General features: G+C 40.6%; 1 protein-coding gene across 13 annotated transcripts; it reads left to right on the top strand.

Moving 5' to 3' along the window:
- The first annotated feature begins 285,700 nt into the window (after positions 1-285,700).
- Positions 285,701-500,940, top strand: LOC124616783 (FK506-binding protein 5). Of its 13 annotated transcripts, none has more exons than XM_047145185.1 (14): positions 285,703-286,117; positions 292,541-292,891; positions 298,025-298,149; positions 304,389-304,532; positions 333,846-334,038; positions 334,152-334,172; positions 340,208-340,308; positions 358,621-358,695; positions 366,990-367,061; positions 401,412-401,972; positions 411,832-412,021; positions 428,772-428,900; positions 441,473-441,570; positions 499,986-500,940. In XM_047145185.1, the coding sequence occupies exons 1-14, from the start codon at positions 285,976-285,978 to the stop codon at positions 500,124-500,126; spliced, it is 2,343 nt and encodes a 780-aa protein (XP_047001141.1). In that variant the 5' UTR covers positions 285,703-285,975; the 3' UTR covers positions 500,127-500,940. The 13 variants fall into 13 exon arrangements, with proteins under 13 accessions (XP_047001150.1, XP_047001145.1, XP_047001143.1 ...); XM_047145183.1 differs by lacking the exon at positions 340,208-340,308 and adding an exon at positions 339,563-339,702; XM_047145194.1 differs by lacking the exons at positions 292,541-292,891; positions 340,208-340,308 and adding an exon at positions 339,563-339,702 and having other exon boundaries at positions 285,701-286,117.
- Positions 500,941-576,716: the final 75,776 nt, after the last annotated feature.

The raw sequence follows: 576,716 nt of genomic DNA, 5'->3' as shown, positions 1-576,716 counted from the left end.
TTGTTTCTTTGTGAGCCACTGTCAACATCCTGGGAACCCACCTGGCACAAACCTTTTTTAACGCCAACACTTTCAGTATTCTGCTAACACTTCCTTACCCATTCCCAACGTAGCGGGACAATTGGTACACTGTGAAGCGTCTGTCAGCAGTCACCGATTCGTTAACTCTCTGCACACTGTCTGGAGTGTGTGCACCACGAGGCCTGCCGCTGCGACTACAACCCTCAATATTGCCTTGCCCGCTTTCATCACGTAACCCGCTTGCCCACCGACTAACTGTACTGCGATCGACAGCAGGATCTCTTGTGGATGTTTCCCACTGTCTCTTTTTCACAGCACAGGAATTCTATGACAGCACGTTGCTTGTGACGAACGTCAAGTGTAGCAGCCATCTTGAAGACATGTTGTGACGGCGCCACTTTCGGGAAAAGATTGAACTAAGTTTGAAAACAAGCGGGAATGATGTATCTACACACTGTAAAACTTTCACACACGCAGAATGAAATCTGTATTTTTCCAAAAATAGTGTGCATTTCTTTTGGAGTGACTCTCGTATATTTCAGTTGCATAGTGCTTCCTGAACGTATGACAGAATGCATCTTCAGGAGACTATAAGAGACGTCCCGTCTGATGGACAGATAAGATACCACTGATCCTTAATACAAAGGTGACCTGCACTTCACATGCCTATGGCTCCAATGACATAGTCTTATTTTTTTATTATTGGCATTTAACCATCTCTATACGTATAGCAATCCAACGGGCCTATACAGGATGATCCTTTGATGATACTACAAACCTTCAGGAACGACAGGGAGCGGTAAATGTGTCAATTTGAGGTAAGGGTAGCTGGTCCGGAAACGACCGAGTTTAAAGTTGTAAGTGAAAGTCTTTCTGATACCTCTGACAGTAGAATAAACGTATCGGTGCTGTTGTTACTAACACTGTAGTATAAGGTAACCAACTTTCAGAGACGATACTATGGACCAAAACAAGAAACAATGTCTAGTAGACATGGATTCTAAAATGTATAACTTTAAGACGTATAACTACTCCACCGTCGATGCTGTGAAACACATCTCTTCGGATGCAAGATCTTTGTCTTCCAAATTTTTCAGGAGGTGGTATGGACCAAAACAGGGAACAAATGTACAGTAAACAAGGGCTCTTAAGTCTACACCTTGAGACACGAATGTGCAATCAGTGGCCCGCGGACCGAATGCGGTCGGCAATTAGTTTCAATCCGGGCCTCAAAAGAGGTTCTTGGAAGAGAGAGCGAGGCACTCGCATTGTACTTCGCCGGGCCAAGATGCAATTTCGGATATTTCGGCCGACGCTCGGCTTACCTCGGGTTTGCAGCTCATGACACAGACCAGTGAACGTTCTGCTTCATCTGCGTATGCACAGTGCCATTTCGTCGCCACTAATATCTCTGAATAACTAAGAGAAACACGTTTCCAGTCAGCGCGAAGTTAAGGCCCATGGGCTTAAGAGCGTGCACAGAGTGGTGGAAATAGCTCGCTTGAAGGTTTGCAGAGAGAAGTATTATCACCTCAGGATCAGTGCTAACAACACACACACTTTATTTACTGCATATTGCCTATCTCTGTGCGCTTTAACGGACCTCAAACGTTAGTAGTAAGTGACAGTGGCATGGAAATTACTGACTAGTCTTGAAATGAAATGTGCCAACTTGAACAACGGCAGCAAGAGCCGTAACTTGGGGAACACTTTATAAGTTATCGCTACACATGGGAATACCATGACTCGGCGATGCAATGATGTTTATAAAAACAGTGCGCTTCTGTGCGGGGTGATGATGGCTGATTGGCGTGCAAGCACAGATCAGTTTGAGTATATGTTCTATAGACGCTGGGGCCGAGGTATCTATTTCGTTCGTGACGGCCGAGGGCGCCGAGGGAGGACAACGCATTGTCTTTTTCTACCCCCAGGGCGAATCAGATGTTGCTGTTAATGCTGCTGAGATGTTCCAAGAAGCCGTCAAGTTTCACGCGTCCGTGGAGCCAAGTGCAGAACAAGTCGTCAACCTATCGGAAGAAACAACTAGGCCTTAATGGCGCCATATCGAAGGCAGTATCTTCGAAATTTTGCATGAAGAGGTTTTCAACAGCTGGGGCATCTTACGTTAAATGTTGAAATTCGACAGGATACAAAATATATTAAATCTGAGTACAAGAGGGCAAATAATCCGGCCGGCTCTAAAAATAAACCATGGATTACATAAAGAATAAAGATATCATGTGGGATAAAAAAGAAACTGTACTATATAGGAACACCTCTGATGTTAGCATTATAAAACATTTAAAAGAATACTGCAAAATACTGAAGCAAGTTATCCCGAAATCTAAGCAGCTTTGTTATGAGAAAAGCATAATTTCATCAGGCAACAAAATAAAAACTACATTGGGTACAGTGAAGTCAGAGACAGGTGAGGCCAGAAAGGAAGAGGAACAGATAGCTCTAAAAATAAATGAGACATTCGTAACAAGTGCATGTAGTGTTGCAAACCTCTTAAACAAGTACTTTGTTCCTATTACTGACAGCTTGACGTCAACAGATTCAGTAAAGAGTGCAATGGAAGAAGCATCGATCATAAAATCCTTACAATCAAGGTATTCTGTTATGGTAAAATATCAACGAAGTTAATCAGAGTGTTCATGTGAATTGAGCTCTGTCTTAAGTTATTTCTGTAATCAATCTCTCACCAGTGGAACATTTCCAGACTGGCTAAAATGTGATGAAGTTAAGCCCCCTTAGAAGAAGGGGGATAAAGAGATACCGTCAAACTATCGACTAAGTTCATTTTTGCCGGCTTCTTTTAAAATTTTTTTTTTAAAAGTATGTGCTCAACCATCTTCTTAAGAATTTGACTGCAAATAATATATGATGCAAGTCACAGTTTTGGTTCCTTAAGGTTTCCAATATAGAGAAGGCTATTTACATGTAATGTGAGAATGTACTTAATTCATCAGATAACAAATACTGACATTTTCTGTGTCCTGTCAAAAGACTTTGATTGTTTGAATTACAGCATTCTCGTAACTCAACTAGAATATTATGGCTCATTGGCGGTGCTGCAAGACTCTTAACGAATTAACAGGAAACAAAGGGTGTCGTTGCGAAATTCGAGTGGAGTAAGCAATCAGTCTTCAACTATTGGAAATTAATCGCAGTTGTTGTTCGTCAAGGTTCCATCTTGGGTCCATTGCTTTTTCTTGTGTACTTTAAAGACCTTTCGCCTGTTACATTGCCAGATGCTAAGGTTGTTACGTTTGCACGTGATAGAAACATTGCCATAAATAGCAAGTCAAGTACAGAATTAGAAAGTGTTGTTAATCAAATTTTCACTGATATTAATAAATGGTTTAAAGCTGACATTAAACTATAAAAAGACTCACTATATGCAATTCTGAACCAGTAAGAGATTTCCTTCCAGCTTGTGTATAACATATGAAGACATGCAGATAGAAAAGGTTGGCAGCGTTAATTTTCTGCGACTACAACTCGATAATAAATTCAGTTGGGAAGGACATACCAAAGAATTGCCGAAGCGCCTGAACAAATCTGTATTTTCATTGCGAATGATGTCAGATGTAGGAGACATGAATATAAAAAAAAACTTGCTTATTTTGTTTTCTTTCATTCTATTACGTATTTTGGGATCATATTTGGGGTAACTCGTCAAATCAAGCAAATGTTTTTATAGTTCACAAGCCCGTAGCAAAACTCGTTTGTGGTTAAATTCAAGAACGTCATTTACAAACTTGTTCGATGAACTGGGTATTCTAACCACTGTTTCTCAATATATTTATTCCTTAATGAAATTTGTTGCAAATAAGTCTCTATTTCTAACCAATAGCTCAATAAATAGTATCAATACTAGGAATAAGAAGAATCTACATAAAGACCTAAAATACCTTATCTTGGTCCAAAAAGGGTCCAATATTCAGGAAAACACATTTTCAATAAATTTCCAGCAACAATTAAAAATTTGGTTCCAGATAAAGAATAGTTCAGAGTTTGAAAGACTTTTTGTTAGGTAACTCCTACTCTGTAGATGAATGTCTTAACAGCCACTGTTAGACCAGCTTAAGTAAAAATAACTGTTAGATTTCAGTTTCGACAGCACTTGGTCCCAACAGACAAGATTAGGCATTTTGTGTACGATGAATTTATTAAAAGTGCATAACTGTGTTTCGTTCTGACAGTGTATTAATTATATAAATATTAACAGTTCCAGTTTATTGTAATATATCCACTCTAGTCGAACGATGTCGCTATCCTGAAGGAAGTCATTCACAAGATGTGTACGTCGGGGGCGCGAATTGTCGTCAACGAAGAACGAATGCCTCGCCAATATGCTGCCGATGTGGTTGCACTATCTGTCGGAGGATGTCATTCACGTATCGTACAGCCGTTATGACGCCTTCCATGACATATGCGGCGTACGTCGGCCCCACATAATGCCGCCTCAAAACAGTAGGGAACCTCCACCTAGCTGCACTCGCTGGACAGTGTGTCTAACGCTTTCAGCCTGACCAGGTTGCCTCCAAACACATCTCCGACGATTGTCTGGTTGAAGACATATTGGCCGGCCGCGGTGGTCTAGCGGTTCTAGGCGCTCAGTCAGGAACCGCGCGACTGCTACGGTCGCAGGTTCGAATCCTGCCTCGGGCATGGATGTGTGTGATGTCCTTAGGTTTAAGTAGTTCTAAGTTCTAGGGGACTTATGACCACAGATGTTGAGTCCCATAGTGCTCAGAGCCAAGACATATTGTCGCGAATAGTAGAAGATAGAATTAAAATCATGTAGGCTGTAGGCTGGAAAATTATTGCTACAGATCAAGCGAGGCGGACGTGACCAGACTATCTCATGTGTAATGTGTAATGTGTACTCGACTAACAAGAGCGGAGTATGCAGTATCACGAGGCTCAAGCACAGTTAGTGGCAACCCTTGGACACAGCAAACAGTGGAGAATGGCTAGTTCATCACGAAGGCATCACATGCTGCCGCGTGACTAGCCTACTCAGGGCTCAAAGTTCGGGGGTGCTAGAACCTTCTAGAACAAGTGGTGCCGGGTGCACTACCCCCTATAAAAGCGGATAGCCGCTAGATCGAAGGACAGTGATGGAGTGAGGTACTTAGGACGCCGGTCCACGCTAGTCTGCGTCGGGATGCTGCAAGAGTTGCAGGAGAGTATTGAGCACAGCAACAAGTAGGGACTTAGGCTGAATCGACACAGCTGACACTTAGTCTGGTGCGCTCGCCTCTGCTGTATTAGGACTTAGGTTTGGGAAGTTAGGGATGGCAACTGCATAGCCAGATAGACAATCATTGGAGACTGTATATAGAATCTTATTTAAATCAAAAGTGCCAGGGGTACTTCCAATATAATCGTTCTATGCATCGAGTGTTCATACATGAAAGCTTCCCTAAGATCCTATCCGAGTTCCGTACTCTAGCTCACCTTGCAGCCTTCTCTACAACGGAGCAGTGAGGAGTTGGCGGCCCACACCACCGAGACCTCATGCCAAGTAAGTTCTCTGACGCGCACCAACGCAGTCCTTCCACTCCCTCTCAGGACACGTCAGTGGGACACGACAATGTGCGCCACTCACCGATGAAGAAAACGTGATGCCAATACTGAGCGGTCCATTCAGCATGTTGTTGGGCCCATCTGTACCGCGCTGAATAGTGTTGTGGGTGCAAAGATGGATCTCACCACGGGCGTCGGGAGTGAAGTTGCGCATCATGCAGCCTATTGCGCACAGTTTGAGTCGTAACACGATGTCCTGCGGCTGCACGAAAAGCATTCTTCAACATGGTGGCGTTGCTGTCTGGGTTCCTCCTAGCCATAATCCGTAGGTAGCGGTCATACACTGTAGTAGTAGCCCTTGGCCGGCCTGAGCGAGGCATGTCATCGACAGTCCTGTCTCTCTGTATCTCCATATCCGAACAACATCGCTTTGGTTCACTCCGAGACGCCTGGACACTTCCCTTGTTGAGAACCCTTCCTGGCACAAAGTAGCAATGCTGACGCGATCGAACTGCGGTATTGACTGTCTAGGCATGGTTGAACTACAGACAACACGAGCCGTGTACCTCCTTTCTGGCGGTATGACTGGAACTGATAGGCTGTCGGACACCCTCTGTCTAATAGGTGCTGCTCATGCATGGCTGTTTACATCCTTGGGAGGGTTAGGTGACACCTCTGAACAGTCAAAGGGACTCTGTCTGTTATACAATATCCACAGTCAACGTCTATCTTCAGGGGTTCTGGGAACCGGGGTGATGCAAAACTTTTTTTGATGTGTGTGTAATATTCACAGGGTTCCACATGTGGAGCGAGGAGAACTGGTCCAGTACTTCGCCACTTTGTATGCTGGTGAACCAGTGGTGGATACGATGAGGCGGAAGGGTGGGTAAAGCAAAGCATTAGGTGATGTAGCTGCCTGCCGGTGGAGATTATTGACCACACCATCTTGCGCCGAAAAGTGCTTATGAAGCTCCAATATCTTTCTTATTGTTCTGGATGGTGGGTCACGTGGGAGTTTCCAGTAAGTACCTTCGTTCAGTAGCGCGCAGATCTTAGAATCGTAATCAATGTATTCTATGATTATGGCTGCTTTGTCCTTGTCGTCAGGAAGGACCTCAATGCTTTCATCATTGGGGAGTGCACGCAGGCCATTCTGCTCAGCCCAGGTCATGATGGGTGCTCGTAGCTCTGCTTTCGTCAGAATACAGCCCTTTTCATGCTGCATTTCTTCAGCTGCTTCACCGAGGAGCTTGCAGACTGCCTGTTCGACGCTACTTATTATTTCACAGACAGAACTGTACCCCGGTGAAGGTACGCATTTGAGTCCTTTCTTATGTGCTGACGTTGCATCGGTGCCTATGTCTGTCGCCATCAAGTTGATAACGGTGCGTTCTGGGGAGCTGTGGTCCGCACTGTGTTGTTGTTGCGAAAGGTGGCTGAACTTCCGTTTCTGCGTCTCTGTCGTTCGTTTCTGTAACCACGTGTGGTGAGAAACCATAGCTGCGTCGACCCAATCCGTGAGCATCCTTTGTAGTTACAGACGCAAGACCATAAGGGCTCGTCCAGCTATATCGAGCTGCTGCCTAGTGTTGTATATCCTTTCTCGTAGTAGGACGAAGCTGGCATGACGAAATATCCTCCTGGAGGTGGCGGCGTTGATGTGATGGGATACCATAGCAAATAGTGAAATAGGCTTCTCGTCAAAGCAGAGCAGAAGGAAGGCTAGCGAATTCAATAAATAAGGCTTCTTGGTGTGCAGTTTCCCCAGACGTTTAATGCCGCAACACGTTTCCTCCCCATAGAGGTACGTACACTTAGAATGCAGTCTCGTGGCGGTAACACAATAAAATGCTCTCGGCCCTCTGGACGTGACATCCGATTAAAGTTTCATGAGCTTTCGACCAAGAAAACTGTAGCCTTTGTCAAATAGTGGGCTGCTGGACGCCCTTATGTACGCTAGCTGCTCGCCGCGTCGCCTTACGTGGGCATGTTCGATGCGCTCGCTTTAACTTCGCAATCGCTTGACTCCACACCGTGATGAACTACAGGGCACCGCCTCTGTTAAGGATGTTGCCGGTGGTTTTTATTCCGATGGCTTCATTAATTGCACAGTCCCCGAAGCTGTTAGTGCGAGCCACAACAGAGGTTTCGTCAAATTTTATCCGGTGACTATACTGTAAAGTGTGCTTCTTGGACTTCGCAGATGTACTGTGTCCCGATAAAGAAACGAGCTCGAGCAAATAAGTTTATCGCGATGAACAGTAATTGGCCAAATTGGTAGGGTGTCTTATGCCATTGAAAAAAAGTTTGAGTGATCGTGCTGTCATATTCGAAGCATTTGCGATAGCTTTGGACGAGAGCACTGATTTGTCAGACACAGCTCTGTTAGCAATTTTTGATTGTGACGTAGACGTTAAGTTCGACATAACGGAAGAATTATTAGAAATTACAGCCAGTAGCACGAACATCGTTTCTTTACCAAGGATGATGCAGAATTTTTCATCGGAAGTTTTTAAGGCAGCTGTTGAAAACGTAAGTAAAAAAACACTCTTCTCGACGTGTAAATAAATGTAAATATCTAAAGGTGGAGTGAACATAAAATGAATGTACCCCCAAAATGCGGGGGGGAGGGGAGGGAGGGTCGGTCCACCACCAGGGGGGGGGGGGGGGGGGGGAGCCGAACCGCACCACCACCGGGGGCCGAACCGCACAACAGCCCTGAAAGAATGCTTCGGTGTGGGGCGGCGGAGGGGTGAAGCAGATTGCGGTAGCCATCGTGGGGTTGTGGACCACTGCGGCTGCGGCAGGGACAGAGCCTCTCCGTCGTTTCTAGGCTCCCGGTTAACATACGATACAATACAGTACAACGCACGATACTGAGATATGTGTCCGACCCTCCGGAACGCCCGAAACAGAGTGACTAGCGCAGCCGAAGTACTTAGTCTCCCAGGCGCACCAAAGCGACCCGAAGGTATCCGAAGCACTTCGGTTGCAATATAGTTACTCTTATGTTTCTCGAAACTAAAATTTAATAAACAAAAACGATAGACTCGTAGGGTAACAACGAGAGACTGTCGTACTAAAAACGGGGTTAAATACAGTGAAAAGTACATAAATAATTAATAAGAGAAGTTAGGCGTTTTGGCGCCTTGCACCCGAACTTACCAACCAGTCAGAAGCAAGTTCAGTACAATTGGCGGACTCTCCCACGAGACTGGTACATACTGTACCATCTGTCGCTTGTACCTCACTCCACTTTTGTACCATACGCTACTTCACGTCTATCAAGCTGCATCACGGCGAGCTTCTAGTAAAATAAGATACTGGCAGCCAGAGCCAGGAACGTCACTGTATGTAAATGATTAGAGTAGCAATTATTTGTAAGATATGATGGCTATGAGAGTGCTTTAGTATGTTAAGTGTTTAGTATTGTTAACAGGCTTGGTAGAGTATATAACAGGCACGAACAGCGTCGTATGATGAGTGGACACTGAAGGACACTGAGATACCGTGTGCTCATGTGAGCCAGGTTTATCAGTACCTGACATTATTAGAAATAGACCTCATTGTGGATTTTCTTTTGGCCGACTGGTCGATTAGTCCAGTATCCAAATTTTTGGGGAACTCTGGCGTGACAGTGGCCCATTATTGAACTGCCTAGGAACGTGAGGGCATGTATACTTGTAAAGGTACCAGCTGATCACGTCTTGACACCACAAGAGCGGGTCTTACTACTTTGCACCAAGCAAACTGTAGCCTCTCTACACCTGTGCGGCCATCCGAGAACAAGCAGCATTCTGTGTCATCTCATTCCACTGCTTGGAGACTATCAGCAGCCAGACTAGGAAATTACCGTCCCGTCCATAGGGTGCTATTAACACAGGGAAGCATGGATTGCTGATGTAAGGCGTTGTATTGTGCTCATTGATGAATGGGGTTTGCACTACACCTTCTGCGAGTGTGGTGGCGACTTGGGTAGAGGTTCCACTCTTCCAATATTTTGGAGAGGCACAGCGCTATTACTCTTGGCGTCATGGTGTGGGGAGAAATCAGATATGGCTTCAGGTAATAGCTGGAGTGATAGGGAGAACTCTGGCAGCACGACGGTTCGTCACAGATATCCTACGTCCTTTGAGTCACCTATGGTGTGGCAGTATCGTGGTGCAATTTTTAAGACGGGCAACGCTAATCCACACTCGGAACATGTCCCTATGGACTGTCTGCTTGATGTCTGCATGCTCCGTGACCAGCAAGTTCCCCAGATTTGTTGTCCCCCATGTGTCAGACCGGTTCAGACGTCAACCTTCTCCCAGTGCCAGTACCCAGGGTGTATAGCGTTCTATCCGGGGCTTCCCACAACGCCACCAGCCCTCAACGTCGCACCGCTATGCGGGTCGTCGCTCCAGCTCCGCGGGCGCACCGGCTGAAGTCAGACGGACTTCACCTGGTCTGCAGGAAGCAGGCTATCCTCCGTTAGTCGTAAGAACAAACCTGATGTAAACATTACGCCATGTATTCTTCCGCATTTGCTTGAATCTCATTGGATTTCGTTTCACGTGGAGCGGAAACCAAGTTGCGACCAGTACAGTCAAGCACGATCATAAGGGTACGTTTTGTGTTGTGTTACACGCACATAGACTGAGCGATAACGCAGAACAACAGCTTTACCGGCGCATTAAACTTTGACAGCACTGGCCAGCCAGCGGTCCAGGTAACCTGCAGTGGTATGAGCAGCTGCAGCGCAGACGTAAAAAGAGACGAGCAAAGAACCAACACAGCTTCGAATGCCATTTAGTTTTTAAAAAGAATGAAATAGTATTCGGAAAAACTCCAGCACTATAGCGCACTTCTTAGATGACCAGACGGAAAGCATTAAATGCTCTCGTTCTCGCCTGAAATAGTATTCTAATTACAAACAAAAGTGATGAAATTCCTACAAACACAGGGCAATTTTTCTAAGCTAGCTACGTGTGATGCAAAACCGTACTGCAGCGACTTCACTGTAATGTTGAATACTAAACATAATTAATGTATTAAGTACAGTCAGTCGAAAGGTAATCTCTTAGCTCCTTGCTTATCCGAATCCGAGAAATACATTTCCGATCTGGAAGTGTCACCTGCTACGTTGATAACGAGCCTGCAAACAACAGAATCCATGAAGCCAACCAGGCGCAGCATTCTCTCTTCTTCTTTTATGACGAGCCGTTCTATATCCCGCTAGCGTTCAGCAGTAACGTGTGAAAAAGCTTGGTGCGTTAGTTCCAGTACGTCTGGCAGCTTCTCGGGCCAAATCCCGTGGCTTGGCTTCAGATCAGTTTTGTTGTGCTCATATTGTAATGGTACAGTGGCAAATGTAAAAATGCAGCATTTGTACAGTGTGCTCGATGCTGTGAAAATGATTGCTTTCCATGTTTCTACAACACTTATGTACATCTGTGGTATAAAACAATGGACATAGTCCAAATAAAGAGCATCTGGGTTTTCAATTTTGGATTAAAAAATTAAATTTTTCTGATTTCTTAATTTAAGCAAATGGAAACAGGAATTTCGCGTGCAATATGTGATTAGAAACAAGCCGATGTTCATTATTCATAAAAATGATGAATTTTATAACTACGAAATGTAGGTATTTCAAATTGAACGAGGAAAAAAATGGCTCGGGTGAGCTTTTTTCTTTTCCATTTTTGTTCGTTGTTGTTCATTGTATTTGGTCGTAGCGGACGCCACCTGACATCCGTTGAAGTTTTTTTTTTTTTTTTTTTTATTAGAGAGATTAGCCAAGTCTCCGACCGAACACGCTGAGCTACCGTGCCAGCTGGCTTTGAACCAGCGAACCATGAACTGCAGAAATTGTTAATGTACTCTGCTACCGATGCCGATATATTCCCAACCTATGTTTCAGTCTTTACTGTACATAATACTCCCTCGGAAAACTCCAGAGCCGATTATCACTGTAAATTTATGAAAAATATTAAGAACAATCTATTTCTCGGCACTTTTTAACCATGTTCCACACGCGTGTTTCACTACGGAACTTAAAGCAGTTATTTTCATGCTTCGTATTAACAGCGCAACAATCGGAGCACAACAGCGCAGAGGCTGTGACTGTAGACGAGTTTTTAAATAAAAGCTACACAGCTTAAGCATGATTAAGAAATACGTTGATGGCTGTTAATACGAGGGTTAAATGAAAAGTAAGGAACGATCGGTCGCGAAATGGAAACCACAGTGAAAATCCGATGTAGTTTTGCACAGATGTGTTGGGCAGTGTCTCTAGTATGCCTGTCGATCGCGTTACGTCGTTCTTTTTAGTTCCGAGCACACAGGGAGCACATAAAGATGCCTAGAACAGTAGTGTCTCCCGCCAAGTACGAGAGCCTGGTGACAAATTTCGCCTGAAGCTATGCAGCCAACATTGCATAATTGTCGTGCGTTTTCTTCTTCAAGACAATTCTCAGCAGCATTTTGCAGGGGCAATGAAGATGCTCATGCATCATTTTCAATTGGAAATGTTTGATTACCCACAATACAGCCTGTAATCGTCTCCCTCTGAGTTTCATCTCTCCCCACATGAACTGCTGGCTATGAAGACAACATTTTGGCACAGACAACGAGCGGTAGGCCAGCGTAGAGAATTGGCGGAAAGCACTGGCGGCTGCCTTCTATAACGAGGATATTGGAAACTTGGTACAACGCTACGACAAACGTCTAAGTCGGGTCGGCGACTATAGAAATAAGTAGCTGGGAGTTGTAGCTAACTGTTGCAAATAAAACAGTTTTGATTTTTACTGTTGTTTCCATTTCGCGGCCTATCGTTCTTTACTTTCCGAACAGCCCTCGTACATTCGAATACCTTAAAGTTTCATTTAATGTAGCTTAGTAATAATATGTCTCATACATAAGTAGGTCCTACTTCCAAGAAAGTAACGCCACCAGTATACATGTGTTGCGGCTTTTGACCAATCATCGCGTGTTTGTTTACTGTCACATGGGACCACCGCGCATGGCGACTCTCTGCTGCGGCTGTGGACTCTGAGGCTGGAACTCCTTTACTTTTCTGCCTGCTGTGTGTGTCTAAGAAGATAATCGCTTTCGTTTTGCAAGAGAACTTTTCAGAGGATAGTCTCACGCAAAGCATTTATTTATGTTGTTTTCCAATAACTTTAAGCTGTCAAATAAGTCATTCCTTTATTTTCAAGAAGAATTTTATCTGTTTTGAACTTCTAACAGAGCACAGAACTTACGTTTATGAACATAAACTGCTTGTGTCAATAACTTGATTTTTGAGTGTAATCATTGACTTACTGTAAAAGTGCCCCAAGCCAGGACACATCACTATCGAAGAACAAATGCAATAGTTGTGGGATAGTTTCCCTCAGAAGAGGATAGAATGACTTTGACATCCTTCCCAACCGAATCAGTGAATCAGTCCAGACTGGAGGAGTTGCACTGTCATACAGATAAGTGGGCTCGTACTGCCAAGGTCCTTATACATTTGGCTTGGTTTAATAACTGCAATGAGACCACATTTTTTCTCAATCCGTTACGTTTCATTCCTTTTTCTCTCCCTTTGTGGGTGATTCACTTTTTTTGTCAGGCACTGCATTATCCTACTTCCACCCACGCCGGTTTTTGCTATTAATTGTGAAGTACCCTGAATATGGGCTTTTACATAGAGAGGGGACAGGTAATTGGCTGTGGCGCTATAGAAGGATACATCCCGGCATTTACTTGAAGCATCCAGGGAACTACAAGAAAATGTGAGCGAGGATGTCCAGACGGGCATTACAGTATCCATGCCCCCAAATACCAAGCCCATCTGTTTTTACAGCGCGACCCTTTTCGGTTTAACTCTAACACACATCGATGTTTTCTTTATGGCTCATCACAATAAAGTTATTTTATAACGTAAAAATCTAATAGCACAACGTTCATTCATTTCTCAGAATCAGTCTCTGCACGTATTACACGATTTTACAATTTATTCTGTGTGTTACAACTTCCCATTTGCTTGTTTTAAGTACGAGTGAGATATTTTATTATTACTGTCTACTGTTATATTTTTCTCTCAAACGCCCATTACCGAGCGATGTGGAGCAGTGGTTAACACACTGGACTCGCATTCGCGAGGACGACTGCTCAAAGCCGCGTCCGGCCATCCTGAGTTAGGTTTTCCGTGATTTCCCTATGTCATTTCACGGCATGGTTCCTGTGAAAAGGCACGGCCGATTTTCTTCCCCAATCTTTTTAATCCGATGTGACCGATGACCTCGCTGTTTGGTCTGCTCCCCCGAATTAACCAACCAACCAAATTCGTATTTTGTGTTATTTTTGTAATCGTGCACTACATACAAGTTATTGATTAACACGTGTCTCTCATCTCCCCTTTTAAATAAGTGTGCTTTAGGTAATTTAGTGTACTTTTATTCTCTCATACAAAATAGTGTTTTCATTTTTTTTTTATTATTTCGTGGTAAATGTAAGTTCAATTTCTATCTTGTTGCATAGTCCTCGCGAGAACTGTCTGCACAGCAATTATGAATGTTTTATGAAAACAGTGTTCCCATTTAATACGTTTGTCCCCCCCCCCCCCCCCCACTCCCTAGAAGAAAGGGACGAAGGAAGATTGGGTTTAACGCCCCGTCGACATCGAGGCCATTACATACGGAGCAGAGGCTCGGATTGTGTCAAGAACGGGGAAGGAAATCGGCCGTGCTCTTTCAAAGGAAGCATCCCGGCATTTGCGTGGAGTGATTTAGCGAAATCACGGAAACCAAATACGAGCCCAGTGCGATAAACTGTTTCAGTCTGGCATCTACTTTTCATACTGTTTGTTTTATGTTTTCATTCCACTTACGGTAGCACCGGATAGTTATTCCTATATATTTTATGGTAGTCACTGTTCCCAGCAATTTGTCATCTACAGTGTTATGTACAGTAACTGATTTTTTTCTCCTATGTATACGCAATAAGTTGCATTTATTTACGTTCAGTGTCAACTGGCAGTTCATGCACCATTCGTCGATACTCCGAAGGTCCTTTTGCAGTTCTCTGCAGACCTGTGAAGTTGATACTTTCTTATAGGCAACTCCGTCCGTCCAGATAGATGAGTGGTCAGCGTGGCGGATTGCCATCCTACGGGCCTGGGTTCGATTGCAGTCTGGGTCTCCGTTCAGGGATTGGGTGTTGTGTTGTGTTTTCTTCATCATTTCATTCCCATCCGGCGCGCAGGTCGCCCAATGTGGCGTCAAATGTAATAAGACCTGCACCAAGGCGGCCGGGCAGAGGCCTGCACCAAGGCGGCCTCCCGGCGAATGACGCCGAACGCTCATTTTCATTTCCATAGACAACTCCTGGAAACAGTCTCTAGGAGTTTCTAATGTTATACACTAGATCATTTATGTGTATTATAAACAGTAACAGTCTTATCACACTTCCTCGGGGTACGCCTGAAATTAATTTTACACCTGTCTATTTAGTTCTATTGAGAGCGACGTGTTGAGTTCTGTCTGCAAGGAACTCTTGAATCTGATCCGTTAGTCGCTAAGCACGCAATTTCTTTACTAAACAATAGTACGGGACTGTATCAAATGTCTTCCTGACGTCAAAATATATGGCATCAATTTGAGCTCCGATGTCTACAGTAATATGGAACAGAGTGAGTTGAGTTTCACAAGATCTCAGCATGCGGCATCCACTTTATAGGAAAGATTTTTGCTCTCTAAAAAGTCATAATACATGAACACAAAACATTCCATAATATTCTTCAAGAGATCGACGTCAGCGATATAGGCTTACGGTTATACGTGTCTATTCTACGACCCTTCTCGGAAACAGGAATGACCTGCGCTTTTTCTAGTCGCTGGGTAATCTTCGTTGCTCCAGCGATCTACGATAAACTGATGCTAGAAGAGGAGTAAGTTTTTCCGGATAATCTCTGTAGAATGTTACACGTAACTCAACCGTTCCAGATACCTTTCCACTACTAAGCGATTGTAATTGCTTTTCTATTCCGCCATCACTCATCTCAACACCTGCCATTTTGACGTTCAGTGGAGGGAAACAATTTTTGAAGCTCGAATTCATTATTTCGGCTTACTCTCTGTCGTCTTCCACTCCGGTACCAGCATGACCACCGACTGACAGAATAGACAATTTCAAACGGTTTACTGACTTAACGTAAGACCAAAACCTGTTAGGGGTTTTCGTCAGATCGTTTGGCACTATTTTACTTTCAAAGTCATAGAAAACTGCTCTCATTGCTCCCCTTACTCTCATTTTGGTTTCACTCAGTTTTTGTTTGTCAGATAATGTTTGAGTTCCCTTCAATTTGTAACACTCTCTTCGTTTATGTAGAAGGTTTCTAACGTGGCTATTAAACTACGTCCCACCTCCTTTTGCAGGTGCGAGTTTACAGAAAATTGCTGTATGTACAGTGCTGAAGTAGTATTGTATTTCTTGTTAAGGTAGCCACGAGTTGAGAAACTCCGTCATATTACCACATTGAATTGAGAAGAGATATCGTTTGTCTGACAAACATGTCTCCGCGAAAGTGATATTATCATTGTGTTGTGGTGTTCCCAAGATTTCACCTTACTACACAAGGAGGAATTGTGCGACATAAACGAAAGTTGGTAGGCGTGTTCCTGCGTCTGAAAGATAAGATCTATTCAGATTTCGCACCAGCTGAGTAAGAGTGGCGCTGGTAGCGCAAGTATAAGAGCACAAATCAGGTTTGCTTTAAATACATGCTGTAACAATCGTGAGCGTTATTTACCTTTGCAACTGGACGTGGTGAGCTGATGTTAGTCAAGAATGTCTTTGAGGCGACACAGACGCCATTATCAACACCTCACTGAGTTTGAACGAGACCGTGTAATAGGGCTGCTAGAAGTTGGCTGTTCCTTCTGCGATATTACAGAAATACTTGTCATAACTGTAGCCACTGTCCATTATTGCTGACAGCGGTGTTCAAGGGGATGTACTTCACAAGAAGAGCGGGTCCGGACAACTACGTGCTACTACCGAGAGGGAAGACCATCGTGTTCAGCGTATCGCTCTGGCGCATCGAATTGCATCTGCAGCAGCAATTCGAGCAGCGGTTGGCACCACTATGACACGACCAACTGTTACAAATCGGTTACTTCAAGGACAGCAACGAGCCAGACGCCCTGCAGTGTGCATTCCACTGATCCCAAACCATCGCCATTTGCGATTTCAGTGGTGTCAAGCGAGGGCTCATTGGAGAGCAGTGTGGAGGTTTTTTGCGTTTTTTGAGGAAATCTGGTTCAGCCTCGATGCCAGTGACGTACGTGTGTTGGTTAGAATCAACCTGTCTGCGTGCTGGACACATTTGACCTACACCTGGAATTATCGGCTGAGGTACTATTTCGTATGACAGCAGGAGGACTTTCGTGGTTATCCCACGCAGCCTGAGTGCGAATCTGTACGTCAATCAGGATATTCGACCTGTTGTGCTGCCGTTCATGAAAGCATTCCAGTTGGTGTTTCCAAAATAATAGCGTTCGCCCACCTACGACTGTTGGAACCCAACATCCTGTTACAGAGTGTCGAGATGCTGCCTTGGCTTGCTTGATAAACATATGTCTCCAGTCGAGAACATATGGAACAACATCGAACGACAATTCCAGCGTCATCCACACAGGGCATTAATCGTCCTTGTACTGACCGACCTAGTGCAACAAGCACGAAACTCGATCCTACACACTGACATCCGGCACCTGTACAACACAATGCATGCACGTTTGCATTCAACATTCCGGCTGTTACACCGGTTGTTAATTACGAGCATTTCACATTTGCAATGACGTATCTCCCGCTTACATTAACCTGTGATCTTGCAATGTTAATTACTTAAATATGTAACCTACACGAACGTGTTACTGAATTTCATTATTCTAGACCAATTATTTTTTGGTGTTGCGATTTTTTTTCGTCTGTGTATTTGATCTTGATACCAGGGGGTTGAGTATCTTCATCCAACGTGAGAGTTTCAGATCTAGTAATCGAATTAATTTCCACTGCATTGAATAACTGATAGACTGTCTCACCCTCGATATGTGTCGGCCACAACGTGGTTTCGTCTCGTAACGAGTGTGGGAATGGCTCTTCCTCTTGCACGGTAGAAGTGTATGTCATTGTAGACTCCACACGTTTCTGTTTCACTCATGTCAATTTTCGACGTTTATTATGATACATCCTGTACAAGATTGTTTTTGTTCTTAATCTGTCCTACCATGACGTGTCCAACATACCTGTAAAAGTGATCAGCGAATAAATCTGCCAGAACTACTACTATCGTTGCTGCTGCTGCTGCTGCTGCTGCTGCAACTGCTACTAGTGCGCAGGCTGTATGGGTGAGGTTTTGTGTTACAATGTACAAAAGAAAGAAGCCTAATCGATGCATACAGCTCTCAAAGGCGCAGCCAGTCTGAAATACGAGTTCCCAGCTCTCTTGGAAACCATTGTACTCTTTGCAGCAAGTGCGTGGGCGCACCGTTTGTGTCTAGCGACCTACAGACTGTGAGCCGAGAACAGAGGAGCATACTTCTAGGATCGTCAGGTGCTTTTGGCTTCACATCAATAGAAGCCTTTGGGTGGCTCTGGAGACTTGCCCTATCGATATCACTATCCGCCACAGAGCAGCGGCTGAAGAGGGGCAGAGACGAGGAGGTTCCAGAAATAACATGGGAAAACATTGTAGACATGCGTCGATTAAACAACTGGTGCCTTAACACATGGCAACGGGAGTGGGGGACGATAGACAATGGCCGTCGCGCTTTCTCCTTCTCGTCCAGTATACGGGAGCGGCTGAATCTGATGCATGACCGGTCACGCCCCATACCCACCACATCTAAATCGCGTGGGCCTTAGCCAGAGTACTACGTACACATGCAGGCCACACGGTTCTCCTGAACACGTGGCATTACACTGCAGCACCCTCACACATGTAAGCCCTGTAGGAGAATGTAATGACACCAAAGAAATATTACGTGACCCAGACAACTGGTGTGCTCCACGTAACATACACTACTGGCCATTAAAATTGCTACACCAAGAAGAAACGCAGATGATAAACGGGTATTCATTGGACAAATATATTATACTAGAACTGACATGTGATTACATTTTCACGCAATTTGGGTGCATAGATCCTGAGAAATCAGTACCCAGAACAAACACCTCTAGCCGCAATAACGGCCTTGTTACGACTGGGCATTGAGTCAGAGCTTGGGTGGCGTGTACAGGTACAGCTGCCCATGCATCTTCAACACAATACCACAGTTCATCAAGAGTAGTGACTGGCGTATTGTGACGAGCCAATTGCTCGGCCACCATTGTCCAGACATTAACAATTGGTGAGAGATTTGGAGAATGTGCTAGCCAGGGCAGCAGTCGAACATTTTCTGTATCCAGAAAGGCCCGTACAGGACCTGCAACATGCGGTCGTGCATTATCCTGCTGAAATGCAGGGTTTCGCAAGGATCGTATGAAGGGTAGAGCCAAGGGTCGTAACACATCTGAAATGTAACGTCCACTGCTCAAAGTGCCGACAATGCGAACAAGAGGTGACCCAGACGTGTAACCAATGGCACCCCATACCATCACTCCCGGTGATATGCTAGTATGGCGATGACGAATACACGCTTCCAATGTGCGTTCACCTCGATGTCGCCAAACACGGATGCGACCATCATGATGCTGTAAACAGAACCTGGATTCATCCGAAAAAATGACGTTTTGCCATTCGTGCACCCAGGTCAGTGATTGGGTACACCATCGCAGTCGCTCCTGTCTGTGATGCAGCGTCAAGGGTAACCGCAGCCATGGTCTCCGAGCTGATAGTCCATGCTGCTGTAAATGTTATCGAACTGTTCGTGCAGATGGTTTTTGTCTTGCAAACGTCCCCATCTGTTGACTCAGGGATCGAGACGTGGCTGCACGATCCGTTACAGCCATGCGGATAAGATGCCTGTCATCTCGACTCCTAGTGATACGAGGCCGTTGGGATCCAGCACGGCATTCCGTATTACTCTCCTTAACCCACCGATTCCATATTCTGCTAACAGTCATTGGATCTCGACCAATGCGAGCAGCAGTGTCGCGATCCGATAAACCGCAATCGCGATAGGCTACAATCCGACCTTTATCAAAATCGGAAACGTGATGGTACGCATTTCTCCTCTTTACATGAGGCATCACAACAACGTTTTACCAGACAACGCCGGTCAACTGCTGTTTGTGTATGAGAAATAGGTTGGAAAATTTCTTCATGTCAGCTCGTTGTAGATGTCGCCACCGGCGCCAACCTTGTGAGAATGCTCTGAAAAGCTAATCATTTGTATATCACAGCATCTTCTTCCTGTCGGTTAAATTTCGCGTCTGTAGCACGTCGTCTTCGTGGCGTAGCAATTTTAATGGCCAGTAATGTAGTTGATAAGGTTTCAAGAATACTGCATGTCGCCTACAGACAAGAAAATCCGTCGTGCAGATCTCGAACAGACACACAACAAACACGACACAAACTCAGTAGCAGCCACAGACACAGATATAGATGCAGACGGAGAAAATGACACAAACACAATAGCAACATGAGACACAAAAAGTATAACACCTAAAATAGATAATTATAAGTTAAGCAGACATGGCACGTTATTGGTTAATGTATCCAAACTGCGTTTTAAATATAATTAAATAATGTTAGGGGAAAACGGCTAATGTAAGCAACGAGACAATCATTACACCTAAGGAATACGACATAGGGGAGGCGAGGCTCGAAGTTAAACTTCCAAGACTTCTCTCCAGCCTATGACCTGCTCATGAACTCAATCACACAACATAAAAGCACAAAAAAATGTTCAAATGTGTGTGAAAGGTTATGGGACTTAACTGCTAATGTCATCAGTCCCTAAGCTTACACACTACCTAACCTAAATCATCCTAAGGACAAAGACACACACCCATGCCCGCGGGAGGACTCGAACCTCCGCCGGGACCAGCCGCATAGTCCATGACTGCAGCGCCTCAGACCTCTTTTTTTTTTTTTTTTTTTTTTTTAATTGTTCTCATTTTGTTCAATATTGTTCGTTGCATTTGTTCAATGCGGATGTCCCATGACACCCGTTCAAGTTCAGTGTTGAGCCGTTGACTCAGTTTTTTTATTACAGAGGGCAACTAACCCTCTGACCGAACACGCTGAGCGACCGTCACCGCTCGGCTAATCCCGCGCGGCAGAAAAGCACACATACAACGTGTAGAGCTACATTTATATATTAACACAAATAGTGCAGTTGGTAATCGCTACATTGTGCTACTTTCTTAGACAGTAGAAACAATTACACACAGAGTCACACATGATGTATTTCATTTAGTAATGTAAGAATATAAAGTTTGTACACTACTTCACACTGGACAGGCTCGGTGTTCCTGCCGAGGCCCTCTCATATGAAATAGCAACACGAAACATGATTTATAACAAATGATAATTAAATCGACACCATAGCTGCGAACAGGTATTGATATACATCACTAAGGAGATGTTGAAAATGTGTGCCCCGACCGGGACACGAACTCGGGATGTCCTGCTTACATGGCAGACGCTCTATCCATCTGAGTCACCGAGGATAGTGCAAGGGATAAGTCCCTGCAGGTGCACAATCCTCTGTGCCCTCGGTGGCCTGCCATGTAAGCAGGAGATCCTGGGTTCGAGTCCCGATCGGGGCAAACATTTTCAACATGTCCCCACTGATGTATATCAACGCCTGTTCGCAGCTAGGGTGTCGATTTAATTATCATTTCATCCTAGAGAAGCTGCACGGTCACAATGGTATCTGTTCTTTCGGGAACAAATATTACCTTCATATGATTTATATGTTATGTTTTGTTTGAGCGGTAAGAAAGATGCTGATCGCCCATTTGCTGTCTTCCTATTATTTTCTTATAAATTACTAACACTTATTATTTCAACACTCCGTTTCCTACAACTAATCTAATTTTCTTTGTAGCTCATTGTTATTACCCTTGTCTTATTGTTCAAAACAAATCTTGCTGCTAATGAATGTGTGGTGTCACCGCCAGACACCACACTTGCTAGGTGGTAGCCTTTAAATCGGCCGCGCTCCGTTAGTATACGTCGGACCCGCGTGTCGCCACTATCAGTGATTGCAGACCGAGCGGTGCGACACGGCAGGTCTAGAGAGACTCCCTAGCACTCGCCCAGTTGTACAGCCGACTTTGCTAGCGATGGTTCACTGTCCACATACGCTCTCATTTGCCGAGACGACAGTTTAGCATAGCCTTCAGCTACGTCATTTGCTACGACCTAGCAAGGCGCCATATTCAGTTACTATAATCTGAACAGATAATATTGTGAATCATGTACCGTCAAGAGCGACGTTCATTATTAATAGATTAAGTATGAAACTAATTACGTCCGCTTTCTGAATTCTCATTCCTTGTCATGTTCCAGACCTCACGTCAGTATAGTTCTTCCCTCCTCACGCCAGCCTGCGTGAGCTAAAACGCGTGCATTTCGGCCTCCACTAGTAACACGGTGTTGGCTCTTCTGCCAACACAACAGAATGTAAGACTGTATTATGTACAACCTGCTTTCTAAACTCTCAGGCAACAGGTCTTAAAATATGCAATAAATGAAATGAATACTCAGTGAACTGAATTGGTATCGCTCCTGTCTCCGCGTAGACAGCGGCAGCCGTGAGGGCGAGACGACGTGGGTGGAGGAGCGGGCGCCAGCTGGGCAGTGTTCTCCGCCCGCCGTGTCTTGCCCGGACTCGGGGCAATTACGCCCCAGTTAGCGCTTCGCTGAAGGTGATTTAATTGCTCGCCCGCGGCCGACAGTTCGTTCCGCGCGCTCAACTTGTGCCTGCAGCGCCAGCCGCGCGTAACTGGAAGACGAGCCGCGGCTGAAGTTGCCGCCGCGTCGCAGCGGACCGGTGCCCGCGAACGCCGTGTTTAATTACGGCCACCCTGCCTTCTCGTGCAAAAGATTAATTGCAAGCACCAGAGATTGTTTTCAGTAGCTCTCTCACCCGTTCCTTGTGACCTCTCTTCTGTTCTTATACGCACAAGGGGAGGCCACGACGTTTGGATCCCAGATTTACTTCAAACTCAGTACGACTTTAGTAGGCCATTAATAAAAGATAAAGTCCAAGTAGTAAGGTGCACTACTCTGGCAATTTCGAGAAAATCGCACGAGACGTTTTAAGCGTCCATCATGTACACTACTGGCCATTAAAATTGCTACACCAGGAAGAAATGCAGATGATAAACGGGTATTCATTGGACAAATGTATTATACTAGAACTGACATGTGATTACATTTTCACGCAATTTGGGTGCATAGATCTTGAGAAATCAGTACCCAGAACAACCACCTCTGGCCGTAATAACGACCTTGATACGCCTGGGCATTGAGTCAGACAGAGCTTGGATGGCGTGTACAGGTACAGCTGCCCATGCAGCTTCAACACGATACCACAGTTCATCAAGAGTAGTGACTGGCGTATTGTGAGGAGCCAGTTGCTCGGCCACCATTGACCAGACGTTTTCAGTTGGTGAGAGATTTGGAGAATGTGCTAGCCATGGCAGCAGTAGAACATTTCTTGTACCCAGAAAGGCCCGTACAGGACCTGCAACATGCGGTCGTGCATTATCCTGTGAAATGTAGGGTTTCGCAGGGATCGAATGAAGGGTCGTAACACATCTGAAATGTACCGTCCACTGTCCAAAGTGCCGTCAGTGCGGACAAGGTGACCGAGACGTGTAAGCAATGGCATCCCATACAATCACGCCGGATGATACGCCAGTAACGCGATGACGAATACACGCTCCCAATGTGCGTTCACCGCGATGTCACCAAACACGGATGCGACCATCATGATGCTGTAAACAGAACCTGGATTCATCCGAAAAATGACGCTTTGCCCTTCGTGCTCCCAGGTTCGTCTTTGAGTACACCATCGCAGGCGCTCCTGTCTGTGATACAGCGTCAAGAGTAACCGCAGCCATGGTCTCCGAGCTGATAGTCCATGCTGCTGCAAACGTCGTCGAAATGTTCGTGCAGATGGTTTTTGTCTTGCAAACGTCCCCATCTGTTGACTCAGGGATCGAGAAGTGTCTGCACGATCCGTTACAGCCATGCGGATAAGATGCCTGTCATCTCGACTGCTAGTGATACGAGGCCGTTGGGATCCAGCACGGTGTTCCGTATTACCCTCCTGAACCCACCGATTCCACATTCTGCTAACAGTCATTGGATCTCGACCAACGCGAGCAGCAATGTCGCGATACGATAAACCGCAATCGCGATAGGCTACAATCCGACCTTTATCAAAGTCGGAAACGTGGTGGTACGCATTTCTGCTCCTTACACGAGGCATCACAACAACGTTTTACCAGACAACGCCGGTCAACTGGTGTTTGTGTATGAGAAATCGGTTGGAAACTTTCCTCATGTCAGCACGTTGTACGTGTAGCCACCGGCGTCAAACTTGTGTGAATGCTCTGAAAAGCTAATCGATTCCATATCACAGCATCTTCTTCCTGTCGGTTAAATTTTCCATTTGTAGCACGTCGTCTTCGTGGTGTAGCAATTTTAATGGCCAGTAGTGTAACTGGTGTGTCAGTGCGCAGGTGCCGGAATGACGAGCACCGCCTGGTGTGCAGTTCGGCGAGAGGTGTCTGGTTCTCGGTGCGACAGATGTTGTACCTAATTACCCGTACGACTCCTCATCAGATACCTACTCAACTGCTCCTCTTCCCGAACGCGGGATACTTCCCGCAGGCGAAGAGGAGATTCAATCCCATGAACGTCGTCCCTCTCATAGTAAGGTAATTGTAGAGCTACAGAATGATTCTAAGTTATTAAGAAAATTAAATTATTTGGAAAGGTAAATTACATAATGTGGTAAAAGCAGTGAAGCCCCAGCCATTTTTGCCACCAGCCGCCTCTGCTTGCACTTTGTACCCTACCACAATGGCCACAGGCCACAACGGTTCTTCTTTGACCACAGCAAAGGTTACACTACTGTTGTGATCATGTTGTGCATCACGAGGTGAGTGTGTCTCTGTGGGAACTGTGACTTATGTAGGCCAGGTATGCTGTTATCACGTTTCTGTTGTGCAGGGAACAGGCGCCCAAAGTGGAGCGCGAGTGTACAGGTTCCTTTCTGCAACTCGAGGGCTGTAAGAGGAAAGGGCAGAGAACGGATTAGGGACTCTATTTTGGAAATTATCTGTAAACATGCACGTCTGCTTGACTGCTGGACGGCGCTGAAACCACCGTCACTCCAAGAACAAGGCGTTAATTCAAGTAAACAGCCTGACAACCTAACAGACTCACGTTATTTGGTGACCGTGAAAGGTATGTGCTAAGGTGCGATCAGCGTAGCTCCAGAAAATAGTCGGTAGTTGCCAACCGCAAGGTGGAACGATTATAATATCTTTGAGTAGGAGGATCTTTGATGGTTAAGAGAGCCGGGCGTGTGCAGTAAAAAACCAGGGAGTCACTGGTAGGTGCCCGGAGGAAGCAGACGTGTGGTGACAGCGTTAAGGTAGGTCGCTGCCCCTGACCAAACTTTAGTACGTAAATGAGAGAAGATATATAATCATTCCAAATTGGTTTTTGTTAGATAATGTTCAGAGTTAGGATTTGTATGTCCAAGATTTGACGCAGTAAGCGTTTTGTAAAATTTTTTGTAATAGTGATTCGTGTTACGAAAATGTTTGAAATAGTAGGTTTTGTGTATGACTTAAAATTTTAACAATATATGTATTGAGATCAGCACTGCGTTTAAATCTAACAGCCTGAATCATAATCCACATCCTTTGCTTGTATTGAATATGAAAATGAGAAGTAAAGTAAAGTTGCCCACTAATGAAAGAACCAAGTAAACATCAGGGCCAAAAGTTAATTTTCCAGTACCATCTTAATGCCATTGCACAAACGGCATTATTCTCTTAAACTTGATTGCTGAGTCAAATACATGATGCATTTCCGGCAAAACGGAGGAGTGCAAGAAACAAGATCACAGACGCAGTCAGATGCAGGTTTGTTGAATAATTAATTTAGAACAATCTTATCAATAATACTTTCACTGAATAAAAGGATACAATTTTGGTTAGATACTTTCAACCACTAACGCCACTTTATTTTCCGTCGCCCTGCACAACGTTAGAATTACTATCTGCAGGAAATGGTGTACAGTACCAAATGCAGGACAGTTACCACAGAGTGTCACAGAAACACTGAAATCCTGCAACTATAGCATTTCCTTCTATGTGAAGAGCACATTTTCAATAGCAGAGATCAGGCCCAATTACGAAACATCAGTGGGGTATACAGAATTATTTGTCCTTGTTGTGATAAGTTTTGTATTGATCACTCAGGCAGAAACATAGCAGCTAGGCTGGCTGAACATGAACGCAGGCAGACGTTGTAGAATTATGATGCCACTTTTGCTGAGCATGTACTAAGTGAGGGTCACAACTACCAGTCACAGTCCGATGTCCTTCACTTAGTAAACAGAGGACAAAAAACGCAACCTGATGGAACTCCTGGAAATCAACGAACGTCTGGCCCCTGATTTAATATTAACTAAGCAAACACAGATCAGTACTTCTTTTCTTCTAAACTTCATTTAATCTTTCTTTTCCATTATTTACCAAACTGTATGTTCCTTCCTATTCCTCAATTGTCCTGTTTTTATTTATTTTCATTTTACTGCGATTGTCTATGAAGTCCACACCGACTGTTGTTACACTGTCAATTTCATCTTTTACTCTGTTTCTGTATCAGGTTCTGTACGTAACTCCTCTTCAACCTAGTCTTTCATAGTCTTTTCAGATACTAATTTTATTTCTCTGGGATTGTTAATTTAATGTAAATTGTTATACGCACACTGTTATCAGAGTTTAGTGTTAATAGTTCCTAGTTTGGTCCACAATATTTATTTATTGTTCAACTTTTACCTTCCTAATTACATTACCACCGCGCTTTCGATCACATTTATTGTGCGTGCCTCAGTTCAGACGAGTAACGTGTCTTCCAATGATGTTTGAAATACACTCCTGGAAATTGAAATAAGAACACCGTGAATTCATTGTCCCAGGAAGGGGAAACTTTATTGACACATTCCTGGGGTCAGATACATCACATGATCACACTGACAGAACCACAGGCACATAGACACACGCAACAGAGCATGCACAATGTCGGCACTAGTACAGTGTATATCCACCTTTCGCAGCAATGCAGGCTGCTATTCTCCCATGGAGACGATCGTAGAGATGCTGGATGTAGTCCTGTGGAACGGCTTGCCATGCCATTTCCACCTGGCGCCTCAGTTGGACCAGCGTTCGTGCTGGACGTGCAGACCGCGTGAGACGACGCTTCATCCAGTCCCAAACATGCTCAATGGGGGACAGATCCGGAGATCTTGCTGGCCAGGGTAGTTGACTTACACCTTCTAGAGCACGTTGGGTGGCACGGGATACATGCGGACGTGCATTGTCCTGTTGGAACAGCAAGTTCCCTTGCCGGTCTAGAAATAGTAGAACGATGGGTTCGATGACGGTTTGGATGTACCGTGCACTATTCAGTGTCCCCTCGACGATCACCAGTGGTGTACGGCCAGTGTAGGAGATCGCTCCCCACACCATGACGCCGGGTGTTGGCCCTGTGTGCCTCGGTCGTATGCAGTCCTGATTGTGGCGCTCACCTGCACGGCGCCAAACACGCATACGACCATCATTGGCACCAAGGCAGAAGCGACTCTCATCGCTGAAGACGACACGTCTCCATTCGTCCCTCCATTCACGCCTGTCGCGACACCACTGGAGGCGGGCTGCACGATGTTGGGGCGTGAGCGGAAGACGGCCTAACGGTGTGCGGGACCGTAGCCCAGCTTCATGGAGACGGTACGAATGGTCCTCGCCGATACCCCAGGAGCAACAGTGTCCCTAATTTGCTGGGAAGTGGCGGTGCGGTCCCCTACGGCACTGCGTAGGATCCTACGGTCTTGGCGTGCATTCGTGCGTCGCTGCGGTCCTGTCCCAGGCCGACGGGCACGTGCACCATCCGCCGACCACTGGCGACAACATCGATGTACTGTGGAGACCTCACGCCCTACGTGTTGAGCAATTCGGCGGTACGTCCACCCGGCCTCCCGCATGCCCACTATACGCCCTCGCTCAAAGTCCGTCAACTGCACATACGGTTCACGTCCACGCTGTCGCGGCATGCTACCACTGTTAAAGACTGCGATGGAGCTCCGTATGCCACGGCAAACTGGCTGACACTGACGGCGGCGGTGCACAAATGCTGCGCAGCTAGCGCCATTCGACGGCCAACACCGCGGTTCCTGGTGTGTCCGCTGTGCCGTGCGTGTGATCATTGCTTGTACAGCCCTCTCGCAGTGTCCGGAGCAAGTATGGTGGGTCTGACACACCGGTGTCAATGTGTTCTTTTTTCCATTTCCAGGAGTGTATTATAACTAATTTGACGACGATAGTCAGTTAAAGAGTGATGATGGCCTGTAAACCGAAAACCGGTTAACTAAATAAATTAATTCCGTAGAACATATACCGTATTGGGCTTCTCACTTATTATGATGTTCTACCTACAAGCGACGGAAGAAACGTTTACCTTTAGAAATACGGCTTAGTATAATCATAGTCATATATACAAGTGTGTGACAGTTAATTTATCCATGTTAATAGTGGATGAGTTCTGTGTCTGTGCATTGAACTTTTCGAGAAAATACAGCGCTCAGAAACATTTCGTACAGTTTTATTTACGCCAAGAAATGTTTCGCGCTGTCACCCTTCATCTGGCGCAATACGAGGGCAATTCTAAAAAAATTTCAGTCAATTTATATGAAAAAGCCAGCACAATAGTAGCGTTTTATCATACAGGGTGTTACAAAAAGGTACGGCCAAACTTTCAGGAAACATTCCTCAGACACAAATAAAGAAAAGATGTTATGTGGACATGTGTCCGGAAACGCTTAATTTCCATGTTAGAGCTCATTTTAGTTTCGTCATTATGTACTGTACTTCCTCGATTCACCGCCAGTTGGCCCAATTGAAGGAAGGTAATGTTGACTTCGGTGCTTGTGTTGACATGCGACTCATTGCTCTACAGTACTAGCATCAAGAACATCAGGACGTAGCATCAACAGGTTAGTGTTCATCACGAACGTGGTTTTGCAGTCAGTGCAATGTTTACAAATGCGGAGTTGGCAGATGCCCATTTGATGCATGGATTAGCACGGGGCAATAGCCGTGGCGCGGTACGTTTGTATCGAGACAGATTTCCAGAACGAAGGTGTCCCGACAGGAAGACGTTCGAAGCAATTGATCGGCGTCTTAGGGAGCACGGAACATTCCAGCCTATGACTCGCGACTGGGGAAGACCTAGAACGACGAGGACACCTGCAATGGACGAGGCAATTCTTCGTGCAGTTGACGATAACCCTAATGTCAGCGTCAGAGAAGTTGCTGCTGTACAAGGTAACGTTGACCACGTCACTGTATGGAGAGTGCTACGGGAGACCCAGTTGTTTCCGTACCATGTACAGCGTGTGCAGGCACTATCAGCAGCTGATTGGCCTCCACGGGTACACTTCTGCGAATGGTTCATCCAACAATGTGTCAATCCTCATTTCAGTGCAAATGTTCTCTTTACGGATGAGGCTTCATTCCAACGTGATCAAATTGTAAATTTTCACAATCAACGTGTGTGGGCTGACGAGAATCCGCACGCAATTGTGCAATCACGTCATCAACACAGATTTTCTGTGTACGTTTGGGCAGACATTGTTGGTGATGTCTTGATTGGGCCCCATGTTCTTCCACCTACGCTCAATGGAGCACGTTATCATGATTTCATACGGGATACTCTACCTGTGGTGCTAGAACATGTGCCTTTACAAGTACGACACAACATGTGGTTCATGCACGATGGAGTTGCTGCACTTCTCAACAACAGATTCGGTGACCGATGGATTGGTAGAGGCGGACCAATTCCATGGCCTCCACGCTCTCCTGACCTCAACCCCCTTGACTTTCATTTATGGGGGCATTTGAAAGCTCTTGTCTACGGAACCCCGGTACCAAAGGTAGAGACTCTTCGTGCTCGTATTGTGGACGGCTGTGATACAATACGCCATTCTCCAGGGCTGCATCAGCGCATCAGGGATTCCATGCGACGGAGGGTGGATGCATGTATCCTCGATAACGGAGGACATTTTGAACATTTCCTGTAACAAAGTGTTTGAAGTCACGCTGGTACGTTCTGTTGCTGTGTGTTTCCATTCCTTGATTAATGTGATTTGAAGAGAAGCAATAAAATGAGCTCTAACATGGAAAGTAAGCGTTTCCGGACACATGTCCACGTAACATATTTTCTTTCTTTGTGTGTGAGGAATGTTTCCTGAAAGTTTGGCCGTACCTTTTTGTAACACCCTGTATACAACGCTAAGCTACAACTGTCAGCTATTCTTTCTACGTAACTGCCCCCTAGAAGAAGGTACTTGTTATACCGAGGACGAGTTCTTAAATGCCACTGTTGCGCAATGGCGTCCTGGAAAGTAATGCCTCAAAAATTCTTATGTGAAAACTGTTAAAGATTTTTAAATGAAAAACTTAATTAACATTCTACATCTTTATTCTTTCCCACCATAGTTAACCTGGCGACGAATAAATTTCTACCAACGGGAGACCAGTTTGTTCATACCGTCACTGTAGAATCTTTCACTTCGTTGACTCAGCCACTACCTCACCCCCGCTTGCACTGTTTCAGTACTACCAAAGGAAAGTCCTTGAAGATGTTCTTTAAGTTTTGGGAACAGACGAAAATCGAATGGGACCAAGTCGGGACTCTATGGAGGATGATCGATGACAGGGACTCCAAGGATTCAGATTCTTGCAGATCTCGCAGAGCTCGTGTGTTGTCTGATTTTGTCAAGCTGAAGGAGGGGATGCTCTAGTAGTACATTGCAGAGTTTATGGTGGTGCCTTTACACATGAATTCCAAGCGTACCACACCTTCAACATCCAAGAACACTGTTAGCATGACTTTATTTTTGCTGATGGCATGGCTGTGAACTTTTTAGTGTCGGTGATCCTTTGTGGCGGTACTCTATTGATGCTCTCTTGTTTTCAGGGTCAAAATAGTAACCCCAAATTCCATCACCTGTCACAGTGTTGTCAAGGGACCATCACGCTGAAGCTGAAAACGCAAAAGAAGTTGTTGATAGATGTACAGTCTCATCTGTTTCATGTCACAAGTGAGCATTCGAGGACCCACCATGCCGACATTATGTTCGTCAGTTCTGCAGTGATGGCCTGTACACGCTCTAGTGATATTGCCACACTTACCTGAGAGCTGTCTCTGTGTTATCAGATGATTTTCTCTGGTGAATTCATCAGCTCGATTCCGATGAGTCTCGTCGACTGCGGTACGCCTCGCGGAGTGGCCGCGCCCTTAGAGGCCATCTCAACAATCGTGCGGCCCCTCCCGCCGGAGGTTCGAGTCCTTCCTCGGGCATGAGCATGCGTGTGTGCGTGGTTCTCAGCATAAGTTGATTTAAGTAGTGTGTAAGTCTAGGAACCGATGACCTCAGCAGTTTGGTCCCTTAGGAATTCACACACATTTGAACATTTTTTGGGTTGCCGTAGGCGGTCGTCCACTCGGATCTCCGTCACATGCTTGAGATTAGCTCCGCCGTTTCCTTCATTACGAATACGAACAACTCAACGTTGCACATTATTGATGTCGATACTATCGTCACCGCACACAGCTTTCACTCTTCTATGGATTTCAATTGCAGGCAAGTTTTCTGAAGCTAGAAATTCGATAGATACACACTGTTTCTCTCAGGCACCGACATAGTTACGTTATAAAAAACGGTTCAAATGGCTCTGAGCACTATGGGACTGAACTTCTAAGGTCACCAGTCCACTAGAACTTAGAACTGCTTAAACCTAACTAACCTAAGGACATCACACACATCCATGCCCGAGGCAGGATTCGAACCTGCGACCGTAGCGGTCGCGAGGTTCCAGACTGTAGGGCCTAGAACCGCTCGGCCACCCTCGGCCGGCCAGTTACTTACACACCGCCACTTTACGCGCTACAGTTTGTAACCCTCTAACGGTAGAGCACTGCAACCTGCGTCAGTGAAGCGAGGAAGTCGACCGAGTAATATGCGGGACATGTAATACGCCAAACGATACTGAGAACACAATAAGAAATTTGGAGGCATACCTTTCACTACGCCCTTGCAGAATTCTTTCACCTACGAGCTGTGACCGCTTTGATTCTTCAACTTTCGTCGTTTTCAGACTGCCGTTTTTTCATCTTCGGATATCACTGGGTGACAAACCACGCCTGTGCGGAGAATGACCATACAGTTCCAAGTTTAAATTGTTAGCCAACGTTTGTGCGCGGCAGTATGTTTCCTAGCATTTGTGCACATGAATGATGGTAAACCTCGACGTGGCTCGGCTATGGTGCCGTATGGCTCTTCTGAACTTGTTTAGAGTTTCGTAGTTCATTTAGTGTCTCTTTCTACAGAGTCAATAAGCTTTATTCCCTTTCTATTCCAAAATAACAGTTCCCGTAAGTTTTCGTGCAGGAAATATTTGGTAGCACTTTAATGGTCAACGTGGCGAGCTAGTGAGGCCACATTCCACTGATTTGTTTTTTGCGTCTACGTTGATGTAAGGAATCCATGTTTCATTGCCTGTCACATTCTGATTGGTGGGTGGTGTCGCATCAGACAAGATCATTATGTGGGCATCAGGCAGAAGGTTTGGGAGCTATCGTACACAAAATTTGTGATAATCAAGCTTATGAATCACAAGTTTGTACAGCATTGTCCTTGATACTTAAGGTTAAAAATAACTATATAATCGAGATTCGACGATGTTCTCTGATTATGTCATTAATCTTGCAGCAAGCTGATTTGTTGCAACACTTCTTTCATCATCATGAAAGAAGTGTTGTTGAAGCTCAAATTGTTGTAGGTACGGAAAGATGCTAAAGCCAGATATAAGTTCAGCCGCAATTTTTTCGAACGACCTAACAGTTTTCTGAAAGGATAGATTAAATACAGTTGGTGGTGGTGTATTTATTGCTGTCAGAAGTAGTTTACCTTGTAGTGAAAGTGAAGTAGATACACTATGTGATCAAAAGTATCCGCACACCTGACTGTAAATGACTTACAAGTTCGTTGCGCTCTCCATCGGTAATGCTGGAATTCAATATGGTGTTGGCCCATCCTTAACCTTGATAATAGCTTCCACTGTCGCAGGCATACGTTCAATCTGGTGCTGGAAGGTTTCTTGGGGAATGGCAGCCCATTCTTCGCCGAGTGCTGGACCGAGGAGTGATATCGATGTCGGTCGGTGAGGCCTGTCACGAAGTCGGCGTTCCAAAACATCCCCAAGGTGTTCTATAGGATTCAGGTCAGGACTCTGTGCAGACCAGTCCGTTACAGGGATGTTATTGTCGTGTAACCACTCCGCCACAGACCGTGCATTATGAACAGGTGCTCGACCGTCTTGAAAGATGCAGTTGCCATCCCCGAATTGATCTTCAACAGTGGGAAGCAGGAAGGTGCTTAAAACATCAATGTAGGCCTGCGCTGTGGTAGTGCCACGCAAAACAACAAGGAGTCCATGAAAAACACGACCACACCATAATATGACCGCATCCGAATTTACTGTTGGCACTACACACGCTGGCAGATGTCGTTTATCGCGAATTCGCCACACCCACACCCTGCCATCGGATCGCAACATTGTGTTCCGTTATTCGTCACTCCACACAACGTTTTTCCGCTGTTCAATCGTCCAATGTTTACGCTCCTTACACCAAGCGAGGCGTCGTTTGGCATTTACCGGCGTGATGTGTGGCTTATGAGCAGCCGCTCGACCATGAAATCCAAGTTTTCTCACCCCCCACCTAACTGTCATAGTAATTGCAGTGGATCCTGAAGCGCCGCGCAGAGTGGCCGCGCGGTTTGAGGCGCCATATCACGGATTGCGAGGCCCCTCCCGCCGGAGATTCGAGTCCTCCATCGGGCATGGGTGCATGGGTGTGTGTGTTGTTCTTAGCATAAGTTGATTTAAGTAGGGACCGATGACCTCTGCAATTTGGTCCCTTAGGAACTCACTCACATTTGAACATTTTTGATTTGATGCAGTTTGGAATTCCTGTGTAATGGTGTAGATAGATGTCTGCCTATTACACATTACGACCCTCTTCAACTGTCGGCGGTATCTGTCAGTCAACAGACGAGGCCGGCCTGTACGCTTTTGTGCTGTTGGTGTCCCTTCAAGTTTCCACTTCACTATCACGTCGGAAACAGTGGATCTAGGGATGTTTAGGAGTGAGGAAATCTCGCCTACAGGATTATGACACAAGTGACACCCAATCACCTGACCACGTTCGAAGTCCGTGAGTTCCACGGAGCGCCCCATTCTGCTCTCTCACAATGTCTAATGACTACTGAAGTCGCTGATATGGAGTACCTGCTGTAGGTGGCAGCACAATATGAAAAACGTATTTTTTGGGGGGGGTGTCCGGATACTTTTGATCACATAGTGTATATAATAAGTGACTGGTTGCTGTATATAGTCAAGAAATGTGTGAGGATTGCGTAAAGAATCCAAAATCTATACTCAAATTCCAGAAAGGGGGAACCCTTCCTCTTGCCGCTCCCACTACCAGCTCACATCATTGGTGACCTCTGTATCGGAACCATTTCTGAACGTAATAGTGCGGTGTCTGTTGTCGGGTGAAACTTCGCCTAAGCAGACAATCACGCAAACAACTAAATTACGGACGCTGTAAAACAAAGAGAGCATATAGCACTGCGCCTCAAACCTTCGTTATACCTAAATAAATATCTGCAGCATCAACTAGGATTATGCAGTATATGCTAGCAAATAACTATCTTCCTAGTGACTCAATGATGCTATTTTTTCTTTTAACCTCTGCACTGTTAATTACTCTGAAACGCGGACAATATCTAGTGTCTCTTACTGTGTCTCGAGTGCTTATTGTCTCACACAGTCCCGACATTGTTTGTAATTTAAGCCGTGAATTTTCAACTGCATCGCAAATATTGGCTGGAAAACCGGAGTTCACGGGAAATAAAAACGCGCATCAACACTGGCAACGTTGTGCGAGTCACAATGGCGCAGGCCGCCGCCAGAGCCGCGAGTTATGAGCGTTTTATTTGACGTGACTTCTGTTTACCGCTGGCGGGCAGAACAAATCTCTTCAATCAATAGCCGCCATTTTGCGCCAGATGCCAGGCCGCGCCATGCCGTTGTTATTTTAACACACGCGGAAAGAGAACATCCTATGCGCGGGCCAACCAATTACTCTGAATCGCTCCGCTAATCTCAAATTATAGAGCGGTTTAATAGATTATCGACGCGGACGTGACCCGCTTTGCCGAAGCAGGGAATGTTATTACTTCGGCCTCGTACGCGGAAAGAATTTTAATCGCGCTCCGAATTTAAATCTCATTCCGAAATTAAATAATAAAATAGTTAACTACCTCGTATATCGCTGATTTTTGTGATTCATTGTTCGCTTGCTATTGTCATGTGATTGCGTACAGATTTTGTTAATAACAGCTAATGCCGAGTGTTTCGTCCGGATCTGACATGTATTTAATATCATCAAACATAGCAGCGTTCCATTTCATCGCACAAAACAGCATAACACCTGGCTGTCAGACAAAAAAAAATTCTTCGGAAGACGAACTATAGGGACATTCTAGCCAGCTGCCACAAAACTGCTAGAGCTCTTGGATCCCATTGTGCCTGCGGAGTCAGGAACGTGAACCTGTGTTCGGAAACGTATCCTTTTGCCAGTCACGTAACGAACAAAGAACCGAGCAGAGCTCGTATTCGGGAAGTCAGGCATGTGCAGATATGGTTCCTGCGAAAGGACATGGCGTACTTCCTTCCCTGTCCTTAAGAAAAGCGAGACAGTTCTCCCTTATCAGTGACTGCGTCTTCGAGTCGATATTAAACTTTAGTCACCCTTTCTCCCTCTGGCACTACAAGCGGAAACAAACTGTGGTAACGTGTTTAAACATCCCACGGAAGCTAGTGATGGTAGCTTACGTCGTAAAATAATAGCCAGCTAAAGAACCGCAGATACGACGGTTGGAACTTTAATACTGGCAACTATTTCTTTACAGCTCGTACAAAATAGATACGTGTTTCACAGTTTTATTGACTTTCAACGTAGTCACCAGAATTGTGTATAATCCGTTGCCAGCGATGTGGAAGTGGTAAGATACTCTTAGCAGTGCCAGTTGTGTTGACAGTTCGAGCGGCGCGGTCTATTGCCCAAAGAATTTGTAGCAGTTCTCAAGCAAATGCCGTGAAGTGTTTACTTAAGTTTAGAAATTGAGTTGAACTTACGAGGACTTAAGTCAGGGGAGTGCAGTAGATGGTATAGCATTTAGCAGCCCCATCAGTCAAACAAATCAATAACAGCTTGCACTGTAGATGCTTGAGCATTGTCCTGCAAAATGATGGTGAGGTCCCGCAGACTTCTGTCTCTATGGTGTTCATTTTTGGGACACAACCTACAACCAGCTTGGAGACAGAAGCGATGACACTTTCTGCAGGACCTGACCATAGTTTTGCGGGAAAATGCCCAACCACATACAGTGCAAGCTGTTACTGATTTGTTTGACCGATGGGGCTGCTAAGTGCTATACCACCTACTACACTCCCCTGACTTAAGTCCTCGGGAGTTCAACTCGATTTCTAAACTGAAGGAAGCACTTCACGGCATTCACTTGAGAACTGCTACAAATTCGTCGGGCAATAGATCGCGACGCTCGAACTGTGAACACAACTGGCATTACTAAGAGTATCCTACGACTTCCACGTCGCTGGCAACGGGTTATACACAATGCTGGTGACTACTTTGAAGGTCAGGAAAACCTTGAAACACGTATGTATTTTGTACTAGATGTAAACAAATAGTTGCCACTATCAAAGTTCCAACCCTCGTATTCTACCTTGCGTCGCAGGTTGCTGCAGCTTCAGATTATTAAACTCAATAGACAAAATACGCGGACCAGTCACATTAATGTGACCTCCGCCTGTGTTCGACGTCAACGTGCAATAACCGCCCACAGATGGCAGACGGCAGCAGTAGAAATGGAAGGCGTATAAAGCGTATTGGGAGACGCGGAAAAAAGTGCAATTGTTGTAGCAATGCAGAAACGGAGCGGTTTATCTGACGCCCAAAAGGGCATGTTCATTGGCTTTAAGACAATGGGTCAAAAGATTGCCGAAAGGGCCAAGTGCCTCTGTTGGCGTACCTCTGTGGTGAAAACATACTGTGCATGGCAAAATGGCGCAATCTAAAACCGGCGCCGAGGGAACTGTGGTGCACCATGGGCCATAGATGACAGGGGTGAACGACGCCTGCACAGATGTGTACAGATCATAGACGTGCAATCGTTGAGCTTCTGAGAGTACCGATGAATCGAGGGGCTACAAACAGCGTTTTACTAGTGACCGTTCACCGGACGTTGGTGGGTAAGGGCTTCTCCAGAAGGGGTCTGGTTCACGAGGAAGGCTGGAATTTGCACCCCAATACTGTAACTTGACGTCCAATGAGTGGCGACAGCTGGCCTTTCATATGAACCACGTTTTACGTCCAGACATTACTGAAAGTCGTTGTAGAGACCTTCGACCATTGTAATCACAAAAATAAAAATGTCTTTAAAATAGGTGGTTGGTCGCGAAATAATAGTAACAGGATGTTTCTGGATCTTTTTTTATTATTCATTACCCGTTTAGTACTCTGCCCATCTTCAGATGACCAATTGATACAAAGTGAACACACAACTTTAACTGTATGGAATTGTAAAACTTATGTAGCTTTTGATGTTACAATTTTGTCAAAGTTAATGTCCACTTTTATTAAAGAGCTCAAATGGCTCAAATGGCTCTAAGCACTATAGTACTTAACATCTGAGGTCATCAAGGTCATCAGTCCCCTAGACTTAGAACTACGTAAACCTAACTAACCTAAGGACATCACACACATCCATGCCCGAGACAGGATTCGAACCTGCGACCGTAGCGGCCGCGTGGTTCCGGACTGAAGCGCCTAGAATCGCTCGTCCACAGCGGCCGGCTATCAAAGAGTCATCTGAAGATGGGCAGAGCCCGAAACACATAATGAATTTTAAGCAAAAAGGGTCCAGAAACACCCTGCGACTATTACTGCGCGACAAACCAGCTATTTTAAAGTCATTTTTATTTTTTCCACGTTTTATGTTTCATCAGACAGATGGCCGTCGGTGTGTACGGCATCAATCACCCTGCAACAATCGTCGCGGCGGCATTAAGGTCTGGGGAATTCCTTCGTGGCATTTCATGGGTGATCTCGTCATTCTGGAACGGACAACGGATCAATAAAAGTAAGCATCTATCCTACATGGGGTGGACATGGATAGTCAATGGAGAAAGCCGGCCACAGCGCTGGAGTCGGCGTGGCGCCACATCCCCGGCGGCACCTTCCAGAACCTTACTGGCTCTCTTCCTGCGCGTCTCGCAGCGCCCCCCGCTGCAAATGGTATTCGTTCAAGCTTCTGACACACGGACACGTTAATGTGACTGGACAGTGTATTAGTCACTCGCGTAAAAAAGTGCAAGGTCGCATAGGAGCACTAAAAATTGTGTAAAGCTACTGCGAGGAGGTCATGTCGCAATGATCCTAATATTTTTGCTCAAAATATGGTGAAATTTAATCGGCTATTTCGCAAGAAACTAGTTGCAACTGCTACGTTGCGTGACTTTTCTACAAACTTCGACTGCTGTTGTAGAGCAATTTATAGTTGAGAAATGCTGTTACTGAAAATAACATTCATAAAAGTTAACCGTTTGTCAAACCCGTTTATTGCAAAGATTATCGTTATTATTCGGAGTGTTTTATTAGATTTTAAAGGGGAATCTTGCTACAACGAAACCCTTTTGTGCATTTCACTGCTTTCCATTATTATTGATGAAATAACTCAGCATTTTCCACAAAATCCCAGTATCAGTATTTACAGCTGGGTCAGGGGCCAGTACAACTTCGTCTTAAGTATTCGCCTTCTGAAAACGAATAACATTGTCTTTAGGCATCTGTCAGCAGTTCTGAAGGGGAAAAAAGGAGTAAGTTCTTTAATCAAACTTCAAATCTTTAGAGACGTATTCTTTGCAAGAATGAAACTTTACTTTTATGACAAGAATAAAACTAGCAAGAGATTTAGCGTCATCACTTTTTCAACCAAATTACAGACGCTTTTCAAATAGAAATGAAGATACTCATTTTAACTTAATGAATTTACATTGAGCTTGAGAGATAAAGTAAGTCATCAACCAATAAATATTGTAATGCAACTTTTCACAGTTGTTGTGTAATTTTCTTATTAGATTGCAACACAAAACTTCATATTGTCACAGATAAGTTTTGGTTAGTAAATTGTATCCGAAATGATGATGATGAAGTCCCATACTCAGTGACAGAGAGTAGGGGAATGATGCGAGAGACCCGCACCGCCATACTAGGCAAGGGCTAGTGGAGGTGGTTTACCATTGCCTTCCTCCGATCGTAATGGGGATGAATGATGATTATGAAGACGCCGGGAATCGAACCCGGGACCCCCCCCCCCCCGCTCTGGGAGCGAGAACGCTACCGCGAGACCACGAGCAGCGGACGTATCCGAAAAGATTCTAGGAAAACAGATATGAGCTACTTGAAAAGATGGTAGCGCAAATTGTTCTACTTATTACTGCACTGTTGTCTGTATCTGCTGAAACAACAGTAAATATCAGTTTTAAAGTTGAAAGCTTGCGTTTAAGTACCTGCGCACTTGTGTGTATTATGCAGATTAGCTTTCCCAGTATCTTCATATTTCCTACTATTTTGACAAAGTACGCCATATTGTCTACCTCTTGGAACAATGAACGATGTATCTATGGTACAGTCCACTGCAGTACAGAATTTTACCTAGAAATATCTCGCATTCAAGGCTACAGTTTATATATGACGTCTTAGTAATGTAGAAGACACTAAACCGCCGATTTCTTCCATAAGCTGCATCATATTTCTGCACACGTATCAACCACACGTAGAGCACATTTCTATGTGAGTTACACACAAACATTGCCAGATAGCGACTGTGTCAGCTGCCGTCTGCTTGTTGAGCATCACACAAATCAGCCTGTGCTCAAAAGTATCCGAACAATCTCAATTATTTAATAATCATGCGCTGTTGCTCGCCACTCAAAGTACTTGTTCTGTAGTGAAGGTATCATGATATGAGTAGTTGCTCTAAATACAAATTAATAATATTATTATTATTATTCTAATCTCACAAATTTTGTCATCAAAGTGCTAGTAGAGACCAGCCGCCGCCGCCACCACCCTAGCAGAATAAGAAGACACGTAAATAGTCTCATAATTGTTATTTTCAGCTAATTTTTTGCTATTGTTACCGATTTTTTTTTCAAATACTGATATCTTTATCCTAAATACCGTGAGGGTTTCCGCCGTCTTGAAGTATGCTTATATCTTACACCAAACGGAAGTTCCACTTCTTCCAGCTGTTCTTCATGTAAAGGAAGTTTTTCTGTGAAGAACATACTACGTACTTTGGACACAATTTGGTTTATTGGCCAAACCAGACTACAACTGAAACTCAATTAACAACTCGAAGTCGTTTTTGAAAAATTTCTCTCACCAGACTCTCTTTTCTTCGTTCTACATCCTCAGATCTGTGTTGACAAAAGCCATGAAACTTCGACAGATACGGCGCTGCAGACTCTGAGCGACTAGTTGCGATGATTGAAACTCATCAAAAGGATAGCTTTCGCCGCCGCACAACGCCCGAGGAGCGCCTCAAACGTAATAATCCAACCCCAACAAACCCAGAGTCGTCTCATACCTTAACTAATGATAATACTGCTACTTAAATTTAGCTGAAAGCCAATTATGAACGATTACTCAATGTACGTATTTCTGAGGGTACAGGTGTTTCACAAAACCCCTGAAATATTAATCAACCTATCTGTACCCTTACAGTGCGATACGTTAAGCAATTATCGCAGTATCCTATTTAACAACAAACACGCTCTTGTAAACACTGTAAATTTTAAAGAAACATCATAGCGCGATATATAAATGAAGTAGCTTAGCGCCTGCTGCTTCGCTCGCGCTAGCGTAGTAATTACATTAAAAATAATTTTGTAAGCATATGTTAGACCTACTGAAGAATTAATGTAGTAACCAGCTTTTTCTTTTCCTATGCAAATCTGACAAAATCCGTTTGTCAAGGTGACTGCTAAATAGCATTCTTTGATTTAGTTCACAAACTGCAACGCCTTCTAAACATCTCACGCTAATTAAGGCTTCCGATTCTGGTAGCTGAATCAAAGATTTTTGTTAATAATGCCTTTTGCGTTCTTGTGGTGTTATTTCCACAGAAACTTTCATCCCCTAACACGTATTTTGTTATATCTAACCGATAAGTGAAATAACAATTTAGATGGATTCACTTTTTTTAATATAACGAAATATTATCTTAAAAATATTCTTCCCGTGTTTCGTCTCCTTGGGGGCTGAATTTTCAAAAAGAGTGAAACACGTTTTCCTTATTTTCTAACAGAAATGCCAAATACAAATTTTCGTACATTTAGCTTTGAGAAGGCTTTCATAAGGAATAATTTCGCAAAACTTTTCATCGCCTTTTTTACTCCCACAAGGGGTTGAATTTCCAAAAACACTGAAATGTATTTTTTTTATTTCTAACTGAGAGGTTTACGAAACAAATCGTGAAATTCTGTCTTGTAATAGACCCTCCTGTAAGATTTTAGACACGTCTCTCTCTTCCGTTACATCAAAACCAATTACCATCTGCAAGCTTACATTTGACATTTTTTATGCATAATTCATCTCTACTGACATGTCTGTAAAGTTTCTATCATACAGCATCAGATTCTTGCGTTATAGTCTTGTAAGCAATTTGATCATTACAACCTGTTTCATGCAACCTACTCACATGTAGAAAGAAAACCACAATCATTTCTAGATTCCACAACGAGCTATAATTGATTCCACAACGAGCTATAATTCAAGTGGTGTCTACTTTACAATTAGAGGTTATGAAGTATGAAATAAAACCTATTTTTTAAACGCGCAATCGTGGCGACAATAATTTAAAAAAGTTATGAGTCCATGAGAATAGGTACAGCCGATTCCTATTAGTTTTATGAGCAAAATCGGTGTAGTTTTGAGAGAACTATCTGCATCCAAACTTTAAGCAGTTATAGCACTTCTTGTAATAGAACCTCCCATAAGACTTTACCGCTGCTCTCTCTTCCAATATATCGAAAAACAGTTACCGTCTGCCTGTTGTCTTTGAGCATATTACACATACCGTAAGGCTCCTTTGGGGTTGGAGGCCAGTGCTCGAAGTCCTTTGTGCAGTTCTGTACAAAGTTTTCTCGTATGTACTGGAGGAAGACCGTATTCAGCAAACTACGAGTATTAATCATACGTGAGGACTCCTGTATTGTTCCTTCATAAGAGGTGCAAACCAAAGAATATTTCATTCCTCTTACGGTTATCACAGTTTTGCACGTCAAATCCATGCCTTCCCTTACGACAGGACATAGTCATTTTCCTTGCACATGTCGGAACACCGACACACTTTATAAGCCTGCTGCTCAAGGCGACTGTATGACGCATCGTCTACTACTAAGTATAATACTTAACCAATAACTGAACGCTGGCGATACGAAACAATACTGAGCAAAATCAGCGATGAGTGGACATATCTCATAATTTTTTTCCTTGTGCGTGGTACTAGTGTGTCTTAGAAAGAGAGGCGTAATCGTCTTACCAGCCACCAGATGTTAAAAACACGATCGCAACGGCCATGTTAGTGTCACAAGCGGTCTTGGTTCTGTAGGTGCTCACAAGTATCGCTAACGACATCCATGTTAAAAATTATACAAGCCATATAAATCGAGGTACGGCATTGCCTACGAATCAAGTGGTTTTTCCACTGAAATACTGCGACACTGAATATTGGCGGTGATCGCCAGAGTGTGTATTAACAGACTGACAGTGCGGTTACACGTCGCCGACGGTGTAAGCTCGCAATGAAATCACCGAATTTAGGAAATGATTCGGCTAAGGAATGTGGTATGAAGCCGGTATTTGCAACTCCCTCATGCTGCCACTAGATATTTCTCCAGGATTTGTCACGCATTCTTTCTCGATGCCACGTCAGAGGTTCTGCGATATATCCACTGGGTTACGGCAATGGTTGATTGAGAACGATCGCATAAAGTAGATGGTGCGCTGATTGGAGTCATAAGAATTGTACACTGGCTTTTCAGATCCCTAGTGTTACACTTTCCAGTAGAAATGCTGTCTGTGATTTCGAATCAACCTTTCCATTCAACCCCATACCTGCGTTGGATCCTGAGGAGAAGTCTTTAAATGATTACAGTCACTGGTGAATCATATTTTTGGCACTCTCATATCTCGAAACGAGACACATTTTTTTCGAACCTGTCTGTTATAGTAAAATTCCAACGTGTGTAACTGCTCCTCAGGCTATGTCCCGCCATCCCTGCAGCTTTGCGCATGTGATCGTTCCGATTTAAGTTACAACTGAACAGAAGTTGGGGAGAGCTATCTATATCTACGACATTCCACAACCCGTGAGGAAAAAAGAGTGAGCCGAGTTAATGCGAAAGGTCTGTGTTTTGAGCACTTGGTAGAAATGGGAACACATTGTCGTAGCCCTGCCAACTGTGTACGATGTGTGAGATAAGGCCAATTTGAGGTAGTTTTCCGACTTGATAGACTACACGTGTCCCACATAAAACTGTTCGTCTCGACTTGCTACCTCAATATGCTACCTCAAATTGGCCTACAAAAACTACGTAAGCTACAGCGCATGCGCGTCGTGCGAGTTTTTCAACATTCTCGCGCTCTCTTCGCACAAATCACTAGTTCTAGAGAAAAAATGAATAGGTCCTTTCTTGTAGGATATTTAATGTAGTTTAATTTTGTACTGCGACACGTTTTCGCTGGAGCGTGCGGTTTTCGAGTTATTCAAGAAAAAAGTACAAAAGTGATATTAAATGTGTTCTATCTCGAAACTATTCGCATTATGGCGTACGTCCATATGAAGTTTTTTTGTTGAAAATCACTAATACTATCACCCCTCAAAGCATGTACCTTTCCTCCTGACTCACTCTGTATCACACTGTGAAATTTCTTTAACGTTTAAAGTCTTTGTGAGAGTGTATTCGTTGTAAATAATGCGCTTTGGTAATCTCTATCTGTAAAAGGCAGTGTCCCGACTGATTGATTCACTCACTCATTGACTCATTCTTGCCCAGCCGAAACCAGTTACGATAGAAACTTCAAATTTGCAGAGGTTGTTGGCCATATACTATAGGCGTCGTTTAAGAAGGGATTTTTTGAACTTCCGCCCCTGAAGGGGTGAAATAGGGCGTGAAAAGTTTTTTGAAAATATGTCACTATTAAGGCAATTTTGAAGCTAGACATACAAAAATTGTTATTTAGTTTCTCGGTAAGGCAATGGTAAAACGAGACCTGCGATAGTGTACAAAACAGATACGTCCTCTTGAATTATATCTTGTTGTCGAACATAAAATGATCGTTTTTTTCCGACATGTGAGCTAATGGCGTGAAATATTCTATACTCTAATGTTATTTCACTTGTCTGAAATCTTTGTAATACATATGTGCATGACTGTTTATTTACAGACAATGGTATGAACGCAAGAGATGGTTCAGATGGCTCTGAGCACTATGGGACTTAACTTCTGAGGTCATCAGTCCCCTAGAACTTAGAACTAATTAAACCTAACTAACCTAAGGACATCACACACATCCATGACCGAGGCAGGATTCGAACTTGCGACCGTAGCGGTCGCGCTGTTCCAGACTGTAGCGCCTAGAACCGATCGGCCACGCCGGCCTGCTGCAAGAGATGCTCTCAGGTCGTGTACATCGTCCATTAAGCTGGAAGAAATTGCTTAACATAGATGTTTTTCTTCGGAGTTTAAATTCTCGCTTTTTCTTTACTCCGATGACGGTTTTGAAATATCAAGGACATTCTGCGGTGATCGGTAATTTTCGCATGGAAATGGTGGAATTTCTTTTCCGATTTTACGTAAGTGGACATGTCTCTGCTGACCATCTGTGATCGGCGGCGGTGCACTTCGCAGGATGTCGCAAATTAATGAGATGCGAACTGTATCCTGCAGTTGAATGTAAAAACTACACAGATTTTGTTCATAAAACTATAAGAAAATGGACTGTGCCTATTTTCTTGATAAGATGACATTTATTATCGTCGCGATAGTGTTTTCCTTTTTTAATAGTTGCTTTATTATAGGATCCGCGTTGATGTTAAATACAAACGTTACAGTCACGTGCGCAGAACAGCGAAGTGGTAGAGTTCCGAAAGAGGTCGCACCTGTCCCTTTATACTAATAACCCACAGTCGGGATAGCCCTCATTTGTCACGGTTTTCTTCTGAGGGATGCCGCTGTCGTGCTCTATTGCATGAGTAGCTTTTGTCAGCATCGATAATGCTGATCACCCAGAAGTGTGCTCGCAGGGGAGCATTGTACTGAAGACACTGCGGTGTAAGGCTGCGATCGCTTTAGGCAGAAGGCATCCTGTTTCCGAAGCTACCGACTTTTGAAAAAGCCATCTGGAGCATTCTCTGGAATTTCGTAGTTGTTCCAAAAGGGGCCATTCTTTCCGAGGTACGTTTAACAGGTTGCAAGAAAGACTTGTGTTGGCATCAAATACAACTGTTCTCCTTTGCAGAATGGCAGGCTACTGGGGGCGAGGGGGACGTGTCTGCTGGGAGTGGGCTGGCAGGAGTGGCCGAGCGGTTCTAGGCGCTACAGTCTGGAACCGCGCCACCGATACGGTCGCAGGTTCGGGTCCTGCCTCGGGCATGGATGTGTGTGATGTCCTTAGGTTAGTTAGGTGTAAGTAGTTCTAAGTTCTAGGGGACTGATGACCTCAGCTGTTGAGTCCCATAGTGCTCAGAGCCATTTGAACCATTTTTTTTGCTGGGCGTGGTCGCTGGACACAGCCGCGCTCTGACCAGGAGGGTGGTGTGTGGGAGTCGTGTCGCTGTGGTTTACACAAACAAGTTGCAGCCGTTCTTTTATCTCATATTGTTTAGTTGATTATACACGCTTTCGTGTTGGCGAAGCAGCGTCGCCTGAAGGCAGACAGCGGCCAGCCGTTGCCGTGAGGAGTTCGGCAGAGCAGGTGGCCATTTGAAAAAGCCTGTCCCCCCCCCCTTCCCCCCTTGTAGGTGGAAGCATGGATGCAGGGAGGGAGGGGAGGCATGAGGGGAAGTCAGAGAGCCTTTATTTTTCGCAGTTTTTGAGCGACTATCGATGAGAATGCACGTTCGACTACCGTCCCCTCTGCAGTGTTTCAGAACAATGATTTTCCCCAGTACACATGATGCATTGTGGTTCAAATGGTGCAAATGGCTCTGAGCACTATGGGACTTACAATCGGAGGGTATCAGTCCCCTAGAACTACTTAAACCTAACTAACCTAATGACATCACACACATCCATGCCCGAGGCAGGATTCGAACCTGCGACCGTAGCGGTCGCGCGAGATGCATTATGACCCACTTCTGATGGGTGCTGGTTTTTTCATGACGATTGCGAATTGTAATTAAAAATGTGATACGTTTTTTCTGTCAGTTGTGATAGTGTGTATTGGCTTTGGTTACCTGGGCTGCAGGGTGGTTTTTGAGCACGCGTCTGTGGCGAACTGTGACATCAAACAACGGTAGATATTCTATGCTTACAGGTAATACACTTTTTAAACTCCCCTCTGTCCAACACCATAATCTTGTCACTTGATCATATTTCCAGCCAAAAAGGATAAAAACAGTATCTTACACCCCCGCCTTTTTCCCGCTAGCTTGTAGGTAAAGGATAGGGTTTGAGTGTGTCTGTCACTAATTTGGATCGTTATTTCGAAATTTTTTTCCCAGCAGGATAATACCAGTTGCGTGGTATCATCAGTTTTTGAGTTGTATTGTGACTTGAGGCCATCCTTGTATAGCGCTATAGTTGTGTAATTAGGCTCAATGTTTAAGATTAATTATGTAAGAAGGACCTACTTTTACTTCATTTTCCCAGCCAAAATAAATAAAGTAAACTAACCTTACCTTCCTCTCCCGCATCTGGGCAGTTTCCATGTGTTGGGGGGTGCACTTGGGCTATCCATCCAATAGAACCAGGGTGCGAGTTCCAAAAAGGGCACCGCCATTTTTAATTTCCCATCAATTCCAAGTACCTCTGGTGGTATAACTGTGTTAGGCACCAGAGTTAGAGTCTCAGAAATGGTACCGCCATTTTTAATTTCCTGACAATTCCTGGGTGGGGGGTGGGGTGTCAGCACAGCCCTGGGACAAAGAAATTCCCACCAAAATTCGAAATTTCCGCCAGTAGAATACATGAGAGAGGGGGAGGGGACGATGTGTAGGGGAGGAGGGCTGGTTGAGAAAATAACATGATGTCATCTGGTGGTTGGGGTGGGCATGGTCGGGGGTGTAATTAATTGATGAATTTAATTATTTTGCATATCAATTTGATATCAAAATTGAGCTGATGCCGACATCTCCCTATTACTGTTGCAGACATAACACGCATGTTAGTTGCCAGTAACGTCCTATCAATCCATATAAATAAAAATCATTTGCCACAGTATGAAAGATCATCACCTGAGAATGGCTTGGCCGATTTGGTTGGTTTTTTGTGTTCATTATTGTCAGAACAAGGTCTATATAAAAAAAACTTTTGGAAAATCCACCAGAAAAGTCGGAAAGCAAAATCAGCTGTGAAAAATCATCAGTTGAGAATTGGTCGTCCGATTTTTTATTCTTCTATGTTCGTCATTGTAGATGGTAACAAAAAGAAAATAAAAAAAATGCGTTCAGTGTAACAGTTCTGCTGTCGCAATTCTTCGTAACAAAAAAATCAATTTCACAGTACTATATAAATACATATGTAAAATATGAAGGGGAAACGTTGCTGCCGAACATTTCGAAAAGTTCTTGACTGACTTTTTACAAATTTTTACACAAATTCTAACGAACGTTCGTGTGGACATGGGCTAATATTTTTGTAGTATATATAATATATACATTGCGAAGTGTAGTTTTCATAAACCTTGAAAATTCTTGACCAATTTACCTCAAAATTTTACACTACACTCTAAGATTCGGACAGACATAGCCAGATAAGCTACGTATTTTTGTGATACTTATATGTAATATATACATATATATGTAATATATAAAAGGGGAAGCGTTATTACCACAAATCTCGAAAAGTTCTTGCCTCATTTACTTCTAATTTTTACACGAAACTCTGCTGAACTTTCAGACGCACATAGAGAGAGATGAGGAGGAGATGAACAGAGAGAGTGGGAGAAGGTCATGTACGGGGATATGTGGGGAGGAGGAGATGTATGGAGAGAGAGGGTGATGAGATTATGAGCAAAGAGAGTGGAGCAAGGAATTTAGGATGTATATGCAATTCCCATATTTAGTAATTGCGAAGCATTGCTGGGTTCACAAGTACGTGAAAATGTAGAAACCCCACCATTGGATAGGAATGGTAGAGAAACGTAATTTATTAAAAAAACGAAGTAACAACTGCGGTGAACTGCATACGCGCAACCTACCTTTGTAGCTGGCTGGTGAAGGGATGACATGCTGTCAAGGTGTCTGCGGGATATTAACTGCATACGTTAACTCTCTGGTCGCAACAGGCAAGTTCCAAAACAAAGAGAGAGCACTCAGCGGCCGTTAAACGATACGTACACCTGCGATCGCCGGAATCAGGGACTTGATAAGTCGCCAACAGTCGAAGGTGTGCAGCAGCAGAGCAGTATTAGTCACACTCTAGTATTTTTATCACATATCCCTCCAACACTCGGAAAAAAACATGCCTATGGTCTTGTCTTGGAAGCTGGAAACGCTTATTTCTCGATGATTATTTCATTAACATTCATTGATAATAGATCCTCGCTAATTTAAATTTCGCGGTTTGCAACGTTGCTGACATATGTCTGTTACCTGGACTTTGGAAAATAAGTATTTGGTAGCAGCAAATATTTTATTGCTTGCGAAAATGTGAAAATGCTGCAACAGTCCTGAAGCATTGCTAAATAACTCTGTAGAAGGCTTTCTCTAAATCAGTCACATAATGCTGTATTATTAGAAGGAAAGCTGCTACTCACCGTATAGCGGAGATGCTAGTCGCAGATAGGCACAACAAAAAGTCTCTCTCAGTTATGCCTATCTGCAACAAGCATCTCCGCTATATGTTGAGTAGCAATTTTCCTTCTCATAATACTGTTACATTCGTTACATTCCATCCTGGATTTTCCATAGTGTGATTTCCACATAATGCTGTGTCAGATAGACTTGTTATCAGTAGGTTCGATCAACATGTGAGTGTTATGGAGATGCTTCATAAACTCAAATTGAAGTTCTTGTATAGAAAACAATGTTCTTTTCGCGAAAAAATTATCGAGAAAATCTAGAGAAATGATGTATGTAGTTGACTGCAGAATGACTCTACTAGAGGAAGTGGTCGAAATTTCGGCTCTGATTTAAATTTTGACTAGCTACATATTTGGTACAGGGAGGTGTCCAGCCTAGCGGAAACAATATAAGACAGAGCTTCAGGCCACGTCAACTGTTCTGCAAAACTGCCACATCAGTTAAGTGTCGCAAGCAATTGTAGTTAACGTAAACTCAATTTCGATAACATTAAAACCTTCGCAGGTATGCGTTAATTATTTTGTCATACAGTTTCTGTGTTTATGAGTTTTCTGTGTTTACGAGTCATCTTCTGTCTAGTATGTCGTGTTGAGGCAAATATTAGCTTTCCGAATACCTTTAGTTCGATTAGCTACTATTTTTCGTGTTTTGTAATTAACTTAACAATTATGTAGCACTGATGGCCTAAATCCGGACAGTTACCTATAGTCAAAGTTTGAGCTATAGCTAGATTTTTTTGACCATTTCGTTAATATGACTAACTTGTGCCGTTTCTGTTCTACAATGCCTAGAACAAAGCCAAAACATATCACGCAGGGAAATAGAAAGTAACTGAATGAAAGAGATGTGACCAAGGCGATTCGTGCAGTCAGAACTAAAACTGTGGCGACTTTGAAAGCTGCTAACGATCGGCGTTACATGCAATTAGCAAAGCTGTTTCTCCTTCAAAATTAATTTCACAGAAAACTGGAAGACACTTGTATTAGGTGCAGAATTGAAAAGGATCTGACTTACTTAATTGACACAGAAGAGAAAGTTTATGGTATCACGCTCAGTGACCTACGTCATGTGGATTAGCTGTTACCTCCAAGAATTGTCTACAACATATGTTGAAGAACGGAGAGACAGGAAGAGCTCGGGCGCATGTATTTTTGCAAAATCCCTGTGGCACTTCTTTTTTACGTGCTCTGGAATTTAATAAAGAAAACGTTGAGCTTTTGTTTCATCTGTTGGAGGATGCTTACGTGAAACACAACAAATGACATGAAGCTGTAGGATTTGTATGATAAGCTGAACCCTTGAAAACAGTTTTGTAAAAAGGTACTACTAAAGAAAAGTTTCCTACTAATCCTCGCAAGAAAAACGCTGTAAAAAAACTTATGTTTGTAAAACGTATGAAATCTCATCCAAAAATGTGAAGGGTGGATAAAAATAAAAAAAGAATACAAACGGAAATGTACGAAAATTGCAAGAAGATAGTACAAAAATCGCAGATAGATGAACCATCCACGTTACTCGTTGATGACGAGTGAGTTAGACTTCCTTACTGAAAAACAAATGTCAGTCGCTGATGATTCATAATGTATTTTTTGTGAAGCAAACTTTCCTGATGACCTGCGAGGAGAACTGTGAGTCGTGTACATCTTTTGTAATGTGTAGGCATACAACGAATTTTGAAGAGCCCCTAAACACGTTTATATTTGTGACTTTTGTCAATGGTTCAAATGGCTCGGAGCACTATGGGACTTAACTTCTCAGGTCATCAGTCCCCTAGAACTTAGAACTACTTAAACCTAACTAACCTAAGGACAACACACACATCCATGCCCGAGGCAGGATTCGAACCTGCGATCGTTGCGATCGCGCGGTTCCAGACTGTAGCGCCTTGAACCGCTCGACCACAACACAATTTTAATAAATCACAGTGATAAAAAAGTAAAAGTTCGCGATATATTTTCAACTACTTTATAAAATATGTCTAATATTGCATTCTTTAAATAAATTGTTTTTATTCATCTTACTGAGATTTTCCAATGTTAGCTCAGAATTTTTACGAGTAGCCCAAATATGTAGAAAGGACATAGCCAGGAATTTGTGAAAGGGGGCCGGTTAGCCAAAGGGGGACGTTAAAAAGGCTCATTGCATTTATTCCGAAAACGTGTTGATTTATTTTTTAATTTTGTTTGCGTAGTTTGCTTTCGAGATATCTTCACAGAAATTGTATTTGGTCTACAAAATTAGAAAACTTTTCTTAAAAAAGTATAACTTATGTTCTAATATTAACATTCGGTTGAATAAATTGGTCAAGTTAAATGGGTTCAAACCTCTTTTGACAATAGCTATCTTTATCTTACTACAGTCTTGTATTTAAATTTACAACTAATCTGAAACCAACTCTGAAATCCTTCAACACATAAGTGATTCCAAGTTCCTCAATTCAGTCTCAAATTTTGTTATAGTATCTTTCATAACATTAAAGTTCTTCAGTTTCGTTAAGTGATCACTAACTTCCTTTCAAATTATTATTTCAATAGTCAACTTGGAACTGTAGCAAACAAATCTGTTTATAAAATAAAACGCAATACACATATACTATGAGTTACAATTTTGGGATCTTAGCATAGATTCATGCATTGGTTTCAGCTAGGCTTCTAATATATGTAACCTCATAAATGAGATTGTATTTATCCATGATAAGACGGTTATACAATATTTGATGCTAACAATGTCCACTACGATGTACAACATACATTGTCATTTATATGACATTTATTTACAAATGCGTTAGAGCAGTGATGGATAAGACATTTCACAGCAAAATACCGTTTGTGTAGTAAACCTTGAATACGTGATATACTGCCACCCTCCAACGACCCAGCTTTATGTACGCACAGATATATAGTACAAAATGACGATCGCCAGCCGACTTCCAATGTAAATATCGAAGAACCACGCGTATTGTCGAAATCTTACCCAAATTAAGCCATCCTGCCTGAGAAATAAATAAAAAAGTAACGAAAATCCTTTACTTTGGTAACAGTGAACAGATTTTGGACGAAAGATGGGAGGAGGACGGGGATGCAGAATGCAATCGGCTCGGACGAATTAAAGCAGCTCGCTGAAAAGATCTTTTAGAAACGAACAAACCATAGAATGTGCTGCCTTCACGCACCCCTTCCACTCTTCACAAACTCCTGCCCATCGTTCTGCATGGGAACTGGTTTTCATAACTGAGTACCTCCTGGCTGACCAGACTGGGTGATATTTTGCAATTTGGGGTGCTAATGAGTGAATTTTGAGCAAATTTTTAAAGGAATGCACCCATCGCCGTTTGGGCCACATTTTTTTCACCAGCGCGTATTTTGGGCCACACAGGCAAATCCAAGTGTATTTTTCTGCACTGATTTTAATTTAATGTTATTTGTGATTATGTTTACCGTCCTGATACTTTGTGAAATACTGAAATATTGCAAACCCAAAAGATCTAACAGTCTCCAGATATCGACTCTGATAACATTAAACTGGTTTAGATACGTAATTAGGTTGTTATAGTAGCTTGTACTGCACTATATTATATATATTATTGAGATAACTTATTCACTTTATGCATTTATGAAAGTATTAAAGTATCTCAGTTATTATTCTCATCTTCGGATGGCAATTTAGCTGTACCGGGCCACAAGTGTCGAGTACGTTATTTTTCATGTAGGCGCCATTACAGAGAAAGCTATAACAAAATATGCTTCATGCAATTAAAATTAACAAACAGTTTGCTACTAATAAATATATATATACAGACTAACCCTAAAGTTTCAACCCCTGAGATCAAAACTGATCATGTTCATAGTTGTTTTTGCTTTGGTGTGCAGTAACGTATCTGCATGATAACTTAACTTCTATAAAAGGAAATACTTATAATCAATTATTAAGTACACTGAAGTGTTGGGTGTAATAAACCTGTGTTAATATTTTTACAGTTTAAAGCATTGTAAGATGATCAGCGATAAAAAAATTACCATTATCCTACACTATACACAGATCATTCATTCACACGCAAACACACAATTTATATATATATTCGATACAGTTCCGCACTGTCGCCTGATAAACAAAGTAAGAGCCTACGGAATATCAGACCAGCTGTGTGGCTGGATTGAAGAGTTTTAGTAAACAGAACACAGCATGTTGTTCTCAATGGAGAGACGTCTACAGACGTTAAAGTAACCTCTGGCGTGCCACAGGGGAGTGTTATGGGACCATTGCTTTTCACAATATATATAAATGTCCTAGTAGATAGTGTCGGAAGTTCCATGCGGCTTTTCGTGGATGATGCTGTAGTATACAGAGAAGTTGCAGCATTAGAAAATTGCAGCGAAATGCAGGAAGATCTGCAGCGGATAGGCACTTGGTGCAGGGAGTGGCAACTGACCCTTAACATAGACAAATGTAATGCATTGCGAATACATAGAAAGAAGGATCATTTATTGTATGATTATATGATAGCAGAACAAACACTGGTAGCAGTTACCTCTGTAAACTATCTGGGAGTATGCGTATGGAGCGATTTGCAGTGTAATGATCATATAAAATTAATTGTTGGTAAGGCGGGTGCCAGGTTGAGATTCATTGGGAGAGGCCTTAGAAAATGTAGTCCATCAGCAAAGGAGGTGGCTTACAAAACACTCGTTCGACCTATTCTTCAGTATTGCTCATCAGTGTGGGATCCGTACCAGGTCGCGTTGACAGAGGAGATAGAGAAGATCCAAAGAAGAGCGGCGCGTTTCGTCACAGGGTTATTTGGTAAGCGCGATAGCGTTACGGAGATGTTTAGCAGACTCAAGTGGCAGACTCTGCAAGAGAAGCGCTCTGCATCACGGTGTAGCTTGCTTTCCAGGTTTCGAGAGGGTGCGTTTCTGGATGAGGTATCGAATATATTGCTTCCCCCTACTTATACCTCCCGAGGAGATCACGAATGTAAAATTAGAGAGATTCGAGCGCGCACGGAGGCTTTCCGGCAGTCGTTCTTCCCGCGAACCATACGCGACTGGAACAGGAAAGGGAGGTAATGACAGTGGCACGTAAATTGCCCTCCGCCACACACCGTTGGGTGGCTTGCAGAGTATAAATGTAGATGTAGTTGTAGATGAACGATGTTTTCTAAACCCATGTTGACTGTGTGTCAATAGACCGTTTTCTTCGAGGTGATTCATAATGTTCGAACACAATATATGTTCTAAAATCCTGCTGCATTTGGACGTTAACGATATGGGCCTGTAATTTACTCCTACTACCGTTCCTGAAAATTGGTGTGACCTGTGCAACTTTCCAGTCTTTGGGTACGGATTTTCCGTCGATCGAACGGTTGTATATGATTGTTAAGTATGGAGGAATGCATCAGCGTACTCCGAAAGGAACCTAATTGGTATACAGTCTGGACCAGAAGACTTGCTTTTATTAAGTGATTTAAGTTGTTTCACTACTCCGAGGATATTTACTTCTACGTTACTCATGTTGGCAGCTATTCTCAATTCGAATTCTGGAATATTTTCGTCTTCTTTTGTGAAGGCATTTGGGAAGGCTGTGGTTAGTAAGTCTGATTTGGCAGCACTGTCTTCCATAGTATCTCCATTGCTATAGCGCAGAAATGGCATTGATTGTTTCTTGCCGCTAACACACTTCACATACGACTACAATCTCTTTGGATTTTCTTCCAGGTGTCGAGACAAAGTTTCGTTGTGGAAACTGTTATAGGCGTCTCGCATTGAAGTCCGCGCTATATTTGGAGCTTCTGTAAAAGATCGCCAATCTTGGGGATTTTTCGTCTGTTTACATTTGGCATGTTTGTTTCGTTGTTTCTGCAACAGTGTTCTAACCCGTTTTGTGTACCAAGGAGGACCAGCTCCGTTGTTTGTTGATTTATTTGGTAAAATCTCTCAATTGCTGCCGATACTATTTCTTTGAATTTAAACCACATCTGGTCTACACATATATTATTAATTTGGAAATAGTTGATTGTCTCTCAAGAAGGCGTCAAGTTAATTTTTATCTGCTTTCTGAATAGGTATATTTTTCGCTTATTTTTCGAGGATTTGTGGATTACAATACTCAGCCTCGCTACGACAACCCTATGTTCACTAATCCCTAAATCGGTTTTGATGCTCATTATTAACTCAGAATTATTTCTTGCTGAGAGGCCAAGTGTGTTTTCACAACCGTTTACTATTCGCGTGGGCTCATGACCTAACTGTTCGAAATAATTTTCAGAGAATGCGTTTAGCACAATTTCGGATGATATTTTATGCGTACCTCCGGAATTAAACATGTATTTTCGCCATCATATCGAGGGTAAATTAAAGTCACCATCAACTATTATCATATGAGTCGGGTACGTGTTTGAAATAAAACTCAAGTTTTCTTTGAATCTTTCGGCAACTGTATCAACTGAATCGGGAGATCGGTAAAAGGATCCAGTTATTATTTTATTCCGGTTGCCAACAATGACCTCTGCCCATACTAACTCACAGGAAGTATCTACAATTTCGCGACAAGTTAAACCACTTCTGACAGCAACAAACACGCCACCGACAACCGTGTTTAGCCTATCCTTTCGGAACACCGTTGAGTTCTTCGCAAAAATTTCGGCTGAGCTTATATCCGGCTTTAGCCAGCTTACAGTGCCTATAACGATTTGAGCATTAGTGCTTTCTATTAGCGCTTGGAGCTCTGGTACTTTCCCAACACAGATACGACAATTTACAACTGTTATACCAATGGTTCCTGCATCAACGTTCTTCCTGTGTTCGGCCTGCACCCTTTGTGATTGAAGCCCTTCTTATGTTTTCCGTAGACCCTCTAACCTAAACGTAACTGACATACGGCCGGGAGAGCGGTGTACTGTCCACACGCCCCTCCATATCCGCATTCATGGACGCCTGTGGTTGAGGATGACACGGCGGATGGTTGGTACCGTGGGGCTTCCAAGGCGTCTTCGGAGTTTTTTTTTAGTTTTTAGTATTGCTGTCATGACTTAATGATGTATGGCTAAACTTGGAGTCTTGTTCTAACTTATCAGTCGTTAAGATTAGTTACCCACTTTTATTTGCTTTCATAACTATTTTGTATACTCACATTGCAATTCGCGAGCTGTTTACTAAGAAACAATTTTGTGAGAATTGCTGAGATACCGTCTTGCAATGCAAATCGCAAGTACGGAAAATCAAATTGGTTTTGGAGAGACACATCAATATTCCTAAAAGCCACAGGTTGCAGAATAGCCGAGCGTCCCGTGCGCACAAGTAAGTCTATAAATTTAATTATCATCAAAGCTCATGTCATTGTAAGGCACAATGATTGTCAAAGTGTTTTTGTGAAAATATCAGTATCAGTCCTGAGACTTGATGCCAGTAAAGGTTTCACTAAAGTGCTATCTCGTGTTTTCAAGCAGTTTTATCAGAATGTCAGATGCGTCAATTTTTATGTTCATTTCTTCTGTAATACAAAAACAGTGATTGTTTACAAGACTAAGATAAAGATATAAGGATTAGCTATATTCAAGGCCAATAGTTCAATAGGAGTCATCTGTTTTGCAGTCAGATAGCATATCTGAATTTCATTGAAAACGGATTGGTTTCTCGCAGGCGAATTGTTTGATGTACCGGTTAGACTGTATTACGCATCGTGTATTTGAGCTCCACATATTTCCGTTCAGAACTAAATTTTCACATAGTTCAGTCGGTCCGGACTAAGACTTACATATTTCGATATCAAAACAAGTTTACTTTCAACCAGAACGTTACACTATTCACAAAACGGCTGTGAAAGGGTTGCCTGCAGGTGATGCAGTGTCTGTGATAAGGGTGATAGATCATTAGTTTAAAGTAGAAGTCGTCATATCTTTCTAAGTGAATTGTGGCTCTACAGGTGCACAGAGATGACATTACCAGTGCTTATGAATGAGTTATCCGTATGTTTGTACAATAAGTGATGATTTCGCCGTGCAATACTATAACCCTCGACGAAATAGAACTGACAAGCCATGAAGAGATCTAATCGATAAGCTAATTTGAATTTTTATAGCATGTTCTACTCGCAATTCCCCTCCACAGACTTTTTTGATGTAGGGGCGGGAAACCACGTTCTCCCATCGCTGTATCTTATCGTTGTCCACTGGCCTACAGTTATTTGGTCGCAGGATCCTGTTTACCTCCTTTCCTGAATAACCCTTTTTACTCGAAAGCCTGCTTCAGAGTTTCAGTTCGGTGTTCAGGTCTTCCGGCGTGCAAATTCTTTGAGTTCTAATCAACAAGACTTTTAATGGCACGTCTCCTTGTTGCGATTGATAGTTGCAGCTCTTATGCAAAGTCTCTCCATATGCCTGACTTTGTCAGATAAGTAAACCATTAGATCCAAAAGATATTACAGAAACACATCAAACCGATTTTTAGACATGCATACGTTTGTTTTGTAAATAATAATCGCCTTTTCTTGGTGCAATGTATTTTATTTCTTCCAGAAGCGTTTCGCCTTTTACTTTAAGCAAGGTATCGTGAGCGGAATCTAGAATGATACCGTTTTGTTTTAATATGCGATATTTGTAGATTATAACACAGTTCACGTCTTGTTTTTTACGTAAATAAGTGATTACTCACAGTTCCTGGAGCCACTCTGTAGCAATCCTGGATGTGTGGGGTGTCGCATTGTCTTGCTGGAATTGTCCAAGTACATCGGGATGCACAATGGACATGACTGGATGCAGGTGATCAGACAGGATGCTTACGTACGTGTCACGTTTCAGATTCGCATCTAGACGTATCAGGGGCCCGTATCACTCCAACAGCACACCTCCACACCATTACAGAGCCTCCACCAGCTTGAATAGTCCCCTGCTAGCATGCAGGGTACATGGATTCATGAGGTTGTCTCCATACCGATACACGTCCATACGCTCGGTACAATTTGAAACGAGACCCGTACGACCAGGCAACAAGTGTCCCGTCTTCAACAGTCTAATGTCTGTGTTGACGGGCCCAGGCGAGGCGTAAAGCTTTGCGTCGTGCACTCATCAAGGGTACACAAGTGGGCCTTCGGCTCCGAGAGCCCATATCCATTATGTTTCGTTGAATGGTGCGCACGCTGACACCTGTTGTTGGCCCAGCATTCAAATCTGAAGCAGTTTGCGGAAGGGTTGAACGATTCTCTTCAGTCGTCGTAGGTGCCGTTCTTGCAGGATCTTTTTTCGGTCGCAGCGATGTCAGAGATTCGGTGTTTTACCAGATTCTTGATATCCACGGTAAACTGGTAAAATGGTCGTACGAGAAAATCCCCACTTCATCGCTACCTCGGAAGTGCTGTGTCCCATCGCTCATGCGCCGATTATAACACCACGTTCAAACTCATTTAAATCATGACAACCTGCCATTGAAGCAGCAGTAACCGATCTAACAACTGCGCCAGACACTTGTTGTTATATACAGGTGTTGCCGACCAGGCGCAATATTCAGCCTGTTTACATACGGCTGTATTTGAATACGCTTGCCTATCCTAGTTTCTTTAGCGCTTCATTATATAAGCACGGGAAAGATTACAACATAATAGGAGAAACCATGAAATTTAATGATATATGGACAGTGGCTCTGCTCTTGACAGATGAGCATCGATGGTTAATTTTTATATCTGACAAGGATTATCTCCACTGATTACGCGTAAAATGGACCAAGCCCACTTTACATAGTATTTATATCGCTTTCCGACGTTCGACTCGTAAGTTGGCATGACTCGGGGTCGCCAGGTGCAGCTCTGAAGACGTCCATCGAAGCTCTGAACGAAACGTCAGGAAATTAAAGGTTTCTTGGACCACGGCCATACAACCTGGAAGACTCATCAGTAACAAAGGCATCCGGTCGTGAAAGCATTCATTGTATTATTGAGTGCTACTTTATTATTTAGTTACAACGAGGGAAAACGGTACCGGCATCCATTTGAGAGAACACATGCCAGTATTTTCCTGGAGCGAGTAAGAGACGGTTAACCTAAAATTAAATGTGCTGACCGGGAATGGGTCACGTATCCTAACAGTCACGAGATGCTGCCCGCAATTGCTTTTAGCGCTAAATGGTCGCATGTTAGAACGTTACGTTGGTTACGTTGAACGAGTGATCCACCTAATGACATTCATTAGTTACTTAAACATATTTTTTCAATGTAGAATATATCAAGAATCACGGAAATTAATCTAAAGCTATGAAGTAAACTTAACTTGATAGCCAAACCGGGTAGAAGAGGAAGTGTTCCCATTTTACTACTCTCCTGCGCTTTTATTGCGTCGCTTATCCATTGTTCAGAGGACATTTAATTTCCTCGGTGAGCCGTTATCCATCCCTGAAGAGCACTTCACCGAAACAAGTTGTTTCTCGCACCCAGACGCTCTCCTTTCTGTTGGGACACCTCTTCCCCTGCACGTGTTTTTCTTTGGCAGGACAGCTCCCCGCACAGATGAATTCTTTATTATTTCGTGGAAATGTTACCTCGCTGCTAGTTGAGAATGCTACAGAAATGATACTGTGAAAAGAATTTGTAAAATATCTGCAAGATTGTGAGGAACTTTAGTTTTTTCCTAGACTAGTTTCTAATTACCTTTCAAAACCTACAACATTATTAAAAACTTTATCACAAGCATATATCTCGTTTGTTACGAGAATACAACGGCTGTGTGGGATATATATAAACATTAATTCTGTTAAATTCCATCTACAACTGACTCTGAACAACGAAAGGTTTACTTTCGTTTTTGGATGGGTTTCGCCTTGAATAAACACAACTTCTGATCTCCTTTTTACCCAGACATGTGGGTTTGTCATTTCCTCTTTATTAAATGAAAGGAAAACTGCTCTTTACTATATGTACACTACTGGCCATTAAAATTGCTACACCACGAAGATGACGTGCGACAGAAGCGAGATTTAACAGACATAAAGAAGGTGCTGGGATATGCAAACGATTAGCTTTTCAGAGCATTCACACAAGGTTGTCGCCGGTGACGACACCTACAACGTGCTGACATGACGAAAGTTTCCAACCGAATTCTCATACACAAACAGCAGTTGACCGGCGTTGCCTGGTGAAACGTTGTTGTGATGCCTCGTGTAAGGACCAGAAATGCGTACCATCACGTTTCCAACTTTGATAAAGGTCGAATTGTAGCCTATCGCGATCGCGGTTTATCGTATCGTGACATTGCTGCTCGCGTTGGTCGAGATCCAATGACTGTTAGCAGAATATAGAATCGGTGGGTTTAGGAGGGTTATGCGGAACACCATGCTGGATCCCAACGGCCTCGTTTCACTAGCAGTCGAGATGACAGGCATGGCTGTAACGGATCGTGCAGCCACGTCTCGACCTCTGAGTCAACAGATGGGGACGTTTGCAAGACAAAAACCATCTGCACGAACAGTTCGACGACGTTTGCAGCAGCATGGACTATCCGCTCGGAGACCATGGCTGCGGTTACCCATGACGCTGCATCATAGACAGTAGCGCCTGCGATGGTGTACTCAACGACGACCCTGGGAGTACGAATGGCAAAACGTCATTTTTTCGGATGAATCCAGGTTCTGTTTGCAGCATCATGATGTTCGCATCCGTGTTTGGCGACATCGCGGTGAACGCACATTGGAAGCGTGTATTCGTCATCGCCTTACTGGCGTATCATCCTGCGTGAAGGTATGGGGTGCCATTGCTTACACGTCTCGGTCACCTCTTGTTCGCATTGACGGCACTTTGGACAGTGGACGTTACATTTCAGATGTGTTACGACCCGTGGCTCTACCCTTCATTCGATCCCTGCGAAACCTTACATTTCAGCAGGATAATGCAGGACCGCATGTTGCAGGTCCTGTACAGGCCTTTCTGGATACAGAAAATGTTCGACTGCTGCGCTGGCCAGTACATTCTCCATATCTCTCGCCAATTGAAAACGTTGGCCAATGGTGGCCGAGCAACTGGCTCGTCACAATACGCCAGTCACTACTCTTGATGAACTGTGGTATCGTGTTGAAGCTGCTTGGGCAGCTGTGTCTGTACACGCCATCCAAGCTCTGTTTGACTCAATGCCCAGGAGTATAAAGGTCGTTATTACGGCCAGAGGTGGTTGTTCTGGGTACTGATTTCTCAGGATCTATGCACCCAAATTGCGTGAAAATGTAATCATATGTCAGTTCTAGTATAATATATTTGTCCAATGAATACCCGTTTATCATCTGCATTTCTTGTTGGTGTAGCAATTTTAATGGCCAGTGGTGTATACATGTAATTACCATTTTTAAGAAATGTATTCACAAATTTAAAAACCGACTAAAAATTTTGTATATACCTCGTTAGCGCATGGTGTGGTTTTTGTAGCTTTCGGTATTCTGCAATATAGCTGTTTTTCTTTAGCTGTAGGTCATTTGCAATCATAGAAAACTTATCGCGGAAAATTTATTTACATCGAAAACGTTGTGGTTAGCATTATTTATGTAAGTGTAAACAGAGTGAGCTTTAACCACAAGGTGGCAAGATTTTCTGTTTAACTGTACACCATCTTAATGGTAACTTGAGACCTTTACTTTTTTAACGAATAGAGGGGCTTTACTTATATCGGCAACTACACCTTAACTCAGAAAGCCACTGGGGCTGTATAGCGGAGGGCACTTCTAGTAGCGACATCATTTCCCACCCTGTCTTGTTCTATTCCCGACTTGACCATCGTAGCTGTTTCCCGAAATGTGTGTAAAAGAAAGTAACAAATTTCTGGTTGCTTTTGGAATGTACGCACTTGGCCTTTTAACGAAAAAAAAAAACACTCCGTAGAGCACAATGCCTCTCTTGTAGTGTGTATTACCTAAATTTGATAATCATCTTTGTAATGTTCTCTTGCTAAATGCCGCATGTATGTAAGGACAAAGGTTCGACAAAAATATGGAAACACTGCGATAAATGCGTGCTGGAACATAAATGCAGATGCTGGCCAAGTCTGCAGGGCGCACTGTTGTAAGAGCTTTGTTCAATACGTAGTACCTCACTTTTTTTTCTCAGAACATGTTAATTGTTAAGAGTCAGAATTTGGTGACAATATACAGCAACAAGTCTTGTCCATGTCCTATATTTCTACGTAGTCTCCATCACGTCCTATGGCCGTACGACAACGTTATGCAAGAGCATGTATTCCCTGCTGGTAAAAGCTCTTGTCCTGTAGGCGTAGCCATGTTTTCACTGCATGACTGACACTCTCGTCATCTTCGAAGTGTATTCCAGTAACAGAAAGGCCCCTCCGTCGGTCTCAAAAAGCTCCAACAACACAGATGAAATGGCCTTTCTGTGAGCATTCGTGGAACCCATCGTGAGCACCTCTTTGAATATCCGAGAGTCTCAATCATTGCAGACGCACCTCCAATGCTGACCGATAACTGTAGAGTCAATTGTCGAGTTGTGATGCGCCGGTCGGCACGAATAATGGCATACACACGATTCAGCACGTCTGGAGCTCTGTTTCTGCATTTCCTGAGACTAACTTTCTTTACGCATCGCCCAACTGCCGACTCCTGTCAACTTTAGCATCGCCATACACCGCACAGAAACGTTTATGGATGTTCACCACGGTTTCTTTTTCTGCACACAATAATTCAATAACAGCACGCTGCTTGTAGTGTGTGCCGTATATAGACGCCATTTTGATGCTTTACTACGACTCTGCCATCTGTCAGCATGGTTCGTACCAACGCACAGAACAAACATCAAATGTGAAGCACCAACAAGGACGTTTGTCTATGTATTTTAATATCTTTTTTTAAAAAATGTGAGTCGTTCCTTATTGAACGACACTCATAGTTGACCAGAGCGGCACATGTGCGACCTCGAACAATACGTTGCATGTGTCAGTCGTGGTCAAAACAGTATGTTGTGTAGCTGTGACTGCATTATGTAGGAGGTAAGTGGTTTCCAACTTGGGCAAATTGTTGGTGCCCGTATGGTAGGTGCTTCCGTAACGAAGGGAACGAAATGATTGATGTTTCAAGATGATGATAATGACGATGATGATGATGATGATGATGTATACTTTGTGGGGCGATCAACTGCATGGTCATCAGCGGCCATACAAATTTTTACACAGTCCAATTTTTTTCACATTCCAATCGAGCCGAATTATGATGATCATGAGGAGGATGAAATGATGCGGACAACAAAAACACCCAGTAACCAGACAGAGAAAATCCCCAACCCGGCTGGGAATCGAACCGGGGACACCGTGATCTAGAGGCAGCAACACTAGCCACTAGATCACGAGCTGCGGACGATGTTTCAAGAGGCGTCGTATGGCCATTAAAATTGCTACACCAAGAAGAAATGCAGATGATAAATGGGTATTCATTGGACAAATATATTATACTAGAACCGACATCTGATTACATTTTCACGCAATTTGGGTGCATAGATCCTGACAAATCAGTACCCAGAACAACCACCTCTGGCCGTAATAACGACCTTGATACGCCTGAGTCAAACAGAGCTTGAATGGCGTGTACAGGTACAGTTGCCCATGCAGCTTCAACACGATACCATAGTTCGTCAAGAGTAGTGACTGGCGTGTTGTGAAGAGTCAGTTGCTCGGCCACCATTGACCAGACGTTTTCAATTGGTGAGAGATCTGGAGAATGTGCTTGCCAGGGCAGCAGTCGAACATTTTCTGTATCCAGAAAGGCCGGTACAGGATCTGCAACATGCGGTCGTGCATTATCTTGCTGAAATGTAGGGTTTCGCAGGTATCGAATGAAGGGTAGAGCCACGGGTCGTAACACATTTGAAATGTAACGTCCACTGTCGAAAGTGCCGTCCATGCGAACAAGAAGTAACCGAGACGTGTAACCAGTGGCACCCCATACCGTCACTCCGGGTGATATGCTAGTATGGCGATGACGAATACACGCTTCCAATGTGCGTTCACCGCTATGTCGCCAAACACGGATGCGACCATCATGATGCTGTAAACAGAACCCGGATTCATCAGAAAAAACGACGTTTTGTCATTTGTGCACTCAGGTTCGTCGATGAGTACACCATCGCAGGCGCTCCTGTCTGTGATGCAGCGTCAAGGGTAACCGCAGCCATGGTCTCCAAGCTGATAGTCCATGCTGCTGCAAACGTCTTCGAACTGTTCGTGCACATGGTTTTTGTCTTGCAAACGTCCCCATCTGTTGACTCAGGGATCGAGACGTGGCTGCACGATCCGTTACGGCCATGCAGATAAGATGCCTGTCATCTCGACTGCTAGTGATACGAGGCCGTTGGGATCCAGCGTGGCGTTCCGTATTACCCTCCTGAACCCACCGATTCTATATTCTGCTAACAGTCATTGGATCTCGACTAACACGAGCAACAATGTCGCGATACGATAAACCGCAATCGCGATAGGCTACAGTCCGACCTTTATCAAAGTCGGAAACATGATGGTACGCATTTCTCCTCCTTACACGAGGTATTACAACAACGTTTCACCAGGCAACGCCGGTCAAATGCTGTTTGTGTATGAGAAATCGGTTGGAAACTTTCCTTATGTCAGTACGTTGTAGATGTCGCCACCGGCGCCAACCTTGTGTGAATGCACTGAAAAGCTAATCATTTGCATATCACAGCATCTTCTTCCTGTCGGGTAAATCTCGCGTCTGTAGCACGTCATCTTCGTGGTGTAGCAATTTTAATGGCCAGTAGTGTATATGTCGCATATAGGCAAAGCGAAAAATTAAGAGGACGACAGTTGTAACAGTCACTGGAGAATTGGATGTCGCACTCGCAAACCCTGTCAGCACCAATGCAACACGAAGGAAACTCCATAAGGAGGGAATTGGAAGGCGAGCTGGAAACCCAAAGCTACTTATCTGTGGCGTAAATGCCCGTAAAATAATGCTAAAGACCTACGCCGGGACTATGGTGCAATAGAAGAAAGTCATTTGGTCAGTTGAGTCTTGATGCACAGTGTTTCCAACTTCTGGTCGAGATTACATCCCATTAGTGAAACATGAGGGGGGAGGGGCGATTCGATGATGACTTGGCCACCCATACCTTGGTATTCTATGGACCCTATTGTTACTTTTACAAGGTCGCATTACTGCCGAGGATTATGTAACCATTTTGGTTGATCAGGTCCATCTCGTGGCACGATGTCTGTTCCCGTATGGTGATTCTGTGTTCCAAGACGACAATGTCCTTGCTGAAGCAGTTCACATAGTGGACTGGTTTTGTGAGTACGAGAGTGATTGGTCGCATCTACATTGGTCACGACAATCACCAGATCTCAATATTATTCAACCTTTGTGGCTTTGCGATCTACTCGGGAGAGAATGGTGCGTGATCGCTATCACCCTCCATCATCATTAGTACCAGTACTTGCCAGTATTGTGCAGGACGCGACCGCTACGGTCGCAGGATCGAATCCTGCCTCGGGCATGGATGTTTGTGATGTCCTTAGGTTAGTTAGGTTCAAGTACTTCTAAGTTTTAGGGGACTGATGACCTCAGAAGTTAAGTCCCATAGTGCTCAGATCCATTTGAACCATTTTTATTGTGCAGGAAGATTTATATAAGATTCCCTCGAAACCCATACAGGACCTGTATTTATCCATTCTGAGACGACTGGAAGCAGTTTTGAATGTTAACAGATTTCCTACACCGCATTAGGAATTGTAATGTGGACTGTGGTTTTGATTCCAGAATGAAACTTTCACTCTGCAGCGGAGTGTGCGCTAATATGAAACTTCCTGACAGGTTAAAAGTGTGTACCGGACCGAGACTCAAACTCGGTCCAGCACACACTTTTAATCTGTCAGGAAGTTTCAAGTGTTTTTTGTGTTTCCATACTGTTGGCCACCCTGTATGCGTCCCTTTGTAACACCGAAAATGCAGGTAAAATACCCTCTGCACCACCCAAAAGTTTTCGCCATTTAACATCTGTTGATAACTTGTAATATACTGCTATTTTTTAAACTGTAAGCTTTGTTATAGAAACTTTGTAATGCGTAATGGATGCAATAGTGTATTTATTTGTGAACGTATATAACTGACTGTAATTACAATGTAAATATTTCAAATCGCTGGGTAATCGCCATAGAGTAAATATCTCCGGAGTGAGCATTGTGTTCTGCGCATGTTGTCAATATTAAACCTGGATTGTCACGTGTTTTCGGGACTTCGCTTTTCGTGTGTGCTTTCTGCAGCATTTGAAGTTTATAATATCAAGAGTTTTTGTTGTGTTTCACCGTTTGTTGATAGTGTAACAGCGATGGTGAATTACTGTTGTTGCTACAGATGCAAAGAAAAATATGTGAAAGGAGGGATAGTAACTTTTCATGGATACATACCATTAGCTCTAATTATAGTTATCATATTAGTAAGAGACACTGTATATGTTTAAAAATTTCAAGACGCATTATAATTAAGGCTTGATTCTGTAGACCTATTTTTCTACGATTTTATGACTATATAACAGATGTTACGGCTCGTACAGAAGCTTACGGTTCTAGGCGCTTCAGTCTGGAACCGCGCGACCGCTACGGTCGCAGGTTCGAATCCTGCCTCGGGCATGGATGTATGTGATGTCCTTAGATTAGTTAGGTTCAAGTACTTCTAAGTTCTAGGGGACTGATGACCTCAGAAGTTAAGTCCCATAGTGCTCAGAGCCATTTGAACCTTTTTTTTTTGCCAGTGGAATATTACGTTACTTTGAGTGAGCGAAGTTAATACTCAAAATTGCAAATCAGTTAGGCCTCTGATATGCAATACAATTATGAACAGTTACTGAAGCAGCAAAATTTAGACTCAAACTGGTCATTAGCAAACAAAGATCTGGCAGTAAGTCCGCTCCTGACAGCCGAGTGGTCAGCGCGACGGAATGTCATACCTAACGGCCCGGGTTCGATTTCCGGCTGCGTCGGAGATTTTCTCCGGTTAGGGACTGGGTGTTGTGTTGTCCTTATCATCATCATTTCATCCTATCATCACGCAAGTCACCGAAGTGACGTCAACTCGAAAGACTTGCACCAGGCAAACGGTCTACCCGACGGGAGGCCCTAGCCACACTGCATTTCCGTTGTAATACTTGATCAGTTTTCATATTTTTACGACACTATCTGGTAGCATGTATAGTAAAGGGACTCCGCTCGGTAATAATGGTTGAGGACAATGACAACACAGGTGCCCTACAAGTTTTAAGTATTGCAGTTTATTTTTCAAGAAAGTTAGTTATTAAAGTTTGTTAAAGAAGTGGAACTGGGTAACGTCTGTTCAATGTTAGCTATATTTAACAGTTTTACAATGTTGTAGCTGTGCGGACAACGAAGAATGTAGCCGACGACAGTACTGAGCTGCTGCTGCTACTACTGCTGCTTGAGAACCGCCAGTCATCTCCAGCGCCACGGATAATATGAGACAGACAATAGTTAAAAAGGCAGCTTCCTCCGCTTGTCCACTCCAGCCGTGCTCTCAATACTCGGTGGTTGACAAGTAGCTGCGCCTACATTGGCGCGAACACAACTGCACACCGCGTCTGCGGGAGCGGCCAACTAACACTTACACACTCTTTCAAAGACGTATGTTGCTGTGTGTTTCCTCTGCTCGCAGGGCGACAGAGACTCTCCATACGCAAAGATAAACAACGGCACAGCTACTGCCATTTCGTTGATGCTATCGATACATTTAAACGAAGTTCGCTTGGCGATTACCATAGAGTAAATATCTCTGGGGTGAGCGTTCACCTGCGCATCCATGCCCGAGGCAGGATTCGAACCCGCGACCGTAGCGATCGTGCGGTTCCGGACTGTAGTGCCTAGAACCGGCCGGCTCCTCTGGCAAAACTAATATCTAAAGATAAAGCACAATTTGAGAGAGCGCAATTTCATTTGTTCTGTATTTAGCTTAGCGAGTGACTACCACTGGCATGGCACATATTTTATTGTCCTTATGTTAAAAGTAAATCAGTTGTTCATTTGCTTACAGTAAATTCAGTACAATCTTTCAATAATTAAAAGTAAATTACTTCCCATTGTCCATATTTTGACTTATGTTCCTATGAGATATAACTAAGTGCAAACTCAGAGCTTCCTGATTCCTTTATTTCCTCGTGAGCTGTTATGTTGTGGAAAAGTGTGACAACCTTCTGTTGCCACACCAGTGATTATTTGCTTGATTTTCTTTGTCATTATCTTTCTTAGAATTTTGAATATTCATTACCATGGTGGGCTGTCGATCGTTTAATCATCATTTTTTTGTTAATCAGTATTTTTGTATTAAATATTACGCGGTACCCTTTTCCGCCCTGAGTGGTTTGTGAGCGATTGCACTAAAATTCAGAATCATTATCAGTGCTTATATTAGGTTTAGAGCAGATTCTTCCTTGCTGCTAATCGGTTTATTTTCCTTCGGTAACCATAGCTTTACTCGTAAAATTTCATCAGACACACACGATCACGGTCATTTATATCCCAATCCAATAAGCCGATTAGGAAGAGGGAGGTTACACGCCGTGATGGTAGTAACAGGACTGCATCAGTATGGTAATTTTCTTGGTACAAATTCTGCATTGTGCAGATCTGTAGCGAATTAAACCCTGTCGCTACGAATAAACTCGCTCGCGCACAGCAATAGTAAGTGCTGGAAGAAAGCTACAAAATTACTAAAATTGCATTAATCAGTAAAACAGGCAACAGGATGAACATAAATGAAACTGATACTCTTCTTGTATTTGATGGATCAGTCTGTAGAACTAAGTGAAACGCTGGCTGCGGAACTCGCTGTTGAGGAACTGGCCGCTAGCATCACAGACGCTACCGCTGAAACACATGAGCTGACAAGAATAAAATTCCAGGAATTTGCAGATGCTACTGAATTCGGAATAAAAATCAAAACGGAATCCATTGACGATAGATACGAGGAAACCATTCAGAAAGAACCAAAGTTACAGTCAAAACCAGTAATATATGGAATTATAAACGATTTGTTGAGTAGGTTGTTCAGCAAAATTAATGCTCAGTCCGAGTCAACAAAAGCTCAACCCGAATCAATTAACAGTAAAACTGATGCACAATCAAATGAAATGGGTCATCAGAACAAAGCAATCAAGACTGTAAACAATAATATTGGAGTTGTTAACAAGAAAGTAGGTGAAATCAGGAAAGAAATAACTTAATGAATAGCGAAATCGGTAATCTTATGCAGGACGTGACAAATGTTCGATCAAAAACAGGAATAATTGTTTTGAGTCGGAAATAGAGAGTATCAAACAGGAACTAGAAAAGTCTGTTGATCCGATTACTGAAAATAAAGTAATTGAAAAGATAGAATTAGCGCTAAAAGATGACATGGAAAAGGTTACGAATTTGCAAACTTTAGTATCAGACGTACCTACTAGAGTGAAAAAACTGTAGACTATGCGAGATCAGAAAAAGAGAGAAATGGAAACGTTAGTGATCACCACTTGCCTATTAGTTACGAAAGTAACCGAACTAGAAAAGAGATTAGACAAAAAGCAGCACCGTGTGTCGTGACACGCGCAGAATACTGAAATTTTGACGACGGAGGAACGTTTCGATCCCTTAAAAAGCAGGGTGGATTGCACGCTACCGAGTTCATTAAAAATTGCGAAAGGGTATTGAGTGAATCGTGGAAGGATAAGAGAAAAATTAATGCTGTAATCGACGTGCTGGCGGGGCGGGATTGGGTTTGTTTAAAACCTCAATGTTGCCAACTTGAGCTTTAGAGAATTTTAGAATGCATTTTTGGAAGAATATTGGTCAGAGCAGAAGCAGGAAAGAGTATGGCGCAATTTTGCAGTGTCAAAACCTACGATACAAACTCATGTGGCTCAATGAAAGAATTTTGCTAAAACTGGATTCGCAAATTAGAATATTTACTTGATCGACGGACTGTGATTGTCTGGGAGTTGTGGAATAAGCTTCCAAGTGATTCCAAGGAGTACATAGGCAGTAATTAAAGAACAGTTACGGAATTCTTAGAAAAGATCGAAAATGAAAATAATTGATGTAATAACGGCGAAAATTTTACAAGCAATTACCACAACAGCAACAACCATAATAACAATAACTATGACAATAATGGCAACCACTAAAATGGTACTAATAAAAATCATGCCACTACAACAATAACAAGTCACAGTGGAAACAATAATAGTAGAAATGACGGAGGCCGGTATCAGGTGAATATCGTACGCAGTTCTCAGCAGGACGATAGTAGACAGGAACAAAATCAGCAGTTGCGACAGCCTGATAAAACTGGCCTGTCGTACTTAAATCAGGGAAACGGTTAGCGGCGTCAGTTTGGGACCCACTGGGTGTGGGAAGACCTTCGTGGCCCAGAAGAAAGCCTAGGCAACGTCCGTCTGACAGATCCGAATGGATTAATCGGTAATGGGAGAATGTGTAAATGGCTGTACGCACTATGGGACTTAACGTCTGAGGTCATCAGTCCCCTAGACTTGGAACTACTTGAACCTAACTAACCTAAGGACATCACACACATCCATGCCTGAGGCAGGATTCGAACCTGCGACCGTACCAGGCGTGTGGTTCCAGACTGAAGCACCTAGATCATCTCGACCACAGTGGCCGGCTTTAAGCAGAAACGGAGCACATTTCTCAAAGCAATTTGGAAGATGATAGCAATCTTTCTGGAGAAAATATACCTGACGTGAGAGTTAGCGAACAGCTGGTAAAACAAGCTTCATTAATCGAAGAAATTTATAAAAAGGTTAAAGTGTTGGTCAGCTTTACTGTATGATTAAATGACGATGGCGTCCTCTTGGGTAAAATATTCCGGAGGTAAAATAGTCCCCCATTCGGATCTCCGGGCGGGGACTACTCAAGAGGATGTCGTTATCAGGAGAAAGAAAACTGGCGTTCTACAGATCAGAGTGTGGAATGTCAGATCCCTTAATCGGGCAGGTAGGTTAAAAAATTAAAAAACGGAAATGGAGAGGTTAAAGTTAGATATAGTGGGAATTAGTGAAGTTCGGTGGCAGGAGGAACAAGACTTCTGGTCAGGTGACTACAGGGTTATAAACACCAAATCAAATAGGGGGAATGCAGGAGTAGGTTTAATAATGAATAGGAAAATAGGAATGCCGGTAAGCTACTACAAACAGCATAGTGAACGCATTATTGTGGCCAAGGTAGATACGAAGCCCACACCTACTACAGTAGTACAAGTTTATATGCCAACTAGCTCTGCAGATGACGAAGAAATTGAAGAAATGTATGATGAAATAAAACAAATTATTCAGATAGTGAAGGGAGATGAAAATTTAATAGTCATGGGTGACTGGAATTCGAGTGTAGGAAAAGGGAGAGAAGGAAACGTAGTAGGTGAATATGGATTGGGGCTAAGAAATGAAAGAGGAAGCTGCCTGGTAGAATTTTGCACAGAGCACAACATACTCATAGCTAACACTTGGTTTAAGAACCATGAAAGAAGGTTGTATACATGGAAGAACCCTGGAGATACTAAAAGGTATCAGATAGGTTATATAATGGTAAGACAGAGATTTAGGAACCAGGTTTTAAATTTTAAGACATTTCCAGGGGCAGATGTGGACTCTGACCACAATCTATTGGTTATCACCTGTAGATTAAAACTGAAGAAACTGCAAAAAGGTGGGAATTTAAGGAGATGGGACCTGGATAAACTGAAAGAACCAGAGGTTGTACAGAGTTTCAGGGAGAGCATAAGGGAACAATTGACAGGAATGGGGGAAAGAAATACAGTAGAAGAAGAATGGGTAGCTTTGAGGGATGAAATAGTGAAGGCAGCAGAGGATCGAATAGGTAAAAGGACGAGGGCAAGTAGAAATCCTTGGGTAACAGAAGAAATACTGAATTTAATTGATGAAAGGAGAAAATATAAAAATGCAGTAAATGAAGCAGGCAAAAAGGAATACAAACGTCTCAAAAATGATATCGACAGGAAGTGCAAAATGGCTAAGCAGGGATGGCTAGAGGACAAATGTAAGGATGTAGAGGCCTATCTCACTAGGGGTAAGATAGATACTGCCTACAGGAAAATTAAAGAGACCTTTGGAGATAAGAGAACCACTTGTATGAATATCAAGAGCTCAGATGGAAACCCAGTTCTAAGCAAAGAAGGGAAAGCAGAAAGGTGGAAGGAGTATATAGAGGGTCTATACAAGGGCGATGTACTTGAGGACAATATTATGGAAATGGAAGAGGATGTAGATGAAGATGAAATGGGAGATACGATACTGCGTGAAGAGTTTGACAGAGCACTGAAAGACCTGTGTCGAAACAAGGCCCCGGGAGTAGACAACATTCCATTGGAACTACTGACGGCCTTGGGAGAGCCAGTCCTGACAAAACTCTACCATCTGGTGAGCAAGATGTATGAAACAGGCGAAATACCCTCAGACTTCAAGAAGAATATAATAATTCCAATCCCAAAGAAATCAGGTGTTGACAGATGTGAAAATTACCGAACAATCAGTTTAATAAGCCACAGCTGCAAAATACTAACACGAATTCTTTACAGACGAATGGAAAAACTAGTAGAAGCCGACCTCGGGGAAGATCAGTTTGGATTCCGTAGAAACACTGGAACACGTGAGGCAATACTGACCTTACGACTTGTCTTAGAAGAAAGATTAAGGAAAGGCAAACCTACGTTTCTAGCATTTGTAGACTTAGAGAAAGCGTTTGACAATGTTGACTGGAATACTCTCTTTCAAATTCTAAAGGTGGCAGGGGTAAAATACAGGGAGCGAAAGGCTATTTACAATTTTTACAGAAACCAGATGGCAGTTATAAGAGTCAAGGGACATGAAAGGGAAGCAGTGGTTGGGAAGGGAGTAAGACAAGGTTGTAGCTTCTCCCCGATGTTATTCAATCTGTATATTGAGCAAGCAGTAAAGGAAACAAAAGAAAAATTCGGAGTAGGTATTAAAATCCATGGAGAAGAAATAAAAACTTTGAGGTTCGCCGATGACATTGTAATTCTGTCAGAGACAGCAAAGGACTTGGAAGAGCAGTTGAATGGAATGGACAGTGCCTTGAAAGGAGGATATAAGATGAACATCAACAAAAGCAAAACGAGGATAATGGAATGTAGTCGAATTAAGTCGGGTGATGCTGAGGGAATTAGATTAGGAAATGAGGCACTTAAAGTAGTAAAGGAGTTTTGCTATTTGGGGAGCAAAATAACTGATGATGGTCGAAGTAGAGAGGATATAAAACGTAGACTGGCAATGACAAGGAAAGCGTTTCTGAAGAAGAGAAATTTGTTAACATCGAGTATAGATTTAAGTGTCAGGAAGTCATTTCTGAAAGTATTTGTATGGAGTGTAGCCATGTATGGAAGTGAAACATGGACGATAAATAGTTTGGACAAGAAGAGAATAGAAGCTTTCGAAATGTGGTGCTACAGAAGAATGCTGAAGATTATATGGGTAGATCACATAACTAATGAGGAAGTATTGAATAGGATTGGGGAGAAGAGAAGTTTGTGGCACAACTTGACCAGAAGAAGGGATCGGTTGGTAGGACATGTTCTGAGGCATCAAGGGATCACCAATTTAGTATTGGAGGGCAGCGTGGAGGGTAAAAATCGTAGAGGGAGACCAAGAGATGAATACACTAAGCAGATTCAGAAGGATGTAGGTTGCAGTAGGTACTGGGAGATGAAGAGGCTTGCACAGGATAGAGTAGCATGGAGAGCTGCATCAAACCAGTCTCAGGACTGAAGACCACAACAACAAACAAAGTGTTGGTGTCAAAACGGCTGAAACGACCGCAAGGACAGGCAGATAGAAATTAAAAAATCCATGAACAGAAAATTTAAAAAACTCAGATAAACCGCAGTCGGTATCAGAGCCGGGCGGATTTTTCTGCAGTGTCCTTGATGTGGATGAGGACTTGTTATTGGAAAACAAAGAACTAGAAGCAGATAAGTGTAGACAAATACAAACATCAAAAACAGTTTTACATCACCCCGGTTCCGAGAACTCCTGTAGATATTGTATCACAGAGTCCCTTTGACTGTTCAGAGGCGTCACTAAACCCGCCTAAAGATGTAAATAACCATGCACCTATTAGACGTGGAGGGGGGGGGGGGGTCTGACAGCCGATCAGTTCTAGTCATTTCATCAGGAAGGAGGTACACGGCTCGTGTTGTCCGTAGTTCAACCATGCCTAGACGGTCAACACCGTGGTTCAATCGCGTGCGCATCGTTACTCCGTGCCAGGAAGGGCTCTCAGTAATGGAAGTGTCCAGGCGTCTCGGAGTGAACCAAAGCGATGTTGTTCGGACATGTAAGAGATACAGAGACTCAGGCCGCCCAGGAGCTACGGATTATGGCTCAGAGGAGTCCTGACACCAACGCCACCATGTCGAATAATGCTTTTCGTGCAGCCACAGGAAGTCGTGTTACGACTCAAAATGTGCGCATTGGCTGCATGATGCGTAACTTCAACGTCCATGGCGAGATCCATCTTTGCAACCTTGACACCATGCAGCGCGGTTTAGATGTGCCCAACAACGTGCCGAATGGACCGCTCAGGACTGGCGTAATGTTCTCTTCACCGATGATCGTCGCATATGCCTTCAACCAGACTATCGTCGGAGACGTGTTTGGAGGCAACCCAGTCATGCTGAATGCCTTAGACACACTGTCCATTGAGTGCAGCAAGGTGGACATTCCCTACTGTTTTGGGGTGGCATTATGTGGGGCTGACGTATGCCGCTGTTGGTCATGGAAGGCGCAGTAACGGCTGTACAATATGTGAATGTCATCCTCCGATCGATAGTGCAACCACATCGGCAGCATATTGGCGAGTCATTCGTCTTCATGGACGACAATTCGCGCCCCGACCGTGCACATTTGTGAATGACTTCCTTCAGGATAAAGACATCGCTCGACTAGAGTAGGCAGCATGTTCTCCAGACATGAACCGTATAGAACATGCCTGGGATAGACTGAAAAGGGCTGTTTATGGATGACGTGACCCACCAACCACTCTCATAGATCTACGCCGAATCGCCGTTGAAGAGTGGGACAATCTGGACCAACAGTGCATTGATGAACTTGTGGATAGTTTGCCACGACGAATACAGACATGCATCAATGGAAGAGGACGTGCTACTGGGTATTAGAGGTACCGATGTGTACAGCAATCTGAACCACCACATTTTAAGGTCTCACTGTATGGTTGTGCAACATGCAGTGTGTTGTTTTCATGATCAATAAAAAGGGCGGAAATGATGTTTATGCTCATCTCTATTTCAATAGTCTGTACAGGTTCCGGAACTCTCGGAACCGAGGTGATGCAAAACTTTTTTTGATGTGTGTAGTAGTGCCCCTCGACATGAACGGCCTGCATATGCACGTTCTAATTGATACCGGGTGAGAGTTAAGTGCTATGTTCGGAAAACTTTTCGATTTGTTAAAACAAAGCCCAGTAGTAGTAGTAATGCCCGTAATGGGAATTAACATAATCGGTGCGACCTGAAAGAGTAGCAAACCTGCAACCCATCAAATATTTGTCTGTTTCGAAATTCAAGGGGAATAATTTGTACATGAATCTATCGTCGAGCCAGATTTGAGCACCGACCTAATAATTGGTTTAGATTGGTTACTGAAACATGACGCAGTAATTGATTGCAATAACAAAACAATGACGTGCATTTCAAAAGATAAGACCGAAATTAGTGTGAGTTCTAACGAAACAGCTGATGATGTGAGTATTCAGTACCAACCAATTCACATTGTTACTTATTTACTGATGAGATTGGCTTAGGCATAAGTATGGATTAGTACAGTATGCGGAATCTAAATGTTAACAATGGTTTGGAAGACGAGTTGGAGAGTATTGTGGACGGTGTAGCAAATGCTACACCGTGCAATTGCTACACCAGAACAGAAACGAGACTGCTATAACACAATTACGAGAAATAAAAACGTGTTTTCGAATAGCATGGTTCTTGTTACTGGTTATAAATGCAAACTAAGTTTAATGCCCCACGAACCGTTCTTTTGTATGACCGCCCGCGGCATCACTGTTCAAACAGGGGCCGTACAACAAGAAGTAGATAGAATAATGGAAAGTAATGTTATAGAGAGGAGTACCAGTTCCTATAACAATCCCTCGATCGTAGTAGGAAAAAGAGATGGTAGTGTCAGAATCGTGATAGATGCACATACGCTGTACAAAGTTGTTAAACATGAAACGGATAGATCAGAAAGTATGGAGAAGATAATGCAAATATTCCACAATGTACGGTTTATGACTCGCCTCGACCTTACGGTGGCTACTGGCAGATCACTCTTGAGGTAGAATCTAGGTAACATACTGTTTTTTCGTATGCGGGCAGGTATTACCAGTATAAGGTAGTGCCATTCGAACTGAACATAGCAGTGTCTGTCTTGATCAGTCGCTCGATACAGTACTTGGCACGGCCGTAAGTTCCAGAATGACAGTGAACACAGACGACTTGCTGTTGCCGAATGCGAACTGGCAAAAACTTTGCGATCTTTTAGACGAGATTTTCAGTGCCTTACGAAAAGGTGGACGACTCTGAAATTGAAAAAGTGTTTATGAAACAAGAATTGAATTTTCTTGGGCACGTAATTACTATAGCAGGAATCGTCAAAGATCCACAGCAGACAGAGACAATAATGAGTCGTTCACTTCCGAAGAATAGAAGACAATTAAAAAGTTTTCTAGAATTTACCGGATTTTATGGCAAGTTCGTGCAGGGGCAAGCGTTCACTGATCCAAACTTAAGCAACTTGTTACTCAAGAATACACCGTTTTTGTGGACTAACGAGCGTCACATCGCATCTGAGAGACTGAAACACAGAGGAACGTACTGTACCATCCTGACCTTTACATCTTGGCCTATTGCCCGGCCGGCAATTGAGCGGAGCGGTACATGCGTGAGCTAGGGAGACTTTACCGAATGTATTGTCACCGCAACCACAGGGCGTGGGACAAACATACAAACGATTTTGAAAACGTTATGAATGATTTGACGCACGAATCTGCAGAATTCACTCCAGAGGAAATTCTATTAGAACTTAAGTCTATGAGTTTGGTGGAAATGATAATTGATTTCCTTCCGCAAGTTAGTATTGACAGTGAAGTGAAGAAAGAACGTTTACGAGAGGTGATGAAAAAGAAAGCCGAGACGCGAATACCGCTCACGATGCGAAAGCGCGGTTTGCTAAATTTGCAGTAGGGGACCTCGTGCTCGTTAAAGCGAACGAGAAATCGGGCGACACTGATAACGAGATTTCAATTTTTAAATTCATTTATAATGAACTACTTAAGATTGTCAGCATACTTCATTACATTAACGCTTCCTGTTTAGTTTTTCCTAGTTCTGGCAAGCTGACAGGTATATGTAACTTTGTTAACTTGAAATTGCATCAAATCTGAGAAACAGGATATTCCAGTGAAAACTTAATTATTACTGCAATGTTTGACCGAACGGTCATCAACGAATTTGCAAAAACTATAACGGGAAATTTAGATTATAGAGTAAATGTTCTGAAAGCAACTGAAGAGAAAGAGAAACCTAGCCATGACCAAATTGTACAAATGTCGCTCTGGTATAAGTATCACTTTTAATTTTGTAAATAATATGTTCTAAAAATGCTTTTATACCATGTATTATGTAAGAGAATACCGATGCACTCAGACAGTGTATAAGTTTCAGATCTCTGTACGCGTGTGAATATGGACAGTGTTGAGTTATTCACTGTGATAGAAACATAAGGAGTCATTGAGATTACTCGGGAGTGAGTTTTCGAAGAATGCGAGGCAGGTGGACGTTCTGGAGGGCACTGGACAAACAAATAAAGAGATGAGGCGTGCCGCTGGGGCGCACGCACCACTGCCACGCCTGGACTGAGCCAATGCGGGCTCTTAGAACGCTGCGGCGTCCTTTGTAAATATGTGTGTCGAACGCTATGTTTCTCTTTTCAGCACAAACTATTATGTAAATATTTAAGTTTAACCTCGACGCATGCTTGAGACACATGAACTCTCATTGAGAAATGCTGTCTGTTAATGATTGTGATATTTACGGAAAATTGTGTAAAGTAAACCTTGTAATTAGTGATTTCTTATCTTGTTCCTTATTCTTTTGTGTACCTGTAAGTATGTTACTTATGTTCTCTTGTACGGTATGGACATGAAATTTTCGTAACACATGAACCATTTCAAAAGTAATAAGTTTTTTGAAAGATGTAATTTTGTTGTTAAAATATGATATGGTACACTATTATGTTTTGAGGTATAATGACACAGTGTTATGTTAATTACGTGCCCACAAATAATTATGATAATTAATGAGAGAGCTTAATGAGTGATTGGCAAAGTTTATTTAGTCAAAACTGAATGCATTTTGGCATCTGCATTTCTGCGTGTATTTCTTCGGAAACCATTAGACTGCGCCGTTGATATGAATTAATAAAAAATCCTTTATTTTTGATCATTCTGACGATTCCACCTAGTCCCAAAGGATCCTACGAAGTGACCTTTGATCTCAGTTTCTTAGAAAACTGCACCTAAATCCTTTCACGTGAACTACTTTCGAGTGACTCCCGACTAGTATGCTGAAGCTGGTGAAACCCTGGGCCTGGCTTCTCCTCTTCTCTCTGTTTAATTGCTCTGCATTTTTTCCTGTCATCTAATGAAGTTACTTTCCTTGCAGATAACATCGACAGCGAACAGTCTAATAGTGCTACTGATTATGTCTGATAAATAATTTATGTGATCCTATTACATTTCCTTGGGATATACCGGATGCTAATTTCGTTCAGTTCGAACATTTCTTCAATGTGGAAGCTAACCGTATGTTTTCTATCATGTGACCCTTAACTGATATGCGTCTTAGGGGGCTGAATCACTCTTAGGCAAATCGCACCAAAGCGGGTTTATATTGAGTCTGCACGAGGTGTGTAAAGCAATCTTATACTGGTGCTGATACAAATACTCTCTGGTGTGGCTAGCTTCTCATATAATTTATTAATTAAATTATTTGATCGGAGTTTTCCTCCAAAAATGATGATGGGAATGGATTGTGGTAAGTGTGACTGTTTAGCTGGTAAAAGCCATCCTAAAAATTTAGTTACGTTTATTTTCTTTAAATGTAACACAAAATTGATCATGAATTTGTACAAGGAACAATCATGTATATTAACATAAACCGAACATGTAAATAGTCCTCACTTCGTAGAGGTATTGGCAAGAACCTATTAAAACGACAGTGCACGGAATATAGAGTACTTCTGTGCTATGAGAAGGGAAAGCAAAGAGAACATGTGAAATGTTTAATATCGATAAACAAATGGATAATCGGGTGCAGTACCGCGGTGATTCTACAGATGCCACTGCTGAGAAAACCCACTTCGGCTTTTGGGCGGCTGAAAAATCAACTGAAATCCTACAGGCCAGAGCTGCGCATGTTACCGACAATACGGCGCAAGGCGGCAAGGTCATGACGGCTGCTACTCGTGGCCGGCCGCTGCATAGAGCGCGATCGAAGCGCGAGCGAAGTCTACGTCCGGGTGGCTGGACAAGTGAAGCTGCGAATGAAATTACTCTGCAACGAGTATGTGACCGACTCGTGCGGCTACCGGTAACCAAGCCCAAGACAGCGACCGCTCTGCTGTGCCAGAGCTCGGCCAATCGTCGCCGAAAGACAAAGCTTTCCCCAGTTATGGCCTTACAACAAATTCGTCTAGTCTCCCACTACCACACTGCGTCAATCTAGATGCCAATACCACTGTCCCTCATTTCAATCGTCGTATGAACATCGAAATGGCAGATATTGAGATGACCGATCGCGGAAATGAAAAGCGGCTACAATCGCTTAGTAATGGAAAGACTTTAACACCAGATGAGATATTGAGCCGTGCGTGGCTCATGTTCCCGCCATCATCTATTTTACAACCTGTTTTTAACGAACTTCCACCTCACTACGTTAATTTAAATTACTGGTGTCACTGAGTTGCTGCTTTGCCTGACAGTGACCGACGCTAGCAGCGCGTATCAAGTATATCCCCTCTCGTAGTATCTTTCCTCGACTGCTATTACTTCCCGGTCGTTGTCTGTCGTAAGCCAGTTCGGGTCCCGAGTTCGGGCTGCCAGTCAGTTGGAACGCGTCTGGAGCGCAGTCGGGACCTGCCAGTCGGGGAGTTGCAATGCGGCACTAGTGCAGTCAGGTTGGAGCTGTGAGGTATGAGTCGACATGGCTCGACCGACCATTGCCGCCACGCATCACTTGAGCCGGGCCAATCTTGGTGGATGGTCGGTCGGTCGTCCTACCGGACGACGCGTTTTGGCTCGCCGATCGTTCATGAGTCGGCTGTGTGTGTGTGTGTGTGTGTGTGTGTGTGTGTGTGTGGGCGCGCATCGACTCCCAATTTGTCTTCGTGCGTGCTTAGTTACTGTAGGGTATCGTTCAGATCTTCGTGCAAGTGTTTGTCAGGTTGTGTGTGTAGTTGGTGTTTTTTCCACTGATGACTATTTTAGATGTTGTCGGCATTCTGAGGGTAGTCGGTCGATTGGTGCGGACCAGGGAGGATATCTCCATGCGGTGCAGTCAGCTGGGTCCGCTGGCGGTTCCTGCGCCGTGTCGGAGCGTGTGTGGAGCTGTCCGATCGGTACGAGCTACCGACCTAGGACGTCAAAGTTGAGCGGTGTGTTAAGTACCCAAGCCACGTCCGTTCATGTTGTGTCGTTCGTTTCGGTGGTTCGCTGTTGGGGAGCTTTTCCTGTGAGCAACACCGAGTGTTTGTAGTGGTGAAATCGAGCTGCCGTGCGGTGGAATTAACTATATTGGTTCGCTACAATTAAAGTGCACCAGCGGAATTTTCTGCCTTGTGGCCGTTAGTGTTCTGGTTACCTGCCCTGGCCACTGACGTAAATTCAGGCAGTGTTTCTTTTTGGTGAAGTTAACTATCTTACCTTATTTCAAATTAAAGTGTACCAGCGGAATTTTTTGCCTTGTGGCCATTAGTGTTCCTGTTACCTGCCCTGGCCACTAACGTAATTTCAAGCAGCGTCCTTTCCTCACCTGTTGTCGCTGTTCAAAATGGTGTGTACGTTTGACAGCTTAATACATATTTCATCGTGGATAGTCACGTCCAAAACATTTGGTCCTTGAGTTTTTATGTACCGACTGGTGGCAAGAAGTCGTTTGGTCGGTCGGTCTGTGACTGTCTCTTGGTTGGGCTACCGACGGTACAAGTTTAGTTGGGCCCCACCTCCTGTCTCACCTAAGTGAACGTTAATGTTTCGAGGGCAGGCCCACCCCCCTCCCCCCTGGAGGCCTCTGAGTGCCGTTGTCTATGCTGTCCTTTTCACGGGTATTTAATGGTCTGTTGGTAATCTATTAAAGCCAATGCTTTAAAAGAAAAAAAATGTATTGTGTTTTATGTAAATCAATTTATGTAAATCAATTGTGGGCCTTCAGCCACTTAAAAACCTTATTCTTAAATTTAGTTATTGTCGTTGCGTTGCTTTTCATTTAGTGTGTGTTTGGCCATTGAAAACTTAAAAGGTTAAGGTATTTCTGAATTTTTGTAAAATCAACTGTGTGCCATCAGCCGCTTAAAGCCTTATTCTCAAAATTTCCCCTTAAGCGAAGACATTGCGGCTTTCTGCCTTAAAAGATTACGGTAATAGATTTAAAAATTTTGAAATTTAATTGTGGTCTTCAGCTATTATATATATATATATATATATATATATATATATATATATATATATATATATATATATATATATATATATATAATTTGTAATTTCAACCGCATGTCTTCAGTCACTTGAAATTTATCTTGTTGGTTTCTAAGATTTCTTAAGATTTCCTGTTTGGAGGCCTTCTGCCGTAAAAGAATTGGATTTTCAAACTCGTAGCTGTAAAGGTTCGGCTACGTGCCGTTTTGGCTTAAAGGTGTTATTAAACTACAATAAATTACAATTTTGAAGTGAATCTGACGGACACCTTATTTGGCCCTTTCCATAATCCTAATCACCTGTTCTGCCCAGCGGGTTTAGCTGGCGTATCAGATATCTATAAGATTCTATAAAGATTATGCGAAAGAACTTGCTCCCCTTCTAGCAGTAATTTATCGTAGATCGCTTGAGCAACGAAAGGTACCTAACAACTGGAAAAAAGCGCAGGTCATTCACGTTTTTAAGAAAGGCCGTAAGACAGATCCACGCAATTGCAGATCTCGTATATCGTTGACGTCAGTCTGTTGTAGAATTATGGAACATGTTTTATGCTCAAGTATTATGACGTTCATGGAAAATGAACATGTGCTCTACAGAAATCAACATGAATTCCGCAAACAGAGATCTTGCGAAACTCAGCTCGCTCTGTTCTCCATGAGATCCACAGCCCAGAGGACAACGGCACTAAGGCTGATGCCGTGTCCTTGATTTCAGTAAGGCATTTGGCACCGTCTCGCACTGCCGTTTAATGAAAAAAGTACGAGCTTACGGAGTATCGGAGCAGACCTGCGATTGGATTCGAGACTTTCTTGCAGAGAGAACTCAACAGGTCGCTCTTAACGGAACTAAATCGACAGATGTAAAAGTAATATCCGGAGTACCACAGCGAAGTGTGATAGGACCGTTGCTGTTCACAATAAATGTAAATGATCGAGTGGAAAGCGTCGGATGCTCTTTAAGGATCTTCGCATTTGATGCAGTTGTCTATACCAAAGTAGCAACGCCCGAAGATGGTAAGAATTTGCAGAACGACCTGCAGTCTCTGGCAGTTGACCCTGAATGTAAATAAATGTAACATATTGCACATACGTAGGAAAAGAAATTCACTACTGTACAGCTACACTATTGATGACAAACAGCTGGAGACAGCGTCTGCCGTAAAATAACTAGGTGTAACTATCAAGAGCGATCTTAAGTGGAATGACTATATAAAACAGATAGTGGGAAAAGCAGACACCAGACTCAGATTCATCGGAAGAATCTTAAAGAAATGTAACTCACCCACGAAGGAAGTGGCTTATAAGGCGCTTGTTCCCCCGATTGTTGAGTGTTGTTCATCTATCTGGGATCCCTATCAGGTAGGACTGATAGAGGAGACAGAGAAGATCCAAGGGAAAGCGGAGCGTTTCGTCACGGGATCGTTTAGCTGGCGAGAAAGCGTTACGGAAATGCTAAACACTCGACTGGCCGACGTTACAAGAGAGGCTTTGTGCATCACGGAGAGATTTACTATTGAAATTTCGGGACACTTTCAGGAGGAGTCGGACAATATATTAGGAGGAGTCGGACAATATATTACTTTGTCCCACATACATCTCGCGTATTGACCACGAGGAGAAAATTCGAGAAATTAGAGACAATACAGAGCTTACCGATCATCATTCTACCCACGCACTAGTCACGAGTGGAACAGGGTTAGACGGATCAGATAGTGGTACCGAAAGTACCCTCCACTACACACCATTAGATGGCTTGCGGAGTATGATGTAGATGTGGATGTAGATTTCTACCCGCCAATTCCCTACGGTGACTTCTAATGTGTGCTGACGTAACAGTCGAGCAGCCTATCATAACATCCGCCACGACTTTGCGCGGGAAGCTTTCCGGCGATGGGCGCCAACAGAATATGATAATTGCGCCATTCTGTCGGCTGCCCCGTGGAGATCGGTGACCATTCCTCCTAAATGTCCCAGACATTAGCACAGCCGTGATGCCGAGTTGGCACGTTCCTGCCCAAAACATGAGGCTTTCGCTAGAAAACTGCCCCCACCCGTTGTAAAAATAGTGAGCGTCCGTCGCTCTGGCCCCTGAGACCCGACATCAAAAGAGAACGCCGCCAGCCTAGTGACAAGATGTCTCCCCACCTCCTACTACTGTGATCGGTTAGCGTCCTCACACCACAAAACTTCCCAATCGTCTCCTACTTGAAATGAACTGAATTACAATACGCCTGCATCCTACTCTCGATCTTGTACATGCCAGTACACAGCATCTGACCACCTGCGTTGTATAACAGTGTAACACAGTAGCAAAATTACATTATTTTGCATGTTTGCAAATTCAGATTTTAGAAATGCAAGTTAGGCTGATTTGATGGCCCTTAATAAGAGTATGAAGAGGCCAGGGGTCCTGCCGTCTCGTAGAGGTAACTATCGGTTTGTGGAGATGCTCCAAGTAACCAAATCTTGGTCATCAGTCAACGATTTTATAGCGTCGAAGCTAGAATCTGCTTGTAAATATGAATTTACTATCTACAAGATATCTTGTGTTTGTCGCTTGCAGGTTCTTTGAGAGAAACTACGTTCCTTACAGGACTGCCACAGTGTTCAATTTAAGAAAGTGCCCTAGGATTCTACAACACATGGACGTAATTCTGTACATCTGTTCTTCTAAGCTTCTTACAAATCTGGGCTTTTCCAGTGGCGCAGGGTTATTCGCTACTTGAGAGGTTATCAGTGTACATGAGGTTATTTATTTATTTGCTGGCGTTGACTTTCGTGCCGCTGCCTAGACACTACAGCAGGTCGTGATACACATAATATTATAGTTTTTAACTTTTGGTCGCTTATTATGGTCAACAGGGTGAGGATACTCTCCAGATATGTTATGATAATGTATTAACAAACTACAACAACACGTCTTACGGTAACATGTCAGTCTGTTACAATATTATAACTAAACAACATGATATGAGCTGAACCTATGAGCTAGAATTGGCGCTAATTCCGCAAACGACAACAGAATACAATCTTGTTGCCCCACCATAGTCACCTCCCGAGTCTGGTCTACAACTTACGGAACTTGGTAAGAATGTCTTCCACGAGTAATGAGTGTGTTGGGTAGGGACACTAAGAATGTAGTGTATGGAAGGTGAGAACGTGGGTCTCGCTGGAGGCGTGCGAGAGATAGTCCCTGCAGTCATACTATCCTCTGTGCCCACGGTGGCTCAGATGGAAGCCGGCACGGTAGCTCAGCGTGTTCGGTCAGAGGGTTTAGTTACCCTCTGTAATAAAAAAACTGAGTAAACGGATGAACGAACAACCTGAACGAGTGTCATTGGACGTCCGCCACGAACAAATTTAATGAACAATATACAGAACAACGATGTGATAAAAAAAGCGGTAGCGCTGCAGATCGTTGTTACGTTTTTCGCTGAGGTCGCTGGCTCGTTACAAGAGTAAAAAAAAAATGAATAGAGCGTCTGCCATGTAAGCAGGAGATTCCAGGTTCGAGTCCCAGTCGGGGCACACATTTTCACCTGTTCCTGTTGATATATATCAACGCCCGTAAGCAGCTGAAGGTATTCATATATAATTCTAATTTAACCCATTATTTGTTTTCCACTTTCTCTTAATAATTTCTGACATTCGTCTCTATTGTTACCAACGAAATTCTCAATTTTTGAAGGATTTTCACATTAAATACCATAGGTCATACCAGTAACGGACACTGATTCTAAACATTCCGTTTCAGAAACATCGGAAACCTATTCCTGAAAACTATATTACTTTATAAATAACAGTCTTAACCATTCTTACTTGTCTGTTTATTTCTTTTGTTGTCCATCCAGTTGTAGTAACTCATCCACTGATTAGTCTGTTCTGTTTTATTTTCAGTGAGTTGATTGTATAATATACTAAAGAAAGATGGTAGTTTGCATGAAAGGAAACGGATTAGTGCGACTAGGATTCTCTCTCTGAGGATTCCGTACAAACTTAATTATGTATACAGGGTGTTTCAGACGTGATAGTCAATATTCAGGGCCATGACTAGGGTTGATCATTCGAAACAAAAAAGTCAAGTAAACATGGATTCTAAAATGCATACCTTAAGAGCTATGAGCAATTCTTGATCTTCGATACTGTGAAACAAATTTCTTCTACTGCAAGCTTGCATTCCATATTTTGGGAAGTGGAAGTATGGACGAAAACAAGAAAAAAAGTCCGGTAAACATCTGCTCTAAAATGCATACTTTAAAAGTTAAGAGCACTTGTTCATAAGAAGAGCTGTATTTCAAAGTAGTGATGATGAATGAGTGCTCATAGTTCTTAAGGTATGTGTTTTAGGGCACATGTTTACTGGACATTTCTTTCTTGTTTTGACCCATACTACCACTTCCCAAAATATGGGAAGCAAAGAACTTGCAGTAGAGCCTACTTTCTACCAAGCAAATAACTTCGTTGATGTAACGTGTATTTTCTGCTTAGCTTAGAGTGATGTCAGGTATTCGACTACTGTAAATATTTTAACTTTCCCTGTGAAGCACTTAGGAGAAAACATTTAGTTTTGTTATTAACTTTCGGAATAATTATCGTTATTCTGAATCAAGGGCGCCCCTATAACAGTTTGTAAAGGGAGGGGGAGGGTGGTGGAGCAAGACCTGAGTGTACGGAGAATTCTGAATATTTTCGAAGACGAATTGCGACTTGTGAGAAATCATTAAAAAGGTCCAGTTCCGACCATGTCAAACACCTGCCTCATGCCGATTTTGAATTCATTTTTTTTAAAAGAAAGAACCTGACTATTATATTGTTTCCTTTTCCTGAGACCTAAGAGATAAGGATGTCCTTGGTCTAAATGAAATATTTGGATATTAGGCTGCGTCATTGTAAACCACTAAAGAACTAAATTGCCGACGTTTCAACCGGCTTTCTGCGATCTCTTCAGGGCATTTAACCACCACGAAGAACAGCATCAAATAGGTAGAAATATCGACGTTTAGTAGCTTTAGTGTTTTACAATGACGTGTAATGTTACCCAGAATTATTTTATTCAAAGTGACACTTGTCGCGTAAGCCTACCAACTTGTATCATTATTCTGATTTACTTTGCTGTAGAATATATTGATGTGCCGATACTAGCGTTTTATTAAATTCGCTTATCACAATCTTCTGTATATTTTGAAAATGGCTTCACCAAAGATGTGCCGTTTATTCATTATAGTCCCTTTCATCTGTGACGGTAGTTATGACACAGATTCAAAAATGTTCAAATGTGTGTGAAATCTTATGGGACTTAACTGCTAAGGTCATCAATCCCTAAGCTTACACACTACTTAACCTAAAGTATCCTAAGGACAAACACACACACCCATGCCCGAGGGAGGACTCGAACCCCCGCCGGGATCAGCCGCACAGTCCATGACTGCAGCGCCTGAGACCGCTCGGCTAATCTCGCGCGGCTATATGACACAGATTGAGAAAGATCGCGGACCGTGGCTCGACAGATGTTTTGCTATAGTTGAAAGCTACTAGTATGGCGGTAACCAATTTTGTAAATGAACAGATTTATTTCAAAATATTAACAACTCGAATTAGTGTGTCTTTTCACCGTCGAGTTTCGAAAATTCAGGAGAAATTTAAATGAGGTTTGGCGGTTTAATTCATGAATACACAAGAATTTATTTGCGTTTACCTAAAACTTTCACTTTTAGACTAGCATGTGCTTGTCCTGGGAATAAATAATATGTTAATAATTACACCAGTTAACTTTCTCAAAACACAAGAGCCCACCTAACAGGTACTTCGTTTTGTGCCGTCTGCTATTACTACCGTTCACTGGCTCTATCCTCCTCTCAGTCTAAAGCCAAATCCGTTATCTGTTTCTTTCCATACACAGCCACTGCTGTTATTCCGTATACTCACGCCTGTTTGACGAAAACTACTCAATTCTCCTTTTTTCAACGTATTAAATTCTTTGTCCTTCTGTCGTCTCTTGTCTCGACATTCTACATCTACGTGGACATCGATTTTTATGTCTTGTCTCTTACGTCTTCTCTTTCGTCAGGCCCTCTTCTCCGATGAAAACTTCAAAACTCGGTGTTTCTTCTCGAAATTTAATGAATTATTACAGCAATGACAGAACGATGAGTCTCTGGAAGATCCTTTATTACCCTTGTGATGATCTTCAGAGAGCGGTAACAGTCTAATTGCTTTTTCGAATCGTCTCTCCTTCTGGTTTAATGAACAAAGTAAGAGCATATGGACTACCAGACCAATTGTGTGATTGGATTGAAGAGTTCCTAGATAACAGAACGCAGCATGTCATTCTCAATGGAGAGAAGTCTTCCGAAGTAAGAGTGATTTCAGGTGTGCCGCAGGGGAGTGTCATAGGACCGTTGCTATTCATAATATACATAAATGACCTTGTGGATGACATCGGAAGTTCACTGAGGCATTTTGCAGATGATGCTGTGGTGTATCGAGAGGTTGTAACAATGGAAAATTGTACTGAAATGCAGGAGGATCTGCAGTGAATTGACGCATGGTGCAGGGAATGGCAATTGAATCTCAATGTAGACAACTGTAATATGCTGCGAATACATAGAAAGATAGATCCCATATCATTTAGCTACAAAATAGCAGGTCAGCAACTGGAAGCAGTTAATTCCATAAATTATCTGGGAGTACGCATTAGGACTGATTTAAAATGGAATGATCACATAAAGTTGATCGTCGGTAAAGCAGATGCCAGACTGAGATTCATAGGAAGAAGCCTAAGGAAATGCAATCCGAAGACAAAGGAAGTAGGTTACAGTACGCTTGTTCGCCCACTGCTTGAATACTGCTCAACAGTGTGGGATCCGTACCAGATAGGGTTGATAGAAGAGAGAGAGAAGATCCAACGGAGAGCAGCGCGCTTCGTTGCAGGATCATTTAGTAATCGCGAAAGCGTTACGGAGGTGATAGATAAACTCCAGTGGAAGACTCTGCAGGAGAGACACTCAGTAGCTCGGTACGGGCTTTTGTTAAAGTTTCGAGAACATACCTTCACCGAAGAGTCAAGCAGTATATTGCTCCCTCCTACGTATATCTCGCGGAGAGACCATGAGGATAAAATCAGAGAGATTAGAGACCACACAGAAGCGTACCGACAATCCTTCTTTCCACGAACAATACGAGACTGGAATAGAAGGGAGAACCGATAAAAGTACTCAAGGTACCCTCCGCCACACACCGTCAGGTGGCTTGCGGAGTATGGATGTAGATGTAGATGTAGATATTCTTTTTACTGTCTGTTTCTTGACTTGTAATTAACTTTTCATCCTGTAATTTTCTAAAGTAAAAACTCCGGTGAACACGACTCTTGCAAAACACACAGCCTCTCACTTCGAGTCCTAACTTTCGGCTGTCAGTATATCAATTTTTATTTACAGGGATATAACTTTACCTCATCGAGCCATAGCATACAGATGATATTAAACAGAATTTTACATATGATCGTACCTGTAATACAATAAGCATGCAGACTGACCACGTACCTAACAGCCGGTACGTCCACCTTTGGCCCAGATAACAGCGGTGAAACTTGGCATGGAACCTTTAGGCCATGGTAAGTAGCTGGAAGGAGCTGACAACACATCTGCACACACAAGTCTTTTAATTCCCGTAAATTCCGGGGAGGGGGCGATGAGTTCTGAGGCCACGTTAAGTCACATCCCAGATGTGTTCAATCGGTTTCAGATCTGGAGAGTTGGTGTACCAGCACATCAATTGGAACTCGCCACTGTGTTCCTCGAACTACTCCATCTCACTCCTGGCATTATGACATTTCGCATTATCTTGTTGAAAAATGCCTGTGCCGTCAGGAAACACTATTGCCATGCAGGGGTGTACGTGGCCTGCAGCCAGTGCACGATACTTCTAGGCCTTCATGGTGCCTTGCACGATCGCCACTAGACCCACGGATGACCATGTGAATGTTTCCCAGAGCATAATAGATCCGCTGCCATCTTGTCTCCGTCCCGCAGTACAGGTGTGAAGGAGCTGTTCCCATGGAAAACGACGGATTAGCGCCCTCCCATCAGCATGATTAAGGACATATCGAGATTCATCAGGCCGTGCAACACTTTGCCACTGCGCCAAGGTCCAGCGTCCATGGTCAGTACCCGTTTCAGTCGTATCTGTTGATGTCGTGGTGTCAAAATCGGCACACGCATGGGTCGTCGGTTACGGAGTCCCATCGTTAGGTGTGTTCGGTGCACTGTGTGTTCAGACACACTTGTACTCTGCCTAGCATTAAAATATGATTTTAATTCCGCCACAGTTCGCCACCTGTCGTGTTTCACCAGTATGCCCAGCCCATGAGGTCCGAGACCTGTAATGAGGAGTGGCCGCCCAACACCCCGACGTATGGTCGTGTTTCCACCTTGGTTTCGCCACGTATTGAAGATACTCGCCACAGGAGTCCCTGAACACCCGAAAAGTCGCGCAGTTTCCAAAATGCTATTGCCGAGTCTCTGGGCCATCACAATCTGCCCTCGTTCAGACTCAAACAGATCGTTCATCTTCCCTGTTCTACACAAGGACAGCACACTCACTGATACTACATGCACCGTGCATGTGTCTGACTAGCGGGCATTCCTCGCCAGGTGATGCTGCTATCGCCTGGGCGGGTTTACACCGATAGTAGGTCGGTGATTATAATGTTCTGGCTGATTAGCGTATGTGCACCATTTGTATGTATAAAAAAAAAATTGAAACACGTTAAGTCTAAACTTGTATTAAACTGTTGAATCATGGATAAAAAACACGATTCTAATTACAACGCAGAAAATCACCGTCACATTGTCTTTGACATTCAGCCTGCACTCAGTACTTCTGTTTCGTCTCGGGTTTGTTTTTCCGTCAGTATTAGCTATAACTCGTCAGTGATATAAGGGTGAGGCAATAAGTAAATCACAAGCTGGGTAAAGATATCATAGCCGCGAGTATGAGGCTGAAATTTATTTTTCTTTTCAGCATACCCCCTTATAAACTTACATATCCCATCGTTCGACAAGGCATTAAAACCTTGCAGCATAGAATTCGTGTGGCAGCGCTCACATCTAACGAGTGACCTCTCTGGATATAGCACATTTGTTTAGTTCCTTAAACTGTTGCAGCCTACAAGTCCGATGTGTCCTGTGGCTAGCGAAATACCCCTAGACGTGTAAACAACGTGCTATCGCTGGATAACTTGGGCGGTCAGAATGCTCCTCGTTTATGACTTTCTTTGTCCTCTGCTGGATTCCTGTATCCAACTAATAAAAAATAAATAAAATTCCATCAGATACAGTTATACACACACACAGTACACATGCATCTTTGTCTGGCTCCAAATCATTAACCTTTGGCCGCGGAGTATTGTTTATCGGCGACTTTCCATGCAACGTGTGCTGCCACCTTCTACGTACATGCAGGAACGAAATTTAAAACGATAATCGGTAATCTGACGCTGCGACTTATTTATTGTATCACCCTCGTACATAGCAACTTGGTTGATTGTATATTATGGTCTTTGTCACTGCCGTGAAAGTATTTTCACAGAAATAAGAGCAACTGAGGTAACAAACCAAATGAATCATAATTACACTTTTACTCTGTAACGAGACACAGAGATCACGGATCCCTGGCAACAAAAGAAAATAACCCTGAACAGTTATCCCAAATTTTGTCGATGGAGTTCGGGTTCATTCTATATAAAGAATAGGCAGTGTCGGAAAATATGATTCAATTGTTGTCCATCGTTAGAAGCGCGGTTTTAATACCGTAGAGAAAATTGTTTCCTTCCGTTGATCTGTTGTCTTTACCACGAGTGCAGACGCCACCCTTCCGCTTCGGAACTGCGTATACAACAGTGATTGCTAAAGAATTGTATCAGATAAGTGAGCTTATACCCCTGGTTTATACGAGTGGAGATCTGTGGCAATACAGCAAATCAATTGGCATTAAAAAAAAATTAAAATGTGTGTGAAATCTTATGGGACTTAACTGCTAAGGTCATCAGTCCCTAAGCTTACACACTACTTAACCTAAATTATCCTAAGGACAAACACACACACCCATGCCCGAGGGAGGACTCGAACCTCCGCCGGGACCAGCCGCACAGTCCATGACTGCAGCGCCTGAGACCGCTCGGCTAATCCCGCGCGTCGATTGGCATTCAGACGACATTGTAGTTCACATTTGGCTCTGTTTCGTCGACAGTTATTTACACTGAATGTATCAATCTACTCACGATTGGCTTTCATTACTGCGGCACCCGGTCAGTTTATGGTTATACAGTAGAACGTAAAACCCGTCTTGTGAGTCACCTTGTACCGACACCTGCAGCAGTGCATCTACACTGAAGCTCCAAAGAAACTGGTATAGGCATGTACAGTATATTCTAATACAGAGATATGTAAACAGCCAGAATACGGCTCTGCGATCGGAAACGCCTATATAAGACAAGTGTCTGGCGCACCTTTTAGATCGGTTACTGATGTTACAACGGAAGATTACCAAGATTTAAGTGAGTCTGAATTTGATTTTATAGTCGGCTCACGAGCGATGGGACACATCATCTCCGAAGGTAGCGATGAATGGAGATATTCCTGTACGGCCACTTCACGAGTGTACCGTGAATATCAGTAATTCGGTATAATATCAAATCTACGACATCGCTGCGGCCGGAAAAAGATCTTGCAAGAACGGGACTAATTACGACTGACGAGAACCGTTCAACTTGACAGAAGTGCAACCATTCCGCAAATTGCTGCACATTTCAATGCTGAGCTAACAACAAGTCTCAGCGTGAGAACCATTCAACGAAACATCATCGATGTGGGCTTTCGGAGCCGAAGGCCCACTCGTGTACCGTTGATGACTGCACGACACAAAGCTTTACGCCTCGGCTGGGCCCGTCATCGCCGATATTGGACTGTTGATGACTGGAAACATGTTGCCTGGTCGGACGAGTCTCTTTTCAAATAGTATCGAGCGGATGGACGTGTACAAGTATGGAGACAACCTCATGAATCCATGGACCCTGCATGTCAGCAGGGGACTGTTCAAGCTCGTGTAGGCTCTGTAATGGTGTGGTCAGCGTGCAGTTGAAGTGATATGGGAGCCGTGATACGTCTAGATACGACTCTGATGGGTGGCAGGTACGTAAGCATCCTGTCTGATCACCTGCATCCATTCAAGTCCATTGTGCCTTCTGAAGGCCTTGGGCAATTCCAGCAGGACAATGTGACTCCACACACGTCTGGAATTGCTACAGAGTGGCTCCAGGAGCACTCTTCTGAGTTTAAACACTTCCGCTGGCCCCGAAACTCCCCAGACATGAACATTGTTGAGCATATCTGGGATGCCTTGCAACGTGCCTTGCTCCACTCCCTCGTACTCTTACGAATTTATGGACAGCCCTGCAGGATTGATGGTGTCAGCACTGCTTCAGGCATTAGTTGAGTCCATGCTACGTCGTGTTGCGGCAATTGTGTGCGCTCGCGGGCGCCCTGCACGATTTTAGGCTGGTGTAACAGTTTATTTGGCTCTTCAATGTGTTCCTCCAACGTTGCTTGGGTTGGTGTTGCGGTTTTAAGTTCGAAGACTGGTTTTAATCGGCTGTGCAAGGCCGTTCAACTCCGAATAGCTACTGAATCCATGTGAATCTCCTCACTACACTCAGTAATTAGTTTTTCATATCTATAGTGCGTTTAAAATTAGTTGTGACTTTTGACAGTTCAGTACGGAGCGAGTGGAGGGAAACGCAGTTGCCAGCGTGTGCTGGCGAAGATAACGCCAGGCCTGCTCGGCTCGTAACCTGTCGGCCGCGCAAGCTGGTCAATCTGCAGTCTTTCTCAATCGGTTTTAAAGAAACTATACGGTAACAAACTCCGAGTCTCGCACGTCTTACAGCTTCATTCGTCAGATTCATGATGAATTACCTATGATTTCGTTAATGGTCATAATTATCGTGATATTTCAGTACTAATTAAACTACTGAAACAAATTGTTAAAATTTGTAGCGAGAAATAGAGGTCTCTATGAATTTGCGTTTGATGTGTATCAGGTCGCATGTTGCTGCATATAAAACGTAGATAACATATTAAATTATCCTTTAAACCTCGAAAGGTATTGCTGTTGCCCCCAGTGCCGAGAAAATGGAGTGTATGTAAAGGGCTCCTTCACGAACGCACTTGCGAGTGAGAAAGCCATAAATCCCTCGTATCTCATAAACGGTCTGAGATATCGGAACAAGATTTTGACATATGATAGCACGCAAAAAAAAACCACTCCTCTCACGTCTCTACCTACGTACAAGATAATTTCACTAACTTATTCTCTCTCTCTCTCTCTCTCTCTCTCGCCGGCCGGATTGGCCGTGCGGTACTAGGAGCTACAGTCTGGAGGCGAGCCACCGCTACGGTCGCAGGTTCGAATCCTGCCTCGGGCATGGATGTGTGTGATGTCCTTAGGTTAGTTAGGTTTAATTAGTTCTAAGTTCTAGGCGACTGATGACCTTAGAAGTTAAGTCGCATAGTGCTCAGAGCCATTTGAACCATTTGAATCCCTCTCTCTCTCTCTCTCTCTCTCTCTCTCTCTCTCTCTCTCTCTCTCTCACACACACACACACACACACACACACACCACACACACACAACATCGCTTGATAGGTTGGCAACACTCACAATGTGAACGAAAACAAAAGAATAGGCATAAACACTGTGGCAGTGATGAATGACAAACAGTTAAGAAAGTCAATTGTAAATAGTGCAGAGCAGGAAATAACGCAAAATGTCAAAAACTGCCAAGTGCAGATGTGAAATGAAGCCTGTCGACACCAACCACTGTTATCAAGAAGGGAAGGAGCAGATTATGTAAAAAAACGCCGTAAGTAGCTTGCAGACCAGCTTTATAAAGAAAACGCTGTTTTTAATCTAAAACGATAAAAAAATTTAGAAACGTGTGTATCCAATTTACAGAATACCACGGAAGATGATTTGTAAATAAAAGCGAAACGCATCTGGTGTAATTCTTTTTAATTAGATTGCAGTCAACTCAAGACAGATAACCTATAACAGCTGCTGCGGAAGATGGCCACGCAAACAAACGAACTAATGTAATTTTGAAGGACCATCAATAATAGCCTGTGAAACGAGGATGTCAGTGGGTTTTTCAACAATATAAATGAAGAAGCAGCACATTTATTTTTATACTGAGAATAAGTTTTCTCACAAATGTTGATGTGTCTCGCCTCAGCTGCTAGCTTAATAATACGCTGTTTTAAGATGCTGCCACAATTTCAACTGCATTAGAATGTTGGTAAGATGTATACCTGTAAACTCTGCTGTGTGTAGGTAAAAGAAGCAGATGTTCAGAACAACACATGTAACACATTACTCAAAACGCGACACAGTCCTTCACGAATCTATATCTCCTCAACTACATTCTTGGTATGGCTGACAACTTGAGACCAGTCCTGTGCTGTAACATTTGCAATCACTTCTTTTGTCAGCGTTTCGATCTCACTGAACGTAAATTTCTCGTTGTTTTTTGCCACATTACTTTTCACCTAGCCCCATATATTCTCAGTCGGATTTAAATGAGCATGATACGAAGGAAGCCTGATAAAACTATGCTCTCTAGCGTTAGCCATCTCGACGACCTGGTAGTGTGGAGTTTTTAGCATTTACAGTACTACAAGTTCCATTAACTTCGCCTTACACAAGCTAGGTTCGACATTATCCAATCGAACATTTCTTTGTACCCAGGGGAAAAAAGCCGCTTTCCTCCAATACATTCTGGAAAGGTATTGCGCATTGTCCATAACAATATTTGCAACTGAACATCATCTCCACAGCCGGCGAACGTGTTCTTCAATGACCACTTTTATTGCGAATATCGTGTTCATACGCGCTGCACTGTTTTTATTAACGCAGCGCCAAAACGAAACACTTGCTCACAGTAACTGACGACTGTAGAGCGCTTCACCGCCAGAAAATATCACTTTACCACGAGAGCTAATGATCGTAGGTGCCCCTAATTCGCGACACCACATACTACTATTTATCCACAGCGGGCAACAGGGGCGCTTTACCAATCGAACTGCTGGCTGCGTGGTAGGGAAAGCCGGCTCTCCATTGGTGTTACCTGGGCAACGGCATCACGCCCTCTCCTATGAGTCAAACGTCAAAAATCGCAAGTAATTTTAAACGCACTATAGGTATCCTTCTACAACTCTGATTCCCCCCCCCCCCACACACACACACACATACACACACACCTATCTCGTATCAAAATCATTATCTCTTGACGCCTCAGGATGTGTCCAGTCAGCCGATCCCTTGTTTTGGTCATGTTGTGCCATAACTGTGTGGTGTTGATTTTCGAAATGGAGAAAGAAGGTTATTGTCGCTATGTTTTAGCTATCAGTTTCGTTCATGCGGTCTCCAAAGTCATTTGCCCTCTCTGATGGAACTGCAATGTCATCTGGATGATCAAACTTTCAATTTCTCATCCTTGAACTTTAATATCCTTTCCAATATTCCCCATGGTTTCCTTCACTGTTTGCTCAACGTGCAGATTGAATCACCGTTGGGACAGGCTTTAACCTCTCCCACTCCCTTCTCATCCACTGTTTCCTTTTCGTGCCCTTCGCCTCTTTCAACTGCAGTCTTGTTTCTGTACAAGCTATAAATAATGTTTCAGCCACATTCAGAATTTCAGCTTGGCTGTAAATGAGAGATTTAGCATCTGGTAACACTAATGTGACCGGACCTGTAATGTTACGAGAACAATAAATTTTGAAGTAGCTACCGCTCCTCTACTCCGTCAGAATTCCGCTGCCACGACTGTGGGCGTAACACAATGCGGAGACACAATGGCGGAAATCTACTCGGGCATTTCCACGCCCACTACGTCGCCATCGGGGCCATTTTAGCCGCGTCGTGGAAAGGGCCGCCTTTAATGAAATCATTTGTCAGGGCGTTTACGTACCCTGACGCTGACGTCGGTACATTCGCGACACATCCTCAGCTAATGTGCTGAATCTCTGGTTTCCTTCCCCAGCAGCCGCAACCGCAATCACGAGGGTGCAGCGTCGTCCTAGCGACACTGACGTCACCCTCAATGCAAGTTCGTTAGTTTACTTCTCCATCAAACGAACGGGGGAAAGAATTTAATGAAAGAAAAGACCCTATACCTTTTTTGTCTGCAGCATTTTTTGTACCTAAATTTTGTGAAAGATGGGAGGTTCTAAAAGGATGGTCGTATTCGTTCCAAATTCGGAAGATGTGAGGAAATAAGTAATTGAAACTGCAAAGACTTGGCGAAGACGTATCCCAACACCGATTGAAGTGGCTGAAATTTTCGACTGCCTTTACTGTCTCATTTCCTAACTCAGTTATATCATCCCATTTAATTCAACTGCATTCCATATCTGCTGTTTTACTTTTACTGCTATTGATCTTATAATCTCTTAAGACATTATCCAATCCTTTCAGCTAATATTCCACGTCGTTTGCTGTGTCTGACAGATTTACAATGCCATCTGCAGACGTTAAGGTTTATATTTCACCTCTGTGAACGTCAGTTTTCCAAATTTCTCTTCAGTTTCCTTTGCTGCTTGCCCTACCAATTGTACTGATTTAATAACATCGACGAAGGGCTACAGCCCTGTCTCGATCACTTCTCAGCCATTGCTTCCCTCTTATGCCCCTCGACTCTTTTCATTTATTTTATTTTTATTTATTTATTTATTGTTCCGTGGGACCAAATTAAGGAGAAGTCTCCATGGTCATGGAACGAGTCAATACATGAAATTATAACACGATACTAGAAACAGAGGAAATGAAATACAAGAAACGTATTCAGGCGACAATTCGTAAGTTTAAATAAAGAAAATCAACAATGTAACACCGGAATTTGTTTAATTTTTCAGCTCTTCCAGGAGCTCCTCGACAGAATAGAAGGAGTGAGCCATGAGGAAACTCTTCAGTTTCGACTTAAAAGCGTTTGGGCTACTGCTAAGATTTTTGAGTTCTTTTGGTAGATTATTGAAAATGGATGCAGTGGAATAGTGCACTCCTTTCTGCACAGGAGTCAAGGAAGTGCATTCCACATGCAGATTTGATTTCTGCCTAGTATTAACTGAGTGAAAGCCGCTAACTCTTGGGAATAAGCTAATATTGCTAACAACAAACGACATTAAAGAAAATATATACTGTGAGGGCAACGTCAGAATTCCCTGACTATTGAATAGGGGTCGACAAGAGGTTCTCGAACTTACACCACATATAGCTCGAACAGCCCGTTTTTAAGCCAAAAATATCCTTTTTGAATCAGAAGAATTACCCCAAAAAATAATACAATATGACATAAGCGTATGAAAATATGCGAAGTAGACTACTTTTCGTGTTGAACTGTCACTTATTTCAGATACTGTTCTAATGGTAAATAAAGCAGCATTTAGTTTCTGAACAAGATCCTGGACACGGGCTTTCCACAACAGCTTACTATCTATCCGAACGTCTAGGAACTTAAACTGTTCCGTCTCGCTTATAATATGCCCATTCTGTCTGATCAAAATATTAGTTCTTGTTGAATTGTGAGTTAGAAACTGTAAAAACTGAGTCTTACTGTGATTTAGCATCAAATTATTTTCCACAAGCCACAAACTTATTTCATGAACTATATTATTTGATAATGTTTCAATATTACACACAAGATCCTTCACTACCAAGCTGGTGTCATCAGCAAACAGAAATATTTTTGACTCACCTGTAATACTAGAAGGCATATCATTTATAAAATAAGAAACAGCAGTGGCCCCAGCACCGACCCTTGGGGAATGCCCCACTTAACAGTGCCCCATTGGGACTGAACATCACTACCACTCTCAATATTGCGGAGAATTACCTTCTGCTTTCTGTTCTTAAAGTAAGAGGCGAACCAGTTGTAAGCTACTCCCCTTACTCCATAATGGTCCAACTTCTGCAGTAATATTTTGTGGTCAACACAGTCAAAAGCCTTCGTTAAATCAAAGAAAGCACCAAGCGTTCGCAACCTTTTATTTAATCCATCCAAAGCCTCACAGAGAAAAGAGAATATAGCATTTTCAGTTGTTAAACCATTTCTAAAACCAAACTGTACATTTGACAGCAAATTATGTGAATTTAAATGCTCCAGTAACCTTGTATATACAACCTTCTCGATAACTTTAGCAAATACCGATGCCATAAAAATAGGTCTATAATTATCAACATTATCCCTGTCTCCCTTTTTATAAGGTGGCTTCACTACTGAGTACTTTAATCGGTCAGGAAACCGACCACTCCTAAAGGAAAAGTTACACATATGGCTAAGTACTGGGCTAACATACATAGAACAATACTTCAGTATTCTGCTAGATACCCCGTCATATCCATGAGAGTTCTTGGTCTTTAGTGATTTAATTATTAACTCAATCTCCCTCTTGTCAGTATCATGGAGGAGCATTTCAGGTAACAGTCTCGGAACACTTTTTTCTACGAGCGCCATATGATTCCCTGTTGGGACTAGGTTTCTATTTAGTTCACCTGCTATATTCAGAAAGTGATTATTAAATACTGTAAATATATGCGACTTATCAGTAACACGGACATTCCCACTACAGACTGATTCTATATCCTCGATCTGTCTCTGCAGACCAGCCACTTCCTTTACGACTGACCATATGTTTTTAATTTTATCATGAGACTTAGCTATTCTATCTGCATACCACATACTTTTTGCCTTCCTAATAACTTTTTTAAGCACCTTACAATACTGTTTGTAATGGGCTGCTGCATTTAGATTTTGAACTGTTTCTAACGTTTTGATATAATTGCGACTTTGTTCTACAGGATATTCTTAACCCTCTAGTCAGCCACCCAGGCTGCCTGTTTGTGCTAGTACCCTGTTTTGAACGTTCTAACGGAAAGCAACTTTCAAAGAGCACGAGAAAAGTCTTGAGGAAAGCATTGCATTTATCGTCTACTGTTTCAGCACGATAAACATCTTGCCACTCTTGTTCCTTGATAAGGTTTACGAAGGTCTCTACAGCAACTGGATCACCTTTCTAAAAAGTTGATAACTATATTTAACATGAGTTGCAGCACAAAAATCTTTTAGAGTTAAAACTTGTGCATCATGATCTGAAAGGCCATTCACTTTTTTGCTAACAGAATGCCCTTCTAGTAATGAGGAATGAACAAAGATGTTGTCCATGGTTGTTCTACTGTTCCCTTGCACTCTCGTTGGAAAGAATACGGTTTGCATAAGATTATATGAATTAAGGAGGTCTACCAGCATCCTTTTCCTTGCACAACCACTTGTACAATTAATATTGAAGTCACCACATATAACTAACTTTTTGTATTTCCTATAAAGTGAACCAAGAACCTCCTCTAGCTTTAGCAAAAATGTTGTGAAATCAGAGTCTGGGGATCTATAAATAACAACAGTTAGAAGTTTAACTCCACTAAATTTAACCACACCTGCACAACATTCAAACATCTTTTCAGTGCAGTACTTTGAAACATCAATTGACTCAAATGGGATACCGTTTTTCACATACATGGCTACTCCCCCACACCGCAAAGAGCTCCTAGAAAAGCTGCCAGCCAACCTGTATCCTGGTAAAGGAAGCCTCTGAATTATCTCCTTATTTAGGAAGTGTTCAGATATACCAATAATTTCAGAGTCAACATCTATAAGCAGTTCACTAACTTTATCTCTAATACCTTGTATATTTTGATGAAATATACTAATTCCCTCATTACTCGGATACCTAAGCTTTGTCGAAAGTGGTTTCTTTGTTAGAGAGACTTCCCTTAAGCAGGAATACCTATCAGCTGACTTCAATCTAAAAAAGGTGCAGCTCTAACACCCACTAGTACAGGAATTTTCCCATGAGTGATCCCACCACCCCCACCTATGCTGTCACCTATAAGCTTTGCCAACCTCCCCTTTCCATACCTGGGCCATGTCTAGTGAAACCCGTCCTGCTGATAGACTGCACCGGCACCACTGAAATGTGACTCACGCCTTCTGTCATCAGCGCACCCCCAAGTCTCATGTTATTAAGCTTGACGGCTGTATTAAGATGAGGCCGATCGTGACGCTGAAACAGTTCCACGAAATGCACATTCGTGTTGCTAGTCTGAGTGGCTATCTTTTCCAGGTCACCATCTATGTCACACTCCCTATCCCTATCAATACTATTACCAGCCCCACCCACAATCACTACCTGATCCTCTTTAGTAAAATCCCTACATAACCCCCCTATGTTAACAGTCACCTGAGCCAATCCTGCATTAGGCTTCACAATGCTGGTGACCTGGCACTCACTCCCCAACACTTCCTGCAACTGCTGGCCTACACCTCTACCATGAGAACTACCTAACAGCAGAACCTTTTTCTTCTTCTTAGACTTTGCAACTGTCCTAGCCACCGTCACTGCTGAGGTCTGCTGCATACTTCCTACACCTACAGCTACTAGAGATTCCTCTCCACTAGACTCTGACAGTTGGTCATATCTATTGCAAACACCAATAGTAAAACTATCTGAAAATCTCCTTCTCCTAGCAGATCTCTTACCAACAGCCAGCTCCCATTCCCCAACCCCCTTCTCCCTCCTCATCCTATCTAGCTCCTCCTGTGCGTTTTTCAACTGCACCTGAAGGGCACAGATCTTACGCTCCCGCTCCTCCATCAACTTACTCTTGCTACATAACCTGCAGTTCCAGGAGAGGATCTCACCAGAATGCCCACTGGCTTCCCCACTGCATTCTCCCCAGTGAAAATATTTCGAACAAGTCTCACACCGCAATCCACTACTCACGAACCTACGGCAAAGCCCACACTTCTCACTCATGGTAAAATTTTACAGTTATTGAAACAAGAAAACTACTTTATCTAAGTTCCGCTAGTACAATAAGAAGATGTTAAAAAACTGACTACAATAATCACAAACTTACTCTACAAGGGAAGTAACTACTATTATTAACAGTATTAATCAACACCGAATGATAATATAACAAACACTAACACAGAAAGAGAATCAAACGTCTAATGGCACAGTAACGAAACTGAAAACAGTTCCCAAAAATTTCTTCTGAAATTATTTCACCAGAAAACACCAAGAACACCGGTTGAAGATTACTAAAGTTCCTAAATAAACCACTATACACAAACAATTAATTAGTACTTAGCTTTCGATGCTCCGCTACAGCTGCAACTGGTCAGCGCGGAATGTAAACACAGGTAAGAGGCTCACAAATATCAGGTCTCAACACAAGAAAGGCGGAGGTGAATGAAGAAACCACTAATAAGTCACTTATATAGTAAATATTATCACAAAACCGTTAAAATATGTATCTGAAACCTAAAAATATATGAAAACTTAGAGAGCGATCTCACACGCAGTCACGCGCTTATGACGTCACACCAAATATCTGGTTTCTGTACAAGTTGTAAATAGCCTTTCGCTCCCTGTATTTTACACCTGCTACCTTCAGAATTTCTTCCAGTCAACATTGTCAAATGCGTTCCCTAAATCTGCAAATGCTACAACGGTAGATTTGCCGTTTTTCAGTCTTCCTCCTAAGATAATTCACAGGGCCCACATAAAAACCGGTTAAAGTTTTCAGCTGTACACAGCTTCCATCAGAAACATAAAAATTTCTAGTCAAGGACACTACAAGCTGTGGACAACAGCAAAATACAGCGTTCTGCCAGACGTGACGTCTCGAGGAGATTGCCAACTACAACAGGAAACATCGTTGCTGAAAACGTCTGAATCGATGAACGTACAGTATGAATAGTGATGGATGTGTTCTGTGTACTTGTTATGGTCGTCTTTCCGATCACTGGTTTGGCACAGCTCTCCAAGGTAGTCTACTCTGTGCAAGCCTCTTCATCTCTGCATAAGTATTGCAACCTTGCTGCCTTGGATGTGCCCAGTAAACCGTTTCCATCTTTTAGTCAAGTTATGGCAAAAAAATTCTTTTCTCCTCATTTAGATTCAGTACCCCACTATTAGTTATTCGACCTGTGCATCTAATGTTTAACATTCTGTTGTAGCAACAAGATTCAAAAAATTGCCCAAGGTGTTTGTCGGTCACCTCACTTCAAGCCCTATGCAAGTCCCTTCAGAAAAAACGTCCTTAACTTAAATTAGTATTTTATGTCAACAAATAAACCTTTTTCATTTTTGCATGTCTGCATTTTATATCCTCTCTACGGTGGCTGTCGTCAGTTATTTTGCTGCCCAAATAGAAAAATTATTCAAAAATCTTTAGTGTCCCAGTTTCCATCTTATTATCGGCGTGGTCAAATGTGGGGATAAGCGATCTGCTGCGTGAAAACTGTGGATTTAGAAAAATCCTTAAGTCAATATCGCAAATATAATCTTTTGTTACTAGTTTCGGCTTATCTACAAGCCACCTTCTGGTCATGGCTTGTACGTTGATTAGTGAACATCTGTCAAACGGGGACACATCGTCATAATTTGTATGAGCAGGTTCGCTTGTTGGGTTGGATTGCACAACAAACATCTACATCTACATGATTACTCTGCAGTTCACAGTTAAGTGCCTGGTATAGGGTTCATTGCTGGCATAAATTGTGACAAAGTGGCACTTGTAAAATAACCAACGTATTTTGTCACGATCTGAAGACGGTTTGTAGATAAGCCGAAACTAGTAATCAATCAAATTATATTTGCGATTTATCGCATCAACATTTCATGCCTGTGAATTCATATAGCTGCAGGCTGGCTTCTGTACAAGTTGTGGATACTTTTTGCTCCCTATACTATACCCCGCCTACTTAGAAGAGAATAAAAGATTTCGAAATGTAGTGCCACAGAAGAGTGTTGAAAATTAGCTGGGTAGATCGAATAACAGATGAAGATATGCTGAAATGAATTGGGATACTAACAGATGTGACAGAACTTGACTAAAATAAGGGATTTATTGAAAGAGCACATACTGAGTTCATAGGCAGTATTATTTACTCACATTGTCACGATACACTCGTATCATTCTAATACTATTTGTCCTATTAATATTGTTTCTCTGGCAACTATGATACAAAAGAGGTGTTGTATGTGTGAAATCCTATTCCAATGTAAGAGAGAGTTTAATGGTCCAAATAACATTAGATTAGAAAAAATGGTTCAAATGGCTCTGAGCACTATGGGACTCAACTGCTGTGGTCATAAGTCCCCTAGAACTTAGAACTACTTAAACCTAACTAACCTAACGACAGCACACAACACCCAGCCATCACGAGGCAGAGAAAATCCCTGACCCCGCCGGGAATCGAGGAACCCGGGCGTGGGAAGCGAGAACGCTACCGCACGACCACGAGATGCGGGCCATTAGATTAGACAAATAAATAAAGGGATCTTTAGTTTGGTGGTAGAGGGAAGTATGGGGGCGAAAAATTGTAAAGGGAGACCAAAGCTTGAATACAGTTGTAAGGCAGCTGTATTTGTCTCATTACATGATCAATCAATGTAATTAATTTGATCGATTGCATTAACATACAGTATTTGTATCATTTGGGACCGAATATTAGTTTATTGATCGTACTAGTTGATACTGGTCAGCTTCACACTAACAACTGTAGTACTGCATGCTCTACAAAAGTAACTTTCGCGCTGGCTATGATACAGAGAGTGACTGAGGAAGCTGGCGACTTCCGACAGGTCGGGGGCAACGTGGCAGTTTTTTCAGCGGCCAAAGGGCAGGATTTTATAGTCTGCCGCAAAGCGGACCAGCGAGCGTCGCCTCCTGGAGCCAGAGGCGCGGGCGAAAGTTGAAAGAGGGCAGTAAAGATAGCCATCTAACAAGAATCACCTGCAGTTTTTTCAGCCCCGTTGGAATGCGTCTCCTGTCGCCACACAAGTTAACGTTTAAGACAGGGAGGCCAGGTGATTGGCTAAGCCCTTCGGGTGGACGTTGCTTTAAATTGTTCGAGTAGCTTCCAGAACATTTTGCATGAACTGCTCGTGGTTGGCCAGCAGTTTCATGTCCAGAAAGAGCGGGGGGAAATCTGGTTGTAACGAAGATCGTCTGGGCTCAGTCGAGAGTAGTGGTGGGCTAAACGGTTATTCTGGAGGAACCGTTATCATGGTTACAGTTATTATTTTATAACCGTTATTCTTAACGGTTATAAATAACTGTTATTTTTCTCTACCGAATACTCCAGATGGGGTTACTTATAGATAACGACGTAGGTGGAATCCATCAGCTTAGTTATCAGTGAATTATAACTGCGAGTAGTGCAAAGTGGCAGGAACGTCGTATTAACCGTGCCATAACCTTAGCTAATTAATTGCCCAGTACATTTCAATTGATGTTTGGACGGGTATTGGTGCTTCATATTATTCGTATGTAGGTAACCGGTCGCCATTAGTAACATTACCCTCGCAGCTGTAACAGAAAGTAGGCGAAACTTTGCCACAGCACTGTTTAAGTGAAATGTTAGAAACGTGCTTTTTTAAGTATGAGCTAATATGTAAGCTGGCTATTGTAGGTAAAATTCGAAGCTTAATTTCTTGTGCTGGTCACTTAATAGAATAAGTGTATGGCCTTGTAATACAACACAAAAATATACGTAACGTGACAAATTCGATTCTTCTTGTACGAGATAGTCCATTTGAGGAAAGTGTGAGGACGTTAATCCAAGATTTGGAAAAGTGCTTAGTTTCTTCAGCTACCGTGAGGGTCTTAATTTTTTTGTGGGCGAATGACTAAATTACATTTCTTCAAGCCATCAGTTTGTTGTGTATCTCGTACGTTTGGCATTATTGTACGCAGAACTCCATTGGATGATTGGTTGTGTTGACCTCGTAATGGTAACAGATTTAAACGCTTCAGATGTCATTATGATACCATTTTTCCTCTGTTGAACTAATTCTTCTTTGGGTATCCAGATTGTGAGAGTCTGAATTAACAGTATTGATGTTGGAATACGAATTTGCTTTACGTTTTCAGAAATTTCTCACAAACAAAATTCCCTGTCCTGAGGAATACCTTACCTGTCGATTCCATGTTTTGCTTTTTTCTCCTTCTGTCACACATATGAAGCACTAGTAAACACTTCATCTGTCAGTGCCACCTGCCTGCTTTGACTTTTTTTCTTGCTTTAATTTAATATAGTGACAGTTACCTGTCTGAATACGTAACAGAGTAATTCATGAACTAGACAGGTGAGCACTCAGAATGAAGGGCTAAGTTTTGCATATAACAGAACCTCAACATAGCAATGAGTGCATCTGACAAACTATTTTAGTGTTGCTTAACATAATAGAAAATGAACTGAAGAGCCATTTGAAAACAAAAAAGCATATATTATTCTAAAACGTTCATGTAGTGTGCACAAGTACTAGTAGGCCTCTAATGCAAGGAAATCTATTCTTTTATTTAAATACCACTGACAAAGTATCTGATCTGATTATTGTTGTAAGCATAACTGTATTCATTCCAGATATGCTCCCATCAAACGGTTATTTTGCCACACATGCATCCGAAGTGTAAATATTCCATTGTACACTTTTCCTGTATAAACTGATGTTCTCAATACTATGTAGAAAATGTTTGAAAGTCAATGACCAAAAGCTACTTAAATAAAAAAAGCTCATTTGCAATAGGTGTGTACTAGTTGAGAAAACTCATGTTTCTCTTAGTAAAGCCACAAAGCTATGTTTCGCCGAACTGCACGAGTTTTTTGGTACTCAAGTTGATAAGATACACTTTAATGAGGTTGATCTGATATAGCATCGGCACTTTTTCATCATAATGATGCCACCAAGCGTTAGGGTTATGGTATATTTTGAGAAGCTACTCAACTATTTTCCATTTTTTGATCACCTACAATACTCAAATATTTCAGTAAGTGTAAAGCCACGTCCCTAAAAAATATTAACATGTTGCTCACTCTTTACAATATTTCATAGCTTTCTATGTACTATTGCTAGTACTACTAGCCTAGTGGCAACAACACAGAGAAAAACAAGAACACGAAACAAAAGACATTACCCTCTAACGCAACCAAAGGCCGGAAAGAGAGCGAGAAATGGAGAGAATAGAATCCCATTATTTGTCAACTCTCGGGAACTCCCGATAGCCAGCGATTACCAGAACGTAAATCTTTTGTTCACTCCAGTAACTATCCTCTCTGGAAATATCGCCAGGTTGTACGACCTTTAACTGGAGTCAGGAACAGAGTTAGCAACTTCCAGGTTACCTATAGTGGTAGCCCGTTAACTGCCAGAGAACAAGAACAAATAAGATAACTGCCAGGAAAAAATATTTTATGTTTCTTTATTGTATTTCAGTGCTCCATCTGGGGCGGGCTGGCTGCAGCATATGCACTGCTCTTCAGCCGATAGACATTAATAATACAAAGGAAGACATTTGAAAGAACGGAAGGGACAAAAAATATGGTGTACATATACATAAAAAGGGGGAACAATACGGAAGAGAACAGACAAAAGGAGGGCGACTGTAAAATGCAGATAAAAACCGTAAACATTAGCACACACAAAACAAAACCACACACTGGATCATAAAAGTATCGACAGATGGCGTAGCACATAACAATCGCTGACAATATTACTATGTACAAGTCGTGCACAAAATTAAAATCACAGCTCTTGATGTACAGGAGAACAGCACCAAACACAATACTTATGTAGTACACTGATGACAATAAGCAAACAGAGAGTATCTGTCAGGAGCATACAGACGAGGGAGGAGGGAAGAAGGGAGGGAGGGGAGGGGGGGTGGATGGAAGAAGGGAGGTAGGAGTGGAGAGGGGGAGAGGGGAAGAAGGGAGGGAGGGGAGAAGAGGGGGAACAGGCAGGGGGCGCGCCGAAGAGGGCCAGGGAGGGAAGTACGTGGGAGGGATGTAGTCGAGGAGGGGGTGCAGGGACTCAGGGAGTGAAGGAGGAAAATCCAGTCTGGGAGAAGGAGGGGAGAGGAAAAAGGAGGCCCTGGAGCGGGGAAGGAACAAGGCGAGATTACAGTTGGAAGGAAGGATAGAAGTCACACTGAAGTTCAACATCTGGGAGGGGGAGGTGCTGGAAATTGCCCTGATGAAAGAGATGGAGGGTGTGGAGGTGGAGAGTGGGGATACAGCGATAGAGGTGCAGCAATGGATAGGGAGTGGAGAGGAAGGAGGAACAAGTGGGTGAGGGGGATCAAACATGCAGACAGTGTCAAGGATGCACAGATGTTGGAGGAAAAGGAGAAGGTGGGGGAAGGGGATAAGGTCATACAGGAGTCGTGTGGGGAAAAGAAGGCGGATACAGAAGGCAAGGTGGAGCACATGGTGTTTGAGGATTTGGAGGGCCCTGTAAAAGCAGGTGGGCATGGAGATCCAAGCAATGCTGGTATAACAGAGGACAGGGTGGATGAGGGATTTGTAGGTGTGGAGGAAGGTGGAAGGATGCAATCCTCATGTTCAGGCAGATGGTAGTTTCAGGAGGCGGAGGTGGGAATGGGCTTTCTTCTGGATGGTCAGGAGGTGAGGGGTCCAGATGAGGTGACGGTCGAGGGGTGAGGCTGAGGTATCTCAGTGTGGGGGTGAGCTGGATGGGCCAACCTTAAATGCTATGGTAGTAACCATGGAGCAGGTGTGCGGCCTATGATGATTGCCTGGGTTTTGGAGCAGTTGAGACGAAGGAATCACTGGTTACACCAAGTGGTGAACTGGTCAAGGTGGGTTTGGAGGGTGCTTTGGGACCACTGAAGGATAGGATAGAGAGCCAGAAAGGCAGTTCATCAGCATATTGGAGAAGGTGGACATGTGGGGATGGCTTGGGCATATCGACAGTGTGCAGGAGATAGAGGAGAGGGGAGAGGATGGAGACCTGGGGGACACCAGCAGTGGGATAAAAGATGTGGGAGTTGGTGTTGTGGAGGGTGACATAGGAAGGATGGTGTGAGAGGAAGGACACGACCAGATGGACAACATTGATAGGCAGGTTGTAGGTTTGGAGTTTAAAGAGGAGGCCAGGATGCTATACGCGGTCATAAGCATTTTGGAGGTCGAGGGAAACAAAAATGGCAGAGTGATGGGAGTTAAGCTGGAGGGAGAGAAGGTGGATGAGGTTGAGGAGTTGGTTTTCAGTGGAGAAGGAGGGTCCGAAGCCACACTGGGTAAGGGGGAGAAGGTGGTGTTGATTAAGGTGCTAATGGATACGATTGGAGAGGATGGATTTGAAGACCTTACTGAAGACGGAGGTGACGCAGATGGGACGATAGGAAGAGGTGATGGAAGGGGGTTTGTTGGGTTTGAGGAATAAGAGGATGGGGGAAGTCTTCCACAGGTCGGGGTAGAAGCCAGTAGAGAGGATGATGTTATAGAGATCGGCAAGGACAGTCAGGAAGGAGAAAGAGCTTTCTCTAAGGTGGCAGTTGGTGACACTGTCGTGACCAAAAGCAGTGTTGCGTTTGGACTGGATGATAAGTTTAATGTAGTGTGCTGTGATTGGAGTGTTGATGTCGGAGGGGGACAATTGCCCCAAGTACTGAAGACCAGGAGCAAGTGGAGCGACCGAGGTATTGGCGCGTTCCATGATGGTGAGGAAAACAGAATAATCAAAGTGGGGATCATCAGGGCCCGCTACGGTCGCAGGTTCGCATCCTGCCTCGGGCATGGATGTGTGTGATGTCCTTAGGTTAGTTAGGTTTAAGTAGTTCTAAGTTCTAGGGGACTGATGACCTCAGAAGTTTGGTCCCATAGTGCTCAGAGCCATTTGAACCATTTTTCATCATGGCTGGAGAAGACCTCAGAAAGGTGGGAAGGGAAAAATACCGACCTCTGACAGTTATTACCGTAGTCGCTCGAATTCCTTATGGTAACTATTTGTACCATCCGCCCAAACTAAACTGACATGCAGAGAGGTGACTCAAGGTCACGAGCGTACATGTGCAATGCCTTTACGCCCGCTCCTATCAGCCACCGCTGTGACAGTAACTTTTTTTATTTGTTTGTGCTGAAAGTACTGACAGCTAGCGAAATAGTATACCGTTCTATCAACAATGGCGCGCAGTGTCACAGTTATTTCCATGGCGTATAGAAGACCTTCCAGATGGTCTATCCCTCTTCACTGAAGCCAGAGCTCAGATGAGTTGACACGAAACGTAGTACAGTCTTCAGTAAACAGATGCCGCGAGGCACTGTTGGAAGTTACAGAGATAACTGCTAGTATCAGATGAGCGATTATCACAGTAACTGCTACTTCTCAATAACCTGTTATTTCTATCAGTTACAATACTCTTTGCCACCTGTAGTCGAGAGTCCACATTAGAGAAACGAGGTTTGCTAATCGCTGGAGAACCTATAGTTTGTTTCAGACATTGCTGGCAAAGCGTCCAAAGTCTGAGAAAGTGACGATTGTGCCACTTGAAGCAGAATCAGTTCGTTTCTCTGTGAGCAGAGGAACAAATCGGTGCTTCTCCGAGCAGCTTTAAGCATTCCAAAGTGCTTACTTAGGATCACGCGCTCGAGTCAAGGCTGTCTGCTCCTGGCAAGTTTGCAAGCAGATTGTCTTGACACGTGATCAAACTCTGTACTTGAGTAACTCCGAACATAAGAGATTGCGCACGCAATCACACGTCCTCTGTGTAGTTAAATTCACACCCGCACATCAAAATGTCTCCATGACTGACGACTGCAGTTCCCACAGATCGACGAGGCAGACTTTGCGAAATACGGAATAGAAAATAGGTGTTAAGCTAATCTTAAAGTTAGTCTGATCAGTAGAATTAATTGAATGTTGTAATTGTAAAGACTCTGTTTTGCAATTTCCTTGATTTTTTTGTAATAAATATCTTGGTAGCATCCTACTATTCTTATTTAATTACGATTAGTCTTTACCCCACTGACCCTGAATGGGTTATTTAAGAACATTAATCAATTAAACAATCTTTATCTAACGTTTGAGGGCGGTCAACCATAGCATGGCTTGTCCGGTCACAATAGTATTAAAATCACGATCCACCCCAACATTATACAATAAGCAGTTTCAAATGGATGTAAGTTGCAGTAGTTACTCAAGTATGAAGAGGCTTACACAAGAGAGGCTAGCGCGGAGAGCTGCATCAAGCCAGTCTTCGGACTTAAGACTACCAGCACAACAACAATTTCAAAGAGTGTATTCCAGTCAACACTGTCTAAAGCGTTCTCTAATTCTATGAATACTATGAATATAAACGTAGGTTTGCCTTTCTGCAAAGTATCTTCTAAGATAAGTCGTAGTGTGTCTCCTCACGAATTCTTACACTTCTCTGGAACCCAAACTAATTTCCCCTGAGGTTGGTATCTACCAGTTTTTCCATTCTTCTATAGATGATTCGTGTACTTCCCAACATAGTTTATTAAACTGATAGTTCAGTAACATGCACACCTATCAGAACTTGCCTTCTTTTAAATTTGAATTACTACATTCTTAAGTAGGTATGTGGGTAGCTGTCTCATATCTTGCATACAACGTGAAATAATTTTTTAAATAACACATTGTAATGCAAAAGACATTTTATGCCTTGACCGCAGTTTTCAGTATACAGTGACAACTCAACGACTAGTTTTGGTTGTTTTTACAACTGTCTTCAGATTGTTCAAATCACAAAAAAGCAGTGAACATGTATTATAAAACATCGTCATTAACTATAGTCATGTAATGAGATGTATTCCTATTGTGGGCCAACAAGGCTCTGACAATATGCAGTGAGAAACTTCATCATGAGCGAGCCAGATTGTAAACTATAATGTCGCGGGATGACAGCAATAAAAAAGGAAAATTGCCGGTTGCATTGGTATAGCTTATTTCAAATTCTCGAGATTTGCAATTGTACAGCAGGTATATAGTAAGTACAGCACACTGATCAGCCAGAACATTTTGACCTATATCCACCTTAGGCACGGATAACAGCGGCGACTCATCGTGGCATGGAAGCAATGAGGCCCTGGTAGGTTGCTAGAGTGAGTTGGCACCACGTTTGCACACAAAAGTCAACTAACTCCCGTAAATTCCGGTGCTGTGTGTGTGTGTGTGTGTGTGTGTGTGTGTGTGTGTGTGTGTGAGGGGGGAGAGAGGATGAGCTCTGACGCCACATCCAGTCACATCCCAAATGTGTTCAATCGGGTTCAGATCTGGTGAATTTGGGAGTTAGTACATCAATTGGAACTCGCCACTGTATTCCTCGAACCATTCCATCACATTCCTGGCCTTATGACATGGCATTATCTTGCTGAAAAATGCCGATGTGTGATACTTCTTGGCCGTCATGGTGCTTTGCACCCATGGATGCCCACGTGAATGTTCCCTAGAGCATGATGGAGCCGCCGCCAACTTTTCTCCGTCCTGCAGTACAGGTGACAAGGAGCTGTTCCCCTGGAAGACAACGGATTCGCGCTCTCCCATGGGCATGACGAAGAAGGTATCCGGATTCATCAAACCATACAACACTCTGCCACACCCCCACCGTCCAGTGCCGATCGTCATGTGCCCATCTCAGTCGTAGTTTCCATGCCGTGGTGTTAACATTGCGACATGCGCGGGTCGTCGGCTGCGGAGGCCCATCGTTAGTAGTGTTCGGTGCACTGTGTGTTCAGGTACTCTTGTGCTCTGCCCAGCATTAAATTCTGATGTTAATTCCGCCACAATACTCCGCCTGTCCTGTTTTACCAGTCTGCCCAGCCTACGTCATGTGACATCTGTAATAAGCAGTGGCCACGCAAACCCACGACGTCTGGATGTGGTTTCACCTTGATTTCGCCACATGCTGAAGACACTCACCACAGCACTCCTCGAACACCCTACAAGTTGTGTAGGTTCCGATACGCTTCTGCAGAGCCTCCGTGCCATCACAATCTGCTTGCGGTCAAACTCAGATCGCGCGCCTTCCCCTTTCTACACGCGGGCAGCATGCTCACTGATACTACACGCACCGTCTGTGTGTCTGACTAGCAGTTACTCCTCGTCAGGTGAAGCTGCTAGCGCCTGGACGGGTCGGTATCGTTGGTAGGTCGGTTGTCATAGCGTTACGCCTAGTTTACACAATGACATTGTGTTGCGCCACTCGTTGCGTGGAATGAGTTGCACGCAAATGGTTTCATATTTGACTGTAGACACGGCGAAACCAGTTTGTCGTTTTGTGGGTTCCTGTGTCGTGTCTGAAATGAAAGTTTTGGCAGCTGCACATCGCACGAGATGTGACGGAGTTAAAGTTTGTTGCGTGAAATCGGTGCATAAGAAAAAAATCAGAAACGTGTTTCGATTCGTGACTGGATGAAGAAAAGACGTCAGCTCGGTTGCTGAGCATCCTTGCTGAAATAATTTATATCAGAAGATCCCAGAAGTTCTTTTAATTATCTTACAATGTGACCAGAACGGTTCACGTTTCTTCTAAATAGAGTTAATTATGCGATATGGAATAAAAGTACTGTAATGCATGAAGCACTGTCGCCAGAATTGAAATTATATATCATATTGCGTGCATTACAATCAAAAACACTCGACATGCTGTAAGATAAGGTTTTAGTTGGTGATGACGCTATTTCATTAACACCAATAATTATTAACATTAACAGTAATAATTATTAACATTAGCAACAATAATTATTTGAAGCAGGCCGCATTAAGAAGAGAATGGTTTGGAACTACTCTCTTGAAGACAAATCTGTACAGTTGCAATATTTCAAAATTCTAATGTATGTGAATGGGGAGCACTGCAGCGACGTTTTAAATAGATGAATATTGAATCAAGAATGCAGCTTCTTGAATTTGTATAGCCTTCCCTCCTGTCAACAATATTCCTTAACAAAGAATTGTCCAACTCGATGAGATTTTAGTCTTGTAGACGACAGCATTGCCACAGCTAGAATTACGCTTGTTTTTATTTTTCTTAATTCAGTTGTATACGTGCTCCTAACTCAATAAATTTTGCCCTGCAGCTCAGATATTGTCAAATCGTCTATATTATGATCGCACATGACGGTCTCAGCGGCAGCAATATGTTGCTTATTTTTGTAATCAGCGTCACTGAAATCCCACAAACACCTATGCAAAGCATAGATATCCAAAAATCGAACATTATTCTCCGGTCCCCACTTCATATTTCAGTTTATCTACACGCTGCGAACACACATAACCTCAAAACTCATGCAGCTAGTGTCGCCAATCCGAAAGTGTTTAGTTTCACCAACGAGTTGCGCAGACGCGCGGCGCGCTTGCGGAGTTACCTGCAACACAGTGTCGTCGTGTAAACTAGGCCTTATGGTCGATCAGTGTATATGCAACGGTAAAAGAACTGCCCGATGTTCCACAGCCTGGTCTACAAAGGAGTGAGCCAACATGGCACATAAAATAGTCAGCAATATAAAATGTGGACAACTTGAAGATTAAAGGTAAAATACCATATAGAGCGAACCAGACTCTGCAGAGCGCACAGGTGCTGTCCTCTGTGCGACATCGTATTAAACAGGTATCTGCATTGCCAAACACAGCGCATTTGTGTCCCAGCAAATGCTGGAAGGAAACGTGTTGTTGTCACGCCCGGAATACCACCCACCATTACCACTCCGATGGCGGATTATATGTGTACCTTTCGGGCAGCGTGCGACGTAGTTAAATGATGTCTAGCGCCAAACGCTAAGGCACTGGACATGGGTTGCTGTGTGGAAGTTGTTTGTTATACCCAACTGTACCAGCCGTCTCATTTTTAAATTAATTTTAGAAACACCCTATGTAAGCGATTTGGCAGACTTATTTGGTATTAGTGTTGCAATTTTACGCTTTTAACTGACAGGTTTTCACCTGCTATTTCTGGTTTTCCTATGTTTATATTTGACGATTGCGGCCTTCGCTTTAATGCCATCATATCAGTGGGTTTTAAATGTGGTAAATACGGTCTCCCCTGCTCAAGGCAAGTCAGTCACTTTACTTCTCATCTTTAACTTAGCTATCCCATTGACTGGTGCTAGATTGGCTAACGAATAAACTGTTATGTAACGACATCTTTATTACTATTACAGAAATGAAGATGCGCTAATCGTGCGAAACGCGTCATTATTACTAAAACACAACACAGTTTTCTATTTTTAGCATATTGAATCACTGTTGCTGCATCAGGCCAAAATGGAGGAACGCATTCAATTGGCATCATCACATAGAAGATGTTTTATGGAAGGCGAAGCAAAGTCTGTGTTTTATTGACAGACCTACTCAAGAGGTCTACATTAGGTTTATCAGTCGCCTTCAGGAGAACTGTTGCATGGTATGGGATCCTTACCAGATAGGATCGACGGAGTACGCCGAAAAAATTCAAATAAGTTCAAATGGTTCAAATGACTAAGCACTATGGGACTTAACATCAGAGGTCATCAGTCCCCTAGTACTTAGAACTACTTAAACCTAACTAACCTAACGACATCACACACATCCATTCCCGAGGCAGGACTCGAACCTGTGACCGTAGTAGCAGTGCGGTTCTGGACTGAAGCGCCTAGAACCGCTCGGCAACAGCGGCCGGCTTCAAAGAAGTGCAGCTCGTTTTATGTTGCTACTGAATTGGTGAGAGAGTGCCACCAATACGATGAGCAAGTTGAGGTGGCAATAATTAAAACAAAGGCGATCTTTTCACGAAATTACGATCATCAACTTTCTATTCCGAACGCCAAAATATCGATGATTCCCAAGTACAGAGGGAGAAGTTACGTCAGTGATAAAATAATAGAAATCTGAGCTCACACAGGTTTTTCCACCAGTTACTTGAAAGACAGAGAAACAGTCAAAGTTGCTTTATCAGCCCTTTGTCAACACTTAAGAGTGAATTGCAGAGTAACGATGTAGACGTAGACAAACACGGCCGCTGACGTAACTGATGCGATTCATTTTTGTCATGTGCTTAGTGCTTTGTTTCTTTGTGCTGATAGTTCTAATAATATGCGAAATAATGTGTACTAGTTATAGTGAAATTGAGTAGAACAGTGATAAGACTGTTACGGTCGAGCAAGACGAACTCACAACTGCAAGTGTGACATATTGTGTCCTGTTTGAATACTGGTGATTAGGCCTAACTCTGGTCGGACGCTGCTCCGGGATTCCGCATTGCGCATCATGAGAGCCAGATGAGGGTGCCTCTGACGGATGTCTGGCGGGCGTGGCAGCACGCAAAGGCGGAGCAGCCACGCTCCTGTCAAATGTGAGCGCTCAGCGAGGCCGACGAGAAATGCAGGCCCCAGCCTATGTCACGAAGGTAGGCCTGCGCTCGCTCAACTCAGCAGACAAACCACGTTTCTACACCTGTTAACTCGTAACTAGGTGTGTACGTACAAACGAGAACTGCATCTTCTACTTGAGTCTGCTGTTATGGGGTCCTACGGTTATTAGTCCTACAATGATCGGAAGTCCATTGGCGTACTTATAATTTGTTACGGCTGTACTGAGACACAATAAAATTGCCGGCCGCGGTGGTCGAGCGGTTCAAGGCGCTTCAGTCCGGAACTGCGTGACTGCTACGGTCGCAGGTTCGAATCCTGCCTTGGGCATGGATGTGTGTGTTGTCCTTAGGTTAGTTAGGTTTAAGTAGTTCTAAGATCTAGGGGACTGATGACCTCAGATGTTAAGTCCCATAGTGCTCAGGGCCATTTGAACCACAATAAAATTAAAATCACGCCAAAATGATTATCAGTTGCATAAGGCACCACTTCTTGTGTGAAATGAGGACTGTTAAGCAGAAGAGAGTAAATGCTATAAGCAAGGCGTTATACCATTTATATCGAGTATTGATCTTAAATAAAATTTTGTTGTAGTTCTGTTAATCAGTAAGACTTCATAATAACAGATTCGAGTAGCAGATGCAATTCTCGTTAGTACGTACAAGCCCAGCTGTGAGTTAATAGGTTTAGAAACGCATTTTGTCTGCTGAGCTGAGCGAGCGAGTTCAGGCCTGCCTTCGTGACGTACACGTGGTCTCGGTGTTCAGTACATGACGTCAGTTCCTCCTGGAGCTACGCACAAAGGGTACATTTATAACGTTGACATTTGTGCACGAGCAGCGCTAACTATTATAGAAAGTGAAAAGCACGATTTGTCATTTTAAAGTGCAAGTAAAGACGATTCTGTTGATACGCAGATATGCTCTTGATAATTTGTGTGGGAAGATTTGTTTAATTGAAATCCAGTAAATAATAACTTTTACAGTTTTTATTAGAAAAAAGAGATCGAGCAAGTAATGTGTAGTGTTCAATGATGCGCATCGAATTTGCTATTCATAACGTAATTAAATAACCTGTAAGAGACATTCTAAATGAACTTTCGATTAAAATCAGCAATTCATTTGATCCAAAACAGTTACACTAATAGCAAGGTAGTATGTTTTGGCAGTTGTAAGTGAATATCACCTAAATCATTTAGTTTGTAAGATTTCTATTTTTAATTGCCAGCTTCAATTAACTGACCATAAATCTGCAGTGTTTCGCCCATGCCTGGAAACTGATCAGAGCTATGTAAGTTCTGATTGTGGCATTGAAAAGACCAAGCAAATTTCTGTAAGATAGAGGTGCTGTACATGTCTATATGTAGTTAAAAAAGGTGCAGAGATCATGAGCTGTTTTGATTACTGCAGCTAAAACTCTGCAAGTGTTTCAAATGTATTGGTGGCAAACCACTGTACATACAGTTAAGTGTAAGATAGCAATTTTATTTAAATTTTAGTATGCATCTAGTGGCACATTCAAGGGACTTTCAGATATTCTGAAGTGGTCATTACTGTTTTATCTCTGCCAGCTGTTTCGCAGAGTTTGTATTTTTGCGAGTGAAGACGATTTGGACTTTGAGATATTTGCACAGAGTTTAATTTTCAGCTTATTTTGTCTGTGAGAACTTCGATTATTTTCCTCACTGGTCGGCACTGAATATTAGTGCATCATTTCTTTATTAAGCTACCACTTATTTCTGTTAGTGTGGAGTCTGGCTTCGATTTATAGCTGTGGACACTGACTTCTTGTTAGATTATTTTATATAAATAGTACGATTTCCAGCCGCTATCATTAGTGTCCCAGGCTACGTTTCAGTTCACTTAATTACGTAGTTTATTATCAGCCTACGAAAATTTGTGTAATATTAAGAACAATAACCTTTATTTGTTAAACTCAACCGCCTGTAGTTGTGGTATATTACACACATCAAAAAAGTTTTGCATTACCTCGGTTCCGAGAGTTCCGGAACCTGTACAGAAAATTGGAATAGAGTTTAACAAAAAAGTCATTTCCGCCCTTTTTATTGCTCATGAAAACCACACACTGCATGTTGTACCACCATACAGCGAGACCTTCAAAGGTGGTGGTCCAGACTGCTGTACACACCAGTACCTCTAATACCCAGTAGCACGTCCTCTTGCACTGATGCATGCCTGTATTCCTCGTGGCATACTATCCGCAAGTTCATCAAGATTGTCCCACTCCTCAATGGCGATTCGGCGTAGATCCCTCAGAGTGGTTGGTGGGTCACGTCGTCCATAAACAGCCCTTTTCAAACTATCGCAGGCATGTTCGATAGTGTTCAAGTTTGGAGAGCATGCTGGCCACTCTAGTCGAGCGATGTCGATATCCTGAAGGAAGTCATTCACAAGACGTGCACGATGAAGACGAATACGTCGGCAATATGCCGCCGATACGGTTGCACTATCGGTCGGAGGATGGCATTCACGTATCGTACAGCCTTTACCGCGCTTTCCATGACCACCAGCGGTGTACGTCGGCCCCACATAATGCCACCCCAAAACAGCAGGGAACGTCGACCTTGCAGCACTCGCTGCAGGCGTTCAGCCTGACCGGGTTGCCTCCAAACACGTCTCCGACGACTGTCTGGTTGCAGGCATATGCGACACTCATCGGTGAAGAGAACGTGATGCCAAGCTTGAGCGGCCCATTCGGCATGTTGTTGGGCCCATCTGTACTGCGCTGCATGGCGTCGTGGTTGCAAAGATGGTTCTCGCCGTGGGCGTCTGAAGTGAAGTTACGCATCATGCAGCCTATTGCGCACAGTTTGAGTCGTAACACGACGTCCTGTGGCTGCACGAAAAGCATTATTCAACATGGTGGCGTTGCTGTCAGGGTTCCTCCGAGCTATAATCCGTAGGTAGCGGTCATCCACTGCAGTAGTAGCCCTTGGGCCGCCTGAGCGAGGCATGTGATCGGCAGTTCCTCTCTACCTGTATCCCCTGCATGTCCGAACATAAGCCCGCATCTCGTGGTCGTGCGGTAGCGTTCTCGCTTCCCACGCCCGGGTTCCCGGGTTCGATTCCCGGCGGGGTCAGGGATTTTCTCTGCCTCGTGATGGCTGGGTGTTGTGTGCTGTCCTTAGGTTAGTTAGGTTTAAGTAGTTCTAAGTTCTAGGGGACTTATGACCACAGCAGTTGAGTCCCATAGTACTCAGAGCCATTTTGTCCGAACATAATCTCTTTGATTCACTCTGAGACGCCTGGACACTTCCTTTGTTGAGTGCCTTCCTGCCACAAAGTAACAATGTGGACTCGATCGAACAGCGGTATTGACTGTCTAGGCATGATTGAACTACAGACAACACGAGCCGTGTACCTCCTTCCTGGTGGTATGACTGGAACTGATCAGCTGTCGAACCCCCTCCGTGTAATAGGCGCTGCTCATGCCTGGTTGTTTACATCTTTGGGCGGTTTTAGTGACATCCCTGAACAAAGGCACTGTGTCTGTGATACAATATCCACAGTCAACGTCTGTCTTCAGGAGTTCTGGGAACCGGGATGACACAATTTCTTTTTGTGTGTATATTTAGTTTGCTGCACCTGCGTCTAACCTGAAGTTATTTTAAATATGACTGATTCATCAGACAATTTTATTATTTTTATTCAAAGTAACAATGGAATTCAACAATCATCCCCCAAGACGGAGAGTAATGAGCCATCGCTTCCAATCATTGCAAAAGTTAATGCAAAACGTATGAAGAAATTCAGCACAGAACTGAATAGCTGTTTCTGATGTGGCCATATTGGGTGTGCGAGTAAGGACGAACAGACAACATCGCTCCTTTCTGTGTCTGTCAATCTCTTTTTTTATTCCGATCCACGTATAGTAGTCAGAAAAAAGTATCTGTGTTCAGGGAAAGATTGTTTTATGGAACTGTCGCTTAACGCGGTCCGTTCCGAATCCACTCATGATTTCTTTTCAAATATCTTCGTCCCTCTTCAATCATTTCCCTTCTTCGCCCTCATCCCACTTCGCCTTCCCTGTTCCTTCGCCCCTCCTCATTTTTGCGCCTGTTACATAATTTCATCCCCAGAGAAACGGCGCGCAGGGCACACGCCCAGGCTGCCATAATATCGTAGTTATGTCTCTACGCCACGAAGACGCGTGACGAGGAGGTTATTTTTACATTACCCCTGGAGCTTCAGTTACTGTTTCTGACGCGGGGACAGACCACCAACTTCTCACAGTTCTCCAACGTTGTCTTCAGTATCACATCGATTTGTCAGCTACGGGGAGCATATCGGTACTCATTGGATTAACTATCACCAATGTAACTTGTAAAGATGTATTTTGGTGTCTCCACATCGACGTCGTCAATAACGCCGTCGTTCACAATCTTTTGGCTTAGTACTTTCCTTGGCTTTTAGGTTTGAAATTTTCTGAAAGCTAACTCTCATTTCTGAGGTGACGCCTTTCTTGACTGTTCCTATCCCAACAATATAACCCCCATTGTTTCGGTGGAGTTGTGTTTTATAGCGAACTGTGTGGCGGAGAGAACGTTGAAACCCTGGATGGTACAAAAACTTTTTCCGCCGTGACTGATTCCGTTCGCTCGTTGGGAGTAAATCAGATCTAAATAAGACTGTACTGAAAGAGTAAACTGAATATAAATGCCTCGTAATGCTACATTTGTAACCCAAAAGTGAGCTAATACAGAATGAACTTCATTACTCTTCATACAAGCCGACTTTAGCTCATAAACCGATGACTAAAGATGGAAAAAAATAATTCTTCATAAATAACCAAATGATGCAAAAATTTCTGCAGATGAGAGAAGCTGAAGTTGAGAGGTTGGAAGCTTCTTCTGAGTAATTACTTCCATTTCTCAGAACAACTTTTATTTAGAAACGAGTTGCTTCTCCATTGCGAAAGGATTACTATACCCTTTGCCTTCAGCTGTTAACAAAATACATTTTTTCATATAAACCTATCTGTAAATTGTCAGCAGGCAACTATATCTAAAAAAGAATTATGCTACCCTAATCTAACATCCAAATTTTAATCAAAATTTGAATATGTTCGACTTATAAAGTGAGTATTAAGATACGAGGTGCACCTAAAATTTTAACTGGAGCTATTTTGTTGGTCAGGGTGGAAACTGTTCACACGTGTATTATTAACTGATCAATTTCCTTTATCCAGTACGATAAAGCAGGCCGGATTCCCAAATGGTCAAGATGGCGATGTGGAGGCGAAATGCATCCCTGGCCCGCACCCTTTTTAATACGAACACCTCTCCGTGCGTCTTTCATTCTTATTGATTCTCGAGTTTCTTTCAGACAGTTCATAAGTAAGAACAGGGATATTTTTTGTTGTTTGTTTTCCATTGCTGACGACTCACGAACGTCCGCAACTAGCGCCGACCACTTGCTGCGGTATGAATGTCAAGCGGAAGTAACATGGATTCGTGAATGCGAATTACAGAGACAGTCATCTTCAAATGTGGTACGTGTTTCAGATGAGGTACATGTTTGCAGCAGGTAATATGAAATCAAATTAAGGCTCTTGTGATACAATTCAATGACTAAATCGGGTTAGTAAACATTTATGGTTGTCTCTCATTGAAATTACTGGTACTAATTAACATAACATACTAATTTATGTAGTTTACCTGTTAATAGTGAGATCGGTAGGGGAAAGTTGGTACAGTGGCCAGATGGGAAAAGTGGCCATTGCATATTATTTGCCCTGTACTGCGCTTCTGCCTGACGAGAAGTGATCAGGTAGTTCTACTACAATCACCTTTGCTGTCAGTGAAATTGACAGAGGAAACTTGTTCCGTTACTCTTTTTTAGTGAAAACGTTTTCTTTTTGGAGTCGTCTGACGTAGGATAAGTCATTCATACTATCCTTGTTACCTTAGTTGTATAGAAAGTAATAATTTTTTGCAATATCCAAGTTTAAACAACGTCTTTTGGCCTACAAATGAAGTTTCTTCTTATTTATTTCAGTTTGATAGTTTCTTCTCTGGATCACTAATGGCGACATGGCGTCCGATCGCGAAAAGTGGCCACACTACTCGTCGCGAAAAGTGGCCAGGGTGTTCGCCCCAGTAAAAGTAGTAACTTCCAAAAAACACTCGTAATACAACAGATGAAACTGACTTCTAAGCCCTCTTATATACAAAGCTGACATCCTCCATTCTATACTTTCAAATTAGTTGAGTTGTATTATTTAAAACCGTCTCTACTCTGTTATATTTGGCGTAATTCAGAAGTCCTATTGAAAACGGTCTGCAGCAGCCGTTAGGTACTAGGGCGTGAAGATGCCTAGAAAATGTGCCCGGAAATCGGTACAAATAACATGGGATACTTTTGCGACGGCACTGGCCGCAGTACTAAGCTTCTACCAATAAGCACTGTTTGAGTTTTTTGAAACTGAATTTCTCTTTGAGTGGCTACTTTACCCCCCCCCCCCCCCTCCCCTTGCCCCCTACCTCGTCCTATGCGGTCCAAAGTGTCGTCCTACAATGTCAAAACTGGCCCTGAAGCAAAGAGATTTTACGGCCACAGTTTCTCCCAGAATAAGTTCTAGGAAGGAAGAAGCCTCACTATGTCTCGAAATAGTGTTACACACTTTTTTCTTATTTTTACTGCCATATGATCGTCTTGGAAAACGAAACATTGCTTGGGCTGTAAAAGACCCCCTCCACTAGGAGAGTTTTTTTCTTCCTTCCACGATCACACCGGCATAATGGCCAACACTAGAGGTCTACTGCTATCTCTGCATAATTAGTTTTCATTAAAGTGTGCCGTCCGGAGTGGCCGTGTCGTTCTAGGCGCTACAGTCTGGAGCCGAGCGACCGCTACGGTCGCAGGTTCGAATCCTGCCTCGGGCATGGATGTGTGTGCTGTCCCTAGGTTAGTTAGGTTTAATTATTTCTAAGTTCTAGGTGACTGATGACCTCAGAAGTTAAGTCGCATAGTGCTCAGAGCCACTCATTAAAGTGAGGTCTCGCAGGATATGGGTACTGCGATGTTTGCGTACGTTAAGGGTACCAATTAATACGCGCTCATCTGGAGACAGACTGAGTCGAAAGTTGAAAGAAAGGTAGCGGTTCGAAGGGCAGCAGAGGGGAGGCGGGGGGGGGGGGGGGGGGGGGGAGAAAGTGCCAAGGCAAGAGCCAAGGGAAAAAAAAGACCTCTGTGATAGTTGCGTCCTGTTATAAGAGCAGTAGCGGTCTGCTTGCTGCCTGCGACAAGTCATACAAGGGTAGGCTTTGTTAGTAGAGGGTATCATACAGGCCGATAACTTTGACGTTGTGCGATAGTGATATTCGGCGGCTGCTGCTGGGTGTCGGTGTTGGTTCCTCGGTCAGCGTCAGCATACCTGTAACAGTTAGGTTCATCATCGTTTTGTGCCCTATATGTCATGTAACGGATTCACGATATAGGGTAGTGTTGGCGGTTTGTTCGTGCTTTAGTGTGCGAGCTTTTCGATTTGCCTGCTGTTTCCTGTTGCTCGGTTTTAATGGCAGCTGGCATATCCAGTCATTGTTGCTGACATGCAGAGGCTTGCCGATGTCGTCGCTTGTGCGTGTATGTCAGCTTGCCGTAGGTGATTATGCCCTTGCTATTAGAGTCTAGGAGAGCTGACCGCCGTTGCTGCCTCCCACCGGTGCCTGCGAAGTCATTAAGAAGAAGCTGAAAATGGCTTCGACTGCACCTCTAACAGCTTTTCACTGACCCAGTGTCAATTCTTAGAAGAAATCTTTAAATGGGTGAAAACGTCGAAAGTGATACAGAGCTGCCCATCCAAAATAACTAGATGTGACTCTTAAACAATCCGTAAGATGTTTCTGGATATTTGGAACTAAGTATATCATGCATAACAGGCATTCCCCAATCAAATATTTTCCGAAAGACAATTTCTCATTCAGAAATGCGGAAGTTAAAAGAAGGTGAAGCACACACTGTGCATGTCTTCAAACTAGCAACGGGACTAGATACAGCTCCTCGTCTTAAATACGCCACAAAAAAAGACCAGAAAAAGCACCTGGAGAGCAAAAATTTAGCTGTATTGCCTCAAACCTCTAGAACTCTTGCCAAATAATCGAAACAGTTCCACATGGAAGCATTTGAAGAATCCAAACGTACACGTAGAAAATATCATTAAGTGGGTATATTTGTCAGGAACGTTCAAAAGAATGTCGTTGTCTACTTTGCCTGTATTGTGCAGTTACAACGTACCAAAAGGTAAGCTGCTGGATTCTCGGCGAAAAGCATTCTACAAACCATACTGCATAGGCTCATGCACGATGAGTCAGGAGGAAAGGTACATGTTTTGGGGAGTGATAGTATTAGTGATTCATTTGTGTACAAAAGATGTTCAAAAAGTCCACAATAAACTGCAATGCATTTTGCAGCTCTTGCAGATATTCGCTGTGTTGCTGATGTGAGCTTATTCGCACAGACCTTTAATTCAGCACACGCTTGTAAAATACGAGCGCGAAGTTCCTCCTTTGTTTACACTCTGCGCTTGTAGACTTCGCTCTTAAGCCAAACCCACAAACAGTAATCTGACGGGGTAAGATCGGGCGACCTCGGTGGCCAAGTAATGATTCTGCGGCGACCAATCCAATGCCCAGGATAGTTTCAGTGAGGTACTATGTCACTGGCTGTATGGAATGTGAGCATTGAAATGGGCAGTGAAGAAATCACTACATAGTATAATGCCACTTTGGTTGTATTACCATGTGAGTGCTGGTGAAGAAGAACATGGGACTCGAGTCTGTGATTTTCAAACAACTGTATGCCGGATACGGTTAAGGAAAGGGCATATGTTCATTTGCTGTTTATTGTTCAGAATCATCAATACTACCACCCCTCAAAGAATGTACGTTTCCTTCTGACTCACCTCCATTCTTATAATAAACAGGATGATTGTACTAAATGGGGACAAAGTGCAGGAAACGATGCCTAAGAGGACAAAGAGCAAAAAGGTCATTTGGACATATGGTTAGATATGCGTTCCAAGGAAGCTACACCCACTTGAAGATGGAAATAAAAGATCTTTGACAGCGACCCATATGGTGTTAGCACCAAACAGTTGGCCTGCTAGTATGCCACAAGCCAGACGATCGTGTGGAACATTCCCCGCGACAACTGCCACTATCCATTTCACTTACACTGCTTGCAGGCCGTATTATCTACGGATTTGCCTCCGTGGCGCCAGTTTTGTTGCTGGTTCGTCGCACAAGCCACCAAGGTGTCCTTCTGTCATCCACAGATGACACTATCATTACAAGTGCAGTATCGTCGTCTCACAAGTGTGGGTTGCGGAGAAACTCCACGGTATGGTGACAGCGAACCATCAGCATCTGTTCAGCCTCAATATGTGCCGAGCATTATTGGCGACCAGCTCATGGAACCAGTCATCCTTCCATAACGCCTTACAGACGATGCACGTCTGCACTTCCTGTGGGTGAACCTGACTCCCCAGCTGTAAGTTGGTACGAAGAGTAATGTTGCTACTACCGGATGGTGCTCCAAATCGCTGCCCACTTGTATGCGAAGCTAAAACACTGGTACGGATGGAACTTTAACACTTGTTTGGTGTTTTCTCATGAGTGCTTGCTATCATTGAAACCTACACTGTCAAAGGTCTTTCATCTTCATCTCCATGTTCGTGTACCTCCCTGGAAATGCATTTCCAGCCTTATGTCCATATGACCTTTCTTGCTTCTTGTCCTCTCAGGGACGACACTTCGTTCCCATTTAGTAAAATCACCGTGTATACTTCGTGGGCAAAGACACTGCGAACGGTTGTCCCGTTTTAAGAAGCACGGTGAATGATTCCCGAACGTTGCGATTGGATGCGGTGTATGGGGCGATTGTAGTCACCATACGTGAGCGGTCCATTACAGACAGGTGTGTAGTGAACGTAGCAATAAGTCCTGAGTTAACCGACTCTGAACACAAGTTGATAACCGGTTCAAGATGCATGGGTCATAGGATATCCGTGATTATACAAGAATGTGGGGCTCCGAGGTCAACAGCGCACAGGCTGTATGCTCAGTATCTCAGGCGCAGTGTTTCCACAAGCAAAACTGCCGCACTAAACGACAGGTGTTTGAAGGAGGTACATTACGTCGTCACCACAGAACCACACGGCGCGATCAGCGCCGATGTGAATGCTAGGGGGTCATAACGCATTTTACCAAGACCACGGACATAAATGGGCAGCCGACGACCGATCTGAGATTCGTTGACTTCCCACGACTGCTGGCCGCTCGCTGTTGCTTAATTAGTCATTTTGTTTGCTTGACAGGCTGAAAAATATTCCGTAAGTAACTTCTGTTGTGTACGTCCATGATGAAAAGCTTTTGATATGTGTATGATTGATACAACCGCACCAGCTCATCTATTTGTACACGTATAAACTAATTTGATCTAAGTATCCGGACTCCTATTAGAGGACATTAATATTGAGTGTGCCCACCCTTCGTCTTTATGACGGCTTGAAATCTGCTGGTGGAACTTTCAATGAGGTGTGTGAATGTCTATGGAGTAATGGTAACTCATTCTTCCTCAAGAGCCGAAACCGAAGGAGGTAGTGAAGCTGGATGTTGGATGCTGGTATCTGCTGGAGCGAAGTCAACGTTCTGACACTTCCCAAAGGTGTTCTATTGGGTTCAAATCGAGCTCTGAGCAGGCCATTCCATTCCAGCAATATTATTGTCCTCAGACCATCACCTCACAGATGCTCTTTTATGACATGCTGATACAATCAGTCATCATTTCAGAACTGTTCCTCTACCGTACACAGTAAAATGTGTGTTCATATTTTAGCGTTTTCCTAAGTGCAAAAGGCAACCACACCCTAACTACAAAAAATACCGCCATCCCGTAAAACCACCTCTTCTGTACTTCACTGTGTGGGCTACACACGATGGCAGGTAACGTCCTCCAGGCATTGGCCAAATCCAAACCCCTCCATCGGATTCCCTCGAGAATCTGGTTGCCTTTAAACGGCTGCGGGCCCGGCCTCGGCGGTTAATCCGGCGGAGCAAACAGGACTGCTGGGAACGATATGTTGCCACCATAGGTTCTTGCACCTCCCCATCTCAGGTGTGGTCGCGGGTTCGGCGCATTTTTGGCTTTCGCCCTCATGCGTCTGTCCCTTGCCTTTCTCTTCAGGGTACACTTTGTACTGACCCAATCGCCATCGCCGAACATCTGGCAGAGTACTTCGCTCGTATTTCCGCGACAGCGGGCTACAGCGCAGAACTCCGCGCAATTAAAGGGCAGGCTGAGTGTACGCAGTTGTTGTTTCGCTCGCACCGTTGGGAACGATACAACGCCCCGTTTAGTGAATGGGAGTTCCAAAGTGCCCTTACAGCTTGCCCCGTTACCTCTCCAGGTCCAGACCGAATTCACAACCAGTTTCTTCGCCATCTCTCGGCGCACTGTCAGGGTGTATTACTCGCCCTGTTTAACCGCATCTGGACGGAGGGCGTTTTCCCAACTCGTTGGCACGATAGCATTACCATCCCAGTGCTGAAACCTGGTGCAGATCCGGTGGTGGTTGATAGCTATCGCCCTATCAGCCTTACCAACGTTATGTGCAAACTCCTGGAACGGATGGTGAGTCGGCGGCTCATGTGGATCCTCGAAGCTCAGGGCCTCTGAGCCCAGCAACAGGGGGGCTTCCATCAGGGCCGCTCAGCGATCGACAATTTAGTCTCGCTAGAGTCGGCTATTCGTACAGCTTTTACTTGGCGAGAACATCTAGTTGCTGTTTTCTTTGATCTTCGGAAGGCCTACGATACCATCTGGTGACATCATATCCTTGCTACGTTGCACAAATGGGGCTTACGGGGTCCACTTCCGATTTTTCTACGGAATTTCCTCTCGAATCGCTCCTTTCGGGTTCGAGTTGGCACATATTTTAGCTCTGCTCATATTCAGGAGAACGGTGTCGCGCAGTGCTTGGTTCTCAGTGTTCCCCTCTTTTTGATGGCGATTAATGGTCTTGCGGCTGCAGTGGGCTCGTCGGACTGTTTCTCTCTATATGCCGATGACTTTTGTCTTATTACAGCTCCCCAAGCATCAGTGGCACTGAACGGTGGCTGCAGGGAGCTATCTGCAAGGCACATTTTTAGGCATCCAACCATGGTTTTCAGTTCTCAGCCTCCAAGACGCAAGTGATGCATTTCTGTCGTCATTGCACGGTCCACCTCCATCTAGAGCTCTAGGTTGCTAATGAACTCCTTCGTACTGCACAGACGCATCGCTTCCTTGGCATGCTGTTTGATGCTCAGCCCACTTGGACACCTCATCTTCGCAAGCTTAAATAACGGTGCTGGCGGCACCTCAACATCCTTCGCTGCCTCAGCCACACCATTTTTGGGGGCTGCACAAACAACCCTCCTCTATAAGGCCGTAGTCCAGTCCCGTCTCGACTATGGGAGCGTGGTGTACAACTCAGCAGCACCTTCAATGTTGCAGATCCTCGACCCGATTCTCCATTGTGGCATCAGACTGGCGACAGGTGCCTTCCGCACTAGTCCGGTGACTAGCCTTCTAGTAGAAGCTGGAATCCCTCCCCTACGATACCGCCGACAGCAGCTGCTTGCGTCCTACATCGCCCGCGTCCATGCCTCGCCCGGCCACCCAAACTGCAGGCTCCTGTTTCCATCTTCTGCAGTTCCCTCCCCACGTCGGCGGCCTAGGTCGGGTCTCCCGATCGCGGTCCGCGTTCGCTCCCTTCTCTCGTCACTTGAGTCCTTTCCCCTTCCTCTATCCTTCCGGCCCTCTTCTTCTACACCTCCTTGGTCCCTGCCCCGCTTGCGGCTTTGCTTGGATTTGTTCTGTGACTCCAAGTCCTCCGTTCCACCTGCCAGTCTTCATCAATTATTCCTGGCTCTTCTTGCCTCGTTTCACAATACGGATGTAGTCTACACCAATGGTTCTGTGGTCAATGGATGCACTGGGTTTGCTTTCATCCATGGCGACTACATTGAGCAGCATTCCCTGCCTTGTGGGAGCAGTGTTTTCACTTTGGAGCTGGTTGCTCTTTATTGTGCACTCTCTCACCTTTCCTCGTGCCTGGGGAGTCATTTGTCATATGCAGTGACTCCCTGAGTGGATTGCAAGCACTCGACCCGTGTTTTTCTCGGGATCCTTTGGTGCACAGTATTCAAGATACTGTTTTTGCTCTCGCCGAGTGTGGTCGGTCAGCGAAGTTTGTGTGGACCCCAGGCCACATCAGCAGTCCAGGAAGCGAATGTGTCGATCGGTTGGCCAAGCAGACCACCACTTCGCCACCCCAGAGCTTGGTTTCGTGGAAAGGGACCTCCGGTCAGCCCTACATCACAAGGTCTGTGATGTCTGGAGCTCTGAATGGTCTGTCTTGAACATGCCAAATAAGCTCCGAATGGTCAAGTCGTCCACGACCGTATGGAACTCATCCTTGAGGGACACGCGTAGGGACTCAATTGTTCTCTGCCGTCTCCGAATTGGACATACGCGGTTGACCCACAGCTATCTCCTCTGTCGTGTGAACCCACCCAAGTGTCACTGTGATGCAGGGCTGACAGTGGTCCATCTTCTGATGGACTGCCTTCTTTTAGCCCCCTTGCGGCAGTCCTTTAATTTATCAGCTGCACTTTCTTTAATTCTAGGTAACAATGCCTCTATAACTGACTCAGTTTTACGTTTTATCCATGCAGCTGGGTTTTATCACTCGCTCTAGTGTGGGTGTTCTCGCATGATTTCTCAGGCTACACCCACTCCAGCGACTTTTAATTGTGGCATGGCTACCAAAATAGTGTCTTTTATGGTAACAACTTGTGTACCTCAATCAACGCTTTCCAGCTGGATGTTCTTCATTTCTAGTTGAGAGGTTGACCTTTTACCTGATCCATCAACCACTGTAGTCTGTTTTACTCTAGTCAACTATTTGCTCTGCTCCTTTTAAGTGTTCTCTATTTTGTGTTACTGTGGTGTTCATTTTAGCTCTGTACCCCTTGGTGTTCCCTCCCTCTGGGTGCAGAGGTTACGCTTTTACTGTATAGGCCTTTTACAAGTATGTTTGGAACTGGGGACTGATGACCTCGATGTTCAGCCCCCATCAAACCCCAAAACCAACCAACCAACCTCCATCGGGTTGCCACAGGGTACAGCGTGATTCATCACTCTAAATCACTCGTTTCCAGTCATGCACTGTCCAGTAGCTTCGCTCTGTACACATCTCCAAGCGTCGGTTAGCACTGCCTCCAAAAACGTATGGCTTGTGGGAATCTGCTCGACCATAGCACCCCATTCCTTTTTAACTCCAAACGCGCATTCATTGTTCTAGCTCGATTGCCAGTAGCACTTTGAAACTCAAAAGTGATTCTTTCTGCTGATTTCATGCGATTTGTTTCAAACACCCTCCTCAACGTTCGACGGTTCCTGTCTGTCAGCACATGAGGTCTGCCTGGTCTTGTTTCAGCTGTAGTGGCAGTTGACCCTGAATAAAGAAAAGCGTGAAGTTATTCACATGAGTACTAAAAGAAATCAGCTAAATTTCGATTACGTGACAAGTCACACATATCTGAAGGCTGTGAATTCCACTAAATACTTAGGGATTACAATGACAAATAACCTGAACTGGAACGATCATATAGATAATGTTGTGGGTAGAGCAAACCAAAGACCGCGATTCACTGGCAGGACACAAAGAAGGTGCAACAGCTCTGCTAAAGAGACTGCTTACACCACGATTGTCCACCCTATTCTGGAGTATTGCTTTACAATATGGGATCTGCATCAGGTGGGATTGACGGATGACATCGAAAAAATGCAAACAAGGGCGGCTCGTTTTGTATTATCGCGAAATAGAGGAGATAGTGCCACAGACATAATACGTGAATTGGAATGGCAATCATTAAAACAAAGGCGTTTTTCGTTGCGACGGGATCTTCTCATGAAATTTCAATCACCAGTTTTCTTCTCCAATTGCGAAAACATTTTGTTGGGACCCACCTACATAGGGAGAAATGATCATCACGGTAAAATAAGAGAAATAAGGGCTCGCACAAAAAATTAAAGTGCTCGTTTTCCCCGGGCGCCGTTCGAGAGTGGTACGGTAGAGAGAACGCTTGAAAGTGCCAGGCACTCTATTGTGAGTAGCAGAGTAATCATGTAGATGTGGATGTAGATGTAGTTGTTGCTTTGGGTTTTTACTTCACGATCACACCACCAACAGTCGACAGCTTTAGAATGGTTTAAATGTCCCTGATGGATTTGTTTCTCAGATAACACACAAACACCAGTCCATTATTGAAGTCCCTGAGCTCTACTCGCCGACCCATTTTGCTGATACTGCCTCTGTACTGAGAACACAATTTTTAATAAGAGGTGCAGCCCCTCCACGCCAACCAGTATGATGGTCAACACAAAAGGTCTACTGCCATTTCTGCATAAATTTTAGTTTTCACTAAAGTGAGGTCTTGCATGATGTGGGTACTGCGATATTTGCCTACATCCTCTTAAGGTTAACCATTAATATGCGCTCATCTGGAGATAGATTGGATCGAAACTTGAACGAAGGATAGCAGTTTGAAGGGCAGAGGAAAAAAAGTGCCACGGCAAGAGCCAAGAAAAGAAACCTCTGCGATAGTTGGGTCGGGTCGTAAGAGCAGTAGAGGTTTTCTTGCTGCCTGCGGCAGGTCGATACCTTCGTCGTTGGCGGTGGTGTTACTCTGCGGCTGCCGCTGGGTGCCGGTGTTGATTTCCAGGTCAGTGTCAGCATACCTGTAACAGTTAGGTTCATCATCGTTTTGTGTCCTATTTGCCATATATCAGATTAAAAGTGTAGGGTTATGTTGGCGGTTTGTTTGTGCGTCAGTGTGCTAGCTTGTCGGTTTCCCTACTGTAGCCTGTTGGTCGGCTTTTAACAGCAGCTGGCATTTCCAGACAACGTTGCTTTTATGCTGGGGCTTGCCGATGTTGTCGCTTGTGGATATATGTTAGCTTGCCACACGTGGTTATGCCCTACCTAGTAGAATCTTTGGCCGCGTATGCTTCCACCTATAGTTGTGATCATAGTTTCCCAGAGTAAGGATGAAAGGATTGTTCGAGTGTCTCGAGTTCCTGTAGAGTTGTGCAGCGTGTTTTTTTTTAATACTTCCTTGAGTGTTTCAAGGCGGTATTCGTTGTGAAGATCCACAGTGTGTGTGTAGTGTAGAGCATTGCTACTGATACGTAGCACATTGTTCTGTATGATCCGCAGGTGATGCAGGCGTGTAGGAGCTGCGTATCCCCAGACGAGCTGCGTACGTCATCAGAGGTCTAATCAGTGTCGTGTAGCACGGCCACTCCCGTCGGAGGTTCGAGTCCTCCCTCGGGCGTGGGTGTGTGAGTGTTGGTTCTTAGCGTAAGTTAGTTTAAGTAGTGTGTAAGTCTAGGGACCGATGACTTCAGCAGTTTGGTCCCTTAGAAATTCACACACTTTCAGTGTCGTATATATGGACCTCCACACCTTCCTATCCAGTGTACTTTCCCTGTTGAGCATTAGCTGGAGTTGTCTGAGCCTCATGTGCGCTCTGTTGGCAACGTAATCAATGTTGTCCCCCCATGTAAGTTTCCGATCCAGCCAGACATCAAGATATCTGACTTTCTCTTGGAAACGTATTGGGCGTGCATCTAGTGTAACCTGAGAACACAATATTCCTTGGCGCCTTTTATACTGGCGAGTCCGCCTCTGCTGACACCTAATGATCAATTCCACATCACGCTGGAGTATCCATATACTTTTCATCAGAAGGTGTATTCGGCAAACCGCTCTACGTTGCGGGGTGTGGCACAGTCTACAGCACACCAATTTTTGTGAAAATCTGCCATGCTCCATAGACATAGCTGGCTCGAGTAAACTGGCTGACTGTATGCTTCCGCTTGTTCGCTAACCAATCTTATCTTATTCTCATGATTTCTGCACGAGATATATGACGATGGCAACAGTATGATCGGTCTTCCTCGAGTACTGGTTTTCTCAATTTACACAACAAAATTTCGGGTGAATTAAGTCGACTATCTGCAAAAGATTCCCATGTAGGTCCCCCAAGCCTCTCTGTTACACTTTTGCATGGGGACCTATCATTACTCTGCCAGCGAGTCACTCAATTCGTCCGGTTTCTGTGTGAAACCTATTCCAAAGGCTAGAGCGAAACTTTAGAACTGATCGCACTAGCTACGATATATCATGGAAATAACAAGATAAAGGAAGTTGTGTTCAAGGCGCTGACGACTTTATTCTGTCAAGATGGAAAAGGCCGTCGGAAGCTTTCACAGAGGAAACAAGAGTTGTTGACCAGCAGGAGGGATGAGACAGGCACTCTTTCATAATCGTAACTGCACTGTAGCAAGGGTGAGGCTTGAGGTTTGCTGGCACCAAGCGAGGTCGCCCACGCGCGAAAGCCATGGATACCAATGACCTGAGCGGCCTGTCTTTGAAGTTAAGACGAAAAATATGTTTATCACTCGAATTTGCCGTAACCCTAATAGCACAAGTAGCTGTACTCAAATGTTTCATCAGATCATCAATGTGTTTCTTCCAATCCAATTTCTCATCAATGGACACACCCAGACGTTTTGAATATTCTGCCTCAGCAACAGACTTCTGTTCAAAGTCTGTATTTATCAATAGTGTTTTACCATTTACTGTACAGAACTGTATATACTGTGTTTTCTCAAAATTTAGTGGAAATACATTTGCAGAGAAGCACTTAATAACTTTATAAAAGACATCATTTACAATTTCCTCAGCTAATTCTTGTTTGTTGGGTATGATTACTATACATGTATCATCAGCAAAAAATACTAACTTTGCATCTTCATGTGTGCAGAATGGCAAGTCATTAATATACATTAAGAACACTAACGGACACAGGACTGAATCCTGTGGGACGTTTTTCTCGATACCTCCCCAGTTAGAAGACTCTGCTGATTTTAGGAGACTACCTCTACTGTTAATTTCAACCATCTGCATTCTTCCTTTTCAATATGAATTAAACCATTTGTGCACTGCCCCACTCATACCACAATACTTAAGCTTATCTAGAAGAATTTCATTATTCAAAAGCCTTTGAGAGTCACAAAAAATCCCAAAGGGTGATGTCTGGTTGTTCATAGTATTTAATGTTTGATCAGTGAAGGCATAACTGCATTCTCTGTCGAAGAGCCTTTCTGAAAACCAAACTGATACTTTGTTAGAGCTTCATTTTTACAAATTGTGAAACTACTCCTGAATCTCAGTCTATCCAGAAAAATGCCCTGTTTTGGTGAGTACTGCGTATGTGACTCAGAAACCCACTTACTTCTTGGGAACAAGCTTTTAGAACTCTGTTGGAAACGCCATCAATTCCATGTGAGCTTTTACTTTTCAATGAAATTATTATTTTCCTAATTTCAGTAGGAGAGGTGGGTTGAATTTCACTTTTATCAAATTGCATAGCTGTTGCCTCTTTCATATACAGCCTTGCATTTTCTAATCAACAGTAAGATCCTATTTACCTCACAATGCTTAAAAAATTATTATTTTAATATTTTCTGCTTCTGACTCTTTTTTAAATAAATGGAATACCTAATTCTCCGCTTCTTCCTGTTCTGCATGGCTGTGCTGGATTGCGATACTGTTGACACCTCATGGTTCTTCTTCTTCTGCTGCTGCTGATTGACTGAGCAAGACTGAGGTCCCAAAGCTGCTGAGCCTGCCCTATACCACTCCAATGACATTACCAGATACCACCATCCTACTGGCCGAAGTCTAACACATGACTGGATTAAGGGTTCCTATTGGTTTCCACCAATTTCCCCCACCTCAGAGCGCCATCTTGTATTACATCACTGGAGGGATGACAGTGCCCTCTGGTGGCAGTACTGTGTACTAGGTCAGTTGGACTCCAAACCACATGGTGAACACGCTGGATGGAGGCACTTCCTCAAATTGTTTAAATAAAGACTGTTTAAATAAAGACACACGTCATCCTATACAGCACAGGCTGAGTCCTTTTCCCCCCATTTTTCCCCTCCAGGCAGCCATCTTGGATTATCTTATTGGAGGGGCGATGGCACCCTCTGGTGACAGTACTGTGTACTAGGTCAGCTGGACTCTGGACACATGGTGAACACACTTGATGGTGCTCCTGCCTCAAATTGTTTAAATAAAGGCTTATGTCCATCCTACCCAGCACAGGCTGTCCTTTTCCCACCAATTCCTAGGAAGAGGAGGCGGTCGGATGACTTAGGTTAGTGGAGGTAGCCCAAGTGCCCTTTTTTCCCGCCATTTTCTTAGATTAGTAGAGGTAGCCATGGTGTGTTGCATTGTCCTGATGGAATTTGAAATTCTCACCATTTTCTGGGGTAGGGGAGGAGTGGAGGGGAGGGGGTTAGGTTAGTGGAGGAAGCCCAATTGACCTATCTTCCTGCCAAAATTTTAACTTCCTGCCATGACGTCATTGCGATGTTGACATATCTATCGCCGCCATCTTGGATCCGCCATCTTGAATAAATTTGGCAACAGTGGAGAGTGGGGCTGTACATACTTTGCTCCACTACTAGCGAAATCCTCAAAAGATGGAAACATATCATATTGTAAAGTGTGTTGGAAAGTCTGTGGGAACATTCATTTCGAAGTTTTAGTCTTGAGAGGAAACGTGACGTGATTGAACAAGGACGGCCTACACCCATTCTCCGACATTTAAATACAATAACTAAAAATTGTATGAGACATTTTCAAGATTCTTGGTAGTCTTGTTACATATGATTACGTGGCTGCAAAGAGACACGTACTGTCGTCCATATTTCTTGTTTTCCTCTGAAGTGTTGTGAAGAAGAAATGGCGCGACGTGACCATTTTCAACAACCTAAAGAAACAGCACAAAAACTCCTAAGGCCATATTACATCTTTATGGACACTCATTAAATTTGGCATTACGAGGATAAATTTTTGTTTGAACAATGCCGTGATATTAAATGTCAAGAAGCAAAGTGAAAGAGTAAAGATAAACAGACACATTGAGACCTAATGCATGGAGCGGCGAAATACGAGCATGTGCCAAAGCCTTTTACCTGATACTTAAGCAATTTACTTTCAGTTTCCTGCTTAATGTTTTCTGGTGTATACTTCCCAAGTCAGCAGCTCTTTTCAAAATACTGCAAACGAAACTCTTTGATGTCGGCTGCTGTTTGAAGAAAGTTGGCTACTTTAACACAGAGTTGCAGCAACTTCGTGGTAATTTTGAAGAACTGTGGTCTAAAACCGATCCAGAAGAAAGCGATAGTGAGCCTCCGAGGAACAAGCAGTGGAGGGCATGACTGACAGAGAAACGTCGTACCGTCGTCAGTTTTGTGACTGTCTAGCGCAGGTATGCTGACCTGGCTAATTTGGATTTTCTTTCACTTATGGATTATGACAAGTATAGACAATACACAGACAGCTGAGGCTGCATTTAATTCATTGATGGTATCCTACAGTGGACATTTTGATATCCCTCGACTAACGACGGAACTATATGCGATATGTTCTTTAGCCGAATTCCGGAACCAGCCAGTATTTAGACAAAGCCAGTATCTCACCTTCTGTGGTCTCAGTGAAGCAGCACCTGAAGCATCAAAATTAATATAATTAATTTTAACCATTCCTGCAACCAGTGCTTCGGCAGAAAAGTCACTTTCGGCGTTGAAGAAAATCAAAACCTACTTTAGAAATACACAGTCGCAAACCAGACTTTGTCACCTTACTTTGTGGTCACTTGAAAAACGATTGCTGAAGTCCGTGAAACAACAGCAGTCATTCTACGACTCCATAATTGAAGTTTCCGTCTAGAAGCGTAACAGAATTCATCTCAAATATAAATAAAACTGTAAGTACCGTAGCTTTTAATAACATCCTTATTCCTATACATACAGTAACAGGTATTTTCCGAGTATCTGATTTCGTTCAGGAGGCCTCATCTTTACGAGGCTGGACCTCAAACTTTTATAATCGGCATGCGACATTACTCAGTTTAATACTAGGGTGTGATGCGACGCAATGGCGGATAATCGGAAACAGTAACATAATAATAATAATAATAATAATAATAATAATTACAACAAAATACAGTTACTTTTAACAATTTTTAAAAGAGAATAGATTTAACGAATACCTCAAACTTCGCTATTGCTACTCTGTCCTTTTCTGTATAGTCTGTTAACAACCTTGTCCGGTCTACATGTTATTTCGATTAAGCTGGGTTCCCGTTTGAGAAAGAGAACAAAAGAAAATGTGTTCAGCTAGCAATCTCTCTCTCTCTCTCTCTCTCTCTCTCCAAAAAAAAATTTAACTAGCGATATCTTTCGCTCTAGAGAGAGACAGACAGGGAGAGAGAGAGAGAGATCTCGCTAGCTAAACACATATTTTCTTTCTCTTCCCCCTCCCCCCTCGCAACCCAGGTATACACAGTACTTAGACGCAAAGTAGGTCTGCACGCCACAACGGAAAGTTGTGCAGTGAACGATTTTAGATGCGGTGTGGGAGAGAAGTTTCGTAGCCTTGTCAAAGGCGTCAGTCGACTGATACCCGCAAGAAGTTGCCGCCTAATGCGAAAGCTGCCTGCCGCTATCGCGGTGGCTGAAGTTTAATGCGGCACCCCGCACCTGCGGTGGTCGCAGCGGGCTCACTGTGGACAATCTGGCTGCCGCAGCCTGCAGCCGGGCCGCTTAGAATGCGCGGACACGTAACATTTTTAGCGGGCAAGTTTGCGCACCGTGTCTTATCTCTGGTGCTGGCGCCGCCGCCGTACTCAACAGTTGTGCAAATACACGCCGCCGCTTGCTAAATAACACACTTCGACCCTTAAGAGCCCAGGTAAATGACTACACCCCTTTTTGCGACATAGTTTCGTATTAACGCTGCTTCACGGAAACTGAACGTCGTTTACACGTGCTAGAGATATTAAAACAGGAGAATTGTTTGGTAAGTGGTGCCCCGCAGCTTTGACGAGCAGACCGGACAAAAAATTAGTCACAGCCCAGAGACATGACCTTTAGCAGGTGACGATCAAGCCTTAGGTTCGGGGAGGGTCTCCCCCGTCCCCTGCCTCAAATATAATTTGCCATCATATTCATTTTTAGAGTACAACAGATGCTTCGATTTCGATAACAATTATAACAACTAGGCTATTGTATATGAATCTTACTGTCAAGCCTTTGCAGATGATCTAGTAATCTTTTCATACTCCATAGAAACGGCAGCAAAACAACTTTACCAACTGAAAACGCAGACAGTGAAGGTTGAACTTCAAATTTCCTTTCAGAATATACACTTTATGACAAAGGTAAAATCAGCACCAAGAGTACTGGAGGTCAGACTAGGAAAAATTAAAAAGGCAGAAATGTTTAAACACCTAGGTGGATGGATAGAGCCAAACCTCTTAGAGGAAGAATCCTTCGTGCCACGCATTAACAAAATGGAAACGGAAACACAAAGGAGTTAATGGTATTAGGTGCAAGAGGGCACTGATTTAAATCAATGGCGAAAGTTGAAAATCTATGCCGGACCAGGACTCGAACCTGGTTTTTTGCTTACTAGGCAGATGCACTGACCAGTAAGCCATCCAGACACAGTGGTCACCACAACCACATGGACTACCCTAGCACGCCTATCGTCAGTCCCAAATTCTCAACTTATACTGCACTCTACTGATGTAGTGTTCCTGCTCATTCGCCTCATTACTCGCGGCATCTTGCCAATTCTCGTAAGAGATCGAGCTTGGTGCGCATCTGCACGGAAGACATCATTGGCCACCATTGTCTTAATTTTACGTGTGGTGTCTGGCAGCTAATGTCATCAACTCCTTTATGTCTTGATTTATGGCGGTTGCAGTCCGAAAGAACAGACACCTCATACAAACATAAAAAAAAAGTTTTGCATCACCTCGGTTCCGAGAGTTCCGTAACCTGTACAGAAAATTGGAATAGAGATGAACATAAACATCATTTCCGCCATTTTTATTGTTCATGTTGTAACACCATACAGCGAGACCTTCAGTGGTGGTGGTCCAGATTGCTGTACACACCGGTACCTTTAATATCCAGTAGCACGTCCTCTTGCATTGATGCATGCGTCTGTTCGTCGTGGTAAACTATCCACAAGTTCATCAAGGCACTGTTGCTCCAGATTGTCCCACTCCTCAACGGCGATTCGGCGTAGGTCCCTCAGAGTGGTCGGTGGGTCACGTCGTCCATAAGCAGCCCTTTTTAATCTATCCCAGGCACGTCCGATAGGGTTCATGTCTGGAGAAAATGCTGGCCACTCTAGTCGAGCGATGTCGTTATCTTGAAGGAAGACATTCACAAGATGTGCACGATGTGGGCGCGAATTGGCGTCCATGTAGACGAATGCGCCGCCAATATGCTTCCAATATGGTTGCACTATCGGTTGGAGAATGGCATTCACGTATCGTACTGTCGTTACAGCGCCTTCCATAACTACCAGCGGTGTACATCGGCCCCACATAATGCCACCCCAAAGCAGCAGGGAACGTACACCTTGCTGCACTCGCTGGACAGTTTCTCTAAGGCGTTCAGCCTGACCAGGCTGCCTCCAAAAACGTCTCCGACAATAGTCTCGTTGAAGGCACACTCATCGGTGAAGAGAATGTGATGTCAATCCTGAGTGGTACATTCGACATGTTGTTGGCCCATCTGTTCCGCACTGCGTGGTGTCATGAATGCAAACATGTATCTCACCATGGACGTCAGGAGTGAAGTTGCGCATCATGCAACCTATTGCGCACATTTTGGGTCGAAACACGACGTCCTGAGGCTGTACGAAAACTTTATCCAACATGGTGGCGTTGTTGTCAGGGTTCAAATGGCTCTGAGCACTATGGGACTCAACATCTGTGGTCATAAGTCCCCTAGAACTTAGAACTACTTAAACCTAACTAACCTAAGGACATCACACACATCCATGCCCGAGGCAGGATTCGAACCTGCGACCGTAGCAGTCGCGCGGTTCCTGATGGAGCGCCTAGAACCGCGAGACCACCGCGGCCGGGCTGTCATGGTTCCTCCGAGCCGTAATCCGTAAGTAGTGGTATGCGGAATGGCCTACCAACTAACTAAAGGCATCTAAAATAAGAGATCGGCACCCTTAAACGCCAAAATTAAAAACTGCTGCACAGAGGCTTTATGTGCGACAAAGACTCTTAGCAGTGAACTCGAAATGTCTGATGGAAAAGTCTCAGGGCAGAGAAAGACAGGTTTTCGAGAAAAATCCAGGATACCATCAAAGAAAACAGCGAAACACAAGCTGTCAAAACCACAAACTATGTAAACACGTGAAGGATAACACGCTATAGAAAAGGAGGATTGCCTTGTGTGGCAACGTAACACGAATGAGCCCAGGAAGTATGTCTAAAAGGATATTAATACACTTTCAAGATAAAAAAAAATGAAAGGGACATGGTTCACAGAAGTTGAAAAAGATCTACAAGAAGTGGGAATTTCTCCAAAATATATTCGGAAGAGTGATCCTCATAAGGGAAACCATGCACACACAAAGGAGTTGCATTGCATGAGGCCCTCAATGAGTACTGTAACAGAATATTGTCAAATAATATTCCACAAAACACAAAGAAATTCTGGTCATGTGGAAAGGCTGTTAGTGACATCAACGCTAGTGTTCAGCCCCTAGCGAATGAGACAGGAACTGAAATTGAGAATAACTAAGCAAAATCTGAAATGCTTAACTCTGTTTTCAAGTGTTGCTTTACAAACAAATACCCAGGGGAATTTCCTCAATTTAATTCTCGTACCACTGAAAAGAAAAGTGAAATAAGTATTACTGTCAATGGTATTGACAAACAGCTGAAATCGCTAAAATTGATAAAGCTCCAAGGCCTGTTGGAATCGCTATCAGATTCTATATTGAATTGTGGCTTAGTTACCCTCTCTTAGAACATATTCTGAGCTCTAACATAAGGAGGTTTCTTTTATCTTAAAGACCTGCTCCATGCCAACCAGCATGGATTCTGAAAATACTGATTGTGTCAAACCCAACTCAAACTTTTACCACATGACATGCTGAAAGCTTGACCCAGGGAAGTGTCCATGCTGTATATTAATGGCCTTGTGGACAATATTAACAGTAACCTCAGACCTTTTGAGGATGATGTAGTTATCTATCTCGTTAAGATTTCAAAGTGATGTGAAGATTGGCAACTTCCTTTAAATGTTCATAAATGTAAAATTGTGCACTTTACAAAACAAGAAAGTGTGACTGTAACATCAATGAGTCACAGATGGAAGCAGTCAGTACTGGGTAAAGCAGGTGGTAGACTTCAGTTTATTGGTAGAATACCGGGAAAGATCATGGATTTGGTTTGTGGGTTGCTCAACGGCGCGGTTGTCAGCGCCCATATAGATTCCCAATCTTTTCACTGTCCAGTCTCGCCATGTTCCCGAATGATGATGAAACAATGAGAACAATACAAACATCCAGTCCCCAGCTGGAGAAAATCCCAAAGGGGCTGGGAATCAAATCTGGTGTGGAGCAGCGGGTAAATTATCTTCTTCGCTGTTTAACAAAAGACTGAAAATCATTCTTGCAATCAGTCTGAAAATGATGGAGAACATACTGACAATAATTTCCAGTCTGCAAGTCCACATTACTCTTCGTATTCACTGAAATAAAATGTTCCTGCTTGCTATTTACTCATCAGGGTCACGAACTATGACTATAAATTAAAGTTTTGAGCTATAACATTAATATGCAGTATTCAGTAAAAGTTCACATGCACAAAATATAACAATATTCCTGATGGTAATAATAGTAGTAATAATAATAATGTCCCTTTTGGAAACAGCACTATTAACAGTTCTTAACTGCTCACCTTAAAAGTGAAAAATAATCTCAACATGTTCAACATTACGAGCGGCACACAAGCAGTTACTTTAGTGAAATCTAAGAGTTGCAGGATGGTTTACAGTCCTCGCAAGTTCACTTCCTACTTATATCAACAATGCTTTTGGAAGGTGACATCATCCGAGGCACAACTAACACTGGACAAATTGATATCTCGGTGTTAAGTGTCTCCCATTACCGCTTCTGTGGCCATATTTATATATGAGTGCAGCAGACTGCTGAACGGAACATCTGTTATCAACTGCTCTAGGCACAGGTAGCAGCATCTAAATGGCGCCTTTCTTGGATACGTAATAATTGATATCTCTATCGCTTAGTAACTTATAATCATCTTAATTTTTATATGACTTGAGCTAAGTTGGCTTTAGTGAATGGAAAAATTTTGGTTTGACTGCATTTAAACTTTGCCAGTTTGGATTTTTAGAACAGAACCAATAGTAGAATATAACTTCTGCACTGCCTCTGTAAGATTCCTTGTAGTGATCATTATTTGCAGTAAAATCTTGAAACTTGGTACAGCTGTATTATTTCATCAATGTAATCGAGTGCTGTAACTAGAACTTGTGGATATTACGTGTCGTAGAGCGGTAATAACACACTTTAGATGTCGAATATACAATTATTTAAAGACATAAGAAAATGAATACAACATGGCTGCACAAACGTAGTGTGCTGAGATTATAGACAAAGATAAATCACAGATGATCGAGTCTGAAGATATGGCGCTTTACGCCAGATGCGCCCCCTCCCCCCCCCCCCCCCCCCCCTTCCGCAGCAGTGCGGAGCACGGGGAAGGGAGGCTTTCTCACTTGAACATAAAATCTTTGTGCCAGCGCGGCGGTTGAAGGCGGCGTCCAGCGCGAGAAGTGGGAGCCTCAGAAAGCGCGCCGACAGGGTCACATGCGTCAGACTGCTGCGTAGGTGGCAGAACGTTGCTCGGGGTCATGTCGGCGATGTCAGCAGGCGTGGGTGCAACTTTGGCAGGCAGACTGGATGCGTCAGAATGCGGTCTGGAGAGGGACCGCGCCAGTTTTAAGCGGCTAACAGAAACTGTATGAGGTCGTTCATTGAGATGTATTACAAAAGTATTCATGCACGCATTCTACAAGGGCCGGAAGGTCAATGGCGTCAGTCAGCAGTGCATCCACCACGAATTCTGCTGGCAGGAGGAGGGGCTCTCCATATAGGATCTCCAACAGCGAGCATTCAGACCTCCTTGTGGACGGAACGGATGCCAAGTAAGACAAGGGAGTGTCTTGGACCATAGCCAACCGTGCTACATGAGTGCAGCTTTTAGAGTTCAGTGCCTTCACTTAACCAGGCCATTCGCCTGCAGGTGATAGGCCATAGTGTGGAATTGAGCTACACCACACAACTCGCACAGTCGAGCAAAAAGCATGGACTCGAATTGTCGTCCCTGATCAGTAATGAGTGAAAGAGGGCAGTCAAATCTCACGACCCATGGGGTTAAGAAAGCGTGAGCTATGGTCTCTGCTGTTATGTCGACAACCCAACAGGTTACGCAGTCAGTCAGAGATAAATGTATTTGTACCCCTTGGGAGGGGGGAGAGGACCGACCACGCCAATGTTGACATGCCAAAGGCGACCCCTTGGGACATCAAACTGGCCTAAAGGAGGCTGCCCGTGTCTGCCTACTTTACTGTGTTGCCAAGGGACACATGCACAAATCCAGATGCGGCAATCATGTCACACGCCGGGCCAGATGAAATGTTCAGTGATTAGTCTCGTTGTTGCCCGCGTTCCTGGGTGGGCCAAATTGTGTAAAGCATTGAAGATGTCGCACCGAAGAGCAGATGGCACCAAGGAATGGTGGAAGCCTGTAGAAACGTCGCAAAGGACCAGGGTCATCGACCCGTGCAGGACAAGAAGATGGATAGTGAACAAAGACTCGTCCGAAACTAATCTCTGTGTATCGATATCTTCAGTCTGGAGTCAGGCTAGGTCATCTAAGTAAAGGATGCGGTAAGCACCGAGATATGAGATAGATAGTCAGCTACAATATTTTCTGCACCGTGGATGTAACAAGTGTCCGAGGAATGTTGGCAATTATAGTCCATGTGCTGGAAGTGTCATGGTGGGAGGTCCTTCTCCGGGTTGCATATCACGTCCACGAATGGTTTGTGGTCCAAGTAGATAGTGAAAGGGCACCTCTCCACATTGCTCTGGAACTGTTCGATTGCCTCACAAACCACAAGAAGCTCACGGTTGAAAGCTGACCACTTACATTGACTCCTGGTTAGTTTTTTTAAAAGAAGTATAGCAGCTGGGTGGAGTAGCCAGTGTGATGTAGTATAACAGCACTTACAGCTGACTCGCTTGTATCAGTTGTAATAGAAACACAGGCCACAGGATCAGGGTGGGTTAGGGTGACAGCTTTTGCGATAGCAGTTTTCAGATTATCAAATGCATCAAGCATGTGTTCAGTCCAGTCCACCTTTCGTTTCCCTGTGGTATTTTTAACTGAGAGGGCACTGGTAGGGGCTGATTGGATGGAGGCAGCGCAAGGGATATGACGGCGATAAAAGTTTACCATATGCAGAAAATGACAGAGTTGAGCATAATCTTCAGGAAGAAGCAGTGCAAGAATGGTTTCGACATGAGAATCCTTTGATCGGAGGCTGTCAGCTGAGACAGTATGGCCTAGGAATGTAACTGATGTAGAACAGAGTTGAGCTTTATCATGGTTGATCACCACACCATTGGCCACGAGAGCCAAATGAACTGCATCTTCTTAGGAACAAGGTGGATAGGTGAAGACCAGTTGCTGAGGGGGGAGGGGGGGGGGGGCGGCACCAAGCAGCACATGATGTGGAGTGAGCCAGTTCAACCTATGGCATGATATGTCCCAACTGCAGGCCCGCAGGCCCGATGGTGAACGCGGTGAGGATATAATGATCAGTGCCGCTACAACAGTGGGTGGAAGGTGGTCATGGTGTAGCAATGGGAGCACATCAGGTGCACTTGTAAGTATACAACCACAGTTAATAGGATGTGAGGCACTAGTACGGAAAGACACTGGTAGATCCATTGTTCTGAAGACACTGTGGGCCAACACACGAAGTCCGTTAATGATGAAAAGGAGCACAAAATAATTCACGAACACACACCAACAATGTTGGGGTCACCACTGTGGATATTACGTGGCGTAGAGCGGTAATAACACCCTTTAGATGTCGAATATTCATTTATTTAAACACATAAGAAAGCGAGTGCAACATGGCTGTACAAATGTAGTATGCCGAGAGTCTAGACAAAGATAAATCAAAGATAATAGAGCCCAAAGATATGGTGCTTTACACCACAGGCGCCACAATCTTTTCTATAACGAGTAAAAATGATACTCTATTATGAATAAGAATGTTTTTCTTCTAAATTTGGTTTTTTAATAAATAACTTGAAAACTAATAGAGGTAGCTTAATGCAGCCACATAGTTAATGTTTTATATGAAAGTGAGGCTATGTACCAATTTTCGTCTTTCTGAGTCCAATATAAGCGCCTTCAAATTTTCACAGAAACTGCGATTTTGACCGAAATATTGCCCCAATCAGGTTGAGACTCAGAACTTTTAATTAAGACATACATTTGCACCTTCTGAACAATTTTCAGCTTTTTATATTCATAACTTAGTGCCACTTATTTCTTCCGAATATATTTAGCAAAACATGTTCATTAGATCATTCTGAGACTTCACGATGCAAACATTAATACATTGAAGCATTACACTGACAAAGTTTGGAAAAGTTATTTTAATTTCACTCCTAGATTATTGTGTGTCCTTCGTATGCTAAGAACAGGCACATTATGATGATGTGGCATTGATAGTAGTGAACTGGGATTAAGTTCCGGCACCCTCACTTGTCTTTGTATCTCTCACCATGTAACAGTGCTTACTTCACCATACCGGGACCCCGTGATCCAGAGGCAGTAACACTAATCTCACGAGCTGCAGACTGAGAATAATGGGAAAGTGCAATCAGTCTACAAAAGAGATTATTTACAAATCACTCATGCAACCCATTCTAGAATATTCCTAAAATGTGTGGGACTCATACCAAATAGGACTAACATGGGATATTGCATGTATAGAGAGAAGGGCAGCGTGAATGGTCATAGGTTTCTTTAATGCATGGGAGAGTGTCATAGAGATGCTAAAGGAACTGAACTGGCAGACTCTTGAAGGTAGACACAAACTATCCTGAGAAAAACTATTAACAAAGTTTCGAGAACCAGCTGTAAATGATGACTCTAAGAATATACTACAGCCCACTATGTATTTCTCACATAGGGATCATGAGGACAAGAGTAGAATAAGTACAGGATGCATAGAGGCCCTCAAACAGTCATTTTCCCCATGCTTCATATGTGAATGGAACAGGAAGGAACCATAGTAATTGGTACCATGGTACTGGTAACCTCTGCCATGCACTTCACAGTGGTTTGCAGCGTATAGATGTACATGCAGATGTAGACATAGGAAGGTTTCGAGGAAGAGCTGAAGAAGAAGACAGGGAAAGCATGGACCAAAGACAGAAAAGAACAACAAAAGAAACTAATGCAGGAGAATTAGGTGGCAGTCATAGCTCAGGAAAAGAGGTGGTTGTATTGACCCCTAGCCAGCCAAAACAGAGAAAGAAGAAGAAGAATTTATTGAATGTTTTAACACAATAATAATAATAAAATAAATTGTTTATATCAGTGTATAGTACATCATCATAGCACAATGTCCAAGAAATTGTAATTTGGAGATATATGACATTGGAAAAGCATTATTCCAAAAAATTGGGAATGGTGTGTCATGCAGTTTATTTAAGAAATACAGGGTGATTCAAAAAGAATACCACAACTTTAAAAATGTGTATTTAATGAAAGAAACATAATATAACCTTCTGTTATACATCATTACAAAGAGTATTTAAAAAGGTTTTTTTTTTCACTCAAAAACAGGTTCAGAGATGTTCAATATGGCCCCCTCCAGACACTCGAGCAATATCAACCCGATACCCCAACTTGTTCCACACTCTCTGTAGCATATCAGGCGTAACAGTTTGGATAGCTGCTGTTATTTCTCGTTTCAAATCATCAATGGTGGCTGGGAGAGGTGGCCGAAACACCATATCCTTAACATACCCCCATAAGAAAAAATTGTAGGGGGTAAGATCAGGGCTTCTTGGAGGCCAGTGATGAAGTGCTCTGTCACGGGCTGCCTGGCGGCCGATCCATCGCCTCGGGTAGTTGACGTTCAGGTAAACTGTTTATACCAACGTTTAATACACCACCTATCAGGAGGTTTAACACCATACTTCGTTCAAAATGCACGCTGAACAACTGTCGTTGATTCACTTCTGCCGTACTCAATAACACAAAAAGCTTTCTGTTGAGCGGTCGCCATCTTGGCATCAACTGACGCTGACGCCTAGTCAACAGCATCTCAAGCGAACAAATGTACAACCAAATGAAACTTTATAGCTCCCTTAATTCGCCGACAGATAGTGCTTAGCTCTGCCTTTTGTCGTTGCAGAGTTTTAAATTCCTAAAGTTGTGGTATTCTTTTTGAATCACCCTGTATAATAGCACAGCTTAGACAGTGTCATAATTCACTCTACATAATATCAAAGTGTGCACTCATCACAATCAGTATTTCCATCAGCACTACAATTATTAACACAAATCCATGGCCTCTGGCTAAATGAGCATGTAAATGAGAGGAACATTATTTCAGTGGTTTCTGTCTACATTTGGAAAGTCAGTCTTTCTGTTTTTTTCCTCTTCTGCCTTCACTTACTCAACTGGCTGTGGTTTGTTGGCTCTACTTCTGGATTCAGAAACTGTGTCAGATTTGTTGTCAATAGCAGGTGCAGTCAGCCTGTGAATGTGTGGCTTCACCTGGATGAAATGTTACTGGTCACGCTGCAAGCCGGTCCATGTGGGCAGACACTCAAGCAACTGAAAAGTATCTTCTGTTAAATGTAGCTTGTGATTTATAGAGGTCCTTGCAATTTGTGAGAACTTTATTTTTAAAACTTATTTAAGTCCATTACTTCTCACAATATGTCTCAACGGCTCGGCGGTAAAGTGCCAGAGAATAAATCCAAAGCTCTTGGGTTTCATGCTGGATCAGTCCTATGATTTTTATTGGTCACTTGTCACTTCTTTCACCTCTAGTAATGTTTGTCAATGTGAAAATTGCAGAGTTGCACCATGGTTTGGAATCCACATTAAACTATAAATTAAATGTTGGAGGAAGGCATACTTCTTTGAACAGGACAATGCTAGTAAAGCACTGTGGTGTTCAAAATAGTCTTCAGATTCACAACTACCTTACTTTTTTATACAAATGACCTACTAGACAACATCAAACTTCCAATCATTTTTTCACAGATGATGCCTGATGTCTGTCCTTTTGGACATCTGACTGATTTGCCTTGATTGGCAATGAATCCATAATCTTTAGTGCAGATGCACATTTCATTCAATCTCCAACTGGAATCTAAAATTAGTAAGCATGAAGGACAGAGATAGAGATTACAGATAGGTAGCATTTGGTGGGAAAGTGGGCCAGCAGGGGAGCATGACAAGACACACTACACATTTGCGATAAACACTGTGTCCAGGTGGGGCAATGGTTAGTGCATCTGCTTAGTAAGCAGAAGGTCCCAGGTTTGAGTCCGGGTCAGGCACTCATTTTCACTTGTTGCCTCAGGTTCTGATGCAGCAGATATCAGTAGTGTCTTCCCTTTCCTTTCCTCCAGACACCCCCCCCCCCCCCCCCCTGGACACACACACACACCATCTTCAGTTTACATAATTATACAGAGAAGTCACAACCCTAGAAAATTGCAGCAAAATTGAGAAAGTCCTGCAGAGGATCGAAGTTTGCCACAGGGATTGGCAATTGACCCTCGGCATAAACAAATGTAATGTATTCCATAAGCCTTGAGAGAAAGATTCATTATTGTATGATTACATGATCGTAGAAAAATCACTGGAAATAGTTACTTCCATAAAATATCCACAAGTATGTGTACAGAGCAATTTAAAGTGGAACAACCACATAAAACTAATCACAAAAAACATAGATGCCAGAATCATTGAAAGGATTATCAGGAATTGTAGTCTATCAACAAAGGAGGTAGTTCACAAAAGCCTCATTTGATTAATACTTGAATATCACTTGTCTGGATGGGATCCTTACGACAGGATTGATAGAGGAAATAGAGAAGATCCAAAGAAGAGCAGCACATTTTGTTACTGGTTTATTTAATAAACACAAAAGTGCCACGTGGATGATCAACCAACACCAGTGGCAGACACTGTGAGGGAGGCATCACAGTGTGGTTTGCTGTTAAAGTCTGAGAGTGTACATTCCTAGAAGAATCAACAAATAAGTTGCTTCCACCTATGTATATCTCATGGAAATACCATGAAGATAAAATTAGAGAGATTTGAGTCCACCCTGGATACTTACCAGCAGTCATTCTTCCTATGAACCATTTGTGACTGAAACAAGAAAGGATGGAAGTGGCAGTGATACAGAAAGAACCCTCCACCACACGTCGCAAGGTGGTTTGTGGGGCGTAGATGTAGATGTAGCATTCTCTATAAGTTAGTGATAAAATATAGCAATGGATGTGTGTAAAAATATAGACACTTCTACTAAAATTTGACAGGCGGTGGGTGTCAAGACTTCTAATGGCCACAGTTCAGTGATGAAAGGTCCACAAGTTCTTTGACAAATGCTACAGCCATTTGGAACTACACATTGAAGAGTAGATTCTGCAGAGATACTAAACTGCAGGCATGTTGATAACTATCCAGCCCAGGTGCAGAACAACACCTGAACATTTATCAAACTATGAAGCTATTGTGCAGCCCTCTGAACATAAATGTTGTCATCTTGGGAAATGAGAATATTACACTTGCTTCAGTGTAATAAATAAAGTTTAATGCACAGTTTCGATTGCTACACAAATAACTTACACTGTTCACAAAATCCAGTCTGTCAGCTCATTGTGACACTGTAGAAAACAAACCTAGAGAGTTACCCGAAAAGTCCATTATGATGCCAAATCCTCCAACACCAGTGTACTTAGCAATAATGAGAGTATCCAGAGAGAAGTTGATATAAACAGCCAGTTAATGTAAGTGCATTGCAAATGAGACATAGCAGAGCAGAGCATGGTGTGAAGTGTCATTCTGTTGTGGAGCAATCAGCTGTGTGTGCTGCAAAATTTGAGGAGTCATTCCCAAATTACAGTCTTCAGGTACTTCCAGTCACCTGTTAGCAGGCTGCTCAGTACTGATGATCATTAGCTATTGACACTGCTGTCTGAGAACAAAAATTGTCACAAGGAATGTCCACAGCATACTCATCGTGAATGTCTGCTAAATGTTAAAATTAATTCAGAACTTTCTTGTTGTGAATTTTATGATGTAATTAAAACAAGCAAACCATGTCTTGTAAAAAAAAAATACAACTGAATAAATAAAGTTCAATATTTCAGTGAACTGTTAAGACTTTAAAAAATTCAAAAATATGTCTTGGGTTGGACACAACAAAAAATATGGCAAGTCTATTTATTTGTTCTTACCTTTCATCCTGTGTGATGTTGAGGTTCCAGACTGATTTTCCAAACAATCACTCTGTTCCATTTCTTGTCCTTCCTGCCAGCAGTATAACTTTTCGATTAGTACAATAATTTCTATTATCCTTGTAAAACCAAGTTCTAGGTTTTGCAACAAGCATGAATCTGAAAGTTGATTCCAATGTTTTCATCAGATCGGGAGTAACGCCAACATATATACTGCCCTAAATTATATTTTCTAGTCTACCAAAATATACCAAGTTTCGACTAACAAGAATTTGGCCTAACTTTCATTTCAGACAACTGTTGGTGACTGATAACTCCTTATCTGGATTTTCACTGCAGTTGAAACTTTTGTATTTGGTCACATTTTCCACATGTCATAATATGGAGGTAGCACTCTAACTACCAGCATACAAACTTTGTATGAAGTAAATGGATAGATAAAAAATCTACTCACCAAGTGGTGGCACACACAGAAGGGTTTAACTTTTATAAGATTGTGGAGCCAGTGGTTCCTTCTTCTTGCAGAAGAGTTGAAGGGGAAGGAAGAGGGGTGAAGCAAAAGGACTGGAGAGATTTAGGGAAAGTCACTCAGAACCTGAGGTCAGTGGAGACATACTGGATAGGCTGAAAAGGAAAGAATGTGCATTTAATTTTTCTTGATGTTGACAGATTTTGAGTTCTGGGATTTTTGAAATAAAGATTTCCTGCAACAAACAATATGAACTTAAAATTGCATCAAATGATCACAGAGATAGAGATGAGAATTGAAATCTACTGAATGTGTTTTTAACAAACAGTCAAGCCACCACTAATTTAAATTAGTAGATACCTGTGAGTATGTTAACCCAATAAATAATATGAACTCAGAAATTCTGAGTAAGAACACAATTTATTTAAAACTTGCAAGTAATTATATAGTATGATGAATACACAGAATACAGGTGATCCCAAGAAGTACCAGAGAAAAATAGAAGACACTTTCCCCTTCTGCTATGCATATCTTGATGATATCTTGATCTTCTCTGCCTCCAATGAGGAACAAATCCAAGAATCTCTCATTTGTTGTAAACAACCAAGACAAGTCTCAACTATATCTCCCAAGTGTTACGTTCCTAGGCTACACTGTTACCATTGACAGAATCTGCCTGACATCTGAATACATCACTTTCAATGTGACCTTCCTCTCCCTGAGGACTACCATGAGCTACACTGTTTTGTTGGCATGGTGAACTTCTACCATGCTGCTGAGATCCAGGCTCCATTCACAGATGTCTTGCCTGGATAGACCACATTTTGGAGGCATAAGTTAACATGGAGAGAGGATATGATTCAAGCTTTTAGTCTCCTCAAGGCTGCTGTTGCTAAAGCTTTTGCTCTCACTCAAAAGCCCTCAAACACAGGAATTGCTATCACCATCAATGCAAGTGACTGATCCATTGGTGTTGTTCTACAGCACCACATTGGCAACACATGCAACCACATTGCTTTTCTTCCAGGGAACTTATTTTGTTGCAATACTAGTGGTCTGCATTTGAACGAGAATCACTAATGGTATATGAGGTGTGAGATTCTTCCGCCAGTACATAGAATGCTGCATGTTCTCAATTTTCACTGACCACAAGCCACTGGTGGATGTTATCCATAATGCTGCCCAGGACCTCCCCCTTGGAGATTCTGACACATGAACTTCCATGTATCTCCAATACACCACATATGAGAGATATCTGGGGAGGGGGACAACATGGTGGCAGATTACCTTTCACAGGTTAACATCATTTCTTCCCTGCTGGATTTCAAAGATCTAGTATAACTACAAGGGGAGGACCTCAAGCTTCTAACCTTCCAATGGCACCCCAGCTCGGCACTTATCATTAGGACATGTTGGCTTCCCAGTGTGTCTCTTCCAGCTTTGTGTGACACATCTACTGGTAGCTTCTGGCCCCTTGTTCCAACTCCCCTCCAAAATAATATTTTTTAAGCACTCCATGATATGGCATGCTCAGGTATTACAGCCATTGCGTGCCTTGTCACTCTGCTTCGTTTGACCTGATATAAAAAAGGACTGTCATGTGGTCTCAAACCTGCATTCCTTGTCACTGTAGAAAGGTAGGATATGATGTGCAAACCCTGCTAGGCACCTTCAACATACCAAAACAGAGACTCCAACACATGCACCTGGACACTGTGGGCCTCCTATCACTGTCTGCTAGGTACCGCCATATACTTTCAGCTGTTGATTGTGCAACAAGATAAGTTGAAGCTGTACTGTTGGTGGATATCACAGCTGATACCTTCGTCACCATACGGGTCATATGCTTGGGTGCCTCTCTTCAGTAATGAACAATCAGTGACGCCATTTTGAGTTGTCCCTCTTAGCCACATTATGTGCCATGTGTGGCATGGATAAATTCCATACCACTGCTTACCACTCACAAAGCAAAGAGTTTGTGGAGCACTGGCACTGCACACTCAAGATAGCCCTGATGTGCCATGGTGGTTCATGGTCCAAGGCCTTGCCAAGGGTCTTACTTGGCATTCAATCCACACACAATGAGGATCTAAATGGCCCTCAAATGTAGAGCCTGTACAGTGAGCCATTATATAAAACTGGTAGTACAATTGTGGATTCATATTCTAATTCAATTAAAAAAAAAAAAAAAAAAAAAAAAAAAAAGCTAAGTTAAGTCAAAACTAGTGACGTATTTTACATTCTCAAATTTATTCAGTAACTCATCTATATTTTATGGGTGATCAGTCTCTCCCTCCAAGTACTTGTTCAAATGTCCCGAGTCCAGAATTAGGTTATTATACTGACTAAAACTCCTTTCCACTATCATCCACTTTCACATTTCTTCTACAGATGGGTACACCATAAGGCCTAATTAAAGACAGTTCATGAGTTTAAACTTTAGTTTGCAGTGATAATTCTTTGCTCTATCTGGTCTCTCATCAAAACCATCTCCATATTCCCATAAAAAATATTCTAGTTCCTGTTTGTCCTCTGCACTCAGAGCTTCAGCTCCCACTACTTTTTTGCTACAAGTACACTGTAAGATTCATTATTTATTTTCCCATCACAAAATCCTTCACCTTCCTCATGGTATCTCCTGTCATCAAATTCCTCTTCACCCTAATCTGATAGCTATTACTGTTATTTATCATCATAATATCTGCCTCCCCAGAAATTCCCATCTTAGGATCAGTAAATGACAATTTCATATCACATTAGCCGTGACAATCCAATTCATTCCCAGCATTAAACTTTCATTCAAATCCACAATCACTAAACATCAGTGTTCAATGAGAAATTCAGGCAGGCAAGTGCTCAAGAGGTCCAAAACTCACAAAATTTTCACAACAGGAAAGTAAATAATAATGTTACCATATTTAAACAAAATATTGGTGGATTAAAGAAAAAAGTAGATTCTCACAAAACTAAAGTAAAAAATAATGTTACCATTTTTCACCAAAATATCCCGGGACTGAAGAACAAAGTAGATGAGCTCCTGGTTTGTTTAGATGACATTGAATCTTATAATGTAATAGATAGACTATGCCTGTCTGAGCATCACATTGTGTCTGATATGGAAAAGGTAAATATCAGTGGTTATAAACTAGCTGCACATATGAGTAGAGAGAATAAGGTGAGAGGAGGAGTTGCCACATATGTCAAAAGTTATCACTGTGTAGAAAGCTTAGATACAAAAAAGTTTTGTCTAGAGCAACATATAGAAGCATGTGCCTGTCAACTTAAACTGAAGGAGGGCTCTTTTATAATTGTAACAGTATATAGGTCCCCTTCAGGGAACATTCATTTATTCCTGGAAAACTTGTATGCCTTGTTGTGCTATCTGTCAGATAGGGGAAAGCAAATTATTATTTGTGGGGACTTCAATGTTGATTCACTGAAAGACTGTAATAGGAAGAATGACCTGGAAGTCTTGCTCCGTTCTTTCAATTTGACATATGTCATTAATTTTCCTACTCGGGTAGTAAAGGACAGCAGCACATTGATAAATAACACTTTTATAGACCAAGATAGGTTTAAAAACAAAATTTTCCATTGCTTAACATCTCTGCAGTTTTTCTGCACACAGATTATGCTGGCATTAATGTTTCCTCTGTTACCGTTTTGTACAAAAGTGTTGAAGACAGTGAACAATATGCAGAGGTGTTGTATGCCAGCTATAAAAACATAAGTATGGTAATATACCAACTATGTTTTCAGTGTATTCTGAAATTTTTACCTGTGAAATGAAAATTACTAGCAATATTCAGTAACAGTTCTCTCCCTCTCTCTCTCTCTCTCTCTCTCTCTCTCTCTCTCTCTCTCTCTCTCTCTCTCTCTCTCTCCCTCTGCCTCAATTTTGCAATGACTTAGATATTGGATTCAATTCTTGGGTCAGCCATCCAGATATTAGTATTATGTGGTCACTAGATCACTCCATTCAAATGCTGGGATGGTTCCCTAAAAGGGCCATGGTCACTTCCTTCTCCTCCAATAGAAAGAAATCTGAGCAGAGCTCCATCTCAAATAATGTTAGCTGTGGACAGGATGTAAAACATCAATTTTCCCTCCTTCCTTCCTTCCTTCCTTCTTGTTATGTTGGGATATTAAATGAGCAAATACAAGCAAGTGGTTCCTGTGAACAGCTGTGTCCAAGAAACTACCTACTCAAGAAGTTACGATTATATTGTGACGTGTCACATTTCTACTCCAAGAGAAGCCAGCCAAGGCTGAATGCCAGCCCTGTAGTGCAGTCTGCAGGGGCACACATATCCAGCTGCCTGGTAGTACACAGTATTGGTAATTTTCAATATTAAGAAAAATACTCGTAGTCCATCCTAAGAGTTTCTTTTGATGTATTCTTTCTGTGTGGGGGAAAAAAAAAACCAAGGCGGGTTTTGAAATGACAGAATGGGCCATTCCCTTTTATGTGGTGTAGGATAGCAACAGGGCAGTTCAGCTCTTCTTTTATTCTGTACTCATTAACCTTGATGACTGATGCATGAAGCCCCTGAAGATCCTGATAATTTTTATCGTGGCCTTGACTGTTGACCAGCATTCACGGCCCAGTGCTACTCTGCCCGTGGCCCATGAGTGGACCGTGACCCATGGGTTGGAAACTGCTGCTTTATAGTTTTTACCCTCTATAACTCCTTTTAGCACCATGGAAGTTATTCATAAACTCAGTGTAGGACCATAACATCCTACAATTTTCCAATATATTTGTCACCCAGATGTAACAGGGAAAAGTGTTTCATGTTTCATATATAGCATTACTTATGGATATATGAGTTGCTGTTAATTTTTTTTCTGGTGGCTTCCCCTCATACTCTTTTTCCCAACAATCTCCTAATGTAAACTGAGATGAGTCTTTAATATTTTCTGTTACCTTACTTTGCATCCATATGTAAATTCATGTTTATTAAAGTTTTACAGGATCTATATACAGCAGAGTCCCACTAATCCAAACCCCAGTAATCTCATCACTTGGTTAATCTGAACATGAAAAATGCTAGTCTAAGTATGGAAAACTGTGTGGTAAACTGCTGTACATACACACTATTTTAATTTACACAGTACAGCAAACATGTATTAGAAAAATTGTCAAGAAAATGTTAGGTTCAAACAATGCATAATAATGAAAGAAAAGCTATCAAACTTACTAAAATACAGTGGACATTTTATCCCTACTTTTTAGATGACAAAAAGATGAAGACAGTTTGTTGCGCCATCATCTCATAAGCATCACATCAGCAGGTGTAGCAGTGGGGTGTTCTCCAAATAACGAAGTGCGAGGTCAAGGGCTTCTGCTGCATCACTGTGTGGCACCAACTCTCCTTTGTCACTTCTGTCACAGCAGTCCACTTCTTCCTGGTCTTGAGTCACAGAAGGTTCTCCACACATGCCCCATCTGCTGCCATCCACTCATCTACATCTCCTTCACTAGCTTCTTCACATCCAGGGATTGTCTGTATCATTTTTAGTAGATTTGCCTCTTCATTTCTAACTAGATTGTCCTGAAATTTAAGAGATATCCACAGTTTTCCCTACGATTTTCTCAGAGTATTTTCTGAAATATTCTGCCATGCCTCAGCAGCCCAATAAACATCCTTGACATTGGTCTTTTTTATTTTGTCCACTAAAGGAATGCTATCACCTTGGATCAGCATTCTTAAAAATTGTTTTCTGTAAATCAGTTTTAATGTTTGCAGTACACCCTGGTGCATCAGCTGTAGAAGTGGTGTAACATTCGGCAGAAAAACTTTGCCACAATTTCTCCTTCACATAATTCCTCAGTGCTGCAATGAGATGGCACATTATCAATCAAAAGGATTGCATGGGGAAACAAATGATTTTCTTTAGAAAACCGTTGAACAAACTGGCCGCGAAACCATTCTTTGAACAGCTTACCATCCATCCATGTTTTTTTTCTGGTTGTGATAATATACGGGCAGGGACTTCATGTTTCAGTTTTTAAAAGCTCTGGGCCTAGCAGATTAAAGCATTAAAGCATTAAAGGCAGCTTGTGATTACCAGCAGCATTGCTGCATGCTAATAAAGTCTCATGATCTTCGCACATTCTAACACCAGTGGCATGGTCTTCTGCTCTTGATGCCAGGCTATTTGTTGGCAATGCCCTAAAATTAAGGCCAGTCTTGCCAGCATTATAAATTTGTTGGAGAGAATACTTTCCCCTCTCTTCACTGCATCACAGTCAGAAGACAGCTTCTCTCCAGTAATTGTTAGCTGATAGATTCCATGACATTTTCTGAATCTGTCCAACCAACCCGTACTCACACTAAAAGACTCATCACCATTCATTAACTTGTTCAGGTAAACAGCCTTCTCCTGAACCAGTGCTCCACTCAAACGAGTTCCCCTTTCTCTTTCCTGCGTTAACCAAAGGAAAAGAGCTTCATCCACTTTATCGTACTGGGACTGTCTCAAAGTCTGCCAAATTTCGAGTGTTTTTCCTGAAGACATTGCGCAGGACTGTTCTAGCTTCACTCAGTTCTTCTTCCAATCACAAATGATTGCTTTACCAACATCCAGTTCCATTGCCAGTTTAGATACATTCTCACCATTGTCTGTCCACTTAAAAGCATTCAGTTTTTCTTTGAGAGTTAACATTGTATGTTTCCATCTACTCATGACAAAAACACATACACCTCTACACCTGAACGAATACAATAGGAGTGTTAAAGAACATAACCAAGTGCTTTGCGTGCCAACTGGCAGTGCACTGATCTCAGACACTACAAAGGCCTCAATAATGCACAACAACAAGGGCAGGTAGTGAGAGTGAGCCACTGTTCCCACACTTGGTCCCATTTGTTACCATGGTGTACCTGTTTATATACTTGGTATACTTCATTCTAGAAACTCGTCACTGTGATTCTGGCTAATCTGAACAAATCGGTAATCCGAACAAGGTCTGGTCACAATTAGTTTGGATTAATGGGACTCTACTGTACATGTACATGAATTAACCCATACATACGTATGTTGTATTGCTTACTGAAGTATCGAAATACAAATATAAAAATGTGTATTTAAATGTAATTTATGTTTTACTTATGAGGGAGTCTCTTACCCTTCTTAAAGAAGAGTGTGTGCTTTTTGTCTTAAGTGTGCTGCTTGGTGGTGGGTGTACAATTTACTGTTTCACTTGTGACAGTGTTACTGCCAGTATGCTCTTACACTCAATGTGACCAAGCACTATTTGATGTAATACAATGAACTGATATTTTAACTTGTGGTCTGTGTCTTTTATATCTGTACACTGCAATTTTCTTTCATCTATTAGTGACCATATCTTCTTCCTAGTACTGTGTGAAACAATGTGTGTCCCATGATTATCCCTTTTTTGTCTTAAAGCAGATCTGATGAGTTGTCTCAAATGTGTTATCCATTTTAGGAAATAACGTACAATCTAGATAGACAATTTTTGTATAAATGTATCATGGTCACAGCTCTATATAAAAACTACCTGTCTTCCATTATTAAAGCAATTTGTGATGTGTTTGATCTTAAACAGCAACATATGTACATTTGTTAGATTTCAACTGACTGTTATATTCATCTTTTGAATACAATTTTAATAACTGCCAATTATTTTTAGCAACCACAAAAATCTGTTGGCTCTCGTGATTGAATTTTTAAATCTGAAACTGTTATCACTGTAAAAGCATCATGGTTACCTGTGCAGACTAAATTAAACATACTGTAGTAAAATTAATGGAAAACTGCTATTTTTAAAAAGTTTCCTACTTCTTTATTTGAATTAAATACCTGCTGTTGGTTTACTACTAGTAGTAGTTTTTATATATGACTGCACTGTTTATCAAGAATAAAAATAACAGTTAAAAACTAATCTTGTACGTTGAATTAATGATCATCCACCACTAAACTTATCAGTACTTTGTAGTTACATATACAGTTGTTACATAGAATTCATTCATTCATTCCATGAATGCCCTCATGTATCAGGTGCTTCAGGGATGTGGAAGGAATCAAGTTATACATTAACAAAGAGAAGCAGGCTATTTCTGTACTAGCCATGTTAGTGGTGGTGGTGGTGGTGTTGGTGGTAGTAGTAGTAGTGGTAGAAGAAGAGCTAGTACATCTCTAATGACCTCGTTGTTGAAGAGATGTTAAACATCAATCTTCTTTCCTTTTAGTGGTAGTAATGTTGTACTGAAATGGTTCCCTCTTTCATTCCTTTTCCCAATCAGTGTTCTCCTACTATTTTTCCTCCGCTTTCTTTTTCTACTAACAAATTCCAGTCCCCCATCACAGTTAAATTTTCGTCTCCTTAACTGTCTGCATAATCTCTTTTATCTCATCATACATTCTTTCAGTGCCTTCATCGTCTGCAGAGCAAGTCAATTTATAGACTTGTAATACTATAGTGGATGTTGGCTTTTGTAAAATTTTCAATTGCAGTAGGTTATAAAACAGGGCATTTAGTACTTAATTTAGTGTATAATGTACCACTAGAGATCTGTTGTTGTTGTTGTCTTCAGTCCTGAGACTGGTTTGATGCAGCTCTCCATGCTACTCTATCCTGTGCAAGCTTCTTCATCTCCCAGTACTTACTGCAACCTACATCCTTCTGAATCTGCTTAGTGTATTCATCTCTTGGTCTCCCTCTACGATTTTTACCCTCCACGCTGCCCTCCAATGTTAAATTTGTGATCCCTTGATGCCTCAGAACATGTCCTACCAACCGGTCCCTCTTTCTTGTCAAGTTGTGCCACAAACTCCTCTTCTCCCCAATTCTGTTCAATACCTCCTCATTAGTTATGTGATCTACCCATCTAATCTTCAGCCTTCTTCTGTAGCACCACATTTCGAAAGCTTCTATTCTCTTCTTGTCCAAACTATTTATCGTCCACGTTTCACTTCCATACATGGCTACACTCCATACAAATACTTTCAGAAACGATTTCCTGACACTTAAATCAATACTCGATGTTAACAAATTTCTCTTCTTCAGAAACGCTTTCCTTGCCATTGCCAGTCTACATTTTATATCCTCTCCACTTCGACCATCATTATTTATTTTGCTCCCCAAATAGCAAAACTCCTTTACTACTTTAAGTGTTTCATTTCCTAATCTAATTCACTCAGCATCACCCGACTTAATTCGACTACATTCCATTATCCTCGTTTTGCTTTTGTTGATGTTCATCTTGCATCCTCCTTTCAAGACACTGTCCATTCCGTTCAACTGCTCTTCCAAGTCCTTTGCTGTCTCTGACAGAATTACAATGTCATCGGCGAACCTCAACGTTTTTATTTCTTCTCCATGGGCTTTAATACCTACTCCAAATTTTTCTTTTGTTTCCTTTACTGCTTGCTCAATATACAGATTGAATAACATCGGGGACAAGCTACAACCCTCTCTCACTCCCTTCCCAACCGCTGCTTCCCTTTCATGCCCCTCGACTCTTATAACTGCCATCTGGTTTCTGTACAAATTGTAAATAGCCTTTCACTCCCTGTATATCACCCCTGCCACCTTTAGAATTTGAAAGAGAGTATTCCAGTCAACATTGTCAAAAGCCTTCTCTAAGTCTACAAACGCTAGAAATGTAGGTTTGCCTTTCCTTAATCTATTTTCTAAGATAAGTCGTAGGGTCAGTATTGCCTCACGTGTTCCAACATTTCTACAGAATCCAAACTGATCTTCCCCAAGGTTGGCTTCTACTAGTTTTTCCATTCGTCTGTAAAGAATTCGCGTTAGTATTTTGCAGCTGTGGTTTATTAAGCAGATTGTTCGGTAATTTTCACATCTGTCAACAGCTGCTTTCTTTGGGATTGGAATTATTATATTCTTCTTAAAGTCTGAAGGTATTTCACCTGTCTCATACATCTTGCTCACCAGATGGTAGAGTTTTGTCAGGACTGACTCTCCCAAGGCCGTCGGTAGTTCCAATGGAATGTTGTCTACTCCCGGGGCCTTGTTTCGACTCAGGTCTTTCAGTGCTCTGTCAAACTCTTCACGCAGTATTGTATCTCCCATTTCGTCTTCATCTACATACTCTTCCATTTCCATAATATTGTCCTCAAGTACGTTGACCTTGTATAGACCCTCTATATACTCCTTCCACCTTTCTGCTTTCCCTTCTTTGCTTAGAACTGGGTTTCCATCTCAGCTCTTGATATTCATACAAGTGGTTCTCTTTCCTCCAAAGGTCTCTTTAATTTTCCTGTAGGCAGTATCTATCTTACCCCTAGTGAGATAAGCCTCTACAGCCTTACATTTGTCCTCTAGCCATCCCTGCTTAGCCATTTTGCACTTCCTGTCGGTCTCATTTTTGAGACGTTTGTATTCCTTTTTGCCTGCTTCATTTACTGAATTTTTATATTTTCTCCTTTCATCAATTAAATTCAATATTTCTTCTGTTACCCAAGGATTTCTACTAGCCCTCGTCTTTTTACCTACTTGATCCTCTGCTGCCTTCACTACTTCATCCCTCAGAGCTACCCATTCTTCTTCTACAGTATTTCTTTCCCCTATTCCTGTCAATTGTTCCCTTATGCTCTCCCTGAAACTCTGTACAACCTCTGGTTTAGTCAGTTTATTCAGGTCCCATCTCCTTAAATTCCCACCTTTTTGCAGTTTCTTCAGTTTTAATCTACAGTTCATAACCAATAGATTGTGGTCAGAGTCCACATCTGCCCCTGGAAATGTCTTACAATTTAAAACCGAGTTCCTAAATCTCTGTCTAACCATTATATAATCTATCTGATACCTTCTAGTACCTCCAGGATTTTTCCATGTATACAACCTTCTTTTATGATTCTTGAACCACGTGTTAGCTATGATTAAGTTATGCTCTGTCCAAAATTCTAGCAGACAGCTTCCTCTTTCATTTTTCTCCCCCAATCCATATTCACCCACTATGTTTCCTTCTCTCCCTTTTCCTACTCTCGAATTCCAGTCACCCATGACTATTAAATTCTCGTCTCCCTTCACTACCTGAATAATTTCTTTTATCTCATCATACATTTCATCAATTTCTTCATCATCCGCAGAGCTAGTTGGCATATAAACTTGTACTACTGTAGTAGGCATGGGCTTCATGTCTATCTTGGCCACAATAATGCGTTCACTATGCTGTTGGTAGTAACTTACCCGCACTCCTATTTTTTTATTCATTATTAAACCTACTCCTGCATTACCCCTATTTGATTTTGTATTTATAACCCTGTAATCACCTGACCATTGTCTTCTTCCTCCTGCCACCAAACTTCACTAATTCCCACTATATTTAGCTTCAACCTATCCATTTCCCTTTTTAAATTTTCTAACCTACCTGCCTGATTAAGGGATCTGACATTCCACACTCCGATCCGTAGAACACGAGTTTTCTGTCAACTGATAACAACGTCCTCCTGAGTAGTCCCCGCCCAGAGATCCGAATGGGGGACTATTTTACCTCCGGAATATTTTACCCAAGAGGACGCGATCATCATTAACCATACTATTAATGGTAATTAACTAATGCATAGCCTAAAAATTATGATACCCTTTGAATAAAATGTGGAGTAGTAAACTTTACAATGGTTTAGTAGTAATGTAACATTTTCCCCCTTTTGTGTTCTAGAGTTAAGTGTTCCCTTAAATTTTACTTAAAAATAACACTGTCGAAACAATTTCTATTCAGTATAGAGGAATATCGTAAATTTGTATTGCACAATTTGTAGTGGAAGTTTCAAAAGGTGATGTATCACTGACTAAACAGTAAGATACCCCTTCCTTGCTTTAGCATTTAGGTACTAATGTTTACAGTTAAAAGCATTTATTTTTTAACAAGCAATGGATATTTAAGTGAAGAAATGTGACTGCAAACAATAGTAAAATGTTCACTTAGCTCTCTAAGACAGCTTCAATCTCTATAGGAATTGTAATGTTGCTTAATCTCATTTTGAATGACATGGTAAGGAAATAATAGTTATTCTGTCAGATAATGTGTTTAATTTTTCACTTCACATAAAATTTACATATATTTTTACATTTCCATATAAACATTTCAACACATAAAACGTAGCTCTTTTTTCATTGTTATCTGATACACTGCAAAGAGCTTAATCCACACCAAAAACAGTCTGGAACTGAGCTACAAAACTGAAACCAATCAGGCCACAATTGCTCTCTATTGATGTGAAGAATGTTCTGGACATTTTGAGCAGTTGATTTGACCACCCAGATTGCCCAACATGATCCCACTGAACATTTGTGGGACATAATTGTCAGTTTGTGCACTAAATACTGACCAGCAACACTTTTGCAGTTATAGACAGCTATAAAGGCAGCATGTCTCATTATTTCTGCAGGGGATTTCCAGCAACTTGTTGAGTCCACGCTGTGTCGGGTTGCTACACTATGCCGTGGATAGGATAAGATATTTTTCCATAAAGGCTGTAAGTCTTTTGTGGAAGGCTTACTCTAGAATTTTTTAGAAGCCAGACAATAGGGCAATTGGCTTGTAATTGACAATTTCTTCTGTGTATCCTTTTTAGTAGATTGGTTTCAATTTTTAGACAAGAAGGGAAAGTTCCTGATGTCAGTGAACTATTATATAAATATGTTAGTGGTTTTACAGTGCATTCACTACATCTTTTTGTTATTTTATCAGTTATACCGTCTACTCCTGAGGATTGTTTCTTTTTAAAGTTCTTGTGATGGTCAGGATTTTTTCTTCATTCGTTGCCTACAGATAGAATGAGGTAGTAGAGCTGTTGATCTTAAGTGGTGATGCTGTTGTATTTTGGTTACTTGGAGTAATCGTACTGATTAGTTGCCCACTATGTTTGTAAAATTGCTTTTGAAGGTATTTGCTACTTTCCTAGGCTCTGTTATTTTCTCTCCATCTCGACATAGCATGATATTGGCATTTCTGATAGTGACATTACCTGTCTGTTGTTTCAGAGCTTTCCACATGGCATTGGCCTTGTTTCCAGCAGACTTAATATATAGATCATTTGCCTTCATTATATGTATATGAAAAATATTTCCAAATACCAAAGGAAACATTACAGTTCCCCAATGTTTAATTCATAAGAGGTATAAGTTTACTTGACAATTATGTTTATAATTAGATTATACTTGTAAGATGAAAAATAATGTTTGAATATGTAAAAAGTCTAAGATAAAATAAAGTCTCTTTTGTCTTAGATACCACCTTTCTCCAAAATTATCTATTCATCTAAGGATTATTTTTTCTTTTTTTCATGTAACAACTTTTTGAAATACTACTTGTTTATGTTCAAGATTGTTCATGGAATTCGTAACACAACAGCACATGGTTAATAATTCATACAAGTAATAACAGTATAATATAATTGTGTACTCATCAGTACTTTTTTATCTTTTCATATGGGATATGTCTTACCTCGTCTCTGGCTTTTTCATATCACAGTTTTGTTGGTGTTTTCCTTACACTGTCATCTTTGCATCTGGGCCCTGTATGTTGTTGATTTTTCTGAAAGTTACAATGTAACATCAGATAATTTAGTAAGCATAAAGGAAATAAGATTATTAAACTATTTGAATTTAATTAATTTTTCAAGTGTTACTGTTTTAATTCAGCTATGAACAATTAACATAGAGAGTAATAATGCAATCTAACCAGAAAAAATATTGTACACAGCAATAATTCTCAAGAGGCACAAACAATATCTCTGATTTTCAAGTAAATGTCTTAAATGAACCAAACAATTTCACATTTTGCTCAAATACGTAATATCATAACCACAGACCAATACTGAAAATAAAAGTGTTACATAAATTGCCCACAGTCATTCCTCAGAATCTTATACAGCATATCATTATAAACAAAAGTAAATTACTTTATAAAATGGATCACAAGTAAGTCCCAAATACATCATCATCCTAACATCATCATTATGTACCTCATAAACACAGAATACTGCATAAATCTCATCTCAATATAAACCTCATAAACATTGCAGAATCATCTAACAACATCATCATTAATTACTTAAATGCAGAATATTTCACAAAACACATTTCAATATAAATCACATAAAATCACATTGCAGAATCTCCATTAACTTCACATAACAAATAGAAAAATTGCTCTGAATATAATCCATGTTCTCCGTTCATAATTACATCATGTATTTTGAACAAAAACATATATATTTTACATCATAACTGATGTTTCAAGTATCTCATATAACCTATAGCTTGCATTGGTCTGGCAAACATCATTCTATATTGAGCCTTTCTCTCATAATAACACCATAACAGTAACAGAACTGATATAGCTTGCAAAAATCTAACATTTATTATTTACTGTAAACATTTATTATTAACTAAGACACTAGATATTTTTGTGATTCTAACACCAGCTGACTATAATCACTATGTAAAAATCCAAATTTCTTTTCAAAATATATTTAAGATTCACAAAATATTATAATTTCATTACCATTTACCTTTTACACGTTTCAGACAGTTTGTATATCCCAGATCAACAATAAAGTTTGTTTAGAAAGAAGCATAATAATTTTCATATTTCTGACATATCACTCAGACACCATGTTGTTGTTGTGATCTTCGGGCCAAAGGCTAGATTGACGCAACCCTCCATGCCACTCTATCCTGTGCAAGCCGCTTCATCTCCGAGTAACTACAGCGACCAACATCCCTCTGAATCTGCTTATTGTATTCATCTCTTGGTCTCCCTCTAAGGTTTCTACCTCCCACGCTTCACTCCAGTAATAATTGGTGATTTCTTGATGCCTCATAATGTGTCTTACCAACCAATCCCTTCTTTTACTCAGGTTGAACCACAAATTTCTCTTCTCCCCATTCTATTCAGTACCCCCCTCATTAGTTATGTGATCTACACATCCAATCTTCAGCATTCTCCTGTAGCATCACATTTCAAAAGCTTCTAATCTCTTCTTGTCTAAACTGTTTATCTCCCATGTTTCACTTCCTTGTGTGGCTGTACTCCTTACAAACAATTTCAGAAAGGACTTCCTGACACTTAAATCTATACTCAACATTAACAAATTTCTCTTCTTCAGAAATGCTTTTCTTGTCATTGCCAGTCTACCTTTTATATCCTCCCTATTTAGAGCATCATCAGTTATTTTGTTTCCCAAATAACAAAACTTATTTACTACTTTAAGTGTCTCATTTCCTAATTTAATTTCCTCAGCATCACCTGATTTAATTTGACTATATTCCACTATCCTCAGGGACCGATGACTGTAGCAGTCTCGTCCCTTTAATCCCCCAAACCAACCAACCACTATCCTCATTTTGCTTTTATTGATGTTCATCTTACATCCTTCTTTCAAGATACTGTCCATTCTGTTCAACTACTCTTCCAGGTGCTTTTGCTGTCTCTGGCAAAATCACAATGTCATCGGCAAACCTCAAAGTATTTATTTCTTCTCCTTGGACTTAATTCCTACTCCAAATTTTTCTTTTGTTTCCTTTATGCTTACTCAATTTACAGATTGAGTAACATCAGAGATAGGCTACAAACTCATCTCACTCCCTTCTCAGCCACTGCTTCCCTTTCATGCCCCTCAACTCTTATATCTGCCATCTGGTTTCTGTATGAATTGTAAATAGCCTTTCAATCCCTGTATTTTACATTTAGAATTTGAAAGAAAGTTTCAAGTCAACATCATCAAAAGCTTTCTTTAAGTCCACAAATGCTATAAACTTAGGCCTGCCTTTCCTTAACTTATCTTCTATAAGAAGTCATAGGTCAGTATTGCCTCGTATGTTCCTAGGTTTCTCTGGAATCCAAACTGATCTTACCTGAGGTCAGCTTCTACTAGTTTTTTCGTTTTTCTGTAAAGAATTTGTGCTAGTATTTTGCAGGCATGACTTATCAAATTGATAGTTCTGTGATTTTCTCACCTTTCGGCACCTGCGTTTTTAAGAATTAGGATAATTATGTTCTTTCCGAGGGTATTTTCACCTGTCTCATACATCTTGCCCACCAGATGGACAAATTTTGTCATGGCTGGCTCTCCCAAGGCTATCAGTAGTTCTAATGGAATGTTGTCTGCTCCCAAGGCCTCTTTTTGACAAAAGTCTTTCAATGCTTTGTCAAATTCTTCATGCAGTATCACATCATGTTCTCATCTTCCTCTACATCCTTTTCCATCTCCATTCCTCTTCTACTGTATTTTCCCCCCCATTTCCATTTGCTGTGATTAATGGCAGCTGGTGCTAAATGTGGAAAAATGTAAGTTGATGCAGACGAGTATGAAGATCAAAAGTGCGCTATTCAGATTCAGTATTACTAGAGTCCTGATTGACACAGTCAAGTCATTTAAATATCTGGTCATAACACTGCAAAGCAATGCAGGGTGGAACAAGCATGTGAGATCTGTGGGGAAGGTGAATGGTCAACTTTGGTTTATTGGGAGCATATTAGGAAAATCCTGTGAAGGAGACGGCATACAGGGCACTGGTGTGACCTATTCTTGACTACTGCTCAAGCATTTTGGATCTGTACCAGGGTGGATTGAAGGAAGAGACTGAAGCAATTCAGAGGTGGGCTGCTAGATTTGTTACCGGTAGGTTTGAACAAGACATAAGTGTCACAAAGATGCTTCGGAATCTCAAATGGGAAGTCCTGGAGGGAAGGCGACATTCTTATCAAGAAACAATATTGAAAAAATTTAGAGAACCAGCATTTGAAGCTGACAGCCAAACAATTCTACCGTTGTTTCTCTCTTACTCTTTTTGAGAGTGGAACAGGTAAGGAAACGACAAGTAGTGGTACAGGTTACCTCCGCCATGCACCATACAGTGACTTACAGAGTATCTATGTAGATGCAGATGTAGATGAAAGCACAAAAATAAATTAAAATTCGTCTGTATTTCATCAGGACGTGTAGTTGCTACCACATAAAGCAGACGATATTCAAGTACTATTAGAAAATTAATTTAAAAAAATATATCATTATTGTTTCTATTAGAAGAGTGTCTTGATGAGAAAACTGCTGATAGTGGTTTCTCCACATCATACACTAAGTGGGTGTTTTTGTTAAAAAAACTTCAGCATGGTATCTATGTAACAAATATAAGGGCATGCTGAAAAGTATTACCTCTGCATGTTGTATGTGAAAACTTTTGAAGCTTTTCAATTAAAATAAATCTTTGTTATTCATGCACACATATTTATTTCTCAATATAGTCACCCTGGCAGCAAACACATGTCTTCCATTGAGAGATCACTTTGTGGATACCGTCACTGTAGAATGTTTGACTTTTTTAAAGGATTCCTGCTTGCACCACTTCATCACTAACAAAGAGAAGTCATTGAAGGTGTTTTTAAGTTTTAGAAGCAGATGAAAATTTGATGGGGGCAAAGTCAGGACAGTATGGAGGATGATCAATGACAGTGAACTTAAGGCATCAGATTTTTCCAGATGTCACAGCTCTTGTGTGTGGTCTGGCATCATAATACTGAAGGAGAGAGGGCTTCATGCATGGACAAACTCTTGGAATTCAAAACCTGATCACAGCATGCCCTGTCTCACACACTGATGCAGTGACGTCACACACCGCCATGTTATATGCTACAATGCAGAGCCCTCTAGTGGCAGAGAACTGCAAATATGTAGACATGAAGAATAAAGATGTAGAATGTTAATAACATTTGTTTTATTTAAAAAGCTTTAAGAGTTTTCATGTAAAAAATTTGGAGGCATTACTTTTCAGCATGTCCTTTGAATATGCTTATTGAAATAATACATTTCCGTGCATAAATAGCTAATGAACGAAGCAGAGATATCTAGAGCTGAAATATTAGGATCAAGAGTAGCTTTTACTTGTTTGTACAGAACGCTAACTGGGGATATGAATAACTTGTTAAACAGTGTAGAATCTTTGCATAGCAATCTAACACACAGAAAAAGAAGTGTGATTCTATGCTTTGATTTAAATATAGACCTTGCAAAGAAATCAAAACAACAAACAGATTTACTGAGCCTCTTGTCAACCTTCAACTTACAAACTACCATAAAAACATCAACACCCAAAAAAAAAAAAAAAAAAAAACACACATCAGCCAATAGAATTGACCAGATATTTATGAGTACACACATGGACTATCTTACAGAACCACTGAACACAGGCTTTGGTGATCAGACAGCACAGTAACTTATCCTCCTCTTTAAACTCAATTAAACTCATGGGAATGTTTAGTAAACACCAGCAGATGCTTCAGTGATGAGAATATGATTTTTTCCCACATTGCTTAAGCGAAGGAAATTGGGAAGAAACATAAATTTTGAAATATAAAAAACAAATTTGATAGCTTCACTGCCAATACAGTAACTCTGAAATCTTTTCCCTTTTTACAGTGAAGGAAATACAAATAGGAAATGTAAAAAATCATTTCATTGCCACTGAAATACAAATATCTATCAACAGAAAAAGGTTATTACAGATAACGTCAAACAGAACACTTCAACGAAATGTGATGCCTTTTTTCAAATCCTACAAGAAAATTCTCTGCAGGTTCATAAAACAAGTGAAAAGAATAACAAATGACAGATACATAAAAAATTCTGGAAATAAAATGAAACCCATGTGGATTATTGTAATGAGGGAAACAGCAGCAGAACAGGCAGAAATCTAAAATATTAACCTCTCTGAAGGCGCAGCTGTTATCATACTCCCAAAAAACTTTAACTAAATCAGTTCAAACTTCACACAGATTATAGAAAATCTCATATAGTGAGGTTCATAGTGTGCATTAATGAATCAGCACTGATGCACATCAAGCAATAAGTCTCTCTTTCTACATCCCCCAGTGATAAGGAAATCCTAAAGACACTTAACACTCTTTGGTGTATGCAGTATCTCTAACTTCATTATAAAGAAATGAACTACCTTCATATCCAAGCCTCTAATAGACATCTGCAACTGGTTGTTGTCAGAGGGTGTATTCCCAAAGAACTGAAAACAGGCAAAGTAAACCTCCCCCAACAAAAAAGGGATAAAACAACTCCAGTGGTCTGCAGCTGGACAAAATTTAAGAGATAAATACACTTTATAGAAAAAATTGTTATTTGTCAGACTCACATAGTTGCTTTTGTAAATCCAGATCTACCAACACAGCCATTTTTCAATTTCTGAATGAAAATTTCACTGCAACTGATGATAAAGAACATCTTTCTACAACATTTTCAAACCTCTCAAAGGCACTTGATTATTATGAAACTGGAGTGTGTAGATATTGGAGAAATAACCTGAGACTGGTTAAAATCATACCTACAAATAGTTGAATTTTCATTCCAAGAAGGAATAATACAAAATCTTATTATTCAAAATCAACTGTTTATTGAGTATGCTGGAACACAAGGTTCCATTCTGGGACTGATTCTGTTTTTACTCTTCATAAGTGAACTGGAGCCAACAAATACATTGACTTTTCAGTTGATGCAAATGTGCCAATAAAAGGAATTATGGAGAAGAGTTGTTGTTGTTGTTGTGGTCTTCAGTCCTGAGACTGGTTTGATGCAGCCCTCCATGCTAGTCTATCCTGTGCAAGCTTCTTCATCTCCCAGTATGTACTGCAGCCTACATCCTTCTGAATCTGCTTAATGTATTCATCTCTTGGTCTCCCTCTGTATCTTTTGCGGTGCAGCTTGAGGGAATTTTTATATGGTAAAAGATGGTATACAGTTTATTGGTTATATTATTTTAAGAAATACATCAACCTGCCACATTTTTATGTATTTTTATTTAAGCTAATATGCATTTCAAGCTGCAACACATCTTCAATTAGCTTAATACGTATCTGAATCTTCAGTGAGTACATTGTTAAAATATTGACAGTTGTGCAAAATAACAATTTTGTTCGGTTACTACACTTTGCGAATTGTGTACTCTATGTCATTAATGCAAGATGGGAAGTCAGAAGGAAAATGGAATTTTGAGAAAAGGTATATTTATTCTAATGATAGAAAACATGCACTTTGTGCAGCATTTCACAAGTTTTTTGATTCTGTTGGAAAAAATGTTTTTGGTTGCAGCTGTAACTAACTTTTCAACGCATCAGTGACTTCTGGGTTGGTTGCAAATCTTCTTACCCTGAGCATTTCTTTTAATGGTCCAAACACGTGGAAATCACTCGGAGCCAGCAATTCAAACCCTAACTTAATTATTGTTTTGGCTGTCCATTTGGTAGAATGTGGCCAAGCATTACCTTGCTGCAGGATGACACCTTCTTGCAGTTTACTACAATGTTTGGATCTGATTGCAGGTTTCAGTTTAGTTTACAGCGCATCACAATTGTTCTCACTATTCACAGTTTCACCTCTTGGGCTGAAACGAATGGCTACCTGATCTTCCACATCCCAGACGTGTTATCTTAATCTTACCAGCCAATGGCTGATATTTAAATTTCTTAATTTCTGGTGACAATGGGTGTTTCCAAAACATGCCCACAGCCTTACTTTCTGGTTCATGATAATGCACCCACATTTTGTCTATGGTTATGATTTGCTGTAAAAATCCATTTCCCTCACAATGATAATGGGCAAAATATTTACAAGAGATGTCCATACCTTGCACATACTTTCTGAAAACTTAGTGTGTCATATAAGACGGAATACTTTGAACCATGACTGACACTTACAGAGTTGACAATTTTATCCTCTGTTTCCCATTACCATACACTCAACAACTTCCAAATTGTCCTCAGTTGTTGACATCAATTACCTGCCTGATCTTTCCTTGTCAAATACAGAAGTTCTTCCCCGTTAAAACACTCTATCCTATCATAGATCTTGCTTCATGACAAACAGCTGTCACCATATTGCACTTGCATTTAACAAATAATTTCTGCAGGTTTAACAGCTTTCACAGACAAAAAGCAAATCTCTCCACTCATTTCCTCCTTGGTGCAGATTGACAATGGAACTGCCATGTTTGGCGGTCTGCTACAACATGATGGCTAATACAGGAATAAGGTTGCCACATGTATAGAAAAGTTGCAGGTGACAATACTTCAACCCTGGATACTAGCAGTATTACTAAGCCCTATGGCAAGAAACTGCAAAAGTCCCTTTGCTTTTTTATTTCGTTTCATACATATTGTGAGGCATGGTAGTTAAACAAAATTGCTGTTTTGCACAGGGCAGTTGCAGCATCCAATTTGCTGTCCATGTTTTAATGATGTACTTACTGAAGATTCAGACATGTATTATGCTAACTGAAGATTGGCTTAAATAAAGAATAAATAAAAAAAGTGGCTGGTTGGTGTAGTTTTTAAAATAATGTAACCAGCAGTAACAGAACTCAACAACCAGAAAATGGATAAATTATTATTGGTTTTAAATTTTGTAAGGTTGGATCCAGTTCCTCCTGCATCCATACCCCCAAGAAACTTTATAAAATTTATTTTTACTAGGGTTCTGATGAATAACATGATATGTGGAGTTAATGGATCCTTATTCTGTAATGTGTGCAAATTCATAGTAACTTTTTTGTGTATTTACACTCCTGGAAATGGAAAAAAGAACACATTGACACCGGTGTGTCAGACCCACCATACTTGCTCCGGACACTGCGAGAGGGCTGTACAAGCAATGATCACACGCACGGCACAGCGGACACACCAGGAACCGCGGTGTTGGCCGTCGAATGGCGCTAGCTGCGCAGCATTTGTGCACCGCCGCCGTCAGTGTCAGCCAGTTTGCCGTGGCATACGGAGCTCCATCGCAGTCTTTAACACTGGTAGCATGCCGCGACAGCATGGACGTGAACCGTATGTGCAGTTGACGGACTTTGAGCGAGGGCGTATAGTGGGCATGCGGGAGGCCGGGTGGACGTACCGCCGAATTGCTCAACACGTGGGGCGTGAGGTCTCCACAGTACATCGATGTTGTCGCCAGTGGTCGGCGGAAGGTGCACGTGCCCGTCGACCAGGGACCGGACCGCAGCGACGCACGGATGCACGCCAAGACCGTAGGATCCTACGCAGTGCCGTAGGGGACCGCACCGCCACTTCCCAGCAAATTAGGGACACTGTTGCTCCTGGGGTATCGGCGAGGACCATTCGCAACCGTCTCCATGAAGCTGGGCTACGGTCCCGCACACCGTTAGGCCGTCTTCCGCTCACGCCCCAACATCGTGCAGCCCGCCTCCAGTGGTGTCGCGACAGGCGTGAATGGAGGGACGAATGGAGACGTGTCGTCTTCAGCGATGAGAGTCGCTTCTGCCTTGGTGCCAATGATGGTCGTATGCGTGTTTGGCGCCGTGCAGGTGAGCGCCACAATCAGGACTGCATACGACCGAGGCACACAGGGCCAACACCCGGCATCATGATGTGGGGAGCGATCTCCTACACTGGCCGTACACCACTGGTGATCATCGAGGGGACACTGAATAGTGCACGGTACATCCAAACAGTCATCGAACCCATCGTTCTACCATTCCTAGACCGGCAAGGGAACTTGCTGTTCCAACAGGACAATGCACGTCCGCATGTATCCCGCGACACCCAACGTGCTCTAGAAGGTGTAAGTCAACTACCCTGGCCAGCAAGATCTCCGGATCTGTCCCCCATTGAGCATGTTTGGGACTGGATGAAGCGTCGTCTCACGCGGTCTGCACATCCAGCACGAACGCTGGTCCAACTGAGGCGCCAGGTGGAAATGGCATGGCAAGCCGTTCCACAGGACTACATCCAGCATCTCTACGATCGTCTCCATGGGAGAATAGCAGCCTGCATTGCTGTGAAAGTTGGATATACACCGTACTAGTGCCGACATTGTGCATGCTCTGTTGCCTGTGTCTATGTGCCTGTGGTTCTGTCAGTGTGATCACGTGATGTATCTGACCCCAGGAATGTGTCAATAAAGTTTCCCCTTCCTGGGACAATGAATTCACGGTGTTCTTATTTCAATTTCAAGGAGTGTATTATCACACTGTTTCTAGAAAATAAATTTGTAATGTGCGAGGTGCAGAATATATTTAATTCTATGTATGTAAGGATGTAGAGGCTTACCTCACTAGGGGTAAGATAGATACTGCCTACAGGAAAATTAAAGAGACCTTTGGAGAAAAGAGAACCACTTTTATGAATATCAAGAGCTCAGATGGAAACCCAGTTCTAAGCAAAGAAGGGAAAGCAGAAAGGTGGAAGAAGTGTATAGGGGACTATACAAGGGCGATGTACTTGAGGGCAATGTTATAGAAAGGGAAGAGGAAGTAGATGAAGATGAAATGGGAGATACAATACTGTGTGAAGAGTTTGACAGAGCACTGAAAGACCTGAGTCGAAACAAGGACCTGGGAGTAGACAACATTCCATTAAAACTACTGACAGCCTTGGGAGAGCCAGTCCTGACAAAACTCTACCATCTGGTGAGCAAAATGTATGAGACAGGTGAAATACCCTCAGACTTCAAGAAGAATATAATAATTCCAATCCCAAAGAAAGCAGGCGTTGACAGATGTGAAAATTAGTCACGGCTGCAAAATACTAATGCGAATTCTTTACAGATGAATGGAAAAACTGGTAGAAGCCCACCTTGGAGAAGATCAGTTTGGATTCCATAGGAATATGGGAACACGTGAGGCAATACTGACCCTACAACTTATCTTAGAAGCTAGATTAAGAAAAGGCAAACCTACGTTTCTAGCATTTGTAGACTTGGAGAAAGCTTTGACAATGTTGACTGGAATACTCTCTTTCAAATTCTGAAGGTGGCAGGGGTAAAATACAGGGAGCGAAAGGCTATTTACAATTTGTACAGAAACCAGATGGCAGTTATAAGAGTCGAGGGACATGAAAGGGAAGCAGTGATTGGGAAGGGAGTGAGACAGGGTTGTAGCCTCTCCCCGATGTTATTCAATCTGTATATTGAGCAAGCAGTAAAGGAAACAAAAGAAAAATTTGGAGTAAGTATTGAAATCCATGAGGAAGAAATAGAAACTTTAAGGTTCGCCGATGACATTGTACAGGTTGATTCAAAAAGAATCCCACAACTTTAGGAATTTAAAACTCTGCAACGACAAAAGGCAGAGCTAAGCACTATCTGTCGGCGAATTAAGGGAGCTATAAAGTTTCATTTAGTTGTACATTTGTTCGCTTGAGGCGCTGTTGACTAGGCGTCAGCGTCAGCTGATGCTAAGATGGCGACCGCTCAACAGAAAGCTTTTTGTGTTATTGAGTACGGCAGAAGTGAATCGACGACAGTTGTTCAGCGTGCATTTCGAACGAAGTATGGTGTTAAACCTCCTGATAGGTGGTGTATTAAACGTTGGTATAAACAGTTTACAGTTTACAGAGAGAACGTCAACTACCCGAGGCGATGGATCGGCCGCCAGGCAGCCCGTGACAGAGCACTTCATCACTGGCCTCCAAGAAGCCCTGATCTTACCCCCTACGATTTTTTTGTATGGGGGTATGTTAAGGATATGGTGTTTCGGCCACCTCTCCCAGCCACCATTGACGATTTGAAACGAGAAATAACAGCAGCTATTCAAACTGTTACGCCTGATATGCTACAGAGAGTGTGGAACGAGTTGGGGTATCGGATTGGTATTGCTCGAGTGTCTGGAGGGGGCCATATTGAACATCTCTGAACTTGTTTTTGAGTGAAAAAAACCTTTTTAAATACTCTTTGTAATGATGTATAACAGAAGGTTATATTATGTTTCTTTCATTAAATACACATTTTTAAAGTTGTGGTATTCTTTTTGAATCACCCTGTAATTCTGTCAGAGGCAGCAAAGGACTTGGAAAAGCAGTTGAACGGAATGGACAGTGTCTTGAGAGGAGGATATAAGATGAACATCAACAAAAGCAAAACGAGGATAATGGAATGTAGTCGAATTAAATCGGGTGATGCTGAGGGAATTAGATAAGGAAATGAGACACTTAAAGTAGTAAAGGAGTTTTGCTATTTGGGGAGCAAAATAACTGAGGATGGTCGAAGTAGAGAGGATATAAAATGTAGACTGGCAGTGGCAAGGAAAGCGTTTCTGAAGAAGAGAAATTTGTTAACATCGAGTATAGATTTAAGTGTCAGGAAGTTGTTTCTGAAAGTATTTGTATGGAGTGTAGCCATGTATGGAAGTGAAACATGGACAATAAACAGTTTGGACAAGAAGAGAATAGAAGCTTTTGAAATGTGGTGCTACAGAAGAATGCTGAAGATTAGATGGGTAGATCACATAACTAATGAGGAGGTATTGAACAGGATTGGGGAGAAGAGGAGTTTGTGGCACAACTTGACTAGAAGAAGGGATCGGTTGGTAGGACACATTCTGAGGCATCAAGGGATCACCAATTTAGTATTAGAGGGCAGTGTGGAGGGCAGAATCTCTACTGTGATATGGTGTAACCTCCTGGGAAAACTTGAGTGCTAGCTTAAGTTGTTTCACAGCCCAAAATGGAATTGCATGAGCCATCAAAAGTGCAGCTCACAACTCGTGCAAGCCTTTATTTTCAATTCCTTCCATTGCCTTCTTTATATATTTGGCAAGGCAATAATTTTCACTGGAAAAACCCTAGATGATAATAACCAGGTTGCAGTTAAAAACTATGATATACAGTCACAAAACACAAGAAGGAACTAGGATATATATGTCCAATATTCAAATACAAGACTAAAACAAAATGGACCATTCCAAACATGAAACAAACTGTACAACAAACTACCTTCTGACATCAAAATGATAAAAGATATTTCAGCATTTAAAACAGCTGTTTAGGCACATCTACTCCAAAAGTGTTAGCATGGCATAGCTGAATATCTATCAGGACAAAAATCTAAATTTGTGCATTCTTACTGTCAAAATGTAATGATAGTTTAAAATTTCTAGAGATTTTGATAAGTGAGAAGTAGTTGAATTTGTTGCATCCTTTTTACATAGAGCCATTATCAGCTGTAATGTAAATCAAATATTTACATTTGCAAATATCTTCAGATTTTTTAAAAAATGAATGTCATTTTAAATTTATATGATAACTTTTGGGTGTTTAGAATGTATATATTATGTCGTACATATTTGACCTGTCCAATATCATAATAAAATTGCTGTTCCCAAAATTATAGAACGTACAAATTAAGCATATGATTCAAATCCAATTTGGGTACTTTCCTTAAATATGGCATGTGCTGTCTTTTGCTGTATCAGTCACTGAACTGGAAAGTTATGTAAGCACAGAGATGAATCATATGAATCATGAATGGAGTTCATACTAGAAACACATACAGAAATCAAACAATGAAAAATCCGTTGTGTATGTTGTTACAACACATACCCCTTTTATTTTGTGAACACTTCCAAATATTGGGACAAGGTTTTCAGGAAATGATAGTATGCTACAGGACATGTGCTGTGGTATGTGATACAGAGTCTTTAACTATTGAACCTATCAAGATATCAAAGCAGGTATCATTTTTTTTTAAAAAAAAAAGAAAGAAAAATAGAATGATATACTTCCTTTAATCATGTGAAACTGCACTCCACCAGTTTGTTGGGAAGGTGGAGAAAGCACTACACTTTGACAAAATAGCCCTCAGCATCTTCTTGGACATCAAAGGGGCTTTCAGCAACATGACCTTGAATCCATCGTTAAGGCAGCAAAGGTGCATGGCTTGGAGACCACCATTTGCAGGTGGATTAGAGCCATGCTCAGTGGTAGAAAGGTAGAAGCCACTATGATGCAAGAAAAAAATGGTAATCAACACCACCAGAGGCTATTAGGTGTCCTGCCCCCTCTACTGTCGAACCTTGTGGTGAATGAACTCATTGTAGAATTAAACTCTAGATAGTACTAGTGCCACGGATACACAGACGATCTTGTCATTGAGTGAGGTGGTGCAGTGGTTAGCACACTGGACTCACATTCTGGAGGACGACGGTTCAATCGTGCGTCCGGCCACCCTGATTTAGGTTTTCTGTGATTTCCCTAAATCGCTCCAGGTAAATGCCAGGATGGTTCCTTTCAAAGGGCAAGGCCAACTTCCTTTCCCATCCTTCCCTAATCTGATGAGACTTATGACCTCGTTGTCTGGTCTCCACTCCCAAAACAACCCTAATGATCTTGTCATAGTAATACTTCGCAAATTTTCAAGTACAGTCAGAGCTATGACACAAGAAGCATTAAACATTGTGCAAAAGAGGTGCAGGCAACAGGATCTAAGGGTCTGTCCTAAGAAGACTGTTGTAGTATCATTTATGAGGAAGCATATCCAACACACATATTAGAATCTAAAGCTTCTCAATGAAACTCTACCAGTGAAGGGAATAGTGAAATATCTTGGGGGAAACCTGGATGAGAAACGTGGACCTCTCACGTAAGGAGCACCTGTTCTAAGGTGAAAGGTACTCTAATGAGTATCAGGAGATGGCTCTGAGCACTATGGGACTTAACATCTGAGGTCATGAGTCCCCTAGAACTTAGAACTACTTAAACCTAACTAACTTAAGGACATCATACACATCCATGCCCTAAGCAGGATATGAATCTGCGACCGTAGTGGTTGCGTGGTTCCAGACTGAAGCACCTAGAACCACTCAGCCACAACAACCGGCAGTACCAGGAGAGCTTGTGGTAAAACCTGGGGCATAAGCCCCAAGAGTATGTACTGGATATACCCCATATCACTTACGGGGCTACAGTGTTGTGGAAAAGGGCAGAACAGCAGGTAGCTGCTAAGGAGCTTGCTAAGATGCAAAGATTGGCCTGCTTAGCCATTACAGGCAGAATTAGCAGCACACCAACTGCTAGGATGGAAGCCATGTGGACATGTCCCCATTATATCTGTGGGTAAAGATGGAGGTAGCAGCTGGAGCACACAGGATAAAAAACTGGAATTCACTGGAGTATCCAGGATCTCACACTAAAATACTGAGTGAGATAGACATGGTTATGGTTGGGAAAACGTCAGCCGACTATATAATAACTCTCAACTGCTTCAACAAGTCTTTCAATGTATAATTGGAAGTAGAGAGCTCTGGGAGAACATATTTTGACACCATACTGAGGACATGGTCAGGTTCACTGATGGTTCGAAAACAGACCAAGATGTTAGGGCCAGGGTATATGAGGTGCGCCCAAGGCTGGAGAGTGCAGTCACTCTAGGGAAGATGGCCTCTGTGTTTCAAGCAGAAATATCTGCTATCAGGGTGGAGGAGAATTTGCAGAAGTGCTACAGAGGTCATAGCATTTTCATTTATTCAGACAGCCAAACAGCCCTGAAAGCACTGGCAGCCTCTGCAACAAGATCAAAGTCATGGCAGAATTCCACAAAGTCCTTGTGGAGCTAGGGGAAAGCAATAGGGTAAACCTATTGTGGGTCCCTGGTCACTCAGGGATTAGTGGTAATGTGTAAGCTGATAGGTTGGCCAGTATAGGGGCAAAGACACCATTTATTGCATCAGAACCTGTCCTGACAATCACCAAGGCAATGATCAAAATAAAACTGTGAGACTGGACAAGAAGACATCACGTAGAATATTGGGCTAAGGTCCAAAAGCAAAAGCATGGCAAGGTATTGATGCCAAAGCCATGTTCTAAGAGAAGTCTCTCAATCCTGGACTTGAACAGGAGAGAAATGAAACTCATGGTTGGACTATTTATAGGCCATGGGAATTTCAAAAAACACCTACATATAATGGGGAAATAGAAGAAGACCCCAGATGTAGGCGTAGGCAAGGAAACCACATCACATTTGATCTTTGATTGTGAGGCATTGGAGGTTAAAAGACACAGAATATTCGGGTCAACCAGCCCTGAAGAAATTATGTCTAGCAAAGTACTGGTAAAGGATCTCCTTGCACTGTTCAAGGGCATTGGTTGGCTTTACTAGAGACAAAGGGAACAATACCGCACAATAAACCCTGTTTCAGCGGGGTCAGCAGTGGGCTTGACCAATGTTGTTTTAGCTTCCCTGATAAAATCAAATCAATCCTTTCGTGGCATCCAAAAGTACTTTAAAAGATAATTATATTAATATGATGATCATTATTTTTGAGACTGAAACACTTCACAAAAGAATCCGAGAAACTAAATGGCAAGTTGTCCAGAATCGTCTAATGCATTTTAAACATGCTCATGCCAGGCTACGTCAGTATGTAAAGTCTTTTGACTGTTTACTTGTCTGCACTGCAGAACCAGCAGGAACTGTCTCACCTATCACCAGACACGTATGCCAATGAGGAGAAGTTAGGAATGCTACTTTTATACAGTAAAGGATAGCATGAAGCAGATTGCCAAGCAATGTGGGATGAGCCAGTGGAGTGTCATTCACATCTTGCATTGACATAAATTCCACCTTTTCCATCTGTCACTACATCAGACATTCGGTGGATGTGATTCAAAACTCATGTGGAATTTTGTTGGTTTGCTCTGCATTGCTTGGGAGTTGATATTCTGCTTATCCAAATTGTGGTCTTTATCAGTATTCTGTTTATCCAAAGTGTGTCCTTTACTGATGAAGCAATGTTTCAGACTACAGTAATGTAAATTTATGTAACATACACTACTGGACAGCTGAAAATGCATGCTGGCTTCATCAGGTATTACAAAAATGACTGTGAAGTGTAAATCTATCGTGTGGAATAACAGTAAATTCCACTGTGGGACCTTACTTCATCACAGGGATGTTAAATAGAATATATATATATATATATATATATATATATATATATATATATATATATATATATATATATATATATATATATATATACACACACACACACTGTGTTACAAATATTGTATTTATTCTTCTAGAACAGATAACATTGCATAAGCAACAGTGTATGTGATTCTAATGGGATGGCTGCCCATCACACTCTTCCGGAGCTGCAACAAAATACTGAATGAAAAGTTTCCTGACAGTTGAATAGGACAAAATGCTGTAGTACAATGACTCACCACATCTCTTGATTTGACTCCCTTTGATTTCTTTCTGTGAGGAGCTCTGAAAGAAGCAATGTATCATAAAGCCCCAGCTACGTCAGATGATATGTGCCATCAAATAATCCCAAGATATGAAGGCATGTCATCCAGTGTACTTTCTTCTGTTCATCTATCTCTCAAATGGTAATTGCAAATGTGCTTTACAGTCAATGGTAAACAATTTGAGCACATACTTAAGTAAAGCGTAAAACTATGTTTTTTTAAGAAACATATTTATTTTGTGGGTGACATGTCATCAGTCATTCTGAATAAACTGTTTAGTTCACCAATAGTTTATTCTGTCTAGTTACAGTTTTGAGCAGTATTTATAGAATCATTTGTCGGACAGCAGATGGTTTACTTTAAGAAACATTCAGGTGTCTCCAGAAAAAGACGGGTCAGGTATTATTATTACTTTTTCCCAAATCTAAGAAAGTTATAGAGTAATTTCCTTTTTCCCTTGAACTGGGCTGAATTGTTTAATAGTTACTGTACTCTGCTGCAAAGCTGATTTTACACTATAGAATGGTTTCCAAAATGTAACGTATAATATCTGTGTTCTTTTAATATTTGGTTTGATTCTCATATCCTAATGTGTATGTAGGTGTATTTATTATTGTAAGAATATTTGAATGTTGTAAGCTCATTCCATTTGTTGCCAGTAAACAGTATCCCATTTCTCCTCTTCTAGCTTACACTGAGGTGAAAAAAGTCATGGGATACCTCCTAATATCATGTCAGGCCTCCTTTTGCTCAGAGTAGTGCAGCAACTAAATGTGACATGACTTAACAAGTAACTGAAAGTCCCCTGCAGAAATATTGAGCCATACTGCCTCAATGGCCATCCATAATTGAGAAAGTGTTGCTGGTGCAGGATTTGGTGCATAAACTGACCACTCAATTAATCCCCATAAATTTTTGATGGAATTCACATCGAATGATCTGGTTGGCTATATCATTTGCTTAATTTGTCCAGAATGTTCTTCAAACCAGTCACGAACAACATTTGTCAGTGACATGGTGCATTGTCATCCATAAAAATCAAATCCAAGAATGGCTGCAAATTATCTTCAAGCATTCAAACATAACCATTTCCATCAATGTTCAGACCCAGTCCATTCTGTGTAAACATGGCCCACACCATTATGGAGCCACCACCAGCTTGCACAGTGCCTTGTTGACAACTTGGGTCCATGGCATCATGCAGTCTGCACCACACTTGAACCACACCATCAGGTCTTACCACTGAAGTCAGCTTGTCTGCTGCCATAGCCCATTAATGCCAAATTTTGCCACACTGTCCTAACGGATATGTTCATCATACATCCCACATTGATTTTGTGGTTTCATGCAATGTTGCTTGTCTGTTAACACTGATGATTCTATGCAAATGCTGCTGCTCTCAGTAGTTAAGTGAAGGCTAGCAGCCACTGCATTGTCCATGATGAGAGGTAATGCATGAAATATCGTATTTTCGACACACTCTTGTCACTGTGGATCTTGGAATATTAACTCCTTGATGATTTTTGAAATGGAATATCTCTTGCATCCAGCTTCAACTACCATTCCATGTTCAAAGTCTGTTAATTTCCATCGTGTGGCCACAATCACACTAGAAACCTTTTCACATGAATCACCTGAGTTCAAATGACAGTTCTGTCAATGCACTGCACTTGTGTACATGATACTACCACCATCTGTATATGTACATATTGATATCCCATGACCTTTGTCATAGCAGTGTATTTCTAAAAGTGTTGATCTTAGAGCTATTCAGAGCTAATATCTGTTGAACAAATTTTAATTTACATACTTTGTAATCTGACAGTAACGGTTTAAAAACTAAGCTTCTGTAATTAAAATTATGTTTAACTTTTTTGCTGATTACTGCATTTGTTCTGACTGAGTTTGTTTTAATTTCTCTGTAGTCTCCATTTAGCATATGTATAATGTTATGAGAGAACAAATCATGAGTTTCATCTTTATATTCTATCTCAGTTTTCATCTACATTACAGTTGCAAATATATTAAGGTAATTACAAACAGTCTGACCAACTACAATATTAATTCTATTCTTGAAATACATTAAACAGCATTTGGTGGGTGATGAAGCCCAATCACTTTCTGTTTAGTTAACTTACATATTCCTCTATTACTGCAGAGCTCCATACCTGCAATTTTAATTGTTAGTTCTTTGGAGTGGTGTTCAATATATGAGTTTTCTTAACTTCAACATGTCCATGGCAAAAACTGGCACAGCATCACATTTATAGAGCTATCTGCAAAAATAGCTGTTTTACAGAGAACACTCTTCTAATTTATAATACATGATTTCATTGGTTTTTAGTTGAAGTTCGGTTATTACTAATACATTTGGCGAATACCCCTCCACAAATAACTTGAATATCTGAAGTTGTTTCAGAGGTATTGTACATTTAGGTCCATCGTCCTTAAATTCTGAAATTCTAATTTTGTGATTGTGAACCACTATAAATTTAAATCAAGCTTTTTAATTTAATTTAGAGTGCTTGTAGTTTTGACAATTGTCACTTTGTATGTATATGACCTAAAAATAAAAGGTGAGGTATTCCCCACTAGTGCTGTCTGGTGGTTAGCTTTCATATTCTGGTAAATTTTTGATCAAAGCTGATAGTTTTCCTCACATGGGTAAAGGTTTTGTTGCAACTGACATTGAACTTTGTTCCACATGTTTTAAGGTTTGGTGAGATTTTTCCTTATGGTGACTGGTAATATGTTCTTAATATGCCTCATTCATTTGTTGTTTTTAACCTTATTGCAAATCTGATATCAGTAGCTAATGCTGAATAATAAATGAGAATATATTAAGCAATCTAGATGGTTTATTCAGGAAAGTTCACAATTACCAGTGACAAATACAGAGTATTTATTGTGAAAGGTTACAAGCTGTCTCACTTGCCTACTTCCAATGTCACAACTGGTGATCACATTATTTAATTCTAGGGGATATATTTTATAAAACTGCACTGGCTGCCACTTGAAGCTTGTAGTCCCATTCTAAGAAGGTATGAGAACTGCTCAGTTTGCACATCACTCTAAGAATGACAGGAGAAACCACATTCAAAGGGTTTGTTCCAGCTTATGCATGCCAAGGAGTCACCTGAGGGGGTTCACAGAACTCCCCTGTCAATCAAGCTAAGACAAGGTTCACAGTATTTGCCACAGTTGGGCTCTGTAGAAGGCTGAGGGCAGTAGTCTCAAGTGCTGGCTGCTACCAAATAATGAATGGTGAGAAATCACTTCTCTAGGAGCGTCTGTGCCTACGTGGTGGGAGGAGAAGCCACAGAGTTCCCGTCATGTTAGTTAGGCTTCTGGAAATTCATAAATGTGTAAAAAACACACTGATTCACCATTTGCCTACTGACATCAAATGGGAATTTCTAGAGAAAATAGGCAAGGTATACATGCTCTGATTGGCTCATGTCTGGAGACATTCTGTGTTGACAATTTATAAAACATGCCAGTTTCCACACTATTGGTGGAAAACAGTAATATTTTGCCTGATTGTCAGTTGTGGCCAGAATGGTGTAAACAGCAGAGTTGGGAGCAGAGGTGTGTGGTGAACAGAGATACTCTTGATTTGGATGTGGAAGGTGATGGTCGCTGGCTTTAGACGTCAAGGGCTCTGAAATCAAATGGGACTTCAGGGTGTCAAAGTCCTGACGAGTGAGATTGTGGTTCTTCACATGTGGCCATGTATGGCTGACATACTGGCACAGCAGACGATGAGAATATGCATCAGCAGTGGTGTTCGGTCAGCATTGACGTTTGCAAAGGTGACATACCATTGCCACAGTACTGTTAATCCCACTTCCAGAGACAGTATCGTTTCCATTTATTATTCGTTCAACCACTGAAATAACTAAGACACATGGTGAATTGCATTTGTATTAGTGATTGAGTGTGCAATTAGGATACATTAGTGCCCCCCCCCCCCCCTCAATTGCTTCATATCTTCATGGCAATCACTTTTTCCAATAGTCATGTCACTGAGTCTTATGCTATGTTATTGTTTTAATATAAGAAAATGTCAATTTAATATTTTTATTTCATTTGAACTAACTTCTAGTTTCCTTCAATTTATTATTATTATTATTATTATTGTTATTATTGTTATTTTTGATTGAGTAAAAATAGTTATTCTGTAGGATTTTGAAGCAGTACCTCACCTTAGGGTTCCATGTTAGGGTGATTTTTGAGATAGTGATTTGGTTGGGCAATTAAAATTTAACATTGGGTCTTTAAGGGGTGCGTGACAGAGTCTTGGCAATTCCGTCATTCTGGTGCAATTCACATCCATCCACACATTGTGGGGTTTTGCAGTTTCCTTTGTTAAAAACAGTTAAGTCTATTTCCTACACCAGTATGTCAATTTATGGATAGAAGTTAGTATAATATAGATCTCTACAAGATTAACACTTAAGCTTTTTGCTGTAAGCCAGTTTTAGGCCTGTCCTGCTACCATTTCTGCTCTGATTTATATGCCTGAGTTACGGCACATTATTAGTTTGCTTGTACCATCAGCAAATACACGTTGCCATGATATTTGGCATGTAGACTGCTTTATCACTGTGCACCATATTAGTCTACCCAGTGCAGATATCTCCATCTCTACATAACTCATGCAGCCTATGTCCAACTTAACCTCCTTACATTATTCAAGCATTAGTCTCCCCACACTTTCCTTCATCACCAAATTAACTTTTCTGTTATGCCCCACGAAGTCAGTTTGTACCTTCTTTTAGTCAGGCTTTGGTATATTGTTCTTTTTCCCCAATTCAATTTGGTGGGTAAGGAAGTTCGAAATGTAAGCAGTTGGAATGGCTCCAGTTACTCTGATACCTGTCCTAACACAAATATCCTAACACAAATACTATTCCTCTCTTTCTTTTTTATCTAATCCATATACAGTATTTACATGAAATGCCAGAATTCTTTTACAAGATACATTTTTCTGATTCTTATTGTCTAAAATTTAGTTTACCTATTGTTGAAATAATGTTTGACTCTAAATGCAGTCAGGCTAATAGCCTGTTCCCAGGCCTGCATCACAAACTTTATTTTGCTTTGAATTATTATTGGTTGCAAAGCTATAAGGTGCAGGTAGCCAACACCCTTTCCATGGTGGTAACACTGGTTCTCACCAAAGTTAAGTACTGTTGAACTTGGCTAGTGCTTGGATGGGTGACTATTTGGGTCTACCTAGCACTGCTGGCAAGTGGGGCTCACTCAGTCCTTGTGAGGTCAATTCAGGAGTTACTTGACTGAGAAGTAGCAGGTCCGGTCATGAAAACCGACAATGGTAAGGAGAGCGGTGTGCTGACCACATGCTCCTCCTTATTTGCATCCAATCATACATATTGGCTGAGGGTGATATGGTGGTCAGTCATACTGGTGGGCCTTCCAAGGCATGTTCATATGGAGTTAGTTAGTTAGAAGTAGAGGTAACAACTTACGAGATAGTAGAGGACTTTGAGTCATCAACAGGCACACATACAAGACTGCAAACTATGATAGCTTTCAGATGAATCATTTTCTTAAAAAAATTCCCTAACAATCCTGTTCATATTTGGTGTTGATATACTTCTCTTTTTCAGGAAACTTTTTTTCCCTATTGCCAGTCTCTTTACTGCCACCAGTGTCAGTATTTTGCTATCCAAGTAGCAAACTCAACTAGTACCTTCAGTGTCTCAGTTTTCCATTGTTAAGTACTTCAGTAATGTAAACTAAAAACAAATTTTGACTGCTGCTAATCTACTCACACTGATAATTATGAGATTTACTTCAAGATTACATTATGTAAGTATATTATTAGAAAAACTTTTTGGAAGAAGTGAACTGCTCTTTCTGTTATACTACCCAACTTCTGTTTTTATCAAATACTTCAAACATTGCATTTACTTTCACAGATCATTATCAGTTGTCAATATACTGGCAGGATCCAGAGTTCTAAATATTAGAATTATGAGTAATTTACATTTCTGAGATCAAATAAACTGATAAAATGTATAAGAAATGGCTTATAAGGTGTTCTCTAACTTATATTTTTAATATCTATGGTTTTTCAATTACCTACCAAATGCTGACCACCAATCTCTTACATACCTTTGCACCATAGTATGAAACTGTATTCTGAACTCTAGAAAGAGATGCATAGTTTACATGGAAATTATTTTTACTTGTCGTAGTCTGGTCATGAAAGCACAGTTCACCCTAAATTCAGTGGTATTATTAACTGCAAATATGGTTTGTTGGGTAAGCGTAAGAATCCTTTGGTGCCTGAAGAGGCAAGCCAGACAGAATTGAGCTTTACAGTTAAATTATTCACATGCTACCACCTTCCCAGTTAATTGTCCACCTGGATGTCTGAAAACTTCACAATCAAAGACTCATCCAGTGTTTGCTTACTGAATTCTTCCTCTGGTACCTGTAAGTTTTATTTGTTTAAAATTATGCAATAAGAGCTTTTGCAAGATTAAGAATTACTTTGTAGGCTGTTGGCTTGTTCCAGTAATCTCCTGGTTGTGTCTGGTTTGTTTGTTTTTGTGTCCTCTATCAATATACTTATGTCACTAGCCAACATTGCAATTTTCAAAAGGTCCTCCAATGTGTTGAGTAAGTTATTTAAATAAACAAGAGTGAGTCAAGCACCAAACTTTGCAGTATACTGTATGCTGTGTTTCGCCACTCTGAATTTAATTGTTTTCCTATTGTATCATTTGCTAAACTGACCCTCTGATTTCTATTAAAATGTGAGTCCATCCATGAAAGGGGAAGACCTTTGTTGCTATACCATTTTGGTTAACATAGCAGAATTTTATGAGCTACATTTTCAAAGGCCTTGGCAAAATCACAGAGTAGTTTTTATTGCTTATTTCTCTTAGAGTGTAATTTGTGAGCTCATATATTGTCTTCTCAGTAAAGAACCTTTTACAGAAGCCAAACTAACCATTTCTGAAAGATTATTCTGTTGTATGCTACTTTCTCAAAACTCTCTGAGCACAATGGAAGGAGAGAGGTTGGTTTACAAGTAGATGTCACTTGCATATCTCAACTTTTGTATATTAATGTTGTTGTTGTTGTTTTTGTTGTGGTCTTCAGTCCAGAGACTGATTTGATGCAGGTCTCCATGCTACTCTATCCTGCGCAAGCTTCTTCATCTCCCAGTACCTACTGCAAGTTACGTCCTTCTGAATCTCCTGAGTGTATTCATCTCTTGGTCTCCCTCTACGATTTTTATCCTCCACACTGCCCTCCAGTATTAAATTGGTGATCCCTTGATGCCTCAGAACATGTCCTACCAACCAATCCCTTCTTCTAGTCAAGGTGTGCCACAAATTTCTCTTCTCCCTAATTCTATTCAATATCTCCTCATTAGTTATGTGATCTACCCATATAATCTTCAGCATTCTTCTGTAGCAACACATTTCAAAAGCTTCTATTCTCTTCTTGTTCAAACTATTTATCGTCCATGTTTCACTTTCATACATGCCCACACTCCATACAAATACTTTCAGAAACGACTTCCTGACACTTAAATCTATACTTGATCTTAACAAATTTCTTTTCTTCAGAAACGCTTTCCTTGCCAGTATTAATGTTACTACTGTATATTTCAGTCCCTTAGGAAATACACTTTGATTCATTGGCTGGTTGCTAAGGTAACTCAAGATTGGTGCTACAAAGTAAGCACAAGATTTCAATACCATCAGGTCAGAAGAGTTACTACATTTCAGTGACCTAATGATTTTTGTCTCATCTCTAACAGTGACTTGGCAAAACTAATGTCTAATGGTGAATGAAGTATGCATTGCCTGTCTAACTAAGTTTATTGCATCTGCTTTCAGTTGATCATTTTTTGTCATTCAATTAAGTACCCAATTACGTGAATTTCGTATCAACTGTCTCACTGCTACTGTCATCAGGGATTTAATATCATTTGCTTTGCTGAGATTATCTGGCCCAAACTATCCTTGTCCTATTTGTGGAATTTCGAATTTTTGTTCATCGTAAATGTTTCTTGAATTTTTGAGGGCAATTGCGAATCTGACAATACTGCTGTTAGTGCATTTTTTGTCTTAATCAGAGGTATATAGCCCTTTGTATCAAATTCACTTCTCTCTTCATAGTACACAATATTTTGATACCAGATGTTAACCATGCTTTCCTCAGCTTAAAGAGAGGTGGGAGTAAAGGCTTGAAATTTTCAGCTTTCCTAATGTTGTGGTCCATGAGGGGCAGATTTTCCTGTGATTTGAAATTTAAGTCATAGGCTGGGTTGTTACCTATAACCTCTACAAATTTCAGTTCTGTCTGATTATTAATTACAGAGAAATTTAAAATTTAGCTAAAACAATACTTGCAGGGCTTTACCCCACAAAATGGGTAACTCCCTGCACTCCATAGTGCAATTCTTTGCCCCATTTGAGATAAACATGGATGAAAATGGATGACTGAATAATTAAAACACTTGAAATAACACTTGTTTTATTGTAGCCAGGTTACCCAACACTATACTGAACTAAGAAATCTCATAAATTTTAACATATGCTTAAAAATAGTTGTATAAAAATAAAACTTTCATCTTCCCAAAACAATTAGAAACAAATCCTGAAAGAGTTCAATTACTAAGGCTAAGCTATCTATATACCTATCAAATAGTGCATTTTGTTAAGTTCTCTGATGCTTCCTTGAAGTCCCAGACTGTTCCTCCTCCTCCTCCTCCTCCTCTTCTTTCTCTTTTTCTTCTTCTTCAGATACTTCTTCACCAGATAGTAAGTTGATATCTGTATATGAGTCACTGTCATGATGTAAGAAATCTGGATCTGACAACAGTAATCAACTGGCACTTTGATCTATTTTCTTCCTTTATTTGGCACTGATGTAATGGACTCTAGATTACATTGTTTCATTTCCACAGCACATTCTTCTGTTTGTTTGGGAAGTCTTTCCCTGTTGGCAGAAAGCTTTCCCTTTTCCCATGTATTTTTCTTCACTTTGTTTTTTATTGGGTATCAATGTGTGTTTTTTGCCTATATGTCCCCACCTCCACCGCCCCCCATCCCCCTCCTCTTCCCTCTTTGAAGGTACTGTAAATGTACCTGGCCTATTGTAAAGGATAATTCGATTCATAATGTTGTGAGAACATTTTAAGGAAATAGTTAAATTTTTTCTGGTTAATATCCTTGGTAAATTTTTCCCCTTTTGCATACTGTAAATTCTCTCTGAATAGTGTAACTCTTGTGTGAAATTTTGCTTTTGCTTTATTAGTTAAATCTGTTAATGGAGATGCTTTATTTCTGCCATTTGACCATTATGGTCAGATAAACCATTTATTATGGGCTCACATCTACTTCATTAAAAATAGATTTAGGGATATATTAACAATCATTGTTGCCCTATGTCATTCTGTTCATTTTGGGAATGTTACTACTGAGGTCAAATCAAAGCTGGACATGAGTAACTCTAGTTACTGTTGATCAAAACTATCCAAGATGAAATCTATATTTATATCCCCACATACAACCATTTCCCAGTTCCTTCCACTGTCTTATTAGTACTCTACCTAACTGCTTAAAGAAGTCTAACATATTTCCTTTTGGGACCTATAGAATGTCAGAACTTCTATCTTCTAAGCTTTTGCAGTTATTGCTGAAGTGCAGCATTCAAATAGCTGTCCAGTGCAGTATTCACAGAGTTCTATGTCCTGGGAGTTTATTTCAATCTTTGTGTATCAAACCACTCCCCCTTTTTCCCATTTTCGCCTAACTTGTATCAATCTAGGTGCATCTGTTCAAATTCTGTAACTTCTATATCATGTTTATTATCCATAGCAGATATGTAGAAATATCTTTCTGTTTTTCCATGTCCTGTATTGATAATAGAAACTCATTGTTCTTTAACAGGTTTGTTATGTTGTGATGGAAAATTCCAGGGGTATCATGATTGTTAACCTCTGTACTGTCTATGCTCTCATTTTTAGCTTGTCCATTTATTATTGTAATCATATCTGCTGCTGTTTGGCAGCATTGTCTTTGGAAACATTTCCCTAGGAGAAAAATTGAAAATCACAGGAACTGGACAGTTAGGGTTCTCGTTGTGTTCAATGACCCTGGAAATTAGTTACGCATGTAACCTCTTAAGAGAAACATACAGAAGTGACCACACTGTGTGCGTGATGCAACTGTGTAAGAGACAATGCATCAATTACACACTGTGTGATCTCCCCCAATCTGTTGAGTGACTCATAAACCCCTGCATATACGTGTTCAATGTAGCGCTTCATCCAGGACTTGTCATATCACTCGATGAGTAGCACAACCTTCACATTTATGTGAGGAGCATTCGCAGTCATTCCCATTTAGTACTTCATGCTGCTGTTCAAACTGTTCCCAGTACTTACAATAACCACTGATAATGAACCCATCCTTAAATGTTTCACATTAATTGTTTTCTTTCTTCATAATAACATTGCTATGTAATGTCTCTCATGTTGCACCAGTAATTTCCTAGATTAAAGATATGATTCATTACATTGCAGTAAGAATTTGGTACTTATCTTTTGAAGATAATTTGAGTGTCTGGGTTTCTTCTCCTACTGCATAATATTCTATAAAAGGAGTACCTGGGAGTTACCATTAGCTTTGTCCAAGGAACTAACAGTTTCAGTTCACAAGAGCTGTTTATTTTAATCTTCTTATCTGAGTACACATATCTTCACAAATACTACATAAACTTTCTCAAAAGCAAAACATAAAAAATGTGTCTCATTCAGACAATCGAGAGACTTTCATCTAAAAATCCCCTCCTGTGACTACTCTGTAGCAGAAGGACCTTCTTTCTAACCTGCTGATTACTACTAACCTTAACTTGAACTGTCCAAACCAAAATTAAAAACTATCCAAACCAAACTCTAAAAATGCTAGTCTCACCCTGAGGAAGCCTAATACAATCCTCATGCGTTTGGTGCCAAAAAATAGTATAGACTTTACGAACCCAGCTTCCAGTATCTTCTAGACCAGGTAATAAAACAGATAACCATTAAGGTAACTTTTGTTACTAAAACTGTTTATCAGTTTTAATTTATATATTATTTTCCAAAATTAATGATTTAAGTGAAAATTTATAGATCTCATGATTAATAACAAAGGCTGCAAATTTTTAAAATCTGAACATAGAAAGCTCCTCTTATTTTATAAAATTAATTTCAGTATAGATGATAAAATTAATAAAATTATAAGCTGAGACAAATATTTTGTTTGCAGATAATACTGAAGAATATGAGTTATTGTGTCTAATGTAGATGTCTTTTCTGGTCATACACTTTTTAAAGTGTGGCCATTAATTTTCATGATGTAAGATCATATGAGTTCCAATCGTGATGATCTTTTACTCCAATTTTTATAAATGAATATTAATAACATAAAAGTTATTGGTATTTCCTCATGTAGAGAATTGTTTTATTAGTGCAAATTCAATATTTTCAACAGAAAGTAAACACAAAATTCACAGAGCTCTTGTAAAACATTAGCAGATATTCAGTGTCCCACCCATGTCAGTTTTAATGACAATTAACAGCTCACTTTTAAAACTTTTGATATTCAGATTTTAAGGGAAGGTAAAACAACTATTCACATTACCACCAATCTATTTTTAGTTCATTTCTGTTTATTCTTTTCATTGTATAACCCTGTGACTGTTTATAAATGTAGTGCACCTGGCCTACCCACGACACTGTAGTCCCCCACTTAGATCTGATTGAATTACATCAAGCAGTCTGCATACCTTGGTCCAATGCTGCGCCAAGTTGCCACTGACATGGCACAGCAGAAGGCCTCACAGGAGCATAATGCATAGCTGCACTGTATCGATCTTACTATGACAAACACTGGCTCTGACTAAGTATCAAAATGCCTGACACCCACCAGTAATATAAACTACCCTTGCATGATCTGTTGCACATAGTAAGAAATCCACAATGCTCTTACCACATGTCTTGACTACTGCAGAGGTTTTTTTCACCTAGGCACTTGCCTTGGCACTTTTTCCCTCTGCCCTTAAAAATGCTTGCATATATTCCACTTAGAGGCAATGTCAAGGCACATGCAAGAGTATCTATGTAAGAAAATGTTACATTTTATGAACATTAATTTACAGTTACATTGAGCATCCCTGTCTCTTACAAAATAAATGGTTTCCGTTTTTGATAAGGTATACACTCTCCAACCACAATTTTGTTTGGTAATGAAGTTTTTCTTATTTTTATTTCCAGATTTATGCCTCTAGCAAATCTGTCTATCGTAGAGATTGATCTTCATAAGAGACCAGAATGCAAATAGGTCTTCCCTAAACTAACAATATTTTCCATCCTTGAGTAAGTATGATGAAATCTTTCATGTGCATATTTTAATCAGTCATTATGAAAAGGGGACATATCCACCACAGTAAAATTTTCAGGGGAGGCAAAAAAACTGTTTGGATTGCAAAATCAAAGTGTAAAATGTCTTTATTTATATTTAAACTATACTGTAGGATATTTAACATAATGCGACCATAAAACTGTGTGGCAAACAGATGTGGAGATATGGCATTTTGCAGCAGAATTGTTTTCATGAATTCTATGAATTGTTGACAACTTGCAACTGTGTCAAGTAAATAAGTGTTAAAAATGTAAGTAATAAAGAATGCAGATGATGCATATGTTGGTATGCTTTTTATTGCACAATGTGTTCAGTTTAGAGCAATACAAAACAAAAAAGCTGTTAGTCATCAAAAGTCATCTTCATGGTCATTCAGGGCATTAGTAGGCCATTCACAAAGTTCATTGTAGAAGTCTAATTTATTGTTTGGTATGTACTGAATCAATTTCCTAATGTCTGCAATTTTTTTTTCACATTGATAGGAAGTTTTCCTTTGTATGCAGAAGTGTTTGGTAGTTCAAGTGTGGGCTCCACAGACTTTCCTAACAAAAATCTTCTCTCTGTAAGTGATTGACCCACTGACATGTTTTAAACAAAGCAGATTCACTTCACAATATTCAAAAATCATATACTGTGACAGTTGTAGGGTCACTTTCTGTTTGCTTTAAAATCTGGCCAGGATTTTCTTGATAGGACTTATTTTTTATAATGCTTAGGGCACCATGCCTTACAATCAATAATGTCATTAGTTGCATTGGATGAAGTTGGAAACTGAAACTTGCTATTTGTATTAGTGTGTTGATTTTGTATGGAGTGTATATTCGATGAGTCATGTGAATGCAAATGTGGCAAAAACCCTATCGCAGAGCAGCAACAAATTTCCTCTAATTGGAAAATAATAATCTTCTAAAAATTCCCAAGCAATGCTGCAGCTAACAAAAATCTGACCTAAGTGTTGTTTATATTCTGACCAGGGAATCCATCTGAGAAGATATGTAGCTCTTTCACCTGTTTGGGGATATGTTCCTGAAAATACTTTTTTAGCAATGAGCAGTCACCATTGGGCACTATACAAGCCTGTCCATAATGGTATGAGAAAAATGTTGCCTTATGATCCTGCCTACCGAAAATGCAAAGTTCAAAAATCCACAATTGTCTGTAATAAAACACTTCCTAGACAGGAATACCCGGCAGTGGGATGTTCTGCATGTAGTCGATAGTAATTTCATCTACACTATTTCTTTCCAGGGCAAGTTTCTTGATTGCATCAGTTTCCTCGTAAAATTTCTTGGCTCTGTTTTTATGTACTATGAGTTCTGCTGCAGCTACTCTTTTTGCATTGTCATTCAAATGCAGGCCTTTAATTTTTTGATTCAGCTCCTCACATATCCAGCACATGTCAATCTGCAGTTTTCAAAATTTATAATCAATATTTACTTTGAAGAATATCAAATGAAATTTGTAGTTCACTTTAGCATCAGGCTATTGTTTGTTTAAATAACTCACGCATTTGCTTGACATCCAACTGTGCTTATAAATATATTCTTCAAGTGTTGTTCAATTAAAGTCCATCATGTATGGGGAATGATTCAATATGGTCCTTAATCAGGAAACATGCTTCTCCAGGGAACCTGCTTCTCCAGGAATTAAGTTATAGTCTTGAATCCTCAAGCTTGCCCTGTATGTCAACGAGTGAGATGGCTAGCAGTAGCAGATGATCTTAATGAAAAACATGTTTCTCACCTATTCCATGGAGACTCAAGAATGGATTTTTACAAACTTTGGTTTGTCTTCCATTACTGCTTATGTGATAATGAAAATCAGCCAGCTGCTCTTTGGGATTTGTAGTATTTAATATCTTTTCTCTTTTTCATCACATGTGCAACAATTAGACCTTGTAAGTAACCACCATCAATATCTTTCTAAGCAAAATTATTCACATGCATCAATATTTGCATTTGTGATTCCTCTGTCACAGTCTCGAGACACTATCTTGGCCTCCTGAAAACACCAACGCAACCAGTCAACTGGTTATCAAACGGCCCATTTTTAAAGGCACAACTGCAGACTCATTAAGATAGGATTTCTAAGAGTATTACCCAACAAGGCAATAAGTTATCATCCAATGTATAGCTACTGCGCCCAAGGCTCTACATAAGTAACTACACCTACCTGAACAGAGGCCCCATTTTGCAAGCAGCTACGACATTTCCAAAATGGCTCACATGCCGTTTCTCTTGGAATTTTTCTATTTTTATTCCATCACATTCACTCAAACTACTCTTTTTTCATCTTCTTACACGTCTGCACAGTCACTGAAACTATCACTTTCAGTCATTGTAAACTAAAATATAGCATAGCCCTTCAAGGAAGCACCGTCCATTGCCTACGCAAACATATGCTCAGCATGCAGCACTTGCTGGGGCAACACATTACCTAATAGCTGGCAACTCTGAAAAGACCATATCGCAGGAGATATGTCTCTTTCCTGTGCAATGTGAAATATGACTCTTAATATCACCCACGTAGGAGTCAGCAGGATATAGCCTTTTCACAGAGAATGCGCATTTCTTAGAATATTTCCAAATTTTGAACTTAAGTGGAAATGTGGTGGGGATGGACACATGGCCTTTTCGAAATGACTGATTCATTTTTATTCACTCCAGCATTGCATCTGCAACACTATGGCCAGCATTTTGCATTACTGACATACTTGGCACAGAAGCACGAAGCAAATGCTTCAGTATCAGAGTCAGATTTCCACATATCTAATATTACAGCTAGCATTTGCTGAAATGTTGCTGAATCTAGCTCATGCATCAAAGTTCTCGGAAGCTTTTACACAAGTGCCTATATGGCCCAACCTTTATTTTTATTTATATTATTCCTCCAACATCTGTCTACATGCCAGGTACAAAATAACCTCATTGTTGGAGCTGTCATGACCTGCGGCCAAGCACTGAAGAGAGATTCTGCTGTATCTGTTAAAAACTTACAGGCGCTGTTTGCCCAACCTGCCTTCGTAAGTGTTCAAAAAGAAAAGAAAAGAAAAAGAAACACCTGAGAGTCACTTCTGTTCGCCCGCCCAGTTGGCCGTGCGGTCTAACGCACGGTTTTCCGGGCGGGAAGGAGCGCCTGGTCCCTGGCCCGAATCCGCCCGGCAGATTTGTGTCGAGGTCCAGTGAACCGGCCGGTCTGTGGATGGTTTTTAGGCGGTTTTCCATCTGCCTCGGCGAATGCGGGCTGGTACCCTTATTCCGCCTCAGTTACACTATGTCGATGATTGCTGCGCAAACAAATACTCCACGTACACGTACACCATCATTACTCTACCACGCAAACATAGGGGATGCACTCGTCTGGTGTGAGACGTTCCCTGGGGGGTCCACCGGGGGCCGAACCGCACAATAACCCTGGGTTCAGTGTGGGGTGGTGGAAGTGGACTGCGGTTGTCGTCGTGGGGTTTTGGTCCACTGTGGCTGCGGCGGGGACGGAGTCTTTCCGTCGTTTCTAGGTCCCCGGTTAACATACAATACAATACAATACACTTCTGTTCAATATTAAGAATGCTAATGGAAAACTTTGCCTCATGTCGTCCGAACAGTAATGTAAGATTCAAATTATAGCTTTTTAGACCATGCATCTCGTCTATGCAAACACTGTCATTTCCATTTTTTTTTTTTTAATAATTCGCCTTGAGCAGTGTTCATTATAATGAGCACAAAATCTGAGTTCTTGAATTGTGGATATTAGTGGCTGACGACATCTTGTAGTTTGCAAAACAACACACGAAGTTTGACACCAACGTTTACTTCCTGTACCCATGCGTCCACACTTACTGCATCATTCTGGTGTCTCTGACATGTAGGACAATTTATAAAACTGTTCAGTATTTTGAAGATTCATTATAAAAATAAACCTGATTTAAATATCACACCATGTATTCTTCTGCATTTGCTTCAATCTCATTGGATTTAGTTTCACGTGTGGCGGAAGCAAAGCTGTGACCAATACATTCAAGTACAATCATAAGGATACGTTTTAAGCTGTGTTACAAGCACATAGAGCGATAATGTGGAACAACAGCTTTACCGGTAATCTAAAGTGTGCCGGCCGTTGTGGCTGCACGGTTCTAGGTGCTTCAGTCCGGTCACACGACATTCATTTATTTATAGTCCGGAACCACGCTGCTGCTACGGTCGCAGGTTCGAATCCTGCCTCAGGCATGGATGTGTGTGATGTCCTTAGGTTAGTTAGGTTTAAGCAGTTCTAAGTCTAGGGAACTGATGACCTCAGATGTTAATTCCCACGGTGCTTAGCGTCATTTGAACCATTTTTTAAAGTTTGACAGCACTGGCCAGCCAGTGGTCCAACTAACCTGCGATGATGTGAGCACTTGCAGTTCAGACGTAAAAGGAGACGAGCAAATAAACAATATGCCTTTGAATGTCATTTAATTTTTAAAGAAAATGAAATAATATTCGGCAAAACTCCAGCACTACTGCACGCTTCTTAGTTGACCAGACAGAAGGCATAAAATGCTCTCGTTCTCACCTGAAATAGTATTCTAATTTCAAACAAGAGTGATGAAAATTTCTAACTTAAACATAAGGTAATTTTTCTGAGTGAGCTGTGTGTGACGCAAAAGCATCCTGTAGGGATTCCACCGTATTGTTGAATACTGAACACACTGAAGGTACAAGAGTCAGTCGTCTGATAATCTCTTCGCTCCTTCCTTATCCGAATCCGAGGAATACATTTCAGTTCTGGAACTGTCATCTGCTACGTTAATAACGAGTCTATCAACAACCAAATCCACAAAGCAAAGCCAACCAGGCGCCGCATTTTCTCCTCTTCTTTTATGAAATGCCATTCTCCGTCCCGCCAGTGTTCGGTAGTGAGATGCAAAAAGGTTGCGTGCGTGAAGCCGGGTTCACACACGCAACGAAAGTATAGCCACAAGTCAAGTCATTCTGAAGTGGCGCTGTGAGCTACCGTTCACACAGGACGCCACAAATTCTTCGTAATTGCGCAGTTTGCAAAATGGCGTCACCTGTCTCAGCTGATTAAACGGCTGTGCATATTACTAAATAAGATGTTTTGGAAACATAATAAATGTAAAATATTACTTACCAAAGTGTTTCTCGTCTCTCTTGTCTCGACTACATGTTTTATGAACCGGTCTGCAGTTTCAAACCAAGTAAGGCTGGGTGTATAGATACCGTCAGTAGACGCACCACTCTTAAGTGATTTCAGTACTTTTTTATGTTCATTCATGTAAGCATTTCGAATGCTTCGAATTTTTAATTTTGTTGTAGCTACATCAATTCCAGGTACATATTCACGAATACTGTTTACTATTTCAATCAATGTAGCATCTCTCAAATTTCTGTCTTTGTATGATTCGCTCTTGTGGTTCCAAAGGCATTCTCGTTCTTGATACACCTCCAAGAATCTCATAATTGTCGCTGTTGGCCACTTTTTCGGCATATTAATAACAAACGCACAAACAAAAGCACTATCTGCCAACGAATACGCTCTAGAAAGGTTTGAATCCAGCCGCGAGGTAGCAATCGAATGACGTTATTCGATTGTGGAGAAGGCAAAATGGCGCAACAAAGTAGAACCAAGTTCAACTTTTTGTGGCGTGACAAAAGTTGCGCTTCTTAAATGGCGCCACCGAAAACTAGAAGTTCACACATGCAACTACAAAGCAACTGCAGTTCGCCATTAGCAGTGGCGATACTTTTGTTGCCTGTGTGAACCCGGCTTTAGTTCCTGTACTTGTGGCAGCCTAACAGTCTTGTTACTTCTCGGGCCAAATCCGTTAAGTTAGCTCCATATGAGTTCCTCTGGGTTCAGATTGAAATGGTACAGTGGCAAATGATTGTTCGCACAGTCACACTCGGCACGGTGGCAGGTGGGAGTGACTGTAAATGGGAAATGCCTTTACTGTCACTCCCATCAGCCACCGCGCCGAGTGTCAACTTTGTGCGTGTATATTCCATTCATCATAAGAATAAACCTGATGTATTACGCCATGTATTCTTCCGCGTTTGCTTGAATCTCATTGGATTTCGTTTCATGTGGAGCGGAAGCCAAGCTGTGACCAGCACAATCAAGTGCAATAATGAGGATACGTTTTATGCCGTGTTACACGCACATAGACTGAGCGATAATGTGCGAGACAACGGTTTTACTATTCGGGAGGACGACGGTTCAACCCCGTCCCCAGCCATCCTGATTTAGGTTTTCCGTGATTTCCCTAAATCGTTTCAGGCAAATGCCGGGATGGTTCCTTTGAAAGGGCACGGCCGATTTCCTTCCCCATCCTTCCCTAACCCCGAGCTTGCGCTCCGTCTCTAATGACCTCGTTGTCGACGGGACGTTAAAAAAAACACTAACTAACTAACTAACAGTTTTACTGGTGCATTAAACTTGGACAGCACTGGCCACCCAGCTGGTCCAACTAACCTGCAATGATGTGAGCAATTGCAGTTCAGACGTAAAAAGAGACAGGAAACAATACAGCTTCGATTGTCATTTAATTTTTAAAGAGAATGAAATAATATTCGGTGAAACTCCAGCACTACCACGCGCTCGTTACATGACCAGACGGAAAGCATGAAATGCACGTGTTCTCATCTGACATAGTGTTCTAATTACAAACAAGAGTAATGAAAATTTCTAACTTAAACATAGGGTAATTTTTCTGAACGAGTTGTGTGTAACGCAAAAGCATACTACAGGGATTTCACCGTACTGTTGACTACTGAAGCCGCTGAAGGTATTAATTACTGTCAGTATTCTGGTAATCTTTTAGCTTCGTACTTATCCGAATCCGAGAAATACATTTCAGTTCTGGAAGTGTCACCTGCTGTGTTGATAACGAGCCTATCAACAGAATCCACGAAGCCAACCAGGTGCCGCCCGCATTTTTTCTTCTTCTTTTATGACGAGCCGTTCTATATCCCACCAGCGTTCGGCAGTGAAGCGTGAAAATGCTGCGTGCGTTAGTTCCAGTGCATATGGCAGCTTAACAGTCTTTTTACTTCTCAGGCCGAATCCCGCAACTTGGCTCCAGATCAGTTGTACTGGGTTTTGTAATGGTACAGCAGAAAATGTAAAAATGCAGCATTTGTGTGATGTGCAATTGACATTCGAAGCTGTATTGTTTCCTGTCTCTTTTTACGTCTGAACTGCAATTGCTCACATCATTGCAGGTTAGTTGGACCAGCTGGGTGGCCAGTGCTGTCCAAGTTTAATGCACCAGTAAAGCTGTTAGTTAGTTAGTTAGTGTTTTTTTTAACGTCCCGTCGACAACGAGGTCATTAGAGACGGAGCGCAAGCTCGGGGTTAGGGAAGGATGGGGAAGGAAATCGGCCGTGCCCTTTCAAAGGAACCATCCCGGCATTTGCCTGAAACGATTTAGGGAAATCACGGAAAACCTAAATCAGGATGGCTGGGGCATAAAACGATGGACGTAGTCCTGATAAAGAGGATTTGGTTTTTCATTTTTGCCTTACAAATTAAATTGTTGTGTTTTCTTAATTTAAGTAACTTTTATGAACTGTCTTTCATTAAACATCGATAATTAAGAATTTGTATTTGAAGTGAAAACAGGAATTTCGCGTCCAGTATGTAATTAGGAACAAGAAGACATGCATTATTCATAAGAAAATTTGATGAGTTTTATAAGTACGGAATGTAGGTATTACAAATCGAACGAGCAAAGAAAAAAAAAATGTTACTGGGAAGATTCCGTTACGCCACCAACTGCGCCACACGTACGTACCATTCAACTGTATTACATACAGTCGCTGGAATAAAAACGTTTATTTCCGTAAATTTATGATAAATATTAAGAATAGCCTATATATTGACACTTTTTAACCGTATTCCACACGCATGTTTCACTACGGAACAGAAAGCAGCCTCAGCTGTTTTCGTACTGCGCGGTAACAGCGTGACAATCAGAGCACAACGCTGCAGGGACTGTGACTGTACACTATTTTTGAAATAAAAACTACGTAGCTAAAGCGTGATTAACAAAAAGTTGATGGCTGTTAATACATTTGAATACCTTTAAGTTTCATCTAACTAACTTAGTAATAATATAACTAATACATAAGTAGGACCTACTTCCACGGTCGTAAGAACACCAGTGTACGTGTGCTACGGCTTCTGACCAACCATCTTCTTCACGCGATCAGGCCCAGAGGACCGCGCGCCACCACAGTTAGAGCTCTCCATCCGTCTCTGTCTTCTGCTATCTGTCTCCAGTTTTCCGTGACTCCCAGCTGCAACAGGTCGTCTCTCACTCCATCGATCCACCTCTTTCTAGGTCTTCCCACTGGTCTGCTGCCTGACGGGATCCAGTCCATTGTGATTTTGAGCCATCTTGTTGCCTCCATTCTAACAACATGTCCAGCCCGTTGGAGTCTTTTGCTTCTCATCACTCCCAAGATGTTAGGCTCCTTGTACAGTTCTTCTAATTCAGTGTTATGGCGTCTTCTCCATTCTCCAGTAGTCTGATCTCTGACTGGTCCAAATATTTTCCTGAGGAGTTTCCTTTCAAATGTTATCAGTCGCTTTAGGTCTTGTTTTCGAGTGCTCCAGGTTGAGAACCATAAAGTACTACTGGTATTATTAATGTCTTATACAATCGTAGCTTTAGTTGTTGCGAGACACTTCTACATTTTAATATAGGGTCTGAGAGTGATAGTATCTGTTTCCCGCCTGCAGTCGTGCTTTTATCTCTGCTTCAGTTGATGTTACTTCTGTAAAAAATGATCCAAGGTATTTGAACTCTTTCACATGTTTATACCTGGTGTTGTTCACAATTAAATCTTGAGAGTTCTGGATCTTTCTTCCTATGGTCATATACTCTGTCTTTTCAGAGCTAATTTGTAGACCGATCCTAGCTGCCAATAACTCCAAGGTCTGGATACTTCTCTTCAGATCTTCTTGTGTGCATGCTAATAGTGCAATGTTGTCTGCATAGGCCAGATATGTAATGTGTTCATTACCAATTTGAATGCCCTTGATGTTTTCTTTGTTGAAATCCCGCATTACCTTCTCAAGTGCCAGGTTGAAGAGGACAGGTGATAGCCCATCCCCTTGGCGTAATCCTGTTACAACTTGGAAGCTTTCTGTCATTTGATTGCCTACCTTAACCTTAAGTTTTGTGTCATTTAGGCATACCTCTACCAGTTTGACCAACTTCTTTGGTATACCAAACTCTGTCATAGTTCTAATTAGGCTAGGTCTATGTATACTGTCGTAAGCCTTCTTGAAGTCTACAAACAGGAGATGTATCTCTTGTCCGTATTCGTACATTTTTTCACAGACCTGTTTTAGGACAAAAATCTGGTCCGTGGTTGATCGCCCTGCCTGGAAACCTCCTTGGTATTCTCCAATTATGTCTGTTGCTACAGGTTTTATTCGTTCTAATAGGCATTTGGAGAAGATCTTATAACAGGTGTTGAGGAGCGCTATGCCCCTGTAGTTGTCACATACGGATTTGTCTTTCTTTTTATATATGGGGCATATCACAGCTACCTTCTATTCCTCTGGTATTTCATGCTTTACCCAAATTTGCTCGATTAGCTTGTGGATTTTGAAACAGAGGATTTCGTCTCCAGCCTTGAGAAGTTCAGCAGGAATACCGTCCTCACCTGGACTTTTACCATTCTTAAGGTTTTTAATCTGGTTCCTTATCTCTTCAATGGTGGGTGGAGGATATTCTGGGTCTACTGTTACTGGTTCATCAAACTCAAGTAGTTCGGTTGGTTCATAAGAGTTTAGTAATTCTCTGAAGTATTCCATCCATCTTCTTCCAATTTTTTGATCTTCTGTTCACATTCTTCCATTGGCATCTTTTATAAATCTGTGTTGATGGTATGTCCCTCCTTTAAAACTTTTCACTTTTCTATAAAGTTCTTTATACCTATTTCCATGACAGTCTTGTTCAGCTTCCTCCATGATACTTTTAACATATTTTCTCTTTGCTTTCCTCAATGTGGCTTGGGTCTGCCGTCGTGTTTCTTCAAACTTCGATTTTTCTTCTTCTTGCATATTGCTTTGTATCCACAGTAGTTTGGCCCGTTGTCTCTCCCTGATAGCTCCCTCACACTCCTCATTGAACCACACTCTTTTTCCCCTAGTTCACTTTGGGATTACTTCTTGGGCTGTTTCTTTAATGGTCTCTGCAATCGCCTTCCAGTTCTGATCTACCACAGTATCTCCTTCCTCTTCATTCAAAGCCTCAAAACGGTTTGTTAGTGCTATCTTGAAAGTTCTTCTTATATTATCTTCAGTCAGACTCTCATGGTCATATCGAGTGACTCTTTGCATTCTTTTGTGCTTCCTGGCTCTCCATATTGTTTTCATCCTTCCACTGACAAGGAAGTGGTCTGATCCACATTCCGCACCTCTTGCTGTTCTAACATTTTGTATCCACTTCTTTATTCTCTTCTCTACAATTAGGTGGTCAATTGGTTCACTGTTTTCCCATCTGGAGACACCCAGGTTCCTTTATATATTCTCTTCCTGTCGAAATCAGTACTATTTATAAACAAGCCTTTTGCAGTCGCAAAGCTAACCAGCCTAGTGCCGTTATCACTGCTCACATCATGTAAACTGTGCTTTCCGATGGTCCCCACGAAGGCTGCTGCTTCTTTCCCTATTTTCGCATTAAAATCTCCAAGGATAATTTTGTAATGTTCACTTGGTACATTGTCTAAAACCGTTTCTAATTCCTCGTAGAAAATATCTTTTTTGATGTCATCGCTTTCTTCGGTTGGGGCATGACAATTTATATATGTGAGTTTGTGTTTTCCCGTGTCTATGGTTAGGAGTGAGATTCTGGGGTTGATTGATTTAAAATCTATGAGAGTGGTACAGAGTGATTTCTTCACTGCAAAACCAGTTCCTAGTGAGTGGTTTGTTTCTGAGGCTCCATGGAATATGACATAGTTTTCCATTTCTGTAGCTCCGGTTTCTGTCCACCTTTTTTCTTGCAGGGCCAATAGATCAATTTGATACTTATCTGCCTCCCTTACTACACATTTTGCTGCCCCAGGTTGGTATAGGCTTCTGACATTCCAGGTTCTAGTTTTATTTCCTTCCGTAGTCCTTGTTCTTGCTTAGGTCGTTTTACAGAGATCAGTACTATCCGAGGCTCTTCTGTGATGCTAGTACGGGTGATTATTTTTTCCAGGACGGGTTGGTAGCCCGTCGCCAACCCCCAACCTGGAGGACCAGGATTTTTCATTCAGGGTTTTCTCCCGTAGAAAGATTGGCTTCTCCACGCCTATAGAGGTCTTTCTGCCCTTTTGTACATATACCAGGGAATGACAGGAAAAAGAAATGGTGAGGACAGGTTTGGGATAGGAAAGGGAAGCGATAGATCGTCGTGGGACACACTTTGTCTGGCTCCTCCCCTTTGGCCTGTCCGGCATGGGTGACCCTGCTGGTAGCTACGCTACCGCCGGCATAGCCCTCCGGATCCGGAGCACGCAAACCTCCTCGCCCGCACGGACAGTGCTACGTTAAAGCGGTGTCCCCTGAGGAGGTCTGACCAACCATCGCGTACGACATTTACCCAATCTGTGGTATAAAACGATGGCCCTATTTCAAATAAATAGTATTTGGTTTTTTATTTTTGCATTAAAAATTAATTGTTATGGTTTCATAATTTAAGCAACTTTCATGAACAGTCTTTTATGAAACATCGACAATTAATAATTTATATTTGAAATGAGAACAGGAATTTTGTGTGCAATATGTAATTAGTAACAAGAACACGTGCGTTTTTCATAAAAATGGTGATGAATTTTACAATTACAAGATGTAGGTGTTTCAAATTGTTCGAGAAAAAAAAATTACTCAGCTGAGATTTGAATCGAGGTAATGAGATGAGACGTACTGGAATGAGTCAATGCTTAATATTGACTAACAACTACGATTAATTTTATTTCACTCTCGCAAGTAACAAGGATTCGCAAAAGCGCATTATACATTTAGGTTAAATGAGAATGCACATTAATAAATAATTTCACCGCGAGATATAACAATTAGATGATAATTTATTATTTTATTTGTGATAAGGACTATGTAACCAAACTGCTGAGGTCTTTGGTCCCTAGACTTACGGACTACTTAACCTCACTTAAACTGACTTGCGCTCAGAACACCACATACACCCATGTCCGAGGGAGGACTCGAACCTCCGACGGGGGGAGCCACGCGAACCGCGACAAGGCGCCTTAAACCGCAAGGCTATCCCTCGCGGCGATAATTTATTACTTTATAAAATTACGCAGGTACACTATGTGATCAAAAGTATCCGAACACCCCAAAAATATACGTTTTTCATATTAGGTGCATTGTGCTACCATCTACTGCCAGGTACTCCACATCAGCCACATCAGTAGACATCGTGACAGAGAAGAATGTGGCGCTCCGCGGAACTCACCAGCTTCGAACGTGATCAGTCTATTGGTTGTCACTTGTGTCATACGTCTGTACGCGAGATTTACACACTCCTAAACATCCCTATGGCAACTGTTTCCGAAGTGGTAGTGAAGTGGAAATGTGAAGGGACACAGAGCAAAAAAGCGTAGAGACCGACCTCGACTGCTGACTGACAGAGACCGCCGACAGTTGAAGAGGGTCGTAATGTGTAATAGGCAGACATCTACCCTGACCATCACACAGGAATTCCAAACGGCATCAGGATCCACTGTTAGTACTATGAGAGTTAGGTGGGAGGTGAGAAAACTTGGATTTCATGGTCAAGCGGCTGCTCATAAGTCACACTTCATGCCGCCAAATGACGCCTCGCTTGGTGTAAGGAGCGTAAACATTGAACGACTGAACAGTGGAGAAACGTTGTGTGGAGTGACGAATCATGGAACACAATGTGGCGATCGAATGGCAAGGTGTGAGTATGGCGAATGTCCGGTGAACGTCTTCTGCCAGCGTGTGCAGCGCCGCGCCACGAACTTGTAACTCATTTACAGCCAGATGTCCGGATAATTTTGAGCACATAACGTACATGATACATTGTTACTATTTAGACGACCTTTAAGGCACTTTAGTTAACTGCGTTGTTAGCTGAATGCAATATATTCCCCTCTCACTGGTGGGAAAAACTCTTGGTTGCTTTGGTAAATGTTTGGTGACATTGAAGTGTTTTTCGTTCCTGGTCTGCCATGGGGAGGTGTGACCTAGGCCACGTTACCGCTACAGCTCACTCAACTGTGGCGCCATCTAACCTACATTTGCATACAACTATGAATTTTTTTTTGGTATTGTCTAGTCTTAGTTTATGTCTCCAAATACACTACTGGCCATTAAAATTGCTACATTACAGACGCGACATTTAACCGACAGGAAGAAGATGCTGTGATATGCAAATGATTAGCGTTTCAGAACATTCACGAAAGGTTGACGCCGGTGGCGACACCTACAACGTGCTGACATGAGGAAAGTTTCCAACCGATTTCTCATACAAAAACAGCAGTTGACCGTCGTTGCCTGGTGAAACGTTGTTGTGATGCCTCGTGAAAGGAGGGGAAATGCGTACCATCACGTTTCAGACTTTGATAAAGGTCGTATCACTAGCAGTCGAGATGACAGACACCTTATCCGCATGGTTGTAACGGATCGTGCAGCCACGTCTCGATTCCTGAGTCAACAGATGGGGGCGTTTGCAAGATAACAACCATCTGCACGAACAGTTCGACGACGTTTGCAGCAGCATGGACTATCAGCTCGGAGACCGTGGCTGCGGTTACCCTTGACACTGCATCACAGACAGAAGCGTCTGCGATGGTGTACTCAACGACGAACCTGGGTGCACGAATGGCCAAACGTCATTTTTTCGGATGAATCCAGGTTCTGTTTATAGCATCGTGATGGTCGCATCCGTGTTTGGCAACATCGCGGTGAACGCACATTGGAAGTGTGTATTCGTCATCGCCATACTGGCGTATGACTCGGCGTGATGGTATGGGGTGCCATTGGTTACACGTCTCGGACACCTCTTGATCGCATTGACGGCACTTTGAACATCGGACGTTACATTTAAGATGTGTTACGATTCGTGGCTCTATCCTTCATTCGATCCCTGTGAAACCCTACATTTCAGAGCAGGATAATGCACGACCGCATGTTGCAGGTCCTGTACGGGCCTCTCTGGATACAGAAAATGTTCGACTGCTGCCCTGGCCAGCACATTCTCCAGATCTCTCACCAATTGAAAACGTCTGGCCAATGGTGGCCGAGCAACTGGCTCGTCACAATACGCCAGTCACTACTTTTGATGAACTGTGGTATCGTGTTGTAGCTGCATGGGCAACTGTACCTGTACACGCCATCCAAGCTCTGTCTGACTCAATGCCCAGGCGTATCAAGGCCGTTATTACGGGTAGAGGTGATTGTTCTGGGTACTGATTTCTCAGGATCTATGCACCCAAATTGCGTGAAAATGTAATCACATGTCAGTTCTAGTATAATATATTTGTCCAATCAATACCCGTTTATCACCTGCATTTCTTCTTGGTGCAGCAATTTTAATGGCCAGTAGTGTATAATATCAGGTATATCCTCTGCCTCACTGACGTCATTCTTATTTATGTTGCCGTATAGTTTTTGCCTAGTCATACGGTTATACATGTCTTTTGTCCGTTCAAAACTGACGCAATTTCCAATACGTTTTGGTCCTTTTACGCTCACTGCAGCAAGGAAGTGTGTCGTTCACACTTTCCACAGTTAGCCGGTATCTTATGTTTGGTTTTATCAAATTAACCTTACTGAAAACTCGGTCGCAGTCAGGATTTGTATGAGGCAGGGACATGGCAGTTGAGCAAAAAGAGCCAGCTCAGAAAAATCTTCAGTTTTCAGTAAAAGATCCCAAGACTTATCTGGCTCACTAATTTCATTCAGTCCTTCAGGATTCCGAGCTTGTGCGTGATCATCTGGTGCAATTATAAACGGAGCCACTTCAATAAGAGACATTACTGTTGGGAAACGGCTCCTGAAATTGTCAGAGAGCGCTGATTCTGGTTTGAAAACTTGTAACTTTGACAAGACAAGGTCCTCCATGTTGAATGGTTTTTTTTATTTCTGTGGCAGCAAATTTGTAGAAATTTTTGCAACATGAGAAGAATTTCTCAATATCTGCAGGATGTCTGACCACATTTGGATGTTTTAAGAGCTCGTACACTTTTACACCAAGATAAGGTTCAGTGTTATGGAGTTGGTGTCGCTTACTTCCAGGGTCTATTTCACCTAGGTTTGGCCTCATGACGTATTCGCATTGTAAATAACGCAATAGGATTTCCTGGTAGAGTTCACGTGGTTTCTCATGTAGATTATGAAATTCCAGATTGAATGCCAGTCGGAGTGACCGAGCCGTTCTAGGCGCTTCAGTCTAGAACCGCGCGACCGCTACGGTCGCAGGTTCGCATCCTGCCTTGGGCATGGATGTGTGTGATGTCCTAAGGTTAGTTAGGTTTAAGTAGTTTTAAGTCTAGGGGAGTGACGACCTCAGAAGTTAAGTCCCATAGTGCTTAGAGCCATTTGAACCAGATTGAGTTTATTAAATACAGGGAGCGACCATTCAAGGAAACAAAAATAAAGTTTGTGTAATGGGTTGCTGAGTTTCTCAGAAATAAATACTGCTCGATTTCGCACATCGGCTTTGGCTTTATGTGCACGATTTTTCGTGAAATCTATAAAAAATAGATGTAGGGCTTCTCACTGCTCTAATATTCTTTCAGCCACTGCTGAGAATGAAATCCATCTTGTCTGAGATGGCTTAAGAATTTTGTGGGGCCCCACTTCAACAAATGACTGGAAGTTACGGAAATCAAACTGGCGTTTGTCACCGTGTTGAAAAAAGTTATAAACAACACGGGCTAGTTGCTCAACACTTTCAGGTAACTGTTTAAATGCTTCGCTGGCATACAAATGGGTTTGAGTGACAAACACATTTCACTATTGTGATTCCTTTAAAATTTCGTTGTAATCTAGTTTTTAAGTAGTCGTTTTCACCCATCGTGACGTTAGACCCATCTGAACCAAAACCTATAACATTTTTCAGTGGGGCATTATAGCGTGTGAATGAATCGATAAGAGATCTGTATAAAATCTCGGCACTGGCTGTGGAAACATCATCTGCATCGGTTATTTGGTTCAAATGGCTCTGAGCACTATGGGACTTAACATCTGAGGTAATCGGTCCCCTAGAACTTAGAACTACTTAAACCTAACTAACCTAAGGACATCACAAACATCCATGCCCAAGGCAGGATTGGAACCTGCGACCGTAGCGGTCGCGCGGTTCCAGACTGAAGCGCCTAGGACAGCTCGGCCACAAAGGCCGGCGCATCGGTTATTTCCTTAAAAACTTGGTGCACCTACCAAAATGTGCTACATGTTTTTTGAGCTTGTTGTTGTTGTTGTGGTCTTCAGTCCTGAGACTGGTTTGATGCAGCTCTCCATGCTACTTTATCCTGTGCAAGCTTTTTCATCTCCCAGTACCTACTGCAACCTACATCCTTCTGAATCTGCTTAGTGTATTCATCTCTTGGTCTCCCTCTACGATTTTTACCCACCACGCTGCCCTCAAATACTAAATTGGTGATCCCTTGATGCCTCAGAACATGTCCTACCAACCGATCCCTTCTTCTGGTCAAGTTATGCCACAAACTTCTCTTCTCCCCAATCCTATTCAATACTTCCTCATTAGTTATGTGATCTACCCATCTAATCTTCAGCATTCTTCTGTAGCACCACATTTCGAAAGCTTCTATTCTCTTCTTGTCCAAACTATTTATCGTCCATGTTTCACTTCCATACATGGCTACACTCCATACAAATACTTTCAGAAATGACTTCCTGACACTTAAATCAATACTGGATGTTAACAAATTTCTCTTCTTCAGAAACGCTTTCCTTGCCATTGCCAGCCTACATTTTATATCCTCTCTACTTCGACCATCATCAGTTATTTTGCTCCCCAAATAGCAAAACTCCTTTAAAACTTTAAGTGCCTCATTTCCTAATCTAATTCCCTCAGCATCACCCGACTTAATTAGACTACATTCCATTATCCTTGTTTTGCTTTTGTTGATGTTCATCTTATATCCTCCTTTCAAGACACTGTCCATTCCATTCAACTGCTCTTCCAAGTCCTTTGCTGTCTCTGACAGAATTACAATGTCATCGGCGAACCTCAAAGTTTTTATTTCTTCTCCCTGAATTTTAATACCTACTCCGAATTTTTCTTTTGTTTCCTTTACTGCTTGCTCAATATACAGATTGAACAACATCGGGGAGAGGCTACAACCCTGTCTCACTCTCTTCCCAACCACTGCTTCCCTTTCATGTCCCTCGACTCTTATAACTGCCATCTGGTTTCTGTACAAATTGTAAATAGCCTTTCGCTCCCTGTATTTTACCCCTGCCACCTTTAGAATTTGAAAGAGAGTATTCCAGTCAACATTGTCAAAAGCTTTCTCTAAGTCTACAAATGCTAGAAACGTAGGTTTGCCTTTCCTTACTCTTTCTTCTAAGATAAGTTGTAGGGTCAGTATTGCCTCACGTCTGTCAACAGCTGCTTTGTTTGGGATTGGAATTATTATATTCTTCTTGAAGTCTGAGGGTATTTCGCCTGATTCATACATCTTGCTCACCAGATGGTAGAGTTTTGTCAGGACTGGCTCTCCCACGGCCGTCAGTAGTTCCAATGGAATATTGTCTACTCCGGGGGCCTTGTTTCGACTCAGGTCTTTCAGTGCTCTGTCAAACTCTTCACGCAGTATCATATCTCCCATTTCATCTTCATCTACATCCTCTTCCATTTCCATAATATTGTCCTCAAGTACATCGCCCTTGTATAGACCCTCTATATACTCCTTCCACCTTTCTGCTTTCCCTTCTTTGCTTAGAACTGGGTTTCCATCTGAGCTCTTGATATTCATACAAGTCGTTCTCTTATCTCCAAAGGTCTCTTTAATTTTCCTGTAGGCGGTATCTATCTTACCCCTAGTGAGATAGGCCTCTATATCCTTACATTTGTCCTCTAGCCATCCCTGCTTAGCCACTTTGCACTTCCTGTCGATCTCATTTTTGAGACGTTTGTATTCCTTTTTGCCTGTTTCACTCACTGCATTTTTATATTTTCTCCTTTCATCAATTAAATTCAATATTTCTTCTGTTACCCAAGGATTTCTACTAGCCCTCGTCTTTTTACCTACTTGATCCTCTGCTGCCTTCACTACTTCATCCCTCAAAGCTACCCATTCTTCTTCTACTGTATTTATTTCCCCCATTCCTGTCAATTGCTCCCTTATGCTCTCCCTGAATCTCTGTACAACCTCCGGTTCTTTTAGTTTATCCAGGTCCCATCTCCTTAAATTCCCACCTTTTTGCAGTTTCTTCTGTTTTAACCTACAGTTCATAACCAATAGATTGTGGTCAGAGTCCACATCTGCCCCTGGAAATGTCTTACAATTTAAAACCTGGTTCCTAAATCTCTGTCTTACCATTATATAATCTATCTGATACCTTCTAGTATCTCCAGGGTTCTTCCATGTATACAACCTTCTTTCATGATTCTTAAACCAAGTGTTAGTTATGATTATGTTGTGCTCTGTGCAAAATTCTACCAGGCGGCTTCCTCTTTCATTTCTGTCCCCCAATCCATATTCACCTACTATGTTTCCTTCTCTCCCTTTTCCTACACTCGAATTCCAGTCACCCATGACTATTAAATTTTCGTCTCCCTTCACAATCTGAATAATTTCTTTTATTTCATCATACATTTCTTCAATTTCTTCGTCATCTGCAGAGCTAGTTGGCATATAAACTTGTACTACTGTAGTGGGTGTGGGCTTCGTATCTATCTTGGCCACAATAATGCGTTCACTATGCTGTTTGTAGTAGCTTACCCGCATTCCTATTTTCCTATTCATTATTAAACCTACTCCTGCATTACCCCTATTTGATTTTGTGTTTATAACCCTGTAGTCACCTGACCAGAAGTCTTGTTCCTCCTGCCACCGAACTTCACTAATTCCCACTATATCTAACTTCAACCTATCCATTTCCCTTTTTAAATTTTCTAACCTACCTGCCCGATTAAGGGATCTGACATTCCACGCTCCGATCCGTAGAACGCCAGTTTTCTTTCTCCTGATAACGACATCCTCTTGAGCTTCTTGATCAAAATAACGCACCACAACGCAATCAGTTTTGACCGCTGAAATGTCGGTTTTCTCATCCGTCATGACCGAAAATTTATTTTTTTGTAGTTTTTGGGCTTATTCTACTTATGACCTTCTCCAAGAACGTTCTTTACCATTGCTGTTACTTAAGCTCGTTTGAGCTCTATTTCCTTAATTAATTTAGAATCCGTCACAACTTCTTTTAAGGAAGGTATCAAATGGTCAGCAACCGAAAATGCAATGTTAGGCACTGCAAAAAAACCAGCGAGTTTAATTTCTGCATGTGCTTTCTCTTTATTTTGTGGAGTTACACGTTTCTGGAATCCAAGTGATGTTAATGTTCGCGTTTTTACAGAAGAACGAGGTTTGTTATTTATGTTTTTTGGTAGTGGCATGAGTTTTCAAATTAGATATTTCAGCTACCATCGACGTTCCCGGGCCAAATGCACAGTTAGCTTCAGTTGAATCATCGGTGTCTGGCAAAAGCCAGTGCTTAAAATCCGGATCCATTAACCACTGATGTCTAAAATTTTATGAGCGATGCTGTGACGATGTGTTACATTCCTTTTTTCTTGTCCAGCCGCCTTTTTTGGGTATTTTTCTTGGTGGTGTTAGAGTACACGAACGGTCACTGTCCTCCTCACAGTCATCATAATTATAGGTAAATGGGTAGCACAAACAACTACGCAAGAGACACAATACAACACGTATGGAACACAGAAAAGTAGATGCTATACATACGGCGAGGAGGGCTACGTCAGTGCCGGGAACACACCTGCGCTGAACTATTGATGCAAAGTGAGCTCAGAGGCCGTAACGATCACCTGATTTCGTTAAAGAGCGTTGCATGTGTGTTCATGTTCAAATGTGTGGCTACTTCATTATGAAATATCTACTGAAATAATACCGCACCACGCATTGTTAGACTGCATGTGGTGGCAGCGCTACGATTTCAGTTCGGTAATTGTCGGTAAGCGTCGAAGGAAGGGGCAATTTATTCTTGGCTGAGTAGTACATTCGGTTAGTGATAGGCAGAGGCGACAAATACGAAGAACAGAATTTGTTGCTCGCGGATTCCCGGCTAAGTAACTATTGAGTAGACTGCTTTTTATTTTAAATGATGACATGTTTATTTAGGGATAGTTTAGACCAGACTTTCAGTATACGATTGCAGGTGTTACGTCAAATTTGTGTCACTGAAGGCCATTGAAACGAAAATTAATATCAGTGAGAAAAAGATTATGTAACTTCCATTGGACTTACCCGTGCTCATGATCATGTACTCCAGTGTGCAAAATTCGAAACTTAGTTAAAATGAACTCCAGAGATAGGCTGTAACAACTAATTTTTTTATAAATAAAGATTGATTAAAGTCATTATTACAATAAAACTTTTAATTTCTTTAGTAATAGGAAAGTCAGGGCATGTTGCGTTTATGTAAAAATTTTAGGAATTTAAATTGTAACTAAAAAGTACAAAAATCTACCAGCAGAAGCGTTAATTTTAGAGAATATTGGGCCATATTTAGGAAACGAACGAGTCTAATGTATTACCATGGAGAATAGATCTATTCTCCTTGAGTATTACATTCAACAGTTTTTGAATTGCTGAGTAACCATCTGTTGTGCATGTGTCATTTCATGCAAATTAATAGCATAATTTATAATACGCATGGGCATGGGCCACCATTCCTTATAAAGTTTTTCTAGTTTCCTGGGAAAAGGGGGTTGCTCGGGAAGGAGGAACGAAAGCAAAAGCCAACGCGTAACAGTGGGATGGCTTCTTCGCAGTTTTGCCAGCGGGCACGCAGTCCTCGCTTATTGCGGTGTAAACAGCTCGAAAGTCGAAACTGTGCTGAAAGAGCATATTTGTGCAAGTTTATATTAAGTTATGGTACCTTTTTATAACAATGAATATGAAATACAGAAAAAAGTAAATCGTGATGTGTGACAGTTATCCAATGAGTGAGGCATGAATTACATTGGAAACTACGTAAAAGTTTATTTTAATACTCAGGACGGATACAATCATTAACAAGTCAGTCGGAGGCACTGCATTCTTCTGGACTCTAGATTTCAGTGACATCATCATCATCATCATCATCATCATCATCGTCATCATCATCATCATTATCGTCACTATCATAATCATTAACACTATCGCGTCCACTGCACACTGAACTTCTGTTCATTGTAGTGCCGCACATTGCAAATCGCATTCGTTGGCAGCAGTGCGTAAAACTACGGAACGTTCCGGACTTTGCCGACGAGCTCCGAGGAAAACTGAGGGAGCTAAGTGAACTAGGAAAACTTTAAAAGGCACGTTGAAATTAAAAAAATCCGCGAACATACCCAATGTGTCTTCTTTTCATGTAGCACACCCAATGTAGCCGAAGTGTAAAGCCCAATTTACGCTATAAATTGTTTCCCTCAATAAAAAATTGTTATAAAATTTCCTGTGTCGGAATCTCGTACATAACTGTACGAGCCTGACCGTGTCCTCGTACCTCGTGCAGCAGGCCACAAATCTCGTATTTGTGCAAGGAACCTCGTACGTTTGGCAACCCAATTGACGTTTGTGAACTATGTTACAACAAAGGAATTCAACGGTCAAAACTTAACTTACAAAAAGGAACGCCCCCCCCCCCCCCCCCCCCCTCCCCAGTGTTTGAGTAATTGTGGTGTATGCGTACAGGGAGAAAGTGTTTGTGCAGCAATCGCCAACGTAGTGTAACTGAGGCGGAATAAGCCCGCATTCGCCGAGGCTGATGGAAAAACGCCTTAAAAACCATCCACAGACTGGCTAGCACACTGGAGCTCGACACTATCCGCCGGGCGGATTCGTGCCGGGGACCGGCACGCTTTCCCGCCCGGAAAGCAGGTCGTTAGAACGCGCGGCTAACCGAGTGGGCATTTCTGTGGTATCGCTATCTCAACAATTTTCATTAGAGTATGTCTTTCTCGCAGAGGAAGTACGAATAAATTATTTTCATTGATGTATATTATGAATCCCATAGAATATTTTGCAGTCAACACAATCAGAGGCTTTATTTAAGTCACAAAAAATGACTGAAGCATTGTACTTATTTTCAAAACGTATGACAAACTGGTTTACGATGTCAAGAAATGGTGAGGTATGATTTTTACCCCCTCTGGACTCAAACTGATTTTCTTAAAGAACCGGTCTCAGCTGCCAGAAATAAATGGCTCTGAGCACTATGCGACTTGACTTCTGAGGTCATCAGTCGCCTAGAACTTAGAACTAATTAAACCTAACTAACCTAAGGACATCACACACATCCATGCCCGAGGCAGGATTCGAACCTGCGACCGTACGGTCACGTGGTTCCAGACTGAATCGCCTAGAACCGCGCGCCTAGAATCGTCACACATAGGTTGAGTAGATTACTATAGATAGCACTTACATACAGTACTGGTGCATAAATTTGTCTTAATACTCTAATTATATTACTTGTTACAAGAGAGCACAAGCAGATTAGAATTCACTGAGAGAATACAAACATTTATTAACTAAGAAGGCGTTTAACTCCCTTTGGAACAGCTTTGGTTCACAAGTTTCCCAAGCTTGTGGTCTCTTGTTGAACTATATCCGCCCATTAACGTGACTATTGTCAGTAATTTTTAATTTTGTTCACTGCCTGAAGTAGTTCCCCTTACTTCTAGTATCATAATTATGTGTATCACTGCAGTTATTTAGTTTGTTTTTACCATTCACAAAAAATACAATAAGTTTGTACAAATACAAGGAATATACTGTTAGATATTTATGTTGGATAAAGGTTTCACGACAGAATTCTCTGGACTTTAGTCGATGCATTAACCTTCAACTAACGTGGTGCGGTCTATTTGACCGCGCGCTTTCGTCAACAATTGCAATGTAGCCAGTTCCCTACCCATTATTGCGGCCATCGGCTCGTTATCTTCGAGTTTAGTTGTGAGTGGACCGGCAACGCATGTGGTGATATTCCAGAACTTCTATACTGTGAGTGTTATACTGTGAGTGACGTCCTTTTGAAAATCGCTCGCTGTCATTTTGACAGCACTACTTAGTTTGTGTGATATTTTTCTGAAATTACTTTCCTTACGTATTCTCGATATGTTAAATTTCACACCTTTTGAAATATGGCGGAACCTAGTAATTCTACAGGTAAAGGATCTGATGCAAGTAGCAGACAACGTGTGAACACTTCAAACCGAAACTTTGAGGAAACTGTGAGCAGAATTGTTGGAGGCATCAGACGATAGTGACTGTGACGATAATCCTGAAGAAACTGAACCCACTGTGAGTAAACATGACACTTTGTCAGAACAAAGTGCAACAGAAAATTACTCTGATGAAAGCAGTGAAAGTAGTGATCCATGTGATGAGCAACGGAGAAGCAATTACTTTTATGGCAAGAATCAGTACAAATGGGCCAAAGCACCTCCGATCCGAGCTGTTAGAACTCCTCGCATAACATCATCATGAATTAAAATTCACATCATCATGAAATTTCAATCCACCTCGTTGACTATAGGAGATCCAAAAGACCCATTTTCATTATGGCATCTCTATTTTGATGACGAAGTTCTCGATCACATCCTACTATGGACAATGCTAACATAACAAAAACAAAGCTGAACTTCAGAATCTGGATTTGGATGAACGTTTGTTTTTTTAGGACTTCTGATATATTCTCCTGTCTTTAATTTTGATATATTTGCAACTTATGATTCAGCTTGAAAAATTTTCAAATGTGTCATGTCTAGGAATAGTTTCCTTATGTTGTTGAACTGCTCACGGTTTGATGACTTTCGAACTAGAAAAGAGAGTCTCAAAGTTGACAAAATGGCGGCCCCCTCTTCTCTCTTTAGAAAAATTGTGGAAAATTCCCAAAAACATTTCAATTTAGACACATATGCTACTGTAGATGAGCAAGTAGTTTCCTTCCGTGGTAAATGTTCATTTGGGGTCTGCATGCCAAAGACGCCTGCTAAATACGGTTTAAAAATAATGTCCTTGTGTGATGCAAGGACCAGTTACTTTTATAATGGGTATATGTACACTGGAAAAGGCTCTGATGGCGATACTTTGCCGGACAATAATAAGAAACTGATGATACCAACACAGTCTCTGTTGCAATTGTGTAAACCAACTTATGACAGTAATCACAACGTTACTGCTGACAATTGGTTCAGCTCAATACAGGCTGTAGAAGAGTTAAGGAAAAGAGGATTGTCTTTTGTTGGAACTCCAAAAAATAATAAGAGAGAGATTCCGCAATCTTTCCTACCAAATAAGCATAGGCCAGTTGGTTGTCTTTGTACGGTTTTATGCAAGGCACCACTCTGTTGTCGCATGTGCCACAGACAAACAAAGCAGTTCTTCTTGTCTCTCCCATGCATCATAGCCCCGCTAAGGATTTGACTTCTCAGAAACCAGAAATAATATCATACTAAAACGCCATTAAAGGACGTGTCGATGAACTGGGCAAACATTGCTCCATATACTCCTGCAGTCGAAGAACTCGACGTTGGCCAATGTTTTTATTCTACCGTTTATTGTACATCAGTACAGTAAATGCATGTGTTCTTCAGAAGAGTGGATCAGATGAAGCTCCTGTAGACAGAGGTCTTCCTGAAAGAGCTGGCCCGTAGTCTTCTGCTGAAACATATGCAAAAGCGAGCTCAGAACCCACGACTTCCGAAGGAGTTACGACTAATGATCTGCCAGATTTTTGGCCCCGATGCTCCTAGGAATAGGAAAACGTGCAGAATCTGCCCAGCCAGCAAGGAAAGACAAACTCCGCATGTTTGCTACATCTCCAAGAGACCAATATGCATGCAGTGCTGTTCCCAGGTCTGCAAGCACTGTTATGAAAAAATTGTGATTTGGAGGGCTCTGATTTTTCCATGAGGTATTTTTTCAGGTTAAAAACGATTTTGTTCCATTAGTTCTTCAAGAAGAAATACAAAATCTATCGAAGCATTAATTTGGTTATTACCTTATCAAAAATATATAAATGTATTAGTTTACGAGATGTGCAATAAACATATCTGAATGCCAGTTTATCAGTAATTATTTAATATTGATGTTTTGTATTTTCATGTTTATTTACATGGTATTAAAGACTCTGCCATATGCAGAACAGAGAATTTCTAAAGGATTCAAATTGTTAACGTTACACTCACCTATAATTAAGAGATCAGATTGACCGCACGACGATGCTAGTGTCCCATGTTTACCACTACGTTAGTTAAAGGTTAACGTAATAGCTCCTTTCTGCAACACTAATATTCCATTCAGGTGCAGGTCTGCTGCACAAACCCACAGCGCTATACCATAATTAAGAAATGGATAAACTGTTCCATGTTAGGCAATTTTTAGTATTTGGATTGGTACTATTATTGACAACTGACTCATAAGATACAAGCTACCGCTGATTTTCTCACTAACAGAAAGTAATGTGGTTAGCCAACGGATATTTTTGTGCAGGTGGACACGCAGAAATTTAATGTTATCTATTTCTGCTTCTGTAATACCACAAATATTGAAACTTCCTGGCAGATTAAAACTGTGTGGCGGCCGAGACACGAACTCAGGACCTTTTCCATTCACGGGCAAGTGCTCTACCATCTGAGTTACCCAAGCACCACAGATATTGCTAATTTCAGTCTCATCAGAGCCAGTTCTTTTAAATTTAGTAGCTGGGTTTAACTGATGTTGGTGTTTAGACACTGATGTGGAAAATACGTCGTTACTCCCGTCACACCCTTAGTTGCAACCGAGTGTAACGTCTCCAAGCCTTTTTCATAAAATAAGAGAGGTGCCATCAGCATACATTACTAGATGTGAACTGAAGGGTTGTGTCATATCACTGACAAATTGGGAAGAGAAAGGGACCAAGGATCGATCCCTTAGGTACCCCGGATTTGGGAATCTATTTTCTTATTGTCTGTTTTTACACAACAGTTTGGAACATTGTTTGCGATTTGTCAACAGACTCTTGTTCATAAAGCATTACGTCTATCTAGTGTATCCACAGCTCGTACTCAACTACCATCACACTAAAGCTCACAATAAATATACTTCGATAGAACACAGACTTCATATTTCGATTATTAATGGGCTTGGATCCACTTACAGACCCAAGCTCTTCAAAAATTGTCCTAATACACATTGAAATCCCGACCATACTTCGGTTCTTACAGATTTATATCGCTTGTTAATGTCAAAGGTGCATTTGGCTGCCAAAGTCATTCTCTTACAAGCGCAGTAGGAAATAGAGTTCTTTGAAGAATTTTGCTAACCATCTAAAATAATAAAACAACTGAAGAAGTAAAAATGATTATTTTTTCATCTGTTTGCTGTGGTAGCCTCACATTTACAACTGAAAATGAATTGGATTTGTGCTGCCATCAGACGGTGGATCAATCAACCGCTTACTGACTGCAGCGCTATCACGCGGGAGTCGCGTCAACTCGTGCTAGCGAGAAGCGATTCTACACCGCGTTACTTGAGCGCACTACTGTTGCCAACTTAGTGGATTTTCCACTAAAACTGGTGGATTTTGTAGTGGTTTAGTAGAATTCAGTTTCGGCTACTGAAAATGCAATCTCTCAACCACTAAGCTGTTTATATGTTCGTACTATGTTATTCCTACTTTATTTGATTTCAGGAGTATTCAACGTTTACTGTGAAGACTGCACTGGTGCATTACAATGTGACATCAAACGAACCATCACACTCGATATACTACATGAGGGGATTCCCTGTAGAATGAACAGTATTAAGTGGCAACTAGTTACAGTTCATTTCAGGAGCGAAGGCGGCTTGTGCAGCGTAAGGAGTACAGCAACCGGTTTCAAACAATGGGTACCGGTACTCACTTATTTCACTGTCGCTTCGAATAACCCGAATAACCACCGAGCGCTTGTTGTAGCAAAAGTTTCGGGATTTGTGTCTTCAAGAAGCACATTTAAAAGACTGGCTCCATGTTGTTGAAATTACTACCGGTCAGGTAGCGAAGTGCCCTGGTGTAGGGTTGAGGTTCGAGTATATAGGTGAACAGGAGATGGGGGTGTCAGCTTTTGTAGTTGTGGGAAGGATTTGTTGGGATCCTGCTCTAGGGTTGTGTTATATGGGTGATCCTGGCTTTTGTTGGATTTGATTTTTTGCAAATTCGAGGTTTTATTTCCCACAATGTGTTACATCTTGAAACGTGTTTGTTTTTATTATTGAGCTTGTAGTCTGTTCCCGTCCAAAACCCCTTTTTGTTGCTGTTGCCCGCTAATTACATTGAGTTTAGTCAGTGTATCGATTCACATGGTATTTGCATTTTTGCAGGTATTATGATTGATGTGGTCGCAACGGTGGATAAGCTAGAAATAGGGGTATCAACATGGCTATGACATCGCTGGTCAAAGCGGATGGTATCCCTATCTCCAGGAGGGATCGAATTTAATTGATGAAAGGAGAAAATGTAAAAAAGCAGGAAATTAAGCTGGCATACGGGATACAGGTGTCTAAGAATAAGATTTAGAGAAAGTGCAAAATGGCTAATCAGTATTTATTAGAGAACAACTAATGCATAACTAGGAGATAGATAGATTTTTGAAATTTTTCTTACTCCATCAGTCCAACTGTAATAAGCCTACTAGGATATAGTGCTTGTCAAAATATTTGTGATTCTTTGACACAAGCCAATTCATAAGCAGTAATGTTTTTAGAAAAAGAAGGTAAAAGTAATATTAGACTCCATTTGCATTATACATAAGCTTATACAATATAGCAGATATATCAAGCGAAAAATAAACAGAAAAACCACAAAAAATAATTGTATGTGTTACATGAGTCTTCTTCTTCCTCAAACCTTTCTGCTAATGTGGTCATTCATGTTACATGAGTATCTAAATAATTGTTCAGTCTTACTTTATGTTACATCAGACATAAATATTATAACTCTAGCAGAGATTTTGATTGTGACAAAGAAACTATTCCAAACTGTAAAATGACCTGTCCTCAACAAATTGCCTCAGAGGCTGTTAATAACAATAATAATATTAATAATACTTTAATCAACATCAAATGATTCATTGCGTATGTACAAGAACAGCAAAGGTTACAATTCTTGATACATGATATTCTTCTGAATACGTAATTGTTTAACATACGATAACATTACAATAGATGGTTGCTGAACACAATTTCCATTTTTTCCACCAAACCATTTTTCATTCTGCATGTAAGTATGACATTACTCTAATGTGTAAAAAGATTTTGTAATAGGAATTTTCGAAACTGAAACTTAAGCTTCATTGTGGGAATAGTCATAATGGCACTGGACAGTGTGCTGGCTAACATTAACCCTGCATACTGTTGACCCTTTTCATAGAGTGCTGTTCTGTGGCCTTGATGCAAATCAGAGTAAATATTGAGGTTCAGACTAAGTGAGCAATAAGGCTTTTAGAATGTACATGTTTGTAATGGTTAGCACACCAGTTTTTGAAAACAAGCCATGGCATGATTCCTTCTATTTCTCTGCGCAGATGATTCTTTTAGCCCATTTTTTAAATGTCAATAGCTTATTTACATTTGCTTTGGGTGTTACTCCAAAAATTTCTATTTTGTATTTATGCCATCTTTAGGACAGCAGTGTCTTTGCAGAACTTGCTAAATATATTGATTGCAAATATATTCTTACATGCCTATGTTTAGTTTAATTGCATTATTGAAACTGCTGTTTTTGAGCTCCATGAGACATGTCTTACTGGTGCTTTTATTGAAGGTGGTTTTCAATAAAGTATTTAACGGTTTAATTTGTCAGATGAGTACAGTGGCTCTCTAGTCCATCAAATGGTTCCTTTCTACACACATTGAATGTATCACCTGCATACAGAATGCTTTGGAACTTAAAGCAATATTTAATGTCATTTACAGAAATCATAAACAGAAGAGGATCTAATACTGAGTCCCATGGAATTCCGTATCTTATATTAGCGATTTTAGATTTTTGAAAACCACTTTCAGTTTTACGCAGGAGAAACTGTTTTTGGTTACTCATGTGGACTTTACTGAATCATAAGCAGTGCCTCTAATGCCAGTGTTCCATAGCTTATCTAATAGGATAGTAACAGTCACACTGTCAGAAGATTTCTCAAGGTCTAGGTGTATACCTGCAACATGTACCTTATTCTTGATACCACTTAATACCTCTTCAGTTAACCAAGCAACAGCTGTGGTAGCTGATCTGCATTATAGGAATCCAGTCTGTTTTTTAAACATCAGGTTGCATTTGTTGGGAATAGGCCTATGTATAATTCTATTGTACATAACTTTTTCAACTATTTTGGGAAAGACAGGATTGGTCTGTAGTTTTCAGTTTTTTATTCATCACCTTTTTGAAGGATTGGTGTTAACTGGGCTGTTTTTAGCCTGTCTGGGAAAGTGCCTGATTCTATTATATTTTTACTGCTACATACATAGGTACAGAGACATTTTGTCTACATGATATTAAAACATTAATATTGAGGTATCGTACCCTGCTTTCTAAATTTGGACTTACTAACAGACTTACATTTAGCATCTGGAGGGAGAGCATTATAAACTATTGTGCCAATGCATTGCACAACTTTCTGTAACATCCTTAGACTTTTACAATCACTGTGGAAATAATGCTTTTCCTGGTGTTGTATTCATAATATTCACTATTTATATTGTACAGCTCAGTGTTTTTACTAAAGAAACATATGAGCAAATACATATATATTGATATAATGGAGGGAAACATTCCACGTGGGATAAATATATCTAAAAACAAAGATGATGTGACTTACCAAACGAAAGCGCTGGCAGGTCGATAGACACACAAACAAACACAAACATACACAAAATATTCAAGCTTTCGCAACCAATGGTTGCTTCATCAGGAAAGAGGGAAGGAGAGGGAAAGACGAAAGGATGTGGGTTTTAAGGGAGAGGGTAAGGAGTCATTCCGATCCCGGGAGCGGAAAGACTTATCTTAGGGGGAAAAAAGGACAGGTATACACTCGCACACACACCCATATCCATCTGCACATACACAGACACCAGCAGACATTTGTAAAGGCAAAGAGTTTGGGCAAAGATGTCAGTCGAGGCGGAAGTACAGAGGCAAAGATGTTGTGGAAAGACAGATGAGGTATGAGCGGCAGCAACTTGAAATTAGCGGAGGTTGAGGCCTGGCGGATAACGAGAAGAGAGGATATACTGAAGGGTAAGCTCCCATCTCCGGAGTTCTGACAGGTTGGTGTTAGTGGGAAGTATCCAGATAACCCAGACGGTGTAACACTGTGCCAAGATGTGCTGGCCGTGCACCAAGGCATGTTTAACCACAGGGTGATCCTCATTACCAACGAACACTATCTGCCTGTGTCCATTCATGCGAATGGACAGTTTGTTGCTGGTCACTCCCACATAGAATGCGTCACAGTGTAGGCAGGTCAGTTGGTAAATCACGTGGGTGCTGTCACACGTGGCTCTGCCTTTGATTGTGTACACCTTCCGGGTTACAGGACTGGAGTAGGTGGTGGTGGGAGGGTGCATGGGACAGGTTTTACACTGGGGGCGGTTACAAGGGTAGGAGCCAGAGGGTACGGATGGTGGTTTTGGGATTTCATAGGGATGAACTAAGAGGTTACGAAGGTTAGGTGGATGGCGGAAAGACACTCTTGGTGGAGTGGGGAGGATTTCATGAAGGATGGATCTCATTTCAGAGCAGGATTTGAGGAAGTCGTATCCCTGCTGGATAGCCGCATTCAGAATCTGATCCAGTCCCGGAAAGTATCCTGTCACAAGTGGGGCACTTTTGTGGTTCTTCTGTGGGAGGTTCTTGGTTTGAGGGGATGAGGAAGTGGCTCTGGTTATTTGCTTCTCTGCCAGGTCAGGAGGGTAGTTGCGGGATGCGGAAGCTGTTTTCAGGTTGTTGGTGTAATGGTTCAGGTATTCCGGACTGGAGCAGATTCGTTTGCCACAAAGACCTAGGCTGTAGGGAAGGGACCGTTTGATGTGGAATGGGTGGCAGCTGTCATAATGGAGGTACTGTTGCTTATTGGTGGGTTTGATGTGGACGGACGTGTGAAGCTGGCCATTGGACAGATGGAGGTCAACCTCAAGGAAAGTGGCATGGGATTTGGAGTAGGACCAGGTGAATCTGATGGAACCAAAGGAGCTGAGGTTGGAGAGGAAATTCTGGAGTTCTTCTTCACTATGAGTCCAGATCATGAAGATGTCATCAATAAATCTGTATCAAACTTTGGGTTGGCAGGCCTGGGTAACCAAGAAGGCTTCCTCTAAGTGACCCATTAATAGGTTGGCGTACGAGGGGGCCATCCTGGTACCCATGGCTGTTCCCTTTAATTGTTGGTATGTCTGGCCTTCAAAAGTGAAGAAGTTGTGGGTCAGGATGAAGCTGGCTAAGGTAATGAGGAAAGAGGTTTTAGGTAGGGTGGCAGGTGATCGGCGTGAAAGGAAGTGCTCCATCGCAGTGAGGCCCTGGATGTGCGGAATATTTGTGTATAAGGAAGAGGCATCAATGGTTACAAGGATGGTTTCCGGGGGGTAACAGATTGGGTAAGGATTCCAGGCGTTCGAGAAAGTGCTTGGTGTCTTTGATGAAGGATGGGAGACTGCATGTAATGGGTTGAAGGTGTTGATCTACGTAGGCAGAGATACGTTCTGTGGGGGCTTGGTAACCAGCTACAATGAGGCGGCCGGGATGATTGGGTTTGTGAATTTTAGGAAGAAGGTAGAAGGTAGGGGTGCGGGGTGTCGGTGGGGTCAGGAGGTTGATGGAGTCAGATGAAAGGTTTTGTAGGGGGCCTAAGGTTCTGAGGATTCCTTGAAGCTCTGCCTGGACATCAGGAATGGGACTACCTTGGCAAACTTTGTATGTGGTGTTGTCTGAAAGCTGACGCAGTCCCTCAACCACATACTTCCGACGATCAAGTACCACGGTCGTGGACTTGTCCGCCGGAAGAATGACGATGGATCGGCCAGCCTTCAGATCACGGATAGCCTGGGCTTCAGCAGTGGTGATGTAGGGAGTAGGATTAAAGTTTTTTAAGAAGGATTGAGAGGCAAGGCTGGAAGTCAGAAATTCCTGGAAGGTTTGGAGAGGGTGATTTTGAGGAAGTGGAGGTGGGTCCCACTGTGACGGAGGACGGAACTGTTCCAGGCAGGGTTCAATTTGGATAGTGTCTTGGGGAGCTGGATCATTAGGAGTAGGATTAGGATCATTTTTCTTCGTGGCAAAGTGATATTTCCAGCAGAGAGTACGAGTGTAGGACAGTAAATCTTTGACGAGGGCTGTTTGGTTGAATCTGGCAGTGGGGCCGAAGGTGAGGCCTTTGGATAGGACAGAGTTTTCGGATTGGGAGAGAGGTTTGGAGGAAAGGTTAACTACTGAATTAGGGTGTTGTGGTTCCAGGATTGGAATTTTGAGGTTTTGGAGGGAGTGGATCTGGAAGTGAGAGATTGAGTAGATGGGAGAGACTGGGTTTGTGTGCAATGAGAGGAGGTTGAGGTTTGCTGGAAAGGTTGTGAAGGGTGAGTGAGTTGCCTTTCCGGAGGTGGGAAACCAGGAGATTGGATAGTTTTTTGAGGTGGAGGGTGGCATGCTGTTCTAATTTGCGGTTGGCCTGTAGGAGGATGCTCTGAACAGCCAGTGTGGATGTGGGAGAGGAAAGATTAAGGACTTTTATTAAGGATAGGAGTTGATGGGTGTGTTCATTGGCTGAGTTGATGTGTAGGTGAAGGATTAGGTGGGTGAGGGCAATGGATTGTTCAGTTTGGAACTGGTATATGGACTGATGGAAAGAAGGGTTGCAACCAGAGATGGGAACTTTAAGTGTGAGGCCTTTAGGGGTAATGCCAAATGTCAGACAAGCCTGAGAAAATAAAATATGGGAGCATAATCTGGCTAGGGTGAAGGCATGTTTGCGGAGGGAATGTAAATAAAACTTAGTGGTGTCGTTGTGGGGGGGTTGTGAGGGTGACATGGTATTAGAAGGTGGAATGTGTAACATGAGGCTGAAATGAAAATGAAAACAAAAATATAAGGGGAGAGATAAAGGTGAACTAGAAAGCAACTGGAGATCTGGTGTGAAAAAAGGTGAAAAAGTGTTGGTAAAAGCTGGGCTATGTTGATTGTGTGGTGAACTTGGGTTGGTAGACAATGATGTGCACAAAGGTTAGGTGGTTGTGTTGCCGCCAAAACACGTTAAAGGGTGGAGAAATTCGGGAAAATTTCGAAAAAAAAACTGCATGTAAATGTATTAAAACGAGTGGTTTTGTGGTGGCAGATTATGAAAATGAGGCTAACAATCGTCTGACGAAGAAATAATGACGTTAAAACCTGTGGGAAGCCTCTAAAAATGATCAGTGATGTGGGAAAAACGGAAATGGAAATAAAGCGAAAGTTATTAGAACTATCCGAAATGGTTGTTTAATAGGTGAAAGGAACTGTTTGTGAACTAAAAACGGTGGATTTTATAGCAGCGGTAGTGTTGAAAGCGGAAAAAAAATTAATTTTTTGGTTATGGTTTGGAAGTGGGTTACGTATTATCAAGTATATATAGGCGGGATAAAATTACATAGTAGATTACGGTAAAAAGGAGAAGGTGAATACAAAGTGAAACTACTGGCAAAAACAGAAAGAGATAATAAGACGACAGAAAAGATTTTGAAATGCAACAGTGACAATAACAAACGTAATTGTTGGGTTCAAATTAATGATATGGATATAATAGAGGGAAACATTCCACATGAGAAAAATATACTAAAAACAAAGATGATGTGACTTACCAAACGAAAGCGCTGGCAGGTCGATAGACACACAAACATACACACAAAATTCAAGCTTTTGCAACCAACGGTTGCTTCATCAGGAAAGAGGGAAGGAGAGGGAAAGACGAAAGGATGTGGGTTTTAAGGGAGAGGGTAAGGAGTCATTCCAATCCTGGGAGCGGAAAGACTTATCTTAGGGGGAAAAAAGGACAGGTATACACTCGCGCACACACACCCAGATCCATCCGCACATACACAGACACCAGCAGACATTTGTAAAGGCAAAGAGTTTGGGCAAAGATGTCAGTCGAGGCGGAAGTACAGAGGCAAAGATGTTGTTGAATGACAGGTGAGGTATGAGCGGCGGCAACTTGAAATTAGCAGAGGTTGAGGCCTGGCGGATAACGAGAAGAGAGGATATACTGAAGGGCAAGTTCCCATCTCCGGAGTTCTGACAGGTTGGTGTTAGTGGGAAGTATCCAGATAACCCGGACGGTGTAACACTGTGCCAAGATGTGCTGGCCGTGCACCAAGGCATGTTTAGCTACAGGGTGATCCTCATTACCAACAAACACTGTCTGCCTGTGTCCATTCATGCGAATGGACAGTTTGTTGCTGGTCATTCCCACATAGAAAGCTTCACAGTGTAGGCAGGTCAGTTGGTAAATCACGTGGGTGCTTTCACACATGGCTCTGCCTTTGATCGTGTACACCTTCCGGGTTACAGGACTGGAGTAGGTGGTGGTGGGAGGGTGCATGGGACAGGTTTTACACCAGGGGCGGTTACAGGGGTAGGAGCCAGAGGGTAGGGAAGGTGGTTTGGGGATTTCATAGGGATGAACTAAGAGGTTACGAAGGTTTATTTTGAGCAGTAGGAGTAATAATTTTTTTTTTAACACATTTTTGGGATCGACTAGTAATTAGTTTCCTCAAACTGTAATTCCTTATTCGTTAGAGAATGGATATATCCATAATAGTGTGTTGGTTTACTATATGATGAGATCAGATTGCTCTGTAGTCTATCATTAAACTCAGGAACTTAATTGATTCAGCATCGCTTAACAGCTAGCTCTTCCTCAGTTTCGACAGCTGCAGTGAATTTAACACAGTTTGTTTCATCAAAGTTTAATGAGAGTCCATTGGCACTAAACCATTTTATTAAATCAGTGAGAATGTTTTTAATATATCCTTCTCAAGATTTTTGCAAGTATGACCAACTGTCAATGTCAGTGTTGTCTGCAAAAGTGTTAAAACTGTTGTGTAGCTTTGTAAATTATGGTAAGTATTTTTTAAGTATCAGAAACAATAAAGGACCTCAAATGGATCCTTGTGGCATCCCACATTTGATGCATCTCCATCATGGGGAAGCCAGATCATTACAACAGCTTTCTGTTATGTTTAATACTACTTTCTGCTCCTATCTTTGAGGTATGACTATAGCCACCTGTTTGATAAACCATTTATTCCTACAAGGTCAGCTTCCTGTAATAGTATTTGATGGTTCACTGCATGAAAGACTTTTGATAAATCACAATGTAATCCTGCTCTCACAATTTTGGTAATTAGGGACTCCAAAACATTACTTATAAAAGCACAGATTGCTTGTTTGGTTGACAGAACCTTTCAGAAACCACACTGTCTTTTGCTGAGAGTATTAAGTCTATATAGATTTTCCAAAATTCTTGTATACATGAGTTTTTCCAGTATCATGGAAAAATTAGTCAGGAGATATATTTAATTGTAATTTGTAAAATCTCTTTTTTCACCTTTGATGATGCATATTTGAATTTGTCAGGCACAATTTCTTCACGTAACATGCACTGAAAATGTGGCTAATAACATAACTTACATTTTAACAAATTGCTAGAAATATTATCTACTTAAGTGGAATATTTATTTTTCAGAGAGGATTGTTCTTTCAGTTTCAGATACTGTATCAGGGCTAATATGAATTTCATTTATATTTCTGGGGATAGTATTCCGCATAAGACTCAGTCCTTCATTAACTGAGCCCTTACAGCATATTTGCTCTATATCTGTACCTAACGTACACTTAAAAAACCACAGTGAAGTGCATGACAGATTGTACATCCCAATCACATATTAAGTGCAGGAAGAACCATTGTTTGAATGGCTCTGTGCATAGGGTAAGTATTCTAATCTTATCATCACAATCCCTAGGTGAGCAATATCTAGGGAGTTGTAGTATATTCCTAGAGTCATCACTTAAAGCCGGTTCTTGAAACTTTGTTAGTAGACTTTCTGAGGACTGTTTACATCTATCTTCAAGAGTATGCCAGTTCAGATTCTTTAGTATATCTGTGACACTCTCCCATGGATCAAACAAACCTGTAACCATTCATGCCACCCTTCTCTGTATATGTTCAGTATCCCTTGTTATTCATATATGGTATGTCTCCCACAAACTTAAGCAATACTCTAGAACCAGTCACACGAGTGATTTGTTAGCCGTCTCCTTTGTAGACTGGTTGCACTTCCCCAGTATTCTACCAATAAACTGAAGTCTACCACATACTTTACCCATGACTGAGCATATGTGATCATTTGATTTTATATCCCTACAAAGTGTTACACCCAGCTATTGTATGAGTTGGCCCATTCCAACAGTGACTCACTGATATTATAGTCCTAGAATACAACTTTTTTTCATTTAGTGTTCAAAAATGTTCAAATGTGTGCGAAATCTTATGGGACTTAACTGCTAAGGTCATCAGTCCCTAAGCTTACACAATACTTAACCTAAATTATCCTAAGAACAAACACACACACCCATGCTCGAGGGAGGACTCTAACCTCTGCCAGGACCAGCCGCACAGTCCATGACTGCAGCGCCTTAGACCGCTCGGCTAACCCTGCACGACTTCATTTAGTGCAGAGCATAATTTTATATTTTTGAACATGTAAAGCAAGTTACCAATCTTTGCACCACTTTAATGTCTTATTAAGATCTAGCTGAATATTTACACAGCTTGTTTCAGACAGTACTTCATTATAGATAACTGGATCATCTGCAAAATGTCTTGTTTGAGGGATCTGCAATAAACTATACTTAGAAGATGGGCTATTTCAGCTGCAAAATCAGTACATAATCTAATAGTGATTCCACAGGGCCGTGGAGCTTTGTTCAGTTTTAACGATTTCAGCTGTTTCTCAACACCACTGACACTAATACTTAGTTCACTCATCTTTTCAGTGAAACAAGGAGTAAATTGAGGTAGTTCTTCTGGGTTTTCATTTGTAAAGGAACATTTGATGACAGAGTCAAGCATTTCCAGCATTTGCTTTGTTACTCTCAGTTTCAGTTGCTGTTTCATTCGCTAGGGAATGGACACTAACTTTGGTTCCCCATACAGCCTTTACATACAAGTAGAATTTCTTTGGGTTTTTATCATTTGGTAATATTCTGCCAGAGTAGTCACTGAAGGCTTCATGCATTGCTCTCTTGCCAGCCAAACACTTGTCATTCAGCATCTCTCTATCTATAGCTCTATGCTTTGTTTTAAACCTATTATGTGGTATCTCTGTTTCTTTAGAAGTTTCTTTACAGTGACAGTATACCATGGAGGGCCCCTCCCATTTTGAATTATTCTACTGGGTAAGTATGCAGTGTATTGTCAATTATTCTTTTAAACTTGAGCCATAGATCCTCTACATGCTCCTGTCTTGTGCTAAAAATTTCAGGCTCCTTATTGAGATATGACACTAGTGATTTTTTTTAATCTAGTTTACTGAATGTATATATCTTTCTGCTTGTTTTAGTTGTCTTTTATACTTTGGTATTCATTGTTGGCAAAGTCACATCATGGTCACTGATACCAGTTTCGATGTGGGCACCCTCAAAGAGGTCAAGTCTGTTTGTTGCCATTAGATCCAATATGTTTCCATCATGAGCGGGCTTCCAAATTATGTGTTCTAGATAGTTTTCAGAGAAGGCATTTAGTAATGTGTGTGTGGTTGAGGTTTACGGGCGCTAAACAGCGGGGTCATCAGAGCCCACATTTAGTAATGTTTCACAGGAAGTCTTATTGCACCCACCACTAACAAAACTGCAATTTTCCCAATTGATTGTTGGATGATCAAAGTCTCCAGTGCTGGTTAAGTATAAATGGGGAATCTACATACAAGCGATCTGAGGTTCTCTCTACAGTTTTCAGTTACATCAGGAGATGAGTCTGGTGGGTGACAGTGAGATCCATTTAGCCTATCATTTTTTTGCCCAACCCCCATGCTAAGCCTTGCCAAAATAGTCTACACACAGCTTCACTTTCTGTCTTGGTTGATTTTATTTTCATGTCTACTATGACACATAAACCACCTCCATTTCCCATTTTCCTATTCTTTTGATACACACTTAAATTTTCTGCAAAACTCTCACTGCCATTAATTTTATGTTTTAACCAGCTCTGATTCTAACAAGTGGTGTTTGCTGTAAATATTGACTACATTTCCAGGATTGGATACAAGACTTCCTAGCTGTTTAGTTTTGAAGTTTGTTCTTTCCAAACTCCATTCTACAATAAATCATATAATCTTCATTTTATTATTGGAATTATCAATTTCTTGTTCATGCTTCTGATTTTTGTTTCAAATTCTTTAGGATTTTACAGTAAATTTTAAAGTGACTAATTTTTGTTGTTTCTTATACATCCTAACTACAATGTAAAGTTCCCTCTTTCTTTTGCTTGATTGTTTAATTCCCTTTGAGATCCAGAGTTTGTTCACTGGGATTGTATTGCTTTTAACAAACATTTTTTGAGAAACCTCTTTATTTATGAATATATTAAATTTCTTGTCAACTTTATCTAACATCACCTCATCTACCTGTCCTAATACCATTTGGGTATTAGCAGATTCCAGTACTCGTCTTCTACCCTAAGGCATTTAAATTTGGACAAAGTGAAGAAGGTGTAGCTGAATTAATTTGTACTTAGCTTTTTGGTGTTGTTGCAGTTTTGGGCAATTTCTCCCAGGCTGCTGCTGCTTCTTGCGCCAGTTTTTTTTAAGGATCTGGTAAGAGGTTTGACATTTGTCTTTAAATAAAAAGTCTTGCCAATGATGTCATTTTCCACCAGATGTATTACTTCCAAATTCTGATAACACTTTCACTACTGGTGTAATACCAGAACAAATGCTCTAATCACTCATTGCTTGTACAATGCTATGTAGTATATGAAACTATTTTTCAACAATTATGGAAAGGATAGATTACTACTCACTGTAAAGATGACATGTTGAGTCATAGACAGGCACAACTAAAATAATGTTGCACATTACCCTTTCAGCCAAAGCCTTCATCAGAAAAGAGCACACATGCATTCACACAAGCAAACACACTCAACACTCACACATGACCATTATCTCTGGCTGCTCAGGCCAGAGTGAAACTTAAATGCATCAAACAGGAGCAACAATCCATAGTGAAGTGGAGAAGGGAAGGGATACCAGGGGATGGGTGGGGGAAGAGGAAAGAGTATTGCCTGGTGAAGCATGCAGGGACTAGAGATGGCAGATAAGACTATCCAGTGCAGTGCCAAGAGGTTGTGGAGGAGGGAATAAAGGGAAAAAGGCAGTGGAAAGGAGAAGAGTAGAAAAAAGGAAATGATCAGTGGGTACATTGGTTGTGCACAGTATGGGTGGGAATGTGAGTGGGGATGAGGTGACAGGACAGAGGGGGCAGAAACTATCGAGTGGATGGTGTGGGGACAGAAGATCACCATGATTCTGGGAGTGGAGAATGTGTTTTAAGGATAACTCTCATCTAAACAGTTCAGAAGAGCTTTTGGTGGAGGGGAGGATGCAGATTGTCTGCATTGTGAACTAGTCATTGAAATCAAGTATGCTATGTTCAGTTGCATGTTGTGTATCACGGTGGTCATTTTGCTCTTGGCCACAATTTGGCAGGGGCCATCTATCTTAGTGGATCACTGGTTGGTAGTCATACCAATATAACAAGGTGAGCAACAAGTGTGGCAGAGCTGATACATTACATGGCTGCTTTCACAGGTGTCCAAGCCTCTGATGGGGTAGGATAAGCCTGTGACATGACTGTAATAGGAAGTGCTGCATGGGTGGACTGTGGAGATCTTGCACCTGGGTCTTCCACAGGGATATGATCTCTGAAGAAAGGGTTGAGATTGGGAGTGGCATAGAGATGGAATAAGATGCTGTGGAGGTTGGGTGGGTGACGGGACTCATTCCAGAAGAGATGGGAAGGATCTTCAGTAGGATGCCCCTGATATCAGGGCATGATGACAGGTAATCAAAGCCCTGGTGAATGATGTGGTCCAGTTGTTCCAGTGCAGGGTGGTAATGGGTGACATGGGGGGTGTTCCTTTGTAGCTGGTTCTTGGGATTGTGGGAGGAATGGTATGTGTGTGGATATACCATGGGAAATCTGTTTGGGGACTAGGTCTGGGTAATGATTGTTTATGAAGGCGTTTGTGAAACCTTCAGCATACCAGGCAAGGTAGCTGCCGTCACTGCAGATACTCTGTCCATGGGTGCCAGGTGGTAGGCTGAATGGTAGGGATTTTTTGGTGTGGAAGTGATGGCAACTATCAAAATGCATGTACTGTTGTTGGTTTGTGGGTTTAATATGGACAGAGACATGGATGGAGCCCTCAGAGAGAGGAGGCCAATGTCCAGGAAGGTGGCACGCTGAGTTGAAAAGGATCAAGTGAAGTGGATGGGAGAGAAGGTTGTGAAGGAATGAGGATAGAATGTTCTGGCCCTGAGTCCAGTTCGTGTAGATATCATCAATGAACCTGAACTAGATCAGTGATCTGGGGTTTTGGGAGACTGGGAAGATTTCCTCTGGATGGCACATTAACAGGTTGGCATAGGAGGATGCCATGTGGATGCCCATGGCAGTTGTGCGGATTCCCTTCAAAGGAGAAGTCGTTGTGTGTTTCAGTACACGAGGGTTGTACCAAAAGTAAGGTTCCCATAACATGGCTCATGACCTATCCTCACAGCTTTAATTTTGCCAGTATCTCATCTCCTACCTACCAGACTTCACAGAAGCTCTTCTGCAAACCTTACAGAACTAGCACTCCTGGAAGAAAGGATATTGCGGAGACATGGCTTAGCCACAGCCTGGGGGATGTTGGTAGAGCAGTTGGTAGAGCACTTTCCCATGAAAGGCAAAGGTCCCTAGTTTGAGTCTCGGTCCGGCACACAGTTTTAATTAGCCAGGAAGTTTCACATCAGCGCACACTCCGCTGCAGAGTAAAAATCTCATTCTGAAAGGTTCCCATATTTTTCACAAATAAAAAACATTGTTTATTGTTATTAATTTATACATTGTTGAAAATACTACACATTTGTCTATTTTTCAACATAGTCTCCATTTTTTCTACGCACCTTTGAAGTCGGTGCTCCAGCTTTTGTATTCCTAAGTCAAAGAAGTCTCCCACCAACCCACTGAGGAAGCATGTGACCTCTGCTCAGATTTCATCATCGCTCATGAAGCGTTTGCCACCTAAGTATTCCTTTAGCTTGGGGACAATAGAGTCCAACAACTTCTCCTTGTTGCCTCCCCTCTCACATTGTTGAAGAAACTTGTGAGCACAGTCAAGGCATTGCTTCTTGTGTCCATCAGTCAGCATCTGGGGGACCCAGTGAGCACACACCTTGTGATAACTCAGTGTTTCTGTTAAAGTTCTTTCAATTGTGCTGTGGAAAGCTTCAGGAATGCATTCAACAAGTTCACACACAGTGACCCTCTGATCTTTGAGCAGCTCACTGTTGATCTTTTGGACAATCACATCCAAAACCAGATGTCTTCCACTCTGTTCTTCATCGTGAACTTCCATGTGACCCTCAGCAAAAGCCCTGCACCATTTGCAGACATGCTGAATGGACATGAACTCTTCCCCATAAACCTCAGTCAGCTGCCGATGAATCTCCATGGGCGGTAACTTACTTGCGTGGAGAAACTGGATTACTGCTCGAACCTTGTATGTGGCGGGAGCGGCGATCAACACTTCCATCTCCAACGGCTGCCAAACCAACACTGAGTGATGTAGCGAATCATGGACGGGCAGGCTGGAGAGTGGGGGAATCACTGCGCATGGCACTGTTGTTGGATTTAGCCTAGCACCTTCCCACGAGGCTGTAGCTAATAGGGAACTTTACTTTTGGTACAACACTCTTAGTTAGTACAGTGTATGAGGAATGAGGTAGTGGGTTTGGCATCTGAAGGACATTGGGGGTAGTAGTGTTCAGTAGCAGCAAGACCATGGGCATGAGGGGTCGAGGAGATAAATGGGATGGGGATGGTGGAGAGCTGGTAAAGGAAGTGGTTGGCATCTTTGATGTGGGAGGAGGCTAGATTTTGGGCAATAGGTTGGAGGTGTTGGTCAATGAAGGCAAAAATTATTTCAGTGGGAGCACAACAACCAGCTACAATGGGTGTCCAGGATTGTTGGATTTGTGCATTTTGGGGAGTATGTAGAAGGTGGAAGTGTGGGATTTGATAGTGATTAGGAGTTAAATGATTCAGGGGAGAGGTCCTGGAAAGGGCATAAGGCTTCAAGCAGGGATTGAATGTTATGTTGGACTTTCGGGATGGGATCACTCTGGCAGAGTTTATAGATGGAGGAGTCAGATAATTGGTGGAGGCCTTCTGCCACGTACTCAGTGTGATTCATGATGATGGTGGTACAGCTTTTGTTTGCAGATATGATCATTACGTTAGGATCTGTTTTAGACCATGTGTGGCTGTCCTCTCTTCTCCTGAAAGGTTACTGTTCTTAGGAAGAGATCTGGGGAAGGATGGTGAGGCCAAGTTGGAAGCAAGGAATTCCTGGAAGGTGGCCAATGGGTGCTTAGGTGGAAAGGGGGGATAATGGTTGGATAGTGGTATGAACTCAGAGTTGCAGGGTTCAGTGTTGGGATTAGGTTGGCTTTGGTTGAAGGGGATGGTGGCAAAGAAATATTTCTATTGCAGCAATCATGAGAAGGACATTGGATCCTTGTCAAGTCCAACATGGCTAAATTTGTGTGTAGGGTTGAAGATGAGGCCTTTGAATAGGACTGAAACTTCTATGGGGATGAAAGGCTAACAACAGTGTTCTAGGATTGTTTCAGTGATGGATTTAGCATAGAGTTGGAAGGGAGTTTTGAGGGACGTGGCAAGTAAAAAAGGTCAGCTAGGTAGAGTCTGAGTGCTATGAGGGCTTGACAAGGATGAACACTGTGGGTATGATAGGGGTAGGATGGTGTCCCAAGGTGGCAGTAGGATATCAGCAGGCTGGATGACTTATGGAGGTGGTTTCTTGAATGCTTGTCCAGGTGCTGGAGTGCAAGGGATTCAATTTTAGAGATGTGATGTACATAGTAGGGATTGCACAGAAGTAGTATCTTGCAGAGGTGGTTCTGGACTTGTGTGCCATGGAAATGTGTTTCTGCAGCACCAGGTTTGTGAGAAACAGGGAGTGACAGCATGAGGAACACAGAGTAATGGAATCTGAAAAAGTGGAGGTCTTTGTGAAAGAAGAAGTGGGATCCACAGAAAGGAATTTTTATTGGAATTTTGAGCTCAGTTTCTGTGCCTGTAAGTAATGTAAATTTGAGCAGCAAATCATGTGTCCAAGCCACAGAAACACAGCAAGATGCAGTGTTCACAAATGATCAGGAGAAAACATCAACCCAACACAAAAAAATTTTTGGCACAAGAAATGAGCTTGTCACTAGCCAAATACTACAGTGATGATACGGTGCACTAATTTTGACCTGTAGCCGATTTTGGTTGGCCGCCGCAAGACACATATGATGTAAAATAAGAGGGAAAAAAAACAACCACTAAGGATGCCACAACAGTGGTGAAACATGTTTGGGTGTTAAAACAACAGTCATTTGCGTACTTGCAAAAAGGCAGACCCATCCCTAATTCATTATTAGGAATTTTTATGGTTAGGCATTTGGGGGCAGGGGAAGCGGATTTTTCAGCTTAGGCAGTTTTTAAGGAATAGGATATGGGACTGACTTTTAGCAAGGGAAATGGATAATTTTCTGAATTTGTGCAGAATTATGGAGTAGGGATCCATTGTGGCAGGGATGGTATTGGGGAAATGGAAAAATGGGGATGTTAGATGGTTCTGGGGGGAGCTGGTTAACAGAAAAACATACTTAAAAATGTATACACTCACACACAAACTCATAAAAATACACACAAAGAAATCTGTAAAAACGTTAAGAAACATGGAAAAAACAATGGAATGGATGAGGTATTCAAATATGCGCACATTGAGAAAAAGGAAGAGAGACGGGGGGGGGGGGGGGGGGGTAATTATTTAGGTCAAGGTTCACAATTCCGTGTGACAGATAGATGTAGAAAACAGATGTGAAAATATGTGAGGATGAGGGAAGAAATACAGTCACTATGATTCCAAATCATGTTTGATGGTTACTACATGCAAGTACACTGCACTGTGGACATACTGAGGGTGATATTCCTGCTGCTTATTCTGCCAGTAACTTTATTTTCATAAGTTTGAAGGGACTTGTGAAGAAAATCATTATGAGTATGACCATATCACTTAGTATTCTCTTAATTTGAAGTCAGTAAACAATGAAAAATTGTAATGATTTCAAGACATTTTCTTAGATTTGTCACTGACAACTTGCCCGGGTTTGAATGGCAGAAGCAGTGAATCTACATGGCTCATTTGTCAGGCATTGCTAAAATGTTCAGAAAAAGAAGTTTTTGTCTTTACATTTTACCTCGCAGCAATGTATAAGTAAGGAAATTGTGGAACAGTCCCACAACTATTACCTTCATTACCAAAAAAAGGGAATGAAAAATACCCACACTACAGGTAAATTGTTATATCTGCTGTATGCTGAGTTAGATACCTTATTTTGCAACTGAGAAGACTGGATTGATGTAGTATCACCACTTCATATGCTGTATAACAACATAATCTAGAGTGGAATGATGACAATATTATGACAAGGTTAGATTGCTAATCATCATATAGAGGTGATGCTGAGTCGCAGGCAGGCACAATAAAAAAGACTGCTAATCACATGAGCTTTCAGCCAAAAGGCCTTCCTCTAAGGTAGACAACACATACATTCACACAAACACAATTCACACACACATGACTGCTACCTCTGGCCACCAAAGTCAGACTGTGAGCAACTGTGCATGATGGGAGAAGCAGCCTGGGTGGTGGGGGTAAGGAAGAGACTGGGTAGGGGATGGTAAGAGATAGCAGGGTATAGGTGGGGGAATGTGGAATGTGGTGGGGGCAGCTCAGTGCAGTCAGATGGTTAGAGTGGGGGGGGTTACAGAAATGCAGGACATATTGCAGGGAGACAGACCAAATGTGCATTTCAAACAAGCTGGTGCTGGTAGGAAGGGTGCAGATGGCACAGGCTGTGAACCAGTCATTGAAGAGCAAAACATTGTACTGGGCAGCATACTCAGCAACTGAGTTGTCCTGCTCTCTCGTAGTTTGTTGCTGGCTATTTATGTGGACAAACAGCACATTGTTTGTCATGTTCACGTAGAGCACAGGGCAGTGGTTGCATCTTTAGCTTGTAGATCACATGACTGCTTTCAGAGGTAGCCCTGCCTTTGAAGAAACAGGTGATTCTTGCAACCAGACTGGAGTAGATGGTGATGGGAAGATGTATGGGACATGTCTTGCATCTAAGTCTAGTACAAGGATATGAGCCATGAGGAAAGGGGTTGGGAACAGTGGTGCTGTAGGGATGAATGAGGATATTGTGTAGGTTCAGTGGGTGGCAGAATACCACTGTCGGTAGAGTGAGAAGGATAGTGAGGAGGAGATTCCTCATTTCAGGCCACAGTGAGAGGTAGTCAGAACCCTCGTGAAGAATGTTGTTGAATTGCTCCAGTGCTGTGTGGTACTGAATCATGAAGGGAATGTTCCTTTATGGCCAGATGGTGGAACATTGTGAGGTGGGGGGTAGGATAGATTGGGCATGGGAGATCTGCTTCTGTACAAGGATGGGAGGATAATTTTGACCAGTGAAACCCTTGGTATAAGTGAACAGATTAAACAGCAAAGGTGGCTAGGCTGTATGGAAGGGACTTCTTAGTATGGAATGGGTGGCAGCTGTCGAAGTGAATGTATTGCTGGTGTGTGTTAGGTTTGATGTGGGCAAAGGTACTAATGTAGCCATCTTTGAGGTGGAGATCAACATCAATGAAGGTGGTTTGTTGGGTTGAGGAGGACCAGATGAAGCAAATGGAGAACAAGGAGTTGATGTTCTGGAGGAATGTGGATAGAGTCTCCTCACCCTCAATCCAGATCACAAAGAAGTCATCAATGAATTTGAAAATTGTGAATGACTGGGAAGGAGGTTGAAGGTTTGGAATCCATCAGGCATTGGGAAAGGCAGTGTTCAATAGCAGCAAGGCCGAGGGCTTTATTCGTGTTGATAAAAAAGGGTGATGCCATCAACAGTGACAAGCAGGATACTGTGTGGTAAAGGAACAGGAACTGAGGAGAGTTAGGGGAAGAAATAGTTGGTGTCCTTTATCTAGGAGGGTAGGTCTATGACAGCAGAGACTCTCTTATTGCGGCCACAATGAGGCATCCTGGATGAATTCGTGAACCTTTCAGAATATTCTCTCATATTTCCTCTGTTTCTCCTATCATACCATGGAGCAGTCCTAAAAACTTCAATAACATCACTTTTTTCTCTCTGGATCTTTATTCTCCCAGAAAAGCTGACTCAAATTCCTCAAAAGTTTCATACTTACTTGGTGCATCTACTCCATAATCTAAACTCTCACGTTTTAAACAAGCTCTGACTCTCCTTAATTTATCTTTCTCTATCCAGTCTACTGTAAACTGACTCTTCAAACTTTATAAGACACCAGATGCACTTCTTCTTTGGATCAAACACTATATTATTAAAACTACTACCATCCCTCACATGCAATACCATAAGTGAAGCTGTACAATTTCTGTCTTGTACTGTTCTTTCTAAAGTTCCTACTCTGTTCTCAATCACAGTAGTGGTCTCTTTACTTTCTTCCACTTCTGCCTCAATCTTTTGACTGTGTTTCTGAAAAATATAATCACAATACTGCTTTACCTCAGTCTTTCTCCATTCACATTCTTTAGCTTGGGCTTCAATCTTTTTCTCCAAGCGATTTGCCTTTTCCTCCACCCTTTCTCAAATTTCATTTAACTTGAACTCAGTTTCTTTGAATGTCTCCTTAACCGCATCTCTGAACTTCTCAACATATTTTCCCATGTCTAACTTGACCTCCGAAATTCTCCCTTCTAATCACTCCTCAAATTCTTTTTTTAAAATTGTTCAACCTTTGTTCAAATTTTATATCTAGATTTTTGAGCTCATCTCCCATTTCCTTTTGAGATTTGTTAATGACTTCCATCTGTCTAATCATTTCTTTGTTAACCAGCTTCTATCTGTCCACCCATTCCTTCCATTTTTGCTAACAGCAATGCTAACATATTTTCTATTCCTCCCTTCTCATCTACATGTCTTGACACACGGTTCCACTTTAATATTTGGTCCTTTCTCCACTTTTTCCATAAAAAAACTCTGTTGCTTTGCTTTTCCCTTGGTCACCTATGCACACCATGAAACTAGCTACTCGTTCATCCTCTTTGACCATCACATTGTATTTATTATAAAGGCAAACACAAACAAAAACAAATTTCACCTATTGCCAAAATTTCAAAACTTCAATCCTTAGATTAACAGATTCTGCAAGACACCATCAATATAATACTGTCCTGTTGCTACACAGTCAACATATGTAGTGATCCAGCTACACACAGCTAACAAAATTAAGACCTAACCTGCTATGTTATCTAGTTCAGTTATGAATCAAGCCATATGTAGTGATCATGACTCAGCCCTTCCACTAAATTTTCTCCAAACTATCATAAAACACTGAGTCAATACTGCTCATTGCAAATCTGACGTGGTGTGGGGGAAAAAAAACCACTCTCTGATTTCTGTTAACAAAACTTTGACCATTTTGCCTAACATTTATCTCTGCATAGACAGTTAAGTATAGTACAACTGCATGCATATATGTTCATGATGATGTGGCAGTAGGACACTTACTTCTAAGTAAACACACACTGCTCAGTCTGACACTTGTTATTATGTTTACTTGCATCTGCATATATTGCACGAATCAGGTGTAAGCAGCTCTGCTGTCATTGTCTGTTGCATTCAGCTTAATGACAGATGACAAAATTCAAGCTAATACAATGCCTAAATAATTGCATATTGAATTCATTCACAGAAATTATGGTGCACACGTGTTTCACACTCACCAAAAGACACTTAAAATAGTAGGCAGTGGCAGCAGCACTAAAATTATGAATGAAAGAAGTAGGCATAGGGTTTGAAACAACGACACTAATGGAGGTAAACAGTGTCTACATTAATAACAAAATTTTGCTAACATGACATTTATTTTAAAGAAGAAAGAAATTAAAGATTAGTTGCTTTGACCAAGATCCAAACAGAAAGTTTACAATTTCAATAGTTGTTTTAGCCTTTGATGAGAGCTAAAGCAGCTATCCTATCTGTTACGATGCTGGCGGTGAGGTGCAATGTCGTCAGCAGCTTATTGTTGCAGTGGTGTGCTGAAATCAGTTCTGCAATGTGTAGATGCTGCAGATGAATTATCTCGTGTGGAAGTTTACTTTCCAATCAGCAACGATTTCATCAGTAGCATATTATAGGCCACTGGATAGTTGGACATTGTTACAGTTGTTGCCTACATTCAGCTTTGCACAAGCGATTTATTATGTCTCTCAGGCACAGTGCTGAAGTAACAGTTCAGGAGAGGGTTTTAAAGTTATTTTGAATATGGGATTACAGTCTGTTCATTTACCACATGAATAATGCAACCACAAAATTGCCACTGTTGGCAGTAAAATGCACACTCATAATAAACGGATTCTATATGCCTGTGGCACAATTGATGGTTCATGCACACAGTAGTCAGTGATGGAGCAAATACAAATATAAATTATAAAATATTTAAAATGCGCATGTCACAGTCAAAGCAAACACAGTTCTTTCCAGAACATCGTAACTACAATGTCATCTGTCCATAGCTGTGTTGTCATAGTTACCTGACACAGTTTGCAGTTTGTTTGGTGGTTTTACACAGTCCAACTTCTCTGTCCACTTAAAACGTTTTCACATTCCATTACAGGAAGTATCTCATCATTAATGAGCTTTGTTCGCATCAATTGTTTCCCAACACAATGTAGTCAGCACACTTTCAACCTCCTTCTGTCTTCTCAGTACAGACTTGAGTGCAGCACACACTCTACTCACACTGTTCAATTCTCACAATTGATATTCTAATTGCTCTCGCTCTGCTTGTACAATATCTCAGTATACAATTATTTAACTTTACACAGTCACTCCAGTCAAAATTAATGCAATAAATTATAAACAAAGAATGAAAATATTTTACATATTCAATTAATTAGAAAATCTAATTACTCATGCCCGGAGAGGAAATAATATCAGCTGCATATTATTATTTTCAACAAACAGTTACATATTATATTATAGAACAAAATAAACACTATATACCAAAAAACAAAGACGATGTGACTTACCAAAAGAAAGCGCTGGTCGATAGACACACAAACAAAAACAAACAAAAGCACAAAATTCAAGCTTTCGCAATCAACGGTTGCTTCATCAGGAAAGAGGGAAAGACTAAAGGCTGTGGGTTTTAAGGGAGAGTGTAAGGAGTCATTCCAATCCCGGGAGCGGAAAGACTCACCTTAGGGGGAAAAAAGGACGGGTATACACTCGCGCACACACACACACACACACACACACACACACACACACACACACACATATCCATCCACGCATATACAGACACAAGCAGACATATTCAAAGGCAAAGAGTTTGGGCAGAGATGTCAGTCGAGGCGGAAGTGCAGAGGCAAAGATGTTCTTAAATGACAGGTGAGGTATGAGTGGCGGCAACTTGAAATTAGCGGAGATTGAGGCCTGGTGGATAACGGGAAGAGAGGATATATTGAAGGGCAAGTTCCCATCTCCGGAGTTCGGATTGGTTGGTGTTAGTGGGAAGTATCTAGATAACCCGGACGGGTGTAACACTGTGCCAAGATGTGCTGACCATGCACCAAGGCATGTTTAGCCACAGGGTGATCCTCATTACCAACAAACACTGTCTGCCTGTGACCATTCATGTGAATGGACAGTTTGTTGCTGGTCATTTCCACATAGAATGCGTCACAGTGTAGGCAGGTCAGTTGGTAAATCACGTGGGTGCTTTCACACATGGCTCTGCCTTTGATCGTGTACACTTTCCGGGTTACAGGACTGGAGTAGGCGGTGGTGGGAGGGTGCATGGGGCAGGTTTTACACCGGGGGCGGTTACAAGGGTAGGAGCCAGAGGGTAGCGAAGGAGGTTTGGGGATTTCATAGGGATGAACTAAGAGGTTACGAAGGTTAGGTGGACGGTGGAAAGACACTCTTGGTGGAGTGGGGAGGATTTCATGAAGGATGGATCTCATTTCAGGGCAGGATTTGAGGAAGTCGTATCCCTGCTGGAGAGCCACATTCAGATTCTGATCCAGTCCCGGAAAGTATCCTGTCACAAGTGGGGCACTTTTGTGGTTCTTCTGTGGGAGGTTCTTGGTTTGAGGAGATGAGGAAGTGGCTCTGGTTATTTGCTTCTGTACCAGGTCGGGAGGGTAGTTGCAGGATGCGAAAGCTGTTTTCAGGTTGTTGGTGTAATGGTTCAGGGATTCCGGACTGGAGCAGATTCGTTTGCCACAAAGACCTAGGCTGTACGCAAGGGACCGTTTGATGTGGAATGGGTGGCAGCTGTCATAATGGAGGTACTGTTGCTTGGTGGGTTTGATGTGGACGGACGTGTGTAGCTGGCCATTGGACAGATGGAGGTCAACATCACGGAAAGTGGCATGGGATTTGGAGTGGGACCAGGTGAATCTGATGGAACCAAAGGAGTTGAGGTTGGAGAGGAAATTCTGTAGTTCTTCTTCACTGTGAGTCCAGATCATGAAGATGTGATCAATAAATCTGTACCAAACTTTGGGTTGGCAGGCCTGGGTAACCAAGAAGGCTTCCTCTAAGCGACCCATGAATAGGTTGGTGTACGAGGGAGCCATCCTGGTACCCATGGCTGTTCCCTTTAATTGTTGGTATGTCTGGCCTTCAAAAGTGAAGAAGTTGTGGGTCAGGATGAAGCTGGCTAAGGTAATGAGGAAAGAGGTTTTAGGTAGGGTGGCAGGTGATCGGCGTGAAAGGAAGTGCTCCATCGCAGTGAGGCCCTGGACATGCGGAATATTTGTGTATAAGGAAGTGGCATCAATGGTTACAAGGATGGTTTCCATTGATCACCTGCCACCCTACCTAAAACCTCTTTCCTCATTACCTTAGCCAGCTTCATCCTGACCCACAACTTCTTCACTTTTGAAGGCCAGACATACCAACAATTAAAGGGAACAGCCATGGGTACCAGGATGGCTCCCTCGTACGCCAACCTATTCATGGGTCGCTTAAAGGACGCCTTCTTGGTTACCCAGGCCTGCCAACCCAAAGTTTGGTACAGATTTATTGATGACATCTTCATGATCTGGACTCACAGTGAAGAAGAACTCCAGAGTTTCCTCTCCAACCTCAACTCCTTTGGTTCCATCAGATTCACCTGGTCCTACTCCAAATCCCATGCCACTTTCCTTGACGTTGACCTCCATCTGTCCAATGGCCAGCTTCACACGTCCGTCCACATCAAACCCACCAATAAGCAACAGTACCTCCATTATGACAGCTGCCACCCATTCCACATCAAACGGTCCCTTCCCTACAGCCTAGGTCTTTGTGGCAAACGAATCTGCTCCAGTCCGGAATACCTGAACCATTACACCAACAACCTGAAAACAGCTTCTGCATCCCGCAACTACCCTCCTGACCTGGCAGAGAAGCAAATAACCAGAGCCACTTCCTCATCCCCTCAAACCAAGAACCTCCCACAGAAGAACCACAAAAGTGCCCCACTTGTGACAGGATACTTTCCGGGACTGGATCAGATTCTGAATGCGGCTATCCAGCAGGGATACGACTTCCTCAAATCCTGCTCTGAAATGAGATCCATCCTTCATGAAATCCTCCCCACTCCACCAAGAGTGTCTTTCCGCCGTCCACCTAACCTTCGTAACCTCTTAGTTCATCCCTATGAAATCCCCAAACCACCTTCCCTACCCTCTAGCTCCTACCCTTGTAACCGCCCCCCCGGTGTAAAACCTGCCCCATGCACCCTCCCACCACCACCTACTCCAGTCCTGTAGCCCGGAAGGTGAACACGATCAAAGGCAGAGCCACATGTTAAAGCACCCACGTGATTTACCAACTGACCTGCCTACACTGTGACGCATTCTATGTGGAAATGACCAGCAACAAACTGTCCATTCGCATGAATGGACACAGGCAGACAGTGTTTGTTGGTAATGAGGATCACCCTGTGGCCAAACATGCCTTGGTGCACAGCCAGCACATCTTGGCACAGTGTTACACTGTCCGGGTTATCTGGATACTTCCCACCAACACCAACCTATCCAAACTCCGGAGATGGGAACTTGCCCTTCAATATATCCTCTCTTCCTGTTATCCACCAGTCCTCAATCTCCGCTAATTTCAAGTTGCCGCCACTCATACCTCACCTGTCATTTAAAAACCTCTTTGCCTCTGCACTTCCGCCTCGACTGACATCTCTGCCCAAACTCTTTGCCTTTGAATATGTCTGCTTGTGTGTGTGTGCGAGAGAGAGAGAGAGAGAGAGAGAGAGAGAGAGAGAGAGAGAGAGTGTATACCCATCCTTTTTTCCCCCTAAGGTGAGTCTTTCCGCTCCCGGGATTGGAATAACTCCTTACCCTCTCCCTTAAAACCCACATCCTTTCGTCTTTCCCTCTCCTTCCCTCTTTCCTGTTGAGGCAACAGTTTGTTGCGAAAGCTTGAATTTTGTGTGTATGTTTGTGTGTCTGTCGACCTGCCAGCACTTTCATTTGGTAAGTCACATCATCTCTGTTTTTTTAATATATATATATATATATATATATATATATATATATATATATATATATATACACACACACACACTCCTGGAAATTGAAATAAGAACACCGTGAATTCATTGTCCCAGGAAGGGGAAACTTTATTGACACATTCCTGGGGTCAGATACATCACATGATCACACTGACAGAACCACAGGCACATAGACACAGGCAACAGAGCATGCACAATGTCGGCACTAGTACAGTGTATATCCACCTTTTGCAGCAATGCAGGCTGCTATTCTCCCATGGAGACGATCGTAGAGATGCTGGATGTAGTCCTGTGGAACGGCTTGCCATGCCATTTCCACCTGGCGCCTCAGTTGGACCAGCGTTCGTGCTGGACGTGCAGACCACGTGAGACGACGCTTCATCCAGTCCCAAACATGCTCAATGGGGGACAGATCCGGAGATCTTGCTGGCCACGGTAGTTGACTTACACCTTCTAGAGCACGTTGGGTGGCACGGGATACATGCGGACGTGCATTGTCCTGTTGGAACAGCAAGTTCCCTTGCCGGTCTAGGAATGGTAGAACGATGGGTTCGATGACGGTTTGGATGTACCGTGCACTATTCAGTGTCCCCTAGACGATCACCAGTGGTGTACGGCCAGTGTAGGAGATCGCTCCCCACACCATGATGCCGGGTGTTGGCCCTGTGTGCCTCGGTCGTATGCAGTCCTGATTGTGGCGCTCACCTGCATGGCGCCAAACACGCATACGACCATCATTGGCACCAAGGCAGAAGCGACTCTCCTCGCTGAAGACGACACGTCTCCATTCGTCCCTCCATTCACGCCTGTCGCGACACCACTGGAGGCGGGCTGCACGATGTTGGGGCGTGAGCGGAAGACGGCCTAATGGTGCGCGGGACCGTAGCCCAGCTTCATGGAGACGGTTGCGAATGGTCCTCGCCGATACCCCAGGAGCAACAGTGTCCCTAATTTGCTGGGAAGTGGCGGTGCGGTCCCCTACGGCACTGCGTAGGATCCTACGGTCTTGGCGTGCATCCGTGCGTCGCTGCAGTCCGGTCCCAGGTCGACGGGCACGTGCACCTTCCGCCGACCACTGGCGACAACATCGATGTACTGTGGAGACCTCACGCCCCACATGTTGAGCAATTCGGCGGTACGTCCACCCGGCCTCCCGCATGCCCACTATACGCCCTCGCTCAAAGTCCGTCAACTGCACATACGGTTCACGTCCACGCTGTCGCGGCATGCTACCAGTGTTAAAGACTGCGATGGAGCTCCGTATGCCACGGCAAACTGGCTGACACTGACGGCGGCAGTGCACAAATGCTGCGCAGCTAGCGCCATTCGACGGCCAACACCACGGTTCCTGGTGTGTCCGCTGTGCCGTGCGTGTGATCATTGCTTGTACAGCCCTCTCGCAGTGTCCGGAGCAAGTATGGTGGGTCTGACACACCGGTGTCAATGTGCTCTTTTTTCCATTTCCAGGAGTGTATATATAAATAAAGATTCTTTATGATTTTGTAACTGTTAGTTTCCTGATTTGACAAAATTAGTTTGTTGGACATGATTATTGCAGTAACTAAGTTGTAGAATTAATAAGTTTAGATTTAAGATTTGAGAAATTGCTATTATTTTGTGGTTTACATCTTTTATTCAAAACTAAACTTTGTAATTTTTTTTCACATGTCAAGAAAGAATATTCAAGTTTGTTTATCGTATATACTTTTCTGAAATCTCCCTATTTGTGTAATATAAGGATTTCAGCACATTTTTGGGAAATATCTGATACAGCTTTTACAGTTTCTCTAGAACAATATTAGGTAAATTTGTTGCACATGTCAAATCTGTGTACAAATACTATGTTAATAACACCTACAATTTTCTTCCCCATTGATACTTGCGGATGTGTGTACGACTGGATGTTCGAGCATAGCTCTGTAATGGCAAATCGATTTCAACCAAATTTACTACACATGTCTTAATATCTGGAGACAAATACTGTGGAGGTAATTTATCCCTAGCAATTGTAGTGAATTGTGTAAATAGGGTTGCACGTAATCGTAACTGTGGAAAGCTTGGAAGCATTTCAACCAACTTCATACACTTATCACTTCCTATTTCGGAAAAAAAGGTCAGTGGACTGCAGGCTTTAAAGGAGTAACATGCAAGCACAACTTGTGGCACAACAAGTGGGACAGCCATACTTGCATTATTGCACACTGATTACTAATAATGTTATTTTCCAGTAATTACAGTAATTATCATACTGTTATATGTACTGTACATATGTGACATGTACCTAAATACTTGAAAGGATGGTAATGATTTTGCTCCAGTTAAATTTGTTACTCAATAATTTATTCTCAACTCTCTGAGTCCAACAGTATAATTAGTAATATTTTCATTGCGTTGAGCCCAACCATATAAGTAGTTATCACATAAGGCATGTTAAGCAAATATTGGTAATTTAACTTCTTACTACCATATAAATTTGGCAACATCAAGTGACCTAACACAGTTGTAAGAGTAATATGGTCATTCATTATAAAGTCTGGCATCCCAACTTCTCCATAACATGTTTTACTTAGCATGAAAATAATTAAATTATGAGATAATTAACATTGAAAATGCTTTGTAGTCATCATTTTTATTGTTATTTTACCTTTGGCTTGCTTTGTTCTGAACTTTAACACTGTACATCTGTTGCTCAATTTTTTCCAAATCGGATGACACCCCTAACTAATTAATTAAGTCATGTACTAAGGTTTTGAATAATTTACCATTATGTAAAATAATTTTTTAATGTAGTGCCATTATTCGTGAGCCGGGTATTCTTAGCCCACATGCATAAAATGTTTCCATAACTTTTCTAAACTCCTAGATTATCTAGAATGTTCTTAAATGATTGTATAATTTCTGGAACAATAATCTGTTCATTTTTATGTCTGTTTTTAAATAGTCTAGCGTCACTCAGGGTGAGAGAGTTTGTGCCCAGTCCCAGTCGAATTAACAAACATGTAACATCATCACTCCCAGTTTTTTTATCATGCTGCAGCTATGCACAGTTTGTTCACAGAAATATGTATGCCTGCACCCATGAAATCTAAGTAAAGAATGAGCATCCCCAAAGGTGAGTATATGGTGTGCCATGACCGCTACTGGTGTTCTTGGCCCATTTTTCTTTACAACCCCAACAGTGAATACACAAGACTATTTGCAAATGCTGAAAGAGTTTGCCATTGATAATGTGCCCCTACAACTTAGGTGAGAAGAGTGTTTCCAACATGATGGTGCACTGCCCCATTTTGCCAATTCTATTTGTGCTTATCTTGATCAAATATTCCAAAACTGTTTGACTGGTCACAGTAGACTGTTGATATAGTCTCCCCAATCACCATATCTCACATCCTGTGACTTCTGGTTATGAGGTATGATAAAGGATAGTATAGTACGAAAGTGAGAGATGTCAAAGAACTCAAGGACAGAAAAAAAGTGTGATATTCAACATTTCCCCAGAAATGTGTGTTCTGGCACTAAATTGTGCTGTTGAACATTGATTTGAGTGCATTAATCATGCTGGTGGTCAGGTTGAGGCTATCTAATGAAAACTGAGTAAACGCTTTCTCTCAAATAGTGTTCACATAATTTTGACTCATCCTGTATATAACATATAAATATGCATGTGATATGTAAAGGGGATACTAAAAAAAGAGAAAACATTGTTACCAAAAATTGTGTAAAGTTCTTACTGATCTACTTCAAATTTTTACATGGTACTCCAATACCATTCAGTAGGACATAGTCCATATATTTTTTTTAAAAAAAAAACATACATATTTTCTACCAAATATCAGGAACAAAATGTTGTGCTGTGTGGTGAAAATGTGTGGTATCAATTTCTTTCTCCCAAGCAGTTTCAACTACAATAGCAGGGCATGTAAACCATTAGACAAATTGTTTCTCCCTTATTATTTCTGTCTTCTGATATACATTTTCAAACAAAAACTGTATGCTCAACAATGTGTTGATTTGGTTTCGACCTCGCCATCAGTTTTACAGAAAAAGGGAATTTGTATATGTGGCTTATCGGCTTATCATTAGAATACTACTACAGAATCTGAATCATCTGAAACTTCGTAATGCTACACCTTGGAAGATTAAAACTATGTGAAATACTGTCACTGAAACTACTATCCTCACAGATACAGAAGCTGGAGAGGTATACCTATGATCCCAACTGATTTAGCCATTCATTTTAAGTGACTTCATTTCCAAATAAAGGTTTTATTTGTAAAAACAATAAATGAGGCTCATGGATCTGAGGAAGATGGCGTGGACATCTGGCAAACCAAAAAGGATGAGAGTGCCTGGCAGCACTTAGTGGAAACTAGAAAGATGGTGCCCAAGGAGATCAAGAAAGTTAAGAAGGCACAAGACCAGCTGCTCAGGAAGATAAATGATGACTTTGCTAGGAACAACATGAGAACCTATTATTGGATCTTCAGGGAGTAGCTAAACAGATATGACCCCCCAACTCTCCAACTTCAGGACAAAAAAGAGAACATGGCGTATAGTAATAGGAGCAAGTGTAAGATACTAGCAGAATACTTCAAGGAAGTTCTAAACTGCGAGGAACCACACCAAAAGATGGTGTTCAATGGTGGACCAAAATCATCCCCCAACTCAGACTCTAAACCCCCATCTGTAAGTAGGATCCAGGCAATACTAAATCATATGGAAAATTTCAAGCCATCAGGGGAAAACCAAATAACAGCCAAATTATGGAAGTATGCTAGCAAAAATGAAATTGTCTTACTCCAGGAACTTTATGAGGAGATATGGAAGAATGGAATCATTCCAGAGGAATGTAAAATGGCCCTGATACACCCTCTTCACAAAAAAGGTCCTAAATCCAATCCCAATAACTGTAGAGGGATTTACCTGGTGGATGTTACCTACAATATTGTCCAGAGCTTTACTAAAAAGAGCAGAATCCCAGTTTGATTGCCAGATTGGGGAGTGTCAAGCAGGGTTTAGGAAAGGAAGATCCTGCCCTGAACAGATCTTAAACCTCAGAAACATTTTAGCACATCAGAAGCAGAGGGCAAAACCGTATATAGTGACTTTTGTAGACTCCAAAAAGGTTACGATTCCATGGACAGAGAGTTGTTGGCATTTGCTGACAACATGGTGCTGCACCAAGTTACAAGAGCAGGCAGGGAAGATAGGACGTAAGATTTCTTATCAAAAAATATGAAGATTATGATGAATACCCTAGATACTCCTAAGAGAATTCAAGTAGGACCTCAAAAAATAGAGGTGGTTAGGAGTTTCAAGTACCTAGGGGAATGGATTGAATGGAACAATGTTGAAGGGAAAGCAATGGAAATAAGAAAGAGCAAAATGGAACTAGCTTTCCTGAAAAACAAAAACACATACAATAAGAAAGCCCTCTCTTGGAACACCAAAATAAGCCATTATAACACAGTAATTAAGCCGGAAGCACTTTACGCAGCAGAGGCACTTGTCATGGGGAGGAAAGGTCAAATGGAGAAATTGGAAATCAAGGAGCGGAAAATTTTGAGGAAGATCATGGGTCCCAAATTCCAAAATAACAAACAAGTTTTCTATAGAAATGAAGCCCTCTATGCAAAATCAGAGAGACTCTCGGAAACCGTGACGAAAAGGAGGATTGATTTCTATGGACACATACTATGGATGAATCCCGCCAGACTAAATAAACAAATATTTGACGTCTTTCACAAAAAAAAAAAAAAAAGACTAAACTCAATTGCTTCAAGGAAGTGGAAAAGGATCTGAGAGAACTCCAGATTACCGAAGTCATGTTAAAGAATTGTACAGCCAGGACCATGACCAAAGACAAAACTAAGAGGCTTCAAGTTAAGATCAACACCAGGAAACTGATTCAGATATCAGAGGAGGAAAGAAAGAAGAGATCAGATAGAATGAAGAACTATTGGGAGAAAAAGAGAGCACAAGCATCTAAGAGGTGATGATCTGATGTACCCTAAAGATGGGTGATCCGAAGTGAAAAATAATAATAATAATAATAATAATAATAATAATGAGGCTCAATATCAGAAAGAGGGATGAGAGAACAGAGAGTGGGAGGGGGCACAGGGGAGAGATGGACAAAGAGACGGGGAGGAGGATATGAAGAAAAAGGAAGGGGTGGAAGGAGTTTACGATGTATGTACACTACTGGCCATTAAAATTGCTACACCATGAAGATGACGTGCTACAGACGCGAAATATAACCAGCAGGAAGAAGATGCTGTGATATGCAAATGATTAGCTTTTCAGAGCATTCACACAAGGTTGGCACCAGTGGTGACACCTACAACACGCTGACATAAAGAAAGTTTCCAACCGATTTCTCATACACAAACAGCAGTTGACTGGCGTTTCCTGGTGAAACACTGTTGTGATGCCTCGTGAAAGGAGGGGAAATGCATACCATCATGTTTCTGACTTTGATAAAGGTCAGATTGTAGCCTATCGCGATTGCAGTTTATCGTATCGCGACATTGCTGCTCACATTGATCGAGATCCAATGATTGTTAGCAGAATATGGAATCAGTGGGTTCAGGAGGGTAATACGGAATGCTGTGCTGGATCCCAATGGCCTCGTATCACTAGCAGTCAAGATGACAGGCATCTTATCCACATGGCTGTAACGGATCGTGCAGCCACATCTCAATCCATGAGTCAACAGATGGGGACGTTTGCAAGACAACAACCATCTGCACGAACAGTTCGACGACGTTTGCAGCAGTATGGACTATCAGCCCAGAGACTATGGCTGCGGTTATCCTTGACGTTGTATCACAGACAGGAACACCTTCGATGGTGTACTCAATGACAAACCTGGGTGCACAAATGGCAAAAAGTCATTTTTTCGGATGAATCCAGCTTCTGTTTACAGCAACATGATGGTTGCACCCGTGTTTGGCAACACTGCGGTGAACACACATTGGAAGTGTGTATTCATCATCGCCTTACTGGCGTATCGCCCAGCTTGATGGTATGGGAGTGACATAGGTTACACGTCTCTGTCACCTCTTGTTCGCATTGACGGCACTTTGAACAGTGGACGTTACATTTCAGATGTGTTATGACCCGTGGCTTACCCTTCATTCGATCCCTGCGAAACCCTACATTTTAGCAGGATAATGCACGGCCGCATGTTGCAGGTCCTGTACGGGCCTTTCTGGATACAGAAAATGTTCAGCTGCTGCCGTGGCCAGCACATTCTCCAGATCTCTCACCAACTGAAAACGTCTGGTCAATGGTGGCTGTGCAACTGGCTCATCACAATACGCCAGTTACTACTCTTGATGAACTGTGGTATTGTGTTGAAGCTGCATGGGCAGCTGTACCTGTACACGCCATCCAAGCTCTGTTTGACTCAATGCCCAGGCGTAAGGCCGTTATTACGGCCAGAGGTGGTTGTTCTGGGTACTGATTTCTCAGGATCTATGCACCCAAATTGCATGAAAATGTAATCACATGTCAGTTCTAGTATAATATATTTGTCCAATGAATACCCATTTATCATCTGCATTTCTTCTTGGTGTAGCAATTTTAATGGCCAGTAGTGTACAATTCCCATACACACTTAGCAGTTGTGAAGCATTGTCAGGTTTGCTAGTAATTTCATGATGGTAATCAACTGGCCACCATCCTAACAATGTTATTTAGAAGCAAATAAAATGTGTGGAAAAGTGCAATTTAAATTGTGTGAGTACGTTTTTTTGGAGCAAACACCACCAAATACTCAGTAGGATTTTCAACTTCAAGACAACGAATGGACATGCTACCTCGGAGATGTTGATACTACAGAAAATCGGGTTGGTGCTTTACAAGCTCTGAAACATCCAGAGAAATCCTTAATACTTGGGGAAAATATTGTTGGGATAAGACGCCCTAGAATTCCAAAAGGTGGTGGTGGTGGTGGTGATGGGATTGGAAAGGAGGCAACATGCAAAAACTTAAACGATATTAACTCTGAAACTACAGCTTTTGGGATCACTATGCTAAAAGGCATTAGACAGAAGACAGATACACTGTGATTTAGGAGTACTTCTTTGACTAACACTCAATCAAAACATTCTTGGTCGTGGGTTCAGTTCCTGCCACTGCTTAAATTTTGAACAAAAATCATCAGGAATGGTGGTTGAAGACTTCTGCAGTAAGAAGTATACTTGTTCTGCCAGTCCTCCTTTCCTGACTCATTAAATAGGGCTGACAGATGTTCAAGATGCTCTCTTGCCCTTGCATTAGGTAGCAGCCTACCCTTAAAAGGCAGAAGAGTCAACAGTGATCAATGCCATGTAGATGCAGAAGGCAATGTAGGTGTGGGAGCGGCCAGAAGAATATCTGTTAATACACAGTGAAATGTAGCATTATTCTGCAGTGATGAGTGCACAGACAATCTGCTTTACTCTTTGATTTTTATTAGTATTTTTTGTATTGACTTAGATTTTTCAGTTGATTGATGTTTGAGCTTTAGGAAATAAAAAGTTATTGCCTGTCTATCTCTTTAGCATATGGAGATAAGCTGTAGTTGAATAAAGTGGTGACCCCGTATATTAAATTCAGTGTCATCTACTGCAGAGTCAGCGTGTCCACGCAACACACAGAATACTATTGATTGCAGTGACACTTTGTTGAAACACATTGAAGATTTATTATACAACATTGAAAACAAGGAATATGCTGTGTTGAACTTTTCTACTTCATTAAGGAATAGCTGTTCGTTGTATAACACTAGCAAGAGGAAGATACGCCCACCACAGTTCATTCGTGATAAAATGGAATTATGTCTTGCAATGGTTGATCTGACTTTCCAGCACCACGGCATTATAAATGAAGATACCAAATTTATGATCGCTGTTAGTGCACTTGACAGTGCAGATATAATACTCTGCCCACCACGCAGAAGTATACGCACTTTAAACAGTTACTCCTTGTGGTATACACCACTTCTAACAAACACCAAACAACGCGCTCCAGTACGTGACCGCCAAATACATTGCTGGCCGCACTTCTTTGGGCGGCCCGCTGCTTCCATCACTGGCCATCTTCACACGCATGCTCCCTTACGTGGCCGAGAAATACATCGCTGGCCGCACTTCTCCGGGCGGCTCGCGGCTACCATCGCTGGCAATTAACTATTTGGATGACATCATGGTGATGGGTCATACGACGGAGGAACACCTTCACAACCTGCAATCTTCATTCCATGTCTTACCTAAAATGTAGGAAAGAAAAATGTTGTTTTTTCCAACCTGAAATTGAGTACCTGGGCCACGTCATTTCCTGTTCAGGTGTTCGTCCGTTAGAGAAACATATAGAAGCCATCATCAAGCTGCCACGACCTACAACACTGACAAGTTCATTCCTTTCTGGGGAAGATTTCATATTACCGAAAATTCTTACCCGCGGCTGCGACGGCAACTGCCCCCTTGTCTCAGTTATGCAAAAAAGGGGTTCCTTTCGAGTGGACGCCAGCATGCGACCGCGCTTTCCACAGGTTGAAATCCCAATTACTGCAGGCCCCGTGCCTCGCACGTTTTGACCCTACTAAGCAAATCGTCATTGCAACGGATGCCTCGGATACAGGCATCGGGGCGGTCCTGGCTCACAGGGAGACAGATGGGTCGGAGCACCCTGTGGCCTATGCATCGAAACCATTAACCGATACGCAACGCCGGTATTCCCAAATTGAAAAAGAGGCACTGGTCATCATCTTCGCGTTAAAGAAGTTCCATGTTTTTGTGTATGGTACAAAGTTTCACCTCATTACGGATCATAAACCCCTCATATCATTATTCAATCCTGCAGCAAAGATCCCTGACCGGACTGCTCATCGTCTTCAGCGCTGGGCTTTGTTTTTGGCATGATACCAGTATGAAATCCACTTTCGCAACACAACCGAGCATTCCAACGCTGATGCCCTCTCCCGCCTTCCATGGGGACCCGATTTGGATTTCGACAAAGAGGAAATTCTGTGTTTTGACGTAGATGAAGAAGCACAGGCCGCAGTAGAGGCGTTTCCCATTACCAGCTCTCGGGTAGCGGACGCAACCAGTAACGACGAGGTGCTCCGACAAGTCTGTCGTCACGTGCGTAATGGATGGCCCAAACGACCGCCTCCCATGGCTTCTGCGGCGTTTCGTCAGTTCTTTACTGTCCGCCATCAGCTTCAGTTGGTTGACGGGGTCCTTCTACTTCTTTCGGACGAAGGACATCCACGGGTCGTCATTCTACAGTCTTTACGTCAGCACGTTCTTCACCTGTTACATCAAGGCCATTGGGGGATATCCTGGACGAAGCTTTTGGCTCGCCGGTTCACATACTGGCCCACTATGACTCAGGAGATTGAACGCCTCACGCAGGCGTGTCCCTCCTGCCAACGCCAGCTCCACGACATTCCTTTGCTCTTGGCCACCATGTGCTCACCCTTGGGAACGGGTGCACGTTGATTTTGCTGGGCCGGTGTTTAATGCCATGTTTTTTATTGTCGTCGACGCATATTCCAGGTTTCCATATATTGTCCGTTGCAACTTCGTTTCCGCCTCCACCACTATTGCAGCCTTAGAAAAAATATTTGCCAAAGAAGGTCTGCTGGAGGTTCTCGTCTCGGATAACGGTCCGCAGTTCCGCAGTGAAGATTTTCGGGTTTTCTGTGCCCGGCATGGCATTCGCCACATTCCGACGCCCCCCTTCCATCCTCAATCTAGTGGCGAGGCAGAGAGGATGGTCCGCACCTTCAAAACACAGATGAAGAAATACCTCCAGGATCACTCCCCCGACACATCTCTTACTTTTTTCTTGAGCAGTTACAGGTCCACACCCATCGGAGATAAAAGCCCGGTGGAACTTCTTCACGGACGGCAGCCCCAGACCCTCTTAAATTTGCTTCTGCCAACACCTCAGTTGGCTCCGTTGCTGTCTGCTTCTCGTTTCCGCCCAGGTACTCTGGTGTGGGCGAAGGGCTTCGGCCGACAACCAGCCTTGATTCCAGCCACCATCATCCAGGGCAGGGGCAGGAAAGTCTTCCGGGTTCAACTTCCGGACCGGGAGGTTCTTCGACATGCCAATCAGCTTTGACCTCGCCTGCCTTCCCCATCGTTTTTCTCCTCTCCCCCCCCCCCCCCCCCCTCGGGATATTCTCCTCACGTCCCCTGCTTCCCCTGATTCCCCACGCCAACCAGAGGAGGACACGCCAGGGTGGTCCTCGCAGTTGGCACCCAGCCGGCTCACAGACGACACCTCCCAGCCACAGCTTCTTTCCCCGGACGTGGACCAGGCTCAGCCACAGCCAGCTGGGGACTCCGCGGTCTCCCCCGATCGCCACCCCCAGGTCACTCCGGATGCCGATGAAGACATGCCACTGGTTCCTCCTGCACTGCATCCTCTGCTGCCGCGGTCTGCACGCTATAACCTTCGTCCCCGGCCGGGGCGTTTTCGCCCGTATGCTCCTGTGCCCAGTCTCAAAGCCGGCGCCGAGGTTTCGGAGGAGGAGGACGCCATGGACGTGGCGTTCATTTGCAGCCAATGTTTCCACACTTCCCCACGGGGGAAGGGGTGTGGTATACACCACTTCTAACAAACACCGAAGAACGCGCTCCAGTACGTGGCCGCCAAATACATTGCTGGCCACACTTCTTTGGGCGGCCCGCTGCTTCCATCACTGGCCGTCTTCACACGCACGCTCCCTTATGTGGCCGAGAAATACATCGCTGGCCGCCTTCGCGCGCGCGTTTGTCAGCACACAGCAATTGGCTACGCCAGGAAACATTGAGATTGGTTTTCCCTGGAAAACAGCGACCCCAGCCGACGGCTCCATTAACTAGCAAGCCTTATATAAACCCAGCCGCCGCCGCAAACGACAATTCTCATCGGGAAGTGCAGTACGCTGTGTTCCAGCTGCTTGTGGATGACTCCCGGCACCACTCGAGGTTACCTGGCTGCTCGGCGGAAATCTAGCGACTTCACTTGGAGAGATTGAACTTCACTGGACTTGGGAATAATTACGGGATGTGCACCCCACTATGCACATTTGGACATTGGTATAACCAAACTTTAATTATGCATTACTTCTGAGTGTGAGCCTGGGTAGACACTTGGCTAACATAATTGTTAAAAAGTGATTTGTGATTTAATAAACCAGACTGACGAGGTTATTGTGTTATTCCTGGTTATAACACTCCTTGAGCGACTCATCGGCCAGGGGAACAATGTATCCAACAAGCACTACACGGTGAAAAGAGAGGAGATAAGTCAACTTCGGAATTTTGGCGGCACTTGCGATGCTTAGCTGATGACATCGAGTTGCCAGGTATGATACTGCAACATGTATGAAGCATACAGTTGCCAGAGGCAGTTAGGACGGCTGTGATGATTTCCAATGCATGTGATATTTCATTGTTGCTCTCATTATCCAACGAGGTCTATGCCTCATTACCTGCAGGCATAGATCACCTGTGATGTTCAAATGCAGCAGTACAGACGTTCAGGAAGCTGCAGCAATGCCAACAAATTGACTTTACTCAACAATTGGACAAGCTATGAAATCACATTGATGACTTGCGGCGACAGATATTGATGTTGCTTGGAGGCAAAGCTGCCACATGCAAGAAGAGCAAGGAAAATGGTAACGTGTCTAAGGAACATATCTGCTGGTACCACCATCACTTTAGAAACAAGGTGACGCGATATACATCACTCTGCACTCACCCAAATGGCGACAGTGGCCAGTGATAGGAGCTTCCTGTTGCGAGTTCGAGCACCAGCACCTACCACTGTGAGATGAGAGCATTGACAGGAAACTACTAGTGAGTAACCTTTCTTCTGTCCCACCGACTTTTTGTCACAGACATTAAACCCAGCCGCACTTATCTAATCAACTCAGGCTCAGACGTCAGTGCATTGCCTGTTAGAAGTTGCAGTCTGAAGCTACCTCCATCTCAATCAAAGCTCACAGCAGTAAATCAGGCTTGCATAATTACTTATGGAAAATTCCAGATAGATGTAGACCTCAGTTTCCAAGATCGTTTACCATGGACATTCGTGACTGCCATTGTGTTAGACACAATATTGGGTGCATATTTCTTGTTTAATTATGCAGTTGGCTCATCGAGCATCTGCTGGAGTAAGCAGATCATTAAAGGCATCCTAGGACGAGGTTCTCTGCCTACATTCGATGACAGACATGGAGTGACGCCACACGTAGAAAAACTGAATCCATGCGCAGACAATTAAGCACAACATGGTCCATCACATCAAGACTACACCTGGTCAACCAGTATCTCAGTGCATGCGCCAGTTAACTCCTGGTCACTTCACTGCAGCAAAGGCAGAATTCAAAGAACTCTTGCACTCAGGAGTCATTTATAGATCTGAGAGCCTATGGTCATCACCACTTCATCTAGTAGAGAAGAAAGACAGGACCTGGAGATTATGTGGAGAGTACCGAGCACCCAAAACCTGTCCTATTGCCGATCACTACCTGGTACCATGTATTATGGATTTTATGCATGCGCTGGCAGGCGTGACCATTTTTAGTGTCATTGATTGCCAGAACGCATATCACCAGATACCGGTAGTGCCTGCTGATATACTGAAGATGGCTGCCACGTAACCAATCAGCTTACTCAAATGTGGCACAAACTTGGCAGCAGTTTGTTGACAAAGTAATGAGAGGTTTACCATACTATTTCGTGTACCTTTATGATATTCTGGTCTATTCTGGTCTTTTCAGCATCCAAGAAACTGCACAAACTGCATCTAAAGACAGTTTACCAATGCGTTGATGCATGTGGCATTTTGGTCAATGAATCAAAATGTTTACTTCAACGAAGTCAGGTGCCATTCTTGGGATACACAGTGACAGAAGCCAGCATCAGCCCATGGCAAGATAAAATTGCCATTATCGAAGAGATAACCTGTCAGTTATCACCAACTACATTGGTTCCTTGGAGCAGTTAATTTCTACAGCCAATGTCTGCCTAATGCGATGGCCATCCAGGCACCTTTGATGTCAGGACTAGCCAGCAAGGACACAGTGGACAAATGACTTTTGCAATGGACACCATAGATGTTGATGGCATTCGATAAGACCAAGGCATGTCTACATCACACAATCATGTTGTCACACCCGGTTCCTCAGACATGACTGGTAATTGTTGTGGATCCTAGCCAGCAAGCACTGGTGCAGCTCTACACCAGCATGTCAAAGGCCAGCCCCTGGGCTGCTTCTGCTACAAGCTTATGTTATCACAAGTTAAATGGAGTGCTTACAATAGGGAATTGCTGGCAATTTATGAAGCTGTCAGATATTTCCAGCCACAAGTCGAAACCAGGCCATTCATGGTTTTCACAGACCACAAACCAATTACTTTTGCCTTCAGTAGGAACAAGGATAGCTGCTCACCGTGGCAATTTAGACAACTTGAATTCATTGCCCAATTCATGACAAACCTGTAGCATATAAAAGGAGCTGAGAACGTCATGACGGATATCCTGTCTCAGATGGAATCAATCTCTCATGGTACTGACTACAGGGAGTTAGCTGCTGCACAAGAGACAGACCAACAATTCGTTGAATTTTGTTGTGACAGTGAATCCAGGTTATGTCTGTGGCAAATACAACCTACTGGTGAACGTTTGCAAGTTTGGTGCAAAACCAAGACCTATGGTACCTAAGAAAGTGCAACGGCAATTATTTGACAGCATCCACGGGCTGGCTCATCTGGGAATAAACGCCAGCATCAAATTGACAACAGACAGATTTGTGTGGCCCAATATAAAGAAGGACTGCCGTGGTTGGGCAAAAAACATGCTTAGATTGCCAGAGGGTGAAGGTTGGACAACACATGCACAAAGTTGTAGGAGACTTCCCACTTATGAAGCAATGTTTCACACATGTGCACCTGGACACTGTGGGACCTTTATTGCCATCGGAAGGATACTGTTACCTCCTCAATGCAGTGGAACATTTCACCAGATGGGCGGAGACGGTTCCATTATCAGACATTCCCATGGAAACAGTGGCATAGGTATTTTTTTTTTTTTTTGTCATGGATCGTACGTTTCAACTGCCCTTTGCATGTCACCACAGACCAGCAGTGTTAGTTCGAATTAATACTGTTCTCATAATTGGCAAACCTCTGCAGTTTCCACCATCATCATACCATGGCTTACCACCCAACTAGCATAGAATGTTAAAAGGCACTTTAATGTGCCATGTGCAGTCTTGGTCATCAGCTTTGCCACTGGCTTTGTTGGGCCTTCACACAGAATTAAAATCAGATTTAGGAGCATCCACTCCAGAATTGGTTTGTGGTGAATGCTTATACTGCTCACAGAATTCTTCACCAATCAAACCAGGGCATGGCAGAATGAATTGCCTTGTGTACTGCAAATGGTGCACAAGCATAAGGCCAGACTTCACCGATCTGCTGTTTCGAGACATGTGACGGTAACTATGTTCATGCACAAAGATCTATGATCATGTTCACATGTGATGCTGCAGACAGATGCTATCAAATCACTGCTGCAGCCCCCATATTCTGGGCCCTTGTGAGTTCTCGCCTGGCATGAACATACCATGCATATAGATCAAAATGGGAAGACTGAAGTGGTATCATTGGAACACATCAAATCTGCACATATGTTACCAACCGAGGAGGATGTAGATGCTGAACACAATCTGTCACCTGCAATACTGGACATGGATCACATTGTATCGGCACCACAAGAGGAAGTTGTACCATCACTGGCAGCAGTGGAGGCTGAAGAAGTTCAAGCAATGCCTTCAGTACACACAAGAGCTGGACATTGGGTGAAATGTAAATATCCCTACATTCCTGGAGCCCTGCTGTACCGTGGAGGGAGGGGGGGGGGGGGGAGGGGGCGGCTGTGTGGAAGTTGCCAAAAGAACATCTGTGAATGCACAATGAAATGCAGCATTATTCTGTGATGATGAGTGCGTGGACAGTCGGCTTTACTCATTGATTTTTGTTAGTATCTTTGTATTGACTTATATTTTTCAGTTTATTGGTGTTCGATCTTTACAAAATAAAAAGTTATTGCGTGACTACTATGTTGTATCTCTTTAGCAGACAGAGATAATCTGTAGTTGGCTAAAGAGTGTAATGTACAATAAACCGTTTGAACCATATACATTCACAATTTATGATCTTATCCTTTTTTCAATCTTATTTGGAGTGCTTTAAACTCTGACTGTATAAGATGTCATGCTAACACAATTAAAAAGACATATTTTATGTGATATATATTATCATAGTTGTTTTATTGTGCTGTTGAGTAACTATTATTTTCTGTAAATTATTTTTAATTTAATGTTCTATGTTTTGATCTTAGAATGAATAGATCTTTACTGATGTACTTTGGAACTGTTAACTGTGCACCAATGTATTGTATGTTGTGTGTGTGGTGGGAAGGAAGGAAGGATAAATGTAAAGTTTACTGGAGTTATGTATAAATTGAATTTATTTCACTGAGTAAACATTGTAAATTTATGGCAGCAAGGCATCTAGGAGTATTAAATATGTAAATTACATACATATCAGTTTTGTCGTCTACATTATTCTACAAACACGTCAACCAGTAGGGCTTCCAGACCTACAAGAAAACCCAGCTTCCAGACAGAAGACATTCAAGCAATGGATTTAAGGAGATCCTCAAAAACAAGATGAGTACTTTTCTTTAAAACTACCAATTGACCCGGTCAACAGTATTATGAACAATTATTACAATTAACGGTCATCCAATGTGCAAAACAAAGGAGGTTGTTAAAAGACAGATAATGTGTATGCAGAGTATAATTGGCCTGTAACTGAAAAAATGTCACGACGATATCGGCATGTCTGGATTAGTCCCCTATTTAGATCTCCAGGAGGAGACTGTCAGGTGGGAGGTAATCAAGAGAGAAATCAACTAACGTAATATTCTGTGAGTTGGAGTGTGGGATGTCATGGAGGTTATCACACGAGAGGAAATCATGGTAGGTCACATCAATCCAGTCAGAATACTGAAGACATGAGGTGAAAAAAGCTTCTAGTTACACGTGACATCACTAGACTGACTTCTGACAGTCCAAATGATAATACTGGCCAACAATGAAAATGTTTTGGGTTCAAAAGTAGTTAATACCTATGTATTTTCAACTGCTGAATTAAAAAGTCACCATAAAAATGACAGATAGCTCTTTCTTTGGAGATAAAGTGACATTTCATTATTATGGTCAACATTTTCAGTTTAGGGATATTTTGTTTTTGGAGTTGGCACACCTTTCCAATAACAAAACACAAATGCTCTTAAGATGTTTGTAAATTATAAACATAGATACTGTTGTTGTTACCATCAAATTCATGTAGTTTCTGCTGTAATTAAGGCAGAATTTCTGGTTTGAGAGTGCTATTGCAGTGTAAAATTCGAAAAATGCCACAAAGATGTGTAAATAAGGCAAATAATTTTTGGTACATTTGTGGTGAAATAACATTTTCCTCACAGAAAAGCAATCTGACACCTCTTGTGAAGACTGCCTATCAGCATTATTTCAGTATGAAAGTAGGGGAAAGTAGGGCTCCACATATATGTTGCAAAGCATGTTCAGTTACACTGTGAAAATGGCTGAAAAATAATAAATGATCTATGGCTTTTGCGGTGCCTATATAAGGCAAGTTGAAAAAGAGAGAGAGAGAATGATATATTTATATGTGGGTATGATAAAGCCCTTCCCTCAAAATAATTCTCTTCTTCATATCTCCTCTGTGTAACCACAGATGACGTGTCACTCAGCTAGTTTGTACTAAGATTGCAGTAGACATGAGGTGCCTATTTGCTTCCACCACCCTGAGCGGAATGCCCAGGTTCTAATAAATGTTCACCAACCTGCAATCTTCTACAGTAGTTGTCCACTGCACAGAAAACAGCATATAGGTCACGAATATGTTATCTTGAGGCTGTTTGTTTATACAGGATGCCACTTGCTTTTTATTAGCAGAACATGAGAAACTGCACAATTACATTCCACTTTAGAGTAACAAATAATTTCTATTGTTCAAAAAATTAATGAACTGTGGATTCCTGTAATTACTGTCACATTGTTGTCAACTATACGTTCCAAATAACCATACATTGCTAATAAAGTCTTAGCTAACACCAACCATGGCAGACAACATGTCTGTCGTCCGAGGCTTCCTAACCAGCTTAAATCTTACAGCCAAACCTCTTCACCTGCCACTCAAGCTAGGGGCAATCCAAAGATCACCAAAGTGCTTTGTCTGCCTTTTAGCATTTATCATTAGCATTAGGATTCTAGAACATATCCTCAGTTCGAATATAATGAATTTCCTTAAGACAGAGAAGTTGCTGTCCATGCATCAGCACGGCTTTAGAAAGCATCACTCCTGCGAAACGCAACTCGCCCTTTTTCCACATGATTCCTTGTGAACCATGGATGAAAGGTATCAGACCGATGCCATATTCCTAGACTTCCAGAAAGCATTTGACTTTGTGCCCCACTGCAGACTCCTAACTAAGGTACAAGCATATGGGATTGGCTCCCAAGTATGTGAGTGGCTCGAAGACTTCTTAAGTAATAGAACCCAGTATGTTGTCCTCGATGGTGAGTGTTCATCGGAGGTGAGGGTATCATCTGGAGTGCCCCAGGGAAGTGTGGTAGGTTCACTGTTGTTTTCTATCTACATAAATGATCTTTTGGATAGGGTGGATAGTGGTGTATGGCTGTCTGCTGATGATGCTGTGGTATACAGGAAGGTGTCGTCGTTGAGTGACTGTAGGAGGATACAAGATGACTTAGACAGGATTTTTGATTGGTGTAAAGAATGGCAGCTAACTCTAAATACAGATAAATGTAAATTAATGCAGATGAGTAGGAAAAAAAATCCTGTAGTGTTTGAATACTCCATTAGTAGTGTAGCGCTTGACACAGTCATGTCGATTAAATATTTGGGCATAACATCGCAGAGCGAAATGAAGTGGGACAAGCATGTAATGGCAGTTGTGGGGAAGGCAGATAGTTGTCTTCGGTTCATTGGTAGAATTTTGGGAAGATGTGGTTCATCTGTAAAGGAGACCGCTTATAAAACACTAATATGACCTATTCTTGAGTACTGCTCGAGCGTTTGGGATCCCTATCAGGTCGGATTGAGGAAGGACATAGAAGCAATTCAGAGGCCAGCTGCTAGATTTGTTACTGGTAGGTTTGATCATCATGCAAGTGTTACGGAAATGCTTCAGGAACTTGGGTCGGAGTCTCTAGAGGAAAGAAGGCGTTCTTTTCGTGAATCGCTACTGGGGAAATTTAGAGAACCAGCATTTCAGGCTGACTGCAGTACAATTTTACTGCCACCAACTTACATTTCACGGAAAGACCACAAAGATAAGATAAGAGAGATTAGGGCTCACACAGAGGCATATAGGCAGTAATTTTTCCCTCGTTCTGTTTGGGAGTGGAACAGGGAGAGAAGATGCTAGTTGTGGTATGAGGTACCCTCTGCCATGCACCGTATGGTGGATTGTGGAGTATGTATGTAGATGTTGATGTAGATGTAGCAGTGGTTTATTGTTCTGTTGGTTATTAATACTTGTGAAATAATGGAATGATTGGATGCTATTGAGAGATGCTTTAAATATGAAATGCAAGTAAATATGCTGTTTAGTTTGTCTGCTATTAATATCTGAAGATTATGATTTTGGCATGCAATTTCTGAATGCAGCAGCCAATCATCGAGAAGGACCACAATTTAGGTGGTTTTTCTTATGATACCCATAACGAACAAACAATCTGTCATTGGTACCTCACATCACATTATGTCATGTAGCCACATCTGCCTTCTCAACTGCTCTAAGAAGAGCTTCTTGTACCTGAATATGATAATATGATGGCTACAAAGCCAGAAGTATTACATATGGTTTGGTGGCAGCCTACAAACCATACAGATGACTGCTATTTCTGTCTGACTCTACATATAAAGTCAGGATTATCTATGAAGAAAAGAAGAACGGTTCATTACCCAAATCTTTGATCTGCTAATTGACCCATTCCACATTCAGATAGTTTACCAGTTCCTATTCCACCTGCAAACTGTGTGTTTGGAGTAGAAAATGAAGACAGTGTGGAAGAAGAAGAAGAACCAAACAAGCCTTCCACATCCAGTGACCCTGATTTTGAGGGGAAAGATGATAAACCACACAGACTGAGTCAAGTGGAATTGAGTGATCTCATTAGAGATCTCGACCTGTCAAAGGAGAAGGCATAAATTCTTGTGTCATCTACAGCAATGGAATCTTCTTGAAAGTGAAGTCACAGTCTCACAGTACAGAAAATATCACACGGAACTGGTTCCCTTTTCAGAGAGAGAAAAAAAAAAAAAAAAATCTTGTTGTTGGCTATGACATTAATGGCTTGATGAAATCTTTGAATCTGAACCATGATCCAACTGATTGGAGGCTATTCACAGACTCCTCCAAGCTTAGTTTGAAAGCTGTGTTACTTCACAATGGCAACCACCTTCTTTCTATTCCTGTTGGTCATGCAGTTCACATGAATGAAACTTGTGCAAATATGTCAGCCCTCTTGGACCCAATTTAATATCGTGAACACAAATGGATAATCTGTGGTGATCTAAATGTCATTGCCACACTCTTAGAAAAGCAACTGGGGTACACAAAACATTGTTGCTTCTTATATGTGTGGGAGAGTAGGGATAGGAAATTGCATTATATAAAGCAGACTGTCCTGCAAGAAACTTAACCCTAGCAAAAAAATGTCATTGCCAAACCTCTTGTGGAACCAAAAGATGTTCTTTCACCTCTGCATATCAAGCTGGGTTTGAGGCAAAATTTTGTCACAGATATGAACAAAGAAGGATGGGCCTTTAAGTATATAAGAGAGAAATTTCCAAAATTAAGTGATGCAAAAGTTAAGGAAGATACTTTTATCAGGCCACAAATTAAAAAACTTGTAAAGGATCATGCATTTGACCAAGGTTTGGAGGGGAAAGAAATGGAAGTTTGGGAAGCCTTCAAGGAAGTTGTTCGTGGATTTTTAGGCAACAAAAGAGATGATAACTACATTCAGATGGTGACAGTGCTCCTGCAAAAATACCATGACCTCGGATGCAACATGTCCCTTAAAATCCACTTTCTCCACTCCCACCTAGACTTTTCCCTCCTAGTTGTTGAGCTGTCAGTGATGAATATGGAGATAGATTCCTTCAGCATTTTTCTGTTATGGAACAAAGATATCAAGGCCATTGGAATGTAGCAATGCTCATGGATTACTGTTGATCTTTGTGTAGGGATGCTCCGAAACTCCGTTACAAGAGGCAAGCTTAAGAAATGATGAGCTCATACAGCCACCACATGATTCTCTTTAGACCCAACCATCTGCAAGGTATTCTTCCAGGATTTTAGAACTCTTAAAATGTAACTACCATTCAAAAAAAATTCAAATACACTTGTGATGGTTTGCCTTCTTTATTTCTTCATTTGTTGTCCTTGGTGTTGACGTACTGGCTGAAAAAAAAAAAAAAAAAAAAAAAAAAAAATTGGGAGCTGGAAGTGCAGTACTGTCTACTGTAAATGATTTAGCCGACAGGTGCACATTTGAGTTTCACAGTTATTTACTTTCACTTTTCACAACCCCTTGGCCTCTCTTGGTCAACTCTTGCTACTTTGACCCTGACGGTATTAGGTTGCGAGGCCCGAGGGTGTCTTTCATTTTCATTTTCTTTTCTAACACATGTCTGTTAACCAAACAGCTCCCAGTATAAGGAGACCAACCTTACCAAGTGCCAACGACCAGTAAGGGGCAGATGAGTGGGTAAGGAGAGGCCACCCCCTTGTATCAGGGATTAGAAATTGTCCCTAAAGGCAGAGGAACCATTAACATGGTCAAAGGCAGGAGGATGCAGAAGGCAAGGGGAGACCACTGCACTAACAATCCCATACAGGATTCCCAAATAGGAATATGGCTACGTCCAATTTCAATTCCCCCATTCGGATATCCAGGGGGGAGGGGGGGGGGGGGGGGGGGAATGTATTGGGTAAGGCTGTAAGGAGTAAAGGAATAAAAGAACAGCTGAGAATTGGAACATGGAATGTCAGAACCCTATTAAAAGCAGGGAAACTAGAAGATGTTAAGATGCTGATGGAAAAGTCACAGCTGGACATATTAGGAATCTGTGAAACAAGATGGGGGCGGTAGCGGTGATTTTATGTCAGGGGATTTCAGTATCATTCACAGTGGTAGTGCTCGAACAGGAAGAAATGGTGTGACTATAATTTTGAGAGGAAAATGGAAGAACAACGTGTTGAACACATACCACTACAGTGATAGGATAATGACGATTAAAATTAAAGCACAACCCACAGATTTGTGTGTAATTGCAGTTTACTTACCAACAACAAATAGCAAGGATGAGGAAGTAGAAGTAGTATATGAGCAAATTGATGACTTAATGAAACTAGTTAAAGAAAATGACAATGTTATCATAATGGGTAATTTCAATGCATCGATTGGTGAAGATAACAAAGGATTATGGAATGGCAAGTTTGGGCTAGGAAAAATGAATGATAGAGGAGAAAGGTTGCTAGATTTCTGTGAACAGTATGAGATGATAGTCACCAACACGTGTTTTGAAATGCCCAAGAGAAGAAGATATACATGGAAAAGTCCAGCAGATGGCAAAAGGTATCAGATAGATTATATCCCAGTCAAGAAGAAATCTATGAATCAAATAAAGTCTAGCCACTCATATCCTGGATATGATAGAGACAGTGACCATGTTCTAGTGATAGCAGACTATAGTAGCAGATTTAAGAAATATAAAAGAACTAACCAACGCAGATGGTTTGTAGAAAAACTAAAGGAAAAGCAAGTAGCTGCAGACGTGAAACAATTGACCGATAACCTGATAGGTAACAGGGAAGGATTCAAAGATACCGTAGAAGTAGCTGCTAAAGAACTAGTAGGATTAAGGAAACTAGAACCGAGGAAACCATGGATAACCAAGGAAATACTAGACCTTTCTGAAGAATGAAACAGGCTGAGGAAAAAAGATTTCTATAAGTACAAAAGACTAAAAAATGCAATTACACAGAAATGTAGATTTGAAAAAGAAAAGTGGATGCACAACAAACATAAGGAAATTCAACAAGATCTAAGTGGAGGTCAAATTGATGGAGCCTACTCTAAAATTAAATCAATGCAAATAAAGCCAAGAACTAAAACAAATATTGTCAAGAATAAAAATGGTGATATACTTTTCAAACTAGAGGATGTATGTTAAAGATGGAAAGAGTGTATTGAGGCACTATATGAAGCAGAAGATATTGCTAAGGGGGTGGGGGGGATTCTGGAAGAAGAGAACAGTGTGGATATTGACATTATAGAGCCACCTATATCTAAAGAGGAATTCAACAGCGCCTTGACTGATCTAAGTAATGGCAAAGTGACAGGCACAGATAACATCCCAGCAGAAATACTGAAGGAAATTGGAGAATGAACAAAAGAGTACTTATATAAACTTATTAAAGAGTACTATGAAGAGGGAAAAGAACCACCTACAGATCTGCTTAACAGTCAAACAGTAATAATCCCCCCCCCCCAGAAAAGGAAATGTTCTAGACTGTGAGAACTGTATAACTATCTCCTTACTACCCCACACTTCCAAAATAATGTTAAACATAATAAAAATTCGAATGAAAAAGAAAATTGAGGCAAACCTAGGAGAAGACCAATTTGGTTTCATATCCGGAAAAGGAACTAGAGAGGCAATGCTAGATCTGAGGATGGTATTAGAAAGACAAATTGGAGTTAATAGGAAAACCTACATGACCTTTATAGATTTACAAAAATCATTTGACATGGTTAATTGGAAATTGTTATTCCGAACAATGAAGGAAATAAACCTTGATTGGAGAGACAGAAGATTAATATGGAACTTGTATGAAAGGCAAGAAGCAGAGACAGAAGTGAATGGTGCGAAGAAGAAAGCAAAAATAAGGAGAGTAAGGTAAGGATGCCTATTATCACCATATCTGTTCAACTTATTTATTGAAAAAACCATTGAAAAATTGAAAAGAATAACCAAAGGAATTAAAATTAGTAGTAGTAGTAGAGGGTATTTTTGGGTGCACGACAGCAAGGTCTTCATCACCCGCTCAGTAACATAGTGAGACGGGTGTCAAGAAAATACTCAGAACAGTAAGATAAAACAGAACATAAAACACAGGTAACAAGCTTTGAAAAAGATGTGTCTACCCACGTCAAAGCGTGGGACAAAGCATGGCATCAGCAGTAAAACATGGACAACACAGGAAGAAAGTGGTAGAGGGAGCTAAAACAATGTAGCAGATGGAAGTGGCTGGCTGACCACAAGGAAAAAAGGGAGGAGTCAGCCACTCTGCAATACACTAAAACCTCCAGCCTAAAAGTTGAGGCCAGAGTCCAGACACATCACAAAACTTGTAAACCCTAGACATACACTTCTCATCGTTAGCTAAAACACAAGGCAGAGCCCCATCAACTTGTAATTAAAATTAATGGGGAACAAATACACTGTGTCCATTTTGCAGATGATATAGTAGTACTTGCTGACTCAGTAAAGGAAATGGAGTTTATGTTGCTAAAATTCTAAGAATATTTTATATATATATATATATATATATATATATATATATATATATATATATATATATATAATGGAAGGAAACATTCCACGTGGGAAAAATTATATATAAAAAACAAAGATGAGGTGACTTACCGAACAAAAGCGCTGGCAGGTCGATAGACACACAAACAAACACAAACATACACACAAAATTCAAGCTTTCGCAACAAACTGTTGCCTCATCAGCAAAGAGGGAAGGAGAGGGGAAGACCCACTTCCTTTCGTCTTCCCCTCTCCTTCCCTCTTTCCTGATGAGGCAACAGTTTGTTGCGAAAGCTTATATATATATATATATATATTTTTTTTTTTTTTTAGAGGGAAACATTCCACGTAGGAAAAATATATCTAAAAACAAAGATGATGTGACTTACCAAATGAAAGTGCTGGCAGGTCGACAGACACACAAACAAACACAAACATACACACAAAATTCAAGCTTTCGCAACAAACTGTTGCCTCATCAGGAAAGAGGGAAAGACGAAAGGATGTGGGTTTTAAGGGAGAGGGTAAGGAGTCATTCCAATCCCGGGAGCAGAAAGACTGGGTCGATACAAAAAATAATGAACAGGTCTTAAGAGAAGTGAATCAGAACAGAACACTGCTAAATTATATAGGAAGAAGAAAATCAAAAATGATAGGGCACATAATGAGACACAACCAGTTCCTAAAGAATGTATTTGAAGGAAAAGTTTTAGGGAAAAAACCAAGAGGCAGGCCAGGAGCAACATATTTTAATAACATCAAAGTAGATATGGGGATAAAATCGTATGAAGAATTGAAGAGGATGACAGTGGAGAGAGGGATGTGGCTAAATCAACAAGTAGTTTATGGTGATGATGAGTGCAGTATTGTTTAACTTTCGATAAGCCTCATTAATAGTTTTCAGATGAACATCCACATACTGCTACAATAGTTTCCAGTTTAATATCTATGAGCAGTAAAAAACATAATCACATAATTCACAGTTCTTTCAGAATAATTAGGTACATATGGAACAGGCACTGTCATTGTTTTAACACAGCCTAATTGTGTTACACTTATTTCACAGTTACTTTGATGCATTGTTGTTGTTCTAACCAACACAGGTTTCTCATCTGAAACTCGGCCATGGACTGACTGTATCGTGGCCAAAAATGGGGCCTTTTATATCATTAATAACAGACCCTGAAACTACACATTGTTTGAAGTTAAATTTACAGAAATTACAATTAAAATTTAACTCATTAAATTAATTGAATAGATAAAAAAATTTTGTCTTTTTAACAGTTTCTTCTTCTACAAGGGTAAAGCCAAATTATTTGTTTAAATGATGAAATTAACATATAGAGTTACATAACAATACTTTTGACAAAACTGTTAATTATTTTGGAATTAATGAAGGGCTGGTTTTGCTAACAAGTTTTCGAATAGAGATATTAACTAGGAGTAATCAAAATAAATTAGAAAATCAATTACATACATAAAACTAAGCACAAACTTAGATCTGTTATATTGTTTAAAACTGAGGGCCGACCTTTCTCTTTTATGAAACTGAAGATTATACTCATGTATGTTAACGGTAATTAGTCAGAAGTGAAAAATTGAATTTTAAGGAGGCAGATGGCAAAACAAGAGAAAGTAAAAGTATCCCACCTTGCTTCATCACACACATTCATCGTTATTAGTATATGTAATTAAAATATATCTGTTTCTCTTAATCCGTTAATATGAAATACTTCCACCTAATGCGTATCACAGAAACTAGAGCTAAGGAAAATTTTTCATTTTGTCATATTCATTTTTCTCGACCCAAAATTAGTATAAATTGACTCATGAAGTTCAGGAAACATTAAAAATATTTTTTTTTCTTTTGTTGCCAGTGATAATCAACCCATAAAATTTTTGTTGGCCAGGGTGTAGTATGAACAGTTCAACTGTGGACCACCTGCAGTATTAACTAATACTATGGAATCCACACCAAAGTACCTGAAAAATTGTTGATTTAGGATCTATTACAGAATTTTCAGCTGTTTGGTGACATTTATTCACTCATGTCCCATGTACTACATCAAGAAGGAGACCCTTCAGGGATGTAGAACTACCGTATTTACTCGAATTTAAGCCGCACTCGAATCTAAGCCGCACCTGAAAAATGAGACTCGAAATCGAGGAAAAAAATTTTCCCGAATCTAAGCCGCACCTGAAATCGGAGACTCTAATTTCAAGGGGAGAGAAAAGTTTTAGGCCGCACTTCCAAATCGAAACAAAGTTGGCCCATTGTAATATGAGACACAATTTAGGTTGAATGAATGACGATACTGCTGTAGTAGTTTGGTTCGAGTCGTAAGCTTAGCAGTTAAGCTTTACCAGGTAGCCGTTGTTATGCGTCAGGCGCTCCGTCCGTATTTATACGGGTACCCTTCCTTTTTCACGTGCTTCGTCTGGTTTGAATTGATTGCTTATTTTTCTTTGATCTGACAAGCGCAGTTCTCTTTGTTATAGGTGTTTCCGTCACTCAAAGCTGAAAATGCATTACTGTACTGTGTCATGCATTGTTTGTCGCATTCTGAAAATGAGGGTTTACGGCCTGTCGCCGCTCGCGGCATGGCTTGCTTTTGTGCACGCTACCGCCGCTTACAATTTAAAAAAAACAAAGAGAGGAATCGTCTCATTAGCGAAACAATGGCAAGAGATTGCTGTTCGTTGCTACTTACACTGCTGCTTTCTTTGATAATGATCAACAGGAACCAAGTAATAGATTGTGTATGATAGATGATGTTCTGAACGAGAATTTAGGGAAAATTTTTTCCGTTTGAAAATCTTTGCAGACGCCTCTTTAGTACATTACATTATGCCCAGAAATTAGAGTCATTTTAGATTTAAAAATCTAGTCAATTGCCGTGCTTCATTTCTGACTGTATCACTATTAGGCATAAGAATAATACGAATATAAACATGACATGGTATGTATATTCTTCCGCGTCTGCTGTTATCTCACTCTAGTTTCGTAGTTTATTAGGCGGACAGGATTTAAATAAGATAGCAGCAAACACGAAGGCAAAATGTTTATATTCGTATTATTCTTATGGTGAAGAGAATACTGTATGTGATTCACAATTCATAAAAGTTCCTATTAGCAACGATTTCTTCTCAAAGTTAGGAAAAAATTCAGAAAGCAGAGTTGGCCATATTGACAAATATCCCAGTCTTGCCAGTCGGATTTTCGAAGTACATTGAAATGCTGTTACGTTCGAAGAGGAACAATACGGAATTTGTATTTACTTCGTTGGATAATGTATAAAAATGCAGTGGTCGAAACTCGGGGCGGAGAAAAAAAAAGCTCGTCTTCCACCTTTTTTTTATTTATTTACTGACGCAGAGGTTTTGGTGCCTGCGTAGCGTTACATATATTCGACGACAGAAGTTAGTTGTGGCGGCACCTACCAACATTTTTAGAGCTTCCGCTTACTTTGCACTCGATTCTAAGCCGCAGGCGGTTTTTTGGATTACAAAAACCGGAAAAAAAGTGCGGCTTAGATTCGAGTAAATACGGTAGTCAAGGTATACATTAACATTTGACATGGATGTCAAAGAAATTTAATCTGTGCACTGTACTAATAGTAAACTACCTATATACTGCTTCATACTATTAACACTTATGCCCTCTAAATTCAATCACGTAAATTACTGAAAGAGGACTGGTGTCAGTAAACTACTTTTGTGCTTTTCAAATTCCTTTTCTACAGCCCTTCGTGATGATTCATTACAAGCAGCTGCAGGGTGGCCGAGTCATCCATTTGCTTCCTGTGTGTGAGAATGCATGATGTCCCACAATGTTGGCAGAGCGCAGTATGGCTGAGCAGTGGTGTAATGCCACTGCTTCTGTGAGTGATGTCCTCCAGAGTGGACAGCTAAGGAAGTGGCGGACAAGGTGAAACTGAAGTCTCTGACGCTGCATTGGCCATAACTCACTGTAGTAGTGCTGTGGCTGGCAGGCTACGTCCCATGCCTTGATTGGAACTGTGGCTGCTCTGTGTCTAGTGCTCAGGGCAGGCTGCCCTGACATGAAGTCAAACCGCGGACTCAGTACAGCATCCCAGATTGCACCCCAAGCGTCACTGCCCCATGATAGTAGTGCTGCAATACTAACACAAGATGATCACAGTACAAAAGTGGCTAGGTATTTATACACTCAAGGACTGCACTTGTGGGGGTTTTGCTATGCCCTGTGGCAAATATACTTAACACTTACATGGTTGCTGGTGTGGAAAGGCTTCCGCCTTCTTCAACATAGGTGCTGTCGTGTTAACTATTTCAACATCTTGCTTGGCCAGCTCACCTCACAATGTGCAATAGCTGTATTGTGTTTTGTAAGGCATAACATCTGCACTTGCCTGTGGGTGGCTCTGCTACATCTGCTTCTTCCTTTGTGCATTTCTGACCAAATGTGGTTGGTATGCTAGATTAGTAAGGAAGCTGCTACTTTGAAAAACACTGCTGCCTCCTTAGTCTTATTATAAAGCAGCCGTTTATCTGCTGTTAGTAGCTTAATATTTACTTGATTAAAATAGTATTTTGAAAAGAAAAGTACTGAGGCATATTTATAATACATAATTATTACTTTTCATACAACCTTATAACAAACACTACAACTCGCTACGGAACTAACAAAAATTTTCAGTCCTTAAATCCAGATATGCAACTAATTTGTAGAAAGAGTGGCTAGTGAAATATGGTTAAGCTTTTTTTTGAATCGGTGGGGGGTTCCCTATTTCTTGCTTTATGTTAGATTGGGGCTTGCTGAAGGAAGGAAGATTAGGGTTTAGCATTCCCTTGCAGCTTGTTGAATATTCTGGGCCCTTAACAAGGAGCCAAAGTCTACATAAATACAATTTTTGTGTCTTGTATTTTGACTGTGCAGGCTATAACGTAGTTGAGCCAAAACTGAGTTTTGGTATCAGCAACAAACACTACAAAGGAGTAAATTATTTGGGAAATCGGTATAAGAATTTCAAGCTTCTTAACAATGGGTCTGCAAGAGGCACTGTTATCTACTATACATAATATTCTTAGAGCTCATGTTTGCTTAAAAAAATCCATTTACTTTATGTGAACTGTTTCTTAAGATAATTCCATACCACAGAGAGTAGAAATATGCAAAACAAACCAGAGCTCTTCTCTTTAGATCAACACAATGAGCGATGTTTCTGAGGGCATAACATGTTGAGAACTGAGTTGCTTGCTTAGTTTATCCATGTGTTGACTCCAGTTTAGCTGGAACCCAAGGAATTAGTGTGTTGGGGCTTCCACTGTTCATATTGTATAGAAATGAGCTTGCAGGCAATATTAATAGTAACCTCAGACTTTTTGCAGATGAGGCAGTTATCTATGGTGAAGTACTGCAATGAAGTGAATGTAGCTGCATAAATATTTAGTCAGATCTTGATAAGGTTTCAGAGTGGTTCAAAGATTGGCAAGTTGCTTTAAATGTTCAGAAATGTAAAAGTGTGTGCTTCACAAAACAAAAACAAAAATGTAGTATTCTATGACTATAATATCATTGAGTCACTATTTTGGAATCAGCTAGCTCATACAATTACCTGGGTTTAACACTCTGTCACTCTGTAGGGATATGAAATAGAATGATCACATAGGTTCAGTTGTGGGTAAAGCAGATGATAAACTTCGGTTTATTGGTAAAATATTGCGGAAGTGCAATCAGTCTAAAAAGAAGATTGCTTACAAATCACTCATGCGACTTGTTCTAGAATATTGATTAAATGTGTGGGACCTGTACCAAATAGGACTAACAGGAGATATTGAAACTATACAAAGAAGGACAGCATGAATGGTCACAGGTTTGTTTGATCCATGGGAAAGTGTCTCAGGGGTACTGAAGGAACTGAAGTGGAAGACTCTTGAAGATATATGTAAACTATCCTGAGAAACCCTATTAACAATGTTTCAAGAACCAGCTTTAAATGATGACTCTAGGAATCAGCTTTAAATTACGACTCTAGAAATATACTGCAACCCCCTATGTATCACTCACATAGGAAATGAGAGGATAAGATTATAATAATTACAGCATTCACAGAGGCATTTAACAATCATTCTTCCTACCGTCCATATGTGAATGGAATGGGAAAAAACCCGAATACCTGGTACTATGGGACATACCCTCTGCCTAGCACCTCACAGTGGTTTGCAGAATATAGATGTTGATGTATAAGTAGATGTAGAATTTTATACACTGTGTTTCATAGAGTATATGAGCATTAATATAATTTATGTTAACAAGAGAGGGTCAAGTCCTAATTCTTGTATGACTGTACAAGTTATGTCCGCTCATTGTGAGGCTATTTTCATGCCTTAGATAGTATCTGTTAAGACTTATCTCCAGTTACCATATTTATGTCAAAGGTTAGTCCATCTAAACAAATATAATTCTGTAAAACTCTCTGGAAATACAAAATGGAAACAACTCTACACAAACTTGTAGAAATAATTGAACAGGCAAAACATTTTCCCATGTCTTATTCTTTTGCAAAATCATTCACCAAATGTGCATAAAACCAAGGCTGGACATCAGTAACTCTAGGAGCTCCTCGATCATAACTACCAAGATGAAATTAATATTGAAATTTCCACGCAAAAATAACTTATGAGTTTCTACTAAGTCTTACTTGAACCCTCTGTAATTGGCTACTTAACTTTAAAACATTGGCTGTTGGTGGTGTGTACATGGTGAGAACTGTTACTTGTACATTTCCACGCCTACTACTGAAAAACAGCATTCAAAGAGAGTAGCACTAATGCAAGTATGGGAGTTCATTTTCACTTTTGTGTATGTAGCCACTCCATCTAATTGGAATGGGAGTAATGTACATTTGGTGTAACCACACTGACAATAATTTATAATCGATACAGATAAGATGTATTATGTGCATTTGTGAATATATAGCAGACAGAAGTTACTCTACAATGCAGTGCAAGTTGTGTGGTTTTCGCTGTCCAAGTGCTTCTGCGCCAACTGCCAGAGGCGCTGTATTCTATGGCCCTTGAGCACTTACTCTTTGAATGGTTTCTTATTCCACTGTTTACTACTTATAGAGTTTCTTTTGACTATTACATGTTCTAGTTGTTGGGTTGACAGTGCTCCCATGTAAAATGCCTCAATCTAACATTCATCATTAACCAACTCTCTGTACATTTGCATAAATTGTTACCCAGCTGTGAAGAATCTCTTTCGCTGTATCACCAGCTAATAGTACACATGAAGTAATTTTTTCAGACATGACAGACATCAGGCTACTCCAATGTTGGTGTGATTTAGCCACGTTGTATCACAGGAAGGACCCACATTCGACATGATGGATGCATCATCAGATTCCATGCCTTCAGTATCATGACTCACTGTGGGTTTGCCATCCTCTTGGCCACATAACCTGGCTTTATGGTTTGCACAGGTTGAAGCGAGTTTTCTCTATGCCACAATAATGGCAGACGCAACTAAATTTGCAACTGTTGCGAGCCAGCTGGATCAGAAGTAAGCAGTGTAGATCAAAGATGTGATCACCACCTGCCCACAGCGGATAGATATAAGAAATTAAAAATGGAAGTGATATGAAGGGTTTCTGCTTCACAGGAAGAACATGACATGTCCTAACCCAAGAGGACATTGGCAGTGGAAGACCCTCACAATACTTATGACACCTGTAGAGTAATGTAACTACAGGAACTGTGCCTGACAGTCTTTTGCATATGCTATGGAACAATTGCTTGCCACTCCAGGAGAAAGCCATTATTGTATCACAAACAAGTATGCCTTTAGAATCTTAGTGGAGTTAAGTGACGAAATATTTTATGCTTAGACGCCTGCTCCAGTGAGTACAGTGGTGGTAGTGTACAACAGCTTGTTGCTCACAGTAATAAGAGCCAATGATGACATGCTGTCCACCAAAGTGGATTCATTGACCAAGAAGATGGAAGAATTACTGACTTGGCTTGACCGCAGCAGAGGCCGGGGTCGTTATCACACGCAATCGCAATCGAGGAGCCACTCATCTGCCACTTCTCGACATCAGCTACTGGCTAGCCCACTATTTTCTGGTATTGCAGGATATCTGGGGATTGGGCAAGCAAGTGCCCTGCTCACACCCAAATGCCGGTGGCAATCTGATGTAGGTGCATTGACTGTTCACCAGGCGTCATCTCAGCATCTATTCATCAGTGACCATAAAGGCCAATTCACACTGTCTGTCATGGCACTGTCATGTCACAGTACCATAACGTCAAGGTGTATTCACACGGTCCGTCACATCACAGCACGTGAAGTCAATTCAAGTCACGCAATCTCAACTTGCATTGCTGTCCTCAACTGTTCTTTTCATGGGGATTGCGATCTTTGCTAGATGATTTTCAACTGTTGTTATGCTTGAAGTGCACATACACAACATGGCAGCTTATACGTGCAGATGCCAGAGTCCATATTTGTACAAAGATAATATTTATTGTGCTCAAATAGTTTTCGGGGATTGCTTGTATATTAGAGAAGGGAGATGGAAGCACAAATCAACACAAAGGAAATGCATGGGTCCAAAAAAAGTCATTATGTGGTACAGAAGGGGAATTTCACACATTATACAAAGAGCTTGAGGAAGAGAAATCTGTAATTTATGTTTTGGAAAGTGGAAGTGTTAGTTTTTCATTTGTTATGTCAAATTGCTCCGACAATTACTAAAAGGGACATAGTGTTAAGAGCTGCCATCAAATCCCATGAAAATTTGATTTAAGGTTAAGTTTTGTTGCTAGTCCAGTGCAGAATTTTGTGCGCGGGTCATATCTCCCTCAATACCTTTCCATTCAAGATATATAGGTTTTCTTTACAAGTTGTATTTGGCTTTTAGTAGTTCAAGTGCCTTATTTGCATTGAGTGAGCTACTAAAACCACATAAATATTGATCATTGATGCCTGCATACTGTTTCATACATAATTCATGAAATTCATAAAGCTGCTTAGCAATAAATGGGAGTGTCTCAAATAATATTTAAACAAACAAGTTTCAGTCTCTGAAGGTTTCAGTGCATTTCTTTACAGAACGCTAAAAATGCCTGACAACATACAAATAAATCCCATCCATTAATCAATCTACCCACAGTACTTTTTTGAATTTAAGTTGTAGTCATGTTGCAATACATTTCATTGTAAAATATTAAATATGGAACTGACATCTATAAAAATTCGCTTTATAAGTGTAGTAGAGGGCAACTAATTTGGTACACTTAAGTTATATAGTTCCAACTGCTGACTCACTGCTTCAATTAATGTCTTCATTGATTATAAATTTTGTCAAAAGAAATAATGAAATGAAACAATTTATAGCAAATAACAAGCAACAGACATCTGATATCCATGAAAACCATGATGAAACGAAATATGGAGATCTGCCCATGATCGTGCATAGGCAGAAAATGAGCTTGTGGGTCATGTTATCAGTAATGCACACATGATGTCAGCCATCAAAACTTTCCTCCAGAGAAACCTTGCTGGTGCTGTGATGTGACATGATGGGACATTCAGTGTGGATGCTGCCATTTGAAATGCATTGCAGAATGTTTTGATGGAAGGAGACAGGACATGATGTGACTGCCAGTGTGAACTGGCCTTAAGTCTGAGCAGAAATATCTCATACATACTGGTTGTGATTTATTTATGATCTCATGTACGAAGTTGCACAGCAAGCGGCCATGCACTACCTCCTGTCTGACTGCCACCAACAATTCAACTATATCAAAATATGGAATGTTACTAATCAGCTTGAGCCTTTGACTGCGGGGCGACTTTACGTGGAGTTTCACTATCACAGACATTTTGGAACCCATAATGGGCATGAATTTTTTTTATATATTATCAACTGCTTCTCAATATGCCAAATATGTGGCTTTTCGACAGCATCACTGGTAAACAGCTGCATATTATTGTCGAGACGCAGCAGTGCACACAGCTAAAATAGTGCAAGACACTAGCAGCAAGTACATCGACTTATTGAAGAGATTCCCAGCAGTGATTAGACATCTGTGAGCACAGAAAGATATGCCCAATGACATAGTGCATCATTTACAGACTGCAGAAGGCCCACCAGTCTCCTGCAGACCTCGCCACTTGGGACAGACTGAGTTGCCATAGCAAATGCAGAATTTGACCGCATGATTTGTGAATGTCTGATGCAGCCATTGAGTAGCCCAAGGTAGTCAACACTATACTTAGTGCTAAAAAATAGTGGCACATGGTAATCTCGTGATGATTAGTGGACCCTGACTGCTAGAACTGTCACTGATCATTACCCAATACCTTTATTTTGGGACTATAATTATGCATTATGTGGCACAAATATATTCAGTGTTTTAGACTGCACAAAGCCATATACACAGATTCTGGTGGCAGAAATGGATGTACAAAAGAAGCCTTTTGGCCATTTTGAGAGTCAGTTCATTATGTTTGGGCTACAAAATGCAGTGCAAACATCCCAAAAGTTCACCGACTTCATGCTACAAGGATTAGACTTCTGCTCCGCTTATCCCAATGACATTTTTGTCTTCTCTACCTCTTCAGTGTAACATCAACATCATATTACTGAAGTGTTCAGAATATTGGAATGGTATGGCATCATTATGAATACCACTAAGTGTGTCTTTAGGCAGGCACAAGTTGATTTTATGGACTACAGGATCACGTCATCAGGCTCACTACCATTTACAGAGAATATTGAAGCCATCCTGCAGATGACCCAGTCAAAGACCTGCATTGTTTTCTCCATGTTCTCAGTTTCTATCGCCGACATCTACTCATGCAGTGGCATTGCAAGCACTGTTAACAGTGGCACTCACCAGCCTGAAGAGCAATTGAAATTCATCAGTTTCATGTATGGCTGAAATGATCTCGACATTCGAAGCAACCAAGTGAAGTATAGTGGAAGTGGAATTGTCGCACACCTAGAACCAACCACACTATTGACAGTAATAGTTAATACGAGTCAGACGGGAATTGGCACAGTGTTGCAACAACTTCAGGATGGAGCATGGCAGCCAAGAGCCCTCTTCTTGTACATGCTGTCTCCATCTCAACAAAAATGGAGTGCCTATGACAGAGAGCTTTTAGCAATCTATGAATCCATTAAATGTTTCTGATCTCAACTGGAGACCAGAGAATTTAGCACCCTTACAGCCCATAAGCCTCTCGCATATGCATTCTGACAAAATAACATGAACTATTTATCTCAGCAGCACAACCAATTGATCAACATTTCCCAGTTCAGCACAGATATAAAATACATTTCTGGAATAGACACTGTAGTGGCCAACTGCTACCTTTACTTTTACCGTAACAGACAGAAACATATAAAAATACGATGACATGGATAGGCATGGTACATAGGAAAGTACAGCTACTCGATAACTTGATTGAGACGAGTCGACTGATGAAAGAAACGAACGAATAGAGTGCAGGCTGACTGGTGGGGATGGCATCTTGTTTGCTGGAATTCACAGAACTCGTGCTGGCACAAAAGACAGAACGGGAGCTGCATGACCTACCTGAAGACTCTGAATCATCGCTCAGACTTCAGATAGTAGAAATTTCCAGCTCCAGAGCCAAGTTGTACTGCAATGTGTACAGTGGCAAACCTCACCCTTTCCTACCCATGATGTGCAGGAGGTGTGCTTTCAATGCTATACGTAATTTGTGCCACCCAGGAATTTGTGTGACAACACAAGTAGACTCCAGTCATTTTGTGTTGCCAGGAGTCAAGAAAGATTGCCAAACCTGGCACAGGCATGTAATAAATGTCAATGCAGCAATGTCAACAGACATGTGCAAGTGCCAGTGGACAGCTTTCCGGATACAACAGCTCAATTTGCACATGCTCGTATCGATGTGATCAGCCCTTTCCCTCCACCATAAGACCAACGGTGTTTATTAACAATGATAGACTGGAATGAGATTCTCATTCTGCAGCAGAGTGTGTGCTGATATGAAACTTCTTGACAGATTAAAACTGTGTGCCGGACCGAGACTCGAACTCGGGACCTTTGCCTTTCGCAGGCAAGTGCTCTACCAACTGAGCTACCGAAGCACGACTCATGCCCCGTCCTCACAGCTTTACTTCTGCCAGTACCTCGTCTCCTACCCTCCAAACTTTACAGAAGCTCTCCTGCGAACCTGCCTCTGCAAGTTTGGACGGCAGGAGACGAGGTACTGGCAGAAGTGAGGACGGAGCATGAGTCGTGCTTCGGTAGCTCAGTTGGTAGAGCACTTGCCTGTGAAAGGCAAAGGTCCCGAGTTCGGGTCTTGGTCCGGCACACAGTTTTAATCTGCCAGGAAGTTTCATTGATAGACTGCTTCATCTGCTGGCCGGAAGCCACACCAGTAGACAACATCTGGAGAGACTTTAGTTTTTGCCTGTGTTTCTAGTTGGGTGTCACACTTTGGCTGCCCTTCATATGTCACGAAGGATCGTGGATGCCAGTTTGTTCCAATCTATTTGCACACCTGACTAAATTCTGTGGCACTGTGCATCAGAATGACGAGCTGTCACCCCTCAAGAAATGGGATGATATGTCACTGAAAGCGGCCATGATGCAATTTGGACAACAGTGCTGCCAATGGTTTTGCTCAGTCTGAGAAACACTTGCAATCCAGATTTAGACACTTCAGCTGCCGAACTTGTGTACAGTGAAACATTACATCCACTGGGGGAGTTTGTGGGTCCACAGTCTTTACATCTACCCAACTTGACATATGGTGATTTTATTTGTCAGTTGAGAGAAAACATCTCTCACATTTGGTAATGGCAACAGTCCAGGCAAGACCCTGGTGCTACTATGTACACCAAAACCTTCACAAGTGCACACACACAATACTACACTGTGACGGCGTCGAACCCCCATTACAACCACCTTGCTCAGGATCAGTGGCGGATCTATGTGGGGGACGAGTGATGAGCGCAGGGGGCGCGTGGGGGGAGTACGGGGGCGGGCGCTTGGGATTGTGCAGGGGGGGCACCCTGCTCCCCTTGCACGGCTGGCCACATTGCCACCCGCGCCGCCTCCGCCAGTCAGTCCGCACGCTATTCGTTCGTTTCTTTCGTCAGTCGACTCGAATGAATCGAGTTGTCGAGCAGCTGTACTGTCGAGTTGTCCGCATCATCGTATTTTATACGTTTCTGTCTGTTACGGTAAAAGTAAAGGTAGCTCCAGATATCTTTAGAGCCTGTCCTTGAGGTTTTCCTGTATCCGCCACTGCTCAGGACTGCATAAAGTGGTGCTCCATGAGACCGCACCCTCGACGTTAATGGCGAAACTACTACTATCACACTGGACTGCGTGAAACCTGCTTACCTCTTTCAAGAATAAATTCCAGCGAGGACAACAAAGCACAGTCCCGCACCAGTTCCAACTGCTTCATCAGCGCTGGTTCCGATAACCGCCGACGCGAAAAAGCCCCCTGATGCACATCATGATAGGGTCGACGAGTCCATTTCCCTGAAAAGTTGTTGCACAGTGCTCTACTTTCCAGGCGGTAGTTGATGTAGCAGACAGGAGTGACACTACAGCACAGGGCAGTTAGTGTTCTTTTCGCGGGATGTTTTGTAACGCTGTCAAAGTGCTTGCACGCTAGCCGCCAGAGGCGCTGTATTCTATGACACTTTTGCGCAAGAATAGTTTCTTATTCCGTTGTTGTTATTTTAGGTACAGAGTTGCTTATGACTGTTACATGTTGTAGATGTCGGGTCGATTCTATTTCCGTGTAAAACGCCTCGATTTAAAATTTTCATTTATCAACTCTCTGTTCATTTGAATAAAATGTTACTGATTCTGAAGTGAAGAGTCTCTTTCGTTATATCGACGGCTAATAGTACGCACGCAATAATTTCTTCGGACGGCAACAGACGCGTTGCTACTCCGACAAACATAAAAGCAACTTTCAGTGTTGCTAAATAGATATATTTCTCCTGTTATATTTCTTCTGTAAGAGAATAGAATTATATTATTATAGTTTTGAGATTTTTTCTTTTTGCTTTAATGTACTTAAAATTTATTCTGTAGATGTGGTTAACGGCATTGTTATTCTACCTCCATGATTGCTATACTAGAAAAATTGGTGCGTATATCTCTGGTCCTTACTGCGCAGTTTCTTTTTATATCCATCTGCCTGGTGAGACTATTTTTAGGTTTACGAATGACAGTTTTAGAAGAGTTTATTTCCCCTTGGTGGCTGGGACCACAATTGTTTCCGGCAGGACGTTTCTATGCTACAGTGAATGCATTTCAGAATATAGCAACGAGTTAAAATATGAGTGTCAGAGATCGAGTGTGACCTACGTAATCTTTGGATTTGGTTGAAATATTAGAAGCAGAACGATATGTTGCAGAGGAGGGTTGTAGCAGACGACATATGAAAGTGTTTTTGATACATCTAAACGAAACAAACATTCGAAAATGCCGGTTGAGTTCGGAACCGCGAAAACTGTCTTTATATTGGCTATAGTGGTGGGCTGTTTTGCAGTCTTATGGCCAAAATTATTTTATCCAATGTTGCAATCTTCCATCAGCAATCGAGCACCGCTTGATCAATCTCAAGGTAAGCGTATAAAAAAACTTTTCATTGGAGCTTATTTTTATTTTCGTTGTAATGTGCAGAAGCCCCCATTAATGAGGATTGTACTACACGGTTGTAACGAAATAATGGCGTGGCAATTTGTTTAAAAGTCTATAATTTCATAAGGTTCTGATTGGTTTTGTTGCACTACAAGAAAGGTATTCGATCAGTGTATTTCTTAGAAGGCAATTGATGCACTAAACTGGCTGTTTATTTAATTAACGATACGCAGATATTAAAATGTTTCCATATTTACTTTGTGCAACATTTATTAAAAGAACTGTAAAAATCTTCAGTGAAATATGTAGTTGGTTGACGGCATGTCATGTACAGTGGAGACTGAACACACTGTGAGAGACGTATGTGTTAAATTTGCGTTGCATCTGTCATATAATGGCGCGCAACTGTTTTGTTTTTTCAGAATAATATATAATTGGTGGGTTGGAGTAATACACAGCCCATACATTAAAGATTTCCCCTGCAAAGCATCCACTTGTACAATATCATGAACAGTTACGGATGCCATCACACATTTTTGGGTGTATTACAGTACTTCCATCTGCGGTGAAGAATCATTTCTTTTCATGAACAGTCGTTTTAAAAATGCCGAGAGAATTGGAAGACTGGAGTACTTTGTATATTTTCTGTGGAATATTTTCGAAATGATTTGGCTGATGTATGAAATCTGTTGGAAAAGCTTATTGGTCAGTTGACAAGACAATTTGTTTCATTAATAGTGCTACTTGTTTCCACAACACTTACATTACATTTGGCATAACCTTGTGTTTCGTGAAGACATGAGATGCAGTTATATTTAGGATCGCAGACACAGTAATAATCACCAAAAAAGGGGGTGGGGGAAATATTTAGTTCCATTCTTGATAATTACTTAAGGTACGCATAGTCTTGTTAAACTTTTAGGGAAAGCAAATAGAAATGCTCAGCATGGAAAGAGACATGGAAGATACATCTCTTCTGCTAGTATGATCACTTTGTTGCCTACTAGTGTCCAGAGAGAATAGAGCAAATGTGTTGTTTGTTGTGTTGTTATGAAACATTGAACATTAGACCCAGTATGTAATATTCTCTACTTGCATGGTTTCTTTGTGTTTCATCTTCTGTACTGTAGCTTCTTCGGGAGACCTCTCGGCAAATTCCTGATTATTAATTACAGCTCAAGACGTTGTTCTATCTTGTCAAATTTGTTTGCTGATTTCGTTTCTCTTTATGATAGTCATCCCTGTTCCGTATTTGATAATTGTGGATCTGAATATTAAAAACTGAAACTTGATCATTTTTAATGAAGCAGATAGTTTCAAATATAAATATAGATGTTAAGGTCATGATTTTTAGTTCCTTAAATATGCCTCTATATGATGCTGTGTAAGCAACATCATTTATTAATCTTACGCCTTTCTTTTGAAGCTTAAAAGACTGGTTTGCAAAAGAGATATTTCCCCAGAATACTATACCATATCTTGGTAGACTATGTATGTATGTAGCCTATGTATGTATGTATGTATGTATGCGTAATAAGCTCTTAACACTGTTTCGGTATTGCAGCAATCTTTAAGCATTCTTAATATGCAACAGTACTTGCTTAATATTTGTTAATCATTTCTACATATTTTTCCCATCTTAGATGCTCATCCACCCATAACCCTAAAAATTTTATGCGATTCTTTTGCTGAATTTGGCTATTCAATAATGAGACTTTTACCTTGGTCCTATTTTTGTTCCTTATATGGTTGAAGTTCATCCAGTCAGTTTTCTTGTCATTGACAACCTAGACAGTTATCTTTAAACCATTTTTCTGCCACTTCTGCGGTTTTATCGTTTTTTTTTTTTTTTTTTTTTTTTTTTTTTTTTTTTGTTTTTTTTTTTTTTTTTGGGAGGGGGGGGGGGGCATCTCGCAATCATTCTTCCCATTTATAATGAAGCTGGTATCATCAACTACTAATATAGTATCAGCTGTTGGAAAAATGTTGTGGTAGGTCATTAATAAAAACCAAGACTAACAATAGTCTGAATACTGAGCAGCCCATAATTAACTTTTTTTATATTCAGAATGGTGCACATTTCCATCTTGATTTGCACTCTTTCTTTCCTATTAGTTAAATATGAGTTGAACTGCTCATGGGAAATGCAATGGGCGCCATAATTATATAGTTTTCACAGTAGTAGATTATGATTTATAAGAGCAAACATTTTGGAAAGCTCCAAAAACAATCCACAGATCAGTTCCATCTTCTCAATAGCTTTATAAAAATGTTTTAGGAAATTGAAGAGCTGTCTGTATAGATTTGCCTTTTCTGAAACTATTCAGTGGATTTACGAGAATCTTATTTTTGTTATCTGAGGCACATTTTATTTTCTCATAGGGATTATGTATACTCGTAATTTTGAAATTGTTTCTTTGTTAGCCTTTAATGCTGCTGGTTCAATAATCTCACCTAAATATTTGAATTTGTCAACTTGGGATAATTTTTCTACTATGACAACCGAAGGTTGGTTTCTGAATCTGTTTGGTTTCTTCCACACACTGTATTCAGTATGAAATTTGGAAGTGTCATTTTCTTTTTGTTACTATTTCATGTTGAATTACTTCTTGTTTGTTATCAGAGAAGATTGTATTATCAGCAAATGCTTTTTTTTTTTTTAATTCAGGTCCTTATCACCTTGGAACTTTGGTTTGTGTGTGTTTCCTAATGTCAGATGCTACATTAAACACTTTTTCTTATTAGTTTCCCCATGTTCAGATTGCAGTTATTCCACAACTGTATATTCATATCGAGGCCATCACCAAGTGGATCTGAAAATTGTGCTGTTGTGAAGCGGCAGAATTTTCATATCCTCTTCGTAATGGCCTGGATGTTACAGAATAGACATTGTGGATTTGAAGTATTTACAATCATCTGGAGTGGCTTGTCAGATTTGTTATAGGTATTGATTTGCATCCATCACACTTCCCCCCCCCCCCCCCCCCCCCCCCCCCATTATCCTGTATTTGTCATTCAATATGTTTTCATGTCCGATATTAAGGGTTCTTTGCCATACACAGCTTTATAAATGATTACTTTGTTGTTATGTTTAACTTTTGTATGTGTTGACCTTTTTTGTTGGAGATGTTCCCTGTTCCCCTGTACACTCTTGAACTTCTGTGATGTCTGTGCTTCTTTTTCTAGTTCTTTTAGTTCAATGACCTTACAGAAAAATTTGAAATATGGGCACCACAAAAAGTTGAGATTCCAACCATCTGTTTCAACCGTTGATGTAAAGATGGTGGAAACACTTTTTGTAAGTGTATACCATATGAAGACTGTGACATCACTCATTACACCCATGAACAATGTAAATAACACTTGAGATATTTAACTCCAACAATAGAATGTAAGTAATGAGGGTAAATGTGTGAAGTATGGGGGTTTTGGGTAGGAACAAACTGAATATGCAACAATAAGAATAATGACACAAAAAGAGCCCTTGAAACTCTGAATATTGAGCATTACTGAATAACAATCGGTATCACAAAGTTCGTTTGACCACTATACCAGTAGCTCACATACAATTCAAAAACCTGGTACCGCAAATTTCACTTGACTGTTACAGTAGCTAAAACATAGCCCATTCTTACAAAAACAAATGCATTCAAAGTATCAAATTGTTATCCAACCCTTCGCTACCCTATCTAAAACAGTCCACAGAACAACAAAACAAAACTCACTCATACAACTAATATTAAAGATAACCTAACCTGAGTGATGGTAAACCTATGTCCAACCACAATCCAACGTAATCGCCACCACTAACAAGATAAGACCAAAAATTCATGAGAACCTGGAAACCTGTATATGGGGAAAAAAGAAAAGTTTACTGTACTAATAATATTGCAATGTCTTCATAGGAGCAGAATCTTGACTTGGTGGGTATTATGAGTGGTATGAACATGTTAAAAAGGGAAGAGGAAGGAACTTGATGGACAGCAAACTCTATCAGAATGTAAATATATCATCACAACTGCTGTATGGGGCTGTTCCCAGGTAGCATTATCATTAGACCATAGCATTAGCATTAGACCACCATGATTTGACAGCAAGTCACCATTGCACCCCCAGAGTGTTAGTCTTTTCTTTCCCACAGATAAATTTGGCCAAAAGCCTTCAATTTCGATCTGTTGTGCCTTTCTTCCACATAAACCTGGAATAAATCATGTGACATCCAATTTTGGATAAAGGTCTGTAGACTGTTCCATGCACTGTGGTCTTTCACTGTATGATTAAATGTTGTTCTTATTTGTTTTAGTCCATATAATATCAGGCCTGATTGGTATTTTTATTTTATTTCTTTTTAATTGTATGTCATAATCTCTTTTGGCCACAGCTATCCTCAGTATCACTTTAAAATCTGAATATGTAGTATCTTGTCAGGGTAATTTCCAAGAATGATTGCCTATTGAAGTCGCAGTGTCCAAACGATACATATCGAACATGCGATTGTAAATTGATCATGCAACTCTGGTGGCGGGCATTGTGTGTATGCTTATGGTGGTCACTACAGCAATGACAAAATGAGTGTTAAATAATACTTGCAATTGCAAAGGAGACAACTTACCTCCCTTGTCGTCGGTGTTGTCGTCATGTTAAAGTCCATTACGGTGGTCTGGATGGATAATTTGGAAGAGTCAGAAACTGTTCTTACGAAATTTTACACACTTCGCACCACCACAGCCTACACAGTCCCTTCTTCCCTCATCTGGTAGTACTCCATATTTGCGACAAAAAGTTAAACAATTTTCTACACTGGATAAATATGGAATTAGATTTTTCCATGTGAGAGAATCCGCCAAAGAAACATCAAGAACACCAGACATCCCATTCACTAAAAACATACATCATTTGGCTTTCGCTAGCAGCTCACAAATAATTCAGAGGTATGTAATTTAGAGCAACTACGGGAACGACAGGAAAGAAATAAAAATGACGATCACAAATAATTGATCACAACGTCCACCGCCGGAGTCGCATGATCGATTTACGACCGCGTGTTCGATATGTATCATTTGGACCCCGCGACTTCGATAGGCGATTGTTCTTGGAAATTACCCTTGTCAGTAGCTACACACACTTTTACCATAGACTATGGTATTTTATTTTTGTGTTGCAACTGCTGACTGGACAACATTACAATTGTAAAGACAGCGTCTTTTACCTTTTGCGGTATGTAATAAACGTATGCTTACCATGGACACAAAGTTTGAGAAATTCAGTATATTTTGCTTCACTGATAGTTCCCCCAACATCAGGGAGCATATTGACATTGTAACCAGAACTGTTGGCAAGCAAAGTATCCTGTAGCATAAAGTAGCACAATTCACAACTAGAAAAATATGGTTGGGTAATTGGAGAACTAGAAACTTTGAGCCAGGCTGATTGTAAACATAGGTACAATTACTCTGGAGAGTTAAGAGCATACAACTTTCTGGAGCCACAATGGTGCATGTTGCAGATGTGCTAAACCACCTGATACACTTGGAAATTGCAGACCTCAACATACAAAGCTTCTATCTACCTTCTCCATTACAGTGATCTGTGCCTTGGGACAATTGAGCCAATAATTCAGTTCATGATGATGGTTTTCTAAACCTTGACAGCTGTCAGTTGAAAGCTTAAATACTGTAATAACAAAAGCACAATGTTAGCAGTTGCTGGGTGATTTATGGATGCAAGCGACTGTTGATTTACAGTCTGGGAATGCTAGACTTGGTGATTCAGGCTAATTTGAGACTTCAAAGTAAAGTTGTATGATGACATGGTTTATATATTACATAATAATCCACATTGTGGAAAATAATTGCCTCAGTTTGATCCTAACTGCAACTTTGTGTCAAGGGTCTACTTTTTTCTGCTAGTAGTATTGACTACCTCAACTTAATTAACCAAAGCTCTTAACAAATATCAATGGAGATCTTAAAGTTTAGGACCCAACATGGGGTTGACCATGCTGGCATGTAGTGAAACTGTATCTAGGCATAATGTGGTGTTTTGAACAGTTACTAATGATAAATGCCATCACTTCAACTTCATATATTTTCCTTTACAAACATTCCATGATACACTAAAATGTCGTGACTTGAATAATCAAAATTAGAAAAAGTAGAAAAAAGTAACACAGGTGGTATTGAGTTATTACATTATCAATATTTTTATTTTAGTTGTATGATGGATATGATAGGTTTAACAACTTCATATTTTATGTAAATTAAGTGTTCCTTCTTACAGAATTTTTGGAAAGACAAACCCTGATAAGCACTTAGACAAAAAGAAATATTTAGGCTTATGTACATCGTAAAACATTTGTCTTGTAAGTTATTTAAAGTCATTATTGTTATTTTTTTGAAATTTTCAGCTTGCTGCGATGTGATTTTTGAAACTGATATCAATGCCATAAAAATAATGATGGAGATGTGTGGCAACATTTTACACCACCACAGTGAATTAGATCCAAAGATTAATGCAGCTTTCTTGCAAGGAAAATGGTCAAAAGAAATGGTCAATACTTGTAGGTCTGATGTCTTAGAAAAATGTGGTGTCGACATAACAGCCTTTTTAAATGAAAGGGTTAGACTTGGTCACAGTTACAAACAGATGTTGGATGGCATAAGATCATTCAATATATCAGTTTGCCTGAAAACAAATTTCGGTGTCCCGCCTTCTTTAATAGGGGCACCTAGAAGAATGAGGATACTCAGTGCACCACGTAAGCAGTAATTTCTTTGTATCGTGTGTCTGATCTCAACAAACTAACAAGTAAAATATGGTGTTTAGTATAGTAGTAACTAACACCCGCCAGGTACACGACGGACTGGGTGGTTGTTGTTGTTGTCGTTGTTGTTGCTGTTGTGGTGGTGGTGGTGGTGGTGGTGGTGGTGGTGGTGGTGGTCTTCAGTCCTGAGACTGGTTTGATGCACCTCTACATGCTACTCTATCCTCTGCAAGCTTCATCTCCCAGTACCTACTGCAACCTACATCCTTCTGAATCTGCGTAGTGTATTCATCTCTTGGTCTCCCTCTAAGATTTTTACTCTCCATGCCACCCTCCAATTCTTCTAGTCAAGTTGTGCCACAAACTCATCTTCTCACCAATCCTATTCAATACTTTCGCATTAGTTAAGTGATCTTCCTATCTAATCTTCAGCATTCTTCTGTAGCACCACATTTCGAAAGCTTCTATTCTCTTCTTGTCCAAAAAATTTATTGTCCATGTTTCACTTCCGTACATGGCTACACTCCATACAAATACTTCCAGAAACGACTTCCTGACACTTAAATCTATACTCGATGTTAACAAATTTCTCTTCTTCAGAAACTCTTTCCTTGCCATTGCCAGTCTACATTGTATATCCTCTCTACTTCGACCATCATCAGTTATTTTGCTCCCCAAGTAGCAAAACTCATTTACTACTTTAAGAGTCTCATTTCCTAATCTAATTCCCTCAGCATCACCTGACTTAATTCGACTACATTCCATTATCCTCGTTTTGCTTTTGCTGATGTTCATCTTATATCCTCCTCTTAAGATGCTGTCCATTCCGTTCAACTGCTCTTCAAAGTCCTTTGCTGTCTCTGACAGAATTACAATGTCATTGGCAAACCTCAAAGTTTTTGTTTCTTCTCCATGGATTTTAATTCCTACTCCGAATTTTTCTTTTGTTTCCTTTACTGCTTGCTCAATATACAGATTGAATAACATCGGGGATAGGTTACACCTCTGTCTCACTCCCTTCCCAACCACTGCGTCCCTTTCATGCCCCTCGCCCCTTATAACTGCCATCTGGTTTCTGTACAAATTGTAAATAGCCTTTCCCTCCCTGTATTTTACCCCTGCCACCTTCAAAATTTGAAAGAGATTATTCCAGTCAACATTGTCAAAAGCTTTCTCTAAGTCTACAAAGGCTAGAAACGTAGGTTTGCCTTTCCTTAATCTATTTTCTAAGATAAGCCGTAGGGTCAGTATTGCTTCCTGTGTTCCAGCATTTCTATGGAATGCAAACTGATCTTCCCCGAGGTCGGCTTCTACCAGTTTTTCCATTCGTCTGTAAAGAATTTGCATTAATATTTTGCAACCGTGACTTATTAAACTGATAGTTCAGTAATTTTCACATCTGTCTCAAGACCTGCTTTCTTTGGGATTGGAATTATTATATTCTTCTTGAAGTCTGAGGGTATTTCGCATGTCTCATACATCTTGCTCACCAGATGGTAGAGTTTTGTCAGGACTGGCTCTCCCAAGACTGTCAGCAGTACTAAAGGAATGTTGTCTATTCCTGAGGCCTTGTTTCGACTTCAAACTTCCAGTGCTCTGTCAATTTCTTCATGCAGTATCATATATCCCATTTCATCTTCATCTAAATCCTCTTCCATTTCCGTAATATCGCCTTTGTATAGACCCTGTATGTACTCCTTCCAACTTTCTGCTTTCCCTTCTTTGCTTAGAACTGGGTTTCCATCTGAGCTCTTGATATTCATACAAGTGGTTCTCTTTTCTCCAAAGGTGTGTTTAATTTTCCTGTGTGCAGTATCTATCTTACCCCTATTGAGATAAGCCTCTATGTCCTTACATTTGTTCTCTAGCCATTCCTGCTTAGCCATTTTGCACTTCCTGTCAATCTCATTTTTGAGATATTTGTTTTCCTTTTTGCCTGCTTCATTTGCTGAATTTTTATATTTTCTCCTTTCATCAATTAAATTCTATATTTCTTCTTTTACCTAAGGATTACTGCTAGCCCTCGTCTTTTTACCTTCTTGATCCTCTGCTGCCTTCACTACTTCATCCCTCAAATCTACCCATTCTTCTTCTTCTTCTTCTTCTTCTTCTTCTGTATTTCTTTCCCTCATTCCTGTCAATTGTTCCCTGAAGCTCTGTACAACCTCTGGATTAGTCAGTTTATCCAGGTCCCATCTCCATAAATTCCCACCTTTTTGCGGGTTCTTCAGTTTTAATCTACAGTTCACAACCAATAGATTGTGGTCAGAGTCCACATCTGCCCCTGGAAATGTCTTACAATTTAAAACTTGGTTCCTAAATCTGTCTTACCATTATGTAATCTATCTGATACCTTCTAGTATCTCCAGGCTTCTTCCATGTATACAACCTGCTTTTATGATTCTTGAACCAAGTGTTAGCTATGATTAAGTTATGCTCTGTGCAAAGTTCTACCAGGCGGCTTCCTCTTTCATTTCTTGCCCCCAATCCATATTCACCTACTACGTTTCCTTCTCTCTCTTTTCCTACTATTGAATTCCAGTCACCAATGACTATTAAATTTTTGTCTCCCTTCACTATCCGAATAATTTTTTTTATATCATCATACATTTTATCAATTTCTTCGTCATCTGCAGAGCTAGTTGGCATATAAACTTGTACTACTGTAGTAGGCATGGGCTTCATGTCTATCTTGGCCTCAATAACGCATTCACTATGCTGTTTGTAGTAACTTACCCCCACTCCTATTTTTTTTTATTCATTATTAAACCTACTCCTGCCTTACCCCTATTTGATTTTGTATTTATAACCCTGTATTCACCTGACCAAAAGTCTTGTTCCTCTTGCCACCGAACTTCACTAATTCCCAGTATATCAACTTTAACCTATCCATTTCCCTTTTTAAGCTGGGTTAAGGATAGCCAATACATGGCTCAGTTTCATTATTGTTTCCTCTGAAATACCGTATGAAGTTGACAGGCTCCTTGAGCTGTTATTGTGGTATAAACATGTGCATTTGTTATGGTGTTATGTCTACTTAACACAACAGTGAATGTAGCATTATGCACTGAGTTTTCATTGTTGGTTCCTAACAATCTGTACATAATGGGGTCATAGGTGAATTGTGTGTGGAAATCTTTAATATATTAAAAAGAACCCTGTTTAAAATGTTGATTAATGAATACTGTTTATGCAGTCAGATATGGGTGATATTGTATTCATGATACTGCCACAGTAGTGTTGACAGTGTGCCATGTATTTCATGTGTCTAATACTTGATGATATAATTGACTGACTTAAATTTTACTGACCATTAATGTTTGTGCTACTTCAGATTGGAAGAAAATTCACTGTACTGCTTAAATGGTTATGTTCCTTTCAAGTAATAGGCTCACTTGAGAGGGGTAGGACCCCAAACAGGCCAACTTGGAGCAGGAGAGGCACCATAGGACATTTTAGTTTCCGCTGTCTATACTTTTAGAAATAAATTCATAAAACTTTGTCAGAATGGCCACGAAGGATGCAAGATTCACACTCATAGCAGTGGAAGTTCAAAAACATAACAAAATAATTTTTTTTACGTGCGAAATTTCATCTTTTTTTCACTTACTGTTGGCTGCATTTTTGGTGCAGGTACATTTTTTCGTAAATAAGAGATTCTTTGGTGAATTTTGCTCAGCATACGAACAATACTTACTACATGTGTATGAAACTGTAGAACTTATGTAAGTTATGAAAAATTGGATGAGCTGTTACATTTTAAACTTCATGTTTAGAAAAACCTCTAATTGTACAGCTAAGTCTCAATTTTTACCACAATTTTTAATAGATTTGGAAAATTCTAGTTTCATATACCTGCAAGTATGGTTTGTATGCTGTGCAAAATTCATTGAAAAATCTCTGTACTTACGAAGAAAAGTGTACCTATAGCAGCAAATGCAGGCAATAGTAAGTGGAAAAAAAGATGAAATTTCATATGTAAAAAAAAAAAAAAAAAAAAAAAAAAAAAAAAAAAAAAAAAAAAAAAAAATGTTGCAATGTTTTAGAACTTCCACTGCTATGAGAGTGAATCCTGAAACCTTCCTGGCCATGCTGACAAGGTTGATTTATGAATTTATTTGTGAAAGTATAGACAGTGGAAATTAAAATGTCCTGTGGTCCCTCTCCTGCTCCAAATTCGGCCAGTTTGGTTTCCCCCCCCCCCCCCCCCCCCCCCCCCCATTTCCCCCTCCCTCCTTAACTCCATCTTTTGGTGTTTTTTTAATGCCTCATAAGCAAACAATCTAGGTAAAAGCAACCACATTTGAATTTATCAATGTAGTCCATCAAAATTAGCTACCCAGTGCTGGAAGAGTGCTTTGTGGCATGATATTGATTGCATTAGTATAATTTGCTATGTGCCAGGAGATCATAAAATATCTAACAAGATGTTGAAACAATCTTGCCATCACACACAACTTTGAAGAAATTCAGACTTCACCTTATTCATAGAATACCACTAGTGTATTAAGTCAAACATTAATGTATAATATAATATATTGCGTTAATTTTCTGCAGAAGTTACACCACAGTGTATTAAGAGGGGAATTTGTATTGATAACTAATGCAAATAAAACTGAGGTATTGTATGTGGTGAAGATGATAAAGATTGAGGCAGCGAAGCAGAATAGGAGAGCAGAAGAAATAAAGAAATGCAGTGGGTGGAGAGGAAGAAAATGGAGAGTCGAAGTTCTGCTCCGCATGTAACCAGAGGAGAAATGCAACTCAAAAAGCAGCGTTAGAAATAGAACAAACTTAAGCCATTTTAGGCTTCAGTCAAATAATTTCAGAATGCAAACATTTGTCTTCGTCTGAAATTATTAACTATAATTTATATTACTGCTATGAATTACTTACTTTGCAAAGATATTTTCACATTTAGATTATGAAAGTGCACAATGCTTAGATTGCTCAGTCATTAATATAATGCTGACACTGTATTTGAATATGAAAGTTGACTATACTATATGATTCTTTCATAGCCAGATATTGTCAAGTTTTATTAGTCTGAATCACTCAGATTGATTAGAATTACTTTGTTTCCCTGCAACTGATCTTGTGCTGTGTGCATTGTATTTTTTGTGACAGGACCCATACGTCAAGAGCGACCACCCCATCTGCGGCCTGATATGTTGCATCCAGCTCTCAGGGAACGTGGACGAGCTATTCCACAGTCCCACATTGTTCCTAGGATTGTTGAAAAGGAGGGGCGTGTAAGTCAAAACATCAGTTCTTATAATTTGTGATTTGTAATTAAGGCACTTTACTGTGCTTAAGAAAGAGAAATTAATGCTACTCATCATTTGGAGGAGACAGAGGGAGCAATAAACAGAATACACTAAGCTTATTGAGCTTGGAAAACTGTATGGCTGAGAGGGGGAAGGTTGGCATGTATTGGTAACAGAGTAAGCTTACCTCGTATTTGGGCATTTTGTGGATTAGTAGGTTCTGAATAATGACATATTTTAATTTTTCTCTCACTTGGGTGTTTACTGTATTAATTAGTTTCCAAATGAATTATACCTAATTATTTTCTTCCCAAAAGTATAGTGACCTTACAATGTATTTATTTACTGTCTAAACACACTACAAAAATTTCCTCACATTTAAATGTGTGTTCTATTTTAGGATTTATGAACTGCTTCTTGCTAGTAACTGTATTAGCAGGGAGCCAGACAGTATTTTTAAAACTGTCTGAAGCTAACACTCTCTCTTACTTTCAGCACTCATTTTCTGTCCTATGATTATGGTGGTTTGTTGTTTAAACCATACAACTGATTGTACCTATCATTCCTAACTCGAATCATGGAGAAGCTCAGCAGATTAGTGGAGTGTGTGATTACCTGTATTTCTTTCAAGCTCCTGAGCTCCTGATGTGTTTCTCAGTTTCAGAATTGTTAAGAGATGTAAAAGTATGAGGGACGTTCAGTAATTAAAAAAGACAAATTGTTGTAGAAATGAAACAATTTGTAGGAATTGTTTTGTACTTCAGTTGCTTTGGGTTGGCATCACTGGGTTGAGCTGAGAACAGCTGACAGGTAAAAATTGTTTTGTTTACATCCCTGCATTTAACAGTGGTGTGTCCACTTGAAGCTTCCACATTAGTTGAAAAATGTGCAGTGTTTTGTTTGTTACTTTCTGAAGGTTGAAAACCATCCAAAATCGTTTGCAAAATGATTTTACAGTATGGTGAAAGTTGTATAAACTGTGTATAAACTGTGGAACTGGTTAGAAGTGCGTAGAACAGTTCAAAAACTATCAAACGTCAATGACTGAGCAGCAGCATTCCGACCGGCCAGTTGAAGTGTCAGCTCCTTCACTTAAAACCAGCATTCATGACATTATTCACAAAGACCAACTTGTCACAGTTGAACATATAACAAAAGCAGTTGCTGTAAGTGTTGGCACCATTCATACTGTTCTCAGTAACGAGCTTAAGTACAGCAAAACAAGTACAAGATCACAAAAGAGTTAATGCAAAAACACAAGGAAACAAGCCACAAAGTGTGAACAGGCTTGAGAGAACACTATGAAAGGGTAGGTGACCCTCTTCTTAAAAAGATTTTAAATGTGTGGTGGTGCTTGGTTTCACCATTTTGGCCAAGAGTCTGAAAGATAACAAGCAGATCAAAGAATTTATGGGAAAGTGGCTCAAACAAGACAATGTCTTGCATCCAGTAAAAAAAAAAAAAAAACTAATCCATTGCTGGGGGAAGTGTGTTATTATTGGTGGTGATTGTGTTGAGAATTAGTAAGTTTCATTTTGTAGAAATAATTTTTTTCCTCTATCAGTTTTTCTTTAATTATCAGATATCCATCACAGTACCCATTATTTGTGCTCTTTCCTTGGTTAGCAATAACTTTGCTCACAAACCAGTTTAATGGAATAGAAATTCTCAAATTCATAATGTATTTGCTACAGCAAGTGTTTTAGTTACTCATTCTTTGCAGATTTTTTTAATTTTTTTCAGCTATTTCTCCAGTTAAGCATATATAAAACATAAACAGGCACTCTTTGTTGAAAATGTTGTCAGTTAAAGCAGTCTGTTGACACTAGAAATACAGATTTTGTGTTGACATTATGCTGTTATCTTAATTGCCCCCTTAACCTGCTTTAGAGGTTGTCAGTCCTCATGAGCTATTACATTTTGCAGAATCTCATGGTCTGTTCTTCTCAAAGTTGTCATATCATAAATTGGAAGATTGCTCAAATGATGAGCCTGTACCATTCGGTGGAGTGTGATGAGTTTGTATTGTTTCCAAAAGCAACCAGAAAGTGGTAACTTTCTCAAATAAATGTTTCACACGTTCTTGCCTCATCAGATTTGTATTCAGCGTCAAGCTTTCAGTGATTTCCTACTGCTGACGACAGAAGAAGCTGTGGAAAGGTTAAGACTAAATACAAATCTCACATGGCAAGAACTCTGTTAAGTATTTATTCAGGAAATAGCAATGGTTGATATATGTTCTTATTCTAAAACCGATTGTTAGTTGCCTTGTTAAATAAGGAGGCATGCAGTTGCACCGAAGCAGGCTTAACCATCTTGCATATCAGTTCGTATGATGATGCTATAGGGAAGCAGTATGCAATTTTTCCCCCTTTCTTCACTGATGTGCATTTTCTGTTAAAACAACTGCACTTGACTTTTGAAAAATCTATCGCTCATTTATTCAAATGAAACCATACATGAAGTCAATATTCCCAAATACTTCATGACTCAAAACACATTTGCTTATCATCATATTAGCACTATTTTTTACTTTGTAAACAATAACTTCCATGCTACATCAGCCACACAGTACTGCAAGTCCATTGTCAGATTTTCTTGTTGCACCAGCATTATATGTTAGGATGCTCATTCGCTGAAAGTAAAGAAGTATTAAAGAACCTATTGAATGGAGTAAACAGTATGCTGAATACAGAATATGAAATGGAACTGAACCAAAGAAAGATGAAAGTAATGAGGAGTAGAAAAATAGGAAAAATTTCAAATAAAAATTGGGAACTATGTAGAAGACAAAGTGAACGACGGTTGCTTTCTGAGAAGCACAGTAGTGCAGGATAAGCAAAGCAAGGAGCATAAAAGAAGTAGACTACCACAGCAGAAAGAGTGTACCCACCAAAATAAGTCCCCACATATCAAATATAGACCTTCATTCAAGAAAGAAATTTCTAACAAAATTATCTGGAGTTTAGCATTGGAAATTAATCGTAGATTATGGGGCAGTCAAAGGGAAGGTAATGAAACTGTTAGGGATGTGTTGTTACTGGAGGATGCTGAAAATTAAATGAGCTAATCTGTACTACTACTACTACTACTACTACTACTACATCAAGACAAGCCATTGTTTAACATTGTTACTGGAAATCTCTAAAAGTACTTGACTGATTTACTTCAGATTCTTAAACAATACAGTAATAAGCATTTGGATTGACATAGGCTGTATATTTTTTTAAACGACAATGTACAAGATTTCTGTTAAAAACAGCTGTTGTAAAGAAAATTCTGTGCTGTAAAAATTTGTAGTTTAGTTTTCTTTGTTGCAGTCAGTTTGAATTAAGATAGCAGGGCATGTAAATTATTAGACATATTTTTTCGCATAAATATTCTTTGTCCTTATATATAATTTCAAACCATATGTGTTGTTTTGGTTTCTTCCTTCGCATCTGTTTTACAGAAAACAAGGAAGTTGTGTTCGTGACTTATTGGATTATGATTGTATTACTGCCAGCATGTACTCTCAGTTGTGCAAAAATTTGTAATCCGAATCATTCACTGATTAAAAGTATGTGGAATACTATCATTGAAGCTACTATTCTCACAGTCCCTGCAGCTGGAGAGCTCAGTCTCATACCTGATATACTAATGATCCCAACTGAGTGACCCATTAATTTTTAGCAGCTTCAATTCACGATCCAGTTTTATTTAGAATAAACAAGACTCAAGATTAGAGAGATGGGAAAGAGGATGTGGGGGAGGGGGTGGAGGAAATAGACATAGAGAATGGGGAGGAGGTGATGCATAGGGAGAGGGGAAGGCGGATGAGAAGGACAAAGAGGGGGGGCAAGGAAGGGATGGCAAAGAGGGGAGGAAGGAGTATGGGATGTATCTTAAATTCCTGTACATATTTAGCAACTACAAAACATTTGCGGGTTCACTAGTAAAATAGAAAACGAGGTGGTTCTCCACATGTTTAGAAAGAAATATAAGTAGAACACTAACTTAAGGGGAAGCACAAGGTGATAAAACAGGGAATAACTTCCATGCTACTAAATGGAGCCACAGATGGTAAAAATTGTAGGGAAAGACAAAAATGTGGAAATATCCAACAAATAATTGAGGACATTAGGTGGAAGTGCTACTTTGTGATGCAGAGATTACCACATTGGACAAAATCATGATTGGTCACATCAAACCAGTCTGAAGATGAATGAACTACTTCCCATGCCTTCTTCCCCCCACCCCAACTGCCAAAAGTGTCATCAAATTACTATCATAAATACCTGTAATGGTATGGGAAATGTCATTATCTTCAGCTCAGATGTATTGAAAAAATTTAAAGATGTACCGTTGTTAAGGAAAAAACTCATGACAGTGGCTGCTTAGAGTATTCCTTTCATATATGATACACTAGAGACCTGCAGGTATCTTAATTCAGAAACTACTTTTTTTCACATTAGAAACAATTTTCCATGCTTTCTGGGTTAATCATCTTCCCTACATAATTACTATTCAGTGACCACACTTTTATTACTATAATTTGAAAGAAGCACTGTTCACCATATAAAGGTCTCATAGGAAGAGGTGTTTTCCAGTCTGGAGCTTGTGACAAGAACTGACCAATAATTTGCAGCCTCTCCTCATTAGCAGCACTTCTTCTTGACCACAGTAAAGCTGAAAGTTCACATAAGTGTGAGATGGTGTTTATTCATTGATGTACATGATGCCAACAATTTAGTTAACATTAACAGACACTTTATTCGATGTGAAGTTCAGTTATTTATTACAGTGACCAGTTTTTTTCTCTGTAAACCTTAATTAGTGCAAGTCCGTGGGCTATCACATGCGATTAGAGTTTGAAGTAACATAGTCTATTGTGGCACAAAATAATTTTCCTATTTATATGAAAATACCACAGCTCTCAGTTATGACAATACAGTTCAAATGTAGCACAATCCTTTGGAAATTTGTTAAATACAATTACACTTCAGTGGTTCATTTAAGTGAGTCCATCACATGAATAACTGAGTCTAACAATATTTCAATCTGATAACAATAGTCCACAGTGCTTGTGGATCACATCACAGTTCAATTTGAATGTTAATTAATTTAGGTCTCAAAGATCACTTATACGTAATTGAACTTCAAAGTTTGTGAATTTTGCACTGAACAGACTGTATATCTTTGTATACAGAACATGTGTAATTGAGTCAAACAATGAGACCTATTCACTTCCAAACAGCAGGTAGACTATTTTGGATGGCACTTTACTACTTATAGGTAGGTGTAAGAACAAACTTGCAATGCTTTGAAATATGGCTAGGTTGTAATTTACTGTATTTGATGATGTAAAAGAATTAATAGAATTTTGTATTACTGAAAATGTTGCTAGTTACAAATTTATAAAAATAGATAGATACTATTTTTCTGCTGCTTTGTGAAACCCCTCATTTACATAAACTATGAATCAGTGCATTAATTAACCAATGCTAAGTGTTAGATATTACAGAAAAAAATTGGGTAGCAAAAAAATGCTGTCAAAGTCCAGAACCTACCAATGAATTTGACTAAATCTGCAGTGGCAAATAGCGGTGGGCCAGAAATTTAAATTTAATTATTTTGGAAGATAATGAGCTTTAGGTAATTTAAAATAATATATAGGACGGTGGGAATGTTTAAGTTGCAAATGGTGTGGGGTCACTTTCCCCATATGAGTAGTAGCTCACAAAGATTTTCATGTCTCAAACTATAGTGCTAACTTCAGTGTAACTTTTAGTTAACTGTATCCTACTAAAAATTAATTATGCAGATGGAATGGGAAGACTTGAAATAAGAATCTGAATAACAAATTGCAGTAAAACTTGGTACAAACAAGAACTTGAGATTTCTGAGTGTCACAAATCAACAAGTAAATGTATTGGAAATGAGATAAAAATTAGCAAAAATGTTTAGTTATTTTTGGGAGTAAAAAAATACAATAAAAGGAAAATATCCACCTGCATTGTCACAAGCTTTGCCATTTATCCTTTTTGCAGTCTACAGAGTCCAATAAATGCAACAAAAACAAGTTATAGACAGCCACACATAAAATGGTTTGTATGAAAGAGCGAAGGAATGTGAAATGGATAGGTAAAAACTGAAAATAAACCAAGGGAATCTGTGCATGTGATTATGTATAAAATAACAAAACAGTGATAAAAGTTGATTCTAATTTGTCATTGGTATTTCAGCCAGGCCCTATTCCTGGCATGCGACCTCCCATGGGTGGTGCCGGTCATGTGGTCCCAGCCCCCAAGACTGGTGGTACAATGGGAATAATTATGCCCATGTATACAATTGGAATTGTCATCTTCTTTATGTATACCATAATGAAGGTAGGTATTATTTTTGTAGTTGTACTGTGGTTAAAAAATCATTTTTAAAACAAAATGTGGTGTCAGGCATCCACACATTACCAGATGAGTGATAGATGATGCATAGCAACAGTTAAAGTTGAGAAAATCATACTACCGCTTGTCAATGAAAGTAATCCATTTTCAAAATGTGGTGTAATTAGATAGATAAAAAAATCTACTCACCAAGTGGCTGCAGGAGAACTCACCTATAAAAGGTATTACAATTCACAAGCTTTCAGAGAAAATGGCTCCTTCTTCTGACAGAAGTTTTGAAGGGGAAGGAAGAGGAGTGAAGGAATGGACTGGTGAGGTTTAGGATAAGAGGTAGAGTTTCGGAAAGTCACCCAGAACCCAGGCTCTGGACAGGATGAGAAGGAAAGGCTGATTGTTGTGGACTGCTGCACTGGACGAGATTTGAAAACCAGAACTCCCAGGGTGGAAGGTGGATTAAATGCAAGGCAGAGATTACTGTCAAAACATTGTACACGAGGTCATAAGATTGAAAAGCTAGGTGCATTATATGAGATATAGGTGGGAGGAGGACAACAAAAAATAGACAGGTCAGAAAATGAAAGCTGTAGGAAACTAAAAGGGAGTTAAGAAGGGAATAGTTACTATGAAGAAATGCTGATACCAGAGAAATTAATGTAGATTAAGGTCAGGTGGATGGCAAGACCAAGGACATGTTGTAGTGCCAGTTACCATCTGCAGAGTTGTGAGAAACTGGTGCCTGGGGGAGAAACCGGGTGGTGTGTATGGTGAAACAGGCACTGAGGTCATGACACTCATGTTTTAGAGCATGGTCTGTAACAGGATATTGTGTGTGGAGAGTATACAACCTCTGCTTATACCCATTCATCCTAACTGATAACTTGGTGGTAGTCATGCTAGTGTAAAAAGCCGAACAGTCTTTACATGATATGTGGTATAGGTGTCATTTCACAGGTGGCTCTCCCTTTGATATACTATATGTTCTGCCAGTTACAGGGCTGGTATAGGTGGTGGTAGGAGGCTGCATAGGGCAGGTGCTAGAACAGGGACATTCGCAGTGGTAGGGGCCATTGGGTTGGGAAATGGGTAGAGGAGCAGCATAGGGTCTGACAAGGATATTGCAGATTTTGGCAGGTTGATGAAAAACTACTATAGATGTAGTGGGCGAAATGTCTGACAGAATGGACCTCATTTAAGGACTTGATTTTAGGAACTCATAGCCTTATGGAAGCAGCTGATTAATACATTGAAGACCAGGATAATACTGACAGACAAGTAGTGTATTCCTATCTTTTTAGGGATCAGCAGTACCAGAATTGGACATGATGACCAGGAAATCTGCTTTTGAACTAGGCCGGTGGGGTAATTACATTCAGTGAAGTCTGAAGTGAAAATGGTTAGCATGACTACCACCAAGTTATCAGTTGTTGTATACTGCCAAGACACAATATCCCGTTAAAGAGCATGCTCTACATGAGTCATGACCTCAGTGCCTGTTTCACCACACAGGCCATCTGGATTCTTCCTCCAGACACCAGTTTCTTAGAACTCCACAGCTGGTAACTAGCACTAAAAGTCCTTGGTTCTTGCCCCCCTCTGACCTCAATTTGTGTTAATTTCTTGTCTCAGCATTTCTACACCGTAACTATTCCTGCCATAACTCCCTTTTAGTTTTCCACATCTTTCATTTTCTGACCTGTCTATTTTTCGTTGTCTTCCTCCTCCCATATATCATCCAATGCGCTTAGCTTTTCGCACTTATTAACTCATGCACTTTATTTTGGCAGTAATATCTGTCTTGCATATTACTCTATCTTCCACTTTTAAGCTCAAAGGTTTTCAAATCTCATTCAGTGCAGTCCCCAACAATCAGCCCTTTCTTCTCATCCTGTCTGGTAAGTCTTCCTGAGCTGGGGTTCTGGGTGACTTTCCTGAATTCTACTCCTTTTCCTAAACCTCACCAGTCCTTTTCCTTCAACCCCCTTTCTGCTAGAAGGAGCCACTGGCTCCAAAAGCATGCAATAGTAATACCTTTTCTGTATGTCTTCTCCTGCCGCTGCTTGGTGGATAGGTTTTTCATCTATCTAATTACATTATACTACCATTAATGCTTTCATTCATCTGCTTATGTGCACTACTTCTGTGCAGCAATGGAAGAACTGTTTGTTGGGGGGTGAGAGGAAAGTAATCTGGCACCAAAGGGGGGGGAGCAAGTACTAGTAAGGAAGTATAGAGAGGTATGCACTTTCAGCAGTAGTGAAGAATTGTGATTTAACACTGCCAACTTGTGTGGGGAAGTGGTGGACACTAGTGGCAGGAGGAGTGTAGGAATGAACTAAAATATAATGGGTGTTGTGTATGTTGTGGAAAACCTTGGCAATGAAAATAAGTATTTGGTGAGATCACTCATCATGGGATACTAGGAGGTAATCGTAGCATTGGCAAATATAATATTGAATTTAAGGTCTGGGTGGTAAGTACAATGATGATCTGTGGCTGGTTTGTGTTGGCATTGGGTTTGTGGAAGGCATGGGAAGAACTGGTGTGGAAGATGGACCTGTATAATAACTGGGCAGTATATTCTGTGTTAATGCTCTGGGGAGGTTGCCTGTGTACTGTGTACTTGGATAATTTCTAATTCCTATTTAAGGTGTGGAACAACAACTAACAACCTTAATCTAGAATGAGATTTTCACTCTGCAGCAGAGTGTGCGCTGATATGAAACTTCCTGGCAGATTAAAACTGTGTGCCCGACCGAGACTCGTACTCGGGACCTTTGCCTTTCACGGGCAAGCGCTCTACCATCTAAGCTACCGAAGCACGACTCACGCCCGGTCCTCACAGCCTCACTTCTGTGCTTCGGTAGCTCAGATGGTAGAGCACTTGCCCACGAAAGGCAAAGGTCCCGAGTTCGAGTGTCAGTCGGGCACACAGTTTTAATCTGCCAGGAAGTTTCAACCTTAATCTACTTTACTTTCTCTCTTCCTTCCTTTCTGCCATTACAAAGACCACAAGTCAGCATGTTTTTTTTTAGAAATGTTGTTCACAGTTGAAAACTGGGAGGCAATACAAGGGCTTAAAATGTAAAAATAAAACAGGGAAGCTCATCGCATTTGTAGTTACAGCTAGTCAGGGGTTTAGTGCATTATGGAAAGGCAGATAATTTACATTATTATTATTGTTAACTGTTCTCTATTGCTTTCCTGAAATAACCAAAGTTCTCCCTCTTCACATCAATTTTGACTTATTCCCAAAGTAATCTTTTATCTTGTGAAAATGTCTGTAACATAAACTCCTTGCTGGCAGATAATAAGAATAAGAAGTCATCAAAATAGTAATCATACTCTTTTACTGTATGGTGGTGGTAGACTGGCACACAGAAAAAATTGCAGGAATCTTAACTTAAAATATTTATTATAATGTCAGTGGAATGCGAGATTACTGTCACGTAATGTTGGTGCAGGTGAAATTGAAGTCAATATAAAAATGAAATAGTAAAAAAGGCAGAAATAATATACCAGTTCAACCAGTACAAGGATGATAAAATACACACATCTGGCATGATGTTGCATGCCTATTTGGATGAGAGGAGTACTCTTCATTACAAGAAAAAGGTAGCATTCAACACAATGTCAAGAATGGTGCTGAAATTGTACATATTAAAGTACTTAATAAAGGAAAATTCTCTCCATATATCTGCTTACTGTAATGGCAAATAAAGCCTTCTCAGTGGCGTCATCACAAGAAAAACATTTAAATAATGATCCTAGTGGTTCTCCATGTTGGAGAAAACTTCCAGAGGAAAGGCTCAAGGCGTCGTGTATACTCCAGTGAAGGAAGAAAAAAATGAACTGTTTGTACAATGTGTAACAAGGGGTTATTTGGTGAATGTTTTCCAAAACATAAATATTAAGTGATACTGCATACATCAGAATACTGTAATGTTCTCTTCAAATAAATAATAATTATCTTTCTAAATAATAACACAGATTTCATTTTCCTTCTGTTATTTTACTGAGAAATGTTTATAGATTCTGTAGATGGTAGTAAGCCGTCTTAAATTAATTCAGTAATAGGTATATGGAAACGTTCAAATTTACAATTTTTTGAAACTTTTTGTTTGGTTTGTCGTAGTCAAGTCGAGTTAATGTATAAAAAACTATGACAATGTGAGTGACTCACAATAGACTGCATACTTTTGAGGGTAAATAGTATTTTTACGTATTTCAAATCAAGTGAAGTACCGTATGAGATAGGAGTTTAAATAAAACACAGCCTAACAATATAAATATGCGTAACATTTTTGCCACACAGCACTCAAAAATGGCTGTCTGCGAAAGAGTTAAATACATATAAACACTTGTTATGAAAACAACTAAAGTAAGTACTGTAATTTGCTGAGTCATTTATGCTTAAATGCCCGTTTCTCTCTGATAGAGCACAAGTTCATAAGTAAATGATAACATTCGTAATATTTTTACTCTTTCAAGAAGGGCAATTTCATTCTTGCATGTTACATTTCTCAGATATGTGCATCTCATTTTGTTTCCTGGAAAATGGCAAATATCTGCCTTCCTCCCTTATTTTGTTTGAATTCGCCATATGGACTTTACCCATATGCAATAGCAAATGCTTAAGCTGTTTTGGATCCTGGAATACAGACAAGTATCTCATTGTGTTATTCAATCGCATTGAAGTTGGACATGTGTGTAGAACAGTTGAGGAACAAATGCCGAAAGTGAAGCAGAATATTAAAATAAAATCTCAGTGTGGTGAGAGAGTATTTTTGACTGCTGGTAAAATACGGTATTGTAAACTGTGTGACATAAGAGTAACTGTGGATAAGTCATTTAATGTTCAGCAGCATGTGGTAACAGAGTAATCCAAATATACAACACAACAGATTGAAAACAGAAAAACACTATAGCAATAACTATGGGAATCCTGCCAGTCTTATTCACCATTCTGTGAAGAATTTTGTACAGCCTTCCTTTGTGGTGATGTTTCTTTAAACTGTTCCATCCAAAATATGGTGAATTCTTAGAAATACACAGGTGAATATCTTTCTGGTTATTCCTCATTAAGAAAAACACTGTAACAAATCAGACGAGGCTGCCAGGCAACACGGGCCCTAGTATTACTAAGCCCGTGTTGAGCTATAATTCACTTCCAGTCGGGCTGATAAGCTGCGCTGTCGCTCAGCGAGCGCGTGGTGACCGGAAGTTGTGGTTGCGATAAGTGCTACTGGGGTCCAGCTGCGCCGCAGCACAGAGCGTCATTCGCTCTGCGAACGTCGAGGAGTGCGGACGCATAGCTCTGGGTGTCTCACTGGGCATTGGCTTGCTACGTTCACTTGTGTTAATGTGCCACAGCAATGCCTCTGCGACGAGCATGGCGTCGTCGCTGGCGGAGCAGTGTACCAGTGTATCGCAGCTTGAAGGCGATTGATATTGACTTGGCTGGGCAGTTTAATAAACAGCAATCAATTGGGGGTCCAAATGTTTTTCGTGGACTGCATCTGAACTTCACTCGTGATGTTCAGGCTGTGTTTGGAGGTAGCACGTGGCTGACACTTGCAGTTGTATGGGGCAACCAAGCAGATGATGGTGGCCTTGAAGCCTTCGCTGATGCAAATATCTTGGCTTGGAAGACATGGAGTATAGCAGAGACTACAGGACTGTAGGTAACAGTTAATGAAACACACTATCAGAAGATAAATTGCACATGTCATTTATGGTAACTTTGGAAAAGATGGTTCAGATGAAAAGTATCTAATAAACTGTGAACATCTATTATAAAAACATTCTTCCTCCATTAGTAAATTGTTAATAGACCAGGAAGTGCCGTAAGCCCCATGGGTGTTAAGCATGACACTGTGCTAATCTTCATAACAAATGCTGCGCCTGTATGTGCTGAAAGCTGCCAGTTCATTATACAGTAAAATGATGCGCGTGACTTGTTTAGTTCACTTCTTACAGGGAATTGCAGAAGAGATTCATTTTAAATTCAGTAAAGTTGACAAATTTATTGGATGTGTCAAAAAGCTATTTTTGAAAACCTCTTAAAGTGCTGCAGTACTTAAAGTCTTAGACTATTTTGACAAGATGGAAGCTGCAACTATTAGTGCCAGAATGTTAGTGTTGTGAGAGCACCGTCGATGTATTCAATAGCACTGAAGCCACACTACTTGAACTAGCTCAAGAATTGGTGTCAAGTGCTGAAATTTCAGGCAAATATTTGTACTTGAAATAAAATTTTGGATTTCTTCCTTCTGCTATAACTGCTAGAGTAGTCAGAAGTGCCACTAGGGAAGCATATTGAGCAAGAGAAAAAATTGTGAATAAATTAGAAACTGAAGCTTCCTGACAGATTAAAATAGTGTGCCGGACCAAGACTTGAACTCTGGACCTTCGCCTTTTGCAGCAAGTGCTCTACCAACTGAGCTACCCAAGCACAACTCACAACCCTTCCTCACAGCTTCAATTCTGCCATTACCTCGTCTACTGCCTTCCAAACTACACAGAAGCTCTTCTGTGAAACCTGCAGGACTAGCACTCTTGGAAAAAAGGATATTGCAGAAACATGGTTTAACCACAGCCTGGGGGATGTTTCCAGAATGAGAGTTTTACTCTGCAGCAGAGTGTGCACTGATATGAAACTTCCTGGCAGATTAAAACTGTGTGCCAGACCGAGACTTGAACTCGGGATCTGTGAGGACGGGTCATGAGTCGTGCTTGGGTATGTCAGTTGGTAGAGCACTTTGCCTGCGAAAGGCAAAGGTCCTGAGTTTGAGTCTCGGTCTGGCACATAGTTTTAATCTGCCGGGAAGTTTCACATCAGTGCACACTCCGCTGCAGAGTGAAAATCTCATTCTGAAATTAGAAACTGTTTATAGTGAAGTGGGAAGAGAAGTGTCAAAGAAAAATGGAAAGGTTATTACAAAAAAAAAAGGGCAAAGGTCTCATGCACTATGTACCTTTGTCATTTTGTTGGATCATAACTTCTCTCTTAATCCTTTAGATTAGATTCAAAGGGTATCGTCCATTTTAAATACTAAATCTTTTGTAATTTAAAATTCTCTCAGCATATTCGTAGTAAATTGCAATCCAGAGCTCATAAATTGAAGTAAAAATGAGAGTAAACAAAAACACTCATCATAGGCTAACTGTGTTGTCATAATTTTAATAAAAATCATACTAAAACATTAAATTTTATTGTTTAGCTTGCTTCTCATGTGCATTTTATTCTTATATAAACAGTTCATTATCTCTTACTGATTTATTTCACAACAGAAATTTTGTCTCCTCTAATATTTTAGGCCAAATATTTTATGTCTTTGTTTACCTTTTTGAAAATTTTTGCCACAACAGCATATTTTTTGTGCATATTATGGTGAGTTTTAAATCATAAAAATCCTAGCCGAAGTCATGAAGAAGGAACTAACAGTTCTAAAAGCTAGGGTAATTTTTCTACTTTCATGAGCTGCTCAGAAACAAATTTTGCACAGCCTAGTGAATTTTCTTTTTCTCATTACCCTTTTGACTGCTGGACAGTGCTATATACAGCCGCCTGTGTAGTGGAGGTAAAAGTAAACTTTGTCAGTCTAGTTTAGTAGAGCATGCAAATCGTAACTGAGACGACACAGCTTGTGTGCACTGTTCAGTCTGTCAACATGCCCCTAAGAACCCTTTTGAGCCTAGACCTTACGTACATTCAGTTCATTGTCCGTAATATGGAAGATCTGCATTGTAGTGGTCACTAGCAGTGAATACCAGCTACTTACCTGTTATGAAATCAGAATACAACTGTCTCAAGAATCAGTGCTGAGAATGTTGCACACCAGTTGTCAACTGTGTGACATATTTACTACAACATGTTTTGGGACTATGTTATACCATTGTAAAGTGCTGTAAAATAAAGAAAAATGAAAATGTTGCAAATATGTCATCCATTAGACAACAGTTGTATAACATTTTCGGTACTGAATACCACCTAGAGTTGACCACGGCCTACATATAAATTATTACACTTAGATACCCCAAGGAGAATGCAGCCACCCAGACGGCAAGTGAAGGTACGTAACAAACCATGCGACCATCCCAACGTGATGAATTTGGCCATTAGGCATTCATTCATTCATCCAATACAAACAATAGTACCCCCCCCCTCCCTCCCCCCCGAAGCAATGTGTTGTGCAAATGTGAGCAATAGTATCAGCTTCTCATCAACAGGAGCTTCTCATCAACAGGTATTGTATTGGTCTGACAATTTGTGATGTTCGCCAGCTTTATTTCTTTGTTGATAGTCTTCGGTGTTGATGTATACTGTTATGCTGTCTGAAAAATGGGGTGGTGGAAGTTCAACACTGACTACTGTAAATGATTAGCTGACATTTGTATAATTGTGTTTCACACTTCTTTACTTTCACTGTTCACCGCCCCTCACCCCCCCCCCCCCCCTCCCTCGCCACTCCCAGTATTACACAATTATATGGCTAGTTCACTATTGGTAAATGTTGGTAAGCCTCATTAATAGGTTGCAGGCAACATCAGCATACTGCTACTGTTTGCTGTTGAACATCTAAGAGTAGTAAAAACCTAACCAAACAGTTCACAGTTCTTACAGAATAATACGGTATGTGCGACACTATTTTTCAAATAAATTAATCAGACATTATTAATTGTTCTAACACAGGGCCTATTTGTGTTCCACTTGTTCAACTGTTAAGTTGATGCATTGTTGTTAATCTAACTAATACATATTTCATGTCTGAAAAATCAGCTGTGGACTGACTGTATCAGAACCATAAATTTGTCCTTTATATATCCTCACAATAACAGGCACTGAAACTATACATTGTTCAATGTTTAAGTTACAGAAATTAGAATAAAAGCATAACTCATTCAATTAACGGAATACATCGAAAAATTCCTTCTTTTTGACAGTTTCTTTTACCACAGTTTAGGCCGAATTATTTGTTTAAATAGTGAAATTAACAGATAGTTGTACAAACAATATTTTTGACAAACCTGGTAATTATTTTGGAATGAATTAATGGCTGGCTTTGCTAATGTTTTTGAATAGAGCCAATTAAATACTTTAAGAATTCTAGTAGTTCTTCCAAATGCTTATAATCAGTACAGCATTTTTATTTGTTGATAAGTCAACAATAGAAGATAAGTCACCAAACAATTACTGATTTCACCCTTTAATCTGCAGCAAAAGATATTAACTAGGAATGGTCAAAATAAATTTGTAAATTAATTACATACACAAAACTAAGCACAAATACAAACGTAATTGTTGGGTTCAAATTAATGATATGGTTATAATAGAGGGAAACATTCCACGTAGGAAAAATATATCTAAAAACAAAGATGATGTGACTTACCAAATGAAAGTGCTGGCAGGTCGACAGATACACGAACAAACACAAACATACACACAAAATTCAAGCTTTTGCAACAAACTGTTGCCTCATCAGGAAAGAGGGAAGGAGAGGGAAAGACGAAAGGATGTGGGTTTTAAGGGAGAGGGTAAGGAGTCATTCCAATACCGGGAGCGGAAAGACTTACCTTAGGGGGAAAAAAGGACGAGTATACACTCGCTCGCGCGCGCGCGCGCGCGCGCACACACACACACACACACACACACACACACACACACACACACACACATATACAGACACAAGCAGACATATTTGGTCTTTAAACATGTCTGCTTATGTCTGTATATGTGTGGATGGATATGTGTGTGTATGCGCGAGTGTATACCAGTCCTTTTTTCCCCCTAAGGTAAGTCTTTCCGCTCCTGGGATTGGAATGACTCCTTACCCTCTCCCTTAAAACCCACATCCTTTCGTCTTTCCTTCTCCTTCCCTCTTTCCTGATGAGGCAACAGTTTGTTGCAAAAGCTTGAATTTTGTGTGTATGTTTGTGTTTGTTTGTGTGTCTGTCGACCTGCCAGCACTTTCATTTGGTAAGTCACATCATCTTTGTTTTTAGCTAAACTAAGCACAAAATTAGACATGGTTCTATATTCCTTAAGACTGAGGGCCAATCTTTTTCTTTTATGGAAGTGCAATTTATACTTGTGCATGTTAATGGTAATTAGGCAAAAAATGAAAAGAAAATTAATTTAAGAAGGCAAATGGCAAAACAAGAGAGGAAGTAAAGAGATCCCAGCTTGCATTGTCACAAATTGATCATTGTTGTAGAAGAGTTTGGAGGCAACAAAGTACAAATTCATAAGCACGCAGTCTCAGAATACAGCAGGAAGTTGGTTCATTTGTGTTTTTGGCTGGTAGCATGTATGGATGCCAGGCATCTCTCATTGTTATTAAGCGTAATTTGAGGGCTGTACCATATCGAAATAGGATCTTTAAATCTATTGTCCAATCCTATAGTCAACATTTAATTTGTTTATTTGTTTGCTGTCCATATAACAGTTTTTGGACCATGTCATAGATTCATTCTAGTTCACATATATACAAAGGTTTAGTTAAAATTCACAAGTGCACACATTGGTAGCTACAGAGGTCAAAAATTATCATTTTTTGTTGTTGCAAAAACAAACTGTTGCTGTGTACACTGTTTTACAGAGAGACTTCACTGTTTGAAATATAAATCCATACATTGATACATTGTGTGAAGATCAGAAATTATTATTTTTGTGTTGCAAAAACAAACTTATGCTATGTATACTGTTTTACAAAAGCAAATTATGACTTGAAATCTTCTACTGAATTGCAGCATTTTCTCTATTACTTAATGCTTAAGTTTATTATTTAAGGTGTTTAAAATAGTTTTCTTGAAGTCAGATGGAAGTCTGTTATAAAAGATGGTTCCTGTTGTATGTGAACTACAGTACCCCCCCCCCCCCTTTTTTTTTTTTAGTTGAAATTCTGTGAAAATTTTCTCTTCCCCATGTTTTGTACCGGTGTACATTACTGTTTGTTATATTCTGGATTTTGTTTCACAAACATTATTGCCTGCAGGATGTACGTAGAGTAGATGGTTAGTATTTTATATTTTCTGAAAATTTCTCTCCAAGGCTCTCTCCTGTTTACCTTAGCTACCACTCTTACTGCCTTTTTTTTAGTCTGAAGAGCCTGACTGTAAAGACAGCTAGTGCCCGACACCAAAGCCCAGTATCATACTGAAGATCTCAGTGTATCACTCCAAAGTATATTTGTCAAGCTATTGTGGCCGAGAAAGGCTGAGACCTTTTCCAGTAGATACAGATTTTGTTGCATATATGATCTATATGTTCGTTCCATGACAGGTATTCAACAATTATATCCAAAAATTTGTGTCATTAAGGACCAATGGAGGTGTAAATAGAGATCTGTTTGTGTTCTGACTATAGCTAAGCATAAATTGTATAGTTACTGTCTTCTCTTTATTTACAAGTAGCTTATTTGCAGTAAGATAACTTGGCAGAAAATAATTGATTTCACTTCTGTTTGTGGTAGTATGATATCGCAGCACCAGCTGACAAAATATGTGTCATCAGCATAGCTTCCAACCTTGCAGTTTTGGGATTCAATTAAATTGTCAATGTACACAAGAAATAGAAAAGCCCCAATATACTTCCTTGGGGCACACCACATTGAAGTATCATGTGGGTTGATTTGGTTGTTACCAACTGTTCGTTCCTTTTATAAGTTGGCTTGACACTATTTCCTTTCTTCCGAATAGATCAGTAGTTGTAAGGCTACCCCTCTCATCCCAGATGTTTCTAATTTAGGCAGTTGAGTTGTAAGATTTACAGGATCAAAAGCTTTACTCATATCCAGGGAGGTGCCTGTTACCTTGTCTCCTTCATCTATCTTGTTTAATATTACATGTATAAAAATTGCTACTGGTGTTAAAGTATTACATGCTGATTAACTGCTGTGCTCTTATAAATGAAGGCTATAAGAACCCAAATCAGGTGAAATATGTTTGATAAACTTTAGAAAATGAAGTATCCCAAATGAAAATGTCCAAATATTGTTAGGAGATTTTAATGCTAAAGTAGAAAAAGGAACACATTTTGCAAAATCATCTGAGACTGCTGAATACACAAGAGAACCAACAGAAATGGTGAAAGATTGATCAGTTTGTGCAAAACTTTTAAGTTAAAAGTTGATGTCATATTACACAAAGCTCCCAAGGAAACAAACTTGGAGCTCACCAAATCCAAATTTAGGGTAGTTCCAAACTGATCATGTTGAGATTTCAAGTAGAAATAGTAAAAAAAATAATGAAAGTTCAGTTGAAGAAAGAAGCAGATATGATATTCAAACAGACCATTACTCAGTGACAAGGAATATAAAATTTACTTTCAATGTCAGACTAGGAGCCAGAAAAATAAAAGAAATGTGAGAAATTATGAAACAACAAATCTTCCAGAAACAAATTAACACACTAACTTTTGCATGTGTAACAATGGATATTTCACTGCCAAGCCACAGTGTTGGGCACAAGACTGCTGTGACCAGTGATGGCCCCATGGCAGTCAACATGTTACACAACTCAGAAACTAGTGATTGCTGCTGCCAAGGAAACAGCTCCATTGCAGAATCGCAGACGGTGGAATTAAGACTGTGAAGACACCTTAGAGGGAAGGTTGACAGTGTGGAAAATATAATGTTCTACAAAGGAAGAAGCTGATTATTTGAAACTGATTAACCAAAGAAAGAAAATGATGAAAATTTTGAGAACTGCTATGGGAAATTCTGAATAGTCTTCTACATGATGGTGCAGACTTTCAGAAAAACAGCACAAGAAAATTTTATAAAAAATTCAAAACTTAAAGAAGTATCAACCACCAAGTTTGTTTAAAAATAGAATACGGCAAACTAGATGTTAATTACAAAGAAAACTGTGAATTAACTGAGTACTTAAAGTAGCTCCTCACTTGTGAGAAATCAGTGATATCTTTTGACCAAGAATGCCCTGGAAATGTTTTTCCAATTTCAAAACCTCCAGATAAAAACTGAAATTCAGAATATAATTAAGAACTAAAAAATAAGACTTCTGGAGAAGATTAAATTGTCACAGAAATTTGGAAAAATGCAAGTGATGAAATGATTGAAAAAAACTTGAAAAAAATGGGAAGAAATTTGGGAAACTGAGAAAATCCAATAAGAATGGAAATTCACTCTCATACATTTTTTTACACAAGAAAGGGTAAAAACGAGGTGTTAACAACTATAGAGGAGTCTCTTTAGGGCTGTTACATGCAAAATCCCATCCAGGACCCTCAAAATTTATTGGACAGGGCTGGATCTGTGTAGAACAGAGTATGAATTTGAAATTGGTCATTAAGAAGTGTAATCTAAGAAGCTAAAATCTTGTCATAACTTTTGTAAATGCCCAGAAAGCCAGTGACTCCATAGAAAAAGAAACAGTCTTCAATATACTAGAAAAAATTGACACAGGTGAAAGAATTTTGACAATAATTAAAGAAACATTCACAGAAACAAAGTCCAAAATAAAATTCCATGAGGAAATTTTGGACTGTTTGAAATCAAAAGTGGTTTAAGACAACGTGATAGCCTCTCCCCAATGGTCGTCAACTGTGTTTTGGAAAAGATAACAGAATTGAATCTTTACATAAAGGAAAAAGCATCCAAGAAATCATGGGATATAAAAACTCAAGTATCAGATTAAACTGTTGTGGCATTATTTTCTAAAACATTGATACAGCAACTGAACAAATCAGCCTGTTGAAAGAGATGGTAGAAAAGGCTGAATTACAATTATATATATAAGATGGACTTCATAGCCAACATAAAAATGCTCCAAAATTCCAATGTGCAGGATATGGTGGAACTTAGGGAGATAATACTGACAAGCAATCTACATAAAGAAGCAAACAAAAATAGAGCTCATAAAATAGAAATGGTTTGTCAGTGAAGAAATTTACAATGAAAAATACACTCCTAGCTAAAAACAAAATGCTAACACAACAATGATGTTACAAAAAATGGAGTGCCTTTATGCAGCTGAATGTTTAGTCCTGAACAAAAAGGTAGAAATTCAAGAGTTGGAGGAAAAGGAATGGAAGATCCTGTGCAAAATATTCAGCACAAGAAAAGTTGGGAATACATGGATGAAATCTACACCCAAACTGAAAAACTGCTCTCGGGAAAAGTAGAATTTCATTTCATGCTCTCTTGGTTTGAATGAATTTTGAGAGAAATCCCAGAACATAAATCAGTTTGTTTTAGGTAAGTGAAAAGAAAGTAATATTATAAAAACAATATCCATCCTGGATTTTCCAGTGTTTGACATTACAAAAACAGAAATTTTCAGCCAGCTTATCAAAAGATGTAGTAGTTTGGGGTCCTCTCAGGAAAATGTCAGAAAGTACATCATTGTATCAACAGAAGAAAAGAAGATGGCGAATGAAGAAATACTGAAAAGACCAGAAATCAGAAAATATGTTGAAATCGGGAGTAAGTTATTCATATACTGCAAAAAACTGAATAGAGATTATGATCACTGTAGGCAATTACATTTTAAATCATAAATGCAAGTGTATGTCAAACAATATGATTTCATTTCATTACTTTTTACAAATCATTGAGTCCACCTGGTTAAAATTAACTGCATAAATTCTTAATTTGTAGTCATTATTGGGTATGCAGTTCAATAAAGTAAAACATTAAGTAATTGGCAACTGAAAATGGTGCCTAAAATAAATTTTGGACAGAGAATTATGTAGAGTAATTGACTATTATAGGTACAAATGAAGAGGCCAAATAGAGGACAATGAAACAAGCAAAATAATTCTAATAAATAGATCAAGAAACCCATGGTTTCCTTGGTGTGATGTATTATGAGTGAGTACATTAACACCTTATAGCAGAATCCCCGAGGATCCAGGCTGCAAGTATACACTTGAGGACAAAGACATTACAACAGGTGTTTACGTGGGCTACTGATTAATAATTTTAAGAATAAAAAATACGATGGAAATTTGCTGATGCAGCACAAGAGACGCAACAACAGTGCATTCACTTTGGAGCAGGTGTGTCAGCTAATTTACACACAGCGATGCATGTTCCAGTCAGTCGGGCTTATGATATTTTGTATACATGAAAAATCTGTAATATTTAGTATTGGATTACTAGATGATAGTTCAAGCCTTGAAGCTATTTACCTCCTCGTCTTCTTTGAAAACAGTGTTCCAGCTTGCACTGCTTAAATTTCTTCCTTCTCTGAAGTATTACAGGTAATGGTAATGTGGATAGACAGATCAGATGAAGTAAGGAACTAGTGATTCTGTACCATAAGAATTAATATATTTCACATTATTAATGAACTAAAACAAAAAGCCATATCCTCTCTCTATCATGTTGCGGATCGTCAATGGTCGAACCTGGGACTCCAGATGGCCGCACTGAAGCCGGGACCCTCCACACCGTATATTGTCAGGAGGCCGAGCAAGTTCAATAGCGTCAAGGGGCAGTGTAGAGTGATACAGTGGTGTTTGGAAGTATTCCTTTATTCAGTTAGTTTACAGAAGCATATGTTGGTGTGCCGCCCTGCGAGTCCGGCTGTCTCAGCACTCCTGGACTGCCAACACTGCTGCTGCGGTCATCAAAGCTACCCGATGATGGAAATCAGCCATGCTCGCCCAGTCGCCACCCTCAGAGGCGTAGCAACAGGTGCCACTCTACTGCTCGCGATTCCGGAGACTGATACAGTCCCTGGTCCCCGCCACCCTCTGCCCCATTTGGCCTGCTCTGTCTGACCATGGGACAAAGGTGGTTGTACTGGTCACCTGTGGCCCTCGGCCTCTGCTGCTCCCAATACAGGACCAGACTGGACTGGACTCGAACCCGCACCCACACCCTCCTGGACGCAGTGCCGCAACTTGCCACTAGTGATGCTTGCCAGATGGCAACACCCGCTGCCGTCCCTAATGCTGTTACAGCACTGCTGTGCCTCCCGCAGTGTATGCCTCGCCTGGACCCCGGTACTCCAGGTGGGAAGCAAACGTGGCCCGTCCTGGACCCGCTGCGGACTGCGGTCACTGCCCTCCTTCAGGCAGACCATGCAATCTCCAAGTACCCAGCTGCCATTCCGTCCTGCCCTGGTGTTGTGTCCCTGGAGGCAGAATACATTAAGTACATAGAAACGAATTACACGTTTACACAAAATATTGACTACGTCGCTACCAGACTGGCCCCTGTAAGTGTAGTCCAGCGCAGGTCCGACCTGACTCTCAACTGACCTGGCACACCCCTCAAGCTAAAAGTGCCTGACTATTTACACTGCATTTCCCCTCGCTTCTGACATAGTGTCAGAGGGAGACAGAAACTATGGCAGGGGTAAATTCCCATACATCAGCCATTTACACATGGCCACTCCCGGCTCTGGCCTGTTGCCTCGCCTCATACATCGCAATAACTTAAAGCAACACTTCAGTTCCCTACCTCGCTGCTGCTGCTTCACTCCAAAAAAATCGTACATGCAATACGCCGCTGCAACTCCGCGCCGTGTTTACTCTGCCTGGCCTACTGGCTACTGACACACACTGCTAGCGGCTCCAGACTTCATCACTCAACCACGCCTTTACTGAATTTTAACAAAATTCCCCTTTCCTATGACGAAGACTAATACTAGCGCAGTGCACCTCCCTCCTTTCAACAAGATTCGTCCCAAATCAAAATATAACAGCCGTGGCTGCATAAACATACCTTGTTCACGAAACTTAAATGCTACAGACTGAAACTAACAAGTACATAAAAAAATTAACGCTACCCCTATACACTGTTTACACTGGTTGCCCATCCCGTAGGCAATTGATGTGTTGGCACCTCCTCTACTGTTGCACGTTTCCACACTCTCCACAAAGGTACACTCAAGAAAAATAGAAAAGTGGCACACCCTGTGGCTGAAATGCTCACTGTCTTTATTCTGTTGGTGCAATGCTGTTGTAACGTTCGAATGTGTTCCAATACATTATTAACCATGATTGATCCTTCTTGTGCGTTAATAAAGGAATGCAAAGTTTCCAAAAACTCTGGATTAAACGTGGAGTTTAAATATGTCAGATTTTGTATTGGTAATATGTCCAGAACCCCTTCCCACTACAGATCACTACAACGTCGTATGACATCCTCAGAAATTCCCAATAGTTCACTGTGCCCCTATCAAATTACATGAATGGGGGGGGGGGGGGGGGGGGGGAATATACCCCTTGATACAGAAACACAAAATGTAAACATGCCATACAATATTACACATATAATAATTCACTGTTTCTATGGCTACAATGCATACGGAACATTGTCCCTCCGCCGCGACCTCCTCCTTCTGTTTGTTTTGCCTAGCCTCTGCAATTGGATCACTTCCTTGTAATTGAGGTAATTCATCCAGCATTCCTTTAAAAGACTTTACTCTACGTACGTTGATAATGGATGTTTTTGTTGGCAGCTGCACTTTAACATTTACAGGAGAATTCATCTCCATGATCTGGTATGGTCCGTGGTACTTCATCAAGAATTTTTTCGCCTTTCCCTTAGGTGTATATGGATTCGTGATCAGTACCCATTGACCTACCCTGTACTGTGGTAAAGGTCCTAATTGCGTATTCTGTTCTTCTAGCCTTTCCAGCACTTTCGTATTGGCCTTCTGTACCCTCTTCCAGACTTCCCGTATTGTCCGTGCAAATTTCCTCACTGTGTTCCCTTTATCTCCCGATTTCAGACATAGAACATCAAATGGTGATGGCATCTTTCTTCCATAGACCACCTCGAACGGTGACATTCCAACCCCCGAATGTATTTTGGTTTTATAACTCGATACCACATATGGAAGATAACCATCCCAGTTATCATGGTTTCCATTCACATAATAACTTAGAATTTTTGAAATTGTCTTATGTACTCGCTCCGTTCTCCCATTCGCCTGCAGATGAAATGGACTGGTCCATAATTTTTTAATTCTCAATAAGCGACGCAACTGTGTCATTAATTTGGACATGAAGTTCGTTCCCTGATCCTTAATTATGGTATCAGGCATGCCAAACTTCAATAACCAGTTATTGACTAAAGCTTGTGCTACCGTACTTGCCTGTTGGTCTGGTATTGTGACCATGGCTAGAAACGGCAAAAAGTGATCAATTATGGTTAAAACGTAACGATTCCCTGCTGTTGTTTTGTTATATGGCCCGCAGATATCTATCCCGATAAACTCGAAATTTTTCGAAGCCTCTGGTAACCGTTGCAGTGGAATCCGTGCATGCATCACATCCGCAATCCGTGCAGTCTCCAAGTTCCCGGCTGCCATTCCATCCTGCCCTGGTGTTGTGTCCCCGGAGGCGGAATACAGTCCGATTAAGTACATAGAAACAAATTACACGTTTACACAAAATATTTACAACATCGCTACCAGACTGGCCCGTATAAGTGTAGACCAGCGCAGGTCCGACCCGACTATCAACTGACCTGGCGCACCCCTCAAGCTAAAAGTGCCTGACTATTTGCACTGCATTTTCCCTCGCTTCTGACATAGTGTCAGAGAGAGACAGAAACTATGGCAGAGGTAAATTCCCATATGTCAGCCATTTACATATGGCCACTCCTGGCCCTGGCCTACTGCTTCGCCTCATACATCGCAATAACTTAAAGCAATGCTGCAGTTCCCTGCCTCGCTATTGCTTCACTCCAAACAAATCGTACGTGGAATACGCCGCTGCAGCTCCGTGCCATGTTTACTCTACCTGGCCTACTGGCTGCCGACTATTACCACACAGTGCCAGCGGCCCCAGACTTCATCACCCAACTGCGCCTTTACTGAATTTTAACAGAATTCCCCTTTCCTACAACTAAGACTAATATTAGTGCAGCAGTGTACAGGGAAAGACAGTTTAAAGTCAATGAAACATCCGAGCAGGGTTTTTACAGACATAAGAAAATTAATTTTCATCATCTTTTACTGCTAGCTCCGCAGGCTTGATTGTTATGGGAATACTACTTTTTAATCTTTGCCATAAACTGCTTAGATGAATGAATTCATGAGAATTGACAGGAAAAAAAATAAAACATGTACCTGTTTAGATAAACCAGCATAAGTTCCAATACAATGGCCATCTTTCAAGTGAAAGATTAGCAGGGCTGGAATACACCACAGCTATGAAATAGCCTCTCACAAAAAATTCAATGGATTCAAGGTGGGAGACCTGGGCACGATGGTATTGGTGAACCATGACCATACACTTATTGTTAAAGATTCATGATACATATTCCTGAATAGCCGTATACACCATATGCATCCTTTCAACATGAGGAATGTCATTCAAAAATGCAGCATAAACATATGAAAAGTAAGTCTTTTGTAGGATAAATCCAGACAACAGGTTCCCCTGCCTAAAGAATATTTCAAGCACTTCAAAAATACTGAACCAATCACTCACAAGACAGATTTTAACATTCCAAATATCACACATACCAGATGTCACAAAGAAAAATAAACAATCGGAAAGAGTGACATGAGGCATTTCACAAACTTAACAATCCTCCATCAAAACTTGCAATCAATAAAAAATAAAATATAACTGTTAGAAATTGAGCTCCAATCTTTGAACTGCAGAGTAGTTTGTGTTATTGAGCAGTGGTGTAGAGAGACAGAAATCCAACATGCAGTGTTATTATCTTATGAAAGGGCAAAGGGGTGGAGTATCGTGCATTTATATCAGAAAAGGAACACAATTCAAATCAATACATAACCTCAGTACAGCAAGTGAAGACAAACGCTTTGAAATATCAGCTATTGAATTAGCAGGGCTTGATATCACCAAGAAATTATTCATTTTATGTGTGTGTAGATCTTTCTGTGGTAGTGTGGACACTTCTTCCAATAAATTAGCAGAAGTTCTAGATAAAGTCTCAAGTACAAAAGTCAACGTTAATTCTGTGTGGGGACATTAACATCAACACTAATATCATAAATGAATCCAGATGCACCCTCATAAATATGCTTCAAAGTTTTGGCATGTCCCGGTTGGTCAATAGTGAAGCAAGGGTTACTACAATGACTGCATCAGTAATTGACCACGTGGCCACAAATATGTACAGGGAAAAATGTGTTGTAGCTGTAAAAGCTCTCGGACTATCAGACCAAATAACAAAAATAAAATCAGGCAATGAGTAATTTCCTAAACTACAAGCCTACAGACGACATCTATCAGAAATCAAAATAAAAGATTTTTCAAAGGAACTAGTAAAACAAAGCTGGGATGAAGTGTGTAAGGAAAACAATGTGAGTATGAAATTCTCTAAAATGCTCCACATTATTTAAATTGAACTTTGAAAAGGCATTTACAAAAGTATGTATGTCTGTATCATCTCACAAAAGCAGATGGCTAACAGCAGATATTAAGATGTCCTCCCAAACATTTAATTACCTTGGTTCCATGAAAAAGAGTCACAATGATCCAGAATTCTTAAAGTTCTATCTGAGATACAAAAAGATCTTTCAAAAGGTGCTGAGTGCTCCAAAAAAGATCATTTAATGACAAAATAATATTTAATGCAGAGAATAAAAGCAAATCAGTTATGAAACAGGGAGAGGCAAACAAACCCAGAATAACATACTGCTAAGGGAGGGGGATAAGGTAATAAATGATCCACAACACTTAGTAAACTATGTAAATGAGCATTTTTCAAGTATTGCAGAGAAGTTACAGCAAAAATTCCCCTAAACAAATAATGTATCGCCTGTAAATAATGATGCACTAAATACAATGATGTTACTTCCAACCACAGAGAATGAAGTCAGTAAAACTGTTCAAAAACTATAAAATAAAAAGTCAGTAGGCTTAGATGAAGTACCAATGTGTGTACTGAAACAATGCATAGAGATTATACAAGGACCCTTAACAAATGAATCCTTCACATCAGGGACATTTCCAGAGCAGTTCAAACAGGCAAGACTTGTACCTTTGCTGAAGAAAGGTAACACAGAAGACATAGAAAATTACTGTCCCATTTCCCTGCTGTCACTATTATCAAAAATAATAGAAGCAATTATGAAAGACAGATTAATAAATTACCTGAATAAATACAATCTTTTAAGCGAATCACAGTTTGGTTCCCGAAGTGGCAAAAATACGGAGTCAGCTGTAGTAAAATTCACAAAGGTTGTACTTGATGCTCTTGACAAAGATGAGTGTGTCATAGGCATATTTTTGGATCTTTCTAAGGCCTTCGATACAATTGAGTACAAGTTTCTATTAAATAAATTAGAACCATTAGGAATAAGAGGGGTAGCTAATGACTGGTTTTGATCATACCTAGCAGATAGGGTACAAAGAGTAGAGATAACACATACTTCAAATAGGTCTAAACATTTAGTAAAACACTTAATACATAATATAGGGGTACCGCAAGGTAGCATATTAGGACCAGTAGTATTATTGATATGCATCAGTGACTTTCCCAATAGTATTACTCATGGTGAAAAAATTCTCTTCGCTGATGACAGCAATATTATAGTCACTGAGGAAACGAGAACTCCTTGCAGAGAAAGCAAATGAAGCTCTCAAGGAAGTTCATGATTCGTCAATAAGCAATAAAGTGACATTGAATATAAGGAAAACTAATGCGATGAATTTCAGTTTGAAGACAGAAAATTACAACGTTAAATTAAATGTAGATGGCACCTCTATAGGCTGTGTAACAAGTGCAAAATTTCTAGGAGTGAATAGTGATTCTCAGTTGAAGTGGTGTGAATGCGCAAAGGTACTTGCAAACAGAATGTCTTCAGCATGTTATACCCTTAGACTCCTGTCAACAATATGTAACATACAGTGTCTTTTAGCTACATACTAATATATGTACACTCAGTTCTCAGCTACGGCAGTCTTTTTTGGGGAACAAATGCACAAAATATGAAAACAATTTTCAAACTCCAGAAAAGATCCATAAGAATCATAACCAAAAATGGTAGTCGAGCTCACTGTAAAGATCTGTTCAAAACACTGGGGATTTTAACTGCTCCTTGTCAATACATTTACCTGTCAGTTGTACACATCGAAAATAACATAGGTAATTTCTGAACACCCAGTTCTGCCCATCACCATGGAACAAGATCTAGACTCAACTTGCATTTGCCAAGAAAAAATAAACATAAAACTCAAAACAGCATTTTCTACCAAGGAATAAAACTGTACAATAAATTACCAAAAGAGATTAAAGAAATAGCAAAAATTACACTTATTTAAAAAGGCAGATAGAAAGTGTCTGTTATGCAATACATTTTATACGTTGAAGGATTACTTAGAGTAAGTGTGTGGTAAAAAATGTTACACAAATAAATAATAATATTTGTTATAAAACATCCAACATTCCACATAACACCTTCACACTGTGTTTTTCCATCTTTTTTCTTTTCTAGAAAATCTTACCCCCAAGCTATGCATTGCACAGTACTAACACCTCTTCCTCATTCTGCACGCAACTTCTGACTCATTATAGAGGGATGCTGACTCAGTTTTCCAGGATAGCAAATGGGAAGATGTGATTCAGAAAATGGCCCAGAGATCACCAGTGTGTGTGTGTGTGTGTGTGTGTGTGTGTGTGTGTGTGTGTGTGTAGTGTTATGAAACAATGTGTGTATAGTGTGTGCAGTGACTGATAGTGAGATACAAGTGAACAGTGTGGCATTACATTATTTAAGAAAGTATTGTATGCCAGGAGTAAATCTAATGAGTGTCTAACTAGAAGCTTATTTTAAATTGGTCTAAACTTGTAAATACTTTGACTTGTCCTATATCCTTGTAAAGAGAGATCTACAGACGAATAAAGCTACTACCTCTGCTACTACTATTACAACTACAACTACGACGACAACAACAACAACAACTACTACTACTACTGCTACTGCTATCACTATTACAACTACATTGACAACAACCACAACAACAACAACAACAACTACTACTACTACTACTACTACTACTACATAGCATTAGACATCAACAGTGTTGTAAAATTGGCATGACTGCAGTAATGCATATATACTGTATCAATGAAACAGTTGGTTTTGAAGCCTATGTTTGTTAAGATTATTTGCTTGGTTTGATTGTCCTCTACTTGCCTCTTTCCTTTGAACCTACATTAGCAAACACTCTGTATATGAGCCCTACTGCAAATTAGATATTTTTCATGTTTATTTGCACGTGTTAATCTATAACATGGTAGTAAATAACAGGTATTTCTGCTTACATTGATGACTTGACAACTGTTGTCAAGTCACCAAAGTAAAGGTTCCAAAAGTGAATTCACAGAATCCAGATAATGCAAGTATTGATACATCTGATTGTCTGTACATGGAATACATAAAGGTCTGAAGATGGCATTATTGAGATTCTGAAACTGGTTGTCATTAAATAACTTCTCAAAACATACAGCTGTTTAGTGATTCTCCTTGGTAAATATTTGACTGGCCACTGTTCCTACTACACAATGGATCAACAGAGGATAAATTAATCTATGGGTATTGGAGTGCATGACATGGCAAAGTTAAGAAACGTGTTTATCCAAATTATAATTTTTTGAAAACATGAACATATATGTGATTTTCTTTAGTTCTAAGTAAAACTTGGTTCCCGTGTTAAGCTTGGCCTTTAACCTTCTTATTATATATTCTGTTTCTTCCTGCTGCCCCTTTTCTCCAAAACGTGCTTAACTATTCCCCTGACAAAATGGGAAGTTCTTAAAAAATTATAAGGAGCTAGCAGCATGTTAAGTACCAGACTGCTTTCCCAGTGGCTCAATTTTCAAATTGTCATCAAATAATTTCTTTCAATTTTTCCTACAAGGCTTATTCTGTCTTACTTTGCATAATAGCTCCCTGATAAATTTGAGTAGTTTTCCAATAATTCATATGTATCTACTTGCACAGACAGGCAAGTTCTTCCCATTCCCTCTGATTGTAGGCTTTGTAAATCCATTTTTCCCCCCTGTGGTGATGTCTCCTTCCTGCAACTTCTTAATCACATCATATAAATCTCTCAGTTCTATCATTCCATCAGTATCAACCACTTCACTTGTTTCACATTCTTGTTTAGTTTCCATTAACATTTGATCTTAATGCACTTTTTTTCAGAGTTTCAAATTCACTTTACCCATCAACTTCACCTGTTTCCATCATGAAAAGTGCACATGCCTCATCAACATTTTTATCATCATTAAATAAATAAACTACAGCATCAGTAACTAATGCTTCATTACAACTCTCTAAAGCATTACCACATAAATCACCAACACCAAACTCAATAACAGTCACATAATCAACATCTTTTATGTGTAAAATCGTGTAATTTTTACCTGAAGTCAGCATTCACCATTGTTGATGCTGGTGTCATCCCTAATGTTGCTATTCAGCCAGAATAATTTTATTTCCAAGAAAAGCTTGTTTTCATCTACAGCTAATGGTTTAAACAACTATTGGCATTGACTGGATGCTGATCTTAATTTCAGATACTTGATTCTTAATCTAAATTAATCAGTCACTCATTTCACTAAAGCATCCAATATTAAATTTAAAGCATTCACTTTGATTTCACAGCTATTTAGAGGGCCTAAATGGATTTCATTCTCTGAAGACTTCCAGTTACTGGTGTCTTAGTTAACATGATTTCCATTTGATTTATTCATATCTAAATTCTCACTGAAATTATTACAAGTCTCAAAAACAAAATGCTACATATGACAGCACACTTTTCACCATTCAGCTTGATCTTTTAGAGTCCTGATGCTTCCCATATGATACATGAAGCAGCAGTGTTGCTGTTTCTGTTACTGCCACAATGGGGCTGATTGTGAAACTGAAGCACACACGTTACCTGTTGCCTGATATGAACTGCTGCTGTCTGGTGGCATCGAGCGGTTATGCTGGTGGTTTACCAAAGCCGAACTTACTGTGGCTTCAGCTGTTCTCATGGTTTTCTGATGTCACTTCAAAAATGGTATAAGCTTCATAACCGACCTCTTGGAATTCCTGTCTTCTGCATACCATTCAGACTTACCTCATTGCATAAATCACAATTACCAGCTTGTCTGAGTTTATCAGACAAATCCCAGATAGGCCCCCATATTGTGAAGTTCTGTTGCCTTTCTAGTAATGAAAACTTTTGGAATAGGTTAAGTTCAACAAAATCTAAACTAGTTTATTACACACTTTGTTCAGCTGCAATATGTGCTACCCTTGTGGTCACTAAAAACAGAATATCATGTTCTTTGCTTTGCTAAGCCCATCCTGCACCTACTATGTGATGTCACATCTGCCTAGTACACAAGATGCAGTCGCTAGTCTGCAACAAAATTAAGTAAATCTGTTACGACATTTTAAACTATTTGTTACATTTACAAGAAAGCCATGCCTTCTGTCAGCAAAAGATTGACTAAAACTGTCATTTGACACCAGTGAAGCACCTCACAGACCAACAATCACATAGTAGACTCCTCAGAGAAAGTGATGTAAGATAGAAAAAAATAAACCTAGCACATACAAATTCTATGAATACAAAAAGACAAAGTATCATAATTGCAATCTCTTTTTACTATGTGAAACAGGTCAGGAGTACAGTTATAGTAAACTTTTGTAGTGAAAGTTAGAGAAACATGCTGATTTACATTATTTTATTTTCAACAAAGAAATATTTAGATGATTGTTTCAAGCTACTTATGGAACTGTGTGCAAGAGGTTCTAAAGTGGACTCCACATAAACACACCAGACAAAAAAAATTAGGTAACCTTCCTCCTCCACCCAGAGACAACACTCCAATACCACATAATACTGTCTATATGTCTTCATCTACATCTACATACATCTCTACTCCGCAAGCCAACGTATGGTGTGTGGTGGAAGGTATTTCTGGTACCTCTAATCTGATCCTGGCTTCCCTGTTATGTTCACAAATGGTGTTTGGGAAGAAGTTTTAATTTCTTGGATTTTATCATTGTCATTTTGAAAGACACATTTGGGAGGAAGTAATATGTTGCCCAACTTTTCCGGGATGTGCCCTTCTCAGAATTTAAGTAGTAAACTTCTCCATGATGCTCAATGCCTCTCTTGGAGTGTCTGCCACTAGAGTCTATTGAACATTTCTGGAAGACTCTCATGCTGACTAAATAATCCCGAGACAAAACACGCTCATTGGATCTTGTCTCTCTCTTCTATTAATCCAACCTGGTGAAGGTCCCTGAAATAAGTAGTTTGGGCTTTTAATAATTCTCACATCAAGCATAATTTCACATAAGTTATTCAGTGTAGACCTTATGGAATTTCTATGAGTCACTGAGTGTTTGGACATATAATAGTTAACACTTGTTGGACAGTGGTGGACTTTGGATAACTTTGGTAGTTTACTAGAACTACTTGGTAGTTAACATGGTATACTTCCCTTTTCAATAAATTTGAGAAATATCGGTTATAATTCAATCACCAAAATGAATTAATAAATTTTATGTATTTTAAGTCTGAAGACAAGTGAGTTGAGAACATTATTTAAATTTTATCACGTCATATTTCAATCCTGCCTGCATTCTGTATAATTTATGAGGATTAACAGGGTAATGTGACAGATGCTTAGTTGACCCCTAGACAATAAATGAGACAGAGAATTTAAAATGAACAATGCATCCAGAAGCCTTCAATACAAAGCAACATTTGTGTTAAGAATTTATCATATTGTCGTAACCATTTACAGTGTTCCGAAGTGATCGGTGTGCCCGTTTAAATGGATGGCTAATATTTTGTACAATGAGCTTATTTTTTCCCTCATGCCATGTTACCCCAGAATATGATGCCATAAGATAGTAATGAATTAAATATAGGAAAAGTTAAGTCAGTTGTTTGGAACTTTATCTTCTAAATCTGTTATTATCTACAATGAAAAAATGGCAGCACTTAGATAATGTTTAAGATGATCTGGATGATCTGTAACATGTGACTTGCAGCCGAGGTTCTTCTCAGTATATAACCTAAGAATTTAAAATATTCTGTTCTATTTATTGATTTACCCTCATGCATTATTTCTAATGGTGTGGTCGAGCCTCGGGCAATATTGAATTGCTGCATGTAGTGTCATGTTATCCAAGTTCAGTGACAGTCTATCTGCAGAGAACCATTTTTCAAGATAATTTTATTTATATTTACAGATTTTGAAGTTTCTCCATTAGCATTAGTTGTAATACTTGCATCATCAGCTAAGAGAACTATTTCTACCTCTCTGTTAGATCTTTTATATATAGCAAGAACAAGAGTGGAAGAAAACCAGTTACCAGCAAAATCTCTGATACTGTAATATGTTAGCTTCTGTATGAGAATACTATGAATTGCACAATCAGATACTTTTGGTAAGTCACAGAGAATATCAGTCAGCAGTATTTTATCATTTATATTTTTTGTAATCTGATGTGTGACTTGGAAAAAAAAAAGTGTTTTGTTCAGTGATCATTCAGAAGTCTACTTATATGATAAGTATCTTATTTTGAAATAGTCATGTTACAGTTCTTGTGCATATAATGTCCGCCCCGACAGCTGAGTGGTCAGCGCGACGGAATGCCATGCTAAGGGGCCTGGGTTTGATTCTTGGCTGGGTCGGAGATTTTCTTCACTCAGGGACTGGGTGTTCTATTGTCTTCATCATCGCCATCTCGTCCCCATTGATGCACAGGTTGCCGAAGTGGCATCAATTCTAAAGACTTGCACCAGGTGACCGTCTACCCAAAGGCAGGCCCTGGCACACGACATTTCGTTTTTGTGGACATAATAATTTCCATTACCTTAAACTGTCCATTCAAATCCTCAGAGACATCCCATGAAGTGATGTTTAAAAATGGTGGCTATTCGACTTCTATCGTTCATTATATGGCTGTTATCTTTATTAGCAAAGTCCTCATATTCCTTAGCAGATTTTCCAATTTATCTTTTAGTTATTGCTTATATATTTATTTTTATTGCCTGAATTAGTGATTTCAGACATTATACAGAAGTTTTTTATCTCACAGCACATCATGAACTCTTCCTTAACTTCACTGTTTGCCCTGTCAATTATGTATAGTTTTCTTTTCCTTACTTGTGATAGTTTTGATTTTGCAATCCAATGTGTTTTTGATTTCTTAAGAATGCTGTCCTCCTATGAACCATAGACCTTTCTGAGGTGGAGTGGTTTGCGTGTTTCAGTGATATAGACAGTGGTGTCATAGGTGCAACATCAAAGGAGGGAGAGATCAGACCAGCCTAGGGTTCCTGAAGAGGGGCAGCAGCCTTTTCAGTAGTCACAGGAGCAACAGTCTGGATGATTGATCTGTTCTTGCAGCATTGGCCAGTGTGACTTTGCTGTGCTGGTACTGTAAACAGTGATAGGAAGGGCAACCTATAGCCATTATTTTACCATAGCACATGCAGCTGTACAGTATTGTTAAATGGTGATTGCATCCTCTTGGGTAAAATATTCCAGAGCTAAAATGTCACCCCCTCAAATCTACAGGCAGGGACTACTCAGAGTGTGTCATCATCAGGAAAAACAAAACTTGAATTCTACAGGTCAGAGCATGGAATGTTAGGTCCCTTAATCATGAAGCTATGTTAGAGAACATAAAAAGGGAAATGGATCTGTTGAAATTAGATATAGTAGGAATTAGTGAAATTCTGTGGCAGGAAGAACAGGGCTTCTGGTCAGGTGAGTATTGGGTTATAAAGAAATCAAATACACTTAATTCAAGATTAAGACTTATTGATTAACAACCTAAGAATGCAGGTAAGCTATTATAAACAATATATTTAATGCATTATCTTAACAAAGGTAGACATGAAGCCAACACCCACCACAATATTATATGCCATGCATTATATGCCAACTAGCTTCATTAATGATGAAGAGATTGAACGAATGTGTGATGAGATAAGAGAAAATATTCAGATAATTAAGGTAGGCAAAAATTTAATTGTGATGGGAGGTTGGAATTTGATAGTAGGAAAAGGAAGAGAAGGAAGAATAGTACTGGAACATGGATGGGGGACAGGAATCAAAGAGGAAGTTGCTTGGCAGTATTATACACAGAGCATATTTTAATCTGATTGTAAAAACAGTCATAGGTCATTCTACCACTGTGGAATGGAATAGTTTTCATATATTTTAATAGTTGCTAATACTTGATTTAAGCATCATAAAAACTTTTTATGTATCTATTTCACGAATAGCAGTTAATCTTAAAAATTGCTATTGTCATATTATTGTGGTAGTTGTTTGATGCCTTGTTGATGGATAGTTTTAATTCTGTTTATAGGTCATGTTTAAGAAGCCTAGTGAACACAGTTCAGGTTACGGAGAGTTTCATCCAGACCCAGAATTTCGTAAGATTGTTTTTGCAGAAGATTACACAACTAAAAATGGTAACTGTGAAGAAAAGTTGAGGCCACTAATAAATAATGAACCAGCACCTGCATGGAAAGCACCTGAAGAAAATGGAACTAGACTTGGTGAGTTTTTATCTACCATGCAAATATTTCTTTGTCAGACTCATTTGGTGTGGTATGTGCTATACATGTATGTGAGATTAAATTGAAAAGTTTTTTTTTCTCTCATGCACCAGGATGGAAAGAGAGGGATACAAGTGAGTACCATTTACATTCAGTTCCTTTAATTAAAGTCTTATCTTAAATTTTACTTGTATACTTATCAACTCATTGTTATAATAAGGGGATAGTACTTCATGATAGACTCACTGCCTTCAGTCCTGTTATATTTGCAGATGTCACAATCAAGCAAAACTTTTATATTTTCTCATCATCACATATGTAGTACACTTTTTTCTTTTTACATTCTCTCTCTCTCTCTCTCTCTCTCTCTCTCACACACACACACTCTCACACACACACACACACACACACACACACACACACACACACACTCAGCAACAGTAACTTGTTAATATAACATCACAAGAATGTAGAATGGTTGACAAACACTATGTTCTTGTAGTTTCATAGCTTTACCAATTGAATGTTCCATTTGATACAGTTAACTAAGCATTTTATCTTATTTCTTTACCTTTACTATGGCACTGCACAGTGTCCCTGGGTATTATTCAAAAGAGTTTTACTATATATATAAAATCATTCTGCTGACAGATCAGGAGACCAACTGGGTAACTGAAGTGCTTCAGGGGGTAATGTTGATGTATATTAGTCCATCTAGTTTAGTAATGTTGGGTATTATTTGACTGTCAAAAACTCAGAAGCACATTTCCTGGAATCAGTTGTCTTCATCAGGAAGTAAGCAGAATACCACATCTGGAGCTCTGTGTGACAGACAAATACCCATTAGAACCAAAAAAAACACCTGTACAGAGTAACCATTACTCTGTGATTTACTGCAGTGATGTATTGGCTGTGAACACAGAACTGAAATCTCCATTCAGAATATGTCCACATTTTTCAAGTGGACATAGTTGGTTTACTTTCAATGATTGGCTCATTAATGAATGCATAGTTGATATTTCTAAAGTAACATCCATCACAGAACTGGTACATCATTGTTTGTGAGTAAAGAGGGAGCCCCGTGGCCACTTGCCAGGCAACTGTCTAAAAGGGTGTGTAAAAGACAGAATGGCTTGAACAAGTAATGTTCTGTTACCCTTATCTATGATGGTAAAACTTTTTCAGTGACACTGTTAGACAGGTGCAGTATTTATTCACATTCTTGTGCAAATTGCAAATGATGTAGGCACTAAGTAGACTACTCACTGAATAGCAGAAGTCTTAGGTGAACTCCCCCCACACACATGCCCGCGTGGATGCATGCTCACACACATAGCCACACCTGGGCTGATACATTGTGCTGGCTGATTGTGTTTATAGCCAGTACAATGTAGCTGCAGATGCATAGGATTCATCCAAAAGCTAGAAAAGTTTGGTGATTTATCTGGTAACAAATAGGCAACCATGTTGCATATTTATTACCAGATAAATCAACAATTTAAATCAAAGTCACAGTTTGTCATCCACAAAAGATATAATGAAATTAGAAAAGTTTTCATTCTCTTTTGTGTGCATACCAACACCTCAGTGCTTCTGCTATTTGGTGAATTTTATCCTTTAGTGTCATATTATTTACATTGCACCAGAACTCTCATTATTCTTAAACCACATGGCAAGTGTATAAAATTAAAGCAGTTCTATTTCTTTGTAGTATCAAGAGTTTGTGTTTCAATTTATAATGATCTGTATTTTTTATAAGAAATTCGGTCACCATCAGGACAAATATATTTTTAATTGTGAGTGCTGACTCAATCCTACATGTTTGGGGATGATAAAAATTTTCCAGATTTTTATGCGCGGCATCAGATTGTATCTAAATTTGTCTTTGGTTGGTTAAATTACTCTTTATTTACTAATATGCTGATGAATTTATACCATTACTTAATTGAGAATGCTAATTTGCACTCAAGGGGGGGGGGGGGGGGGGGTAGTAATTTACATAACTAAAATCTGAAAATTACTGTATACAAAATGGTTGTGCGTGACAGGAAGTCTCATCACATTGATCACAAAATTGTTAGATGCAGAGCAATCATGAATCAGAATTAGAAAGAAACAGATTCACCAGGCAGGAATGTAGATTCTGGGAATTTATATAAGAACAGGGACGAATACCAGATTAAACTAGGTATTAAATGTAGCATCTTAAAAATTGTATGTTATACAGACATAGGAAAAAGGACAAATTATGTAACAAAAGTACTTGGGAAAACAAGGAAAAGAGGTTACAGTGTTAAAAGTTCAAAGAATGAAAAGGGAAAGAAAATCTTATCTGGGCCAAGGCAACTATTAAATACAAGGTGAAAGTCTGAAGCAACAATAACAATATTGCACAATATTTTGAATGTAACAAAAATGTACATTCATGTAGTATGGAAAGTTCTGGCAGAATGTAACAAAAAAATACGAGTAAGAGTAACAACTCACCAAATATTAGAGATGTTGAATCATTGACAAGCATATAAAAATCGCTGAAAACTTTGCTAGCTTTCAGATGAATCCTTTTTCGAACTAGAGAAAAACACACACACACACACACACACACATACATTGTGCCAGCTGAGTACACAATGGTGGGACTGCAGTTCTGCAGGTAGAATGGCGTGAGGATTCGTGCTGGGTGGAGTGGTTGAGACACAAATGAGGTGGAGAATGGGAGGGAGGTGGAGGGACCATGGATGATGGCTCGGAGGAAGAGAAAGTGAGAATTAGAGGCATCAGTTGCATTGGATAGGAATTTAGACACCCTGAAAGACACTCCATAACTGGTGTGTTCATGCAGCACACAAAATGAGGAGGAATGGGATGGGAAGGAATGACAGAAGATAGGAAGGAGAGACTGAGGAAGAGGATTTGACAGTATGAGTGAAGTCGAGGTCCTGGGGTGGGTTGGAGTTGGTTATGGGGTAGTGTTTAACAGAAATTGAAGCCAAGAGGATTATGATGTATTCACAAACTTCTACTTATGATTGTTAAACTGGATCACAAAGTGGAATCAGCAGAAAATCGTCTCGTGCGTGTGACTTGTATTGAGAGAAATAAACTGTGAGACCACTGTGAACATATGGTTAACATTTGTATGAAACTACCATTAGTGGTAATAAGAAAGTCATGGCAGCCAATCAAATGGATGGTAGGTGTGTTTTTTATGTATTGTCACCATCTGCCTACAGGCCACTCATGTGTCTGTGAAAGTGGATTTAATTGGGAGTTTTGAAAGAATTATATCCTATTAATTCTCAATCATTGGTCCATTTGTATTCATTCAGTGACGTATTTGCAAATGGAAAGAAGAGTGCAAGTGGTATTTGATGTATTGCTGTTAGTGTTTGAACATTTTACCCACTATGTAATATTCTGTTGCTGTGTTGTAATAAGAGAAGATATGCACTGGATTGAGGGGAAGCTATGATTTTGGCCTTTACACTACTTGCATAATAGTAGTTGCTGGCAAAGACAGTCACACAAAGTACACATTCAGCCATTATTATTGTCAAATTTCAAACTAAATTCAACCAATAGCAAGCCATGCTGCCAAGGCGTGTGTAACTATACCTTGACTAATTTCTGTCCAGACATATTAATATGGAAGACCTTTGTGTAACAGACATACTTTAGCTGTAAAAAACATACAGTAAAATATTTGCAGTAATGCTCTAAATCTGCTTGAGAAAAATTTAGATTGTTTTTCATTGCCTCCAGATGAGAAATTTTATCCCATGGTATCCTAACTTGTGTTCTCTTCAGCTCACTACTTCAAAAGTATTAAACCTTGCTGTGAACAGCAGTCAAAATATTGAAATTCGTCTCACGTTATTAGTCCTCTAGTCCTTTAGTTTGGCCATATGACATCATATGAAATCAGGGAGGCTGGCTGGCGCACCAACCCTCGTTGCCAATCTGCTGGGTGGATTTTTGAAACTTTTTGTTTTTTTTTAGAGGCGGGAGGGGGGGGGGTCATTCCTTTATTGGGGGAAAGAGACTGATGTGTAACTGACAAAAGGAAAAGATAAATAGCCCCAATGTGCAAGGTAGGAATTGAAGCTAGCTATGGAGTATATAATAATTAGTTATATTCAATCAATGTATCAAAGTTGAGAGTGAAAACTGTAAAGATATCATTCAAGTGCAGGTGAATATGAAATACAAAAGAAATGAGAGAGATTGGAGTGACGTGATAAGTGAGAAAGGAGTTAAAATGGAACAACAAATTATGAAAAATGGGAAAATTAGGAAAAATAACCTGATGCGGTTGGTAGTTTATATTACAGACTCGAAATTGATGATGTATCTGCTGTTGTATTCCAGGGCTTTGGAAATTGTGGTACAGTATTTTGCTTCAGGCTAGTACATCTGATATGTGTGCAATTTTTTTTCCTAATGTTTCATTGGTTCCCTAGTAATTATTGCTGGCTAATTAACTGTATAAAAGTTCTGGAAGTAACAGATGAACAACTGTTTATCTATTTGTTTCTTGCTTGTCAGCCATGCTTTAGTTGTTAATGTTTCAGTAATTCTGTCCAACTTAGTGACTTTCTGAATTATTGTGTGAAAACAACTCTCATTTACTTTGATACACAAAAAGCAGTCTATCAGCTGCATATAAATGTGTTAGTTAAGTTTGTATAATTACTGAATCAGATTGCATATTTGACATACCAGTCCAGAATTAATCTGTTTTAGTATAGAAAATATGTTGGACATTTCCAACTGTTAGTGAGCTATACTACTCAACTTTTCAGGTCAGGAAACTGTGCAGCTAATGATATTAGATTATTATTTTTTTCTTACAGTCTGAGTTGTTGATATTCTCTTTTACCATATTTGCTGTGTGTTATAAACATTATCTGAATGTCCTGTGACTATTATTGTTTCTCATATGAATCATTTGTTTTGTACTTGTGAACAGCTTTTAACCCATTCTTTCTTCAGCAAAATCAGTGAACAGTTGCATTATGTCCAGTATTTGACATAAACCTTATAAACTTGTATGTTGCCCAAGCTGGAGGAGACCTGGATGGAATTGATGTACTGATCTGTTTAATGTTAACACTGGAGGCTTGGTTTTAAAAATGGAAATTTGTAGGACCTGTTGATTAATTCTAAGATCTCTTTCAGTTCACCATAAGCTGTCCACAATTGAGTTATGTGAGATGTCCATCTTTCTTGTTTCTTATGAGGGCATGCACGAGTTTTGCTGGCAAGCCAATGTCCCATTGAAGAATCCAAGTGAGAGTTGATGTTAAACAAATTTTAATGCTAAGCAAAAGTTAATGCTTTGCCATTGTGTTTCAAAAGAAGTATGACACAAATTTAGTTTCCTGTCTAAGAAAGTAATATTAAAGGAGAAACACCATCGTATGACTCCTACAGTAAAGAATTATTGGCTCTTCACTATAGCCCTGTTTTGGAAATCATCTAGGAATAAAGGTGCAGTGGCAGGTTACTATGGTCTGTCTTTCAGGGGATCTAGAGATTGATCACCTGCGCAAGCGGCTTGAGGAGACAGAAGCAGCCATGGAGAGGATTGTAGCTCAGATGGGTTCAGTTCCTCTTCCCTTGCATTCCTCATCAGGCATGTGTTTGGGTTCATTTCATGCCAAGGTTAGGGCAGTATGCTCATATCCACAGCTTGGTGGCTTGCATGGCATTTTGATTTTTTATCGCATTTGCAGTTCATGTCATTGAAAATGTGTCCACTGCTAGAAATTCCAGGAAACATTGCTGTTTGTGTTTGTAGGTGCACCACTATGAACTTTCATACCTGAATAGAATATGATCACATTTTGTACAGCTTAGAACAGATGTGAATATCAAGAGCTGAAAATAAATGTATTAACAGCCATCACTCATGAAGTTAGAGCAAGATTGTTGTGCATCAAGCACAAAATTTCTGAAAATGGTGTGCAAAATAGAAACAGCAATGTCAAAACATCAGTAATGTGGTTTAGATACGTACCCTGTAAATATAGATTTGTGAAATTATTAATTGTATCCACTGTCACAGACAAGAATTCTTGAGACCTGAATCTTGTGGCAGTAATGATTGGAAGTTTCTTTGCTGTAATTTATCTCTCATTTACCCTCTTTTGACCTACTTCTTTCGTAGTTATGACAGCAATCACAGGATTAATAGCTGAAGTGGATCTTCAAAGAGAGATTCTAGAAAAGCGAGCTGGAACACAAAACAGTTCTCTGTCAGAAAAGAAGGTACTGTGTAATGACACTGTTGGCATTTGTCAAGTGTCCTGCATGGCTAAGTAGCTTTACAACCAAGTAACAATGAGCAGTGTGGGTGTGAGCTATAATGAGATGAAGAACTACATTTTTTCGTACTCTTGTTATTGAAATTATTTTAGTTCTGGATAACACTTTTAATGTGTTTAATGTATGTATACCAGTTAATTAAATGACAATTAAAGTGCGGATTTCAGATATAATTATGCAGAAGTTTAACTGAGAGAAGATGTAGTGACTTTCATCAAGTCATTACTTAGATGTAGGACTTTTCATAACAAAATAAAAATTTTTGCAAAAATAAATGTTATGTTTATAAACTTGTGTTTTTTCTTGTTATAATAGTTATATAATTTATTCTGAAAAGTGACTTCATCATTAGTTTACAAAAGTTTTCTAATGTGTTACTAGTAACTGGAATTGCAGTCAATTGAATGCTGTGATCCTACAACTGTTGTCATTAGGGGAAATATCAGACATTTGGAGCCACACATTGTCTTAAGTCTCTTTACTTTATGAGACAGGAATGTGCCACCATAAAATAACTGTCCAATTTTCTGTTTCTGATTTGCACTCAGTTTGACAAAAACCACTTTGGAATAAACACTCAATCTCACACACATTACACTAAACATGATTGCCCATCAACTTACCAATTGACAAATCAATAACAACTAAAGCTGGGACTCAGATAATTATTATTCATCTTACTTCTCATTCTCATTGAGTGGAGCCTTGGAATTTTTATGTGCATCAGTTTTTTAAATCTTCTCATGGTGGTATCTGAGTGTACACAGTGCTGCCATCATCTTCTTAGCATCTCTTATTAAAAAAGAGAATACTGCTGTTATACTTTAATTTCCCCAGTCACCACAACATAGTCCCCCTGGTCTCTTGTACTAGGAGTTGAACAAATCATTATTGGAAGGCCACTGACATGTTAGATTACTGTTGCAATCCCAGTGAGAGTTAAATGGAATTCCATTTCATGGGGAAAATAAAGATGGGTAGAGCCATGGTCAGATGAATAGGGTGGGAGTGGATGAACATTCTCATGATGAAGCAAACTGTCTTAATCCTTCACCCCTCTTTCTGTTTGTACCAAATTTTTTCCACTAGTTTCCTCCAAGCACCATAATAGAACAATTCGAAAACACAAACTTTAATTCCTTGTGGATTGTTCTATGATTTTTAACAACAATTACATAATGTTGCTTTGAAATTTCTTTTATTCACTGTATCCCCCAGAAAGTACAGAATTTACTATGGCAATAGTTATTTCAGTTCATATGCTAAAATGCGTTAGCATGTCCCATGTGACAACCCAAAATACTACATCCAAAGCACACTACCTGCTTCCTGACATTGTAGTCTGATTTGAAACTGTGGGACAATTGTAACAAGATAGTTTCTTACCTAAAGCAAGATAACCGTGTGCTTCATCTGCTGATAGAACAATTCAACATAGTAATTCATGTGTAGAGTTTTAACACAATATCAGTGTGTTGTAAATAGTGGTAATATTAAACGTCCGTAGTTTTCTTTAAGAAAGGTAATATTAAAATATTTTGTACATGACACATAAAGTGACATATCTCTAATCACAAGTGAATGTAGAACCATTTTCTGACTACATAGGCTCTCCAAGGACCTGAGAAGAGTTCCACTTATTTTACATTCATCAAATTTGTAATTTACAGTTTGGATCATCTCTTCAGAATGTAATGCAAACACAGAACTGTAATTTACATTTAGAATCCTCTCTTGTGAATATAATGCAGAAGTTTCCAAAGTATGATCACAGTTTTGATTTCATATTATGTGTTACAATAAATTGCTCACAATTGGTAGTACCCAAGATACCTGTTCCATAGATGTGCTCATATTGTTTGAAAATTTAGAATTGCTTTCTTCTGTATTTCATCTTAAGTAGATATCACAGGTTGACTGTGTTTCTATGTATTAAGCACAAATCTGTTGTGTGAAGTTTCGTTATGATGTGCTAAATAGTAAATGTTGAAATGTCCTGGCAGATTAAAACTGTATGCTGGACCGAGACTCAAACTCGGGACCTATGCCTTTCGCGGGCCATCTGAGCTACCCAAGTATGACTCACAACCCATCCTCACAGCCTTAATTCTGCCAGTACCTTGTCTTCTACCTTCCAAACTTCACAGAAGCTCTCCTGCAAACCTTGCAGAACTAGCACTTTTGGAAGAAACGATATTGCAGAGAGATGGCTTTGCCACAGCCTGGGGGAAGTTTCCAGAATTTCATTTCTTCGCAGTATCCTTTCTTCCAGGAGTGCTAGTTCTGCAAAGTTTTTCAGGAGAGCTTCTGTGAAGTTTGGAAACTAGGAGATGAGGCCCTGGCGGAATTAAGGCCGTGAGGATGGCTCGTGAGTCGTGTTTGGGCGGCTCAGATGGTAGAGAACTTGCCCGCAAAAGGCAAAGGTCCTGAGTTCGAATCTTGGTCCGACACAAGTTTTAATCTGCCAGGAGGTTTCATATCAGCGCACACTCCACTGCAGAGTGAAAATTTCATTGTAGTAAATGTTGTTTGCCTATGTGTATCCTATTTGTTTTTCTTTCCTTCTGGTATTTCATTAGTAACCATTTTTATCCCACTGTTCAGATTATCTGAAAATAAAAACAGTTTGTGTTAAATAAAATAATTCCCAATTTGGTTTGTCCTATAAGCACTAGAGGTCATAAAATATGTGTATAATGTAAGCAGTAATTGCTAAATTTTGAACTAGTGTATGCAGCCTAACAAAAGAAATGAAGCACCCAGTAGGGGCACTGCAAACAAAATGAAACTTCATAAGTTGTAAGGTTGTATGATGTTACTCCAGTGATTACAAATTCGAGCCAAATTTACAAAGAACTTGGCAATATGAGCCCACTTACCTATATAACACTGCAATCCCTCCTGCCTGGATGCATGCACCGATTCAGTTGGGATGTGTGCCATAAAGTTATTGTATACTCTCCAGAGCCAAATTGAACCTCAACCATTGTAACTGGATTTTGATATCCTGGATACTGGCAATGGGACAGAGTTGACGTCTAAATTGGTACCACACAACTTCTGTCAGGGACAGATCTGGGTACCTTACTTTGTACTGGAGTACCCCAACATCAGGCACACAGTTCAAAGAGGCATGTGCCATGTTTGGATGAGCATTGTCCTTTTGAAAAAGGCACCATGATACTGTCATATGTGAGAGCAACACATACTGTCATATGTGAGAGCAACATTGGTTTGACTCTTCAAAACATTGGAAGGATGTGACTTTTGCCCAGGTTGCCACCATACACACCTGTGATGATCATCCAGGGTAGTGTGGAACCATGATTCATTGCTGAACATAATACACAGTTCAATACTATTTGTCAGTAGTCCACTCTTCTTGGTCATGGCACCACTCTAAATGCAGCCATTTGTGTTGTAGTGTTAACAGCAGCGTATGCATGGGATGGTAATTCACCATTCCAGCTGCAGTTAGTTCTGACCAATGGTGCAGGATGACACAACATGTTGCAAAAAGTCCACTACTTGTTCTAGGATTGCAGGTGCAGATGTGAAGTGTTATGATCTACTTGGTGCACAATACAGCGATCCTCCCTTGTGGTGGTCAGATGTGGTCAACCAGAATCTTGACAATGAGTATGCCTGCCCAAACGTTCCTGTGCTCTCCAACATTTGGGCAATGTCACATCCAAATTATCACATCCAAATAACCCACAAATATGGATACTGCACGATTCGACCAGGTAGTTAAATTGAGACCCACAATGAGGCCTCATTCAAACTTTAAACTTTGTAGTTGCTGATAATGGCCTCTCTTATGAATACTCAGTACTTCGCATTTTTCACAGTAATGATTCAATATCTGATGCTGTTCACACCCCTCTCTGTATACGCTGCCAAGTCTGGTAACCTGGTAACAACTTTAAATCATGGAATCATGGACAAGATTAATGCCCTCTTGGGGCCTTACTAGCTGCCAGAGATAATTGCAACTCTAATCATTTACATACCTGCCAAGGATGTATAAATGCATGAAACTACAGTGACATCCGACCATGCATTTGGGTGCTTCACTCTAGATGTTTTTTTTTTTTTTTTTTTGGGTGTGTATATAATACTTATTTACATATATTTATGTTCTGAAGAAGTGACTACTAGGGACCTGAAAATTTTACATTTGCAATAAATGCGAATACAGATACAAAAACATGAAATTACCTAATAAATACTATTTTCTAGTCAGTTGCACGCAGATGAACTGTTTTATGAAGTATAGTTTGGAAAAGCTTTATTTACTGCATATAAATATCAAAAGGCTTCATCCTTAAATTTGTATGTCTAATCATTTACAAACAAACAAAATTTTAAGTGTGAATTTTGCCAAAAAAAGAGAAGTTATTTATTCTGGTCCCTAGTGATTACTGTTTTACGTACACTACTAAATGGAAAAATTGCAGTACTAAAAATAAGGGATCAGAGTACTATGAAATTTGTATCATATATTTTACTAATAAGAATATAGGAAAACAATTGTAGTTACAACTTATTATTCAGTGGCACTAGTTCCGTATTTTTGTGGTGCCTCCACATCCTGCAGTAAGATTTTATGTAATGTATTGGCTAATTTTGAGAGAATGTGAAATCTGTAGCAACCAGTTTCATTAATGATACCACAGTGTGGTCACACAATCACACCTGTTGTTCCTAGTTTGTAATGATCGATAATGCTTACTTATCATTACCTTGTGCAGCAGATACCTCAGATTAGAATGTACTCGTGAACATATTGTATGGTGTATGAGTTTCAATAAGAAATATTGGTAATGTTAAAGTTATGAAAGTCATTATATATCTTTTAGATGATACCAAGTTAATGCATACATTTTCATAGTCAAACTTAATGTTAGAAAACTGTCCAAACCTTTCCTTCATATGAAAAGGAAAATTCTATAAGAAATTTTTGAAATCCACAAATAGTCAGAGGGACTGACCAGTAATTGAATTCATGAGATGGAATTCCAGGCACATGTGGTATAAACTCACAGATCATTATAAGGTACTAAATTTTAGAACAATTTGTTCCTTCTACAGGGGAGAATAGGGAAACAGTTGAGAAAGAAGGGGGACAGGAGGGACAGATCACTCAGATTCTCTGCACCTCCCACTCCTGTCAGCTAGTTCTCTTTTCTCCTCTGAGGAAATGTTCTTTGGCTGTGAAAGTTAGCTGAGCTGTTATTTATTTATTTATTTATTTATATGAGCATCTATTGGCTTTGTTGGAGTTGCACCTCCTGAAGATAAGAATTGGTCTGCTTATATACTTACATGTAATTAAGCCTTGTTAATTGTTAATAGTTTTAACTGAATCAAGTCATCAAGATGAAAATGTTATGTAGCACTGTAAGAGATGACTTTGATTGTTTTCTAATGAAAAATTTTTAGTACGGGGCATGTTCAGAAGGTAGGTGTACTAGATTTTTACATTCTTTTTTGAAAAATTGTACTTGAAAAACTTACAGGATACTGTGGGTACACTTGTTGACTATTTTTGCACATAATTGCAATCCCATTCAGTACATGTGATAAACTGTGGCACAATCTTCTTTATGACCTCCTCAAAAAATTCTCCTGTCAGATCCTTCCCCCACTTCAGAACCTCTCATCAATTAAAAATTTATTCTTGTGTGCCTTCAGGGAGAAGAAAAGGATGATAATCTGCAGGTGCCAAGTCAAGGGAACATGGTGGATGGTTCAAAACATCCCATCTAAATGAGTCCTAGGATGCATTGGTGGCTAAAAGGCTATGTGAAGATGGGCATTGCCTTGCAGCAAGTGCACTCCTCTTGTCAGCATACCCCTCATTTTGTTTTGAATACTCCTTTTAAAATGTTTCGGGGTCTCACAATATAGTTGTGCATTGATGTTTTTCCCCTGATGCTAAAATTCAACCAAAATGATGCTGTCCAGCCCCAAGACACATAGGCCATGATTTTTTTGACCAGAACTATGGGTTTGAATTTTTTTGCAGATAGGGAATTGGTGTGATGCCACTGTGACAACTGTCTTTTTGCCTCAGGCATGTAATGAGTCACCCAAATTTCATTTTTGGTCACAATAGAGCTCAGAAAATCCTCACCTTCCAATTTAATTTGCTCGCATGCACTATTGACTTTATTTTTCTTGTGCTCCTCTGTCAGGTGTTTTGCGACCCATCTTGCACACTGTTTCCAGTATCCCAACATTTCTGTGAGTGTCTCGTATAAGAGAGTTTCAGAGAGTTGTGTAAACATTGCAGAAATTTCATCCATTTTTTGCACCAACTCAAGTCAAAATAGTAGGTCTTCCAACCCTCTGTTCATCATGAACATTTGTTCTACCTCCACTAAACACTCTACACCATGTTAACACACTCATTCTGTTCATAACATCTTTGCCACAAACCATTTTGATTCATAAAAAAATTTCATTAAGTGCTATTCTTTCCACGATTAGGAAGTGGATCACAGCATGTGGCTCACACATGATGGGATTTTTTACCTACATCTTTTGTGCAGCTGGACACTATAACTAGAGTTTGTCTACTACCATGTTCTTGTGATGTTTGCTCTGGTCAGGGGATCCCCTTCTACTACTCAGTGTTGCCAACCCTCTAAAAACAAAAGGCCACAACCTGTTACGGTTAGTGTACATGTACTTTCTGAACATGCCTCAATTTGTACTGGATAAATGGTAAGCATATCTGTGCGATCATATGTTGTAGGTCTATATTTTTTGAAGCCTTTACTGTTGAACATTATTTTTACACCTACCCTTTCGTGTTCGCCTTCTCTCGACACTGGACAAAACAGGTTTCCTCAAAACAGTTGGAAGTGAGTCCCACTGCCTAAGTTTCAGTTTCAGAGAGAGGGAGCACCTCAAACTTGTTGGTTACAGGGATTGGTACAGTACCTTGAGTCCTTCCTGGTCCCCATGCACCCTGTACAGGACACCTAGATCTACCATTGACACGCCACTTGCAGTCAGGTGGATGAGTAATGGTAGATCCTGTACTTTCTACAGAGGTGACAGGATCCAGAGGAGAGGATAGTACTTGAGGTATCTGTGGTATGGGTATCACAGGTACACAAATCTCAGGAGCTCTTCCAACACACTGACTTGCAGCAACTGTCAATCGTTTCCAGCTGCTTACGAATTTCAACCAATTAATCCCATGTTTGAGAACAGCATTCTTAATGGGACTGCATTTTGGCTGGTGTATTGTATTACAAGGCAGTGAACAAATAACTTTAAATTAAGCCCGCTGACTATCTTTTAATCAGTTGAGCTAAGAGGAAGGAAATAACAAAATAAGATTTCTATTAAGGCAATACAAAAACCTGTGGTAAAAATTACTAGTTTCCTTTGAGGTTATATAGTTGTTCACAAACTTAAATATAGAGTTATTTATGATAGATGCAGATAACTTGTGTGGCTACTCCTCTTTAAGGGAACTAGATGTAACATATTATGTTAGTTAGACTATCTGCAACTAAATCAAATGCTGATTTACTACAAATTGCTCATTAATTATGCAAAGAACAACGCTAGCGTCTGAAAATTCTCAAAAATACACCTTTATTTGTGTTGGTATACAATGAATACAGGGGTGATGTATTCTTGCTAGAACTGTGAACCACAAGTGCTGATCTGCTATGAAATAAATTACACATCCAAAACTTACAAAAATAAAGTTTTGTAAGCATCTGAAAATTCTCAAAAATAACCTGTTTTTCACATAATTGTGCAATGAAATTAGAGAACAATTGTTTTGAATGAGGATAGGCCTCTGTTCTCAAAAATTATAAAAGAACACAATTAAGTTCAAGCCTATTATTGACAATAGCAGTACGTGTTTATTGCGACACTCGCAAATATTCAGTATTTCACAATGTATCACAATACAAATGGATGTTGATACAATCAATATAAAATTATGCTGAAGCGACATGATCAGTAAAATAAGTGAATCCTGAACTCTGAATTGGTACACAGTTCTTGTACACGTGGTCTCATACGAAGGAAAATTCTGAAGTTTGCTTTTGTATATAAATAAAAGTGCATATTGCATGATTTTTCACTTGGCTGATTCTGTGCACACTTCTTCACTGGTATTCCAAAGAAGAACACTGCAGCCTGAGTTTATTACGGTGAAAATCGCGAAAATGTGCAGCCTCAACAAAGCACGTCTTATGCCTGTTGCAGCTAAGAAGCATGACCAGAAGAACAACATTATATAATGGAGATAATTTGGGTGCAGTGCCCATGGTGTCTTTTTCTTTGTATTCCTACGTATTCCTTTTTGTGAGAGCAGTATAATATATATTGTATAAGATTATAAAAGTCGCTTTTTTCATTTACTCTGAGAATGAAAGTAGTTCTATGGCACTCCACTGTCATCATTGCGAGATACTTATTTTACTTGTCATGGCTGTAGAAATCTGAGTGTTTTTAAGACTGTGTAACAGTTGTTCCTATTTGAAAACAATGTAAAAAGTTTTTTCTCAAATTTCTGTAAAATATAGATCTATGTTTCACCCTGTTGTTCATTTTTCTAAAAGGTACTGTGCTTGTTACATGCTCTATTCACTAACTACAACAAGAGAATAACTTTCTTGAAAACTGGTATACATTTCCAAAGAAACAATGTGTTTTATACTTATGTAATTTCTTCATCTCATTGCAACACCCAACTTTATGATGCAGAACCCAAGTACAAAATATTTAATGATTAAAGAATTTTTGATCTCTAATCAGCTGCAGAATATTAACAAAATACAATTTTTCATGGATAATATTACTTCTTATCTTTATAAAAGGTTACTCTTTTAAATGAATCAATAATATTTCTTTAATACCAGAATAATACAACACATCATACAATTACATTAGTATAATGTAAGGGAAAATTTTCTGATAATCGTCTCTCGCATGCTTTTCTATTATGTATGACTTTCTTTGCATTCAGTCTGTTCAAGGATGCAAATATTGAGACAGTGTTATAGTTTTAGTTATGAATTGACTTGCATGCACGTACCCACCCACCCATCCTTTCCTCTCTCTCTCTCCCCCCCCCCCCCCCCCCCCCCACACACACACACACACACACACACACAGTAACCTGAGGTCTTACTGTTTAAACTTTTGCAATTACAACTGCATTCATAAACCTTAACTGATTCCTTCAACTTGTACTATACCATCGTATTCAGACACCTGACGTCTAGAGTATGTTTTTGATCCTGTAGCATAAAAACTTTCAGTAGCCTTGTGATATAACAATGTGTTTGTTAGTGTACTTAGATTTTCCTTTTCTGTGATGGTATTATTTGCAGTCCTGTAGGAGATGATGATGATGATCAATTCCTTTTAGTCAGTAATAAGTTACTTGCATTTACAGTCAGTAGTTTTACCAGATTAGTTTGTTTGCATTAGCGAATGAAGCACTTCTTCTTGCAAGATAGAAAATGTGTAACAAAATATTTAATTTCATTTGGATATTTCTTATTTTGTTGTCTGTGAACTGTGTGCAAATCACCAGTTATGCACAATTGTTATAATCGCACGATATGTTCCCACTGAATTTGCTGCAGCTTATGCATGAATTTGTCTGGGTAAGCATTCATTAAAATTCACAGTTAGTATATTAAAATAGCATGATAGTAGTACTGAACACAAGTATTTGAGCATAAGTTATAGTGATAATATTTTCTATTTAGGAGTGTGTTTGCAAATCACAAATGTGTAAAACAGTCTGGCAGATTGAAACTATGTGCTAGAATATGTTTCAAACCTGGGGCATAGAGCACTTTTCCATGAAACGCAAAGATCTCAGGTTGGAAACTTAGTTCAGCACACAGTTTTAGTTTGTCAGAAAGTTTCATATCAATGCAATCTGTGCTGCAGAGCGAAAAATTTGTTCTGGAAACATCCCCCAGACTGTGGCTGAGCCATGTCCTCACAATAGCCTTTCTTACAGGAGTGCTATTTCTCCAAGTTTTGCAGAAAAACTCCTGTGAAGCTTGGGAGATGAGTTACTAGCAGAAAGAAAGCTATGAGGATGGGCCATGAGTCATACTTGGATAGTTCAGTTGGTAGAGGACTTGATTGTCAAAGACAAAGGTCCCTGGTTAGAGTCACAGTTGTGCATACTGTTTTAATCTGCCAGGAAGTGGTGTATCAGCAGTCTTTGCTGTAGAGTGAAGACTTCGTTCTGGCGCAAATGTGTTGTTTGTGAAATGCCAAGTTCATATTGGCAACGAGATATAGACAAACATCTGTGGTTTGAAAAATTTTTGCATATGATAATTTCTATATCTACATCTACATCCATACTCCGCAAGCCACCGGACAGTGTGTGGCGGAGGGTACCTTGAGTATCTCTATTGGTTCTCCCTTCTATTCCAGTCTCGTATTGTTCATGGAAAGAAAGATTGTCGGTATGCCTCTGTGTGGGCTCTAATCTCTCTGATTTTGTCCTCATGGTCTCTTCGCGAGATACTCATAGGAGGGAGCAATATACTGTTTGATTCCTCGGTGAAGGTATGTCCTCAAAACTTCAACAAAAGCCAGTACCGAGCTACTGAGCATCTCTCTTGCAGTCTTCCACTGGAGTTTATCTATCATCTCCGTAATGCTTTCGCGATTACTAAATGATCCTGTAAAGAAGCACGCTGCTATCCATTGGATCTTCTCTACCTCTTCTAACAACCCTGTCTGGTACGGATCCCACACCGGTTAACAGTATTCAAGCTGTGGGCAAACAAGTGTACTGTAACCTACTTCCTTTGTTTTTGGACTGCATTTCCTTAGGATTCTTCCAGTGAATCTCAGTCTGGCATCTGCTTTACCAACGATTAATTTTATATGGCCATTCCATTTTAAATCACTCCTAATGCCTACTCCCAGATAATTTATAGAATTAACTGCTTCCAGTTGCTGACCTGCTATATTGTAGCTAAGATCTTTCTTTCTACATATTCAAAGCACATTACACTTGTCGACATTGAGATTCAGTTGCCATTCCCTGCACCATGTGTCAATTTGTTGATTCCCTGTTCTGCGTTAACTGTTTCAAATTGTTCAGGTCTGATTGTCACCGGAAGGTCTAACATGTTATCACCACGAGTCGGTTCTCGGTTTAACTGCTCAAGGTAGTTTTCAGATAATGCATTTGAAAAAAATTTCACTGGATTCTTTGGCCCTGCCACCTGTTATAAATGTTTAAGTCTCACAGTCTATATCTGGCAAATTAAAATCTCCACCCAAAACTATAACATGGTCGGGAAGTCTACTCGAAATATTTTCCAAATTTTCCTTCAGGTGTTCTGCCACAACAGCTGCTGAACCAGGGGGCCTATAGAGACATCCAATTACCATGTTTGAGCCTGCTTTAACCATGACCTTCACCCAAATTATTTCACATTTCAGATCTCCATCAATTTCCTTCGATACTATTGCACTTTTTATCACTATAAACATGCCTCCCCCTTCACTGTCCAGCCTGTCTCTGCGGTATACATTCCAATCTGAGTTTAGAATTTCATTACTGTTTACATCTGGTTTCAGCCAACTTTCCGTCCCTAGTACTATATGGGCATTGTGACTGTTTACCGTATTTATTCGAATCTAAGCCGCACTCGAATCTAAGCCGCACCTGAAAAATGAGACTCGAAATCAAGGAAAAAAAAATTTCCCGAATCTAAGCCGCACCCGAAATTTGAGACTCGAAATTCAAGGGGAGAGAAAAGTTTTAGGCCGCACCTCCAAATCTAAACAAAGTTGGTCTATTGTAATATGAGACACAATTTAGGTAGAATAAATGACGATACAGCTACAATAGTTTAGTTCGAGTCCTAAGCTTAGCAGTTAAGCTTTACCAGGTAGCCATTGCTATGCGTCAGGCGTGCTTCGTCTGGTTTGAATGGGTTGCTTATTTTTCTTTGATCTGGTAAGTGCCGTTCTCTTTGTTATAGGTGTTTACGTCACTCTAGGCTGAAAATGCATTATTGTACTGTGTCATGTATTGTTTGTCGCATTGTGATAGTAAGTGTTTATGACCGTCGCCGCTCGCGGCATGGCTTGCTTACGTGCGCACTACCGCCGCTTACAATAAAAAAAGAAAGGAATTGTCTCATTAGCGAAACAATGGCAAGAGACTGCTATTTGTTGTTAATTATACTGCTGCTTTCTTTGATAATGATCAACAAGAACCAAATAATAGACTGCGTATGATAGATGTTCTGAACGACAGTTTAGCTAAAATTTTTCTCCGTTTGAAAATCTTTGCAGACGCCTCTTTTGTACATTACATTCTGCACAGAAATTAGTCATCTTAGATTTAAAAATCTAGTCAATTGCCGTGCTTCATTTCTGATTGAATCACTATTAGGCATCAGAATAATACGAATATAAACATGACATGATATGTATATTCTTCCGCATTTGCTGCTGTCTCACACTAGCTTCGTAGGTTATTAGGTAGACAGGATTTAAATGAGATAGCAGCAAACACGAAAGAATACATGGCAAAATGTTTATATCCGTATTATTCTTATGTTGAAGAAAATACTGCATGTGATTCGCAATTCATAAAAGTTCCTATTAGCAACCATCTCTTCTCACAGGTAGGAAAAAATTCAGAACGTAGAGTTGGCCATATTGACAAACATCCCAAATAGTCTTGCCAGTCGGATTTTCGTAGTACATTGAAATGCTGCTACATTCGAAGATGAGCAACACGGAATTTGTATTTACTTCGTTGGATAATGTATGAAAATGCAGTGGTCGAAACTCGGGATGGAGAAAAAGCTCGTCTTACACCTTTTTTTTAAAAAAATGTATTTACTGACGCAGAGGTTTTGGCGCCAGTATTTATCTTTGTGCCTGCGAAGTATGCCTGTGTAGCGCTACATATATTCAACGGCAGAAGTTAGTTCTAGCGGCACCTACCAACATTTTTCAGAACTTCCATTTACTTTGCACTCGATTCTAAGCCGCAGGCGGTTTTTTGGATTACAAAAACCGGAAAAAAAGTGCGGCTTAGATTCGAGTAAATACGGTATTAGTGAGAGCAGTTCTGGGACCTTGGGACCCTTCTACAGGCGCTCCTGCAGTTTACTTTTACCACATTAATATTGTCATTCCCTGTTGCGTTTTGCCTACTGCTACCTTGTCGCGTGTCAGGAGGTGTCTTGTTGGGCCTAGGGAGGGAATTCTCTAACATAAAAAACCCACATGTGCACTCCACATGTACTCCGCTACCCTCGTAGCCGCTTCCTGCATGTAGTGCATGCCTGACCTATTCAGGGGGACCCTACATTTCTCCATCCAATAGCAGAGGTCGAGAAATTTGCACCCCAGATCTCTACAGAATCGCCTGAGCCTTTGGTTTAAGCCTTTCACTCGACTCCAAACCAGAAAATCGCGATTGGTTCTGGGAACAACACTACAAATAGTTGGCTCAGATTCCACCCCATGAGCGAGGCTTTCTGCCTTCACCAACTCTGCCAACTGTTTGTATGAACTGAGGATAAACTCTGAAACCAGACGCCAGGAGCCTTTGGTGCTGACATGAGCAACAATTTGCAGTCGGGTGCACCCAGTGCTCTCTATCGCCGCCGGCAGGGTCTCCTCCACATCTCGGATGAGACCTCCCAGCAAGCACACAGAGTGAACACTGGCCTTCTACCCCAACCTTTCCGCTATTTCACTAAGGGACTGCATCACCCACCTAACATTGGAGCTCCCGATCAGTAATGAACCCCTCCCCCCTTGTGCCTGCTCGAACCTTGCTGAAGGAGCGGCCACATGTCCACTCACAGGCAGAGCGAGTCTGTGATGCCACACGACCAGCCTCCACATTGACCCTCCGCCTCGTGCGACACGAATGCCGTTGAACCCGCCACTCCCCTTGGGGAGAGGGTGGCCCAACCGTGCCCCATACCCGCGAAGATGTCTTGACAGCAGGGACTGTGAGTGAAGCATGTATCACCTGGGGTGTACCATGTGATGCACCAGACTCCCCACTGCCGCTACACTCCAAGGCAGCAGCCTGTAGACAGCTGACCATGCTCATCAACATGTTCAGCTGTTCGCGAACAGTAGCCAGCTCCTGCGTCCGTACACAGCAGTTACACATCCTATCCATCCTAAGAAATCAACAATTTACTGTAGAGATTTAAGCAGTCAACTTTTAACTAGACTGCTACTTCACTAAAGGCAGCTGATAGCTGACTTAACTGTGGTTACTAGACACTTCTTGTTGGAAACAATGAAAATAAGCACTAACTGTCTCTGGACATTATTCAAAACAAACACGAAATCTATGGAACGCTATTACTAGTACTCGAAAATTAAAGCTTACTAAAAGCAAAAACACATGGAAAAAGAAGTGACAAGTAAGAAAAACACAGTTAATAGTTAAGTTTATGTACCTTGCTGCACAGGAGATGTGAAGCAGACAGCAAATGCATAAAAAAGTATTATTTTAAAGAGGAGGAATATATTTTGTTGGCGGAAGATTAATTTGTAGGTTTCAAAGGTAGATTACTTTATTAAACCTACTTCCCGTGCAACTGTGGGGTTCCTGAGTTAAGGTACAATGTGCCTGAGAGTTACTATTGGGGAATCAACTGTTACCTCAGCTTCTCAATTTTAGTGCACTAGCAATAATCACTGACCTAAGGAATGTATAGATAAAGAACATATGAAAGTGGATGCCAACAAAACCATTTATTGAACGTGAAAGTAACAAGTGTGAAGGACCAAAATTATAAACCACCACCTAACAGTTGAAGTTTTCAGGGAATAACTTCTATCATGCTTTAAATATGGCACAAAACTTCAATTTTAAGGTATTTATTCTGTCGCTTACTCAGAATTAGCAGAAAAAATGCTTTAGCGTGCAGAAATGCAAAGTTGACACATCATATTTGCTGTGAGAGGCAAATCATCTTGTAACTTTTTTTACATTCATAGTTTGACATCCTTCTGGAAATATATATTTAATTATTACGACTTGATTATAATTCCTCTCCATAATAGAATAACATCATGTCTTCAATCTCTTCATCATATTTCGAGCTAGTTGTCTTATAAACTTCTTATACTGTGGTAGGCATGGTTTTTGTGTCTATCTTGGATACAATAATCTGTTCACTAAGCTGTTCATAGTAGCTTATCCGCATTCCTATTTTTTTAATGTATTTTTTTTATTCATTATTAAACCCACTCCTGCATTACCATTATTTGATTTTGTATTTGTAATCGTGTATTCACCTGACCAGAAGTTGTTCCTCCTGCCACTGAACTTCAATAATTCCCACTATATCTAAGTTTAACCTATCCATTTCCCTTTTTAAATTTTCTAACCTACTTGCCCAACTAAGGGATTTGACATTTCACACTCAAATCCGCAGAACGCCAGTTTCGTTTCTCCTGATGACAACGTCCTCCTGAGTTGTCCCCGCCTGGAGATCTGAGTGGAGGAGTATTTTACCTCAGGAATGTTTTACCCAAGAGGATGCCATCATCATTTAACCCTACAGTAAAGCTACATGCCCTTGGGAAAAACTACGGCTGTAGTTTCCCCTCACTTTCAGCCGTTCGCAGTACCAGCACAGTAAGACCATTTTGGTTGATGTTACAAGGCCAGATCAGTCAATCATCTGGACTGCTCCCCCTGCAACTACTGAAAGGGCTGCTGCCCCTCTCCAGGAACCACATGTTTGATTGGATTAGAAGATACTATTTTACTTCCAGTGAACATTTAATGTAGGTTAAAATTGTATGTTGGCCAAAGCAGATAACCTAAGTGTTTTCTTTCAGGCATACTGATATTCTGTCATTCTTAGCCACAAATGAAACTAGATTTCAAAGTTAGGTTGTGTTCTGACTGAGTTCAAATCCAGCTTTTGTCATCATAAATTTATGAATATCATCTTTCCTCATTGTTAGATTATTTTTATGAGTTTTAGTTGAATTTAGATGTTAGGTTTTGTGTTGCCAGTTTTCAATTTTATATTCCTACTTTTTTTTGCCTTCCGCCATTCTGATCCATTTGTTAACTCCCTCCTCTTAGTAAAGCAACTTAAATCATTTAACAAAATAAAGTTTTCCAGTCCAGACTGTATACCAGTTAGGTTCCTTTCAGAGTATGCAGATACAATAGCCCCATATTTAACAATCATGTACAACTGTTGGCTCGACAAAAGATCCATACCCAAAGACTGGAAAGTTGCACAAGTCGCACCAACATTCAGGAAAGGTAGTAGGAGTAATCCACTAAATTACAGGCCCATATCATTAATGTCGAAATGCAGCAGGATTTTGGAACATATATTGTTTCAAAACATTATGAATTACATCGAAGAAAATGGTCTATTGACACACAGTCAACACAGATTTAGGAAACATTGTTCTTGTGAAACACAGCTAGCTCTTTACTCACACGAAGTGTTGAGTTCTGTTGACAAGGGATGTCAAATTGATTCTATATTTCTAGATGGCTTTTGACATTGTACCACATAAGTGGCTTGTAGTGAAATTGTGTACTTATGGAACATAGTCTCCTTTATGTGACTGGATTCATGATTTCCTGTCAGAGAGGTCACAGGTCGTGGTAACTGACGGAAAGTCATCGAGTAAAACAGAAGTGATTTTTGGCGTTCCCCAAGGTAGTGTTATAGGTTCTTTGCTGTTCCTTATCTATATAAATGATTTAGGAGACAATCTGAGCATCCATGTCATTTATTGACTAGAAAGTCATCAGAAGATCAAAACAAATTGCAAAACAATTTAGAAAAGATATCTGTATGGTGCGGAAATTGGCAATTGACTCTAAATAACGAAAAGAGTGAGGTCATCCACGTGTGTGCTAAAAGGAATCTGTTAAGTTTCGGTTACATGATAAATCAGTCAACTCTAAAGGCCATAAATTCAACTAAATACCTAGGAATTGCAATTATGAAGAACTTAAATTGGAAGGAACACACAGAAAATGTTGTTGGGCCGGCTAACCAAAGACTGCACTTTATTGGTAGGACACTTAGATGTTGCAACATATCTATGAAAGAGACTGCCTACCCTACACTTGTCCGTCCTCTTTTAGAATACTGCTCTGCGCTGTGGGCTCCTTAGCAGATAGGACTGACAGAGTACGTTGAGAAAGTCCACAGAAGGGCAGCACATTTTGTATTATTGTGAAATAGGGGAGAGAGTGTCACTGAATGATACAGGATTTGGGGTAGACATTAAAACAAAGACATTTTTCATTGTGGCAGAATCTTCTCACAAAATTTCAATCACCAACTTTCTCCTCCAGATGCAAGAATATTTTGTTGATGCTGACCTACATAGGGAGAGTGATCACCATAGTAAAATAAGGGAAATCGGAGCTCACACAGAGAGATATAGGTATTCATTTTTTCCACGTGCTGTGTGAGATGGTAATAATAGAGAATTATTGTGAAGGTGGTTCAATGAACCCTCTGTTGGGCACTTAAATGTGATTTGAAGAGTACCCATTTAGATAAGATGTAGATAATACTGACTTAATTTCATGTATGTACTGGTTAGGTTTCACTGCTGTAATTGTGTTGTGTGTTACAAACATGTCTAGTTTTTTGAGTGAGCAAGAAATTTTGGAAGCTCAAGTGAAAGAAATTGCTCAGTAACTTACCTCTCACTTTTTTCTTGGAAGGGTAATTATACTTTCTGTCATCATTATTTAAAAATTTGTAATCTATCAAAGAAGTAAATTAAATGTAGAAAATGAGTCTTGAAGCTTGTATCTGTTTTATTGTATGTTACTCTGGAAGATACAGTTGCATATGTGACAGTAAAAATGGTCAGTTTCCTAGGTCCAATATTCTTTTACATATGTAGTCTCCAAAACATTTACAATGTTAATACTGCTGCTGGAACGTGGTTCTACTCACACTAGTAATTTCTAATATAATTTTTGGAGATCTCTGAAGTTTTGGGAGACAATGAATCTCACATTTTTATGATGGAAAACATGTTCTTGAGTTAAAAGTTATATCTATTTCATTTTTACAAATATAATGCTACTTGGAATTTTGTATGTGATGGCTTAATCGGAATTAAAACTGTGAATGTGAATTGGTTGCTCTGTTTTGAGAGAATGGATCACATAAATGCTGTTTTTAAGATAAATATATTTTTTTGGTCATAATATCCTCTTTCTGTCATTAGACAGCAGAAGACATTCCAGAAGTCAATAATGTTGCAGCTTCTACAAATGAAAAGTTGTTGGCAACAAGTCACAAGGTAATTGAATAGGCCCACCTCTTTTTGAGATATGCATAGTAACTAAGATGTATATGGGATTTTTTTCTATTATGCAGATTTCTGCATTGTGACAAGGGATATGTTCCTCTGTAAGCAGCTTTCTTATGAGGAGGAGTTAGAGGTGCTATAGGTGTGTAACAGATTTGATAAATCTGTTGCTGCAATTGATTTCCTGGCAAATGCAGAAACATGGGATATTGCAAGTTGCTACAACACTTTTTCTGTTGCTTATTACATAATGACGGATTCCTGGAGCATCTGTCAGTCACACCTTTCCTACCTCTTTCACCTGATGTGTAAATATCATATTTTGGTTGGAATGGGGGCAACATACATAGAAATCTTTAGATGACAGCATGCTTTTTCGGGCATTTGTTGGAATTTTCAGTTTTGGAGAACCACAATTGATCGACCATATTTTTGACAACAGTCTTGTGTGGACAGTTCGAGGATATAACAATTCTCTATTTACGGTTGGATTTGCTGTCCAGTTTATTGTTTTGTCATAATAGTGTCAAATGTAGATTGTTGTAACTTGCCTTTTGGTTAATCATATGAATAAGACCAAAGGTGGAAATGTGAGTTCTGTTGTTGCATTTTGCAGCTGCTATGTTTTTCAGGACATACTTTTACATAAGTACTAATATCATATTTTTAATTTAGGTAGTTTTTGTGTTCTGATGGAAGCCATGTTCCCTGACCTCTGAGCTGAATTTTCTGTAATTTTCGTCACGCTTACATCAGTTTTTCTTGTCAGATAACTAACAAATATGCTATCATTTGCTGTTTTGTACTTTTGTGACGTATCATGATATAGTTTGTTGCCTTTTACATGTTTGTAGACATGCATTAGTTGAGAGAGCTGCATGATTATCAGGCCATATTCTTATTATCTGACTAAAACAGAACAGGGTGTGAGCAGTTCTAGTAATAGAATTTCGAGAATATATTGAGAAACTTAAGTTTTTGTTTTAATAAGCTGTATACAATAGAAGTGTATAATAAACAAGTTTTTGCAGGAGTTGCAAGGGGAAAAATCCATACTTTTATGCGGAAAATAAGTGGAAGACCTTCCTTACTTGAATAGAAAAACACTTTCATGTGTTGTTGGAAAAATAATCTTCAGAAATAAAAAGTCGGACAAAATCCTTGCGCTGGTGGAAAATAAACATCAGAAAAAAAGATGAAAGTTCTTGTAGGAAATTAAAAATGATGCTGACATACTGGATGGACTGTTTATTGCACTGATGAGATTTGGAGTGGTGTAAACTATTCCAGAAAGTTTGTGTAACAACAAGAGAATATGCTTTATGCATCAAAAATGTAGGTGATATCCCAGAGGAACTGTTCAAAAGTAGTGTGACTGGAGGAGTGGAATTATGACACACGGAAGGAGAGATATAATGTGCAACACTGGAAATGAAGAAGGCTTCATGCAAAGTGTTGGCCTCTGTTATATTGGGCACAGATGTTTACAGATTACCATTCTGAGAACAATGCTAGATGTTATGAAGAGTGGTTCAGAAGCATCCTCACAAGCTTACCTAACTGATCTGTGGTTGTTATAGATAAGGATCTGAAACACAAATAATAAATTCAATATCACAAAATCCGAGTATGAAGTAGGAGGAGGATTTAATTACTAAATAACTGGAAAGTAACAGTGTACATCTTTCATTTGTTACCATAGCTTAGAGGAATTAACAAGTCTACTGGAACTCTCACAATGACACTTCATGTTACTAACATACCATCTGTAAGAAAGTATTTCACTTATTGGACAAGAAAATTAAACACCTACGGTCACCTCTGGCACTCTCCAATTTCGGTGTCATCAAAGAAAAACAAGATAAAACAAGACATTCAGTATAACTGATAAAATACAGCTTTGCTATTCCACTCTGCAAAGAATTCCCCAGATTATCTGGAGGACTGCAGTGATACTGAAAACAGATACACAGAAAGGGTGTTAAATAAGTTGGTAACTAAAATAGTGGAGGGATGTCAGTCAGCAGCAAAAATACTGCAGTCCGGAACTGCAAGACCGCTACGGTCGCAGGTTCGAATCCTGCCTCGGGCATGGATGTTTGTGATGTCCTTAGGTTAGTTAGGTTTAACTAGTTCTAAGTTCTAGGGGACTAATGACCTCAGCAGTTGAGTCCCTTAGTGCTCAGAGCCATTTGAACCACTTGAGCCAAAAGTAATAAAAGTAGTTTTATTTAATTTTTTATTTATTTATTTTTGTGATTCATCATTCTGATGAGGTAAACTTATTCCAGCTCATTGCTGCACATCACAGCGCATGTCTTCATGTACTGTTACAAATGTGGAACTCTTTCCATTGTTCATCGCTCCAATAGAGTGCTACTTGTATATTGAGTATTCATAAACAATTTCCCATTTTACAGCTTCTGAAAAGGAAGAGTCACGTCCTCTACAAGCAACAGCCACTGAATTTGGCAGTGCTGTATTAGAACCTGAAAACAAATTTGCCACTATTCACTGGTGGAACTGGCACTTATTGCACATTATAAAAGTGACAGCACACTGATATGACAACTAAGACCAATCAAAGCCTTGCATAGATTGCAGCTACTAATGCAGCTGCTTTATGAGCTCTTAACTGTTAACTATGGACATTATTCATTAGTAATGATACATGATGTAACCAACATTCAAGCTCTACATCCATGTTTCCTTCAGCACAATAGAAAAGTAAATTGTTCACATAATTGAAATGTTGCTTCTGTGACACTTTAAAGTTGACACTTGCCAAAAAGAACTCAAAAAGGGATTCTTTGTCTTAAATGTTTCTGCTTAGGCCACCCCCTTCCAGCCAAAATATGATGTTCACATACAAAATAAAACTAGATATTTCCGTGGTTCCAGTAAGATACAACAGAATTATGTTTGTTGTGCAATGTTTCCAGAACATGAGCTCGCAGCCAGGGGCCAGTCATTATGAAGTGAATAGTAGGCACCTGATAGTCATTCTGTATTTGCCCATTCTGTTTTGGATTCTTGTGTTGTAGGTGGTGTGTGATGGTATGCACCAGTATGCTGCACCATTACCTTTGATGAAAAAAAAAGCATTAAAATAATATTTTAAGATGTCTAAATTTCAAAAAACCTCCACCAGAAGGTTACAATACTGGAACTTCTTTTTTACAAATCAAGCACTGGTATTTGTTTACAATTTCACAATCTGGGATGAATAACATGTAACTTGCCGTATTGCTACAGTGTACACTTTTTTGCTTGTTGCCTGGAGGCTATACAACCACAATGTACCATTTAAATAGGTCCATGTCTTCCCTCAAAATGGTCGTCATGATTTATTTAGGTGAATAAAATCTACTCACCACATACGAGTACTTTCATGTGGGAAAAGAGAGAAAAACCAGATGATGTGAGATCAAGTGAGTAGGGATGGTGTGACAAACTGGTGACCTGTTGCCTTCCTAGTTCATCTTGTACAAGGACAGAGCAGTGTTCAGGAGCATTGTTATGTAACAGCAGCCTGTTCCTCCCGTGCTAAAGCTCAGGATACTTTATGACAAATTGAATTGTGTGAACAGCCAAGAATCCCCTTGTAGTGAGTTTTGTTTATAATTGCACCATCTGGGATGGATGCCATTTGAACAATTCCATTTGAACCAAAAATAATTCAAGCATCACCTTGCCTTTTGACCTGTATTGTCATGGTGTATTGTATATTCTGGCCATACTGGCATTTTCCAGGTGGTAGATTGTCATTTAAGTTGTGTATCATACAGGAAACATCATGTTTTGTCTCCAGTTATGATCGATTTGAGAAACGTTGAATCATTGTCACCACTTCTGATTAGGTCCCTACAAATCATCATGCAATCATAATATTGGTCTTCCATCAGGAAATGTGGCACACAGTGCTGTCTAACACATTACATGGCAGAATTTTGTAGCACGTACCATGGCTGACCTGCTGCAGCTGTGAAATCATCTACCATTTGGTAGCAGTTGGCATGTGCCTCCAATACATCCTCAGAAATCTTGTGTTCGGTTTGAACCATTTGTGGCCAACCATCATCCTCCAAACTGTCTGTGTTTTGCAAAAAACATCGGTGCCACCTAAACACAACCCTGTGATCCAGTGTATTATTACTGTGAACTTGCTGCATCATTTGAAACATTTCAGTAATGGTTTTGCCCAATTTCTGGCAACTGATAATATATTACCATGTATTAGTAATGCATATGAGGTGTGATTTGGCTGTTTTGGATATTTAATTTATTGTTGACTGTCAAAAAGGTGATATGCGTATTTGAGTGCTGGGCAAATGGATCATAGAATTTGCATTAAATTCTGTGAAAAATGGAGTAAAGTGCAGCACCCCATTCAAAATGTTAGCTGTGGCTTTTGGCAAGTCTTCTATGACTAAGAAAAGAGGTCATGAGTGTTATAAACATTCCAAAGAGGGTAAAGAAGACATCGAAGGCAATGATTGCCCTGGATGTCCTCTCACAGCAATTGATGACAGCATTGTGAAATAAGTAAAGAAAATGGTTCTGGGAAATTGTTGAATTGCCATGAGAGGGGTTGCTGATGATGCTGACATATCCTTTGGCTCAGGCCAAGCCGTTTTTTGAATGTTTTGGGCATGAAACATGTGGCCTCAGCTAAGTTTGTTCTGAAATTATTGAATTTTGACCAAAAACACCATATGGACATAGTTCAGGAATTGCTGAATGAAGTGGAAAATGATACAGAGCTTTTAAATAAGGTTATAACAAGTGACAAAACGTGGGTATATGGGTATGATATCAAAACCAAAGCCTGTTCGTCTTGAAGAGCCAAGATTGAAAAAAATTCAACAAATTCAGGCATATGTGAATGTTATTCTCACTCTTTTCTTCAATTACAATGGGTTAATGCATCATGAGTTCCTGCCTTATGGATATACAGTCAGTAAGGAATACTACCTGGAAGTTATGTGCAGTTTACCTTAAACATCCAAAGGAAAGAACAGAATTGTAGAAAAACTTATGATATCAGTTCAAATAATCAAGAATGCAAGCCATTCTTTCCTTTTTGTGAATCTCGGTAAGCAGCCTGGGATTCCAGTGTGCACATAATTTGTGAAATTGTGTCTTTTTAAAGACGATTTTGTGCTTAGTTGTTTGATCGCATTCAGAAATTCCAGTGCTAAATTTGACATTGTGAATTGTCAGTCTTTACGAATCTTTTCGTCCATGGCTTTGATCAAATCTTCTGAGATCACTGATGGCCATCCTGATCACAGTTCATCATGGACATTTTCCTGCCTGTGCTTAAAATCTCTCACCCACTTACCCTGTCACACATTGCATTAAGGTCACGTACATCTCATTTATCTGTCAATAATTTCCACAGCTGCAATGTTCTTTGCTGTCAAAAACTGAATCACTGGCCATAATTCATAGTCAGCAGGCTGATAAATTGTTTTACACATTTTGACATGACACTGTAAAAGCACATTGTAACATTGAAAATGTACATGGCATCATTTAGCATGCAAGGCATGCCAGCAGTTGGTGCACATGTGCATTTCGGTGTCCACACAGACCCTACTTTCCAAATAACCTTTGTACATGGTACTTCATCTAATGTGTGTTCACTTACTTGATCTTTGTTAGTTCATCTACAATATTCATATGCACTCCTTGTAATAATTCCAATACTGTCAAGTTGTTAAGTTAAAAAACTATATGCAAGCTGGCATTTTATACCATTTTCTTGTAAGCCAAGGAGACTTGCATCTCAAAAATTAAAAAAAGTTGATCTCTTTATTACACAATATTACCTGTGTCTGCAATCTGATAATCAACTTAAATGCTGAAGGTGGACAACTTCCTTAATTTCATTCCCCAAAATGAAATCATTGTTAACAGAAAGCAGTCTTACACCTTCAGAATAACCAGTTTTTATCTATCAGGGCACTGTAACATACCAACTACATAGAAAATATACAAGATCTTGCTGCTGAATATGTTCTCTAATATAAGAGTTGAGATCAGGATCCATCACTTTGACACACAAACCATAACTTGAAACTCTCTAGAAGGGTGCAAGAGCTGAAACACAAACATGACCTTTTTCTTCCATGTGATCTTCATTTGTGATGATGACCTGTTCCCTCTTGGATTCTCAATTCTCTTTCACATTCTTTTTATCAGGTTTGTTTTTCTTCTTTATAAACATTTGGAATGATTTTATTTCTTTTATTCTCCCTCTCATTAATCCCCCACCACACTCCTCTTATTTTCTTATTGCCTTTATTTTCCACTTCTGTTTACACACTCACTATTCATTCAAGTCTTGCTCTCACTTTTTTACCCATTAATTATCCACATTCCTCTATTATTACTTTTATAATTTGTATCTCAGCTTTTGATCCATTGATACTTCAGAATATTTTCAGAAGGGGGAGCAATTTTTTGTCTCATCTGGCACCTGTACTTCTTATTTCTTTTCCCTCCTATTCCTTTCTTTCCCTTTCTCTTATAAAATTTTGTGTTAAACTAACCCAAATTAAAACAATGCAGAAAATCTGTTTCTGTCTTTTCAGTAAAAGTATATTTTACATGCTGTTGTACATTTTAAAGCACAGCCTGATCTTCAAGGCTATTGTTTTTGAAAATAGTGTGTGTACATACACAGTTGTAAATAACACAAGTAAGATAAATCTTTACAATGTCTTTGCAATATGAAGCAGCCCGGTTAAAAGTTTCTGTCACATTGGTAGCACAAACAAATCCCTTTGACAGCCAACTAAAGCCATAAAGACGAATTTGTACTTCCAAACGTACACTTGCCAATAAAAAACAGTATTTAAAAGACAGTAATAGACTTGGTTATTATTTTTTCCATTAATTTTGCTGTCTCAGTTTTTCTTAGGGTAGTCACTAGGGCTGCTACGAAATTTTGAGTGATGTACTTTAGACACAGTTCCATTATATGTTTTCTATTACCATTTTCTTCCAATTCAATTAATCTGTCAAGAAGCATTCAAAATTATTCCTGACAACATGGTGCTCTTTGTGTTAACTTTTTCTCCTCTCAATTGTCTCAGAATAATAGGCTGGTATACTCCTTACCTTGCCAGTTTAATTTGTTAAACTTATTTTTGTGTATTCATTGTTTGTGTAAGAAATCGTGAGTATTAAGTTTCATTTATATCATAAAAATATCCTCTGTCATAGGTCATACCACAAAGTTTTGGCATTGTTTGAACTCAACATTCATTCACTATTGCATTAAGTCACGCTTTTTCACTTCTTGTCTCTTAAGTAGTAACATAATTTGTCATTGTTCGAATCCTGTTAGCTTTATATCAAAAGTTAATATCTGAAGTTTTAATTTAAGTACTTCATTATAAAATTAGTGAAATTGCAGAAATTGCAACACTGAGAAACATCAGCTGTGCAAATTGCCAAATACTGGATGTGGTTACACAATTGATAAGGCATTGGTCTCTCATTTTGGTGGAGTGAGTTTCAAATGATCATTTGATCATTCATATTTATGTTTTTTGTGGTAACCCAAAATCACTTCTAGCAAATGTTTTCTTTCAAAGGATGTGACTGATGTTCTGCACCGTGCTTGACCTATGCGAGTGTGGAGTCCTGTAATAAACTTATATTTGTGGTACCTTAAATTCTAATTTTACTTTTCTTCTAAATGAATTGTGAAATCTTTCATTGATTAATTTATCGATTGATTTTTTATTGGTCCAATTTTGTCATACTGCACAAACACTACAGCTGATACTGGACAGGTCGAAATAAGAATACATTGTAGTATTGTGGCGTGCTTAGTGGCAAAATGTAGTGTTTTCGGATAGGTCCCACTCTCATCTGCTGTATACTGATGCATGCACACATGTTGGATGCTATCATGGTTACTGTAATATGGCAGCCTGCACCTGCATTTTTGCGCGGCATAGTGGACAAGATCCAAGGGTGATAGTTTGGGCAATTTGTTGGTTGTGAATTTGTTTGTCATGATCCTCCAGTAATCATACTTGTAGAATTACATAATAACCATCCCCTCATTGATTGCATGCTATGACATTTAGCACATGGGACTTCACACAATGCTAAGTACTCAGAGCTTTATGTCATTTGCATATTGGCATGTACCTGATGTTTGCTGTGAAGTTCATTTTAGAACTGTTCCTACTTTTCTTGAAAGCATTTACATTTCCGAGATGTAAATCATGAAATTGTGGGCATGTTCTGGTTATTTGTTACAGCCAGACACATCCAAGGAGTCTTTAAAAATATCTGCAGAGGAGGAAACAGAACAACACAAGACTGAAGAAAAAGTAAGTAATTATTCAAAACAAAAGTGGATGATGTTTTTATTATTTTCTAAAAATAAAAATGTATGCATAATGCACATGCACATGTATACATCATCACTCCCCCCCCCCTCCCACCCTTCCCTCCCACCCCACCCCCCTCCCCCCTCCCCTGGTCACGCACACACACAGTTCTGGAGTTTAAAATTTTTGTGTTTGGATCATTAAATTTCTCCTTCATTCAAGAGGAATGGAAAGAAGGAAACTGAATGAGTATGATGTATCCAACCCTGGGTACTAAAGGAAAGAATAAATCTCTGGATCAAGGAGCAGGAGTAATGGTACTGAAACGAAAGTAACAATGGAAGATTTAACTGTAAATAAGCTTGTGTGGAAGGGGTATGTGGAGAGGATGCCCTACAAAAATTAATGCAGAGATCAGAAGATTTGATATTGTTTCACTACTGTACTTACTGCACCAATCTAGTGTTTGTTCTACCAGTTTCTTCTCACTCCTGGTTAGTCATGGAAGTTCCTCTAAGCAACTTTTTCTTGGAAATCCCGTATGGATGATTCTACTATTCTTTTGTATTATCAAAAATATTTTCCTCCTCTAACTGTACACTTGAAATTACTGAAGTATGTCTTTTTCATTACATCTAAAACAGACAGAACCAAGTGACTTCCAGGATAAGGAGTCACCATCTACAAAGTGACAATGGCATTTCAGTGCATATGAGCAGGTAGTGGCACAGGGCACATTCTTGCCCTTGGAATAAGAATCGTCCCTAAAAGACAGGGGAGCCAATGAAGGCATAGACTTCCAGGAATAACCATCGTGAAAGTATTTTGCGTTATCTGAAACATTGCTAATCTCACAACAAAAATCTTTTTCAACTAGAAGCCATGATGGGAAGTCAGAAATGGAAAACTTCTCCACTTGGTATCCAGTTCACTGTTGCCATGGACAGCACAAACAAGTCATTAGATTCCGGAGAACTTGCACCACAATACTGTAAAGAGTTGAGCTTTCTAGAAACAGGCAGAACAAAATCAAGCATAAGAATTTCTCTGCAACCGTTAACATAAATTCACTTTCGAAAACCAGGAAACGTAAACAGGTGAGAGACACTCTTACTAAACACAACTTATTCATCACAACAGTAGAAGAAAATTTGCAAAGAAATACACCATAATTTTGCTGGAGGATTTTAATGCACTATGAAAAATTTCAGGCGCATTGTTGGGAACTACACTGCTCAGAAAAGGATAAACAAGAATGATAGAAGACTAACAGAAATCTGTAGAGCAGCTAACGTAATAATGAAATCCAGTGTCTTTTAGCATTTCTCTAGAAAACAGAAAACATGGAGCTCTCCAAATCTCAATTTACATTTGTAATTTCAAGTAGATCTTATTCCAGTATCTAGAGAATACTACCAAAAAATCCAGAATGTTAAGGAATATAATGCTGAGTTATATTCTGGCCACCATATATCTAAAATCAAACCAAGGACTCTGAAATGTGATATTGATAAAGTCAAACAAGAAAGTAAGTTTAGTGATAAATTGGAAACCAAAAATCCAGAAAATAGGAAACAAGTGAAATTATATCTTGCTCAAACAACAAAAAGAAACAATCAAAAGACCTGCTTGGTGGAATCTGGAATGTGATACAGCAGTCACAAAAACATGAAAGCTTGGCAAAAAGGGAATAAAGACAAGAATGCTGAAAACAGGACAAGATTTCTTAAAATGAAGGAAGCAGCCAGACTGTAGAAATATTATGAGAAATTAGGATAAAAACCAATAAAAACAAATAGACCATGACTTCAAAGTGAACAATACTATAAATCTGTATAAGACTTTTGAAAGAAACTTAAATAAATATTATTCACCAGACCTTTGCTTTAAAGACCAAAACTGGCAAATATCACATAATAACCAAGAAAACTGTTACTGTGGTGACAAAAGTCATGGGATACCTTTTGTCCAGTAGCCATACATAATTGCGAAAGTGTTGCTGGCACAGGATTTTGTGCACAAACTGACCTCTCAATTATTTTGGGTGATCTAGGTGGCCATATCGTTTGCTTGAATTGTCCAGAATGTTCTTTAAACCAATCACGAACAATTGTGGCATGGTGACATAGTGTGTTGTCAGCCATAAAAATTCTATTGTTGTTTGGGAACATGAAGTTCATGAATGGCTGCAAATGGTCTCCAAATAGTGAAATATAACCATTTCCACCAGAGGACCCAGTCCATTCCAAGTAAACACAGCCTGCATAATTATGGAGCCACCACCAGCATGCACAGTGACTTGTTGACGACTTGGATCCATGGCTTCATGGGTCTGCACCATGCTTGAGCCCTACAATCAGCTCTTACCAACTGACGGTTTTCCAGTCATCAAAGATCCAACCAGTATGGTCATGAGCCCAGGAGAGGCTCTGCAGGCAATGTCAGGCTGTTAGCAAAGGCACCAGCATTAGTCATCTGATGCAAGATAGTGCTACACTGTCCTAAAGATGTCTTTGTTGTATGTCCCACATCGATTTCTGTGGTTATTTCAAGCTTTGTTGATTGTCTGTTAGCACCAACAACGCTATGCAAATGCCGCTGCTCTCAGTCGTTAAGTGAAGGTCAGCAGTCACTGTGTTGTCGATGGTGAGAGGTAATGCCTGAAATTTGGAATTCTCAGCACATTCTTGACACTATGTATCTTGGAATACTGAATTCCATAACTATTTCTGAAATGGAATGTCCCATGTCTTTAGCTCGAGCTACCATTCCGCATTCAGAGTCTGTTAATTCGCATTGTATCGTCATAATCATGCGAGACACCTTTCCACATGAATCACCTGAGTACAAATGACAGCTCCACCAATCCACTGCCCTTTTACACTGAAGAGCCAAAGAAACTGGTACACCTGCCTAATATGTAGTGCCCCCATGAGCAAGCAGAAGTGACCCAACACCATGTGGCATGGACTTGACTAATGTCTGCATTTTCGTCAGTGTCTGCATTTTTGTCAGTGTCTACAGTAAAGTTCAGTAGCATGTGTCGATAGCCTTTTGTTTGTCTTTATAGTGCAGTTCTCCATGTTCCTTAGTATGGATAGGGACTGTGATAGCTGTGTGTGGATGCGAGCCGAGCTGGTGACACTTTGCTCTCAGCTCCAGGCTGTGATAGCTTCGGGTACATAGTTTGGAGCTGCAGTGGATGGGCATCATTGTTGTGGGCGAGCTATGGGGATCCAATGGATGTTCAGCACATCTGAGTCCACCAGTGGGTCTGCACTGGTGGCCAGCACAGTTACTGCTCACACTGAGGTTGACCCTTACCCATGGTCGAGTGGGAGGCCACCTCAGGGTGTGGCAGGTGATGGAAGACTTCCCAGGGAGCTGCACATAAGGCCTTCCTGATTAATCTGACAAATAAGTTGCAAGTGCTGTCTGTGACCAACACAATCCCTAAGCCAGATGAAGTTTGTCCTGTATCAGAGGAAACCTCTCAGCCTGCAAGATCCAGGCACTCACAGAGGATTGGATTATTGATAGCTGGGAGCTCCAGTGTTAGGCAATTATGAGGCTGCTCAGGAACATGGCTGTCAAGGAGGGGAAGAAAACGAATCTGCACTCCATGTGCAATCATTTCAGATGTGGAACAGGTCCTTATGGATGCCATGAAAAGCACAGGTTGTTGCCAGCTGCAGGTGGTGGCTCATGACATTACCAATGATATGTGTAACTTTGGATTGGAAGAGATTCTTTCTGGTTTTGAGCAACTAACAGAAGCAGTAAAGGCTGCCAACCTTGTTTGTGAGATGAAAGCAGAGCTCACCATTTGCAGCATAATTGACAGGACCGATTGCAGACCTCTGTTACAGAGCTGAGTGGATGATCTGAATCAGAGGCTCAAACAGTTCTGTGACCACGTAGGCTGCAGATTCCTTGACTTGGGCCATAGGGTAATTTGGTTTTGGGTTCCGGTAAGTAGGTCAGGAGTCCACTACGCACAGGAGGGAGCTACTTTGGTAGCAGGGGCTGTGTGGCGTGGGCTGGGTGGCTTTTAGATTAGAGGGTCTCGGGCTCGGGAGAAACACCTAAAGGGTTTGAGTTTTGAAGGGTGCTGGTAAAACACAGAAAGAACGTAGATCCAGGAACCATCAGTAAAACAGTTGTGAATTGTCGTAGCTCTGTTAGGAAAGTACCAGAGCTCCAAGCACTAATAGAAAGCACTGATGCTCAAATCATTATAGACACTGAAAGCTGGCTAAAGCCAGAGATGATTTCAGCTGGTCTTTTGTGGAGTGCCTAATGGTTTTTCGAAATGAAAGGCTAAACACAGTTGGCAGTGGTGTGTTTGTTACCGTTAGAAGTAGTTTATGTCACAGCGAAATTGAAGTAGATAGTACCTGTGAAGTAGTATGGATAGAGGTCTTTCTTGGCAACTGGAATAAAATAATAATTGGATCCTTTTACTGACCTCCCAACTCAGATGATACACTTGCTGAAAGGTTCAAAGAAAACATGAGTCTAATTTCAAACATGTATCTACTCATACAATTATACTTAGTGGTGACTTCAAAGTACCTTTGATATGTTGGTGAAAACACGTTTCAATCTGGTGGTACACATAAAATATCATCCAAAATTGTCCTAAGTGCATTCTCTGATAATTATTTTGAGCAGTTAGTTCACAAGCCCACTTTACCATCATGAAGACACACTTCACCTCTTAGCAGCAAATAATCCTGAGCTAATAACGAGCATCAAAATGAGTAAAGGGATTAGTGGACACATGGTTGTCATAGTGAAATTGAATTTTGTAACTCCGAAATTTTCCTAAAATAAACAAAAAATATACCTATTCATAAAAGCAGTTACAAACTCTCACTTGATGCCTTCCTGAGAGACAATCTCTGCTCCTTCCAAATTAATGATGTAAGTGCAGACCAGATGTGGCTTGAATTCAAAAAAATAGTATCAACAGTAATTGAGAGATTTATACCAAATAAATTAACAAATGATGTAGTTGATCCCCACTGTTGCAAAAAAAAAAAAAAAAAAAAAAAAAAAAAAAAAAAGGCGTGCTAAATTTAAAGGAAAGCAAAATCTCAAAGATTGTCAATCTTTTACACAAGCTCAAAATTTAGTGTGGACTTCAATGTGAGATACTTACTATAGTTTCCACAATGAAACTTTGACCTAGCAGAAAATCCAAAGAGATTCTGGTCATATGTAAAATACGGTAGCGGCAAGAGACAATCAATGCTTTTTCTGCACAACAGCAGTGGAAATGCCATCAATGACAGTGCCGCCAAAGCAGAGGTACTAAACATAGCCTTCCAAAATTCCTTCACCAAAGAAGACAAATTAAATATTCCGAAATTCTAATCAAGAACAGCTGCCAACATGAGTAACATAGAAATAGATATCCATGGAGCAGTGAAATAGCTCAAATCACTTAATAAAAGGAAGTCTTCTGGTCCAGACTATAAACCAATTAGGTTCCTTTCAGAGTATGCTGATGCAATAGCTCCATACTTCACCATCATATACGACTGCTCGCTTAACAAGAGATCCATAGCCAAAGACTGGAAAGTTGCACAGGTCACACCAATATTCAAGAAAGTAGTGGGAGTAATCCACTAAATTACAGATCCATATCATTAATGTCCACATGCAGCAGTATTCTGGAACATATATTGTGTTCAAATATTGTGAATTACCTCATAGAGAACGGTCTATTGACACATAGTCAATACAGATTTAGAAAACATTGTTCTTATGAAACACAACTAGCTCTTTACTCACACCAAGTGTTGAGCACTATTGACAAAGTGTTTCAGATTGATTCCATATTTATAGATTTCCAGAAGGCTTTTGACATTGTACCACACAAATGGTTTATAGTCAAATTGCATGCTTCTGGAATATTGTCTCAGTTAAGTGACTGGATTCATGATTTCCTGCCAGAGTGGTCACAGTTCATAGTAATTGATGGAAAGCCTCCAAGTAAAACAGAAGTGATTTCTGGTATTCTACATGGTAATGTTATAGGGCCTCTGCTATTCCTTATCTACATAAATGAATTAGGAGACAATCTCGGCAGCTGTCTTATGTTGTTTCCAGATGATGCAGTTATTCATCATGCAGTAAAGTCATCAGAAGATTGAAGCAAATTGCAAAAAAATTTAGAAAACATATATGTATGATGCAAAAATTGGCAATTGACCCTAAATAATGAAAAGTGTGAGGTCATCGACATGAGTTCTAAAAGGAATCAGTTAAACTTCGGTTACATGATAAATCAGTCAAATCTAAAGGCCGTATATTCAACTAAATACCTAGGAATTACAATTACGAACAACTTAAATTCAAAAGAACACATAGAAAATGTTGTGGGAAAGTTGAACTAAAGCCTGTGTTTTATTGAGAGAACACTTAGAAGATGCAACAGATCTACTAAAGAGACTGCCTTACAATAAGCTTGTCATCCTCTTTTGGAGCACTGCTGCATGATTTGGGATTCTTACCAGATAGGATTAACAGAAGACATTGAGAAAGTTCAAAGAAGAGCAGCATGTTGTGTATTTTTGAGACATATGGGAGAGAGTGTCACAGACATAGTACAGGGTTTGGGGTTGACATTGTTAAAACAAAGGCTTTTTTCGTTGTAGAGGAATCTTTTCACAAAATTTCAATCACCAACTTTCTCCTCTAAATGCGAAAATATTTTTTTGATGCTGACCTACATAGGGAGAAATGATCATCATAATAAAATAAGAGAAATCAAGCTTGCATGGAAAGAGATTGGAATAATAGAGAATTATTGTGTAGGTTGTCTGATGAACCCTCTGGCAGGCACCTCAATTTGCAGAGTATCCACCTTGATATAGATGTAGATGTATGAAACAGCCAGGTCGTGTGGGTCTGTGGATCTTAAGAAAATGGTAATATGTGTGAGAGTGTAGTTTGGATGGGGTAAAAAGCTCTATGGATGTGGGTGGCCCAAGATTTTAAGGGGGACTGCAGGTCCGTTTGAATCACGGAGACGGGATCTTGATGGCAGATGCTGTACATAGAGGTGTCACACAGCTGGCATAGAACTACATTTACATACTATGAACAGTCAAGTACGACAGTGGTAGATTGCTTGTCTGGTGGGAGGATAATGATGAAGTCATCGGTTTTCAGGGATTGAAGAGCCTGAAGTTCAGCAGATGACAGATTATGGTTGTGTTGTAGGGACCTGAGGAAGGGTTGTGAAGCAATGCTGAATGCGACAAATTCTTGGAAGGCTTGGAGCGAATGATGGTGGTGGGGGATGAAGTTGGGATTGTGGTTGGAGCTGTTCAAGGCAGGGTTCGGTGTCAGGTTTGCTGCTGGAAAGGTTTTTGCTTTGGGTTGCAAAGTGATATTCCCAATTGATATTACATGTGAAGGAAATTAGGTCTTCGCTAAAGCAATGTGGTTAAATGCAGATGTAGACCTAAAAAGTGAGACTGTTGGATAATACAGATAATTCAGGCTGAAAGTGCCTTAGATGAGACATTGAGAACACAGTACTGTTGTGACTTGTTCTTGTGGCCATAAGTTATATGGATCTGTGAGGCAATGATGAAAGCTGGTTAGCCAAGCTCAGTTAGTAAGAGAGAGGTGGTGGTTGAGGGTGTGGCTGTTTAGGGAACTGCAGAAGGACAGAAAGGGAAGCACCACTGTTGAGGTAGCTTTGGAGAAGGTTGTATAGCTATTTGAGGTGAAGTCTGTCATGTTGTTGCAGTTTGAAGTTGGCTGGGTGGATGATACCATCCAAGGAAGCATGAGGGGCAGATAACAGCTGGATTTTATAGGAGGAGAGAAGTGTGTTGAAGTGGAAATAGTCAGATGAGGCATAGAGGTCACAGATTACCTGGGTAAGTGCAAAAGATTGCTGTATTTGAAACTATAAAAGAGGTTGGTGTAGAGTAGGATTAAATCCAGAAACAGGGACCTTCAGTGCTAGGCATTTGGGAGTAACTCCCAGGGACAAGCAGGTTTCAAGAAACAAAATGTTGAGCTTTGTTTTGATAGTGCAAAAGCATGTTTTAAAAAGGAACAAATGTAATATGTTATGGGATACATCATCACAAGAGAGGAGGGTTTGGAGTGTTAGAGATTGTAGGAGTGGCAGAAAAAAAGCAGCAGGGATTGGAAAAAGATAGAAAAATTGAAGAAAAGCAAGGAGAAAGAACAGAAAAATTTGTATGAAAATTGTGAGAACAGACCAAGGTGAGCAAGGGGTAATGAGTGGGTGAGAATTTCTTGCCGGATAAGTAGCCTGTATGGTATGAAAAAATTATGATGGTAAAAAACTCTGTTAGAAAAGTCGTGAAACAAGAAAAAAATTAAAAACAGGGCAAACAGAAAGAGGAAGTCATTGGGGAAAAATTAATGTACTGTGCTCGGAAAATAAAGTAATGCAGGAGACAATAGTAAAAGTCGATCACAGAGGTTTGGCAAAAAACAAATACCCAAAAAAAGTGAAATAATTGCATACAAGCAAGCCCTAAGTGGAAGGTGGGAAAGAAAACTGCTGCCAAATTTGCAAATAAATATGATTGGGAGAAGGCCCTGCAGTGTATTAAACCATACCCAAAGTGCAAATTCTGAAATAGCAATGGACCCATTTACATGCACAGAAATCAATATTAGAAAAGATGCAGGGGAAAGATGTTGATTAATATAGGTGGTACAGATAAATAAACAAATGGACTAGCACATAAGGTTGAAAAAGGATGACAGTTTGAACAAGATAGACGACCATAAAGACTGACAAGGGGATGGCCACACGGGGTAGTACATCAATGAAAATAACCAATTTTTGAAAATATTGTGTAATTGGATAGATAAAAGTTCTACCTACCAAATGACAGCGGGATCAAACCCATGCAAAGATAATGAAATTTGCAAGCTTTAGGGCCCTTCTTCTGGCAGAAGGGTTGAAGTTTAAGGAAGAGGACTTGTGATGTTTAGGAAATGGGAAGATTTCGAAAGTTACCCAGAACTCCAAATCAGGGGAGACATTTTGGATGGAATGAGGAGGAAAGACTGATTGTTGGGCACTGTGCCGGGCAAGATTTGAAAACCTGATAGCTTAAAGGTGGATTATAGCTTAAAGGTGGACAATACGGTTATATGAAAGACAGAGATTACTGCCAAAACACCATGCATGATTTAATAAAAGCAGAAAGCTAAGTGCATTGCATGTGATAGAGGTGGTAATATTCAGGTCAGAACATGAAAGATATAGAACATTAAAGGAGAGTGAAGAAAGGAATAGTTACGGTTAAGAAATGCTGAGACCAAAGAAAGTAATGTAAATTAAGGCAGGTGGGTTGCAAGGACTAAGGACATATTGTAACACCAGTTCCCACCTGCAGAGTTCAGAGTTCGTCTTTCTTCACTTGCTTTTAGTTTTTTTGATCCTTCGTAATATGACAGAAAGTCATCGAGTAAAACAGAAGTGATTTCTTGCATCCCCAAGTGCTATATAAATGATTTAGGAGGCAATCCGAGCAGCCGTCTTAGGTTGTTTGCAGATGATACTGTCATTTATCAACTAGTTAAGTGATCAGATGATCAAAACAAATTGTAAAATGATTTAGAAAAGATATCTGTGTGAGGTCATACACATGAGTGCTAAAGGGACTCCATTAAACATTGGTTACATGATAAATCAGTCAAATCTAAAGACTGTAAATTCAACTAAATATCTAGGAATTACAATTACAAAGAACATAAGTTGGAAGAAACACACAGAAAATGTGGGGATGACTAACCAAAGACTGCGTTTTATTGGCAGAACACTTAGAAAATCTAACAGATCTGCTGAAGAGACTGCCTACACTATGATTATTTGTCCTCTTTTAGAATACTGCTCTACGGTTTGGGATCCTTACCAGTTAGGATGAACAGAATACATCGCAAAAGTTCAAAGAAGGACGGCACATTTGATATTATCTTGAAATAGGGGAGAGAGTGTCACTGAAATTATACAGGATTTGGGATGGACATTATTAAAACAATGGCATTTTTTGCTGCGGCAGAATCTTCTCATGAAATTTCAAACACCAGCCTTCACTTCTGAATGTGAAAATATTTTGTTGACACTGAACTACACAGGGTGAAATAATCATAATAAAACAAGGGAAATCAGAGCTCGCACGGAAAGATATAGGTGTTCATTTTCTCCAAGTGCTGTACAAGATTGGAATAACAGAGAATTATTGTGAAGATGGTTTGACTAACTTTGTGCCAGGCTTTTAAATGTGATTTGCAGAATATTCATGTAGATCACATATTACATTTGTTCCTTTTGAAAACATGCTTTTGCACTATTAAAACAAATGTTCAACATTCTGTTTCTTGAAACCTGCTTGTCCCTGGGAGTTACTCCCAAATGCTTAACACTGAAGGTCGCTGTTTCTGGATTTCATCCTATTCTACACAAGCCTCTTTTATAGTTTCAAATACAGCAGTCTTTTGCACTTACGCAGCTAATATGTGACATATATGCCTTATCTGTCGATTTCCACTCCATCCAACTTCTCTCCTTCTACAAAATCCTGCTGTTGCCTGCCCCTTATGTTTCCTTGGATGGTGTCATCCACCAAGCCAACTTCAAACTGCATCAGCAAGACAGACTTCACCTCAAGCAGCTATCAAGCCTTCTCCTAAGCTACCTCAACAGTGGTGTTTCCCTTTCTATCCCTCTGCAGCTTCTTAAACAGCCACATCCTCAACCACCACTTCTCTCTTACAAACCAGCCTTCATCAGCCTCACAGACCAATAGAAGTTATGGTCACAAGAACAAGTCACAACAGTACAGTGATCTCAATCTCTCATCTAAGGTACTGCCTCATCCTGAATTACATCTGTTATCCATGGGTCTCACTTTCAGGCCTACATCTGCATTTAATCGTGCTGCTTTGGTGAAGACCTAATTTCCTTCACATGTAATCCAAATCTCATGCCATTCCTTGACATTGATTTCATCCTCGCTTCTAATCACATTAAGCATACTAACAAACTACAGTATTTACATTTTGACAGTTCCCATCCTTTCCATGCTGGACGTTTCTCCCATACAGCCGTGGCATTAGAGGCTAATATATTTGTTCAGATGCAGACTCTTTATCACAATTCACCGCCATTACCACTTCAGCCTTCGCTGGATGTAATTACCCCACCATCCCAGTTCAAAAGCAGATTTCCCGGGGCATCACATTGTGTCCTGGTAGTGCTGAATCCTCCAAAAAAACTGCTTAGGAGTACACCTCATAACTTTTCTTTCGTCTCAGACAGCTGATATATAGTAGCCATAAGCAGTTGTTTAACTGCAGTTTCTAAACAATGATAATTTATCTGTAATAATATTTGTATAGTTACATGCTTTCGATTATTAAGTATTTCAAAAGGTGTGATTTATAAAACTCACTTAAAATTGAATTTCAGTGCTAAATTAAAAGCACAGAAGTCTCTGAGATTTTATGAAATTCCTGAAATATTCTGGTTCTTCCAGGTAAAATGTAATTCCTGAGGCTGTGACTTCCTAAAATCGTGCTCTGAAATGAAGTCCATTCTGTTGACATTTTGCCCACCACACCTATAACAGCTTTTTGTCATGCTGCCAGTCTCCGCAATATCCTTGACAGATCCTTTGCTCCTTCTGTGCCCACTCCCTTACCCTATGTCTCCTACTCCAGTGCACATCCCTGCTTTAAGACTTGCCCTATGCACCCTACTACCGCCACCTATACCAGTCCTGTATTTGGCAAAACATATACTGTCAAAGGGAGAGTCATCTGTGAAATGACACGCCATATACCAGCCGTTATGTAAACACTGTTTGGCCTTTTACATCAGTATGGCTACCACCAAGTTGTCAGGGTGACTGGGCATAGGCATAGACATGATCTCTGTGCCTGTTTCATGGCACTTGCCATCTCGATTATTCCCACAGACTCCAGTTTCTCAGAACTCCCAATCCACAGGTGGGAACTGCTGTTACAGCAGGGCCTTGGTTCTTGCCATCCACCTGGTCTTAATTTATGTTAATTTCTTCAGTCTCAGCATTTCTTCACAGTAACTATTCTCTTCTTCACTCGCTTTGTTTTCTACATCTTTCATTTTCTGACCTGTCTATTCCCCCCGCTCCCTACCTACCCCTACCCCCTGACAAATGCAATGCAGTATTACCCAGTGCAGTCCCCAATAATCAGTCTTTCCTTCTCATTCTGTCTGGTAAGTCTCCCTGGCTTGGCGTTCTGGGTGACTTTTCTGAATTCTATGTGATTCCTAAACTTCACCAGTCATTTTCCTTTCGCCTCTTCCCTCTCCTTCAACTTCCTACCAGAAGGAGCCATTGGCTCTAGAAGTTTACACATCTAAATACCTTTGTATGTGTGTTCTCCTGCTGCCACTTGGCAAGTGGATTTTTTATCCATCCAGTTACATTGTATTGTCTTTTCATATAGGATTTTGAGACTTGCTTTTCCAGCAGTTTTATGCAAGATCTCTTGCATTCTTTGTACATCCTATTGGTTTCTGCCTAAAAGAGCAAAGGCATTAGTAAAAGCTAAACATTAGATTTCCGAGATGTTTCCTTTCTCCCCAAGGTGTGTTCCACATATTCTTCCAACTTCAGAGCTCCCCCGTTAGTTTTCATTATTTCCTCCATGCCGATGTTCAAGAGAACTGGGGATAATCAGTCTTCTTGTTGCCTGATCCCTGTCTTTATTTCAAAGGGCTCAGAGGTTTCTTTCATGGATTGTTTTATGATTTCCCTCACTTTTCTATGAATTCTGAATTCCTCCAAAATCCCAAGTTAAGTATATCTGTCAGTTTAGTCATATTCTTATTGAAGTCACCAAAATTACTACTGGCCTTAGCTCTGTACACCAGGATGCTTGTACGTGGAAGCACAGAGAATAATGTAAAGTGAAACTGAGTTCTTCACAGCTACATTTGTCTTCAGCTCGTTGTGAATGTACCAATGATGGCATGATTTCATCTCTTGGAGCTACACCTTCAATTCATGATTATTCTGCTAGACAAACCACTTTAGGGGCATAGTTAATCTGGTGTTTGAAAATGACTAGAGGGAACTTTGGTGTTCAATCAGTTTTTGAAGATGTTGAAGATTCTTTTGAGGCAATGTTCCCTGGAAGTGTGCCTTTTAAGTTTATTCTTTCATGGTTGACGGCAAGATATTTAGTATTTATGTATTAACTCAATATTTTAAAAAGCAGTTAGTGGGTGAAATTGGAGGAGCAGATTTGTCTCTTTGTTTTGATGAAACTGTGAATGCACCTACAGAGAATGAGCTTCAAACTGTAATGGTCTGATTCCAAACAAATGCTTTTGATATGCTATGACATTTACGGATTTTCATCATTGGTAAAGCCACATTCACACTGCAAGTTAAAAGTGCATTGGATGATGTCCAGCTTTCTCATTTGAAGCTACAGTGATGGGTTGTAATGGATCCGTGGTGATGGGTTGTGATGGACCCAATGTTAACAAAAATTGTGAATCGTCTTATTAATGGGTCTCTGATCCTGTTAGGAAGAAAACACTTGATTGATGATGACACATCTAACATACACATAATCCAAAATCATTCCACAAGGAATTACAAGATTTTGATGAAAATGCTTCAGACATGATGTTTCTCTATAATTTTTTGATGACCAAAAATTTCATTGGGAAGATTTTGAAAAAATACAATCAGATATGAAACTTCTGGGTCATTGTTTTATGAGACCTATTTCTTCTAGATGACTTCCACCTAGAGGGACTTTTAGAACAACAGTTAGCTGCTGAAAAATACTTTCTTCAGTTCATATCCTAGCACAAAAGCACCTTGACAAGTTCTTTGGAGTAGAAGAATATTGCTAAACTATTAAAAGACTATCAATGCAGATATTATGTTTGCATGTGAAACTGCTCATACACACTCAAGATTCACTGGTTTGTTTGAGAAGATAGACTCTTTAATGCATCTAGTCTATAATGAGCTCACAAACCTTGTTAGAACACTCATGAATCGATTTTATGTTAATGCTGCTCCATTTATTCTGGGGGTATTTTGTAATAAGCATTACTTGACATTGAAAAACATAGTGTTCAACACTAGGAGAAGTGAATGTCTTAAGAAGCTAAGTGCATAAGAAATGTATTATATTTCCATGGAACCTAGGAAATGCTATTTTCACACTAGTACAGTTTGGAAAAGTCATCTTTGGATAGTCCTGTGTTGTGGTATTTTTGTTATTTGCATCCTGCAAAGAGCGTGAAGGACGATTAAATGAAAGCAGAGTGAAATATAGCTGCAGTTCCTGTTGAATACAGTGAAGGTGATATAGTTGATGAATGAAAGCTATTTACGTAAGAAGAAAAAAAAATCAGGTAGTGACAAGAACCCAGTGGATGTGTACTGGAATGAGTTTTTTGAGAAGTCATATACCTCTCAAGAAAATTATGAAGGCTGCACTTGCGCTTTTGCATGGTAGTGCAGTTGTAGAAATGGGATTCTCATTGTCAGGGGGATCATGAATGAAGACAGTGCAGATATTTGTGAAGCAGCAGCAGTGGATTCTCATTTGACTAGAAGAGATGCTGTGGTAAATGTGTTTGATGGGAAGACTCAGTTTGTAATTATCACTCAGGAACTTCTTCATTTGGTGTGCACAGATTATGTCAGATATAAACAGTACCGTGAAGATGAGAAGAGAGTGGCTGAAGAACCAAGAAGAACATAAAAAGAAAAAAAATGTTGCAAGCAAGTTTGAAGAGTTTGTTTTAAAGGAAACAATAAATATTGAATACGGCGAACAGATAGTGAAAAAAATGAAATGCGATGGGAAGAAAAAGAGAAAAGATTGACAGATTTCTGGTTGATGCAAACAACTTTTTAAAAGAAGAAATAAACAGAAAGGGGTTGGTGGGAGGTAGTGTGGCCCAAGCAGTGTTGTAGAGCGCATAGAAAGATAGGGATCAAGAAGTACAGAAAATTAAAGATGGACAAGAGAAAGCAGTTGATAAGCAAAACAACAAACAACATTTTTTCAGAGAAGCAAAAATAAAGTAAGCCTGAAAAAAAGGATGGGGCTGGATGACTTTCCGCACCTCCATATGGCCAATCTAGAACAGCAGCTTGTCATGGCATGGACTCAACAAGTTGTCAGAAGTCCCCTGCAGAAATATTATGCTGTGTTACCTCTAAAGCCACCCACAACTGCAAAAGTGTTACTGGTGTAGGATTATGCATGAACTGACCTCTCGAGTATGCCCTGTAAATGTTGGATGGCATCCATGTCAGGCAATCTGGATGGCCAAATGCTTTGCTTGAATATCCAATTCTTCAAACCAATAATGAACAATTGTGACCTGGGGACACGGCACATTGTCATCTGTAAAAATTCCATCATTTTTTGGGAACATGAAGTCCATGAATGGTTTGCAAAAGGTCTCCAAGTAGCTGAACATAACCATTTCTAGTCAATGATCAGTTCTGTTGGAGCAGAGGACCCAGTCCATTCCATGTAAACACAGACAGCCCACACTGTTATGAAGCCACCACCAGCTTGCACAGTGCCTTGTTAACAACCTTCATGGGGTTTGCGCCACACTCCAAACCTACCATCAGCTCTTACCAACTGAAATTGGCACTCATCTGATCAGGCCATGGTTTTCCAATCATCAAGGGTCCAACCAATATGGTCACAAGCCCAGGAAAGGCACTGCAGATAATGTTGTGCTGTTAGCAAAGGCACTGATGTCTGTCATCTGCTGACATAGCCCATTAACGCCAAATTTCGCCACATTGTTCTAACAGATGCAGTCATCGTACATCCCACATTGATTTTTGTGGTTATCTCACCCAGTGTTGCTTGTCTGTTAGCACTGAGAACTCTACACAAAATGCTGCTGCTCTCGGTTGTTAATTGAATGCCACTGCCCACTGTGTTGTCTGTGGTGAGAAGTAATGCCTGAAATTTAGTATTGTCAGCACATTCATGACACTGTGGATCTTGAAATATTGAATTCCCTAATAATTTCAAAATGGAATGTCCCATGCATCTAGCTCCAGCTACTATTCTATGTTCAAAGTCTGTTAATTGCTGTTGTGTGGCCATAATCAAGTGTGAAACCTTTTCACATGAATCGACTAAGCACCAATGACAACTCCAACACACTATCCTTTTATACCTTGTGTACACTATACTAATGCTGTCTGTGTATGTTCATATCGCTATCCCTTCTGTCACCTCAGTGTAAAGTTCAATGATTTTCCCGGTTACTTTTTGTTATTCTTATATGTAGTTTTCTAATATTTCGTATGTTGATTGTAATTAAAACAATAAATATATTTGAGTTGGCCTGCTATGAGGATATTGGAGGCCAGATTAACAGAAATGCTTTTGACCTTTCTTTCCTAATGAGAAATTTGAGTCAGCATTCAGTCTATTTTTTTCATGTCCATAACACTTAAGATCAGTTTTTGTAATCAAAATGGTCAGTAATTTTAGTCTTAGATTTGGTTTCCACCCCTGAACTTGCAAATAGACTGTCTAGCATTTGCAAATGACTTTGCTGTTTTTTCACACTCGATGGAAACAGCCACTAGACAGACAGAATTGTTGAAAGAAGAAGCTGAATAAGTAGGTTTACAAATCTCCTTTGATAAAACCAATTTCATGACAGATTTTAAGGAAACCTCCAAAGATAATGAAAACTAAATATGGCTAAATTGAGAGAACTAAAAAGTTTAAGTATGCAGGAAATGTAATTGAACAACACATTTTGGAGAAAGAAGCTATTAAAACAAGATGAAAACAATGTACCACCTCACTAAGGACATTTATAATAGGAAAGGAGATACAGATAGCAATGAAAAAAGAAAGAAATACATTCAATCTAGCATTAAATGACAACGTGGCAGAAATAAGATTAATCTAAAAAGAAAAGAAATAAGGAACTGGTGAAAAAATAAGAATAACTGAGAATTTTTTTTTTTTTTTTTTTTAAAAAAATTGTATGGCTAGGGCCCCCCGTCGGGAAGACCATTTGCCGGGTGCCAGTCTTTCAATTAGACACCCTTTCAGCGACCTGCAATCGATGAGGATGATAGGATGATGATGAGGACAGCACAACACCCAGTCCATGAGTGGAGAAAATTCCCCGACCCAGCCGGGAATTGAACCCGGTCCCAGAGGATTGACAATCCGTCACGCTAACCATTCAGCTACTGGGGGTGGACTAACAAAGAATGAAACATGGGAAAAACAATGTGCCATTACAAATAGTTTGCTACATTTTGGGAGCGCATAAGAAGAATGGTCATAATTAACAGGGCTCTGTGAAGAGGCAATTTCCAAGCAAATCTCCAACTAATGGCACCAAAAACTGGGAAGAATAAGTCAGAACATTATTAAATAACAATTGAGAAGAATATTCAGAGCAAGAAAACAAGTTGCTTAAACTAATATGCAGAAAAAAACACAGCAGATCATGTGAATCAGATGGTGTCAGTGTGGAGATTTTGAAATATGGTGATGGCAAAGTTGTGATACAAATGAGATGATTATTTTAAAAAATGGAAAGAAAAGGAAAACATGAGGATGTAATACCTAAATTAACCTGTGTTGTTATGTTGTATTACTACCATATTTAAGAAAGAGGAGACAATTTTCATGGAAGTAATAAAAAACAAAATGGAAGCTTAATTTTAGAACCCAATAAGAACAATGTGGTTTCACAGCTGATAGGTTATGTATAGACCATGTTTTGACATTATGATTAATTTTTGAAAACTACAGAGAAAAATAAAAAAAATGTTGACTTAGTTTTCATTGATTTAGTAAAAGCATATGGCTAATGTCTCAAGGAATCTACTTTCGAAAGCATTATATTTAGCAAATATAAGAGGAAACCTTAGTTAAAATCAAACAATAAATGTAAAGATAACACATGCCAAGTTAGAATCAGTAGAACAGTTTCACAGAAAATTACATCATCATTTAAAATTCGTATACATGTTAGTCTTAGAACAATGTAGGAGAATGGGATTAGCCATTATACATGGAACATATGTACTCCATTTACTATTTGCTGGTGACAAAGCTGTCGTAGCACAAGAGGGGGAGGATGCAAATTACATAGCAGTAGAATGCAAAACCTGAGAACTGAACATTAATTTCAAAAAATCAGAATACTGTACCAAAAATCTAGATGAAATATATACACATGGGAACAAAATCAGAAAGATCAGTAACATTTGCTACCTGAGAACTATTTTAGAAAAAGGGGGATGATCAGATATTGAAATAAATAAAAGAATTAGTAAAGGGCAGAAGGTCGTTGGGATACTCAACTAATTGCTATGAAGCAGGAATGTGATGAACAGAACCAAAAGAATCTGATTCAAGTCAATATTACATAGTCTTGTGTGGAGTAAAGACCTGAACAACTAATCAGAAACCTGTTAATAAGCTGAAAGTATTAGAGATGATTTTTTTGAGATCAGAATGAATATCAAGAAAAAAACAATTAAGGTACTTTGAAGTGTTAAAGAAATTGGAAGTGGAAAGAGGAATATGTGATGTGTTAGATAAAAGGAAATTTTAGCGGTATGGACATGCAAGAAGAATGGAGGAAACAAGAATACCAAAACCTATAATCGAATGGGAAACTGAAGAAGAAGTGAGCAGAACAATCCATGACTATTTGACTCCAAAATCTACAGTTGGTAATAAGAAGACTCTGTGCACAAGAAGAGGATATTCAAGACCACAGTACATGGAGGAATACTGAAGAGACACTGTTGAATACTTGCAAGCTGATACATTAAATTTTCAGAGCTATTGTTATGTTGTGAAAATGATCTCTTTAATGAGGAAATTTCAGTAAAAATAAGTAAAATTTTTCTAAGCATCCTATAAGTTTCTGCTTAGTTCAAAAAATGAATTGGAATCACACATAGTTGATAGGGATAAGTAATAAAATTTCAATAGCAATGCCAAATGTGTATATAACCATGGAAAGTATGAAGATAGGGAGAGTACTTGTTTTTCAATAAAAGTGGTTAACGCTGGAGACAAAGTGATACAAAAGGAACTTGCAAAATTATTTTCACAGAATATTTGCAAAGAAACCCAATTGTCCAAAACTGGAACAATGCTGTAGTTATTCAGCTAGGTCCATAAATAAATTTGTGATAAACATTATGATGTAAAACAAACTGTCCGTTTATCTGCATATTATCCAGGAACCACTCTGCATTCAAGAGAAGATTTAAGTTTTGTCATTGGCATAACCTCCCTTTCAGATATCCCAGCTGTTTTCCTTCTATCGCATTGTCACCACTATCCATGATTTTCCCATTCCTAACTATTGCAGACATGCAAGAAGAATGGAGGAAACAAGAATACCAAAACCTATAATCGAATGGGAAACTGAAGAAGAAGTGAGCAGAACAACCCAAGATCTGCTGACTTTACTGTATTATTTTTCACTCTTCCTCTGCCAGTCAGTTTTTTTCTCCACGTGTGATTCCATCTGTACTCATGTCATATGTTTCTGTTATACACTGCCCGACAAAAAAATGAAGTAGCCAGAAGACAAGGTCAGATGTCAATGTCATTTTGTACACATACACACCATTGGTGGGTTATGTAGAGTATAAGAGTTGCAATTCTATGTGATTGGTACGACAGCCTCCAAAGTGCATTAGTGTTGTTATCTGTTAAGGTATATGAAGGGTGTAAAACAGTGTCAGATGCTGAGTGATCTCTGTGAAGGACAGGGAGGTGCCACATACTTAACTGAAACAACTATATTAGCTCCTGACAGGGTTTGAAAGGGCATCATTGGGGGTCTGCATTTGCCCGGCTGGTCGAATCGTGCGATATAAGGATTTTTTGGGCATTCGGATGTGACAGTAACTCAGTGTTGAACCTCAAGTCAACATGAGTACAGGCATACCTGACATCTAGGTTCCGTTTGACTATTTCCGACCAGCACAAGGGAGGTTCACCGTATTGCACACCAAACAAGTCATGACCCCTTCACATCTCCACCTGCCAATCCAAAAACATAACATTCTATGTCATTCCACACCATTAGTCAGAGACTAGCAGCAGAAGGAGTAGAGAATTACCATCCCATGCATAGGCTGCTGTTAACACCACAACACAAACAGCTGCTTGTGGATTGGTGCCATGACCAGGAAGCATGGATTGCTGATGAGTGGCATCGCTTTGTGTGCACTGATGGAGCACTTGGTTCCACACTTGGCAGCAACCTGGGGAGAAATCCCATTTTTTTCAGTGCTTTGGAGAGTCACAGTGCTGTTACTCCTGGCACCATAGTCTAGGAAGTCATTGCGTATGATTTCGGGTCATGGCTGGTAAGGACTGAGGAAGTCATTGCGTATGAGTTCAGGTCATGGCTGGTAATGATTGAGGGAACTCTGATCGCACAACTGTACATCATGGACATTCCGAGTCCTCATGTGTTACCTCTTACATGACAGTATTGTGGTGCCATTTTTCAATAGGACAACATTCACCCACACATAGCATGTTTCTATGAACTGTGTGCGGAATTTTGAGCTACTCCCATGGCCAGCAATATTTTCAGACCTCTCCCTGACAGAACACGTGTTGGATGTCAACTCAGCTTAGATATCAAATCTGTCCATGGTGCCATTTGAAATATGCTCACTATTTTTATTTACTTAAATTTGGCATATTTCGTGACAGTACCTTTTCCGAGTAATGTTTACAAGACGATATTTGTCTTGGCGTCAGTCGTCTAGTGGAAGTATGATTCCACAATGCAGTTTCGTCGGCTGCAGAAATGACCTGGTTCAATGCATTTGCCTCATTTTTTGTGCTTCAAATACCATTTCTTCGAATGTGGTTTCTTCTTAAAGTTTATATAAAAAAGTAGTAACATAATTCATTTTTTCCTGTTCACTAACAAATATTTATAACGGCAACCTGCACATTGTTCTACCATCAACACACACACCAAATGTTCACTGCCAACTGACTACAGTCAAAGACGACTCCAGCGTCAAAGACATTTTACACAACACACAATCTTCCACTTGTAATCAGTCTCTTTGATATTCTTTGTCACATCTACTAATAGTAATCAATATGCTGTCACTCTCAAAAATATAAGTAAATTAGCATAAAATAAGGCAAATTACAATTTTAAAAAATTCTGACAAAAATATAAGAAAACGTTTACAATTTGGTATCGACAAATCCAGTAGAAAATAACACATCTCCCAGATCCATTACAACTGCTCCCCAGGGCTTTTGTTGTTATGAAACTATACAACAAAATCCCAACCACACTCAGTAATGGATCTGTATTACACAATTAGTACATTAATGATGCAGTCTGATAACCTCTTCCAAATTTGGACTCTTTGAATCTGTGGACTTGTTACTGGCTGTTGTTGCAATGATCCTTCCCCATCAATCTCATACACAAAAAATTCAAGTAAAGAAATTATTTAACATGACAAATATACATGGCATAAAACATACATGAGAAATATTCTAAAATACAGCATACAGATTGAAAATAATAGTAAGGTAAAACTCATTTTCTAGAATAAGATATCTACAACCACTTCTTTGGTCACACTGTGCCAACTGGTTCTCATAATTAAATTTTTTGTTCCCCATATTAATGTTAATTTCATTTTGCTTACATATTGTACAATAAAAAATGATACTGGACATATATAGTGTAGTGTTTTTTTCCTATATATTTGCCTTTTATATATTTTTACTTCTGATTTTTTTAAATTTTATATCTTTTTTACTGATGGTTTTTTTATTTTGTATAATTTTTTTACTTGTGATTTTCTTTTTGAATTTTATATATTTTTTTTATTTTGTATGTTTTTTTTGCTTATGATTTTCTTTTTGAATTTTATATATATATATTTTTCTTATGCTTTTCTTTCTTTTAGTGCAGCTAAAGATACATCAGTATTATCTAAATTTTTTACAATTATTTATGTACACTTGCCTCTCTACTACAATATTACTACAAGTCACTTTCTTGTGAAGAGTACTTTCACTCCCCACAACATCAGTATAAAGAACAATAAATTGCCCATATATCATGAGACTTTATCTAAAATTGGTTTTGAAACTTATAACTTTGCATGCATGTCCTCACATGCATGCCTTCACCCACAGGGAAGACTTAACTTCCAAAAATTAGAAAAATTCAGAAATGCTCACTATGGAGAATTTTTTTTGTAAAAAAAAAAAGTAAAAATAAATCTTTCTCTCATTCTTTGTTACAACAGTGTTTTTTCATCAGTTTCAATTAACATGTGACTTCAAATTATTAATTTATACATGCAAATATATATACTTCGTTGTACAGGTAGTTTTATTCTAACAAGCATATTCCAGTGGAGGACTTTTGTTTGAGATGAAAATAGGTTATTTAAATTTTTGAAATTATGATTTCTATTTATACATTTTCAAAGAGACAACATTCCTGAGACCAAATAATTTCTGTGACGTAGGGTACACCAAATGATAAGCATGAAGGTGTGGATTTTCTATGACTTCAAAAGGCCCAATATAGATATCAAAGAATTTTTTAATTTCTGAAGTTAATATTTTTGATTTTTCATGAGATTTTACCAGAACAAGATTCCCAATTTTGAAAGTGGTTAATTTTACCCTATTGTTATGTCTTTTATTCCTCTTTTCCCCTTGTTTCCTCAAAGCTTCCCTGACAATATCTTCTCTCTCTTGCATAGTTAAAGGTGTACATTTAGGAAATTCAATAAGTTCTGATATAAGATTTGGAGGTCTGATATTAAACATAACCTCATACTGTGAAAATCCTGTGGAACTATGTTGTAGGCTATTCATAATATCTTCAAAATTTCGAATTTGCTCAAACCAGGTTGATGTTTATGGCTACAATAGGTTCTGCAAAGTCTCCCAATTTCCCTCATATATCTGCTGCAGGATTGGTGGATGGACAATAAACAGATATAAGTATATGCTTCAATTCTGATCTTTCAATAAACTTTTTCTAAATTTTAGAGGTGAACTGTGAACCATTATCTGATAATATAGCTTTTGGTTTACCCACCTGTGCAAAATAATCTCTTTAAATTTTTATTATAATTTCATGGTTAGTAGCTTTTTTCACTGGATATAGTTTAATTAATTTTGGAAATACATCTACCATAACAAATATGTGACAGTGACCACCTTTACTCTTTGGTAGCATTCCATATAAGTCCACAGCGATAAGATCTAAAGGTTTTTCCGGAGTAATGTTTTGCATCTCTCCACCACACATTTGATTGCTCACTTTAACTCTCTGACATTTGTCACAGGTTGCCAATTCTTTTCTTACCTTCTTTCCAATATTGTAAAAATAAACATTTTCTTGTATCTTTTGAATGCACTTCTGTATCCCACAATGACCAAAACTTTCATGTATGTAATGATCAGCTTTTCAGCATCTGCCTCCAGCCAACACAGTTTCCAATTATCAGAATCTACATCGGTTCTTCGAAATAAAATCCCCTTATGTAATTTTTAAATTTATCAAGTTTCTCATACCCCTTCTTGCCAAAACATTCTTTGATTAATTTCCAACTTTGATCTAAATTTTGATTTTTCCTAATTTGGTTACACATAGCTCTAATTGTTTTCTCATTTTCCACCCCTTTCAAGTATCTAATTATAAATTACTTTTCCTCCTCTTGTTCAAAAATCTCCTTTTCTCCCCCAATTGGTAACCTTGAAAGTGAATCAGCTACTACATTCTCAGAACCTTTTATGTACTTGATTTCAAAATCAAACTGTTGCAGAAATATTGCCCATCTGGTCCATCTACTGTGGTATAATTTGCACTCTTGTAAGTAACTCAAAGCTTTGTGATCCAAAAATACTGTGGTTTTATGTCCAATAAGGTAAATTCTAAATTTTGTAAAAGCCCAATGAATTGCCAAAAGTTCCTTCTCTGTGACTGTATAATTTTTCTCATGCTTGAGCAACATTCTGCTTGCAAATGCTATGGTACAATGTATCTTTACTCCATTCTCTACTCTTTCTTGAAATAACTCTGCTCCAAGCCCGTAATTACTGCTATCAGTGTTCAAACAAAATGGTAAATTAAAATCAGGTCTGTGTAATAAGTGTTGCTTCCTCAACTCTTGCTTAATTTTATCAAACTCTTCCTGACAACTTTTATCCCAAACCCAAACAGTGTTTTTCTTAAGTAACTGGCTTAAACATGGTGCATTCAGACTCTGATCGCTTATATGTTTTCGGTAATAACCGCATAACCCAAAGAACGACTTTAATTGTTTTTTAGTCTTAGGAATAGGAATTTCTGAAATTGCTTTAATTTTTTCTGGATCTGCCAAAATTCCCTTGTCTGTGACAACATGACCCAAAAATTTTAATTCAGAAACTGCAAATTTACATTTCTCTAATTTCAGTGTCATCCCCCCTTTTCTAAGTTTTTCACAAACTGACTTCAAAATCGAAAAATGTTCCTCCCAATTTTGCCCTGTAACCAAAATGTCATCTACATAAATTATCAGTTTAACTGCAAGTTCTTACCCCAGTACATGATCCAAAGCTCTTATAAATACGGAAACAGAAGAATTTAACCCAAATGGCACAACACAATATTGGTAACTCTTACCATTGTACAAGAAAGCAGTATATTTTCTAGAATTAACCGAAAGTGGTACCTGATGAAAACCCGAAGTTAGATCCAAACTTGACATATATTTTATATCTGTAAATTTATAGAGTAACTCATCAATATTTTCAGGATGGTCTGTCTGTCTGAACAAAATTTTGTAAGTGTCTAGAGTCCAAAACCAATCTTACTCCACCATCTTTTTTCGAAACAACTACTAGAGGATTATTATATGCACTGATACTCCTTTCTATTATATTACACCCTTCCATCTTTTTCAGCTCTTTCTCAACAGCAGGTCTTTTTGATATTGCAATACTGTATGGTTTTATGAAAAATGGTTCACGAGGTTTTACCTGAAGCTCACACAGATATCCCTTTACCCTACCAGGTATGTCACTGAAAACATCACTGTATTCCCACAGCAGATTTTCTAACTGTTGTTTTTGCTCCCCAGATAAATTTTGTGTTTCTGAAATTTTCAAGTTTACTAAATTCCCAAATTCAACTTCACCAGTATCAAATCTATGAATTTCAATATTCTCCAATCTGTTTTCTTTTAGTAAATTGATACTGTCAAAATTTCCATTACTCTGATCACCAAGTGTGTTCACAAAATTTGTCTGAATGTATTCCCTTTCACTAGTTTCTATCAAAAGTTTTCTTCCAACCCAATTAAATGCTGTATTTACTTTCACTATCCAATTCATACTCAAACAAAAATCCTCATTAAATTCCTGAATTACAAAACATCCATGTGTGAACAACTTGCCTTCAATTAAAAATGTCACTAAAGCTTGGCTTTTTACCAATTTACTGCTCTTCCCAGTAGCACCTTTTATCTTTACCCCAACAACTGGTATTTCAACATAATCTTTCCCCACTTTCAATTTCTTGCTTAACCTTTCAGATATTCCCGAGATCTCACTTCCTGTATCAATTAAACATTTACCAATCCATGACCCAATTTGAACTTTTATATAAGGACTGCAAAATTGAACACTTCTCTCAGAACTTGTATCCTCATGTAATAAATCACTTTCAATTTCCCCAAACCTATACTTATCAGAATTATATGGTATACCATTATATGTATTATTTGTCACAGTTATAAAATTTGCACAAGATACAAAATTGTCATTAGTACTCTCTATTATCTCAAATAGCCAAGAATTTTCATCCAAATCACATTGTATACTATTGAAGTACTTATCCTTCATCTTTTTCCACCACTCAGGACATATAGTTTCACATACATTAATAAGCATCTTTATAAAGTTCTTGTCAAAAGAAATAGTTTCACTGTTCAGCCATAGATTCATAAGAAATGTGTGTGTGTGTCATTAGTATCTGTAAAAGTTTCACTTATACTAGAAGTTATACATGTGTCATCATTATTTGTGTAGTCAGATTCTTTACCAACAACATCAAAATTCACACTTTCACATACACCCTGCTTGCAAGCCTTATTCATCCTGGTAACATCCCTGGGAATTTCTATAATATTCTCACTATTTAATCCATTTTCAACCATGTGTATAATCAACTCCCTATTTAAACTAATGAAACACCTTTCCTCAACACTGTCATCAATACCATTACCATCATTATCAACTTTATCATCAACATCATTATCATTATACATATTCAGCTCATACACATTCAAATTATGCACCAAAATATTATTTCCCCTTTCTAAAGTTACCAGATCCCTTTCACCAATGCATTCATTCTCACAGCATGCATTCTCTCTTTCATTCACACACGTCTCTGAACTACTACAAATTACATCATTTGACAAAGTGTTGTTCTTTTCTGCCCAAGTGTAAAACTCTGTCAAATTAAATGAATCACAATTACTTTTATCTACTGTATGTTCTTGTGTACTGAAAATTTTATCTTTATCAATATCATCATTATTTTCCTCTTGAAATTTCTTCAATAAGTAACAACTAATAACCTCATGTGATAGCTTAGGTTTGGAACTGTCATGTTTGGATTTATGATAGTCACATCCATTGGTCCTTTCATCAAGCTCACCTTCTGCCTCAACCTTGCGGACCTTCAAGGGGGTATCTACTCGTTTTTTATTTCCTGAATTACAACTGGTTCCTCTTTGAACTGCTGATTGTGGTTCTGCCAATGTCTCTGATCAACATTTCTGTTCCCATTCCTATGCCAAACATTACCTGGTTGTTGGTAGTTTCTGTTGTACTGATCTCTAGCAAAATTTATGTGATTTTGATCCCTAAAGTGTTCTCTATTTTGTTGATTATTTCCGCGAAAATGTTGTTCTTGTTTTGGATGAAAATTATGGTCCATCTTTTGAAAATTGTTATATCTCTCTGAATTTTGACTGACACCATGATAATTGTTTTGTTCCCTTTTTTGAAAGTTATCACTGCATTGCTGATGACAATCTTCTCTATAAGGTATCAATTTTGATCAAGTCATCCAAAGGTTTTGTTAAATTAATAAGTTTTTGAAGTTCACTTTTGGAAAATTGTTTCATGCTCCCATCTGATTCTCTATAGTTTCTCCCATTCAAAAATTCACTTTTGACTGTAGTTTGTTTAAGATCATCCCAAAAATTTTCCAGAAATTTTGATTCAAATTCTGAAAAGGTCATCCCCACAGTTACAATCTGGTTTGCCCAAGTCAAAGCTTCCCCTTTGTAAGGGGTCCGTAGGCCCTTACTATAAGTTTGCACTCGGCACAGGTCGATAGGGCAAACAATCGATAGTGTGTCGTGTTGCGAGAGCGAGTGTAGAGTGCAGTCAGTTCTCAGGTTGCGGGCCGAGCCGTGTGGAGGCCTGTTGCGGTAATACAAGGCTGACCAACAAAGGGAGTGGCCATCGCCGTGGTTTAACCCCTTTGTGTTAGAATAATACGGGAAAGTGAAGAAATATAATTACTAGAGTGATCAGTGATATTTCTGTGCCGATATGTTTGGTTTCGCGTCTACTGCGCCGGCATCATTTGGATTGCAGTGATTGAATTTGCGTGTGACAATAATGAATAACGAAGAGGCCTGTGCTGAGATTAGCTGTAATTAATTATGTATGACGAAGGCAGTGGCTGTCTCCTTTTTCTTGTATTTTTGAGACGAATATAGGTCCTTGATTAGTGAAGCTGTGTTGGCGTTTCTTCTTGTCACCGGACATTTCATTATTACAGCATTTGAGAAGGACAAAATGGAATGTAACAACTCCGTAGCAGTCAAATCCGATTGCCAGCCCCATTAGGTACACGGTCACATTAATTAATATTTATTTGGGCTGCTATCAGATCCCGATCGAGCGGGATACATAAATCGGAGGTGTTACACCTTCCAAGAATTTTTTCACAAATTTAATTTTCATATCATCTGGTGAGTGAGGTAAAAAACAATCCTTACAATACTGTATAAAATCAACAGGGTGTAAGAGTCCATCTACTGAAAAGTGCTTCACTGGAATATTAGATACAAGATTGCATGTGTTGACTTTGTGATTTTTGCTTTGAAATTCAATGTCAAAACTTTCAATTTTTTAGCTAAGTTCTTTGACAGATTTTTTGTTTTCTAAATCATTGCATTCTACTTTTTTTTCTAGAGTAACCAAACGATTGTCAGTTTTTTGTTCTACATTTTTTACTAAAACTTTTGTGTTCTCATCCAAATTTTTAATTTCCCCTTTTATCTCATTAAAATCAATTAAATTAATTTCCCTATCTACCAGTAACACATTTTTTACAGTATTAATTTCATCACTCAATTTAGCATCAGTTTCATTTACTTTTGCTTCCAGAGATTCAATTTTTTCCTCAACACTGCCAACTCTGTTCGAAAGATCACCCACTTGGGTATTGACTGCTTGGACTTGCAACAAAATGTTATCAATTTTTTCATCCCAGTAAGTCTTATTGTCATCAACTGATTGTTTGATTTCTTTCATGAAATTTACAAGAAAACTTTTTAAATCAAATTGATTGCTTCTTTCTGTTTCATTTGACCTGTCCTGATTTTCGAAGTCTATTAAACCACTATTTTCTACTTTAGGCACAATACTCTCGAAAATCTCATAAGTCATTGTGAAGAAAAAAAATACACACACACACACACACACACACACACACACACACACACACACACACACACACACACACTCGCATGCACATCACTCACATGCACACACCTGTCTCCCTAAGTTATGCTTAGTAAACTACCAGCTCTTGGGTGGGGGGACAGTGAGTTACCTCTGTCTCCCTACGTTATGCTTAGTAAACTACCAGCTCTTGGGTGGGGGGACAGAGAGTTACCTTCGGTTTAGGGCACGGAGATTACAGGTGTGAAGGACATGCAGTAAGGATAGCTCCCATCTGCATCTCAGACAAGCTGGTGGTGGGAGGATCCAGATTGTCCAGGTTCTGAAGTAGCCATTGAAATTACACATGTTACGCTCTGCTGCATGTTGTTCCACTGGCTGCTCCACATTGTTTTTGGCAACGGTTTGGTGGTAGCCATTCATCCTAGTCGACACTGGTTGGTTGTCATAACAATGTAAATTGTTGGACAGTGGTTGCAGCAGAGCTGATATATAACATGGCTGCCTTCACAGATGGCCGGGTCTCTGATGGGGCAGCATAAGCCTGTGACGAGACTGGAGTAAGTGGTGGTGGGTGAGTGGATTGGGCAGGTCTTGCATCTGTGTATTCCACAAGGTATGATCCCTGTGGCTGTGGATCAGGGGAGGGAATTCTCATCACTGCAGATGCATCTGCCACAGATGTTCAGGCTGTATGGAAGGGATTTTTTGGTGTGGAAGGGGTGGTGGCTGTCAAAGTGGGGGAACTGTTGGTGATTGATGTGTTTGATGTGGGTGGAGCTGAGGTGTGGATGGAGCCACCTGAGAGGAGTAGACTGACATCTAGGAAGGTTGCACAAAGGGTGGAGGAGGACCAGGTGAAGTGGAAGGGACAGAAGGTGTTGAGATCGTGGAGGAATGAAGATAAGGTGTCCTGGACTTGGGTCTGGACCCCCTATTTGTAAGCTGTTGAATAATTAGATACTGAGTCAAAGAGGACTAATTCTCTGATTGTAAACCTGGATGATGAAGCCATTGAATTAAATTTGGGAAATGACAGTGTAAGGGACATTCATTTGGAGACCACACGAGACAGAACTGTACAAAGTTTTAGAGAATATATATTAGTTCATAATAAAAGAAGATAAATATGAGTAAATAATAACATACATTCTAAAGAATTTACCGAACTAAATTCAGTTCGTAAATGTTTATGATGATCTGTAATGAGACATTGTATACTAGACAATAAAGAACAGCCAAAGTTTAAAGAGAAAACTATCGGAACTTACATATGGTAGCCAGTGTATGTCATCAGAAGTGTGTGGGATTGCAGGATTAGTCAAAAGTGTATCACCTGAGAAATGTTACAAAATTTCCTGTGAGCTTTTCATAATTGCCTCAGCCAAATTAGAAATCAGTAACAAATTGCGAGACCAAATATATAGTGTCTGACAGAAAAATGTATACACACTTTAAGGAACGAAAAGTGTTACTTATGTGTTTATTTTACATTTAATAATTGATCACACATGTTGTACAACCTTCAGTTTAGCACATGGTTACTTTAAATGCTCAAAATGTTCACCGTTGGCAGCTATACACATAGCAGAATGACGAGCGGTCACCACAACTATGTCAGTCAATGTTACAGTGGAGATTGCTGCACGTGTCACTGTAATCTCCTGGCAAAGTTCCTCCAATGTGCATGGCTTATGTCAATAGATGTTATCTTTCACAATTCCCAAGTAAAAGTCTATAGATGTTAGATCTGTCGACCGTGGAGGGAACTCAATTGGCCGTCTTTGTCCAATCCAATGCCCTGGAAAATTGTCATCCACAAAAGCTCGTACAGCTAGGTGGTAGTGTGGTGACACCCCAACCTGTTGGTAGAAGACCTGTTCATCAGCCCCATAAAGCACACATATACGTGGCAAAATTGATGTGCATAACATTTCCAGGTACACTTCTCCAGTGACACTAGCATCAAAGAAAAAGGGTCCTGCTAAGCCCCTAGAGCCTAGATGATAGTCCACACTACACATGAACCCCCGATAGATTGACCACTTTATCCACATAAACATGCGGATTTTCCGGTGCCAAGTACACACTTTTATGCTGATTCACGGTTCCATTAAGTTTAAATTGTGTCTCATCACTCCACACTACCTTCATCACAAATTGTTCATTATCAGTTACTATTTGCTGGTACCATTTGCAAAATTGCATTTGGCGATCAGGATCGTCATCATTAATCGCGTGCAGTAATTGTGGAATGCAAACTTTCCACTTTACGAAGACACTTGTATTGCTAACCCCCACTGCAAGTGCACATTGCGTAGCAGACTTCTGTGGAGAATTAACAAATGTTTCCAACACGAGAGCTGATGAAGCAGTACTTGTAGCTGTACGCTGTCTTCCTGACCTTCCTTTGTGAATATCACAAATCATTCCATGCAATTCAAACTTGTCAGTGATGTGTTTAGTCCTTAGGTGGGTTGGTGGTTCTGGTTCAAAACCCCACCTCCACTGATGTTGCACTTCAGCGGCTTTATAAAACTTGAAAAACCACTTCACAATACATTTTCATTGCTCGAATGTCAAGCGTGCTCCAGCCATCTTGTTTTCTCAATACCAAGATGAAAGTACTAACATCTGTTGAGCCAAAGACCATACTACAATGCACTCATAACTCAAATCCAATGACAATGTTGATATCTTGATAGAGCCTGACAAAGAGTGTATACACTTTTCTGGCAGATTCTGTATTCCAGAAATATTCTCAGATGAAATAGCTATACCTGTGTACACAACTGATAATAAAAAGTAACTGTAAGAGTTGCGTCCCAGTTTGCTTCATTAGTATAAGGCAGGTGCTAGAAATAATTGGATTTCATAACGAATGAGAATGCACTGTGCTTTCATTTCAATGTACACCCAATTTCTGCTCCCTTCCACAGTTGAAATATTCTGATAAATTAGATCTTCTCTCTCCTTTTGCTATCTGACAGCTAGGAAAAAAGTAGTTATGAACCAATAACTACAGTATGCAGTGAGCAAATCTCTCATGGATATATCAATAAATCATTAGATGTATTCTGATTTGCTGTTTGTCCAGACAGTGAAATTAGCTACACAAAGCAACTATCAGTTTATGAAATTATTATATTCAGAATGAATACTTTCAATTTTAGTAGCATTCACTCTTTAATTCATCCTTTAAATTTCTATCTTTCTGAATCAAGTAACATTAGTTGTATTTTCAAATATGTAAATAAATGATTAGTGTGGATGTAGATGTAGATGAGGAAGTAAGTATTATGATATAAGAAGACCAGTTCTTTAATTTAGATCCAGACCAAAAGCATCCATTTAAATGAAAAACTGTGTATGCCTCATAGTTGATTGAGCCATGCAAAGTCAAAATACTATCTCACTAACATCCATCAGCTCTTCAGACTTCTAACTTCCTCACAACATATGAGTGAAAATTAGTTTTCTCCTGTGTACTAGTGAGGTATTTCACTATTCCACTGTTATTTGAACATGATCATGTTGGCAGTTTGACTGGGCTCCAGTTAACAACTGGAGCAATAACTGATAAATTAATGCTTGTAAAAAATTATAACATATGCAGCCATCACTTCCAGTAGGTATAACAATGAAAACAATCAATTTTTGACAAAATAATGTAATTGGATAGATCAAAAATCTACTCAACAAGCAGCGGCAGAAAACACACACACACACACACACACACACACACACACACACACACACACACACATAAAAGAAGGTTATAATTAGGCAATCTTGCAGAGCCACTGACACCTTCTTCAGGCAGAAGGGTTGAAGGGGAAGGAAGAGGGATGAAGGAAAAGGACTTGAGAGGTCCAGGAAAAGGGGAAGCTTTTGGGAAAGTCTACCCCCAACCATGGGTCAGGGGAGACTTACCACAAGGGATGAGAAGGAAATGGTGACTTTCCCAAGCTTAGAAAGCTTGCCTAATTATAACTTGCTTTTATATGTGTGTTCTGCTGCCACTTGGTGAGTAGATTTTTTATCTATCCCATTCAATTACTTCCAGTAGTTAGTTTAATGAGAGCAATGTTGTCTGCTTCTTTCCCATTGCTTCTTTCTTCTCCCTGGTTCCAGAGATTCTTTGATGTTTGTTAAGTGAACTGAGGCATATGTGACTTTTTGGTAATCCATTAGACATTTAATTCCAACTGTATGCCCAATAACCAATAGGGGAATCAATTATCACCCACTTGGTCTAGTTAGGTGGAATAATTCAGTGACAAGAAATACTTCTATATATATATGAGCTAATGATATGTAGTTGTGACTGCTCATCTCTCCTCCCCCCCCCACTGTACTCTCTCAAGATATTGATGGATTGTAATTGAGAACATTCACCAGTCCTTGTGTGTGTGTGTGTGTGTGTGTGTGTGTGTGTGTGTGGGAGGGGCATCCTGTAATTAGTACTTTGCCCTTTGCTGAGAGAGGGGGAGAGGGGGGGGGGGGGGGAAGGGGGGTTGAGGTTGGACAGAAGAGGAGAGGGGGTGTAGACACCTAGATGACAAGGAAGACACAAAACCAAAGATGTACTAGGTCTGTTCAAAAAATTTCGGAACTTTGGCGACAAAATTTTTCTATGCTTACGTTTTACTTATTGCGCATGGCCTCCTTCGAACTACTCTCCTCCATAATTGATACAGCACTCCCAATATTGTTTCTGCTTCTGGAAGCAGTCTTGGTACACCTCTTTCTGGACTGTGCAAAGTGCCATCTGCAAATTTTTTTTTTATTTTTTTAAAATTGTGTATTGTTGCAAATCTTCATCATTACAATGAGGTTTTCAACTTTGGAAATTAAAAAAGCCCAAAGAGGCCAGGTTCTCATTTGCATGATCCAAAGGCTCTTCACAGATTGTGAGGCAAAGCATGAGCTGTGGAATGAGCTTGGTGGCAACATGATGCATGCTAAGATGCTGTGTCAAGATTTCATAACATGATCCAACTGAAATGTTACATTCTTCTGCAGTCTTTCAGATGGTTAGTCCTCAGTTGGCACGCTCAATTTCCTTGACATTCCTGACGTGAGTGTCGTTGGTAGATGTAGCAGACTGTCCTGAATGAGGGTCATCTTTAACTTCTGTCTGGCCATTTTTAAACCATGTGAACCATTTGTAACACTGGGTATGATTTAAAGACTCATCACTGTAGGCTTCCTGCATCATTTGGTGTGTCTCACTAAAGGTTTTCTTGGTTTTCAAGCAAAATTTAATGCAGATGTGTTGCTCCTCTAACTCTGCTATCTCAAAATTTGCAAACTGTGTGACGCAATGTTCTACTCAATACAGCACTGAACAATAACTAATAGATATACAGCAGTGAAACTTGTGGCAGTTACTCCACATTTCGCTCCATCATACCATCCAAGCAAAATTACGTATGTTCTGGAAGTCTTTGAACAGATTTCATTTTCTTAAGTCCTTTGCAAGAGTTCTTAGTGTTCTTTATGTATGATTTTCAGGTTGACACTCACCAGTCCACTCCAGCTGTGGAACCAAGCAGTTATGAAACTGAGGAGGAACCAGCAGAGACAAAGCCAAAGCAGAAGGTAGAATTTTCAGCGGATATTGAGAGCCAGTCACAACCATTACAGCAGCAGGGTCAGGTTGTTGTTGTAGGAATGGATGTGACAGCAAGTTGTGAAGGTGGAGGTCGTTGGTCCAGGCCTGGAACACCGGTGCCACCACCAGATTTTGGAGTACTTCCTGGCTCAGTGTCACGGAGTCGGAGTGCTACTCCAGCACCTGTAGAAACTGAAACACGATCCATTATGTTGGAAGGACATTTACCATCTCACTCACAGTTACTTGTGTCAGATTCTGAGACACATGCTGAACCAACTGGTGCCCCAGGTAGTGCAGGTGCTGATCCTCCTGTTGTTCTAAGTGGAAAAGTGACACTTTCACTAATCAGCCTTCAAGAAGCACTTGCTGCTGAGGAGGAACAGGAACAGCAGAAGCAATCTGAGCAGCAGAAGCAATCTGAGCAGGAGGAGGAGGAGGAGCAGCAGCAACAACAACAAGTAGGAATAAAATGACTGTTTTACTGACTGCTGCTATGCCAAAAACTAACAAGTGTGAACTTTTTCTGGCATTTTGAGATGTTAAAACTAACCATTTTTTCATCCAAACCTGTGCTGAAAGAACTGGTTTTTCAACAGGCTAGTAAAGATACTACATATGACAAGTATTTCTTTGTCATTGTACTAAAAGCATCTTGAGCTATCTCATGGAAACACCTGCAACTGCTTATTGCCATTGGCTCATTTTTCAGATTATGAAATATGCCTAATCAGTAACTAAGGAAATTACAGCATCTATTTGTTATTAACACGTGAATAATTGGAACTTACTCACTTTCTCATGATATATTTTGCATAAATTAATTATTACTATTATCCCCCCCCCCCCCTCTCATTTTTTCCAGTTGGTGTGAATAGAATTGATAATATTGAAAACTTTTGTTTCATAGTTAGAGTTGGGCATTGCTGTTTGGCTAACATCACTAAATGGAATGAAGTGTTACTCAAGCTCAAATATTCAATCTTAATTTAACGGAACAAACTATGTTGTTGTTGTTGTTGTTAGGGTCTTCAGTCTAGAGACTGGTTTGATGCAGCTGTCCATGCTATCCTATCTGCTGCAAGCTTCTTCATCTATGAGTAACTACTGCAACCTACATCCTTCTGAATCCGCTTAGTGTATTCATCCCTTGGTCTCCTGCTATAATTTTTACCCTCCACACTTCTGTACGATATTAAATTGGTGATCCGTTGATGCCTCAGAATGTGTTCTACCAAACGATCCCTTCTTCGAGTCAAGTTGTACCACAAGTTCCTCTTCTCCACAATTCTATTCGGTACCACCTCATTAGTTACACGATCTACCCATCTAATCTTCAGCATTCTTCTGTAGCACCACATTTCGAAAGCTTCTAAACAATTTATCGCCAATATTCCACTTCCATACATGGCTACACTCCATACAAATACTTTCAGAAAGGGCTTCCTGACACTTAAATCGATACGTGATGTTAACAAATTTCTCTTCTTCAGAAATTCTTTCCTTGCCATTCCAGTCTACATTTTATATCCTCTCTACTTCGAACATCATCAGTTAATTTGCTCCTCAAATAGCAAAACTCATCTACTGCTTTAAGTGTCTCATTTCCTAATCTATTTCCCTCAGAATCACCTGATTTAATGCAGCTACAGTCCATTATCCTAATTTTGTTTTTGTTGATGTTCATCTTATATCCTCCTTTCAAGACACTGTCCATTCCATTCAGTTGCTCTTCCAGGTCATTTGCTGTCTCTGACAGAATTACAATGTCATTGGCAAACTTCAAAGTTTTTTATATTCTCCATGGATTTTAATTCCTACTCTGAATTTCTTATTTTGTTTCCTTCACTGCTTGGTCAGTATACAGATTGAATAACATCGAGGATAGGTTACAACCCTGTGTCTCACTCCCTTCTCAACCACTGCTTCCCTTTCAAGCCCCTCGATTCTTATAACTGCCATCTGGTTTCTGTACAAATTGTAAATAGCCTTTCGCTCCCTGTATTTGACCCCTGTCACCTTCAGAATTTGAAAGAGAGTATTACAGTCAACCTAGTCAAAAGTTTTCTGTAATTCTACAATTGCTAGAAAAGTAGGATTCATGCAACACATGTGCCAAACAATCATTCAAAATGAAAGAAAAGTAAAGCAATAAAAAGAAGACTGAGGAAATGTTGGATTTATTGCAGAAATATGAGCCATAAATTCTGAACAGCCAAATTTTTATTTAGTCTTATGTAATGTAATTAAGGTATTAGACAGAAATGCCACTCAGTAGAGAGTAGTCATCCTTTGTCGTCACGTGTAGGAAAAAGGAATTCCATGTTAACCAAGCTCTTCTTACTAGTTTTAGTTAATTAAATGCCAGACCAAGGCTCAAGATTAAGATGAAATAGTTACGAGGGCAGTTCAATAAGTAATGCAACACATTTTTTTTCTCGGCCAATTTTGGTTGAAAAAACCGGAAATTTCTTGTGGAATATTTTCAAACATTCCCGCTTCGTCTCGTATAGTTTCATTGACTTCTGACAGGTGGCAGCGCTGTACGGAGCTGTTAAAATGGCGTCTATAACGGATGTGCGTTGCAAACAACGGGCAGTGATCGAGTTTCTTTTGGCGGAAAACCAGGGCATCTCAGATATTCATAGGCGCTTGCAGAATGTCTACGGTGATCTGGCAGTGGACAAAAGCACGGTGAGTCGTTGGGCAAAGCGTGTGTCATCATCGCCGCAAGGTCAAGCAAGACTGTCTGATCTCCCGCATGCGGGCCGGCCATGCACAGCTGTGACTCCTGCAATGGCGGAGCGTGCGAACACACTCGTTCGAGATGATCGACGGATCACCATCGAACAACCCAGTGCTCATCTTGACATCTCTGTTGGTAGTGCTGTCACAATTGTTCACCAGTTGGGATATTCAAAGGTTTGTTCCCGCTGGGTCCCTCGTTGTCTAACCGAACACCATAAAGAGCAAAGGAGAACCATCTGTGCGGAATTGCTTGCTCGCCATGTGGCTGAGGGTGACAATTTCTTGTCAAAGATTGTTACAGGCGATGAAACATGGGTTCATCACTTCGAACCTGAAACAAAACGGCAATCAATGGAGTGGCGCCACACCCACTCCCCTACCCTCAGCCGGTAAAGTCATGGTTACAGTCTTCTGGGACGCTGAAGGGGTTATTCTGTTTGATGTCCTTCCCCATGGTCAAACGATCAACTCTGAAGTGTATTGTGCTACTCTTCAGAAATTGAAGAAACGACTTCAGCGTGTTCGTAGGCACAAAAATCTGAACGAACTTCTCCTTCTTCATGACAACGCAAGACCTCACACAAGTCTTCGCACCCGAGAGGAGCTCACAAAACTTCAGTGGACTATTCTTCCTCATGCACCCTACAGCCCCGATCTCGCACCGTCGGATTTCCATATGTTTGGCCCAATGAAGGACGCAATCCGTGGGAGGCACTACGTGGATGATGAAGAAGTTATTGATGCAGTACGACGTTGGCTCCGACATCGACCAGTGGAATGGTACCGTGCAGGCATACAGGTCCTCATTTCAAGGTGGCGTAAGGCCGTAGCATTGAATGGAGATTACGTTGAAAAATAGTGTTGTGTAGCTAAAAGATTGGGGAATAACCTGGTGTATTTCAATGCTGAATAAAACAACCCCTGTTTCAGAAAAAAAATGTGTTGCATTACTTATTGAACTGCCCTCGTACAAGTGACAGCAATTATGATAGTAAATAACAAAATGAAAATGAAAGCTGCAGAACTACATAGAAAAATCATACATAATTCTAAGCTATGGTAGTAATGTTTCTAAAGGAGAGTGCAATGTTAGGTTACACATCCACTTACACGTGCACTTTTGAATTCAGGCCTATTGAATCTTTGTGGGCTCAAAATGCATCATTATTTTCCCATGTTACAACTGGACCTACAAAAGCTATAATATTCGTGAAGGGCATCTTACTTCAGAAAAGATATACTATAAGAAGGCTACACTTATTATAGGATTCTTAGCAGTTTTCTGAATAGCATGCCAATCCCAAATTGTAACAATTAATGCAACTTCATCTTATTCCCTTCTTATTTTCCTTTTTTTCTCTAAAGGAGCTTAGTACATTATTATTGTTATTATTATTATTATTATTATTAATTATTATTATTACTGTATGCCCAAAGGCTGTCTTCTCACAGTTGTTCTCCATGTCCTCCTGTCTTCTAATGCTCTCTTCATGTCCACATGGCTTCCATTTCCGTTGCTGTCAGTCATCTTGGGTCTTCCCCTTCCTGTCACACTTCTCCTACATGCTAATCCTTCCAAATCATTCACCATAAACTAGTCCTATTGCAACATGTGACCCAGTCAATTCCTCTTTCTTTTTCTTATAACTTCAAATAGTCTTTTTCTCTCCTATTCATTCCTGCACCTCTTCATTAGTCACTCTTCATACCCACATACACTATGTGATCAAAAGTATCCAAACACTCCCAGAAACATATGTTTTTCATATTAGGTGCATTTTGCTGCCACCTACTGCTAGGTAATCCATATCAGCGACCTCAGTAGTCATTAGACATTGTGAGAGAGCAGAATGGGGTGCTCCATGGAACTCACGGACTTACAATGTGATCAGGTGATTGGGCGTCACTTGTGTCACACATCTGTACGCGAGATTTCCACACTCCTAAACATCCCGAGGTCCACTGTTTCAGATGTGATAGTGAAGTGGAAATGTGAAGGGATACGTACAGCACGAAAGCGTAAAGGCGGACCTCGTCTGTTGACTGACAGAGCCCGCGAGAGTTGAAGAGGCTCGTAATGTGTAATATGCAGACATCTATCCAGACCATCACACAGGGATTCCAAACTGCATCAGGATCCGCTGCAAGTACTATGACAGTTAGGCAGGAGGTGAGAAAACTTGGATTTCATGGTCGAGCAGCTGCTAATAAGTCACACATCATCCCAGTAAATGCCAAACAACCCCTCACTTGGTGTAAGGAGCATAAACATTGGACAATTGAACTGTGAGAAAATGTTGTGTGGAGTGACGAATCACGGTATACAATGTGGCGATCCGATGGCAGGGTGTGGGTATGGCAAATGCCTAGTGAACATCATCTGCCAGCGTGTGAAGTACCAGCTGTAAAATTCGGACGCAATGATGTTATGGTGTGGTCGTGTTTTTCATGGAGGGGGTTTGCACCCCTTGTTGTTTTCCATGGCACTATCATAGCACAGGCCTACATTGATGTTATAAGTTTTAAGCACCTTCTTGCTTCCCACTGTTGAAGAGCAATTCGTGAGTGGCGATTGCATCTTTCAACACAATCGATCACCTGTTCGTAATGCACAGCCTGTGGTGGAGTGGTTAAATGACAATAATATCCCTGTAATGGACTGGCCTACACAGAGTCCTGATCTGAATCCTGTAGAACACCTTTGGGATATTTTGGAATGCTGACTACATGCCAGGCCTCACTGACCGACATCAATACCGCTCCTCCTCGGAGCACTCCGTGAAAAATGGGCTGCTATTCCCCAAGAAACCTTCCAGCACCTGATTGAACGTATGCCTGTGAGAGTGGAAGCTGTCATCAAGGTTAAGGGTGGTCCAACCACATATTGAATTCCAGCATTACCGATGGAGTGCACCACAAACTTGTAAGTCTTTTCGGCCAGGTGTCCGGATACTTTTGATCACATAGTGTATTCTTACCATCCTCCTCCATGCTCACTTCTAAAATGATTCCATCCTCCTTCAGCCCTATATCCTCATTGTCCATGTTTCAGGTCCATAGAGAGCGACTCTCCAGACAACGCACTTAGTTAGTCTTTTCCTGAGCTTTCCAAATAATAAGTTGCTCTTTCTATTGAAAACTGCCTTAGCTACCATAACTAGGGTTTTGACCTCCTGGTGGCACTTTAAATCTTCTTAGATAGTTGGAAGCTGTCACTTGATTAATTTCAGTTTATCATATCTTTATATTAACTAGTTTCCACCTTTGCCAACCATCTTGCACTTTGCTTTTCTTACCATCTCATTAAAATTTTTTAGCACTTTGTTTATGTTACTTTCACTTCCAGTTAGTAATGTCATATCACCTGCAAATTGTACCTATGTTATTCTGTTTCCTCCAATACAGACTCCACTTTTGCCATATTGTTAAATGTTAAATGGAAGTTTGTGACTTATAAATGCTCATTTAATGATTTATTATGTCAGGATTGCCTGTTACTACAAACATTCACATTTATGGTTTCAGCAAATCATTGTGATATTCAGCAATGAATAGTTTTGTCATTATGTATAAATTCTAGTTATATGCATACTGAACATCACTAAAATATTGTATAATATTCAATAAATGTGACAGAATGATGCAGATGTTATTGACATATTTTAGTGCACACAGCACTAGTCACAGTTACACCTATGCAATCCAGACACAGTCTTCCTGGGAACCAGAAATATATGATCTTGGCCACACTTCATGTGTTTTGGAATCACTCTGTCAGTGTTAACGGCTACCACTGCCACTCAGCCCAGCAAGTGTAAACTTCCAGACTAGGCTGTGCCACAGCTTTCAACAGTTTTCTCAGAACCTAACAACTCCAAACAGTTTATCCTTGTGTGCTTGGCACCATTGTCTGTATGCTGTCATCCAGCAGCTGTCCATGACCCCAGCTCCAAACTCCAGACATTTCACTGCTCTCAGCAAGCATCCAAGAACAGTCCACCCAAGAGCCAAAACGGAAACAGCTGGTCTGGCCCAAGAGCATTCAGCGCTGCTATCCTTGTGTTGTCAGCCAGCAGCTGCCCATTCTCTTCCCAGGCACTGGCTTCATGCTCTGAACTGTCTGCTGCCCAATACAGGAATTGTAACACTGTCATGTTTGCTCACTTGTCGTTTCTAGTGGTGCTGTGCTCAACTGCTTTGATGTTCCAAGCATATTCTTCCACAGCAGGGACACACCACCAGCCTTGTCAACAATTGACATGTGAGGCATGGTTTTAACAGTGTCATGTAATCATAGCATACTGTTTGTGGATAAATTATCACATCTAAAGATGCTAATGATTTTCTGAAACCAGTAATATGGATACTTGTAATAATTGGGTGATCTGACATAATAAATTATTGTATAGGCATTTCTCAATAATTTCTTATAGATAGATGTTAAAGAGTCCACCAACATAGTTGAGCAGTCAGCAAGAGTGACTCATGCGAAGAATCCGGTTCAGTGCATGGTACTGCCAGGGATTTTGGCTTGGTGAGAGAAATGGAAGAGGGTGCACACAGTCTTTTGATGCCAACTCAGAAGCTACTTGACTGAGAAGTAGTGGCTCCAAGGTCTGAAAAGTTGACAATGAGAGGGAGAGCGATGTGACCCCATGACTCTACACACCACATCCACGATGCCATGTGGCAGAGGGTGACATTCTGACAGGTTGATGTTGCATGATCTTCAGGGCATGATCACAAAGTTTAGATCTTCAGATGTTAAAGAACAATAGCAAAAATTGCAGTTTTGTCTCACTCTCCTTCCAATCATGCTTTCCTCAGACATTTCATTCCCAACACTTACTCTTATCTTTTGTTATAAATATAAATTTTGTACTAATAGCTTCTCCTTTATTCTACAAAACACTCAACAACATGATCTATTGTTATCTGTAAAAAGCGTTTTCTAAATCTAAAAATATAGTATAAATTACCTCTCTTAATATACCTCTCTCTCCTATACTTCTCAGTAGCCCAATTGTCTCTCTTGTTCCTTTACCATTTCTAAATCCATACTGTCACTCTGCAGTGTGCCGATTTAGCTTTCCATACAACTTTTTGTTCAGCAGTCTCAATAATATTTTGGCTCCATAACAGTCCAGTGTTCTGCACACTTCATGGTATTCTTCTTTTTCTCAATTGGTACCATTACAGAGTCCTCTTGTCGTTTTCCCATTTTGTATATCTCATTACAAAGGTGAACTATATTGCTTCTCCACTTACCTACCCAGCTCTCAATCACTTCTACTAGCAATTCGTCAATTCCACATACCTTGGTTTTTTTTTTGTCTCGTTAGGTGCTTTTTGCACTTCTTCATTCAAAATACTATACTCTTTTTCATCATATGAAACATTTGTCTCTTCTTTACCCTTTGTACTGGTTGATCTTTGATCCATCTCAGACAGATACCACACACATTTCGCCTTCTCGTTAACACCTCTTGTGGTTCTTTGCTTATTATGCCATCCAGACTTTCAGGGTGCATATAAATCTTTCTGTTCATAGTCTGAAAAACTGTCTCCCTAGCTGATGTGAGCATAATTTTGTACTTTCCTTCTTCCACTATCTTCTCGCATTTCCCTTTCATCCATTTTTCTAGTGCATGTTCTGTTTCTCTTCATAATTCATTACACAGTTTCCCATTCATCATTTTTCCTCCCCTGTTCTCAACATTCTTCCATTTTCTTTGCTCTTTCATCTTTTTCAACACATTTTCAGTTACCTGTACTACCCTGATGGTTTTTTTTAAAGTTTCTGTTTCCTACAATTTCTTTTGCATTTACTGTAAGACTTACAGGAATTATCAATTTCAGCTAGTAACCATTGCCAGAATTTGTCTTACACAGTAACTCTGCACATTTATACAGTGACTGCTTAAGCTATTTCTACCATGGAGAAACAAAACTAGCCTGAACATTATAAAATGGAGAGTCAGGTCTATTTTTAAAATGCACTATTCCCTAAAAGGCAAAACTGGCCCTTTTGAGAAACTGCAATGCCAAACAGCATATGTTGTTGCAAACTTCAGCAGAGAAATAGTTTGATGCAGCCCTGCGTGTCTGCATAACTATTTCCATTAAGCCTTGTGTCCCTCTAAACTTTAATTCCCCTTCCAAATTTCGCCTTTATTTACTTTACAACGTGCTCAATGTACAGACTAAGTATACATATGAAAATGATAATTGGCCTTTCATGATTTGAAGTTAGGTAGAAGAATTCCAACATTCCACTTAATTAAACTGCACATATAGTTTGTTACCAGAATGAGATTTTCACTCTGCAGTGGAGAGTGCTCTGATATGAAACTTCCTGGCAGATAAAACCGTGTGCTGGACCAAGACTCGAACTCGGGACCTTTACCTTTCGTGGGCAAGTGCTTTACCACCTGAGCTACCCAAGAACAACTCACAACCCATCCCATATCCTTAAAATGCCACCTTTTTGCAGTTTCTTCAGATTTAATCTAGAGTTCATAACCAATAAATTGTGGTCAGGGTCCACATCTGTTCCTGGATATGTCTTCCAATTTAAAACCTGGTTCCTAAATCTCTGTCTAACCGTTATATAATCTATCTGAAATCTTCCAGTGTCTCGAGGCCTCTTCCACGTATACAACCTTCTTTCATGATTCTTAAACCAAGTGTTAGGTATGATCAAGTTATGCTCTGTGCAAAATTCTACCAGGCGGCTTCCTCTTTCATTCCTCATTCATGGCTAAGCAGGGATGGCTAGAGGACAAATGTAAAGATGTAGAGGCATATATCACTATGGGATACAGCCTACAGGAAAATTAAAACGACCTTTCGAGAAAAGAGAACTACCTGTATGCATATCAAGAGCTCATGTGGAGAACCAGATCTAAGCAAAGGAGGGAATATGGAAATGTGGCAGGAGTATATAGAGTGTCTATACAAGGGTGATGTACTTGAGGGTAATATCATGGAAATGGAAGAGGATGTAGATGAAGATGAAATGGGAGATATGATACTGTGTGAGGAATTTGGCAGAGCACTGAAACATCGGAGTCGAAACAAGGCCCCAGGAGTAGGAAACATTCCATTAGAAATACTGATAGCCTTGGAGAGTCAACCATGACAAAACTCTGCCATCTGGTGAGGAAGATGTACGAGTCATGCGAAATACCCTCAGACATCAAGAAGAATATAATAATTCCAATCCCAAGGTAAGCAGGTGTTGGCAGGTGTGAAAATTACTGAGCTATCAGTTTAATAAGCCATGGCTGCAAAATACTGACACGAATTCCATACAGACAAATGGAAAAACTGGTAGAAGCCAACCTCGGGACAGATCAGTTTGGATTCTGTAGAAATGTTGGAACATGCGAGGCAATACTGACCCTACAACTTATCTAATCTATCTAATGAAGTCACCCAGATTGAACCATTACAGTACCCACATGCCCTATAGAAACAGTTATTTGCATGTGTTTATTGTTGTGCAGTTTAATATTAAACAAAACAGAAATAAGGAGGTCTTATATGCTTTTGTTTTCCATTTCCTTGCAGCCAAAGAATGATGATACTGTTCGGGCAGTAAGAGTTAATGTGATTGAAGCTGAAGAGGAAGAGGAAGAAGAAGAGGAGGAGGAGGAGGAAGAAGAAGAAGAAGAAGAAGAGGAGGAGGAGGAAGAGGAGGCAGAGGCAGAAGAAGGGAAAGATGACAGGGTAGAGGAAGTAGTGGTGCAACGGAATGAAGGTAAATTTTTGATACAGTAATTTTTAATTGTATATTAAGAAAAGAAATAAATCATCTTCAGGATGCTAACAAATCATATGCAAAGGAAATAGTATGTATTCAGCCAGTTTAACTGTACAGGTGTGTGTGTGTGTGTGTGTGTGTGTGTGTGTGTGTGTGCATGCGCCCTCTACCTTGAAAAAGAAGATTTCATCCAAAAAATAGCAAGCAAAGTTATCAGTCTCGTTTGCATACCTATCAATTACTCAGTACCTCTACTACCCAGTGAGTTGTTCCTTTTCTTAATATTTAGTGATATCTTGATTTGTGAGTTTCTCTCACTGCAGTGCAAAATGGGCTTGAAAGTCTGCATCAGAAGACATTTGACACAAAAAGGGAAAGAAGGAAGGTTTTAGGCAGAGGTAGAATATTAAAAAGAAATAGCAGAGGGTGCAAATGACTCTCTGCTGATCAAGGAGAGTGTCCATGCAGTGCTTATCCAAAGCTGAATGAAGCCCAAGAGCTCCAAATGCCATAGTGGTTATTCAGAGTGTTCTCAGAACATTGTTGCGGCCGGCCGAAGTGGCCGTGCGGTTAAAGGCGCTGCAGTCTGGAAACGCAAGACCGCTATGGTCGCAGGTTCGAATCCTGCCTCGGGCATGGATGTTTGTGATGTCCTTAGGTTAGTTAGGTTTAACTAGTTCTAAGTTCTAGGGGACTAATGACCTCAGCAGTTGAGTCCCATAGTGCTCAGAGCTATTTGAACCATTTGAACATTGTTGCATCTGTATGTACAAAACTGCTTTAGTTGTAGTCATAACATTTTCCTATCTGTTTATCTGGGAATGACTGCACTGAATTGACATAGACAATAATTTTCGGCCAAACCAGATATTGTGGAGAGTTTCGGAGAGAGCTGTAGGGAATAGTTGACAAGAACAGGGGAAAAGATACAGTAGAAGAAGAATTGGGTAGCTTTGAGAGATGAAATAGTGAAGGCAGCAGAGAATCAAGTAGGCAAAAAGATGAGGGCTAGCAAAAATCCTTGTGTAACAGAAGAGATATTGAATTTAATTGATGAAAAGAGAAAACATAAAAATGCAGTAATGAAGCAGGGAAAAGGAATACAAACGTCTCAAAAATGAGATCGATGGGAAGTGCAAAATGACTAAGCAGGGATGGCTAGAGGACAAATGCAAGGATGTAGAGGCATATATCACTAAGGGTAGATAGATACTGCTTACAGGCAAATTAAAGAGACCTTTGGAGAAAAGAGAACCACCATATGAATATCTAGAGCTGAGATGGAAAATCGGTTTTAAGCAAAGAAGGAAAAAAAGAAAGGTGGAAGGAGTATATAGAGGGTCTACACAAGTGCAAGTTACTTGAGGGCAACATATTGGAAAAGGAAGAGGAGGTACGTGGAGATGAAATGGGAGATATGATACTGAGTGAAGAATTTGACAGAACACTGAAAGATCCAAGTCGAAATAAGGCCTCGGGAGTAGACAACATTCCATTAGAACTACTGATAGCCTTGGGAGAGCCAGTCCTGACAAAACTCTACCATCTGGTGAGCAAGATGTATGAGACAGGTGAAATACCCTCATACTTCAAGACAAGTATAATAATTCCAATTCCAAGATAGCAGGTGTGAAAATGATCGAACTATCAGCTTAATAAGTAACAGTTGCAAAATACTAACATGAATTCCTTACAGACAAATAGAAAAACTGGTAGAAGCTGACCTTGGAAAAGATTAGTTCGGATTTTATAGAAACGTAGAAACACATGAGGCAATACTTACCCTATGACTTCTCTTAGAAGGTAGATTAAGGAAAGGTAAACCTACATTTCTAGCAATTATAGGCTTAGAGGAAGGTTTTGACTATGTTGACCGTAATACTCTCTTTCAAATTCTAAAGGTGGCAAGGGTAAAACACAGGGAGCGAAAGGCTATTTACAATTTGTACAGAAACCAGATGGCAAGTATAAGAACGAGGGACTTGAAAGGGATGCAGTAGTTGAGAAGGGAGTGAGACACAGGGTTGTAGCCTATCCTCAATGTTATCCAGTCTGTATATTGAGCAATCAGTAAAGGAAAGAATTAAAATCCATGGAGAAGAAAAAAAACTTTTAGGTTTGCTGATGATGATGTAATTCTGTCAGAGCCAGTAAAGAACCTGGAAGAGCAGCTGAATGGAATGGACAGTATCTTGAAAGGTGGATATGCGATGAACATCAACAAAAGCAAGACAAGGATAATGGAATGTAGTCATATTAAATCAGGTGATGCTGGAGGTATTAGATTAGGAAATGAGACACTTATAGCAGTAAACGAGTTTTGTTATTTGGGGAGCAAAATAACGGGTGATGGTCGGAGTAGAGAGGATATATAATGTAGACTGGCTTTCGCAAGGAAACTGTTTCTGACAAAGAGAAATTTGTTAACATCGAGTATAGATTTAAGTGTCATGAATTCCTTTCTAAAAGTACTTGTATGGAACTTAGCCATGTATAGAAGTGAAAAATGGATGATAAACAGTCTAGACAAGAAGAGAGTAGAAGCTTTCAAAATGTGCTGCTACAGAAAAATGCTGAAGACTAGATGCATAAATCACGTAACTAATGAGGAAGTACTGAACAGAATTGGGGAGAAGAGGAATTTGTGGCACAACTTGACTAGAAGAAGGGATCGATCAGTTGGACACGTTATTAAGGGATCACCAATTTAGTACTGGAGGGAAGAATGGAGGGTAAAAGTCATAAAGGCAGACCAAGAGATGGATACACTAAGCAGATTCAGAAGGATGTAGGTTGCAGTAGTTACTCAGAGATGAAGAAGCTTGCACAGGTTAGAGTAGCATGGACAGCTGCAGCAAACCAGTCTCTGGACTGAAGACCACAACAACAACAAGGACTTACAAATATTATTTAAATTTAAGCAAACTGCTTTTACTTAACCATGGCTTCGGTTTTGACAGCCAGAGGAGTGAACTAAGCAGGGATGATGCTACAATGTAGGTATCAGTTGAAGAGCCCATTGAAGAAACTGCCTAAGTTACATTTTGTACATATTTTGGGAGAGGAAATTTGAACTTTCAAGGGGAAAAAAAACCAACAACATTCCAATCGAGGCTAACCAACATAATTATAATGTCTTAATTTAATGATTGTAGAGGAACTAAATTAGAAAAAATAACAATTGAAATTATGTGATTAGAATGGCAAAGCATGCAGAGAAAGTACATTGTTGCCATGAAAAGATCGTGGTATATCCATCACTGTGTTAGGCTTTTGTCTCGTCTTTGGGTTGTCTAGCTTTGGAGGTTTCTTTTTCTTAGTCTTAGATTTTGGTTCATTATGTGGTAGATTGGCAGTGATCACAAATCTGTTTAAACTCTTGAAGGTCTGCATATTTCTCATAAGATATTGACAGGAACTCTGAAAATTATTTGCAAAAATTTCTTGATTTACCTTACAAAAAGTTTCATGTTACAAAACACTTAGTATATATCTAAAAACAAAGATGATTTGACTTACCAAATGAAAGTGCTGGCAGGTCGACAGACACACAAACAACCACAAACATACACACAAAATTCAAGCTTTCGCAACAAACTGTTGCCTCATCAGGAAAGAGGGAAGGAGAGGGAAAGACGAAAGGAAGTGGGTTTTAAGGGAGAGGGTAAGGAGTCATTCCAATCCCGGGAGCGGAAAGACTTACCTTTGGGGGAAAAAAGGACGGGTATACACTCGCACACACACACACACACACACACACACACACACACACACACACACACACACATATCCATCCACACATATACAGACACAAGCAGACATATTTAAAAACAAAGAGTTTGGGCAGAGATGTCAGTCGAGGCAGAAGTGCAGAGGCAAAGATGTTGTTGAATGACAGGTGAGGTATGAGTGGCGGCAACTTGAAATTAGCGGAGATTGAGGCCTGGTGGATAACGGGAAGAGAGGATATATTGAAGAGCAAGTTCCCATCTCCGGAGTTCGGATAGGTTGGTGTTAGTGGGAAGTATCCAGATAACCCGGACGGTGTAACACTGTGCCAAGATATGCTGGCCGTGCACCAAGGCATGTTTAGCCACAGGGTGATCCTCATTACCAACAAACACTGTCTGCCTGTGTCCATTCATGCGAATGGACAGTTTGTTGCTGGTCATTCCCACATAGAATGCGTCACAGTGTAGGCAGGTCAGGTGGTAGATCACGCGGGTGCTTTCACACGTGGCTCTGCCTTTGATCGTGTACACCTTCCTGGTTACAGGACTGGAGAGTAGGTGGTGGTGGGAGGGTGCATGGGACAGGTTTTACACCGGGGGCGGTTACAAGGGTAGGAGCCAGAGGGTAGGGAAGGTGGTTTGGGGATTTCATAGGGATGAACTAAGAGGTGTCTTTCCGCCGTCCACCTAACCTTCGTAACCTCTTAGTTCATTCCTATGAAATCCCCAAACCACCTTCGCTACCCTCTGGCTCCTACCCTTGTAACAGCCCCCGGTGTAAAACCTGTCCCATGCACCCTCCCACCACCACCTACTCCAGTCCTGTAACCCGGAAGGTGTACACGATCAAAGGCAGAGCCACGTGTGAAAGCACCCACGTGATCTACCAACTGACCTGCCTACACTGTGACGCATTCTATGTGGGAATGACCAGCAACAAACTGTCCATTCGCATGAATGGACACAGGCAGACAGTGTTTATTGGTAATGAGGATCACCCTGTGGCTAAACATGCCTTGGTGCACGGCCAGCACATCTTGGCACAGTGTTACACCGTCCGGGTTATCTGGATACTTCCCACTAACACCAACCTATCCGAACTCCGGAGATGGGAACTTGCTCTTCAATATATCCTCTCTTCGCGTTATCCACCAGGCCTCAATCTCCGCTAATTTCAAGTTGCCGCCACTCATACCTCACCTGTCATTCAACAACATCTTTGCCTCTGCACTTCTGCCTCGACTGACATCTCTGCCCAAACTCTTTGTCTTTAAATATGTCTGCTTGTGTCTGTATATGTGTGGATGGATATGTGTGTGTGTGTGTGTGTGTGTGTGTGTGTGTGTGTGTGTGTGTGTGTATACCCGTCCTTTTTTCCCCCAAAGGTAAGTCTTTCCGCTCCCGGGACTAGAATGACTCCTTACCCTCTCCCTTAAAACCCACTTCCTTTCGTCTTTCCCTCTCCTTCCCTCTTTCCTAATGAGGCAACAGTTTGTTGCGAAAGCTTGAATTTTGTGTGTATGTTTGTGTGTCTGTCGACCTGCCAGCACTTTCATTTGGTAAGTCAAATCATCTTTGTTTTTAGATATATATTTCCTACGTGGAATGTTTCCCTCTATTATAACCAAAACACTTACTATTATATACTTGATAAGTCCATAACAATTTGTTAGGACCCTAGTGTTGATTGGCATGACATCTATTTGTAGACTACCTAACGTTCCAGATCTACTAGTTTCCAGGTTCCATCGTAAGTAGTCCTGTATTCGAACAGCTTTTCCTGCTTCAAAACCAGGGCTTCTCTGAGCGGTCTTTTCTTGAAAGAACACTTAGCTTCGTAACACACTGTTAGAAAGGTTGTCCGATCTCATACAATTTCTTGTTAAGCAGGAATGACTTTGTAAGACCTTGGCTTCACCTTTTGCAGTTTCAAAAGCATTAACTCAGTCTTTTGGTAACTCTGCTGTAGTTTTCTTTTTCTCAAACCAAAGTTGAATTTGCTTTTAAATATTTTCCGATATGTTTCATTTGTAACAGACGTTAAGAATATTTTCCTTCATTTAATTCAAGGCATTTTGTTATTGATAGTTCTTCTTCTGGAAGGTAAATTCTGTTTGTCTTTTCCATGCTGTAGTGGCTTTTTCTTCCCTTAAACGCACCTGTGTGGTTTATAAAGGCTGCTTCCTTTTCGTTGAATTGTTTCCAAGGCTGTTTATCATGCATGCATATTTTGTCTTTGGGAGATTCTAGTATCCTTCAGAAAGCCTTTTGGCAACAAGAATTTCGTTCTTGGTATCATTTCATTTGATTAGTAGTATATAATGGAAAGATTTCTGTTTCCGTTGTATTGTAAGAATCAAATGAAATGATAACTTGAATGAAATTTTGGTTTATGTAGGAAGATAGATCATTCCAGTTACCTAAGAAATTAAAGCTCTTCTCATTCATGGGGTTTGATTTATATGAAAAACTTCAGCAATGGGCATTTACAGTCACTGCCTAACTCATCACACATTCTCCTGAGGTCTCTACAAACATTACCAATTCTTCTCTCTTTAGCTGATTGATTAACTGGTGGCTTCTCACATTCATCTTGTGATGTTCCACACATTTTAAAGATCCTAAGAAGACCACACTATAATTACACTTCACACTAAACAACATTACTCTAAGGCAAAACACGGAGTAAGAAACTCAACTGGTGATGTTAGCATTCACAAGCCAACTGCTCGAACACTTGTAATGCAAACACTGAAACCTTGGACTTGCCTCATTCTTTCTGTGTGAAGACAGACTTAGAACATTCTTTCCATTACCACTGTAGTGAAGCCTTATGTATCTCAGTGACTTATCACAATATTTAAAAATCATTTTAACTGCCTTGTAGTACCAATGGCTGGCCATCAGAACATGCCATAAACTCATTTCTGAATTAAATGGATTTACCTCATTTTTTCCACGGTGCCCTCAATTAATAAAACAACATTTAGAAAATGAAAACAGAAAATGATTCCTAAATGGTGATTACACTAGCTGTTGGAAAAGTGCCTATAAAAGAAAACTAAAGATGGGGAGATATTTAGATTAGAGAATCTACTATAGGGAATTTAGGAAAATGAAAAGTTATATTAAAAAAGGATGACAGTATAATAAGTGAGATTGAGTGTAGGTGATGGACACAAAAATTACGGAAATCTATTCATGCACCATGCGCTAGTTACAGATTTGAAGCAAAATTGCTGTACCAAACAATGAACAATATTTAGATTTTTTGCTAGCCCGGTTGCAAAATAATTTCAGATGTATGTCTTATTCTTCATTCACACAAGGCATTTTTGAAAAATACCAAGCACAAAACAAGTTTTTTTCCCAACTTTATAAAAACAATTACTTTTAGAAAATTTGGATAAAATAAATACATAGAACTAGTTTCAGAATGGTGGTATCATAATAGATAACTTGCACTGTTCTGTAACATTATCATGACCATTCATTGGTTGTTGTTGTTGTGGTCTTCAGTCCTGAGACTGGTTTGATGCAGCTCTCCATGCTACTCTATCCTGTGCAAGCTTCTTCATCTCCCAGTACCTACTGCAACCTACATCCTTCTGAATCTGCTTACTGTATTCATCTCTTGGTCTCCCTCTACGATTTTTACCCTCCGCGCTGCCCTCCAATGCTAAATGTGTGATCCCTTGATGCCTCAAAACATGTCCTACCAACCGATCCCTTCTTCTAGTCAAGTTGTGCCACAAACTTCTCTTCTCCCCAATCCTATTCAATACCTGCTCATTAGTTACGTGATCTACCCACCTTATCTTCAGCATTCTTCTGTAGCACCACATTTCGAAAGCTTCTATTCTCTTCTTGTCCAAACTGGTTATCGTCCATGTTTCACTTCCATACATGGCTACACTCCATACAAATACTTTCATAAACGATTTCCTGACACTTACATCTATACTCGATGTTAACAAATTTCTCTTCTTCAGAAACGATTTCCTTGCCATTGCCAGTCTACATTTTATATCCTCTCTACTTCGACCATCATCAGTTATTTTACTCCCTAAATAGCAAAACTCCTTTACTATTTTAAGTGTCTCATTTCCTAATCTAATCCCCTCAGCATCACCCGATTTAATTTGACTACATTCCATTATCCTCGTTTTGCTTTTGTTGATGTTCATCTTATATCTTCCTTTCAAGACACTGTCCATTCCGTTCAACTGCTCTGCCAAGTCCTTTGCTGTCTCTGACAGAATTACAATGTCATCGGCGAACCTCAAAGTTTTTATTTCTTCTCCATGAATTTTAATACCTACTCCGAATTTTTCTTTTGTTTCCTTTACTGCTTGCTCAATATACAGATTGAATAACATCGGGGAGAGGCTATAACCCTGTCTCACTCCTTTCCCAACCACTGCTTCCCTTTCATGCCCCTCGACTCTTATAACTGCCATCTGGTTTCTGTACAAATTGTAAATAGCCTTTCGCTCCCTGTATTTTACCCCTGCCACCTTCAGAATTTGAAAGAGAGTATTCCAGTTAACGTTGTCAAAAGCTTTCTCTAAGTCTACAAATGTTAGAAACATAGGTTTGCCTTTTCTTAATCTTTCTTCTAAGATAAGTCGTAAGGTTAGTATTGCCTCACGTGTTCCAACATTTCTACGGAATCCAAACTGATCTTCCCCGAGGTCCGCTTCTACCAGTTTTTCCATTCGTCTGTAAAGAATTTGCGTTAGTATTTTGCAGCTGTGACTTATTAAACTGATAGTTCGGTAATTTTCACATCTGTCAACACCTGCTTTCTTTGGGATTGGAATTATTATATTCTTCTTGAAGTCTGTGGGTATTTCGCCTGTCTCATACATCTTGCTCACCAGATGGTAGAGTTTTGTCATGACTGGCTCCCCCAAGGCCATCAGTAGTTCTAATGGAATGTTGTCTACTCCCGGGGCCTTGTTTCGACTCAGGTCTTTCAGTGCTCTGTCAAACTCTTCACGCAGTATCTTATCTCCCATTTCATCTTCATCTACATCCTCTTCCATTTCCATAATATTGTCCTCAAGTACATCGCCCTTGTATAAACCCTCTATATACTCCTTCCACCTTTCTGCCTTCCCTTCTTTGCTTAGAACGGGGTTGCCATCTGGTTCATGGGGGGAGGCATTCATTGGTACCTTGAGTAAATGTTTTTGCAGCAAACAGAGGCTAGGCTACTTGGAAATGAGTCAGGTGCTGATAAGTTCTCATGAGTATATGTAGCCAGAAATCTGGGGAATTTATGATCGGGGAAGTAGTATGAGATAGTTTCTTTACCCTCCACATGCAGACAATCATGTCATTCACCGATCTGGATGGATTACAGTGCTACTAGAAATTCTATAAAGTGGTCCAGGTCTCATCTCTTTAACAGGAAAGAAAGATTTCAATAGGAAAAAGTTCTATGTTAAGATATAAGTCCTCATTCAACTGCAAACTTGTTGCATAAAGTATCCCATCTTGTGGCTCTCACATTTTGTTCTGTGTATTTATGACCTTTCGTCACCTATATTACAAGACACTACTACTACTACTACAACTACTACTAGTACTAGTACGCTAAGTTTGGGCTTTTTGCAGATGACACAAATGCCACAAAAATTGGAAACTTAGTATAATTTTAAAAAGAGCTTTTAATAAAGCGTTACCCTAAAATACCTAAAATAAAGGCAACCACCCACCTATAGCTGACTGATGTGTGGCACATAGAAACACACAACAGAAAATTATTTATACTAGCTTTTAAACTTTTAAGCTTTCTCTAATCAAAGTAAGCACATTCACAAGCACAACCACACAGATACTCGCACACACATGCTTGTGGCCATGACAGGACTGACTGTTGATTATCGATAATAGTTGCCTGGGCAAATCGAGGCAGTCAGGTGAAAGGAAAGGACACTTGAAACAAGGTGTTGGTGTTGGTGTAGTATGATGTAAGCCTTTTCCACAGATGGCTCAGCAACTTCACAGTAAGACTTATGGAGTTCATGGGGTAGAGCATATGAGAGATAGGGAGAGTGAGGAGTGAAGAAGGGAAAAATGGAGGGAGGAAAGAACAGGAAGGTGGAGATGAGGAGGAGACAGGAATGGAAGAAACAAAGGGAGGGGGTGGAAAAGGGGGCAGAAGAGGAGAGGGCAAGGATGGAGTGAAAGAGAGAGGCTGGAGAGGGGTGGGGCAGAGAGCAGGGAGAGTGGTTGGGGGGGGGGGAGGGAGAGAGAGAGAGAGAGAGAGAGAGAGAGAGAGAGAGAGAGAGAGAGAGAGGAAATACCCACTGGGAAAGGGGGGGAGGGTCAGTGAGGAAGAGTGGTGGGAGAAGGAAGTACATGACTGGATGGGAAAGGAGGAGTTTGAAATGATTTAATGAGATATTTTGTTGATAAATCATTGTCATTAGAAGTTAAAAACACTTACTATTTGCAGTACCGAATCTGCTGCAGAATTCCACCCAATTTATGCATAAAATATGAGGAGATGTAGATAGAAAAGACTGGCACTGTGAGACCCTTCATATGATGGCTTGATATATTCAAGGAGCATGCCACATAACGGCAGACAGAAATGACTAAACAAATATTTATTTGGAATGCAAATGTTGCCATTCAAGGACAATATGAAATAATAAAATGAAATACTTTGCTTACTTATATACCAGAATGTAGTATAGAATAATATTTTGGAATAACTCAACAGGCCAGGCTCAAGTTTTCTGAAATGAAAAATTTGCAATGCAAACTATTTGTGGTCGGAATTGTGCATGTGCTGTCTATTTCTGATGAAGGCCTGGTTGGCCGAAAGCTCACTTTGACAGTCTTTTTGTTGTGCGTATCAGTGACTGAACGTCTCCACTATATAGTGAGTAGCAACCATCCTTTTCATAATATTGTTACATTCCATCCTGGATTTTCCATTGTTAAATGAAATTTATTGTAGATAATAGCTGCATTGATTGAACTGCTCAGTTCTCAGAATCAGCACTGGATATAAGAACAAGAGATATAATGTCTTTAAATCACTTGCTTTGGTCCAGGAAACTATCCACTGTTCAGGAATATAGCATTCATCTTCTTCTTAGCAGAATCAGTTGACATATATGTTAATAATAATATCACATAATGGCAATTCATTGTAATACTTGATTTCCACAGTAATATGATCTTCGTGATTAAGCCCTAGGAACATCTTAAAAATGTTGTTTTCCTAGGGCTACAGTAGCTTAGAAATTATCTAGTGCGCTTAAATGTTCAAACATTTAAATAACTGTCACATGATGGTTGAAGAAGGTAAACGTACATTTATAGTATTTGTAGATTTACAAAAGCTTTTGACATTGTTGACTGAACTACAATCTTTGGCATTTTGTAGATAGCAGGTATAAAATACAGGGAGTGGAAGATTATTTACAGTTTGTACAGAAACCGGGATGCAGATACAAGTGGTGAAGGACATGAAAGAGAATCCATAATTAGAAAGGGAGTGGGCCAGGGCTTTAGCCTCTCCCAGATGTTATTCAATCTGTACTTTGAGCAAATTGTGGTTGGAAACTAGGAGAAATTTGAAAAGGAAGTTAAATTTCAGGAAGAAGAAATAAAAACTTTAAGGTATGCTGTAGAAGTTGTAATTCTATGACAGAGAGCAAAGGACTTGGAAGAACAGTTGAACGGAATGGATAATGTTTCAAAAACGGAGTAGAAGATGAACATTAACTAAAGTAAAACAAGGGCAATGAAATGTGGTTGAACTGAATCAGGTGATCCCAAGGGAATTACATTAGAAACTGAGACACTAAATGTAGTAGATGGGCTTTCCCACTTTGGCAGCAAACTAACTGATGATGGCTGAAGTAGAATGCAGACTGGCAGTGGCAAGAAAATAATTTTTGAAAAAGAGGAAATTGTTAACATTTCATGTCAATTTAAGTGTTAGGAACTCTCTTCTGAAGGTATTTATCTGGAAATAACATCATATAGAAGTGAAACATTGACAATAAGCAGTTCAGGTAAGAAAAGAGTAGAAGCTTTTGAAATGTGATGCTATAGACGAATGCTTAAGATTAGATGAGTGGATCAAATAACAACTGAAAAAATACTGATTTGAATTGGGGAAAAAAGAAATTTATGACCCAACTTGGGTAGACAAATGGATCAGTTGACAGGATACTTTCTGAGGCATCGAGGAATTTTCAGTTTGGTATTGGAGGGAGACCGAGTCTTGAGCACAGTAAGCAGATTCAAATGGATGTAGATTGCGGTAGTTATAGTGGATGGAGAGGCTTGCACAGGATAGTCTTGCATGGGGAACTGCATCAAACCCGTATTTGGACTGAGACCACAACAACAACAACAAAGTGACATGTTTTGTATTAATAATATGAAAATATCTTGTGACATATTCCACATACTTCAGGCAAAGTTGGGATGCTTGTCTCATGTAGTGTTATTAATAGCACACAGTGACACATATGCAGCAATAGTGGCCATTTACAGCATTTTATCTAAAGTACTCAGTAACTGGTTTATCTTATTTTCACTCAGATAAACATTGTTGAACCAAGTGTTAATCTCCTCGTGTAGTACTTATCTTCTTAGATTTCTGAAGAGACACTATCCCTTATTTTTGTCTGTATTATATCTACAATCATTTTCACAAGTATGTGGTTGGGACAAAGATTTTTGGACTGATAGGATCCATTACATTGTACTGGACGACAAATGTTTCACATGAGTGCCCCGAGGAAACATAATCAGAGCGGCCAATTTTCTCATTATAAATAAATGATTTACCAAAGACCATCAGCAACAGATAGACATTGTACACTGAATGATGCTATACTTCCAGTCTTCTAAATGCAGTCGACTTAACCATTTGGCATGTGGCCTGACTCAAACTTGCCAACATATGTAAAGGAGACATTGGCGAAATACAACAGAAACAACAAAAAGAAATAAGAAAAAATTTAAGTCTCAAATACAGACTAAGAGCAAAAAAGTGTACTAACATTTGTTTGGTTATGATAAAATGCAGACTAATATTCTATTGGTATTTCAAAAGAAAGAAAATCGCCAAATTAGTGAGACAGTTTGTAGAATTGTGTGAAACTTTTAGAAAGGTTAAAATTGGGATGGTGAAATGGATTGCAGTAGTAAAAGACCTGAAAAATCAGGGATAACACAAAATAAAATAGAAGATAAAAAAAATTACACAGAAAGTTCTGTACTAGACTATTAACCAGACAGAAAAACTTAAGGAGACTGGAACCACTGAATGTGGAGATTGAGTGAGTTCATTATGAAAAATCAAAGTAATATGAGCACAAAGAAAGCCTAAGAGGAAAACTGGAAATGTCCTTTGGTGCCTGTTGGACCATGCAGAGTGCAACAAACCTTATTAGTACAGGAGAACCTCCAGTTTTTGTGGCGGGAAAACATAGAAGTAAATATCAGTGATAGTAGAAGTTAGAATCAAGCCTGGAAGTGTGCTCCTCTAGCCTAATGGTAGACATAACTACTTGTGTAAAGCAGGAAATCTAGGTTTAAGTCCTGGTCTGCCCCAAAGTTTCATGAATCACAGCATATTCATTATATTGTAGGGTCAGCATTTCTGAATGATTTTCACTGATGTCATGATGTTACATCATGACATCTTTATTGGTTTCATGCCTGCTGATCCATTCATTCATTTTAGCATTAATAATTCAATTTATTACTATTTTAGTTGTTTTTCTTCTTTTTCATTAGAATATTATTTATTTTTGTGTATCTGACATATCCCACATCCTTGAGGATTGCACTATGGATAAAACAAAGTATTTAATATAAAAACTTTCCCCTGATGATAACACTATCCCTTACCACCTTTTATTCTTCCAGCAGTGTTTGTGGAATGTTTGTTTCTGCTATTTCACACAAAACATGCTGACATCCACATATCCTCGGATACTGATACTACCACTCATCAGAGAAGGCTGTAAGCTGCAGCCTAATGTCAGTGTTAAGTTCAGAGTCCCATGCAGAGCAGTGTTTGCTTACTGATTATCTGACCATCCCTGGTTCATTCAGATGGTGAGTTATTGTAGTACAGCATGTTGGTCAGTCTTTTTGCAGTATCATAGTCAAGATCCACCTTAGATGTCAGTAACACATGGAGCCCCACAGTTTCCACAGTGGTTATACACAATGCTACTGTTTATTTGCCCTCAGTACACACTTTTTCACACAATGCAGTTCTTATAAAAATTTGATTCAATAGGGTATGTATTTTCATGAAAACATAACAAATGCTGCAAATATTTACTCCTTGTACTGGAATACTAGTTCTGATCAGATGGTACAAGTAAGTACTAGTACTAAATGACATTAAGATGATATCATGGGAAAATTAAAATTACTAATGATTAGGAAAAAATTAATAGAAAACAAACAAAATACTGGCTGCAATATTCTGTACAACAATTATAAAATTAATTTATTTGTATATAAATATTTATTATTTGTAATGGCCGTTCTGGCAGGAAAACAAAGCAAGACACTAATAAAAAGTTAAATGGATTGTTGGATCAGAAAAGTATTTCACATTACGTTCAACAAAAAAAGAAAATTCCATCAAAAGGATAGAACTATCATAGGTACAGGACATATTGTAAGAAATATTATCCTGTACTGAGGAAAGTAATACAGAATTTAAACCTACATATAACATCAAAAAATTAACAATTCTGGCAGTGAAATTAAACAGACATGATGTATAGCTGAAAGGGAAACTTGGAATTCAATTATGGAACATGAAGAATGAGTTGTTATGCTTTTTTATGTCATGTTATCAAAAGCATGTGCTCACATATATATTTTTCCCCATTCCCATCATTTCCTCTGCTGATAAGATGCAGTGTGATTGCAACGTGGATACTGCAGAAGTATAAAACATAATCTTCATCCTTTGACTTGTCTTCATAATTGTTTATATACTGATCAAAACAGTTAAGAGGGACAACATTTTAAACATCTGTATTATTTTTTTGGGAGTGTTTGGAGTGAAACAGACTTCTGCACTGGGAAATGAAACCTTTATTTAACATAAATGTATGTATCCTGTTCTCGTTTCATCACACGTGTTGGTGCTATAACCAGAAATTCAACACAATGTCATAAACCAAAGTGGAAACTCCTTCACGTAAGTCACATAAGGTACAAAAAGAAACATTTCAGTAACTGATAAAGGCTCTCACATCTTTGAAGCGTGCTCCTAACAAATCTGCAAACATTTTCTTGTGGATTTTTTTTCCCACTCCTCAGTAAAGACCTCTGGAAGTTCTTTCAGTCTGAAGTGCTACAAGACAGATCCAAAGTTGTCTGCTCAGCATATCCCATAAATACTCAATAGGATTGAGGTCAGGACTCAGAGCAGGCCAGTCTAATGTTTGAATTATGAGGTCCTGTAAAGTTTCCATGATGGCTGCTGCCAAATGCACTCTCACATTGTACTCTTACGGGATAAATTGGGGATCCATTACAACTGCAGTGGACATAACATGACCCAGTACAATCTCGCTGATGTAGCTTTGAGCATTAAGTTGGCTTCTGAGTATCTGAAGGTCTGATCAGCCATCAGTTGTGATGGCATCATCACACCATGCCTAAGCTGCAGCCAAATCAGTCCATTTCCTGAATTGCTGCTTTAGTATAACATCCACCATGAGGACAATATATCCATGTAGTCTATTGAACCATGTTAGACAAAAGTGGGACTTGTCTGTAAACAATAAATTGTTCCAGTGACACAGCTGCCTGTGCCTATATTCCTCAGCAAATTAAAGTGAATATCTCTGCAGTGAACTGAGGAATGTTAAACCGGTCTATCAGAGTCTGTTGCATATTGTTTGGTCACTGACACTGCAGTTGCTGCTCTTACATCATTTTGTCATTTTGTAGGTCCCTGGTACTCACAGTGCACCAATGGACAGAACAATTAACTACATATCAGTTGTCTGAGGCTGATATTTTCTCTTTTTTTTTCCTAACCCTGGCTTTCTTGTGTATGTACCAGTTTTACAAAATCACTTCTGAACCCTTCCAACAACAGATGAAGCCATGTTACACTCTGTAGACTCTGCAGTAATGTCACTGTTCGAACATGTTCTGCCTCAGTCAGATGCCTCGGCAGACAGAGACAATGGTCACATGTGTGTGTGTGATTTGCTTTTGTGTGAATATGTATGTGTGTCCAATTCAGAAGAAGGTATTTTGCTTCCGATCAAATTCTTGCCCCTCTAATTATTTTCTGCAGTGAATCAGTGCTTCATTTTTTCTTTTAATATTTGTAATGAAATACTGCATTAACACAAAAGAAATTAGATTGCTCTCATTATTAAGAAACCATTTGTTGGGGCATCTTGGTGGACAACTGTTTTTCAGATTTGAACTATGTACTTACATTGTGACAAGTTTCAAAATCAGTTAGTGCAGTGACAATGGATAAACTGTTTATGAAAGACATGTTCTTGTGCACTTCTGAAAAATAATGTGTAAGAGATTGAGACAAAGTAAGTGAGACCAGTGCTGCAAATTTGTATATTTACCAAATGTGTTTAACAGTTCTGGTTGCCTTCAAAGTACAAGCCATCAGAGTCTTTCCTTCTTTTGTTCAAAACATTTCTGCATGTTGTTTCCTGTGAGGCTGAGCAGGAACTTTCCAGTTTTAACAAGAATGTGTCTGAGTTGATTGATTTCAATGAAAGCTGCTGTGCATAGGAATGTACTTTAAGCAAGCGCTATTGTGGCATGACAGGTAGTTCCTTAGCAATGTGATGATTCTATTTTAATTTGTGTTGAGGTAGTAGATGAATAAATTATGTGTTTAAGTCCTTTTTAGAAAAGAAATGCATTCTCTCTTTTCAATGTAATATAGGGTGTATCTTTAAATGCAAGAGCTTCAGATGTTGAGAACTCTGTTGCATTTATGGTGCTTAACTTTTCAGATCAAGTGGTAAGCGCAGATACTGAACAGCTGGGAGATCGGATTGCCACAGAAATCTCCATGCAGCAACTTGTTAATGATGCACATCCTGGGGGAGATGAAACACCTACCACCACAAATTATACTACTGGTATGTTTTGAAAAAAATTTCAGTATATTACATTGCCTATAAAACTTGACATAAAAGTAGTATATCATGATCAAAATATTAATAATTCACAACAGGACCCAGTGAACTTCAGCAAATATGTAGGTATAACAATTTGCAGGCTTGTGGAATAAAATGGACTCATAGGCTCAGTCATAGCTACAGCAAGTAGCGGGAGTAAGTTCATTGGTAGGATACTGGGAAAATGCAATCAGTTTATGAAAGAGGTGGCTAATAAAACACTTGTGCAATATTTCCTAGAATACCAGAAAGAGCTAACAGTGGACACTGAATGTATGTGAAGAAGGGCAGCACAATTTTTCACGAGTTTGTTTGACACAGTCAATGCCTTCACTGCATGATAGCAATGTCAAATTTACCAATGACAGTGCTACTAAAATGAAGTCACTAGACATGGTTTTCTGAAATTCCTCCACCAAAGAAGATGCAGTAAATTTCTCAGGATTGAAATCAGAACATCTGCCAATGTGGGTAATTTAGAAGTAGATACCCTCGGTGTAGTGATGCAACTTAAATCACTTAATAAAGGCAAGTCAAACAGCTGCTTGCTCGGCAGTAGATCAGTACTTAGAAAGACTGGGAAGTTGCACAGGTCACACCAGTACACAAGAGATAAAATAGGAGCGATCTGCTGGGTTATAGTTCCATATCATTGACATTGATTTTCAGTGGGATTATGGAACCTATACTGTATTTGATCATTATGAAATGCGTTGAACAAAACGGTGTATAAAGGCTTTTGACACCGTTCCTCTTAGTGGTTTGTACTTATATTGCATGTCTATGGAATATTGTCTCATTTGTGTAAATGAGTTAGGAGAACAGCCCTCTTTCAGTGTTTGCAGACGATTCTGTCATTACTGTCTGGTAAAGGTATCAGAAGATCAAAATCGATGGAGACCCTTAAAAGCAAAGGGATATATATAACAAATGTCAGTTTTGAGTAAATGATCAAAATTGAGACACTCTGGAAAATTCCATGAACAACTTAGAGAAAAAATAATTATTTCCATATTATTGAAGCACTATTGCCTACCTTTCCCAAAACAATCAGTGCTGAATTTTGTCACTTAGTAATTTTTTATTACCAGCTAGAAATCATGGATCACACTGACATTAATAGGAATGCTTTAATAGCATGCAGTAACTTAATACTGTTGAACATGATTATGAGTCTACTCAGAGTCTGTTTTGAACATGCTCTCGTATTTATTTTCTGAATAACAATCAACTTCTTCATGATTTTGATTAAGTGGCTTCAGTGCTCTTACAGCTTCATGGTGTGAATGGTTCAAATGGTTCTGAGCACTATGGGACTCAACAATTCATGGTGTGAATGTTTGTGGTAAAATTCATGATGTGCTGATGACACAAAGGGAGGTAGAGTCTGTAGGTATCTGTACTTCAGATATTTTAACTGAGGTTTTCGTTATTTACTTCTAGAGCAGGGAAGACACTGATATTTCTGCCGCAACAAAGTGATTTCTTGTTATCAACAAAGTGCACTCTTGTTATTGCCATTTTGAAAATCTTCTCACCCTTTATTGAGAGATTCTTTGTAAAATAAGATGAAGGATGACTCCTTTTGAAAGTGCAACCTCTGCATTTTTCCCAAGCCTTTCACTGAGTCCCTGAGATAATCATTGAGTCCACTTAATGTAATGAACTTGTCGTCTGTTGTCTAGACTATCTTCAATTTTCTACTGGCCTTGGAAATGAAAGCAATGCCCACTCATCAAGTACAAAACTCCAAAGATATTTCCTGGCAACATTTTCAGTAATTTCAAAATCTTGGTCGTATTACATATGACCAGAAATAATGGATTTTGATCTACAGTTTCAGCTTGTGTATTCTGGGTTATGTAATACCAGAACTTTACAATGTATTAACTTGTATTTTGACCCCTAGCATTGTCCTTAAAAGCTGTGATATGTTTAACTGATATGGGCAATCTACTTATAGCGTAAAAAACAGGAAGCAATTTCTTGGCACCCATGAGCAGCTTAACTTCAATGCCAAAGGCACATTGTTGCAACAGCAGAGGCTAAATTGTGTATACAAAAATTGTAGGTCCATAGCTGTCTTGCATAACATACTGTGCTGCTAGAAAGCACAGGTGTAGGTACTATCTTCTGTAGGTCAAAACATATTTCTATTTGCAAATTCTCATATTTTGAACAATTCTTTTGCCCTGTATTTTACTTCTCTAGCTGCCAATGCCTTACGCAAATGTAATTCCTTTTCAAGAGTCAGTGTCTGAACATTTTTGGGTACCCATGAACTATCAAATTCTGCAGCCTATCACAAGTCACAGAAGTATGAATTAAAGGAGTGTGGAAGGGCAGAGTGAAGGCCATATTGAACAAAAATCTGGAGTAACTCTCTTTAACAGGTGGTAAATAATTTTCTGCTTGACATTCTTTATCTAGTTCAGATGTTTTTGTTCTATTTAGCCTAGGTTCCAAATGCTTAATGTTAGGAAATTTCTTTTTACTATAATGATGGCTATATTTTAGAAATGAGTTTATGCGATCCTCAACAGTATGAACTTGTTCATCAGGAGTCTTATTTCCTTTTTTTTTGTGTGGGGGGGGGGGAGGGGGGGGGGGGACTTCTGTGGGAGATCTCTCAGGCAAAATATTGGTAACATATCAGCAAAAAAACTTCTTACATACTCGTTATCATTTTAGATTGTAAGTACAGCTTACTTTTTGCATGCATGGCATCTGTCTCTCTCTCTCTCTCTCTCTCTCTCTCTCTCTCTCTCTCTCTCTCTCTCTCTCTTGCGTCATTGGCTATTGAAAAGTTAATGAATGATGTCTGGGTATCCCAGATTCCAATATTCATCAAATATTTGTTGTCTTACATTTAAATCTGCAATTGTGAACATACAGCCACTCTTGTGTTCACGAATTTTCCCTTGCAAGTCTGTATATTGTTTCCCATCATTTTGAAGCCTAGAACTTTTATTTATTTTTCAGTTTTTTGGTCTTCATAATCTCTTTGTTCCCTTTTGGTGTGGTGATTCAGTTCCAGTAGATCCATCAGGTTCAAAAGTTTAATCATCATCAGTGTCTGCAAAAGAAATAAACAGTATTATGCATCCTCTATTCTTAAAAATTTTCTGGCCCTATACCTTTAATATATACAGTATACTGTATTCCAGGCGCTATCACTTAGTTGTAAAATAGCTAGTGATAGATATTAATAAATGTACCTTACTTATTCAAGCCGAAGCTGCCAGAGTTGGTGGTCATATGTGCATGAGGTATGCTTGCTTTTGTGAATGAATGGTGTGTTTGTTTCTCCTTCTTTTTCTGACAAAGGCTGTGGCTGAGAGCTGATATGTAAGTGTCTTATAATTCTGCCTGTCTGCACCTAAATGTGTCATCTTTATGTGGTAAGTAGCACACTGTCATTTCCTACATTGTTGATATCCCAACATCGAGTTTCCGTTACTCAGTAATAAATTAGTTGTCAATTTATACATAGTAAAATATTTCAGAAAAACATGACAAAACACTTGCGATCACTTAAATTGAGATTCTGTTCTTTTTCTTCTATTTCAGAAGTTTTCCACAGATTCGCACCTATTTTTTACAGTTTAAAAACATTTATAACTCTAATGAATTGTGTAATAAATAATAGAATAACAATGAATCACAAATAACCAATATAATAATTTTAAATTAAATAGCTTCTGCTAAAAACTCAGCCATGAAAACAGAGAGCTGTTTGGTATCATTTGGTAGCCAAGATATACAAGTCCACTTATATACCCTTTGACTTCCAAAGGAAATAAGAGATTATCTTAGCAATTTTCTTTTCAGTCACCAGATGTCAGAACCAGACTGATTATTACTTGTATCTATTAGCCACACAGATTTGTGTCTGCTTTAACTACTGAACTCTACACTTAATTCAAAAATTAAAAATTTGTCACTTATACTCCTTGGCTTCTAAGGGTCTCGGTTGAAAAATGATTTAGATGAGATTTCTACATGGTGTGAAAATTGATCCTAAATAATGAAAAGTATGAGTTCCTCCATGAGTGAGGAGTAGGGGGATGGAGAGGGGGAGGGGGGGTTATTTCCATCAAATTTCAGATACAAATTTAAAGGTTGGCAATTAAAATAAATACTTAAGGATTACAGTTATGTTTTATTGGCAATGGGCAAATGGGCAGATGCAACATACAACATATCCATAGAGATACTGCCTACACTAGTCATGTCCATCCTCTTCTGGAGTACTGCTGCATAGTTTGGGATGCTTACCAGATAGTATTGAGAGGAGAACATTGATATAACTTGAAGAAGAGCAGCTTGTTTTGTATTATTATGAAATAGGAGAGTGCATCACAGGTATGATGAGTGAATTGGGGATGATAATCATTAAAACAAAGGCCTTTTCATTGCAGCAAGATTCTTTCATAAAATTTCAATCACCTGCTTTCTCCTCCAAATGTGAAAATATTTTGTTGACTCCCAGTTACATCATATCAAAACGAGATAAATCAGAGCTCACGAGGAGAGATTTAAATCTTCATTTTCCCCACATGCTGTTTGTTTGTGAAATGGTCAAGAAATAGTCTGAAAGCGATTCTATGAACTCTCTGCCAAGCACTTAAGTGTGAAGTGCGTAGTAGTTGTTTGGATGGCAACCCATGAGAGAGCAAAAATAGATGCTAATTATCTCTTGAATGCCGTTATTAAGTGAGAAATTTTGGGCATACTGCAATGCCCTATGTATTGGTCCCATAAGGGCTACAAAGGCAAGATTAGACTAGTTACAACATAATCAAAAGCATTTAAGTGGTCATTCTTCCTGTGCTTCACCCACAAAAGAATTGAAAGAATAATATGTGGTAAAATATGATGTACCACCTAAAATCCTCTTCACAGTGGATTTCTGTGTGCACTTGTTGATGTGTAGGCTTTGTAACTCTTTGTGGTACACTTTCTTCAACACTTGTGCTACACTGAAGTACTCATATAACATTGCTGTGTTGCCTTCTTTTTAATCAGTGAAGTGGCATAACATTGGTGCCTGAAATCTGGGTGGGCCCAGTACTTTAGGGGTCACATAGAAAAGCAAATAAATATTACGTAATTATTATTAAGATTAAAAGAATATATAAAAAATAAAAGTTCATACAAGAATAAATACAGAAAAAGGTAATAGATAAATAGTCAAACCAAATGCCAGTCTTCACAGGAATAGTCAGATCAATATGATTTGGTAGACTTGCCAATGTGGAGTTGAGTTTACCACAGCTGTAAGAGTGTGTAAACAGTGCTTGTCTGTAACATCTCTCTTAACATTTGGTCTGCAGCATGTCTCTCGATTGTCACAAAACAGTGGTGCATATTAGTTGTCACAAAACAGTGACAACAATGAAAATTTATACTAAAATATTACATTTATGTAGAAAATTTTTCTTTGTGGATGTGCAGTGTACCTGAGATTGAAATATGCACATTTTTTCTTAAAATTTAACTTTTGTCACATCTTTATTTGGCATCAATGTCAATTACCCAATAAGATGATATGGTGTAGTAATGATCAGTCAACAGCCAACTCAGTTTCAAAGGAGCACTCTTCATGGGAAGTTAAGAATAGATATGCTGTTAAATGGTGTAATATTTTCCAGACTTGATAGTTGACTTGGACAGTTCAGCGTTTCAATTGAGAATTAGAAAAACAACAAACAAATTAGTAAAAATAAGTTTTTTTTCTTCTCTTCCTAAAGCAGTGCTAGCTCAGTGGTTATAAAAGTTTGCTGTGTCACAAGTTCATGCACTTTGCATGTGAAAATAGGCAACAGCAATTATGAAACCAAAAAAGTTTATTATAACAAAATTGCCATAAATATAATTAGGCTATTAATACTGCAGATTATGCAAATGGTCATGCAGATTACCAGTTAGATGGAGACACCAAATCATTTCCAGTTGATACTGTGACAAAACCACAATTGATGCAGTTATAGATTTGGAATTAAAGAAACATGAGAATGTATGGAAACAGGTCCTGCAGCCCATTGCAAATGTGACATTAACATTAGGATCCTGTAATATAGCTTCCCAAGTGTGTAGAAACTGAAAATTCAAATAGTGGTAATTTTCTAGCAGCTATCGAACTTCTTCCAAATTAAAATCCACTGTTGTGAGGTCTAATAAGTAAACCAAAATTCACACAAAAATATCTTAGCCCTTCTACTCAGAATGAGTTAATAAAGTTCATACCTTTTACATCTGAAAAAGAAATTATTAATGACATTAAAGCTTTACCATTCTTTTCTACCATTACAATTACAAAAAGAGGACAGTTAACTGAGATATTTAGATATGTACAGTTTCATGTGATGTCACTGGAAAGCCTTGTGACAGGAAGATAAATGAAAGCTTTTTAGATTTTCGTGAAATGATAGATCAAAATACATTATTAATAGAAAAGGAAATACTATGTGCAGTAAACAATAAGGGACTTTTGTTAACTAAATGCCATGGTCAGGGTTATGGCAATTGTGCAAATATACCAGACTTACACAAAGGTGTGAGAAAGAGAATTCAACAAAGAACTGCAAGAAATGTGCATTATTTAAATGTATTACTTAATGATGCTGCATGTGGAATTCAAGAAGTCAGGTCCCTTTGTGACACAGTAGAAATGTTGTATCTTTTATTGAGTCTTCGTATTAAAATATGGGAACTTTTGGTATGTTTTTGTATCTTAAAAAAGCTTTACCCAACACTTTGGTCTTCGAGATGTCAGTCTGTTAAACCACTTCATTATGTTTATGTTAATGTACAGGGTGGGGCAAATAAAAGTGATCCAGGGAATAGAGTTCCAGGGAACAAGAAAACACAGCAGAGGAAAGGAAATACTGTACTAACCTGACCATAGCAGATGTTGAAATTGAGCACTATTCTTCTCTTGGCACATTTGGGCCCTAGTCAGCAAGGTGCTGATGGCAGATCGAACATGGACTGCTGGAATTGTTGCAGTCTTGTGCGAAATGTTCTACTACAGTTCTTGAAGACTATGAGGGTTATTATGATACACTTTAGACTTGAGGGTCCCCATGCAAAGTAATCACACACTGACAGACTAAGTGACCTGTTTGCCCCACCATGTACTTAAGGCTATGTCAAGAATAAGATTGCCGTATAAGAAAAGAGAAGAAAAAGAACAAGCAGCTGTTTTGAAAAACCAATTAGCGAAATTTGAATTCATTTTTCAGATAATGAATGCACAAGTTTAGAACCTCAGATTATGCAGTCAAAAAATGTAGAGCTTGATAAATCGTGTTGTTCTCTTATTGAGAATGCAGCTGATATTTTATCTTGCTGTTGAAAGAATTTTGAAGTTGCAAGGTCATCAGCTACGTCTTCAGCAAATAATTTGGGCATTTCACCACAATTTGGAGATAAAATAACTAGAAAAGTGAAAAAACGTTGTGACGTATTCTGTCGGGATGAGCAGCTAGTGGATAAAAATATGTATGTCAGAACCACTGTTGTTAATCGCTGTTTGGACATTATTGTAGTCCAGTTAAAAAACAGATTTGAGGATATGCATAACGTTAACCATTTCTTCAAAAAAATTTGTCTAAAATTTCTAAACTCAGCATCTGACAAATTGATTTACAATGCAGCAGTAATTCTCCAAATGGATATGAGGAAGATGTATCCAGTTAATGCCCAGACCAGCTAACAGCTTTTAAAAAGACACTGAAGAAAATTTTAGCCACATCAACCTATGCAGTTGGCTTACCAAAATATTAGTAATACAGATCTGAATCATAGCTGTAGTCGTTCCGTATTCATGCACAGTATTTTATGTGTTTTTAACTGTTCCTGTTACTTCTCTTTGGTTAAACACTCATTTTCGAAGCCCAAACTTATCAAGAACTATCTGCAGAATTCTATGGCCCAAGACAGATGTAATGAACTCAGCCTCCTCAGTACTGAAAGAGCTAGATCCTTTGATGTCAGTAAGATCATCAATAACTTTGCATCACAGAAAGCAGGCCACATGGTCCAGTTTTACTAGAGATCAAAGTAAGTACAGTCACTTTTTTAAGTGTGTGCATTGAACAACAGATGGAAGTATAGGCCTGTGCTTAATGATATTGAGTGTCAATCATTCTAACATATTAAATTTTTTATGACGGTATTAATAATTTTGTTTGATACTTTGAAAACAGAAAACAAAACAAATAATCCCTTGTTGATGTTGCATGGGATTGTAAAACACTTTGCATCAAATTTCTACTTTTGCTTGCTGTAATCACGTTATATTACTTACTGATAGGTTATACATTTTATTTTAGAGAATGTGAATTTTTATTTTTGCAGGCAAGCCAGTATTGAATATGTTACACCTCTGATCCTATGTGTTTGAAAACAAAAAGATCAAAGTGGTGATATCAAGCAGTGGAAGAGCCAGGATGGAATAATGACAATATTATGACAAGGATAGATTGCTACTAACCATGTAGTGGAGGTGTTGACTCGCAGACAGGCACAACAAAAATACTACTGGTTGTAAGCTTTTGGGCAAAAGGCCACCTCCTGCGATAGACGACACACACACACACACACACACACACACACACACACACACACACACACACACACACACACACACACGCACGCATGCACGCACACACACACACACACACACACACACACACACACACACATATTCACACAAATGCAGCTCACACACACATGACCACTGTTTCTGGCTGCTGGGGCAAGACTGGCAGTGTTAGTAGCCTTTTGTTGTGCCTATCTGTGACTTAACATCTCTGCTATATAGTGAGTAGTAATCTATCCTTTTCATAGTATTGTCAGATTGGTAATAGTCAGGTGTCATTACATAAGTTAGCAAACATGTTTTTGAGTCAAAACATTGCATATCCGGTTATTGCATTGAGTCTGTTTTGTGTAACTGTGAAGTTATCTTGCTACAAAACAAACACGAAGAACTAAATATGTGTTAATATCAGTGTGAACAATTTTAGAAAACTTCTGTTCTGTGATACCGTATTCAGAAGTACTGGTGTGAGGAGAAGAAAGTGGGCCTGATACTGTGATTCATGCAGTTAAGACAGTTAAGCAGATTCTTATTTTCTGAAACACATAGTGTTCTACCATTCTGTTCAACAGTGATTGCCGAAACATGTCCAGAACTTACATTAACATAGCATTGATTATTGTGTCCAACCTCATCTAGATAACATTTGCTGACCTCAAGCTCGCAAGCTGTCCAGTGCCACCAATTCTTTGTTACAGTGTTGGAGCTGTGTGTGTTTTAGAGAATGGAAATTTTAGTTTCACTGCCTTGATCATAGTGGCCGCACAGTTCCACACACACACACACACACACACACACACACACACACACACACGCCCACACACACACACAAAATTTTCGCTATAGTGCCCCCATTACCACACCACTGACCTACCTTTCCTGTCCACCCCAACATAACAATTCACTGTTACCCTCTACAGTTCTTATAATACCACAGTCAATCTTGCTGCAGCAAGGCCAAGGATAGTTGGTAGCAAGCAATGTTGGGTCCACTGAAATGTCTGATTGTGACATACAGTTATTTCATAACTGTGTTCATATAGTGCATTGGTAGTCAACCTGGTCCTTATCCATTTTCATTAGGTTTTCATTAAATTTTGACATAAAGTATTTGGTTGGTAATTATTTCTGTATGCTTCAACTTTCTGTAACTCTGCTTTATAAATTTTAGAAAGTAAAGCTACTTACCTACTTTATAAATCACTGTTGCTGTGGAACCAGTGGGTGGTTCAAAACATTTATTACTAACAGACACAAAAGTGGATGCTAGGTAAAAAAGTTTGACTACCATTGATATAGTGCATTCACAAGAGCCACAGATAAGATCACATAAAGACAGTAGAATACTTGGAAGTAATTCTAAGCCACAATTCTATCACTCTAAGTAGTGTAAATAATTAGACAATCTAAATGTGTTTCCATGGTCTCTTAATAACAAATTTATTGTTAAACATTGATCCATTTTATTTTTTATGTAACTAGTGGTTATAATTAAAGTGTAGTTCTCACAGAGGTCCAATGTGGGTCGTAATTATCATGTGGCTGCAAAACTTGATGTTACTGCATATCCAGTTTACCCTGGAAAAAAATTAATTCAAATTTTGGCCATCAGGTGCAAATCTGGCATTGCACAGTATCCTGTCAACATCTCTGGTGCTCATATTGAACAAATTGTGTAATCAATGGTTAATAATAAAATCAACATTATGCCTTTCACACTTGTTTGACCTTTTCATTCACGTCCCATGCCTAATCCATTACATATGGAAACATTTCTATATGTCTTCCTTACGTGCTCATTGCCAGATTCTCACCTGGTGGCCAAAACTGAAACTAATTTTTTTTTCAATATAAATCATATTTGCATTAATGCATTAAAATATCTACCAAATTTTGCTGCCACACAATAATTATGGCCCACACTGGACCTCTGTGAGTAGCTGTACTCAAATTATAATCACCTGGTAACACTGATCATGCTTAATATGAACAGGTGAAACATTTTTTACTGAAAATAATAATAAACATTCAATCGTAAAAGATAGATAATGTTTATTAACAACAACATGGGAAGAACAAATTGCTACTCACCATGTGGAGGAGGCATAGAGTCACAGGCAGACATTATGGAAAAGACTATTAAAATGTTAGAGCTTTCAGAGAAAATCATTCTTCTGCAGTAAAAAATACATTGCCAAAGAAGGACTTCATGTGAAAGATTTAATATTTTTGCAGTCTTTTTCTTTGTGCGTGTCTGCAACTCAATGCCTCCTTTATATGATGAGTAGCAATCTGTTCTTTCCGTATTGTTATTGTCATTCCATCCTGCCCTTTTCATTGTTAAATAATATTTATTCATATGTGCATGATAAATGTAACTAAAGTAACAGCTGAGGAAAAAAGATGCAAATATTAATTCCATCCTGCACTTTCCATCGTCAAATAACATTTATTCATATATGTGTGATAAATGTAACTAAAGTAACAACTGATGAAAATGGATGAAAATATTAATTATATTTTTACATTTTCTTTGCATCAAAATTAGATAACTGTGTGATTACTTTTAACAACAATGTTTGTATCGTCTAGAATTTCTGGGCACAGTGACACCACTGGGTGAGGTAACTACTGGGTGCAGTGAATGTAAGAAAGAAAAGGAGAACGGAAAGGAAGCAAGATAAGAGTTAAGTGTCCTATCAAGAATGAGGTAATTAAAAAACAAGAACAAGCTCAAATTGGGAAAGGTGGATGAAAATCCACCATGACTTTTTCCAATGAACCAGCCATGGATTTTCCTTAAGCAGTTTGTGGAAACCTTGGAAATCCTTAATATGGATGGCTGGAAGAGGATTTGTTCTTGTGAGCACAGCCCCAGTGTCTCATCATAGCAACACCTTGCTCTAGAGTTTTACTCAATCCTTTGATTGAATTGTACCAAAGATTTTCAATAATTGTATTATTATTATTATTATTATTATTATTATTGTTGTTGTTGTTGTTGTTGTTGTTGTTGTTGTTGCAGTCTTCAGTCCTGAGACTGGTTTGATGCAGCTCTCCATGCTACCCTATCCTGTGCAAGTTTCTTCATCTCCCAGTACCTACTGCAACCTACATCCTTCTGAATCTGCTTAGTGTATTCATCTCTTGGTCTCCCTCTACGATTTTTACCCTCCATGCTGCCCTCCAATGCTAAATTTGTGATCCCTTGATGCCTCAGAACATGTCCTACCAACCGGTCCTTTCTTCTCGTCAAGTTGTGCCACAAACTCCTCTTCTCCCCAATTCTATTCAATACCTCCTCATTATTTATGTGATCTACCCATCTAATCTTCAGCATTTCGAAAGCTTCTATTCTCTTCCTGTCCAAACTATTTATCGTCCATGTTTCACTTCCATACATGGCTACACTCCATACAAATACTTTCAGAAACGACTTCCTGACACTTAAATCTATACTCGATGTTAACAAATTTCTCTTCTTCAGAAACGCTTTCCTTGCCATTGCCAGTCTACATTTTATATCTTCTCTACTTCGACCATCATCAGTTATTTTGCTCCCCAAATAGCAAAACTCCTTTACTACTTTAAGTGTCTCATTTCCTAATCTAATTCCCTTAGCATCACCCGACTTAATTCGACTACATTCCATGACCCTCGTTTTGCTGTTGTTGATGTTCATCTTATATCCTCCTTTCAAGACACTGTCCATTCCGTTCAACTGCTCTTCCAAGTCCTTTGCTGTCTCTGACAGAATTACAATGTCATCGGCGAACCTCAAAGTTTTTATTTCTTCTCCATGGATTTTAATACCTACTCCAAATTTTTCTTTTGTTTCCTTTACTGCTTGCTCAATATACAGATTGAATAACATTATTATTAATTATTATTAATTGTATTGTTATTATTGTGCCTTTTTTTTTAGCAAGTGGAGCTGCTGAGGCTACAAACACATCTGGTACTGAGGAGACTGCAGCAGATATGTCAGCTCTTGAATCCTTCGGAGTTTATGATGAACAACAGGTACACACATTTTTTTCCAAAAAGATTTCTTATACAGTAGGATGCTGGCTACATCTCCCATGCTATAGTTTAATTTCCATATTCCATTATGAAGTTGCCAGTGTAAGAAGACTAATATCCATATATTCTTAATATCTTCTGGATTCTGACTTGTGTTTTAGTTGTGATTTTGTTGAGTTACAGATTGTTAGGAACAAAAACATTGTGTGATGTAACAGCTTGGTCTGAAATTCTGTGCAGAAATATTAATGTTCTGCATTTTGTACCATCTCTTATACTTAAATTCCATGAAAATAGTTTTCACATTTCATATAGTATTTCCTACCATGAGATAACTACTTAAGATAATCTCCCCAGCCTCCCCCTACACCCTCCCACCAGCTTTATACTGACTGAACAATCCCTGTGCTTCATGTGGGTAGCCCTAAGTATCGACAGCAGGATGACTTGTCTGGCATAACGCTAATGTACACAAACCTTCCTCCTGAATATTCAATCTATCTATTAATGAAAACTATCTCAAAATCCCTACAGCAGTTTCTGAGATTAGCTTTCACATGCAAACAGAAAAAAATGGCCTGGGACTTTATTATATAATGGGTACAGATGGTAGACAAGCTCATAAATTGTAAGGCACAATATCAACATATCGAGATTCAAATGAGATTGTTGTGGGTAAGCGGTTACTAGATTCTCCTTAGCTTAAAACAGCATGTAGAACAGATACAAAAGAGTGAGAGAAAGAGTGGTTCTCAGTTATGAAAAAGAATGAAAGTTAACTCTTAGTCACTGTTTTCAAGACTTGCCCTTTATCATGATACCATCATCTGCTTAAGAAAGTTCGATGAATCATGTGAGAAAAACAGGGAATCAGCAATGGAACACCATAAACAGATGGTATTTGAACCTGAGAAATTACAGCTTGCAGAAACAGTTGTGACTACAAGGGACATGATGTGGGGGTGGAGGGAAGAAGATGTAGAAGATGTTGAAATGAATGGGAGTTGTAAAAACAAAGCTAAATATTGTATGGGAAATACAAAAAATTGCTAAACTCCTGATAAAACAAACTGGATTAAAAGGAGGGAAAACTACTGCACTGGTAAGTAGTATAAGATAGGTGACAGCAGATTGGCACCTTGCTCAGGAGAAAAAAAGAGCCACTGTCAGTGCATTACAGATAACTCTGATCCATCAAGATTTATATCTTATTTTAGCTACCACCTTGAATTAATAGGGAATATGAATTCTGCTCTCTGAAAATCACTTAGTTTCCAACATTGAGAAGTATAAAAAAATATCAATTTTTATATTATTGTTTTCTGTATACAATAAATTTAAACATGAGAACAAATAATATTGCATATGCTGTGTAGTCACTTCCAGAATGGGGGGGGGGGGGGGGGGGGGAGAGAGAGAGAGAGAGAGAGAGAACATGGCATCCAGAACCTCTGTTATTAATTAAAACATTAAAAAAACTCTACGACAGCCTTTTGTAAAGCATAAAAGTATAAAATTGAACTTAACTGCAGTTTTAAAAGAATTATTACTTCAACTCATCAGGTGTTCTGTTTAATGATGAAAAAACTGCACATATCATGGAGAAGGTCAGACGGACTCTGACAAGCCTTGACTAGGTAGTGCCTGAACAGACATGGCAGAGACTACCTCTTTGACAACCGTGAACAGTTACCATTGAGACAGCTGAAGCTGTTTAAGCTTAAGTGATGTTTATACAGTTGTGCATATGTTTGGTGGAGTATAATGAAAAATGTGGTATTTGGTTTTAGGTTTTCCCAGTAAATCAGCCGTTTGCACTGTTCTCGGATGTCCAGCCAGGTGCAGTTGTTTTTGTAAGACAGTATTTCAACAGGGTACCTTGCCGTCATTTTCAGGTGATACCTGTAGAATGAGCATCTTTTGCTCCTTTATACTCTTACGGCTCCCCACCCCTTCCTCCGCTGTCTGTTGCATGCCGGAATAGGTGGAGTAGTGGGGGGCACTGCTGGCTGCTGGGTACGAACTCTAGTCCCTCAGTACGTCTGTGGCCTGCGTAGAGTGTGGAAGCCACTCTCGATCGATGCTGTGATTTTAGTTGGTTGAGTGCTGGGTCCCAACTTTGCTGAGAGTGAACTCAGTGTCTCTGTTGATCAGCCTGTTCAGCCACTCGTATTTCAGTAGCCTTTTCCAGAACACAGTCCCAAAATGACTAGGTCTCTCTTAGCACCTCATACTTCATGGAGTCCCCTGTAGCCATGCAGTGTTCTGCAACTGCAGATTTTTTTGGTTCCTTAAGCTCGGTGTATCTTCTGTGTTCCTAGCATCCTTCTTCAATTGTCCATACAGTGTTCCCAATATATGCCTTACCACATTTACCTGGAATGCGGTAAACACCTGGTTTATGGAGTCCCAAGTTGTCTTTCAGTAGGTCACGCATATTTGGAGGTGGACAGAAAACGCATTTCATGTTACGTCAAGCTCGGATTCTGCCAATTTTGTTTGATACTTTGCCAGCTTACTACAGATACACCATTATCTTCTCCTCATTATCATTTTCTGTCCTCTGTGCTTGTACTTTCTGCCTGAAAGCACATTGGATTTGTCTCTCACCGTATTCACTCTAATTGAAAATGTGCTTAATGTGGTTAATCTCCCTTGGTAATATTCCACAGGCCAAGTGTAGCAGTTTACCTAGCACACCCTCACACTGTGAAGAATGATGGCAGCTGCCAGCCTGGAGATAAAAATCAGTGTAGGTGGTTTTCCTGTACACACTGTGTCCTATATTGCCATCCATTCTGTGCTTGACTAAGATGTCCAAAACAGGGAGTTCACCATCCTCTTCCATCTCCATAGTGAATTTGATACTAGGGTGCAGAGAGTCCAGACATTGGAGGAACTCCTAAAGTCTTTCACTCTCATGTGGGCATGCAACAAATGTGTCATCAACATATCTGAAGCAGCATATAAGCTTCAGTGCAGCTGTTTCTTGAGCCACAACTGGTGGCGGAGGGCACCCCATGGTGACGCCATCTGTTTCTTCATAATATTCACCGTTAAAGAGACTGAATGTTAATTCAAAGAGGTTAGTCATTGTCAGGTTGAATTTCCCACTGATCAGTTGGAGGGAATCAGCACGTGGCATTCTGGTGAAGAAGGATACCACATTAAAGCTCACCATAAGGTCCTGGTCATTGAGGCGTAGTTGCACCTCTTGAATGATATGTATTAAGTTCCTGATGTTTGGCCTGCTGGTGCATTCATGTGTCTGTGTTGAGGATGTTGAGGAACATCCCATTTGTTAACCTTTGATGTGCCATAGAGCCTTGGTGGTGCAGCAGCTATTGGTCAAAGCTTCTTGACAATTTCCTTTGACAGGGACCAGCCCAGGAGCTCAATAGTCTTCTTGTTCACACTGTTGGTCTTAGCTGCACTGAAGTCTACATGCTTTTTCAGATATGCTGATAACTCACTTGTGGTGTGGCCACAAGGGAGTGAAAGACTTCAGGAGTTCCTCCAAATCTGAGCTCTCAGCACCCAAGTATCAAATTCATCATGGGGATGGATGAGAGTGGTGAACCCCCCATTTTAGACATCTTAGTCAAGCGCAGAACAGTCAGCACTGTAGGACACAGTGTGTAGAGGAAAGCCGCCCACACTCATTAGTATCTCCATGCTGCCAGCCACCATCACCACACTTTCAAAAGAATGGGTATGATGAGAGACAAATCCGACTTGCTTTCAGGTAGAAAGTACAAGTCCAGCAGACAGAAAACAACAACAAGAAGGAGAAGGCAATGGCATATTTGCAGTGTGCCAGCAAAGTATCAAACAAAATCGGCAGGATCTTGGCCTAACATAAATGCATTTTCCATTCACCTCCAAAACCGTGCCATTAAATACAGAAAAATAACTTGTGGCTCCATAAATCAAGCATTTACCGTTATTCATGTAAATGCAGTAAGGCATATATTGGGGGGATTGTACCGACAATCGAAGAAAGATGCAAGGAAGACAGAAGACGCACCAAGCTCAAGCAACTCACCAAATCTGCAGTTTCAGAACACTGCATGGCAGCAGGGGACTCCACAAAGTATGAAGAAATAGAAGCAGTAATACAAATCTCATCATTTTGAGACTGTGTTCTGAAGGAGGCTATTGAAATATGAGTGGCTGAATAGCTGATCAACAGAGACACTGAGTTCACTCTTAGCAAAGCCTGGGACCTGCAGTCAGCCAACTAAAATCACAGCATCGCCTGAGGGTGACTTGTGCACCCTACGCTGGGCACAGGAGTACTGAGGGACCAGAATCTGGCAGTTCTGTTGCCCCACTACTCCATCTGTCATGGCATGCAACTAACAGTAGAGGAAGGGGTGGGGGAGATAAGAGTGTAAAGGAGGCAGAATGTAGCAAAGATGCTCATTCTACAGGTACCACCTGAAGACAAAGGCAAAGTTACAGTGTCAAAATATCATGTTATAAATATTTCTTTAAAAGCCTGAGTAAAATACTACTATCATTAAATGAATGAGTTTTGTCATATGATGACATGGTTGGAGACTGTAGTTATTATGCAAAATAAACTGTTTGGTGGTGTACATCGGCAGCCAGTCACAAATTGGTCTTAAGTTACTTTATTCAAAAAGCACCATTATTGGTTTTGAATTTATATAATTCATCAGACGGGCTTTCATGGTTTCGTCAAAACATATGATGCATTGGTTTATTGGTGAGTTGCTCTAGGATAATCAGATATTCACAGTTAAAAACATGTTGGCTGCTCTACACCTTGTGATAGAATGCGTCTTACATGAAATGTCCATCTGGAGCATTTGTTTTCACAGTTTTCTTCCAGTGAATTGTATTTGTAATGTTTGTTGTATTTTCACAATCACATTTGTTGGTTTAAATGATTAATGGAAAATCTCATATAAAGATGTGAAACAAATACTAACAAAGAGGTAGAGGGGCTGGCCAGTACTTACCTCAGCTCAGTACAGCCGATAGATACACAAAAAAAAGAACCAAAAATTATTGTTCCTAGCTTTCGGAACAAATGTTCCTTCATCAGGGAGGAGAGAGGGGAAAGAAAGGGAAGAAGGGAAAGTAGATTCAGTTACTCACAACCCAGGTTATGAAGCAACAGGGAAAGGAAAACAGGGAGGGTAGCAAGGATGGAGGCATGGTTGTCAGAGGGAAGCCAAAGATATTCTACTGTAAGTACTGTGCCAGCTTCAAACCAAAGAGCATGCATCCCTTGACAAAATTCTCCCCACACCACCCAGAGTTGCCTTTCGTCGCCCCCCTAACCTCCATAACATCCTTGTTAAACCCTACAATATTCCCAGACTACCTTCTCTACCCAGCGGTTCCTACCCCTGTAACCGACCCCGCTGCAAAACCTGCCCCATGCATCCCCCCACAACCACCTACTCCAGCCCTGCTACTGGTAAAACATACACAATTCAAGGCAGGGCCACATGTGAAACTACACATGTCATTTATCAACTGACATGCCTGCACTGCACAGCCTTTTACATCGGTATGACAACAACTAAACTGGCTGAGCGCATGAACGGACACAAACGAACTGTCCGCCTAAGAGATGTCCAATACCCAGTAGCGGAGCATGCCCTCCAGTATAATTCTAGGGACCTAGGAACCTGCTACACTGTATGTGCCATTTGGCTTCTCCCACCCAACACCAGTCCCTCTGAACTGCAGAGATGGGAACTTGCACTCCAACACATCCTTTCATCCTGCTGTCCCCCTGGACTGAACCTACGTTAAACAACCTCACTCCCATTTACTCTTCAGTCTTCTCCTCTTCCCCTTTCCTCTTTAGCCACTCATGCATCTTTTCATCCTACATGGTTGTGTTTATCTTTATACTATATACCTCTTTACTTCTGTACGCATGCTCTTTGGTTTGAAGCTGGCACAGTACTTACAGTAGAATATCTTTGGCTTCCCTCTGACAACCATGCCTCCATCCTTGCAACCCTCCCTGTTTTCCTTTCCCTGTTGCTTCATAACCTGGGTTGTGAGTAACTGAATCTACTTTCCCTTCTTCCCTTTCTTTCCCCTCTCTCCTCCCTGATGAAGGAACATTTGTTCCGAAAGCTAGGAACGTAAATTTTTGGTTCTTTTTTTTGTGTATCTATCGGCTGTACTGAGCTGAGGTAAGTACTGGCCAGCCCCTCTATCTCTTTGTTAGTATTTGTTACACATTTGTTGATTATTAAACACTTGTGTTTGATCGCAAACAAATTTCCAATGTGCACCACATGTTTTGACCCACAAGCAAATAAATGAGTGTCTAGATGCTGCAATACAGTGATACATTACAAAAGTTTGGCATTTCGGTAAAAGAAGCATACATTATTGTTATATTAAATTGAAACACTATTTTGCATTAAATGTACACCATTAAATACAGATATATAAAAGATGATTTTATTTACAAAATGATAGAGAAATAAATGTGGATAAAAAGTATTTGAAATCAGTATGCACTGTTTGAACATTGATGGTGACAGTACATTAAAATTTGTTTATATTTAGTGTCATGGAAATTATTGACTATTGTAGATATATACAGTATTATAAGATTTGTTACTTTAACTGCATATAGGTGTAGGAAAATTATTTATATTGGAGTGTGGGAAGTACTTTCTGAAAGTTTATCATATAAGGGAAACCAGTACCTGTGTGTTAGAAGTATTGACCCTGACTGTTGAGACACTTGTCCCACTCTGGCACTAGGCGGTGAATGGTTGTCTCATAAAATTCCTGGGGCTGTGATGTTACCTGGTTCCACACATACAGCTGGACGTTGTCATGAGAGGTGAATCATTTGTGCCTCAGAGCCTTTTTAAGGGGACTAAAAATGGCGTAATCACAGGGAGAGAGGTTCAGACCGTATGGAGGGTGGCCAAGAACCTCCCATTATAATTTCTGCAGGAGTGCCATGACTGTGTTGGCCATATGAGGCAGAATGACCCCATGGGTGAGATTGCCTGGTCGTTTTTATTTGATCGCTTGGCAAAGGGTGGTCAAGGTTTGCAAGTAACAGTGGGCATTCACTGTTGTTCCATGCTACAGGAAGCGAATAAGAAGGGAACCATCTTGGCGAAAGAAGAACATCAGCATAACCTTTCCTGCACTCGTTGACCCTGAATGCTTCCACTGATTCTGGTTTGAAGTGATGACACCCTGACTCATCTCCCGCCACCACTCACGCCAGGAACGCATTCCCTTCCCAAGCATAGCACTGAAGATGAGCAAGATAGTGGGCCATTCGACACGCTTCCTGGTGTGGTTGAAGACTGTGGGGCACACTTCACGTATGTGCAGTCGTTCCTAAATGATGGTGTGAACACTTCTGACACTCAATCCGACCATGGCGGCTAAGACTTTCACTGTCATTCAGTGGTACTGAGCAATGAGTGCATCCACCAGCTGGATGATATGATCGGTAATGCAGCATAGTGCTGCAGGCCATGCATCATCTACTAACGACACCAGTCCTACCCTGAAGCGCTTGTGCCACACCTTGACCCTTGCAAGGGACATGACGTGTTCACCATACACTTGTGACATTCGTCGATGAATGTCCGTTCATCCTACTCCTTCTGCTGTTAGGAAACGAACGACACCTCTTTGCTCTTCTTGTGACGCCTCCATGTCACTGTTTGCAATGTGACTGGCAGCGTTGGATGATCGATGCATGCCGCTGCTAGCTCTGTATTGTCACGCATGCCCTCTAGCAACAGCCTGTGAACGTCCACGCTCTGGTCAGAATCACACCACGTTACACACGCCACGATATTACCTTCCTGTCACTGATTTGCACATTGCTCGTTTCGTTTTGAATGCCCCTTATAAAAGGAGTATTAGCCAACTCAGTGTGCTCATTAAAAAGATACAGTCAGGTGTGTGTATTTCTATTTCTTCTAACAGATTCATAGCGGCACTTTTTGTGCTAAATGCCATATTTCCATGTTGTTCTCAGTGTTTCTCACTGAGAGGTTTACTTCAACAATGTGGGCTGCAAATGTAGATTTGTTGAAGTCGCCAAGTCTTAAAGCATCAAGTTGTTCTTTGTTCCTAATCTGAAAACTTCTGCTTGTCTGTCCATTGTAGAATTTTTGGCATGAATCACATTGGAGCCTGTACACCCTGTTTTACTATCAGGGTTCATCGAAGGACTTACATCGTGGATTACTTTTTGTTGTAGCATACTGTTAGTACAGAAGCTGAGTTTAATAATCTTCTCTTTAAATAAGTTTCCTACTTTGTACAATAGTAGGCTTATGTATGGGATGACAGTATGTGTAGGTTTGGCTTCTGCGGGAGATTGGTATGTTTTGGACTAAATGTTGTATTAATTGCTGTTCAGTGGACCTATGGCTTTTGTTTTTATTTTGTTGAGGAGAGTGTCGAGTGGTATAGGTTCAGGTTCATAGTCATTATTGTAACTAACTGTTTCAATTGCACTGATTTCATCTTGTTGACCTGAGAGATTCATAGGTGCTTTCTGCATTTGGTGTACCATCACTCTGAAATATGCCATTTTGTGTTGGTTGGGATGGCATAATTAGTTGTCACTGATGATGTCTGTGACAATTGTTTTCTGTAGATACTAAATTGATGTATATGGTTACTATTACAAATTCTAATATGAAGAAAATTAATGCTCGTATTCGTGTCATTTTCAACTTTAATTTAATATTTTTATTCATTTTGCTGAGGTCTGCTGCCAATGCTTCACTTTCACTCTTTGTACTATCAAAAAGTGAGACTTTATCATCAAAATATCTTCTGCTGTAGACTATTTTGTTTGAGACATAGTCATTAATTAATGTCAGCTATTATCGCAGCCAAGCCACTTCCCATTGCCAAGTCATCATGCTGTTGGTAGAGCTTATTGTGGAAGCTAAAGTAATTGTGCTGCATTATAACTGTGTATATTTCTGTGAACTCACAGAGCTCTGCAATACTAATTTTCTTATATCTAAGTAGACTTTTTTCTTACACTGTTAATAGTCTCTTTAACAGCGATGTTTGTATATAGTCTGAATAAGTCCAGTGGTGCAAATGTTCTTTTGGGTGGGATATAGACGTTTCAATAAAGTCTGCGAGCTCGAGAACGTTACATATGGTGTTGTGTGTGGTGCATCACATGGTACCTCATGGAAATCCTCCACCATATTATTTAAGACACTGCACATCTCCTACTCGACACCATTTGCTCTCACTTCAGGCTGTATGCCAGCTGCACCCTGCAGCCCATCTATGAGTAGCATTCACCAGTAGTCAAGAATACCTTTAAGGCAGCAAAGACACGTATTAACACTTCATTGGGTTTGAACGAGGCCGTGTAATAGGGCTACAAGAAGCTGGATGTTCTGTGATACTGCAGAAAGTCTCAGCAGGAATGCAGCCATTGTGCATCGTTGCCGGCAGCAACAGTCACGAGATTGTGTGGTAGCAGGAAGACCGGGCTCTGGATGGCCATGTAGTACTCCTGGGAGAGAAGACCACTGTGTTCAGCGTATGGCTCGAGTGTATTGTACTCCATCTGCAGCAGTTGGCACCACAGTGACACAACAAACTGTTACAAACCAGTTAGTCAAGGACAGCTCAAAGTCAGCATTCTACGGACCCTAAACCACTGCCATTTGCAACTTCAGTGGCATAAAGCAAAAGCTCATTGGAGGGCAGGGTGGAAGTCTGTTGTGTTTTCTGTTGAAAGGTGGTTCTGCCTCAATGCCAGAGAGGGCTGTGTATTCGTTAGAAGACCAGTTCGGGGCCTGCAACCAACCTGCTTGACGCACTGGACTTACGTGTCTAGTTATGATCTGGGGTGCAATTTCATATGACAGCTGAAGCATTTTCATGGTTATTCCTGCCCCCTGACTACAAATTTGAATGTCAGTGTGGTGATTCGGCCAGCTGTGCTGCCATTCACGAACAGTATTTTCTAACAGGATAACCCTCACCTACATACCACTATTGTAAACCGACGTGCTCTACAGAGTGTTGACACGGTGCCTCGACCTGGTCGATCACCACATCTGTCTCGAATCGAGCACATATGGGAGATCGTTGGATGACAGCTCGAGCATCATCCACAAACAGTATCGACTGTCGCCTTATTGACCGACCAAGTGCAACAGGCATAAAACTCCATATCACAAACTGACATTTGGAACCTGTATGATACAATAATACTTGCATTCAACATTTTGGTAGTTACATCGGATATTAATGTACCAGCATTTACATTTGCAGTAGCTTACCTCGTGCTTACATTAACGTGTGATCTTGCAGTGTTAATAACTTACATATGTTGTCTAGAGAAATGTAGTACCAAAATTTCATTGCTCTACATTAATTATTTTTTGTTGTTGCAATTTTTTCTGTCCGTCTATTCCTTTCATTGTGTCCTTGGAGCAAGATGTATTACATGCTGTCTTTGCTACCATGTGAGGACACTTTAGGTTCACATGCCCTTTGCAAACAGTGCTGCATTCCAAGCTGCACTTGCTAGCTGCTGTTTCCTCCATTTTCACACATGATCCTGTCACTTCCTTAGCACCAGGACTTTGAGCTCACATTCTCAGCATTTGGAACGGCTCTCCATTCCGCTGCCAGCACGACTCTTCCCTTCTGCTGCCAGCAAGGCTCTTCCCTTCTGTTACCGGCTTGACTTCTTTTACTGCTGGTACAGGCCCTTCCCCGGTCCAGCACCAACTGGTGAACAGGTTTCCATTATTTTCATTTTTGTTCCTACTTTGATGCAATTGTTTTTTGCCGGCACAGCCCCTTCTGCTGCCGGCACGGTTTCTTTTGCCACTGGTAAGGCCCCCTTAACCGATCAGATGCTTCTTTCAGGGCAGTTATCTGTGTGCCTTTCCTGTGCCTCATCTGCACACAGATATACCACTCTCCTTTTGGTGCATATTTCTAATCCAGTTCTTCCCTCCTGGCCACCCACTGTGCTGCCTCCAGTGGGTTTTTACTCCAGCACATTCACTTCACAGATCCATTCCCCTTCAGAGCCAGCAGTTTGCCCACAGCCCCGGATCCTGTCTCTGCCCATCTGGGCATTTCCGTTTTCCCTTCAGTAAAAGCCCGACAGCTTTGCTGATGGCCACTGGCTGTCAAGCTTGCTTCCAGCTTCCCTGACATCTGCCAGCACTTCTGTTGTAGCCTAGCATGTCAGTACCTTGATGGATCCATCATTTTTTTAAAAGGGGGAGGAGTTTTGTGGCGAGGCCAGTCACCTGGCCACTGCTGCCACCGGTACATACACCCACAGCCATAGGGTTGCAGCACTCTTGGCATCATTGACCAAATGCAGCCAGACATACTGCATGCTTACTAAACATTCGTGGACCACAACAACAACCCACCAATTTGTGCACACAGCAGGAAATTGCTCTGTGTACACAACAGACTCCAGTGGGCTCCATTAGAGGTGTCAACATTGCCCACCAGCAGCACTCGCACCCAACCAGGGCACTGCAAACGTGGCAGTATGCTGTGTTTGTGCACCACATTACACGTCATGGAAATCCTTCAGCCTGATTATTTAAGATGCTGTGTGACCACTACTCAGCAGCATTTGCTCATGTTGTGGGCTCTGCGCCGACTGTGCCCTGCAGCCCATCTGTTGGTAGTGCTCACCAGTGGTAGCCCAGTGCAGCCCAGGATTCCAGCTGAATGTCAGACCTGAGCAACCTAGAACTCCAACTGGACTTCAACCCAGACGCTAGCTGGATATCTCCTAGCACGTCATCACCTGTCCATGCCTGTTTGCACCATTGCATCCACACAGCCACCGTTGGTTGAAGCACAAGTTTCCCATTTGCCAAGAGTGTTCTTCCAAAGTCCACCGGCCAGCCTGCACATGACTGGACATCTCATAGGATGTCATCACCTGGCTGGGCCCATCGATACCCTCATGCCCCAGCAGCCACTGTTGGTTTAAGCATGAGCCACCAGCACATTGCCAACGTCCCACTGACCAGCCTGTGCTTGACCGAGCCAGATACTATCTAGGAAATCGAGCTGACACCAACCTAGGACTTAAGCTAGACTCCAGTTGAGATGTTATCATTCTACCCATATGGCTATTATTTTCTGTTTCCTGCCAGAATTGTGAACTGTTCATATGTGTTTACCAATAAATGTGTTTCTTTCATTGTACCCTGATAGTCAACTTTATTAGGTGCTGTACTTGCCACCATGTAAAGACATTTTAGCTGTAATTCACAAAATCCCTTTCATTTCTCTGTATTTGATGGCCTACATTTAATGTAAAATACTTTTCCAGTTTAATTTAACAGTACTATGCACTTCCTTTTTTGAAATGCCATATCTTTGTAATGTATCACTGTATTGCAGCACTTTTGACAGTCATATATGATGTGTTGGCAGAAGAGCCAACACCGTGTTGCTAGAGGAGGCTGAAATGCACGCGTTTAAGCTCACGCAGACTGGCGTGAGGTCAGGAACAGTTAAAGGAGTTGAGTATACTAAATAAAGTACGGAGTTGCTTGAATACTTAACTTTAATCCATAATTGGAGAACATCGCTCTTGTTGATACATTAATAACAATATAAACTGGTAATGGCGCCTTGCTAGGTCGTAGCAAATGACGTAGCTGAAGGCTATGCTAACTATCGTCTCGGCAAATGAGAGCGTATTTGTCAGTGAACCATTCCTAGCAACGTCGGCTGTACAACTGGGGCGAGTGCTAGGACGTCTCTCTAGACCTGCCGTGTGGCGGCACTCGGTCTGCAATCACTGACAGTGGCGACACGCGGGTCCGACGTATACTACCGAACCGCGGCCGGTTTAAAGGCTACCACCTAGCAAGTGTGGAGTCTGGCGGTGACACCACATTCCTCCCCCCGCAAATCGGTGTACGGTTGTGTTATAAGGCTTCCGCCCGCCGTGGGGAGGACCCCATGTTGACGTATGCGACGAGGTGGGGAGCTTAACAACAGGCGAGGCTGTGCCACCCGCACCCTGCCATTCGGCCCGAGGGGAGCTAGGAAACGCCTGAAAACCTAGTCCAGGGTGCACGCCAACATGCGGTGTATGCGCCCATAGAGAGACAGGAGGGGCCGAAGATTCGACCTCCATCGGGGCGGCGCAGCCGATGGGCAAAGACGACATCTGGTCCGGAGCGGGCAAGAATTCCATGTTGGAGGACAGCTGGTCACGGGAAGCGATCGGCGGCACATGACACAGGGAGGCGCTTGGCGGCTACAGCGAAGCGTCCACTTCGGGCGTCGCCGGCGGGAGAACAGGCAGCGGCGGCGGCGCGTTGCCATGGGGCAAAATGGAAGGCAGCGTCGATAACACCTGGGGATGAGGCAAGCCAGTAGATGGGTCCCCAGGGCGCTGACCGGACGGCACCGTCGCTGAAAGCAGACGGGGAGCGGCAGAACCCAGGCTACGACAGAGGCGCAGCTGCTTGAGATGCCGACGCACCTCACCAGAGGCCCCCAAAACCAGATACATAGCGCGGCCGAGGCAGCAAAGAATGCGCCCTGTGAGCCAACGCCGTGAACCTCGATAGTTGCGATAGTATACAACGTCGCCTGGAGCAAAAGCAGGCGTCTGCCACTGCACAGGAACCTGCTGCGGCGGATGTAGCAAAGACGTCAAGGTTCGATGAGGACGACCGTGGAGCAACTCAGCCGGCGAGCGACCATCTCGGGGCTGAGAGCGATACGAGGACAAAAAGAGCAATAACGCGGCCTCCCAAGAATGCGACTCTTTCAACTTCAACATCTGTGACTTGAAAGTCCAGACCAATCGTTCAGCGGCACCGTTTGACTGAGGCGAAATCGGCGTGGACGTAGATGTTGAAAACCATTGGCCTTGCAGAACGACTGAAATTCTGTGGACATGAATTGTGGGCCATTGTCGGAAACAATAGTCTGCGGAAGACCTTCAATGCAAAAGATAGCAGATAACGCTTGGATGGTGGCAGTTGACGTCTTGGAAGACATCCGGACAACAAAAGGAAAATTACTGAAGGCATCTACCACAACCAACCATCGAGCATTCCAGAATGGACCAGCAAAATCGATGTGTAAGTGTTGCCAAGTGGCTTTTGGCCATGCAAAGAATTTCCGCGGCGGTGTGGATTGTTGTTCGGCACACGCCATGCAAGAAGAGCACATATTCGTAATCGCAACATCGATTCCGAACCAAATACAGTGCTGACGAGCAAGGTGTTTCGTGCGCACTATACCCCAATGTCCTTGGTGGAGAAGCTGTAAGACAGAGGACTGTAACGAACATGGGACCACGACCCTGGACTGATCATTATCAGAACGCAACAGCAAAACACCACATCGTACAAAAAGTCTCTCCTTGTGAGCAAAAAATCGGCGAACCAACGGATCCTCGCTCCGTGACTTTGACAAGGGCCATTGCGTAGCAACAAAACGCAAAACGGTAGCAAGGACAGGGTCAGCAGCTGTGGCTGTAGCTACACGACGAAAATCAATCGGAAACGATTCGACCACGTCATCGGTTTCCACATCAATGAACATGCAAGCAAGCTTGGAAGAATTGAATGCTCTATCCTCAGCAACAGGCAATCGGGACAACGCATCGGCGTTTCCGTGCTTAGCAGTGGACCGCTACAAGATATCGTAGCGGTACTGCGAGAGGAAAAGTGACCAGCCAATGAATTTCTGCACTGTACGTGGAGGTACAGGCTTGTTCAGATGAAAAAGCGATGTCAAAGGTTTGTGGTCTGTGATGATGGTAAAGTGACGACCATACAAGAAAGCATGAAACTTAGTAACATTAAATACGAGAGCCAAAGCTTCTTTCTCTATCTGTGAATAATTTCTTTGCGCAGACGAGAGCAATTTGGACGCAAAGGCAATAGGGCGATCATGCGATCCATCGTTGTGCACAAGCACAGCACCGATCCCGAAATCCGATGCATCTACCATCAACAAAAGGGGTTTCTGGGGATCGAATGGCGTAAGGCAAGTATTAGAAAGCAACACCGATTCCAACTGGCGAAAGGCGCGTTCGCATTCCGTCGTCCAGACGAACGGAACACCTTTACAGCGTAAGCGATGAAGCGGAGCTGAAATGGAAGAGGCGTGGCGCACATATCTGTTATAGTAATTGATTTTTCCCAGCACACTCTGTAGCTGCTTCAAATTCTGCGGCGAAGGCAAGTCTTGTATGGCACGGAGGTGCTCAGGACTGGGATGTATGCCTTGGGCATTGATTACATGTCCCAGATAGGGTAAGTCACGAGCAAAAAACACACATTTGTCCTTCCACAAGCGAAGACCATTTTGTTGCAAGACCTAAAATAATGTTCTGAGATTGGCTAAATGTTCTTCTTTCGTCTTTCCGGAGATCACAATATCGTCCAGATAGTTTACTGCAGTAGGGACCAAGGCACAAACAGTTTGCAGATATTGCTGAAACAATGCAGGGGCGGATGCACACCCGAATGGTAGTCTTTTGAATCGATACAAACCAAGATGCGTGTTAACCACCAAAACTCGCTGGGATTCTTCGTCCACCGGTATTTGCAAGTACGCATCTGCTAGGTCCAACTTCGGAAAATATTTACCCGGGCACAGTTTGTCAAAAAGATCTTCCGGGCGGGGTAAAGGAAAAGTAGCAATCACTAGTTGTGGATTCACTGTGGCCTTGAAGTCCACACAAAGTGTCATTTTCCGGAAGGTTTTGGCAAAATTACTAAGGATGAGGCCCAGAGAGAAGCCTGCACACATTCAATTACACCTTGTGATTCCAAATCGTGTAATGTTCTTGCGACCTCATCACGCAATGCGTGAGGAACATTGCGCGCTCGGATAAATTTCGGTTGCGCATTTACTTTCAGTTCCAAATGTGCTTTATAGTTCTTAGCACAACCAAGGCCCGGTGCAAAATGTCTGCAAATTCTTCACATAGACGAGAAACACTGGCTGAAGGCACAGTCTGGTTCACTGATAGGACCTGATTGATGATAGACAAGTGAAACAACTGAAATAAATCTGAACCAAACAAGTCCACTGCAGAAGAAGAACGAAGAATGTAAAATGACACAAGTTTTGTTTGTCCCTTGTATGTTGCAAGAAGGCTGCACTGTCCTAACACAGGGATAGCTTGTCCGGAATAACTATTTAACTGAACATTAGCGGCATGCAACGGAGGTGTACCCAATTGTTTGTACGTGTCTTTATTGATCAATGAAACTGCAGCTCCGGTATCAAGCTGGATTGGGATCACGTTACCATCAATGTCCAAGTCTACAAAAAGTTTATTGTCCTGCTGACGACAAGAGCGACTGTCTCGCGCAACGTGAACAGACACTGGTACAGAAGCACTTGCGACTTGACGCGATTTCCGGCGATGTCGACGCACACTATTTGTGGGACGAACACAGTCACTGTTAGAGAAAGTGGCACTGGGTAGAGTGGATTGAACTACATGAATGTCCATGGGCGAAGGTTCACGAGCCTGAGTATTCTTGGTTCGATTCCAATTCCGGCGTGAAGCAAAGGGCCTGGAATGGTTGTGAGTTTTCGATCTAAGCTTTTTCTGGCAAACATGTTGAACATGCCCTTTTTTATTACAGAAAAAGCAAATAGCTTGGTGTGACGGGAAATTCTCACGCGAATGTCTAGTTGCACACCGCGGGCATGATTTTAGCACTGCATTTGCTTGCTTGCGCGGCACACGTATCGGAGAGCTTGGCGGCAACTGCGCGGACGGGCGCGAGGGCTGTTAACCGTTCCGTGCAGCTTGCCCGGCGGGCCGGTTAATGTGACACACGGCCGGCGAAGTTTCAAATGATTCCTGAGCAAAGTCAAGTGTGTCCTGCCTATCCAATATGTCCATCACTTGTTGAAGGGAGGGATTGACTAGTTTCAAAATCTGTTCCCTTATACGAACATCAGAAACGTACTGTGCAATTGCATCACGCACCATAGTATCTGAATAAGGGAGGCCACATTCACACGCAAAAGCACAATCCCTAGTAAGGCCTTGCAAAGTTGTAACCCACTCCCTATTAGTTTGACCGGCCGTACGTTTTGTACGAAAGAATGTATACCTTTTTGCAACGACATTGGCTGATTCTTTGAAATATGCATCTAATGCAGACAAAATTTCGTCGTAGGACAGAGTTGCTACGTCGCATCGGGGAAACAATTTCACTATCACTCGGTAGGTGGACACTCCTACACAAGAAAGCAAAAAAGGCTGCCGCTCAATACCTTGAATTCTGTAGGCGGCGAGATGGAATCCAAATTGGCGTGAACACTCCGTCCAGCTTTCCAGTGCCGCATCAAAAGGACGAAAAGGTGGTGCAACTGCATGTTGTGGCTGCGGGAGCGGTGGAGCGACGGCGGCCGCATCGTTTTGCATTGCATGTTGACCCTGGACGAGCTGTCCAAGGGCATCTAGCAAGGCCTGCGTCTGCTGATTCTGCAAGCGATAAAATTCGAACAGTACATCTGGAGATTGTGGCGAAGCCATGACACAAGTAAATTAATGCAATATATTGGTATAAACGCGATTTAGCTCGTCGCCAATGTTGTGAATTGGCAGGAGCCAATTCACGGAGTTTGGAGGAAGCCGAAAGGCACGCGTTTAAGCTCACGCAGACTGGCATGAGGTCTGTAACAATTAAAGGAGTTGAGTATACTATATAAAGTACGGAGTTGCTTGAATACTTAACTTTAATCCATAATTGGAGAACATCGCTCTTGTTGATACATTAATAACAATCTCAATATAAACTGGTAATGGCGCCTTGCTAAGTCGTGGCAAATGACGTAGCTGAAGGCTATGCTAACTATCGTCTTGGCAAATGAGAGCGTATTTGTCAGTGAACCATTCCTAGCAGCATCGGCTGTACAACTGGGGCGAGTGCTAGGACGTCTCTCTAGACCCGCCGTGTGGCGGCGCTCAGTCTACAATCACTGACAGTGGCGACACGTGGGTCCGACGTATACTACCGGACCACGGCCGATTTAAATGCTCCCACCTAGTAAGTGTGGTGTCTGGCGGTGACACCACAATATACATTGTAAACACTCAAGTATTTGTTTTCATACATTGTAAGTGTGTCAAAACACACACAATGGAGATTTATTTTCTGATCAAACGAAAGTTTTTAATAATGTAAACCATCATTTGTGATTGTGAAAATGTGACCAACATTACGAATATGATTCACTGGAGGAAAACTCTAGAAACAAAGGCTCCAGATGGACATTTCACTTAAGTTACATTCTAAAAAAAAAGCTTCTAGACCAACCATCTCTATTAGATGTTTGTAACTCTGAGTTGCTGATTATCCTGCGGCAGCTGACCAATAAACCAATGCCTCGTATGTTTTGGTCTAAAGAATGAAAATCATCTGATGATGAATTGTATAAATTCTAAATCGGGACCAGCACTTTTTGAGTGAAGTAACATAACACCAATCTGTGGCTGTCAAAACTCGAACAGATACTGTTATATTGGGTTGAAAACCTCATTTCCTTGGTTCAAATGGCTCAGTAACAATACAGAGAAATTTGATGAGGCATTCCAGAATTTTTTTTAAAATGTCTGTATAGTTCAACAAAATGGACCAAAAACGCAGATAATTAATCATGAAGATAATGACATTTCAGAAGTAATGCCATTTGAGCTGTTTATAAAGCTACATAAGGCGTGGAGGAAAGAAAGACAATTAGTCAGTCAATTATTTGCGTATTAAGTGGATTGTAATTGTAATCTCTTGCTATGAAATGTAACATGTCAGTTAATTTACAGATGTAATACACTTTCTCAGTGAAACATTCTGACCATTTACAGGACTGTCTTCTACTACATTAATCATCTTGTTCTTGTGGTCTTCAGCCTGAAGACTGGTTTGATGCAGCTCTCCATGCTTCTTTACCCTGCGCAAGCCCCTTCGTCACCGAATAACTACAAGTTACATCATTTTAAATCCACTTACTGTAGTCATGTCTTGGTCTCCCTTACAATTTTATTTTTACCTCTCTTCCCCCTGCGCTTCTCTCCAGTGCTAAATTGGTGATCCCTTGATGTCTCAGAATATGTCCTATCAGTTGATCCCTTCTTGTAGTATGTTGTGCCCTAATTTCTTGTCTCCCAAATTCTGTTCGGTACTTCCTCCTTATTTACATGGTCTACCCATCTAATCCTCAGCACTCTTCGGTAGCGCCAGATCTCAAAACCTTCTATTCTCTTCTTGTCCACACTGTTTATTGTCCATGTTCAACTAGTATACATGGCTACACTCCAGACAAGTACCATCAGAAAAGACTTCCTAACATTTAAGTCTATAGTCAATGTTAACAAATTTCCATTCTTCAGAAATGCTTTTCATGCCATTGTTAGTCTATATTTTATATCCTCTCTGCTTTGGCCCTTGTCAATTATTTTCCTGCCCAGGTAGGAAAATGTGTCTATTGCTTTTAGTGTCTCGTTTCCTGATCTTGTAACTGCCATCTGGTTTCTACACAAGTTGTAAATAGCCTTTGGCTCCCTGTGTTTTAGCCCTGCTATCTTCAGAATTTCAAAGAGAGTATTCCAGTCAATAGCATCAAAAACTTTTTCTAAGTCTATGGATGCTATAAACATACGTTTACCTTTCATTAACCTATCTTCTAAGATAAGGTGCAGGATCAGTATTGCCTCATAAGTTGCTACATTTCTCCAGAATCCAAACTAATCTTCCCCAAGTGGGATCCTACAAATTTTTTCACTCTTCTCTAAAGAGTTTGTGTTAGCACTTTGTAACTATGACTTATCAAATTGATAGTTTGGTAATATTCACACCTGTCAGCACCTGCTTTCTTTGGAATTTGAATTATTACTTTCTTCTTGAAGTCTGCAAGAGTATTTTGCCTGTCTCATACATCTTGCACCACCAGATGGAATAGTTGTCATGGCTGCTGTCCCAAGGATATCACTAGTTCTTAAGGAATGTTATCTACTCCAGGAGTGTAGTTTCAGCTTCTTCTCGCAGTTTTGCATTTCCCATCTCATCTTGATCTACAAGGTGTCCATAATTAAAGTTCCAGTTTCAAAATGCTGTAGAAAGGAAACCACTGCTCAGAATGACATCAGATTTGAGCAGCATATTACTCACACTGGGGAAACGTCATGGGAAAAAAGGGAAAAAAAGAAAACAGAAAATGTCTTATCAGAATGAGGTCTGCTACAAATGACAGATGAATCAGAATACAATGGCTATGGTTTGAGTTGCACATTACACCATCCATACTGTTCACTAAACTTGACTGCACAAGTTCAGGAGTCAACAGTTGTGGCACTGTTAGGTAGTCCCATCTACAAGGGAAAGGTCATACCACATCAGATGAAACAAAAAATGGGTTTTAATTGTTCTGAAGCCAAAAACCTCATAAAAAGCAAAATGTCATTGCTTTTTAATTGCCGTGGGTTCAAAAGCTGCATAAAAACCAAAATGACATCTACTTCTAGTTGTCGTGAGACTGGCACAAGATGTGTTCAATATGCTGTCTTTAGTTTTCTATCACAAGTTGAAATCAAGGAGAAGCAGCACATTTCACAGCAGATTGGAGTGTCTCAGGGGGGTCCCATTGAGAATGCATCTTACAGTGTGTGTCACCAATTGAACTACATTCGTAACTCGAGGACTGAACACATTATCTTTCAGATAATCACCCCCCCCCCCCTCCCATATCAGGTGATATGGATGGTCCGGCTGGAGGGACATGATGCCTGATAATTGTAGCATTTCCGAAATGCCTCTGAAGCAGCCACTGTAATGGCTGTGCAGTGTGTGGGGGAGTGCCATCTTGCATAAAAATGATCATAGTGGCACGTCCACACTGTTGAAGGGTTGGAATGAATTTGGTGTGTGAAAGACTGTCGCAGTGCTTACCAGTGATGGTACAGGTAACAGTACTTTCAGGTTTCATCTCCTCTAAAAAAACATGCCACTACAATAAATGATGCCCCCAGCACAGTCACCTTTGCAGAATGAAGTGGTACTGGCTGATTTGCGTGCAGATTTTCCATTGCCCATATTTTGCAATTCTGCATATTGACATACCCTTGAAGATGGAAATGGTCTTGGTGTGTCCACAGAATGTTCGATGGCCATTCATTATTCATTTCCATGTGAGCAAGAGTTGACCTGTATCTTGCTGTCTTGTTGGAAGGTCAGCATGAAGCAATTCCTGAATGTGGGTGATTTTGTATGGACAGCAATGCAGGATGTTTCGTAGGATTTTATGCACCATACTGGCAGGCATGTCCAACTTTCAAGCAGTTTCCCGTGCGCTGCATGTTTGCACACCATTGCTCAATCCCTCCCATAATGTTGTTGCCACATCTTCAACAGATGTTGGATCAACTACTTTCCTTCCTCTGCCACATTGCACTTCTAAAGAACCTGCCTTTTTGAATTTTGTAACCAATTTCTCCAGACCTTAGCGGATATCAGACCAGTGGCTTTTTTCATTCCTTTGAATGTCCAGAACTTCTGCAGGACTACTGTTGCACAGTCACTGTTCTTGTAAAAGAGCTTTGCCAGCAGCTCGTGATCGTTCATGGAAACAGTCATGCTGGGCATCTCAGATGCAAACTGAGATCGGCTATGTGCCATGCAACTGTTGGTGAACATATTCTTACCCTTAAAGTGTCACAAATGGTAATTTATTTATCTATTTATTTATTTAGTTAGTTTTTTTTTTTTTCATGAAATTCCCCCTGTCAGTAATATGCTGTTCAAATTTGACATTATTCTGAGCAGTGGTTCTCTTTCTAAGGCATTTTAAAACTGGAATTTTGATTATGGACACCCTGTACATCCTCTTCCCTTTCTATAATACTGTCTTAAAAGTTCATCTCCCTTTTATAAACCCTCTATATACTCCTTTCAGCGTTCCCCTCTTTGCGTAGGACTGCTTTTCCATCTGAGCTCTTGATACTCATCTTCCCTTTCTATAATACAGTCTTAAAAGTTCATCTCCCTTTTATAAACCCTCTATATACTCCTACCAGCATTCCCCTCTTTGCGTAGGACTGCTTTTCCATCTGAGCTCTTGATACTCATACAACTGCTTCTATTTCCTCCAAAGAGTTTTCCTGTAGGTGTATCTGCCTTTTTCCTAGTGAAATTTGCTTCTGAATCCTTACATTTGGCCTCTAGTCACTCCTACTTAGCCATTTTGCACTTCCTATCGTTTTTTAGACAATTGTATCCTCTTTTGGATGCTCTAGTTTTATATTTTCTCTTTCCATTAATTAAATTCAGTATATCCTGTGATATCCAAGGATTTCTACTAGGTCTTGTCTTTTTACCTATACGATCCTCTGCTGCCTTCACTATTTCATCTATCAAAGCTACCCATTCATCTTCTATTGTATTCTTTTTGCCTGTTGGAGTCAGTTTTTGCCTAATGCTCCCTCTGAAACTCTCAATAACCTCTGGTTCTTCAGGCTTATGCAGATCAAGCTCCTTAATATCCAACCGTTTGCAATTTCTTCAGTTTTAATCTACAGTTCACAACCAATAAATTGTGTCATAGCCCACATCTAACCCTGGAAATGTCTTACAGTTTAAACTCTGGTTACAAAATCTCTGTCTTACCATTACATAATCACTCTGAACCTTCTGTTGTCACCAGGTCTCTTCCACATAAATCCTTATTTCATGATTCTTAAACCAAGAATTAGCAATGATAATTTATGCTGTGTGCAAAATTCTACCAGGTAGGTTCTTGTACCTTTTTATATTTGTGTAGTGGCAGTTGGCTATACTAAAACTTTCGCGTCCTGGAGGTCATTAATGTCCAGTAATTCTGTCTCATAATTTATAATGATCTACTTATCAGTATAAATACTGTAAAATCTAAAATATTGTTTCATTGATTTTTCCCCGTTCTGCATTGTTTCTAGCAGTGTTGTGAGGGCTTGTACTTAAGAACATTTTATTTACGTTTTCAAGTACCGGAGTAGAAGTTTCTCTATTAGGCTTTGTTATAACATTTGCACCATCAGCAAAGAGAACTGTTTCAAATTCTGAGAACTGTTACAACTTCTTGGGCATATCATAGCTGATAGTGTATATATAGCAAGAATATGACTCAATGTAACATTGCTGCCTGTGGTTCACCTTGGAGTGATTATTTTGGGTTTACTCCATCTTGTTGCTAATATATTCTCCATTGTCCCCTACTTTATAAAATTAATGACTATCTGGATAGCTGTGTTTCTTTTCCTGCTGACAGAGTAATTCACCTTTGCCGTGTCTTCTATGCTAGAGGCTGAAAGAAAGTTGGGTTACTTCTGAATTCTTTCATATTGACCAACAATATTTCTTCTTTCAACACGTCTATTTACGCTTATATATACATTGAGTTAACTGTTCTCAGATATTTATATTACAGTTGTTTCACCACTGTTTAGATACAAATAACTTCCACAACAAGGTTGCATTTCCACAAGCGAAATGGCTGAGAATGTAAGACAGAATTATAGTTTTACAACTTCATTTGTTCCTCTTCTATGGCATCACTATTGTTGTTATGAGCATGAGTGCTGTTCTTCCACTAATGCAACAACCCTCCAAGCTGTGACACTGAAGAGCAAATGGTCCACTGTAGATGGATACACGAAACTTGTCGTCCTATCTTGCAGTGTGCTGTGCCCATGTACCTTGCATTATCTGCACGTAATAATAAACCATTTCGCTAACATTATGCTGTATGAAACTTAACTACTAATAAAAATTTCATTGCTTAGAAGGACCGAGAGTGTAATCCATCGTTTTGTTTCAACTTCTGTGTTACACCTCAAGTTGTAGTGAGTATTAACCACTCTGAAGATGTGTCTGTGTGTATAATCGCTATGTTTCCTAGTGTGACACTGTGCGTCCCTTCAATTTGATAAGATGAAAACCAGTTCCAAAATATCTCTGATACCCAAATATTTGAGCTTTGTTAGGAAAATAGTCTGTAATGCGCAATCAAGTGCTTTTGACAATTCAAGTGCCAGTTGGAAAGATTTTGTCATTTAAATTTTGTGTTACCTTTTTCATGAATTGAAAAATGGTATATACTGTGGAGAGAGCATTTTAGAATCCAAATTTGACTAAGCATTCTTTTTAGCTGTAGAAATGTTACTATTCTTGCATGCATAATCTTTGCTAGTGCCTTTAAGAAAGAGGTAAGCCTTGAAACTGATCAGTAATTATTAGAAATTATCTCACTACCTTTCTTGCTTCCTGAAGAGGGGCAGCAGCCTTTTCAGTAGCTGCAGGGTCAACAGTCTGGATAAGTGACTGATCTGGCCTTGTAACACTAACCAAAACGGCCTTGCTGTGCTGGTACTGCGAACGGCTGAAAGCAAGGGGAAACTACAGCTGTCATTTTTCCCGAGGGCATGCAGCTGTACTGTATGGTTAAATGATGATGGCGTCCTCTTGGGTAAAATATTCCAGAGGTAAAATAGTCCCCCATTCGGATCTCCTGGAGGGGACTACTCAGGAGGACATTTTTATCAGGAGAAAGAAAACTGGCGTTCTACGGATTGGAGAGTGGAATGTCAGATCCCTTAATCGGTCAGGTGGGTTAGAAAATTTAAAAAGGGGAATGGATAGATTAAAGTTAGATATAGTGGGAATTAGTGAGGTTCGGTGGCAGGAGGAACAAGACTTCTGGTCAGGTGACTACATGGTTGTAACTACAAAATCAAAAAGGGGTAATGCAGGAGTAGGTTTCATAATGAATAAAAAAAAAGGAGTGCGGGTAAGCTACTACAAACAGCTTAGTGAATGCATTATTGTGGCCAAGATAGACATGAAACGCACGCCTACTACAGTAGTACAAGTTTATAAGCCAACTAGCTCTGCAGATGACAAAGAGATTCACGAAATGTATGATGAGATAAAAGAAATTACTCAGATAGTGAAGGGAGACGAAAATTTAATAGTCATGGGTGATGGGAATTCAGTGGTAGGAAAAGGGAGAGAAGGAAACGTAGTAGGTGAATATGGATTGGGGGGAAAAAATGAAAGAGGAAGCCGCCTGGTAGAATTTTGCACAGAGAATAACTTAATCATAGCTAACACTTGGTTCAAGAATGATAAAAGAAGGCTGTACCGTATTTACTCAAATCTAAGCCGCACTCGAATCTAAGCCGCACCTGAAAAATGGGACTCGAAATAAATGGAAAAAAATTTTTCCGAATCTAAGCCGCACCTGAAATTTGAGATTCGAAATTCATGAGGAGAGAAAAGTTTTAGGCCGCACCTCCAAATCGAAACAAAGTTGGTCCATTGTAATATGAGACACAATTTAGGTCGAATGAAAGACGATACAGCTACAGTAGTTTGGTTCGAGTCTTAAGCTTAGCAGTTATGCTTTACCAGGTAGCCATTGCTATGCATCAGGCGCTCCGTTCGTATTTATACGGGTACCCTTCCTTTTTCAAGCGTTTCGTCTGGTTTGAATCGATTGCTTATTTTTCTTTGATCTGATAAGTGCTGTTTTCTTTGTTATAGGTGTTTACGTCACTCTACGCTAAAATGCATTACTGTACTGTGTCATGCCTTGTTTGTCACATTCTGATAGAGCGTGTTTACGGCCTGTCGCCGCTCACGGCATGGCTTGCTTTTGTGTGCGCTACCGCCGCTTACAATTAAAAAAAAAAGAGGAGAGGAATCATCTCAGCGAAACAATGCAAGAGACTGCTATTTGTTGTTACTTACACTGCTGCTTTCTTTGATAATGATCAACAAGAACCAAATAATAGACTGCGTATGATAGAACATGTTCTGAACAAGAGATAAGCTAAAAATTTTCTCCGTTTGAAAATCTTTGCGGCCGCTTCTTTAGTACATCAAATTCTGCACAGAAATTAGTCATCTTAGATTTAAAAATCTAGTCAGTTGCCGTGCTTCATTTCTGACTGTATCACTATTAGGCATAAGAATAATACGAATATAAACATGACACGATACGTATATTCTTCCGCGTTTGCTGTTGTCTCACTCTAGTTTCATAGCTTATTAGGCAGACAGGGTTTAAATGGGATAGCAGCAAACAGGAAAGAATACGTGGCAAAATGTTTATATTCGTATTATTCTTATGGTGAAGAGAATACTGCATGTGATTCACATTTCATCAGGTTCCTATTAGCAACCATCTCTTCTCACAGGTAGAAAAAAATTCAGAACGTAGAGTTGGCCATATTGACAAACATCCCCAACAGTCTTGCCAGTCGGATTTTCATAGTACATAGAAATTCTGCTACATTCGAAGATGAACAATACGGAATTTGTATTTACTTCATTGGATAATGTATGAAAATGCAGTGGTCGAAACTCAGGGCGGAGAAAAAAAAAGCTCGTCTTCCACCTTTTTTTTTTAAATTTATTTACTGACGCAGAGGTTTTGGCGCCAGTATTTATCTTTGCAAAGCATGCCTGTGTAGTGGTACATATATTCAACGGCAGAAGTTACTTGTGGCGGCATCTACCAAGATTTTTCAGAACTTCCTCTTGCTTTGCACTCGATTCTAAGCCGCAGGCAGTTTTTTGGATCACAAAAACCGGAAAAAAAGTGCGGCTTAGATTCGAGTAAATACGGTATGCATGGAAGAAGCCTGGAGATACTAGAAGGTATCAGATAGATTATATAATGGTAAGACAGAGATTTAGGAACCTTATTTTAAATTGTAAGACATTTCCAGGGGCAGATGTGGACTCTGACCACAATCTATTGGTTATGAACTGTAGATTAAAACTGAAGAAACTGCAAAAAGGTGGAAATTTGAGATGATGGGACCTGGATAAACTGAAAGAACCAGAGGTTGTAGAGAGCTTCAGGGAGAGTATTAGGGAATGATTGACAAGAATGGGGGAAAGAAATACAGTAGAAGAAGAATGGGTAGCTTTGAGAGACAAAATAGTAAAGGTAGCAGAGGATCAAGTAGGTAAAAAGATGAGGGCTAATAGAAATCCTTGGGTAACAGAAGAGATATTGAATTTAATTGATGAAAGGTGAAAATATAAAAATGTAGTAAATGAAGCAGGCAAAAAGGAATACAAACTTCTCAAAAATGAGATCGACACGAAGTGCAAAATGACTAAGCAGGGATGGCTAGAGGACAAATGTAAGGATGTAGAGGTGCATATCACTAGGGGTAAGATAGATACTGCCTAAAGGAAAATTAAAGAGACCTTTGGAAAAAAGAGAACCACTTGCATGAATATCAAGAGCTCAGATGGAAACCCAGTTCTAAGCAAAGAAGGGAAAACAGAAAGGTGGAAGGAGTATATAGAGGGTCTATACAAGGGCGATGTTCTTGAGGACAACATTATCGAAATGGAGAAGGATGTAGATGATGATGAAATGGGAGATATGATACTGCGTGAAGTGTTTGACAGAGCACTGAAAGACCTAAGTCGAAACAAGGCCCCGGGAGTAGACAGCATTCCATTTGAACTACTGATAGCCTTGAGAGGGCCAGCCCTGACAAAACTCTACTATCTGGTGAGCAAGATGTACGAGACAGGTGAAATGCCCCCAGACTTCAAGAAGAATATAATAATTCCAATTCCGAAGAAAGCAGGTGTTGACAGATGTTAAAATTACCGAACTATCAGTTTAATAAGCCACGGCTGCAAAATACTGACACGAATTCTTTGCAGACGAATGGGAAAACTGGTAGAACCCAACCTCGGGGAAGATCAGTTTGGATTCCGTAGAAATGTTGGAACACGTGAGGCAATACTGACCCTACGACTTAGCTTAGAAAATAGATTAAGGAAAGGCAAATCTACGTTTCTAGCATTTGTAGACTTGGAGAAAGCTTTTGACAATGCTGACTGGAATACTCTCGTTTGAATTCTGAATGTGGCAGGGGTAAAATACAGGGAGCAAAAGGCTATTTACAATTTGCACAGACCAGATGGCAGTTATAAGAGTTGAGGGGCATGAAAGGGAAGCAGTGGTTGGGAAGGGAATGAGACAGGGTTGTAGCCTATCCCCAATGTTATTCAATCTGTATATTGAGCAAGCAGTAAAGGAAACAAAAGAAAAATGTGGAGTAGGAATTAAAATCCCTTTTGAAGAAATAAAAACTTTGAGGGTTTGCCGATGACATTGCAATTCTGTCATAGAGAGCAAAGGACCTGGAAGAGCCGCTGAACAGAATGGACAGTGTCGTGAAAGGAGGATATAAGATGAGCGTCAACAAAAGCAAAACGAGGATAATGGAATGTAGTCGAGTTAAGTCGGGTGATGCTGAGATTAGGAAATGAGACACTTAAAGTAGTAGAGTTTTGCTATTTGGGGAGCTAAATAACTGATGATTGTCGAAGTAGAGAGGATATAAAATGTGGACTGGCAATGGCAAGGAAAGTGTTTCTGAAGAAGAGAAATTTGTTAACATCGAGTATAGATTTAAGTGTCAGGAAGTCGTTTCTGAAAGTAATTGTTGGAGTGTTGCCATGTATGGAAGTGAAACATGGACTATAAATAGTTTGGATAAGAAGAGAATAGAAGCTTTCGAAATGTGGTGCTACAGAAGAATGCTGAAGATTAGATGGGTAGATCACATAACTAATTGGATAGAATTGGGGAGAAGAGAAGTTTGTGGCACAACTTGAAGAAGGGATTGGTTGGTAGGACACGTTCTGAGGCATCAAGGTATCACCAATTTAGTATTGGAGGGCAGCGTGGTGGGTAAAAATTGTAGAGGGAGACCAAGAGGTGAATACACTAAACAGATTCAGACGGATGTAGGTTGCAGTAGGTACTGGGAGATGAAGAACCTTGCACAGGATAGAGTAGCATGGAGAGCTGTATCAAACCAGTCTCTGGACTGAAGATCACAACAACAACCTTTCTTGTAGTAGGGTCTGCCAATATAATTTTTCCAGATGTGCAGAAATACATCACTTGAGAGTGATGTATAAATACTGCATATGTGAATGAATGAATGCAATGTGTATATCTAGGGATCTGAAAAAATTCGGATGTGCAATAAATGCGAATTCTGCCTCAGAACGTGAAAATGTGAAATCATTTAAAAAGTAGTGTTTCATAGTGAATTTCATCCCGATGAACTATTTTATCAGAGATAATTTCAAGTAGTTTTGTTTTCCACATATAAATATGGGAAAAGTAACAAATTTTCAGTCGTCAGCATTGAATGACACCTGGGGGCCCTATTCTGTATTGTTCAAACTGATTGGTGCGGTAGGTTAGTCTCAGTAGTCATTTTTGGTTCGTTATCTGAAGTTGCCATTCTGCAAGCTTCTGAAACCTGTTACCGATTGGTCCTGCTGCCGATTTGCTGACAACTTTACAAAGAGGTGGTTAGGTCTTGGTATGGCCACTCGTTTGATTCAGTGTGATTTGCTTACAGCTAGAATTTGTTATTTTAGAATTATTGAGTGATTTTAGTTTCAGATTTAGTGATTATGATTTATTGAAGAATCACCAGGATGCATCTGAGAGGAAAGTGAGTTCATAATACACTGTTTTCCTTTGTTAGGCTTAGATGGTGGGGTCATATTACACGCATGGGAGAAGCAAGATTACCCAAGAGACTCATGGATTCAGCAGTAGAGGGTAGGAGGAGTTGGGGCAGACCGAGGAGAAGGTACCTGGATTCGGTTAAGAATGATTTTGAAGTAATAGGTTTAACATGGAGGAACTGTATAGGGGGGGGGGGGGGGGGGGGGGCTATGCTCCAGACTGAACGCTGAAAGGCATAATCAGTCTTAAATGATGATGATGATGATGAGAAATATAGTTTTGTGTTGTTGTTACTGTGAATGATTATAACACAAAAAAAGCATTTTTGGTCAGTATTCTCACAATATACCTGTTAGTTTTATGTAATTAAGAGTTTAAAAATTATGAAATTTCAAAATGTTGGCTCTGCTTATGTATGTTACATGAGTGTTATCTGGAATTACTAGCGACTCCGCGTACTTTTTCCCACATTGGTTTACTTATCAATTATTGGAACATGTTTAAAATTTTTAAGTAACAATAGAAAGTTATTTTGTGAAGCCTGATAGTGGATGGAAATCTTTCAGAATTTCATACATTTATGGCTTATGCCTGCATCATTCGGCGATGAAGTCAGCCTACATCTCTCTCGCCTAGAATTACCATGCTGGCTGCATGTGAGCTGTAGTAGCCAAGCGGTTAAGGCAATGAATAGGAGTGCTGAAGGTCGTAGGTTTGCACACTGTTGGCTTTGAAAAAAAATTTTTCCCTCTTCATATTTGTAACACATTCTGAGACTTCATTATTGGCGAAACTTAAGTATTTTTCTGAAATATTCATTATTATTTACATGTAAGAGTGTGCTTTCTCAATAATGTGTATCATCTTTTATATCATGACTTCCATATGTTTAAGAAATAAAAAGTGAAATTACTGTGCATGGAACACTTGTCATAAATAATTCACCATGTTTTTCCAAATACATAGCGATTCCCGAGTGTGTGGTCAGATGGGAATCTAAGAGCAGAACCTAAATCTCTGAGAATGAAAGTAACAGCAGTCATGTTTATACTCTTGTGTGTCACAAGTATTTATTTGCAATTGAATTTTTAACTACAGTAGACAGAGAAGAAGGGTCCTCATCATTATATTTTTAGACTATACTACCATCTATGAAAGATTTTGATGCATCAGATGCATATTATAAACTACAACGAACTTCAATAGCTACACTTGCCACGCACTGTCAAAGAGGCATTTTTTTAAATTTTGTTTTTAGGACCCAAATTGGTGATGTGCTGTATAGGGAAGCAGGCTACTTCATCATCTGGATCTCTAGGAGCAAGTTACAACCACATTATATGCATCTTCTTATTCTTTGACACACACTTACATAATTTTTCGAGTTCTTGGAGGTTGTTCCATCTATGCAACTACCTGAGGGCAGTTTGTTTATTGCCATATGCATTTCACTTCTTTTATTTGTGAAGCATCATCTAACCAAACTGCCTTCAATCAGTTGCATATATGAAACATACTTCCATGAATTTTGAAGCAACTAGGGAGCAATGGAAAACAGAGAAAAATGATGGATTTTTGGCCTGTTTTGTTGATGTATTTGTACACTGTGGTACTATTCACCATTCCTAACTCACATTCCAAACGTAAAATCCAAAACAAGAAGTTGATGTGAATGAGAATAAAATGACATAATATGGCATTTATGATCGTTTCCAGAACATAGTTAAATATCCTATTGTTGTTATTCATGCATGGAAACACGTGGTCAGTGAAATTTGAACAGTGTTATGTACTCTCCACATACTTTTTGGTTCTGCGAAGAATAACAGCTTTGGGTTCGTGCCACTCTTCGCACTGCAGTGCGCACATGCATGGGTCTGCAGCAGATTGCTTTTGATTGATTGGCGCAAGGAGAACTGACAACAGTGTCTTGGTTCACTAGAACCACATGGCATCACTTCTGAAATATTTACAGAATAACACGGGGGCTCTCCTTCGAAAATAACACCACCCAGTGCACTTGCCTACCAATCCAATCGGCAGAGTGGCTAAGACATACAGAATAGAGCTCATGGCAAAGCCCATTTTCAAACAGAATGCCCCTAAGAAGTCATTTGGAAACTATAAAGCACACCCCTGCAAGAACAAAATGACATATCAGCCCATTTGTAACTTATGCTCTGGTGCTACAGTAATTGTAGGAGGTGAAATAGTCTCCATAAGATACGTACATGCCTTGTGTGGCAATTTAGGAGTCAGCCACGAAACATGGAATCTTAGACCAAAAAAACACATAAATTTGTCTGCTAACTAAAGTAGTTTTTATGTGGACAATTTTACATGGGAGGTGTTTTTAACTAAGGTTGTGTAAGATACACATAGAGGTTGGGCCTGAACTACTTCATTTATAATGCAACAACCTCAGCAAGCAATTGTGTAGTGGCTGTTACCAAATGCTTTATGCTCTCTGTTTTGCTTTGATGTGCTTTGCTGATTGTTGTCTTTTCTTATTTTGAAATGAGTGAAGAGACTAATCCTGCTCCATCGCGGTGTTAGAGTATTTAAGAAGAACTTGAACAACACCAGAAGGGATCAATGGTTCCTATCAATGTGCATGAGTTCTGCTTTTCCAGAAACACAGAAGACAGGTGTAGGTTGACTGCCCTTTAAGCGGTAGGTGCAGCTGGTTTCCTCGCATCGCTACTCGCCCCATGGGTGTTCAAAGCTATAATTAGTTCACATTCGTGGTTGACTGCCATGCTCTATAATGTGTAGTAGTATGCTAATCGTGCATTATATGCTGTTAATTTGAAATCAGTGTTCTGCTGATTTTGTAAGTATTAAATTGGATGGAGGAAAAAAGATAATGTTGAGACCTGCTAAATGAGAGCTCTGTTCATTAGCATGAAAAGGCTGCTGCACCTTATCAGAAACAATGATTTGTTGAAAGCCTAAATAGAGCCGCAAGAAGAAAACAAGCAAAGACCATTTTGGGGAAAAAGGATACTGTTGAAGAGTCTACAAAATCAAACATTCCAGGCAAAAATCTCATGTTATATAGAATAGAAACTACACCAATTTCACCAAAAATAGATACTACTTGATAGTTACTATGTCTATGTTTATACACCATCTTTATCTTCACATTACAATTTCCTTCAGACATGCCTGCATTAGAGTCCCAGTCCAGCACAAACGTTCATTTGTCCCAAAGAGCTGATGTCAATCCAGATTCGCAAAATGCAAATCAATTTCATAAAATTTATCACAGCTGTATTCATGAGAACAGATTCTGTTGATGTGCATGGATGTCTGAAGGACATTGTAATGTGAAGAAACAGACACTGTATAAACACATATATTGTAACTGCCAATAATGTATCCATGCTTAGACGGGCTACAATTGTGATAAAATACATGTCTCTCCCCATGTGAGAGTTAGGAAGTTTCCTTGCCCGAGGGTTGTGTACTCCATGACATATGGTAGTCTGGGACAGTCCTGGAGGCGTGCTTAATATCTGAAGCTGTTAAGCAGACTGCTCGCACTAAGCAGGAAATTGGGGTTCAAGTCCAGGTCTGGTGCAAACTGTCATTTTTCACAAACCACTGATATCAATTTGGATTCACAAAATCAATTTCGTAATAGATACTACTTTTGGTAAATACTCCGGGCTTGAAGGAGATCGCTAACCAAAAATAAGAAGTGTTTGAGTTGTTGATATGCACACTCAAAAGGAAGAAAACTTAGTAGCTTTCAGATTTTGTCCTTTGACGAGCTGCAGTAAAATAAAATACACAAGCATACATATACTGCCTCACACACGTAAACATACGTCTATGTCCCTACAAGGTGCCAGTGCTCTTTTGTTTGTATTTGGACTTGTGCTGGGGTACTGTGGGGTGGAATGGGTGGAGGTAGAGGGAGATGGGAGGGAGGAAGAGAGACTGGGGGTGGATGGCTGGTGGGAGGGAGGGAGGTAGCCAGTTTGCTGGCTAGGAATGCAGGAGGGAGAGGTGGCAGGTATAGGGGCTGCCACGATTGAAGCGGCCAGTAAGAAGTGGCACACACTGAAGGCGATATGGATATGTGAATAGTGTGTGGGTAACAGGACAGAGGAAGGGGAAACCCTTATGTGGAGGGGGCAGAGATAGTGAGTTACCTGAGATTGAGGCCAGGACAATTACAGATACAGAGGATGTGTTGTAAGCGTAACTCCCATCTTCATAGCTCAGAGAAGCTGGTGGTGGAGGAAAGGATCCAGTTGGCTCAGCTTGTGAAGCAGTCACCGAAATTGAGCATGTTTTGCTCAGCTGTATATTATCCCACCAGGTGGTCAACTTTGTTCTTGACAACAGTTTGGCGTTGGTCATTCGTCTTGATGGACAGCTGGTTGGTAGCCATACCAACATAAAAGACTGTGCAGTGTTTGTAGCAGGGTTGGTGTATGACATGTCTGCTTTCACAGGTTGCTGAGCCTCTGCTGTGGTGGGACAAGCTTGTGACAGGACTGGAGTCAGAGGTGCTGGGTCAGTGAATTTGGCAGGTCTTGCATCTTGGTCTGCCACAAGGATATGTCAGTCTAGGTGGCATGATGTAGAGGCATAGGCGTGCCTCTGCATGTGTGTGTGTGTGTGTGTGTGTGTGTGTGTGTGTGTGTGTGTGTGTGTGTTTTATATTTTACTAGAGCTCATCAAAGGATAAAATCCAAAAGCTAGCAAGTTTTCTTCCTTTTCGTATGTGTCTATAGACAACTCAACACTTCTGTCTTCTAGAGAAGAAATTCTACAAGAAGATTCCATTTACTCCAGTAATTTGTTTGAGACATTATCAACCTCATGAAACTTTTTGCTTTCAGAGTGTTGATTCAGTTCTTAATTTCTTTGGCAGAATATGGAGTAATTATGATTCAGCTGTTATGTATGTGGTATTAGTCCATCCCTTGAACTATCCATACCAATATGTTGAACTGCTCACAGGAAATTGTTATCAAATACAGTGATGAGTCAAAAACATTACACCACCTGGATATTAGCATGTTGGTCCACCTTTGGAACACAGTACAACAGGAGCTCTGCATGGCAGGGAATCAAAAATACGTTGACAATTTTCCAGAGGTATGTGGTAACAGATATGTACACTCAGGTCGCACTATTCCTGTAAATATAGTCCAGTGGTTGTGGGTGCACAGCTGTGCGAAATGTGTTCTGTTGGGTTCAGATCAGCCACATTTGCTGCCCAAGACATCAGTGCGAATTCACTATTGTGCTCCTTAAATCAATGTGACGTGATTTTGCTCTTGTGATATCAGCAGTTATTTTGCTGGAAGATGCCACAGCCATTGGGGGGAGAAATCAAGCATGAATGGATGCAGCTGGGCCATAATAATGTTCAAGTCGTCCACAACTACTCGACAGTTTAAAACTATGTGCTGTACCAGTACCTGAATCTGGAACCTTCCCTTCTTGTGAACAAGTGCTGTAGGTACCTAGTTATCCGAGCATGACTCGTGGCCAGTACTCACAGCTCTACTCCCACCAGTATCTCTTCTACTACCTTTCAGACTTCTCAGAAGTTCTCTCACATACCTTGCAGGACTAGCACTACTGAAAGAAAGAATATTATGGAATATGGCTTAGCTAAGTTTTATTCTGCTAGGAAGTTTCAAATTCATGTATACGGCACTACAGAATAAAAATTCATTCTGGAAACAACATTCTAGGCTCTGATAAAGCCATTTCTCTGCACTGTAATGGTGGTAATATAATTAAAATAATGTATTGTGAAACAGGAGACAGTAAGTAAACAAGTCACAATCACAATTAAAATGAAGGAGTACGTTGTTACTTATAATTCACATTTTTTTTAGTTTACTCATTTTGAGCCAGAGGTGTGATCTGTGATAAAACATTAGAGAAGATACACTTCTTTACCAAGATTACTAATAACAACATTTATTCTCGATAATCAGTTTTGGTATTCAGTGTTACCATCTTCAAATCTCAACAGACAAGTTATTGCATATTTCTTAAAACAGCAGTAAAAGTACTCTCTCTCACGAATAGACAGGTACGTAACAGACTGTTGCATTAGCATATCACAATTAAAACAACCATATACGCAGTTATTCACCACATACATCTGTCTTATGTCACCCACACATAAGACAGATGTAGGTGGTGAATAACTGTGTGTGGTGTTGTTTTAATTTTGACATGCTGAAGCATCAGTCTTCTTGTCTGTTACACACGTGCCAGTTCATGACAAACATTACTTTTACTGCTGCTTTAAGAAATGTACATTAACTTGTCTGTTGATCTGAAGCTGGAAACATTGATTACCCAAACCAGTTATTGAGAATAAAAGTTATTATTAGTGATCTTGGCAAACAAGTTTATCTTCTCTAATGATAATTCACAAGTTTAAATAACCATTTTCTAAATGTAGCAACAAAAATAAAATAGTCAAGTTGAAGAAGCAAGAATAGGCATTAAAAATTTCATACCACAAAAATAGAAATAGGTGACACCAACATCCTTCACTGGATTAAGATAATTTTAAAAGTTCACACACTTAAAAGCTTATATAATGTTGATGGAATTCCATACAGGACTCTGAAGAGTTGTCCTAACTCAGAAGTCCTCTCCGCAGAGAAATGTAATTGTTGAACATCTTTGTAAGACAGGTGACAGTAAAGATGTAAGTAATTATTGTCTAATTTCTGTACTGATTTTTTTTCCCTTCCAAATATTCACTAAAGTAATGTACTCAAGACTCGTGTCGCACCAGACTAGAAACAACTTACTTGGCATGTCACAGTTTGGATTACAGAAAGGTAGCTTGACTGAGAATACTATTTATAATGTCTAAATGACTAGATGTATGTCACCAAATATTACAAGCCTTAAACAACAAAATATTGCCAAGACCATTGATTGGTGGATCATAATAGGTGCAATATTTAAGTGCTACTCCAGAATCAATTAACAGTTACAGCATAGGAACAACAAAAATTTGATTTTCAATATTTCACATAATTATTGACCAAATTAAAAATCTTAAAATACTGTCATAATCTGCTCATTAAAAGGTACAATAATAAGTTTAAAGTTGATGATAATAAGACAAGTAACTGTGTGCTTGTCTCGAGGCTGGATAACTGAGGTTGCACACTTACCCAGATTTCATTCTTACAGTACTTGAGAATGAGAGCACTTAGTGTGTTCCTACAAACTTTACGCATAATTTTAAACCTTTATGAATTTTTTCCTTACTGAAACCCCCAACAAAATGGTGAAAGGTAAAAAGTTTATGCTCACTATGTTCCCACCGTTCATGCAGTCAAACTTCAACACCAGGCATGATGTTTTAATCTATTATTGTTTTACTACTGACTCTATTCACAATATACTTCCAAGACAGCATCTACATAAACCACTGAATGTATCTGTAAAATTAGATCACTGGATGACATGTGGATGACATATAGTTCAGGAGATATGGTATTGTAACATGCATGAAAAAATAGCTTTTGCGTAATAGGGACTGCAACTTCCAAAACTGTATATATCCAGTGGTTCGTAATGAGAGCTCTTAGTGACCTCCAACAAACTTTAACCATAATTTCAAACCTTTCCTAAACTAATCCTAGCTTATGTCCGTAAAGGCAAATATTTAACTCATTAGATCATTTGTAAAGGAAACAGATGTCTGAACCTGTCTTATATTTGGGAGATCAATTTTTTACAAAATTGGAGGTTTACTGGTTCTCTAAGAAAAGCTCAAGTTTTATGGAGTTGGTGAATTTACAAACAATTGGTTTGAATCATACTTAACAAAAAAAAGACTACAAAATTGAACTAAGTTGCTCAAAACTGATGAAATTTGAGAAAATTTTAGTGATGGGTGAGAAATTGTGAAGGAGAGTATCCTTTAGAATTCAGTTTTGTGGCCATGCCTGTTCCTTCCACTGTACATACATTGAGCAGACTCAACACTATTTGCAAATGGTACGAGTGCCATCCTGTTAGAGAGGAAACAACAGAAAAAAATTAGCAGAATTATCTAAAAATTTACTCTCCCTTAATTTTTATCTAGTTCTATATAACAAATGGAATTACACTCACAGTTAATAGCCAGATGTAGCCCTACTTCTAAACAGTTCACACATATACACAGCCTATGAACTCACTCTTTCCACACTATTTTATTAAAAATGGCACAGTTGATGTACATAACATGTAACCAATTAACTAACTAACTTTCTACTCAATCTACAACATTCACAACAGCACCTCCTTCCTCCATATTTCCCCTACAGAAATAGGGTGCTAATTTGTAGTTTTATATTTTAAACAATGAGTTCCTGTGTGTACACGATTCTTTAACAGACACAATATATCAGCCTGCTTGTGACTTCCTACATCTTGTGGGCAGACAACTTTTACTTGCTTCCTCTCTAATCTTCTGATGCATCACCATAAGCTTATTCAAGCAAGTTCTTGCTTTTGTGTGTGTGTGTGTGTGTGTGTGTGTGTGTGTGTGTGTGTGTGTGTGTGTGTTAATTCATTAACCTCATTTCAGAATAGCGTGTTTGAATAAATTATTTAGTTTAAAAATGCTTATGTCCAACAGTTTTCAATAAAAAATATTACAGTTTGAGGAGAGGCTATGTGGAAGAAACATGCACAGTTATTCAAGTTATGTCTGTGAAAGAAGACAGTTCCCCAAAAATGAGATATTGGTTCAAGAGAAAGGAGACATACACAACATAAAAACTGAGAGACTTATTAATCTCCTCTCCACAATGTTCAAGATAAGAACTAAACTTATCACTAACATCAAAGACAAAGCATTATAGTTTTACCAGGGTAAGGAACAAGCTGTTGTCAAAATCGGCTGTAGGATAATGGACTATTTTCAGTTTGTAAGTGATATTATAAACCATCGTAATGAGCATGAATTATCGCCTATGGGATTCATAGATATTGTGATTATATTTTACTTAGTTTTGAAAAAGTCTCTTGGTTCAACTTTGGTTAATATAGTGAAGAATATCTTCATAAATGCACAAGTTAAAAGTGTTACTACAGAGAAAATAAAGAAAGAATGTGAATTGTTGTTGTTGTTGTTGTGATCTTCAGCCCAGAGACTGGTTTGATGCAGCTCTCCATGCTACTTTATCCTGTGCAATCTTCTTCATCTCCCAGTACCTACTGCAACCTATATCCTTCTGAATCTCTTTAGTGTATTCATCTCTTGGTCTCCCTCTACGATTCTTACCCTCCGCACTGCCCTCCAGTACTAAATTGGCGATCCCTTGATGCCTCAGAAAATGTCCTACCAACCGATCCCTTCTTCTAGTCTAGTTGTTCCACAAATTTCTCTTCTCTCCAGTTCTATTCAATACCTCCTCATTAGTTATTTGATCTACCCATCTAATTTTCAGCATTCTTCTGTAGCACCACATTTCGAAAACTTCTATTCTCTTTTTTTCTAAACTATTTATCGTCCACATTTCAGTTTCGTACATGGCTACACTCCATACAAATACTTTCAGAAATGATTTCTGACACTTAAATCTATACTCGATGTTAACATATTTCTCTTCTTCAGTAACGCTTTCCTTGCCATTGCCAGTCCACTTCGACCATCATCAGTTATTTTGCTCCCCAAATAGCAAAACTCATTTACTACTTTCAGTGTCTTATTTCCTAATCTAAATCCCTCAGCATCACCCGTCTTAATTCGAGTACATTCGATTATCCTTGTTTTGCTTTTGTTGATGTTCATCCTCCTTTCAAGACACTGTCCATTCTGTTCAGCAGCTGTTCCAGGTCTTTTGCTGTCTCTAACAGAATTACAATGTCATCGACGAACCTCAAAGTTTTAATTTCTTCTCCATGGATTTTAATTCCTACTCCACATTTTCCTTTTGTTTCCTTTACTGCTTGCTCAATATACAGATTGAATAACATTGGGGATAGGCTACAACCCTGTCTCACTCCATTCCCAACCATTGCTTCCCTTTCATGCCCCTCGACTCTTATAACTGCCATCTGGTTTCTGTACAAATTGTAAATAGCCTTTTGCTCCCTGTATTTTACCCCTGCCACCTTCAGAATTCGAAAGAGAGTATTCCAGTCAGTATTGTCAAAAGCTTTTTCTAAGTCTACAATTGCTAGAAACGTAGGTTTGCCTTTCCTTAATCTATTTTCTTAGGGTCAGTATTGCCTCACGTGTTCCAACATTTCTACGGAATCCAAACTGATCTTCCCCGAGGTTGGGTTCTACCAGTTTTCCCATTCGTCTGTAAAGAATTCGTGTTAGTATTTTGCAGCCGTGGCTTATTAAACTGATAGTTCGGTAATTTTAACATCTGTCAACACCTGCTTTCTTCGGAATTGGAATTATTATATTCTTCTTGAAGTCTGGGGGCATTTCACCTGTCTCGTACATCTTGCTCACCAGATAGTAGAGTTTTGTCAGGGCTGGCTCTCCCAAGGCTATCAGTAGTTCAAATGTAATACTGTCTACTCCCGGGGCCTTATTTCGACTTAGGTCTTTCAGTGCTCTGTCAAACTCTTCACGCTGTATCATATCTCCCATTTCATCTTCATCTACATCCTTCTCCATTTCGATAATGTTGTCCTCAAGAACATCGCCCTTGTATAGACCCTCTATATACTCCTTCCACCTTTCTGCTTTTCCTTCTTTGCTTAGAACTGGGTTTCCATCTGAGCTCATGATATTCATGCAAGTGGTTCTCTTTTCTCCAAGGGTCTCTTTAATTTTCCTTTAGCCAGTATCTATCTTACCCGTTCCTGTGAAGCCTGCTGCTCCCCTCTGGCCTTCTGACCAGGCCGTGGTAGCTGACATCATGGAACTTCCTGCCCCTTCCCGGGTCCAGTCTTGTGCACTGCCCAGCGCTGCTACACTCCCTACTGCTTCTGAGGTTTTGGCTCCAATGCCACCTCAGGCCAGAACATCGAAGCCAAAGACAAAGGTGAAGACTCGCCCACTAAAGGAGACTGCAGTTATACAGTCTCCTGATGTGGATGTCATTCTCTCTGACGCCTCTCTCGACTCCTCTTCTGAGGTGATGGAGGTTGATGTCAGACTAGGGCAATCATCTCGCCCCAAAACTGAGCCTCCACCTGTTGTGGGCTCTCCTCCCCGACAGAAAGTGAGAATGAAGGTACTTCCACCCTGATAGATGGCTCCCATTATACAGTGGAACATGAATGGATTCCAGGCACATGTGGAGGAACTGAACCTCCTAGCACGGCAATGCCCCCTGTGCTTGTGTTTACAGGAAACGCATTTAAAACCATCTGATGCTCCTGTACTAAGGGGCTATACATCATATCGCAAAGATGACGTGACTGGAGAAAGGGCCAAAGGCGGAGTCGCTGTGTTTGTCAATAATGACCACCACTCCTCTGCTCTCCCCCTGGATACTGACCTGCAAGCAGTTGCAGTTGAAATTCATTCACCTTGGAGGCTTACCGTTTGCTCCCTTTATTTACCCCCTCTGGATGCAATGACCTTAGACGCTCTCACAGATCTTATCGACCAAGTCCCCCGTCCATTTCTCCTCCTGGGAGACTTCAATGCCCATCTTTTCCTTTGGGGCTCTTCTTCTCTTTGCGCTCAAGGTCGAATTTTGGAGAGCCTCCTAACATCTCAAGTGTTGTGCATCCTCAACACAGGTACTCCGACTCATTTCTCTACTGCTACAGGGTCATTCTCAGCCATTGACCTATCTTTCTGCTCTCCAACCCTCACCGACTCTGTTCACTGGGAGGTCACTGACGACCTTCATTCCAGCGATCACTTCCCTATCCGCATTCATCTCCTGGATGGTGTATTGCTGGAGCAGCGGCCACCATTGTGGATGATTGGCAGGGCTAACTGGCCACTGTTCACTCGGTTGCGGTCTTTGACCGCCACAATAACGTACAGGAATGGGTGGATCACATCACGCTTGTGGTCCATCATGCTGCTGACCTGTCCATACCACAGTCTTCTGGCACTCTTAAGCAGCGCCTTGTGCCTTGGTGGACAGAAGCGTGCCCTTCAGCCATCCGGGACAGGCGTGCGGCTCTTCGCCGATTTAAATGCCGCCCAACAGCGGTCAATCTTACCGCCTTTTGAATCGCGAGAGCCAGGGCACGCCGTGTCATTAAAGAGAACAAGAAAAGGTCATGGCAGGAGTTTCTGGACTCCATCAACCGTTCCACTTGTTCCACAAGAGTATGGGAAGCCATCCGGAGGATTTCTGATCAACATAGCCGTTTACCAATAGCTGCTGTCCTGAACCAGGGATACCTCCAAACGACACCCAGAGCCATTGCTCAGACGCTGGCAAAGCATTTTGCACAAAGTACTGCCACTGCAAATCAGGTTCCAGCGTTTCGTCGCTACTGTGCGACTGTTGAAAGAGCGACCTTGGACTTTCGGTCGAACAGTTCTGTGGCCTACAATTCCCCTTTCTCCGTGTGGGAACTTGAATCGGCACTTACTGAGACTTCTGACACTGCACCAGGTTACGACCACATCCGATACTCCATGCTTCGACATCTGCCAGCGGCATCAAAGGAAATCCTCCTCGAATGTTTTAATCTCATATGGCAGACAGGAGTGTTCCCCACCTCGTGGAGGGAGGCAATCCTCATCCCTCTCCTCAAACCAGGAAAGGACAGCACATGTCCTGGTATTTATCGTAGTATCGCCTTGACAAGCTGTAATGGAAAGACCCTGGAACGGATGGTTAACCGGCGTCTGGACTGGCTGTTAGAGACCAGACAGCTCCTTAGCAGCTTTCAGTGTGTATTCCAAAAATTTCGGTCCACGGTCGACAACCTGACCCTCCTAGAGGCGGCTATTCAGCAGGCTTTTCTCCGTCAGCATCACTGTATCGGTATCTTCTTTGATATCAGTAAGGCATATGATTCTACTTGGAGACACTGTATTCTTGCACAAATGCATCAATGGGGCTTTCGTGGCCGCCTCCCGATTTTCATTCGGTCTTTCCTGTCTCAGCGCTTTTTTCGGACCCGCGTTGGTAACACACTGTCTGATCGCTTTGAGCAAGAGAACGGTGTCCCCCAGGGCAGTGTTTTAAGCGTTACCCTCTTTGCCATAGCCATCAACAGTATAACATCTACAGTGAGGAGTCCAGTACAGTGCTCCTTATTTGTGGACGACTTTGCTGTTCTCTGTTCCACCTCCAGTGTTGCAACCGTGAGCCGTCAGTTGCAGCTAACAGTGCGGCGGTTGGAGGAGTGGGCTGCAAAGACGGGTTTTCGGTTTTCTACTGATAAGTGTGTTTGTGATCATTTTAATCATTCTCGTCATCTTTTTACTTTGCCTGCCTTGCATATGGGGGATACTGCCCTGCATTTTAGAGACACAGTGTGGTTTCTGGGCCTAATTTTTGACTCCAGGTTGTCATGGCTGCCACACCTACGTGACTTGAAAGCCAGAACGCTGAAGGCACTGAACATCCTCAAGTGCCTCAGCCACAGGTCTTGGAGCGCGGACAGGGCACGTTTCCTTCAGTTTTATGGAGCTTTTGTGCGTTCACGGCTGGACTATGGGTGCACAGTATATGGGTCAGCGAGGCCATCTTATTTGCGGATCCTTGACGCTGTTCACCATGCTGGGATGCGACTGGCCACAGGTGCTTATCGGACCAGTCCCGTACCCAGCCTCTGTGCTGAGTCTGGCGAACTGCCACTTACCATCCGGCGGCAGCTCCTGCTGGTGTGCCAGGCTTGTAAGTTTCTTCCAGCTCCCAGCTCGCCTGCTCACCGTCTTGTTGCCCGTCCACCTCTGGACCGCCTTTTTTCCCGCCGTCCCCGGGCTACATTGCCGTTTGGGATCCATGTGCAACGTGTACTAGAGTCCCTCAGTGTGGAGTCTGTAAAACCCCAAATCCTGGGTTTTAACCGCCTGCCACCGTGGTTACTGAAGAGGCCCGGAGTGATTTTAGATTTGTTGCAGTACAAGAGAGATTGAACTCCTGCCACCGTTTTTAATGCAGCATTTTCTGCATTTTTATCTGAGCACCACGACTATGTAGCTGTTTTTACGGATGGGTCGAAACAGGGGGATTCTGTTGGTTGCTCAGTTGTTTTTCCATATCATGTCCTCAAGGTCCGACTGCCTCAGACTTTTACTGTCTTTGATGCAGAATTGTTTGCGATCTTGCGGGCACTGGAGCACATGAGACATTCTTCCTCTCCTAAATTTCTTGTCTGTTCCGATTCACTCAGTGCCCTTTACTCATTGCAACGTTTGTATCCGGCAGACAGAATCATCCAGACCATCCAGGATGCCCCCCTCCGGCTACAGCGACTGGGGAAGGTTGTAGCTTTCTGGGTTCCGGGGCATGTTGGCATTTCTGGGAATGAAAGGGCAGATCTCGCAGCCAAGGAGGCATGTCTTGCCCCACAAGTATCTCAGTGTGCTATCCCCTTGCATGCACTCACCTCGCTGTTGAGCTCACTGGTCATGCGTTGGTGGGAGGATGAGTGGTTGGAAGTGACTGACAATAAGTTCCGTATAGTCTAGCCCACAACTCGTGTGTGGTGTACTTCCTTTCAGCCCCATCGACGGGACGAGGTTCTCTTCACTCAGCTTCTAATAGGCCACAGCCCTATGACGCATGGCTTCCTGCTCCGGCGAGAGGACCCTCCAATGTGTGGTGCTTGCGGCGTCCAGGTCACCGTGCGCCACATTTTATTGGATTGCGTTTTATTTTCTGACCAGCGGGTCGCGGCTGACTTGCCAGCGGACCTGCCATCTCTTTTAGGCAACACTCGGACGAATGTGGTTAAAGTTTTTAAGTTCTGTGCCCTGTCAAATGTTTTTACAAAGATTTTAGGGAGAGGATTTTAATTTGCTCACTGTGTGACAAGCTCGCCCATATTTTATGTAAGTGGCCAGCCAATAACAATATCCCTTAACATTCTTGTTGCTATGTTTCCCCTTTCCTTAGGTTTTACTTTCTTATGTAGCATTTTCCTTCTTTTCCTGCTTTCTTTGAGTGTGTGCTTTAGTTTTCTTAGGTCTGCCCACATTTGTTCCTTTTAATGTGTGTCAGGGCGCTGATGACCTCGATGTTGAGCGCCCATAAGCCCCAACACACCACCAACACCATCTATCTTACCCCTAGTGATATACACCTCTACATGCACACATTTGTCCTCTAGCCATCCCTGCTTAGCTATTTTGCACTTCCTGTCAATCTCATTTTTGAGACGTTTGTATTCCTTTTTGCCTGCTCCATTTACTGCATTTTTGTATTTTCTCCTTTCACCAATCAAATTCATTATCTCTTCTGTTACCCAACAGGGTGTATACAGCCCGGGACATCCGGGAGATCCGGGGAAAACCCGGGAATTTTTTAGAATTCCAGGATTTTTCATTGTTTTAGATTTCAGTTAGTTTTGTAGGTTTGACGTGTAAGATCAGATACGCTGACAAAGAACTTTAGTCCACTACTGCTGAATAATACTGCAGCAATGAAACATAAATCAGAGAATAAAACCAAAATAAAAGTTTAGTTGGATAGAAAATGGGTAATTTACACAATGCACAGACCAGTTTGCCGACTCCTGAAAAGTGTCAAAGGCTTTAGGTCAAAGATTATGCAGTACGTCTGTAACAACTAATGTGCATTCGATGTGCGTGACGTCACAATTGTTTAAGTTTCTAACAGATCACCAGAAAATATTACGAATAGTGGCTTGAGATGCGTTACTTTCAAAGTAAATTTCCATGCAAGATGATTTATGTTACGTGTGAGAAGGTGCAGTGAATTTCTTAAATCACAGGGCATTATAACTCTCATTCAAAACGTAACACTTTGGGGATCAGCCATTTGAAAAATGTCGAGCCCAGAAGATAAGTCATTTATGCCACTATTTAAAATTTTACCGGCACATTCGTATTTGATATGACTTAACATGTAACACGCGCTACAAAAATACCGAGCTTCAGGTTAGTTTTCATATTTAATGTTGTTCTCTCATAGATAAAAAATTATGCAATTGATGCCAAAAAGTGTAATTGACCTTCAAAAAAATGTGGATAATGTGTTACTGAGAAATGTCACAAGTCTCTTCATGCCAGAACACTTCGACTTTTCTACGCAACTGATAATCATTTTGGCACGATTTTAATTGCCAAATTAGAGCCTGTTACTAGGCCTATGGACTTCCTGTCGTTGTAGGAGTAATAACAGTGGATGCCAACAGAGGATGCAATTCTCGTTCGTACATACACATCTGCTTACGAGTTAACCGGTGTAGAAACGCACTTAGCTGAGTTGAGCGAGCTCGGCGTAACTTCGTAACGTACTCGCCGCGGCCTGTCTTTCTCGTAGGCGCCGCAGCCTGTCTTTCTCGTAAGCCTCGTGCTCTGAATAACTGCCGTCATTCGCTAGCGAGGTCACGTGACATGAGCTATGACTGGCTGACAAAAGTGCATCGCTCAACGCAATCTCCATTTTAGAGTTTCGGAAGCTACCGCACTGTAATTTGTGGAATTTGTGTAAATACTTTCGCAATACGAAAATAATTGTCTCGCATCAAACAACTTTCCAAACGCATTGTTTTTCCAGGATTTCATTTCCTAAAGCGGTGGGACGTCCTCCGCTGGTATAAGACCTTTACGATTCAAAGGACTGATACGTTTTATAGCTCCGAGGGAAAGTATACTGTTACTTAACCCGGATGTATTTTCACCCGCTTTATACGCAATTTCATCTGGGAGAAATTGTGTTTTTAACCGGGAAATCCGGGGAAAATCCGGGAATTTTTTTTTTCTTGTCCACGTAGACACCCTGCCCAAGGATTTCTATTAGCCCTCATCTTTTTATCTACTTGATCCTCTGCTGCCTTCACTATTTCATCTCTCAAAGCTACCCATTCTTCTACTGTATTTCTTTCCCTCATTCTTGTCAATCGTTCCCTAACTCTCTCGCTGAAACCCTGTACAACCTCTGGTTCTTTCAGTTTATCCAGGTCCCATCTTCTCAAATTCCCATCTTTTTGCAATTTCTTTAGTTTTAACCTACAGTTCATAACCAATAGATTGTGGTCAGAGTCCACATCTGCCCCTGGAAATGTCTTACAATTTAAAACCTGGCTCCTAAATCTCTGTCTTACCATTATATAATCTATTTGAAACCTGTCAGTATCTCCAGGCTTCTTCCATGTATACAATCTTCTTTTATGTGGAGTTAGTGGAAAATAACTGTTGTCTACTCATTGTCTCAACGGCATAGTATGTGTTACTTTGGAATAGTGTTTATTATTTAACCAATTACAAATCAGGTAACTGTTATAAAATGGTTACAAATGGTGATACTTGTATCCTTTAAATATAATTTTAATTTCATCATGCAGTAAATATATGTATATATTCACCAATTCTTCGGGGAAAATATACTTGTCCCCTTTTCCTTTATGATGTAATATTTTTAGATTATTCAATAATACAGTGACAGCAGGATCTTGACTTTGGTGTGTTTTTGTTAAACATACCTGCAGCTAGCTATGTTTTATCATCTTGGATCCTTTTCTTTTTTAGTACTGTAACACTTCTGAAACTAAAAATACTATTTGCTACTGCAAAAATCCATGAAACAATTTCAAGTCTGACTGCGTTCTTACAGTACACACACACACACACACACACACACACACACACGCACAAAACACTTTCTCTCTCTCTCTCTCTCTCTCTCTCTCTCTCTCTCTCTCTCATATATATATATTCTCCCCTTTGGGTAGCCATTTTGGCCTAGGTTTTTTTATATATTTTCATTGAAATGTCATTTTTTAAAATTAGATTATTTTTTCTTTCTATGTAAAATTAATTACTAATTTTTATTAGTAGAGGGTTATAAATACAAAATCAAAAAGGGGTAATGCAGGAGTAGGTTTAATAATGAATAAAAAAAATAGGAGAGCGGGTAAGCTACTGCAAGCAGCATAGTGAACGCATTATTGTGGCCCAGATAGACACGAAGCCCACGCCTACTACAGTAGTACAAGTTTATATGCCAACTAGCTCTGCAGATGAAGAAATTGATGAAATGTATGATGAGATAAAAGAAATTACTCAGGTAGTGAAGGGAGACGAAAATTTAATAGTCATGGGTGACTGGAATTCGACAGTAGGAAAAGGAAGCGAAGGAAACGTAGTAGGTGAATATGGATTGGGGCTAAGAAATGAAAGAGCAAGCCGCCTGGTAGAATTTTGCACAGAGCATACATAACTTAATCATAGCTAACACTTGGTTCAAGAATCATGAAAGAAGGTTGTATACATGGAAGAACCCTGGAGATACTAAAAGGTTTCAGATAGATTATATAATGGTAAGACAGAGATTTAGGAACCAGATTTTAAATTGTAAGACATTTCCAGGGGCAGATGTGGACTCTGCCCACAATCTATTGGTTATGAACTGTAGATTAAAACAGAAAAAACTGCAAAGAGGTGGGACTTTAAGGGAGATGGGACCTGGATAAACTGAAAGAACCAGAGGTTGTACAGAGTTTCAGGGAGAGCATAAGGGAACAATTGACAGGAATGGGGGAAAGAAATACAGTAGAAGTAGAATGGGTAGCTTTGAAGAATGAAATAGTGAAGGTAGCAGAGGATCAAGTAGGTAAAAAGACAAGGGCTACTAGAAATCCTTGGGTAACAGAAGAGATACTGAATTTAATTGATGAAAGGAGAAAATACAAAAATGCTGTAAGTGAAGCAGGCAAAAAGGAATACAAGTGTCTCAAAAATGAGATCGACAGGAAGTGCAAAATGGCTAAGCAGGGATGGCTAGAGGACAAATGTAAGGATGTAGAGGCTTATCTCATGAGTGGTAAGATAGATACTGCCTACAGGAAAATTAAAAAGACCATTGGAAAAAAGAGAACCACTTGCATGAATATCAAGAGCTCAGATGGAAACCCAGTTCTAAGCAAAGAAGGGAAAACAGAAAGATGGAAGGAGTATATAGAGGGTCTACACAGGGGCGATGTTCTTGAGGACAATATTATGGAAATGGAAGAGGAGGTAGATGAAGATGAAATGGGAGATATGATACTGCGTGAAGAGTTTGACAGAGCACTGAAAGACCTAAGTCGAAACAAGGCCCCGGGAGCAGGCAACATTCCATTAGAACTACTGACAGCCTTGGGAGAGCCAGGCCTAACAAAACTGTACCATCTGGTGAGCAAAATATATGAGACAGGCGAAATTCCCTCAGACTTCAAGAAGAATATAATAATTCCAATCCCAAAGGAAGCAGGTGTTGACAGATGTGAAAATTACTGAACTATCAGTTTAATAAGTCACAGCTGCAAAATACTAACGTGAATTCTTTACAGACGAATGGAAAAACTGGTAGAATCTGACCTCAGAGAAGATCAGTTTGGATTCTGTAGATATGTTGGAACATGTGAGGCAATACTGACCCTACGACTTATCTTAGAAGAAAGATTAAGGAAAGGCAAACCTACATTTCTAGCATTGGTAGACTTAGAAAAAGCTTTTGACAATGTTGACTTGCAGGGGTAAAATACAGGGAGCGAAAGGCTATTTACAATTTGTACAGGAACCAGATGGCAGTTATAAGAGTCGAGGGGCATGAAAGGGAAGCAGTGGTTGGGATTGGAGTGAGACAGGGTTGTAGCCTATCCCCAATGTTATTCAATCTGTATATTGAGCAAGCAGTGAAGGAAACAAAAGGAAAATGTGGAGTAGGAATTAAAATCCATGGAGAAGAAATAAATACTTTGAGGTTTGCCGATGACATTGTAATCCTATCAGAGACAGCAAAGGACTTGGAAGAGCAGTCGAACGGAATGGACAGTGTCTTGAAAGGAGGGTATAAGATGAACATCAACAAAAGCAAAACGAGGATAACGGAATGTAGTCAGATTAAATCGGGTGATGCTGAGGGAATTAGATTAGGAAATGAGACACTTAAAGTAGAAAAGGAGTTTTGCTCTTTGGGGAGCAAAATAACTGATGATGGTCGAAGTAGAGAGGATATAAAATGTAGACTGGCAATGGCAAGGAAAGCGTTTCTGAAGAAGAGAAATTTGTTAACATCCAGTATAGATTTAAGTGTCAGGAAGTCGTTTCTGAAAGTATTTGTATGGAGTGTAGCCATGTATGAAAGTGAAATGTGGACGATAAATAGTTTAGACAAGAAGAGAATAGAAGCTTTCGAAACGTGGTGCCACAGAAGAATGCTGAAGATTAGATGGGCAGATCACATAACTAATGAGGAGGTATTGAATAGAATTGGGGAGAAGAGGAGTTTGTGGCACAAATTGACTAGAAGAAGGGATCGGTTGGTAGTACATGTTCTGAGGCATCAAGGGATCACTAATTTGGTACTAGAGGGCAGCGTGGAGGGTAAAAATCGTAGAGGGAGACGAAGAGATGAATACACTAAGCAGATTCAGAAGGATGTAGGCTGCAGTAGGTACTGGGAGATGAAGAAGCTTGCACAGGATAGAGTAGCATGGAGAGCTGCATCAAACCAGTCTCAGGACTGAAGACAACAACAACAACAACAACAATTTTTATTATTTAAACCTTCCACAACGACAGAACCATGGGACTGCAGTGGTATGATATGTTGAGAGTAAGAATGAATTTGCTGCAGACTGCAATTAAATGAGCTTCAATTTTTTTAGTTTGAACACGATCAATTTCGAGGCCACAAGTCTCTTCTTTAGACGTACCTGATACGTGTACATCAAATTAGTGTGTGCCATGTTTTTCTTAGAACCATGTCTTGTTATTGTCAATTGTCCTGCAGTAACGAGCACTATCAAAGAAGAGTCTAGAACATCAGTTACGAAGTGACACAGTCAGTGGCTGGCCAGAGAATAATCTTCAGAATTCTGTAGCCAGCCATTGAGCTTGTCACTGTGTGAGTGGTGTCGTGGGCCCATTACTACAGGGCAATTGTTGACAGCAAGACATGGTCCTAAGAAAAACATGTGACACATCGATATGACATGTATGTGTAAGGTACGTTTGAGGATGAGGCTAGTAGTCTCGGAATCTATCATGTTATAATTAAAAAATTGCATAATTGTTGCCATATCAGTTTGCAGATACAAATTTCTCAATTGAAAATGATTACTTTGTCTTATATACCTCAGACTGTAACTGTTGAGCTCTCAATGTCAACTACCTATTTATTAAAAAAACTGAAAATAATTTAATTGCAGTGTGAGACAAATTCAAACTTACTCTCATAATTTCTTTTTCATTCTACACTGAAGCACCAGAGAAACTGGTATAGGCACACGTATTCAAAAACAGACATATGTAAACAAGCAAAATATGGCGCTGTGGTTGGCAATGCTTATATAAGACAATCAGTGAGGGGTGCAGTTGTTAGATCACTTACTGCTGCTACAATGGCAGGTTATCAAGATTTAAGTGAGTTTGAACATGGTGTTATAGTCGGTGTAAGAGTGATGGGACACAGCGTCTCCGAGGTAGTGATGACCATTTCACAAGTGTACTGTGAATACCAGGAATCCGATAAAACATCAAATCTCGACACCACTACGGCCGGAAATAGATCCTGCAAAAACAATACCAACGATGACTGAAGAGAATTGTTCAACGTTACAGAAGTGCAATCCTTCTGCAAATTGCTGCAGATATCAGTGCTGGACCATCAACAAGTGTCAGTGTGCAAACCATTCAACGAAGCATCATTCATATGGGCTTTCAGAGCTGAAGGCCCACTTGTATATCCTTGATGATTATGCGACACAAAGCTTTACGCCTTGCCTGGACCTGTCAACACAGAAATTGGACTGGAAACATGTTGCCTGGTCAGACAAGTCTCATTTCAAATTTTATCAAGTGAATGGACTTGTACGGGTATGGAGACAACCTCATGAATCCCTGGACCCTTCAAGTCAGCAGGGGACTGTTCAAGTCGGTGGAGGCTCTGTAGTTGTGTGGGTCATTTGCAGTTGGAGTGATATAGGACCCCTGATATGTCCATTGTGAATTCCAATGGACTTTGGCAATTCCAGCAAGACAATGCAACACCCCAAACATCCAGAATTGCTACAGAGTGGCTCCATGAACACTCATCTAAGTTTAAACATTTCCCCTCATCACCAAACTCCTCAGACATGAACATTATTGGGATGCCTTGTAACATGCTGTTCAGAAAAGATTCCCACTCCCTTGTACTCTTACGTATTTATTTATTTATTGTTCCGTGGGACCAATTTAAGGAGATGTCTCCATGGTCATGGAACGAGTCAATACATGAAATTATAACATGATATTAGAAACAGATAAAATGAAATATAAAAAAACATATTCAGGTGACAAGTCGTAAGTTTAAATGAAAAAAGTCAACAATGTAACACTGGAATTTGCTTAATTTTTTAGCTCTTCCAGGAGCTCCTCGACAGAATAGAAGGAGTGAGCCACGAGGAAACTCTTAAGTTTGGACTTAAAAGAGTTTGGGCTACTGCTGAGATTTTTGAGTTCTTGTGGTAGCTTATTGAAAACGGATGCAGCAGAATACTGCACTCCTTTCTGCACAAGAGTCAAGGAAGTGCATTCTACATGCAGATTTGATTTCTGCCTAGTATTAACTGAGTGAAAGCTGCTAACTCTTGGGAATAGGCTAATATTGCTAACAACAAAACGACATTAAAGAAAATATATACTGTGAGGGCAATGTCGGAATTCCCAGATTTTTGAATAGGGGTCGACAAGAGGTTCTTGAACTAACACCACATATAGCTCGAACAGCCTGTTTTTGAGCCAAAAATACCCTTTTTGAATCAGAAGAATTACCCCAAAAAATAATACCATACGACATAAGTGTATGAAAATATGCGAAGTAGGCTACTTTTCGTGTTGAAGTGTCACTTATTTCAGATACTGTTCTAATAGTAAATAAAGCAGCATTTAGCTTCTGAACAAGATCCTGGACATGGGCTTTCCACAACAGCTTACTATCTATCCGAACGCCTGGGAACTTGAACTGTTCCGTCTCGCTTATAATATGCCTATTCTGTCTGATCAAAATATCGGTTCTTGTGAAATTGTGAGTTGTTGTTGTGGTCTTCAGTCCTGAGACTGGTTTGATGCAGCTCTCCATGCTACTCTATCCTGTGCAAGCTTCTTCATCTCCCAGTACTTACTGCAACCTACATCCTTCTGAATCTGCTTAGTGTATTCATCTCTTGGTCTCCCTCTATGATTTTTACCCTCCACACTGCCCTCCAATGCTAAATTTGTGATCCCTTGATGTCTCAAAACATGTCCTACCAACCGATCCCTTCTTCTAGTCAAGTTGTGCCACAAACTTCTCTTCTCCCCAATCCTATTCAATACCTCCTCATTAGTTACGTGATCTACCCACCTTATCTTCAGCATTCTTCTGTAGCACCACATTTTGAAAGCTTCTATTCTCTTCTTGTCCAAACTAGTTATCGTCCATGTTTCACTTCCATACATGGCTACACTCCATACAAATACTTTCAGAAACGACTTCCTGACACTTAAATCTATACTCGATGTTAACAAATTTCTATTCTTCAGAAACGATTTCCTTGCCATTGCCAGTCTACATTTTATATCCTCTCTACTTCGACCATCATCAGCTATTTTACTCCCTAAATAGCAAAACTCCTTTACTACTTTAAGTGTCTCATTTCCTAATCTAATTCCCTCAGGATTACCCGATTTAATTTGACTACATTCCATTATCCTCGTTTTGCTTTTGTTGATGTTCATCTTATATCCTCCTTTCAAGACACTGTCCATTCCGTTCAACTGCTCTTCCAAGTCCTTTGCGGTCTCTGACAGAATTACAATGTCACCAGCGAACCTCAAAGTTTTTACTTCTTCTCCATGAATTTTAATACCTACTCCGAATTTTTCTTTTGTTTCCTTTACTGCTTGCTCAATATACAGATTGAATAACATCGGGGAGAGGCTACAACCCTGTCTCACTCCTTTCCCAACCACTGCTTCCCTTTCATGCCCCTCGACTCATAACTGCCATCTGGTTTCTGTACAAATTGTAAATAGCCTTTCGCTCCCTGTATTTTACCCCTGCCACCTTCAGAATTTGAAAGAGAGTATTCCAGCCAACATTGTCAAAAGCTTTCTCTAAGTCTACAAATGCTAGAAATGTAGGTTTGCCTTTTCTTAATCTTTCTTCTAAGATAAGTCATAAGGTTAGTATTGACTCACGTGTTCCAACATTTCTACGGAATCCAAACTGATCTTCCCCGAGGTCCGCTTCTACCAGTTTTTCCATTCGTCTGTAAAGAATTCGCGTTAGTATTTTGCAGCTGTGACTTATTAAACTGATAGTTCGGTAATTTTCACATCTGTCAACACCTGCTTTGTTTGGGATTGGAATTATTATATTCTTCTTGAAGTCTGAGGGTATTTCGCCTGTCTCATACATCTTGCTCACCAGATGGTAGAGTTTTGTCAGGACTGGTTCTCCCAAGGCCGTCAGTAGTTCTAATGTAATGTTGTCTACTCCTGGGGCCTTGTTTCAACTCAGGTCTTTCAGTGCTCTGTCAAACTCTTCACGCAGTATCTTATCTCCCATTTCGTCTTCATCTACATCCTCTTCCATTTCCATAATATTGTCCTCAAGTACATCTCCCTTGTATAAATCCTCTATATACTCCTTCCACCTTTCTGCCTTCCCTTCTTTGCTTAGAACTGGGTTGCCATCTGAGCTCTTGATATTCATACAAGTGGTTCTCTTCTCTCCAAAGGTGAATTAGAAACTGTAAAAACTGAGTCTTACTGTGATTTAGCGTCAAATTGTTTTCCACAAGCCACGAACTTATTTCATGAACTACATTATTTGTTACTGTTTCAGTATTACACACAAGATCCTTTCCATATTTGGGGAAGTGGCAGTATGGACCAAAACAAGAAAAAAATATACAGTAAACGTGTGCTTTAAAATGCATACCTTAAAAGTTATGAGCATTTGTTCATTAGAAGAGTTATGATTCAAAGTAGCTAAGATGAAAAAGTGCTCATAGCTCTTAACATATGCATTTTAGAGCACATGTTTATTGGACATTTTTTTCTTGTTTTGATCCATACTGCCACTTCCAAAAATATGCAAAACAAAGAGCTTGCAGTTGAAGAGATTTGTTTCACAGTATTGAAGATGAAAAATTGCTCGTAGCTCTTAAGGTATGCATTTTCGACCCTATGTTTACCGAGACTTTTTTACTTCTAGTATCATGTACTTTCTACTGTATGTGTTTATGCCATTAATTATGATACACCCTGTATAAAAAAATTATACAAAATAACTAGGTATTACTGCCAATTTACTATAACAACTTCACCACATAAGTCATGTGCTTACTCAGCAACCAACTTTCCAACCTACATAAGGTAATTCATTGATTGATCCACAGGCCAGTAAATAAGGTCGGGGAAAGGACTTTTCAAGCCTTATATTGCCTTAGATATAACTGTCTTCTGTCAACTAATCCTGTCAATTCATGTTGGGATACAGATGTGGAATGAACTGGTCATTATAGTGTTTTATTAATGAATGTCATTACACCATTTCAAAATCTTAAACCAATTGACTGCAATATGACTTTCTTATAGTTCTAAATCTTGTTGAAACTGTACAAGCAGCTAATGAGAATCATCGGATACAGTCAGGAGATATTAACTTTTCTGTCAAAAATGGTTAGCCTACTTTGTCTTACTGCTCTTCAGACCCTCTCTGCTGAGCTCTCAATATCTTCTATCTAAAACTCCATTACTGTGAAAAGAAGAGAGCTTACATTGTACTTTAACATTATTGTAAAAATTCCAATACTTTTATACAATGTTTTTCAGTAGATAGTTTCTTTCTCTTTATTCTGAGCATGGTGCTGCTTCTCTGTGGACCTAAATGGGGAATGTACTTTTTAAGCTCAACAGTGAAGGCATCGTCCTCCCTTCCACCACACTGAAATAATAAAACAATACAATTACCAGCAAATATTACAATATAATACAACTAGTACTGACACTGTCCCATTCTTCATTATGTAAATAAGATGCTCTGACACATAAGGCTACGATGTCCTCTAGAATTTTTGGGGCCATTACATCTTCCATTATTTGTACACCTGAATCATTGTCATTTTGGTGATGACACTATATTAAGCCTCTAGTGCACACAAAATTCAACAGTGAATAAAGGAACTTCATGCAGCAAGTATGGACGGATGACGTAAAATAAGTTATAATAAGACTAAACTAATAGATAATCATGTCTAAGAAAACAATCCACTCAAGAAAAGGAGACAGAATGGCTAGCAAATATTTAACATCAAGCAGTGAAATTCCGTTACTATTTACACAAACATTTAAAAGTTTAAAATGCTCTAACCTACCTTTTAAAACTGTTAGTTTCTTGTTCACAAAGAATGAAAGGTAGGTTTGGGAATGTTGATCTCAGTACATTACTCTGCCAAGATACAACTTTCTCAAGTCAAGTCCCGAAATGACACACCCATCCCTGCTATACCTTGGTATACCACTCGCTGTCACCATCCTAACCTCCATAATACTCTTGTCAAAACAAATAACTTTCCCAGGCTGTTATTCCTACTCCAAAGTTCCCAGCACTTCAGTTATAACTGTTGTATAACCTTCTCCATGCACCCACCCACTTGCACCTACTCCTGTCTGACCACTGTCTTACTTCATCAAAGGCAGAGCAGAATGTGAAACCAAATGTGTTGTTTACCAGCCAACATGTGTTTACAGCACAGCTTTTTATATTGGTATGACGGCCACTAAACGGTATACAGGAATGGACATTAATTGCACAATCCTGCCACTTCGAATTTATCTAATTTATTATGCTTCTGATATGTTCCAAAAGGAAAGTTTTCATATTGTTATTAATCCATCCCAGTTAGTTTTGGTCTCTTATTCCATCTTTTTGTCTCATTCTGTTCTTCTACCATATGAAGGCTGAAACAGTTGCAGTGCTTATATGTGTGTGTGACCTGCTCCACTATATTTGAGCCCCCCACCCCACCCCTTCATCATAATCTCCCTCTAGCCTCAAAATAGATGGCTCCCTTCCAAAATGGGTCCACCTCCACAGCTCAGTAATCAGTGCATTTAAGTGAAATGCAGAGAACCCAGGTTTCATTCCTAGTACTGTCAGGGTTTCTTGGTGTAAGAACTGGAACGGAGTGCACTCAAACTTGTGATGCCAATTGAGGAGCTACTTGATTGAGAAGTAGCAGGACCAAGATCAAGAAAGCCAACAATGACTAGGAGAGTGGTATGCCCGTCCATACTGAAACTAAATGACATCATTGGTAGAGGATGGCATAGTGGTTGATCGGCACCAGTTGTTCCATCTTGGCCTGAATGTGGAGCTTTGCATTGAATGCTCTCAAACTGGGATACAAGTGACCTCCATCTCCTGTGTAAACTTTCTAAATGTATCCCACTTTCCTTCTGTGAAAAGAACTAACAGTTCCAAAACTTTTTCTACTAGTAAACGTGTCTCTTATCATCCACAAATTGAATAGAAAACCATGCAGTTTACAAAATATGGTTATAGAAACACTAACCAAGTGTTTGTAACTGAGAGGAGAGCAAAAGAAATAAAGGTAGGTTACCAGTTCGTAGAACTCAAAAGTGACTGAGCTTCACCACACTGTAGATGTTCATACATTTGTTTGAATTTGCAGTGCCCACATTGATTGTATGCTCCCATGTGCTGATGTGAATTCAATATATGGGAAAATTCTTGTGTGAAATCTTTCCTTTCAACTAAATCCTTGAAAACTGTTTTCAGTACCAAACTTTGACAACACTGTCAACTTCATACTTGTAGCATCAGTCTTATCCTGGCTTCACTGTTTTGTGTTCAGTAACATGGTGACAGATTTAGTCTTCCAGTTATCTTGATATTCGGTTCTCCTTGACTTGAAGCATGAATTTAGCATTGGGAAAGAGTACATGTAAAATTGACACAAGTTGTATAGGGTAATTGCCATCGTAACAACTGTAATAAAAGTCTTATTAAGACCAGACATGTTTCACTTTATTTTAAAGCATCTTCAGTTGTCAGTTTTTTTTCCCACATGTGTGTGTTGAATATTTGCACGCAGAACTTTCACTGCACTTTTGCACACAGAACTTTCACTGCACTTAACATATTTACACTTATGCACTACAAAGTATCACTGTCCTCTCTCCACTTTGCATGAGGACAGTGATTCTTCCCAACACAGAAGTACTTGGACTGTAAAATTTAAGTTTCTTCTCATTAGGCAACTGTTATGCACCACATAATTAAATTAAATCTGTGTTACCAGTATTGCTTTCATTGTGTACTGTAGTGGTTTTTTTTATTACTCCCAAAGTAAAAGGGTCCTCAGTCCCTTGCAAAGTTACTTGATCACCATCACACCCTGAAGACATGCATCATCCCTTGACATGGATCACCACATGAAAATAAATAATAAATTTGCACAGTAGTTGCACTATCCTATAAAATAATACATTATAGCGTTTTATCGTTTGTATCACTTGTCAGAAAGGTAAATGTAAGGTTAATCATCACTCTTCTGGAGTGACTTATAACACCGCATTACACATGATCTTTTTTCTGTATTACTTTATGTTAGTTAGGTAGAGTTGTAGGCTGCTACTGTAGAATAGTGAACTCCTTATTGCATCTGATACATAAAAATTCACTAAACTGAAATAGCTTATTTTCTAGCATATAACTTTTAAAAATTCTTTGTAGGAAGATGAGCAGGATGTTATGGAGAACCAAGGGGACATTTGGAATGGTGATGTGCATTCGGAGGAGGATGAAGAGGAGGAGGAGGAAGAGGAAGCAAGTGAAGATGAAGCAGAACTACATCCCCATCCAAATGCACAGTAGTGTGACAGCTTCAAATAATGTGCACAAAAACATAACTGTTTTTGTTTGTCAGTTAAAATTCCAAGGACAATTGGAATCTCAATTTTCTCACATCTGAAAATTGCAGGAGTATTCTGTTTTGGAAGAACTTGATTTTATATTGCTATGAGTTGATTACAAAATTAAACAGTAGTCTTTTAGAAAATTGTTTTACTTATCTAGTCACTCATTGGGCACAGTAGTGCACCATTATACACTACTTTCTGATCCTGGACAATAGTTTTGTTACCATAGTCACTACATTTCTACAAAAAGATGTCTTGACTTCATGGAAAAGGTGTAAGAATCAGTTCATTAGCAGTTTCACTCACATAATTTACAGAAAATTAATTTCAGCACATCTCCTCATAATACAGTTTACTTTGTAATAATGCTAATGCTGAAATTATAATTAAAGGAATATTGTTATCACAAAACAGTATTCAAATAATTTTGATTATGTAATTAATTCTTTTTTTTATAGGCTGAGGGCTGACTTCTTCAGTACAATAATGAAAATACTTTGAATGTCATATTGTATTCTTTAGTGTAAGCCTTAAACTGTGCCAAATTTTTTCATATTACCAGAATTTTTAAACATTATATTTAAATTTTTCATGTTGATAAGTAGAGCTTTACAATGATTTACTGTGATGTATGTGGATGGTGTTAAGAGATTGCATAAAAATATTTGTTAAATATAATGATGCTTCTATATATGAAAATGTTGCAAACTACTACGTATTGTAAACAAATTTATTATTTATCTACATGAAATAAATTAATCGAAAATTAATTTTGTCTTGCTTTTTCCCCATTATTTAATATGTGTTTTGTGTATGGTGATCGAAGAATGTGATTTTCTGTCAACAGATTACAAGTATTATACTCTTTCTAATAATCTATACTTAGGTCTGGCCTATAAGTATACTGCAAATATTTTTTGTCAGTTGACTGTAGTAGTAAAAAGGGTGATAAAAAAAACCCAAATAACTACAGACACTTTTCAGTAGCACCAGTTGTATTCAAGATAATAGAAAATTGCGTGCATAAGCAGATATACAGCTATTTTGAAAGCAACAAAATTTTAAATGAACAACAGTTAAGATTTAGGTCTCACTGATCAGCCGTAAAAGGCTGACTGAAGCAAAACGTATGACTTAGTGTCACATGCCACAATCATCAAAAAGTTAGAATATTATGGCATAGAAGATTAATCACTAAGTTTATTCAAATATTTGTAAGCAGTATGTTGCATAAGCAGATCATCAGCAGTACCACCAATCAAAAGAGAAATCCCCCAAAGATCTGTTCCTAGATGTTTCCTGTTTATTGTCTGCATTAGTGACTTTTCGAATTAGGTACAACATAACAATAAAATTATTATATGCTGATGACATGACACTAATAACCACAGGCGAGACTGTACAAAGTGTGCTAGCTAAAAGCAGAGAAATAATACTAGTGTCAGACCAATCAGCCATGCATAAAACAGACAAAAAACAGAAGAAGTAATTTTAATGTAAAGGCAACTAAAAATGAAAATAAAACAATAAAACTACATGTCACATTAATGTGACCACCTGTCAAAAGCCTGAATAACCACCTTCACGTCATGAGACGTGCAGGAATAGAGTCAATGAGGTTCTGGAATGTACCAACAGGAATGTGGAACCAAGCTGACTCCTTTGACATGACCAGCTTACTAGGTTCTGGATTGAGGACCCATGGCACAAACAGCCTGATCGAGGCGGTCCCACGGATTCTTGATTGTGTTTAAATCTGGAAAGTTTGGTGGCCAGACACAGTAAACTCAGCCTGGTGCTCTTCCAGCCATGCTTATGCACTGCAAGCTGTGTGACACATTGCATTGTCATGCTGATAGATGTCATTGTGCCATAGGGGTGGACCTAATCTCCAAGGATATATGCATCCTTTTGTTAATCAGTTGTATCTTCAATAATGACAAGGTCACTCAGGGAGTACCACAAAAACATTCCCCTGACCTGACCATAACTATTCCGGGGTGTTTGCTCTCAGACGTTTTAAGCCGTACACGCCAATGGCTATCTGTCCGATGGAGCATAAAACAGTATTCACCTGGATGGGCCACTTGTCACCACTCAGTGGACATCTGTTTGTGGTGTTGATGTGAAAATTCCAGCCTTTGTTGCCAATGAAAAGCAGTCAGCGTGGGTGCATGAACCAAGCACCTGCTGTGGATGCCAGTACATTCATTGAAGCGTTTGTTGAATGATCATTCGATAGACATTGTTGGTAGTCCCTTGGTTCATCTGGGCTGTCAGTTGGTCAATAGGTGCATGTCTGTCTGCCCATACATGACTACACAGCTATCGTTCACCCCATCATCTATGGCCATTGATGCACCACAATTGGCTTGGCACAATTTTGCCATGAACAGTACACTTTAATCACAGCAGCATGTGAACAGTTTACAGATATAGTCTTTTTGGAACTGCTTCCACACTTGGCCTGAAAGCCATGGATCATGCCCATTTGAAGTCGGATAAATTGTTCCATTTCCACATCACGACGACGACTCCACTGTTTTCTACGTCCTTCCCGACATGCTTTATATACCTTCCACTGCTAGTGCTGTCACCTGCCATGTGTAAGTGGTTATTACACATTGATGTCAATGATACACGGTGGTGACATTAATGTGACTGTACCAATGTAGCTCGTGCATTTTTTTATTGCATAAAGTAAGGAACAGTGTGAGCAAACAGTTGTTACTCCTTTTATATTTTGTTTTCTTCCATTCCCATCTTCGGTAAGGAATATGGCTCTGGGGCAATTCCCCAGGAGCTAAATGTACAGGGCGTGGCAAATAAAAGTGGCCCAGACATGAGCATACAGTTGGATATGAATGTATGCAACAATGGAGCAACTGCTCATTTGCAACAATGGAGCAACTGCTCATACAGCCAGCCAAACTTAGCAGCACATTTACACAATCTTCATGCCTGTCAGAGTTGTTGCAGAGGTCAGTCTGGTCATGGCCCTTGTTGGCCACCAAGGTCACCTGATCTGTCAAATTCCTTTGTGTGGGAAGCTCGCAAGTCTAAGGTGTTCACAACAACCCTCTTAGTCTTCAAGAATTGCAGCAGAACATTTTGGATGAGATTGCAACAATTCCAGCTTTGATCCAATGTCAGGAACTTGGTAACAAGGGCCCAAAAGTGCTGAGAGATGAATGGTGGTCACTTTCAACGAATCTGCTGTAGTCAGGTTAGTACTATATTTCCTTTCTGCTGCTGTATTTCTTTGTACCCTGGAACTCTGTTCTCCAGTCACTTTTATTTGCCCCACCCTGTATTTTCAGATGGCAGAAGAAATCAGATGTTTAGTAGGATTACCACCCAGAGAATCCTGCAGGAAACACTTTAAATGTCTCAGCGTTATGACAGTAGCTGGCAGTATGACAGTATATGTAAGTGTTTAATACATTCGAGAGAAAATCTGGAAAAATTTGACATGAAAGTGATGTACACTACTGGCCATTAAAATTGCTACACCACGAGGGTGACGTGCTACAGATGTGAAATTCAACCGACAGGAAGAAGATGCTGTGATATGCAAATGATTAGCTTTTCAGAGCATTCACCCAAGGTTGGCACCGGTGGCAACACCTACAACATGCTGACACGAGGAAAGTTTCCAACCGATTTCTCATACACAAACAGCAGTTCACCGGTGTTGCCTGGTGAAATGTCATTGTGTTGCCTTGTGTAAGGAGGAGAAGTGCGTACCATCACGTTTCCGACTTTGATAAAGGTCGTATTGTAGCCTGTCGTGATTGTGGTTTATCGTATCGCGACATTGCTGCTCGCGTTGGTCGAGATCCAATCACTGTTAGCAGAATATGGAATCAGTGGGTAATACGGAACGCCTCCTGAACGCCTCATATCACTAGCAGTCAAAATGACAGGCATCTTATCCGCATTGCTGTAACAGATCGTGTAGCTATGTCTTGATCCCTGAGTCAACAGATGGGGACGTTTGCAAGACAACAACCATCTGCATGAAGAGTTGGATGACGTTTGCAGCAACATGGACTATCAGCTCAGAGACCATGGCTTCGGTTACCCTTGATGCTGCATCACAGACAGCACGAATCTGGGTGCACGAATGGCAAAACGTCATTTTCTCGGATGAATACAGGTTCTGTTTACAGCATCATGATAGTCGCATCCGTGTTTGGCGACATCGCAGTGAACGCACATTGGAAGTGTGTATTCGTCATCGCCATGCTGGCATATCTCCCGGCATGATGGTATGGGGTGCAATTGGTTACACATCTTGGTCACCTCTTGTTCGCTTTGATGGCACTTTAACAGTGGACGTTACATTTCAGATGTGTTATGACCCGTGGCTCTACCCTTCATTCAATCCCTGCGAAACCCTACATTTCAGCAGGATAATGCACAACCGCAAGTTGCAGGTCCTGTATGTTCCTTTCTGGATACAGAAAATGTTCGACTGCTGCCCTGGCCAACACATTCTCCAGATCTCTCACTAATTCAAAACGTCTGGTCAATGGTGGCCGAGCAACTGGCTCATCACAATACGCCAGTCACTACTCTTGATGAACTGTGGTATCGTGTCGAAGCTGCTTGGGCAGCTGTACCTGTAAAGCTCTGTTTGACTCAATGCCCAGGCATATCAAGGCTGTTATTACGGCCAGAGGTGGTTGTTCCAGGTACTGATTTCTCAGGATCTATGCACCCAAATTGTGTGAAAATGTAATCACATGCCAGTTCTAGTATAATATATTTGTCCAATGAATACCTGTTTATCATCTGCATTTCTTCTTTAATGGCCAGAAGTGTACTTGTACACAATACCAGAAATAGTCACTTGTTGGATATGCTTTCCTTAAGCATTGCTATATCCATAATAGCTATAAATTCTTGAGCATAAAATTTTCAGTAAGTTATTCAGCTCATACAGTATCACAACTAAATATAAGAGCATTACCTAAAATACAGTGACTTTTGTTCAACTGAAGAATTCCTAGAAGCTAATCATTATAATATAGGTTTATCCTAGGTGATAAAGAAAATCATCTTGTTTGTAAATAAGCTAATTATTTTCTGTATTGTTTTGTGTGATTAATTATTTTATATAAGTTGACTCCACTGCTTAACTTTGACAAAGCCAATGGTGTGAAAAAATAGAGAAAGGTGAATAAAATATTGTAGTCAAAAAATTTGAAAAAAGTGTGTAGTCAGACCACGGAACTGATGTCCAGGCGGAGCTTCAAGGAATTCTCAGAACCTTAGGCCCCCTCCAAAACCTTTCACCTGACTCCATCAACCTCCTGACCCCACCGACACCCCGCACTCCTACCTTCTACCTTCTTCCTAAAATTCACAAACCCAATCATCCTGGCCACCCCATTGTAGCTGGTTACCAAGCCCCCACAGAACGTATCTCTGCCTACGTAGATCAACACCTTCAACCCATTACGTGCAGTCTCCCGTCCTTCATCAAAGACACCAACCACTTTCTCGAATGCCTGGAATCCTTACCCAATCCGTTACCCCCAGAAACCATTCTTGTAACCATTCATGCCACTTCCTTATACACAAATATCCCGCACGTCCAGGGCTCACTGCGATGGAGGACTTCCTTTCACGCCGATCACCTGCCACCCTACCTAAAACCTCTTTCCTCATTACCTTAGCCAGCTTCATCCTGACCCACAACTTCTTCACTTTTGAAGGCCAGACATACCAACAATTAAAGGGAACAGCCATGGGTACCAGGATGGCCCCCTCGTACGCCAACCTATTCATGGGCCGCTTAGAGGAAGCCGTCTTGGTTACCCAGGCCTGCCAACCCAAAGTTTGGTACAGATTTATTGATGACATCTTCATGATCTGGACTCACAGTGAAGAAGAACTCCAGAATTTCCTCTCCAACCTCAACTCCTTTGGTTCCATCAGATTCACCTGGTCCTACTCCAAATCCCATGCCACTTTCCTTGATGTTGACCTCCACCTGTCCAATGGCCAGCTTCACACGTCCGTCCACATCAAACCTACCAACAAGCAACAGTACCTCCATTACGACAGCTGTCACCCATTCCACATCAAACGGTCCCTTCCCTACAGCCTAGGTCTTCGTGGCAAACGAATATGCTCCAGCCCGGAATCCCTGAACCATTACACCAACAACCTGACAACAGCTTTCGCATCCCGCAACTACCCTCCCGACCTAGTACAGAAGCAAATAACCAGAGCCACTTTCTCATCCTCTCAAACCCAGAACCTCCCACAGAAGAACCACAAAAGTGCCCCACTTGTGACAGGATACTTTCCGGGACTGGATCAGATTCTGAATGTGGCTCTCCAGCAGGGATACGACTTCCTCAAATCCTGCCCTGAAATGAGATCCATCCTTCATGAAATCCTCCCCACTCCACCAAGAGTGTCTTTCCGCCGTCCACCTAACCTTCGTAACCTCTTAGTTCATCCCTATGAAATCCCCAAACCACCTTCCCTACCCTCTGGCTCCTACCCTTGTAACCACCCCCGGTGTAAAACCTGTCCCATGCACCCTCCCACCACCACCTACTGCAGTCCTGTAACCCGGAAGGTGTACACGATCAAAGACAGAGCCACGTGTGAAACCACCCACGTGATCTACCAACTGACCTGCCTACACTGTGACGCATTCTATGTGGGAATGACCAGCAACAAACTGTCCATTCGCATGAATGGGCACAGGCAGACAGTGTTTGTTGGTAATGAGGATCACCCTGTGGCTAAACATGCCTTGGTGCACGGCCAGCACATCTTGGCACAATGTTACACCATCCGGGTTATCTGGATACTTCCCACTAACACCAACCTATCCGAACTCCGGCGATGGGAACTTGCTCTTCAATATATCCTCTCTTCCCGTTATCCACCAGGCCTCAACCTCCGCTAATTTCAAGTTGCCGCCACTCATACCTCACCTGTCATTCAACAACATCTTTGCCTCTGCACTTCTGCCTCGACTGACATCTCTGCCAAAACTCTTTGTCTTTAAATATGTCTGCTTGTGTCTATATATGTGTGGATGGATATGTGTGTGTGCGCGAGTGTATACCCATCCTTTTTTCCCCCTAAGGTAAGTCTTTCCGCTCCCGGGACTGGAATGACTCCTTACCCTCTCCCTTAAAACCCACTTCCTTTCGTCTTTCCCTCTCCTTCCCTCTTTCCTGATGAGGCAACAGTTTGTTGCGAAAGCTTGAATTTTGTGTGTATGTTTGTGTTTGTTTGTGTGTCTGTCGACCTGCCAGCACTTTCATTTGGTAAGTCACATCATTTTAGATATATAACTATCACTTTATATAGACCAACGTCTTTAGTACACAAAAGAGTAGAAGCTGATTGAGGAAGATGGTAGCCCATACTCAGAATGTCCTCAGAAAGACCACCGTTCACGGTCGAATTTGGGGCACATAAATAAGATGTGGTTGACATCAGCTTCCGACTCAGGATCACACTCACATGCTGGTGAACTGTAAACATTGATCCGATGTAGATGTTGTGGGAAAGAGGTACGATTGAAGCGGAGTCTTATGATGGTAGAAATCATCGATCGGTCCAGATGTGTCCTCATGAACCATTGCTGTGAAGGAATCCGAGGTTGTAGCACTGCGTAATAACCGCCTTTTGTCTGTTGAGAAACGTTCCACATTTCCTGCCATTGTTGTCTTGCGTGATCCTTGACTTCACGTAAGTAGTCTGTATAAGGAAAGTGCAGATCCAGGACGGTGCCTTCAACCATGAGCAGTGTCAGACTAATTCATCACTGAAGAGAACACAATGCCACCGATCTAGGTCCCATTCCAGGTGTTAACTTCCATTCCAAGAGTTCCGTTGCCCAACTTTGCCCACCACAGTCCTACTGACAGGATTTTGTTGTTGTTTAGCTATGCTAGCACTCATTTGTGAGGTCTTGTATTGCTTTCTTTGTGGAGAATCTTTTATGAAACCCATAATTAGTTCTACTCTGTTAAATGAGTCAGTAATCTATCATAGGCCACTTTCTCAAACACATTTGAAATGATCAGAAGGAGTGACATAGATCTGTAATTAGAGGTGGTTTGCATGTCTCCAGTTTTGTTGGTGGGCGTTACTTCAGAATATTTAAGTATGTCAGATAATATGCTTTAGTCACTGATTGATTGATAATGATAATAGTTTAAGGGTAATCCTATCAAGTCAGCACAATATTTTAATACTCTACTAGAAACACTATCAGTAGAAGTCCTAATTTTTAATGATCTGATGAATTTTGTAATATCCATAGGGACTATATTTTTTAAACTAATGTCTGTTGGTAGTGCATGAAGTTTTTGCACACACAAATTTTATGAGTCTGTGTTTAGTTGTTTACTGGTGGATGCTGTGTTTGCTGCCACTGTGAGGAAGTTATTGAATTTCTTGCCATCTGATTTAAAAGTATCACCATCTATGCCACGGCTATCTTTTGAGGGCTCAGTTTCACTTGGATCACTATTTTTGTTTGTTTCTTGTTTAATAATGTTCCAAATAATTTTTGCCATATTGTTGAAGTGTTTTATTTCTTTGAGCCTAGTACATGAATTTTATTTTTTAAATGACTGACTGGAAAGATTACAACACTGGTGGTAATGCAGTTAGAATTTTGCTACTGTTTCTTCTCTGAATTACATGGAGCTCTCTCTTTCTAGCATGGGATATGTTTGAAGTTATCCACTCCTTTTCTTGTTTCTGTTCAACTTTTCCCTTTTTTGTTGTAGGGGAAATTACTGTGAGGATGTATTTAAGAAAGAGTTAATTTTTCCATTAACACTGGTATTTAAAAAAAAAAAAATTCTCCTAGTGTTTTTTTTTTGTAATTTTTGCTAAATATTGTGATCAAGCCACAGTTTATGATTCTGCAATATAATACTTTTTTTCTTTGATCTGTGCTAAAGTTTTCAGTAAATTTTATTGCTGACATTTGACCTTTATTGTCAGCTACACCACTGACTATTGGTTTTACAGCTGAATCACTCAAATTCTCAATAGCTGTTGCATTATGTCCTTCAATCCTCGTAGGGAATTTTACTGTAGAAAATAATCCAAAACTGGCCATCAACAACTGTAGTTGCCTTCGGTCTGTACTATCTGATAGAAAATTAGTGTTCAGGTCTCCACAAACAATGATTCTCCAGTTAAGCCTGCACAACATCATTAAACTGTTTCTAACTTCTTTATATAGCTTAACCCTTTGACTGCTCTGGATGTGTTAACAAGTGCACCTTTGTACCTGTCCCTGCGTGCTCTGAACGTATTTACGTGCGCCACCAGTCCTTCTACCTGGTACTCTGAATGTGTCTACGAGTATAAACACTCAGAGTAACAGGCAGAAGGACTGGTGGTGCACATAAACACGTTGAGAGCACTCAGGGACAGGTATAAAGGCGCGCGTTATTGCATCCATTGCAGTTAAAGGGTTAAGACACTTCCTTATGGCAACCAGTAAACTTCAGTACTACATGCCTGTATGATACCTGAGCCATTTTGTAGCACAGAATTCAAAAAAACTGTTCAGGACCACATTCATAACCTAAAGGTGCTGGAACTTATGTATATATATAAAATAGAGGGAAACATTCCACGTAGGAAAAATATATCTAAAAACAAAGATGATGTGACTTACCAAACGAAAGCGCTGGCACGTCGATAGACACACAAACAAACACAAACATACACACAAAATTCAAGCTTTCGCAACAAACTGTTGCCTCATCAGGAAAGAGGGAAGGAGAGGGAAAGACGAAAGGATGTGGGTTTTAAGGGAGAGGGTAAGGAGTCATTCCAATCCCGGGAGCGGAAAGACTTACCTTAGGGGGAAAAAAGGACGGGTATACACTCGCGCACACACACACATATCCATCCACACATATACAGACACAAGCAGACATATTTAAAGACAAAGAGTTTGGGCAGAGATGTCAGTCGAGGCAGAAGTGCAGAGGCAAAGATGTTGTTGAATGACAGGTGAGGTATGAGTGGCGGCAACTTGAAATTAGCGGAGATTGAGGCCTGGTGGATAACGGGAAGAGAGGATATATTGAAGAGCAAGTTCCCATCTCCGGAGTTCAGATAGGTTGGTGTTAGTGGGAAGTATCCAGATAACCCGGATGGTGTAACACTGTGCCAAGATGTGCTGGCCGTGCACCAAGGCATGTTTAGCCACAGGGTGATCCTCATTACCAACAAACACTGTCTGCCTGTGTCCATTCATGCGAATGGACAGTTTGTTGCTGGTCATTCCCACATAGAATGCGTCACAGTGTAGGCAAGTCAGTTGGTAGATCACGTGGGTGGTTTCACACGTGGCTCTGCCTTTGATCGTGTACACCTTCCGGGTTACAGGACTGGAGTAGGTGGTGGTGGGAGGGTGCATGGGACAGGTTTTACACCAGGGGCGGCTACAAGGGTAGGGGCCAGAGGGTAGGGAAGGTGGTTTGGGGATTTCATAGGGATGAACTAAGAGGTTACGAAGGTTAGGTGGACGGCGGAAAGACACTCTTGGTGGAGTGGGGAGGATTTCATGAAGGATGGATCTCATTTCAGGGCAGGATTTGAGGAAGTCGTATCCCTGCTGGAGAGCCACATTCAGAATCTGATCCAGTCCCGGAAAGTATCCTGTCACAAGTGGGGCACTTTTGTGGTTCTTCTGTGGGAGGTTCTGGGTTTGAGAGGATGAGGAAGTGGCTCTGGTTATTTGCTTCTGTACCAGGTTGGGAGGGTAGTTGCGTGAGTGTATACCCGTCCTTTTTTTCCCCTAAGGTAAGTCTTTCCGCTCCCGAGATTGGAATGACTCCTTACCCTCTCCCTTAAAACCCACATCCTTTCGTCTTTCCCTCTCCTTCCCTCTTTCCTGATGAGGCAACAGTTTGTTGCGAAAGTTTGAATTTTGTGTGTATGTTTGTGTTTGTTTGTGTGTCTGTCGACCTGCCAGCACTTTCATTTGGTAAGTCACATCATCTTTGTTGACACACACACACACAACAAGGCTGCTGAAATTCCAACTACCATTTCATTTTCCTTGACATGGGAAATTCATCATTTTTACTTATGAGGCTTCTGATATATTGACGAAGACTGTAAATGTCTTTGCTTTCATATCCTTGGCTCTGTCGAAGCTGCAGTATTTTATTTTAGTGGTAACTACTTCAGCTACACTGCATTTACTGTGCATTGCTGTCTTTTCAATGAATTTACCCTAAAAATATGTAATGAACTAATTGGGACTCACTGGGATAACAAGGATATTGCTTTGGCCAAACTGTGTGCTTCTGGGAATTAGCTGTGCAAGTAGCCTCTTATCAGAAGCCTTCAGATGCAAGCCATGTTGAACATTATGTGACAAAGAGAGAGGTGATGCATCAGTCGCATTCACATGTGAACCTCACTCTTCTATCACTATTCCAAGCTCTCCATTAACACATTCAAAGAATAGTTCACCCAAGTCTTATCATACCTCCCAAAGAGTGACATGATCACATTAGTATGAGGGATGTTATGAGCAGTGTGCATGATACATCCTGAAATGTAGCATGCATATGCAAAATTTCCCTGCAGTGGCAAGCCTCATGTCTCGCATTGCGGGGTGCGTAAGGTTGGCAGCACATTCAAATCTCACCTGCATGTGTCCCGTGGACCAACAGTGGTAAGGTGGGGGTAGCAGTGTTGCATGTGTGCTGCAGCTGTTAGCTGTGTTATTGTTTAGTTATTGTGTAAGGTGTGATGAGAATGCTTACTATTGTACTACAGAGATAGTGTTTTTAGTGGAAAAGGATTTCCATGTAGGAGGAAACATTACAGAGCATGTGAGTTGGCACTTTAGATTGCACTTTCCTGCTTTGAGGTATCCACATTGTAATACCATATGTGATTTAATTCACAAATTCCAGACAACAGGTTCAGTTCTTGATGCTCCATGAACTGGTATGTCCACAACTTTAATAGCAAAAGCTTGATGAAATTTCGGACATTATGCTGCGGAGTTCAACAAAATTAGTGAGGTGATTATTGCAAGAGGCTAAAGTCTGTTGTACAACAGCACATAAGGCCATAACCACGGAACTCGGAATGTATCCATATAAAATTACTGCTATGCAACAATTACATTGTATGGATCATCTGAAACAAGTAGTGTATTGTGAATAGTTTCAGTGATTTGTTAACTGACATGGAGTTGTGTCAGAATGAACCTTTTTCACTGATGATGCTTGGTTTCACCTATCCAGCTACATTAATTCCCAAAAACCGTGAATTTGCTGATCAGAATATCCACGTGCCTTAAGAGAAGAAACATTTGGAAATTGGTGGTAAGGTCTTATGGGACCAAACTGCTGAGTTAATCGGCCCCTAAGCTTATGCACTACATAATCTAACTCAAACTAACTTACACTAAGGACAACACACACACCCATGCCTGAGGGAGGACTCGAACCTCCGACAGGGGGAGCCGCGTGGGCTGTGACAAGATGCCTCAGACTGCGCGGCTACCCCGCGCAGCGCCTTAAGAGAAAGGCCATTGCACACAGAGTAAATTGGAGTATGGGTTACCACAATGCGAGTGCAAATTGTAGGGCCAATCTTTTTTGATACTGCTGTCACTTCCTCCAATGTTTATTGTTTCCAGATAATTTATCAGTTTATTGCTGTGCTGAATGAAAACGAGACCAGTCATTCATTTTTCCAACAAGACAATGCTACTGCTCATATGGCTCATCAGTCCCTATGACTTTTAGATGAAATCTTTATAGACAGAGTAACTATGAAAGGTCTCTGGCCCCTGTGATCATTGGATTCGTCTCCACCAGAATACTTCCTCTGGGGTACAGCTAAAACATCAAAATAACCAAAAGACAGTAGATGAACTGAAGACAACGATAGTTGGTTATCTACATTGGTAAAGGAGTCCACAAATGAATGTCAAAATTTTGAACTATGCCTTCAAGAAAGAGGAAAACATTTCCAGCACCTACTGTGATACTGTTGAATACAGCACATTTAATTTAATTAATATAATTAATTAATTTCATTGTTTTAATTTTAATAATGTTGAATCCATTCTCCCAAAATAACTGCAGCCACTAGCAGGGAATCCCAGCCCCTAGCTTACACAGCAACATGAATGTACTGCCAACCTTACACACCCTGCAAGGTGAGACGTGTAGCTCACTGCTGCAAAGAAACTGTGCGGGCACACCGTATAGTTATGATTATGGTCCATACTGTTACCTGCACCTACTACTATTATAAATTGTCTTCTTTTCCAATAACCTACCCCAAAGAGCCTAAATCACAGGCGACAGTTGTGAGCCCTGCACGTGACTTAAAGATTCTAGTTGCATGGTAATCACTTCCAAAGAGTTCTAGATCAGTTCTGACATTCTCCTATCATGACTGACTCCTACCCGTCAATAAGGCCTTCTTCATCTTCTTAAAACTTTTCCTCCTACACTTAACTTGCATCTTTTGCCCTACTCTGTCAGACTACTATGGAACTTACTTAACATAATGTGTGTGTGTGTGTGTGTGTGTGTGTGTGTGTGTGTGTGTGAGTGTGTGTATGTGTGTGTGTGTGTGTGTGATTGTTTGTGCCATATATGGGCTCCTGGTAAGACCTTTGAAAATTTTTCTTCTGGCACTTTTCTCAGATTGGTGTCCTAATGGGTCACTTGTGTCACTTGGGCCTTCAACTAGCCCAGCACGTGATGATTGCAATATGGCAACATTTGTTCTTCTTGGAGCCTCTGTACATAGAAGCATCCATTGTCATGCTGTACACAGTATGAGGATTTGTCTAAAAAGATGACATGGTGTGACTACTGTGGTCAGTGTTGTCACTGGATGCACCACCCCGTGGGCACATTACTCTCTGCTGCCTTGTTGCGGGAAGTTGCAATGTAGATGAAGTGCTCACAGTCTGTGGCACTCCAAATGTCATCATACTGTCTCTGTGAATACTGCCTTGCTGCAAACAATCCCATTTCATGACTCAAGGCATATGACATGACTATGACCCTGCTCAGTCAAGTGAACAATATGTTTGTCCTCTCCAGAACAGGTTGTATGGAATCATTGAGATCCTGCATAGTTCGGAATATGGACCTCCTAAACCAACTGTTCCATATTTGCATGACCAATGTGAGCATCAGTATCACAGCATGTTAAACTGCAGTCTCAAAAGCCGTACCTATTCCGACATGTGCTGGTGGGAGTTTCTCACTCTTGTATGAGGCATAACCCATTGCACTCACAAACAGACAGTATTCAAATTCAATTTATAAATTAGAAACCCACTGTATAACCTTTCCTCACACAGAAAATGTAGATGTGACTACTCCTATCTCCTTTGTGAAGTTGTCTTGAAATGCTAATCATTTTTGTCGCGATAATCAATTTTAAAAAATTGTTTTGTTTGTTTCTCTGATAATGCTACACATTTACATCTGTATTTGGTGCACTTTTGAGTTGCTCATACTGTGCTATCACCTGAGAGTTACATAGTGACCTCAGTGGTAAAGGACTGCCTTCTTCTTGTTATGTGCGTGTTATGTATCAAGTTTTGGTTCCCATTTAGTGAATAAAACATTGTCATTATCCTACAGTGATGACAAGTGCTGTTTTACTGTGACTTCTTTATCAGGTTATGGGCCCAGTAATCTCTGAGTGATGTGTTTTATGTGACATACATAAGACAGAATGTGTCATGGGAGCTTGGGGCATTGTCACAGGCCAAAATATTAAACAAATGCATGATGATGATGACATGAAACAAATGCATGATGATGATGACATGAACACTGCAGCAGTACAGGTATATGAAAAGGTCTTACAGGGTGGAAAATGATGGACAATGCAACTCAGAAAATTATTGTCCCAACTGATGTGAACTCACTGCTACTTATCATTAACTGTGAATCTTCAGATGCCATGTGGACCAGACTACTGCCAGTTTATGAACAGAAAAACAATATAAGCATACAATTACTATGGCAGCAATGGTACTTCTGCAAAAGTGACTCAAAGTCAACAAAGACAGGTGACATGATTCACAGTGATTTGTGTGCCCGAATGCAAAGTAATTAAATTGTTAGTGCATTGTGCTCTCTTTTGTTAAAAGATGACTATTCCCATTTCTTAAAATGTAAGTCCAAAATAGCCAGACACCTGGAATATTTCATGAAAACCAGTGATAAGCAAATTTGGCTCAGAATTAAAGTAATCAGAACTGATGACAGATTAAATTCATTAATCAAGTGGTACATAAAACAATGCAGAATAGTGGGACAATAAGTAAAAAAAAACTGGTAGCTATAGTCCCCAACAGAATGGTGCAGCTGAAAATGAAAACAGAACTTTGGTGGAGACTGCAAGGACAATGCTTCATGCAGGTGGTCTGCCAATACAGTTATGGGCTGCAGCCGCAAACATGGCCACATATATTTCGAACAGAACAGGCACAAGCTGCATTGATCAAAATCACCTCACAAATTATTGACTGGATTGAACTGTGATGCAGCTAAACTTAAGATATTTTGAGAGATGTTTACACACATATCCCAAAGGAGAGAGAACTAGCAGAGAGTATTAAGAAAACCAGCCTTGCTTGTGGAGTTTTGACAAAGCTCACAATCTGCAGCATTGTCCCCAGAACAGATCGTGGTCATCTGGTTCTTAGTCAAATGTAAGGCTTGAACCAGAGGATCAGAGGGTTCTGTGATAAGCTGGGCTATGACTTCATAGACTTGCTTCACAGGGTTGAGGGTTGTAGGGTCCCCCTAAATAGGTCAAATGTGCACTGCACATCACAAGTGACTATCCAAGTAACTGACTGTGTATGGTTTTTTTTAGGTTAGCCATCTCTCATCAAATCCGGATAACAATAGCTGTGGGGAACCAAGAAGTATCAGTGTAAGATTGAAAGAAATGCCTTCTGCAGATGAGAGTATCAAGATCCCAATTGTTAACAGCTAAAGCATTCACAACAAAGTGCCAGAGTTCGAAGTGTTCCTAGAAAACAATGAAGCTCACATAATATTAGGCACAGAAATCTGGTTAAAACCTGAAGTTGACAGCAGTGAGTTCTTTGCGGAAGATTTAAGTGTATAATAAAAGAATAGGGAAACTGGAAATGGAGGTGGCGAATTTGTCACAGTAGACAAGAAACTCAAATCCACCGAGATAGAATTTGAAGCTGAATGTGAGACTGTTTGAGCAAGACTTAGTAACAAGAGTGTGCTAAAAATTATAATAGAGTCCTTCTATCAACCACCTTATTCTCCTCCTTATGTAACAAAAAACTTCAGAGAAAACCTCAGTTTGCTTCACTAACAATACTGTAATCACTGGAGGAGACTGTAATCATCCGGTGATCAATTGGGGTAGTTGTACTTTCGTTAGTGGTGAGCATGGCAAGACATCATGTGAAACATTACTAAATGCCTTATCCAAAAGCTACCTGAAACAGTAGTTCAGAATCCACTCATGATGGAAATATATTAGATATAATGGCAACAAACAGACCTGACCTCTTTGGCAAGGTCCACTCAAAACTGGTATCGTTTACCACGAGTCAGTTATAGCAACAATGATTACCAAAACACAAAGGGCAACTAAAACAAGCAGGAAGATTTATATGTTCAGCAAACTAGACAGAGAAGCAATAGCATCATTTCTAAGTGATGAACTTGAAACTGTTAGCTCAGGACAGGAGCATATAGAGGAGCATTGGCTAAAGTTTAAAAGAATAGGTGACCATGCACTGGATAGATATTACCCAGTAGGACAGTTCATAATGAAAGAGATCCTCCATGGTATGAAGTCACTGTAAAGAAACTTCTAAAAAAAACAAGAGAGTATTGCATAATATTTATAAAATAAAATGTAGGTAGAGAGATGCTGAAGGAAAGTTGTTTGGCACTCAAAAGAGCAATGTGTGAAGTCTTCAGTGACTACGGTAGCACAACATGGCCAGAACCCAAAAGTATTCTGGTCATATGTAAAGGCTGTTAGTTAGAGTCTAGCCACTCATGGATGAGACTGGGACTGAAGTTGAGAGTAGCAAAGCAAAAGCAGAAATGCTTAACTCTGTTTTCAAATGTCTTTTTACGAAGAAAGCCCCAGGGGTATTGCCCCACTTTAATTCTTACACATCTGAAAAGATGAGTGAAATAGATATAATTGTCCATGGAATTGATAAATAGATATTATTGTCCATGGCACTGAGAAACAGTTGAAACTGTTGAAACTTAACAAAGCCCTGGAGCCTGAACGGATTCCTGTCAGATTATATACCCAGTTTGCAGTTGAGTTAGCCCCTTTGTCAACTATGATGTATCATAGATCCCTCAAACAAAAAAAGCTGTGCCCTGTTGTTGAAAAAAAGCACAAGTTACACCTGTCTACAAGAAGGACAGCAGAAATGATCCACAAAACCACCATCCACTATCCTTGACATCGATTTGTTGTAGAATCATGGAACATATTCTGAACTCAAACATAATGAGGTATCTCAGAGAGAATGATCTCCTCCATGCCAACTAGCATGGATTTCGAAAACATAGATCATGTGAAATCCAGCTCAACCTTTTCTCACATGACAATCTGAAAGCCGTGGGTCAAGGCATTCAGGTAGATGCGGAATTTCTTGATTTCCGAAAAGCATTTGAATCAATACCACACCTACACTTGTTATGAAAAGTATGATTATATGGATTATCAGACAAAATATGTGACTGGATTGTGGATTTCTTCAGAGGGAGGACATTGCATGTCATCTTGGATGGTGAGTTATCAAGAGATGCAGAAGTAACTTTGGGTGTATCCCAGGGAAGTGTGTTGAGTCCCTTGCTGTTCATATTATACATTAATGATCTTGAGGACGATGTTCATAGCAACCTCAAATATTTCACAGATGATGCAGTTCTCTACAGCAAAATATAGTCTGAATGAAGCTGTACACATATTCAGTGAGACCTTGATAAGATTTCAAAGTTCTGCAATGATTAGCGGCTAGCTGTAAATGTTCAAAAATATAAAATTGTGTTCTCCACAAAACAAGAAACACAGTATCCTATGAACATAATATTAGTGAGTCATAGCTGTAATCTGTAAACTCATACAAAGACTTGGGAGTAACACTCAAAGGAGAAAAGTATGACCATTTTGTCCTTTGAGCAAATGAAGAATGATGATGGCACTTTATTACCTCTATTCAGAGTAATTTCTACAGAATACAGAGCTAGGCCATGCTTAGATTGTAATAATAGTGTCTTGCAGAAGACTCTCTAGTCATTTTGTGTGTAAAGCACTCTTGGAGATATAATAATTTGTAACTAGTGGATGACATAAATTATGACTCCTTTTCCAATAACATTTTGTGCAGTAAAATTGTTATTGCAGGATATAAAACAGGACATTTTGTACTTATTTTGTTTGTAACATACCACTGGAAATCTAATAACTGTAATTAATTAGTGCATAATCTATAAATTATGACTCCCTTTGAACAAAATTTGGAGTAGTAAAATTTAAAATGGTTGTAACGAATTGGGGTTAAGTTTAATTTCTGATACTCATTGGAGATGAAGTCTAAAAATCGAAATTTCCGATTCATATCGGAAACAAAACCTAAAAGCCAAAATACCAATAAAACACACCTTGCGTATAAGCGCAGATTTTTCTGGTCATATCAAATACACATCTGCCTGGTTACATATAAAACATACTGGTATGTTTTATATGTAACCAGGCAGATGTGTATTTGATATGACTGGAATTCATATTTTTATATATGATCAGATGGGCATACACTGTGTAACCCTGTAATTTTCTTAAAATTTGTATATACCCTCGGTAGATTTTATATATTGCCAGACTGATGTGCTGTGTACAACCCTGCAGATCCCATAAGAATCTATGTATGTTCATATCTTATTATGTATAGGACCAGACAGATGTACATTTTTGTAATTCCGCAGTTCTCATGAAACTTGCATTTGCTTTTTGATATGTCGTACGTGTGACCAGGCAGATGTGCAGTTGTGTAGGTCTGCAGTTTTCATAAGTTTTGTATATGTTTATGTGATACAGTAATCTTTAGAATTATGTAAAAGCCATAATGATGTAGTGTTACCACACATGCAGATCCTGTTATGATGTGAGCTGTGACATTCGTTGGCGCCTCTTCTGCTAGCGCTATCTCGCGACGTGGCCTGTAGTGTAAAAACAGAGCCAGAGTTGCGGTAGTACCTAGCTTGCACTTTTATGTGATGGAGACACTTAACATTTATAATGTCATCTCTCTTGGAAGCATATGTGCTACTTACGACAATTTTGTAAGGCCTGCGTGTTATAGGAAACTATTAATATCACCATTGTTTGCCTTGATATTGTAACCTGTATGCGTCCTAAGGTATGTAACTAAATTTATATGTATACATGTTATATAAGTGAAATCTAAGCCCACTTTTATAGTGTTTTCTGTCCTCCCTAGATCCGATGATGGTGGCTTTAGTTTCACCAAAACCAGTAATCATGGAATAAAAAGAATTCCTGTGATCTTGGCTACCAGTTTATTGTTTTACAAGCGTCTAGATCGCTCCCACATGAGCACAATGTGCTCACTACAAAATTACCCTTCATGTAATGAGATATTATTTCTACTGTATGCCAAGGCTCTGGGATCTTGCAGTTCCTCCAACATCCACTTATTAATAATAAAGATACTTTATCTAATGATAAGCCTCTATATTTAATTTGTTTGGCATTTATTCTATCTATTCTGGTACCTTTGTGGTGCTTCACGCCTTTCAAAGCCTCTTGTAGCTTCTCCATAGTAGCTGGATCAACTGTCCATTTCATTGTGCATAGTTTCCCCAGTGTAATTTTTGGCCTTCTGTGTACATGATAAGTTTGTATAACTACTTATCCATTGTTCATTGGCTAAAATGTTCAGTAAGGTAGTGTCTTTTTCTTCCCCATTCAGGGCTTTCATGACTTTGTATGCACACTGTTGTCTAATGTGTACATTGTGTTCAAAGTCACTTATGAACACATCTCATGACTCTTGGTGTGTTTTGCACACAATTTGTTTCACAGCATTCCTTTTGATGTCATGTGGTTACCAGCTTTCTGATGTTTTGTCTGTAGAAACTTCAGATAAGCCATCTGTTTTTCTTTACTGGCTTTTTAAATTTCTCTGTTCCAAATTATGAGTCATTTTTCTCCATATTTTTTCTTCCTTTCATCAAGTAAATTGAAAACAAAGTGCCCATCCCTTGGCCCTTTCCCCAGTCAGGTCATCCTTGTGACAGATGTATAGCCCTGTAGTACAGGGGCATAAGACAATAAAATTCATTTTGCGAGTGCACAAGATTTTTTAGATATTTTATAGCCAAAGTTTGGAAATAAATAATTTCACAGAGTGGAAATGAGATCTTGTACTATTTTGAATATAAATGAACAAGCTTATTTAGTAGAATCATATACATTTTTGTTATCCAGAATAATAATTTAGAATGTATTAATTATTAATTATTAATTATTATGTACGAAGATTTATTAGAGGACAAGCCCCGTTCAGTGTATTTTATTATTTGGATGAAGTATTCCACCTGGTCTCCATGCAATTCCAAGAGCATGGAAGACATACTTGGAGTCTCGATGGGTAAAGTAGTTAAAGGTGGCAAAGAGTCTTCTGTGCCAGCCGTGCTGCAAAGGAATACCAATGACCAGAAGTTTGTATCAATAACGGATATATTTATGCATTGAAAAAATGCTGTAACAAGATACTTGTCATATAATGTGTTGTATTTAAAGGTGCAATAAAAGCCTTAAAAGATCGAAGTTGCCAAATCCTGGTTAGTAATAATTTAGTTATTCTATAGATAAAAATATTTAACCAGTCAGGGATGCAGACTACTCCAAGCCAAAAATTCACAATGAGGTAACTTAAAATATAAATGAACCCTTGCAGTTTCCTGCAAACATGACAACAGGGTTGTGTTCCTGTGCTATCAGTTTCAGTTCCTCCACATATTTCCTGAATCCATTAATGTTCCACAGTAATTTGAGAGCCATCTGTCATGGGTGTTACACTTTCACCCTGTCTTTCCACCGTGGAGCACAGCCTGTAGTGGTTGAAGGCTCAGTGTTGGAGCGAGATGTGTGCCCCAGGCTGACATCAAGTCCACTGGCACTGTTGATGATTTGTGAGAGATGTCATAGGAAGGGATGTCGACATCATCATACTGCTTGAGTCCTGTCTGTATTGGCAGCTGATTGTTAGACTTCAATCTTTTTGTCTGGAGAGGTTTTGGAGCACAGCTGTGTGGCAGCACTGGCCATGGGCCACTCTGAACCTTTGGAGAAGCAAGGAGCACCACAATGTTGACAACCACAGCCTTGTCTGATGTTCTGGGAGGAGGTACAGACTGCAGAGGAGTGCTAACACAGCAACCTTCATTTGTGTAGCAGCATCGGATTTCTGAAGTGGCTGTTTGAGAGCAGGTGCAAAGGAGGTAGTGAACGTTGGGGGCTCATGGCCTTATAGATCTTTTGGGCCTCCCGAATGAGATACGATTAGTTGTTTTAATCTGCTGTACCTTCCTTTCTTCAAGGAAGACACTGCAGTTACTACTCTATACAGGATGAGCCCCAGAGCAATTTACACATTTCACAGGAGATGAACAGCCAACTCCTTTATGGATGGCCTTACCACATTTGCCACAAGTGGCTTCTCCCTTACAACCTAAAATCGTGTGCACAAAGCACTGACATGTAAAGCAGCGAATTCAGTTGGAGAAATAAGACCATATACTGTGGCAAAGGAAACTGATATTAATGTGCTCTGGAAGTTTTCTGCTGCTAAAAGTCAGTGTAAACAAGTCTGATTTCATTGTATCACCATCCACCTTTTATGTTCTGTTTTGTACATCAACAATGCCTTCCTGGGACCAATCAGCTTTCAGTTCTTCTGTGGAAATGTCAACCAGATCTCTGCAAGTCACAAAACCTTAGCTGTAGCTCAAGGTGTTGTGCAGTTCACTTTCCATTGCATATTCCCTGAGGCACTGAGCTTTCTAGATCTTCTTCACTTGATGAGAATTAGACATTTTTACCAACAGGGTCCCATTTCACAAGCACTTGACAGATTTTAAAGTTCCAGCGATGTCCTCTAAAGCTTTTTGGATGCAGAAAGTTGAAAGTTTTTCAAAGCTGCTCTCTTTCCACTTGACTATAAGAAATACATTCTGGCCACCAGCGTGTATTCTGTTACAAGAGACTGAAAGGCTTGTGTAATCCCCAAGTCTGGAAGACCGGCTACACAAACCCTCTTGTTCGACTGAGTATTGGCACCTACCAACTGCCCACTCTTTCCACTGGAAGGAGGAGAAGGAGTGAATTTCGAGGGTTCCATCTCGGTCCCACAAGAGGCTAGGGAAATAAAAGTACACTTAGACAGAGCCCCACATGCCTAGGTAAGCCTTATACAACTGAGGTGCAACTGAAGAGCAGTGAAGCTCATATAATATTAGGTACCGAAATCTGGTTAAAACCTGAAATTAATAGTAGTGAGATGTTTTGGGAAAATTTAAGTGTATATCGAAAGAATGGATGGGCTAATTGCATATGGAGATGGTGTATTTGTTACAGTAGACTAGAATCTCAAATCCCAGAAACTCAAATCCCAAGACAGAAACTGAAGCTGGATGCAAGATTCTTTGGGTAAGACTCAGTATCAGAGGAAGGCATAAAAAGGTAATTGGATTCTTCTGTCACCCAATAAACTCATCTCTTGATGTAACCAAAAACTTTAGAGAAAATCACAGCTCACTTGTATGTAAGTTCCTCCTGTCATACTTTAATCACTGATGGAGACTTTAGTCATCCAACAATCAATTGGGAAAACTACAGTTTGGTTAGTGGTGGTTGTGATAAGACATCCTGTGAAACATTATTAAATGCCTTCTCTGAAAACTATCTAGAACAGATAGTTTGGAACCCTACTTGTGATGAAAATATATTGGATCTAATGGGAACAAATAGATCTGACCTCTTTGAAGATGTCAGCATCAAAACTGGTATCAGTGACCATGATGCAGTTGCGGCAACAATAATTACCAAAGTATGAAGGACAACTAAAACAAGCAGAAGGATATACTGTGTGTTCAAATGAAATGAGACATTGAAACATGTTGGAAACTACACATCATATCAAAAAATGTTATTAATTCCTATTTGTTAGTCTCAACCCACCACCCCATCATGTGCATGGTTGGTGGGTGGCAACTTTGAAATCTTCAACGGAGACCCGCATTTTTTATTGAAAATTATGATTCGACGGGAAAATCTGCGTATGTTTCACCACAGATGGCGCTGTAATTGGTGGAATAGAAATGGGTACGTAATCATAATTTCTGACATGTTACTCAATGATCCTTGAATATCCAAGTGCACATGGAACCCCACCTCAAAGCTTTGAGTGTAGGACAGGCGAGTATTTCATAACATCTAATTGGGAACCCCATTCACAATGTTGTATTCCTCCAAAATATTGAACAGGAGACTACTTGATGCGCTACCATGACCATGTAGCTAACTGCAATGTGTTGTAGATTGGCAAGAGAGCCAACCCACTATGAGAGGAAGCCGAAAGGCACGCGTTTTAGCTCACGCAGGCTGGCGTGAGGTCTGGAACAGGTCAAGGAAATGAGACTAGCCAAAAAGGACGTAGCTGTGGAATACTTAACTTTAATCCATAATTGGTGAACATCGCTCTTGATGGTACATGTTTTACAGCATCAATAGTAACTGGTAATGGCGCCTCGCTAGGTCGTAGCAAATGACGTAGCTGAAGGCTATGCTGACTATTGTCGCGGCAAATGAGAGCGTATTTTGTCAGTGAACCATCGCTAGCAAAGTCGGCTGTACAACTGGGGCGAGTGCTAGAAAGTCTCTCTAGGCCTGCCGTGTGGCGGTGCTCGGTCTGCAATCACTGATAGTGGCGACATGCGGGTCCGACGTATACTACGGACCGCGGCTGATTTAAAGGCTACCACCAAGCAAGTGTGGTGTCTGGCAGTGACACCACACAATGTATCATAACAGTCACAATACACTGCAATCAGAGCTCAAGTATTGTACAGATGTAGACAGATAGTGGCTCTAGCATTACAGTACTTGTGCAGTGTTTATTGCCGATACACCTGTCTATCATTTGGAGAACAGATGTGGAAATGGACGATGAATGTTGCAACAACAGATGAAGAAATTGAAATGATCTCATTTACAGAGAATGTATATGAAATGTTGAGGGTGCTGTTGCCTTGTATGCTGAGCATTTTCCAGAGAAAGCTCACTCTCATTCATTCCTTTACAAGGCTGTGAACTCCTTTATATGTGATGGCAGCATGCAGACCAACAAAAGGAAACAAGGCAAATTTGTTACAGGAGAAGCTAATGAAATAGCTGCATAAGTGGCAGGGCACCACAGCCCACAGATAAGCACCTGACAACCACACCACAATTCCAGTATGTCTGTATGTAGTACTGTCACAATACTGCATCATCTTAAGTGTCATCCATACCACGTCACTGCACCAAGAACTTCAAGGCACCAATTTCCATTACTGAGTAGCGTCTTGTGGATGGGCATGTTCTTCATCAGGCTTGGTGATTGGACACACCTTGCCAGCATATACACCCGCCCCTCCGTATCGTGTGCTGCATGCGGTCACTGTCCCACCCAGGCCTCGGGCAATGCACCGTTCACCGCTACCACACTTCCAGTGTCAGAGGCATCCTGCTCTGCCCGCACCGATCTCAGTCTGCTGGTGCTGCCTCAACATGTGTTACCAGGCAGGTTCCTCAAGCTAACTGAAATGCAAAAAGAAAACCCAAAAACTTGGTTCACCTTAATGGACCACCGCCTGGACATCCCCGGCAATAACTATGATGGCGCCCATTTTGTGTGCCTGGTGGGCCATCTCCAGGCACATAAGGACCTCATCAGCGACTTGCTCCTCTCACCGTCCGCCTCACCCAAATATTCGACGGCTTAATCACTGCTTATCAAGCGCCTTTCCTGCCCTCCGGCAGAAGTTATCCACCACATTATTCACAAGGGACATCTTGTTCACTGCACCCCTTTGCAACTTTCGCAGTACCTACATGCATTAATCAACAACCAAGAATTACCGAATGCAGCCCTTTGGACGTTGTGGCAGGTCAAAATGCCTTCGGATCTGCAGCTTCATCTACTGTCTCATGTCGCTGACCCACTCGAGGTTCAATTACGCATGGCGGATCAGGCTCACTCCATCATTTGTCACCCACACCACCTGTCACATATGACATCTCCCCCATCCTCAGTTGGCACATCTGCACCTCTGGTTCCACACCCTGTCAGCAGAGGCTGCCACACTCGCCTCGGTGCCTCAGCTGACCGTCAGGAGCTGACACCTATTGATAACTACCCAATTCCAAAGTGTATCACCAGATTCCTATGCATCCACCTGATATTCCAAAGACGCCATCATCACACCATTTGGCCTATTTGAATACTGTTATGTGTCTTATGGATTGAAAAATGCTGTGCAGACATGGCAGCGGTTCATTAATTCCATTTTGCTCCCTCTGCCTTTTCCCCATGCTTACGTAGATGATATCCTTATCTTTTCTATCTCCACTGAGGAGCATCAAGTTCACCTCGGTTCAGTCCATTTGGTTCTTGCTGCCATCAGCGTGGTGATCAACTGTGCTAAATCTCAACTATGTTCCACATCCGTTACCTTCCTCGGCCATTCCGTCTCTGCCGACAGCCACCATCCAATGGGTTCTCGTGTCGAAATCATACTTAAATTTCCTCTCCCCGAGGATTATGCTCAGCTCCATCTCTGGGCATGGAAAATTTTTACCACCGCCATATTCCTCAAGTTGGCTCCATCAAAATGGCCCTCACTGACGATCTCTCCAGCAAGAATGCGACTGGAAAACGGAAGTTGGAGTGGACCCAACCTATGCTCGATGCTTTTGTTAACCTTAAAACTGCCTTAGCCAAAATCATCACACTCACCCACCCTGACCCTGAGACCCATGTCTTGATCACAACTGATGCCAGTGACTCAGCTGTGGGTGCCGTTTTACAGCAGCACTCCACCGACTCCACACAGCCCCTCCGCTTCTTTTCCAAGAAACTCACTAAGAGCCAATGCAAGTGGTCGGCATTTGACCAAGAGCTGCTCGCAGTGTACGAGGCGGTTAAACATTTTCATAATGACCTCAAGGGGCAACCCTTCACGATCCATACTGAACACAAGCCACTCATGGATAGCATCCATTTCTGACGTGTTCAATCAGACAAGAATCCAGCAGAAATCTTGCTCCAACATGATAATGCATGCCCACACACAAGTCTGAGAACCTGTCAACACATCACAAAATTGGATTGGATATCATTGCCTTATCCGTCCTACAGTCCAGACCTGACACCCTCGCACTTCCATCTCTTTGAGTCACTTAAAGTTTCTCTATGGGGAATACACTTTGAAAATGATGAGAGTGTCAGTCATGCAGTGAAAACATGGCTACACCTACAGGACAAGAGCTTTTACCAGCAGGGAATACATGCTCTTCCACAACTTTGGCGTATGGCCATAACATCTGATGGAGACTATGTAGAAAAGTAGGACATGGAAAAGACATGTTGATGTATATTGTCACCAAACTCTGACTCTTAACAATAAATATTTTCTGAGAAAAAACATGGGGGGCATTACTTATTGAACGACCCTCATACATATCGCCAGTAGTCTTGCGGTTTAAGTACCGATGAATAAAGTGCCCTCTCCTCAAAGTCTTCTATAAAAATGTTTGCTGTGTGGAGTGGCCACACCGTTAGAGGCGCCATGTCACGAATCATGCGGCCCCGCCGCCAGAGGTTCAAGTCCTCCCTCGGGCATGGGTGTGTGTTTTGTCCTTAGCATAAGTTAGGTTAAGTTAGTTTAAGTAGTGTTTAAGTCTAGGGGCCAATGACCTCAGTAGTTTGGTCCCCCAGGAATTCACAAACATTTTAACAAAAATGTTTGCTAACAGAAGGGAGAGAGGACTGCCCATGGTAACACTGTCAGTCTGTTCAAAATATTCGTTGTTAAATAAAAAAGTAAGTTGAGGAAAGGACATGATGAAAGAGGGCTGTTACATCAGCCGTGAACTTATTGCTGATGAGCGACAAAGAGTCTGCAAGAGGAATCTTAGCGAAAAGTGAGATGACTTCAAAGCTCACTAACAAGTCAATTCACTGAGTTGAAGTGACTTCAGTCTATTGATAAAGTCAGCAGAATTGCAAACATGATCCGCGTACATCCCCACAAAAGTAGAGAGACAAGATGTCGGAACCTCTTTTTTATGAATCTTTGGAAGACCATAGAAACTTAGTGGCTCAGAACTATGAGATCTTAATCTTTTGGCCACTTCTTGCGAAGCAGAACAAGAATTCAGCATTGCTGATGTTTTCCTTTCCACTTCCCCTGTGGGGTCTTTGTCAATCTTTCGATACATTGGTTCAATCAGCACGTTACAAATTTTCTGTTGATAAACCTCACGTGACAACAGCACAAGGACTCATTACGAATGATGCAGCAATAAATAAGAGTCTGTTTCTCAATGACAATGAGAATGAGGCTCTCTGAGCTAAGTGTGAACGAAGGTCCTGGAGATGTGACTAGGCAGCATCTGCATAGCGAACAGGCTGCAGGCATGAGTGGGTTGCTGGCTGTCTCACATTGTGACGGCAGAGGGCCCTCGTAGTCCTGAGCCACTGGAGGTGTGGCATCTGATGTAAACTTGCAGTTCTGAGACGCTGGTAGTGGGAGGGGTGGGGGTGGCTGAAAGTGATATCACAGATAGAGTCCAGCTTTTTGAATTTTTACATATTAGAATATACTAGATGACTTCTGTGAGGGATGCTTGTCACAATATTTGTTTGCTTTTCCACTTTACTCGCAGTGTCTCTCAAAGTTTTACTTGATTACATTAGTTTGTTTCTGCAAACATCATTCATTCCATCAAGTATGGAAACAAACTGATTTTTTGATGGGCTACATTTCTTTAAAATTTCATGCATTGACCACCAGACTTTAAGCAGTCTGTATCTCCCAGTCCTTGCTGGTAATGAAAGTTTCAATCTCAGTTTTATCACGATCCAGAACACCAGGCTTTGGTTTCGCTATTACCACTGGCTGTTGGCGCTGATAAAGTGTGAGCACATATTCTTTTTTTCGCATTTGTAGTTGGTTGCTGTAGCACAATTTATTGTAAATAAGCGTCAACTTGAAGATATTTTTCTGATCAAATAGCCTTAGCAGTGCTTTAGATTACAAAATTTGTAGACTCATGACATAGCACACATGCAAATTTGTTATCTAAGCCAAGACATTAATATTTATTGGCATCATATGTATTTCATGTTTAATGTCTTACACTTGATGTGAAAAACATATCTTAAAACATCTACGAGGGGCGTTTGAAAAGTCCGTGCAAAAATAAAAACTACTTACGTGTTTGGGGTAAACCCTTTTTGTTTTTCGACATGGTCTCCTTTAAGACATATACACTTCGTCCAATGCTGTTCTAATTTGTTGATCCCCTCTGAATAATAGGAATTGCCCAAGTCTGCAAAACAGCTATTAGTTGCTGCAATCATCTCCTCGTTTGAATAAAATCTTTGTCCCGCCAGCCATTTCTTCAAATTGGGGAACAAATAGTAGTCCGAGGTAGCCAAGTCTGGAGAACAGGGGGCATGTGAAACGAGTTGGAATCGTGTTTCCAATAATTTTGCGACCACAGCTGCTGAAGTGTGTGCTGGTGCATTGTCGTGATGGAAAAGGACTTTTTGCAGTCCAGTCGCTGGTGTTTTTCTTGCAACTCGGTTTTCAAACAGCCCAATAACAATGAATAATATACACCTGTAATAGTTTTACCCTTTTCCAGATAGTCAATGAGGATTATCCCTTGCGAATCCCAAAGACAGTCGCCATGAACTTTCCGGCCAAAGGAATGGTCTTCGCCTTTTTTGGTGCAGATTCTCCCTTGGTAACCCATTGTTTAGATTGCTGCTTGGTCTCAGGAGCATAATAATGTATCCACGTTTCATCCACAGTGACAAAATGACGCTTAAAGTCCTGTGGATTCTTCCTGAACAGCTACAAACAATCCTTGCAACACTTCACACGATTCCGTTTTCAGTCAAGCGTGAGCAATCGCGGAACCCATCTTGTGGATAGCTTTCTCATGTCCAAATGTTTATGCAAAATATTATGTACACATTCATTCGAGATGCCCACAGCACTACCAATCTCACGCACCTTATCTTTTCTGTCATCCATCACCATATCATGTATTTTATCAATGATTTCTGGAGTTGTAACCTCCATGGATGTTCAGAACATTCAGCATCATTTGTGCCCTTATGGCCACTTCGAAAATTTTCGAACGACTTATAAACTGTTCTAATCGAAGGTGCAGAGTCACCGCAATGTTCATCAAGCTTCTCTTTAGTCTCCTGAGGCGTTTTGCCTGTTATAAAGTAATGTTTAATCACCACACGAAACTCTTTTTTCGTCCATTTTTTGACAATCACTCGACTTCCTTGATTCACACGAGTGCCAAACACAAGGAAATAGACCAATCTGGCTGAAACTTGGTGTGCGTTCTTTCCAAAGATGCTACTAACTAAACATGACCTTGTTACATGCCAGTGGTGCCATATCTCGAACTTTGTACGGACTTTTCAAACGCCCCTTGTATGTTCTTATTAGATCAGTGATTTGTCTCCTGAAGAAGCTTGAAAGCAGAAATGTGTACCTGTATAAATATCTATCACGTTCTCAGTGTTGAACTCCATTGTATTGTGTTGTATTGTATTGTATTTTATTGATCCAAGAAATCACCATATTGTACAGTTTCTACATATGATATTGGACAAGTAAAGTATACATTTGAGAAGTAATTTTTAACGATTTATTTGTTAAAATTTTAATTACATGGAATGTATTCACAGTTGCTAATATGGGCAACCATCAGCTGTATAATGGAATAACGACAATGTAAATTTATGCTGGACTGGGAGTGGAGCATGGATTTCCTGCTTATCGCAAGTGGCTGCCTTACCACTTTTTTATATTCTGTTGGTAAAGGCTTTTCCCTATACATTTTTTTCCTGGCAATTTTTTCCAAAATCAAGAAAACAGGAAAAAAAATTCAACAGAAAAGAGATCCTACACTCATGCAACTCCTTGACGATTAAATACACATGCATGATAATGTGGTATCCTTTGCCACGTCCATTGGGCTGTAACCATATACTTGTAAAAGGCTTGAGAGTCTGAGCCATACCCGTTCCCCACTACATAATGAACATAATGCCCCATAAGTTTCATAACTGCATTGTTCTTCATTCGGGCGAGAAATAAAGTTGAATCGAGAAGCAAGAGAATCTCACCAGAGGTTGCTGCTTCAGTCATCATGGCAAGGAAGGCCAATTCGGCAGGGCAAGCTGCAGTGACAATGGCAGCTGAAAACCATCCGATAAAATAATGCAGCCGTTTCATGGCAATGACTGCATCTTTCTGTCTCACTAAGGCCTGTGTGAAAGCTGGCTGGGATGTTATGAACGACTCGGTACCACGAGGATGCCACTTCCTTCAGAAAAATAGACAGGTTGACATTCATACAAACTATCTTCCAATCTGTCTGCGGTGACAAGGACTCCACAGAGGAAAACCGATTTCGAAACGTCCAGCTACATAACAGCATTTTTACAGAGAGATATGACTGGGAAAGAATATCAACACCCAAATCTGACATCAATAAAAAATTCCTGAATATGCCTTAATCTATTATTTATCCTACCAACATATACTGGATAAGTTAGGCTCCCTGGTCGGAGACAGGCAAAAAGGCGAGCTGTAAGTGATTGGGGGGACGTGAAAACATGTTAAAATATTGTGTCGAAGAAATAAAGCAGAAGCCTTGGCCTGTATGTCTGGGATGCACGAAACCTTCCATCAGCCGGAGTCTCGCCATAATCTCTAAGCACACCCGAAAAATTGACTTTCACTAGATAAACTTGCCCAATAATCGTTGTAACATTTGAGGCATCATCGCAGCAAAGGGAAAAAACTGAGCAACAAAATAGAGTTGAATCAACACATAAGTTTCCAAGGGCCGAGCCTTGTGAAGTAACGAGGGGGGCGACGCTCGTGTTCAAGGATAGCTCCTTCAGTCACATCCGTGACTGACTTCCAATTTAATGCAGCCATTTTCATCAGACACTGATCAATAATAACATCTAAGATCGATGGCGGGCAACCGCCACAGCCCATGGAATCCAATCTGAGGCAAACCCTCGCAAACTGAGTAACCAACATTTCTGGTCGTTAACCTGTGCTCCCATAGTACGACAAAATGCATTCAAAACGTCCTTGAGCATCGGTACGTCGTCATGAGCATGAAGAAGTACTGTAACGTCATTGGCTTGTGCATGGACGATAAACATTTCTCCCCATAACGACTACCCACCAAATCTAGCAACTATGGACCGCAATATGGGTTCCAGAAATAGCACGAATAACGACATAGATAGGGGATTCCTTACAGGAGATCCCGACACACTTCTATGAGGGAGTAAGACGAGTATTCATGTCAATAGACGCCTTAATAACAGTGCTATAACTAAGAATAACACAATAAATATATCACTGTACTACGGCTTATTGACACAACACTGATACAAATAATTCTGTTGGCAGCGCCAATTTGTTGAGGAAAACTTTATGGAAAATTATATAAACTGATGGTGGTTATAGCAGTGTCCAGGTAGTGTAAGTGAAATTCAGAATTCCGGTGGAAATCGCAAGTCCGTTGACATACTAAGCTCAGTAAACGTCGCACCCCAAGTTCCAGTATAGCATTCGGATTCTAAGTCCAGAGCGCAGCCGAATCAATATCGAACAGCAGGTCCACCGCAGTGTAGCACTTTGAGTTGTGAAGTAGAAACATGGCACTACGAGAACTGTCTTGTAGATGTCAAGAGCGGCGTTAAATAAGGCTCCATAGTTAATGGAGCCGGTGGCTGGGGTTGCTGTATGTTCTGCGTGGCCAATCCTTGAGTGTTATGGGTGACCAATCACTATGTTTTGAAGTGCAGGCGCATGCACACTAAGGTGACATGTCTTCGTCTTCATCCGGAATTACTCGTGGTTGGTGACCGGGCGATATCTCGTAGTCAGGCAGGGCAGCCTCTAGGGCTGGATGACGTCTGGATAAGTCACTCTTGTCGGCGTTTGGTGATGGTCTGTTGGCTGTTGGCAAAAGGCTGACTAAGTCTGGTGTTAATCTGGCTGGGTGGCTTGGGGTAGGATGGAAAGTAGGTGACTGGTAATGGTGGTGCGGAGAGGGGGATGGAAAAAACTGTTGGGAAACTATTTGGTTACGAAGTTGACTGGCATGTCACAGAACCTCCCAGTCTGGAAGCTGCACCCAGAAGATCTTCTGGCTCCGGTGCTGGACGATTGTTCCCAGAATCCAGGCTGGTTGCCGGCCCAATTCTCTCGCCCACACCAAGGTCCCAGGGTGGTACTTGGAAACAGGAAGTTGTGGTGCTGCCTGTGGCGTCAGCAAGATCAAGCTCAAAAGGGTCTGGAGCTGCTGTCCACAGAGAAGTTCCACAGGAGTTTTGTCTCTGATGGTTATGGACCTGTAATTGATCAAAAAGCTTAGTGATGCATCAGTGGCATGATCCTGGAGGTATGTCTTCATTTGGGTTTTGAAAGTATGGACGATCCTCCAGGCTTCCCCATTCGATTGGGATGAAAAGGGGGCGTTGGAATGCGGCGAATGCCAAGCTGAGCACAGGAAGCACGGAACTCGTTGCTACAGAATTGTGGACCATTGTCAGTTATGAACACTTCCAGCAGATCATCAATCGCAAAAGAAATTCTAAGGCTGTGATGGTGTTGCTGGTTAACATGGCATTGTATTGGACACTGCTTGGCAATCGACAGTACGCATCAACTACCATCAAAGACATGGCGTTAAACACTGTCCTGGCAAAATCAAGGTGTACCCGCTGCCAAGGGCAAGCACATGGTGGCCAAGAAGCAAATGAATGTCATGGGGCTGCCTGCTGGCTTTGGCAGGATGGACATGTTTGGGTCAGTTGTCCAATCTCCTGGTTCATGCCTGGCCAGTAGGTGAAACTGCGAGTCAAGAGTTTAGTTTGGGACACCCCCAGTGACCTTGTGCAATAGTTGCAGGACGTGCTGACATAAAGAATAAGGACTGACTGCTCGTGGGTGTCCCTCATTGGAAACGAACAGAATCACTCCATCGATCAACATGAGCTGATGGTGGGCATTAAAGAGCTGACAGAATGCTGCAGAAGCCTTGTGAGTTGTCATTTGGGTCATCCATAAAGTATGTGACTCCGGACTTATTGGAGTACCTCCTCACCACCAGTTGTGCCTGCTAACTGGGAGCTGGTAACGGCTTCTGCTTCTTCATCAACGTGAAAACACAGATTTTAGTCTTTATCGACCTCTTGATCGGGTCCCCATGGAAGGCGGGAGAGGGCATCTGCGTTGCCATGCTCAGTCGTGTTGCGGAAGTCAATCTCATAATGGTAACATGCCAAAAACAAAGCCCAGCTCTGGAGGCGGTGAGCAGTTCTGTCTGGAATCTTAGCTTCTGGATTGAACAAGGAGATCAGCGGTTTATGGTCTGTGATGAGGTGAGACTTCGTGCCATACACAAAAACGTGGATTGGATTTTCTTTAATGTGAAAATGATCCCCAGCACTTCCTTTTCTATTTGTGAGTACCTACGTTGGGTATCAGCCAATGTTTTCGATGCATACGCCACAGGGTGCTCAGAGCCGTCCGCCTCCCTGAGTGTCAGGACCGCTCTGACGCCTGTATCGGATGCGTCTGTTGCAATAATTATCTGCTCTGTTGGATCAAAACGTGCGAGGCACGGGGCCATTAACAACCGGGATTTCGACCTGTGGAACGCGCGCTTGCAAGCTAGTGTTCACTGGAAAGGCATCCCTTTTTTGCATAACAGAGACGGTTTCTGTTGCTGCTGCGGGTCAGAACTGTCACTAACACGATATCTTTCCCAGAAAGGAACGAATTGCTTAAGCGTTGTTGGTCTGGGAGGTTTGATCATGGCTTTGACACGTTTATCCAGAGGACGAATGCCAGAGCTGGAAATGATGTGGCCGAGGTACTCAGTCTCAGGCTGGAAAAAAACGACATTATTCTTTTCTGCATTTTCGGCCAGCCTCCCTTATGATGCTGAATAAAGATTTCAGATTGCGAAGGTGTTCCTCTGTGGCTCTCACTGTTACAATGATGTCAGCTAAATAGTTAATGCATCCATTCACTTTGAGTACTAATTGTTCCAAAAACCGTTGAAAAATGGCGGGGCTATTGCTATAACAAAAATTAGGCGTTTCAAACTATAAAGCATGTATGGTGTGTTAAGTGTAAGAAACGAGAGTCTGCATCAAGGAGAAGTTGGAGGTATGCATCCGCTAAGTCTATTTTAGAGAAGAAATTTCCACCTTTTAATATTGGAAGTAATTCTTCCGGCTTCGGAATAGGATATGTCTCAATCTCTGATTGGGCATGGACAGTTACTTTAAAATCGCCACACAGGCGGATCTTCCCCGATGGCATTCGCACTACGACTAATAGGGTAGCCCATTGACTAGAAAGAATAGGTTCTAGAACTCCAACTGCAGCTAGGCGATCTAATTCTTCCTTTACTTGGTCTCTGAGAGGTAACAGAACGGCGCGGGCTCGAAAGTACCGAGGCGGTGCATTACTTTACAGTTCGATGTGCGCCTCAAAATCCTTTGCGGTGCCAAGTTCGCAGGTGAACAGGTCCTCATAATCCTGGCAAAGTCTCTCTAGATCCGAGTACAGAACATCTTTGGATACCAAATTCACAGAATCGTCTATCGAAAACGCTAATTTCTTAAAAGAGTCAAGTCCAAACAAGTTCTCAGCGGAAACACTATTAACTACTAAGAAGATAATGTGACGGGTGACATTATGATATGTCGTTGGCAGTTCGACTTGACCATGTACTGTGATGGTATGTTTATTATAACCCCTTAGACGTCTCTTTGTTTATTGCAAGCGAAGAGCTCCAAGTTTCAAATAGGTACCGTGATTCAGAATGCTCACGGGTGCGCTGGTGTCTATTTGTAATTGAATTGGTTTCTACGCAATTTGCACTTCTACGAAAAGCTTGTTGGACGTCTCTTGATGATCTGTAGCGGCTACCAGATTAACATCCATCTGTTGGACAAGAGGCTGTCATGCCTGATGGGACTTACGACATATAGAAGCTAAATGGCCGTTGGCAGAACAGTTTTGGCTATAGGCCCATCTGTCAGGGCAGTCTTCACACTGATGTTTTTCTTTTTAAACTATCCAGACATGACGGCAATCGTTTTGGTACCCAAGATCGGTTTCATCAGCTTGAATGGAGCGGAAGACGTTGTAGGATGATGGTACAGTGTCCCGATGTACAGATGCTACGTCCAAATCACCACTAGTGTGGCCACTGGCTGCTGTTGTGTTTACATTAAGGGCTGATATGTCGATCCTAGATTCCAGTTTCTTGCTTGCAGCTCAGGCCACTTCAAAGCTTTGTGGTAAGTCGAAAACCTTGTCTAACGACAGGTTTAGAGTTGAAGTGCCTCACACTGCAAATCCCTGTCTGGAGTACCCTTGCTTTTAAGGGTAACAAAATGACATTTTCGCCATAAACCTTGCAACTCTGTGGCCCATTCTCTATGAGTCTGGTTCGGCTGATTCTTGCATTGGTAAAATGCTACCTGAGAGCAAATAACATGGGTATGCCACCGGTAATATTTAGTCAGCAACGAACGAATATTTGAAAAGGTGAGCTCTGAAGGGTTACATAACAATTTGCACAGTAGCCGATAAATCTCAGGTTTTGATATAACAGAAACAAAGATTTCATGATGTTGGCGTCAGTTACATTTGAATGCGTGGAAATGCCCCAGTAGTCTTGATTCGTAGGCTTCCCAATCCTCTAAAGCCTCATCAAAGGAAGGAAAAGCCAGCACTTGCTGTATTGCTTGCGTCTGCAGTAAGTTTTGAAGAAGTGGTTGGAGGGCGTTCAGTAGCAGCTTCTGGTTCTCGTCCTGCTGGGGAATAAGTTGCATGAGTAGAGCTTCCAATGTCGATGGTTGCTGGTTCGTCGCCATTTCATTGTGTTATAACTAGAAATAACACAATAAATATATTACCGTTCTACGGTTTATTGACACAACGCTGGTACAAATAATTCTGTTACCCAGCGCCAAATTGTTGATGAACACTTCATGGAAAATTATATAAATTGATGGTGGTTACACCAATGTACAGGAAGTGCAAGTGAAATGAAGAATTCCGGCGGAAATTGCAAGTCCGTTCTACATCTACAACTACATCCATACTCCGCAAGCCACCTGACGGTGTGTGGCAGAGGGTAACTTGAGTACCTCTATCGGTTCTCCCTTCTATTCCAGTCTCGTATTGTTCGTGGAAAGAAGGATTGTCGGTATGCCTCTGTGTGGGCTCTAATCTCTCTGATTTTATCCTCATGGTCTCTTCGTGAGATATACGTAGGAGGGAGCAATGTACTGCTTGACTCCTCGGTGAAGGTATGTTCTCGAAACTTCAACAAAAGCCCGTACCGAGCTACTGAGCGTCTCTCCTGCAGAGTCTTCCACTGGAGTTTATCTATCATCTCCTAACGCTTTCGCGATTACTAAATGATCCTGTAATGAAACGTGCTGCTCTCCGCTGGATCTTCTCTATCTCTTCTATCAACCCTATCTGGTACGGATCCCACACTGCTGAGCAGTATTCAAGCAGTGGACGAACAAGCGTACTGTAACCTACTTCCTTAGTTTTCGAATTGCATTTCCTTAGGATTCTTCCAATGAATCTCAGTCTGGCATCTGCTTTACCGGCGATCAACTTTATATGATCATTCCATTTCAGATCACTCCTAATGCATACTCCCAGATAATTTATGGAATTAACTGCTTCCAGTTGCTGACCTGCTATATTGTAGCTAAATGATAAGGGATCTTTCTTTCTATGTATTCGCAGCACATTACACTTGTCTACATTGAGATTCAATTGCCATTCCCTGCACCATGCGTCAATTCGCTGCAGATCCTCCTCCGTTGACATACTAAGCCCAGTAAACGTTGAAGTCCAAGTTATGGTCTAGCATTCGGATTCTAAGTCCAGAGCGCAGCCGAATCAGCATCCAAGAGCAGGCCCACTGCAGCGTAGCACTTCCGAGTAGTGGAGTACAAACATGTTACCAACGAGAACTGACTTGAAAATGTCAGGAGCAGCGTTAAATAAGGCTGCATAGTTAATGGAGGCGGCGGCTGGGGTTGCCGTACATTCTGGAGGGCCAATCGCTGAGTGTTATGGGTGGTCAATCGCTGTATTCTGAAGCGCGCACGCGGAGGCGGCCTGTGATGTTAGCAGCGGCCCGCGAACGGAGAATTGCGGCCAACGACGTCTTTCTCGACCGCGCGTAATGGAGCGTGCTGCTGCTCGGTGCGGAGATGTAATAGTGATGGATGCCACGATCAGTAATTAGAGAGGAGAACATCCTCGTGCAGCATCATTAAAAGCAACACTGTCGACACTCGCAACACGAAATCATGACTAACTCGATCAAACGTACGATTAAAATCAATAAAAAGTAAAGCTCCACCACAGGAACAGTGGAAGCAATCGAGATGAGATCAAGACATTGAGCAACAGGAGTCAGGAGAGAGCGACCTCTGAGACAACTTTGATAACATGCAACAATGCCAGAACCAGAAACGACAATCGACTATTTATCGTCCGCGCTACAATTTAATAATCAAAAATGAGTGGCGTTATCGGTCTGACCTGATCCACGAAGAGACATTCAGCCTTTTTGCGAACCGAAACAATTTTCCGACTTTAAAGGAGGGCGGGATGAGTCCCCCCTTTGCACCACTTCTTTCACCATAGATGTTGTGGTATCTCCTGTTAGAGACCAAAACTGAACATAGAATTCTTTGGGAAGACCATCCAAACCTGGCAGTTTGCGGGAGGAGAGCGAACTGCAATGTCAGATTCCTCATCACGGAGAAAAGCTGCCAAGAACTCCTCATGGAGAGATGAAGTAACATCACTACCAAAGAGGGAAGTGAAATCAGTAGACGGTATACCATCAGATTCCAGTCCAGTGTAAAGATCAGAAAAATACCAGGAAGGTTCACACATTATGTCATGTTGGGATGACCACTTACGCTACGGTCGCAGGTTCGAATCCTGCCTCGGGCATGGATGTGTGTGATGTCCTTAGGTTAGTTAGGTTTAAGTAGTTCTAAGTTCTAGGGGACTGATGACCTTAGAAGTTAAGTCCCATAGTGCTCAGAGCCATTTGAACCATTTGATGACCACTTACGTCCGTGTATAGAATGAGTGGTAGTGAGACATGCCCTTTGAGATCGTGTTCAAAGCCGAATTACATCATACAGAGGTGGCAACTCATTCTGGAGGATCGAACATGGCTGGGAACGCAAACGAAGACCATCCAACTGCAGTCTTCTGAGTTGAAGGAGTTTTGCCTTCACACAGTGAACATCCATTACTCTCAAAGGGACATCTCGAGCACGATCATAAATACCACGAAGGACAACATACTAAAATTACCGAGTCCTCCTTATTTCAGCCACTTTACCAGTGCTATAACGCATGAGTGTGGTGTGAAGCTGAGGTTTGGCAACAGCAACCCATTATTCCATAAGTGAGGGATAAGAAACTTGGGAGAAGCTTGCCCGCTCCCACGGGGCAGCGATGATGTCATCCAGAGAGGCGTCGCCAGATGTAAAATTATTAGCTTCATAATGGGGAAAAAAAGATGTAGCTGCCGTGGGGCATGATTAAGAGCCAGTGAAATGGCACAGTGGTCAGTGAAGTTGGCAGGAATAATATCAACTGACAAAAGGTCGGTACATAGCAAAGCAGACAAATAAAAATGGTCCAGTTTACTACTAGAAGAAGCTGTACAAGACGTAAACCGCACTAACGTGGGATATCTGCAGACTCAACGGGGCCATCACATCATTAAGTTCACGATGTCTGATCCACAGAACATAAGACACAGTTGAAATCTCCCACCATCAAATTTTTTCGCGGATTTTGACGAAGTAAATTAATGGCATCTTAGTTCTAAAAATGTGAACAGTCATATGTATGACCAAATCCTGATGGAGCACAAAGAAAAATTATGGCGGAACCATGAAAGCTACACCCTATAACTCGGCCATCATCAAGCGTTTCAAAATCCATCAGTGGGATAACATCCCAATAGAGAACGCACATGACACTAGAACTCTTCAGCACAAGACTAAAAACCATAGAATACCCAGGGAGACCAAACACATCAAATAACACTTCTTGCAAGCTCACGACATCAGCTTGGAAATCGTAAAAGAATTGTTGTAACTTAGCAAACGGTAATGGAAAACTTCTCCTATTAACGTTTAGGGTTGGAAATGTATACACCTGCATTAATTAACACTTGTAAGGCATCAGAAGAGAACTAGAAAAAATTGATGCATCATGCCCCACTCTCCACATCGCCAGCAGTTGATGGAGAAGAAGGTACAGGATTTTGATTCCTCCAAACCGAAAAGTGCACATACCGTGCTGCATCCTCAGGTCAAAAACTCCTTGACGCAGAAGCATAGGGGGCTCATCAAGATCCACTTTGGGGGAGGGGGAGGGGGGGGGGAGCCATCCGCACTCGCCTGACCCGGAATACGAGAAATACAATCGAGGGTGATGAACAACATCATCAGATAAAGAAGAGGCAGCAATGCAACGTATGAAGCATCTGCATCATCTGACTACCTGGGAGGTAACCTGTAGCTAACCGATGCTCCACTGCATCAGAGTGAGGAGGAGATGATATTTCACTAGAACTCTATAAAGGCAGAACTGCAGACAATGCCCCCATTACATCATTGGAACCCATTGGAACAGACGTTTCTATGGGTGCAGGAGAGGATGCAGATGCATCACTCATTTCAACATCAGCAGAACCAGTCACATCATCCCTGGCCAATCAAGAACCACAATTAACATCAGAATTCAAAGCATCACCACATGAAGAAGCACCCTCCGCCATCACCGCCTTCAAGAGATGAGATTGGTTAGGGGTGACCATCCTGAGTCCGATGTTTAAATTGTGCTGCGGGTGATTGTGGCTTAACGACAGCAATTCCGTATCTGAACGTGTCAGAAGCGGCGGGAAGTCACGCAGAGTGGAGGTCCTCTGAAGCTGGAGAAATAGTGGCAGCAGATTGCCGAGACACTACTTCAGCTAATGTAAACTGTAACATGGTACGGAGAACTGGATCTGAGATGGCCACTTTCATTACAAAGAAAGCAGACTCCTTGTCTTGCATACGTAACGTGAATTCAGTAACCACAAAGATTCAGGTGTGAAGGAATATTCTTTTGAACACACGTTACTATGGGTCAGATACGACTGAAACAATGCAAGTGATGTAGTGCAGACCAACGTTCCTGCAGGATATACCAAACGCCTCCAAAGGTAAGAAACGCCACCCTAGGAAATGAATCTAATGGGAATATACTTGATCTCTACATTTGCAAGAAGGACTGGACTAACGGAATCATCATGATGTGTAAACATCACTTGAGAACAAACCTCAGAGAGAAACCAGTCTGCTCGCAAGGGATCTTGAAACTTCCCAAAAAAGCATACAAATCAGAATAAAAATAAGCAGTATCTGCCTGAACAGTTGTAATGCGATTTGTATCAACCAACCAATAGTGAATTTCTAAAGGGCCCAGTTGAACATGTTGCGTGCTTCCGTCAACACTGAAATGAATGGTACCCTAATGAGGAATATACTTGGGAGATACCACAGATATCATGGCGTGGACGGATAATGCAGTGCCAGAGAAAAATTCAACAACAAACTCTGCTAGGCACGAATGATGCAACATCAGCTGGTACTCACTCAAGAGTGAGTAAACACAAGTTTGACACATTCGGCGTCGCGGTACAGGCAGAATTAAGGACTGTCGCGGGATTGCTTGTAATTGTGCTTACGATTATTTGTGCGACAAGCCAATCCTATAGTCGCGCCCACGATCTTTGCTCAGAGGAGGCCTTGGTGACTGAATACAAATGAAACACCGGCGTAAGGCAAACACATTTATACAATGATTGAAACGCGTACAATCGAGTCTGATATACACTACTGGCCTTTAAAATTGCTACACCAAGAAGAAATGCAGATGATAAACGGGTATTCATTGTGCAAATAATTATACTAGAACTGACATCTGATTACATTTTCACGCCATTTCGGTGCATAGATCCTGAGAAATCAGTAGCCAGAACAACCACCTCTGGCCGTAATAACGGCCTTGATACGCTTGGGCATTGAGTCAAACAGAGGTTGGATGGTGTGTACAGGTACAGCTGCCCATGCAGCTTCAACACGATACCACAATTCATCAAGAGTAGTGACTGGGATATTGTGACGAGCCAGACATTTTCAATTGGTGAGAGATCTGGAGAATGTGCTCGCCAGGGCAGCAGTCGAACATTTTCTGTATCCACAAAGGCCCGTACAGGACCTGCAACATACGCTCGTGCATTATTCTGTTGAAATGTAGGGTTTCGCAGGGATCAAATGAAGGGTAGAGCCACGGGTCGTAACACAACTGAAATGTAAAGTCCATTGTTCAAAGTGCCATCAATGTGAACAAAGGGTGACCGAGACGTGTAACCAATGGCACCCCATACCATCATGCCGGGTGATACGCCAATATGGCAATGACGAATACACGCTTCCAATGTGCATTCACTGCGATGTCACCAAACATGGATGCAACCACCATGATTCTGTAAACAGAACCTGGATTCATCTGAGAAAATGACGTTTTGCCATTCGTGCACCCAGGTTCATTGTTGAGTACACCATCGCAGGCACTCCTGTCTGTGATGCAGCGTCAAGGGTAACCACAGCCATAGTCTCTGAGCTGATAGTCCCTGCTGCTGCAAACATAATCGAACTGTTTGTGCAGATGGTTGTTGTCTTGCAAACTTCCCCACCTGTTGACTCAGGGATCGAGACGTGGCTGCACGATCCGTTACAGCCATGCGTATAAGATGCCTGTCATTTTGACTGTTAGTGATACAAGGCCATTGGGATCCAGCACGGTGTTCTCTATTACCCTCCTGAACCCACAGATTCCATATTCTGCTAACAGTCATTGGATCTCGAGCAACGCGAGCAGCAATGTCGCGATACGATAAACCGCAATCACGATAGGCTACAATCCGACCTTTATCAAAGTCGGAAACGTGACGGTACGCATTTCTCCTCCTTACACTAGGCATCACAACAACGTTTCACCAGGCAACGCCGGTCAACTGCTGTTTGTGTATGAGAAATCGGTTGGAAACTCTCCTCATGTCAGCACGTTGTAGGTGTCGACACTGGCGCCAACCTTGTGTGAATGCTCTGAAAAGCTTATCATTTGCATATCACAGCATCATCTTCCTGTCGGTTAAATTTCGCGTCTGTAGCACGTCATCTTCGTGGTGTAGCAATTTTAATGTCCAGTAGTGTAGTCTATCGCCAACTGCATGACCGCGGTTGATGTCTTGAGGCAGAGTGGTGCATGATCCGGAGGTGTATACTCCATAAGACGTGCATACCCATGTGCTAGCAGGCAAGTCTCTGTACGGCCGGCTCCCGGCACTATCCGTGGAGTGGGGCGTTTTTTGCGGGCGAGGTGGAAGCGGCTGCATAAACGGACGGGCTGGCTTCTGGGTGTGCACATGTGGAGAGTTTGCGATCGTTCGACCCACGTGCTTCATGGCTCGGCAGGACAGCTCTTTGTCCATTACGTCTGGTGCGTTCCGATGCCTGGGTCGCACTGGTTCTTGCTATGTCTTCACACATCCGGTGCACGCCGCGCCGTTGTCGGGCTTTCGGCTAAATGGTAAATCTGTGCACGCAAGCTGCGAATTCTGTGTGGCCATGATAGTAGCTCTAGCATTTGTACAGCTATGTCATCAGCCACGCGTTAACAAACTATACTCTTACATTCTTTATGTATATTCCTGTACAAGGGAGACATTTTCAATTGAAAGTCACTTGCCTTGTGTCAGTGAATACTTAACAATATTTCAGTGTGTTTGTTGTTCAGAAGTAAGAGGCAATGTTCCTTAAGACATACATGCAGCACAGGCAGTGCAGTATAGTATTTATCCACTGGCAATGGGGAAGTGATTTTCAGTTAAAAATGTCTCCCTTGTATGGGAATATACATAATGGTTGCATGAGTACAGATTGTTACTGATATGGATAAGGTAAATGTAAGTGGATATAAGCTCTCTGCACATGTAATGAGAGAAAATATGGAGAAAGGAGGAGTTGCCATATATGTCAAAAGTTATCATTGTGCAAAAAGTATAGAAACAAAAAAGATTTGTGTAGAGAAACATATAAAAGCATTTGCCTGTGAGCTTATATTAAATAAAGGCACATTTATAATTGTAACTGTATATAGGTCCCCATCAGGAAATTTTCACCTATTTCTGAAAAATTTGGACTCCTTGTTGTGCTATCTGTCAGACAGGGTGAAGCAAATTATTATTTGTGGGGAATTCAATGTAGAATCTCTGAAAGAGGGTAATAGGAAAAATGACCTTGAAGTATTACTCGGTTCTTTCAATTTGACACCCGTTATTGATTTTCCTACTCGGGTGGTAAAGGATAGCAGCTCACTGATAGATAACTTCTTTATAGACCAAGATAAGTTTAACCAGATAAATGCTCAGCCTGTTGAGAATGGTCTTTCTGATCATGGTGCACAGCTAGTTACAATATATGACATAGTTCCATTCAGCAATACTAAACAGTCCTCCAAAGTAGTACGTTCAGTCAACAATTTAACAATTGCAAATTTCAGGGAAAGCCTACAGCAGTTAGACTGGGATGAGGTGTACCGTGAACCTGATGCCAATTTGAAATATAATTTATTTCATGACATTTTTGTAAATGCATTTGAAAACTGCTTCCCCAAGAAAATAGTTAAATATACTCGTAAGAAACCTTGTAACAAACCATGGCTTACTAAGGGTATAAAAATATCTTGTAACTGGAAAAGGGAAATGTATCTGACAGCAAGAAAGAGTAGTGACCCAGAAACTATCAAACATTATAAAAACTACTGTGTTATATTAAGAAAAGTTATTAAAAAATCCAGAAGTATGTGTATAATGTCTGAAATCAGCAACTCTGATAATAAAATTAAAACAGTTTGGAATATTATTAAAAGAGAAACAGGTCAACCAAGAGCACAGGAAGACAGTATTACCATCAAATTGAATGAAAACTTTATGAACAAAAAGTCAGAAGTTGAAAATATTTTTAATAATCATTTTCTAAGTGTTGTGGATATAGTAGGATCCAGGTGTTCATTAGAAGATGCTAGGCTGTTAATGGAAGAGGCCATACCTACGCAATTTGATACAATTGAAATCTCACCCACTTCTCCCTCTGAAATTAGGAAAATAATAAACTTGCTTAAAAGCAAAAACTCACATGGAATTGATGGCATTTCCAGCAAAATACTAAAAGCTTGTTCTCAACAGATAAGTAAGATTCTCAGCCACCTGTGTAATAGCTCTCTGGAACAGGGCATTTTCCCTGATAGACTGAAATATGCTATTGTTATACCTTTGCATAAAAAGGGGGATAGATCTGATGTCAACAATTACCGTCCAATCTCCCTTCTAACAGCTTTATCCAAAATTTTTGAGAAAGTAATGTATTCAAGAGTAGCTTCACATATCTGTAAAAATGAAGTACTAACAAAATGTCAGTTTGGTTTCCAGAAAGGTTTTTCAACAGAAAATGCCATATATGCTTTCACCAATCAAATTTTGAATGATCTGAATAACCGAACACCACCCATTGGGATTTTTTGTGATCTCTCAAAGGCTTTTGATTGTGTAAATCATGAAATTCTGCTAGACAAGCTCAAGTATTGTGGCATGAGTGAGACAGTGCACAAATGGTTTAATTCGTACCTAACTGGAAGAGTGCAGAAAGTTGAAATAAGTAGTTCTCATAATATGCAAAGATCAGCACATTCCTCAAACTGGGGAACTATCAAGAATGGGGTTCCACAAGCGTCAGTCTTGGGTCATTTGTTGTTCTTAATATATATTAATGACTTGCTATTCTATATTCATGAAGAAGCAAAGTTAGTTCTCTTTGCTGATGATACAAGTATAGTAATCACATCTGACAAACAAGAATTAACTGATGAAATTATCAATACTGTCTTTCAGAAAATTACTAAGTGGTTCCTTGTAAATGGACTCTCACTGAATTTTGATAAGACACAGTACATACAGTTCCGCACAGTGAATGGTATGACGCCATTAATAAATATAGAACTTAATCAGAAGCATATAGCTAAGGTAGAATATTCCAAATTTTTAGGTGTGTCCATTGGTGAGCGATTAAATTGGAAGAAACACATTGATGATCTGCTGAAACGTTTGAGTTCAGCTACTTATGCAAAAAGGGTCATTGCAAATTTTGGTGAAAACATCTTAGTAAATTAGCTTACTATGTCTATTTTCACTCATTGCTTTCATATGGCATCATATTTTGGGGCAATTCATCACTGAGGAATAAACTATTTATTACACAAAAGCGTGTAATCAGAATAATAGCTGGAGTCCACCCAAGATCATCCTGCAGACGTTTATTTAAGGATCTAGGGATATTCACAGTAGCTTCTCAGTATATATACTCTCTTATGAAATTTGTTATTAACAACCAAACCCAATTCAAAAGTAATAGCAGTGTGCATGACTACAATACTAGGAGAAAGGACGATCTTCACTATTCAAGATTAAATCTAACTCTGGCACAGAAAGGGGTGAATTATACTGGCACTAAAGTCTTTGGTCATTTATCAAATAGTATCAAAAGTCTGACAGATAACCAACAAGTATTTAAGAAGAAATTAAAAGAATTTCTGAATGACAACTCCTTCTACTCCATAGAGGAATTTTTATATATAAATTAAGAAAAAAATAAAAAAACAAAAAAATATTTAAAAAATAAAAAAAATAAAATAAAAACACAAAAAATAAAAAAGTTGTTATATTAACTTAAGTATGTTGTTAAATTAAGTTAATTATGTCATGTATTGGAAAATTTGACTCGTTCCACATCATTACGAAATATCGTATTCATGATCCATGGAACTAGTATTAATCTAATCTAATCTAATCTACAAATGATTGAAGACATATGGAAATTTGGATGTGGCTGTGAGTCGTGCTCAGATAGACCAACAGTAAGGCAACCACTCGCGACAAGTGGGAAATCTGGCTTAGTGTCCCGGTCTGGCACAAATCTTCATTGTGGACATTCTATTATACAGTTAATTGCTGTCCATATTCGCAACTGGCAATGCATTCATGTATTTCATAATATCTGCAGTTGCAACAGTGCCTGTTTCTTTGGACATGCTTGCACATCTGAAGGAATGTTGCATCAAACTTCTGAATAACACAGACACTGCAGTATCATACAATTTTAATTTGTGAAATGAAAATCTATACAATATTACAAGAAGGTAACAGACATCACACTGTACTTTCACTTGTTATGTGGGTAATACCTTAATTTTACAATGCTGTGAAATGCAGTGTAGGAAAGTGGGAGCAATATAGGAATTTGTACAGACCAACATGTTACATTTTAAGCAAACATGCACTATGCACAATTATTAGGCATAAGTGATATTTTATTAAGGAATTAGTTAACATTTATAACCTGTTTCTATAAACAATCGTCTACTGCGCAAAAGTTTAGATCCAAAATAATTTCTTCTTTTAAATTAATATGTGAAAGCTATTGGCATTTCTGTTCTTTTAATTTCATCTGGTAAATTATTAAACATCCTTATCTCAACATGTAGGGCACTTTTCTGATAACCAATTGTTCTGAATCATATGTAGGTCAGTCTGCTGTCTTGTTTCATAGCTATTACTGTGTTCATTTAATATTAATGACCTGTATTTGTTTAGTAAGTAGATGTTAGCGAAATATATAATACTATAAATGTAAACAAGTGGCAGTGTCATAATCCCAAGTTTGTTGAAATGTTGTCTGCATGATTCGTTCTACCTCATATTGCATGTTATATATATATATATATATATATATATATATATATATATATATATATATATATATATATATATATATATTCTTTTTATTACATTTTGAACATATCTCTGCTGCAGGACGAGTTCCCCCAAAATATGATGTTATTCTGCAATATGGATTAAAAATAATATGCTTGTATATGGATTAATTCAGTAACTGGTTTGATGAGTGCAGTTGACATCTTATTTGAGATATAATTGACATGACCATTCCATTTAAGATTTTCTTCGAGCCATTTACCAGAAATCTTAACAGATCTCAAACTGGATTGCTCTTGATTGTTTGGGAACATGCTGGGGATTTCTCCTTTTTGAAGCTGAAATTAATGTGAGTTGTTTTTTGTACATTTTTAACGAGATTGTTCCATTGAACCATTTGCTCAATGATGACATAAGTGGTTTAATCTTTTGGTCATGGTCGCTTTGCTACCAGAATACTTGTGTCACCAGCAAATAGCGTAGTATGCCTTGAAGTAATTGGGTGTGTACGTCAACATATAGCAGAAACTGTGTGGGTTTTAGGATTGAGTCCTGTGGTACTCCATATGTAACAGGCATTGTCTCCATGAGCTGTTAACATACAACAGTTCAAAATATGTTTACTAGCGTACTTTCCGCAGTGTCATCTTATGATTTTGTCTTAGTGCCAGAGGTATAACAGCGGAGTTCGCTCACGGCTATCGTTCATTCGTGCGTGCCGCCGCAGGCAGAGATGTGCTTGCCATACACGTAGGCCTCCGCCTTACATTAGTGACGTCGGCCAGTCTCTCTCTGAAGACAAGTAGACCACCTGAATGACTGTGACACCTAGTGGGAGCAGTACGTACCAATGGCGTGACATCACGAGCCGCGACCTGAGGCCCACGAGAGGCCTCACGCGACCCCAGGAAGCTCAGCATTTGTCACCGACTGATCTGTGACGCTCCTTGAGCAAATTTTTCATCCACTTTTTTTTCTGCTTGCAAAACTAGAGCTATCATCACAGTAGGAGCGCATCTGTCGTCCAGCATTCCGAACTACATCATTAATGTGCAGTCTAGTGAGAACCTCAGTAATATTGTGGTATATTATTGACCGTTTAGGTGGCTCTTTGAAATTCGACGCCGCCTGGCCGGCGTGTTCATCAACCAATCACAGCACAGACTGACAGTTATTGTCGTGTAGTAACTGTTGGTCTGGTACCCTATTAAAAGAAACTGTAACTACAATTATCAGCATCGCCAAATAAGCTTTTATCGTGTATCTGTGTCTTACATAATCTGTAATGACATATTAATTGCTCACCATGAAATGAACTGTAATACCACATTGTTGCTGTTACATTAATAATGTGAGCGTAAGGACTGACGTGTCAAGAGAGGTTTATTGATGCGTGCTATTGATGTTTAATGGTAACTGTCTTGAAGTGAGAAAAAGTGCGTGTGGTAGATTGATTGTTAAATATATGCCTTTAGGAAATCATCAATAACGTGTAAAAATAGACTTACCGGTATGTATCATTTGAAAAGTTGAAGAAAAGTTTTAATTACTGTTTTTCTCATCTTTCGCTTACGATACTACTTGTTCGACGTTTTTATTATGCACTCATCAGATCGTGATCCATGTGCAAGAAACGCCGTATTGTTTTTCGCCCGTGGAGAATATTATGAATTCGTCGGTTAACGTAGCTCCAAAATTTTAACGATTTGCTTGAATTATTTATCGGTACAGTGTAGTTAATAATGCAAAATATGCTACCTTAGTTTTGCTGCTGTTCGTTCGTCAGTCAAGTTTTGTAGATATCGGCATTAAGGACAAGAATCCATCAGAAAACAACAGGCTGCCGTGCGCTATTAGTTTATTAGCGTCCTATGCTGCATGACTCATGCGATAACATTTAACAATATATTAAAAATGACACATGCTCTCTGAACAATTATTTGACATACATGCCGTAAACTTTGAGAAACATATTTATCACGTCATTTGCAGTTAAAAGTTTGTACAAACAAAAAATAAAATTTACGTTGAGAACAGCGTGATTGAAGTGACAATGAAGAAAATGTGTTTGTTAGTTATTTAGGGATTCAGAATATTCCTGTCTGTTATAAAAACATTTATTTAATACTTAATTTGTTAATTCTGACTTAAATTTTCTCTCATCTTCGATTCGCTTTATGCAAATTGACAGAGCGTTATACAGCTTTATTCCACAATGGCTCACATGTTTCTGAGTTTTGTTGTTCATGTCCTTTCTGCATGCAGATTCTTACTGGTAGGCCTATGTGTATTGTAGTTCTAGAAATTTGCTTTTATACGTAAACTACTCAAGTGTGTTGTATACATTATAAAAACCATTACTTGACTGTAACCTTTCAGCACAATATCTGAGTTGCAGAGCAAAATCCATTCTGTTATAATTATGGGAATACATACCTAAATGTATTATCCCAGACATTTGGTATTGTTAATCCCTACTATGGTAAAGCTGACTCCACTCAATAACTACTGGCCAGTAGCACTCCTTAGATCATTCTACTAAGTTTTTGAGAAGGTATGCACTCGAGAGTTGAAAACCGCATATGAAGTAATGGTTTGCATTTCAGAAGGGCTGCTTCACAGAGGCAGCTGTTTATACTTTAACTTACAAATAGTGAAATTGTTTAAGTCTCTCCAGTTGCTATCTTCTATGACGTATCAGAGGCATTTGATGATGTCAGTCAAAGTATTCTATTAAATAAAGAGCATTTTTATTGGAGACATAGGTCAGCTCATGCCTGGTTTAGTCCCTCTTTCTGAAATGTGATACAGAAAGTTATCATAGGGACTTCACTTTGAGTAGTAAAAGTTTCATTTTTTTCACACATCATGTTCTGCAAATCCTGTCATGAAGGAGAGCCTCAGGAGCTGTAGACTGGCTTATGTGTCAAAAGGTAGAATCAACCACCACATGCTACTTGTGTAGAGTATACCAACAACAAATTATGACTAATGCTACTTGGCTGAAACTGATAATCCTGGCAATTGCTTATATAGGGTGTAATTAAATTTCCTCTTCAGACTTTCAGGCAGGTACCTTGCACCAAAACAAGAAAAAATATCCATTCTCACGGGCTCTAAAATGCGTATCTTAAGAGCTGTGAGTTGCACTTGTTAATCTTCAGTACTGTGAAACACATCTGTTCGACAGCAAGCTCCTTGCTTTCCACGTTTTGAAAGGAGTACTATGAACCAAAACAAGAAAATCATATCCAGTGATCACGAGCTCTTAAATGCACACTTTAAAGACCTATGATCACTTACTCATCTTTGCTACTGTGAAACACATCTCTTCTATTGACAAGGTGCTCATAACTCGTAAGGCGTGCATTTTACAGTCATGTTTACTTGGCATTTTTTCTTGTTTTGATGTAAGAAACCTGTCCTCAAAGTCTGTCACGAGGGAATACAGCAAATCCCTGTTTTATAAGCTCTACATATGTTAGGAGAAAAGCAGTTACTTTGAGAAAGGCAACTATTCCTCACCTTATGCACGTCATTGGCTGTTTTTATCTGCTACCATACTTAAAACAAAGCATTTACTCTATGCTGTGTGCTATCAGCTGTCTGCATATAGGGAAGGACAAGATGAATCTTATACAAATTTTCACCGAGCGAGGTGGCGCAGTGGTAGGACACTGGACTCGCATTCGGGAGGACGACGGTTCAATCCCGCGTCCGGCCATCCTGATTTAGGTTTTCCGTGATTTCCCTAGATCACTCCAGGCAAATGCCGGGATGGTTCCTTTGAAAGGGCACGGCCGACTTCCTTCCCCATCCTTCCCTAATCCGAGCTTGTGCTCCGTCTCTAATGACCTCGTTGTCGACGGGACGTTAAACACCAATATCCTCCTCCTCCTCCTTATACAAATTTTCGAATTACTAGGGAATTTAAGGCTTTTCAATTTTCTGCCTAATGTCTACTGGCAACTTGTTACAGATGTTTGTACTAGTGTATAAAACTTTATTGTTAATTCTGCAAGAGATGTATACTCTGCAAAAAAATTATTTTTCATTGTAGTATTGTAGCTGTGAATTGCACAGTTAATCCTAAATTTGCCTAGGTTATTATTCACAAACACAATTAGGGAGTATATTTATTGGCATGTAAGTGTAATCCAGAATGAATTCTCACTCTGTAGTGGAGTGTGCACTGTCTTCATAGCAAATTACAACTGTGTGCCAGATTGGAACTTGAACCTGGGACCTTTGCCTTTTGTGGGCAAATTCTCTAACGACTGAGGTACCCAGTCTCAACTCATGACTTGTCTTCACAGTATCCTTTCTTCCAGGAATGATAGTCCTTCAATGTGTGCAGGGAAACTGTGAAGTGTGGAAGGTAGGAGATGAGGTACATGCAGAAGCAGAACTGTGAGGGTGGGTCATGAGTTGTGCTTGGATAGCTTAGTCGGTAGAATATTTGCTCACAAAAGGCAAGTTCCCAGGTTTGAGTGCCAATCTGGCACACAGTTTTAATCTGCCAGAAAGTTACAAATCAGCGCACAGTCTGCTGCAAAGTGAAAATTCATTCTGAAAACATTACCCCAGGCTACAGTTAACCCACGTCTTCACAGTTTCCTTTCTTCCAGGATTACTAGATTGCTAGTCCCACAAGTTGGGGAATAGGTACTGGCGGAAGACAAACTGTGAGAGTGGATCATTAGTTGTGCTTTGATATCACAGTCGGTAGGTTGGCACTAATGGTTGACAGGAACAGACAGTACATATATTTTCTGAAACTGAACACCTTTGTGCAATATGGTTAACAAAGTGGGATCTGTATGATTGGCAAGTGATTCCATTTTGAAAGATAATGAGGAAGATGTTTCAAAACAAGCTCAGCCCTCACTATAATTATTGATACCCATAATTTTGATTACAGATGGTTTTGAATATTTGCAAATTATCAGTACTCTGATGAGAGGTGATCAAGAAATATACATTTAGTATTTCAGATAATAAGGTGAAGGTTCTGAAAACTAAATGACTTTGTAAGACAATGAAAATATCTATATATTTAGACGTGATAGCATTGGTGTTTTTATATATATATAAACCTTCGGCTGAACAACATAGGAAAATAAAAAAGATGAAAAATGATGGTGACTGAACAAATAAGGGCACTGTACATGAACTATGTTACTACTTGGTAGAGTATGGAAATTGATAATGATTTGTTTTCTAGAGATTGTTTGCAACTTTCCTCTTCCTGGAACTTAAAATTTTGTTATTATACATTCTGTGTGTGTGTGTGTGTGTGTGTGTGTGTGTGTGTATGTACGATTTCTACCCTCCACGCTGCCCTCCAATACTAAATTGGTGATCCCTTGATGAGTCAGATCATGTCCTACCAACCGATCCCTTCTTCTAGTTGAGTTGTGCCACAAATTTCTCTTCTCCCCAATTCCGTTCAATACCTCCTCATTAGTTATGTGATCTACCCATCTGATCTTCAGCATTCTTCTGTAACACCACATTTCGAAAGCTTCTATTCTCTTCTTGCCTAAACTATTTATCGTCCACGTTTCACTTCCATACATGACTACACTCCATACAAATACTTTCATAAACGACTTCCTGACACTTAACTCTATACTCGATGTTAACAAATTTCTGATCTTCAGAAACGCTTTCCTTGCCATTGCCAGTGTACATTTTATATCCTCTCTACTTTGACCATCATCAGTTATTTTGCTCCCCAAATAGCAAACCTCATTTACAACTTTAAGCATCTCATTTCCTAATCTAATTCCCGCAGCATCACCCGATTTAATTCGACTACATTCCATTATCCTCGTTTTGCTTTTGTTGATGTTCATCTTATATCCTTCTTTCAAGACACTGTCCATTCTGTTCAACTGCTCTTCCAAGTCCATTGCTGTCTCTGACAGAATTACAATGTCATCAGCGGACCTCAAAGTTTTTATTTCTTCTCCATGGATTTTAATACCTACTCCGAATTTTTCTTTTGTTTCCTTTACTGCTTGCTCAATATACAGATTGAACAACATCGGGGAGAGGCTACAACCCTGTCTCACTCCCTTCCCAACCACTGTTTCCCTTTCCTGTCCCTTGACTCTTATAACTGCCATCTGGTTTCTGTACAAATTGTAAATACCTTTCGCTCCCTGTATTTTACCCCTGCCACCTTCAGAATTTTAAAGAGAGTATTCCAATCAACATTGTCAAAAGCTTTCTCGAAGTCTACAAATGCTGGAAACGTAGGTTTACCTTTTCTTAATCTAGCTTCTAAAATAAGTTGTAGGGTCAGTATTGCCTCATGTGTTCCCATATTTCTATGGAATCCAAAATGATCTTCCCCGAGGTTGGCTTCTACCAGTTTTTCCATTTGTCTATAAAGAATTCGTGTTAGTATTTTGCAGCCGTGACATATTAAACTGATAGTTTGGTAATTTTCGCCTGCTTTCTTTGGGATTGGAATTATTATATTCTTCTTGAAGTCTGAGGGTATTTCACCTGTCTCATACATTTTGCTCACCAGATGGTAGAGTTTTGTCAGGACTGGCTCTCCCAAGGCTGTCAGGAGTTCTAATGGAATGTTGTCTACTCCCGGGGCCTTGTTTCGACTTAGGTCTTTCAGTGCTCTATCAAACTCTTCACGCAGTATCATATGTCCCATTTCATCTTCATCTACATCGTCTTTCATTTCTATAACATTGTCCTCAAGTACATCGCCCTTGTATAGACTCTCTACATATTCCTTCCACCTTTCTGCTTTTCCTTCTTTGCTTAGAACTGGGTTTCCACCTGAGCTCTTGATATTCATACAAGTGGTTCTCTTTTCTCCAAAGGCCTCTTTAATTTTCCTGTAGGCAGTATCTATCTTACCCCTAGTGAGATAACCCTCTACATCCTTACATTTGTCCTCTAGCTATGCCTGCTTAGCCATTTTGCACTTCCCGTCGATCTCATTTTTGAGATGTTTGTATTCCTTTTTGCCTGCTTCATTTACTGCATTTTTATATTTTCTCCTTTCATCAATTAAATTCAGTATCTCTTCTGACACCCAAGGATTTCTACTAGCCCTCATCGTTCAGTTATCAACTTTAAAAAATGTTCTTATCGCACGCTTCTGTAGAAAAAAACATGAATTTCATTTTCACTGCAAAAGTATATTAGCAATTGGTCTTTATGTCAACTCAATGAGAGAAATTTCTAAATATGAACAGGCAAAACTGATCTTTTTGACTAACTTATCCACCTGCTGGAGCTACCACAGTTTATTACTGACCTGGATGCCCAGAAACTTCACACTTGGAGCTTCTTCAGTATGCCCCCATTTACCTTTGCTTCTGGCACCTATAAGTCATTATTATTTTTTGGATCTGCATGATATGATTTTAAAAAAAAGTTTTAAGTGCTAAGATGCTAGCTGTGAACCTATTGTAAATCTGTCCCATTATTTTACCGGCTGTATGTGGTGTTGGTGTATTTGGCCTCATTGTCGGTATATTTATTATCAGAAAACATTATGGTGAAGAGTCCTTCAGTATTAAAATAAATAATTTTTGTTTGATAAGAACCAGAGTGGCCCAAGCACCAAACCTCGTGGCACAGCATATGCAATGTTTCCCCACTCTGGATATATTTTTATTCTTGTATCATTTGAGGTGTAAGATTTTGTTTTCTATTGTTAAGGTAGGATCCTAGTCGTACAAGGAGAATGCCTCTTAACACAGTACCTTCCACAGAAAATGGGTCCTTGGCAGTGCCACAGACAATTTCAACAGACTGGAAATCAGAGAATTTCAAATGTATAAGGGAAATTCGCAGCGTTGGGGGGGGGGGGGGGGGTTGGAAAAATCTTGTTTTTGTCTCGGTAGTATGAATTTGTTTGTTTACTGAGATGACATGCTTCGTCATTGATAACATGGGAAGTCATTGGGTGGGTGCAGCTGAGTAGGTGCACCACTTCCAGACTCTCTCATTATTACTTCTTCTCCCCTTCCCACCCCTCACCTCAGCTTGCAGGCAGTGCTGTCACCATTACTTGCTGCTAGTCTAGCAGCTGCTGATGAGAGGCAGGGCAGCTGGAGGAGTGGTTTGTTTGGATGTGATTCACAAAGCTTGTTGATACAGTGGTGGGAGAAAACGGTCATGTGTGCATGAGTTGTGTCTGAGTGATTGTGTGAATGTGTGTGCACTCTCGTTTTCTGACAAAGGCAGTGGCCAAAAATTTACTTGTGAGAGTGTGACTGCCTTTTCTATGTGCCTGTCTGTGGCTTGGTGATCATCTTTATGGTGAGTTGCTTCCTGTCCTCATTAGTATTGATTCTCAGAGTATTTGCGCAAGTTATCTGTTGCGCGGGTGATCACCGTAGTCTCATTTCATCAACGTGGTGTCTGTGACACATGAATAGCTGGTCACACAAATGGAATTCCATGCCGGGCCAAAAACGCAGGCCAATTCTTTGGTTATCTCTAATGGATCGGACCTGCTGGTCTGAAGCCCATAGTTTCCCACTAACGTGCGGGTCTGCCTGTCGGATCTAGTCTCACCGATCTGCCCGCAGGTTGAGCCTGTCTGTGTGTGGCGTAATGCGATGGATATTCATTGTTTACCCATGGACCCAGGACTGTGGTGCTCCTTGGCAGGCCAGAGGCTACAGGCAATGGATTTCAGGAATTGCAACTGTCTTGCCACAACTACATTGTACAGTGCTTCATTTTAAAGACATTTTATTTATTCTAATACATTTTGGCACTTCAAAAGTAGTTTATATATGGCCAAGGTGTATTTCTGAAAAGACAGAAACATACAGTAGTAACACCCATTCACAAATGTGGCAGTTACTGGCAGTTTGTACACTATGTACTCATGTGTTTCTTGAAAGAAAAATCAAACAATACCTGTGGAATAATAGACATAACACAGTGGGTAATAACCAACAATAATGAACATAGTAGAACCAACATTTTATTCACAGTTATCTACAGTGTTGGTTTACGTAACTCTTCCCCACCTTATACATATCTTTCGAGAGACCTACCTTTTTCTGAACTTATTTCTGAAAGCAGGGAAGGTAATTAAAATATGCCCTGTGACTCCAACAAAATGCATATTTTTGTCACCATATGTGTTTCATTTTATTGAAATAAAATAACATCAGTGGTCTTAATGAAACATATGTACCATTTGATTTGCTTTCTCCATCCAAAAGCAGTTTATTACACAAGATATTGATGTTAGTACTTACTATTTTTGTTCACACATTTAGAAATACAGAAGTTCTTACATTTTTTGTCAACCTCTATCTTTACTTACTCCTACATCTCAAACTTTGCCAGGGAAAAATGCTGAAACCTGTCTGGAAATCAGGGAGTTTCACTTGGGGAAACTTGTGGCAACCCTGGTAATGTTTCTTGTTTAATTTTACCAGAACTGAGTTTGTGAGACCACATGTTGCTTTGTCACTAGAGGAGGCTTTACAAAAGCCAGACTGAGCTGTTCAATAGTCTGTTGCAAGCGATGTTCTCAAAAACTTTTGATAACATGGGAAGTGGGCATATAATTAGAGGTCAGTTATTTATCCCCACATTTGTGAATGGGTGTTACTACTGTATGTTTCTGTCTTTTCAGAAATACACCTTGGCCAATAGATTGGTTAATTAAGGATGACACTGCAGAGTCAGCACAATATTTTAGTACCTTGGTTTAAATGCCATCATAACCAGAAAAGTGACTGCTGTTTAGATACTTGATGATGTTTGTGATCAAAACTAATATGTAATGATGGAGTATGCAGTGCCATTGAAGTAAATTTAATGGATCTGGATTTGATGGACTTTCTCTACCTGTGTTCAGCTACTGTTAGGAAGAATAAATTGAATTTAGTTGTTAATGAAAAATGAAATGAGCATGTCGCATTGTTGGCCGGGAGGCCCCATCTGGGGAAGTTTGGCTGCTAAGTGCAAGTCTTATTTCATTCGACACCACACTGGGTGACTTGCGTGCCGGTGATGAGGATGCAATGATGATGTGGACAACACAATACCCAGACCACGGACAGAGAAAATCTCCAATCCGGCTGGGAATCAAACCAGGGCCTGCTGCATGGGAGGCAAACACGTAACCACTCAGCTAAGCAGGTGGACAGTTGTTACTGATTTGAATTTAATATTATCTGTGTTGTTGCTGCTGCCATCAGGGAGTTTAATTTCATTTTTCATATAAAATTTGTTTGTATTACACCTACTGGTGTTGCAAATTGGCTTTGCCTTGTTCTTGGAATTTTGGGTTTTTGTGCATTGTACATGGGTTTTGCCTTTTTTATGACACACTGAAGAATTTTGCAGTACTGCTTAATGTTTATTTGTGAGTCAAGCTGTAAGTTCTGTGCAATAAATAAAGCTCTCTCCTCTTAACTCAAGGTAATCTGATTACAAGTCGTACTCACTCTTTCTTTCTGCTTACTTTGTACTTTTTCTTGACTCATTGTAAAGGGAAACTGAATTCATAAGGTTGTAAAAATATGACTAGAAATGAATTGTGTTTTCGCCCAATGTCTGCCCTTTCCAAAATTTGTCCCATTTATCGTTTCTGTAAATTCTCCCCGAATAGCACAAGTGAGTCACCTTTTACAATGCTGTGAAATTTACATCTTCCTTCTTAATTGAAGCTGCTTAATGATGAGTCTTTGTTGCAACCATTTGACAGTAATGATAGGATAAGCTTTTTTATCATGGGGTTCATCTTCATTTCATGAATGACCATGATCAAGGACTACATTATCAATCACTGTTACACTATATCTTTACATTCTTGTTGGGGATGTTGCTGTGGGTATCAAACCAACTCTAGCTGGCCTCAACCAGAACTACCCAAGATGAAATCAGTATTGGAGTCCCCACACACAATCGCTTCGTAGTTATTTCATTTAAGTTTCATTAGTACTCTGTTCAGCTGCTTTATAGTTTAAAACTTTTTCAGTTGGGGCCTGTAAGACTGCCAGAAGTGCTATCTTGTATGTTGCTAAGTTTGTCACTGAAGTACAAAATCAAACTGCTGTTCAGTGCAGTATTAACTGAGGTTAATGGCCTGGAAATACTTCCCTTATTGCCGCCCTTCCTTCTGTTATGCCTACAGTAATACGTTACTGGCTTGTAGGCATGTCTGTTCACTTTCTGTGACTTTTGTAATGTGTTCTGACATGTACGTCACATATGTTAGTGTCTGTTCGTGATATGAGGAGCTCATCTTTCATATTTAAAAAGATTCTTAATTTTTGATGTGAAAGTCCAGATGTGTTATAATTATCACCCTTTGTACTATCGCAGGACTCCCCTCCTCCCCGAAAATATTGAAAATAACAGGGATTGCACAGACATTTTTCTTGTCATACTGAATACTTCTGGAAATTATTTGTGTAAATAACTGTGTACCAGAAACATTCAGATGTAAATCATGCTGCATGTGGTGCAACTGTGTGGGATCCTATTTTGTGAGTGACTCCTAGAGCTCTATGTCGACAAAATCAACGGAAGACTTCACACATAGTTTGTTGTTTGACTAAAAGAGGGACATTGTATTCACATTTCTGTGAGGAGCACCGCTAACAATGTGCCTGATGTCATCCTCAGCTGTGTTGTTGAGATTGTGGTTCAAATTGTTTTCATTGCCCAGTAATCACCAGTATTCCCCCTGAGACAGTAAATCACAGGTAACATAGCTGAGTCCTGCAGTTGGCTTAAAAACCCTGGGAGTTGTTACTAGGTCAGAGCTTCGTCTTTGTTGAGTACTCCACGCTTTTAACCTTCTTGGTACTACTAACCTTAACTTGCACTGTTTTCACTTGTCTTGTCGGTGTGTGCCTGAACAATACATCACCTCTGTGAAGAGAACCCGAAGCGGGTATATTGTAGGGACTGATTACGGATCCCTTAATATTTTTGCTGTGTATTAATGATCTGCCATTTTATTTGAATCAGGATGCAAAATTAGTCCTTTCTGTAGATGATGCAAGCACTATTGTCTACATCAATATCTGCAAATGTTCTCTGGAATCCGCCATATGGTGTGTGGCAGAGCGTACCCTGTACCACTGAAAGTCATTTCCTTTCCTGTTCCTCTTGCAAACAGAGCGAGGAAAAAATTACTATATATATGCCTCCATATGAGCCTTAATTTCTTATATCATATCATTGTGGTCCTTTTGTGAAATGTATGTTTGTAGCAGTAGAATCATTCTGAAGTCAGCCTCAGATGCCAGTTTTCTAAATTTTCTCAACAGCGTTCAATGAAAAGAATGTAGCCTTCCATCCAGGGGTTCCCATTTGAGTTCCTGAAGGATCTCCATAATATTTGAATGTTGTTGGAACCTACTGGTAACAAACTTAGCTGTCTGCCTCTAAATAGCTTCAATGCCTGCCTTTAATCTGACCTGGTGCAGGTCTCAAACATTCTCACTGTACTCGAGAATAGGTTGCTATAGTGACCTACATGCGACCTCCTTTACAGATGAACCATGCTTTCTGAAAATTTTCCCAATAAACCGAAGTTGACCATTCACCTGCCTTTCTATAGTCCCTACATGCTCATTCCATTTCATATTATCGTGCAGTGCTACACCCGGATGTTTAAACAACTTGACTGTGTCAAGCAGGACACTACTAATGCTGTATTCAGACATTATGGGTTTACATTTTTTAGCATTTAAAGCTACCTGGCATTCATCGCAGCAATTAAAATTTTTGTCTAAACCACCTTGTATCATCATACAGTCATTCATCCTTAACACATTGCTGTACACCACAATATCATCAGCAAAGAACCGCAGGTTGCTGCCCACCCTGTGCACCAGATCATTTGTAGATAGAGAAAATAGAAGCATCAACAGAGAAATAGTAATGATGTTATTGTCAAAGCTTTTTACTGCCTTTTGCATGAATAGAGTACTTTTAAACTTTGAAGAAACTGAGCTATTCTAGATTTATACTTTAAAAAATACGTCACCTCTTACCAGTGTAGTATACCAACAAAAAATGATAAACATGGTTAAAAGTTCTAATTTCTTGGGTGGTTATATTGATGAGAACTTAAACCTGAGAAATCATGTAAAAGACATACTGAAATATTAGATTTGCCTAGTTTTTCTGTAATTTACCATATTTGCATTACAGCATCCAGTGTCTTCATGTCTCTTCCAAATATACAACCTTCTTTCATGCTTCGTAAATCAAATGTTTGGAATTATTAAATTATGCTCTGTGCAGAATTGTACCAGGTGACTTCTCCTTTCATTCCTTGTCTTCATCCTTGTTCTCCTACTGTTTTTCCTTTCCTACCACTGTTTTTCTTTTCCTACTATCAAATTCTAGTCTCCCATACAATTAAATTTTCAACTTCCTGAATGATGAGTAATATTTTTTAGCTCATCATACTTCTTTCAATGTCTTCATCATTGTAAACTTGTACCACTATGATTGCCGTTGGCTTTGTGTCTGTCTTGACTGTGATAATGTATTCACTATGTTGTTCATATTAGCTTACTCGCATTCCAACTTTCTTATTCATTACTAGATCTGATATCTTGGCCCAATGAGTTTTACAGCTGTCTGGGAGATGCGGAGCTCAATGACAGCCACTAGATGACACTACTAAACCTGCAGAAGCTGATGTCACCACTGCAAGCGTTGCTGTGAGGACACATGTGCCTGCCAGTATATCAGCACCCGTGATGGCCCTTAGAGCCAGCAGCTCTGCAGTCATTTGTGATTTCTCTGTACTATTCTATTGAACTCGTTCCACATTGCTTGGTTCTTAATTCACTAAATCTTAGGTTCTTGATCCTTATTTCCTTGTGGAATGTGACTATCTTTACATCTCTTTCTGAAATGTCTTCCTCATGTCAACATTCTTTGAAGAGGTCAATTTAGTTTGAATTTTTAACTTCCTGGACTTTATACTGTTGTGTCTATACCCAGTTCCAGTAGTAAATTGCTCGTTACAAAATAGTACAAGTGAGTTTACTATCTCAGACTAAATTTACACATTAATATGTCACCTGATTTAAATTAGCAACTAAGAGGAATAATCCAGTTGTTAATAATCCTACTTCTGCAGCCATGTTGCAGCACATTATTACATCTTCCCTATTTCTGAAAAGCTACATTGTTTATTCATTATGATTATTTAAGATGATAGCTCTGCTTGAGAACTATCCAAAAATACCCTTACGAATATTTTATTCAAAGTGATTTGTTTATAATTAACTGAAATGTAATTTAAATTATTGTATTGTAAAACTCATTGAAATGGTATATGAAATTAAGTAAACTTCTCTACTCTGAATATCAGAACTTGTAGGGCAATATGTGCCCCTTTTTTTATTATTGAAATAACAAAAATCATCTGAAGACTTTTAAATGTTATTTTATAAATCTTACATTTAACGATGTATTTGATTGTTTAGAGTGAGTCTGCACGATTGTCTTTAAGAAGCTGCTTTGTGTAAGACTCTTTCCGATTCTGTCAGACAAGAATAGTATACATCATCAATGTACATCCTCATACTGGACAACTCTTCCTTGGGCGATGTATTGAAAATCACACAGTCTTGTGAGAATGCGCAGGCAACAAATTAATGCTCCATGGCTTGAACACAAGTAGCGATGACCCACCCAGTCCTTCAGAGACGGAATACTCTTAAGTCTTTTTCTCGACAGTGGCATTATAATTCATCAGTTTTGGACATGTCTGTGTCCTCTGAGTAGCTTGAACACCCTGTCAGCATAAGCAGGAGGGTCTCCCATCATGTCATGCGTTATGGCACACCCATGTGCAAACTGTCTGATCACTGGGTGAAAGATGGTCACCTCCAAACTGTCCATTGTCAACTGTTGGGGGCAGCTGGATGCCACTCCCAACACATGTCAAGGGACAGTGCATGAACTTCATACAGTTGTTTCTCTGGATGATCATTCCACAACTAAGTTATTTATTGACCTTACAATTGCAGCCCAATATGTCTGATTCCAAGAGGACACAGGAGCTACCGTTTCTTTGATTACCCTCCAAACATGTGCTATGTACAATGTAGGGCGAAGAAATCATGTCGCCCACTCTTAAAAAAATCTGAGTATACTAAGTGTTCCCTCATTATACATATATGAGCTGATTATCTTTGTACATAGTAACCCTGATTTATTTGTAGCAAATCATTTTCAACATGATTACAACACCAGAAATCGAAAGAATTTTTTGCTGCCCACCCACCGTTTAAAACTTTATGCTCAAACTCCACATTATATGGGTATGAAAATTTATAACAAAGTGAAAGGAAGAGAATTGCTCAGCATAAATTTAGAAACACTGAAAAAATCTTTAAATGAGAAACTAGTGCAGTACAAGAATTCATAAATGACAACCTGAAAATTTGAGCAGGAGAGAGCAAATACTTAGGACCGATAATGTTAAAAGTTTGTTACTTTTGAAGAAAAATTATTAACTGCTTAATTCAGTAATTATTCAGTACTGTATATTATACTACTGATATTATAAGGAAAATTGTAAACCAATTTTTGTGTTTTGACGAGTATCCTGTACTTTTAAGTCAATGGCTTGAAGTTGTATGTAATGAGACAGTAAACTTCTACTTCTACTACTACTTCTACGTCTTGGCTGCCCTGTCTGCGTCCCACCCTCCTGTACGTTGATAGCGTATGATGGCAGTTTGATTCCCCTCCTTGGTCAGACCACAACCAATCCTGCATACAAAATGCTCATATAGCTGATTACTCTATTTGTTCTTGATAGTTACTGAGCTGCCATAATTTTTGTTCTGGATGTCTCTTGCTGTTTGGGTTCTTCATAACTGATGAGGTGCAGGTTGTCTCCAACACAGTTCATTCCAGGAGCTTAGTGTCCTGCTTACACAAATGCCACTTTTTTTTGCTTGTGTTAACATGGTGTTGAACTGTAGCAGTTGTGTTGAGAGAAATGTGGTAATTATTACATTCAAGTGAGTATGTGCAAAATGGCTAGTTCTTCACACACAATCCTATTGGAGGAAGAGATTGTAGAGTTTTTAGAGGAACGTCTAAGTGAAAACGAGAGTGAGAATGATTTTGATAATGGCAGTGATTCATTGGTAAACAATTTGATTGAAATGAGGATGGAAACAGCCCGCCCTCAATAGCTTCAAAAAATATCACAACATGAAAAGTTTTCTATTGTAATGCGTATGTAAATAATTTGAATGGAACCAAAATTTTTGTTTTAATGTTTATTCTTATTGTTGGTCAGTGGCCCCTGACAGTCCTAGGCAGACACAGAGTAACAATGAATCTGCAGCAGGGGATTTATTAATCAATTTCAGCCAACTGAATATGAAACTAATAATATTTTTATTGAATTGACTCTACCTTTTGAGATAAAGGCAATCCATTTATACTGGAAATTAAATTATAAAAAAGAGGAGACTATTTTTTAAAACATTTATTTTAAAGTTATTAGATGATTTCAAACAAACAAAGTGCTATAAATAAAATTAATCACAAAAAAAGTCAATAAGAACTAAAAAAAATGTTTTGTATGGGATTTTCTTCGGTGTTTTTGGTCCAGACAGTCTCTCTGCAAGTTTCAGTAGTAGTCTGCAATCATATGCTGATCCCAATGGCCTTGACATGTTTCCTCCATGATCTTGATGTCCTGGTGGAGCCGTTCCCTCTGGTCTTCACTGTAACTGCCCAAGCTGTCAGGAAATTTACTTAAATGACTGTGCAAAAAATGCAGTTTGACATTCATATTAACTTCTGGTTTTTGGAAATTCTGGAGCATTATGTCTACTATTTTGTAGTATTCTTCATATTTGTGATTCCCCAAAAAATTTTTAACAACTGATATAAAGCTTATCCATGCTTCCAATTCAATTTCAGTCATGTGGTTTCTGAAATCATCGTTGTTTGGGGTATGGATTTGTGGCCGATCAAAAACTCCTGCTTTTAACTTTTTGGTATTGATACCACGAAATGATTGTCAAATATATTTGAATATATTGCCCACTCCTATCTAAAGTTTTAACAAATTGTTTTATAAGCCCAAGTTTAATATATAGTGGTGGAAGAATGATTTTTTTCCAGACTGATGAACGATTCATCAATGATGTTATCTTTTCCTATACTCAGGTTCATTCTCGGTGGCCAGTCTTCCTGCTCTAATGTTCATTTTTCGTACAAATGTCCCACAGACAAAGAAAAGAGGGATATTTAGTTTATCCACTTTGCTGACACAATAAAAAATTCACCATTTTTAAATCTACGCAAACTGACCACTGACGTTGATGAAATGAAATTGTCTTTAAAACAAGTTTAATATTTTTATAGTCTTCCTTAAGAGTAGTTGAATGAGCTATTTGGATTAAAGCTAAGCTATCTATGAAAAGTCTCCAGTCTTTTGGTTGGTAGAATGGAAGACCCATTAAATTTAAAAGCCCAGAAATATCACTACAATATACGACATCATTCGTCTTGTTAAAATATGAAAGAATGCCGTGCTCACTAGTTCGATAGATGTTATTCATACACCATGCTGAAGGCAATGTTTTTCTTTTGGTCTTGACTCAAGAAGCTCAGCTGATTTCTTAGATAAATATAAATCTTGAATAAATCATTTAGCTCGCCCTGAGAAAAGCCTTGCAGTGTAGGACTGCATTCTTCAAATACTCTTTCACTATTGCTTACTCTGACTGTCTAATATTGTGGCAACATCACAGTAATCATCTGATAAGGAAGTAAATACTGATATTGGCAAATCTTCACTATGAAGAGTTGGTGGCTTAGTGGATTGTAGGTTTGGGTAAACCCAAGAGCTCTTTTTGTATCAATTCATACGTTTTACATTCACAGCACAAAAGCAGCAATAATCAAGGTGGTTTCTTGGCTCTGTCCACATCATCGGTACTCCAAACAGGAGCCCTTTTCATCCTCCATGACTCCAATATCGAAGTGACTCCACACAAGTTTTACAAGCATTGTGTGGGGCCCGTAATAAATGTGCTTTTTTTCATAGAATGTTTTATCATGAGTACCAGGGTCTATTCAAACGAAATAATTTATAGGCTAAGTACTTCATCATAATATGTATCTAAGTAGACTCTGTAAACTTACTCCGCAGAAAAAATTTTTTTTTTGTTCCCCAGTGTTATCCATTGGAATAAACACATTTATATTTGGAAACTACAATACCCTGTAAAGTCCAATACTTGACACCATTAATTCACACAGTTACGGACTAACCAAGCGTCCATCTATGCCTTTACACCCCTTGTGAGACACTGCATTCACCATTCACTGCCATTCAGTTGGCCGAGTTTGTGAAAGTTCTTATGGATATGTAACTACACAGGGATTACTTGCTTATGAGCTTCAGAGTTTTGTTGCTCTTCAGGAAGTAGTTCTTCAAGACTCCTCTATGCTCTTGGCTCATCAATTTGAGCCACAAAAATGTAGACTTTTTGAGCACGTACTGAACACCACTTACTTCATATGCAGTGGGGAGGTTTTTGAAGAAATAGATGAATTGGCCATGGAATCCTCACTGGTCCCCAGTATTACAAATCTCTACATGGAATACTTTGAGGATGAGGTGCTTTAAAGCACAACCTGCCAGAAACTCAAACACTTCTTCCACTACGTTGACAAAATATTTGAGTTGTGAGAAAGTGAGAGACAGGTGCTGGATGAGTTTTGGGACCAATTTAACATCAGAATGAAATTGTCAATCTACATTGGAGGACCTTTGCCTTTCGTTGGCTCAGAAACTGTCTTTACAGCTTTTCTTCTGCCAATAACTTGCTTGGGTAGTTCAGTTGGTAGAGCGCTTGACCATGAAAAGCAAAGGTCTCGAGCTCACGCCTCAGTCCAGCGCACAGCCTTAATCTGCCAGGAAGTTTCATATCAGTGCACACTCCACTGTAGAGTGAAAATTTCATTCTGGAAATATCCCCCACTTGTAGCTGAGTCATGTCTCTGCAATATCCTTTCATTCAGGTGTGTTAGTCCTGCAAGTTTCACAGTGGAACGTCTGTGAAGTTTAGGTACTGGCAGAAGTAAATCTGTGAGGATGGGTCATGAGTAGTGCTTGGGAAGCTCAGTTGGTAGAGCACTTGCTGCAAAAGGCAAAGGTCTGAAGTTTGAGGCTCTGCAGTAAACATTAATGTGTTCTGGGTGAGAGAGCCTGACAGGTATGCTAGATCAAGACAACTGTTTGTACTACCTACATATGATTGCTCAATCTTCTTAATCACATTCTACCGCTTAATATACACTGTTGTCCTGAATACATTGTTAATGTTTGACATTTCACTTTTCAGTATCAGGTGGATGTTGCACGAAGTGATTAGCTGAAAATAAGTAATTTTAAAGTGCCAATTTCTCCTTTGAATTGTGTAAATGTAAACTCCATCCTCCAACCTTGGTAGGCCCATTGGTACTGACCAAATGCTGTGTCATACTCTCAATTGTGTCATTGGATTCAATACAGAGGAGCATGGGGTTAGCACACCACTCTCCTGGCCATTTTCAGTTTTTGTGACCAGGAGCTGCAACCAGTCAAGTAGGTTCTCAACTCTCATCATGAGGCAGAGTGCGTCTTATTCTAGTTCCCCACCAAGGAAAAATCCCTGACAGGACTGGGAATTGAGCCCGGGACCTCGCCTGGCAGTCGGCCACAGTGAACATTCGGCTTGGAGCCGGGCTTTTGAAGTGGGTGGTAAGGAAATATTCCTATCAACTTGCTGTAACAATTCAGCTGCTCACTTTTTATTTATAGAGAAAAATGACAGTTGTTTGTAAGCATCTCCAGTAGCACAATTAATTTCTGAACATTTTAGGGAGGGAGGGGGCAGGGGCTCAGCATTTTGGATTCTCTGCAACATGGATTTATCCACCAAAGCTATCATGAATATTAGATGCATCACTGGTTGGTGTTGAAGCCATTGCTCGAATACTGTTTCTAATGCAAGAACAATGTATTTTATCTAATTTAGCAGATGCTGACTTGATGCTGTTGTGGCAGCAGATCACACTGCAATATAATTGAGGTTGCAACAGTGATTGATACAGAGCGGACATTGTGGTGCAGATGATCATTTTGCAAGGATGTGCATCTCACTATTTATGGGCCAGTGCAAAGAATATATTTTATCATTTAGCTTACCAGTTATCAGGCCATAAACTGTAGTCATTATAGTCTGGGTTGCCACAGGTTCTGGAAATCAGGGAAATTTGAAAAAACACTGAAAAAATCTCGTCGTTGTCTCAGTAGCATGAAATTGTTTGTTTACTGAGATTTCATGCGTCATCACTGGCTGGGCACAGCTGACTGTGTGCACCACTTCCTGACTCTCTCATTCTTACTGCTTCTCCCCTTCCCACCTGTCCCCTCAGCTTGCAGTCAGTGCTGCCACCACTACGTGCTGCTAGTCTAGCTGCTGCTGATGAGAGGCAGGGTGGCTAGAGGAGTGGTTTGTTTGCATGTGATTCTCAGAGCTTGTTGATGCAGTGGCTGGAGGCAATGGTCATGTGTGCAAGAGTTGTGCCTGAGTGATTGTGTGAATGTGTGAGTGCTCTCATTTTCTGACAAAGGCTATGGCCCAAAAATTTAGTTGTGAGAGTGTGACTGTCTTTTCTATGTGCCTGTCTGCAACTCAGTGATAATCTTTACAGTGAGTTGCTACCTATCCTCATTAGTATTGATTTTCAGGGTATTCATGCAAATTATCTGTTGCATGGATGGATCACCGCAGTCTCATTTCATCAACACAGTGTCTGTGACATGTAAATAGCTGGCCTCACCAGTGGACTTCCATGTGGACCAAAACCACAGGCCATCTCTGTGGGTATCTGTAATGGACTGGACCTGCCAATCATTTCTTACTAATGTGCAGGCCCTCCCCGTTGGATCTAGTCTCACCAATCTGCTTGCAGGCCAGGTCTGTTTGTGTGTGGCATAATGTGGCAGATTTTCATGTTTTATCCATGGATTGAGGACTGCAGTACTCCTTGGCAGGCCAGAGGCCACTGGCAATGGATTTCAGGAATCGCAACTGCCTCATAACAAGAACATTGTACAGTGGACCATTTTATAGACTTTTATTTATTCTAATACATTTTGGCATTTTAAAAGTAGTTTATATATTAGAAAGTATGGATGATAAGAGGAAGAAAATTGTGGCAGTCAGTGGCAGCTTGTAAGCAATGTTCTCACGTATTTCGTGAAAGAAAAACCACACAATACCTGTAAAATTATAGACATAACACAGTGGGCAATAACTGACAGTGACAAACATAATAGAACCAATATTTTATTGACAGTCACCTATAGTGTTGGTTTATACAACTCTTCTCTGCCTTATACACTTCTTTCAAGAGGCCTTCTTTTTTGTGGGGTTATTTCTGAAATCAGTGAAGATATTTTAAATATGTCTTGTGACTCCAATGATTATGTATTTTTATCGTCAAATGTGTTTCGTTTTATTGAAATAAAATAACATCAGTGGTCTTAATGAAACATATATAAACCATTTAGCTTGCTTTGTCCATCTAAAAACAGTTCATTGCAAAAGATGTTGATGTTAGTACTTAAGATTTTTGCTCACTTGTTAAGAAAAACGAAAGTCCTTACATTTTTTGTCAACTTATGTCTTTACTTATCCTTGAGATCTCAAAATTTGTCCCTTCAGGGGGCCAACAGCTCTTTTCTGGGTAGATGTGTGGTGTGCACAGTGAGGTACTGCAGCCTTTATTCTTTTTCCTGCCTGATTTCCCTTCCCCTTTCTTCTCCTTCCCTGCCCTAGTTCCTTTCCCTTTGCCACGTTCTTTCCTTCGCTTGGTGTTCATCTTTATGTTGGCCTGAATATCCTCATGATTTTGCTTCATCTTGCAGTTTTAGTTGGTTGCTTTTCCTCCTCCTTTTTGGCTTTTCTTTTTTGGTCCCCTCAGGGGCTTGACCTCCAACTCCAAATCTGAAATCTGTAGTGTCAGCCAGATGGGGAAGAACTGCCTCCCTAGCCTCTTTGTCTTGGATTCCTCTCCCACTCCTCCTCCTCTCCCTCTCCCTTTTCCCTCTTCCCCTCCCTCCCTGCCAAAGCCCTTTTGCCTCCTTGCTAGGTCACCAGCTTGGTAGCTGCTCCATGTGAGGGGGCTGTTGTGTATCCATCTGGCTGAGCCCCCTGATACCACAAGGATCACACTGCTGGTACCTGTGCTGTGAACACCTCGTGCAAGCGTAGAAGTCATTGCCCATCTTTTCACGGTGCTGGAACTCCTCCCAGGTGGCCATTGCTGTGGCTGTGTGGAGCCCACAAGACGTAACAGGGTGGCTGTTTGGCACATGAAACGTGTTAACCTCTCTGGCCATCTACTGTGGCTGTGTCTCTTCCTCAACGTAGTTCTGTCTCAGTTCCTGTTTCTGCCTTTTCAGCCTTACCTTCCTTGGATACACCCTGGGAGGAGAGCCAGACATGCCGTCCTGGGATGAAACCCTTTCAACGTTTCCTGGTGTGTACCAGGACTGACAGGGAGACTTTTGCCACACTGTTCTTCGTGGAACATACTGAGGACAAGTTCAGTGAAGTTCAGTCATTAAGCGAGATGAGATCTGGGTCCCTCCTTATAAAGACAACTTCTGCCAGTCAGTTAGCCTCCCTTTGTGTCTGTGACTGTTTAGGAGACAACCCCATGGCTATCGCTCCTCATAAGTCACTCAGTATGAAGCAGGATGTTATTTTCCATAGGGACCTTCTCATCGAGTTCGACAATGAACTTAGGGCTAATCTGGAATGACGTGGCATTCACTTTGTCTGGCTTGTCCAGAAGGCCCTACGGACCATCGTGTAGACACTGGTGCTTTCATCATGGCATTTGAGGGGGATACGCTGCCTGAGAAGGTCAAGGTAATGGTGTGCAGATGCAATGTGAAACCACACATTCCACCTCCCATGTGTTGCTTCCATTGCCGCAAGTTAGGTCACATGTCCTCGTGATGTAATACCACTCCCATCTGTGGTGAATTGAAGCTGCTCTCTTCATGTGGGGAGCCCTTGCAGCCCGACATCTAACTGTGTAAACTGCTCTGGTTGCCAGTGTCCAGTGTACATTAAGGAAAAAAGTATTCAGGAAATAAAGACCCTTGATCATCTCAGCGTCTTTGAGGCCCAGAAGAAATTTGACAGACTTCACCCTGTAAATCTCTCCTCTACCTTTGCCTCAGTTATGCCTCCCCCTTAGCCCCATCTTGCTGCCCTTCCCTTTCCTCACCCTCAGCAGCTCCTGTCCCTTCCCCTCCAGGAACTGCTCCTCCTCCTCCACACCAGGAAAAACATCCTCTTCTCTGGCTCCTGCTAGGGATGGGGCTCCATCTCAGAACACCCATTCCCGGCATTCTCAGGACAGGAAGCTTGCACCCTTGGGCCGGAGGAGAGACCCGCACTCTGAGGGCCCCAAATCCACTCGCCCTCTCTCCAATCCTGACATCACTGCCACCTATTCTCTTCCTGATAACACCACCTCTCTCCCTCCAAGGCAGAAGAAGAAGAAGCAGCACAAGTCAAAGGACGAGGCTTCCCTCTTTTCCCAGAGGGCTTCGCTCCCTCCACCTCATCCTGTATCAGACCCAGTTTTTATGGATGTCACCACATCCTTGTTGGTGACAACCACTGACCAAGTGACGTGACCTCCTCTCGGCTTCTTTATGTCTCACCTGGATTCTCACCATACAATAATCTTGTGGAACTGCAACGGATGTTGTTGCCACCTCCTGAAAATACAATACTCTTCATTCTCTCTTGCTTTTCAAGAAACTCACTTTTGTGGTGGCCACACTCTAATGTTTCCTGTTGTTGGGCGTTCTGTTGGAACTGTGCTGGCCCCAGGGTAGTGTCTGGATGGGTCTGCACTTTGGTTCGCACTGATTTCGTTAGTGACTGGATCCCCCTTCATACCAACTGGGAAGCGATAGTGGTTAGAGTGCAGACGACTCTGGCAATCACTGTTTGCAGAGTCTACCTCCCTCCAGGTAGGCCACTTCCTTATGTTGAACTGTCTATCTTAATACAACAACTCCTGCCCCCATATATCCTCCTTGGGGACTTCAATGCACCCCACCCCCAGTGGGGGAGTGCCACTTCAACGGGTAGGGGTTTTCCACTTGACCAACTTACTACAGACTTTGGTTTGTGTCTTCTCAATGACAGTTACCCTACCCACATCAGTGACAATCATGGCTCCTTTACTGCTATCGATCTCACATTCTCAAAAATGGTTCAAATGGCTCTGAGCACTATGGGACTCAACTGCTGAGGTCATTAGTCCCCTAGAACTTAGAACTAGTTAAACCTAACTAACCTAAGGACATCACAAACATCCATGCCCGAGGCAGGATTCGAACCTGCGACCGTAGCGGTCCTGCGGTTCCAGACTGCAGCGCCTTTAACCGCACGGCCACTTCGGCCGGCGATCTCACATTCTCCTCCCCTGCTCTTGTGGCTTGCCTATGTTGGTCATCCCCTGATCATAATTGCATTGATGCAGTTATGCAGGGCATCTCTGCCACTATTCTTCATGCTGCTGCCTCTGCTGCCCCCCTATCCACAGGTTTCCCTCATCATCAACCAGTACCGTGGTGGACCAGGGACATAGCAGTTGCTGTCCAGGACGGCCGATAGCCACTACAGTGATTTAAACAACACCCTTCACAAGCCAACTTACTCACATTTAAGCATCTCCTTGTTAAGGCTTGTTGTCCAGGGTTATCCTCCAAGGTGCTCCGTCTACTGATCCATTAGTCCTTGCAGAACACCTCGCGACACACTTTGCGACAGCATTGATGTCTTCCCATCCTGCCATCCTTCTGCAGAAACACAGAGTTGAATAGACCTCCACCTATTTCAGCCCTCACCAAGCTGAACCCTATAGTGAACCCTTCACTGAATGGGAACTCTTGCAGGCTCTTACCTTTTCACATGACACAGCCCCAGGCCCATATTCCATCCACAACCAGATGATCCAACACTTGGACATTACACGGAGTCAATATCTACTCTGGGTCTTCAACCACATTTGGCTCATAGGCACCTTCCCCTCACAATGGTGAGTCAGAGTAGAACCCAGCCATCTCTCGACAGCTACCCTCTCAATTAGGCTGACAAATGTACTTTGTAAACTGCTTGAGAGGATGGTTAGCTTCCAATTATATTGGGTACTCAAATCTCGTGGCCTTTTGTCCTCATATCAGTGTGGCTTTTGGGAAGGATGATCTCCAACTACCATTTACTCAGATAGGAAACTGCAATCGAACAGGTTTGTGTGAACTGTTGGCACTGTGCCACGGTCTTCTTTGACCTACATAAGGCATATGAAACGGCTTGGTGCCACCACATTTCAGTTACCCTCCATGACTGGGGCTTTCACGACCCCCTTCCAATTTTTATTCGTGAATTTTTATGCCACCGGCTTGTCCAGGTTCAGTTGGCACTTCTCTTAGCACCCCTTGGATTCAGGAGAACAGTATCCCACAGGGTTCTGTATTAAGTGTCACACTCTTCCTCATAGCCATCAATGGGCTTGTATCCTCTGTTGGCCCTCAGGTTACCCCGGCATTGTATGTTGACGATTTTTGCATCTGGTGCAGTTCCTACTCGGTAGCATCTGCTGAGTGCTGGCTCCAATGTCCCATCCGATGGACCTCTGCATGGGCTGTCTCCCATGGCTTCCAATTTCCTCTCTCCAAAATGCAGGTTTTGCATTTTTGTTGCCAGTTAATAGTACACCCTGATCCAGAACTTTATTTAGGCGACCAACTCCTAGATGTTACAGCACAGTCACATTTCTTGGGCCTTTTTTTTTTTTTTTTTTTTTAAGAAGAAAAGCCTACATGGCTGCCCCATCTTCGCCATCTGAGAACTACATGCATGCAGACGCTTAGTTCTCTCTTCTTCCTGGCCCACACATCTTGGGGTGCAAACGATGCTACTCTTCATCTTTACTATGCTCTGGTCTTGTCCAGACTAGATTATGGAGTCAGGTTTATAGCTCAGCAGCTCCTTCCACTCTGAAAATACTTGATCCCTTTCACCATTGTGAGGTGCATCTGGCTATTGGTTTCTTTTGCACTAGTCCCATTGACAGTCACCTCACAGAAGCAGGGATTCCCCCTCTAAAAATACGACAAAGCCAACTCCTGTTTTCTTATGCAGTCGCCATTTGTTGATTCCTTGACCATCCCGTGTACTCTGTCCTCTTTGTAAGCAAGGGACGTGCCCCTCCTGATCACTGCCCACAGGTGGGATTACCAGTTGGAATATGTCTCATTTCCTCTGTCGGGATCTCCATCTCTGTTCACTGAAATGCGCCACGTGTATTTTCCCTGACACCCCCCTTGCGTGGTGCCTAAATCATGGAGTAGGACTGACCTATTCCAGGGTCCTAAGGTCTCTGCCACCACTATGGTCTTCCAGCGTCTTGTGAATTCCATCATTCCAGGGTGCTACCATCTTCTACATTGATGATTCTAAGGTGATAGATAAAGTGGGATACGCTTTCTCGTCTCCTACTGGCTTATAACACCATTTATTGCCAGAATCATGTAGTGTGTTCACAGCAGAACTGCTAGCCATTATCAGGGCCCTCCATTTTGTTACTCAGGCCTCCCTCCACAGTTTTTTAATATGTACTGACTCATTGAGCAGCCTGCTACTCTCATCATCCTTTGGTCTCTGCTGTCCATGACCTTCTCCGCTCCCTTGGCCGTGCCGCCTACTCAGTTGTTTTTCTCTGGGTCCCAAGTTGTGGGTATCAGGGAATGAACTGGCTGACCATTTGGCTGGATAAGATGATACTCACCCTCCATTCCCTTTCATGACTCCAGTTGTGGATATGCAGATCTATGTCAAATCTCTCTTTGCCCAAAAGTGGAATGACATCTGATGCACCACTGCTCTCAGTAATAAATTTTGCGCAATTGAGGAGGCTACTACGCTTTGGTGCTCTTCCTTCTGCTCCTCTTGGAAGGAGTCCACTGCTTTATGCCGTCTACGCATTTGTCATTCCAGACTCACCCATTGTTTCCTCCTGTGTAATGAACCACCCCCACAATGTGGTTGTGGAGCCAGACTGACAGTATCCCACATATTGGTGAAATGTCCCCTTCATGCTAAGTATAGTCTCTCTTAATTTTAATATCAGCGGACAATCCATGGATGGTTGAACTGGTCCTCAGTTTTCTCCATGAAAGTGGTTATTTCCAGATATAAGGTTTTGCTTTACTCCTGGAACAGAGGCAATGTGATTGTGGTTGGGACCTCTCTTCGTGTTTTCTCAGTCTGGGACCCCATGACTACTCCCCTCGTGGAAAGACCAATATTTTTTTCCAGTTTTTAGATTTGGTCCAATCTTTTATGCCTTTCAATGTGTGTGATTTAACTTCCTTGTTTTATAGTTTGACTCCCCTGACTGGATCTATCCACTTTTAGCAGACTCTCTTTCTTCTGTGATTTATTTTGGGTTTGCGGGACTGATGATCTCACTGTTTGGTCCCATAAACCCTCTCAATTAATCACTCAAACAATCTCAAACTTTGTCAGGGGAAAATGCTAAAATGTGTCTGGAAATCAGGGAAATATCAGGGAATTTCACTCGATGAAGCTTGTGGCAATGCTGATAGTACACAATTCATACAGGATACTTATTCCACCATCTGGTGCTGGATTATGTTCATTTCCCAGATTGAGCAACAGGTGTGGAAATCCACTATTTGATGTATCACCTCTCAGATTTACTCACATACTTTCTTATTTCTTGAGGCATACAAATATTTCATTAGTACAAGCTGCTCTTGGTGCTGCATGTAACATATGGCAAAAATCTGCTGCAAGTAGCACTGTTACGCCACCCATTACCTTATAGTAATTACTAATATCCTGCAAGACATAGATCTTCCTCGCCTCTCTTGTGTTTCATAGTAATCTCATCCAACACAGTTAGTTTTGGTTTTCTGAAGACTTAAGTAAGATTTCTCTGTTTTGATGTGCTTAACATGGGAGTTTTCACATTTGTAAGGTTTGGATGCTACTTTAAGGCAGTTTGTACAGTCCTGGAAAAACACCATTGGAATTGTAAAAAGCTGTTGCATCATAATTTGTAACAGAGAAATCATGGTCTTGTCAAGTTCTGGATTCTATTGTTTACTGTCCTCAAGCAACCCTAAAGACTCTCATATGCATTGGAAGATAGGGTTTACTACTGTTTACTGTTCTTGATTCTGCAACTGGCATTGGGTGCTGAATTTTCTGAGGAACCTTACACATATCATAACATACTGTGCTATTTGGTTGTAATATCTGTGCTCTGCCTAAAGCCTGTTCTTTCTCGACAGTTAGCCCTGCACCAACATCAACTCCTCTTAGCCTTCTTTTTAATTTAGATTTGTAACAGATTTGTTATGGTGGTATTACAGGTGTAGTAGGATTTGACAAAATTGTGTACTTGGTATAGTTAAAAAGGAAGTAAAAAAATGTGCCATGTTCACCAAGGTAAACTAAGCACATTATTCACAAAATTTCCCGTATTACAATATACTCTCTGGCCATTTTCCAGGTGAATCATAAAAGGAGCACAGTGGCGAAGCAGTTTATTCACAAAATTTCCCGTATTACAATATACTCTCTGGCCACTTTCCAGGTGAATCATAAAAGGAGCACAGTGGCGAAGCAGTCATGAATTGTAAATCTGAGAGACTGCTGTACTGTCTCTGCACTGAATAACGTCATCAACATCATCATCATCACTGTTTTTCCACTCCAGTTGACCAGATTTGGCTTATGAGCACTTTCTATGAGTCTGTCCATGTACCATTCATCTTCCAGGACTTTATCCCAGCTGACTCCTCTTGTTGTAATATACTCCTTCACTTGGTCCAGCCATCTCTTCCCTGGCCTCCCTACCAGCTGTCTCATCTGTGTGTAGCCATTATCTTTCTGTCCTTCCCTTATCCATTTGTTTGACTTAGCCAAACTATCTCAAACGAATTGTTGTCACTTTTTCTTTCAAGGATGTGTACACTCCATCTTCT

The sequence above is a fragment of the Schistocerca americana genome, chromosome 5, assembly GCF_021461395.2.
Source record: "Schistocerca americana isolate TAMUIC-IGC-003095 chromosome 5, iqSchAmer2.1, whole genome shotgun sequence".
In the NCBI taxonomy this organism is placed as follows: domain Eukaryota; kingdom Metazoa; phylum Arthropoda; class Insecta; order Orthoptera; family Acrididae; genus Schistocerca; species Schistocerca americana.
This window is presented reverse-complemented; position numbering and strand designations above follow the sequence as displayed.

What these genes read in the sequence shown, in the direction of transcription:
- LOC124616783 (XM_047145183.1), top strand. Translation starts at nt 285,976, where the DNA reads ATGCCGGTTGAGTTCGGAACCGCGAAAACTGTCTTTATATTGGCTATA. An exon ending in AGTGGTGCAACGGAATGAAG is followed by an intron (nt 412,022 to 428,771) that starts GTAAATTTTTGA and finishes TTAACTTTTCAG; the next exon opens with ATCAAGTGGTAAGCGCAGAT. An exon ending in GAGTTTATGATGAACAACAG is followed by an intron (nt 441,571 to 499,985) that starts GTACACACATTT and finishes AATTCTTTGTAG; the next exon opens with GAAGATGAGCAGGATGTTAT.